Here is a 444,375-nt window from a genome sequence, read left to right on the forward strand (position 1 = left end):
TTAACACAAGAACCTCTGATAATGAAATTTAAAAATTAGGTATTAAAAGAAATATACAATTTTTGGGGGATAAAATATTAGTGATTTAATGCAACTTACTGTAATACATAAATATATTCAGTTATATTCTGCAATAGACAATGATTGCTGGAGACTTGTACTAATTAGCCCTCTTCTATTAAATGAGTTTACATGCTCCACACTATGATTTTTAATACCCAACATGCAATAGTGATGTGGAAGATTCAATAATGGAATGAAGAGTATGCAACAAGGCATAGTAGGATCAAGGGATTTGCAGTTAAATCCACTATAAAGGTTTTACTGATAGAATAAACAATTTTTTCGCGATAACGTCTAGTGTGTTCTATTTGGACCCAATGTCAGTGTAAAAGAAAGAGACGTATTTTGAGGTAAAACTTCAGAAAAGTGCAGGGAAAATAATTTATGCTTATTAAATGGCAAAAGGTTTCATATACAATCGAATCATAACATAAAATATATTAAATGTTTCTTTAATGAACAATTAAAATTATGGACAATATAATTGGCTTCCGTAGCACTACTGGAGTTGGCGAATTGGAAGCTGGAGGCCCTCCCAATGGAGTGCACAGCTTCCGACCACTTCTGGCAAGTCGGGATGGTGCCCCATGCTGGGAAGGGAGCTCATGCAGGCACAAGAAGTTTCCTAATTGGCCAGGTCATGATGTCAAACAGCCATTCCGGCTGATTTTATGTACATATTCTCAACTGGACCGCACAGATTGACTCAGCCAGTTTAATTGTCATTCATCAAATAACATATGTGCAGCTGCAAGACGGACTCTCCCTGCACCCCCCTCCCTAACAAGCATTATTTAAAGAGGTCCAGTATTGTTGTTTTGGTCTTAGATGTGGTAGCCATGGGTCTGGAATAACAGACAATGCTGGAGGCAATGCTGTTTGCAAACTATCTTTTATTGAACATTATGCTAACTATTTACAAGGTAGACTCAGCATGACGCTCTACATAGAACCATATCTCTCCATGTTCTGTTATTATGTGATCTTACATCACTGATGATGTAGACTATATATTTACACATTTAACATTAACCCTTTAAACTACAAGGGCAGTCATCCAACTTGCAGGTAAGGTGATTTACACAAACTTCTACCACTGCAAAGTTGTGGAAGTACAGTTGAGTGTTTTTAGAGTAGATCAGGTGCCAGATTTGACAAGGAGTGTTGCTGTATCCTCAAAGGAGAAGATTTAGTGACCTGTCCAGACAAAAGCTGCAACAGGTAGTGGGTGCTGTAGTTACAGTGCCATTGGGCCTGGCAATGGTACCCAAAGATGTTGATGGGGGTGGGTGGGGGGGGGGGGGGGGGGGTGGATTCAGCGAAGGCAATACCATTGAATGTCAAGGGAAGATGGTTAGATTCTCTCTTGTTGGAGATGGTCATTGTCTGGCACTTGTGTGGTGCACGTGTTAATAGCCCCTTATGAACCCAAGCCTAAATGTTGTTCAGGTCTTGCTGTATGTGGGCATGGACTACTTCAGTATCTGAAGAGTCTCGAATGGTACTGAACAATCTTCAGCGAACATCCCTATTCTGACCTTATGACGGAAGGAAGGTGATTGATGATGCAACTGAAGATGGTTGACACTACCCTCAGGAACTCATGCATGCAATGACCTGGAGCTGAGATGATTAGCTTTCAACAACCATAACTAACTTCCTTTGGGCTAGGTAACACTCCAACTAGTGGAGAGTTTTCCCACTGATTCCCATTGACTTCCATCAAAGTTCTCTGTAGCAGAACTCATTTTCAACCTTGACCTCTGGTGAGCTGTCATAAAAGCTATCCTTTCCCTCTGGTCTGGTTGTAGTCCATTAATGCCTGATGACTCACTATATACAGATTCCAACTCCATACTAACCTTTAAGGTACACACAATGCCAATATTTGAGTTAGTGGCTATGAGTGTCAGATCCAGTGACAGGGCCTCTGCAACAGAGCTGTGACGTTGTGCTCATCTTCCTGGGATTGCTGCGGCTGGGCAGATGGCAGTTTTTGGGTATCTGAAAGCATAAATTCAGAAAGAGAAGGCTGAGGTTAGGTGAAAGCAAGAGATCCAAGGGAATACCATCTACAGATACACGTCATACCAGATAGCAAGATGAGGGTGAGGTGGGAGTTGAGAAAGGGCATAAGGCAGTTACGTACCATCACTCTGAATATTCTTGGCAACACCAGATGCTTTGGGCTGCTCCTATGATATGGGATACCGTCTCCTCAGTTGAGCTCAGAGGATGAAGGTGTGCCTGCTCCCTTCGTTCTCTGCTACCCCCGATATCCTGCAAGAGAAAGGGAAGAATGTCAGAGATTTTGTTGCAGTGTGTTTGGGTGAAGTGGCTGCCTTGGATGAATAGCTGGAGTTTATGAAGGCAGCAAGAGGTGAGTGTGAGGTTGGCATCATAGGAAGACCTGTGAGGCTGAGGTGGAGTATCTGAATGTTAGACCTGAATCTTGACTTCTAATGACTGCAGATGACTAAGTGATGGGGGTATGGTGCACTGAATAGCCTGAGAGACTGGTGGTGCAGTCACTAGGAGATGTCCCCATTCACTGACCTTGACCACTCTTCTGAGGTCTTTGACCTTCTTCTGGTATTACTGCCTGGTCCTTGGGACCAGATTCCTTGCATTGACTTCCCTGGCCACCTGCATCCATTCCCTTCCAAGGGTTTGCCTTGCGGGTCTTCAGGCCCCCTGCAGAAACATGACTTCTCTCTTGTCAATCCCCATCTATGAACTGAGCAGTATTCTCTCTTCGCTGGTGCTTCATTTGTGCAGCTCACTTGCAGCCAGTGTCGGTACAGACAGTCAGCAGCAGCTTCCTTCCACAGTGCAGTTCCCCTTTAGGAGGAGCTGACTGGCTGCACCACATGAGATCAATGCATGCTACACATCTCCCTGCTGAGTGCTCAAGCAGCCAGCTCCATGGGCCCAGCTTGACCAACATTACAATCACTGAAATGAAGGGGAAGCACCAAATATACATGCCGCTCCCTCAAGGGGAACAAACATGAGCGGATCATGAATCATGACCTCTATGCCCAAAAACAGGTGAATTACTTCAGGTGATTTTACTTCATTATTGTTTTAATTTTTGGAACAAATAGAAATCAAACATATATGATTCAATTTTATAATTCTGTTAGATTCAAGCACTTGTTACAAATGAACATATGAATTAGGAGCATGAGAAAGCCACTCCACCCCTTGAACCTGCTCCACCATGTAATAAGATCATAGCTGATCTAATTGTGGCCTCTAATTTCCTGTCTACCTGTTATACCCTTTGACTCCCTTGTCAATTAAGAATCTACCTAACTGTCTTAAAAATATTCAATAATCTGCCTCCACTGCTCTCTATGGAACAGAATTCCATAGCAATCCTCTGAGAGAAAAAATGTTCTCCTAATCTCGATCTTAAATGGGAGTCTCCTTATTTTTAAACTGAGTCCCATAGTTCCTGTTTCTCCCACGAGGGGGAACACCCTTTCAGTATCCATCCTGTCAAGTCCCCTTAGGATCTTATATGTTTCAACCTGATCACCCCTCATTCTTCTAAACTCCATTGGAAACAGGTCCAACCTGTCTAAACTTTCCTCATGAGACAATCCTCTCATCCCAGGAATCAGCTGAGTGAAACTTCTCTGAACTGCTTCTAATACAATTATATGCTTTCATAAGTAAGGAGATCAAAACTGTATACGGCACTCCAGATGTGGTCTTACCAATGCCCTGTACAAATGCAGCAAAACTTCTCTTTTATATTCCATTATTCTTGCAATAAATGACAACATCCCATTTGCCTTCTGAATCACTTGCTGTACCTGCATATTAACTTTTTGCAATTCATGTGCCAGGGTACCCAGATTCCTCTATACCACAGAGTTCTGCAATCTCTCTCCATTTAAATAATATGCTGCTTTTCTATTCTTCCTGCCAAAGTTCACATTTTCCCACATTATGCACCATCTGCCAACTGTTTGCCCATTCACCTAACCTATCCCTATCCTTTTGCAAATTGCTTATGTCCTCTTCGCAACTGACTCTCCTACTTGTCTTTGTGTCATCAGCAAATTTAGCACATACATTCTGTCCTTTCATCCAGTAATTGTGAATAGTTGAGGTCCCAGCACTGATCCCTGTGGCACTCTACTTGTACATCTTGGCAACACAAAAAAGACCCATTTATCCCTACTCTCTGTTTCTTGTTAGCGAACCAATCCTCTGTCCATGCTGATATGTTTCTCACTATATCATGAGCCCTTATTTTGTGTAGTAATCTTTGACATGACACCTTGTCAAATGTCTTTTGGAAATCCAAGTACACCACATCTACAGGTTCCCCTTTATCCACGTTGCTTGTTACTTCCTCAAAAATTCTAATAAATTAGTCAAGCACGATTTCTCTTTTACAAAATCATGTTGACTCTGCCTGATTGCGTGAAGATTTTCTAAGTGCCCTGCTATAGCCTACATAATAAAAAATTCTAATGTTTTCCCTATGATAAATGTTATACTAACTGGCCTGTACTTTTGTACTTTCTGTCTCCCTGCTTTCTTGAAAGAGGGGTTACATTTGTGATTTTCCAATATGATGGGACCTTTCCAGACATTTACACTGGGAATTGCCAAAGAGAAAACGATTGATGGAAATAAAAATGGGTGAAGTGCAAAATAAGATGCCACACTGAAAATAAAAATTATATACTTTAGCAAAGCTGAAAAATGAAAGCAAGAAAGCCCCTTTATGAGAACAACTAAAACAAAGAAGTGGAGAATGAAGGTCAAAATACAGACACACTAACAACAAAATAGCAGCTAATGGGATCATCAGCCAATAAATAAAATGAAACTGAAAAGAGGTGAAAAGTGGATGATATACAAAAGTGAGATCTACCAACCTGAGGAAAGGCATTATTAGAGAGACTTAGGGCGGAATCATCCCAGATTTGCACTAAGTGCGGTAGCGGGTGGGGAAACAACGTTTTACTCGATGGCTGCATTGGTGGTTTCTCACGCCGTATCATCCCAACCCTGCTGCATTAGTTATGCATTCCTGGGAAACATGCCATTTCGATGGCAGGCCAGCTCTCATTTGCCTGCCTTGCCATCATCTCACTGCTTCATCATGCCAGGCGCCACATTTAAAGTGCACACTTCTCAGTGATTCCAGCCTAGGACTGCTGCACCGAAGACTGGAAGGCTCGGAAAGGCAAAAAGATTTAGTGATGTGTCTCTCGAGTGCTTTTTGGACACCGTAGAGGTCCGCCGTGATGTCCTCTACTCCCGCTCTGGCTGCAGGATGGGCAACAGCATCACCAATCCAGCATGGGAGGTGGTGGCAGCGATAGTCAGTGCCAATGCCCTGCAAAAGAAGACAACCACACAGTGCTGAGAAAGGATGAATGGTCTCATCTGTTCCGCCAGGGCAAGTCACTCTTCTCCTCATTCTCAACTTACACACATATAAACTCATCACACATCCAAGGGATCTCACACGGGCCAAGGGCTGGAAAATGGGATTAGAATAGATAGGTGCTTGATGGCCGGCATGGACACGATGGGCCGAAGGGCCTGTTTCTGTGCTTTATAATTCTATGACTCTAATTAAGGATCAACCCCTCTAACTCTCTCACACGCCTGCATATCTGCATCAGGCTCATATCCCCTGGAGCCCGTGTCCTCATCCTGTCCATGGCTCCACTCACCACACAAACATTCCATGCAGTGCCCCATGTCCTGCTCACCCCCTCTTCATCTGTTTTCATGCAGGAGAAGCCTGTTCGCTTCATCAGGGAGAGGTCCTGGACCAGGAGTGGATTCGTCCACATTAGGCCCGTCCCACACTTTGAGAAGCGTGCTGACTGGTGAGGACATGGACCATGCCCGCTGTGACACTAAGGCTGGCGATGAACACCCTCATGAGGATTCTGCGCCACATCATTCCTCTCTCAAAGCAAATGTGAGTGCTCTCCCTCCTGCTTTTGACTCTGCTGCCCATGCACTAATTATCTCTACTTTGGTTCACAGGGAGATCTGCCTAGCGACTGACAGCCTCAGCTCCAACTATGTCCTCACCTCCAGACAAGACGACACCTCCTCCATTGAATACCTGGAAATAAGCAGCCTGGAAGACCTGTCACAGTGCTTACCCACACCCTTCACCAGCTCAGAGACACACCCCTCAGTGGCACCTAGATCTAGAGCTAGGGTTCACAATCTGGCAGTCACTAAATGGACACGTGTCCGCTGCAGGAGGAGACAGGTTCAGCCGAGCTCCCCGGCACTCGGTGGACAAGTGGGGAAGGGGCATCTGTGAGGTCCAAATCAGATAACGAACCTCGGGATTTGGCCTTCCAGCTTATACTGGAAAGTCAGCAGAAGATGGGGGAACATCATGCAGAGCTGTTGGAAGCCCTCAGCAGAGTGGCTCGTGAGTTGGAGGAGTAGGTTCACATGCTCTCTGATGAAGTGGCACCCACATGCGCGTGTATGGAGGCCTCCTTGGGGTGGATGGCAGGTGCCATGGAAATCCTGGTCCAGCAGAACGCAGAGATGCATGCAGACCTGCACTCCATGAGAGCCATGGGTGAGTTCCTGCAGTGTCAACGCGAGAGGGAAATGGGGCACCTTGACATCCGTCCAGGTGTTCCTTCCCCTCAAGGTGTCAGGCTGGGGCCCCCAGGCATCCTAAGGGAGGAGAAGCAGCAGCTGGACACCCCTGGGTCATCCACTCAGTAATCACAGAGGCTGTCCTCTCCCTCCAACTCCCCTTTGCCTGTGTGCCCCCTCAACCTCATCCTCTACTATCACAAAGGGAGCAGCTGGGCAATGAGTGATTTTGTGGGGAGAAGTGTATATGTGGCAGGGTCTTTCAGAGCCTCGTGCAAGCATTGTCCCATGCATGTGGATCTTTCCTGTATCGCACTTATTTCAATGTCCTGAGCATTTTCAATGCTGCCTGCTGGGGTCCACTTTCAGTTGTCCATCTGAGCGGACCTGCATCTCTGCCCACCCACTGATCACACTCCCATGCAGCACCTGATCTCGCCCACCACCACTCTTGTTTCATTTGCAATTTAGACAGCCTGGTGGTGATTCAGTTTTTCATTTGCTCCACTGTCCGTTCCCCTCCCCAGTCACCCATTTCCTTTCCTCCATCACAGTTGACTGCCCCGCATCACTTTCCACCTCCCCTCCATGACCTACCAGTCAGGACCGTTTTCCTTTGGGGATGTCCAGGTGAACGTGCATGTTCCCTTCCTTCTCGAAAATCCAACCCCCATCCACATTAACCTCCCCAACCTGCTCCTTCCCACCCCCAGGGTCCATGTCTGCCTCTGAGTCCCCATCAACCATCCTCGCTGTCCCTTCTATCTCTATCATCAAACCCTCACCCTCCCACCCTACTGCCTCACTTTCCCCTTGGTCATTCTCACCATTCCCTCACACCACACCAACCCTCAGTTCATTCCCCAAGAGGCAGTCAGGAACTCACCCTCCATTGCATGTTCACCTGGACATCCCCCCCTCCAGAACCCTTCCACACCCTCTCCTTGGAACCCCTTGACCCCTCCAGACCACTTCCTCGCTTGGACTCCCTTGGAATTCCTTCCCCTCCCCTGGACATCCCCCCACCCTGGACTCCCCCTGCTTGCTCCTTCCCCCTATCTGACTCCTTCCGACATCATTACTTCTTCCTCCAGCCTTACTCCTTCCCCATTCCCGACTTCTTCCTTCACCCTTGCTTCTTCCTCCACCCTTACTCCTCCCCTTTCCTCACTCCTTTCTTGCTCTAGAATCACTCCCCTCTCTGCACTCCCTCCCACCGGACTCCCTCCCTCTCTGCATTCCTTCTTCCCACAGAACTCCCTCCCCCTCTGCACTCCTTCCTTCCTCCCCATCCCCGACTCCCTTCCCTCTCCACACTCCTTCCTCTCCCTCAATCCCTCCCCTCTCTGCACTCCTTTCTCCCTCGGAACTCCTTCCCTTACACCTTCCATCCCCCTTATACCTACCTCCCCAGTTGCCATCTTCTCCCCCATTACCCCATTCTACCACGTACTCCCTCCCCCCTCCCAACCTCACACCCCTGACACCTCTACTAGTCGATCCTAGACCTTCCTCTCCCATCCTACCCTGGTACATCTTCCTCTCCCAAACACAGCTGGACCTTCCTCCCTGCCCCTTCAACCATCGTTCACTGTGAGAAGATCCTCAACGGTGACTTTCCACCTTCAGTGGGCTGCTTTGCAGCAGAGCCATGTCCATGAAAATCCGCCCAGCATGTCATGGACATTCCTCCATTGTGTCATGGTGTGGGGCTCCAGCATCTTCTGCTCCTCGGATGTGATGTGAGCAAGGGCCTGGTAGTAAGTCCCAACTTCTGCACGTCGCACTTGTCAAGACGTGTTCTGTACCATCATATTTTCCCACTGATGTGGGTTGACGATCCAGCGGAGGTGGTGGGGGTGGGGTTGATTCCAGTGGCTGGTCTTATAATGATATGTAGATGTATTACAATGAGGTTCCCAACACCTGATGGCGAGAAAAGCGGCCCACCATCGATGGGCTGACTGGACGATTGCAAACTGGTTTCACGATGTCGTGAAACCGATTTTTGTCCTTCTCCCCATGTTGTCTGTTCAACCGCCGAACATGCCCGATGCCAGCAGGCACAGAAAATTCCGCCCTTAGTGTTGAATCAAGCAGCTTTAGCAGGCAACTTGATGGAACAGTAATAGCAGAAACAGGCAGAAAAATCTAGGAGACAGCCAAGTTTTGAGGTTACTGAATTCAATGTTCAGATCTGAGGGCTGGAGAACGTCAAGGAGGAAGATGAGATACTGGGTGTAAATTTTCACAAATGTGCTGGTAGCAGAGGAGCCCTGCACTTTGACTTCAAACCAGAGGCAATTCCCCATGATTTTCCAATGAAGGGCAAAGTTCCCTGAAATTAGCACATATTAAGAAAATGACTTCCACTGTTGCTGGAGATTAGATTGGACTTGGTCAGAGCAATGTAGGCGCCGGAGGTCAAACAGCAAAAAATTGGAATGAGAGTGGTAGCAGGAGAAGAACATGGCAGGCATAGGGAGATCAACCTCATGTTGTGGATAAAACAGAGGCTTTAAGCAAAGTGTTCGCCCAATCTGCACTTGTTATCGGTGATATGGGGCATACCACACTAAGCAGCAGAAACGCAATACTAGATTGCAAAAGTGTTTGTAAAGCACTGCTGATGGGGAATGTATTTGGAGCCTCTTGGCCATTGATATGGGAAAAAGAAAATTAATATATGTTGCATCTGCTATAATAAAGGGAAGGAAGGTTCTGTCAGGGCAAGAAACTCCACGGAGCAATAAAGGAAATCAGCTGAATGGAAAAAAGAGGACATCCCTACCTTCAAAGGCTTTTCAAAAAGAAGGTCATGGAGCTGGTGGTAATTTACTCAGCTCTTGGCAGGGTTGGTGGCAGCTTGCCAGATTACTGGCTGAGCATTAACACTATTGCCCCAGCACCACTGTGGAGCACCACACAAACATAGCTTTCCTTCCCCTTTCTCTATATTTTTAATCCCTGAGAGGCAAAACCTATTCATTCTTAACTTCTACCCTCTTTTCCTACTGACCTTCCACAGGAGGAGGAGGTGGGGAAATTTCTCCCTTTGTTGCACACGACAGAGACAATTAAGGATAGGGAAGAGGAGGATGAGAACCAGTCCACCTTCCTCAATAGCTTCACTCTGTCCTGTCTTCCCCTGCCCCAAGCTCTGCAATCTAACCACCTGCAAAAAAGTTTGAAAGAACATTTCCAAGTGACAGGAATCTCTATATAAAGTTTCCAGATTCTTCAAGCTCACCAATTCCTCATTTCAGCTTTGATAATGTGATCACGGTAGTTGTTGCATCTCACTTATCTCAGACTAATGACTCAGAGTACAGGAGCAGTGTAAATCCAGGAAACTCAGAGCTGGCCCACTCCTGGTTTTCACTCTTAAATATGCAAATCAGATTGCAGCAAGACTTAACAAGCATAAGGAAGGTCAGTGGCAGCTTTTTAAATTTCTTTGGTCAAAATAAGAATCCTGCCTTATTTCTGTACACAATATAAACTATGTCAAAAACTGAGAAAAAGTTCACTCCCAATACATTCAGAACAGATAAGGAAAAAAATAAAAGAAGAAAAGAGTACAATTAATTTGATGTGCTGCATCTGAAATAGAGGTAATGGGTGTTAATGTTGGAATAGCTGCTGTATGGTATCTTTATCAGTAATTTAAGCACAGATGGGGCAATCCAGGCAAGAGTCTTTATGCCTTTCCCCACCACATTCAGGAACTTTCACTTTATGTGTTTAATTCAGTTGCTGGCTCTCATTTCCAGTCTTTTCCAGATCTATGGTGAAGTTCTGGTTTATGATAGGGACTAGGAGTCTGGCTCGGAAACCACTGGAGTAGGGCTGATGTGTGCTTTGTCTGCAGGGTCATGCTCGCAGCTGCTGGCACTAGGAAAGCTGATGCAGGCACTCTTCAAATCTCTCTGCTCTAAACCCAAACAATGTGGGCACCCGATGAATTTGAAAGCTAATGAAATAATTCTACCCATCTTGTGTTCAGCAAAACAATGCTCTCTGCACGTCAGTAAAAGGGATGCTTTATTTAACATTAATCCCAATCCATCTATCCACATGCCCACTGTAACCATTTAACAAATAGTTTTTGGCATGGTTCTGTTTGAGTTCAGTATAAATTCTCTGACAGACAGTCATCCTGCACTGACACGACTGGATACTGGTAAGAGCTTTTATATCTGCAGGCAATTCAAACGTAGTAGTTCACTTTTGTAAGATAGCAAAAATTCAAATATTTTAATGCAACCAGTTATTTTCTCCTGCCTTGTGTCTGTCAACTATTTTATATTTTCCATTGAAGGTTACTTGAGAAAGTAGGAGGTCTTCTGCAATTGTTGTCTAGTAGGATGACAAGATGGAGTTAACTATAATGTACAGATCTGGGAATTTGTGTGTGTACAGGGGCAGGCAGTAATGAGTGGAATGTTTTGAGTATGAAATAGGGTGCGTAACAAGATAAAATTTAAAAATAATAATGAATGCCACAGATCTCATTATTAATATATAGAAGCTAAGATAAAAGCACTCGTTATTTTTAATGTTGCATAGAAATTCAATAAAATTAAAAGATTAAACAGTATATGATTCTTCAAATGAGACATGGTCACTGATTTTAACTTGAGGTGTGTGTTGTATGGGAACAGACTGACACGGACAGCAAATCATTTAGACTTTAGTAGCATGAGGCCAGAAGGGTATTTAACAGCTGGGTCTCATCTACATAGGAGTTGTCGGCTCCTTGCCCAAATAGAATAGTTAACCCTCAAGGATTGCCTCACAGACTCCAGGAATTTAAGATTAATCTCCAGGAAACTGCTGCAAACAATTCAGGAGAAAATCGAGGTATTAAACAAATAGCATGCTTTTAATTTTTTTTAACATTTTCATTCATTGGTTATAAAAAATATTGGAGATGGGGAAAAAGGTTGTTTCACCAACAGATAAGATGAATCCAATTGGGTAACAAAAATAGTCTGTATCCTTTTAAATTACAATGGGAAGGTATAGCAGCTGAAGCAAGGACCCATAGTGGGCATGGAGGGGTTGAAGGGCAGTTTGAGGCAGAAGGTCATATGGTGAAACCTTCAGGATTACACCCAGCCAAAATTGACAACCACATGCTCAAAACCAATAGATAGTCAGGCGGCAGGCAATGATTGCCAGGGACCCTTATGAATGATCTCCAGCTTTCAGCTATGTTGTTTTGAAGGGCCTCTTGGTCTGGAGAGGGGGGGCACTGTGGCTGGAGCAGGGGAAGCCTAAATTTTCCTTGCCAGATAAGGAGGAGCACTTTCATTCCTCCTGGCCCGATAAGGGAACTAAAACAAAAGGAAAACCACTTACCCTTTTCGGACCTGCCAGAACCAGATCCTCTTCCTTTTAGGTTCACTTTGCAGGGGAACCACAATGAACTTCTCCAACAGGCTTAAGTTAAATTTGCAGGCGGGCCCGATAACATCATCGGAACTTGATCCATATATTTAAAGAAGGCTTTTGGTGGCTATCCCTCTTGCCTACTCAAATGAGCAGGTTATAATCAGAACCCATGGAAAGACAGCAGGAACTTAGCAGGTAATTCCTATGGGAGACATTTACTACCTACTTGGTTACTGCTGGCAACTGCCCTAGGGTTTTAGAAACTAAGTTAATAATGGTCTTCTGATGGCTTACCTTAAAAACCTAAACAGAATTCCTACTTTTAAAAAGAAATTAGATCAATATTACAAGAATAATAATGGATACCATGAGTAATGTATATATAAATATATGTAATTTATAAATGCAAAGTAACTAATACCAGACTGATACCCGTCTGGAATGTAAACATGACTTTGCGATGGTTGAGATAAAGAATCAGATACTTAGGAGTGATTACATGGCAGGAATTAATCAACAAATAAAGTAGAAAATTCGCTGGAAATATGCAATTGATCACCCGAGAGAAGAAATTGCAATGAATCAAGGAACTTAAGTCAAATCATAAACGGTAAGAGAGAGGCTTAGATATTTGTACCATGTGAATATATTATTGACTTCTCAATGCTTCAGTTTTTTTTTACCATTTTGAGTAACTTTTATGCCAAAAACAATTTTCCATTTATAAAGTAACTGCAGATGTTCCTCTCTGAGTGATAATATTAACACTGAAGGATTAGCCACTGTGGCATTATTATTGGACTATTATTGAGAAATAAACAGCAACTTATTAAGAAGATTTTTTCTAGCTTATAGTTACACCATTACAGTGTCTCTTGGAATATTGTGAGCTAAGGATCACCTTTGTAGGTTGAAATATCAAAAAATCTTTTCTCATTTGCAGAGTCATGCATTTGGAAAGCTGAAAATTCCCCTTGTTTTCACTATTAGAGAACAACTCAGTGATAGCAAGTGACAGAGTCATGAGACACAGGTGTATATTGAATTACCTTCCACAACTGATTTGCTTGAATTTTGGGAAGAGTTAATTTATATGATTTACTTTGAGAGAAATCAATAAGAGTAAAGTGGAATAACTTACATTTTAATTATGTTAATGAAGGATCCTAATAGCGAGACTTACTCAACTGTGGTCTGGATGGTTAACCTAGTTAACAAAAAACAACTGGATAGGAATTACTTATTCCTGATTCGAAGTGTGAAGTGTTGTCTCGATTTTATGCTCAGTGGCAAAGTTATGGTGCTCACTGCAGTCCTCAAAGAAAACTGCCCATATAGATCCAGCAAGCTCTGTGACATGGATTCCACCTCTCCTGACATTCTAGCGCCAGGCCTAGGTCATCACAGGTATCCAGCAAACGTGATGCTATTCACCAAGCTTAGCAGTCAATCAAGTTGAAGAATTCTCACAGTAACAAGCAGATGCTATCATTAACTTTTTAAAATAATTTTACAGAAAGTGAAATAAAGATTGAAGGATTCTCAGAATGATAAATGGGTTCTATCATTCACTTATAATTTAATAGAAAGCAAAATAAGGATTGGGACATACACATGGGGTTAAAGTAGAAGCTAAAATATTAAACAATTTTTTTTATTATAATTTTAAAAATCTGTACTTTTATCAAGGAAAGGGGAAGCTTAGCATTCCGCAATAACAAATTGTTTCTCAGGGCCAAAAAGTTGGTCAGTAGTAAATTTGACTTAGCGTGCCAATAAAAACCCAGTTACATCTCATTCAACAAAGCATGACTTTTTCAAGGGTCTTTACAGTGAGAAAGTAGCATTAAAGTGGAATTTTATATCAATTCAGTAATTTCTAATTGATTTCTATCTGCAAGAACTTCAACAGCACAGCCTGTGGAGGAGCAGGGAACCAATGACATAAACTTCTGGATTTCTGTGTTTGCCTGAAAATCTGCAAATGCCAGAAGTTGTTGGCAGTTTCACAGAGTAATGACGGAGAGCGCTGACAATTTTGCTGTCATTACAACTGCAAAACCAGGCCATTGCAGTTTGGTTCAATAGTTATCAGACAAGTATAATCAGTTTACTCAATTTTATCTCTTCCGATTGGCAGAAACACATACTCCCAGCAACAATGGCATCTGAACAAAACCCAACTCCCAAGCAACATCCCACCTCTACAGTTGCCCATAAGGTTGGTCCATTCCTTTCTTCTTTCATATCAAACTATCTATTTATGAATGTTGTGTCTGCCACTCGGTCCCGTTTAAACAAGGACAATTGGATGATACTCTCAGCTACATGCTTTCCGATCTAAAAATTATTCGGATTGGTTTCTCCATTCTTATTCAAAATAACAAAATGACTAGCCTGAATCACACTTCATTGCACTGTTTCAGATTACCCTGTATGAGCAGGAAAATTTCCAGGGCCGCTTCCACGAAGTGAGTGGCCCTTGTCCCAACTTGAAAGAGACTGGATTGGGGAAAGTTGGCTCCCTTGTGGTTCACACTGGACCGTAAGTATTACATTGAATTATGTAAACTTTACACCACAGAAACAGGCCATTTAGCCCAACGGGTTGGTGGTTTATGCTTCATATGAACATTTGGGGGATTGCAGGAAAGCCTGGAGAGTTTGCAGTCAAATGAACAATATACTGGATAAAAAGAATCAGACTAGCCACATAAGGGTAACTTAGGACAAATGTGGCCATTGGAAGGCTACATTGGATTAATATTTCTTGCCACATATTTGGTTAACTGGGAAGTGCATTGGATAAAAATGGAGTCTGGTAAACCTGAAAATAATGTACATAAACAAAAGGAAAATACTACAGATGTTGGAAATCTGAAATAAAGACAAAAAATGCTGGAAATGCCCATCATGTATGTCAGCATCGGTGGAGCGAGAAACAGAGTTAGCACTTCAGGTTGATGACCTTTCATCAGAACTGGTGAAGTTTAGAGATGTAATTGTTACAAAGTCGGGGAAAGGGGAGGGTGGGGTAATGTGGGGAGGGGGGGAGGCAAGAACAAAAGGGAAGGTATTGAACTTGAATATTGCTGAAAAGTGAGACATGTTGCTAAAGTTTTTCATCTTGCACTCTTCAGGACAAATGCAAGAATGCCAAGTTTCAAACAATCACAACTATTTCTACTACAGGAGTAAAGGATATTGATCAGTTAGCAAGTTGACTTTGAGTGGCCGAGGCATTGCCATGAGGAAAGCATTGGGGAACTAAAGACTCCCAACTTTGCCCTGATGAAAAGCAACATGTCTCTCTTTTCAGCAATATTCATGTTCTGTGCTAACAAGCAACATTAAAAAGGGAAGGCCGGTGATAGGATTGAAGGTAGGATATATTAAATGACAAAAGAGATGAAACAGAATTTTGCCCTAGGCCGGCGGCTGGGCCCCACCAACTAGGTGGCGGGTGGGCAGCCGAACTCTGCCACCGAAGTGGGCCCTGCCACCATTTCAAGTGGGCAGGTCAATTAAGGCCCACCCAGTGGTCTGCCCAGCGGGAAGTGCTATGCGCTTCCTGTGCGGGGTGGGAGGGATTCCCCAACTGTCAAAGTGAGCTCTTTCGTGCATGCGCACAAAAGAGCGCAATGCTCCCTGAGACTAAGTGCCGTCTCAGGGAGATCACTGATAGTGCTTCAAAGTGTCAAATTAGAAAAATAAAAAAAAATTAACATGTCACACGAGATGGGACATGTTAATAAATTTCACATGAAGTTTGTTTAAGACTTTTAAAATGGACATGAAACCTCATCCTGCCTTAAGGTTGAATGGGCAGGGCCTTTAATTACCTTAATTATCCTGTCAATGGCCTCAATTGGCCATTGACAGGTCGGTGGGCAGACAGCTGATTTCACTATCCGTCCGCCTTCCTGAATATTTAAATGGGGCGGGATGACGTCAGGGGTTTCTTCCGATGTCATCCCGCGTCACTTTCCCGTCAGCGAGCGGGCCCCGCCCCCAAATCACGATGGGAAAATTCAGGCCATGGTTATGATGATGATGATGCAAGGTAAAAAGGGTGATAATGGGACAAGTAAAGAATCAAAAGATGTATCTGGAGGAAGTATAAATGGGAAAAGCAGAACCATTAACTACATCTGCCATCCAAAAGCAAAAGCACAAAAACGAAAGGGGGCAGAGGTTATATTCTGAAGTTGTTGAACTCAATGTTTAGTCCATAAGGCTGTAAAGCATCTAATCAAGAGATGAGGTGCTATTCCTCAAGCTTACGTTGAGCTTCAACGGAACAGCGTAGAAGGCTGAGGACAGAAAGGTCAGACTGGGAATGGAGCAAAGAGTTAAAATGACAGGCAGCTGGAAACTCAAGATTACACTTGTGGACTAAATGGAGGTGTTCTGCAAAGTGGTGACCCAATCTGCGTTTGGTCTCCCCAATGTGGATGAGCAAAATAAACTGAAAGAAGCACAAGTAAATCATCGGGAATGTTGTGAGCCTTGGAGAGTAAGAAGGGAGGAGGTAAAAGGACATGGGAGTGGAGGATGTTTGGTGGTGTCATCACACTGGAGGTGATTGAAATAGCAGACGATGGTGCATTGAATGTGAAGTGTGTTGGGGTGAAAGGTGAGGACAAGCAGAATCATGTTATGGCTCTTGAAAGGAGATGAAGTGGTGACAGCTTAAGTGCAGGGAATTCAATGAAGGCCCCATCAACCACATTGGGAGGATTCCTCAGTTGAGGGAAAAGGAAAACATATCAGAAGCGCTGGTGTGGAGAGTTGTATCATCAGAACAGATGCAACAGAGACAGAGAAACTAGCTAATGTATAAAGATCTTACAGGAAGCGAAGTGTGGGAGTTCGTGGGTTTATAGTGGATATTGGTCGATAACCTATCCCCAAAAATGGAGAGAGAGAGAGAGAAGTCGAGGAAGGGAAGGGAGGAGTCAGAAATGGACTGTGCAAAGGCAAGAGAAGGATGGAAATTAGAAGCAAAGTTGAAGAGGTTGTTCAGTTCAGAACAAGAGCAGGAAACAACAGCAATAGAGACATCAGACTGAACTGTACTTCAGTCAGACAGTTAAAAATATATGAATTGAGATGGAAAACACCGAATAAAAAAGACAGATGGTCTAATCTAAGCATAACTCAGTACCTGAGTAACTGTATGAACATTATAGAGAAAACTACCTAAGACAGAGAAACATGAATGAATAGGAAGACTCATGGTGAGAAAATGGCTATAAACAATAAAGACCTTTTAAGCACAAAGAAGAAAATGAAAGGAGAGAGACTAGATGGAAAATATTTCAAAAGAAAATTAGGGAGGTGAAAAGCCAGTGAGAGAAGAACAGGGGGTCTAAAGCACAGATGGCAGGAAGAAAGCTTTAACCAAGGCTTTAATCTCTGGATGTGACCACTTATTTGCCCCAGCATTGTCTCAATCACCCCTAGGGACCAATTCCAGAGAATAATTGGGAGTAGGTCTCCAATCCATCTTCTTAGCAGATGTTTGGAAAGTAAAGAGACTCAAAAGATGAGTATTGGAGAAAGTTCTCTCAAAAAGAGGCATGTGTAAAAGCCCTTCGGTTTCAGTGGGTAGGTAGACTATCTGGTGAAGTAATTGTGTCACGGTATTGAAACACACAGAGCAGTAAGGCCCCTATTCTGTCATAAGCTAAGTACATCAACTGGCTTAATGATCCATGAGTCAAGGTCCTGATCATGATCTAGTGACCACTTCTGGAATGCATGCAGAAGGTAAGGATAAGTTAGGCAATCACATGTTGCACCTCCAGAATTGAATAGCCAACTTGAGCGACTAGAAAGCTTTCAGCACCCATGAAACTGTACCTTAGCATGAGTCAGCACCTTCAGGAAAAGAGAGGAGAAAATCTGAAACAACAGAAAATTTGCACTGATCTCACAGACAAGAGAACAAGATGTCCAATTTCCACATTTAAGAAAATGGAAATATAATGCTGGAAATGTATAGTATATGACAGTAGCCTCCTTTTGAGATGCTAGCTCACATGTTATGTACATTTCTAGAATTTTCTGTTTCCATCTCAGATTTTCAGCATTAATGGTTTTTGTGTTTTATCACTGGAAATAAAAGCATAGGACAGATGACGATAATAGTAATGAATGCTTAACACATTCATATGACATTGCTGTTTCCATTATTTCCACCTCAAGTACGTTTATAATAGGAAGCTCAAGTGTGGACGTCATTTTTGAAGGAACTCCTAAATTGAAGTTGGTAATAACAGTACTAGACGCCGTCACCAGTTAAATACACTTTATTGTTACAAGGTGGATAATATCCATCGATGACTGACACCAAATCTGCTTTGTTTTATTTTCAGATGGGTTGGTTATGAGCAATCAGGCTGCAAGGGTGAACAGTTTGTATTTGAGAAAGGAGAATACCCCCGCTGGGATACTTGGACAAACAGCCGCAAGAGTGATAGTCTTGCTTCCTTCAAACCTGTGAAACTGGTATGTTGGTATTGATTGTAGAGCTAAAACTGAAATAAACCCGAGCAAATAGAATCAGACCAACAGAAATATGGAAGCCCCTCAGTTCTGCCTGGTGTGGTACTCGGTCTTATCGATAAGGAACTACGCTGGTTCAACTTCTGTCTAAGCTCAGCTTGCTGATCTCAACCAAGGCAATGATTGAGGTGGTATAATTTTCCACCTCTGCATAAGGGGTGGTGGGGGGTGGTGCTGGGGTGGGGGGGAATAGATCAGAATGAGAAGGGTCTGGGGGCAGGGGAGGTTGATTCTAATTAATTCACTGATCTAAAATTGGCCATGTACATGTGTGGAGATTGGGTGTGGAAAGTATCAGGCGGACATGTGAAGCTCCTCAAGATTGATCAGCTTGTCAACACATACCACCAAAGCTCATGAAAGAAGAATGATGGCTGAACTGAAACACTAAAGGTTTGCTTTTGGAACTGTACCTCAGCATGAATCAACACTTGTAGGGGGGTGAATTTTTTTTTTCTGAAAAATGAACCAAAGGAAACTTAAAGGTTACATCCCTCCATAGGCACCTATAATGAGCTTGACATGATTGCAATTGGAGGGAAAATGCTGGTGATCCATTACAGTGCAGAAGTTAGAGCAACTTCCACTGGGTCAGATTCCAAAATAGCCAATACTTTTAATGTTGTGCCATAGTTTGGAAATTTTGTTCATTATTTTACTGGGTAATAATTAATATGTGTATCTTGCTGTTATTCTTCTGACTCTATGGAGATTCTATTTATTGAGCACCGTAACACTGCAGGTTCTGTTCAGGACTTCTCCAGTGAAAGAACGACATCTTCAGACAGAGGTTTCAATGCAGGGCATTGCACATCTCGAATACTGTGTGCAGTTTGGGTCTCCTTATTTAAGGAAGGGTGTAAATGCATTGGAGACAGTTCAGAGCAAGTTTACTAGATTGATACCTGGAATGAGCGTGTTGGCTTTTGAGGAAAGGTTGGACAGGCTGTGCTTGTTTCCAACGGCGTTTAGAAGACTGAGGGTTGACTTGATTGAAGTATATAAGATCCTGACGGTCTTCTCAAGGTGGACGTGGAAAGAATGTTTCCCCTTGTGGGTGAATCCAGAACTAGGGGGCAAAGTTTTAAAATTAGGGGTTGCCCTTTTAGAACAGAGATGAGGAAAAAAAATTTTCTCTCAGAGGGTTGTGTGACTTTGGAATTCTCTGCCTCAGAAGGTAGTGGATGGGGGGGGGGGTCATTGAATATTTTTAAGGCAGAGGTAGATAGATTCTTGTTAAGCTAGGGAATTAAAGATAGTGAGAATGTGGAACTCGCAACACAAACAGATCAGCCATGATCTTATTGAATAGTGGAGCAGGCTTGAAGGGCCAAATGGCCTACTCCTGCTCCTATTTCGTATGTTTGTAAGCATCACAGCTACTTGCTATTCTGCTGCTCTGTGCAGCCCTCAAGTTGAAAACGATAAACTTTATATAATCTGGAATAGAAAATAGGCATATTAGTCAAATGCTAAATCAGAGGGCCATGATGCAAAGTTTTCAAATTAGAAAGAGCTTATTGTCTTGCAATCACAATCAAAAAGCTCCTAATCTTTTACCTGGACTATTGGAACTAAACTCTCCAATTAACTAGAACATTATATAACTAAACAAAGTAATGATACATTTTTTATGAAAACAGATATTATTTCCCCAAACTTAAACACCTCTATTTGCTAATGTACATGGTTGGTTAAGAAGCAATCACATCATGCATTACATCTATATAAAGTTCCTTATTATTAAGGAAGTTAGGGGTTCAAGTACTTCTCACTGTTTGCACACTAGAATTTCTGACTTATTGGCAAATATTTCCTTGTGGCATTTTATCCACCAATGTCAATTAAATGATTACAAAAAAGTAGCCAAATGTAGCTGTAGTTAGTGACCTGGACTTTACATTCAGTTTAATGACTTGTAAAGTGGACTAGTAGATGTTACAAACATTGCAACTCTGAATAATCGTTAGAATGGCTGACAGCCTAGGTTGCTGATGTAGGTCGGAAAGGTCCTAGCTTTCTTCACTAGTCTGCAATCTTCTCCAGGCAGCAGTCAAATTCTACAATTTGTTTCATGGCTGTCGGTCAATAGGAGGGAGAAATTAGGGTTCCCTCTCCTCATCTAACCCATTAACTCTGCTGGAAAATATACGTGTGGACGATGGCTGGGGATGGAGTTGAACTTGACGATGATACCTCCAAAGTCACAAGCCTACAGAAGTTTAGTGTTAAGGCTCCCACATGAGGGGCGGTCACTAAAGTGAGGTGCTGGAAGGCTGCTGGCAACCACACTCCACCACGAAGCAGTGCTGTCAGATAGAAGGGGAGAAAAACAGGGAAGAAGTTTAAAATAAAAATCGAAGGGTGGCCACTAAAAGGTCAATATTTAATTACTCCTATTCTGAAAAGAACTCAACCTTTGTGTCATTACATCTACAGGATGGACAAGAACACAAGATTGTACTATATGAAAACCCTAACTTTACTGGAAAGAAAATTGAAATCATAGATGACGACGTACCAAGTTTCCATGCTCATGGATACCAAGAGAAGGTTTCATCCATTCGTGTTCTGAACGGAACGTGAGTACTGGGAGTGAACTTCTAGAAAAAAACCATTGTGTTAGCATCATTTGACTCCACTTGATAATGCACATATTGAGACTAATTTTCCAATGATGCACTTGGGAAGATGCATCAGTGCATTAGGAAATTACCCCTTTGAGTAATTGCATGATTGACCTGGATTTTATAGTAATGCCAGTTCGCCACAATTATTTCCCTGAAACCGACAGCAACTTCTGCAATTCACATATGCACCTACTTCTGGAATTCACATATGCAGTTAAACAAGAAATCCAAAAGTTGCTTGTCAGTGATTCTATGCTACTCCATCAGGTATGCTGTTGAAGTCCCCGCAGCCCACAATCAATTAGAAATCACTGAAATGATCTTCTCCCTTTAAGCTGTAACATTGCTGTTAGAAACCCTCAAAAAATTATTCCTTATTAATGTGATGTAACTGGGCTTTTAATGGTGTACTAAGTCATAACTTCTGCTGAAGAACCTCTCTGGCTCTGAAATAATAATTTGAGATTTGCGTAAAGCCAAATTTTTCCATTCTTTTAACATAATAAATTATATCATAAAGTCTGTTTATGATATCTCAGCTCCAAAGGTGTACACCCCAATTATTTATCTTGCTCTCTCTATAACTTTGTTAAAATTGAAGGATAATCAGTGCATTTTACTTCCTGGTTTGCTGTCTTTGGGAATACTGGTTGCTGGACGTCTGGAGATCCCCTTGACTTGGCGCCACATTCAAACTAACATCAGGAAAGGTGAAATTCATGCAACAGAGATCGCTAGATCTTTGTAGGCAGCTTCTTCAAGGTCTTCAAGTCCCTTTGTTTTGCCACTGATCGCAAAATCCAGGTCATTGTCCTCTTAATGCAGGTTATAGTGCTGCTTGGTGCCCTAACATCTTTTAGCATACATTCTACAAAGAGAATACAGACATTGGTAAAATGCCAATGTGAATAGGGTTGCCCGCTTTTCCCAGTTGCAAATCCAGATGCGTGAAGGTTTAAGTATAGCATTATGGTTCTGGTTCCAAACTATGCTTTGCTGCTGCTGAGTGTTCCCTTAAATCCCTAAATCACTAACTGGGGGCATGGTCTAAATGTTAGAGCCAAGCCTTTCAAATGGGAACACAAAGGGTGGTGCAAGTTTGGAACTCTCTTTCGCAAATAGTAACAGATGTTAGATTAATTGTTAACTACGAATCTAAGATTGTTAGATTTTTGTTACCTGAAGTGTATTAGGGAATATTGGCGGAAGGTAGATATATGGATTAATTCACAGGTCAGCCACGACCTCACTGCATGGCTTGTGGGGCTAACTGGTCTACTCTGTTCCTATGCTCCTATAACCTTAATACTTTCATATCATGAAACACAGAAGTAGAGATATAGATCTTGATTCTATTTAGAAAATACTTTAAATTTAATTTGCACTTTAAATTTTTCAGATTTCCCACTCAAAGTCAAAACCATCCAGTACAAAACTAGACAGGTGATAGCCTTAAAGATACAAGATAATAAAACAGAAGTCAAGTTTTGTGAGGCCTTTCGAAAAATATTGATATCAGGCGAGCAAAGCACTACATCCATAGTTCTGAACAAACTGCTAGAAATGCTAGAGAGACAAGCTTGGAGCTGTTGTCTCTATGCCGGAAATTAAAGTTTTAAATGCAGTCTTTTGCTTACAGGTTTATAGATACTTACCAGCAACACACACAATGATACATAGGCTAGGGGAAACCTTATGTACAGTTGGTGAGCACAGTAGCAGATTAACCAACCTTCAATTTTCCACAACTCTGCATTACAACAGTCTGGTTATAATACTCTCGTCTCCATGCAGGCCATTACTTTATTAACCTCCTATGACCTTTACCCTTTGTTTACATTAGCTTCCATTGGCTCAGCGTTCCAGAGATTTGAACTCTCTACGGTAGAGATACACAGCCTCCACTAATAAGTTGCCTAAGTACATTTAGGAAAAAGAGTTAAAGCTATTCCAGAAGATGAGAACTACACAAATAATAAACAATTACCTTTATGATCTTGGGGCTGATTGGACATGTTCCAAATCCTGCCTCAGCAGTATTCTCCAGACTGTTTTAAGCACAAAATGCAGTCCTCAGTATAAGAGGGACCCTAACACAATCTTAAATTGTCACAGCCTCTCTAACACAACTCTGATAACACATGCACTAACAATGCCAATCCAATCGCCATTATCTTCATTATTACAATTCTCTGGAATTCCCACATGGGGTCTTCTGATAGGAGATTGGCAGAATTCCTAGAGAAATCGTGTAAATGACCATTTATAGCATTTCTCAGGGTTTCCACTTAAGTTGCTGAGAGAGATTGGAGACCCCCCTGGAAATTTTTCCCCAATTTTTTTCTTTATGTTGAGTTTTTTTATACTTTTGTTTCCTCCAAATGTTTTTCATTTCTCTTTTCCTCCCCAGAAAGTGCTTTAAAAGAAAGAACTTGTACTTATATAATGTTTTTCTTGACTTCTCAAAGCGCTTTAGAGTAATGAAATAATCTTTTGTGTAGTCACTGTACAAAATGCATCAAACAAATTTGTGCACAGCAAGTTTCCACAAACAGCAAAGAGATAAATTATCAGGTAATCTGTTTTATTGAGCGTTCAAGAGTCCAAAATAAACAACCTCCAACAGTGCAGCATTCGCTCAGTACTGTACTAAAGCATTAGCCTAGATTATGAGTTTCAGTTTCTGAGTGGGGCTTGAATTCACAATCTTCTGAATCAGAGGTAACAGTGCTACCACTGAGCCATGGCTGACACCTCATTTACTCCCCAGATCCATCAATGAAATAAATAGTGCAGTCTACAGATAGTCTTTTAAATACCAAAAGATTCTGTGCTTTGATTGACCTGCAGATTGGTGTACTTCTTGGCGATCTGCTACTCTATATATCCTTATATGGAGTATTTTGACCTGGGAGGAAAGAGTGATTTAATATTTTCAATTCCCTTTCATCCAACTGACTATTTTTCAGGTCTAACCTTGACAGTGAATATCAACTACATGTTCAATAATTCAACCCCATCCTGTCCTCACTCTGATGTCCGCACATACACTCGTGTTCAGCAGGAGTTGCTGAAGAATGATCAAGAAGATGATGCCTTGATATCTTTCTCGAATTGAAGGCTGTGAGGCCAAATGTAGCAGTTCTACTACTGTCTGTTCTCAGATCGGTTACATCAGCACTGCCTTGGGGTTGGAAGTCTTTTCTTTGGATTTCTTTGTGTGAGAGGATGAGATTTGTGGTGTTCCTCTTTCAGTTACTCCTGTTTTGTCTTTCTTCCAGATGGGTTGGATACCAGTACCCAGGCTACAGAGGCTACCAGTACCTACTTGAGAAGAGAGAGTACAAGGATGTAACTGAATTTGGAGCCCAGCAGCCTCAGATCCAGTCTGTCAGACGCATTAGGGACATGCAGTGGCACCAGAGGGGAATCTTTCATCCCACTAATTGAAACATTCCTCTGCTCCTAAGCTTCTTGCCATCAGTTTCTCACTGATTTGCTGCTAAATTCCTAACCACAGGTTAAATGAATGCCTCCCCACAGTATTCTGCATGAATACAACAGCTGAGCCAATTCAATAAAATCCCGCACTTCAAGTTCACCTTCTCTATTGTGTGTTTTTCTTTTTGTACATTTGTTGTGGATCAACTCTGTGGTTCTCCATAGTGGAATGCATTGGTAGGATGCCTGACAGTGATCAGCGCACAGCAAACAAAGCTCAGCATAAGTCTTTGTTGGGGAGGGGGAGAATTATGAAAATGTGGTTAGCACATTTAGGAGGTGGTCACACTGCAGATTAGTAGAGAGTAGGCAGAGAGGGAATGAGTGACTGCCAGGCAGTCTAGAATGACCAGGCAGGTAGCGCAGGGGTCCTGTGAGTTTGTCTTGCTCACTAACCAGTTTTGCATTTGGATTCTGGTAAGAGCAATGGCTCCTCAGAGAAGTGTATCAAGAGCCAAGTCTATGGCACCATGGGTGGCTCAGCTGCATAAGTGGGGAGGAAGAAGAGTGGAAGATCAGTAGTGATAGGAGATTCAATTGTTAGGGGAATGGGCAGGCATTTCTGCAGTCATAGATGTGATTCCAAAATGGTGTGTTGCCTCCTTGGTGCCAGGGTCAGGGATGTCACCGAGCAGCTGCAGGACATTCTTTTGGGGCAGGGCGAACAGCCAGAGATTGTGGTCCACATTGGTACCAACAACATAGATAGAAAGAGGCATGAGGTCCTGAAAGTAGATTTCAGGGAGCTAGGAAAGAGATTGAAAAGCAGGGCCTCTAAGGCAGTAATCTTGGTATTTCTTGCAGTACCACATGCTAGTGAGTATAGAAATAGGAGGATTGACTGAATGAAACATGGCTAAAGAAGTGGTGTAGGAGGGAGGGCTTCAGATTTCTGTGGCATTGGGACCAGTTCTGAGGCAGGTGGGACCTGTACAAGGAGGATGAATTACACTTTAACAGGACCAGGACTAACATCCTCATGGGGAGATTAGCTAGTGCTTTTGGGAAAGGTTTAAACTATCTTGTCAGGTGGATGGGAACCAGAGAGGCAATTCAGGTAGGAGAAAAACAATACTGATAATGGGAAGTTCAAAAGTAGTAAACCAAAGTGGAAGTTAGCAGAAACAAAGGCTCATATCAAATAGAGACAAAATATGGAATAATGTTAAAAAGGCAGAAATAAAGGCTTCCTATCTGAATGCATGCAGCATTTGCAACAAGCTAGGTGAATTGATGGCACAAATAAAAGTAAATGATATGATCTAATTGCCATTACAGAGATATAGGGTGACCAAGGCTGGGAACTAAATATTCAAGGAAATTCAACATTTAAGCAGGTCAGGAAAAAAGGAAAAGGAGGTGGGGTAGCACTGATAATAAGGGATGAGATCAGTACATTCATGAGGGAGGATCTTAGATCAGAAGAACAAAGTGTAGAATCAGTTTGGGTGGAGATAAGAAACAACAAGGGGCAGCAAACATTCATAGAGATTGCTTATAGTGCTGATGTAGGGTACTGTATAAATCAGGAAATTAGAGGTGCATGTAACAAGGATAATACAGTAATGAGGGGAGACTTCAATCTACATATAGGCTGGGTATCTATGAGCTCAGACATGCCTGCCTGTTCTCCTAACCATCAAATCTCCAACCACTATTGCTCTTCCACTCTTCTTTCTCCCCACCTGTGCAGCTGAGCCACCTCTGGTGCCATGGCCCTGCTCTTGATACACTTCTCTGAGGAACCATTGTCCTCAGCAGAATCCAAATGGAAAACCAGTTAGTGAGCGAGATAGACCTATGGGAACCCTGCCACTACCTGCCTGGGCCTCCTAGATGGTCTGGCTGTCACCCATTCCCTCTCTGCCTGCTCTCTACTAACCTGCAGTGTGACCACCTCCTAAATGTGCTAACCACATTTTCATAATGTTCCCCTTCCCCAACAAAGACTTATTCTGAGCTTTGTTTGCTGCGTGCTGATCACTGTGGAGGACAAATTCCTAGAATGTGTATGAAATGGTTTTCTAGAGCAGTATGTTGAGGAACCAACTAGGGAACAGGCTGTTTTAGATCTAGTATCATGCAATGAGAGAGGGCCAATTAGTAATCTTGTTGTAAATGAATCCTTAGTGAAAAGTGACCATAATATGATAGAATTTTCCACTTAGTTTGAAAATGATGTAGTTCAATCTGAAACTAGGGTCTTGAATTTAAACAAAGGAAACTATGAATATGTGAGAGGCAAGTTGTCTGTGGTGGATTGGGAAAACAAATTAAAAGGTATGACAGTAGACAGGCAATGGCTGTTATTTAAAGAACTAATACATAATTTACAACAAATACACATTTCTTTAAGGCACAAAAGCCCAACAGGAAAAGTGAATCAACTATGGCTAACAAAGGAAGTTAAAAATTGTCTTAGATCAAAGGAAGAGGCTTATAAAGTTGGCAAAAAAAAAAGTAAACCTGAGGATTGGCACCATTTTAGAATTCAGCAAATGAAGGCCAAGCAACTGATAAAGAAAGGGAGATTAGAATATAAATGTGAACTAGGGAGAAACATAAAAATGGACCATAAAAGCTTCTATACATCTGTAAAAAGGAAAAGATTAGCAAGGACAAATGTGAGTTCATTACATGCAGAGACAGAAGAATTTATAATGGAGTTTAGGGAAATGGCTGAGAAGTTAAATAGTTACTTTGTGCCTGTCTTCATGGAGGAAGATACGAAAAATCTCCTGGAAATAATAGTGAACCAAGGAACAAGTGAGAATGAGGAACTGAAGGAAATTAGTATTGGTAAAAAAAGTAATATTGGAGAAATTAATAGGGCTGAAAATTGATAAATCCCAGGGCATGATGATCTACATTCCAGAGTGTTAAAAGAGATGGCTGTAGCATTAGTGGATACATTGGTGGTCACCTTTCAAAATTCTGCAGATTCTCGCAGATTGCAAGATTGCAAATGTAACCCCTCTGTTTAAGAAAGGAGGGAGCGAGAAAACACAGAACGAGAGACCTGTTAGACTGATGTCAGTAGTAGGGAAAATACTAGAATCTATGATAACAGGATATTTAGAAAATAATGATTTGATTGGGCAGAGTCAACATAGATTTATGAAAGGGAAATCAGACTTGACAAACCTGTTGGAGTTTTCTGAGGATGTTACCAGCATATAGATAAAGGGGAACCAGTGGATGTGGCGTACTTGGATTTTCATAAGGCTTTTGATAAGGTCCAACACAGGAGATCAGTAAACAAAATTAGAGCACATGGGATAGGGAGCATGAATTGAGGGTTTGTTAATGGACAGAAAATAGAGAATAGGAAGAAATCGGTCATTCCTCAGGTTGGCAGGCTGTGATTAGTGAGGTACCGCAAGGATCAGGACTTGGGCCCCAGCTGTTCACAATCTAGGGGCAGAATTATCCCAGATTTGCACAAAGTGTGGTAGCAAGAGGGGAAAATCATTGTTTTTCCCGATGGCTGCAATGGTGGGTTTTTGTGCTGTATTGTCCTATTCCCACCTCATTAATTATGCAGCCACAGGAAACATGTCATCTCGCTGGCGGGCTGCCTCTGATTTGCCCGCCATGCTGCTTCCTCATGCAGGGCGCCATATTTAAACTGCAGCTGCGCGTGCGCTTCTCAATGCTTGCAGCCCAGGCCTGCTCTGATGAAGACATGGCCCCAAAATCCAAGAAGAGTGCAGCCTCCCCGATTCAGTGATGCAGCCCTAGACACTTTCTGCAAACGATGTCCTCTACCCCCAGTCTGGCTGCAGGAGGCCCATCAGTCTCACCACTCCGGCTTGGGAGGCAGTGGCAGAGGCAGTCAGTGCCAATGCTGCACACAAGAGGCCGGCCATCCAATGCAGAAACCAGATGAATAACCTCATCCATGCTGCCAGGGTAAAGCATCCCACACTCACAGCCATCACACATTCACTGACATCTTATTCATTGCCAGCTCAAGGGACATCAACATTCACTCCCTCACACACACCCTCACATCTACATCTGGCTTCATCTCCTCTGGAGACTGCCTCCCCAGCCCTCACCATCTTGAGGCCTTTTGCACAGATCAACATATGTCCCCACACACACTCTGGGATAGCCCCCTTCCTCAGTACAGCCCTTGCCCTGCAGCCACTTCCCTTGCCTGAGGCCACTTCTCCCCCTTCCCCAAGCAAGCCCTAGCCCCGCAGCCATTGAAAAGCTTTATGGCTGGTCTGGTAGGTATAGACCTGCCCATGAGCCCCCCTTGAAAGTGATGTGGTGCTGCCTGTGAAGTGTGGCACTGATGGCCACCAGTGTTGCCTGAAGCAAGGTAGGCAAACAAACTTTGAAGTCCCGAGTGAAGTGCAGCTCGCCAGGTACACGTCGCTTATGTACAGTTGTGAAACATTGCACACTTACGTGCCTCAATGATCTAGCACGGGGTGGTGGGGGGGGGGGGGGGGGGGGGTGGTGGTGGGGTGATTCCAACGATCAGGGCTTATAATGAGACGCTAAAGTATTGAAATTAGGTTCCTGATGTTTGGCGGTGGGAAATGCAGCCCTGCCATTGACAGGTGGAACGGACGGTCACAAACTGCTTTCACAACGGCGTGAAGCCGATTTTTAGCTTTCTTGTCATATTGGCTGCCGCATCCCCACCACCCCCTCACCCAACCCCACCCCCACCCCCAGCTATGAGGCTGGAAAATTCTGGCCTAGATCAATGATTTGGATGTGGGGACCAAATGTAATATTTCCAAGTTTACAGATGACGCCAAACTAGTTGGGAACGTGAGTTGTGAGGAGGATGCAAAGAGGTTTCAAGGGGATTTGGACAGGCTTAGTGAGTGGGAAAGTACATGGCAGATGGGATATAATGTGGATAAGTGTGAGATTATCCACTTTGGTAGGAGGAACGGAGGTGCAGAGTATTTTTTAAATGGTGAGAGGTTGGGAAGTGTTGATGTTCAATAAGACCTGGGTGTCCTTGTTCATAAGTCACTGAAAGCTAACATGCAAGCAAACAATTGGGAAGGCAAAGGTATGTTGGCCTTTTTTGCAAGAGGATCCGAGTATAGGAGTAAAGATGTCTTGCTTCAGTTGTATAGAACTGGAGTATTGTGTGCAGTTTTGATTCCCTTATCTAAGGAAGGATTCTTGCCACGGAGAGAATGCAGAGGAGGTTCACCAGACTAATTCCTGGGAAGCCAGGGCTGTCTTATGAGGAGAGATTGAGGAAATTGGGCCTGTATTCTCTAGGGCTTCAAAGAATGAGAGGCGATATAATTGAAACTTGCAATATTCTTAAAGGATTAGACACAGTAGATGTGGAAAGGATATTTCCCCTTGCAGGGGAACCAGAACCAGAGGACACAGTCTCAGGATAAGGGGAGGCCATTCAGGACTGAGATGAGGAGGAATTTCTTCACTCGGGGGTAGTGAATCTTTGGAATTCTCTAGCCCAGAGAGCTGTGAAGCTCAGTCATTGGTTATGTTCAAGACAGAGTGTGATAGATTTCTAGGCACTTATAACATTAAGGGATATAGGAATAGCATGGGAAAGTGGCATTAAGGTAGATGGTCAGCCATGATCCAGTTGAATGGCAGAGCAGGCTCAAGAGTCTGACTGGCCTACTCCTGCTCCTATCTACCAATTTAAATTCATGTGTATACCTTGCAATAAGGAAGAGATCTATTTTTTCAGTAGGCCAAAACTCACTGGCAAACCTTAAAAGGGCCAGAAGGTCTTAATGTATCCTGTGCATGTAATGTAACAATATGCAGATAGTAATAGAGAAATATCTTTTTCAGTGCAAAATTTGACTATTTGATAACTATGCAAAGCTGAGACATTCGATTAGAAGACTAAATTTTCACTCAGTTCATCCTAGGTGACAGAGGCCTAATGTGCTAAATTGTTCTTTTGGGAGCTGGTTCTTTGCTTAATAATTATCTGAAAACATCCAATGTGGAGAAAAGGTGAAATTTGCCGCTTGATAATCTTTATCACTTGTCATAAAGCAGTGTAGCCACTGTGTGTCAGTGCAGGGCTGTGATTAAGGACAACCTTTGTAATGGACCAGAGTGTTAGTTAGCTCAGTTGGCTGGATGGTTTCTATTGTAGAGATGCCAATAGTGTGGGTTCAATTCCTGCCTGAGGTCATCTATGAAGGCCCTTGCCTGAGGTGTGTGACCCTCACCAACTTAATACCAATTTTCTCTCTCTCTCTAATAAGAGAGCAGCCTCTGGGACTACAGTTGACTTTCACTTTCAAATTGAATAGTTTCAGTTTGGCTGGACCAACTAGGAATAGTTCATTGAGGCCTGTGTAATGTGTAGCAATGTGATTGCATAATTACAAAGCAGAATTCACTGAGACCTGTACAGTGTGATTGCATACTTACAAAGTGGCAGGTTCACAAATGTCATCTTGCTTCCCAGGAAGCCAAATCAAGCAAAGATCCTTAATGTCAATTTAGCCTAATACTCCACAAAATTAATTGTTGACCAGATCCTTTAGGAAGCTGAGAAACAGAGTGTTCTATTATCTCTTACTATATCCCGAATAATCCTCAATCATGTCTCTGGCCAGATATTCATCCACCTTTCTTTTTAAAAAGCTACTGATGAACACAACATTAATTGCTTCATACTGGCAGCTTATTCTACACATCCAGTGTTTGATGCAAAAATGAAACTTTTTTTTAATGAAATGAAAACTTCCAGTATCAATGTGGCAAAATTTGTGGCAACCCAAACCATACAACACGGAATTGTCATAATATGCAATATTATTACTGTTGTAATATGCCTTCAAGGGATAGCAGCATTACATACCAGAAGGGAAATGTGTCATGTGATCCAGCCTCCATTTCATTTTGGCCTGTGAGCAGAAAACAGCACATACGGTTCTGCCACTGATGTCCTCAAGCTTTCTATCCATGTATATATGTTCTCGTGTGCCTATTTTAAATAAATGAACCCAATTGAATCCCAAATGAGTGATTGGTGCCTTTATATCATTATTAAAACACAACAATTACTATCTGTGATTTTAGATGTTAACAATACAGGACATGAAATATAAACTGATAATCCATTACTTTAATTTGTCATGCGTAAAACCACAGCTTTTAACATTTACCCTTGTTACTGTGATTTTCAGATGATACAGGAGATATTTCACATCAATATCTTTCCTACCTGGGGCTGATGTGCAGGATATCAATGATAAATCTAGGATCTGGTGTATAGGCTATTAGCAATGACTCAACCCACTGCCTCATGTTGGGAATCTTTGATTAATGTTATCTTCTTTTACACTAGAAATTCTTCATGTATGAACTTGGGCAGAGGAGTCTTGATTTTCTGATTAATGTTATTTTATTGTCAGCGGTAATTCATTTAAAATAAATGAATTACCATCAGCACAATAATAACACCAATTGGAAAATCCAGGATCGAGTGGTAGTAGTCTATTCAGCTGAAGAGAAGAAAGGCATCATGTCTGAATTCTATTCTCACCTGATGTCTGTACATGTACATTCACCATAAATATCGCTGGATACCAATCACAGGAGGAACTTTTGTTCATTGATCTCCCTCTGGTCTGGGGGTAATCAAATCTATTATAATGCTCCAACTGTTGAACCACTGAAATCAGTTAATTCAATACAGGCCAGAGATCAGAGGTACCTGCATATAATGGGTGGAATTTAATTCCCCTCCCAAGGGCGGGCTGAAAGGTGGGGGGAGGAGATGGTGCCGTAGGATCAAGAGGGAAGGCGAGGAGTGGAATGCCTGTCACCTTTCTGATCCCCCCAATAAAGTTTAGGGCCTGCTTTTCTATTTCAACAAATAAAAGTAGAAAACTACTTCTCCTTTAAACTGGTACAATTTTTAACAAAAAGTGCTGGCAATTTTTTTTCTAAACACTTTAATAAGGTTTATGCCAAGAGGTGTCACTGCACTGCAAAAATTGAAGACGATGCTGCCAGGTGCCTTTTTGAATGTGCAGAAACAGCTGGAAGTTCTTCAAATGGCATAGTGTGTAATGGTATTGCCTCATGTGTTATGTAGATACTTAGACCAGGCATGTTCAATCTTTGGCTTGTACTATCTGTTACCATCCCAGGCTGAGGTTACTGTTGGACAAGCCTGTTCCCAGAGTGGAACCCAGCTTGATAGATCCTAGCTTTTATTTGTTTGTTTAGGTACATGGATGGTGGTTACTGAACAGAGTCACCGAAGTCAGCTGATGAACTTTTAACAAAAAAAACATTTATTCAATAAGAAAGGATGAACTATTTAACAATACTCCTTCACCCACTATACCTTTACACATATATACGGATTTGTAAGGATAACACAGGTTACAAAAGCTATCTTATACTTTAATGTTCACAACAAGTACACAGTCCTTGTAAACCTTTAGCAACCTGTGGTCAGAGGCACCACACTCTGAAACCAAGTGACAGATGCCATCCCAAACAGATGCTATGGATCTCTCCTCAATTCCCCCAGACGTTTGTCACACCGTGAGCCAACCAGTGTCACTGAACTCCATCCTTTACACGAGGGTTTCCAATTCTCCACTCTCCAAGAACTCACTTTGGAAGCTTCTTCCAAACCAGTGCATTCTCTCAGATGCCTTCTGCAAGGGTTCACCTCCGGGATTTCAAACTCTCCTTCTGATCCTGGGGTCACCACATGTATTCAAACCGTCTTCCATGCACCCTCTCTCACCAACTCAGTCATTAACAGTATACCACCGTTTCACAAGGCCATAGCAAAGAGTTACAGGCCTTCTGTTGTCTCTTTGGACTTCTTGCCTCTTGCAAATTGTTCTCACTTTAAATCTGCTTTCTGCAGCTTTTGTCTCTTTAAATCTGAAGCTTGGAGCCTTTCTCTCTGCCCCCACTCTTAACTTCACCTAAAAGGGCCTTTTCTAGGTTCCTGTCCTTCCTTTGACTAGAAGGTCTTCTTTGGGGTTTCCCCTCTTCCACTCCCCTGGATTTTGGGGTTTTCCTTAGCTTGGAACTGGCTATCCATCTGTTTTGTTCCAGTCTCCCGTGCCAGCCACTTTCAAAAAAACCAACTGAACTCCACAGCTTCCAAATCAAAAACTGCTGTTTCTCTTCTTCTGTGTGTGTGTCTGTGGGGGGGACTTGCATCTCTGTGCCCCTGTTGCTAGCCAACGGTTCAATTCTTCTATACTTGTTTGTTTAAGTTAGCTGCAACAGTCATAAAAAACCTCATTAGAAATGCAAGCACCCTTTTAAAGTGAACCTAAAACTCCATTTGACCTTTCTTAACACACAGACACAGAAATATAAATCAAGCTTAAACTTTAAAGCTAAAACTCTTTTCTAACACCTACAAACACCAATATAACTTACTTAAACCATCTCTATTTCCTAACATATCTTAGCTGATCTCAGCCAACATCAGCAGCAGGGGGCAACACAATGAGTATAAATGGGTAGGAAATTTCAGCCAGGTTTCCTGCTTCTGATTAATAACCAATAATTTCTGTTGGAAATTGAAGATTGGGCAAAAACAGTATTAAATTATCCAGGCTGGCTTCAAAATCAAATAATCTGTTGATGCTCATGATTTTCCTGTTGGGGTGAAGTTTCAACAGTTTCTGCTGATCCTTTCATGTCCACCCACTTTCCTGGCTGGTGCTTATTAATATGATGATCGCAGTATTCAGTTCTATTTGCAACTCTGCAGATAATGAAGCAGTTTCTGCCCGCAGGCAGCAAGTCCTGCACAACATTCAGGCTTGGGTTGGTAAGTGGCAAATAACATCTGCACTATTCAACAGTCAGTTAATGACCATCTCCAACAAGACAGAGTTTAGCCATGGTCCCTTGACATTCAATGACATTACCATCATTGAAAGCCACATAAATATTGCGACTATAAGAGCAGGTCAGAAGGTAGGTATCCTGCAGTGAGTGATCCACTTCCTACCTTTCCACAATCTTCAATATACAAGTCAGGTGTGTGATGGCATAATTTCCACTTAAATTGGATGAATGCAACTCCAACTATACCCTGAAAAGTTTGACTCCATCCGGGACAAAGCAGCCTGCTTGATTAGCACACCATACACTACCTTAAATATTCACTCCCTCCACCACCAGCACACTGTGACTGCAGTGCATGCAATCTGCAAGATACACTGCAGTAACTTGCCAAGGTTTCTTTAGCAGCAGCTCCCAAACTGGCGACCTCTACCACCTAAAAGAACAAAGGTAAGCGGGTGCATGGAAGCACTATCAACTGTAAGTTTCCCTCCAAGTCAGCTGCCATCCTGGCTTGGAAAAATATTGCAAATACATCATCATCACTGAGTTAAAATATTAGAACTCCCTACCTGAAAACACTACAGAAGTAATTTCAACATAGGGACTGCTACAGTTTAAGGCGGCAGCTCACAATCACCTTCTCAAGGATAATTAGGGATGAGCACTAAATGCAGGCCTTGTTTGCGTTGCCCAGGTTCCATGAATGAATAATAAAAAATGTATGCTGACCTACTGATGGGACTCCTGCTGCCAATATGGAGCCTGCCAGCGAGCAGAGCAGAAACCTAACACTGAGGAACCTTAAAGGAGTAGAAGTGCTTTGGAGATTGGGGAAAAAAGGTTGTCACTGATGTCCTTGGCTGAGAAAATAAGTATCTGGGGCTAATGGGAGGGGGAAGGATTCTGTTACAAAGCTCTCTCCTCCAAGTGAGTATTTACTGCAAACTCTCAGGACCAAAGAACGGGTGGTGGAAATCAGGAAAATCCTCTGGGACCCTGGGCCTCACCCACCCTGCCACCATTTACATGTAGTGGGCAGGAAGGAGTGGGCAGATGTGATCCTAGCAAGGACGGGAGAGAAAAATACCTGATTGGTTGGTGAGATATCTATAGGCCTCACCTCCTGAATTTTCTGTTGTTCTCCTTTGTATTTCATATTATGCACCAACATTTTGCCTTTCTCTGTAGTATTACCCATGACTCATAGCTGCCTGGCCAAGTTAACAACCATATCTCAGTAAGGACCCAACCATTACAGAAGAGGAGGATAAAGAGAAAAAAATAGAAAAAAAATGAAAACCAGGAGTAGCAGGAGTTAACAACAGCACAATGTGCCTCTAGCATGAGCTACATAAATTATTTTCATACTGTGGTAAAATTTATGGGTTTTCTTCATTCAAAACCATGTTTGGTTTTTCGGGTTCCTATCATGATGTGATATTTACAGCAGCTGTTTGATGTAAAAGATTATTTAGGAATATCTTTTGCTTCCAGTTGAGTTTCATTCTACTACCAAATGTCAAGCACTTGTTAACAGTGCTAGTGCTTTTATGTATAAATTATTATCAATCACAAACCGGCTTCAGGATCTGATTGAGGATTTACCAAAAGGATACAAATAAATCATTCTGCTTGCTGCACCTCACATTCTGCATGCTTGTATGTAATTGTTCAGCAGTTTTTTTTGGAAACACTTTTAAAAATATGTTAGATCTAGATCAATGGACTTACATATTCCAAATACTCGGCCTTACTTACTTTTCCTCCTTCTTGACAGTGAAGTCTAATTGTAATAGTTTCTACTTTACTCAGAATCTTAAAAATGTCAACCTTCTGACCTCCACATTTTTCCATCCCTTCTACAATCTATAGGTTTTGAAAACTCAATGGTTGGAATTTTGTCACCTAGTAAGTTTTTTCAGATGTCGGGGCCATTTCCAGGTTGGAAATCCGCCTGTGCAATTGGTGGGACTTTCAGTTCAATTTTCCAAGAGATGTCCATTTAACAACTGTCCAATTTGGGATGGCAGGCAGGGCATGGAGTTGGCAGTGGGAATGAGTGTGCAGGGTTTAAAGTGCTGCCAGCAGCTTTCACAATGGCTGTCCTGAGAGAATTGAGATGGTGTTTTTCAGCAGAGACCTGTGCAGAACATGATATCAGCTAAGGCTGCACACGCTCACCAATGCCTGCCTGCAGGTTATGTTGTAGATGGTGAGGCCATGGAGGTAGGTGCTGTTTCTGGAGGACAGGAGAAGGAGGCCAGCCAGCATGACAAAGGAGGCATGGCTGGAGGTAGCTGAGGAGGTCAGCAGCTGAGGTGTCTCCAACAGGACCTGGAATCAGTGCAACAAGTGCTTCAATAACCTGTCGAGAGCTGGCAAGGTTAATGCCCTAAAATTATCTGTTGGCAGCTATGACTCTCTCACCCCCTTAGTAGTCGTTGAGTACAGGATGTAGAAAGGAACACTCTTTGCTGTAAAAAAGAGAAATGTTTCATGAAAAGTCATCGACCTGAAATGTCTATTTGCTTCCTCAGCTGCTGAGTATTTCCAGAATGTTCTTTTTTAAGTCAGAGGAGAATCTCACAGGTTTCCTTTGTCACCCTTTATACACTCAAAAAACCTTCATACACTCACACAGAACCCAGAAGAGATAACGTTGCACACCCCATTCCATTGTGTTATGATCCCAGCTGATGTTACAACTGGACAAGCTGGATCCCAGGGTAGAACTTTTATTTTTTGTTTAGAAAATAGAGAGTGGCTACTGAACAGAGACACTGGAGTTAGCTGATGAACTTTCAACAAAAGTATAAAACACTTATTAAACAAGAAAAGATGAACTTTATTACAATACTCCTTGATCCACAGCTATACCTTTACAGATATATACAGACTTGTAACGATCACACAAGTTACAAATGTTATCTTATACTCTAATGTTCACAGCTAGTACATAGGCCACGGAAACCAATAGGCACCCTGTGGTCAGACACACCACACTCTGAAACTAAGTGACAGGTGCCACCCCAAACAGATGCTATGGATCTCTCATCAACTTCTCCCAGGCACTTGGCACACTGTGAGCCAACTGGTCTCACTGAACTCCATCTTTCACACAAGGGTTTCCAATCTCCACTCTCAAAGAACTCGCTTTGCAATCTTTTCCCAAATGGCGCTTTCTCTTAGATGCCTTCACAAGGGTCTACCTCCAGTGTTTTGAACTCCCCTTCTGGTGTTCCATTCCCCTGGATTGCCACGTGCATTCAAGCTTCCTTCCACGCAGTTTCTTTTGGATTCAGCCATGCCAATAGAACACCACTGCTTCATCTGCCCATAGTAAAGAATTACAGACCTTCGGCTGTCTCCTTGGATCTTCTGGCTTCTTGCAAGCCTATTTTGCTTTAAGTCTGCTTCCTATAGCTTTCTTCTCTTTAAACTTAGAGCCTTTCTCTGAGCCTTACTCTTAACTTCATTCAAAAGGATCTTTTCCAGATCCCTGTCCTTGTCCTTTGACTTAACTTAAAGGGCTTCTTGGGTCTTTCTCTTTTTTCTTTAGGACCTGCTCCCTGCAGTTCCCTCTTCCAGAAGACTGCTGACAACTTGGTATCTCCCTCGAGATCCAGAAATCACTTGACATTCACTGTTACTATAACTTTAGATCAATTCATCTAAGATTCATAGACTTATTCTCCTCAGCAGTCTGCTAGTATGTCAGCAAGAGAAAGACTTAAATTGCTTCCTTCAACTTAGAGCAGAATGACCAACTGAACTCAAACAGCTTTCGGTTTCTTTGTGTCTGTTTGAGGCCTTTCTCTCTAGACCCCTGTTGCTAGGCAAAAGCATAGTTTTTTCTACCTTGTGGTTGTTTTAACTCCCATTCAAGAGTTGGAAACCTCATTAAAATGCAGGCATCTTTTAAAGAAATTAAAACTCAAATTCTCCCTTTCTTAACGCAGAAATACAGAATTACAAATTAAACTTAAACTTAAAGCCAAAACTCATTCCTAACACCCACAAACACAAACATAACTTTTTAAAACTATCTCTAGTTCCTAAAAATAGTGAAGCCCATCAAATGTCAATGTGTATAATGATGCGTACACTGCACCCTTCATATTACTAACACTCTTCTTTTCCTCATTGCAGAAGAACAGAGCACAGGACTCACAGAGAGATGTCAAATCAGGGATGAAGTGCCCTGATGCCAATGGAGGAGAACGTTCTGGAGATTGGCAGAGTGCCAGCAGGCCAGGGCAAAGGAGAGATGGGAGTTCAGCAGAGAGTGGGTGAAAGCATTGTCTTCATCTTGCAATTGGATCTGAGCAGCTTCTTCAGTGGTGTATTTGTCCCCTTAAGTGAACATTTCAAACTCAGCAACATGTGATGGAATGAAAGCAATATTGCCTAGATGATTCACTAAACTGAGGTTTTCTCTCTCCCACATGGGCAATTTCGGAGGCACAATTGAAATGGCCTTATGATGCAGTGCAGTCATCAGAGGAAGATCAGCACTCTGAGGGTTCACTGTCATATGAGTCATGTACATTTTCCACCAGGGCAGATAAATTCATATTGGAGGGGCCTCAATCATGGATAGTATGGGTGGCTCAAGGTGAGCAGCACATCACACGTGAGCAGGAGCAGGCAATGAAGGCACTGATAGGGTCAGTTCCCATCAGAGGACTGAGGGCAGCTCTAGCCATGCTCAGCTCAACAGAGACACTGAGCCTCAGGAGGGTCATATACCAAGCAGGTGTTTGTGATTCAGCAAAGGAAGATGTGTGGGCATCTATCACAGTCTCCTCAGGTCAGAAGGTGGAAGACTCCACCTATGCTGCGGGTGACACGATGACTCAGGCATATGAGTGCTTGACCTCCTCAATTCAAAGAATGGCCAACCTCACGGAGAGTAATTTGCAGCAGGCCAACAAGGGATGCAGGACCAGTATAGTGGCCTCCATGCTATGTCTGCAACCTTTAGCAGTGATGGCTCAGAAATGCATGGAGACACAGCCAGGTGCTCCCCTGCTCTTGGTTAGCAGGGCTGTATGTGTAGGTGGGTCCTGAAAGGGCAGAGGGATGGAGAGGTGATGACAATGGGGGTTCTCCACAAATTGCCCCCTGGTATGCAGTATGCAGCTGTCCTCTCGGCCCTCTGATAGAGACACAACCTTCCTCCCTGGCCCCTTGACTGCGGTTGCCCCATTCACAGATGCAGGTGGGCAAGTCTGTGTCATTGTCTTCACAGGCAACACCACCCAGAGAATGCACAACACGGGCATCTCAGTCACCACAGCACTGAAGCGAGGAAACTGCCTCCACATATTCAAGCCACAGAGGTAGAACCACAGAGAAGCATGAGTTGGAGAACATGGAAATGGCCTTAGTTGCACTTGGGTGCATTCTTTTATGCCGCTGTTATATTGATTTGCTTTATTGGAATGAAGTTGTTTGTGTTATCTAAATGAGTTCTTAGTGCCCCATTGCACATTGACCATGAGGGGTGATTTCAAAGCAACAAATTTCTTGGCGTAAGAGTGAAATGGGTAGTGACTTGGGATTTATTCAAGCAAGGAGATTTGTATATTGCAATTGGCTTGTGGTTGTAGCTACAACTTCTGCCACAGAGGTTCGAGTGCTAAGAGTGCAGCATAGGATGCCCCGCACTCAGAAGAATCTTACCTGGATGAGAGTGTTGTGGGCTTCCCTGGCCTGCAGATCAATGGGCACAGTCTTCAACAGGAGCTTTGCTAGCTGATCATCATCTTCCTCCTCCTCCTTCTCTGAGGAAGCTAAAGGGTCATCAGGTCCTCCTCCAAAAGGGCACAATGTCTTAGACGATCTGCTGCAAGTACCACAGCCTTTGTAGGCATTGCTGGGCTCCGAGAGTGCAGGAAGCTGACTTTTTGCTTGTATACCTTGAGCTGAGGGTGGCAGCTTCTTCTATCCCCTGGCCTGCGGCCTATCTCTCTGCTCCATCCAGCAATATGTGGGTGCTTTGATTGTTGCAGCTGTGGTTTCTCCAGTTTTTTTCTCCTGCTGACTTAGGACAAGCTGTTGCTCCTCCTCAATGGTCCACTCCAGTCAGGATAGGTTGAACCCATGTTCCCATGGAGTCTCAAATATACAAGGGCCTGTAGCTCTGTTGGTTTCCCTGGTTATGCTGTAGGAAGCTTCAGCAATTTCTTTTTTTCCAATACTATCAGTAGCAGAAGTCTCAATGAGCTACTCCTGTAATGGCAACCTTCCGCTATGGCTGACCTAGGCCTTGCCCTGTCCCCTACTGAGCGCATGTCTGTCTCAGGTCTGAGTAGCTTCGCACTGAGCACTCACCTCTTTGAGTTGACAAGTTCCAGACACTGCATGGGTCCCATGCACTGCTGGGAAAATGACACTGCCCTGGGAACATGGCTGGTAATTGCTCACGAATAAGTACAAATGGCTTCCCACTGCTGCCAGGAAGATTGCCGACAAGACACACAAGCCATCCCTAGAAAAAGCAGGAGGAGGCAGAAACAAGTTGGGAAACTAACCCACTGACTTTCTTTCCCATTTTTCCTGACCTCTGACCATTAAACCTGCCTCAGAAACTTGCCCACACCCATCCCCCAGTTTCTGTCAAATAATCACTAAATTAATCTTTGTTTCTACTTTTTCCGATCCTGCTGGTGCACTACATCATGGACATTGGCCTTTTAATGAATTTTCTCAATCAAAAAATTGGTCTGATGAAATCAGAAGATGATCTCCGCTCAGCAAAATGGTAGTGATTGGGAGCTCTTACATTATGATGGGTAATCCCCAAACAACTCTCCCACATCATTGAGTGACTGACTCAGATTGCCCTTGGGGGGTGACACTCATAAGCAAATTCATACCCCTGCCATTCCCTTTGACCACTGCTGATACTTGGCATCCTCTTTCAAATGAGAAAAATAAGATTAGATGATCTTTGTGCACTAGATCCTTTGCAATGCTTCTGCTGACAATGCTGGGGAAAAGAATGCTTTCTACCAACATCCAGTGTCAGCATCAGGCACTCACATGGGATAAGAGCTGATCAAAGCTAAGCCTGTGACTCTGCTCAATGAATTTGTTTCAGTCCTGATCTCAGCAAAATAACCTCTATTGCACAGTATGACATTTCCAGTTGCGACAAAGCTACCATTTGTTACAGAATGCCAACTTGTGATCCTTTAACATCCAAATTAGGGTCAGTTTTATGCAATGGTTGAAAAAATCTTAATTTACTTCACCTGCGCCCCTTACCTTGGCAAAGAGTAAACATTTATCTTATCAACATAGGCTGGATTCAAGCCCAGCCCCCACAGAATAGAAAAAAAGATAATGTTTGAAGTGAGAGGACCATCCAATCCCCTCTGTGGAGAGCACTGAAAAAAACTTGTTAAAATGATGAATTTTATAATCACATAAAGCCTTTTAAAGCTCCAAGTATTCTTTAATGTGGAAAGTATTTAACACCTAATAAATGACTGAGCAAATCTAATATAATCTAGCCCATTATTATAGTGTATTGCAACAAGTGTCAAATTTCTAAATTAAGTTGAAGACAAGTATTAAAAGAGGTCCTGAATATGGTAAAAACTCATAAACATTTCGATGGATCTGCCATCATTTTACTACTTGTTGACAGCTATATTTAAAGAAAGAACTGTTGCTATAATTTGTGTTTAAACAGAATAGATATTAAATCCATTTGCACAAGCTTTTAGGGAAATTAATCACTGCTAACTTCACAATGTTCCAGAGACTAATGTTCAAGAAGTGTTAGAAGAAGGAGGCTAAAACCCATATAGCACAGAGGGTGGTATTAAGATAATGAGCAGTAATAGCTCTTTGATTTTGTTGTGTAGTTTACTGAAGTTCTTTATATTTGTGGACTCCTTTTGTCTCTGGTCCATCACTAACAGGATATATCTGAAAATGGAGCCGTTTTGTTTAATTTTGAAGGATACAGGTAATCCTCCACAGTATTACCAGGAGATCAAAGAACAGAAACACACAAAAACATCCCCATGCTCTTTACTTGCCCATTTTCCTGTATCATTATATGAGTTGGGTCACCTCAGGGCTCCGAGAGATTAATTGCTCTTGTAAATTTTTTGTTTAAATTAAAAACTCATGTTCAAAATATATTGAAGAGAGCTGATAACTCAAATTTCTTTATTTATTTTGTAAGAAGCATGTAAAGTTTAGCTAAATATAAAAGCAAAAAACTGCGGATGCTGGAAATCCAAAACAAAAATAAAAATACCTGGAAAAACTCAGCAGGTCTGACAGCATCTGCAGAGAGAAACACAGTTAATGTTTCGAGTCCGTATGACTCTTCAGCAGAACTAAGGAAAAATAGAAAAGAGGTGAAATATAAGCTGGTTTAAGGGGCGTGGGACAAGTAGAGCTGAATAAAGGGCCAGAGATAGGTGGAGACAGCCAAAAGATGTCATAGACAAAAGGACAAAGAGTTGTTGAAGGTGGGGTCCTCAAGCATGACCCAGACATCCCTGTCGCTTGCCATTTCAACACTCCACCCTGCTCTCATGCCCACATGTCCATCCTTGGCCTGCTGCAATGTTCCAGTGAAGCTCAACGCAAACTGGAGGAATAGCACCTCATCTTCCGACTAGGCACTTTACAGCCTTCTGGACTGAATATTGAGTTCAACAATTTTAGATCATGAACTCGCTCCTCCATCCCCACCCCCTTTCCGATCCCCCTTTTTTCCAATAATTTATATATATTTTTCTTTTCCCACCTATTTCCATTATTTTTAAATGTATTTCCATCCATTGTTTTATCTCTACCTTTTAGCCTAATTCAATCCCTTCCCCCCCACCCCACCCTCACTAGGGCTATCTGTACCTTGCTTGTCCTGCTTTCTACCCTTATTGTCACCTATTAGCACATTCCTTAGATAATATCACCTTCAATACCTCTTTGTCCTTTTGTCTATGACATCTTTTGGCTATCTTCACCTATCACTGGCCCTCTATCCAGTTCTACTTGTCCCACCCCCCTTAAACCAGCTTATATTTCACCTCTTTTCTATTTTTCCTTAGTTCTGTTGTAGAGTCATATGGACTCAAAACGTTAACTGTGTTCCTCTCCGCAGATGCTATCAGACCTGCTGAGTTTTTCCAGGTATTTTTATTTTTGTTTTAGCTAAGTATGTGTGTGTTATGTTTACCCAATGACTTGGGCATGCTTCTGTGTAACTTTATTTCTTAATACATTCAAAGTATCAGATTTCAGTTGCAGCTTTGTGTTTTAACCATGTGGTATTTTACACTGTTTGGAGAGGCCTAGTGGTGGGTCATTCACATAATTTCCAATGAGTACTCCAAATGTAGAAGGCTTCATTGGTTATCCTGTGGCAACTCTATCCTAGATAGTTGGCACATAAAACCAAGACTCAATTTATAGTTGCCTGTGGAAGCTGACTTTTGTAAACAGTATGAATAAAAGGCAGTGGGATTGATGTGACCAGGTGAGGGGACGGGTGGTGGGGTGGGTAGTGCGGGGCGGGGGCGGGGGGGGGGAGGTTGGTGGTCAGTGGTCGAATGGTTCCCTTCTTTGCTCTCTCCTTGTTTGACCGCGACAGATCTTTTTTGTTGGAAAAAGACATACTTGCCAATTCATTGAGTATTTAATGCTTATGTGCTGTGATCATAAAATAACCAATGGGACGTAAACATAACACACATATACTTAGCTAAACTTTACATGCCGCTTCCAAAATAAATAAAGAAATTTGAGTTATCAGCTCTCTTCAATATATTTTGAACATGAGGTTTTAATTTAAAAAACATTTACAAGAGCAGTTAATCTCTGCGAGCCCTGGGAGGACCCAACTCATTTAATGGCAAAACAATGGGACAGGTTTTTCTTGAATTTAACAAAGGAAGAGGTTAGCTTTGTTATACTTAAACCGACCTCTGTAAAATAGTAAAATACGCACTGACTTTTGCCGACACGCACACACACTTGAAATCCACACACACACAAATACAGATTACAGACTAGAGAATGATAGGTTGGTCAAATTAGAGTCCATAAAAGTTAAAAGCAATTCACAAGATGTAGCTTGGTGACTCGGCTGGCTTCATGAATCCGATGGTCTTGTGCTTTCACTCCGTGATCTTCTGCTTTCAGCGTCGAGGTGGTTTAAAACTGCAGATGGATGATCTATCTGTTCTTCTGGAGACACAGCAGTGAAGTTGAGTTCTTTCTTTAGAATCTCTGGCTACGGCATGTGCAGAGAGAGTCAAGCAATAGCAGACAGGGCCCAAAAGCTTGCAAGTTGGGTGGCAAGAGAGAGAGAGGGAGGAAGGATGTCTCTCAGCTTCTCAGCTGTTGTCCTCAGTTCTTCTGACAAAACATGTGCTTAAAACATAAAGGGGATTGCTTGTCATGTGACTGCCCTCTCCAACTGACTAGGAATTCAAACATGATCATGTAACCTGACTGTAATTTGATTAGATCAATTCTGGGAATTCTCACTCTTAGCCAGGGTCCAATTGTTAAAATGATTAGATTTGATGGTTTGCTGAGTATCTAGACATTGTGCTAATGGAATTGGAAATATGGTTTATTCACATTCTTTGAAGTCACTGTCTTTGATGGGTGTTTTCAGACATACCATCTTCATCTCAATGGGGTTGAAATGTGGACTGTACAGTAATGCAAATTAGGTAGCCACCAGGGGCATAAAGCACATCTTCATGACATCTCCACACTACGTGAAATGACATGTGACAATATTATAAGGTTGTAATAAAATACCATACACACACATTCATCCTCAAACACTCACACCTGAACCTACACTATTATAGCTATGCTCTGTTTAAATTTTCATCTGGAGTGGTTCTGTGCCGAGTTAAAATCTAGATAAAGCATCAGCTATCACGTTGCTTTTCCCTGCAATGTGAATAATTTTTAGGTTGTAAGGTTGCAAAACAGTCTCCATCAGGGAGGTGATGGTGTAATGGTATTGTTGCTGGACTAGCAATCCAGGGATATTCTGGGGAGCCAGGTTTGAATTCTGCCATGGCAGATGATGGAATTTGAATTCAATAAAAATTTGGAATTAAAAATCTAATTATGACTATAAAATGATTGTTGCAAAAACTCATCTGGTTCACTAATGCCCTTTGGGGAAAGAAATCTGCTGTCCTTACCTGGTCTGGCCTATATGTGACTCCAAACCCACAGCAATGTTGATGGCTCTTAAATTCCCTCCAATTACGGATGGGGCAATAAATACTGGCCTAGCCAGTAACACCCACATCCCATGAATGAAAAAAGCCTTCCATTATGGGTTCTAGCTTAAGGAAGGTATTGCTTCTGAACCTGGCCCCTTTACCTTTTTAAATCCCTGTTGGGTATCATCTAGGAAAGGTCTGAGGGATTTACTAACATCTAGTAGTAGTGATCTGGGTGTGTTACTGTTAGCAGACAGGTGACTTCTGGTAAGCTATGGGGTAGTGGAAATTCAAGTTTGCCTCTGCAGTCAAAGGAATTGACAAGCCCACAAGCTGCTGAAGAGGATGGCTTGTACTATGCAAATATCTCGGTCATTTCCACTATGGTCTAATAGATCCATTTGACAAATCTTATTTCTAGGGTGATAGTTAGTTGTAACCTGTTTTTAAACCCCTGTAACATGTTCTGATTCACCTCCTGCACCTTGCATTCAGTGGGTTCTGAAGCTAAACTGTTGGGTTTGATGATGTTTGAAATTTGGACTTGACCAATTAATTCACTAGTGGGTAATTCCACATGGATTTCATTGTTATGTCCTTTGTGGTTTCCACAAGTGTTATTCATTTTAGGGTGTGATACCTTCCCTTTTCCATTTGCTTTGGGAAATAGTTTTCGCCCAATCTGTTCCATGTCCTCTGGGACACTAATGCACACAGGTGGCTGGTCAGCTTCTGCTGCATTCTCCTGTGGCTCTTCAATTGGGTGAGGCATTTCCTGCACTATCTGCCTGCTGGTTTGGGAACTTCCTCTGTCCCTATTTAAATCCTGAACAAAGGTGTCAGCTAGCCAAACTTCGGTTTGAGCCACCTCATTCCTTTTAAATTCCATGGGATCTTCCATGGCCTCTTTAAACTCCACTGGCCTGTTTTTGGCCTCTTTTACTTTTATGGGCCCTTTTTACCTCAGTAGGCGCTCTGCTCACCTCTGGAATGTCCTCGGGTTTTCCTTCTATTTCCCAATTTGGCTTTATTGCCCCTCTTTCTGTAACATGTTGGGGACTTCTGCAGCTCAGCAGAGTTTGGCTGGTTTCCCCCAGCCTTCCCAGTCTCTGTGCATGTCCCTGCATGCTTTGAGAGGTAATACTTTCCAACCGGCTAAGTAATTGCCTAATAAGAAGTCGACCCCTTGCATGGGCAAGCTTAGGATCACACTCATTGTCACTATCCTTGTAACTAAGCTCGCACTGCAGGTACATTTTCACTAAAGGAACCTCTACACATTCTCCAGTGAGTCCCTTAACCAGTACACTCATATTCATTCTGCTCTCAGGTGGAAACTTGTCTTGGAGAATGTTGATCTCCCTCTCCAGCTCTTTTGAAAAATTAAGGGTAATTTTCCCCTTAAATGCAAAATCTTGATAGGTATTTCGTCGACCTTTGGACGCATTTAAACACAGGCTGACGACCTTCATGATCACGGACACTGTCTTGACTGCAGGGCCTCCTGCGGGTCATTTTGCCAACAGTTCTCTCTCAGGCAGCTAGGCTTACCGAGCTGAAAACACATTGGGTGCATTCTTACAAGTTTAACCATCTTCTAGAAGCTGGGGATTGACCCAATTTACTTCATTTCTCCTCTTTTCTTTTCAGCCGACTTCACTTTCATCCACCTCCCTCCTATCTTTCCCTAGCCTGTAAGAATAACCAAGTCCCAGTTCACTTTGACTTAGGGGTCTGTGGGTTAAACTCATAGTTGTCTGCTAGGAGGGTTGGCTGTCTGGCTTTGGAAACTCTTTGTTCCTCCACATGATTCTTTACGGAAGTGGCAAGTGAGTTTTTAAACTCCTCAAGGAGAATCACATCTCTGAGGCTTTCACTGGTGGACTCTATCTAAAGCACCCGTACCCATCAGTTGAAAGCATGTTGCTTAACCCTTTCCAGCTTGATGTAAGTTTATTCCAGCAGTTTTTGGAGAGCTTGGAATTTATGGTGGTATGCCTCTGGCACAGGCTGGTATGCACAATGGATAGCACTTTTCGTCATCATTTGATGAACTCTTGTTGGACAATAGGAAATAAACGTTAGGGCCTTTCCTGTTAATATGCTGTGCAGTATCAGGGTTTAGCTCTCTGCTGGCCATTTCTGCTGTTTTGCAAACTTTTCAGATGAGATGAAAACTGCTTCCCCATCTCCTTCATCAAACTTTGGTATCAGCTGGGAGAACTTTGAGAGCTCAGCGCTTGATCCTGAAGTAGGGGAAGTTCCCTCATTAGTGGTGACTTCACTTGCTGCAGTGGAGTTTTCCCTTTTCAGTTAAAGCTGCCTTAACTCTTTCTCGTTTCTCTCTTTGGAATGCTTAATCTTTGCTCTCTCCACTTCTTGTAATTCTCTTTCCTCCTTTTCCCTTCTCTCTTGTCTCTCTCTTTCCTCCCTCCATTCCTGTCTCTTCCTTTCTTTGTTTTTCTCTTGTCTCCCTCTTTCTTCTCTTTCCCTTTTCCTTTTTCTTTCCTGGATTTCAAGCTCTAGTTTCTGCTGATCCAGTTGTATTGTTGTGGAAATGAAGTCCCACCTTCACATTGATACCCTCCATCATGTTGTGTGGCACTACCACCGTGCCAAATGGGATAGATTGCGAACAGATCTAGCAACTCAAGACTGGGCAACCATGAGGCACTGTGGGTCATCAGCAGCACCAGAACTATACTCAAACACAATCTGTAACCTCATGGCCAGGCATATTCCCCACACTACTATTACCATCAAGCCAGGGGATCAATCCTGGTTCAATGAAGAATGCAGGAGGGCATGCTACGAGCAGCCCCAGGAATTACCTAAAAATGAGGTGTCAACCTGGTGAAGCTATAGCACAGGACTACTTACATGCCAAGCAACATAAGCAGCAAGTGATGGACAAAGCAAAGCGATCCCACAACCAGCGGATCAGATCTGAACCCTACATCCTGCCACATCCAGTCCTGAATGGTGGTGGACAATTAAACACCTCACTGGAGGAGGAGGCTCCACAAATATCCCCATCCTCAATGGTGGGGGAGGCCAGCACATCAGTGCAACAGATACGGCTGAAGTATTTGCCACAATCTTCAGCCAGAAGTGCCATGTGGATGATCCATCTCAGCCTCCTCCAAAGGTCCCCAGCATCACAGATACCAGTCTTGAGCCAATTCGATTCACTCCACATGATATCAAGAAATGGCTGAAAGCACTGGATAGTGGAAAGGCTATGGGCCCTGACAATATTCTGGCAATAGTACTGAAGAATTGTAATCCAGAACTTGCGGCGCCCCTAGCCAAGCTGTTCCAGTACAGCTAGAACGCTGGCATCTATGTGGAAAATTACCCAGGTATGGCTTGTACACAAAACAGGGCAAATCCAACCCGGCCAATTACCGCCCCATTACTCTGCTCTCAATCATCAGTAAAGTAATGGAAGGGGTCATCAACATTGCTATCAAGCGCCACTTGTTCTGCAATAACCTGGTCAGTGATGCCCAGTTTGGGTTTTGCCATGTCCACTCAGCTCCTGACCTCATTACAGCCTTGGTTCAAACATGGACAAAAGAGCTGAACTCCTGAGGTGAGGTGAGAGTGGGTGCCCTTGACATCTAGGCCACATTTGACTGAGTGTGTACACTGCAGAGCTTAGATCTGATCCGTTGGTTGTGGGATCGCTTTGCTCTGTCCATCACTTGCTGCTTATACTGTTTGGCATGTAAGTAGTCCTGTCCTTTGCTAGGAGCCCTAGCAAAACTGGAGCCAATGGGAATCAGGGGAAAACCTCTCCACTGGTTGGAGTCATACCTAGCACAAAGGAAGATGGTTGTGGTTGTTGGAGGTAAATCATCTCAGCTCCAGGACATTACTGCAGGAGGTTCTCAGCATAGTGTCCTCGGCCCAACCACTTTCAGCTGCTTCATCAATGACCTTCCTTCCATCATAAAGTCAGAAGTGGGGATGTTTGCTGATGATTGCACAACGTTCAGATTCATTCACGACTCCTCAGATACTGAAGCAGTCCATATCCAAATGCAGCAAGACATGGACAATATCCAGACCTGGGCTGACAAGTGGCAAGTAACATTTGCGCCACACAAGTGCCAGGCAATGACCATCTTCAACAAGAGAGAATCTAACCTTCACCTCTTGATGTTCAATGGCATTACCATCACTGAATCTCCCACTATCAACATCCTGGGGGTTACTATTGACCAGAAACTGAGCTGGACCACCATATAAATGCTGTGGCTACAAGATCGGTAAGAGGCTAGGAACTCTGCAATGAGTAACTCACCTCATGACTCCCCAAAGCTTGTCCACCATCTACAATGCACAAGTTAGGAGTGTGATGGAATACTACCCACTTGCCTGGGTGAGCGTAGCTCCCATAACACTCAAGAAGCTTGACACCATCCAGGTGGCATCACACATCCATAAACATTCACTCCATCCACCACCGATGTACATTAGCATCAGTGTGTACCATCTACAAGATGCACTACAGGAATTCACCAAGGCTCCTTATACAGCACCTTCCAAACCCCCCATGCCATTACCATTTAGAAGGACAAGGGCAGCAAATCGATGGGAACACCACCACCCTGGAAGTTCCCCTCCAAATCACATGCCATTCTGACATGGAACTGCATCACTGTTCCTTCACTGTTGCCAAGTTAAAATCCAGGAACTCCCTTCCTACCAGCACTGTGGGTGCACCTACACCACATGGACTGCAGTGGTTCAAGAAGGTAGCTCACCACCACTTTCTCAAGGGCAGCTAGAGGTGGGAAATAAATGCTGGCCCAGCCAGTGAAGCCCACCTCCCGTGAATGAATATAGAAAATAAAATAAAATAATGCTGGCCTGTCTGTTTCAGATTCTATGCCTGGCTCCGGTTCTTCAAGTTCAATTTATAATGGTTGGCTGCAAGTTTTAGGATTTCCGGTTTCCTAGTTTTTGGTGGGATATTTATTTCTAAATGCCTAGCTATGTTCCTTAACTCTTCAATGGATGGGGCTTTTAAAGGGTCCCAAGTAATCTCACTCTGTTCTAGGAAGGTTCTAGCTTTGAATGTGCGCATTTTTATACAGTAACTCTGGCTTTAACATTGATTCCTATGACAACCTATGATTCACTTAAAGTCATTTCACTGAAAGTCATGATTTTTAGGAATGCTACCACAGCTTTAAGTGAGGACTTACTGTATACACACACATACACACTCCAAGTCCACAAACACAAATGCAGATTATAAAGTGGGAATGATGGGTTGGTCAAATTAAGAGTCCATAAAAGCTAAGAAGAATTCAGTCTATATTTTGGTGACTCGGCTGACGTCAGGCTGAATTCAGTGGTCTTGTTGCTTTCATTCGGTGGTCTTGCTGCTTTCAGTGTCGAGCTAGTTTAACACTGCAGATGGATGATCTATCTGTTCTTTTCAAGTCACCTGTGGAGTTGAGTTCTTTGTTCAAAATCTTTGTCTGCTGTATATGGAGAGAGAGTCAAACAAAAACAGTGCCCAAAAGCTTGCAAATTGGGTGGAGAGAGAGAAAGAGGAAGGACCTTTATCAGTTTCTCAGCTGCTTGTCCTCAGTTCTGGAAAACATGTGCTGAAAATATAAAGGGGCTGGCTTGACAAACGACTGCCCTCTCCAACTGAACAGTAATTCACACGTGGGCCAGAATATTGCCGTCGACATGTGGGGGAGTGCCCGACATGCCGACACGTAAAATGATGTGAGATGACGTTGAGCGTCATTTCGATATTGTGTTCGGCAGGCGGGCGCCGGAGGCTGCTGCATGCCTGCTGAACTGTCAAAGGCCTATTAAGGCCATTAAGAAAGTAACTTACCTGCCCATCCAACCTTAAGGTTGGCAGGCAGGGGAAGAGCCCAAGCGGCCTTCGCATTTTCCAGGAAACCTCATCCACGGGCGGGATGAGGTTTCCTGAAGGTTTTATAAAATTAATAAATAAGTTTGGTAAACTTGACAAACATGGCCCAGCTCATGTGACACTGTCATGTGAGGGGACATGTTTAAATAATTTTTACTTCAATTGTTAAAAACTTTTATTGTCTATTCAATTTCCCTGAGGCAGCTCTGTGCCTCAGGGAGATTGCAGCGCTCTTTTGTACACATGCGTGAAAGAGCACAGGCCCCGGCTCTCTCTCCTATCCCCACCTGCACAGATAGTGCTGAGCGCTACGGAACGCGTATTATGTTGGGCAGGCCTTAACTGGCCTGCCTGCATAAAATTGTGGTGCCCAGCCGATCGCGGGCGGTGATATGCTCTGCGCCCGCCCCCGCCTGCCCCTGCCCAGCCCGCCCAACATAGGTAAGATTCAGCCCATCATATTTTATTCCAATTGTAACTTGATTAGGTTAGTTCTGGGAATTCTCACTTCTAGCCAGGGTCTGATTGTTCAAGTGATTAGGTTTGATGGTTTCTCCCCACCCAGTTGAGTATCTGGACATTGTGCAAATGGAACAGGAAATATGGTTCATTCGCATTCCTCCGAGGTCATTGTCTTTGATGGGTTTTTGCGGACATACTGTCTCCATCGCAATGGGGTTGGAATGTGGAAAGTACAGTAAAGCAAATTAGTTAGCCAACTTGGCTGTGAGCTCAAGTCACTTTTGCTCATATTTTTAAATTCAATTCATGTTTCCAGTCAATGGATTAAAAATCATTATTTGACGTAAAGCACATCTTTGTGACAGAATGTATTCCATATTGTAGCATACACCCCATTGCAACACTGATATGCCATGTGCTGCACGACTGTTTGACATATCATATGTCATGCATTGCAAAATTCAGAATGACACTTCACCCCAACGGTTCAGTCATTTTATGCACAAAGTAATGTGATGGCGAGCCATTCAAAGTCAGAAGATCTCCAGTTTGATTATCAAACTAAAGCAAATTGCATGATCCCTGTCAGAATATGAGTAGAGGGTGCACAATTGCTCTGAACAAGGGATGCAAAACTCTACCCATTCTACGTTTCCATCTAACAACCCATGGTATATACCATGTTTATAATGATCTTGCACAAAGACAGAATCAGGTGTGTCTTTAATGCTTCCTGCATCTTTACAATTTATACTAATGACTTAGGTGAGGGGAATGAGTGCAATGTATCTTAGTATGTTGGCGATAAAACGTTAGGTGGGAAAATAAGCAGTGAGGAGGAGAAAAGAAACTGCAGTGGATTATAGACAGATTGGGTAAGTGAGCAAGACATGGCAGATATAATACAATGTAGTGAAGTGGGAAGTTATTCACTTTGGTAGGAAAAATAGAAAAGCAGAATATTTTTTGAATGCTGAGAGACTGAGAAGTATTTGCATTCAGATGTGCCTGGATCTTTTTTTACAAGTGAGTGTGCAGTTACAGCAAGCAATTAGGAAGGCGATGGTATGTTAGCTTTTGTTATAAAGGGTTTGAGTTTAAGAGTGAAGACGTCTCACCACAATTATATAGGGCATTGGTGAGGCCACACCTGGACTACTATATGCAGTTTTTGTCTCCCACTTAAGGAAGGACTTATTCACCCTAAAGGGAGTGGAATGAAAGGATGGTCCTATGAGGAGAGATTGAATGGACGAGCTATATTCCCAGGTGTTTAGATGAATGAGAGGTGACCTAATTAAAGCACATAAAATTCTTCAGGGGCGAGACAGGGTAGATGCTGAGAAAATGTTCCCTTCGGTGAGGAGTCTAGAATGTGGGGTCACAGTCTCAAAATTATAGTTATTTAGAACTGAGATTAGGAGAAATTTCTTCAAAGGGCTGTGAATCTTTGGAATTCTTTACTGTGGATTCAGCCGTTGAGTTTGATAGTGTTTTTGGGTACTCAGTGAATTAATGGATATGGAAATAGCGCTGGCAGGTGAATTTGAGGTAGAAGATCATCATGATCTTATTGAAAGGTGAAACAAATAGCCTACTCATGCTCCTATTTATGTTCTTATGTGTTGAAACAACCTGTAACCACTCACTGAATAGAATAGGAACTTGAAAGTGCAGTTTAACTTTAAAAAAAGGAACAGCAGAAAGCAATAAATCATCTATGGTTTACAATATTTCTCCTTGTGATAACTCCAGGCAATCAGTGTTTGCTGCTGAATTGGAAATTGAATGCATTTTGGAAAAACTGTAACAAGAATTTGGCATTCTGAGGGTTAATTTGCTGCAAGGAAGATTAGTTTAGGTCTGATAATTGTTTATTGGTTTAACCAATCTGTTGCAGCTAAAATAAGGCCTGAATTATTCCGTCAATCAGCTCATTACACCCCTCCCTTCCCCGTCCAACCAGAACCGACTGAGAAGTTTATAGGAAGTAGTGGAAAATTGCAAGATCTGGAGGCTACCTGCTGGTAACAAGTAGATGGTTATAGGGGCTATTCCCTATGGGTTTAGTGAAGACATCATCAGGAGCTGGCATGGATATATTAAAAAAAAGCTGCTTGCTCAGTTGAGTAGGTTAAAAGAACAATCAATTCCTAGTGGGGAGTAACCTGGGCAACTTAACTGTCCAAACCTGCCCCCTACTCCATCCCACCTCTATTTCCACCGTGTGTTGTGTTAAAATCAGCCTCCTTAGCGTTCGTGCAATATCATCAGCATTGCTTTTAAAGACACCTAATCCTTCTCGGAGAACCTGTAAAGTTTCACTGTCATTAGAATTCTGTTTACAAACTCGCCACTCAGATTCCAGGAACAGATGGCTGTTAATTACATTAGTGATATGCTTGCAGTTCTCTCTGCAGCTTTATCACCTTAATTTTACATTTTCTTGTAAAATGATTTTGCAACGTTTCAGTACACATATTTACAGTCAAATCATTCCAACAACTTCCCACCTTCTGGTCTCCAGTTTCTTTATCCAAGCCTGCTTTTATATTTTCTCTATTCCTTACACGTTTTTCAATGCATTTTCCATTCTATGGTTGTCCAGAGGAACATTGCAAATGATCTGTAGCCTATGCAGTCTGCACAAACCAGGCACAGTCCTAAATCAACAGTTCACTAACACTCCACAACTACTAGCAACATTTGTATGGAAAATCTTATATTTAGCAGGATTCACATGAGGGCTACTTATACTGGTCTTGCTTGATGCATCAGGAGATAAATGTAATAGGTGGTGTTGTGTAGAGCTGTAAGATTCAAGCAGGTTTAATCCATAATTTATGCTGATTTATCCTGTATCAAATTGGATGATACTGGTACACTACAATTATCCTTAGTGCCTCCAGGTTCTTTGGGCAGAGGAAGGTGGTGGGGGAGGGGTGTGGGGTGGAGGCAGGGTGGGGGAGTAAGTTTATCATCTATCATCAAGATCATCATCCTGGTCATCATTACTATCCAGTGACACTTGTTGGAGATTTCATGCACAAGGATTTCAGGTGAGGACAGGAATGAGTTTGGCTATGGTGTCCCTCACGGTTGCACAGCCTGCTCATGTTCTTTGTTTGCTGATATTTAGGATCAATGGTGGGGTTTGTGGTAAGTTTTATTTGTAGTAAGGAAAAAGAAAATTGAGCAATGATAAATTTGCTGGGGGCTAAAGAGAGGTGGGTGTAACCGTGTAGAGAACAGAAGAATGCCCAGTGTTGTCAACAATCTATGAATAAATGAAATAGAGAGGAATCAGAGATGCTCAAAGTGAGTTGAGACAAATTGCCTGGAAACTGAATGATAAACCTGAGTTTTTTTGAATTATTGCCAATCTTTGATAAACACAGTGGCCTGGAACTTTCATGCCAGTTTTGGCAGAGTTTCATTATTTAATCGAAATAAGTAACTCTTTGGCAGCTAAATGGGGAAATCATTTATTCCAGTTTTCTGCCCCAAAATCATTTCCTGCAAATTCCCTTGCATGTTTTGCTCCTTTGTGCAATCTACCCACCGAGACCTGAGTGATATCATGCACATATATTATAATGTAGACCAATGGGCACTGCAACTCCATGTTTGATCCAGCTTTTACACTCACAAAATACTTGGGAGTCATTTTGGTTGAGAATTTTAAGGTGCCATTCTTGCCAGGATCAGCTGAGACAAGTTGAAGTGAGGAGTTTTGGAGCCTGAGGAATAGGGAAAGTTTCAGTATTTCTGCAACAGCAATGAGTTTTTGCAGGTTCCTTTTTGCATTCTGCCTATGTTGCCTGGGCATGTTTCTTCTGACCAGTAGTTCATCCTCTCACCTCCACATTAGGTCCCAAGAGCAAGAATGGCATTCCTTTTGGACACATCCTGGTATCCTTGGAGCAGCATCAGCCCCACTGCATTTATGGAAGATTGTCCTTACCAGATATCAAATCTCAGCAGAGAGTATCTGTTTGCCTGCCTCCTCCCACTTCACCCATCTACAAATAGGTAACACTTTTTCTTTCCTCCTTTCTCAGGACTTCATTCTCACTACAGCTCCCTGACTCATTCAGTGACAATCATTATTTTTAATTTTTCACAAATGGTTCAAAGGGGATTGCAGGAGAGCATGCCAGGAACAGCAACAGGCATACTTAAAAATGAGGTGCAAACTTGGTGAAGCTAACCAAAAAACTGCTTTACTCTGTCATATAATTCCAACTCTTCCTCCCTTTCCAGCTTCCTTTCCTTAATAAAATGATTTTAAAAAAAGTTCAAATCTGCAGCTTTAAGCACCCTTACAATGTTCTTTAAATTCTTTCCACCTTGCAAGCAAAGCTCATTCTCAAAGATGATTGCCTGGATTTTCTGTGCTTTGCTAACTGGTACACATCTCCAGGGGCAGGTCTGCCTGCCACAATGCGCATACACCAGCTGATCTTCAAGCCTAACCATTCTTTTAATACTGCACTTTCAGAGGTCCAGACCTACAAAAAGCATTTTCTCAACCCTTCCATTGTTCTTTAGTGCCTGCATCCTATATTCAAAGTAAGGTCCTGCAAACAGCAATGTGACAATGATCAAATAATCTGTTTTTGTGATGTCGATTCAGGGATAAATATTGGCCTGAACACCAGGGATAACTCCTTGCTCTTCTTTAAAATAGTGCCCTGGGATCTTTTATGTCCACCTGAGAGGGTAGACGAGGTTCGGCTTAATTTCTGATCTGTCAGTGCAACACTCTGTCAACACTGCACTGGAATGTCAGCCTAGATTTTTGTGGCAATTTTCTAATTTAGTCAATCCCAGATCTGCTGAAATATCAGTGGAGGAGGGATCACTGGAAAATTTTTGTGGGAGAGACATTGATGTAAAAATCACTGAAAGACTTGTCTTTCTATTTAATGACCTCAGGTTGCCCCAAAGCACTTTATTGCCTATTAAGTGCTTCTGTAGTATAATTACTTTTGTAATGTAGTGGAGGAAGAATTGGTGGATAATTCAGCCTGATATTTCCTCTTCTAAACCTGCTTGGCATTCACAGTAAAATCATCCCCTAATCCACAGACCATTTATACATGAGCCTCACTGATGAGTGTAGGCAGGCTGTTCAACCGCTTTCATTCAGCTTCTGGTCAGATAGCACTGGATTGTGTTCAGCACTTGAACTCTCGTTAATGTTTCCACTCTAGCCAAAAGGCTACAAGATGAAGTGTAATGTTCCAACTTCTGCCAAGAGGAACTGTCCAAGGAGGCACAAGGTCCAGATTTGAATAGTAGTGTATGGGATGGATAAATAGTTTGGACTTTTCTTGATTAACTTTGAGGATCAGGGAATATTTTTGCAGAACTATCCCTCAGTAAATTTAATGGGTAGGATGATTCGATGCACTCTTTTGAAGGAGCACACAGTATTTATAATGGCTTTTTTCATTTTCTTTTTGCTTTTTTTGTACTCTTGCATGCCAATCAGATTACACAGTATCTCTCTGCCACTGTGCAAGTGCAAATTTAAGGAAAATATTTTGCTTTTTATTATGAATGAAGAGTTATTTACTGTCACACTGCCGCAAATAACAAATTCAAATCAAAGTGATAGGTACATGCCATTTAGCTTCTGAATTTTCCCAATAAATTTAAATTTAAATCCATTGGCATTAACCAAGGAAATCAACCAAGGATCCCTATGTAAAAATGCTGCTTTTGAGTCTTGACACATAACATGGCAGAAGTGGAAAATATTTAATTCATTCATCCAAAGCTTCTTTAAATGGTCCAACAACTATTTGGCAAATTCTGATTTCCAGATTGGGACATTCAGGTCCTGTTAGACAGCCAAATTGAAATTAGTAGTGAATATTGAATGATGGAGAACAGCAAGAAACAAAAAATTAATAACATGCTGGCAAACTGTAATGGACTTAGGAGAATGAAGTAAGCTGAACTCTGCAAAGTCAACAAGACGTTTTCTGTGACCTTTTTAATATATAATAGGTTCTACAAATTGTCTGAAACACATGAGGAGTTACCAAGCTTATAGGTCTTATGGATACATTTTCCATTCGTTTTTTGCAAATTGAATCACACACTACGAAAGAAACATTCACGAGTATGAATGAACCTGGCCTAACAAGTGTCACAATACATTCTGACTATGTCTCTTAATTCCTTCTTAAATATGCCTCTAGAGAAAGAAAAGGACTGTAGCTCTGTTGCATTAGTGATTCCAGCACTGTTCCCTGATTGGAAGGGTTAGACCTAGAACAAATAAGCAGAAAGAAATCTGCTCTTTCCAAGCGGAGGTTTATTGATTAGAATCATTTTCAAAGTAACTTTTGCCGGAGATATTAGTGTGGTCTTTTTCAGTGCAGTATTCTCGGTAGACAGGGTGTAGCATGAATAATGACAGTTCTTTTTTGTCTTGTGTATTTTCTTTTGTTATCCATCCATTATGAAGCAATAATCTATTCATTGTAATTTCATCATGAATACTCTTAGAAAGACAAAGGTAAACCAGTTATAACACTCAATTTACGTGTTCAAGGAAAATTCCACAATAGTTACGATTGACAGTGCAATTAGCCATTCATAACAGTTGTTTGTTATCCCACCCTCACCTCTTTCCAATTTACTGAAATTGTTGGCAGAGTAAAAATATAAACTATTTTTAGCAAATTTATTTTCACATTCAACCAACTTGCATAAAAGCATGGGGCAATGTCAAGCATTTACACTTGATTACTCCAATTCCCCAGAGAGTTGATTCTTTATTTGTGTCTCTCTTTTATCTTTCCTTCACTGTGTTCGGACTTGATCCCTCCCCACGCTGCTGCCAAACCCTGTGTGCACCTACTATGCAGTGTTGCCTGATCCTAGGGGCAGGAATGCTGGCCCCCACCAGGGCTGGGAACAGAGGGAGGCAGGAGCTAAAGGTAACACTGACAGACAGTGTGTCAGTTCCCAGGCTCCATCCCGCCTCTGGACCATTTTTTGCAGAGGTGTGATGGAGGTAGTGGGGGACAGCAGGGCGTCCTGCATGCATGTGGTGGACAGCTTGTTAAGAGCTCACTTAGGCCAATTAAAGGAGGCCACCTGTGGCAGGGAGGTCCAGGTGCTTGGAGGTGGCCTCCCAGCAGCAGACCAGGGGGCCAGTGCTGCAGGCCTAGAGGCCCTCCATGCCTGCCTGGGTGCAGGAATATCTGTAGGTCGTCCTGTGGAGGAGTATCTCCTTTCCTCATCCCCAACCCCCACCCACGCTCCCCCCCCCCGACATCCAGTAATCGCATGGTTGCAATATCCATTTTTTAATTTGGAGAGAGAGCACCTCAATTTTGAAGCGCCCTCTCCTTTACTTACCCTGTATTGCAAACTGCTGCTCCTTTCAAGCTTGAAGGCCTCTGATTGGCCCTCCAGTTTTCAGAACCTATCAGCTGTCCTTACTTGGATGGTGAGACAGTTACCAGGCCAATTAAAGGGCACCCCTCTGGAAATTGGGGCCGGGTTCCCCCGGGGCAGATCTGGGAACCAAAATGGTCCTGGTCTCTGTTTCCTGTCCCAAGAGAAAATCCTGGCCCTGGGTACCTCACATTTAACAACAGGCAAGAGTTGTGTGCGATATAGTAGCACCTTCACTGTATTCTGCCAATCTCCAGGACTTGGAGCTGCAATCCCCTTTCAAATTTTTCACCCAGGATCACCCCTTTTTCCATTGCTGCCAAAGCCTAGATCCCGCTCCTCCAGTGCTATTATATCACACACAATTCTCCCATTCTCCAATGTTGCTAAATGTGAGGTACTCATCTGCAAGCTGTTAAATTGTTTACTACCATTTTGTATACCCTAGATATTAAAAACAATTAGGGATTTAATTCACTACCTAAGGAAGATATTTAATGATAAGCAAATCCACTGATTTATAGCTTTCACAAAAATGGAGTATTGAAAATCAATTTAAAAAAACTTGTAAAAATTCCAAAAGATCACTGATAAAAATAAAATTTAACTAAATGACTTTCCCTAAATCAGTAGCCATGATAACACAATTCACACTACACAGCTTAACATCCCTATTGTTATAAAACAATATATACTCTAACTCAAGCATGAGCAATTCCATCATGGATTTGTTGGTGGTATTATGAAAATGGTATGACAACAAAATTCTTAGAGCTGTCTATCAGACTGCACATTATTCAAATTTCTGTAATTCATTGGCTGAAATTTTACTTCCATTAAAAAAAAGTGACAATTGATAACTATATAGGGTAGACACCATGCCAACTGACAAGTAGCAAAGGGCATGCAAACCACTAACAATGAAATTAAAAGAAACACAAATCAAGGTGGGCAGTCAGTAACGGTTACCAATAAAATAAACTGAATTGGTCAAAACATTCAAAATATTTTTCAAAAATGGTTTGTGTACAATTTCCTTTTTTCCCAAACTAAAATACCAAAAGTTCAAAATAGGTGGGGAGAAAATCCAAATAGGGAAGGGAGAATATGGTGTGATCTGCCATCCTGGGATCTCTCGCACTGACCTTACCAAATGAATAGTGCTTACCTGTGCCTACAGGGATAAAGAAAGAATGTAGTTCCATTGCTATAGCGTCTTTCACAATCTCAGGACATACCAAAGTGCTTTACAACCAATGAAATGGTTTTTGAAATGTAGTCACTGTTGCAATGCAGGGAAGATGTCAGCCAACTTGCACACAGCAAGATCACTCAAACAACAATATGATACTGAACAGATAATCTGTTTCAGTGAGGTTGGTGAAGGCATGCAATTAGTGCAGAAACCTTTAAATTCTTCCACTTTCTAAGTGGAACAAAATGTCAGTGAAAACAGAATCCTTGGTATTTAGGGTCCATTTCTGGGCCTGAACCCCTACGTGGCTTGCACATGCATTGTTACTCAGCCCAGATACACATGTTCTCTCCAGAAATAACACAGCCAATGCTTATTGGGCATTTGGTTGGCTGGGGACACAGAAACTTCCAGGGTTGGAAGTCCCTGCTACAGCCAACCTCGTTTTGTACGAATGAGCTTGCTTGAGCTGGGTACGGACCCTGCCTGCACAATGCCTGATGAAAACTGAGACACTGTTCTAATCTGGTATATCTGAACTCTGATGTAATTTGCTGTCCTTCTGTTGCATTCTCAGCATTATCATGGCAGGCATGTACAAGACAGGTGGCAGAATTTAAGACCCAAGCATCTTAGCATAATTTACACTTAAAAATGTTCCTAATAGCATGTTTAGACTAACATATGAAATTGTGTTTGGTACCTTTGAGTGCCTTTGTTAATATTTTTACGTGGAGGGCTCAGTTTCTTTCAAATGACTGGGCTTCCAGCTGATAGTTTTTTCCAGAGCTTTCACTCTGTCAGCTGATATAAGTTATCAAATACACTGCACCTGCAAGTTCTACAATGCCACAGTTTGAGCATATGGGGCATGCAGAATTTCCAAATTATTTGAGAAGATGCTGGGAAATTAATTTGAATCATTTATTTCAGGCAGGGTTTTGAATTTAAACTATCAACTGCATAATTTTTACTTCAGAGAGCATCCAGCTCAGAGACAGAATGAGGAGAAAAGTGAATGATAGTCTATCATGACAGGCATATTGCCAGAGCATGATGAGATAGTTAGCATATAATGTGAAGAAACAAAGTATGTATGTGCAATGGAGCATAAAGAATTATCTGAGCTCAGCTGACAGTGAGGCTGAGTTAAAATAGAACAAGGACGTGCTTTGAGTAAAGTGCATCTAACTTGAATAAGTATTAATTAGGGCTGACGTGAGTGTAAGATAATCTTAGAATTAGGTCTAGGTAATCATAAGATAAGCAATGTGAGGAGATAACGTCAGAGGTAGTCAAGTAAATGCAACAGAAAAATACTGAGAGATAAGCTTAGTATAACAATGTAAGGAATGCAGGGTTCAGCTTGAGGACTTGTTTTGATGGGAATTAGTGACCTTACTCCATATTGGTTTCCATATCAAAACCAGTCATATGATTCCTACTGAGTCAGTATGATTGACAGGGTAGGTGTGTTTCAAGTAAGCTATGAATATAAATAAATCCTGTTAGGTGAACTCAGCACTAAGAACAGTCTGTATTGGTGGTGCCCTATCCCAGATGAGTCTCCTACGGTCACTGTCCAGATGTATCACTTACTTGTATTATTCATGTATGCTGTCCAGTAAAATTTATCAAGTCGATCTAACTCCTTGGTTCAAACCTTTATTCACAGATGGTAAATAACTTTGCAACAACAGGGGGCGATTACAGAATTTCCATTTTCTTTTCCTCATGTTGAGAATTCAAAAACAGAATATATTTATTTTTCTCAGCGCAAATGTCGAAACTTATTTTTCCTCATCTTGGAAGAGGATTTCTGATCTTTCCAAATGTATAGGAATTAAGCTGGAAAATAAATTTCAAAGACCTTTTGAGTAAAATGTGCACAATGAAAACCATTACTGACTGCTTTTTTATTATTTCAGGAAGCTTAGCTTGAAAAGGGAAACTAAAAAGAGAGAAACAAAAGATTATCACAATATCTATGTTTTCTTTTGTTTATACTGAGAACTCCAGAGTAATTGTTTACAAAAAGATTTGATTATGCAGCTGTACTTGCTATACTTAGACCGTACTGTCATCTGGCCAAAAAAATCTAGAAATAACAGAAGGAACAAACAGCTGAAAAATATGTAATGGCTTTTATACACTAGGATATTAAATAAAAATTATATAGCAAGTAATGTTTGTGATAATATTTTTGCTTTTTCACATGACTTTTGTGTGTGGCAAGGTTAATTATTCATGCAGCTTATATATTTAATAAATTATCCATTTATTTATTATTCCAGGGAGAGAAAGAATATTAATACACTTATTTATACAGCAGCAAAACATAAGGAAAGCCCCATTTTTTGAAAACAATCTAAAACACATTACTATTTCCAGGGTAGAGCTTATTTCTGAATTCTTTCACCACAGATGTCCTCCAGCACTTCCATATTCCCATACTGTGACACTCTCTCCTTTAAAATAACATAACCTCTAAATCATTGTAAGCAATTGGAGATCTGCTGGTAATATAAACCGACATACATTTCCTGTTGTCCATCACATTACTTGTAGCCTTAAATGGACACAGCAGAGTAATACATCCTACATTGTTATTCACTTTGGCAGGAAGAATAAAAAAGCAGCTTGTTATTTAAATGGGGCGAGATTACAGAACTCTGAGGGACAGGGGGATCTGGGTGTCCTCGTTTAAGGATTACAAAAAATTAGTGTGCAGGTACAGCAAGTGATCAGGAAGGCAAATGGAACATTGTTGATTATTGCAAGGGGAACAGAGTATGGCTATTTCGCTACAGTTGTATGGGGTATTGGTGAGACCACATTTAGAGCACTGTGTACAGGTTTTGTCTCATTTAAGAAAGGGCATAACTGCATTAGAAGCAGTTCAGAGAAGGCTCAATCTACTGATTTCAGAGATGAGGGGGTTATCCTCTGAGGAAAGATTAGACACGTTGGGCCTGTATCCATTGGAGTTTAGAAGAATGAGGGGAAATCTTATTGAAACATATAAGATCCTGAGGGTGAAGAGTCATACGGACTCGAAACGTTAACTGTATTTCTCTCCACAGATACTGTCAGACCTGCTGAGTTTTTCCAGGTTTTTTTTTGTTTCAAAGATCCTGAGGGGACTTGACCAAGTGGTAGCTGAAATGATGTTTTCCTTTGTGGGAGAGACTAGAACTGCGGAACACAGTTTAAAAATAAGGGGTCTCCGATTTAAGATGGAGATGAGGAGCATTTTTTTTTTCCTCAGAGGGTCATGAGCCTGTGGAACTTTCTTCCCCCCAGAGAGCTGTGGAGGCAGGTTCATTGAATATTTTTAAGACTAACTTGGGTAGGTTATTAATTGACAAGGAGTCAAAGGGTATAGGGGGTAGGATGGAAAATGGAATTGAGGCCACAACCAGATCACCCATGATCTTATTGAATGGTGGAGCAGGCTCGAGGGGGCCGAATGGCCTACTCTTGTTCCTAATTTGTATGTTCGCATGTAATATCACAGGGCATCTGTGCTTTTGTCACATTGTCAAAGAGCCACAAAATTTCAAACTGTCAGAATTAAAAATGTTACACTTGAATGTGCACATGACATTTGCACTTTATTGGCTCAAATATTGTTTTCATAAAACCCCAACATAGCACAAACAAAGAGGTGCAAAATGTACCAAGCTGCAGTCAACTAAAAAATTACCAAATAACAAATAATTCAATACACAACTGCAAATAATTAAAAGAGCAATCAATCAAATACTCAAAGTATTTTTTGAAAGTTGTTTGGAAGCAATCTTACTTGCCAGTTACCCTTTCATAATTCCAAATCAGTGTGATTAAATTCAGATGAGATGTTAAACCATCTGCCCTCTCAGGTGGACATAAAAGATTGAAGAAGACCAGGGGACAACTTCCCCTTGTCCTAGCCAATATTTATCCCTCAACCAATATAAAAGTAAAAGAAGTTTATCTGGTCATTACCAACTTCCTTTTGTGGAACCTTGTTATGCAAAAATGTCTGCTGCATTTCTTATATAACAGCAGTGACTACATGTTGACAATACTTTAAATGTTAAGTCTTTTTTTCCCTTTCAAAGGGGAAGGTCATGCCTGACCAATCTTTTTTTTATTCATTCACGGGGAGTGGGCTTCGCTGGCTAGGCCAGCATTTATTGCCCATCCCGAGTTGCCCTTGAGAAGGTGGTGGTGAGCTGCCTTCTTGAACCGCTGCAGTCCATGTGGTGTAGCCACAGTGCTGTTAGGAAGGGAGTTCTGGGAATATGACCCAGCGACAGGGAAGGAACGGCAAGATATTTCAAAGTAAGGATGGTATGTGACTTGGAGGGAACTTCCAGGTGGTGGTGTTCCCATCTATCTGCTGCCCTTGTCCTTCTAGGTGGTAGTGGTCGTGGGTTTGGAAGGTACTGTCTAAGGAGCCTTGGTAAATTCCTGCAGTGCATCTTGTAGATGGTATACACTGCTGCTGCTGTACATCAGTGGTGGAGGGAGTGAATGTTTGTGGATATGGTGCCAATCAAGTGGACTCTTTGTCCTGGACGGTGTCCAGCTTCTTCAGTGTTGTAGGAGCTGCACTCATCCAGGCAAGTGGGGAGTATTCCATCACACTCCTGACTTGTGCCTTGTAGATGGTGGACAGGCTTTGGGGAGTCAGGAGGTGAGTTGCTTGTCGCACGATTCCTAGCCTCTGACCTGCTCTTGTAGCCACAGTATTTATATGGCGAGTCCAGTTCAGTTTCTGGTCAATGGTGATGAATGTTGATAGTGGGGGAATTCAGTGATGGTAATGCCATTGAATATCAAGGGGCGAAGGTTAGATTCTCTCTTGTTGGAGATGGTCATTGCTTGACACTTGTGTGGCGTGAATGTTACCTGCCACTGGTCAGCCCAAGCCTGGATATTGTCCAGGCGTTGCTGCATTTGGACATGGACTGCTTCAGTATCTGAGGAGTCACGAATGGTGCTGAACATTTTGCAATCATCAGCAAACATTCCCACTTCTGACCTTATGATGGAAGGAAGGTCATTGATGAAGCAGCTGAAGATGGTTGGGCTGAGGACAATACCCGGAGGAACTCCTGCCGTGATGTCCTGGAGCTGAGATGACAGACCTCCAACAACTACAACCATTTTCCTTTGTGCTAGGTACGACTCCAACCAGCGAACATTTACCCCCTAATTCCCATTGACTCCACTTTTGCTAGGGCTCCTTGATGCCACATGCGGTTAAATACTGTCTTGATGTCAAGGGCAGTCACTCTCACCTCATCTTGCAAGTCCAGCTCTTTTGTCCATATTTGAACCAAGGGAGTAATGAGGTCAGGAGCTGAGTGGCCCTGGCAGAACCCAAACTGGGCATCAGTGAGCAGATTATTGCTAAGCAAGTGCTGCTTGATAATACTGTTGATGAACCCTTCCATTACTTTACTGATGATCGAGAGTAGACTGATGGGGTGGTAATTAGCTGAGTTGGCTTTGTCCTACTTTTAGTGTATAGGACTTACTTGGGTAATTTTCCACATAGCTGGGTAGATGCCAGTATTGTAGCTGTACTGGAACAGCTTGGCTAGGGGCACGGCAAGTTCTGGAGCACAGGACTTCATACTATTTCCGGAATATTGTCAGGGATCATAGCCTTTGCAGCACCCAGTGCCTTCAGACGTTTCTTGATATCACCTGGAGTGAATAGAATTGGCTGAAGACTGGCATCTGTAATGCTGGGGACCTCCGGAGGAGGCTGAGATGGATCATCCTTTCAGCAATTCTGGCTGAAGGTTGTTGCAAATGCTTCAGCCTTATCTTTTGCACTGCTGTGCCAGGCTCCTCCATCATTGAGGATGGGGATATTTGTGGAGCCTCCTCCTCCAGTGAGTTGTTTAATTGTCCACCACCGTTCACGATTGGATGTGGCAGGACTGCAGAGTTTAGATCTGATCCGTTGGTTGTGGGATTGCTTAGCTCTGTCTATGACTTGCTGCTTATGCTGTTTGGCATCAAGTAGCCCTGTGTTATAGTTTCACCAGATTGATGTTTCATTTTTAGATTTGCCTGATGCTACTCCTGGCATGCCCTCCTGCACTCTTCATTGAACCAGGATTGATCCCCTGGCTTGATGGTAATGGTAGAGTGGGGGGTATGCTGGGCCATGAGGTTACAGATTGTGTTCGAGTACAATTCTGCTGCTGCTGATGGCCCACAGCATTTCATGGGCGCCCAGTCTTGAGTTGCTAGCTCTGTTTGAAATCTATCCCGTTTAGCATGGGGTAGTGCCACACAGCATGATGGAGGGTATCCTCAATGTGAAGGCGGGATTTTGTCTCCACAATGACTGTGCGGTGGTCTCTCCTACCAATACTGTCATGGATAAATGCATCTGTGGCAGGCAGGTTTGTGAGGATGAGGTCAAGTATGTTTTTCCCTCTTGTTGGATCTCTCACCACCTACCGCAGGCCCAGTCTAGCAGCTATGTCATTTAGGGCTCAGCTGCTTGGTCAGTAGTGGTGCTACCGAGCCACTCTTGGGGATGGACATTGAGGTCCCCCACCCAGAGTACATTCTGCACCTTTGCCACCCTCAGTGCTTCCTCCAAGAGATGTTCAACATGGAGGAGCACTGATTCATTGGCTGAGGGAGGGCGGTAGGTGGTAATCAGTAGGAGGTTTCCTTGCCCATGTTTGACCTGATGCCATGAGATTTCATGGGGTCCGAAGTCAATGTTGGGGACTCCCAGGGAAACTCCCTTCTGACTGTATACCACTGTGCCGCCACCTATGCTGGGTCTGTTCCAGGGATGGTGATGGTGGAGTCTGGGACATTATCTATGAGGTAAAAACAAAAAACTGCAGATGCTGGAAATCCAAAACAAAAACAGAATTACCTGGAAAAACTCAGCAGGTCTGGCAGCATCGGCGGAGAAGAAAAGAGTTGACGTTTCTGTCGAAGGGTCATGAAGACTCGAAACGTCAACTCATTTCTTCTCTGCCGATGCTGCCAGACCTGCTGAGTTTTTCCAGGTAATTCTGTTTTTGTTATCTATGAGGTATGATTCTGTGAGGATGACTATGTCAGGCTGTTGCTTGATCTGTCTGGGGGACAGCTCTCCCAATTTTGGCACAAACTCCCAGGAAGGATGACTTTGCAGGGTCAACCGGACTGCAATTGTTGTTGTTGTTTCCGGTGTCTCAGTCGATGCCGGGTAGTCCGTCTGGTTTCATTCCTTTTTTGTGACTTTGTTACAACTGGCTTGCTAGGCTATTTCAGAGCCAACCACATTGCTGTGGGTCTGGAGTCACATGTAGGCCAGGTAAGCACGACAGATTTCCTTCCCTAAAGGATCAGACACCCCCTTCCCCATACACCTCACTCTGTCACACTCTACCCCTATCATAATCTCCCTCTGTCACAATCTCCCCGTCACCAGATGGGCTTTTACAACAATCGACAATGGTTCCATGGTCATCATGGGACTTTTAATTCCTGGTTTTTTATGGAATTTAAATTCCACCATCTGCTGTGGCGTGATTCAAACGGGGCCCCCAGAGCATTACACTGGGTCTCTGGATTATTAGTCTAGCAACAATACCACTACACCTAGTCTAGTGACAATGCCACTATGCCATCACCCCCCCCCTTGACTTTTTTGAAGAAGTAACAGAAAGAGTACACAACTTTCGTCCAATTTATAAACAAACCCAAGTTTGCTTATTCTCTCCCCCAAATCATTGCGAATCTTTCTCCCAAAACATACCACTTATATTTCTCCACATTTAATTCCATCTGACAGCTATCTATCCAATTTGCTAACCTATCCAGCAGTCTCCCGAAGTCATTGAGTTCTCTTCACAATTAATCATAATCCTTTTTTTGTGTTCTCCACACATTCTAATATAGTGCCTCTTATAGTCAAGCCCAAATTATTTATGTATATTGAGAAAAGTACTGTCCTGACACTGACCCCTAGGGGGCATCAGTGTTTACATCCCTTTAGTCTGAAAAGCATTAATTGCAATGCTCTATTTGCCACATTATACTGAACCCCAGCAATCCCATTATGACATGGCTTTATTTGGTTCTTTCTAAGTGCATTCCAGGTCCTTATCCTTGTCAGTCATTTATTAAGACCATAAGACGTAGGAACATTCGGCCAATTGAGTCTGCTCCGCCATTCAATGAGATCATGGCTGATCTGATAATCCTCAATACTTTCCTGCCTTTGCCCCAAAACCCTTGATTCCCTTACTGATTAAAAACCTGTCTATCTCAGCCTTGAATATACTTAATGACCCAGCCTCTACAGTAAAGAATTCCACAGATTCACTACCCTGAGAGAAGGTGGTCCTCCTCATCTTTGTCTTAAATGGGCAACCCTTACTTTGAGATTATGCCCTCTGGTACTAGACTCTCCCATAAGGGGAAACAACCCCTCTGCATCTATCCTGTCAAGCCCCCTAAGAATCTTAAATGCTTCAATAAGGTTGCCTCCCATTCTTCTAAACTCCAATGAGTACAGGCCCAACCTACTCAACCTCTCCTCACAAGAAACTCCCTTCATATCTAGGATCAACTTCCCTATTTTTATACTCCATCCCCTTTGAAATAAAAGCCAACATTTCATTTGCCTTCCCTGTTAGCTGCCGAACTTGTATACTAGCTTTTTGTGATTCATGTACGAGGACACCCAAATCCCTCGGTGCTGCAGCCTTCTGCAGTCTATCTCCATTTAAATAATATTCAGCTCCTCTATTCTTCCTGCCAAAGTGCTTAACCTCACATTCTCCCACATTTTGTTCCATCTGTCAAGTTTTTGCCCACTCACTTAACCTATTTCCTTCTGCAGACTCGCTGTTACATCCTCACCACTTGCCTTCCCACCTATTTTTGTGTCATCTGCAAACTTGGCGATAGTACATTCACTTCTCCCATCCAAGTCATTAATATATATTGTAAATAATTGTGGCCCCAGCAATGATTGCTTTGTGTTCTTTATTCGCTTTCCTTGGTAATCTGCATGCCCAACGCAGCCTCACAGGTGAAGGTGAATCATCCGCTCTAAGATCTTCCAAACAAACAAAATACAATTCCTTCTTAGAAAACGAGTAGGCAGTCAATTTCGTTGGTAGGTCTTTCTTGGAATTGCTGTTGGTTGGCATTCCTACTACAGAGCTGTATCCTATTTCTATGTCTGTTGCAGCCAGGTCAAAACTGTGATACATGTATCAGAAGTGTCCAATCCTTACAACTATAAATCCTTAGAAATTAGGTAGCATTTGAGATGTCAATCTGAGGCACTTTTCTTGAACAGCAAACATCAAGCTTCATTGCATAGTCACAAGTACATATCGATGGTCACCGCTTATGTCTCACAAATATTATCTAGGTTAGGGTTATCCTGATCACAATATATTGCAGAATCATGACAGCTAAACCCAGGGAGCTCTATTATAGAGGAGAGGAATATAAGGGGAAGGCTTGATTTACTGTATCAACTGTTAGAGAGGTCAAGGAGGAGTAGATGATCAGAGTCACAGAGGATTTCATCATTCATGACTTTAGTTAAGGCAGTCTCAATGTTGAACTGAACTCAGTGCTCATGGACTAGAGAAGGGATAAACAGCCAAGCTTCACATGCATGCTTGTGATCCATTGTTTTCAGTTATAAAAAGCATGCATGCGGATGTCAAATGAGGATAGAATAAGGTTCAGGATGATGCATACCACAGTAAAATGGTGAAGAGGAATCGTAATATAAAAGCAAAGTATTGCAGATGCTGGAAATCCGAAATAAAAACAGAAAGTTCTCGAAATACTCAGCAGGTTTGGCAGTATCTGTGGAGAGAAAAATTGAGTTAATGTTTCAAAATGTTAATTCTGTTTCTCTCTCTACAGTTGCTGCTGAACATTACCAGCATCTCCTGTTTTTATTTAAGAAGAATAGTCATAGAATAGAATGCTGTGTGACATTACCACCATGCTAATTGGGATAGGTTTCAAACAGATCTAGTGACTCAAGACTGGGCGTCCATGAGGCACTGTGGGCCATCAGCAGCAGCAGAATTGTACTCTAACACAATCTGTAACCTCATGACCCAGCATATTCCCCACTCCACCATTACCATCAAGCCAGGGGGTCAACCCTAGTTCAATGAAGAGTGCAGGAGGGTATGCCAGGAGCAGCACCAGGCACACCTAAAAATGAGGTGTCAACCTGGTGAAGCTATATCACAGGACTACTTGTGTGCCAAACAGCATAAGCAGCAAGTGATGGACAGAGCTAAGAGATCCCACAACCAACTGATCAGGTCTAAGCTCTGTAGTCCTGCCACATGCAGTTGTGAATGGTGGCGGTCAATTAAACAACTCACTGGAGGAGGAGGCACACAAATATCCCCATTTTCAATGATGGAGGAGCCCAGTATATCAGTGCAAAAGATAAGGCTGAAGCATTTGCTACAATCTTCAGCCAGAAGTGCCGAGTGGATGATCCATCTCGGTCTCCTCCGGAGATCCCCAGCGTCACAGATGCCAGTCTTCAGCCAATTCTATTCACTCCAGGTGATATCAAGAAATGGCTGAAGGCACTGGGTACTGCAAATGCTATTGGTCTAACAATATTCTGGCAAAAGTACTGAAGACCTGCGATCCAGAACTTGCCGTGCCTCTAGCCAGGATACAACAACTCCAGTACAGCTACAACACTGGCATCTAACCAGCTATATGGAAAATTGCCCAGGTATGTCCTGCACACAAAAATCAGGACATGTCCAACCCAGCTATTACCGTCCATAAGTCTACTCTCAATCATCAGTAAAGTAATGGAAGGGTCGTCAACAGTGCTATCAAGTGGCACTTGCTTACCAATAACCTGGTTACTGATGCCCAGTTTGGGTTTTGCCATGTCCACTCAGCTCCTGATCTCATTACAGCTTTGGTTCAAAGATAGACAAAACAGCTGAACTCCCGAGGTGAGGTGAGAGTGACTGCCCTTGATTTCAAGGCAGCATTTGACTGAGTGTGGCATCAAGGAGCCCTAACAATACTGGAGTCAATGGGAATCAGGGGGAAAACTCTCTGCTGGCTGGAGTCATATCTAGCACAAAGGAAAATGGCTGTGGTTGTCAGAGGTCAGTCACCTCAGCTCCAGGGCATCACTCTGGGTAGTGTCCTCAGCCCAACCATCTTTAGCTGCTTCATCAATGACCTTCCTTCCATCATAAGGTCAGAAATGGGGATGCTCGCTGATTGCACAATGGTCAGGACCATTCGCGATTCCTTGGATACTGAAGCAGCCCATATCCAAATGCAGCAAGATCTGGACAATATCCAGGTTGGGCTAACAAGTGGCAAGTAACATTTGCACCACATAAGTGTCAGGCAATCATCATCCAGCCCTTGATGTTCAATGGCATTACCATTATTGAATGCCCCACTATCAACATCCTGGGGGTTACCATTTACCAGAAACTGAACTGGACTAGCCATATAAATAATGTGGCTACAAGAGCAGGTCAGAAGCTAGGAATCGTGCGACGAGTAACTCACCTTCTGACTCCCCAAAACCTGTCCACCATCTACAAGGCACAAGTCAGGAGTGTGATGGAATACTCCCCACTTGCCTGGATGAGTGCAGCTCCCACAACACACAACTCGATACCGTCCAGGACAAAGCAGCCCGCTTGATTGGAACCACATCCACAAACATTCACTCCCTCCACCACCGACGCACAGTAGCAGCAGTATGTACCATGTACAAGATATACTGCAGGAATTCACCAAGGCTCCTTCGACAGTACCTTCCAAACCCTCGACCACTACCACCTAGAATGACAAGGGCAGCAGATAGATGGGAACACCACCACCTGGAAGTTCCCCTCTAAGCCACTCACCACCCTGACTTGGAAACATATCGTCGTCCCTTCACTGTCGCTGGGTCAGAATCCTAGAACTCCCTTCCTAACAGCACTGTAGGTGTACCAGCACCACATGGACTGCAGCAGTTCAAGAAGGCAGCTCACCACCGCCTTCTCAAGGTCAACTCGGGATGGGCAATAAATGCTGGCTGAGCCAGTGAAGCCCACATCCCGTGAATCAATAAAAACACCTCGGATGGAATATTTGAGGATGGCTGGTGTCTATGGAACTTTATCTTACCAAAAGTCAACACTTTCATAAGGGTGGGTGGCTGGGGGGTGGAATTGCTGGAGGAAGTAAAATAATTGTGAGACACATCAAATTTATGTGGTAAACACATAAGTCATTCTAACAATGGGCAGAATATTCACCCAGATAAGAGGGGTGAGAACAAAGTTAGGTGGGTGTGTAATTCTGTGCTGCTGACCTTGTGTCAGTTTTCTTGCAACATCACACCCCCAAACCATTTTCCCAGGGGGTGGGGATGACGACAGAAGGGCTACCTGTCCATGAGTTAGTGGGTAACCAATTGAGCGATATTGAATGCCAATTAAGGCCAATTATCAGAGGCCATCTTGAATTTTCCAACGGTGGTGCCAGCACTCCAGGTAGACTCCGAGGATCCCCCTACCCCTGGCTTCCTGGCCATAGCTGTGGCCTCAGGCCGCCCAGTGGAGGGGATTCCCCTACACAATGGTAGCCAAGAAGCTGTGACTATTTTTAAATTCAGAATTTCTTTTAAGTTGTTGAGAAGGCGCATCAAGATAGATATGCTCTCTCTCTCCCTTACCTGCAATGGCTGGCTGCAGCCTCCCATTGGCCATCCAACTTCAAGAGCCCACTGGCCACTAATTGGCCAAACAAGAGAATATATCAAGTGGTGACTGCTCCTGACAAAATCCAGGACCGGGACCCCCTATTTGACCCTGACGTTGGGGTTCTAGCCTAAAACACAGAATTGTGCCCTATAAGTCAGTATCAAAGTCCCATCTATTTTTTTCTTTTTGGAGTGTATGGGCAATGTAGGTGTATGACTCTTTAAAAAATTTTTTGCACCACCGTGCACGTGTGGCTTGGAGGGGAACTTCCAGGGCAAACTTGTGTGCAGCCCACGTGGGAAATTTGAGGTTGCAGCCTAGAAGGAACAATGGTTAGTGTTACAGGTGGGAGAAAAGTGTCCTTACAATACAGAATATATAACATTTCGCATACCTCTAACTTTGCAATAAGAGTGAATCCTTCCGGGGGACAGAGGAAACAATTTTTTTTTTTAAACATAAAAAAGTGAAAGTTGTATTCAAATTAGTTATGATAGGCTTGACATGTGGTTTTTCTCACGTATATTTGTTTCTTGAACATAATTGATTTGGCTTTAAATTTAAATTTATTATTATTTCAAAGTAGTTTTGCTGATTTTGGGCAAACTTACCAATGTAGATTCACAGTTGCAGTGCGGTGTGAGAGTAACATCATGGCATGGGTAGAAAGTTTCCTGAAGTCAGCAAAGATACTTCCAAAAATTTGGTCTCAAGAGACAGACAGCTCACCAAAAATTTCAAATTAAACCAGACCTCTGCTGGTTCAATTTCAAATTAAACCTGACCTCTGCTGGTTCCTCATAATGCATCAGTGGGTTAGGGGAAGGCGAGATTAAATGATACACTGTAGTCATTTAGTTTATAAAGGTCGCTGGTTGAATTCTGGTCTATGTCAAATTACTTATTCTGAGCCAACATGAAAACAGCCTCCGCTACTGTGGATCAGTACCCCAGCAAAACAAACTCTATGAGAAGAGGAAAGAAACTCGAACGACAGAAAGAAAATAAACTCCTTCACCCTCCCCCCCCTCCCCCCCATTTAAGCTTTCACATCTTCGCTCTAGACCGTTGAATTTGCTGTGGTACAGTTCCATGGGACTCACATTTAATTAGGACCCCAAAAGGTCCATCTTTATGCGTGAACCTACAAGCCTGTGCAGGTCTGATGGCAAATAAAAACCGCTAGTTGTTGGTTTATGCCACCTCTGAAAATTGATCACCAATATAACCTACCTTAAACCAAACATGTACACAACTGACTGTTTTAGTTATTAAATTTTTGGCTTTCCATTGAAATGAGTCCTTTCTAATTATCCAACATATATACGGGGGGGGGCGGGGGGGGGGGGGGGAAGAGAGAGAGAGAGAGAAGAGTGGAAGTTAGAAATTCATCTCGGGAATTGGCGCAAAATGGGCGCTTTCGGATCAGCCACCACCTGCTCTCTGCAGCGCCTGAAACATGTCAAACACTGAATATCAGGCTCTGCCTGCAACGGGCGGCCCCGTCCGATGCCGCCAAAATTATTCGCCAATCCCCGAGATCAATTTCTAACTACACCACCCCCGCCCCCCGCCCCCCCCCCCCCAACACTCGAGAGATTTTGTGTGTGTATGTGTGTGTATATATAAATGTGACATGCCTCTGTGTCTTGCGGTCCTTATCTCTTTGGAAACCATGGATATTACAATTGAATCAAATGAAACCTCGATAATATTGCTCTTTCCGACACCAACCCCGCGGTGCCGCTTTCAACAGGCTCCTCCACTCTGATTCGATGGCAATGACAAACGGCACATTCCGTTTGTTTGTTTTCTCTCTTCAGATAGGCGCCTCTTTTTTGTTGTTGTTGTTGTTGTTGTTGTCGTCGCCGCCGCCGCCGTCCTCGTCCTCGTCCTCGTCGTCCTCTCATTTCAAAAGCTGTCCTCGAATTCCTGCATCGGTCACAGGAGAAGAAGCCTCAAGTCAGCGAGTGACCCCCTCCCCACCCCACCCCCCCCCCCAACCAACCAACCAACCAACCAACCACCACCACAACCCACCCCCGATCCCAGCGAGCCTCTGCTTAGAAAAATATGAGAACTCCAGTTCCACGTTTTCAGAGAGATCCTTCTTTGACACCAGGAGGAAGTGGAAAAGCTTCAGTCTCTTGCCCATGGCCACTGCACAGCAGAAAGCATCAGCCTGCACCACAAAAAGAGGGGCAAAGTAAGGGCAGTTGGAGCAGAGAAGATTGAAGTGGGGGGGGGGTGGGTAGGGGTGGGGGGGGGGGGAGGGAGGGGGTGGGGAAGGTGGAGGAGAGGGGTGGGGGTGGGGGTGGGGGGGGGGAAGAGATAAAAAAAAGAGGACCTCTCCACAGCCATCCTGGAAGCTCCCTTACACCAGGAATGAGGACTGAAGGCTGGCTGGTTCCCAGATGATACAGTTGGACAGACTTTCTGGCTGTTAGCTCCTTGAAGAAGCTCTTGGTTTTTCTCTCTCCCCCACCTCCCCCCCCCCCCCAACCAACCAACCACCTTTTTTTTTTGGAGTGGGGCTTCTTGTTTTGTCCCCTGGGGGAGGTTGCAGTCTTCTCCTCCCCCAAACCCCCTCGGTCTGGTGCCTGTCTCTTGGCCGTTGGTGGGTGACTGTGTCCCTCTGCCTTTTGCTCTTTCTCTGAGCCGAGAGCCTCCCTCGCTGCTGCTGCTGCTGCTGCTTCTCGCTCTCTCTCTCTCTCTCTCTCTCTCTCCCACCAAGATGGCGGACTTGGAGGCTGTGCTGGCTGATGTGAGCTATTTAATGGCGATGGAGAAAAGCAAGTCGACTCCAGCCGCCAGAGCTAGCAAGAAAATCGTACTCCCAGAGCCCAGGTAAGAAACCGAAGGCAAAAAGAACCAACCCTGAGGTTAAAACGGTCTCGAAATCCGAATTTAAAAGCTGCAGCCCGGTTTGTCATATCAAGCGAACGTAGCACCTCTGAATCACCATCAAAACACAGCAGCAGCTGCTGTCATTTATTGCACAAATTTTTTTTTTTTTTAAAATATCGTCCTTGTGTTAGGACATAAAATGCACTATGAACAGAAGCTAAAGAAATCAAACGCGCCTAACATGGGTGTAAATACAACGGGACCGAATCGACAGTTAGATACGAGACATTCTCTGCATCCCCACCGTTAATGTCCCAATTTGAGTGAATCATAAATTTGCTTCATTTTTTGGGAAAATTTTAACACCTAATTAAAATCAATTTAAAGCAATGAAGTGTACGAAGTGAACCTATTCGTCCAAAACATCCTGCCAACAGGATCACCCATATTATTTTTGAAAAATCAAAAATGCAAGTTACCACTGCACAATAAATTGTGCAAACCCAAAATCATATAGGTTAGAATGACTTATTTTGTTTTTGTCTAGCTATCACGTGAGTCTTCTGCATTAACACGTCCTCAGTTAGAATTATTTTTGAGAATTTGTTTTATTTGATGAAAAATTTTAATAAAAAGTCTCTAGATTAAAATGAAAAACAGCTTCACGAGGAAATTCAATTGGCGAACGTTTTTCAAATCAAAAAATAGTACTTATCAAAATTAGGTCTTCCTGCTGTGTGTCTGAATTATATAATTTTTTAAGAAGAGCTTATATAAAGTGTGAATAAATGTGAACTTAGTGTTTAAAATTGAATACAAAATTTGGTATATATTCAGCAAAATCCATTTTTTGGAGGGAAAGGTGCCGTATAAATTTTTGTTTTTTGAAAATAGGCCACTCACGCAGGGAGACTGGAGGTTTTATGGTTCCTTCCTGTTTGATTTGAACAAACACGAGCACAGCAGTGCAATGTGTGTTGTGGGGAAGAGTTTGTCGATATGTTGTTTCCACAATAATGCATTAGAAATTCAAATTAAAGCAGGGCATGGGGAAATAAAATGATTTTATTTGCAAATATGGTGCATGTATGTGTGTTGTGTTTGCTGAATGTTTGTAGTGTTTTGATTGTTACACATTGTATGCATTCAAGAGCTATAACTCAATCCATCCTTAAAGACTAAATGTTTGAGAAAGAGTTAAACTAAAATCAAATTTGCCTAAATTGCTGATAATTGCTCCCTAATACCCTTAAAGAACAAGGCTGCTTCAATATGAATATAGTGTTCTTCTTATGATCATATGTGTTCATATAAAATCTATACTTATAACATATGAAACTATACACAGGTTTTATATATGTAGTGTCTGATGTAGGACTTAATAAAAATTAAAGTTATGTCATTTTATTTCCCCAAAGAGACCCACTTGCCAGCTTGAATCAAATTTCCAATTCAGTTGACCAGCCTTGCAATTTTTGTTGTGGTTCTGATACACTCACAGGAAACAAAACAAGTTAGCTGATTCCCAGAGGGGGAATTTAGTTGTTGGAAATAATTTTAAAAAAAGTTTTAAAGCTTTTTTTAAAAAAAGGCTTTAAACCTGAATATCAAAGTAATTGCACTGTCATCTGGATGACAATCTATTATGCATCGTTGGTGATGGTGATAAAGTATTAAGTCTCATCCATACTTTGAGCTGCGCCTGAAAGGCTTTTTCAATTTTTTTTTTGCAAACATATTTCTTTCAATCACTAGATTTTCCCCTAAAATGATAATCTGGGGAAAACAATCCAAAAATGAAGAATGTTATGAAACTAGCAGTTAAGCAAATGTAGATTCCAGGAATGAACCTCTGCTTATATTTTGGTTGAACTGCTTATAATATCTGTTGACTGACTGTAAATCACCATTATGCTTTCAGAAGCATGAAAGGCTCTTAACTCACTCCTGCAGCGCTTGTGCATTTCGAAGAGCCCTCTTGCTAATGAAAGAGGAGTCTGAATGCTTCATACTTCCCTTGCTGTGGTAGTTTGTAATAATTATTCTTTGGAAGCTGGCTGTGTTCAAGTCAGCTTGGAGGTTTTCCTTTGGTTGAGTGAGAAAAGCCACCACAAGGTGCAGTGGCAAATCATATAATGTCCTGGGTTTAGTACAATGTCTTTGTGGAGTTAGCTGACGTAACCTGGGGAGTTCAAATTAATATCAGAGCTTTGAGACTCGGAATGAGAAAAATCAGCCAGGGTTCTTACTGCTGATTGCTACCGAGGTGTGTCCGCTAGGTGGGAGAGGAGGGAGTGTGTGTGTGTGTGTGTGTGTGTGTGTGTGTGTGTGTGTGTGTGTGTGTGTGTGTGTGTGTGTTGGGGGGGGGTGCGGTGATGGTCAGTGTTGCCTACCATGGCTGAATAGCAACATGACGCGTCCTAAACTCTCAAATGAAGAATAATACCTCCCTGGTGGATTTTCCAAGGCAATGCCTCAGCCAGTCAGAGCTGACAGCACCCTTTTCTCATGCAGTATAAATTTTTGCTTTGTTTGAAATTGATATTTTTGCATCTGTCCTGATGAGTGCAAGATGAAAAGCTTCAACAACATGTCCCTCTTTTCAGCAATACTCAAATCCTGCACTACCAAACAACTAGAAGAATAATCACTTAGATGAGGTACTGACTGGAGCTGTATCCCAACACAGGTTACTGCAGTCAGTTTTTCGCAGGTCTATGATTCTGCCACTGGATTGAGAGACAGAGTTAGTATAAACAGCTGGTCCCTGAACTAGAATGCTGCCAGTAACAAACAGGCTTCAGAGATATCACAAGAATGGTTATTGTGTGGAATTGGATTTGGGGTTTTTTTTGGTGTACTTGGAACTGGGAATATTGATGAGATGGAACATAGGAGGTTTCACTCTACATCTAATTTTTGCTTTCCTGATCTCATTGAAGGAGGCAGTTAGATTAAGCATTATTCTGATTTTAGCTGAGTTGTAGTTGAACTCAAAAGTGCTTGACAGAGAATTGCAGAAGCACTTTTACTCTGGATCTACTTCAGGTGAGAGGCAGGTTTAATTTTCATTCAGATGTCCGGTACCTGACCTGGAAGTGCTTGATGTTAAAACTGAGGTGTTTCATTACCTAGCATGATTATTAACCTTGACATGGATGAGCACAAAACCTGTCCAAAAATAATTTTCACATATGCAAAAATATATATAAGTAGTCTGGAATCAAAATTTTAAAACATTATTGAAAAATGCCCAGTTCTGTATTTAGATAGGAATTATTGTTCGCCATGAAGCTTAATGCAGAAACATGTTTATCTACACCCTGCCTGCAAGTACACCACACCAATATCTTGAGTTCTGGAACATTTCTTTATTATTATTTGCTCCTTGTAAAATAATTAATTTCCTGCTTCCTCTAGCTTTCCCAATGCCATGCCCCATTCCCAAGATGTTGGGCAGTTGGCTTAAGGCACTTCCCATTGAAGTTTTTTTTAATTTAAGAAGGCATTAATGAGCTCTCCAATGACTCTGTATCTGTTAAGAAACTGCTATTACAAACCAGGAAAGGTTCGGATTTCATTGTTGGTCTATCTTGAGTTGTCTGGACAAAATTAAGGATGCTAAAGTAACACTAGTGCCTCTGAGTGAAGGAGGGGAAAAGTTCTTGTGTCATGTGATGGATCTAAGATTGGACATGGCTGGGATGATTCTCATCCCATCTCTTTAGCCAAGCCATCACTGTTGATGCTCAAATATTAACTTGAAGGACAACCAGTAACATGGAAAGGGAGAGGTGAGAACATTGATTTTGTTTTACAAAGGGTGGAGAACAGTTGTTAAATATATTAGGTTGTCATCTTCACAGTTCACCATTTAGCCCAACAGCCTGTGCTGGCTCTTTGGGATTAGATTTTTCATTGGTCTATCACTATTCTGCTCCCTTCACATAGCCCTGTATTTTCCTCTACTACAAATATTCAACTTTCAGTGTAATGATCTCTGCCTCAAGTTTTCCCTGCAACAAAGCATTGCATACTCTGACAAATTTGTGTAGGAATTTCTGTAAACCTCTCTCACCCTCTTACAGACTATTTTTAATTGTTAGCATCTTGTCACTGAACCCCCAGCCAGAGGAAATATTTCTTCCCCATTCACTTTTACAAAATCCTTCTTCTTTAATGAATCTCATTTAGCTTTCTTTGCATCTGTGAAAATAATATCACAAATTGTAAATCTTTACCTAATCATAGCTTCTCAACTCATCTTGGTGAAGCTGTTGTATGATCTTAATGATTTGAATGATACTTCCAAAAGGGCCACTAAAACTGCATACATTATATAACTGTGGCCTGACCAATATTTTGTACAAATTTATATATCTTTTCACTCTGTTGTTATTTATTAAGCCCAAAATACTGTTGACTTTTTGGATAGATATATGTTTCTTTCACTTCCTTTCAGAGCATAATGTATTTGCATCCTTGGGTTTCCCTATTGATCTATGCTCTTCAGTATGTTTGCATTGAATGTGTATTCCCATTCATTGTTTTATTTCTCCCAGGTATTATCTCCGATCTATTTTCGTCAAATTACAACAGCCACCTGTCTGTCATTCTAATCTGTTTGTCTTTTCCTGAAGTCTTTTACAGTTCTTGTTGTTTGTCAAAAGTTGTTTGTCAAAACCCCTACTTTTGTTTTTTCAATAAATTTTAAGATTGGGCCTCTCATGTTCAAGTCAAAATCCTCTTTGTATACCAATAATAAAAATAGGCTCATTGGTACAGCACTTCAATCCCTTCTCCAAACCAAGCAACACCTACTTGCTCCAATTCTTTGATTTCTTTCTTTGTGGCTACACTGCTTGCATATGACTGAATTTTGTTGAAACAAATCTCTTGAGAGAGACCTTTTTACCCTACACATTATAACTTATGTGTCCACTTTGTATTCAATTGGATACTTCTTCAAAAGCTCTCAAATTTTTCAAATATGACTTGCTTTCAGAAAGTCTGTTTCAGCTGTCCTTGACTAACCCTTACATTTCTAAATACTTACTAATTTTATTTTGAATTATGGATTCTGAGAGTTTGCTCATGACTAATTGATCCATAATATCCATTTTATCCTGCCTTCCCTTTTTGAACAAAGGTGTGCATTGGCTGCTCTGCAGTTCAGTGGCACAATGTTCATATTTAAGGAATGGAAAACTGTGGACAAAGCCTCCTGTTTCTCTGATCTCTTCCAACGTTTTTGGGTGTGTGCCATCAGGGCTCAGTGACTTATTCACCTTGGGTTCTGCACTGCATTGGTTCCACTAGGATTGGCAGTCAGCAAGTGATCTGTCTGTTCACAAGGCTTTGTCAATGATGCTGTGTAGGAAACATTCCAGGGGATGGGTTTGATCCTTCCTCTTGGGGGAAGTTGCTTGCTGCCTCTTACCTTCTGAAAGGGATGAGATCAGGAACTATAGATGTCAACCCAATTAACATATCAGTACATCGTATTTACAGAACAACATGCTGGGCTGCTGGGTCTTGAAGTTTTCTTGCCTACCATATAAATAAAGGGAAGTATGCGATCCCAAGAAAACTGTGGAACTGACCCCTGCAAGCACTGTCAGTTGCGAAATAAAGTGAAGCAAATCTTGTTGAAGATTGACTGAAATTCTCATTCATGTAAAATAAGCAGCAACTTAATTTATACTTCCCTATTAATGTAGAAAACGCGTCAAGATGCTTTTACATAGGGAGGCCAAAGACAAATTGTTAACAGAAATACTGAAAAAGATGGTGAGAGAGTTAGAGTTTTGAAAAGCTTCTTAAAATGGACAGCGGACAGTGAACTAAGAAATAGAGAGGTTTAGAAAAGAATTTCCAGAGAATACGACTAGTGGCTGAAAGGTGGCCAAAGTGAGGGGCCACGCACAAAAGACTGGAATTGACAGAATGGAAGCCATAGGTAAGGATGTAATATTGAAAGAGGTTGCAGAAACAAGAGGTAAGAAAGCCATGAAGGAATTTTACTTTTGGCTTTGTTTTTGGTTGCATTGGTAACCAATGGCAAGCTTAATATAACAGATCTGTCTCTGTAGGTGGTAGTGTGGGAGCAATTTGAAATGATAAATTAATAATATATTGTACGTTGGCATAAGTTTTCCCCTATAGCTTAATGGGATCAATTTGCAAAACAAAAAGTGACAACAATTTCCAAGTGTCACCATGCATGCACTTTTTGTTCCTGTAATCAATAACAAATTTCAAAAAACTGAAGCATTTAATCCTTGGTGGGTTTTTATCTCTGTGCCATTGTCTACTGATGTCTGCTTAATGGAGGATTTCATTGCAGCTGGTTAAATCAGGTGATCAATTGATATATAATCTGTAAGTAAGTGGTGAAAATGAATTTGATGGTCAGAACTTAATACAAATAATTGATACACTTGGTTGTCAAGGCCATGCCCTCCTAAATGTTTTCAATTATGAAGAATACAGTTACATAATAAATCATGAGATTGTAGTTGTATACAGTTATACCTTCCTGTGCCATGACTTCAGCCACACTACTCTGTTGAGTGGAGGGGCTAGCTGTTACTTGGAGCGAACAAAGGTAAAGTCACCTAAAAGTGGTGATTAACATGGGTGGGTGGTCATTTATGTGCTGGGAAAGTGTGAAATCAGAGGAAGAGTCATTCTGAGATGGAAGGTGAAAATAAGCAATTCCCCATAGAGAGGAAGAGGAGCTGCTGTACAAGTGCCCCAATACAGATACCAGCACTGACAGACTAGGTTTGTTCTCTGCCCCCTGGCTCTGTAGGACCTGCGGCCTGGAGGCAGCCAAAGAAAAGTAGAAAGATGGAAAAATAAATATTTCCAAAATAAACCATTTTGAAAGAATGTACCACACATCAGGACAATTACTGTATTATTGAAAGACAAACTATGTAGCATTCTCCCTCCTCACCATAATTTGTTACCAATTTAGTTTTCAGAAACTAATTAAACAAAATCATCAGTCAGTAGTGAAACATATGGGACTTCATGCAGTTGGGAGTCAGCATGTTGGGAGAGGTGGTGGCATTGTGGTATTGTCATTGGCACTGGACTAGTAATCCAGAGACCCAGGGTAATGTTCTGGGGACCCGGGTTCAAATTCCATCACGGCAGATGGTGAAATTTGAATTCAATTTGTTAAAAAAAAAATCTGGAATTAAAAGTCTGATGATGAAAATATAGAAAAAAATAGAAAGATCCTTCTGGATCACTAATGTCCTTAAAGGAAGGAAATCTGCCATCCTTACCTAGTCTGGTCTACATGTAACTCCAGACCACGGCTATGTGGCTGACTCTTAAAAATGCCCTCTGAACAATGCTGGCCCACATCCCTTGAACAAATAAAAAAAAACTTTTTTTAATTTTCAGCATACGTAGTGTTATGCAAAAGTACCTGGAGGAAAGAGATGAACTAACCTTTGAGAAGATCTTCAACCAGAAAATTGGTGAGTGAAAAAATTGCTCAAATTTCAATGATAATGGTTTTCTGCTGCAAAGATTTTTGAGTCCTGTTTTTAATAGTATCATACATCAGCAGACATGCTATCAAAGGGGGTGTGAAAATTAACCTTTTGAATGCTGGCGATCTTAGAATTTTACAGATCACATATTTTGTTCACTTGACCAGTTTTCTTATCTTTTTATTTTTTTCTTCACTTTTCTCCTGAAGCTGTGACTTTTGCTAGGATGTGGCTCTGCATGTACCTGCAGCCACCCAGTACATAACCAAGTGCTCAGTCCACGTGCATAGCTTAGAATGAAAAAAAATTAAGCATGCAGAGCATCACCCTGGAGCCTGAGCCATACATGCATACTTTCTAGCAGGAGTCACGAAATAATTGACAAGGCATGAACACCTGTGTTTATTTCCACTCTCACCACTAGACTGAGAGACGCCAATTGTAGTTTCATCTGACTATATTCACGTAGTTCAGGACAGACTAGGGATTGAACCAGGGACCCACCAAGTTAACTAGCTAAACCAACATGTGAGCACAATCCCACTATATCTGAATAATAATATTCTGTTGCATTTAAATGTTGAGTGTTGCGAAACAGGGTGAGAGTAGCGAGCATTTTGAAAAGGCTGTTTATTGACCAATGCACTGGAGCCCTGATCTAATCAAGTAAGTTTAATAAAGAAATAAGTGCATCAGTAGAATTGAAATGGGAGAAAGAAATGGTCCTATATGGACCATTCAAAAGTATCTTTAGTGCTAATCCCATGTTTCCTGTCCTGCTCACCAAAAACTGCTGCTTTGCTGCCTCCTGAAAGCTAGATTGTGTTTCCAATCTGCTAATTTTGCATCCCCAATGATGGGTTTGCCTTCAGCCTGTTCAATCTGAGAGCTCCCTTTTCTCATGCCACCAACAACTTGTGTTTGGGAGAACCCAAACATTGCCATGATCCTGTTGAATGTCACTAATGTCGTACCAAAGGTATCACCATCCTCTTGCACAATCAAGGTCAATTACTAAATTTATACTCAAAAATGAGCAAAATAAAGGCTTTTGCAACTCCAGGACTGTGGCTGATTGTTGAGGTACTATGATGTCAATTGCTGTATTGCACAGAATGTTTGCTGCTTATTAAATTGAATTTTACTCGAATATTTCATGGAGATTTTATTTGGCCATCTCAAGTCTCAACGTGCTCTTGTCTGAGAGTACTACATAGAGTATCAGAAGCTAACAATTATTCTGTGCCTCAGTTGTTAAGAACAAATGGAAAAATGGAACAATAAAAGGCTATTGAGGCATGATATAAGGCATGATATCTGTCATCAATTTTACCAGACAAACTTGACATCTGACAAAATGGTCTGTGAAATTTCTGCTCTCTCAAAGGCAAATTAAGTAAAATTACAGAACACTTATCTAATCCTAAATCCTGCAATATACATTTTAGACCTTCTTTGAGATAGGAATATAGGATCAGGAGTAGGCCATTTAACCCCTTGAGCCTGTTCCACCATTCAGTGAGATCATGGTTGATCTGTCACCTAACTCTATATACTTGCCTTTGCTCCATATCCCCTTTTTTATTATTTTAGATTATTTAGATTTAAAATTAGCAATTGATCTAGAATTGATTGCCTTTTGTGGAAGAGAGTTCCAAACTTCTATCACACTTTGTGCCTTTTGTGTGTAGAAGTGTTTCCTAATCTCACCCCTGAAAGGTCTGGCTCTTATCTTTAGACAAGGTCCCTGGTTCTCCACAGCCAGGAGAAATAGTTTCTTTCCATCATATCTGTTCCCCCTTAATATCTTAAACTTTGATCACATCACTTCTTAGCTCTCTAAATCCCAGGGAATACACCCTAATTTGTGTAATCTCTCCCTGTAATTTAACCCTTGGAGTCCAGCTATCAATCTGGTAAATCTATGGTGTGGCACCCAAACTGTTCACAGTACTGCAGATGTGGTCTAACTAGGACTTTGTGTAGTTGTAACACAATGTTTCCCTCCTTGTATTCTGGCCCTCTAGATATGAAGGCCAGGATTCACTGGCCTTTTTGATTATTTTTCTGTTCATAAAATTTTACATTGACATACGGGATTGATTTGAAGTTTCCAAAGTCTTGACAGCTAAGAAACCCACAGTGATGGGTTTATCCTGTTACTATCAAGATGTCAGCATCCAGTTTTTCTTTGTTAGTTTATATACCATTAATTCTGGAGTTCTTGTATTCATTAGCATTTAGCTATTTAAAGAATATTGTTTGAGTAAAATGCAATAAAATATATGATTTCTCAGAAACATCCAGATGTATTATTTTCAATTCTAGAAAAATTCAGTTCTTTATAGTGAAAACTTTTATAAAGGGTAATTCTGAAGAATGTTGAGGCTTGGATTTCGAGTTTGCATTTCATAAAGGAGACTGAATCATCAGCCATTTCAAACAGCTGCATTTGAGAATGAAATGTGATGGAAGAGCTGAAAATGTGTTTTTGGATAGTTTGATATCCCTGGTCTTCACATCAAATTTTGTCTGTAAAAGTTGCTTCATAGTACTTCTCCAAAATTTAGGAAACTGGTCACATGTATTAGAATTTTACACAATGCTAATGAGAAAGGGAATGGTTCATTGCATATCTATACCAAGTCTGGCAAATAAATTGTTCCTTTGGAATTTTTATGCTGGGAGTGAATGAGAAGCGGTTTGTGTTTGATTTTATTCACCATTCTTTTCTCTAAAGTCATCCTTAATACCCATCTCTTTGACCAAGTTACCTTCTAAATATCTCCTCCTTTGGCTGGGTGTCTATTTTTGTGTCTCTGTGAAATGACTTTGGGCACTTTTCTATGTTAAAGGCACTAAATAAATGAAATTTGCTGAATGAATGGTAAGTGGTTTGATCCACTTGCATTTTATATAAAGAGAGTGGATGGTTTGTTTTAATCCTCTAAGATTCTCTATGGTGGAATGAGAAATTGGTTCTTTGGAAAGCAGTATGTTGGAAGGATTTGACCCAATGGAATTTTCTATGCTTGGAGCATATTTCTAATTTGAAGTTATCTATACTGTTATCTACACTAAATATGTATATTAAAAATGCTAAAAATGGAAAAATAAACAAAAATCACATGGTAATTGTAGATTGTGGTCAATAGTTAATGTGGCCATAGATTTGGTCTTGGGTAGCATCCTAACATGTAACTCAGTGAATCTAAAAATGAAATCTCTGTAAAGCAAGCCCTGATAAACAAGTTTTATTCATTTTAGATCCAGAGACCCCCTCCTACCCTATTGCACCTATGAGCGATGGCCTTAATAAATTATGCAGCTACTGCAGCTCCATATGTTCCATACCATCCCATGCTTTGTAGTGAGAAATCCACAGAGTTGCGTAAATGGTTGTGTTGCTGCTGGAAATCAGTTAGCAGTTTGCAAAGCTTTACTGCAAGCTGTAATACAACAGACAGGATAGGAAAGTCTAGAGAAGCTGGTAAGAAGTGGTTCTGCGGAAATGTTTAAAATTAACTATGAGACTTTTACTAAGGTACATTGGTACTCAGATTTCAGATAATATTTGCCAAATTAAGCATTTAGTATTTTGCATTGTATTTCTAGGAGAAATGGTGATTACAATCTGGGCAATTGCAAGATGCAAACTCATTAGAGCACTTCTACAATTCACCAAGCAGAAATGCTGAATTTTCTAATTATTTGGTATTTCCTCTGCTTTGTTTTACAGCCCTAAGTCAGGTTACTAAATATTTGTTTCAAGTTTCAAACCCTGATTCACTCTTCTGTCATGTTGTGCAATTTATCTGATGTTGCCTGGTAATTTTCAGGTGCACAGAACAGTACAGCACAGTTCAGACATGCTAATGGGCTACATGCCTTATTTGCTTGTATGAGATGCTGGGAGTCTATAGTGAAAAGCATTTTGGAAGTAATGCAGCTGTTGATGGAGTTAACTTGACTAGCTGTTCTTTCTTTGCACAGACCAGTGTACCATTAAAGCTTCCTCAGTATTATGTGATATGTTCTCCGTTAAAATTTTCAGCGTGCAAAATGTAGGGAGAAGTTGCTCCTGTTTCTGTGTGCACAGAGCCATTTTGTTAAATCCAGTATGAACCTGCAGTCAAGACTGCACACCAACACTCTGGCATCTTCCTGAAAAACTTCAGTAGCTGCCTTGGCTTCATTTTAAAAGTTCTTTGTTCTCCTTATTTTGATAAATTCTCCTACATAGTGGGTTTCCTGATATACCCTTTAAGAGGCAAAGCCTTCCTTTTGGTCATGTCTTGTTTAAGAGTCGTGACTGGTCTGCACCTGACGATGTCATTGTTAGCCTTTAATTTTGGATTTAAGTGAGAATGCTAAATTCACTTTCTTTCATTAAGTACTTAGAAAAGATTCTGTTGCAATGGATGGCAATTCGGCTGCCTCTGAATAAGAACAATTTTGCAAGTTTAATAAGATTTAATACCAGTTTGATAAAAAATACAAATTGAAGCTGGACAAGGAACATAATTGTTGTACAATCTTAACACAGTCCATCTTCAAAGTGGACGTTATTGAGGAGAGAAGGATAAACAAATGCAGCTTAATAGAAGCTCATGAATCTATTTGAAAAACAAGTTTTCAGCAACACCCACAGAACAGATGCAGATCGGAGATCTGAAGTAAGACTTATACGTTGGTAACGATGCCAGCAACAAGCAGTTCTCAAGATTCATTTAAAAATGTATTGGTGGACAATTTCAACATCTGACAACTGCAGCAACCTAATTTAAATTTTGTAGCCTAAAATTAGGAAACTTAAAAGTTGTTGAATATGTGAATACGCATGAACATTTGGAATTGAGCTTCTGACTAATGGGTATGCATTTTTCCACTGAGGATTTGGGTGTTGGCATTGCTGGTGATTGTGACTATTAAATTCTGCTTACAATGTATTTTCAACAATGAATTGTGTGGGCCTTTCGGATTCTAAGGAGTTCTGGCTACCTGTTACTTGGATGATGAGGGGCAGGCATGAAGTCCGCACTTTATTACACTTGGAGTCATGTGAATCAAAAGCTGAGTTGCAAGGTGCTGAACAGTGTCATGGTTCAGGATGAGCTGAAAAAAGCATTATGTGGGAAGTTATATGGACTAAACAATGTATAAAGAGCTGTATGCACTGTACAGCATGTAGCGATTGAATAAAGCATTACATGAGGTTTGCATAGATTGATCTTGGAACTGTACAGACTGAGCATTACTTTATATGGCAAGCTGGATGGACTGATTTGCTGTAATTTGTGTTAATGTAATGTACAGTATGCTGTATAGACTGATGTATGACAAGCAAGGAAGACAATTTTCTGATGTATATCAGTAAAACTCAGTATAAGATGGTGATGGTATGAAGGACAGTTGATAATGGCTGATGTCACTTCCTCTGACATCAAATATTTTTGTCTTTTTAATTCAGCACCTTCTCCATCTGTAGCCCAGATTTTCTAATGTCCATCTGCAACCTTCAATAAATGATGCAAGTCATGATTTATTCATTTAAAGTAGAACTAGAGCAGCTGGCTATGGCTTCATCACATCATGAAAGCCATAAAAATGTTATGAATGGAGAATTAGTTGTTTGAAAACACCTCTGGCAAATGCAAACCAGCTCTTGCATGGTTTGAAGGATCTTATTAACTAATCCAATTTTTGTGGCACTGCACCCTAAAAAGCCTCACAGCATGCGACATGATACTAACTCAGTAGAGGTCACTCACTATGTATATTTATTCACCCAAATTTATGGCATTCAGTGACTTTTAAAAACCTTCTGGAAACAAAATTCAAAACAGGATGAAAATTCTCTGTGGATATTTTTGACTTGGGCTATAAAGTTAAATGGCTGACGTCCGATAAGCTGCCTGCTATACATCTCTCCCAATTTTAATTTCCATCGAAGTCAATGGAAGCTGTTCTTACAGTTGCTGCACAATTTAACTTCGCATAAACTCAATCCCATCAATCTAGGCTCCTAAGGGAAAGTTCTGTAAAAGTACTCCCTGATCCTAAAAAATAATCAAATAGAACTCGTGTTCATTGACTCTTGTGTCTCCCATCATTTCACCCTGATCTGTTTTTCAAATTTCTTATCCGACAGCACAAGGCTTGAACTAGCGTGTACTGTGGAGTACACTGATTCTACCCTAGACCTATGGTTGTATAAAGTGGTACTTCCCTAAGTTTAGCCCAGAAATTGCATTTTTTAAAAATTATATTATATTTGAAAGTTATTTATCACCTGTCTTGAGGTGTCTCTGCTCCCCACATGATTCCTGTGACCAGAGGGTAGGCTGCTCACTTGCCAATTGGGCAGTGGAACCATGCACCTGCTATTGGGGCTTTTAAACCATGGATCTGCTAATGATGAAAGCACAATATTGCAGATGCTGGAGATCTGAAATAAAAACAAAGTGCTGGAAAAACTCAGCCAGTCTGGCAGCATCTGTGGAAAGAAACAGAGTTAATATTTCGAGTCTAATATGACTCTTCGTTGCTGAAAGTTACATAGGAATACTCCTGAGCATATGCCTTTTCAATTAATCTTTCTGTTTTAATTGCCCACCCTATGGGAGAAGAAGCTCAGCCTCCAGTTGCCATACAATCCTCCCACCTGTGATGCCTGTGGGGATACTGTAATTAGACCTGGACCTGCATTGTATTCACAACCCTCTGACAACAACCTGCACAGATGAGCTTTATGTTGCATCATACTATCCCCAGCAGAGTAATATAATTCATATTGCATCCTTCGTACACTGCAGTATTTAGGAACTGAAATGTTAAAAGAGTTCCTTGAGGCGCTATTGCACACTATCAATACAAGCTGCTATGCAGCACTCTATTTGTAAGTGTGCAGTTTTTTCCTAAACATTTGAAACAAGAGAATAAATGGACTTAGATTTATAAGGCACCTTATTGTGTCTCGTGCCCATTTTGATGTGCTAACTATATGGTGGATCACTTTGATGTACACGGACTGTTACTATATACATAGGAATAGGAGTAGGCCATTCAATTTCTCAAGGCTGTTCTACCATTCAGTGAGATCATGGCTGATCTGCACTCTAACTCCATTCACGTGCATTGGCTTCATATTCCTTAATACCTTTGGCAGCAAATATATATCAATTGCATGTGTAAAATTATTCAGGTTATAACATTTATTTGTGGCAGTGTGTTCCATAATTCTACCATCTTTTGTGTGAAGAGGTGTTTCCTAACTTCTCTCCTGAATGGTTTGGCTCTTATTTTAAAGTTATGGTCCCTTGTTCTAGAGTCCTCCCACAAGTGTAAAACATTTCTCCTTATGTATCCTAGAGGTTTCTTTCAAAATCCTAAAAGCTTCAATTATATCACCCCATAACCTATATTCCAGGAAATACAAACCTAGTTTATGTACTCTCTCCTCATAATCTAACCCTTGGAGCCCTGATACCTGACATGTAGGAAAACATGACACTCATTTTGCAACAACAGTGCTCCAGAAACAGTGATAAGATGACTGAGCAATTAATCTGTTTATTTTTGGTGCTGTTAGTTAAAGCAGGATCGTTGGCCAGGATACTGGGAGAACTCCTTGTGATCTTTAATATCTACCTGAACCACTGGAAGAGGCAGTTGGGTTTTCAGTTGAATAGAAAAAAATCTCACTGTTGAGGGATACTTGAAAAAAGCGATGAACTATTTCATCACCATGCCATCCCCCCCACTCCCTAATTTAACCACCCCCCCCCAAATCAGATGGCATGTACAAATGAAGTTAGGTAACAGTCTCTAGAAGTTGCTGGTGGTGCGGTGTAGAATGGGTGGAGGTTGGGTGGAAAGTATCCATGCAGTGTGTCTTTAGGGCAGCTGTTGCCTGTCACTCAGTGCATTAGCCAGAAGTAAGCGTTTGATGAGTACGATGAATGAGAGCAATACATGTGCACTAAACATATAGAACAGTGGCCGTTGATTAAAGCAGGAAGCAGGGTAATGTTGTACATATGCACAAATGGTGTCTCACTTGAAATAAGAAGGAAGCTAGCTGACCTGGAGGTGCTACTTCACATTTCACAAGAGCAGTTGTGTGGTGCATTAATTACGAACCACAATTTACTCCCCACCTTTACAGTAGCAGTCTATTTAAATTTGACAGTACTGGTGTCAGATTTTCATTGGGCAGATAGTAAGGAAAATCTGTACTGGATTGCATCGGAAGGAACTACGTAACATTTTGTACTGACTGAACTGCAATGAGCTAATTGTTACTGAGTGATACACTGCCAAGGACCTTGCCGCAAATAGCCCACAGAACAGCTACTTTGGAAGTAATTTTGCTTAATATGGACTTTGCATTGAGTTTATGATTCTATAGGGAATCTACTGTGTCTTAATGGATTGTACAAGATGAATAGAGATAGGTAGGGCTGTTTGTGACTCTTGCAGATATCTAATAGATTACTTACAAATCTAAAGGATTATAAATTTGTCATAAATTATTCTAGTTATAGAACTATATATCCTAGGATTGTCACTACACTGTGGATTCCATTGCATGAATTGTTAAGTAATAGGATTGATACTGTGTTAAACCCAGTTACATTAGCTACCCCATCAATCACCACAGGTTTTTCCAGTCCTGGAGAATCATATAAAATGCGAATTGAATTTTTATTTCTATTACTCCTGAGTCCGTAACACCCTCCAATATTTTTAAAAATTCCTCACTGCTGGGTGAGGCAGAATTTCTCTAAAAAATCTGTAACCTGAGAATACAGGAAGTACCGAGCCGAGCAGGAAGTGATGGGGGAAGGGAGGTCTGCGAAGAGGAAAGAGGCCTGTTGCAGCTTCGCACGCCTGATTATTAGCCGTTGGAGTACCTCATTTCTGCACTGTGTTCAAAATGATGAAAGATGAGGCTTTGGGACATACAGCATGCCAGGACATGTTTTGCATCTTGTAATGCATTGCCTATTTTTCAACATGTTCTGTCATATTGTATGATTTCTTAGAATTCTCTGTTTGAATTTTCAAGTCCCTCCTTTGTACACCACCCTCAGTATGATATTGTATCAATCATGCAGCGACAAGTCAGCCTTTTCAAAACATTTAATTTTGGCATCTACAAGTTCCTATCTTGTTCAAACCAATCGTAAGTGTAGCCCTACTGAAGTGACTTTTACACTGATAGTGTGCCATTGATGGGAAGCAGCAACTTTTGCTGCCTTTTCGAAATAATTAATTTAGTCATCCAATTCTTCACTATTCCTGAGTGTGTCCATCAGAGGCACAGACAACATAGGTCTCTTTATATTTGCCTTCAGAAGCATCAACAACACACGTATGTTGTAAATGGAGGAGAGCATTGCTTAGCATTTGTGGTTCTTTGATTCACATTGACTTTCTGGAATTCCAGCACCAATGGTAAAATATCTTGTGTGATCCTCTGAAACTGAGGACTGCACTCCTGCTGCAGCTTGCACATAAAACAATCTGTCAGTGACAATTCTTCAACTTGCCTGGAATATTACTTTTCATGGGTGATTCCACCAGTCTTTAAAAAAAGAATGGAATCATTCAATTTATGCATGCTAGAGTATGTCACCTGCAAGGTTGTAAACTGTACATTTTCAAGTAGGATGTCTGGAGATCTTTAAAATGATTGATTGCTCCTATCTCACCCCTGTTGGTTTTGATTGACAACAAAGTGCACCTATGTGGTGCTTTTATTATAGTAAAATGCTCCCAGATGCTTAACAGGAGTGTAATCAAACCAAAAAAATCACAGAGCTTAAGAAATGGATAATAAGACAAGGGTCCTAATGCTTGGTCAAAGGGGTAGACTCTAAGGGTTGTGTTCAAGATGGAGAGCATAGATTTTGGCAAAAGCATTAACCCGAGGTTTAGATTATTCAATCACGAGTTTGTCATGCAAACCTTCTGTGCAACATTGAAGTGCCAGCCTGGGTTATGTGCTCAAGGCCAAAATTTTTCAGTTGGCAGGCAGGCTTGGCGGGAGTGGGCAGGGGTGGTTGTGGAGCCAATCGCAATTGTCTCCGTGCTGCCATTTTACTCAGGCGGGCCAATTAAGGCCCACCCAGTGTAAGATGCGAGCTGTAACACTCAGCGCTAACTGTGTGGGCGGGGGGGGGAGGAGGAGGAGGAGGAGGAGGAGGTGGGGGGGGGGGGGGGGGTGGGAGGAGGAGGGGGGGGTGTGGGGGGAAGAGAGGCGTGGGTGGGTGGAGAGAGAGAGTCAGGACCCTTGCTCTTTTGTGCGAAAGAGTGCTTCAATCTCCCTGAGACACGATACCTCAGGGAGATTAAATTGCTATTGTAATTAATGAATAATGGATTAAAAATGTATTTGAACTTGTCCCATCATGTGACTGTGTCACATGAGATGGGACATGTTTTTATATTTAGGCATTAAAAAAAATTTAATCAACAAAAGTTTTAGGAAACCTCATCCTGTTCGTGGATGAGGTTTTCTAAATAACATGAAGGTAGCTTGAACTTTTCGCCTGCCCGCCAACCTTAAGTTGGACGGGCAACATTAATTACTTCCTTGATGGCCTTAATAGACCATTTACATATCGGCAGGCGCGCAGCCGTCTCCAGCGTGTGCCTGCCGAATGAGACATCGTGGAACTGCGCGATGATGTCAGGATGCACGCCCGACATCATCATGCGTCATTTTACACGTCGGTGTGTCGGGCCTGCCCCCACAGGCCGACTGAAAAATCCTGCCCCAACCTTTGGAGTGAGGCTTGAACCCACGACCTTTTGACAGAGACCAGAGTGCTACCACCGACTCAAGGTTGGCACTTAAAGCTAAAGTCTCTTCAGTGAGGCATTACAAAAAAATTAATTCTTGATCGGCAGGCATTAGCCCCCGTTGGAAAGTCTGTACCGGTTGGATGCAGACGGGGTTGGGTTCAGCTTTGTCCTCCATAGTTGGATAGTCTATCAGTACTCGCTGTTAAAGCATACTTGTGGATAATGAACATTTGGATGAGGTTACAAAAACAGAATTACCTGGAAAAACTCAGCAGGTCTGGCAGCATCGGCGGAGAAGAAAAGAGTTGACGTTTCGAGTCCTCATGACCCTTTTCCAGGTAATTCTGTTTTTGTTTTGGATTTCCAGCATCCGCAGTTTTTTGTTTTTATATTTGGATGAGGTATGTCATTTGTGCAAATGGACCACAGCATGAAGGTTAGTGCCTTCAGTAGAAGAGAAGAAGTGAGAAAATTGGAAAAGAATTGCAAAAAGCCAACATTTTCAAGGGCTGAGATGAACTTGATTGGCAAGCCATATGCATGAAATCACGTTTTATCAATGTATCATTAAATAGTCTCTGAAATAAAATTATTTTCATAAAACTTTACATGAGTTTAATTCATTCAGCCCTGTTATTCTGCTTATTTTGAGGGGTAAAATGTTTTCAACATTGTTTTCCCCTTTTGTGGTTTCAGGTTGGCACACTCCATGTGTGTCACCACGTGAGCAAACTATTTGTTCCCAGATAAAGGCAAAATACTGTGGATGCTGGAAATCTGAAACAAAAACAAAATTTGTTGGAAAAACTCAGCAGATCTGACAGCATCTGTGGAGAGAAAGACAGAGTTAACATTTCGAGTCCTTATGACTCTTCTTCAGAACTAAAGAGAAGTAAAAATGTGATGAAATATATTCTGTTTAAGGGGGGTGGGACAGGTGAAGCTGGATAGAAGGCCAGGTGGAGGCAAAGGAGAGATTGCGAAAGGTGTCATAAACAAAAGGTTGACGGGGTGTTGTTGGTGGTGATACTGGCTAAAGAAAAGTAGAAAGCAGGATGAGCAAGCCCAAATGAGGGTGGGGTGGGGGCAGCGGCGGAGTGGGAGAAAAGATAAAATAGGCTAAAAGGTGAGGTTAAAACAATGAATGGAAATAAATGTTAAAAATAATAATAATAGAAATAGGTGGGGAAAAAATATATATAAAAATTAAAAATTACATATTTGAGAAAAGGGGTGAGGAAGGAGGAAGAGTTCATGACCTGAAGTTGTTGAACTCACTGTTAAGCCTGGAAGGCTGTAAAGTGAATAATCAGAAGATGAGGTGCTGTTCCTTCAGTTTGCGTTGAGCCTCACTGGAACATTGCAGCAGGCCAAGGATGGACATGTGGGCATGAGAGCAGGGTGGTGTGTTGAAATGGCAAGCGACAGGAAGGTCTGGATCATCCTTGCAGACAGACCGAAGGTGTTCTGCAAAGCGGTCACCCAGTCTGCGTTTGGTCTCTCCATTGGGAGCAGCGATTGCAGTAGACTAGCCTTTTGCCAATCATTCTCTCGAAATGCCTGAAGAACAAACCAGTGTGCCTCTGGCATCCTCTTTTCTCCACGTGCAAGTGTCTGGTCTCTGCTCACCATTGTGATGTGGTTAAGACCTGGAACATTGAGGAAGATTACTGGTTCTTCCTGCAATCTATGGTGTAGCACTCTGAACTGTGCTGTAAAATATTTGCAAATTCTGATAAATTCATTTTGCCTGCCCTGGGACTATTTTCATTCACATACTAGACTTTCATTCAGTATTCTGTGCTATTCAAAATACTCAGCTATTGAAAACATTCAACAGCATTTTTATAAATATTTTAGTTTTTGAATTTCAGCATGACTTTTGTCTGCATTTAAGTTATTCACCCACTCAGTATATATTTTAGAGAATCAGTTATCTCTCATCAGGAGTAAGAGTACAATGTGCTGTGAGTTATTGCTTCAACCCATGAGAAACATCAATCGCAGCCCTTTCTAAAAGATGTCTGACTTGTTTTTATTGAGAGTGGAGGTTTGATCACTTGGGTGGAAGGACCGGAAGGAGATCCTACAACAAAAATGCATTGTCAGGTCAATACTCTGATTGAATGTAGCAGCTGTGTTGTACCATAGCTCTTTTAAGGCAAAGAGGAAGGAAGGCTTTCTGTGCAGTTCCCATTTTAGCTTTAAAACTTGCTGTAGTCTCCTGCACTCAAAACTGTGTTGTGTAAGCAGCTGCATCAACAATACAGCACCCACACAGACTAATGGCTGCCCTAGTTTCACCATTATTTAATGGGGATTGCATACCTTTCCATGATTTACACCAGTAATGTCTACAACTGGTTTCACATACAACTAGTTAAGTCTCATGTGATTTACTGTTGTCGCTTGAACTGCCCTCTTCTCCCTATCCCTCATTTACCACCCCCATCCCCACCAAATTACAATCAGATAATAGATTACTACCTTAAAGCATAGTGGAAATCTTGGACTCTTTCCCTCCAAAAAGCTGTTTAGGCTCAGCTATTTGAAACTGTTAAAAGTGAGATTTTTTTTTTGTTAGGCATGGGTATTAAGGGTCATGAAACTAAGGTGGGTAAATAAAGTTAAGCGGAAAAACTCAGCAGGTCTGGCAGCATCGGCGGAGAAGAAAAGAGTTGACGTTTCGAGTCCTCATGACCCTTCGACAGAACTTGAGTTCGAGTCCAAGAAAGAGTTGAAATATAAGCTGGTTTAAGGTGTGTGTGTGGAGGGCGGAGAGATAGAGGGAGAGGTGGAGGGGGGGGCGGTGTGGTTGTAGGGACAAACAATCAGTGATAGAGCAGATCATCAAAAGATGTCAACGACAATAGTACAATAGAGCACATAGGTGTTAAAGTTAAAGTTGGTGATATTATCTAAACGAATGTGCTAATTAAGAATGGATGGTAGGGCACTCAAGGTATAGCTCTAGTGGGGGTTTTTTTTATAATGGAAATAGGTGGGAAAAGGAAAATCTTTATAATTTATTGGAAAAAAAAGGAAGGGGGAAACAGAAAGGGGGTGGGGATGGGGGAGGGAGCTCACGACCTAAAGTTGTTGAATTCAATATTCAGTCCGGAAGGCTGTAAAGTGCCTAGTCGGAAGATGAGGTGTTGTTCCTCCAGTTTGCGTTGGGCTTCACTGGAACAATGCAGCAAGCCAAGGACAGACATGTGGGCAAGAGAGCAGGGTGGAGTGTTAAAATGGCAAGCGACAGGGAGGTTTGGGTCATTCTTGCGGACAGACCGCAGGTGTTCTGCAAAGCGGTCACCCAGTTTACGTTTGGTCTCTCCAATGTAGAGGAGACCACATTGGGAGCAACGAATGCAGTAGACTAAGTTGGGGGAAATGCAAGTGAAATGCTGCTTCACTTGAAAGGAGTGTTTGGGTCCTTGGACGGTGAGGAGAGAGGAAGTGAAGGGGCAGGTGTTGCATCTTTTGCGTGGGCATGGGGTGGTGCCATAGGAGGGGATTGAGGAGTAGGGGGTGATGGACCACCCCATGCCCACGCAAAAGATGCAACACCTGCCCCTTCACTTCCTCTCTCCTCACCGTCCAAGGACCCAAACACTCCTTTCAAGTGAAGCAGCATTTCACTTGCATTTCCCCCAACTTAGTCTACTGCATTCGTTGCTCCCAATGTGGTCTCCTCTACATTGGAGAGACCAAACGTAAACTGGGCGACTGCTTTGCAGAACACCTGCGGTCTGTCCGCAAGAATGACCCAAACCTCCCTGTCGCTTGCCATTTTAACACTCCACCGTGCTCTCTTGCCCACATGTCTGTCCTTGGCTTGCTGCATTGTTGCAGTGAAGCCCAACACAAACTGGAGGAACAACACCTCATCTTCCGACTAGGCACTTTACAGCCTTCCGGACTGAATATTGAATTCAACAACTTTAGGTCGTGAGCTCCCTCCCCCATCCCCACCCCCTTTCTATTTCCCCCTTCCTTTTTTTTCCAATAAATTATAAAGATTTTCCTTTTCCCACCTATTTCCATTATAAAAAAAAAACCCCCACTAGAGCTATACCTTGAGTGCCCTACCATCCATTCTTAATTAGCACATTCGTTTAGATAATATCACCAACTTTAACTTTAATACCTATGTGTTCTATTGTACTATTGTCGTTGACATCTTTTGATGATCTGCTTCTATCACTGCTTGTTTGTCCCTACAACCACACCCCCCCCCCCCTCCACCTCTCTCTCTCTCTATCTCTCCGCCCCCCACACACACACCTTAAACCAGCTTATATTTCAACTCTTTCTTGGACTCGAACTCAAGTTCTGTCGAAGGGTCATGACTCAAAACGTCAACTCTTTTCTTCTCCGCCGATGCTGCCAGACCTGCTGTGTCTTTCCAGGTAATTCTGTTTTTGTTTTGGATTTCCAGCATCCGCAGTTTTTTTGTTTTTATAAATAAAGTTAAGCTATGGATTAACCATGATTTAATTGAATGAAGGAATGGGCTCAAGGCATGTCCCTAAAATCATGGAAAGTTTATTTTGGACCATTCTCTCCCATTCCTTCAGGTAAAAACTAATGATGAGGTATCATTCAACACAGACTTACTTATTCTTCACCTGTGAATCTAGACAGTGAATGCCGTCAGATTTTTGACAGGACATCAAAAGTGACCTCAATCCTGCCCTTTCCTGTTCACACATGCATCTATATCAGCAAGGTCACTGACTAACAATTGCCATTTGGAGATGCAGTATATATAGCACCTGGAGGATTGTTGTATTTGAGATGAAGGGCCTTAAGCTATTTTTAAATATTTAATTTATCATGTAGATGGTTTAGTATTTGCCAGGTTATTTTTTGACATGAAATCACTGGAATATTCACTAATCTTTTATACAACTATTTCTGAATTAGCTTGGGATACCCTGTAAATTAGGGACAACATATATAGTATGGCACTTGTACATGGAGCACAGCTCCAATATCACAGTGTCTTGTCAAGTTCTTGTTATGCAACCAGTCTGCACGTTAGCTCCCCAACCTCGTTTAGTTTGCTCCTCCCCTTGTTTCTGTTGGCCCTTTGGGCTGCACAGTGTTCTGGACTCCCATAATGGCACTTTAAACGGACCCACGAGTAGTCTGGAATTAACTTGCCTTTTGAAGTTTTCCCTTCATGAAAATATGCACTTGCAAAAGTCCCAGTTGAGATCAGAAACTCATTAACCCAGGCGCCACAGAAGGGAAAAATTGTTCTCATTTACAATGCTTGGATACCATGTTTTTATGGTTCCTGCAATTTAATTTTCACTTATTTAGTACGTTTGTGTCATTTGAAGGTGCATGGTCATCCAGTCATAAGAGCTTGCAAGTCTGTCTATGTGGTGACTGTGATAATGTGAGGAACCACCATAATCTTGAGATACTGATACTCCTGTCAAAGGTTTAAGGTAAACAACGAGATCTGAATCTTTGGAAATTATCTCTGTGAGGGTTGAACATTAAACATCGCAGTCTAGAAAACAGCCAATTTGTACCAATTAGTGGGCACCACCCAGAATCTGGGAATTTTTGTATTTGACTCCCCCGGGAGCAGCAGGGTTGGACAGGCTTAAAACATGAGGTTAGCACACTGCAAGTACATAACGGGTTGCAAGGAAACAAGCACGGGGTGAGCAATGAGATGCTTGACTTTTAATGCACTCATTATGTCAGCTGTGGAAACTAACTGTCTGTTCAGTTCACTTCTTTACAGTTTTCTCCCCTTTTTATCTCACATTCCCTCTTCTATTGGCACAATTCCATTCGAGGATTTTGTTGCATAAATGTAGCAGCAGATCCAGGTAGCTTTAGTAAGCAGTGAACTAAACAGTGAGTTCCATCAGGCTATTCTTCTAAAGAAGGTATTACAGCTGGACCTGATGTTGTCCTCAACTGGTACCATAGGTATACACTTTCCAAAAGGATTCACATCATAGTGATCTGAAATGGGAACGAGAGTTGTGAAATGAATTTTAAATTGTCTGTTTTTATGTCATACCCTGAAACTTGCACAGTCCCTAACAAGTAATGATGAACATGTATAAAAACACAGCTAACATACAAACAAATCCTTTCTGGTCTCATTGAGATGGTTTGGTGTGTAAACGTCCTGCCCTGTGTATTATTAAGCTATACATACCAGGAGATCACAGCTGCAGTTCCTGATTGATAAGTGCCTCACTGATCCTAACGCAAGAAGGGGGATTAAATTAATAGGGGTTTCTGCACTTGATGTGGTCGAGTGACCACCTGCTGGAAAGTGTGTGTTTATTGTTGGCAGGTGAGAGTTGAACAGGGTTTGCTGGAACATACAAAACTATGTAGTGGTACCTTTAATAAATGGGTGGGGGGAGGGTGGAGTGCTGGTGTGGGAAACAGGGAAATGAATGAATGTGACTTCCATGCAGAATGAAATATGTGGTAGGGGCCTAACTTGGAAATACTTGCAGGATCCTGATTTTGTTCTTATAATTGAGCAGAACATTATTTTTCCACCTCTTCAATTAAAAATCTCATAGACGGAGTGTACTGTTTTGTTTGCAACACTTCCTTGCCAGTTACTGCTGCAACATGTCATTGCAACACGTGCTGTGTTCAAACAGTTCCCATACCTTAGGTGTAAACACCATACAGCTGGTTTAGGTCAAAACAAGTTTGCTCTGTTTAAAGCTTATCCTGTGGGAATTTGTTGTGTGAAAAAATTAGAATGGGGCAGTGAGCAACTTGAAAAGAAGACTGGATAAAATGTCCATGTGACACTTGTAAGCATTATTCAAGAGGTTGCTTTCAGTTAACCAGAGAGGTTTGTGTAAGCCATTGATTTTTTTTTGAGTTGGTTAAGGAAGGAAGGGCACATAGTTGGTAAAAGCCACTGTTCTAAAGGTTAATGCATTGCCATTAAGCTACCACATTCTGGCCTTGAACGTAATGGAGAGCACTCGAAGCTGTTTCAGAAGTGTTTGAATCCTTTTGACTTGAGGCTAGTCATGTTGGCTTTCACTGTGCAAGTAACTCATATTTGTTCATCCTTCATCGCTGTCAGAAAACATGGAAGATGTCTTTATTTTTCCTACTTTTCCTACACCCCAGGCTACCCTCTAAAATGGTTGATACACTTTTTTGCAGTGTGGTCAATTAACTCATCTCAGCCAGCTCGCAGCTGGGGTGCTACAATGTTCTCACTGATCTTAAATTAAGAAGGAGACTGTAGACCAGAATTACCATCCTGATGACTATCCAGCTGCTCCTTCTGGAAAGTACATATATGGATGCGGAATGAGGGCAGGGTTAGATATGGCTGTCATTCTCCTGCAGTTGAACAGCTTACTCTCATTTATAAACGAGGAACCACCACTGAAGTGAAGCATTGGAGATGATTTTGAGGGCATTTTTATTACCTTCAGAACAGGAGAGGGAAAAAGTGAGAAAATGTAAAATGGGGTGTGAGAAGTAGCAAATTTTGAAAAGAGAAAATGTAAAGCAATGAGCAGAAAAGATAAAGCAGAAGACAGAAGTTAAGCTTTTAGCAGATGAAAGCATGAGAGAAAATGGAAAGCAACAAATCAGTGTTGCCCATCATATGTCAAAAACTTTTCAAGATCCAAGTCTACTGTATCGATCCAGCTACCTTTATCCACCAACCTAGAAACCTCTTTGAAAAAAAATTCAGTCAGCTTGGTGAAACTTAATCTTTTCCAGAAGCAACATTGAGAGCCTGTAATAACTTTCCTCTGTCCAGGTGGTCAAACAGAGTTTTTGTAATCAACCCTTCTGGCAACAAGCCTACAAACAAAGGCGAGCCAATTTCCTGCTTCTCATTTGTTACCATTTTGGAATACTGGTACAATATCCATCTCCCTCAGCCTTTGGGAACATCCTAGACTCTAGTGAGTGGTTAAATATATAAACAAGATGATTATAAAATTCACCTTTGGTTACCTCTGCATGTTATCAATATTGGTTTCTATATTAGGTCCTGAAATATTGTACTCATCTTTTCCTCACCTCTCCTAAATATAAATTGCTTCATTTATAAGCAAATTGTGTAAGCAGAGGCAACCTTTCATATGATTTCAATTCCCCCCCCAAATTTATTCCTGAAAGATGTCTAATACAAACACTTGGGAAGGATGAGGTATGTTGAAATAAATAATAAGTAAGGACAATAAATATTAATAAAATGTGAGTTTAGTTAACCCAATGGGTGTTAGCCATGGCTCTGAGATAGAACTCTTACCTTTGAATTAAATGGTCATAGGTGGTCATAGGTTCAAGCCCCACTTCGGAGATTCAGCACATAATTTAGGCTGATACTTCAAATCAGTATCCATACGTCTGTATTTGTTGACATACAGACAAGCTGTTTCTATTTGTTGTATTTGACAGTACTTTCCAGTTTGGGTAGGTAGTACCTGGAAGTGTCAGTTTCCCTAAGCAGCACTACAAATACTAAAGTTTGAAAAGCACTGCTTTAAACCCAGCAGGAAAGGACTACCAAAACATGTACTCTCCCCACTTACCATATAATACATTGTATGTAGCATGATATAATGCTACTTTTTGTTATAAAACAATGTACCCTTTGACTTGCCATGAATATCATTGGAAAGCTATTAGGTGAAAGCAAGTGTTTGACAGATGAAGGGCTTGACAGATGAAGAGGTTTTATTATGTAAATTCCCATAAAATAATTAAAATATAACATTTCTAACTGCCGCTATATCATGAATTTAGGATCCATTCTCAATATTCGTACAAGTGATTCTGGATTGACCTAACAAGCTGCTGTCACAATTTGCTTTATTGGCTTAAGATTTTTGCACAAAGTCCACAAATGAGTTTCCAAACCAACAAAGTTTGGATAAGCACTTCCACTTATATTTGTAATTCCAGCTGGATCACATCAGTCAGTGAATCATATTATAATTATTATCTAAGGGCATGATATAGACTGCTACCAAGAGTCACAACTCTGGAGAACTGTAGTTCCTGCAGAAGTACTCCTGTTCTCTGCTAACATAAACACCTCCGTGTCAAGTGCCATTACTGTTTTTTTCAGTTGGGAAATACTGAACAAGAAGTCACTGTGATTTAATGGGTCCCTAGAAGGAAGAAGCTGGTGATATGGATGTAATTCAAGAAGGTTAAACTATGCAACATTGCCAATCTAAAGCACAACATTCTACCTTTCCTCCTCAATTATTAAAGAGAAGTGAAATTCTAGGGTAATTTTTTTCAATCATTACTGTTCTTCTCAGAATTCGTATCAACAGAATTTGTTTAAATTGTTTTCTGCACAAAAGAAGTAGCCTGTTGAAAATCAATTGTATCAGCTATAAAAGATTGCCTATACATGTTCTTGGCTGACATTATGTTGAGTGGGAATTGGCAGAATTTAAAGTATTAACCACCCAAAGACACTTTTTCCCCCTCCTAATTTTCTCCCTTCCTGCCCCCTAGCTGGTGACTGATTATGGTTCTCTGAGCACCAACTGCTGCTAGCTCCTTGGCCCTACCTGTTAGGCTACTTCACTGAAAAAGGAGTCCTGGAGCTGAATAGTTGAGCAACTGTTACCTCTGAGTCTTCATTAGGGAAGGTAAAATTAGCTTGGGATCCCACTCCTAAAGTGCTAGTAAGTCAACCCTGCCCAGAGCACCTGTGTATGTACACTGGATACTGATACGTGCTTACCCTTTTAGGGTAATCAAATTTTATGTTATAATAATGCTATCAATCAGTTTGACACATCACTAATTGTAAATGCTGCTGGTTGTGATTATGATGGAGCGCCATACAGGAGAGCTTCTTAATAGCAGGAGTCAATAGTACATTTTTCACAGTGGAGATGTCCTTACTTTCATTTACTGTTGAGGGTAATAGATGTGATTGCTTGGAACTGTTATATTTTTCAACCTTAACAGCCAGTAACAACATTAACACACTCAGGTCAGGTGTAGCATGATTAGATCCAGAGTAAATCTCCATCAATACTTCCCCATCAAACACAGATCAATACTACATAAGTTGATGCAGAGGAAAGCCTCTTCTACACTTCTTTATCAAGCACTCCATGGTTGGGTATAGCATGGTATGATACAGAGCAAATCTCCCTACCTTGTCACAATAGACCAAAGTAGTTGAGGCCAAAACATTGTACACTTTCAAGATGAAGTTAGATATAGCTCTTGGAGCGAAAGGGATCAAGGGGTATGGGGAGAAAGCAGGAGCAGGCTATTGAGTTGGATGATCAGCCATGATCATAATGAATGGCGGAGCAGGCTCAAAGGTCCGAATGGCCTACTCCTGCTCCTTGTTTCTATGTTTCCCTCAAATCTGCTTCAATCGAATATGGTTTGCTATGTAAAGGTGCTATAAAAAATGCAAGTGGCCATTATTGTTCAGAAGAGTGGACCAGTGATACATTTCCATTTTCCACAAACCATTCTTCTATCTTTGAGATTGCCAATAACCTTGAATTAGAGGTAACTTTATGCTGGGTGGAGCTAAGAAGCAACAAGGGGCAGAAAACATTAGTGAGAGTTGTCTGTAGGCCTCCAAACAGTAGTGTCAAGGTAGGAGGTGACATTAAACGGGAAATTAGAGGCACATGTAACAAGGGTGCTACAGTAATCATGGGGGACTTCAATCTACAGATAGGCTGGGTAGACCAAGTTAGCAATACTACTGTGACAGATTAATTATTGGAATGTGTACAAGATGGTTTTTTTAGACCAGTATGTCAAGGAATCAGCTACGGAACAGGCTATTCTGGATTTGGTACTGTGCAATGAGAAGAGGTTAATTAATAATCTTGTGCGAGGTCCTTTAGGGAACAGTGACCATAACATGATAAAATTCTTCATTGGGATGGAAAGTGAAGTAGTCCGATCTGAAACCAGGGTCTTAAATCTTAACGAAGGAAACTACAAAGGTATGAGGCATGAGTTGGCTAAGTTAGATTGGGGAACTTCATTAAAAGGCATGATGATGGATAGGCAATGGCTAATATTTAAGGAATGAATGTATGCATTGCAACAGTTATATGTTCCTCTGGCCCAAAAACACAGCAGGAAAAGCAGCCTAACCATGGCTAACAAAATAAATTATGGATAATATTACATCCAAAGAGGAGCCATATAAAGTTACTAGAAAAAGTAGCAAGCCTAAGGATTGGGAGTAGTTTAGAATTCAGCAAAGGAGGGCCAAGAGATTGATTAAGAGTGGCAAAATAGGGTATGAGAGTAAACTTGCAAGGAACATAAAAGCGGACTGTAAAGGCTTCTTTAAGTATGTAAAAAGAAAAAGATTAGTGAAGACCGATGTAGGTTCCTTACAGTCTGAAACAGGAGGATTTATAATGGAGAACAAGGAACTGGCAGAGTGATTAAAAAACTACTTTAGTTCTGTCTTCACGGAGGAAGATGCAAATAACTCCCAGAAATACTAGGGAATGAAGGGTCCAGTGAGAAGGAGGAATTGAAGGAAATTAGTATTACTAAAACAACAATGCTGGAGAAATTAATGGGACTGAAAGCCAATAAACCCTCATGGTCCAATAATCTACATCGCAGGGTAATAAAGGAGGTGGCCCATGGAAATAGTGGATAGTTGGTTGTCATCTTCCAAAATTCTGGAACAATACCGGTAGATTGGAGGGTGACAAATGTAACCCCACTATTTAAAAAAGGAGGGAGGGAGAAAAAAAGTGAATTACAGACCGATTAGCCTAACATCAGTAGTAGGGAAAGTGCTAGAGTCTATTGTAAAGGATGTAATAACAGGACACTTAGGAAACATCAGTGGGATTAGACAAAGTCAACATGGATTTATGAAAGGGAAATCATGTTTGACAAACCTACTGGAGTTCTTTGAGGACATAACTAGCAGAATAGATGAGGGAGAATCAGTGGTAGTGGTGTATTTGGATTTTCAAAAAACTTTTGATAAAGTCCCACATAAGAGATTAGTTTGCAAAATTAAAACACATGGGTTTGGGGGTAATACATTGCCATGGATTGAGAATTGGTTCGCAGGTAAGAAAGCGAGACTAGAAATAAATTGGTCTTTTTGGAGTGGCAGGCAGTGATTAGTGGGGTACCGTAGGGATCAGTGCTTGGGCCCCAGCTATTCACAATATATATCAATGATTTGGATGAGGGAACCAAATGTAATATTTCCAAGTTTGGGGGAAATGTGAGAGATGAGGAAGGTGTTAAGAGACTTCAAGGCGATTTAGACAAGTTGAGTGAGTGGGCAAATACGTGGACAATTCAGTATAATGTGGATAAGTGTGAAGTTATCCACTTTGGTAGGAAAAACAGAATGGCAGAGTATTATTTAAATGGTGATAGATTGGGAAATGTTGATGTACAAAGGGACCTGAGTGTCTTTGTATACTAGCAAGCATGCAGGTGCAGCAAGTCATTAAGAAGGCCTTCATTGCGAGAGGACGTGCGGACAGGAACAAGGATGTCTTACTGCAGCTGTACAAGGCCTTGGAGAGACTGCACTAGAGTAGTGTGCGCAATTTTGGTCTCCTTACCTAAGGAAGGATATACGGCATAGAGGGAGTGCAGCAAAAGTTCACCAGATTGATTCCTGGGATGGCAGGATTGTCTTATGAGGAATGAGGAGAGATTCGGCTGACTAGGCCTGTATTCACTGGAGTTTAGAAGAATGAAAGGGATTCTAATTGAAATATATAAAATTCTGACAGGGATGGACAGACTGAGTGCGGGATGATGTTTCCTCTGGCCCCCCAGGTCACAGTCTCAGGATATGGGATAGACCATTTAGGACTGAGATGAGGAGAAACTTCCTCACTCAGAGGATGGTGAACCTGTCTAATTCTGTACCCCAGAAGGCTGCGGAGGCCATATCACTGAATATATTTAAGAAGGAAATCAAGAAGTATGAGGAGAGTACGTGAATACGGCATTGAGATAGGGGATCAGCCATGATCATATTGACTGGTGGAGCAGGCTCGAAGGGCTGAATGAGCTACTCCAGCTCCTATTTTCTATATTTCTATGCTGTGGACTCAAGCTTACATGAGATTAGAATGATATGCTCCAAAGTTCACCTAAGACTGTTCAAGCTAATGGAGAGATTTTTATTCTCTTAGTCTGGAATGGTTTAAGGCCTGATCCCAGAGGTAGAAAGACAGAATTTGAACTAATGATGGCCCACATTTTGATGTCATAAAAATGACAAGGCTATTAGCATTGTCAGTAATAAAGGGGAAATCTGATAGCAACATGTGGTGTCCACACATGGACAGTTAAACATAGAAAACTCAGCCCTGCAAAGTCCTCCTTAGTAACCTGTGGGGTCTAGTGCCAAAATTGGCAGAGCTGTGTCACAGGCTAGTCAAGCAATAGCCTGACATACTCATACTCACGGAATCATACCTTCAGATAATGTCCCAGACACCATCAGCACCATCCCTGGGCGTGTCCTGTCTCACCAGAAGGACAGAGCCAGCAGAGGTGGCGTCACAGTGGTATGCAGTTGGGAGGGAGTTGCCCTGTGGGCCCTCAACATCGAATCTGGACCCCATGAAGTCTCAAAGCATCGGGTCAAAGAAACCTCCAGCTGATTACCACCCACTCCACCCCACCCCAAACTGATGAATCGGTACTCCTCCATGTTGAATGCCACTAGGAGGAAGCACTGAGGGTGGCAAAGGCGCGGAATGTACTCTGGGTGGGGGACTTCAATGTCACTCATCAAGAACCAGTACCGACTGAACTGGCCAAGTCCTAAAGGACGGAGCTGCCAGATTGGGTCTGCAGCAGCTGGTAAGGGAACCAATAAGAGGGAAAAATATACTTGACCTCATCCTCACCAACTTGCTGTTGTAGATGCATCCGCCCATGACGGTATTGGTAGGAGTGACCACCTCTCAGTCTTTTTGGAGACAAAGTCCCATCTTCACATTGAGGATACGCTCCATCGTGTTGTATGGCACTAACAACATGCAAAATAGGATAGATTTCGAACAGATATAGCAACTCAAGACTGGGCAACCATGAGGCACTGTGGGCAATCAGCAGCAGCAGAATTGGAGTCAACCATAATCTGAAATCACATGGCCCAGCATTTTCAACACTCTACTGTTAACACCAAACCAGGGGATCAACCCGAGTTCAATGAAGAGTGCAGGAGGGCGTGCTAGGAGCAGCTCCAAGAATACCTAAAAATGAGGTGTCAATTTGGTGAAGCTATAACACAGGACTATTTGCGTGCCAAACAGTATAAGCAGCAAGCAATAGACAGGGTTAAGAGCTTCCACAGCCATTGGATCTGCCGTCTTGCCACATGCAGTTGTGAATGGTGGTGGACAAATAAACAACTCACTGAAGGAGGAGGCTCCACAAATATTCCCATCCTCAATGATGGGAGAGTCCAGCACATCAGTGTAAAAGATAAGGATGAAGCATTTGCAACAATCTTCAGCCAGTAGTGCTGAGTGGATGATCCATCTCCGCCTCCTCCTGAGGTTTCGAGCAACGCAGTTGGTAGTCTTCAGCCTATTGATTCACTCCATGTGATATCAAGAAACGGCTGAACACATGAATACTGCAAAGGCTATGGGCCCTGACAATATTCCGGCAATAGTACTGAAGATTTGTGTTTCAGAACTTGACATGCCCCTAGCTAAGCTCTTCCAATACAACTACAAAACTGGCATCTACCCAGCAATGTGGAAAATTGCCCGGGTATGTCCTGTACACAAACCAGGACAAATCCAACCCAGCCAATTACCATCGCTTCAGACTACTCTCGATCGTCAGTAAAGTGATGGAAGGGGTCATCAATAGTGCTATCAAGCCGTACTTGCTTGACTGACGCTCAGTTTGGGTTCCGGCAGGGTTACTCAGCTCCTGAACTCATTACAGTCTTGGTTCACAAGCATGGACAAAAGAGCTGAACTCCTGAGGTGTGGTGAGAGTGACTGCCCTTGACATCAAGGCAGCATGTGACTGAGTGTAGCATCAAGGAGCCCTAGCAAAACTGGAGTCGATGGGAATCAGCGGAAAACTCTCCATGAAGTTACATCACGCGCAAAAGACGATAGTTGTGGTTGTTGGAGGTCAATCATCTCAGTTCCAGGACATCACTGCAGGAGTTCCTCAGGGTAGCGTCCTAGCCCAACCATCTTCAGCTGCTTCATCAATGATCTTCCTTCCGCCATAAGGTCAGAAGTGGGGATGTGTGCTGATTGCACAGTGTTCAGCACCATTCGCAGCTCATCAGATACTGCAACAGTCCATGTCCAAATGCAGCAAGACCTGGACAATATCCAGGCTTGGGCTGACAACTGGCAAGTAACATTTGCGCCACACAAATGCCAGGCAATGACCAACTCCAACAAGAGAGAATCTAACCATTGTCCCATGACATTCAGTGGCATTACCATCGCTGAACCCCTGCACTATCATCATCCTGGAGGGTTACCATTGACCAGAAACTGAACTGGACTGGCCATATAAATACTGTGACTACAGGAGTAGATCAGAGGCTAGAATTCTGCAGTGAGTAACTCACCTCCTGATTTCCCCAAAGCCTGTCCACTATCTACAAGGTACAATCAGGAATGTGATTAAATACTCTCCACTTGCCTGGATGAGTGCAGCTCCAACAACACTCAAGAAGCTTGACAACATCCAGGATAAAGCAGCCCACTTGATTGGCACCCCATCCACAAACACTCTCTCTCTCTCTCTCTCTCTCTCTCTCTCTCTCTCTCTCTCTCTCTCTCTCTCCCCACCACACCCCACACCACCACCACCACCACCACCACCACCACCAAAGCACAGTGGCAGCAGTGTGTACCATCTACAAGATGCACTGCAGGAGCTCACCAAGGCCGCTTGGACAGCACCTTCCAAACCCACAACCACTGCCACCTAGAACGACATAGGCAGCAGACAGATAGGAACATTACCTGGAAGTTTCCCTCCGAGCCTCTCACCATCCTGACTTGGAAATATATCGCCGTTCCTCCACTGTCGCTGGATCAAAATCCTGGAACTCCATCCCTAACAGCACTGTCGGTGTACCTACACCACATAGACGGCAGCGGTTCAAGAAGGCAGCTCACCACCATATTTCAAGGGCAACTAGGAATGGGCAATAAATGCTGGCCTAGCCAGCAATGCCCATATCTTGTGAATGAATTAAACAAATAACCAGAAGTTGCTGTCAGAGGTGCATCATAGTCCTCACCAATCAACTCGGCTTTGAAATCACTGTAATTACATGAATTTGTGAATTTACCCACTTGTTCTGCACGAAAGACGGCGTAATTAATGATAATTACTGCCAAATATTCTCTGCAGTCCTGAATAAGTGTGGGGCTTCATTCCTTCAGAGTAAAAAACTTTTGCAGTTTTCAAAATTTTTTTTAGTTTTTCTCTTTTTCACTTTTCTCTTTTTCCCATAATCTCATCTTTATGTCAGAAATCTTTATTTTGCTTCCTGTGTGATGATTTTAATGTCATTTAAGTTTTGTTTCAATACTTTCTGGTTTCTAGTCTGTATGTGTTAAAGAGAATACTTCAGTTGATTGGACGAAGAACCTTGCTATTGCTTGTCCAGCTTTCGGACACCACAGATTCCTTGGAGGGTGCCACGCTGGATCAAATGCCTGATTTATGGAAATCCCCACTGATGAGCCCGCAAAGTCTCTGGGCAACAGTGTGTGAGGTGAATGGCGAAATTGCTGCTGAGAACAAAATCCAGGCCAATATTGTTCTCTCTCTGCATGCCTTGTATATATCATGATTTTTTTAATGCCCAGTATTTTTTTAATAATTCATGGGATGTGGGCTTCGCTGGCTGGGTCAGCATTTATTGCCCATCCCTAGTTGCCCATGAGAAGGTGGTGGTGAGCTGCTTCTTGAACCGCTGCAGTTCATGTGGTGTAGGTACATCCACAGTGCTGTTAGGAAGGGAGTTCTAGGACTTGACCCAGCATCAGTGATGGAGCGACAATATATTTCCAAGTCAGGATGGTGAGCGGCTTGGAGGAAAACTTTCAGGTGGTGGTATTCCCATGTGTCTGTTGTCCTTGCCCTTCTAGTTGGTAGTGGTCCTGGATTTGGAAGGTGCTGTGTAAGGAGCCTGCAGTGCATCTTGTAGATGGTACACATTGCTGCCACTGTTCGTCAGTGGTGGAGGAAATGGATGTTTGTGGATGGGATGCCAATCAAGCGTGCTGCTTTGTCCTGGATGGTGTCAAGCTCTTTGAGTGTTGTTGGAGCTGCACTCGTCCAGGCAAGTGATGAATATTTCATCACACTCCTAACTTGTGCCTTGTAGATAGTGGACAGGCTTTGAGGAGTTAAGAGGCGAATTATTTGCTGCAGGATTCTGAGCCTTTGACCTGCTCTTGTAGCCACAATGTATATATATGGCTAGTCCAGTTTAGTTTCTGGTTAATGGTAACCCCCAGGATGTTGATATGGTAATGCCATTGAATGTCAAGGGGCGATGGTTAGATTCTCTCTTGTTGGAGATGGTCATTGCCTGGCACTTGTGTGGTGTGAATGCCCTGGAACTGATGTGATTGACCTCCAACAATTGCAACCATCTTCCTTTTGTGCAATGTATGACTCCAACCGGTGGAAAGTTTTCCCCCTGATTCCCATTGACTCTAGTTTTGCTAAGGCTCCTTGGTGCCACACTGAGTCAAATGCTGCCTTGATGTCAAGAGCAGTCACTTTCACCTCACCTCTGGAATTCAGCTGTTTTGTCCATTACACCTTTGGCTGTATTGAGGTCAGAAGCTGAGTGACCCAGGTGAAACCCAAACTGATCATCAGTGAGCAGGTTACTGCTAAGCAAGTGCTGCTTGATAGCACTGTTGATGACACTTTACTGATGATTGAGAGTAGACTGATGGAGCGGTAATTGGCAGGTTTGGATTTGTCCTGCTTTTTGTGTACGGGACATACCTGGGCAATTTTCCACCTTGCTGGGTAGATGCCAGTGTTGTTGCTGTATTGGAACGGCTTGGCTAGGGAAGTGTCAAGTTCTGGAGCACAAGTCTTCAGGATTATTGCTGGAATATTGTCAGGGCCCATAGCTGTATCCAGTGCTTTCAGCTGTTTCTTGATGTCACATGGAGTGAATTGCGTTAGATGAATACGGGTATCTCTGATGCTGGGGACCTCTGGAGAAGGCCGAGATGGATCATTCACTTGGCCCTTCACCTCGAGGCTACTACACTTGAGCTTGATTCCCCATGTGGAAGATTTAATAGTAGCTATGATGATAGTGATTTTGAACTGCTTTCTTCTCCAATGTTAGTTGCACTCAGGAGGGTTTGCAAAATAAGGCTTCACAACATTGCCCAGTTGTTCAGCAAGTGAAAATTTACAGCGTATCAATTTAGAAACAGTTAAATCTGATCATTAGAATGAGTCAGAGTTGATCATTTTTGGTAACTGACACCAAGAGGTTTCAGTGTGTTCCAGCTGGCAGTCTGTATGTTTAATCTTACTGGTGATTGATTATTTTAATTCATGAAAGAAAACATTTGCGTTTGTTTGTGACGGTACAGACTTCAGAACATAATGCCCTTTTCAGACTGTTCTGTGGTTCTGTGCTTGCCAGGCAATTGACTGATCTAGAGTTTGTTGAAACTTCATGTAAAAGTGTTACAATTGAATACCTGGGCTAATGTAACTGGTATTTCCAAATAGATTCAGTAAGTCATTATTTTGTGTACGCAAATGAAATCTGCTTTGTTCATCTTTTGCAATTGTTTAATTTTAAGTTTAAACAAATCTGATTCACTGATAAAAGCTCAAGTCACTTGGTCCATTAATGGTATTTCCTCCATTTTTGAAGAGTAGAGTGATATTAGGTGACTTGCATCTTTCCAGTGAGAAAATGATAGTAACAAAGGTGTTTTCTTCGAATCTAGATAATGCTACATTACCACATATTGTGTGTATAAAGTCACGCATTGGTTTGTGGGAAGCAAGGAAGTGATCCATGTTGCTGAATAGAAGTGAAAGCTTGGAGATTGTAACAGCAATTAGCTGCAACATTGTGCCATTGTTCAGTCCACTACTATATGCTAACCTGACAAAGCGACTTCATAATTTTAACTGCGTTCCCTCTAAAACAGTCAGATTGTGAAGTTTCCCCTTTCTTCCCTGCTCTCTCAAATAATTTGCTGAGGTAAAATTGCACAGGTACCTGATGCTGTTTGGTAACTCATCCAACTTGCCATTTATAAATCTGCACAGTGATGCCAACAAGGTCAAGCCTGATCTTTTTCTTATCTACTGTCCACACAAGCCCTTTCCAGTGGTAGTCATTGGACTACAGTTGGGTGTTGAAATCTTGGCTTTTTTCTCCCCTTTCAGAATACTGAAGTACTGACAGCAGTTGTACTGACAGCCCTACTGTTGCCTGATCTGAGATGAACATGCTTAGCATGGACCAGGAATTGAACCTGTGGCCTTATTGGTCTCTGGGGCTTAGTTTCATATTGAGTGATGCATTTATTTATTGACAATTGGGGGATTACATTTAAAAAGAAAAATTTGATCCTTAATAGTGAATCAAAACTTGATTTTGTGGCAATAAGAGCCATTTGCTGTTTAGCCTTTGTTGTTACCCTTGTTCATTCAGAGTTCTGGTCTTTGGCATAGATGAGAACCTGTCCATAATAGATCACTGTTAACTTTTCATTTGGCTCCTGTCATGCAGCAAAGCATTAGTAGTCCAAAATAGTTCGGAATAGCACAATCACAGCAGGCAATGAAGCAGAGGTTTAGTGATGTTAAATAGAGGCACGTCAAGTCCCAGCGCCAGTCTTATTTAAATGGTTTGATTGATTATGGTGTTGCTTGAGATAATTGTCTTTGACTGACCATCGTGGTTGAGCTGCAGAAAGACAGGTTTATGAGTGCTTGATGGGTCAGTCATGTCCATTAAACTGGGACCAGCCAAAATCAAGGAAAGAGCGGATTTCTTTGTTGTATTCTGGAAGCCAGACTGAAAGGTAATACAAACTGGCATTTTATATTTGGATTATTCACACTCCTAAAGGGATTTTGATAAGATATTTGGCACAGAAGAATAAGATAGACTTACCGTGAGGGTGACAAGAACTATTTAATAGAGACACCAACTGCAGTCAAACTGTAGTCTATCAGGTGGCTGACGTAAGACAAGAAATAGGAACAGGAGTAGACGAACCAGCCTCTCGTGCCTTCTCCACTATTCATTAGGATCATGGCTGATCTTTGGCTTCAAATCCGCTTTCCTAACCACTCCCTATATCCCTTGATTCCCTGAGAGACCAAAAATCTGTCCATCTCAGCCTTACATATCTTCAACAATGGAATATCCACAACACCCGGGGCTGAAAATTTTAAAGATCACAATCCTTTGAGTGAAGAGTTTTCCCCTCATCTCAGTCCTAAATGCTTTGCCTCTTATCCTGAGACTGTACCTCCATATTGTAGATTCCCCAGCCAGAGGAAACAACTTCTCAGTGTCAACCCTGTCAAGCCCTTTCAGAATCTTCTATGTTTCAATGGGATCACTTCTCATTCTTCTAAACTCCGGAAAATAAAGGCCCAATTTACTTAATCTCTCATAATTGGACAACCCTCTCATCCCAGGAATCAATCTAGTGAAACCTTCTTAGTACTGTGTCAAATGCAAGGATATCCAACCTTAAATATGGAGACCAAGACTGTGCTCAGTACTCCAGGTATGATCTCACCAAAGCACTGTGTAATTTGAGCGAGACTTTTTTTATTCTTGAACTCGAACCCCTTGCATTAATGTCCAACATACCATTTGCCTTGTTAATTGCTTGCTGTACCTGCTTGCTAACTTTCTGCGTTGCTCTTTTGAGTACAGCCAAGTCTCTCTCAACATCAATGTTTACAAGTTTCGCGCTTTTTAGAAAATAGTCTACTTTTCATACTACCAAAGTGAATAACATCACAATTCCACATTATTGTCCATCTGCCACCTTGTTGCCCTCTCACTTAAACACAACATCTTTTTGCAGCCTCTTTGTGTCCTCCTGACAGCTTGCATTCCCACTAAGCTTTGTATCATCAGCAAAGCTGATTTTTCTTTTCTTCATTCTTTTGCAGGACATGGGCATCATTAGCCCATCCCTAATTGCCCTTGAACTGAATATTTCAGAGGGCAGTTAAGAGTCAACCACATTGTTGTAGGCCTGGAGTCACGTGTCAGCCAGTCCACTTTAGGATGGCAGATTTCTTTCCCTAAAGGGCATTAGTGAACCACATGGGTCTTTGCGACAATTGATGATAGTTTCATGGTCACGGTTACTGAGACTATCTTTATTATCCCAGATTTATTAATTGATCTTAAATTCCACTGATTGACATAGTTGGATTTGAACCCATGTCCCCAGAGCATTAGCCTGGACCTCTGGATTATCAGTCCACTGACATTACCACTATGCCACCATCTCCTTTAAAATACATTACTCTCTGTCTCTTTATCTAAGACTAATATAGATTCTAAAATGCTGAGGCTTCAGCACTGATCCTTGAGGTACTCTACTATTTACAGCCTGCCAACATGAAAATGTTCCATTTATGCCTACTCTCTGCTTCTTATCTGTTAACCTATCCCTTACGTGTGCTAATATATTACCCCTTATTGAATGCCTTTTGGCAATCTAACTATACAACATCTAGTGGATGCCCTTTATCTATCCTACCAGTTACATTTTCAAAAAACCCTAATAAACTTGTCAAACATGTTTTCCCTTTCATAAAACCATGTTGACTTTGTCTGACCATACAATGATTTTCTAAGTGAATTGTTAAGGCTTCCTCAAAAATAGATTCCAGCACATTCTTGATCACTGATGTCAGGCTAAGTAGTCTGTAGTTTACTTTTTTTTCACTCTCCTTCCTTTCATGAATAGCGGTGTCACATTTGCTAACTTCCAATCTGCTGGGACCATTCTAGGAATTTTGTAAAAACATAATAAATGCATCTATTATCTCTGCAGCCATCTCTTTTAGAACTCTTGGATGCAGGCCATCAGGTTTTGAGGATTTGTCAGATTTTAATCCCCTAGGTTTCTTCAGTCCTTTTACTCTGCTGTTATTAATTACTTTATTAATTATTACCATATTAATTTCCTCATTCTTATTAGTCCCTTGGTTACTCCCTATTTCTGGTATGTAATTTGTGTCTTTTACTGTAAAGACAGACACAAAATATTTATTCAATGTCTGCCATTTCCTCATTCCCCATGATGATTTCTTCTTTCTCTGCCTCTAATGGACCAGTGTTTACTTTAACTACTTGTATGAGCTCTTACAATCTGTTTTTATATTCCTGGCTAGATTACTCTCATTCTATTTTTTTCCCTTTTTATTAACTTTTTGGTGGTCTTTTGCTGCTTTCTAAAACACTCACAATTCTCAGTCTTACTACTTACTATCCTTTGCAACATTATAAGCCTCTTCTTTTAATCTAACCTTAACTTTCCTGGTAAGCCATGGGTGGATCTTTCCCACTGAGTTTTTGTTTTTTAATGGAATGAATTTTTGTTGAACATGTTAAATTGTTTCTTTAAATGTTTCCCAATGTTTATTTACTGCCATACCTTTTAATCTATTTACCTAATCAACCTTAACCAGCTCTCCCCTCATACCTATGTAATAGGTTTTGTTTAAATTTAAGCTTCTTGTTTGTGATTGGAGTTTGTTGCTTTCAAACTTAATGTGGAATTCAATTGTATTATGGTCACTATTTCCCAATGGACCTTTAACTATGAGATTATTAATTAACCCTGCCTCATTGCACAATACTAGATTAAAATAGCTTTATCTCGAGTTGGTTCTACATGTATGGTCCCGGAAACTGTCATGAAAACATTTTACAAACTTCCCTTCCAGGTTACCTTTGCTAGTTTGATTGCCCCAGTCTACTAGAAGATTAAAGACCCCTACAATTATTACATTGCCTTTCTTACAAGCTCCAGTAATTTGTTTAATGCTCTGTCCAATGATGTGCTACTGTTAGGGGGTTTATATCCTACCCCCACCAGTGTATTCTGACCCTTGGTGTTCCTGATCTCCACTCATACTGATTCTCCTTCCTGATCTTCCTTTCTCACTGCTGTCCTCATGTAATCCTTGACTATCAGGGTTAATCCTCCTCCTCTTCCAGTCTGTCTGTCTTGTTAAAGTGTTGTGGAGCTTGGAGTATTTACTTCTCGACCCCTTGGTCATCTTGTAACTGTATCTCTATAATAGCAATTAGATTGAAACCATTTACCTCTATTTGTGCCACGAGTGATCCACCTTCTTGCCAATGCTTTATGCAATCAGATAAAGAGCCTTCAATTTTTTTTAAACTACTGTTCTTTGCATGGACCTCATTCACTGATGCATTATTACCATTAAACTCTCTGTCCCTTCATGTCCCATACTGCTTGTCTCTACCCACATCACAACACTGTTCAATTTTCTCGACTTCACCAGCACATTTGTTTTAAGTCTTAAGTTAGATAGATATCAGAATGTATTTTATTAGGAAGCCTGAATACAATTCATGATCAAAAAGAATCAGAGATCACAATATAGTATGCCAATTATAGTGCTCCTACTGTTGCTCCAACTGAGTTCAGCTAACTTAGAGTTTGAAATTTGAGCCTTCCTGATCTGTACACTCAATTATTCACTGGATAAGTTCATATTCTTCACATATGAATTTAGACAGTCAGTGTGAGCTGACCACCACAGTCAAGCCCATTCCTGTTGTTGTTTCACCCAGTATTGAAATATGTACACTTTCCTCCTTCAGTGCTGTACCATCCTATAATTCCACGAGTCCTGCGATAACTCCACTATAGGCTTATTTGGTCAACCAGACAGCTATGATTTTCATGGGAACACATCATTATACTTGAGAGTCGACAAAGCAAGCTATTGAGAAATCCACATGTAGGTTTCTTTTTGCCTAGTTATTAACCTATGCAGTCCACTTGGATATAATTCCAAGTGCTTTACTTTTTCTTTCTATGTCTAGCTCAGCACAGACTAGGATGCTGAGCATTATACGGGAAGTATCTTTGTCTACCAATCAGAGAAACCTAGATAAAAGATTTCAAAGTATGGGACGCCACCAAGATTGGAAGTGTAAACTGGATGTCAAGGTGATGGGAATTTGTTTTTTGATAGGAGGTGCCCCTTCATGTGAACATTAGAATCTCCTTGGCGTTTTCTTTCCTCTCTTTTTTTCCTCACTTGGGCCAGGCATGCTGCAGGACCATCCTTTTGTCATAAGCCTGTACCCTTGTTTTGAAAAGCATGGAGCAATTTATTCACCCTTCCCCCAACTTCCCAGGAGAGTTCAGCAGTCACAGTGCAGCTTGAACTAAAGCAGTGTGCTCCAGGAGCCAAAAGAGTTTAAAGCAAATTGAATGAGCCATGTGAGAACAGTGTGGGAGTCAGTGTGAGGCTGGCTGCTTGCCCGTTAGTCACCTTCAGCTCAGTGCGCTCCATCATGTTCAGTTCCTTGGGACCAGGACTAAGCCTGCACAGTTAGATTTTATATTATATCTGCATAGTAACCACATGCTGCTGGGACCTGCACATAATCACTACGCATTGAGCACTATCATCACAAACACCGTTTCCTAATGTTAACAGGCTGCGCATAAATAATTTAAAAAGTCTATCCCTCTTAAATAAGAATACTTAATTAAAACTGTCTGTTCACTTTCTGGACAATATTTTTTAACATTCTTGTTTTACTGGCAGTTTTAGATTACTTGAGAATTCCTGGCTGGAGGAGATGCTGAGTCTGATGGAGCTGAATTAACATCAAGTAATTTACTGTGTCGCAGAGATCATATCATTCAGACACTATGTGTTGATTGAGGTCCCACATGCCATTAGGATCAGGAACTTCAAAGTTGATATTTTTGACTCATAGATTTAAAGAGCACAGAAATAAAAAATATAACTAGAATATAAAACTGTTCATTATTTAAAACGGATCCCTAGAAAGACACCTCTATTTATAAAGGAGTCTAGATTTTAAAATTCTCTTTTTTAAATGGGGTCCAGGTAATAGGAATTAACTATTAAATGACTCGATGGTTTGACATTTCCTGTTTGAAAGTACATTTTTCCCTAAGTTTTTGTGCTTATCAAGGTGAGGGTTGTATGTTCCTGGAAAATGGACTCTCCTTATTTCAGGCACCCAGTATTAATATCAAGTACACTAAATCAGGTTTGGTAAAGCACAGCCAGATGCAAAGTAAAATTTACTCTTTCCCAATTGCAACCCAAATCTAGGAAAAAGTTTCTCCTTCTGTACTGTTACCTTTTCCACGTACCCACACTATTTAGCACCCATCTTTGTGTTACAGACTTAAGTTCAGTAGGACCTGGAGTAAGTACTGTCCAAGTTATTTTGTATAGGATTCTTAGAGCTGGCAGACAAAGCAGGCTTTCATTCTATCAGTCTGGGCTAAATTTGAACCCAGATTCTGGTGATAAATAGCCGTTGTCTAACCCGCTACAATATCATTCCCCAAGAGATTGCTGTATTTCTGTTATTTATGGTGATGGGAGGACAAATCTCCTGAAATCTTTGTAAAACGTTGTGGGGTGAAACTGGTGTTGATTGATAATGCAATACAGACAGTCGTGAATTGTAAGTCAATAGTGAAGATTCTGCAGGGTTTAAAAAAAAGGCTGCCGATTAATTAACACTCTCTTTGCACTACCGTCCGAGAGCGTCACTACTTTTGAGATGGTTTTGTTTTTCATAAGGGAGAGGGTGACTGAAGACCTTGTTTCCAGGCCTTTGTCGGTACTGCTCATAAGTTGTCAACCAAGATGCATGGGACCATAAACCAGAGATTCTTACCTTCTGATTTTAAATCGCCTCTGGGCTAGTGAAAGGTGACAGAGCAAGATTAGGAACTTGATGTGGGATGATTTTGAGGCAATCAAATAACACAATACTGTTTGTATTACCAATAGGATAATTAGTTAGACAGATTTTTGTTTGGCAAAGGAGTCAAGGGTTATGGGAGGCAGACAGGAAAGTGGAGCTGAGACCACAACCAGATCAGCCATGATCTTAGTGAATAGTGCCAAATAGCCTACTCCTGTGTTCCAGTGTAATATTACCTAATTTTAATCCTTCTCCACAGTTACTAATCTGGGAGGGAGAAAACAGCTCACCTTCACAATATTGAATGTTGTACCATTTAAAGTACTTAGGTGATTTTTTTTTTGGGTATCACTTAAATCATTTGCCAGAACCTTGGCAGTGCTGCCTCTAGATTTACTCAGAATAATGGCACTGATAGGTTTCAGAAAACACACTTAAATTGATAAACTTGAATGATGTATGATACTGTTAATTTATCGACACAGATTTTTCCCAATGCTATGCTACCAGTGACAGAGTTGTTTACTACTGATATTTCATCTATTTGGCAGTTCAAAATTCTCTCCACTTGTTACAACCCAAGTTTAAGTGGACACTGTCTGTAATTGTATTGAGTTTTCACAGTTCAAGAGGATGCTGCATAAAAATTTTCACATTTTACTGTTGTGTGTTATGTAATCCTAGTGAAAATATTGCTTGGGTAAAATCTATCGAAGAGTTTGGCATGCTACTAGATTAAAATTTGAATTGAAGTAAATCTTTAAAGGGGAACATCAAGCTGAGACCGGACCTGGAGTAGTGTATAGTTTTGGACTCCCTACTTAGGGAGAGATATACTTGCATTGGAAGCAGTTCTGAGAAGGTTCACTAAGCTGTTTACTGGGATGAAGGAGGTGTCTTAAGAGGAAACGTTGGACTTATACTCATTGGAGTTTTGAAGAATGAGAGGTGACATTATTGAAATATAACTGCAAACACATCAGTGCAAAAGATAAGGCTGAAAAATTTGCAACCATCTTCAGCCAGAAGTGCCGAGTGGATGATCCATCTCGGTCTCCTCCTGAGGTCCCCAGCATCACAGATACTAGTCTTGAGTCAATTCGATTCACTCCACGTAATATCAAGAAATGGCTAAAGGTACTGGATACTGCAAAGGCAATGGGCCCTGACAACACTCCGGCAGCAATATTGAAAACTAGTGCTCCAGAACTAGCCATGCCCCTAGCCAAAATTCTTAGTAGGCTTGACATGGTGGATGTTGTGAGGATCTTTCCTATTGTGGGAGAATCAAGAACTAAGGGGCACAGTTGAAAAATAAGGGGTCTTCCATTTAAGATGGAGATGAGGAGGAATTTCTTCTATGAGGGTTGTTAGGCTTTGGAATTCTATTCCACAGAGAAGTGGAGGCCAGGTCATTGAATAAACTCAAGGCTGAATTAGACAAATTTTCGATCGACAAGGGAGTTAAGGGGACCGGCAGGAAAGTGGGGTTAAGGCCTCAATTGGGCCAACCATGATCTTCTTGAATGGTGGAACAGGCTCGATGGGCTGAAAGACCTACTGCTCCGAGTTCTTATGATTTTGTGAACATTGAACAATTATGTGGAGGGGGCATGGGAGAACAAGAAGTTTCATTGTAAGTATTCCCCTCAGCTAATTTAAAATAAAATGCATTATTTGTCCTTCCAATTGCAAGAGTTATTTAAATCTATCAGATTGCCTGGGCAGTGATAGCAGAGTCCCCTAAGTGTACTTGATATGCCTGTTAGTGGTTTATTTTGATTAGGTATTGTGCCCTAATTAGTATTGGGTGACACTTCAAGATCTTCAAACCGAAAAGGATATTTAACATTTAAAAAGGACATTTAACACAAAAAGAAAAAGAAAGGCTTGCATTTATATAGCACCTTTCGTGACCTCAGGGTGTCATATAGCGCTTTACAGCCAGGGAAGTGTCAGCCAATTTGCACACAAGCTCCACAAACAGCAATGTGATAATGATCCCAGATAATCTATTTATGTAATGTTGATTGAGGGATAAATATTGACCAGGGTACTGGAGGGAACTCCCCTGCTCTTCTACTGCCATGATAAGTATCTTTATGTCCACCTGAGAGGGGCGACGGGACCTTGTTTTAACGAAAACAAAAATACCTGGAAAAACTCAGCAGGTCTGGCAGCATCTGCAGAGAGGAACACAGTTAACGTTTCGAGTCCGAATGACCCTTCAACAGAACGGCATTTTTGTTTTTGTTTTGGATTTCCAGCATCCGCAGTTTTTTTGCTTTTACCTTGTTTTAATGTGTCATTTGAAAGATAGCATCTCTAACAGTACAACACTCCCTCAATGCTGCACTGGACTGTTCATCTTGATATTTTTGTGCTCAGCCCCTGGGGTTGGACTTGAACTGACAAATTTCTAACTCCGAGGTGAGTGTGCAACTGAGCCACAGCTGACCAACAAGATTTAAAACAATTATGACCGCAAGCAATCTGAATTCAGAAAGAGCAAATCCTTATCTGGTTGATCAGCAATCTAGGTTAAACTTTGGATGTAATCCTCCTTCAGGAGAAGGATAAAAGCCAAAGTACCACCCTGCCCTCTCTCTTTGATGCTGGTCGACTTGCTGTGCATTTCCTCACAGTTTTTGATTCCTATGTGTCATCAAAGTAAAAAGATAAAGTGCAAATCAGCTTTGTTAGCAAATGAAAAGAAAAAGCTAGGTTAATATTTTGGTGCAGGCGAACATTGCCAATTCTGACCTAGGTCTGCATGTGAAACACTGACGTTGACAGTCTTTTTTCTTTGCAAATGCCAACTGATTTGATCTGCATTCCATTTTTAATATCAAGATTTCCGTTATTTGCAGTTTGTTTCTTTTTATCTCTTTAGTGATCCCTGTTTTATGCCGTATGCTATAGTGATCTGCCTACAGTGGGTGCCAGAGTATGGTCCCTGTGTTGTTTATGCATTCTGTACCTCTTCAGCTGTTCATGGACAGGTGTTCTAACAATTGGTCTCTGCACTGTGATTGCTAGCTTGGGCAACAGTGAAATCCATATCATATGGCTTGAGAGGTGGATCAAGTCAGAAAAATGGAGATTCCTTATTTGTGATATTTTTGGACTTAGTAGCTGGGATTTTCCGGACAGGACCTGTCACGGGCGGGACAGAAAATTTGGCAAATCAGCAAAATGTCCACTGACTTTCGGCCGGAGTTTCTGGTCCCGCCTGAAAATCCTGGCCAGTTATTTTGCACTTGTTCATGTCATAGCTGAAAAGAATTGAAGTTATTTTTATTAATAGGAGATGGTAGGCAACTTGCTGCCCAGGTATAAAGCTGCTGCGAATTGGCTAACCATTAATTTCCATTGGTTTGTATAAGTGTGTTTCCAATACACTACTCGATCTCTTTGCAAGCAACAGGATGACTATCTATCCCGTTGTATTTGAAAAGCTACTACTTGTACTTACTAAATTGGGCTGTATACGTCCATTTTTTAGGTGCTGTGTGGCCAACCAACACTCTAAAATGGGGTTCAAGTTGCATGTGCATACTCCTGACAGAAAACACTCAGGACAGCATCTTGGTAAAGCTGTTTGCAAGCACATGCCCACCCAGTGACTACCAGTAGCAAGTAGAGCAAGGCAGGTTATGATGTCAGTTAGTTTGCAATTTTGCTTTGATACATTGCTGTCATTTTCAAATTTCATAGTCCAGCCAACACCCTGTCTTAACCTTACACAACTGAACATGATGTTAAATGAAATGAAGGACCTCCCACCATTGTTACTTAAAAGGATCATGAACTCATTACAGGCCAGCTGCTGGATTATTTCTCCTGGCGGGTGGTGCAATTGTATGTGTTTTTGGTGCTTTCTTATAATTGGTCAAAGTTTAAATGGTCTACAGGGAGTGCTCTAGCTGATGCTGAAGTCTATTTTGTTCATTTAAAAGCTACTGCTCAAACAAATTTCTTCCAGAAATGTGTAGCCTGGTTGGGTTTCTTTCTATTGGAATTGAACATTCCTGGGAAAATGAAGAAAGGCCATGCAGAATAGGGAAAGCTGTTAGAAGGCGGAGGAGAAGCCGTGGAAAAGGCCTCTCAGTGCAAGGTCATATCCACAGAATTTCTTTAGTCAGCAATTCTCTTATCTCAACAATGCATGAGACGTCTTTGCTTCACAACGAAGCTGTAACTGAAAATACAGATCATGGAATGGTTACAGAACAGAAGGAGACCACTCTGCCTGTTGTGCCCATGGCAACTTTCTGGAAGTTACTCGGCTAGTCCTAATCCCCTGCCTTTTCCCCTTTGTCCTGCAATTGTTTGCTCTTCAGATAATTATCTCATTTCCTTTTGAAAACTGATTGAATCTGCCTCCACCAACATCTTCAGCCAGAAGTGCTGATTGGATGATCTATCTTGGCTTCCTCTTTAGGCCCCAGTATCAGAAATGCCAATCTTCAGTCAATTAGATTCACTCCATGTGTTATCCAGAAACAGCTGAAGATTTGGATATAGTAAAGGCTACAGGCCCTGACAATGTGTAGGCAGTAATACTGAAGGTTTGTGCTACAGAACCAGCCACACCCCTAGTCAAGTTCTTCCAAAACAGTTACAATATTGGCATCTACCCAACAATGTGGAAAATTGCCCAGGTATGCCATGTCCATAAAAAGCAGGACAGATCCAATCTGGCCAATTACCGCCCTGTCAATCTACTCTCAGTCATCAGAAAAATGATGGAAGGTGTCGTCGCCAGTTCCATCTAGCGGCACTTACTCAGCAATATCCTGCTCAGTGAGCTTAGTTTGGGTTCTGCCAGCTCAGCTCCAGCCCTCACTGCAGCCTTGGTCTAAGCATGGACAAAAGAGCTGAACTACAGAGGTGAGCTGAGAGTAATTGCTCTTGACATCAAGGCAGCATTTTACTGAGTGTGACATCAAGGAGCCCTAGCAAAATTGAGGCCAGTGGGAATTCGGGGAGGGAAAAACTCTCCATTGGTTGGAGTCATGCCGAGCACAAAGGAAGATGATTGTGGTTGTTGGAGGCCAATCATTTAAACCCCAGGGCATCACTACAGGAGTTCCTTAGGGTAGTGTCCTTGGCCCAACCATTTTCAGCTGCTTCATCAATGACTTTTCCCCCATCGTAAGGTCAGAAGTTAGAATGTTTGCTGATGATTGTACAGTGTTCAGTATATACGAACATAGGAAATAGAAACAGGAGTAACCCTCTGGAGTAGAGAATTCTAAAGATTCACAACCGTCTGACTGAAGAAATTCCTTCTCATTTCAGTCCTAAATGGCCTACCTTTTATTCTGAGATTGCGTCCCCTGGTTCTAGCCCCTCCTGCACCTACCCTGTCGAGCCCTGTAAGAATTTTGTATGCTTCAATGGGATCACCTCTCATTCTTCTAAACACTAGACAAGATAGGCTCAGTCCCCTCACTGTCTCCTCATAGGACATTCCCGCCATTCCAGGGATTAGTCTGGTATACCCTTCCTTCGGTAAGGAGATCAAAGCTATACTCCAGGTGTGGTCTCTCCAAGGCTCTGTACAATTGCAGCAAGACTTCTTTACTGATGTACTCAAATCCTCTTGTAATAAAGGCCAACATACCATTTCATTTATTTCTTGCTGCACCTGCATGTTAGCTTTCAGTGACTTATGAACAAGGACAACCAGGTCCCTTTTGATACCTACGCTTCCTAATCTTTCACTATTTAAGATAATCCTCTGCACTTCTGTTTTTCATACCAAGGTTGATTAACTTCACATTTTTCCACATTTTTTTCCATCTGCCATGTTCTTGCCCACCTACTTGCCTGTATAAATCCCTTTGGAGCCTCTTAGCATCCTCTTCACAACAGTCATTCCTGCCTAGTTTTGGGTCATCAGTAAACTTGGAAATTTTGGGCTGTAACTTACTCGGAGTGACAATCAGCGTCAGATTGCCACTCCATGCCTGCTTACCTACGCCAAATGTATCCTGTGCCTGTCTCATCCAACCTTCCGACTCAGGCTGGGTGAGACTCAGATACCGCAGCTATCTCTAAATTCCAACGTCGCAGTTCAGCAGAGTCAAATTGAAGGAGGACACGTCCCCTTTTTTATGGCACTAGCTGCCGTAAACCTGTTAAGTTTAAAGGTCAGATTGAAATTGACAGGCCAGGGAGAAGGTAAGTGCCTAAAGTGTGAAAGTGTGGATAGGAGTTGGGGGATCAGAGGTGGGGTGGGGGGAGGGGAGGGGAGGGGGTCGGACATTGGGGGGACAGTGTGGAAATGGGGGGATGGGGGTGGGTGGTGCTGCGAGGGTGGGCTGCGAGGGGAGACGGACATCGGGATGGGGTGCTAGACATGGGGGGTGTGGGGAGTCGGACATTCGGGGGCTGGGGGCTATAGAGGTTGGACATTCGGTGGGGGTGGGTGGGGGTCGGACATTCGGGTTGTGGGGGGTGGGACGGTTGGATATTTCGGGGGTTGGAGGAGGGGTTGGACATCGGGGGCAGTGGGGTGGTGTTGGTTTGGGCCTGCAGGTTGGGAGTTTGGGTTGGGTCAGGGGTGAGGATTGGGCCTGCTGGGAGGGGGATCCGGTTCGTTCCAGGGGTTGAGAACTGGCCTTGTGGGTGTGTGCGGTTGGATGAGGAGTCCCGTGTGGGTGGGGGGACATCCCATTGTGGGGGTGGGGGAGTCCCCTGCAGGGTCGGGGGTGTTAGGGGAGTCCCCTTGGGATATCGGTCTGGGTCTTTACAATAGTTACCCAGAAATTAGAAGAGGTTTTAATTCTTCTAACTTTTGAGTAACTATTGATGTAACCCTGTCAGAGCCACCTGCAGTTTGTGTTTTAAATCGCAGAGGAAGTTAGGACTTCTGGGCAATCGCCGTGCAAATCCCCGAGAGGGATTCCCCAGCACATCCTTGTGGTGCATCCACCATATTGTGAAACCGATTTTTGGCCTTCTTGCCATATTGTTTCCGCCCCCCCCCCTCCCCCCCCCCCCACCATGATGCCAAAGCCAACGGGCCTGGAAAATTCCGGCCTCTGTTGCTACAGTCCTTCTGGTGGCTTACCTGAATTGCCTTTGGCTGTGCCTGGAAGGTAATCCTACCATTGCTAACTGTGTAAAAGAGGCAAACTTGAGACCTCAAATTACACCCAGCAGCTGACTTTTCTTGGGTTGCAGGAGCTGATGTTAGAAGTATAGAAGTAGAGTTAAAGGTGGATTTCTCACTGCTGGCCTTCTGACAGACCCAAAAGAGACTGGTGATGTGCATCAAATAATAGTGGGCAGAACAGTTCTTCTAGATATGAATTTTCACTTTAGTGTCATTGTTCCAGGACCTAAGTCCACAATATTTTTAAAGAAATTGATACCTGTTTACCATTACTAATCATATTTATCATAGTACAATATTTACTGATACTCTGTTTAGATAAATTGCCACCTTTTGGTTGGATTGTTGGAAAATTTCTAACATGCCTCGTGCATTGCTTCACATTTATCTGAAATTACTTTTACACATTTTTAACAGTTGTTAACTCATTTTAATGCAACTGTCAGCACTAGAATAGCAGATAAATACATTAATCGATATGCTGTCAACTAAAATTAATCTCCTACACTGAAGGCAAGTGCACAAGTACAAAAAGTAATCAGAAAGACTTCTGGAATTTTGGCCTTTGTCTCAGACCAGGATGCAAATGGGAGGAAGTTATGCTTCAGTTGTAGAGCTTTGGTCAGACCCCATCTGGAATGCTGCATTAGGTTTTCTGGATCAAACTTCAGGAAGGATATCTTCACCTTGGAGAAGGTACAGTGGAGATTCACTAGAGTTCTATCAGGGTTATAAAGGTTTAATTATGTGCACAGGCTCCATAAATTTGACACTTATTCCTTTTGAGTTTAGGAATTTGAGGAGTGATCTTAATTGTGGGATTTAAAATTGTGAAGGGATTTGAAAGGGTAGATGCAAAGAACCTATTTCTTCTGCTGGAGGAATCCAAAACAAGCATTATCTTGAGGCAGGCCACTTCAGTGAGAAATCAGGAAGCACTTTTTCATACAAAGGGGATTGAAAATATATAACTCTTTTCTCCAAAACATTGTGAATACTGAATAAATTGAAATTATCAAAGATGTAATCAACTGATTATTGTTGGGTAAAGATGTAAAAAGAATTTGGAGCAAAGGTGGGCAAATTGGATGGAGGTACAGATTAGCTGTAACCTAACTGCATACTAAAACAGGCTTGAGAGACTGAATGGCTCAATTTTGATCCTATGTTCCAAATTTTAAAATATAGCTTTATTCATGTTATTTATATGTTGAATGATGTGGAAACATTATATTTTTAGATTTGATTGAATTTTCATTATTAGAAAGACTATTACATCACAGATTACAGCTCAGCCTGATTCTGTATTCAGTTGCTCCATGTGTATTCTTCCTTAAAGGGCACTGGAGGACAATTGAAAGCTGGAGACCCAGCTGATTAGTTTTCTGTTACTAGTCCAGGGGTATCTAGCCCATTTCTAGTACCTCTACTGCTGCTAATGCTGAAACTGAATTGAATTTGGGACTTCTGGTATTTATGCCACGCACTGTGCTAGGCAATGCTTCACCTGCTAGGCCATTGAGAGAGACAATATCCATTTTTAAAAACGAATTATTTGTTTTTGCAGTCAATTAACACATTTTTAACTTGAATCAAGAGTTTTATGGTGACAATTATAGGCTAGAAAACAACATTGTATTCCAGAATGGCTCAGGATGGAGATTAAAGCGGAATTGATTAAAGTCTAATGCAGCTTTAGAATTGCCCAAAAGGTAGCCCCTTGGATTGGATTTACGCCTATTATTTTGACCCATGTAAGATGCAAGTAACAGGGCATCGTGCTAAGCGTTTAAAATTTAATAATTCGAGGCATTATTTAGAAAGCCATATCATTGCTCGTGAGTATCCGGGTATGTTTAACATAATTAATTTCCTCAGCCTCCATTTATAAAAAGGAAAATTTATTTTCATGTAAATCTCACATTGATAAAATTACATGTATCCTGATAGCAGCAAGGAAAGTTGGTGATGAGCCTATCAATCTAGTCAGGGTTATTGTGCACAACTTTATATAGTGGACTTATGGATCAAGGTGCCAACTGTAAGCCAAATAAACCAGGAAGATCAAACTTTTGAAAAATCAATCTGTGCTGACCGAGCTGATCTCACCCAGTGTATCTGTAAGGATGCAAGATTGACCAGTGTGTTCTTGGATGACAGGGAGGAAAATGCAGCCAGTGTTTCTGCATCTTATAGCAATCCACTGGCTTTTGCTGATAAGTGTGATGTGAGCATGCCAGATGAGGACAGTGTCTGGCACAACAGTAAGGTTCTATTTGAAAAGCCTGCTGACAGTCATGATTTACAAATATAAAACAGCCACTTGGGTAAGTTACCAGAGAGTTTCTAGTGCCTGTGGAATTAGCCTTTCAGGATGAGTTACAGGGAACATAACTGAGAGGGAAAGAAAATGAGTGTTAACAACTGGAGCTGTGGCACATTCTCCTTCTATCCTTTAGCAGCTAGATACGATTCCAGGGTAAATTATCACTGAGGCAGAAGCAATTGAAATTCATATTTGGTAATTTGACTTTAATGTGCAATTGCTTAAAACATCTTGATTTGAGCTCCAGCACAAAATGTTGTAAACAACAATTAAAACTTACTGGGGTAATTTTCCAGCAGCAGGAATCCATTCCTGTCAACCCATATCAGAAAATCGAGAACACACTCCTTGTGATTTTTATCCATTGAAAGCAGTAGACAGAAAATCAAGGCAAATATCTGACTTATGCTGACTGCTGACTGATGCCTTGTCATAAAATCATCCTTATTATGTGGTTTTTCTGTTCATTGTTAGATCAAGGCAAGTGTCCAATTAGCAGTTGACACTTTAGCCAGACACGGGGAAAATCTCAACTGTTCCCAATTTCAAGCCCGCCGCATAAATCAAGTGTCTCATTAATGGTTTGCACTAGAGTCACTTGTACATATGAAAGCAGGCAAAAGATATCTAATGTCCAAACCATTACTGTGGCTATCTTCCCTGCATGGCTCACCAATCCTAGTGTCTTGTTCATTGAGTCAGCCCACAATCTTCTCTGGTTTAATAGCAGGAAGGGACTTGTTTATTAGCAGCTTCATTCAGGGTGGTCAATGGTTTCAGGCTGGGGGAAGGTCTGAATTGCTATAGATTCTGCTGTGTTGACAAATGTCAGACCTGACTGTATAGCCCTATCTATTGCTTTAGGTAATAGTGTTGTTCATTATATCCTACTCTAATTTGCTTTGCGTAGAATTTAACCATTATAAATGATGATAATATGTCAAAATAGTACCTATCCTATGTTTGGAAGTTGGTAATGTTGCAGTCACATGTTTTGTGCTAATTAGTGTTGTTTACTGCTCATCTCAGAAGGATCATCTGTTTGCCTTGTGAGAAGTCAAACCAGTGCTTGCCCATTGTGCAGTGACCAGCTAGTGATTGATTGCCCTTCTAAGAAAGAGATAAGTTAGTTGTTTTGGAATTGAATTGGCTCCAGAATGTCACAGCTGGTGGTGAGGGGGTTCCACAACATGGCCCCCAATGGTAGACTTGTTAGTTTGATATTTAAGCCAAAGATGCTCCAACCCTTCAGGGACCTCAGATTGATCAGAACCTAGCTAAGTAACAGAACTAAAGAATAGAACTGTCACTGCAGTTGTGATATCCATTTGCTGCCTGCAAACTTTCAACCTAATGGCCTAATGGGTAGGTTTAGTTGTTCCAGACTGGATAATCAGCAAGTGCTGCCTGCTGGTAAGCTACAGAGTTTATGCTAGATTAGAATAGTCTGTGCAGCACAGAAGGAGGCCTTTTGCGCATCATGTCTGTACAGCCTCTTTTAGAAGAGCAATCTAATTAGTCCTACTCCCTTCTCTTTCCTCATGTTCCAGCAATTCTTTTTCTCTTTCACATGTTTATCTAATTCCTTTTAATGAAGGCTACTGTTGAATCTGTATTCACCACTCTGTTACATTCCAAATCCTCAGCATGCGTTAAAAAGGCATTTTCCTCATGTCAATTTTTTTTTGTAGCCAATCATCTTAAACCTATGCCCTGGTTATGACCCTTCAGTCATTGGAAACAGTTTCTCTTTACTTGTTCTATCTAAACCCTTCATGATTCTTAACACCTCTATTAAATCTTCTCTTGGCCTTCTCTGCTCTAAGGAGAATAACTCCTGCTTCTCTGGTCCATCTGTGTAACAGATCCTGTATCATTGGAAATATTCTAGTAAATCTCTTCTGTACCCTCTCCTTCTTAAAGTGCAATGACCAGAATTGGACATAATGCTTCAGTTAAGACTGAACCAGTTTTTTATACAGGTTTAGCTAGCTTCCTGGATTTTGTACTTTGCCTCAATTTATAATGCCCAGGATCGAATATGCTTTATTAATCCCCCCCGGTAGACCGATCGTCTCAGCTTGCTCCTGCCCCACAGAACTCATTTCTCGTTATCTTGACTCCCTTCTCTCTCCCCTTGTCCAGTCCCTTCCCACCTACATCCGTGATTCCTCTGACACCTTACGTCACATCAACAATTTCCAGTTCCCTGGCCCCAACTGCTTCCTCTTCACCATGGACGTCCAATCCCTCTACACCTCCATCCCCCACCAGGATGGTCTGAGGGCCCTTAGCTTCTTCCTCGAACAGAGGCTCGAACAATCCCCATCCACCACTACTCTCCTCCGTCTGGCTGAACTTGTTCTCACGCTGAACAATTTCTCCTTCAACTCCTCTCACTTCCTCCAAATAAAAGGTGTAGCTATGGGTACCCGCATGGGCCCCAGCTATGCCTGTCTCTTTATGGGGTATGTGGAACATTCCTTGTTGCAGTCCTACTCTGGCCCCCTTCCACAACTCTTTCTCCGGTACATCGATGATTACTTCGGTGCCGCTTCATGCTCTCGTCGGGACTTGGGAAAAATTTATTAATTTTGCTTCCAATCTCCACCCCTCCATCATTTTCACGTGGTCCATCTCTGACACTTCCCTTCCCTTCCTTGACCTCTCTGTCTCAATCTCTGGTGATAGACTGTTCACCAATATCCGTTACAAACCCACCGACTCCCACAGCTATCTCGACTACAGCTCCTCACACCCCACTTCCTGTAAGGACTCCATCCCATTCTCTCAGTTCCTTCGCTTCCGTCGCATCTGTTCCGATGATGCTACATTCAAAAACAGTTCCTCTGACATGTCCTCCTTCTTCCTTAACCGAGGTTTTCCACCCACAGTTGTTGACAGGGCCCTCAACCGTGTCCGGCCCATCTCCCGCGCATCCACCCTCACGCCTTCTCCTCCCTCCCAGAAACATGATAGGGTCCCCCTTGTCTTCACTTATCATCCCACCAGCCTCCGCATTCAAAGGATCGTCCTCCGCCATTTCCGCCAACTCCAGCATGATGCCACCACCAAACACATCTTCCCTTCACCCCCCTTATCAGCATTCCGTAGGGATCGCTCCTTCCGGGACACCCTGGTCCACTCCTCCATCACCCCCTACTCCTCAACCCCCTCCTATGGCACCACCCCATGCCCACGCAAAAGATGCAACACCTGCCCCTTCACTTCCTCTCTCCTCACTGTCCAAGGACCCAAACACTCCTTTCAAGTGAAGCAGCATTTCACTTGCATTTCCCCCAACTTAGTCTACTGCATTCGTTGCTCCCAATGTGGTCTCCTCTACATTGGAGAGACCAAACGTAAACTGGGCGACCGCTTTGCAGAAGACCTGTGGTCTGTCCGTAAGAATGACCCAAACCTCCCTGTCGCTTGCCATTTTAACACTCCACCGTGCTCTCTTGCCCACATGTCTGTCCTTGGCTTGCTGCATTGTTCCAGTGAAGCCCAACGTAAACTGGAGGAACAACACCTCATCTTCCGACTAGGGACTTTACAGCCTTCCGGACTGAATATTGAATTCAACAACTTTAGGTCGTGAGCTCCCTCCCCCATCCCCACCCCCTTTCTGTTTCCCCCTTCCTTTTTTTTTCCAATAAATTATAAAGATTTTTCTTTTCCCACCTATTTCCATTATATATAAAAAAAACCCCACTAGAGCTATACCTTGAGTGCCCTACCATCCATTCTTAATTAGCACATTCGTTTAGATAATATCACCAACTTTAACTTTAATACCTATGTGTTCTATTGTACTATTGTCGTTGACATCTTTTGATGATCTGCTTCTATCACTGCTTGTTTGTCCCTACAACCACATACCCCCCCCTCACCTCTCTCTCTCTCTCTCTCTATCTCTCCGCCCCCCCACACACACACCTTAAACCAGCTTATATTTCAACTCTTTCTTGGACTCGAACTCAAGTTCTGTCGAAGGGTCATGAGGACTCGAAACGTCAACTCTTTTCTTCTCTGCCGAGGCTGCCAGACCTGCTGAGTTTTTCCAGGTAATTCTGTTTTTGTTATGCTTTATTAATTGCTTAGTTAACCTGTTCTGCCACCTTCAATATGTGTACACAAGCACCCATTGGTCTCTCTTCTTTTACCCCTTTAAAAATTGTACTATTTAGCATACATTTAGATGGGAGAGACAATATATCATTTCACACTTTTCTGTGTTGAAATTACCCATTAACAGTTATTTCTGCCCATTCCACCAACCTGCTTATGTATTCTTGAAGTCTATTACTATCTCCCTCACTACTTGTAAATTTCATGTCATCTGCAAATTTTGAAAATCTCCCCAGTACCAAAAGCAGCACTGAACCTTGGGGAGCTACACCATATACCTCCCTCCAGTCCGAAAAAAGAACCACTCACCACATCAGTTTGATTTCTATCTCTTAACCAATATCCATGCTGCTACTTTTATCCTAGGGACTTCAATTTTTCTAACAAATTTAACATGTGTTACTTTATGAAATGTCTTTTGAAAGCGCATATGCACAACACCATCTCTTATCACCTCAAAAAACTCAGTTAATCAAACACGATTTGCCCTTAAAATTTTTTTGCTGACTCTCCTGATTGTTAGTCCTTGATTGCCCAAGTGGGGATGTTAATTTTCTCCCGGATTACTGTTTCTGAAAGCTTTCCCACCATTGACTGGCCTGTAGTTGCCAGGTTTAGCCTTCTGCCAATTTTTGAACAAGGATGCGACATGCGCAACCCTCCAGTCATTACTGGATTTAGTGATGATTAATGATGCCAAATTAGTTAGTAATCTGACTGTAAACTGTGCTGAACTGTTAATGGGTAAACGTACAGACGAATAAGGCAAGTATTTAGCATGATACAAAACCAGTACATCCCCCTAAAAGCAAAAGCTCCACCCATGCAGTTAATGGACAATAAAGAAATATCAGACTTGTTAAAAGTAATGCTTTGCATCGTTTTCACAGTAGAGAACAAATTACCACTGGTACAACAGAACCTAAAAGTAAACCAGAGAGAAATTTAGTGAATTTAATACAAGTTTAAAAATTGATAACAAAAGAAATAATAAGACTTTAGATAGACAAATGTCCAGGATGAGATGCTTCCCACTGCATTAGTCATAATCTTCCAAAGCCCTCCAGATTCAGGAATTGTACATTTGGACTGGGAAATTTCAAATGCCGCTCCGTTATTTAAGAAGGGAAAGAGAGAGAATCGAGGAAACTACAGATCTGTCAGATTAACATCAATTGTGGGAAGTTCCTAGTTCGTATCACCTGGGAAAATGCGACTGAGCACTTGGATGTTCTAGCTGACCATAGAGAACATATTATTTGTGAAGAATATGTCATACCTGACTCATTTAGCTGAGATTTTTGAGTTGGTCACTAGCTTGATAAGGGAATGTCTGTAGGCAACCTAGAGATAGGCAGGGATGCAGCCATGGAGGGATTTGAAAATAGAGATAAGAATTTTAAAATTGAGGCATTGCTTGACTTGAAGCCAATAATATCAGCGAGCACCAAATGATGGGTGAACGGAACTTGATGTGAGTAAGAACATGGGCAGCAGAGTTTAAGGATGACATGGAGGGTAGAACGTGGGAGGCCGGGCAGGAGTGTATTGGAATAGTCAAGCCTAGAGCTAACAAAGGCATGGATGAGGATTTCAACAGCAGATGAGCTGAGGCAGGAGTGGAGTTGGTGATGTTTGGAAATGGAAGGAGATGATTTAAATGATGGCATGGATATGTCATCAGAAGCTCATCTTGGAGTCAGGTATACACTAAAGTTGCGAACAGTCTGGTTCAACCTCAGACAATTGCCAGGGAGAGGGATGGATTCGGTGAATGGGTAATACAATTTGTGGCAGCGATTGAAGACAATGGTTTCACTGTTCCCAATATGGAATTGGAGGAAATTTCTGCTTATCCAGTGCTGGGTGTAGGACCAGCAACCTGATCATTTAGGAAAAGTGGAGGAGTTGAGAGAGATGATGAGGTGGAGTTGGGTGTCATCAGTGTACATGTGAAAACTAATACCAAGGGTCAGCATGAAGATGAGAAATAGGAGGGAGTCAAGGATAGATCCTTGGGAGGCATCAGAGGTAACTGTGCATAAATGGGAAACAAAGCCATTGCAAGTGATTTTTTTAGTTTATTAGCTAAGAATAGAATGAGGACCGATGGTTCACCTTTGTCACAGCCTCATAGAAGTGTCACATGTGAGTTTATTAAGAGCAGTTTCAGTACTGTGATGGGGGCAGAAGCCTTTCCTCTTTTTAGTTCATGGGATGTGGGCATCGTTGGCTAGGCCAGCATTTATTGCCAACCCTAATTGTCCTTGAGAAGGTGGTGTTGAGCTGCCTTCTTGAACGGCTGCAGTCATGTGGTGTAGGTACACCCGCAGTGCTATTAGGGAGGGAGTTCCAGGAATATGACTCAGCGACAGTGAAGGAACGGTGATATATTTCTGAGTCAGTATGGTGAATTGCTTGGAGGAGAACTTCAGGTGGTGGTGTTCCCATGTGTCTTCTGCCTTTGCCTTTCTAGATGGTAGTGGTCAGGGTTTGGAAGGTGCTGTCTAAAGAGCCTTGGTGAATTCCTGCAACGCATCCTGTAGATGGTACATATTGCTGCCACTGTGTGTCAGTGATGGAGGGAATGAATTTTTGTGGATGAGGTGCCAATCAAGTGGGCTGATTGAAGTGATTCAGACATAAGTTCCGGGAAAGATGGGAATGGATTTTAGAGGCAACAACATGTTCAAGGACTTCGGAGGGGAAAGGGAGATTGGAGATGGTGTGTTAGTTTGCAACGACGTTGGGGTCCGAAATAGGTTTTTTTGAGGAGAGGAATGAAGCTGACACATTTACAGAAGAAAGGAGACAGTACTTGGAGAAAGAGAACTGCTAATAATATCAGTTAGCATGGAGATGCGAAAGGAAAGTTGGGTGCTCAGCAGTTTAGTGGGAGGAAGAGGTGTATCTTATGCACAAAATGTGCTCAGAGAGAACATGAGGGGAGATAGAGAAATTAGAGAAGGATGCAAGTTCAAGATTAGGGCAGGGGGGACTTTAGAAGTTTGGCCAGTAAAGGGAGTGCTCTGGATGTACCTATGCCACATGGATTGCAGCAATTCAAGAAGGTGGTTCGCCAGTACCGTCTCAAGAGCACTTAGGAATGAGCAATAAATTCTGGATTAGCCAACGACTCCCACATCCCGTGAACAAATAAATAAAAAGTGGTAGAGGCAGCTGATCGGATGGTCTCAATGTCAGTGAAAAGGAAGTCTGTGAGCTTCTCGCACTTAGTGTCAAATCCTTTCTGAAAGTCCATGGACACTACATTCCCCGCATTTTTGTCTGCACTGATTCTGTTACTTCCTCAAGGTTTGTCAAACATGATTTTCCTTGCTGAAATCCATGTTGGCTGCTCTCATTATTTTCTCTCATCTCGGTATTCAGCAATTTCATCTTGAAATTCAAATGTTTTTCCACCATATATATTAAACTAACTAGCCTGTAATTATGTGAATTAACTCTGTCTCCCATTTTGAAAATGGGTATTGAGTTGGCCACTTTCCAGTACTCTGAGACCCGCTCTTAATGCAGCCCTGAAATATAAGGGACAATCTTAACCTTTTCCGTTCACTGGAAAATGCACGGGCAGGTAGTTGATTGGGACTTGAGCGCTGATGTCTTTCACCAATTTCATATTCTTAAATTGAACCTGCTTTTCTGAACAAACAAGAAGGGGACTCCTTTTGGTGGGGTATTTTATAACTAATGTAGTTTGGGGCTCGCCTGCTATTTTAACAGTAGACTTGAATGGGAAGTAATTGTGGATATCTGCTTGGCTTACCTGATGGGAAGAGGAGTCAGACCAGAAGTGGCCCAAAAAGCTAAGTCTTTTCATTCATTCATTCATTCCCCTTTACTCTTGGGCCAGGAGGAATGAGTGCTCTTCCAGTCCCCACAAGGAAAGTTTAGGCCACTCATGTGTTAGGAACTATTCCTTTGGTCACCATTGCTAGCCTCCTGCCACCTGACATTACATTTCTGTTTGTCTGCCACTGCTTTTGGGTGGGAAACTCAGTTGGGAATACTGATGCGTGAGTTAAAATTTCCTGTGCATCACACTGACAATGTTAGGACGGTTTTCTGTCCACTTGATACCTGGCCTGAGTTAACATAAGGACTATGCATTCTCAGGGTTCTGCTCTATACTATTTCCCCTCTGGATCCTTGATGTATCTCTTCAGTTTCTGGCGCCTGGTTCTTCCTAAGCTTAACTAACTCATCTAATACTTTTCTTGTATTTATTATAATATTTCTCATCTTTTAGCAGAGTCAGAATTCATCTTCTACCCAATATCTTTTTCTTTTGTAAACACCAGTGCAAAGTAGTTGTTAAGTATTGCTGCCAATTTTTGTTTATGCTCTACTAAATCATTAACCTCTCAGGCATCCCACCTCACACATAACAATCCTCTGCTTACTGATATATTTGTAGAGGACTTCAGTGTTCCTTTTAATATTTTTTCGCTCCCTCTTTGCTTTCCTTAAACCTCTCAATTTATTTCATTATTTTCTTGTTTTTTGTAATTTCTATTTAACCTACTGGAGAGTATGCCCGCTTCTTCAGTGTTAGTGTTTTTCTAATCTTATCTAGCTTTGGCATCCTGAAACTTAGAATTGTCTGCTTTTTGGTTGTATATATTTGTTTTGCATCTTTGTAATAACCTTTAATAAAATCTACAGTTCTTTATGCCTTTATTTCTCTCTCCATCTGACCTTGGTCACTGAGGTTGTCATCGTTCTAAAATCTGCCCTATTCCAATCTGGTGCCTTTGGTTTTGTACTAACTTTTCCTAATTGGACCATAAACCATATAATATTATGGTCAAGAGTTATGAGGTGCTTATCCACATTTAATTAATCTACCTGCTCTATTTTGTTACTCATAACTAGATCTAACAACACCAATTCCTTTGTAGGGCATACTGCTTGAGAAAGGAGTCACACACATATTTTAGAATTCCGTTCTCAATTCACTATTTGCACTGCCGCCAACACAATTATTGAGTGGATAATTACATTCTTGTAATTTTGTTATTCCTACCATCTCCCTCATCTGCCCTGCACAGTGTCTGTAGTTCATCATCTAGCCATATCCCCAAAGGACAATAGGCATTGCTTTCCATTAGAGAGAGAGAATTTCTGGTAACCCGTGGCTTGAGAGCGCAGCTCTGCAAGCTTGGGCGCAAGGCAAGGAGGCAGGGCCTCCATGAAATACCACCGCCGATACGGGGATTGAACAAGTGGCATTGGAGCCATTCTGCATCACACTCTAGCCATCTCATCAAGTGAGCTAACCGATCCTCGGTATCTGTAATACAACATGATTAATGTAAACCCCCTACTCCTCAACCCCCTCCTATGGCACCACCCCATGCCCACGCAAAAGATGCAACACCTGCCCCTTCACTTCCTCTCTCCTCACCGTCCAAGGGCCCAAACACTCCTTTCAAGTGAAGCAGCATTTCACTTGCATTTCCCCCAACTTAGTCTACTGCATTCGTTGCTCCCAATGTGGTCTCCTCTACATTGGAGAGACCAAACGCAAACTGGGCGACCGCTTTGCAGAAGACCTGTGGTCTGTCCGCAAGAATGACCCAAACCTCCCTGTCGCTTGCCATTTTAACACTCCACCCTGCTATCTTGCCCACATGTCTGTCCTTGGCTTGCTGCATTGTTCCAGTGAAGCCCAACGCAAACTGGAGGAACAACACCTCATCTTCCGACTAGGCACTTTACAGCCTTCCGGACTGAATATTGAATTCAACAACTTTAGGTCTTGAGCTCCCTCCCCCATCCCCACCCCCTTTCTGTTTCCCCCTTCCTTTTTTTTCCAATAAATTATATAGATTTTTCTTTTCCCACCTATTTCCATTATTTTTAAATATTTTAAAATCTTTTATGCTCTCCCTACCCCCATTAGAGCTATACCTTGAGTGCCCTACCATCCATTCTTAATTAGCACATTCGTTTAGATAATATCACCAACTTTAACACCTATGTGTTCTTTTGTTCTATTGTTGGTGACATCTTTTGATGATCTGCTTCCATCACTGCTTGTTTGTCCCTACAACCACACCAACCCCCTCCACTTCTCTCTCTCTCTCTCTCCGCCCCCCCCCCCCACACACCTTAAACCAGCTTATATTTCAACTCTTTCTTGGACTTGAACTCAAGTTCTGTCGAAGGGTCATGAGGACTCGAAACGTCAACTCTTTTCTTCTCCGCCGATGCTGCCAGACCTGCTGAGTTTTTCCAGGTAATTCTGTTTTTGTTTATGATTAATGTAACAATCCCTTTTTAATTTTGATCTCCAACCACATTTTATCCAAAAATTATAAGGGATTTTGGTTGAGTAAATAGGGAGGAACTGTTTCCATTGATAGGAAGGTTGGTAAATAGAGGGCACAGATTTAAGATAATTGGTAAAAGAAGCAGAGGAAGTTGAGATTTGTTTTCCCCAGCAAGTTGTTAAGATCTGGAATGCACTATTTACAAAGGTAATGGAAGCAGATTCAATAGTAACTGTCAAAAGGGAGTTGGTTATATACTTGAAAAATAGAAAAAAAATTGCAGAGCTATGGGAAATAGGTGAGTATGGCTAATAGGATAGTTCCTTCAAACAGCTGGGACAGACACATTGGCGGATAGCACTCTTATGTTCAAGAATATTTTTTTTTAAATTACAGACTTTAGCCTTAGTTTTTAAAACTAAATCTTTTCCTTTTTTTGTTTAAACTCGGCCACATATCTTCATACATATTTTTCTTGTTTGACTTTTTCTTTTACTGCCTTTATTCCTTTGCAAGCTATCCCTTTTTAAAAATTGTTTTTTTGTGCATTATTTGCATATTTGTTTTTTTGCTCTACTTTTTAAATTACTTATTTTCCCTGCCCCCTTACTTCCTTGTTCAAGTAAACCCAGTTCCATATTTAAACACTTTGCCAATACATTTGCTCCATGCCTGTTTAGATTTATCCCATATTTTCAGAATAGATCCAATTTTCCCTAGAGCTTGTGCCAATGCCCCGCATACTGGAACCCCTTTTTTACACCACTCCTTTAGTCACATGCTGAGCTCCTGAATCTTCTTTCCTATTCCAGCATTTGGCAGGGAAGCAATTGAGAGAGACCCACAATCAAATTATTTTCCTTAGCCTAATTAGGGTAATTAAATGGAAAGAGGATTCTCATAAAATATAGAATGAGCGTATTTAAGATGTAATATGTAACTTGTTACAGAGAAATGTAAGATATTGCATGTAGGAATGATGTGCAACAGTTATACACAATAATGGTGTTGAAATAGTTCAGAATAAAGGTGAAAAAGGCTCGACAGTCTCAGACTCAACAGGCAGTGCAGAACAACAATTGACAAAGCTAAGAGAAAATTGAATTATAAAGCCAAAACAGTAGACTACAGTGAATATTTGAAGCAGGACTTCAAGGATGGTAACTATTTGATTATTTCCCCGCCAAGTGCTAGAATAGGGAAGGATAGCAACATTAGAGAACAAGTCAAAGGAAATCATAATCAAATTGTGTTGTGCTTCTGTCATGTTGTTTCCAGTCCTGGTTACTGAGACACAGTGGAGACGTTTAAGCCCTGGATCGTACGTGAAAAAGAACCACAAGCATAGAAAACCTTAGAAAACTTGATTATGATGGAAGACTGGGGAAAGATTAGAGCTCTTCAGCTTAGTTAGTAGCTCTGTTGCTAGACTTGAGACTGGAACACAAAAACCCGGGCTAACACTTCAGTGCAGTACTGTCAAAAGTTCCTCCCTCAGATGAGATATTAAACTGAGGCCCACCTGCTGCCTCAGGTGGTTGTTAAAGATCCCATCGTGCTTTTTTGAAGAAGTGTATAGGAATTGTCCCTGGTATCCTGGTCAATATTTATCCCTTAATCAATGTCACTAAAACTGTTCATCTAACCATTATCATACTTGTGTTTCTAAGAGCTTGCTGTGCATAAATTGGCTGTCGTGTTTCCTATGTCACCAAATGACTGCACTTCTCAAAGTGTTTAATTGGTTGCAAAGCACTTTGGTTGGGTGTCTTGAGGCTGTGACAGGTGCTATGTAAATGCAAGTCTTTCTTTTCCTTTTCCTTTCACATTTCTACATAAGGAGACATCTGAGATATGGGCCTTAATTATCTGGGCCTCCACTTAGGAATAGGGTCAGGGAGTGGGTTGAAAATTGCAGTACACCACTTACTGTACCATTTCTACTTTGTGTGTGGTCATGGCCATTTCATATCTATGGCTAGAGCCAAAATAATTTAATATGTAAACCAGGATCCTATGCAGTTGTAGGACCTTGATGCAATGTAAAGGCGTTGGTGAATGGAATGTGCATTATGGCATGCTTTTCCATTGGTACCAGGCATTGAATGATTTAACCAGAAGTCCTTAAAGGGATCGCTGCAGACCTTTCATAAAACAGTTCATGTTTAGCTTTATTTTTGACAGTTTTTTGGTTCCATAAAAATCCTTTGGCTTACTGTCCTCCCTCCTCCACTTTAACATTTAAATTCATGCTCAGCACCACAAAGGAACTGTCAGAATGCCAGCCTCACAACCCAACCAGTAAGCTGGTGCAACATTCACAGCTCATTGTCAAAGAAATCAGACCTGCCCCTTAAAATCTCTCAGGTTTTGCAGGACATTGGATAAACACATGGTAAACACATTTCCCATAACATGCCCAAATTTCATGCAAAGAGAAATGGTCCCCTCTGATCTTATAGAGGTATATGCAAGTGTGTAAATGGTTATTTCCACTTAAATTGCAAGAATAGCACAAGAAGGCTGGCTCACAAGTTTAAACTAGTAAAAGCAACTTATGCTATTAATGTTTTTCTTCACATAATGAGTGGTCAACACTTGGAATAGACTCCTGGGTAGAATAGTAGAAAGCAATCATTTAAAGAACCAAATGCATGCTGCAGTAATTTTTTTCCTTTATTTTTTTTCATGGGGTTTGGGCATTACTGACAAGGCTAACATTTGTTGCCCATCCCTAATTGCCCTTTGTACTGAGTTGCTTGCTACGCCTTTTCAGAGAGTAGTTAAGAGTCAGCCACATGTTGTGGGTCTGGAGTCACATGTAGGCCAGACTGGCTAAGGATGGCAGATTTCCTTCCCCAAAAGACATTAGTAAACCAGATGGGTTTTTATGACAATTGAAAATAGTTCATGGTTGACATTATGCAGGTTAGCTTTCAATTCCGGATTTTATTAATTCAGTTTAAATTCCACCTGCTGCCATGGTGGGATTTGAACCTACGTACCCTGGGCCTCTGGCTTACTAGTTCTGCAAAATACCACTACATCACAATCACCCCTCCATGGCACCTGGGTTCTGGAGGGATCAGTTAAGGTGGGCCAAATGACTGACTTCATCTGTAATTATTATGTGATCTTGTATAGTCTTTGTTTTTAAGCACTCAGTCAGAGCTGATTCTGCTGTTACTTTGTAAAGTACATGTTGATCAATTAAAAAGCTATCAAAGGAGGTAAAATGACATTACCAGACAAAACCGCAAATGGTTGCTCAACTGTGCAATTGAGTGGATTAAGCAGAGAGGTTAGGATTAAGCGGAGAATCTGGTGGAACTTTTTCCATAAAAATGGAGGTTAGAAGTCATCACCATATCAGTAGTGAAGAGAGTACAGTCAGGGGATTGCTCCACATTCCAGTTTTATTTTATTCTGTTGCTGTCCGGCATCCTGTGCAGCCCAAGCCAAACTTCACTTTCTTAGAGTAAGGTAACTGTTTTTGATTAATGTAATGTTACTTTGTTATGACCAATGCAGTTGGTGAAGTGGAGTTATTTTAAAAATTCCAGGGGGAAACTTTAAACAATTGTCATAACCTATAATTTTAAGTGTTACGTTTGAGATGCGACTCTAAATTCAGTAATCAGATCATCAGTTCTCGAGGTTTTACATTAACTAGTAAAATTTTTCATTTAGTTTTACACGGTTAAAAACATATATACACATGGCTACAAATTACTACTATCATAATTTTTAACAAATTTCCAAACTAATCTCCATCAAGGCAACAGCAATTAACCAGACACCAGACAAAGCATTTTCACCTTAGAATTCAAAATGAGGTTCTTTTCATGATGGTTGCTGTGCAGCCAGTTGAAGGCTTACAGCTGCCTTTTGATCTCACATTGCCTCTGCTTTGCAAAACGGTTGTCTTGTTATGCCTACCTACCACTCCCATTGAATGTTAATTCTCATTGTATCAACAACATCTGAACTAAACCTCTCTATCAATAAAACCCCTTTCATTGTATAAATTTTATTAGTTATATAAACATATTGTTTGGTAGTTGCTAGATAAGCATCAAGTTTCCACCCCACTTCTTGAATGCTGTGTTCAAAAAATGCAAATACACGCTACCTCTCTTACATATCAAAACTAGTACACATCAAAACACCCAGAACAACTGGCTTTAATCCAACTAAGACACACTCACAGACTAGACCTCTACTTTAAAAGAAAAATATTTTCCTAAATCTTATATACGTTAATAGCTACATGACAATCTCTTCCCATGACTCCTATGCATCCAAATGAAACATCTGCCCCTATATTTATGTGGGTTTCAATTCATTCATTCCTCCCACTTTTATAAAATCAGACTGTTAGTAATATGACAAATATGGCAACTGAATTATTTGACATTAAAGAGGTGTTAATTATTTTACTTTTTCATGAAAGCTAAGAACTTTTAGGAATAGGATGTGCGTAATAGTCCTTTTTACTTTTCCATAGATCGGTCACAACTGTTTCTTGAATGCACTTATGGTGTCTGCTTCAATGGCCTTCTTTGGAACCATGTTGCACAGCTCCATAATGCTTTGTGCAGAAAAGGTTTCACCTTGTTTCCTCCACTTATTCTTAACTTTTGAACCTTGCTGTTGTTATTTGAACCCTGATTATCCTATGAATGTAAAAGGAGAAGAGAGACTGGAAGTTTTCAAATATGTAGAGAAACAAATTGTGGGTAATGCGAGATTTTTCTAAGAGCTATTTGGAGAACAGGAATTCTGTATTAATAGTTTCTTTCATAACCTTAACTCACTGCAATTATATGTTAATATAGAAAAAAGATTATTGAATCCTGAAATGCCATGTCACAAATGAATGACAGGCTAATTGTAAGAAAATTTATGGTTCCCCTGCTCCTCCCTCCTTTTTCTCATTTTTAGAATAGACATTATGAACCACATAAAGATGGTAGCAAACAAATAATAACCAAGCTGGTGAAAGTAGAAGACACAGGGACCTGATGCAGCATGCATGACTGATGGAGCATTAAACCACATTCTGAACTATCAGTATGTTTGAGACAGTGACTCATACATTTATTTTAGGGTATAAATAAATACCTGAGACCTCTGGAATAATGGGATTTCAAAATCCCAAGCTCTTAACAAGTTGTGATAACAGTTAAAGTTTGAGTTTATGCATCTTGTGAATCAATTAGCAGGGAAGGGAAGCAATGAGCACATTTTTATGTCCTATTGTTAGTGATAAAAGTGTTGCTATGCTGTGAACGGGGAATTGCAGGTTGCTGTATGTACCTCTACTAATTTTTTGCTCCTCTTTGCCTGTTTCTCTCCAACCTCATTGCTGAGGTTTACATGGCTGCCAACTGCCCTTCGGTATATAAATGGCCATTCTTCATGTATATTCTTGGCAAGCAATTTGATTGTCACAACTGAATCTCATTCAGCTTGAACTCATACATGCAAGGTTTCTAGTGAGAATGACTGGGCAGTGATCGGTGGGATTTGGACTAACGAGGGGATTAAATTAGCTCCAAAGGTTACTATTGAAACAGCTGAAATAAGATAACAGTATAAGAATTAAATTTATCAGGATTGATTTTTCTCCCTTTACCTCACTCTTGTATAAGTAAGGGGTGTAATTTCTGCACAAGCCCAGCCACCACTGTTGAGCCAGCTTTTTACCTTGATGTGTTCAACTGATTCAAATATCCTGATTGTGTGCCAGGCATTACAGCCACGTTAAAATTCATGCCCACTCCAAATCGGAGCTAGAATGTTGCATCCAAGCCTTTATTGGTCTAAACGACTTTATATCCCAAGTGAAATGTTGGGTCTGCTGGTGGAAAGCCGGCAGACTGACTTGTTCATTTGTTGTAGAACCCAATTGATTTCTGTTTCATAGAAATCAAGCGATGAATATCGGAGGGATTCTACAATAGGCAGAAGACCTGCTCTGCCAAGTTACCACCAGATGGTGAAGTTGAAGTGTAACCCCTGAAGCATCAGTTGCTCTGATCTTAAGGGTCAAGGTCAGTAAACTGTGGTCCTCAGCATTTACTTAGTTCATGGCGGTTGCATCATAGAAAAAGCTCATTCTTGGAAGGAAGTACAATTTTTTAATTGAGGTATGTTTTGATTCTTGTTTTTTGCCTGCTAACTTAGTGTCCAATTTTGGATGCAACATTTTAATCAGAATCCTCTGTGTTACATAGATAATGCTATAAATGTGCAGCAGGTTGATTAGTAGCTGAAAGAGAAAAGTCACTGTGTTGGAAGAAATTGTTCATTCAGAACTCCTCACTGAAAAATATTTGTGTGTTTTTCTTGCTAACATGACCACGTTAAAATGAAATGGAGATGCTCAAAGTGTTAGCCAATGCTGTTAAGTAGTGTGGGTTTTCTGCTTTTGCATTCAGATTTCCAAATCACGCAGCTTTTCTTTTTTATTTCAACTGTTTGATAAATCAGCTGCATCCCCAACACAGCTGCCATCATGATGCGCAGCATGATGCACAGGTGTGAAGTTACCATGGACACCATTTTTGTCAGGTTGTGAGGTAATTTTTATACATATTAATTGGATTGTGGGGGCAGCCGAGATGGATTGAGAAGATTGGAGAAGTGGCAGTCTTATTCTTCCTTAACAACAATAACTGCTTGCATTTGTAAAGTACATTTAATGTGGTAAAACACCCCAAAGTGCATTACAAGAACGTTATCAAACAAAAGCATAATACTGCAGATGTTAGAAATGAGAAATAAAAGCAAAAAATGCTGGAAATACTCAGCATGTTCTGATGAAAGGTCATTGACCTGAAACATTAATTCTGTTTCTCTCTCCACAGTTGCTGCCAGACCTGCTGAGCATTTCCAGAATTTTCTACTATTAAGCAAAATTTGGCACCAAGCCACATAGGGATAGTAGGGCAGATGACTAAAAATTTGGCTAAGAGATAGGTTTTAAGGAGTTTCTTAGGGAAGGAAAGAGAGCTAGATTGATAGAGAGGATTAGGGAGGGAATTCTACAGCTTGGGGTGTTACGGATGAAGAGAGAGAGAGAGAGAGATGTGGGATAATTTCCCTTTCTCTCACCTCTTGACTGATCACAATATGATGTATTTTAGAGGTGTGTTTTAATTCTTTTGAGTGCCGTGACTTAAAACAGACACAAAGAGGCTTTCTTGTAAGGTTAAACAAAAGAAAGGATAAACGTTTATTTTTCACAATACCTGGAATGTAAATGTACCAGAAACACACTCCCCAAACATACATGTGTACACACATACATACATACACAAGGAAAGATGATTTGTAAAGCTGTCGCACCTAGGTAACTAGAAGGGTAAAACAGAAACTGGTCACTTCTCCACGCAGTCCTTAAAATGATGGTTGAAAAGGTTGGCAGGCCTGAAGAATTCTCTCGTGGTTTCCTGAAGACAGATGAAGATTGGAAGTTTTTTGGCTTCTTGGTCAAAATTGTGGTCACGCTTCTGTAGTGAAGAAATATCTTGCAGGGAAAATGAATTAGCCCCTCTTCACTACCTGCAATGACTTTATTTTCAAGGCAGTGTTCTTTCCTTTTGTTGGGTGAGATTTCTCCCTCTGAGGTGCTGGTCCCTGACTGCCTTGCTGGCCTGCTCTTGTGGACTAATAAGGTATCTGCTCCTCTCCAGCAAGTTTCAGTCATGTAATGACAATGTCAGTGTGTTCCATTTTCCACACAGTGGCTTGAAGCTGATATAATTGACACACAATGGGAGAATGTTGAGACCCCATCAACACTCCAGCTATGGTCGTCCTCACCAAATTATTTGAAATCCCATATTCATTGGGCTGGCTGTTCTAGCAGCCATTGTCATTTTAAGTCTATTCCATTGAAACAGTGAAAGATAATTGACCACACCTAGCGAGGCCATTTTCATTTTAAGTGATTTCCCAGAGATAAATCCAGAAACTACAAAGAAATCACCTGACTTTTTGGAGTCCATTTTATGAAGGTACAGTGTTCATTTTGCTTTTCAAACGTAAAGTGTCCGTCTCCCAATACACTTTACTGGCATATAATGAGGCCGTAATGGGAGTTTGCCACCTGAAGGTATGACCACCAATCATGTATTGATTAAAATTGGAGATATGCAAGAGGCCAGAATTTGAGTAGCGCAGAAGATGCCTGAGGTTTGTAAGCTGAGGAGATAGGGAGGGATGAGGGCATGAAATGATTGGGAAACATTGATAAGAATTTTAAAATCAAGACATTGTCAGATGGGGAGCCAATGCCGATCAGCATACACGAGGCTGATGGGTGCACATACTCTCACTATGTTTTATAGAAGTATTTAAACTAGATTGATTTTGTTAAGATACAGGCAGCAGAATTTTTGATGAGCTCAAGCTTGTGGAAGGCAGAAGTTGAGAAGATAGCCAGGAGATTGTTGGGTTAGTCAAATCTGGAGGTAACAATGGCTCAAATGAGGGTTTCAGCAGCAGATGGGGTGAGGCAGGGCTACGAAAGGGTGGAAGTGGGTGTTCTTGGTAACGGAGGAAAAGTTGGTATATTCTCAGGATATAAACGTGCTGATTTTAGAAATCAGTTGCTGAAGGAGTGGAAATGGGATTATGGATCAGTAAAATGTGCTTAGTAATGGGTGTTTTCTGCTGCCTCAGTGTAGTATTAAGTGCATTGTTGCTTAACCAGTCCTGTTCAGTTTCTCTCACTTAAACATAAAATATGATATACTTGACTCACAAAAATGCACACAATATTAAATGTTTGAAGGGAAATGGTTCTCTTACTTCTTTTCATCATAAATATTTCTAACACTTGGTCTTTCCCCATAGCGATCCCCTGAACACCAAAGTGGACTTTGCTTCTAACTGCAGCCAACTGGTGCATCACATTGAGGTGGCTGGTAGACCTTATTTTAAATTGCTTCATGCCTCTGTTATAATAGTGGAGAAAGGAATGCCATAGATGTTTTCTATTATAAATGGAGACATAGGAATTTAACCTTAAAAATGTGACATTAAGGTAATTTCAGGAAGTGTCATGGACAGGAAGTTCGTGCAAACTTTAGATTGTTAACTTCTATCTGTCTAGAAGATATGAACAGTTGTGGGAGTGTCCAGTGAAGAACATATGAGATATAATTCAGATGAACTGGCCTGACGTTGAGTAAGTTTCATTTAGTATCAACACTGGGATCAAAATCATATCCCACAGGTCTTAGTAGTGTACTATATTTATGCTGTGCATTAAAAATGAATAAGTAGGGTTAATTAGGTACAGAGAAGATGGAGTAAGTTTAATAGTATGCTGTAATCCCAGGTAGACTGTGGGCTGGTTGCAGTTCCGTTGGAGTGGGGTACTAGTGCGGAGAATAATTGTCAAAGACATTTTCCAAAAAGAAATGATTAAATCCTTTGAAATATACGAAAGAAATACTTGCATTTATATAACACCTTTATTATTATATTTTATGAAAGAATATGTTCCTCATTACACATGTATAAATTAAGTCTTGTGATTCTCCCTTCTGATCAAAGTTATGGATGCAGTAGGGAATCTATCAAGCTTGTCATTTTGATTGCCAAGAATGTGAGGATGATCAGGATTATAGTAGGCTACAACATAGTCTAACACATCCATGATTATCAACCATTCTATCATGAATACAGCAAAGTGGAGGCCACATGGTGTCTTACAGCTTTAATGCAGAATGTTGATTTCTGTTTATTATGCTGGGCTTACTGTCAAAAACCTATTTAGAAATTAGATCCAGTAAAGATACTTCTGAGGTTATAAGGAGCCAAAACTCATTTATGAACATAACCTAAAATGCAGAAGTCCCAAGAATCTATAGTAAGAAGGGCAGCAAGATCCTGAAAATGTAACAGCAGCTTTAAGTGACATAGTCAAATTAGATGAAGTTTTATACAGTGGACTTCATTTAAAAAATATTCAGAATGGAACATTTCACAAATGTAATTTAACACAGTCATGATTCCTCTTGTGCTGCTTATCTTCTATCAAGGCTGCCGATCAAAAACCGCTGCTCTGCCTGTCTGGGACCCATGCCAGGATCCAGCAGTTTTGTTGTTGTTTAGCTGGGTGCTGGTCAGATATTACAGATTTGTTCTGTGATCTGCGCAAATGAGACAGAATTGGTTGTGGCATCAATTCCCATCAGGGAGAAAATTAAGGGAATTAAGAAATTACCTTTTTGACTTTCATTCGGCTGAACATTTAAAGTAACAGAACTCTTATTAAAAGCAACAGTGCCCCAAATTAAATGCTTTCTATTGCGACAGAAATCTAAACAAAAAAACTTGTATTTCACTCTTCTCTTTTTGCATGGCCATTTGATATATTTCAAGGGGCTGCAAATTGTTTTGCGCAATCCATTTTTTCAAAATTTTGGAGGGAATATTGTTTATAACATTCTTAATCCCTCTGCTCCTCCAATTCCGGATTAGTGCACATCACTGATTTTAAATGCTACACCATTGGTGGCCGTGCGTTCAACTGTGGGTCCTATACCTTGAAATTCCTGCCCTTAACCTCTCTTCATCTCTATTGGAGTACTCTTAAAAACATATCTTTCTTACCAAGCTTTTCTTCATTTGTCCCATTTTCTCCATATGTGGCTTTGTGTCAGATTTTATCAGCTAACACTCCTGTGAAGCATCTTGGGGCATTTTATAGCATTATAGGTGCTATACAATTACATATTTTTGTTGTTGTTGAATTGATTTCAATACCCCTAGTCCTCAATTTCAAGTCTTCCTGTGTCCTTGCCCTACTTTATCTCAGTGATCTCCTTAGCTCTGCACCCTTGTGCATATCTCTGCTCCTCTGACACTGGTTTGTTCCTTGTTCCCTGCACCTTGTGTTCCAACAGCAGAAGCTGTTCTTCTAAGTATAACTGCGCTCTTTGGAATTTCCACTCCAACACCACCCAGTGCTCCCCCACAATACTCCTTCTCCTTGCAACTTTCCTTCCTGTTTTCAAACGGCTTCTAACAACTTCTCCTTAGCTGTGTTTCTCCCCCCCCCCACAAACTTGCCATGGTCCTTTTTTCCTTCTGCTCAATGGCTACTGTTTTTTATCCCTTCTAAAGCATTGAAAGACAACTTTCTAAATGTGAAGATTTGTACTGAAATTTAATTTCTTATTCTGGCTAAGAAATTAACTTTTAAATAGCTTAAAAAGAATAATCCTCACATAATTTGGAGAGTTTCAGAAATTTAAAAAAGCAAATCCCAATTGAAATAATGACAATGCATGGCTGTCTTTGAATAGTCACTATTGATATTACTGAACTCAATTCCGAAGCAGAAATGGCATCTCTCAAGTTCTGTTGCTAAGGTAACTGTTTAGGATGTTTGAAACAGCCACCCCCCGTACACTATGAGCAATTGCATTGAATTAATCCAGCAGATTTCAAATGGCATTTGCTTATCAGGAGAATCTATGGACAGAATTGTCCCAGATTTGCACAAAGTGTGGTAGTCGGCAGGAAAAAGGACGTTTTACTCACTGGCCTCAATGGCAGGTTTTCATCTTGTATCATCCCGTTCCCGGCGCATCCCGCCTCATTAATAATGCATCCCCAGGAAATACGCCGGATCGTTGGCAGGACGGCCTCTGATTCGCCCATCCCGACGTTAACTCAGGCCTTCAGTAATCTGGGCACCATATTTAAAGAGCATCCCTGCACGGATCTAGCACTCTCCAAAGGGTCAGAAGCTACTACAAAGCCATGGAGGCCAAAGGGAGGAAACATGCTGCCCCCAAGTTTAGCCACGCTTCCCTTGGGTGCCTACTGGATGCAATGGAGGCCCACTGTGAAGTCCTCTATCCCTGCTCTAGGCGAAGACCAGCAAGTAAGGTCATCAATCCAGCATGGGAGGTGTTGGCAGTGGTGGTCAGCGGCAGTGCCCTGCAAAAGAGGACAACCACCCAGTACTGAAAGAGGATAAATGATCTCCTCTGTTCTGCCAGGGTAAGTCACTCTTCTAATCATTCTCAACACACACACTCACAAACCCATCACACATCCACAGGAACCTTGCTCACTGCCAGTTCAAGGAACATCACCATTCACACACATCTTCATCTGCTCCGTGGACCGTGTCCTCATCCTGTCCATGGCACCACTCTCCACCCACACATGCCAGGCATCCTTATCACCTGGCCTTGCAGGTTCCTGCTTACACTCTCCATCTGTCATCATGCAGGACAAGCTGGCACACAACAAATGGGAGAGGTCACAGTTTGATGGAGGAATGCATGACATCAAGGCCCTCTCAGACTTTGAAAATAGAGTCATCCAACTGGCTGATGACGATCTGGACTGTTCCTGTGCTGATGGTGAGGTTGGTGTTGCTCAACCAACTGAGGATCCAGCAGTGCAATAACCATCAGACAATCATGCTATGAGTCAACTCCCCTGCTCCGCAGTCCACTGATTTCCTGTCCTTGGAGGTCAAATATCTGCTGAGTCTGAGTCAGATGAGGAGTCTCTGGACTTGGTCATACTGCTCAGGAACATCAGGAAGGGATGTCTGCTGCACTCTTCAGATTACAAGGCATGAAGGAGGAATCCATCCACCTTCACTCTGAGGTGATAGCGCTGACATGCCAACGCACCGAGGTCAACACTGATAGGATGGCGGCTGCCATGGAGGCCCTGGTCTAGGACATTGGTCCTGCACTGCTCCACGGGCTGAACTCCATCGCTGATGCCATAGTTGACCTCTAACAACATCAACGTGATAGGGGCATGGGACAGCTCGATCTCACTCCAGCTTCTCGTCAGGAGTCAGCCACGGGCCCTCGGGCACCCATAGGGAGGAGGATCTGCAGGTGCACACCCCGGGGCCATCCACCCAGGTGGCTCCTGGAGTGACCAGCCCATCTAAATCCCCTCTTTCTGTGACCCCAGCAGCTCCAGCTCCACAGATGAGGAGGGTGCTACTGGCACACATCAGGACCCCGAAAGCAGGCCGGGGTTCCCCACATCTCGGCCCGTCAGAGGACACCTGTCAAGATCGTCACAGACAAGGCGTAGCAATCAGTAGGTTGCCTCCACGTGAACTGTGGATGTTGGGGGAGCACTGAGACATAGCGGCTGGGTTAGGAAGGTTAAAAAGATGTAGTTGCACACGTTGGGCATGCGTGTTAATCCCTTGTACTTAATGTTCACTATTGTAAATAAACTCTCAAGAATGTGCTCTGAAGAAGAGTCGTACGGACTCGGAACGTTAACTCTTGTTTCTCTCTCCACAGTTGCTGCCAGATATGCTGAGTTTTTCCAGCATTGTTATGTCACAGTGAATGCTGAGCTGTTCAAATCCCAGAGGGAAACTTGAAACAATTGCCACAACTATTTTACAATTTGTATTTATTTTGAGATGCATGCCTTGAATTCAGTAGTAATAAGACCACCGAGTCTTAGAGGTTTTTAGAAAACTAAATTAAACATTTATTGATTTTAAAAATGATTTTAAGCACATACACAAGTTTACAAATTACTACTATGATAGCTCCTAGCTCCCCTAGTTAATCTAACTCCTAGTTACACCTCCGTTAAGGCAACAGTAAAACACACAGATTTTAAAAAACCCAGGCAAAGTAACATGATACCCTGAACAGACAAATTCAAAGTGAGTTTTCTTCACTTCAGTTTGTGCAGACAGCACCTTGAGGTTTAGAGGCTGGAGGCTTTTCACACTTGTTAGATCTTAGAATTTCTCCTTTCCTTACACACAACCTCATCTCTTTTATACAGATTTCTCCCTTTTTAATGTTAATCCCAATATGTCTTTTCAGCTCTACTTTCCTGATGATAAAAATCTTTCATTGTACCAATTTTATTATTTTGGGAAAAATAAACACACTATTTGGCTTCTTCAGGCTAAGTATCCCATGCCACCCTGTCTTTAAAATTCACACTAATCCAACTTATCTCAAAATGCAAATTTTCCCTTTACACCTCACGTTCTAAAACTGCAGCCATGTTTACCTATTTAACATTTTCAAGCCTAGCTGCTCTTCTGATACATCAAAGCCTTCAGATAAGCTGTCTTTAATTCAGTTAAGCCAAACACACAAATACATGCACACACACACACACACACACACACACACACACACACACACACACACACACACACACACTATTCCTACCTTAGAATGAATTCCAATAACATTATGAAAATTAATATAGTTTCCTGACAAGCATTTTCTGTTTTTATTTCAATTTCCAGCATTTGCAGTATTTTGCTTTTATCTCAAGAATGTCTCCTTGCCTGTGGCTCCTTGTTTTGGTGAGCAATGTTTGTGTCACCCAGATGTGAAACCTTGCTTCCTGCACAAGATAAAGGCAGGTATCTCAGTCCAAGACCTCTTCCCTCTGCAGTTTGTAACCTTCAGACCAAAGTGAGGTCTAGCTTCACACTCACTGGTCACATTATTGATTCCTGCACCTCAAAGGTGCAAGTAATTTCTACCAAAATGTTGTGGGCAGGTGTCACAGAGTTCCGTCATGCGCTCTGTGTGCACTCAGCACTTTGAGGTGGGGCTGTCTCCCCCATCTCTTCAGCATCTGTGACTGGTAACGGTGTGCTCCTGAAGGGGTCAGGTGCTGAAGGCTGGCAAAGGATCAGGTAAATTTAAAGTTTCGTGGCTGCGTCTCCATGATATGACTCTGATCAGAGACCACAAGCGAGCTGCCCTCAGCGAGACAGGAGACATTCACAAAATCACAGAACCACACAGTGCAGAAGAGGCCCTTCAGCCCCTTGAGACTGCACCGACATGTGAGAAACACCTGACCTACCTACCTATCTAATCCCATTTACCAGCACTTGGCTCATAGCCTTGAATGTTATGACGTGCCAAGTGCGCATCCAGGTACTTTTTAAAGGATGTGAGGCAACCCGCTTCCACCACCCTCCCAGGCAGCGCATTCCAGACCGTCACCAACCTCTGGGTAAAAAAAGTTTTTCCTCATAACCCCCCTAAACCTCCTGCCCCTCACCTTGAACTTCTGTCCCCTCATGACTAAGCCTTCAACTAAGGGGAACAGCTGCTCCCCTATCCACCCTGTCCATGCATCTCATAATCTTGTACATCTCGATCAGGTTGTTCCTCAGTCTTCTCTGCTCCAACGAAAACAACCCAAGTCTATCCAACCTCTCTTCATAGCTTAAATATTTCATCCCAGGCAACGTCCTGGTGAATCTCCTCTGTACCCCCGCCAGTGCAATCACATCCTTCCTATAATGTGGCGACCAGAACTGCACACAGTACTCCAGTTGTGGCCTCACCAAGGTTCTATACAATTCCAACATGATCTCCCTACTTTTGTAATCTTTACCTCGATTGATAAAGACAAGTGTCCCATATGCTGCCTTCACCGCCCCCCTAACATGTCCCTCCATCTTCAGAAATCTATGGAGACACATGCCAAGGACCCTCAGAACTTCCTAGAGTCATGCTGTACATTGAATACTTCCTTGTCAAATTACTCCTTCCAAAGTGTATCACCTCACACTTTTCAGGGTTAACTTATCTGCCACTTATCTGCCCATTTGACCATCCTGCCTATATCTTCCTGTAGCCCAAGACATTCAACCTCACCGTTAACCACTCGGCCCGTCTTTGTGTCATCCACAAACTTCCTACCCCCCACACAGTCATCGATGTTGTTTATATAAATGACAAATAATAGGGGACCCAGCACGGATTCCTGTGGTACGTCACTGGACACTGGCTTCTAGTCATTAAAGCAGCCTTCTGCCATCACCCTCTGCTTCCTACAATTAAGCCAATTTTGAATCCACCTTACCAAATTACCCTGTATCCCATGTGCATTTCCCTTTGTAAGTCTCCCATGTGGGATCTTGTCAAAGGCTTTGCTGAAATCCGCATAAACTACATCAACTGCACTACCCTCATCTACACACCTGGTCACCTCCTCAAAAAATTCAATCAAATTTGTTAGGCATGACCTCCCTCTGTCAAAGCTATGCTGACTATCCCTGATCAAACCTTGCCTCTCCAAGTGGACATAGGTTCTCTCCTTCAGAATTTTCTTCAATAGTTTCCCCAGCACTGCCGTGAGACTCACTGGCCTGTAGTTCCTTGGCTTATCTCTACAACCCTTCTTAAATAGCGGAACCACATTAGTGTTCTCCAGTCCTCTGGCACCTCCCCCGTGGCCAGAGAGGAATTAAAAATTTGGCTCAGAGCCCCTGCCATCTCCTCTCTTGCCTCCCTCAGAAGTCTGGGACATAAATCATCCGGACCTGGAGATTTGTCCACTTTTAAGCCTGCCAATACCTCCAAAACCTTGTCACTCCCTACATCAATTTGCTCAAGAACCTTGCAGTCTCTCTCCCTGAGTTCAGTACCTTCATCCTTATTCTCTTGGGTGAAGATGGATGTGAAGTATTATTTCTCTACCGATGTCCTCTGGTTCCACCCATAGATTGCCCCCTAGGTCCCTAATGGGCCCTACTCTTTCCCTGGTTATCCTCTTCCCATTGATATACTTATAGAATATCTTGGGATTTTCCCCACTTTTACCAGCCAGAGCTTTCTCATATCCCCTCTTTGCTCTCCTAATTGCTTTCTTAAGCTCCACCCTGCACTTTCTGTACTCCACTAATGCCTCCGCTCATTTGCTCCCCTTGTACCTGCTAAAAGCCTCTCTTTTCCTTCTCATCATATCCCAAATATCTTTGGTCATCCATGGTTCTCTGGGCTTTTTACTCCTTCCTATCACCGTAGATGGAACATGTTGAGCCTGTACCCTCCCCATTTCCTCTTTGAACACCCCCCACTGCTTCTCTGTAGATTTCCCCACAAGTAGCTGTTCCCAGTCTACCTTGGCCAGATCCTGCCTTATTTTACTAAAATCCCCTCTCCCTCAATTCAAAACATTTTTTTGCAACTTGTCTATTTCTTTGTCCATAACAAGCTTAAATTGTACCATGCTGTGGACGCTATCACTAAAATGCTCCCCCACCACCACCTCAGCCACCTGTCTGGCTTCACTCCCCAGAATTAGGTCCAGCACTGCGCCGTCCCTTGTTGGACCCTCTACTTACTGACCTAAAAATGTTCTCCTTTACACATTTCAAGAAGTCTACTCCATCCAAGCCCTTAACACTATGTCTATTCCAATTAATGTTGGGAAAATTGAAATCACTTAATATGATTAACCTGTTGTTATTGTTTTTACACACCTCCGCAAATTGTGCACATATTTGCTCCTCAATTTCCCGCTGACTATCTAGGGGTGTTTAATAAACACCTAATAATGTGGCTGCCCCTTTTTTATTCCTAATCTCTACCCACAAATCTTCATTTGATGCCCCCTCCAAGATATCATCTCTCCTTACTGTAGTAACTGACTCCTTAACTAATAAAGCAATGCCTTCTCCTCTTTTACCCCTTCCTCTGTCTTGCCTGAAGATTCTATATGTCGAAATGTTGAGCTGCCAATCCTGCCCGTCCCTCAAACACATCTCAGTGATGACTACTACATCACAATTCCATGTGTCAATCCTCACCCTTAACTCATCCGTTTTACCTGTAATACTCATGGCATTAAAGTAGAGGCCATCCAGCCTTGCCTTACTCCTTTGAAACTTAATGCAGCTGTACTCCCTCTGACTTGATTGTTTTACTGTATTATGATGCGTCCCTATTCTGCTAACATTCTGTGTCCCCTCTCCCTGCCAAATTAGTTTAAACTCCTAACAGCACTAGCAAACTCGTCCACAAAGATGTCAGTCCCGCTCTGGTTCAGATATAGACTGTCCTGCTTGTACAGGTCTCACCTTCCCCAGAAACAGTCCCAGTGATCCAGGAATCTAAAACCCTCCCTTCTGCACCAACTCTTAAGCCACGTATTCATCTGCGCAATTCTCCTATTTCTGAGCTCACTAGCACGTGGCACTGGGAGTAATCCAGAGATTATAACCCGAGGGGTCTTTGCTTTTTAGTGTACTGCCTAACTCCCTGAATTCTTGATGCAAGACCTCATCCCTCTTTCTACCTATATCATTGGTATCAACATGTACCATGACCTCTGCCTTAACAGCCTCCCCCTTCAGGATGTCCTGCAGCCGATCAGTGACATCCCAGACCCTGGCACCAGGGAGGCAAGACACCATCCTGGAGTCACGTTGATGGCCACAGTAGCGGCTATCTGTTCCCCTGACTAAAAAGGCGACTTATTATTTAAATGGAGAGAAACTTCAGAATGCTTCAGTGACAGGGATCTGGGTGGCCTCGTGTCTCTGAAAGTTAGTATGCAGGTACAGCAGGTGATAAGGAAGGTAAATGGAATTTTGGCATTTATTGCTAAAGGAATAGAGTATAAAAATAGGGAAGTGTTGTTAACAACTGTACAAGGCATTGGTGAGACCACACCTGGAGTACTGCGCACAGTTTTGGTCCCCTTACTTGAAGGATGTAGTTGCACTGGAGGCAGTTCAGAGGAGGTTCACTAGATGATTCCAGAGATGCGGCACTTGTCTTATGAGGAGAGATTGAGCAGTTTAAGCCTATACTTGCTAGAGTTTAGAAGGATGAGAGATCTAATTGAGGCATATAAGATGCTGAAGGGGATAGACAAAGTAGATGTGGAGTGGATGTTTCCCCTTCTGGGACATTTTAGAATGAGAGGCCATAGTTTTAGGCTAAGTGTTGGTAGATTTAAATCAGAGATGATGAGGAATTACTTTTCTCAAAGGATTGTGAATCTGTGGAATTCACTACCTCGGAGTGCAGTGGATGCCGGGATACTGAATAAATTTAAGGAGAAGATGGACAGATTTTTAATTAATAATGGGTTGAAAGGTTATGAGAAGTGGGCGGGAAATTGGAGTTGATGCTGAAATGAGATCAGCCATGATCGTAATGAATGGCGTGGCAGGCTCGAGGGGCTGAGTTGCCTACTCCTGCTCCTAGTTCTTAGGTTCTTATGACCATAGAATCCCCTATTACTATTGCTCTTCCTCTCTTCCTCCCCTCCTGTACAGACAGGCTGCTTGTGGTGCCAGAAACTTGGCTCTGTCTGTACTCCCTGGAGGAACCAGCGCCCTCATCAGCCTCCAAAATGGAATACTGATTTGCGAGCGGGGCCCTAGGGGATTCCTGAACTACCTGCCTGTTTCTCTTGGACTGCCTGGTGATCACCCATTCCTTTCCTTCCTCAAGTCCCTTCAGCTGTGGTGTGACCACCTCTCTAAACATGCTATCCATGATGCTCTCAGACTCACGGATGCTCCACAGTGTCCCCAACTGCCATTCTAGCTCTGAAACCTGAGCTTCCAGGAGCTGCAGCTGGACACACTTCCTGCACACATGCCGGTCCTGGGCACTGGAAATGTTCCCGGCTTCCCACATGGCGCATGAGGAGCACACCACGGCTTTGAGCTCTCCTGCCATGACTTATCCCTTTAAATTAAATCTTTTAAATCAATTACTCTAGGGCTTTTCTTCCCTGATCCTTGTTACTGCAGAATATACAAACTATAAACCTCAAAAAGACCTTAAACTATAAGCGATAAAAGTTGTAAATACTTACCTGACCTTACCCACTACTTACCAGTCATTCTTTTCCCTTGTAGCCTCTACTGCTGCAGCAGGGCATGACCACCCTCTGCAGATTTAAGAAGTTTGATAGCAAAGAAAACATGCAAAGAGCACCTCTTCCCCTGTGCACCGAATTCCCATTGTGCACCAAATTGCCAATGCCCACACTCACTCTGGCTGTGTCTCACTCAGGAAGACATCTCTCCCCTGTTCGTGTGCAAGAAGCAATGCGAAGATCCATGGAGTACCCTCACAGTATGTTGTCATGATTCTCTTGGAATCTGGTGATTATTAGTGCCTCCGCTGGGTCTCCATAACATGAGTCTGAGCGCTGGGCGTATGTGTGCTGCCATCAGCCGCACAGGAGTCAAACATTCACAGATGGGAAGGTGAGGATGTCACAACTGTCCTCACTGCAACTTGTCATCATCCTCCATGAATCTTGCGGATATGCGGGCCTCCTGATTGCACCTGCCTCATCTGGCCTGTGTGATGGCCTCATCGCTGGCATCCTCGCCTTCGAGGGCCTCATCATCATCATCCCCTTTGACGTCCTCCACATCGGAACATATGTGCAGCTCCACCATCTCCTCAACCAGGCCCTCCCTCCATTGCAGCATCAGGTTGTGGAGCACACAGCAAATGATGTTGATGCATGATACCCTCTGGGGACAGTTTTGCAGTGCTCCGCTTGTCTTATTGAGGTACTGGAAGTTCATTTTCAAAACGCCTATCGTTTGCTCCACTAATGTCTGGGTCATGGCATGAATCCCGTTGTGCTGTCGACCTGCTGCAGTCTTAGCCTGCCACACAGGCTTCATCTGTCATGTGCTCTGTGGGGAAGCCTTGTCCCCAAGAAGTTGACCCTGCAGCCTCTCTGGAACCAGGAAGATGTTTGGGATTTGAGACCTGCTAAGGATGTAGGAGCCGTGGACGCTCCCTGAGAATAGTGCGCAGACCTGACGGATGTGTTTATGATGGTCGCGCACCAGTTGAACTTTAAGTGAGCGGAAGCCCTTGCGGATGATGTGGTTGACTGCTTGTGGCCGCGTGAATGCAGTCAATGGCACCTCGCACCTATAGGAAACTGGAGATCTACGCAAACCCCAGTGCTCTTGCTTCCTGGCTTGCCTGATCCTGAGCGAAATGCTCAAAGTTCTGTGCCTTTGCAAAGATGGCGTTCCTGTCCTCCTGGATACACTTGTGCATGGAGGCTTGCGAGATCCCCTGTGTAGTCATAGATGGAGCCACTGACATAAAAATTGAGTGCTGAGGTCACTTTCACGGCCACTGTCAGTAGATGCCCTCCATGACTCCGTGGTACCAAACCCTGCAGCAGATGGCATATGTGACCGACCAGTTCCCTAGACACGTGTAGTCTATTGGTTCTCGGTCATCAGGAATGCATGGTGCGGCATCTACGAACAATAGCTCACTATGGATCTTCCACAGGGGCCCTGCCGCCCCTTCACCTAAAGGGAGCTCCTCCTCCCTTTGCTGAGCCAGGGGTCTCCAGCACACACTTTTTCTTCTTCTCTGATTCCTAAGCTATGAGGCATACTGCTAAATCACCAGGCTCCATGATCCTGCTGTTCTCCTCCTGCAGAATCAAAGAGAGAGACGCATGGGCTAGCATGGGTGTACTAAGAACCTCTCTTGGTTAAGTCTGAAGGTCCCTTCATACATGCAGGAGAGTGCTGGCCACCACTTTGATGGCCAATGTGTAGTCCACCCCATCCATCTCCGCCCCACTCCACTTGACCAATTGGCGGCAGCTTTGGCCATTGGACTGCATGCTGTGCTTTTAGCTCAGGCACAAGCATTCTCCTAACCTGCACTGCAAGGCTGCGCTGTTAGATTGAACTATAATGGATAATGGCCCAAACCTTAATAAAGACATTGCAAAGGGCTGTGAGCACCTCCACCAGTGACTGTGCCATGGCCACCTTTCACAAGGGTATTATACAACTTGCCCAGTTGACCAATTGCTCTGCTGTCCCCTAAAATGCACATTAATTTGTAGTCTGCTTCTGAGGGGTGAAAGGTTATGTAGCGTTTGTTGGCACTTGCATGCTTTTGCACTGCTTGAGTGGGCAGAAAAGCTTCAAAGGCCCAATTCCAAGCTTGTCAATGGAGCTGCAGCTGAAAGGTCTTAGCTGTGGCAGAATGCTCACTTTTGACAAGCTTTGCCAAGTGTGTGGCTGCTTTCCACACCTCCTTGCGAGCGCTGCGCAAGGTTGTGTGCACTCACCTCTGAGTTCCCCTCGAAGTGCATGCCTTTTAAAGGTAGTCATAAATCACGCTGATGCGGGCAGTAAATTTGACATGGTGGAACGATTCTGGCAAGCAGGGCTTATAATTTGATGCAAATATATTAAAATGATGTTCCTGATGTGTGGTGGCGAGAAACGTGGCCTGCCATTGACAGGTGGATTGGGCAATCGCAAATTGGTTTCACGATGGTATAAAACTGAATCTTGGCTTTCTCGCCATACTGTTCCCCATCTCCTGCCATGATGCCCAACACTAATGGGGCCGGAAAATTCCTGCCTATCCGTTCTGTAAGATCAGTACTCTATCAAGGTATTGTTGCCTCGATGCAATGCTGGAAGTCCAGGTTACTTTCAGTACGATGCAGCGATGAAAAAATACAGAGGTTAAGATGTATTCAAGTGTAAATTTCTTTCAATCAATCATTGTGGATTTCTGGTGTAAGGAACTTTTACTTCAAAATGATAGGATGCACAGTGCATACTTAAAGTAGTTATTCAAAATAGGCGTTACACACAACTGACAGCTTCAAAAGCTAAATGGTCTAATCGCCAAGGTTGATTTACTTTTTGTCTGGGGACTTATAGAATGTAGAGGGATTATTTTGTAGCTCAGTTCTTGACATAGCCTCCTCATTGGATTAACAGAGTTGTAAATTTTAGTCTGCAGCATAGCTGTGGTAAACTGCATGTCAAGTCCCAGTTTACCTTCCAGCAACATCAAGTAAGATCTACAAATATGAAAGGAAAAGGTACATTATACTCTCTTACTCCTGACAATACCGCCCTGTGTCCAGAACAGTGGGCACCTGAGAATAGAAGACGTTATGATGGTATCTCAGTTATTTAAATTGTTAGAAATTACTTCTCCCTGTTGCTTCCTATGGTGGATCTCTACATTTTGCTGAAGTTATTGTTGATGTTGTGATATCCAGGTTTTTATTTCACTGTTGTCTCCAATGACCAGTGTCTGACCAGGCGGCTGCTTTGTCCTGGACGGTGTCAAGTTTCTTGAGTGTTGTGGGAGCTGCACTCATCCAGGCAAGTGGGGGGTATTCCATCACACTCCTGACTTGTGCCTTGTAGATGGTGGACATGCTTTGTGGAGTCAGGAGGTGAGTTACTCGTTGCAAGATTCTTAGCCTCTGACCTGCTCTTGTAGCCACAGTATTTATATGGCTAGTTCAGTTCAGTTTCTGGTCAATAGTAACCCCAGGATGTTGATAGTGGGGGATACAGTGATGGTAATGCCATTGAACGTGAAGGGGTGATGGTTAGCTTTTCTGTTGTTGGAGATGGTCAGTGCCTTGCACGTGTGGCACGAATATTACTTGCCACTTGTCAGCCCAAGCCTGGATATTGTCCAGGTGTTGCTGCATTTGGACATAGTCTGCTTCAGCATCTTAGGAGTCGTGAAAGGTGCTGAACATTGTGCAGTCTTCAGCGAATACCCCCACTTCTGACCTTATGATGGAAGGGAGGTCACCGATGAAGCAGATGGGCCGAAGACACTCCCCTGAGGAACTCTTGCAGTGATGTCCTGGAGTTGAGATGGACTGATCTCCAACAACTACAACCAGCTTCCTTTGTGCTAGGTATGACTCCAACCAGCGGAAAGTTTCCCCCCTGATTCCCATTGACTCCAGTTTTGCTAGGGCTCCTTGATGCCACACTCTGTCTTGTCATGCAGCCTTGATGTCAAGGGCAGTCACTCTCACCTCACCCTGGGAGTTCAGCTTTTTTGTCCATGTTTGAACCAAGGCTGTAATGAGGCCAGGGGCTGAGTGGCCCTGACGGAACCCAAACTGGGCGTCAGCGAGCAGGTTATTGCTAAGCAAATGCTGGTTGATATCACTGTTGATGACCCCTTCCATTACTTTACTGATCATGGAGAGTAGACTGCCGGGTTGGAATTGTCCTGCTTTTTGTGTACCGGACATATTTGGGCAATTTTCCTCATAGCTGGGTAGATGCCAGTATTGTAGCGGTACTGGAACAGCCTGTTTAGGGGCACAGCAAGTTCTGGAGCACAAGTCTTCAGTACTGTTGCCGGAATATTGTCAGGGCCCACAGCCTTTGCACTATCCAGTGCCTTCAGTCATTTCTTCATATCACGTGGAGTGAATCGAAATGGCTGGAGACTGGCATCTGTGATGCTGGGGTCCTCCGAAGGAGGCAGAGATAGATCATTCACTTGGCACTTCTGTCTGAAGATTGTAGCAAATGCTTCAGCCTTATCTTTTGCACTGCTGTGCTGGGCTCCTCCATCATTGAGGATGGGAATATTTATGGAGCCACCTCCTCCAGTGAGTTGTTTACTTGTCCACCACCATTCATGACTGGATGAGGCAGAGCTGCAGAGCTTAGATCTGATCCGTTGGTTGCGGGATCGCTTAGCTCTGTCTATCATTTGCTGCTTATGCTGTTTGGCATGCAGGTAGTCCTGTGTTATAGCTTCACCAGGTTGACACCTCATTTTTAGGTATTCCTGGTGCTGCTCCTGGCATACCCTCCTGCACTCTTCATTGAACCATGGTTGATCCCCTAATGGTAATGGAAGAGTGCGAGATATGCTGGACCATGAGGTTACAGATTGTGTTTCAGTACAGTTCTGCTGCTGCTGATGGCCCACAGCACCCAGTCTTGAGTTGCTAGATATATTTGAAACCTATCCCAATTAGCACAGTGGTAGTGTCATGCAGCATAATGGCGGGTATCCTCAATGTGAAGGCAGGACTTTCTCCCCACAATGACTGTGTGGTGGTCGCTCCTACTGGTACTGTCATGGACAGATACATCTGTGGCAGGCAGGTCAGTGAGGTTGAGGTCAAATATGTTTTTCCCTCTTGTTTCCCTCACCACCTGCTGCAGACCCTGCCTAGCAGCTATGTCCATTAGGACTCGGCCAGCTTGGTCAGTAGTGGTGCGAGCAAGCCACTCTTGGTGGTGCACATTGAAGTTCCCCACCCAGAGTACATTCTGTGCCCTTGCCACCCTCAGTGCTTCCTTTAACTTTAACACCTATGTGTTCTATTGTACTATTGTTGTTGACATCTTTTGATGATCTGCTTCCATCACTGCTTGTTTGTCGCTACAACCACACCAACCCCCTCCACCTCTCTGTCTCTCTATCTCTCCGCCCCCCACACACACACCTTAAACCAGCTTATATTTCAGCTCTTTCCTGGACTCGAACTCAAGTTCTGTCGAAGGGTCATGAGGACTCGAAACGTCAACTCTTTTCTTCTCCGCCGATGCTGCCAGACCTGCTGAGTTTTTCCAGGTAATTCTGTTTTTGTTTTGGATTTCCAGCATCCGCAGTTTTTTTGTTTTTTTTCCTCCAAGTGATGTTCAGCATGGAGGAGCACTGATTCATCAGCTGAGGGAGGGCAGCACATAGTAATCAGCAGGAGGTTTCCTTGACCATGTTTGACCCGATGCCATGAAACTTCCTGGGGTCTGGAGTCAATGTTGAGGATTCCCTGGGCAGCAGGGTATGTTGTGTTAATAAGTTTGGTGAATATTAGATAAGAATGGTGAATATGAATGAAATGAAAGTTGGATGGATTCTTCAATGATCACACAATTCACTGCACTAGATTTTGGGCTGGTGGTGGAGGTGAATATTACCCATATTGACTCACTGTGTGGCCGATGCTTTTGTACATTGTATTGCAGTCAGAATGACCTCTTCAGACTTTCTTAATTTCTAGCTAATAATGGGGCTGAGACTGTCATGAGTTGTGGTGGCTTTTTTGTTAGTTTGCCCTGAATCATTGCCATGAAGAATGTTTCATTTTAGTTAGTTAATCTCTAGTGGCACTGCACCTAAGGAATATAGACCAAGTGTTGTCATTTAAATCAAGGAGAGTATTTTCACCAAAATGGTATTAAAATTTGAATGGAATGATTTACCAGAATAGGTTTCTGAAACAGATAAGGTAGGATCAGGAAGGTTAACAGACAAAGAAAGAATTCACCAATAAGATGATAGGCAGTTAAGTTAAGTCAGGGTTGTTGAATTTAATGTCTAGTTAATTTTCAAAATAATTCTTCCTTGGCTGGGGGCTCTAATTGTTGCAAGATTGACAATGGGAGACAAGTAAAAAGGAAATGCTGAAGGGTTGTGAATTAGAGCTTGTGCAGACACCAGAGAATTGACATTTGATAACGTAGCCCACATGAAAGAGAAGTTTGTTCTATTAAAATCTATATAATTACCCACAGAGTGTCTCCATATGATCTTAGATTAAACAAGTCTCTGCTATATTTCCTTGTACCTGTTGCAACACCAGAATTTCTGTAACTATACCAATGTGACTGCTAAAAATGGCAAGAGCTATTATTAGGCATTGGTGAGTTCTTTGTTTCAGGGTGCGTCAGAGAGGGTTAATTCCATTCAGTATGCTTGGGTATTCTCACATTGTGACACATTTCTTTGGTGTTGTGGTCTGGGCCTGGGCTAAGAATAGGCAGGCATATTAGCAATTTGCTCACAAATTCTGGCATAGGCATGCTAAAATCTTTTGAAGTGTAGGTCCATGCACACTTTCCTTTCTCTTCTGCAAAAGCATGATTACTGGTTCTTATCTCATCCCTGCTTAACACTGCATTTCCATGTAGATCCATAACAAAATCAACACTGTGAATTAGGAATTCTCCAATTTCTTTCCCACCTCTGCAGGTGATGACTTGTTTGGATGTGTTATTTCACAGCAGCCTCTAATGCCTCTTTCTTCACATGGAGGATTATTCAATTATAGAGAGCATCACCCTGAAGCTCTGTCATCTCACGTGACAAATTCACACATTTAATTTTTAGCAGGGCTCACTGGATAGCAATCAGGGGTGGAGACTTCACTAGGCTTAGTACCCTCAAGGTCAGAAAAAGTGAAGCCAAAGGTATTGCCTTACTGCATATTGGCTATCTCAATATTGACAGGTATGAATTTGGGAATTTCCTGATCAATATGCACTTAACACTGAGCCACTTGTGGAGTTGACCCCCCTCTTGCTAAAGCAATTGATTTTATCCCCTTCCTTTTTATTGTTGCCCATTCTCTTGCTCCAGGAAGCGTTCCATAGCCCTTAGTGTGGCAGTTAATTCTGGAATCATGGTCTGAAATCCCATTGCATGCTATACAGGAGAGTGATGTATTTTTTCATTTTTCCTTTGCTTTATGACCTCAATGGATATAGCTCGTAACCTTCGTGTGCCAATTCCACACTCCAACTGCATAGCCACCTTAGAGAACTTGCCACATAGAAGTTCCAGCTGATTCTCCTGAGCTGTAGCTTCGGAGGATAAATGAAAATCTTGGAAAAATGGCATAATTGTTGTTTATGCTATTTTTGCAGGATTTCTGTAGACCTTCTGCTGAACCAGTGAACTGCCATGGAAAATAATTACAAACGGCTATGAAATTGGGCAGATTTTGGCCACCATGGTAGATGCAGGACTATCACTGGGATTTTAGAAACATATAAATGGTGTATGTTTGAAATTTTCAAAACATACCTGAGTGAACAGTGAAAAGCACTCAGCCTGTCCTTTAATTGTATAGTTTTTGAAAAATATACTTTTGGGCTATGTACCAGTGGGTGGAGTGTTGGTAATTAGACTAATGCTGACAGCAGTGGAAGCTATTTGAAGTGATTATGAATCAAGTCCATCAAGCATGAAGTGTAATGTACAACACTAGAGTGTTTTTGCATAAATATAATATTTTCCTACAGTACATAGCTTTCATTGGTTTTTAAGTAGGCCATTAATACTAGTCTTGAGTTTATCCAAGTATCTATTTTTTTCTGTGTCGGTGCCTAGGTTAGATCTGGATGTGTTAAGATCCTTTCAAATATAGTCATTCTTCTTTGAGAGTAATGTGAGGACATTATTGGACAAGTAGTTAAATCATTATGTGACTTATTGTAAAGTGGATTTGGTACGAACATAATGGGGCTAATTTTCCAAGTATGTGCTAGTGGCAAGGAATCTAGTTAGTTGCCAGTGCATAATGTAGAATTACTGGCATGGTAAGTTAATTTTTCAAACTTTGTGCTATTCTAAACACAGTTGGATGCAATTGTGATTTTTTTTTTAAAGCCATTCTATGTCTAAATTTAAGTTTGATTTTGCTCCATGGTACACAGATTGAGAAACCAGCATTACTAATAAAAAGTCAAGTCCTAGTTTAACTCGATGCAGTGTTTTGAGGCCAAGTCAACTGTTGCCATGCCAAGCTGTACAATTTTAAACATAAATATTCTAACTGATCGGTTCCAATATGTGCCTGATTGGTAGTTTCTTTTGAATTAACGGACAGCTATTTAAATTTAATGGAGCCCCAGTAACTGTTTTGGTGGTGTTTTTTGTCCTGTATTGTTGATGGAGTTTATCTGGAGTCTATGAAGAAAATACTTCTAGGACTCCTGGAGACTATCAGTTAAGGTAGACAACCCTTGTTACATAAAACAAAAACAGAATTACCTGGAAAAACTCAGCAGGTCTGGCAGCATCGGCGGAGAAGAAAAGTGTTGATGTTTCGAGTCCTCATGACCCTTCAGCAGAACTGGGATGCTGCCAGACCTGCTGAGTTTTTCCAGGTAATTCTGTTTTTGTTTTGGATTTCCAGCATCCGCAGTTTTTTGTTTTTATAACATTTCATGTCAATGACCTTTTTGGCTGTGTTGTTATAGGCAGCACTTTGGTACTAAAGCCACATAGATACATTGTGATTAGAGCCCTGTGAAGATACCAGAGATACGTGGCACGAATCGATCTCTGATCATAGGTAATAATTTGAGACTGGTGCCTACATTCACTGTTTCTGGGCCAGGACTGATTCACAAACCCCCTGGCCTGTACTAACTCCACAAAAACAGATTCTGGATCAGTACTGATCCTGTAGACTGTAACCCAGGAAAATACTCGTCCTTTGTGGTTTACGTAAGGAAATAGCTTAATTCTCAAATACAGTCCTGGTTCACTTAAATGAGTACAAAATTCAGACAAAAACTGAAAATATGAAGGTGTTAGTGAAGTTGCTTAGTTAAACTTGAAGACTCAGAATCGGTGCTCCTATTAAGTGTAATACCTTCTCTGCCTTAAACCCCACAAGAGGAAGTGAGATTACAGCTGAGGGGAAGTGAGATGAGGCGCTAGTGAGAATAGGAGGAAGCAAATTCAGGACTGGGGGAAGCAAATTCGGGGTCAAGGGCCATAAAGGCAAGACTGGAGAAGCAGGAAGAAAAGCTTGATAGAGTCTGAGTTCCAACCCTGAGTCTCGCAGAATAAGCAAACTGTCAAGTCTTTGAAATTGCATCACAAGGCCTTGAATTCACAGCACAAGTGATAACTGAAGTTGCAGCTCAACCACAGCATTTAACTACGTAATGTTGTGCTCATAGCCTGTGGCCTTCAGGGTTCTTTCAAGTGCAAATCAGATGTTTTCCTTTGCTCATCTGAGACGTTGCAAAAGTGAATAACCTTGTTATGTCAGGCTGCTCAGAACTCACAGGCATATGGTAGAAATTGTAAAATCTTTTCTTATCATGCTGTTTCCTAATTTCCTTCACTATATAGCTTTCTGTGGTGTGTAGAAAACATAGTGACAGTGGCCCTGAATATCCATGGCCAAAGTAGGAAATAACCCCTTTTTTCCTTTAGGTTGTGCCTCCTCCCCCAGTTTCTTTAGTATTTTGTATAGGTTCTCCTCTTTTCTCAGCATTCTTTCTAAAACTTCACTTCATTGCCTAAAGAATAGGCAAGGTATCTGCTTTCTTGGCCATGGGTTACTACCAATTAGGGTTGGCAATGCTGGCTAGACCTATTCCTGGAGATTTCACTAATGACATTCATCCTCCAATTGCCCTGCCCAATCAAAAAAAAACTCTTCCTTGTCTCCAACATTTTTATAACTAATAAAAGTGTTCGAGGAAAATGTGGGAAAACACCCACAATTTCTTTAATGTCCCTGTGGGCAGAATATTGCGCTTGGTGTGCAGGTGTGCACCCAACAGACCTGAGTGTAAAATGACATGCGAGCATCCCGACGTCATTGCATAGCCTTGTGATATTTTGATCGGCAGGCGCACGCCGGAGTCAGCTGCGCGCTCGCTGATAATTGAAAGGCCTATTCAGGCCATTAACAATCTAATTAAATTCAAATTTACACTGCCCATCCAACCTAACAGTTGTCAGGCAGGCGAAAAGGCCAAGCAGCCTTTATGTTTTTTAGGAAACCTCATCCACGAGCGGGATGAGGTTTTCTAAAGCAAATAAACAATAAATAAAAACTTTATTTTCGAATTTAAAAACTTGTCCCAGCTCGTGCGACAGAGTCATATGAGGGGATATGTTTTATTAAATTTTTATTCTCTTCATTTTTTTTTTACACAGTGCTTCAATCTCCCTGAGGCAGCTCCGTGCCTCAAGGAGATTGAAGCACTCTTTCTCACATGTGCGAAATGAGTGCTAGACCCGGCTCTCCCTCCTCCCCCTGCCCACAGAGGTAGCGCTCAGCATTGCCATGTGCGATCCGCGCAGGGTGGGCCTTAATTGGGCCACCTGTGTGATATTGCAGTATGGAGCTGATTGCAGGCCGTGGTCAGCTGCCCGATCGCCCCCGCCGAGCATTCTCGCCAAGGGCAAAACCCTGCCCTATGAGTTTTTTCCCTGGATTGCTCACAGGAAGGTCTGAGAGATTAGACTCTAATTCCTGGACAGCTCAGGACAATCCAGAATTCTTGGGAAGCCTGCTACCAATTGGCAGTGATACTGAATGATAACTTAGTCTCTGATTACCTTCCTTAGCTTTTGCTTCTGGTCAGTAACATTGCATGTGACAGTGTTGAGGAGAGTCAGAACTCAGCAGCAATAAAACTCAGATTTCAACTTCAGTAATGCAGTGTGCCAGTCTAAGAAATGCTTGTGTTGTCAAAGTAACCTGCTTTTTCTGCGTCAGGGCAAAGAAGTCATTGATTTGCTTTGCAATCTTAAATGGTATAAATTTAATAAAGTGTAATGAGCACTGACAGTCACCTTCAGCCAATGGTCTTCAAAATTTACTGTACAAGTATTTTTCTTCCAACTTGCATTTATATAGCACCTTTAACATAATTAAATGTCTCAAGGTGCTTCACAGGAGCATTATCAAAAAGATAGTGACATCCAGCCACATAAGGAGACATTAGGCCAGGTGACCAAAAGCTTGGCCAAAGAGGTAGGTTTTAAGGAACATCTTAAAAGGGAGAGAGGCAGAGCAGTTAAGGGAGGGAATTCCAGGGTTTAGGGCCTAGGTAGCCCAAGCAAGACAGCATATAGCGGTGCAATTAAAATTGGAAATGTGTAAGATGTCGGAATTGGAGTGTAGAGGTCTCCTGAGCATTGTAGGGCTGGAGGAATTTATATCAATAGGAAGGAGTGAAGCCATTGAAAGATTTGAAAACAAGGGTGATTTTCAAATTTAGGTGTTGCCAAGCCATGAGCTAATGTAGGTCAGCAAGCTTAAAGGTTATAGGTGAATAGGCCTTGGGCAGCAGAGTTTTAGATGAGCTCAAGTTTACAGAGGGTGCAAGGGGGAAAGGCCAGCCATGAAAGAATTGAATCAACCCATTAGTGATAACCAAGGCATGGTCGAGTGCGCCAGCAGCATTTGAGTTGAAACAGAGATGCAGATGGGCAATGTTGCAGAGGTGGAAGTAGCTGCTTTTTATGATGAAGCAGATATGGGGTTGGAAGCTCAACTTGGGGTCAAATATGAAGCCATTCCTTATACCTAGCCTCTGTTCTGCATTTGTGCATGTGAAATGTTGCAAAGATAAGAACCCTTAAGAACTAGCTGTAAACACTTGCATATTCCTAAGGATTCTTTGCAATTCTTGGGCACAGTCCTAAATAAGTCCATGTCCTAACTTCCAAAATACGGCACTACTATTTTAAGGCAAAAGTATAATCAATACAGTAAATTTTGCTTTTATTAGTACACTGCAATAGATGTAATGTGCCATTAACACAACAGTTAAAGAAAAATACTGAAATCAGGTGGGGTGGAGACAGCTCAGATCATGTTGAATATTTGTAAAGAGTTGCTATGGTCAGATGATGCCATTTTAAAAATTTATAGCTTAAGCACAGACCAGACCAAGCCAGGATTCCTGTGTAGCTGAGTTCATGGTGATGGCACATTCTTCCAAAAATAAAAGATTCCCCAATTTTTTTGCCTCTTTACGAAGACAGAATCTTGCTGGACTATGCCACTGACAACTCTCCAGTACCTTGCCCAAGAACCTGTTCTTCATGTGTGAGTGTAGACAGTGAATATTGACAGGCTATTTATTATTGAGGGCATTACCAAGAACACTAACTGATAAGTCTTCTTCCATGCTAGCATGGGGCACTGAAGAACTAGGGTTTCCTAATTGCTATCCTGATTTCATGATCCATTGTAGAAACAAAGGCAGATTATCAAGAACACTAATTCCAGAATTACAACTGAGAATGAACCAGTAATTGAGCCTGGTACCTTCCTGGTCAGTATGTCTTTGTGCCACATCTGGTATGGCATTTATTCATTGAGCTATTGGAGCAGTTAATATCACATCCTTATACTTTACATATTCTATTTTGCTTAAATGGCACACTTCAGTAATATGGTCCGCACTTGTAGTCACCTATTCTAATAATTCATTAGTGTGGAAAGAGGATTAAAGCATAAGCCAGTGCTCTGTGTTAAACTGAATTACCATTGAGCTACAAATACCCAGACAAAGTGGGTAGACATCATAGGAAGTTCATCTCAGGGTGACAGAGCTGTCTAGAAGGTCCCTTCTAACTGTCCCTTAAAGTTGCTTGCTAATAATTCTCAACCTTAGTTGTTTGCATTGGGCTTGAAAGAAGTGGGTATACTCATGGTATATCTGTCTTTTTGTTTCTGTAATGGATATGGACATCAACTGTTTCTCACTGTGGAGTGCAGTTAAATGAGGATAGATAAGTGAAATAAGTAAAGCAAGGGCCAAAGGTAAGAGCACTCCAAATCCAGTAAGAAAATATCCCTGAGTTACCTACATATTTGAAATCACAGGAGCAGTGCTCCCACAAATTAATTCTTTCCCCATCTGTTTTGGAATTCAGATGAATGGATGCGGTGAAAGGCACAAAATATGTGCCTTTGATAAAAGTTAGCGTAAAGTGTCCATCTGTCATTATTCTACTCATGAGTGTGTGATATTGTGGAGATACGTGAAAAAACAACTATAGATCATTATACTACATGCTTTCAACTAGAGTTATTTGCAGGAGTCTATAGTAATAGACTGGTTAGTACATCATCCTTTCACCTGTGGAACCAAGGTTTAAATCCAGCACAGACTGGCAAGGTGAGAGCCTGATTTTTTTTTACTTTCAGCTGTATGGAACCTGCATGAGACAGTTTCCTTTTACCCTTGAAGCGGTTGACAACTTCCAGGTGTCAGATTCTACAGGTACCAATTGCGATCAATGCCAACCAATCTTTAATCATATTAGGCCCTGGCAACGTGTGCCACAATGTATTCTTCCAAGACACATCACAATCAAGCACGATGCTGTCATCACCAATATCCTCATGAGCTTCCATCAGAATTCATTGGAGAACAATCAGGAGTGGGAGTGAAAACACTTGCCAGTTTCCCTCTCACTAAACTAGGTGCCCTAATGCTCACTGTAGAGACCTAATTGCTACCCATTTGAGATCAGCACACGAGCGTGATCTGGCTGCAACAAGTCTTACCCCACTGATCGCTAGAGTTGATTCGGCTGATCTGGCTGGCTAGGCAGGTGTCCCTCTTCCCTCACAGCCCCATGTGCGTCCTTCCCGAAACTCAGCACTCGGTTGCAGAGGATGACCCCGCGGTCTAGGGTATATGACAAAGCTACACAGCTCTGCTAGGCTAAACCCCCAAGACCATTTGTAGGATGACATAGGGAAGTCAAGCTCAAAGACTTCAGATAGGAATTGGACCAGCACCTTCCTGATGAGTGTTGCTTTGCTGCAATCAGGATGAACTTACTGAGCTGTGAGGTCTGTTTTGTAGTGTACTATCTTTGCAATTATGATAGCTCAAGATCAAGTTTCAAATTAATTGTTCATTTTTTAATTATCAGTTTTTCTATTATTGTTTTAACAGAAGGAAACATCTTTGTTCAACATAAGATTGTGTTGAGTATTATGTACCATCCACAGGCAGGAAAACAGAAGGGTGAAAATGTAAATTAGGGTGGTGTGCTATTGGCAGCATGCCCGCCCCTCCACAATTTTACATGCGGCATGGGAGGCATTGGGTGACACCCATTCATGGCACAATTGAGGACTTAAGTGGACAATTAATGCTCAGTTAAGGGCCTCATCCCACTGCTGCTCCAATTTAACAGGTGGCTGGAAAGGCATGTGCCCAACTGGTAGCCTGACAGGATTAACCCTGTGGACTGCTGGTCAGTGAAACAGGGTGCCTCCTTCCTGGGCCCCATGTGCCAATCAGAGCCCTCCAACATCTCCCTTCCTCCACAGTTTTGCCTCTCTGCATCCACTTCACCCCTTGCCCTGTCAACATGCCCCAACTAACTTACAGATAATGTCCCATAACCACCATAACCATCCCTGGGTATGTCCTGTCCCACTGGCAGGACAGACCCAGCAGAGGTGATGGCACAGTGGTATACAGTCGGGAGGGAGTTGCCCTGGGAACCCTCAACATTGACTCTGGACCCCATGAAGTCTCATGGCATCAGGTCAAACATGGGCAAGGAAACCTCCTGCTGATTACCACGTACTGCCCTCCCTCAGCTGATGAATCAGTGCTCTGCCATGTTGAACACCACTTGGAGGAAGCACTGAGGTTGGCAAGGGCACAGAATGTACTCTGGGTGGGGACTTCAGTGCCCATCACCAAGAGTGGCTCAGTAGCACCACTACTGACCAAGCTGGCAGTCCTAACGGATAATAACTGCTAGACTGGGTCTGCGGCAGGTGGTATGGGAACCAACAAGAGGGAAATACATACTTAACCTCACCAACCTGCCTGTCGCAGATGCATCTGTCCATGATAGTATCGGTAGGAGTGACTAGTTGTTGTGGAGACAGATTCCCGCTTTCACATTGAGAATACCCTCCATCGTGTTGTGTGGCACTATCACTGTGCTAAATGGGATACATTTTGAACAGATCTAGCAACTCAAGACTGGGCATCCATGAGGCGCTGTGGGCCATCAGCAGAACTGTGCTCAAACACAATCTGTATCCTCATGGCCTGGCATATCTCCCACTCTACCATTACTGTCAAGCTAGGGGAATCAGCCACGGTTCAATGAAGAGTGCAGGAGGGCACGCCAGGCGCAGCAACAGGCGTACCTAAAAATGAGGTGTCAACCTGGTGAAGCTATAACACAAGGCTACTTGCATGCCAAACAGCATAAGCAGCAAATGATAGACAGTGTTAAACGATCCCACAACCAACGGATCAGATCTAAGCTCTGCAGTCTTGCCACATCCAGTCGTGAATGGTGGTGGACAATTAAACAACTCACTGGAGGAGGAGGCTCCACAAATATCCCCATCCTCAATGACGGAGGAGCCCAGCACATCAGTGCAAAAGATAAGGCTGAAGCATTTGCTACAATCTTCAGCCAGAAGTGCTGAGTGGATGATCCATCTCTGCCTCCCCCGGAGGCCTCCAGAACCACAGATGCCAGTCTTCAGCCAATTCGCTGCATGTGATGTGAAGAAACGGATGAAGGCACTGGAAAGTGCAAAGGCTCTGGGCCCTGACAATATTCCAGCAATAGTACTGAAGATTTGTGGTCCAGAACCTGAAATTATGGGCAGAATTTAATACAGCCTGTACATGGTGGTTGGGCCCACGTAACTTGCCTGCTCACAGCATTAGGCTCATTTATGAGCCATTTGACACCAATAATCCTTAAACCCACCGGAATTTAATGGTTGTTCAGGATTAAGTGTCAGAGCATGGTTCTCTGTTGCCTCCTGAAGGTTGCCCTGTGACCAAGAATTCAGTGACGATCCCTGGTGAAGCCCTGAGAGCATTACTGCTCCCGGTGGCACTGTAGGCAGTGGAGAGCTGCTGGCTTCTGATTGGTCAGCAGCCCTCTGGGGTGGGGGCAGGATTTTTGTCTCTGAGGTGCCAAATCCCAGGGAAGATCTGATGCTGGCCAGTCGGATGTCTGACAGGCACTTAATTTGATCACCTCCCCCCTTGGAAGCAATGCAGCGTTCCCACCATTTCTTCAAACAGTGGACAAGACCCCACAGTATCACAGAATCTTTACTGTGCAGAAGGAGGCCATTCAGCCCATCGAGCCTTCACTGGCTCTCTGAAAGAACATCCTACCTCGTCCCATTCCTCTGCCTTATCCCCGTAGCCCTGCACATTCGTTCTTCTCAGATAGCAATCCAATCCCCTTTTGAACAACTCAATCAAACCCGCCTCCACCACCATCTCAGGTAGTTCATTCTAGACTCCAACCACCCTTACACCACTTTTACTCCTTTTGCCAATTATTTTGAATCTGTGCCCTCTACTTCTTGATGTCTTTTGAGAGGGAACCGTTTTTCACTATTTACCTTGTTAACACCTCTCAGGATCTTGAATACCTCTATCAAGTTTCCTCTCGGCCTTCTTTTCTCCAAGGAAAACAGTCCCAACCTCTCCAATCTATCCTCATAGCTACAGTTCTTCATCCTTGGAATCATTCTTGTGAATCTCCTCTGTACTCTCTCTAATGCCTTCACGCCCAGAACTGGATGCACTACTCCAGATGAGGCCTAACTATTGCCTTATACAAGTTCAACATGACTTCCTTACTGTTGTACTCAATGCCCTAAGATACCCTAAGATACTATATGCTTTATTAACTGCTCTCTCAACATGCCCTGCCATCTTCAATGACCTATGTAGATATACACCGAGACACTCTGTTCCTGCACCTTCTTTAGTGTTTCTCCTGTTGTTTTATACTGTCTCTCCATATTCTTTTTGCCAAAATGAATCACCTCACAATTCTCTGCATTGAACTTCATCTGCCACTTGTCTGCCCAATTCACCAAGATGTATATGTCCTTTTGAAGTTCAAAGCTATCCTCATCACATTTGGCAGCATCTCCAAACTTCGTGTTGTCTGCATATTTTGACATCATGCCCTGCACACCACAGTCTAAGGCATTAATTTGTATCAGGAAGAGCAAGGGTCCCAACACTGACCCTTGGGGACCTCCCATACACATCCTCCTCCAATCTGAAAAATAACCATTTATCACTACTCTCTGTTTCCTGTCACTCAGCCAATTTCCTATCCAAGTGCCTACTTTCCCTTTTATTCCACAAGCTAGAATTTTGCTCATAAGGACCATTGTGTGGCACTGTATCAAATGTCTTTTGAAAATTCATATTACCATGCCAACAGCATTGCCCTTATCAGCCTTCTCTGTTACCTCCGCAAAAAGGCCCAACAAGTTAGTTAAACATGATTTTCCCTTAATGAATCCATGCTCGATTCATTATTCTCCTGCATTTGCCACCCATATTAAATCCTGGCGTACATATTTAGAACAAATTACCTACAAATGCTTACCATGCTCATTGAAATTCCTCTTTCTACTATTTTAGTATAGGCATTAATCCATTTAATCCTAAAGGTTCCTTTCATGGCTAGTGCATTTCATATGGGGAAGAATTTCCTCCGTCAACGGGGAAGTGCAGGAGCGGGCACGGGCAGGTGCGCCTCCGATTGGAGGCTGCCATTTTACAAGGGCGGGCCAATTAAGGCCCGCCCAGTGTGAAGTCCGCCAGGAAGCGCTGTGCACCCCCTGTGCGGGCCGGGGGGTGGGGTGGATGGATTCCCTCAGCCAAGAGTACACTCTTTTGCAAATGCACGCGAAAGAGTGCTCTCATTTCTCTGAGGCTAAGTGTTGCCCCCGAGAAATCGGCGCCAACTTTAAAAATGGTAAAGGTGCACAAACAATTTCCCTGACATGTCCCCTCATGTGACACTGTCACATGAGTTGGGACATGTTCATCACTTTAAATCAAACATTTATTAAATTTTTAAAAGCCCTCATGAAACCTCATCCCACCTGCGGATGAGGTTTCATGCTTTTTCTGACGCCCGCCAGAGCCACCGGCATGCCGCCAACCTTAAGGTTGGATGGGCAGATCCATTAATTGTGTCAATTATTTTTTAAATGGCCTCAGTAGGCCATTGACAGGTCAGCGGGCACACAGCTGATTCTGCTGCACCCCTGCTGACTTGCAAATTGAAATGACGTTGGGTGATGTTAGGAGGTCCGCCCGATGTCATCCCGCGTCATTTTACGTGTCGGCGAGTGGGCCCCGCCCCCTTGCTTGCCAACCTAAAGATCCTGGCCATGGCTTTTTTGTTAGCGGAGTCTGTAAATACATTTGTGTTCTGCATAACATGAAGCTGGGTTAACATTTGTTGAGAAATTTGATTGAAATATTTAGCAACACTTTTTAAGGGGAGATCAGTGAGTAAGAAATAGAGTTCCCTAATAAGGCATTAACCGCTTGGAAGGGATGTTCATGATATTACAGTATTACTCTGGATGGAACAGAATTGAATCGCTGACTGGTCTTTTCTGCCTCTGTATTTTGCTTTGGCATTTTAGAGCATTGAAGGAAGCCATCCAATCCATTGTGCCTGTGATACAGCTGTTCAATTAGTCCCACTCCCCTGCTCTTAGCATAATCCTGCAATTTTTTTCTTTGTTGGTAAAAGGCATGCAAATAATATGCACATTTGTGTTGTGGTGCTATGATTCTGTGATAACAATGCTACTGAGCCAGATTGTGATATGATGAATATTGACTTACTGTGCTGCACTGTGATACAGTAAATGTTGTTGGTGGGCTGTGATATTGTAAATATTGGCTGACTATTCTGGGTCTCTAATGATAAACACTGAATCCAATCCAATATTGTTAGTGTAGTAGCAGTCTCAATAATATGTTCGAGTACCATTAGTGAAGGATATGATCCTTCTATAATGCTACATAGCTATGATCTGACAAGTGTTATCCTCCTTCTCCATCATATCTGTAAAGGAACAAAGTAATTTCATTAAAGCTTCACTTAATGATCACTGCAGCATCACTGTTTATATATCTACTAGTGATGGCTGTTACATGTCCTTTTATAGTGTTGTAGGTGCTAAACTTCAGCCGGCACCAGCAGCAAACATCTCCTAAACATAGAATTGCTGATGTCACTTCTGTTCTGCTTTATGGTGATGTCCTTGGTGATTGCAGCAACCACACACCACCCCCTGTCCCCCCCGTCCCCCCATAAAGTTTATTTAAAGCACTCATCAACTTTTTTTCTTGGAAGAGATTAAGATGAGTGTCCAATCAGAGGGTCCAAAAACTTGTGCTGTGTAGAAAATCTGCAACATACAGAAAGCAAATCTCTTGAACTGGAAAATCTCCAAACCCAATACACATAGTAAGTGTATCATTGGAGAGTTTGTTTCCTCCCCTCTGCTGACTCTTGATGGGCTACAATTTCGTGAGTACCAGCTTGCTTACCTTTTCAAGCGATCATTCTTCATTTGTGACCTGAAACACTGAGACTATTCAATTATGCAGACCACACAATTCAGTCTGATCCTATCCTTTCCTGACACCTAGTCATGATCACTTTCCAGCAAAAGTCGTGGTTGTGATTAGGAGCCAGGAACTTGGCTGTAATTTTTTTCATGACCAAGACTAACTAACCAAACATAGGCAGAGGCTAGAACCTGGTGCCATCCAATTCTTGTTAATTTATCAACCCATGGATTTACTTGCTGATTAAAAGAGATTATCAAAATTATTTATTCCTGATGGTTTACTGAAAACAAACAATGTTTTAAAATAAACTAACTAATTTTGATGTCAAGTAACACACCACTTATTCATTTTAATGCCCAGAAGTTTAAAATCCCTATTATAATATAAAATTAAATTGCTAAAATCCTTTAATTTATACGCACATTGTATAGGACAAAATATCCCTTTCCAGCCTCTAATCTCTTTCACAATCTTTGCAGTTTCTCCCTTTCTCTATTTTGTTGTTGCTTCTAGCAGCACCCGTGCTGTTCTGAACTTGCTGCTTTTATTCCTCCTAAATTGTTATGGTCCCATTGTGATGACTCTATGGAGCAGACTGGTTTTGTCAAGAAACAGTTAAGCTTTATTACAGACATTTTTAGTGCTTGAACGCTCGTCTAGATGTCTCATCAGAAAAGCCCTGCCCCCTGGATTGCCTGCGCTAAGAGCTCACTGGTCGGAGCCCCTGTAGTTTTTTAAAATTCATTCAGGGAAATGTGGGTTTTGCTGGTTAGGCCAGCATTTATTGCCCAGCTCTAGATGCCCTAGAGAAGGTAGTGGTGAGCTGCCTCTTAAACTGCTGCAGCCTCAGTATTGTTAGGAAGGGAGCTCCAGGATTTTGACCCAGCGACCGTGAAGGAACAGCAATATATTTCCAAGTCAGGATGGTGAATGACTTGGAGGGGAACCTCCAGGTTATGGTACATCACGTGATCCATGATTGACAGGAGGGAGGGACTATACATACACATTTCCTCCCCCTTTAATTTTTTACAATTTCTCTTTACAGAAAAACATTTAAATAATCCAACAAACATATACAATTTCAGGTAATTTATGCAAATATCCTTCTGTACCAGATGTTCTGGATGTTAGGATGATGCCAATTCAGGATTCTTAGATGCAACCAGTTACACAGGAATTTGTGGGAATTTTGTGGGAAAACACCCCTAAATAATTGCTTGTGATACTTCGGGACTTTATTGAATTCAGGGTTAGAAGTGTCAATGACTTTTGATTGTTTGGAGATAAGATTACTATAAATAGATCTTCTGTCTCCCTGATAACTATTTCCTGAAAATTTTAGTGGCTTTATGCAAAGGCTTTTAAACAGGAACACTCACTCAATATTTGACCTGTTGCAGCTTGTTATTCAACAGCTTGCATTTTTATAGCGTCTTTAACATGGAAACATGTCCCCAAGTTGTTTCACAAAGGTGTCAAAGGCAACGAATCCATGTATGTATTTCTACAATTAATTTTAAAAATTTAACTCTCATTGGACTGCTAGTCTTGCCTTCAGCTTCAGACATTAAATGCATTACCTGGTGTAGTACAGACCAGGAAGTTTCATGTTTATCTGTGGCCTGAACTGCATTAGCTGATTTCTTTTGGCGAGTTAAAGTTAGTATTGGTGCCTCTGAGTCACAGGGAGAGAAAAATTACCATGGTTCCCACTGCTAATTTCAATTAATAACTCCTGCTTGAAAATGTTTAGATGTGGACATTACGCAAGGGCAGGATTGGGCTTGGTTGTGATACCTCCCTATAGTTGAATACCCTGTCGACATTCACTATCCAGATTATCCAAATGGCTCTATGGTTGAAGGACTGGAAAGTAGCCAGTGATATTGTAACCATGTCCCAAAAAGACTCAATACCTTCAGGAGACCGAACATTAAAATAAATTAAATGCAAAGACAGATAGGAGCTAAGGAGTGCTACTTTTTATTGACCAAGTAGCTCTGTTTCACTGCCTATTCAAGTTTCAAGTTTCTGTAGCCAAAGTGTATTCCAGGAATGTGGTTTATGTACTTGCCCTTCCTACACACTGTTTCATTCTGAGTTTGTGATTGGCAGGCTCCAGAATGAGAGCACAGGTCAGTGCGAGTACATAAACCGCACATTCCTGATGTTGGTTTGAGATGGGTATGTCTCTTGATGACTTGAATCCTTTAAAGACTCAGTCAATGTTGCCACTTTCATGATAAGCAGACTATGTCTGTCCTTATTACTGTAGAAATTGTAGATCCTGACCACAGCCTTCAGCCCTGCAGTACAATGCACAAATTATATCTTTAGATCTATTTTAGTTCATATGACAACTGCAAGACCATAGAGTGATATTTACACCAGCCTGTCATCAGGACATGCAAAAATGTAGAAGGACATGTGCATAGACTGAGGAGACACTAATGTGCACAGATTGCAGAGACACTTAAAAAGACACACATTTATATACACATTTAAAGGCTGACACAAGCATAGGCTTGCTAAACTATTATGCACGCTCTCACAGACTCCTAGACACAGCTGCACACTGATGTATGAATATAGAGATGCACGCAGCTATTCAAAGACTCCCACGCAAATATCATTTGCGCACATACAGAGATACTAATGCTCGATCGCTCCTGCTTATTTTGCTCACTCCTGCAAATATTCACAAGGGAAAATGTGAACAACATATCCTCCTCAAAAAGAATGTAAGCAGGATTTATAACTATATACGGCTGAGTAAACGAAACAACTAGATATCCAAATGATGAAGAAACTACTTTGGTTCTATTGTAATTTGAGGGTGACAAAACAGTCCTAGGCTAGTCACCATCACAAAATTATAGCACAAACTTCCAGGTGTCGGATAAGTAACATTGTAGAGCTGTTGGATTCTGGTCACTGGGTTAGTTGGACTAATGGATCCGGGTTGCACGCTTGTTTTGGGATGGCCGAGTTGGTACCAGATACAGAGTTGATCACCAGACAGCTCTTATGTAGAGCACATTCTATTTATTTACAGAGGAACTCAGCAGCTACACTTGTGTGCTTACAACTCAAACCCTGTCTCAACATTACAGACTCTAACTCTAGACTACTCGCTACTAAGGTAGCTCATGCTAGTCTGCTATTGGATACTAAGATCATGTGATCTTCCATTATAACATTCTTCTTAAAGGTATATTACACATCAGATTATCATAAGAGTGCATTTTGATTTGGTTCATAAGTAAATCATATCAGCATCATCAATTTTTAAATCTTACTGGCAGCAGTGTGGGAACTAATTTAAATGCAGATAAGTAGCAATTGTCACTGACCCACTGTCAGTTAAGGTATTGAGCAATGTTCGGTCATGCTTGAAGAGCATGATTAAATAACTTAAGCAATTGGGAAGGAAAATCATGTAAAGTTAAATTTGGAACAACCTGCTGAGCTCTGTGTTGTAGAAATCTTTGGGGGTGCCTTTGTGAGAAGTAGATGCTGTAAACCCATATAAGAAGGCCATCATTCCCAAAAGTTGAGAAGTAGTTTGAAGATTACTAGGTTTCACCTCACTAACTGGAGCGAGCTTTTGGCTTAGTAGCTTTCCTGCCTCTGAGTCAGAATGTGCAGGTTTCGAACCCCACTTCAGAGCTCTGGCTCTGAATTCTAGCTTGTATCCAGTGGGTGTGGGTGCCCTCTTCGTATGGATGGATGAAACTGATAGAAGCCCTCCTGGCAAATAGGATTAACTACCCTATATTCTCACATAGCGAAGAGTATGAATATATGAAAATAATATTCACGAAAATTGCACTCCTGATGTAACTCTGGAGTGTTTCAGCAGATGGCCTGGGAAATGGGATCAATTTCTGGGCTTTTCTTTGAGGTGAAACCTCCATATGCTCCAGACATGATTCCCTGCATCAGAAGGGGCAGGGAGTCTTTACAGTTGGCATTCCAACTTCAGAATGACTGGACTTAAGGTTAGAGGTTGATACATCTAGTGAGGCGAGGCATACTGATCTCCTGATGGGCCTGTGAAGCCTCCTGGATTATTGAAGATGACATTAACAAATAAATAATCAGACCCATTCCCAAATCATTTTTTTGGGTGTAGGGACTAGGCACATTCTGGCGGTATGTATCAGTAGCAGAACATTTTGTGCTTTTGTGTTGTACTTCTAGCAGAGAATGTGTGCTGCAAAAAAATCTTTGTAGCTGTACTGATTGGTGAGGGACTGCCATTTTTAAATAGTGGTTTCATTAATGCTGCATGAATCTAAACTCTGTTGAATTCCTTTGTGTTGTAAAGTATTACTAGAAACTGCAAAAGAATTTCTGAATGGCCACTGTACAATGAAACATTGAATCCCTAAGATTATTTTTTGTGTTTCACCAGCCAATTTTGCCAAGATGTGCAGAAAAATTAGCAAAAGTGCGAAAATACAATAACATTTGGTTGAGCGTTAAATCCCAAGAACCCCCTCCTGTAGGACCAGCGAAGGAGTCTAGATTCCAGAGGATGAGGTTATGCCTTGGCTTGTACCTAGGCATATTGTCACAAGAACACAAGCAATAGGAGGAGGAGTAGACCATATGGCCCGACGAGCCTGCCCTGCCATTCAATATGACCATGGCTGACCTTGGGCTTCAACTCCATTTTCCCGCCTGCTCCCCATACCCCTTAATTCCCTGAGTTATCAAAAATCTGTCTATTCCAGCCCTAAATGTATTCAACGATGGAGCATCAACAACCTTCTGAGGTACAGTATTCCAAAAATTCACAACCCTTTGAGTGAAGTAATTCTTCCTCACCTCAGTCCTAAATGGTTGGCCCCTTATCCTGAGACTGTGCCCCCGTGTCTTAGACTCCCCAGCTAACGGGAACAATCTCTGTGTCTACCCTATTGAGCACCTTCAGAATTTTGTAGGTTTCAATGAAATTGCCTTGTTCTTCTAAACTCCAGAGAATATAAGCCCAATTTACTCAGCCTCTCATCATTGGACAACCCTCCTTATCCTTGGGACCAATCTAATGTCACTCAGTTCTGTTGAAGGGTCATGAGGACTTGAAACGTCAACTCTTCTCCGCCGATGCTGCCAGTCCTGCTGAGTTTTTCCAGGTAATTCTGTTTTTGTAATGAACCTTGACTGTAGCTCCTCCAATGCAAGTATATCCTTTCTGAATGTGAAGACCGAAACAGCACACAATATTCCAGATGTGGTCTCACCAAAACCCTGTACAATTGCAGCAAGATTTCTTTATTCTTGTACTCCAATCCCCTTGCAATAAAGGTTAAAATGACATTTGTTTTCCTAATTGCTTGCTGCACATGCATGCTAACTTTCTCTGTTCTTTGTACAGGCACAGAATAGAATAGAATTGTTATGGAATCATAGAATAAAACAACACAGAAAGAGCTCATCTGGCCCATTAGATCTGTGCCGGTTCTTCTGAAGAGTAATCCAGTTAGTCCCAGCCCTTTGCCCTTTCCCCATATCCTTACATTTTTCTCCTTTAAGTAATTATCCAATTCCCTTTTGAAATTTACTATCGAATCTGTATCCACCAGCCTATCAGACAGTGCAATTAAAACCCTAACCATTCGTTGTGTAAAATATATTTTTCTTATGTCACTTCTGGGTCTTTTCCCTTAAATCTGTGACCTGTGATTATTGATTCTTCAGCCATTGGAAAAAGTTTCTCTTCATTTACTCTATCTAAAGTAAGCACCTCTATCAAATCTTCTCTTAGATTAGTGCAGAGAAGGCTAACTTGTCCAGTCTATCCAAGTCACTGGAATTCTTTCATCCCTGGAACCATTGTAGTAATTCTCTCTAATGCCTTAACATGCATCCAAAACAACAGCGATTACACTTACTACCTCTGCTAGTGAAGGTGGGCAGAATTAATGTTTTCACTGTTTATTAGCCTGTTTCTCTGTTTGTAAACAATATATCTCAAAAACTAATGGACAGTTTCAACAAAACTTTGTATGCAGACAGGCTATGGCCCAATGAAGAACTGATTAGTTTTGGGAAAGATATGGATCTGGATCCTGGAAATTTTGAAAGGGTCTGTTAACATTGGGAGATAGAGTGAATTGACATTTTTTTAGAATGCTGTGAGTTTTATTTAGAATGCTGTTGATTGTTTTAGAATGCTATGGGGCTGTCTTAGCTGCTGTAGTGCAATTTGTTACAGTGGCCAAAATGTGAGCTGGGTTTTCAGAACAGGTTGTTGGTTATGGATTGCACTAAAGCCTCCCCCATGAGATGGAAGCTCTTGACAAAAAGACTTCTTTTTTCAGCATCGCTACAGAGCATCAACCAAGAAGGGCAAAGCCTCAAGGAAAAGCTGCATATTTGTAATAGCATTGAGTTAACGCAGTATGGCAGAGGTAGGCTCTCTACTGTGTGCCCTCTTCACTTATTTAAAATTATGTTAATCAATGAGTGGGATATGAATGATGAGAGCAGATAAGTGGCAGATGGAATGCAGATAAGTGGCAGATGGAATTTAACCCTGAAAAGTGTGAGGTGATACACTTTGGAAGTAGTAATTTGACAAGGAAGTATTCAATGAATGGCATGGCACGAGGAAGTTCTGAGGAACAAAGGGACCTTGGCGTGTGTGTCCATAGATCTCTGAAGATGGAGGGGCATGTTGGTGGGGTGGTGAAAAAGGCATATGGGACACTTGCCTTTATCAATCGAGGCATAGATTATAAAAGTAGGGAGGTCATGTTGGAGTTGTATAGAACCTTGGTGAGGCCTCAGCTGGAGTACTGTGTGCAGTTCTGGTCGCCACATTATAGGAAGGATGTGATTGCACTGGAGGGGGTGCAGTGTTGGATGTTGCCTGGGATGAAACATTTAAGTTATGAAGAGAGGTTGGATAGACTTGGGTTGTTTTCGCTGGAGCAGAGAAGACTGAGGGGTGACCTGATCGAGGTGTACAAGATTACGAGGGGCATGGACAGGGTGGATAGGGAGCAGCTGTTCCCCTTAGTTGAAGGGTCAGCCATAAGTGGGCATAAGTTCAAGGTGAGGAGCAGGAGGTTTAAGGGGGATGTGAGGAAAAACTTTTTTATCCAGAGGGTGGTGACGGTCTGGAATGCACTGCCTGGGAGGGTGGTGGAGGCGGGTTGCCTCACATCCTTTAAAAAGTACCTGGATGAGCACTTGGCACGTCATAACATTCAAGGCTATGGGCCAAGTGCTGGTAAATGGGATTAGGTAGGTAGGTTAGGTGTTTCTCACGTGCCGGTGTTCAGACTCAATGGGCGAAGGGCCTCTTCTGCACTGTGGTTCTGTGATAATGTGAACTTGAACACTTTCCATTTCAGGTTAACTGGTGTTAACATCAAGCATCCCCAGCTGTTTCTATACCACACTAACAAATATGCCAGAGCAGCAAACAAGAAGGTGTGGTTTCAGGGTTGTGAAAGGCAAATTTTGAATAAATATCAGGAAGCATTTATCTACACAGGGTGATTGACAGCTGATGAGGGTTGTCAGAAACACTGGTTGACTTAGGTTTTAACTGCCAAACAAATTCGATTAGTATAAGAATACAACACATCTTACAATGATTATTAAATTGAACTATCTCCTTGATTAGGTAGAAAAAAGCAGGACTGCATAAATGTATTTTAATGAAGTGGCAGAACATAACAAAATGAGAGAAAAGAATGTAAGTCTGTGTTTCCTGAATGGGAGTTATGTTCTGTGAACCCAGTCACATGAAAGATGATGGAACTGGAAGTTACAGTTAAATAGGCTGACAGCCTTATTGACTCAAGTGTTTGATTTATTGCAGGATGTGTACAGTACACTGCATTGTCAGTAGCTGTGAAGAGATATTAGGCATTGTACAGTTGTCCTGTTTTTTTTGAGCTGAACATTTCTTTTAACCTTTAAAGTACCAAGTGATTGCAAATCTGGGTCTCTCTTTTGATGCCAGTTCCGGTTTATTTGGCAGGGTTATTGTAACACATCCTTGGACACATAATGCTTGTAGTATGGTTCGTAGCTAACATTGAGGTGGGTGTACTGAAATGATAGTGAAATTGAATCTTAACCCCAGGAGATGAAAGAGTAAAATATTGAGATGAGCAATCTCCATAAACCGAAGTTGTAAACAGTGTAAAACATCTCCTTGCTATATACACACAGCAAAATAGGGTCACTAAACTTTACTGCCTGAGTTATAGTAAGATTAGTTGGTTTGTGGGCCATGCTTTTATTTTGAAGGGTGCTCCTCCATTGGAGGGAAGTTAGTGCGAAATGGTACACTTTGGATACTCAGTATCACAATCAAGGTGCCTCAAAGAAAGTACAACATGGGGAAGATGCAAAATACATACACTATGCTCCAGAAATGTACTTTAGCTCCAACCCTAGAAAATCATTGCATACTGCATCATTTCTTCATTTTCCACATCTGCCATCCTGTTTTCATGGGAGCCAGATCAGACCTGCCCAGATTCATGTACAATCATAAAATGGTTACAGCACCGAAGAAGGGCATTCAGCCCATCATACTGGCTCACTGCAAGAGCGACTCACCACCCGTAACCTGCAAATGATTTCTCTTCAGGTAATTATTCAATTCTCTTTCAAAGGCCTTGCAGGAATCTGCCTCCACCACACTGTCAGACAGTGCATTCCAGATCCTAACTACTTGCTGTGTTTGAAAAGAAGTTTTTCGTCATGTCACTGTTGCTCCTTTTGCCAGTCACTTTGAATTTGTGTCCTCTGGTTCTTGATCCTTCTGCCAGTGGAAACTGTTTCTCCCTATCCACTCTGTCCAGACTCTCATGATATTAATCTCCTTTTAATCCTTTCTTCTCCAAGGAAAACGGCTCCAGCTTCTCCAGTCTATCCACATAACTGATGTTCCTCATCCCTGGAATCATTCTCATGAATTTTTTCTGTAGTTTCTAATGCCTTCACATCCTTCCTAAAGCGTATTGCCTAAACTGGACACAATACTCAAGTTGAGGCTGAACCAGTATTTTTTATAAAAGTTTACCATAATCCCTTGGCTTTTGTACCTTATGCTCATCTTTATAAAGCCTAGGACCCTGTATGCTTTATTAATCGTTTTCTCAACCTGTCCTGTAGGACAGAAAATGCCTTCATCCCAGCGGTCTGGATTGGCTTTCACCGCAGGCCTCAGAAGGCTGGACTCTAACCCACGCACTATCCAAATCCACAGCTTATTTTCAGGCCAGAATTGTTAATTTCAGAAGCTGAAGTAAGGTAGGGTTTGTTAGGCTAGGGGAGCAGGGATAATGAGGTCAGGGCATGATGCATAACATCTGTTTTTAGTCTGCATCACTAGAAACAGTTTCTACTTATTTACTTTATCAAACCCTTTCTTGACCTGAGCACCCCTATCAAATCTCCTCTTAACTTCCTTTTGTCTCAGGAGAACAACTCCAGGTATTCCGTATAACTGGTGGCATTCTGGCAAATCTGTCTTGGACCCCCATAAAAGCAGGGTACTCCTTTAAGTAATTCCTGAACATACAACTGAAACAAATTATGTGTGGAGCTTGACCAAGGCCTCATTAACGTAATAGCAAGAAGGAGCTTCAAATGTTGGAATGTCTGAAGTATGTGTCCTCAGCCCAGTGTGGACGAGTTTCACTCAGAACACACCCAGCATCCAAATCTAGCACCTTCTCAAAAATATTTCTGTTCTATTTTCATTGGCATGCCTTTCTGCAAGATCTAGCCGTGATCCATTCCCACTGACCTCTAGTGGTTTGATGAGAAAGACGCTTTGCCCAGAAAATGCTCATTCTTTCTTAAGCAGGATCTGTGGACAATTGGAATCTTTTTGATTTTTGTCTCTTTAAAGTTAACAGGGAGGCTTTGTTTTAAGAAAGATTTTAATTAGCAGAGTGAATTCAAGCACCAAGGGAAGGATTTGGTGGCTGGCATGGACATTGGCCATCCTCTCTCCCACTGACTCCTGACCCAATATTGCATACATAGGTTTCACATGGAGTTACACTTGCAAATCTACTTGAGACCTAGTAAAACTAACAAGCTTTGCCTCAACCAAAGCTGGTGCGATACAGTGAATTAGGGTTCAAATTTGGATTTTTCTACCCATGCTTAAGATGCCTGAAATATTGTCTTTTCTTTTAAGATTATTCTGATAATGAATGAAACAGCTGGTCATAGATTGTATGAAGATGTGTATTATGAGCTGTGGATGTGGTCACACTTGTGATCCCTACATACCATTAGCTGTGCCTTTGTAAAGAACCAGCAGGAAGAGGACAGGTCTTTAAAGAGAGGGAGCAGTCATGTCTGATGGTTGCCCTCACTGAATGGCCTCTTGCATCTCCCTGTGGCTAGAGAACACTTAGCTATCTGCTGTCTTGGTTCAGGGACAAAACATGCTATGGCCAGACTAGAGACAGAGAGGGACAAAATATTTGTTAAAAAATAATAGCTAAATTGGTACAATGAATGCTACATGTCACCAGACATTGTGTGAAATAGTGACAAAAATCCTGCCAGTGTTTCAGCATCAGTTATGGTGTTTGATGTTAACTCTGAAACAGGCCTCCTATTTTTATCTCAAGCTCAAAGAACAGCACTGAAGGCCTTTCCTTTGCAGAATAAGCCTGTCATTGTGTGGCACAATGGTGCATTTGGCTGGGGCTACTACCTTCAGGCCCTCTCACCAGTTGTTTTCCAGTTGCAATCAAATCAATTAATGGATTGTCTGTTTATAAAAGCCTCTGTGTAAATGTATACTTGTTGCTCCAATGATGCATTATTAGTGTTAAGCAGTCTGCAGGGTCACATCACAAACACCACAGAGTTAGACTCTATTATTACACCAAAGCTGCTTCTAAAAGCTTCAGTTAAATGACTTAAAAAGGAGCTGGTTGATCATCTGGTTCATAATGTGTCTGAACGCTGAGCAGGATAAGAAGAGAGATGATCAGATATTCATGTCAATCGTTGTACTTACATTTCTTTTGGAAGAATGCCATCATTGCCTCCAATGTGCCAGCTCAGCCTTCAGCCAACCGAGGAAGAGTATTTGAGGACCAGGATCTCCGATCTGAGACTAAGATTATGGTTTGCCAAGGTAGCAGTGAACCCTGTGCTCCAATACGCTTCGGAGACTTGGAGGACCTACAGCAGGCACTTCAAAGCACCACCAATGGTGCCTTCTCAAGATCCTCCAAATCCAGTGGCAGGAAAGGTAGTCCAACAGCAGCACCCACTCACAAGCCAACTTGCCAACATCAAGGCGCTAATCACTCAAAACCAGCTCTGCTGGTTCATTCGTAAGTTTGGCACCAGACTCTCAAAGCAGCTGCTCAATTGAACTTGGTCATGGTAGGAAGCTCCCAGGAGGATGGTGGAAACATTTTAGGGATGTCTGTAAAGCATCCCTGAAGAGGCCAAACATACGTCCTGAGTCAAGGGAGATCATGGCTGTGACTGACCAAAATGGAGAAGGCTCATTCGGGAAAGCACCAAACTCATCGAAAGACTTCACCAGGAATGTGCAGAGGTGAAGTCAAGGCATTGGAGAGAGCGCACAAACCTCAATAACCCACCCTTCAAGCATCGCCTGCCCTGCATGTGGCAGAGCCTTCAGATCGCACATTGGACTTATCAGCCATCTCAGAATCCATTGGAATGGAGTGGAAGCAAGTCATCCTCAATCCCAAGGAACTGCTTAAGAAGGAGAAGAAAGGAATGACAGTGGAATACAACCAATTAGAATATAATTATTTTTATTATGTGTAGAGTGATACATGGGCGTCTTGCTAGTTGACATTTACATAGGGTGGTGAGGAATTGATGGAACTATATTCTTCAAAGTTTTCCCTTTTGATAATCAATTTTCCTTGGAGTGTTAAATGAATTGGGGTAATTCCATGATTTTATCACTCAGGAAGTAATACAGTTGTGAAATGTTATTATGGTAATTAGGGTTCAAGAGTGAAGAAGAGGGATGATACGGAGACCAGGTGCTCCCAGCAAGGAGTGAAATTTCCTGGGAGCCCAGGTTGGGAAATTATTGGGCAACCACAGTTCATGATTATTTTTGTCAATTAAAATAAATGAATGGAAAATTATGGACTGCAAGCCCATGATTTCCCAAGCTGCACTTCCTATGCGCTCTTTTTGAGAACACCAGACCAACCTTTAGTTGTGTTTCTGGAGTGAGAAGAGATGAAGTATGAAGTTATATGGGGAAAAGGTAGAGAAGTATTCAATTAAAAAATATAAGACACTGTAAGTAATGGCTTTTTTTCCTTTTTGTCTGCTGACAATGCAAATTGTACAGTGTGTGATAGCACCTTCTATCAAAGGCCTTTAAGAGCTCTACCTCTCCTTTACTTTTAGTAAGTGACTAATTTTGAAATGAACCTGAAGGTAGGAGCAGTAGCACCAATTAATTTTGCATCCGTTAATGTAAGAGAATGACCATGGTTACACCTTAGTGGCTTATTTCCAATCCTGAATGTGGATCCATCGTCTTGATACATCAGAATGCAAAAAAAAAACACAAGGAAAAAAGGATGGAACGGGTTTGTGTTGGTTTCATTGTAAATTCTCAGACACACTTGGTCCTGAGAGTACCAGAGGAGGAGCTGAGTCTCAAGATGCCACTGCTACCCCACTGTATTGGAACTCATGGAATATTCTCATTACTACCAAAATTTTCTGAGACTTGGTGTTCAAAGGGGCCTCACTTAACTGCCAGCGCATAGTAGAAGATTATAGGCATGCTCTGAATGGAGGCCAGTCATTTCCCAACTGGTAGAACATACTTTTTTTTAAAAAAGGAGTGCCTCTGTCTCTATTCCTCCCCATCATCTCTTGAAGAGCTGACAATGGCTGATTACGTTTGCAGTTGTAGAGGCCTGAGAGTAGGAGTGGTAGACTACAAAAGTGATACTCTAACTCTGGTTTCTCGGAGGTGTACATAGACTTGGTTCAACATCACATCAGAGGTTCTGGAGCTCTTTTTCTGGGAAACCATAGATGCAAACCATTTGTTGCCAGGGTTGGAATCTCTAAGTAATAGTTAAAGCAATGTTTTAAATTCTGACAGCAACCCTACTCTCAACTGAACCATTGTTTGTTTACTTTAGCCTGGTCTGGCCTGAATTTCTAGAGTTACAGACAACAGTTTGTATTGCTGATGGTCACTAGACCTCGTGCTACAGAAAATGTGTGTACATCAGTTGCTCAGACTGATCTTTACAGTTATTGTCTGCAGGCAATTCAGATGATGTAGTTACAGCTACACAATTGTTAAATGCATGACAGAATTGCTAAACAGAGACAGCTGCTGTTTTGTGCTTTCTAAGTGAAAATATGTTTTAATTACCTACAGATCTTAGACAATGGGCCTGGGTCAGAAAAGTGGGTGCATAACTCTGTGCCAATAATGTGCAGGTTGCCCCATTTGTAAATGGATAGCTTGAAGTCAAGAAAGGAGGTTGTGTTACTGGCAAGTGCAGAGCTCGTAAATATTTGCATGGTCTGGACAAAGCCAACAACTGCAAGTGCAATAACCCCCTCAATGTTTTGGTCATACCTGTCACAACCTTGGGAGATGTCTTTATAGACTGCTTCGCATATAGCTATGTATCATACAAGATCAATCCTTGCCACCTTGCTTCAAAAAACAGATTGCCACAAAGTTGTGACACCTTCTGGCCAATCATCTGTAGACAGCCAGATCACGAATGACATGTCCTGTAGAAATGAAGCATATCAATGGAACTTCTGTGCTGCTGTGTCCTTCCAAGCCAGTGCAGGGACATTTTGCCACATCAAAAAGTCTACGCTGCAAACGTGCATCAAGCAAGCAGTAACTGCTATGTGTGTAAAGAGAAATGCCTTCATTTCTCCTGTGCAAAGAAAGCATCTTCTATACAACTTGCACAGATTTCATGGTATTCCAGGGTTCCTGCAAATCCTAATTTGTGACGAAATGTCATTGACCTAAAACATTTTCTCTCTCCACAGTTGCTGTCAGACCTGCTGAGTATTTCCAGCATTTTCTGCTTTTATTCCCTGAAATCATGTTTCTTAACTGCCTTATCCTTTTTCAAGAATAGTGTGCCATGCAGCTTGGATACATATATTTAGCAAAAAAGGCAATGGGTGTGCACTGTGCTTTAAATATAACTTCCAATGGTTGTGGGAATTTCCAACAACTCAACTTTTCTGATATCATAAGCAGATTGAAAATAAATGTGTATTTGAGCTTAGCACATAATTCTTGTGAGGAGCAGCAGCCATGGCACAAAGCTAAGTTGGGATCTCCTTAACCAGATAGATTTGAGGGACCTGGTTAACAGCATGACCATGTTATCAGCTTCCTTCCATGCAGTAGCTACTCGTATTTTTACTGGAGGGTGATCTTCAGCCCTAAATAGAGCAGCCTCCTTTGGTGTACCTCAGGCAGCATTTTAAAGAGCTATGTTGTCCATTGTGCCATTATGAAAAATTGGTTCACTTTTCTGCTACCACTTCTGTAATAGCAGTTATTTTGCATTCCCCTGCAGAGTATGCTACCCACTAAGGTCTTTCGACAAGACTCCTGTAGTAAGACTTGGTGGACAGCCTCATTCCTGTACTGTAATCGCAAAGTTGGGGTTAATTTATTTTCAGTCATATGGGTGTGGAGGCGATTGGGCCCAGGAAGTATCTTTTATTAAATTAGGCTAAACATAACTTAGAAATCTGCTATTTTGAAATACTGGCTGAAGTTTGGAGCAGCTTCATTGCCACACTTCCTGAATGCTAGCTAGCGTGTGAATCTTCTGCTTGTTGGCTAAACACAGTGAACCACATTGGACCATCAAGAATATGCAAAAGCAACAACAGAGGAGAAGAGACATGAAGAAGCAAATCATGACTGACCCTAGTACATTCCTCGCAATCTGATAAATCAAGAGCTTTTAGTTAATTGAAAGAACACTGCAGACTGTTGGAGGAAGAATAAAAGAGAACTGAACTATTTGGCAGTTTCTTGTGAAAATATTTCTTGGCACTGAGTCCCCATGACCTACAGCCGTGACTTCCCTTCATCAAGGGTCAAAAACAGCAGTTTGCTCAGAGACTAGTTTGTGTATGTGTACTTGCCACACAGGAGTCTCGGGTTGTCCTGGTCTTTAATGAGCATCAGTGTAGAGAGAAGCAAGATTTAGTAGTTCCAGCACTGTTGCATTTGGTAAACACACTTCTGTGCCTCCTTTCCTTGACCTGCATGCCACCGCACCATTAACAAAATTAAGAAATCTAGTTGCAGGAAACGACCAAGTTAAACAGAGCAACAGAGAAGATGATGCATCTCATGAAATAGTGGTTACCTGATACCAATCTTGGGTTTCAAAAGCCTATTGATTGTAGAACATTGCCAGTTGAGGCCAGTGTTAAGTTGCAACATTGTGTAAGAAATAAATAATAATGCAAAACTAAACTTTAGATATGTGTGTACAGAATATAAGTATTGTTATCTATGTAAATAATTAACTACTGTTGTGTGATTAGAATCTAGCAAGGGCTAACACTGGCCAATGTACAAAGGAGATCACAGACTTAAAAGTCAGGAGAGTAGTTTCAGGCTGGAAGAGTATTGCATCAAATTTGCATCGTGCAGACCTGACACTGCAGTTTCAATTGCAGCTACTGTGGAAACTGAGTTTCACAGAGGAACCTGCTGGAATGATGGAACTCATAGTCAGCTCATTGGGTTGGATTTAATGAGGAGGTGGTGGCCCCACCCACTAGCTGGAAAGTTGGGGGCAAGCCTGCCTCCGCCAGCCCTGGAAGCCAAAACACAATTTTGCATGGGTTGGGCAATTAGTTACCTGAGATCGTGGCTTTTGCCCCCATGAGTGAATATGCCCTATCTCCAAGTGCTGCTGGCCAAGCAGAAGGCTGGTGGCTCTTCAGTCCCAGCAGTGTCATCGGGAGCAATGGCTGTTGCTGGGACTGCAGTCAGTCCCTGGCCAGGAACAGCAATGGAGGCTGGAGAAGTGGAGCATGAGGTGATGGTGGATTCAAGGTGGGTGTGGAGAGGGGGCCCTGGGGCACAGGGTGCCTGAACAGGAGGGAACCTCCCCACAGGTTACCAGGTTATACCTCATGGCTTCACTGTGTGGCATGGGCACTCTACCATTGTTAAAATAACAGATGGCAGGAGGAAGCCCTTAAGTGACCTTAATTGATCCAAGGGCAGGCTGCCCGACAGCCACCTCACTACTGGTAAAATTGCAGTGGTGGTAGGTAAGTGACAGGCATGGTGCTCACTGCCATCCCAACCACCACCCCTCTCCAAACCTCCCAGCCTGCTCCAGAGTGGGGAGTGGGAGGCATAAAATTTGGCCATAGTAAAAGTTCCTCTGAGAAAAAGTGATCATAATATCATTGAATTCCATATTAACTTGTAGTCCCAAACAAGAATCTTAAACAAAACCAATTACATAGATATGAAGGGAGACCTGGCCAAGGTTGATTGGGTAAATCTTTTTTTATTCGTTCATGGGATAAATTAAAATGTATGGCAGTCGATGAACAGTGGAAAATATTTAAAGAAACAATCTGAAATGCTCAACAAAAATAGATTCCATTAAAAAAAACTCAGCAAGAAATAACCATCTGTGGCTTACTAAGGAAGTTAAGGATAGTATTGGACTAAAAGAAGAGGCTTATGCTGTTGTAAAGTATAGTAGTAAGCCTGGGAATTGGGAGTGTGTTAGAAACCAGCAAAAGGGTGAGCAGAAAGTTCATAAAAAGGGAAAAAATAGAATATGAAAGTAAACTCCCCAGCAAGTAAAAAAATTGTAAGAACTTCTACAAGAATATAAAAAGGAGAGTAGCTATAGCAAATGTTGGTCCCTTAGAGGCAAAACAGGAGACATTACCATGGGGACTGAGAAAATGTCAAAGGCATTGAACAAATATTTGTATCTGTCTTCACAGTAAAAATACAAATTATATGCCAGAAATAGAGGATAACCAAGATAATAAGAGCGAAGAACATTTTTTTAATATTCATTCATGGGATGTGGGTGTTGCTGGCTAAGCCAGCATTTATTGCCCATCCCTAATTGCCCTTGAGAAGGTGGTGGTGAGCTGCCTTCTTGAACTGCTGCAGTCCATGTGGTGTAGGTATACCAACAGTGCTGTTAGAGAGGGAGTTCAAAGATTTTGACCCAGTTACAGTGAAAGAACTTAAGCTAATTAATATCAGCAGAGAAAAAGCATTCAAGAAACCTAATGGACAAAAAGCTGACACATTCCCAGAATCTAATGTCCTGTGTCCTTGGGTTCTAAAACAGGTAGCGGTAGATAATGAATTCATTGGTTATAATTTTCCAAATCTTCATTCGACAATGATCCTAGCAGATTGGAACTTAGCAAATGCAACACTGTTTTATAAGAAAGGAAGGCGAGGAACTAAAAGGTGGAACTACAAATGAGTTAGTCTGATGGGAAAGTTAGTCATCAGGAAAATGCTGGAATCTATTATTAAGGAAGCCTTACCAATACACTTTGAAAATCGTAGTATGATCAGACAAAGCCAGCATGATTTTATGAAAGGGAAATCGGGTTTGACAAAGTTATTTTTGAGGATGTAGATATAAAGGAGAGCCAACATGGAGAGTGGAAAGAGCTATTTGATTGGTATGGAAATTGGAACAGTATTGTTGGAGAAGGAAGAGATAACAAAGTAGTAGGACCATATAGTCTTGGAAAAAGAAATGAGCGAGGCCAAAAACTGTTAGATTTTTGTAGAAGAACAGGGATCTCCATTACAAGCACATTGTTTAGGCATCATAAAAGGAGACAATGTACAGGGAAATTTTTTAGCGCTAAAGGAAGATATCATCTGGACTATATAATGGTGAGGCAAAAGTACAGGAATAGTGTTAAGAACTCGATAGCTCAGCTGGAGCCGACACAAAATCAGATCCAAGGTAGAATACGCAGAAAACAGTGGAAATTAGAGAGGCTGAAAGAAGTAAATGGAAAATTTGTAAATGAAGTAAACAAAACACTAGCCAGAAAAGGTAAGGATACCACCACCACATATGAGCAATGGAAACAGATTAAAGAGTCTATCAAGGAAGGGGAGGGCAAATTGCATAGGGATTTTTCTTGAGGGAAAAGGTTCAAGAAAACATGGGCTGTGACTGCAATGTTAAAAGATGGAAGAAAAGAAAATGAAAGAATATCAATACTGAAGAAGGCAAGCTGAAATACAGACACTTGAATAAGAAGTTAAGAGAAACAGAAAAAGGATGAAAATAATTGTTAAAAGAGCATCTGATATACTCAAAAGAATTAGTTGGACTAGGAAAGGTGGACTTTATGTGTGCAAAAGCAAAGGAGATTAGTGGCACTCAGCATAAAGGACTGAAAACAACAGCAATAGAGAATACGAAAAATGTATTATTAACAAACTCTGATGAAGTAAGAAAAAGATGGAGCATATTGAAGAACTGTGCAAAAAATGAAAATATGAAATTACTGAGCTAGAAATAGAGACCAATGTTGACATCGATTTCATTGGACCAGAAATACTAGAGAGTGAGATAAGAGCTGCAATAAATTAGATAAAAACTGGAAAAGTGGTTGGAATAGATGAAATACCTACAGTTGATTAAAAACATGGGAAAGAACTTTGCACAGTTTAGTAAACAATATTAAGATACTTACTTATCAGGAGGACTTCATGCAGATAATAATGATCACCATAAGAAAGAAGCCAAAGGCATGCTGATGTTCTGACTTTCGTACAACTAGTCTGATTGTTCATGCATCGAAGGTCGTATTGAGAAGTGTAACAAAGAGAGTGAGTGGGTAGGAAGACACAGAACTACATTGGAGATGACTAGTTTGGATTCCAGGGAAGAAGAGGGCCAGAGAAGCAATTGGCATTAGAAGATTAAGGTTATAAGATTAAAGAATTTGGACAAGAATTATATGTTCCTTTCGTAGATTTTGAAAAAGCATACAATTGGCTTGACAGTGCTAAAAGACATTGGAGTAGTCTGGAGAGGTAGACAACTTGTAAAAAATGTGTACATAGGACAAACAGCAACTGTGAGAATAGCCAACAAAAAGTTAGAACCATGTGTAATTGGAAGAGGAACTTGACAAGGATGCTGTTTACCACTGATCGTCTTCAGTGTCTATGCAGTAGTAATGATCAAAGAAACCTTTGAAGACACAGAATCTGGTCTTAAGACTTGAGGGGTTGGGGGCTACGAATGATGACATCAGTTAGATTTGTAGATGAAAAAGCACATGTAGCAAGCAAAGAAGAAGGATTACAAGAACTAGTAGGTAGACTAGTAATACAGGCATGAACTTTGGAAAGAAAGTGAACATTGGCAAAACCAAAGTAATGCACATGTAAAATTCACCAAGAAATATTCATATATTCCTAGAAGGAACAGAACTAGCACAGGTACAAGAATGTAAGTCGTTAGGAAGCATTACATCTGCAGATGGAAGGCGCAGCTAAGAAATAAGAACAAGGATAGCAATGGAAAGGGCTATATTTGGTAACAAGAGACAGTTGCTCAAGAAGAGCTTGATTTGGAGTGTTGTTTTGTTTGGATATGAGACCTACACCTTACGGAAAGAGGAAGCCAAGTTGCAAGTTTAGTTTGGAGGAGGATGACAAGGATCAATTGGACAGAAAAAGTAACTGTTGAGAAAAAGTGGAACAAGTGCTGTAGAGGGTGAATGACCAAAGAAATTTGCTAAATGTGACTAGCAGCAGACAGAGGGTCTGGGTTAAGGCACATTTCAAGAGGGAATGGACTTGTAATAGATGTTAAGAAGGGAAGATCTCAATGAAAAAGAGGAAAGGGATCGAACAGAACATCAATGCTGGATTGCTTGAAAATTGAAGGAAGCTATTGGCAAATAAAAGACTGGCGCAGGAGAGGTACATGGAAAGACATTGATGAGCCAAGGACCAGCTTTTGAGCAGAGCATACATAACGAAAGAGGAGCCAGCAGATTTAGTAAGATGCCATATAAAAGGTTAAAAGGCAAGATAAGGGCTTGTGGAATTTGGGATAATGTATTAGCATGGATAGAGGATTGCTTAACAGACAGGAAGCAGAGACTAAGAATAAATGGGGCATTTTTCAAATTAACAGGTTGTAACTAGCAGGCTGCCACAAGGATTAGTTCTGGGGTCTCAGCAATTTACAATTTATTGTAATATTAATAACCTGGACAAAGAGACTGCAAATATTGTATCTAAATTTGACGATACAAATCTAGGTGTGAAAGTAAGAAATGAGGACGACTCAAAGACTTCAAAGAGATGTAATAGACAGGTTAAGTGAGCGGGCAACAAGGTGAGATGGAGTATGATGTGGGAAGTGTGAAGTTACTCACCTGATAGTAAGAGAAACAGAATATTTTTTAAAAAGTTATGAAACTTGTAAATGTTGGTGTTCAGAGAAACTTCGGTGTACTTGTGCAAGGTACACAAAGTTAGCATGCAGGTACAGCAAGCAATTAGGAAGGCAAATGGCATATTGACCTTTATTGCAAGGGGATTGGAATAGAATAAGGAAGACTTGCTACAATTGTACAGGGCTTTTGTGAGACTGTGTGCAGTTTTGGTCTCCATATTTAAGGAAGGATATACTTGTATTGGAGGTGGTATAGCGAAGGTTCTTTAGATTAGTTTATGTGATGAGAGGGTTGACTGGCCTATGATGAGAGGCTGAATAAATTGGGCCTATACTCTCTGGACTTCAAAAGAATGACAGGTGATCTGATTGAAACATACAAGATTCTGACAGGTTGACACTGAGAGGTTGTTTCTCCTGGCTGGGGAATCTAGAACATGCGGGCACAACTTAAGGATAAGAGTTTGATCATTTAGGACTGAGATGAGGACAAATTCCTTCGTACAAACAGTTGTGAATATTTGGAGTTTTCTCCCCAAGAGGGTTGTGGATACTCCATCATCGAGTATCTTTAAGGTTGAAATGGACAGATTTTTGGTCCCTCCAGGGAATCGAGGGATAGGGGCAGAGAGCAGGAATGTGGAGTTGAGGCAGAAGCACAACCATGATCATATTGAATTGTGGAGCAGACTTGAGGGGCTGAATGGTCTGTGCCTGCTCCTATTTCTTACGTTGTTTTGTTCAAGCCATAGCTAGTTGCACCAATAGGCTATCTGTAAACTTTTCTTTTCAAGGTATGTGATTGTAATATATGACTTTGACTAAAGTCTTTCGATTAAGGTGCTGTGGCAGGGCAGAGTGCCGATTGGAGAGTTTCAAGCATGGAGCTGCAAGAAAGATGGGGACAGATTGGAAGGCAGTAACATGTTCAAGGACTTTGGAGAGTTCTGAGATGGGGCAGTAGTTTGCAGGTAGAGTGTTGAAGATGCAAGTATTTTGTGGAAGGGATGAAAATGGATATTTTGAAAGGGAAAGGGACAGCAGCTAAGAGGAGGCAACCATTTACAATGTCAAATAGCCTGGGGAGTCAAGATAGCCAGCAGTTTAGTGAGAGTGGGGTCAACAAAGCAGAAAGTGGGTCAGAGAGGGTATTGATGAGGATAGGAAAGAAGTTGGAATAACACAGGGCTAGGGAAGGAGAGAACCTTTGGACGTTTGGCTTGGTGGCTGATAGGAACAGATTTGGGGCAGGGGTGGTAAGCAGCCGAGTAGATGACCTCTACTTTAGTCCCAAAGAAAGCCACAAGTGCTTCACACTTCTTGTTGGAGGTGAGGGAGGAGAGGACAGGGGAGTGGGGTTTAAGGAGACTGTTGATAGCAGAGAAAAGGAGCAGGGGGGTTATCTTTGTTCCTGAAGTGGTAAGAATTTTGTTGGAAGAAAGCGACACCCAATTTTATTTGATGTGGTCCAGCTAGATTTGGCGACAGATAATTAAACCAGTTGTGCACCAGATACCCACACACCAAATTTGGAACGGAATAAGTGAGAACAGCAACTCAGAATCCAATCCACAGTAAATATCCTTCCAACATTTTGGTTTACAGCAAAAGCAACAAATTGTAGAAGTGGTGGAGACTAAGCCAGAAGTTGGGGGTTTTAACCAAAGGCACAGCCTCAGAATTTTGACAAGGCTTTTGAAAATCAGAAAAGAGGTAGGAAGCCACAGAGGTTTAGGATAAGAATCCCAGGGTGAAAGAATGTTCTGGTTGAAGGCTCTGTCACAGGTTGGCTGAGTGAAAAGAGGCATGCATGCAAGATTAGAGCATAATGTGCATGGTGGGAACAGGAGAACACGGTGCACTTAAGGTGGAACAAGTCCATGGGTGGATTTAAACATTTGGAATTTTGAAATGGTGTGTTTGGATAAGGGGGCCCATGAACAAGCAGAAGGGTGATGGGAATATGGACCAGGGTAAGTTATGGGCTGCAAAATTCTGAATGATTGAGTCAGTTAGAGTTGAGGAGGCATGGTCATTGAGAATGTTGGAACATTTTTACCTTAAGGTGGCAAAGGCATGGATCAGGCTTTGAGCAGCAGTGAGGCTGAGCAGAGGTGTAAACAAACTGTATTTCAGAAGGGCAAGTGAGTGGGCTTATAATGGGCTAGATCTAGGACAAAGCTGAGTTGAGGAATCAACAGGATATCAAGCCTATGCAGCGGAGTGCTCATTCTGAATGAACACCCTGAAGGGAGAGACAATCACCTGTAGTACAAAGTACCTGTAGGAGCCGAGCTTCAGTGTTGTTGAGTTGGTGGAGATTCACAGCCACACTGAGCACAATAAGGCTCTACGCACATGCACATGGGCCACCTTGTCATTCTGTGGTGGAAACTCATAACAGACATTACTTTATCATTCTAATGTTAACTGAAAAAGTTATGTATAGTCCATAAGACACCTTACAATTAAAAAACAACTTACCTTACTGGGCTTATCATGACCGTGGCTCATGTTCCCAATAGTTTTGACCTGGTGGGTAAGTCACCACTGTTCCCAGCTCAGATTGCAGGTGAAACCTTATCAACATTAAGGGGATAAAAGCAAAATACTGCGGGTGCTGGAAACCTGAAACAAAAACAGAAAATGCAGGAAAAACTCAGCAGGTCTAACAGCATCTGTGGAGAGGAAAAAAATAGAGTTAATGTTTTGAGTCCATATGACTCTTCAGAGCATTATGAGGAACCCCGTGGGCTTCAGGATTGTGTCTTTGCTGTCTGCAAGTCAAAATTGCGGTCTGCCAGATGAGGGTGGTAATGCAGGGGACAAGTCCCTGCTTAACTCACCCTGTTTTTTTTGGAAGGCGAGTTAGAATTCCCCGCACTGAATATAGATATGGGATATTACTGTTATGTGTAATCAATTTTTAAAAATCTTTTGGGTGACATGCATCTCCTGTTTCTTAGCAGTTGAAATTTTTATTGTCCAAAACAAAATACTAACCTAGATTTTTTTTAAAATCACTATCATAGCATTTTCTCAGGGAATTGTTTTTGTATATCTTTTAATGTCCCCCTTGAAGTTTCTATTTTAAAATCTATTTGAAGGCCTGACTTTGTCTGAAAACCTTGGCATTGGACTTGATATTTTTGGCCAAATAAGTGACTCTGTTTGTTGCCAGAGCATTCTAAGAATTTTCAGCACTTTCTATTTTTATTTCAGATTTTCAGCATCTGCAGTATTTGATTTTTATGTTGATGTCAAAACATGCCTGCATTTCCTTCAATTGAAATTAATGAAAGAAAAATCAACAGCTTAAATGAGGGATATGTGATTTCCTCTGCTAGGTTTTCTTTTATGCACTGTTTCTAGGCAATGCTTAATTTCCATCCGCTGAAGGCAATAAAGGAGATTCTTTTCTCATTCTAATATAAGTTTTTTTTTGTGAGCAAACGGCCCCTAGTTATCACCTAATTGCTGCTTGTGTTTTTTTGATGCTGTAAACAGAATAATTATTGACAGCTGCGAGTGACAAATGAAAGAAAAAAGAGACAGAAAAATACACCAATCACAAAAGACTAAATAATATTTGTGGACATGTCTTAGAAAATGACAAAACATTTCTCCCAAACATAACTCAACTCCCATTGCCACCCACTCTAATCAGCAATCCCAGCCTTACCTATTCTATAATCAGCAGTTTCAGCCCCACCATCTCCAATCAGCAACCTTGCTCTTACCTAATCGAATCAACAATCTTAGTCTCTGAACCAGGAAGTTCCACTTCAGGAGTTGAGAGCACATAATCAGGGCTGATAGTTCTGTGCATAATAAGAATTTGCTGCATCGCTTAAAGTGTCTACCTTCAGCTGACAAGTTTTCCTGTGGGTTAAAGATCCCACAACAATATTCAAAAAAATTAAGACCTTCTCAGTGTCCTGACCTGCATTCCTCCCTCACCTAATATTAGCTGAGTCAGTTAGCTTGCTGTTTAAGTGATCTAGCTGTATGTGATAAAAACAGAAAATGCTGGGAAAACTCAGGCAGCATCTGTAGAGAGAGAAAGAGTCATATGGACTCAAAATGTTAACTCTATTCCTCTCTCCACAGATGAAGCCAGACCTGCTGAGTTTGTCCAGCATTTTCTGTTTTTATTTCAGATTTCCAGCATCTGCAGTATCTTACTTTTATCTAGATGTATGCAAAATGGCTGCTTCATTTTCCTGAACAACAGTGACTGCACTTCAAAATAGCTAACATGAAGCACTTTGGATATCCTTGAGAGACATGATAAGGTGTTATATAAATGCAAGTTATTTCTTACTGAGTGTTTGCAGTCTGTTTAGGTTACATATGAGCAGTCTGCCTTAGTGTCATATTCAGCTCATTTATACTGTGGGGCAGGTTCAGCAACACTTGAAGACTAGGCATGTTTGGTGATTTCTGATGCCATTGTCGCAAGTTTGCATTCTATAGTTTAGGTAATCAATCTGTGAGGCATTTATTGAATGTACCTGCAGTATTGTGGCTGTTTTATGTTTTTTTCTGTCAGCCAGAGTTCCTTCTATAATGATTTGTTTCATGATGTCCTTGTTTCAGCATCATTGCAGTTTGATTAACTTACACAGGCAGAACATTTTAAAATTGAGAATCTTTCATCTATTTTCTGCCTTTAGCGTCCATGCCTCACTATTATAAAGGATGGTATGAACAATAAGATATTAATAAACCTTTGACTTCAGTTGTACTGTTATGGCTTTTGATTTCCAGACAGTGTTCATCCTTTTCAGTTGTCCTGAAGCAATTGAAATTCTCTGCTTGATGTCTACGGAAAACTGACAGCATCTGTTGTGAGCATGCCCAAATAGACAAATGAAGCTACTTTTTTTAAGCTGGTGATCCAATGTAATCCTGATTTTTCTGATCTCTCTGTCAGTGGATGCTATCTCCTTGTCGATACAGAGAATGAAATTTATACCTGCAGTGTCTACTGCTGCAGTGATAGTTTGGAGGTTGCTTTCACTATCTACACTCAAGACTGATAATCAAAGATTATCGTTCATGTTATTTGCCAGGCTAATGCCACTTAGTGATATGTCCTTCACCATTTGGAGCATTATACAGAATAAATAAGTAAACGATGGACAACCTTGACTCACCTGGACATTTGTTTTTAAGCAATCTGTGAACGTGTTTGCTATGCCTACACTGCCTTCTGACATTCTTTAGGACACTTCAGTGACACTGATAGGTCTTTCTCACATGCAAGACTTCATTCTGATAAGCAGACCCTTTACCAGAGGCAAAGGGCTCAGATGACGCTACAGTATGACTGATCAATTATTCACAGTGCAATAATTTAGTGGAAAGTTTACAGAGTACACTCATATCCTGCATATCAATGTAACTTACTTTAAATCAGCCTTTGACTTTGTTTGATCTGGCTAGTGTGACAAACTGGGATGATTTCTTTCTTGCATTCTTGCTATTAGTTAGGGCAGTTTTGGGGTTTTGTTGCAATTTTTTTTCTCTCTCATCCCATTGCTTGTGTGGGTACCTCCTATTCTAATTAATTAACCAGGTAATTACAATTTAGCCACACTTAATTATCGTTGCGTAATCATTTTGTTTGAAAATCAACTTGTCACTTACAACATGTGTTTGTTTATTTGAATTTCTCCCCTTTTTAACCCATGAGTATGTTCATTTCTCACTGGTCCTTGCACTTGTCATTATTCTGTGATTAACTCAGATTATTGGAATAGTTGATTAAACTTTATAGTGTGGTTTTGTGCTGAAAGATCAATAGCCCTTGTTCATGCTTATTGATCCCAAAAACAGAGATTGAGCTTAATTACTGGATTGCAGAATGTATCACAGTAGCAGTTAGCCTCATGCAAATCATGCTGTTTAGTAGCTGGTTAATGTGGGCACAATTTTCTTTGAGATCTCACAATATGAATAAATAAATATTTTCATAAAGCTTTTAATACACCCCCCCACCCCCCACCGCTTGCCTTCATTATCCACACTGCCCAAGTCCTTCAGGTGAAATCATAATGGCCATTGTCCATGCCTCCTGTCTTAGTCTGCTTAGAAGTATAGTCTAATGGTGATCCATTCCCTCCACTCATAAGCATAATCTCCATACTGGAGCCATGCATTGTTGTTCTTGATTTACAAAAGTTAATTGTGGGTGCTTTCAATGTACACATTAATGGGCACAATATTCTGTCAAAGTACATTACAGAATCACAGAATTGTTACAGTGCAGAAGGATCCCATTCAGCTCATCCATGTCTGCACTGGATCTCCAAATGAGCAATTCACTTAGTGCCATTCTCCTTTCTTCCTTCCCATAACCCTGCATGTTCTAGCAGTCTAATTCCCTTTTGAATTCTTCAATTGAACCTGCCTCAACCGCACTCTCAGGCAATGCGTTCTGATCCCAACCGCTCACTGCGTGAAGAAGTTTTTGCTCATGTTGCTTTTGCTTCCTATGCCAATTATTTTAAATCTTTGCCGCCTTGTTCTCAGTCCTCACATAAGTAGGAACAGTTTCTCTGTATCTATTCTGTCCAGATACCTCATGATTTTGAATACCTCTATCAAACGTCCTCGCAGCCTTCTTTCGGAAAATAGTCCGAACTTCTCTAATGCATCTTCATAACTGAAGTTTCTCATCCCTGGGAACCATTCTTGTGAATCTTTTCTGCACTCTCGCCAATGGTTTCACAATCTTCCTAAAATGTGGCACCTAGAACTGGATGCAATACTCCAGCTGAGGCCGAGCTAGTGTCTTATACAAGTTTAACATAACCGCCTTTCTCTTGTACTCTATACACCTATTAATAAAGCCTCAGATACTGTGTGGTTTATTAACTGTTCTCTCAACTTGTCCTGTCACCTTCAATGACTTATGTACATATACACCCAGGGTGTTCCATTGATGAAGGTAAAGCTGTTAATGTGATTTACATGGACTTCCAAGAGGCATTTGATATAGTGCTGCACAACAGACCTATGCGCAAAGCTTTAACTCATGGAATAAAAGGGACAGTAGCAAAGTTGGCTGAGTGACAGGAAACAGTAGTGGTTAATGGGTGTTTTTCAGGCTGAAGGAAGGTTTGCAGTGGAGTTCCCCAGGGGTCAGCATTGGGACCTTGTTTTTTCCGATATAAATTACTGACCTAGACCTTGTTGTACAGGGTACAATTTCAATATTTGTGGATGAGATGGATCTTGAAAGCATTGTGAACTTTGGGGGAGGATAGCACAGAACTTCAAAAGGACATAGACAAGTTGGTGAAATGGGTGGTCTGGTGGCAGATAAAGTTCAATACGGAGAAAGGTGAAGTGATTCATTTTGGTAGGAAGAACATGGAGAGACAATACAAAATAAAGGACACAATTCTGAAGAGGGTGCATGTTCTTCCTACCAAAATGAATCACTTCACCTTTCTCCATATTGAACTTTATTTGCCACCTGACCGCCCATTTCACCAACTTGTCTATGTCCTTTTGAAGTTCTGTGCTATCCTTCCCCAAAGTTCACAATGCTTTCAAGATCCATCTTATCCACAAATATTGAAATTGTGCCCTGTACAACAAGGTCTAGGTCATTAATTTATATCGGAAAAAACAAGGTCCCAATGCTGACCCCTGGGGAACTCCACTGCAAACCTTCCTTCAGCCTGAAAAACACCCATTAACCACTACTGTTTCCTGTCACTCAGCCAACTTTGCATCCATGTTGCTACTGTCCCTTTTATTCCATGAGTTAAAGCTTTGCGCATAGGTCTGTTGTGCGGCACTATATCAAATGCCTCTTGGAAATCCATGTAAATCACATTAACAGCTTTACCTTCGTCAACCCTCTCTGTTACCTCTTCAAAAAAACTCCAAGTTAAACACGATTTTCCCTTAAGAAATCCACGACGGCTTTCCTTAATTAATACGCATTTGTACATGTGACTATTAATTTTGTCCCGAATTATTGTTTCCAGAAGCTTCCCCACCACAGAAGTTAAACTGACTGGCCTGTAATTGCTAGGCTTATCTTTACACCCTTTTTTGAACAAGGATTTAATGTTTTCAATTCTTAAGTCCTCTGGCGCCACCCTTGAGTCTAAGGAAGATTGAAAACTTGGCCAGTGCCTCCGCAATTTCCACTCTCACTTCCCTCCATATGCTTGGATGCATCTGATTCACTCCTGGTGCCTTATCAATGTTAATTACAGACAGCTGATCCTACTTATCAATTTTAAACCCTTCTAGTGTCTGAATTGCCTCCTCTTTCACCATGGCCTGGGTAGCATCTTCTTTTTTGGTTCAGATTCAAAGTATTCACTTTTTTTTTATTCACTCATGGGATGTGGGCATTGCTAGCTAGGTCATTTCAGGGGGCATTTAAGAGTCAACCACAGAGCTGTGGGTCTGGAGTCACATGTAGGCCAGGTAAGGATGACAGGTTTCCTTCCCTAAAGAACATCTGTGAACTAGATGGGTTTTTCCAACAATCGTCAATTTTTTTTATGGTCACCATTAAACTTTTAATTCCAGATTTTTATTGAATTCAGTTTCCACCTGGGCCCCCAGAGCATTACCTTGGGTCTCTGGATTACTAGTCCAGTGACAAAACCACCGCCTTCCCTAATACATCAGCTATGCCCTCTGCCACCATGTGTAAATCTCCTTTCTGGTTCCTAATTGGCCCTACTCCTCACTTTACCACTCTCTACTATTTATATGCCTATAGAAGGCCTTGGGATTCCCTTTTATGTTGGCTGCCAGTCTCATACTCTCTCTTTGCTTCTATTATTTGCTTTTTCACCTCTGCTCTGAACCTTCTATATTCAGCCTAGTGGTTCTCAATTGTATTTTCTACCTGACTTATGTCATAAGCACACTTTTTCTTCATCATCCTAATTTCTATCTCTTTTGTCATCCAAGAAGCTCTGGATTTGTTTGTCCTATCTATCCCTTTCGAGGGAACATACCTTGACTTTGTCCAAACTATCTCTGCTTTGAAGGTAGCCCACTGTTCAGCTACCATTTTGCATGTCAACCTTTGACTCCAATTTTTTTTGGTCCAAATCCACTCTTACCCCAATGAAATTTGCTTTCCCCCAGTGAATTATTCTTACTTTGATTTGTTCTTTGTCCTTCTCTATAATAGCATAAAACTTATGATACAGTGACCACTGTCCCCTATATGTTCTCTTACTGACACTTGATTCACTTGGCCCATCTTGTTCCCAAGAACCAGGTCTAGTAGTGCCTCCTTCTTTTTGGACTGGACACATAGTACTGTAGAAAATTTTCCTGAATACACTCTAAGAACCCTTGTCCCTCTCTAACCTTTACATTACTACTATCCCAGTCTATATTTGGATAATTAAAGTACCCCATTATGACAACTGTATAGCCCTTGCACCTCTCTGTAATTTCCTTGCAAATTTGTTACCCTTTATCCTTTCCACTATTAGTGCCCTGTAGACTGCATTAAGCAATACAATTGCACCTTTTTTGTTCTTTAGCTCTAGACAAATAGATTCTGTTCTTGAGCCCTCTGGGATATTCTTTTTCTCCAGCACTGCAACACTCTCCTTAATCAATACCACAACCCCTTTTCTTTCTTTTCTGTCTTTCCTGAACACCTTGATTCAAGGACCCTTGCACCCAGAACTGTCCTTCTTTGAGCCAGATCTCTGTTATAGCCATAGCATCATATTGTCACAGGCAGCCTGCACCTGTAACTCCACCAATCTTATTTACCATTCTCCATGCATTCACATACATGCACAGTAACCCTGATTTAGGCTTTATTACTTTCCCCCTTAATCCAATCCTACCTATTAACTCAGTATTCCTTATGTGCGATCTATCGCTCCCAGTATTTTGTACACCTTGATATTCCTCTCTGACGTTGCCTCCTGGTTCCCACACCCCTGCCAGGTTAGTTTAAATCCTCCCCAATAGCATTAGCAAAGTACCCAGAGGTCCCGGTTCTATTTAGATGCAATCTGTCAGGCCTGCAAGGGTCCTATCTTCCCCAGAGCCCATCCCAATGTCCCAAGAATCTAAAGTCTTCCCTTCTGCACCATCTTTCCAGACATACATTCATCTGCTTTATCCTCGTATTTCTAATCCCACTTGCGCTAGTACTGAGAGAAATCTGGAGATTACTACTTTTGAGATCCTACTTGCTAATTTCCTACCTAGCTCCCTAAATTCTGACTGCAGGACTGTATCTGTCTTTCTGCCTATGTCATTTGCACCAATGTGAACCACAAATGCTGACTGTTCATCCTCTCCCTTCATGGTACTCTGCAGTCGTTCAGTGACACCTTTGACCTTGGCACCAGGGAAGCAATACACCACCCTGGATTCACATCTGTGAGTGCAGAAATGCCTTTCTATTCCTCTAACTATCAAATCACCTATCACTATTGTTCTTCCAGTCTTGTACCCCCTGGACAGCTCAGCCACCCATGGTGCTATGGACTTGGCTCTGGCTGCACTCCCTAGATGAACCATCACTCTCATCAGTATTCAGAAAAGAATGCTAGTTGGAGAGGAGGATGCACTTGGGACTCCACTACCTGCCTGTTACTGCTCGACTGTCTGGTGTGACCCATTCCCCCTCTCCTTGCATACACTTAAGCTGCGGGGTTACCACATCTACAACTGTGCTAGCCATGAAGCCCTCAAATGCATGAATGCACCACAGTAATGCCAGCTGCTACCAAGTTCCGAAACCCAGAGCTCAAGCTGCTGCAACTGACGACACTCCTGCACAAATGTGACTTCCCATGTCCTGGAGTTCCCACATGGCACATGATGTGCACTCTAGAGGTTGGAGAAACCCTGTCATTCCTTTATCTGTTAATACCCTTGCTACTGCTAATAAATCTTACCACTTCTAATAAATCTTCCTAATAGTAATAAACCCTACGAATACTTGAAACCCTTACTTGTGGTAATAAACCTTACTATACAGTTTATTTTGTAAGTTTTTAGGTAAGCTAAATAGGAAATACTCACCAGCCAATCATCTGCCTGCTTCCCTATGATATCATACTGGTGATTTTTTTTCTTTCTGAACGTGGAATCTGAACCCACAGACTGTCCAAAGGGGACGGCCCCACTGTGTCTCTGAAGTTTCTCTGACTCTCTTTGACTGCTTTAAGCCCTGCTATGTCTCCGAAGTCTGAAATATTTTAAGGCCTTTCCCTCGCTATAGAAACTGTGTAAAATACCTTCTTGATAAAACATCCTTCACTGTTAATAACAAAAACAGAAAATGCTGGAAAATTTCAGCAGATCTGAAAGCATCCATGGAGAGAGCTCTTAGAGCTTCAGAGATCTGAAGAAGGGTCATACTGACTCGAAATGTTAACTTGTTTTTCTCTGTCCACAGATGCTGTCAGACCTGCTGAGTTTTTCCAGCATTTTCTGTTTTTGTTTCAGATTTCCAGCATCCGCAGTATTTTGCTTTTATCCCTCACTATAATCTTTGGTATACCCCAAACCTCTTAACTCTGACACTCCATCCCTTACTGTAACAATTTAATATTCCACACATCCCTCCCTGCTACACTCTAATATGCTCCACATTGTTCACTGTAATACTTTCTGATTACATCCCACTGTATAAAACTGATTGTATGTGGAGGAGGAAGGGGCAGTTACAATGAAATCTGGCTTTGGGTCCATAGCCCAGCCTGTTGGAGTTGCTGTATGGGTTTATTTTACACAACGTGGTGTTTATTCAAATGTTTTCCAAGTGTCTAACACTATTTCCTGCCTTGGCGACATTCACAAGTGAACCTCATGATGTTCTCCTGGGCAGCTGCTGTTCTGTATTTCATGTTGAATTCCATCTGTTTTTATTCACATTTCACTGGCAGAATGTTATACTGATGTGACATTTTATTGATGGAACAGAAGTAACGTAAATAAAAATAGAAGCATAAATAGAAATTGAGAACTGTAGGGACATATATTGAATTTTGTAAATAGATATGCAACACAATTTTACTGTAACAGAGCACTGGAGGTGAGGTGTGGGGTGTGTACTGGGGTTCTTGCACATTGTGCCGCAGGGAAGTAAGGTTTGAATTTGTGTCTGATATTAGCTGTAACATAAGTTCATTGAAATGGACAGATCCCAGCTATGGGATTTTTGGATCTTTTATCATATCCACTCTTGCTAAGTGCATAATTATGCATGATTCAGAGGTGGAAAGCTGCATCAGTTACTAGGTATAGGGAACAATCAAGCAGCACTCCTCGCCCCTTCCTTATCTGCCTTTTCACCTTCCTCTGTCAGCCAGGGCTTAGTTGGTAGCACTCTTGCCGCTAAGTCAATCTAGGTTGCTGTTCAAGTGCCGTACTGGGGGAGTGCAGCACTGCCAGAAGTGCTGTCTTTCAGAGGAGATATAAAAGATTCCACAGCACTGCTTTGAAGAAGAATGGGCGAGTTATCCTTTTCTTTCTTTCTCACCATTACTCTTCCCACCAGAGCAATCTGTAGTTCTTTTGCTATGCGAGGAATTAGTGGTGCATACATTCAGGGGATGGCAATTCTGAGGTGAGATTTCTCCTGCAGAGGCACCCACCGACTGTTGATGAAACTTGGAACTGAGTAATGCTGTCTGGAGAGGAAGAACCTGGAGGACAGGAAAGCTTTCTTATTATTATTGAGGTTTTCTGATTTATGGGCACAAATCTGGCACTTTTTGATTAAGATGCAAGGGTGATATCCATTAGGTTGGATCTCCCCAATGTGTAACTGCCCTGTTTTTCACTCATATATTTCTAGCAGCTGTAGAAAAAGCCTGCCCTTTATTGGACAGTTTCATGCATCATTCATCCCATTGCTATATTTCCATTTCTCCCCCATATAAAACCATATCTACGGTTTCAGTGTACCTTGGAGATGCCAGAAGAGTGGCAGAGTCTTCTTTATCATGTACCACTAGCAGCTTCTCCTATGCTTTCTCCATGTTAGCCAAAAAACCCATCTGACTCACTCTCCAATTTACTTAGAGTGGATGTGACAGAACGCATGCACAGAATGAGTGACAACATACAGTGTGAAGTGCTCAGACACCTCTGGAGAAGGAAATGATGAGAGGTTATAACCATGGCCTCATGAGCAGAGTTCACCTGTAACTTACAGGAGAATGAGTAACATGACGATTTCATGATATGTTTGTTGGCAGTTCATTTTGTAAGTCACTTAAACCCCGGATCTAGCACATGGCCTCTTGTGGTACTTTCCTGTCTCCAAGCCTCCCTAGGATTTGAAGTATTGATTTCGCAGCAGGTGAGGTTTGGGGCTTCCCATTTGTTGCAGTTCTCCTTCAATTGATGGTTTCATGCAAATGAATGCAGAAAGTGAGAATTACCTATTGTTAGCATTGTATGACCAAATGTCAAGATACAACTCAAAAAACATAAGAAAGGAGGCTGAATGGCTCCTTGAACCTGCCCTGCCATTCAGTAAGACCAGGGCTGATCCATCTCAACTCCATGCTCCCTGCCCTATTCTCATATTCCTTGATTCCCTTTGTGCCCAAAAATCTTTCCATCTGAGTGAAGAAATTTCTTTTCATCTTGGCCCTAAATAGCGACTCCTTTTCCTGAAATTATGTTCCCTAGGTCTAAAATTTTGAGTACGATGACAAGTGTGTGTAAGAATTCAGCTGAGGCTTTTCATCTGGTGGATGAAAGGACACCATGGGCACCGGTGTAAAGAAATCAAATTTTTATAGTGAAGTATGAGAAGTTGTTGTAACTGGCATGCTTAGTTCAATGCATTATTGGGCGGCTTCTCTGCCTGTTCTGGTAAGGTCATTAAGCCTTATTCTGCACTCCCTGGCCATGCAATTGGTATCTTTTTCCCTGGTCACCACCTTCCAATGAATCTAGGTTGATGGCTTTGAGATCTTATGGTATGAGAGGGTGCCTGCCTTCTCTCCACTGTTCCACTGACCACCTATGGGTTCTATATTTTCTTGTAGACATGACAGCTCTTTGATCTTTCTGTAATATAAAAATAATTCTCATGACTCTTTAAGCTGGAGGTCTTCAAATTTCAGCAGGGTCTGAGATTATTACTTCAGTGAACATGCAATGCTTCCTGTCCTCCTTTGGTGAAGTCAGATGATGCCTGATGAGAAAATTCAGGCCTCAACAAGCTGAGTCTCACACACCACCTTGTGGCCACCTATAGAGCTGCACTGACCCAGTACCATGACTTCAATGAGCTAGGGTGGTACAGGGAAAACAGTCAAAAGAGAATAATTTCAAAAGGCAAAATAAAACAAACAGATTTTTGATAGCTCTTACTGCAGCTAATGTCATTACTTTAAGTTGAAGTATGTAACTCATAAAAGCGTAAGACATAGGAGCAGGGGTAGGTCAAACAGCCCCTTGAGTCTGCTCTGCCATTCAGTAAAATCAAGGCTGATCTTGTGCCTCAACTCCACTTTCCTGCCCTATTCCCATATCATTTGATTCCTTTAATGTAAGGTAGATATCCTGTTAAGTTTTGTATGTTCTCTTCCAGAGATGCAGTCACCTCATTTTCAGATAACACTCTAACCCTCATTTCATTAGCCATCAGGGCAAAAGCATTACGTTGGCCATTGAGGTGTGTGAATTTGGCCAGCTGTGCATGAAATATTAGCATAAGGAAGCTGCCAGGACAATATCATGTGAGCCAGAAGGGGTGTTTTTGTTGATTGCAGTGATCAATCAGGCAGATTGCCAGAAGGTTTCTGCCTGTGTTAGTGTCCATGGCTGTACTTGTTCCAATACTTGCATACCATTTTTTGCCTGTCTCCGAACTTGGCCAGCTATTTGTGCCTGTTCCTTTATCTGTGACTGCTTGGCTTGTGCAAAAGTAGCTTCCATCTCTTGACTGTAGGGAAATGGCACACACATGCACTGGGAAAATCTTTCTCCCTATGTTGCAGGTTCATTGTGCTCATCATTTAATTAGTAGTCCCAGTGCCAACTCTGAGTTGAAGAATATCCAGTTGGGAATATGCCCATCTTCACATTGCTCACATAATTATTTCAGAAGTGGAGTCCCTACTGACTGACTGAACGATGAAGGCAAGTATATGCCTGAGGGAGAATGAAATTGCTCTGTTCTCAGTTGTGGGATTTTCTAGTGTTGATAATATTACATTAGGCTGTCACACAGTGAAACAAGAGCCTCTAATACATTGCTCAGTCACTCACAGTGTTACATGGCCCCCTTCCCTTACTGTCGCTGCTAGAGATTTTCACACAGAAAACAGCATCCTTTTTATTGGATCATGTATTTTCTGCAGCCTTGATTTATAATCATTCAGTAACAGTGTTATTTTCATGGAATATTTGTTTGGAAATGATATCCTTACTCAGGACAAATTGCCCACCTTAGATCTGCCCACTTGTACAATATAAATATTTCCAACTCTTCAGATACTGAAGCAGCAATACCCAGACAATATCCAGGCTTGGGCTGATAAGTGGCGAGTAACATTTGTGCCACAAAAAAGCCAGACAATGACCATCTCCAACAAGAGAGAATCTAACCATCGTCCCATGACATTCAATGGCATCACCAATGCTGAATCTTCCATTGTCAATATCCTGGGGGTTACCATTGACCAGAAACTGAACTGGACTACCCATATAAATAATGTGGCTACAACAGCAGGTCAGAAGCTAGGAACCTTGCAGGAAGTAACTCACCTCCTGACTCCCCAAAGCCTGTCCACCATCTACAAGGCACAAGTCAGGAATGTGATGGAATACTCACCCTTGCCTGGATGAGTTCAGCTCCAACAACATTCAAGAAGCTCGACACCATCCAGGGCAAAGCTGCCTGCTTGATTGGCACCCATTCCACAAACATTCACTCCCTTCACCACAGACACAAGAGTGGCAGCAGTATGTAACATCAACAAGGCTCATTAGGCAGCTTCTTTCAAACCCATGAACGCTACCGTCTAGAAGGACAAGGGCAACAGGTGCTTGGGACACCACCACCACCTGGAAGTTCCCCTCCAAGCCACTCACTATCCTGACTTGGAAATATATCGACGTTCCTTCATTGTCGCTGGGCCAGTATCCTGGAACTTCCTCCCTAACAGCACTGTGGGTGTATCTACACCACATGGACTGCAGCGGTTCAAGAAGGCAGCTCACCACCACCACCTCAAGGACAATTAGGGATGACAATAAGAGCTGGCCTAGTTGGCGATGCCCACATCCCATGAATGAATTTTTAAAAAGTATCCCCAGCACTTAGTCTCATATTCACCAATGGTGATAGTGGTGGGCATGTGAAACTTTCATATCATGCAGACTTGAAATGTTGAAAGCAAAAACTAAAATAATTAAAGATTTTATCATTTCACACTTTATATCTGGTTGAAAGTACCTCAAACTATGTCACACTAGGGGTAAAGTAGTGATAGTTCCAATTTCCTTACCAGTGACAAAATAAATTTGAGTTTATGAACTGAGAATATCACACCAACCTGTATTCACCTAAGTGAGATTTTTTTTCCTATGACACATTGGTATCGACATATTAAATAACCGTTATATCTACAGTGAATATCAACATCATAATATTTTTGTTCCTTTGTCATTGTTCCATTGTAAAGTTCAAAGATAGAAAAAAAGCACCATTGAGAGGCAATATTATCAGCTTAGTGATCAGATAATGGGGACAAACTTTGACAGCAAGTTTGCACTGAGATCAGCTTTTTTTGTTCTTGTTTCAACTTATCTGTGGTAATGCCCATATAGCTGTTCTTGCGCTTCCTTGTACCACAAATAACTTTTGGTATGCTGTGATCTACAACTGACCTAACTTATGCTGCTGATTCTGATGGTCATTTTCAAACTTCTCCAATTTTGAATGTTCTGGCTAAACCCCAGAATAACTTTAGGTGCCAGATTCAGCCTACCTGCTGTGAAAACAGGGAACCAACATTGTACTTCCTTGTGAATTTTGCTTTGCAATAGCTTAACCTTCCCACTCAGTTATATGTCAGCATGGTTGATTTTCATATGGTTTTTTCCTGTGGTATTTCTTCTCAGCTAGCCTTGCACTGTTTCCTACTGATGTCAGGTGTGCAGACCTGTTTTCAGGCCTTTGCAGTTCTGCTTTAGACATTTTTGGAGAGTGAGCCGTGTATGTTGTTGGTTGGGGTATGGGAGAGTGGGTGGGGTACTGTGAAGCTGATTTTTCTGTTTTTCTTCCCTCTTTATGTGGCAAGAGCATGAAAGGTTATAGCATGCATGAGAGGCACAGCATGTGATCCAACAAATGCAGGATGCCTCATGTAAGAGGAATATTGCAGTAACACAGATAGAAGAATGGTTAGTGGACTGTAATTAAAGAGTGAGGGCAAATTAATGTTGGTTAGACCGGAAAAGGATTGGAAGGGGTTTAGCTTGGGGGCAAATGCTAAGCCCACTCTAGCAGTCTGTGCATATTGATGATTTGGGATGGTATATAGGGAACATAATCTGGAAATTGCAACACAGAAGTAGGAGTTTTAGTAAACACGAGAAAGACTAAAATATTCCAGGAAGACATAGGTTAGTGGAATGGATGTCCAGGTGGCAGATGCAATTTAATTTCAGTTAGTGTGAGGTAAGGTAGCATTTGCTAAATGGGAAGACACAGAAGGGAGTGGATGGACTGAGATTTTGGGATTCAATACATGAATCCCTCTAAATAGGAGTGCGGGTAGATAAAGCTGTGTAAAGGCAATAGAATTTTGAGTTTTAAAGTAGGAGTATGAAGTACAAAAGTAAAGAAGTATTAATGGATTTATGAAACACATTGGCTAGGTTGGTATTAGTGTGTGCAGTTTTGGGCATTCCCAATATGGAAAGGATTTTAAAGCCTTGGAGAGCATGGATTCATCAGTGTGATGCATAGGGCTGGGAAAATATAGTTATGAGGAGAGACTTGAGATACTGGGACAATTTATACTAGACCACAGAAGGTTAAGAGGAGATTTAATTGGAGTTTTAGAAATGCTGGAGAGCTTTGATATCGAATGAATAGGGAAATGGTATTCTGCTTGGGGAATTGCAGTAACTAAGGGCACTGCTGGCAAACACCAGGATTATTTCACTTCTCAATCATAAATTCCCATTTCACTTGAGAGAGGAACGGCATTTTTAAAAAGTAAGGTAACAGATAAAACAACACAATGCCTCTTCTTTGCCTGTAGCAGCAGGGCAGGACTTGAATACGTCAGTGTACATATTGCAATTCTGAGATTTGACTTACAAACAAACATCCTGGAGAACAGGAGATCCTTCTTTCAGTGCAGAAGGCAAGCGGGATGTTCAAACACCTTCCCCCTCTCTGCGAAATTCCTGTTTTTCTTTAATCAGATCACTCCTTTTGAAAAATTACGCCTTCTATCACATGATAGAACACAGAACCAGCTGAAGTTTTTCCCCAAATAATTCCGCAATTTGACTGGTTAGTCGGGCTTGCACCAGGAATTGTAGTGATATACTAGCAACATGGTGCTTAAACATTGTCCTTTCGAGCTTTTATGAGATAAGATTATTTTCATTTCCTGTATTTGAATTGCTATAGTAATGGAACTGTTAATATTTCTGTTTGAACCGAACCCTACATTCCTGACTTTTTATCAAATCAAAAATAATCTTTTCTGTCCTTCCTCCATGATATGTTGAAGTTTTACAAGAAAACTAGCAAGTTATTCAGTTTGGAAATGAGGCAGAAAACTACTATTCTGATTATTTCTGAACTTACCTTGCATCTTACTTCATCTGTAGCAGATGCCCACCACAAAAGTTTTGACATTCAATCATTGAATAAGGTACGGAAGTATTTTTAGAAGCACAAGGGAAGGAGTTACTGTTGGTGAGCTTACCATGAGATCACTTAATCCAAATGTACCAAATTCTGAACCCCACCTCTGAAACCTCCCACCACCATTTTAACAGAAATGACCTAACAAATATATTGCAGCTTTATTGTAGTAAAATGTACCTAGTACTTCACAGACGTGTTAATCAGTCAAAATTTGACAACTGGCTACATATAAAATATTAGGACAGATGACCAAAAGCTTGATCAAAGAGAGGTTTTAAGGAGTGTCCAAGAAGGAGTAGAGAGGTGGAGAATTTAAGGGAGGGAATTCCAGAACATAAGGCCTAGGCAGCTGAAGAAATAACTATCTTATGTGGAGCGAACAAAATTCCAGGATGTGCAGAGGCACCAATTCATTTAAAATAAACTCAATAACACATTAAAATAGATGAGGAAAGATCACGCTACAAGTGCATTAAGCATTTGTATGACATCATCAACAACAGTAATTTGTACCCTATAGATATTTGCATAATTCTTCAAATAACAATATTTCTTGCATCTTGTTTTTCAGGATTTTTGCTCTTCAAAGATTTTTGTCTGAACGAAATTGATGAAGCCGTTCCCCAGCTGAAATTTTATGAAGAGGTAAGATATCTGGCTGGCGAATGTAGAACGAGGGGTTCATAGTCTCAGGATGGGCAGGGTTGACCATTTTGGACTGAGAATGGAGAAAACTTTCTTCACTCAGGTTATGAATATTTGGAATTTTCCATGTCAGGGGGCATTGGATGCTCAGTTGTTGAGTATACTCAAGACTGAGAGTGAAAGATTTTTGGACTCTTAAGGGAATCTAATGTGTGTTGACCATGAGTATTTTAATATAATTTAAAATAAGCTTGGGCAGTCTCCGTCTAATCTTCAAATGCATCCTAATTTTGCATGAGTTCTGCAATTTCACTCATTAGCTATATGGTGTGGGAAGTGGAGTAAGAGATCATTCTTTTCTGAGGCTGGATCTGAGGCACATTGGACAGAGTAACAGGCCTTTTATTCTCCCCCTAATGGTGTCACGTGTTTCCTGGGAGTGATTGACACCTGAAATGGAAAGTGGTCCGTTCCTCAGCATTAACATCCCCACTTAGATGAGAACAAAGAATTCATTGAAATTTAAATAAAAATCTAACCCCATCTGATCATCAGAACTGAGCCCTGTGCTGCCCTTGCCACATGTCCACATTGATGCACATTGCAGCAAGAGTCATGGAATATCATAGGAATTCAGGCTGATTTTTTTTTCCCTTTTAAGAGGAAGCACGAAGAGATCAGTGCTAAGGACACAGCACAGAAGCTGGGATCCTTAAGATCTATATGGCTCAGGCACATTTATCCACAAAATCCATTACTGGGAACAAGTCTGTATTTTCCCTCAAATTGTCCTCCTACAGAACTCCTCTTAAAAAGACTGTGACCTTTTCCACATAGGAACAAAAGGTAGGTGCTTTAGCTGCTTGAGTCTTTTGAGCCTCTTCTGCTGCTATACCTGAGATCATGGCTGCTCTGTGATCTGACTCCATGGGCTGAAATTTTGTTCTGGAGTCAGGACCCCAATGTCAGATGAATTTCCAGTTTCTGACCCTGCATCACATCAGCGCCTGAAACCCAATGCAATTTTAAAAGAGCAGACCAATTGAGGATGGCAGATGAGCTCCTGAGGCTGGAGGACAATGACACATTGGCAGCCTCACGGTCAGAAATGGGAATTGGCAATTTAGGGAGAAAATAAGAGGGCGTCTCAAGATGGCGATTTTAAAACATTTTGATCAATAAAAAAAGCTGGAGCCAATATGCTGTCATCATGGAGGGGCAACCCCTCCAGTGGACGAACAGTGGCTGCAGCTGTGGCCCGATGAGCTATGGTAGAGTGGGTGCTGTCTAGGCAGATGGAATGCTGGCTTCCTTCTCACCACCACCACCCCCACCCACCCCACCATGCCAGTTCCATCCTTGGCTGTGCTTTGACCTTAGTGTGAAGCCAGCATGTCGACTGTAGCATTCCAGTTGGCTTCTGCTGAGTGGCCTTAATAGGCTACTGGTCACTTCCTGGCCAGTACCATTACCCCTCTGAACCTCCCAGAATGAAAATGGCCCAGAAGCAGGACCATGGCAGGAACCGGCATGCTGGTTGGTGGCAGGAAATCACAGGCCTATCTGGGCCCTGTCCCCCCTTCGTGGCAATTTCAAAATTTGGCCTCATATACCTGTCTTTGCCCCATACCTCCTAAACAACTATCTTTTTGACTGTGACTTTGATTTCCAGTTCTTCTCCATCCCAATCTCATCACTTCATGTTCATTGGCCATCGCTTTCTTTGTAAAGCGCTGAGTTCTAATATCTTTAGTGGTGAGTTGTTTTATTCCATGGCAGTATTTGCTGTTGATATGGAATTTTTAAATATTATTATTTTTTATCTAATGTTTATATTTTCATACACACAAAGAAAATCTATGAACAAAAATTTATTTTGAAAACAGATAAATTATTTAAAAAAGCTGTACTCTTAATGATTAGGGAAACGAGGCTCACTTGTTTATAGCCTCTTTGCTCAATTTTCCATCAGGGTCAAGAGCAGTTGAAGTAACACATGTTAACTAGCAGAAGTAATGTATATAAATTTTTAGTTTGGAAAAGCTTACTGTTGCTTAGCAACACAATATTTTACCTCTGAGTTGCATGAGTGGTGTAGTATCCTGGAGATGAATTGGCCCCTATTTAATCTGTTGGCAGATTTAGTAGCAACAGAGTCTCCAGTGCCTCTTGTGGACATTGCTTCTTAATGACATCTGTGTTTTTAACTAGTTTCCATGGCGGAGAGTGATTGTTCCTGCTACCTGACAAGGAAGTTGTACCAACATTTAAGAGGACCATTTCACTGATTCAGAAATGATTCATTCTCCAAAGTTAATATTAAAAGGAAGGTTCTTATTTTGGCCGACATGGATTCTGCTCTCCTTGGTTCATTTTGGGTAGACTTCACTAAAAATCCTCCAGGCCAAAGTTTTAATAGGGGTTGATTTATATTCTAGAAGCATGGGATCCACAATTTGGACATTAAAGCTGTGAAGTAGACAAAGCCATGATGAGGAAGCCACTCACTGCATATTATAAAATTCAAGCATTTGGCGCTTGCATTGTAATAATATCAGGTCAGCTTCTGCTGAATATCCACCCATTACCGAATTTTCTAAACCTGGAAGCCATAATTGGATTTTAGTTACCTGAGAAGGGAGGATGCCCTGTCTCCAGGAGCTGCCGTCCAGTCAGAGGCCAGCAGCACCACCAGGAGTGGTGGCCACTGTGGGAACTGTATTCAGTTCCCGAGATGGAATGGCATGGAGGCTGCAGTTTGAGATAAGTCAGGCAGGCCCCAGGGACGAGGTGCAGAAGGATTCAAGCAGGAGCACAGGGTATCCAAACAGAAGGGACACCCCTGGGACGGCATAAAATTCTGGTCATTGTCTCTACTTCAGTCCTTAACTCTGGCAGTGCATTCCATAGCCTCACTGACCTTCTCCCACAAATTCCAATCTTGCCCGAATCCACTTGGAATGACACCAAATCCTCTGCTGATCAATACAGATTTCCTGTAAATAGTGGCAGGTGCAGTTCATGTGAAAACCTCACCTAGCAAAGCCTGGCACTACTGTTTTAAGAGCCACTGTTTATGCACTGTCACAAAGGGTCAGGTTAATACTGTTAAGAAGCCTAATAAATTAAAAATGTTTTTGCTGTCCCATACTTATTAAAAAATGTAGTTCTTTTTTTTTAAGTAACTGAAGGGGACAGTTTCAGTACTGTGGACCTCTGCCTTTTGAAGATGGTTTATTTGGAGTGGGATGGGAGCACCAATTGCAAAATCCATAACAGCTGTTGAGGGGAGAGGGGAGACAGTGGCGCAGTGGTAATGTCATTGGATTAGTAATCCAGAGGTCCAAGCTAATGAATTTGAATCCAATTCATAAATTTGGAATATAAAGCGAGTCTCAGTAATGTAACCATGAAACTATCATTGATTTTTATAAAAACTCATCTGGCTCACTAATGCCCTTTAGGGAAAGAAGTCTACCAACCTCACCTACATGTGAGTCTAGATCCACAGTAATGTGATTGACTCTTAACTGCCCTCTGAGTTGGCCTAGCAAGCCACTTGGTTCAAGGGAAATTAGCGTGGGGCAATAAATGTTGGACTTGCCAGTGAAACCCACATCCCGTGAAAGAATAAAGAAAGAAGTTTGAAATCAAAACAGAAAATGCTGGAAAAACTCAGCAGGTCTGACAGTATCTGTGGAGAGAGAAACAGAGTTAACGTTTCAAGTCCATATGACTCTTCAGAGTACTCTGAAGAAGAGCCAAACGGACTTGAAACGTTAACTTTGTTTCTCTCTCCACAGATGCTGTCAGACCTGCTGAGTTTTTCCAGCATTTTCTGTTTTTTTTTTTTTCAGATTTCCAGCATCCACAGTATTTTGCTTTCATCTTAAAGAAATCAGTTTGCCTGTTCTTCAGAACCAACTGTTTTCCTACAAAAGGGCTGGAACCCTCCTTTCACCTGTCCATTGCTCCATCCCACAAAGATTAAAAAAAGATAGCCATCCTCTTCTATTCCCAAACCATTAACATGTGCACACAAACTTGCTTTCCCTGTTCTGCTATGTTACAAATGCACCGAAAGTACAACGATAGCGTTTCAACAATGATTACAGAAAAGGTGACAATCCACTTCTTATCACTAACAACACTCCTCTCTTAGCAACATGCGGCCCCAGCATGTTGTAGGGAGAGAGCAGGAGGGTGTGTTTGTGAGTGAGAAACACAAAAATGCCAGCAATGCAGACATCCTGCTGAATTTAATGGCAGGACTTTAGTATTGTTTTCTCACTCCATTTCTCACCTGGCCAGCCACTCAGATCTAGTAGAAGACTATAGCTGGGAATTGTTAGAACTGGTCCTCAGCAACCAGGAAATGTTGCAGTTTGGGGGAGTGAGGGGGCAGTTTTTAGGTTGGAAATTGGGAGAGAGTGGAAGGAAAGGGTACCTAGAAACCGTGGGTTTGGTCGAGAGGGAGTTGAACGGACAGTCGGAAGGGAGTGGGGAGGAGATAGGAGAAATTATGGGTTTGATGGAGGAGGGGATGTCAGCCAGTCATGGCAGAAGATGCATAAAATTTTCTGGAGGGGCTGGGGAAGCACACCTGCTACTCCTGGCCCAACATCAGTGCTGGAAAAGCACCTACTGTTGGATCCAACCTTTAAGCTGGCAGATTTCCTCAGCCCTGGGAAAGGTGGTCTACCAGCATTAAATTTAAATGGCTGTCAAAATCTGAGGCACATAGCCTCATTAACACATTGTAATCCTGGACCTACTCCTCCAGGGCAGGTTACTCACCTCACACCGCCCCCCAAAAAAACCCAGTGTTTAAAACAGAGCTTTAAGGCAAGCTGGGCCAGGCTGTCCTGATACCAACAGTAACTATCTGGGGTCCATGTTCAGAGTGATTGAGGGGCACCTTGTTCACAAAGCCATATAACAGAGACACAGTTTTGCTCTTTCCCAATCTCCTGCCTGTGTTTTTACAGCAAGTGGGGTTGAGCTTTGGACATTTGTCAGTTTAACGCCCTGAACCTGTACCACAAATCGTGATGGAGGGAAGGGATGGTTAAACTTCTCAGCCAATTGGTGAAGGGAGGGACCAGAAGTCAATCTTTACTCAGTTTTAGATTTATTCACAAAGTGTAGCATTACAAATGTATAACTTCTAACTCTACAACCCATCATCAGTGTCCCTAAGTGTCTCTTCGTATGTGGGGAAGTAAATATCCAATGAGTGCCCCCCAATTAACCTCAATTTTTCAATTAACACCACCATGATGTTTGAGATGCACAACTGCCTATTGCATTGTGCTTTCTAAGTGAATTCCACAGACATGAGACTGGGAAAGAGCTAAACTGTGTCTCTGTTACATGGTTTTGTGAACAAGGTGCCTCTCAATCACTTTGAACATGGACTCCAGATGGTTACTGTTGGTGTCAGGACAGCCTGACCCAGCTTGCCTTGAAGCTCTTCGGTAGCCAGAGTAGCGTGCAACTGCAGCTGTCTTGAGAAAAAGCAGAATACACATTTGCAATCCTTGTTACCTTGCAGTCCTCATTTGAACTACTTCATCATAACCATGCTCATTGATGGGAGGAAAGTGTAATCCAAAGTCCTGATAGCAGCTACTTGAGTGGTCATTGTAGCCTCTTTGGCAAAATAGCTGCAGACTTGCCACTCTTTCAAAGGCTGTCTGCAGGCCCCTCAACACTCCATTCATCAAGCTGTGGGATTTCACTATATTTTGTGCAAATTTTTGGAAGCCTTTGATTCTAGAAACTTATTATTCTCAGAAAGCTGAGCCAGAAATCTGGAGTGGGGGTGGGGAGGGTTGCAGTGGCAACAGGGGGGTTGGGGTAGGGAAATGATTACCACACCCTTTAGTAAAAGACTACTGGCTCTTATTCCACTATCCATTACTGTTCCTGTCCACCCATGCTTTGTGACTCTGCGTCAGTGCTTCCGTTTTGCTGTCTATCTGTACTTTTCAAGAAGGATGCATTTGAGTAGGCACGTTGATAAGGCATATGTAGTGATGGGGTGATAGGTGTACTGCTACTTTGGCCACTATTTCTAATGGTGCTGCTTCTTGGATAGCTGAAGAAGAGTCAGCTTTGGAAGCCTGATAAGATCCTATAAAGACAAAAATAGGACGTGTTATTAAAAGGAACTAAGAATAGGAGTACAAAATTTTCATAAACAGCTCAATCCATGGTGAGAGCTCTTCTGAGAGTATGTTATTTGTAGTGCTCTGTAAAGAGCCACATGGTACTAACCTCAAGCCAGCACTAAGTCTCCAGTTTCTTCATCTTTCCAGCCTCCTCTAGGCTTTGAAAGCTTTTCATGGAAATGGTCACTCCTCAAATGAGCTGAGGTTCCTGATGGAGACTTCCCCACCTCTCATGTTATTGCACAGTCATCATTTGTAGCGAGACGCAGTTACACAAGCCATTGTCAGAAATATGGGGCTGATTAGACAGAAGTTGGGGATCTTGTGATGAGGTGACATGCAAGCTTTGGAGCAGTCAGCAGAGGGCATGTTTATGCTAAGAAAATGATTAGTCAAGAAAGATGTAGAAAAATGAAAATGGGAGGTTTTTGAATTTCGTGCAAAAGGATATGAGTTGTGAGTGGTAAAATGCACTGAAGCAAACGTTTCAGTGATATGAACTTCGCATACAACGGTAGAATGTTTCAGTGCAGTATTCACCTCACGTTACACACATCCACTTCACCAGCCAGCAAACAGGGATCAGAGTCTGTGCAGCCTCACCATTTGACTACAGACTCGGCTTTGCACCTCAATTCTTGTCTGGAATACTGTGCATCAGGTGCTGGCTGTATCTGCAAGGCAAATAACTGATCTAATTTTGTGTACTTTCTTGGCTTGCATTTGGAATGCATTGTAAGTGCATTAATAGAGCTCTTGAGGACTACTGAGAGAAATAATTAAGTAGAAAATGTAATTGGCTGCAGTAGGGAGATAAATCTTTGAAACTCTTTTGATTTTCTTTTTAACTTTAATACTTAAATTTTTTCTTTTCAATGCTTGTCAGTCTTGCTAGAGGCTACATTAAAAGCAAGAAAGAGGAATGGCAATCCAAGAATTGAGGTGCAAAGCAGAGTCTGTAGTCAAATGGTGAGGCTGCACAGACTCTGATCCCTGTTTGCTGGCTGGTGAAGTGGATGTGTGTAATGTGAGGTGAATACAACTAGGGCACATTAGGACACCCTCCTCACAAAATAGTAAGGGGACCATACCTTATAGAAGTTGGTGGGCAAGCTGAATGCTGCGTTCATATTTGTGTAAGCTAAGAGCAGCTGCAGGAGGAAATGGAGTACCTAGCAAAAGGCTTCCCAATAGTACCATGTGCCAGATTGATGCTGCAAGATTATATATAACAAAATGTTGCTTTTTAACCTGCCTTAAATGTATTTCTCATCTATGTCAATCTCACACACAATTTTTCATTGCATAACCATACTTTAGGGTGCAAACACAAGGGACAACATGCAGTCCATATCCAAATGCAGCAAAAGCTGCACAATATCCAGGCTTGAGCTGACAAGTGGCAAGTAACATATGCGCCACACAAGTGCCAGGCAATGACCATCTCCAACAAGAGAGAATCTAACCATCACCCCTTGACATTCAATAACATTACCATCGCTGAATCCACCACTACCAACATCCTGGGGGTTACCATTGACCAGAAACTGAACTGGACCAGCTATATAAATACTGTTATTACAAGAGCAGGTCAGAGGCTAGGAATCCTGTGGTGAGTAACTCACCTCCTGATTCCCCAAAGCCTGTCCACCATCTACAAGGCACAAGTCAGCAGTGTGAAGGAATACTCTCCACTTTATTGGATGAGTGCAACTTCAACAACACTCAAGAAGCTTGATATCCAGGACAAAGTAACCCATTTTATTGGAATCCCATCCAAGCTAATTCTCTCCCCCCACCAACAAAGCACAGTAGCAGCAGTGTGTACCATCTACAAGATGCACTGCAGGAATTCACCAAGGTTCCTTAGACAACACCCTCCAAACCCACAACCACTACCATGTAGAAGGACAAGGGCAGCAGATACATGGGAACACCACCACCTGGAAGTTCCCCTCCAAGACACTCAACATCCTGACTTGGAAATATATCGCTGTTTTTTCACTGTTGCTGGGTCAAAAGCATGGAACTCCCTCTCTAACAGCACTATGGGTGTACCTACACAACATGAACTGCACCAGTTCAAGAAGGCAGCTGACCATCACCTTCTCAAGAGATGGGCAATAAATGCTGGCCTCGCCAGTGATGCCCACGCTCCATGAATGAATGAATGAATGAATAAAAATAAATAAAGCTTGCCAAGGGTTTCACACATCAAACCATTGCAACACAATTGTGATTGCTTATTGACACATAGGATGCCCTTCAGATTAGGCATTTGACAGTCCAGCGTTGACATTTTATAATTTAGTATGTGCAGCAGTGAATATAATGGACAGAGGTGTCCTGCATTTCAGGAAGAAAGGAGATAAAAGGATTGACCATGTTGTCTAATGGATCAGACAACGCTTTGATCTGCAAGCAGTACATGAACTGATATTGTAGTGCTGGCTGGCAATGACCTACAAGCAAAGCATTGAGAGAGGTGCCACATCTATGTCATTTGATGCAGATAGTAAAGGTCTGTAGCTGGTACCCTGCTGACAAACAGGAAACAGGTAATTGTTCTTAGTCAGTGACCAAATGCTGTGCAATTCTGAACGTGGTCTGAGGCCTGCTGTTCTCTGGGACCCTTCATTGATTTTGTAGCAATTAATTCATGAAGTATTTGAGGCACATTGGGAGTAAAAATAATTTAAGCCTTTAAAATTAGTATGAAATAAATATTTTTTTTAAATTGAAATGCCAGTGTCACCATGTGGGTTGTAATCTGCCAGTGTGGATGACCCACCTATTGTTGAACCTGCCCAATTTATATCCTATTGAAATCAATGGAATGAAAGTCAGACCTATTCTACAATGAGCGGATGATCTGGTCCACCAGATCACTGCCCACTAGATGGCTATGTGAATTTACCCCAAGGGCAGGATTTTCAGGTCGATGTCCTGGCGTGATCGACGGGCCTGGGAGTGGCTGGTGAACAGACTGCCTCCCACAATCAATCCCTGACCACGATTTCATTCTGGCTGGCTGATTTCCGGCCAGCCAGCGTGAAGCATGCGCTGAAATGCTCAGCACTGCCAGGGTGAGGGTGGGAGGAAGGCGGGCACTGACATAAGTACAGGCGAGCGTTGAATAAAAGCTCCCTGAAGGCAGAAAGCTGCCTCAGGGAGCTGAAGACTTCAAAACTATTAAATAAAGATTGCAAATTCTGGAAAAAAATGTCCAAGCATTAGAATCAGTCACCTGAACATATACATGATGAAAATTCTGTTCATACATTTTCTTAAATTTAATAACGATAACCGCATCTCGCCCTTGGATGAATGGGGGTTGGTAGATGAGGGTGGAAATGGCAGTTGGCTGGATGGCCAGTGTTGATCAGATTGGTGCCAACAGTATGGGGTTCAATCCCCATTCCAGCTGGGATGGATTGGGGACCTGTCTCTTGCCCTATCCATGGTGGAGGTTGTAGTGCCATGGGTTGGACCTGCCTTTGGGCAGAGAACTTGAGAAGAAGAATGTAACCTCCAGTATTCTTGTGAAAATACTCAAATGCAATAGAAACTAAATTATATGCAAAACAAGAAAGGTTTCCCCATGGCAACTTCAAATAATATTCAGTTTACAGGACATTATTGTAATAATTAGCAATATTTTTCCGTTACAGATCAAAGACTATGAAAAGTTAGACTCTGAAGAAGATCGTTTGTGTAGAAGTCGACAGATCTATGACAAATATATAATGAAAGAATTACTGTCCTGTTCACATGTGAGTTTGCTATTTTGTAAAAAGATGCAGATTTGTAAACTTTATATTTACACTGTACATGAGGGTTTGGATTCTGCATTTGTATCAGGTATGGGATCTGTGATGCCAAATTTATATTATGGGGGTGTCAAGAACCATACATTGGAGAGTAAACTTCTGGGCCCTGTTGAAGACTCCTGGGATCCCAACACTGATCCCCCCACAGTCTCCCATGATTTTCCATGCTGACCCAGGATTCAATCCTTGACCCATGCCCCTGTCATGATCACCCAACACTTATTTGTGAGCCCTGTAGAATTAACAATAGCTTAAAGTTGGCATTCTCTTCACTGGCAGAGTATTAACCCTAGACCCAATATCACAAGAGCCTTGGCCTTGCCATTAAGGTGTGAAGTATGCCATCACTCCACTCCCTTCGCTTCCCCATCATCCCCTCTCCCTCCAATTCCTAGCCCTACATTTTCTATTTAGAGATGTTGAATACAATAAAAGTGTTGAATCTGTACAAGATATTGGCTAGTCTACAGTTGAGGTACTGTTTAAATTTATGTGCATGCAATTATAGAAAATTGGAACCACAGTGAAGGCGTTTAGTGCATTTATAGGACATTACTTGCAATGAGAGGCTATAGTTATAATGAGAGACATGACAAGCCAAGAATTTATTCTTTGGAGCAGAGTAGCTAGTGGGAATCCAACTGAAGTATTTAAAAATTTGAAAGAGCTTGAGAGTGTAAATAGTGAAAGATTATTTCCATTGCCTCAGTAAATTGATAAGAACAGGACATAAAGTTAACATTAGATGTTACATTCCAGATAGCCAGGTGGTGAAGGAAAGAACTGGAGCCCAATTTTTATACACTAAAATATTCTATTTACAGAAGTACTAACTACAACATGCATCTGCAACCCCAATCATCACAGTTTCAGTACATTCCTATGTTTAGGAGCACAAGTGAATCACCAGTTAATGCCCACTACCTGAATACAATTAAACAAGTTAATATACAGTTAACGTAAGTGTGAAAGCGTGGATGTTCTAAGATTAATTTCATATAAAAGGGTTTTTAGACGTATTAGTACGGTGCTAATGTAGATTTGTTACTGTTGCAGCCTTTCTCCAAGCAAGCTGTGGATCATGTGCAAACCCATTTGGCCAGGAAGCAGGTGCCACCCACTCTCTTCCAGGTAGGTCCTAATCACAACAAGAGCAGAATTTATTTTATATGGTACCTTTAAAATAATAAAACATCCCAAGGTTCTTCACAAGGGCCATATAAAGTGAAATATGACATCAGGCCACATAAGTAGAAATATAGTTGACTTAAAACTTAGGTTTATCTGAGTAGCACTTAAGCTGCCTAGATCCCATGTAAACATGCTTTACAGGGGAGCTCTTCCTTTATGTTGGACCTTAGCTTTTGAAGTGACCAGATTCATTTGGGCTTGCTACAAGTACTTTATATCTAGTTTTCCATCCATCTTGGTGCTTTTATGCTGTCTAGCTGTTTTGAATTGAGACAAACTTAATGCCACCTTTTAATGCTGCAGTCCATCTGCAATTCTCCCCCCTCCCCCCCGCGAGGATACTTCAGTGTATGCGGCCCATACAGATATTCAGTGGGCTTTTCTATATACAAGTTTTGAAGGAGCAAGATGTCAGACATTTCAATTACAATCTATTTTTACACTGTCTTTACAGGGCCTGAAAAAAGGTGATGCCATAGTTGCACAGAGCATTGGTCAGAACTCACCTGAATTAGTGTTCAGCTTTGAGCATTCCATCTCAGGAAAGATATATTGCCCTTGACATGGTTCAGTGTACGTTCACCAGAATTATACCAGCCCTTAAACAGTGCAATTATGAAAATAGGTTGCGTAATCTTGACTTTTTTTTCCTTGGGTTTAGAAGGTTAAGTGGTGATCTGGTGATCTAGTTTAAAATGATGAAGGAATTTGACAGGTTGCATACATAGACACTATTTCCTCTAGTTGAAAATCCAGAACAAGAGGGCATAATCTTAAAATGGGAGCCAGTTAAAAGTGAAATCAACTAGCAGTTTTTCACACAAATTGAGTTAAGGAAATCTGGAATTCCCTCCCTAAAAGCTGTAGATTTTGGGTCAATTGGAAATTTTAAGACTGAGGTCAGTAGATTTTTGTTAGATAAATGTACCAAGGGATCTGGAGCAAAGGGTGTCAAATAGATTTTGATGTACAGATCAGTCAGGATTTAATTAATGGTGAAACAGGTTCGAGGGGCTAATTGGCCTCCTCTTCTACATTTCCTTGGTGGGACTGCGCCCAGTAATATCTGGCAGGGTTAGCATTGTGTTCATAGGACAGGCAAAGACCAGCCCCGTTGCAATGGTAGCAGAATTCGTATTCTTGAGGCCTTGTATCCTTTTTCAGGCTTTTTCCTTGACAAGCTGATAACAGAAAAGCAAATAGTTATTTGTTAACAAATATCAAAAGTCAAATCAATCACGTTTTATCAAGCAGGGACACCTTTGTAGGGTCTACTCCTGTTCCCCAAATTTTTTTCATTTTTATAATGTATACATTCTTATAACGTTACAGCAGTCCTGTTTACTTCGTATTTATATTAGTGCTTCCTTACCCCCAATTTTTGAATTTTTTGTTATCCTTGATTCTTTCTTCTCTCATGTCATACAACATTCGCTATCCAAAAGGCTTGAAAGGTGGGATCAGTTCCTGGAAAATTCCCAGTTCAGAAGAGCAGCGATGAGTGACCGCTTCTCCCAGATTGCCACTTTTCCTCCTTATAGTGTAGTGCATGACATCCAGCCAGCACTGCTCTTTCCTTCGCACCCATACCCCCACACCCTACAGCTGGCAGAGCTTCCAGTCCAAACTCAAATTTCTCTGCTCTGTTTGAAAGCATTATGCATCAATTTTTTTGCTTTTAAATGCTGTGTAATGTCCACCAACTATATAACTATAAGTTAAAGGGACATGGCTAAAGTTCCCAACTTCTAGTTTTCTTCAATAAAGTTTAAGTGTAGGGTGCTGTGGTTCATTGTGAAGCATTCACAAATGCACAGCCATCTCCTGCCACTTGAGTACAGCCTGTGGACGTCCAACTGCAGCAACCTGTTCATTATCAATTTTTAATTGTCATTTCTTTCTACCAGCCATACATAGAAGAGATCTGTGACAGCCTACGGGGAAAAATATTTCAGAAATTTATAGAGAGGTAGGTTCAGTTTAAGTGTACTGGTCCTTACAGAGCTAGCTGCTGGGTGCATGCTGTTTAGGGAGAGGTATGTGCTGTGCAAATATTGTTTATGGGAAGGTACATGCTATGTGAATCCTGTTTATGGAGAGTTGTGCACTGTCTAAATGTCATTGATAAAATGCTGCTTGCTATGTGAATATTGTTTCTGGAAAGATGCACCTGTATGAATGCTGTTTATGAAAAGCTATATCCTATGCAAATGCTGTTTATAAAAGAATATGTGCTGTGCAAATGCTCTTTATAGCAGGGTACATGCTGTGCAAATGCTGTCTATAACTGAGAATGCACTATTCAAGAACTGTTTATAACATAGTACGTGTTGTGCTAATGCTGGTTATCAGGGCATGTGATGTACCATGACAAGGGGTAGGTATTATGCCCATGCTGTACCAATACTGTTTATGTCAGGGTACATGCAGTGTGACTTCTGGTTATAACAGGGTGGGTGTTGTGCGGGTTTGCCTCTGGAGAGGTATGCACATATGTTTGCAATTTATTAAAATTTGAGAGTGTGAGGGTGGAATTTGCTGTCACTTACTGTCAGCTATCGCCCATGTTCAAGAAGATGCTCTTAAGTGGTCCAATTTGAGTTATCTACTTAAGGAAAGAAAGGATGGTGATAGAAAATTGCTGAGAAATTATGCAAAACACATACAAGTCTGATGGTATTAGATTCAAGGCAATTTCTCATTCCTCTGCTTCCAATGCTTAACTGCTTGAGCAACGTTCTCTAGCTAACTGCTTGAATTGAATTTGTGAGTGAAAACTCTTGCCAGTATGCTTCAGATATAAAAGACAAGGAAGGCAATATGTTTGCTTTCCACTCTGGCCAATAACCTGATAATCAGTTGGGGCAGCCATTGTGTTCCAATCGTCTTCAGCACCACCAAGCTAGTAAGGTTGAGAAAAAAGTCAATTGGGGTTCCGGCTCCCAGTTGCTATAGGCTAACCATGGTGGACATCACGAGTGTTGGCATTAGAGAAGAAAAGCATTGAGCTTGACCAGAATGACCCCATGGATGGCACCTGGTCCCATTCACTATCTAGTTCACTTATGCAGAAGGTTATTTTTGGCAAGTTATCAGAAAGGGTTTGATACTCATAGAACTGTTCTCTAGCAAGTGTCAGTATCTGTAAGAGAGAAGAGAATAAAATTGGAAGCACTGCCGTGATCATCTTTGATCTGAGTTGTAACTGTCCTTTATGGGTTTATTGCCTCAATATCTCAAGTTCAACAACTTTATCCAGGGACTTCTCACCAGTTCTCGCCTTTGATTTCTTTCGCAGTGACAGGTTCACTAGGTTTTGCCAGTGGAAGAATGTAGAACTAAACATCCATGTAAGTACACTGTTTACTTTTGAGCCATTTGTAGTACAGTTAAAATGTGGTGTGTAAGTTGCTTTTTACATAGAGTTCATGACCTGCAACTCTGAGGGTTTGACTTGTGAGTTAGTGGCAGTGTTATTTTGCAGTCCAGTATAAAATTCATGGATGTATCTAATTGTAATGTGTGCAGTTTTGTGCTGTCCATCCTTCAGATAAATATTAAACCAAGGCCTCATCTAATTGTTCCGCTGGATATGAAAGACTTCCTGACACCATGAGAAGAGCAGGGAGTCCTGATCAAAATTTCTCCTGTGCCAACACTATCAAGAATGGATTAATAGATTATTTATCTCATTTCTGCTTACAGGATCCTATTGTGCATCAAATGGCTGATGTGTTTGCCTACATAGCATTAGTGACAAAACATCAAAGTAATTCATTGTATGTAAAATTATTTAGGACATTGAGTGACATGATAAAGTCTATAAAAATGCAAGTTGTTTCTTTCCTTTAGTGGTACTATTTCATTTTATGCAATTTGTGCTGACTATTTTTGAGTATTGTCTTCTGAGAACTGTCACAGGCTGAATTTGAGCTCATTTGTTGTAAGCTCCTTCAAGACACAATTTGATGGTGCTTATATGAAGTGTCAAACTCATCAAGTCCTTAGAATTCCTGGGGTTGTCTTAAATTTAACATGAGTCCTAATCCTGTGTCCATTTTATCTCCTTATAATAGTACTGATAGCCATGTTTTTTATTCCTGTGGGCATATTGATTTCGTATATCCACTGGCTGGTCAGTCATTAATGGGAGTACTGTATACCCGCTCAGCTCAGGTATTATATTATTGAGTTTGCCACAGAGAGTTCACTTTTTACCAATTGTTCCATCATTTCTTAGAATACCTAGAAGCCAACTCTGCTTACCATCCAAACCTATCCCCAAGGAGGATAGGCACTATTTGGTCATTAGACAGCTGACAAGTGTGGGTTCAACTCTTGCTAGGTAGGTATAATAGATACCAGGAACTCCTTGCAGCAAAACTCTCTATAAAATGTGTGAGATCATGAATATTGTCTATGTCTGATAGATATTGTGGAGTCTACATCTTCAAAGTGGATTGGTTTAAGACTTTTAACCTACACAGCACACCCCACGGACTTTTTAACCTCCAGCAGATGAGTCCTTACTGCAACAGAAACAGAAAATGCTGGAAAAACTCAGCAGCATCTAACAGCATCTGTGGAGAGAGAAATAGAGTTAACGTTTCGAGTCTATATAACTTCTTCAGAGTTGAAGAGAAGTGAAAACGTGATGAAATTTATACTGTTTGAGGGATGGGGAGGTGAAGCTAGCTGGAAGGCCAACGATAGGTGGGGGCAAAGGAGGGATTGACAAAGATGTCATGAACTAAGGAACAAAGGGAGTGTTAATGGTAGTGGTTAGTGTTAAAAAAGGTGCCGATAGTGGCACCTCAATTCCTTTGCTTCGGTTGCATGTGTTCCGATGATGCCATTTTCCAAAACAGCGTTTCTGACATGTCTTCCTTCTTCCTTAACTGAGGCAACCCCTCCCCCAACTTTGGTTGACAGGGCCTCAGCCTTATCTGATCCATCTCCTGCACCTCTGCCCTCACACCATCTCATTCCTCCCAGAACCATGATAGGGTCCCCTTTGTCCCCACTTTTCACCCCTCCAGCCTCTGCATTCAAAGGATCATCCTCCGTCATTTCCGCCAACTCCAGCAAGGTACCACCACCAAGCACATTTTCCCCTCACCCCCCCACCTCCCACCCCCAACAAGTCAGCATTCCATAGGGACTGTTCCCTCTGGAACACCCTGGTCCACTCCTCCATCACCCCCAACACCTCATCCCCTTCCCACGGCACCTTCCCATGTAATCGCAGAAGATGCAACACCTGCCCCTTTACGTCCTCCCTCCTCACCGTTCAAAGTCCCAAACACTCCTTTCAGGTGAAGCAGCGCTTCACTTGCACCTCCTTCAGTTTGGTCTACTGCATTTAGTGTTCCCGTTGTGGTCTCCTCTACATTGGAGAGACCAAATGCAACTGGGTGACCACTTTGCAGAACAGCTCCGGTTTGTCCTCAAGCATGACCCAGACATTCTGGTCACTTGCCATTTCAACACACCATCCTGCTCTCATGCCCATATGTCAGTCCTTGGCCTGCTGCAGTGTTCCAGTGAAGCCTAACGCAAATTGGAGGAACAGTATCTCATCTTCTGATTAGGCACTTTACAGCCTTCTGGACTTAACATTGAGTTCAACAACTTCAGACCATGAACTCTCTCTTCTCCATCCTCGCTGCACCACCTCCCCCCCCCACCCTTTTTAATCCCCTTTTTCTACATTCATTTTTATTTTTTATCCACTTTTTTATTTTTATTAATTTATCCGTGGTTTTATCCCGCCCTCTATCCCATTTTCCATCCTTTTTTTCCCCCAACACTGCCCCCTCCCCCCACCCCATCCTCTACAGGGCCATCGTTACTTATTCCATGTTATTCTTTCATACAATGCTACCCTTGTTCTGTTATTATCATATCCTGCTTTCTTACCTGTATGCTTCTATCAGCATCGTTTTTTAGCACTAACCACTACTATTAACACTCCCTTTGTCCTTTAGTTCATGACATCCTTGTCAATCACTCCTTTGCCCCTACCTATCGCTGGTCTTCTATCCAGCTTCTTCTGCCTCTTAAACAGCATAAATTTCATCACATTTCCACTTCTCTTCAGCTCTGAAGAAGGGTCACATGGACTCAAAAACATTAACTCTATTTTTCTCTCTCCATAAAGTTGTTAGACCTGCTGAGTTTTTCCAACATTTTCTGTTTTTGTTTCTGATTTCCAACATCCACAGTATTTTGCTTTTAGAGTCCTTACTACAGCCCATTTAGCTGAATACCATCTATGGTGCTCATTCTAGGCTTAGAGGGTGACTTTGCGGATTTTTGTTTCAAGATTACTGGACTTGAATGTCATTGATTAGCCCAAAGGGACCCTTTAAACCATAAATGAAGACAACTTTATCCAATTGAAAAACAATTTAAGATAATTTCTGTGTAATTGCACAGCCTTGCAGGTGAATGAAATCCACTGATCCTGTTTCATCTCCCTAATGATCCTCTTATCCTAACAAAACATTGAATCATAATTTACTTTCACAGTAGCCCTTGAATGCTGTGAAGAGCTTTCAATTTCATTTAGAGCCTTTTTCCATTCGCCTAACTGCTCCAGTTCCTTTCACAATACCCATAGCAGGAACCTACTTAGTGGATGAATGGTCAACAGACTCTGCCTTCAGCTTGTTTATGATTTTTGAGATAGAGGTTGGATAGTCAGTGGTCACGTGATCTGCCAATCTGTTCATACTATTGGCAGTGACACAAACCTGGTCTCAGGCTTTGTGGCATAATGGTTCAAGAAGAAGGCCCAACACCACCTGCTCAAGCATAACTTGGGTTGAACAATAAAATTCTATTTGGTGTGTGTTTTGGCACTGTCACTTGTACCAGAGCCACTCAAATTTGATGGCAACCCTTTGATGACGGTTAAGAACCCTTGATGAAGAATTAATCAGTCAATGGTCAGTCATTACCTGGCAACATTGGACAGTAAAGAATATCAAGCCTTTCACAACTGCTTAATCAATTGTTGTGTCACTTTGAGGCCTATTTTGACTATGCATAATTGGTGAATTTTGGAAATGAAGCAGTGAACACCACTTATAAAGGAATATGCACTGCCTTTGATGCTCAAGGTTATGACATTTTCCAATCATTTATCTGGAGAATGAGAAACCAGGGAACAATTCTAGAAACTGATTAAAATTGTGCCTATAATGTTGGAGAATATTGATGCTCATCAAATGCAGATTTTGTGATTATCTGCATTGAGCTCACAAGCCAGATTTTATTCAAGCTTAGTTAATCCATCTCGACTCCAGCTAGAAGTCAGCCCTGCTAAGTTTTCCTTTGCGAGAAATACATGCATTTCCGTGATGGACTGATTGTTGATGTAGATCAATCATGGTGGCTGATACAGTGCTGAGATAAGCAAAAGGACAATTGATACTCATGACTAATGGTCAGATGAGCACACATGTTTCCATCCACTCCCCTACCCACATCCTATGAGTGACTTCCCTTGACATCAAGGCCACATTTGACTGAGTGTGGCATCAAAGAGCTTTAGAAAAACTGAAGTCAGTGCGAAACTACAGGGGAAACTCTCCATTGGTTGGTGTCATACCTAGCACGAAGGAAGGTGGTTGTGGTTGTAGGTGATCAATCATCTCAGCCCCAGGATATCGCTGCAGGAGTTCCTCAGGATAGTGTCCTAGGCCCAACCATCTTCAGCTGCTTTATCAATGACCTTCCCTCCCATAAGGTCAGAAGTGGGAATGATCACAGGTGATTGCACAATGCTCACCATTTATGACGACAGATACTGAAGCAGTTCCTGCCCATATGCAGCACGACCTGGACAATATTCAGCCTTGGTCTGATAAGTGGCAAGTAACATATGTGCCATCCAAGTGCCAGGCAATGACTATCTCCAATAAGAGAGAATCTAACCATGTACTCTTGACATTCAATGGCATTACCATCGCAGAATCCTCCACTATCAACATCCTGGGGGTTACCATTGATTAGAAACTGAACTGGACCAGCCATATAAATACTGTGGATCAAGAGCAGATCAGAGGCTGGGAATGCTGTGACGAGTAAATCATCTCCTGACTCCCCAAAGCCTGTCCACCGTCTACAAGGCACAAGTCAGGAGTGTGATGGCTTACTCTCTGCTTGCCTGAATGAGTGCGGTTCCAACAGCACTAAAGAAGCTCGATACCATCCGTTTGATTGGCACCCCATCCACCACCTTCAACATTTATTCTCTTCACCACTGATGCACTGCAGCAACTCACCAAGGCTCCTTAAGCAGCACCTTCCAAACCGTGATCTCCACCACCTAAAAGGACAAGGGCAGTAGATGTATAGGAACACCACCACCTGGAAGTTCTCCTGCAAGCTACACGTCATCCTAACTTAGAACCATATCACCGTTCCTTCACAGTCACTGGGTTAAAATTCTGGAACTCCCTTCCTAACATGACTGTGGGTATTGCTACAACAGATGGATTGCAGTGGGTCAAGAATGAGGCTCACCACCACCTTCTCAAGGGCAATTAGGGATAGGCAATGAATGCTGGTCTAGTCAGTGGTTGCAGGTGTCATCCCATGAACGAATAAATAAATAAAACCCTTTGAGGAGCATTCAGATGAGGACCGCAGTTTAAAAAAAGAAATGGAAGTTGCTTCAAGATGCCCCTGAAGGGCACATGATCGTTACCTTGCCTTTGCCAAAATTCCAACTATCTGCTTACTCAGGAGGAGCCTGGCATTGCTATCTGAACTAGTGTTCCACTGAGAGATTGACAGATGGAGTATAATATGGGAATATGTGAACTTGTCCACTTTGGCAGGAAGCATAGAAAAGCAGTACATTATTTAAATGGAGAGAGATCGCAGAAATCTGTGGTACAGAGGGATCTGGGTGTCCTGGTACATGAATCACAGAAAGTTAGTATGCAAGTACTGCAAATGATTAGGAAGGCAAATGGAATGTTGTCATTTATTGCAAGGGGAATCAAGTATAAAAGTAAGGAAGTTTTGCTTCAGCTGTACAGGCTGTTGTTGAGACCACATCTGGAGTACTGTGTACTGTTTTGCTCTCCTTACTTAAGAAAGGATATAATTACATTAGAAGCAGTTCAGAGAAGTTTCACTTTACTGATTCCCGGGATGAAGTAGTTATCCTTTGAGGAAAAATTGGACAGGTTGGGCCTGTATCTGTTAGAGGTTAGAAGAATCAGACATGATCTTACTGAAACATGTAAAATCCTGAGGGGACTTGACAGGGTAGATGGTGAGAGGATGTTTTCCCCTGTGGGAGAAAGTAGAACTCTGGGACACAGTTTCAAAATAAGGGGTCTTTTTTCTCCCAGGGGGTCATTGGTCTGTGAAATTCTCTTCCCCAGAGAGTAGGGGAGGCAGGATCAATGAACATTTTTAAGGCAGAGTTGGATAGGCTCTTGATTAACAAGGGTGTCAAAAGGTATAAGAGGTAGACAGGAAAGTAGAGTTGAGGCCACAATCAATCATCATCTTATCAAATGGGAGAATGAGCTTGAGGAGCTGAATGATCTACTGCTCCTGATGCTTATGTTCATATTCAAAATCATGAAGAATCTGGAGTGTAGATAGGAAAATCGGTTCCCATTGGTGGAATAATCCAAAATAAGAAGGCAAAGATTTAAGGTAATAGGCAAAAGGAGCAACCGAGGCATGAAAATAAATCTTTTCACACAGTGAGTGTTTAGGTTCTGGAATGTACTGCCTGAGCCTGTGATGGAGCTAGGTTCAATCAAGGCATTCAAGATAGGTTTGGTTTATTATTTAAAAAGGAAGAGTGTGCAGGGTTACGGGGGATGGCAGGGTGAATTGTTCATTCAGAGAGTTGGCACAGACACAATAGGCCAAATGGCCACCTGTACTATAATTCTGTGGGATTTCCTTTGATGGAAAAAAATGTTACAATCTGTCTGTCCTGCAGAAACAGGATTTCAGGTCCAATCATTTGTAAACATTCTAGATTTGTTGTGTTTGCCAATGGGCTGTTCCTAGGCTATCAATTAGTCAATTTTTCCCAGGATGTGATGTACCTTTGCTAAGACGGGCTGCCTCTAATTAGTTTACTCCTGGATTAGAGATCTAACCATTTTAGCAAGTGCTTGCAAAAAGGCTCAAACATTTGTAGCTCAAGTATTGATGTTCTGCAGATTTGATTCCACAGTAGAATTAGACTGTTCGAAGGGTGTCATTGGACAGGAGCCCAATGCCTATGATTTGGCTACCAGAGACACACCTGAGTTCAAGTGAGCACCCAAGGCATATCAAGAGCACATCCCTGATGTGCTATGGGCCCTCTCCATCAGACACAGGTGCTATAAATTTCAGTGGTAGGTGTCATGAAAGGAAGGATTGCAGTTATTATTGCATCTTTAAGAAATGTCTGAAAGCAGTTTACATCTCATGAATTACTTTAAGTAGGGAAATAAAGCAGCCATTCATGCACAGCAAGATCCCTTAAACATTAACAAGACCAATGAGCAATTTTTTTGTGACATTAATAGAAGAATGTCAGCCAGGTCACCAAGAGAACTTCCAGCTCACCTGTGAAAGAAAGTATCATTGGACCTGTAATGTCCACCCAAAACTCCAGAGTAGAGAAATATTGTCTCATTCGAAGGATTGGCACCCCTGACATTGCAACACTCCTTCAGTACTACTGTAAAGCTTCAGTCTAATTTACATGTCCAATTTGTCAGCCTTGAAACTACAGCACTCTTAACACAAGAGGCACAAGTTCTGTCAACTCTGCCAATCTGATATTTAAGCAAATGCTATGCAGTTGCGCTTGTAAATATCCATACTCTATAGCATGTGAACATCTTAGGTTGGGTTACTGAATCACTCTATTATCCACAGTCATCTCTATAATTCACTATTATTCCATATTCTTCAACATACTTTTCTATATATAAATACAAGTTTCTTTATACCCCAGTTTCTGATGACACATGTGGTTCATGAACTTCCCATTATTAACTACATAAAGAATTCTCTCTAACATTCATCTCAGTATTATACTCTAACAGAATACATATTGTTTATGACTGTTATCACTAAAAAAGAAACAGCTTAAAGGATTCACTCTATAATATTCCCCTCACTGTTAATCTGTGATATAAGTAGCTTATGTTTCCTTCATAAAAGAAAAAGCATTTTTTCTATTATGTACTTTATTTCACAGCATAAATATACACAGAAGTTTAGCAGTATAGTTATAACCTAACTAATACAATCAGAAAACTTCACAAGCATTAATCTTTGTTTTAAATAATTGCAATAGCAATTTGTTTTATGAGTAGTGACCAGTTTCATCCAGTTGAAACCAGATTAACTGAGATCAACCTCAGTGATGAACTGATTCACTTCACTTCCCAATGCTCTCTGATTCACACCCATGTTTTCTTGGGCAGTTGAGGTGCCCACCTGAACCGTAAAATGGGGTGCAACAATATATATAAGACTTTGATTGCATTTCAACAGACAATTGGGAGGTATTTCATCATGGCCACTCTGTTCATATAATCTGACACAATAAGTCCCAATGGTGCTAAAAATTCTTATGAGGCCAAAAGAAGCAAGAATGCTCTTCCTTGCTCTTCAGGATTAAAGTGGGCTGCTGTTGTGCATACAGCCCATTCCCCATTCCAGCCTTGTTCATTCCTGGCTGGGCCAGCCTGCAGGCTGCTTGGTCATGTACCATCCCAGTGCTGGTGATCTGATTCAGAACGACTGTTCTGGATGTGAAGTTTGCTGCAATGTGGTCCTTGAAGTCCACTAAATTGCCTTTTACAGCTCATGGGCAATCGACCAGTGCATTGTATTTACTCATCCAGTTGCCCAGAAATTAAAATCACTCTGTCATATGATCCAGATGATAACTCCGAGGTTCAGGTAAATAAAATGCTAATATAACAAAATGGCGACAAAGTAAATTCAAATTTTTTTTGCAATAAGTTATAACTACTTGTGCCTATCTCAACCTATGAGAGGGAGTCACATTAGATATACACACTTAACCCACACCCTAATTGAGTCAGCATAAAGCCAGATTTTCTGCCTTTGCAGCAAACCTGATCCCACTGATTGCAGCTACAGGGATTGATATTTGCAGTGGGACTGTATTCAAGTGATGATACAATTGGATAGTGGTCAGAGCTTGGTCTTACTGCTGAGGTAGCTGTAGCAAATCGGCAAGAATCACAAATTGTTCTGAATAAACAATTAAATTGTTGCCCCTCACATTGCTTTATGTACAAGGAACTGTCATATTTCATCTTATGCTGATATAAAACACTTAATGAATAATTGAAGGTTTATGTGTTCCACATTATCACCGTGTCCTGCATCCCTCCTTATAATAACAGCCTCTATTGTACATGCTGTCCTATATTAATACTTTTTGTCCCATAACATTTCTTCTAGTAATACCCTCTACATTATATAGGAAGTAATATCCTGCTTCATATCGCTTCCTGTGATAATACTTCCCTTTTTGCATTAGCTAGTGCAGTAACAGCCACTGTCTTAGGTTACATCTTGCAGTAATACCCCCTCTGAGAATAAGTGCAAGTTCACCAAAAAAAGTCTGAATAAAGCACATATGTTTTCTCAAAACATTGAAATTCAGCATATTTACGACACATTTTCTCAACATGATTGTTGCTGGGATTGCCCCTATTTACGGTTTGCCAGTGTGTTTGTGCTAATCAGTGCATGGGAGTAATGGTATTTCATTTGCTTTGCAGCTAACGATGAATGACTTCAGTGTACATCGAATAATCGGAAGGGGAGGATTCGGCGAGGTATATGGCTGCAGGAAAGCTGATACTGGAAAAATGTAATTTTATTTCTGCTTTCACTATTTAGTTCCCAGAGCTTTAGTCTTACTTCAACACACCAACATATAAGTTGGCACACAAATTGTAATGTGTTACACGGAGGATAATAAACGGACTATAGTGAGTGACTGACTAATATCCAGGCTGAAGTTATGAAATATAGCTTAACACATGGGCTGGCATGCAATAAGTACAAGATAGTCCACAGGCCGAAGTGTATTATATAAAAAATAGTGTAGACCAGAGCCTAGAGTGACACTTATAGAATAATACACAGATTAGAACATGCTGTGAAGCTGTCGCAGACAACCCTTGAAACATTTGTTTCTCTTTCGAAGCAGCCTTTGCTAATTCCCAGCTGAGGAGCCAAAAAATAATCTCTCACACCTGGCACACCCATGTGGCTATCACTATTTAACCATTTCCCACAGCGTGAACAAAACCATAAAAGATGCCATGGTTACAATTTTAGAATTGTGTTCCTCCCTGCTGCCCCATTCCACACTCCCCCAAATTGGTTCAGCATTTTTCATTTGACAACTCAGCCGAGATTGGAAACCAGTAATGTTTAAACATCTATGAGTGAGAATTTTATGTAGCCCTCTGATAGGAAGCTGAAGTTACCAATAAGAAATCTTTGCTATCGGATGGTAAACTTGCATTTTGTGGTTTAGAATGTTAACTAAACATTTGTTTCAAGTTACAGGCTTGAAACTTATATGCAGGTATCTATCTAAGGAAAAATGGAATCTAGCACTCCTAAATATATTGCCACATTTTGCTAAATTGTAGATCCTTTGTCCAAAAAAAAAGGTGTCTGATTGAGCCCTGCTCAATAAATTCTCTCAGATTGACCAATAAAATTTTGCAAGAGACCTCTGTGCCTTTTTATGGTGACACACTTGTTTCCTTTCTAGCTTCTTGACTGTAATCACTGAAATGTCCAAATGTATAACAAAGAGTGTAGCTGTGGGAGGTTAACTTGGAGTGAAGGCAGGCAAGAGAAAATTGAAAAACAATTACAGACGAAAGAGCATTCCTCCTTTTGGTGCCCAGAGATTTAAACTAAGGGTGCTATTGGGGATGTTTGTAGCATGGATCATCCTGTGTTTTTAGTTTGGAAGGTCACATGGAGGTTAAAAACCCTGGGTCATCATGTCTTTCTAGCTGAGGAAGGGAGTTTTGTAAGTGAGGAGTCTGGCCTACCGAGCAGAGAAAGGTCACAAGGGCCCATGTTGATTAGACCATAAGACATAAGAGCAGAAGTAAGTCATTCAGCATATCGAGTCTGCTCCGCCATTCAATGAGATCATGGCTGATTTGATAATCCTCAACTCCACTTTCCTGTCTTTTTCCCATTATGCTTGATTCCCTTACTGATTAAAAATCTGCCTAATTCAGCCTTGAATATACTTAACAACCCAGCCTCTACAGCCCTCTGCAGTAAAGAATTCCACAGATTGACTACTCTGTGAGAAAAGAAATTCCTCCTCATTTCTGTTATAAATGGGCACCCGTTTACTCTGAGATTATGCCCTCTGGTCCAAGACTCCCCCACTAGGGGAAACAACCTCTCAGCATCTACCCTGTTAAGCCCCCTAAGAATCTTATATGTTTCAATAAGGTCACCTCTCATTCTTCTAAACTCCAATGACCATAGGGCCAACCTACTCAATCTCTCCTCATAAGAAAATCCCTCCATACCCTGGATCAACCTAGTGAACCTTCTCTGGACTGCCTCCAATGCCAGTACATCTTTTCTTAGATAAGGGGACCAAAATTGTTCACAGTATTCTAATGTGGTCTCACTAGTGCTTTGTATAGTTTAGCAAGACTTCCCTATTTTTATACTCCATTCCCTTTGAAATCAAGGCCAACATTCCATTTGCCTTCCCTATTACACGTTGAACTTGTATGTTAGCTTTTTGGGATTCATGCACAAGGACTCCCAAATCCCTCTGTGCTGCAGCCTTCTTCAGTCTTTTGCCATTTAAGTAATATTCAGCTCCTTTATTCTTTCTGCCAAACTGCATAACCTCATATTTTCCCACATCATATTCCACCTGCCAAGTTTTTGCCCACCCACTTAACCTGGTTATATCCTTCTGCAAACTCCTTGGGCAGAATTTTGCCGTCAGTGTGGGGGGCAGGCCTGACCCACCGATGCATAAAATGATGTGCGATGACGTCAGGCATGCGTCCTGCCATCATGGTGCGCCATTTTGATATTCCATTCGGCGGGCACGCACCGGAGGCTGCTGCCCGCTAGCCAAACTTTCAACGGCCTATTAAGGCCATTAAAAAAGTAATTAAAGTTGTTAGGAACTTTGCCCATCCAACCTTAAGGTTGGCGGGCAGGCGAAGAGGACAAGCAGCCTTCGCGTTTTTCAGGAAACCTCATCCACGGTCAGGATGAGGTTTCCTGAAGGCTTTTTAAAATAAAAAAATAAAATTTCCTAACTTCACAAACATGTTCCAGCTCACTCTCACAAGAGGGGACATATTTAAATAAATTTTTTCGTTATTTATTTAAAAATTCAATTCAAAGTTTTCAAATCCATTCAACCCCTCCAAGGCAGCTCTGTGCCTTAGAGATTGCTGCGCTCTTTCGTGTGCATGTACGTGAATCCTAAAAAGCTAACATACAAGTTCAACAGGTAATAAGGAAGGCAAATGGAATGTTGGCCTTTATTTCAAAGGGAATGGAGTATAAAAATGGGGAAATCTTGCTAAAACTATACAAAGCACTAGTTAGACCACATTAGAATACTGTGAACAATTTTGGTCCCCTTATCTAAGGAAATATATACAGGCATTGGAGACAGTCCAGAGAAGGTTCACTAGGTTGATCCTGGGTATGGAGGGATTTTCTCATGAGGAGAAGTTGAGTAAGTTGGCCCTGTGCTCATTGGAGTTTAGAAGAATGAGAGGTGACCTTATTGAAGCAAATAAGATTCTTAGGGGGCTTAACAGGGTAGATGCTGAGAGGTTGTTTCCCCTAGTGGGGGAGTCTAGGACCAGAGGGCATAATCTCAGAGTAAATGGGTGCCCATTTATAACAGAAATGAGGAAGAATTTCTTTTCTCACAGGGTGGTCAATCTGTGGAATTCTTTACTGCAGAAGACTGTAGAGGCTGGGTTGTTAAGTATATTCAAGGCTGGGTTAGGCAGATTTTTAATCGGTAAGGGAATCAAGCATTATGGGGAAAAAGACAGGAAAGTGGAGCTGAGGATTATCAAATCAGCCATGATCCCATTGAATGGCGGAGCAGACTCCATGGCCGAATGACTTACTAATACTCTTATGTCTTATGGTCTAATCAACATGAGCCCTTATGACCTTTTTTTGGACAAAGGATCTACAATTCAGCAAAATGTGGCAATGTATTTAGGAGCACTAGATTCCATTTTCACCATGGCGATGTCCTTCACCCTGGCGCTGGGCAGGCAACACAGCCTTTGGGACTTGCGCTCACGGCTACAGAGAACAGCATCTATCCCCTAATTATGCTGTCCCCTACCACTACTACGCCCCCATTTGCTCCCCCACCCACCCCCCCACCCGCTTGAATGGCTTCCTGTACCACAGTGCGGTGGTCCGTTCACTCATCCTCCTTGCAGCCCCCGTTCTCATCCACACAGCTTGCAAGAACCTTATAACTGTTGGACAGTTGCAGGGGCTGAGGCTCCTCGAATGCTACCCCCTGGCTCCCCACACCTGCTTCACCTGCAGTCACACCCTCTTGTCCCTGATCACAGACCAAATTTGTATTAACTAATCTGACAGGTGTGACCACCTCCTGGAGCAAAGTGTCCAGGTAGCATTCCCCCTCCCTGATATTGCGCAATGTCTGCAGCTCAGCCTCTAGCTCCTTAACTTTGATCCGAAGTTCCTCGAGCTGCAAACACGTGGTACAGATGTGTTCACTCTGAATCACCTTGGCATCCAGCAGCTGCAACATGCTACAGCAGCAGCACATCACCCATCCTGCCATCGCTATCGCATTTTATTCAATTTATTAAGTAATTACTCAAGTATCCCCACCCTTTACACTTTATTATAATTTTTTTTATACACACCAGTATTGACTTTATACTGAACAGACTATCTTTAAGAAAAAGATAAAAAAGACTACGGATCTAAACACAAACTAAAGACATTACTTTTACTTTAAAGACTAGAAATACTTATGAATCCTACTCACCAATCAGCTGCTCTCCCTGCTCCTTTCCTTCTCAAGCTCTTTAATAGCCTCACATTCTTCTCACTCTTTGTAAATGACCACGCTCCTCTCTCCTTCACTGTAAATGACCATGCTTCTCTCTCCCTCGCTGTAAATGACCATGCTTCTCTCCCTCTCGCTGTAAATGACCATGCTCCTCTCACATACACTAGCTGTAAATGACCACGCTCCTCTCACATACACTAGCTGTAAATGACCACGCTCCTCTCACATACACTAGCTGTAAATGACCACGCTCCTCTCACATACACTAGCTGTAAATGACCACGCTCCTCTCACATACACTAGCTGTAAATGACCATGCTCCTCTCACATACACTAGCTGTAAATGACCACGCTCCTCTCACATACACTAGCTGTAAATGACCATGCTCCTCTCACATACACTAGCTGTAAATGACCACGCTCCTCTCACATACACTAGCTGTAAATGACCATGCTCCTCTCACATACACTAGCTGTAAATGACCACGCTCCTCTCACATACACTAGCTGTAAATGACCACGCTCCTCTCACATACACTAGCTGTAAATGACCACGCTCCTCTCACATACACTAGCTGTAAATGACCACGCTCCTCTCACATACACTAGCTGTAAATGACCACGCTCCTCTCACATACACTAGCTGTAAATGACCACGCTCCTCTCACATACACTAGCTGTAAATGACCACGCTCCTCTCACATACACTAGCTGTAAATGACCACGCTCCTCTCACATACACTAGCTGTAAATGACCACGCTCCTCTCACATACACTAGCTGTAAATGACCATGCTCCTCTCACATACACTAACTGTAAATGACCACGTTCCTCTCGCATACACTAGCTGTAAATGACCACACTCCTCTCACATACACTAGCTGTAAATGACCACGCTGTTTCTCTCACACTCTCTCGCTGTAAATGACCACGCTGTTTCTCTCTCACTTTCTTGCTATAAATGATAATGCTGTTTCCGTCACGCTGTAAGATTCTTTTTTAAATCTTCTGCCTGTTCCCTTAAAATCATGCTGATCAGTTCTTATTGCCTAATTATGAGACTGAAGTATCACAAGATTATGAAATCAAGGTCCATGATTTTCCAAACTGTCACATTTTTACCCTATTGTTCATGACAAGAAAGCTGAATTAGACACTGCGTTTTTTTGAAACATCAACTCTGGTGCAGTTAAATTAGGTGATGTTTCCTGAAAGAACAAGAGTTTAAATAGTAGTTGGTCACTCAATTAAAGATTGATAAATTAATAAGAGAACACCAGCTACATAAAAATTGAAAACAACTTGCAATCTAGATTTATAAAAATTAGATTATGCTATTTTATAATAATTGGCAAGGTGTCCTTTCATCATTCATGACCAGTATATAGATGTATAATCTTTTTTTCTAATGTACTTGTAAAGATCAGAAACATAAGTAAGGATGAAGGAGGCCATTCAGTTGATCTAACTGATGCTTGAAAAAAGCTTACAATCCACCCATAATTGTCTCCAAATGTTTTAATGATTCCAAAGTTAGTAACTTCATCACCCTCCCCAGAATACCATTCCTGATTTAACCACTCTTTGTGTGAAAAGTGTCTGACCACAATTGTGAGCTTGCCAATTACCATTTTAATCTATATTGTTTTGCCTTGCAGTTGTGGTTGAACTTGAAATAGTGCTCAGGATTAACTGCAATTTTAGTTAGTGTTATGAGAAATGCAGTTGGTACAGCTGAGCTATTTAAAATTCCCAGAGGGTAACTTTAAACAACTGTCATAACCTATAATTTTAAGTGTTATGTTTGAGATGCAACTCTAAATTCAGACATCAGACCACCAGTTCTTGAGGTTTTACATTAAACTAAATTAAACATTTTATTAATTTACACAGGTTAAAATATATAGACACATGGCTACACATTACTACTATCATAACCTTTAACAAATTCCCAAATTAATCTGCATTAATCCAATAGCAACCCATACACTTAACCAAACACTAGGCAAAGCATTTTCACTTTACGAATTCAAAATGAGGTTCTTTTCACTTTGGTTCTTTGCAGACGCAGTGTTATGCGTACAGGCTTTGATCTTACATTGCCTCTGCTCTGCACACCCAAAACAGTTGTCTTGTTATACCTACCACCACTGATTGAATGCAAATTCTCATTGCTTCACCAACCCCTTTGAACTCCACCTTTTAACAATGAAATCCCTTTCATAGTACCGATTTTATTAGTAATATAAACATATTGCTTTGCAGCTGCTAGATAGGTGTCCGTTTTCACCCTACTACTTGAATGCTATATTCAAAAAAAAAAGCAAATGCACGCTATCTCTCTTACATATCAAAACTAGTACATATCAAAGCCCCCAGACTAGCTGGCTTTAATCCAATTAAGACACACCCACAGACTAAACCTCTATTTTAAAATAAAAATATTTTCCAATAATATATACATGAATAGCTTCATGACAGTTAGTATCTTAAAATACATCTATACAATGTTGCCCCTCATGTACACCCTTTTAAAGCTGAAGAGTCAAAGGTTTTTAGCTTTGTAAGTTGCTGTCCTGATACTAGCAATAAGTCTGATCACATACTTCTCTACACCATATCCATATCTTCAGTGTTTCCCATGTGCTTTGGTGACTGAAACTGAATGCTTTATTCCAAATGGAGCCTGTTCAAAGAACTATACAGCTTCAGCACAACATTCTCAGACTGCTACTGCACTTATAAACAAAAACAGAATTACCTGGAAAAACTCAGCAGGTCTGGCAGCATCAGCGGAGAAGAAAAGAGTTGACGTTTCGAGTCTTCATGACCCTTCGACAGAACTCGCACTTATAAAGTTCTACAATCTGCTATGGAGGCTTTACTTAGTCCTAACCTCCCATGGCTACGTATGTCATTTTAAAGCAAACACAATTCCAAAGAGACTTCATTTCCTTCTTTGCTTCCCCCACCCCAAGGCGAAATCAACATCATTTTAATAATTTATTATCTTGTTCGGGGAGAATTGTATTTGGCTTATAACTGAAAACAGCTTGCATTTCTCTTGGATGTTCTGTGAAAGAATTAACAGTGATCAAGTTTCTCATTTACTTTTGCTTTTGTTCTGTACCTGGCTGCCTCTGCATTTTTTCTTGGTAAGTTATGTAGCTCTGTGGCATGGCAGTTTGTGTGAATATCCTTTTTTTTTTTTTTGCAATTTTTAGGTATGCCATGAAGTGTTTAGATAAAAAGCGAATCAAGATGAAACAGGGAGAAACGTTAGCCCTGAATGAACGAATCATGTTGTCACTGGTCAGCACTGGGGTGAGTTCAGATGCAATTTTGCATTTATATGCATATGCTTGTAGAAGTTGGTGCATTTTTAAGTTTGACACTGGTGAAAATATTAAGCTCATTGATGAAAATTATCATCTTATTTTGGCCAAATGAGTGTCACCTGCCCAGGAACTTTGGAATTGTTCAGACCTTGATGACTGATTGCCAACATGAAATAAAACACTCCTGAATTTGGTTAAGGTGCCTCATGATTACGTTCTTCCTATCCCTCTTGATAGTAAATCATTTAGAATGTTTTCATTCCTCCTTTTGAATTTGGCTTTGAATCCACTGCAGGTTCCAATCTCTCATAATCTATAAGAGCCCTTTAAGAAACTAGCAGTTTTATACTCAAGTCCACATACCATGTTGAAACATGTAACATACTTTTTCTTTTACTGTGAACATGGTTGTTTGCCCCTCATGCCTCAAGTTGGAATAACAGTAAGCTAATAATATCACGTTTATCATCCCTACTATCATTCCTCACTATTCTCACCCAGAACATTTTTTTAAATGAGAAGCTGTATAGTTTTCCTGCATTGATATTGCAGTGTACTGGTAAACATAAACACTGAATCATGGAGCACAAATTCAGATTCTGACCCAATCAGCTGACTAAGAGGCATTTCAATAGATTTCATTAGAGGAAATGATGTGTGGGACAATAACTGAAGGTCATGGATTCAAAATCACTGGGAAAAGATTCTAGAGGTGAGATGAGAACATTTTTTCACTGTTGGTTGTCAGGATCTGGAACATGCTATCTGAAAGGGTGGTGAAAACTAATTCCATAAATAATGTTAAAGGGGAGCTAGGTGGGTACTTGAGGATGAAGAACTTACAGGTTTATGGATGAAAAGCTAGGTCATGAGATTAAACATTGCTCATCTATCAAAGGCATGACGTATCAAATGGCCTCTTTCTGTGCTAGAGGTTTCTGTGATTCTACAGGAAGAGAAGTACTGCCCCGTGTACCACACACCTCCAGTGGAATGGTGGGCTAAGCTGAAAGGTGAATCAACTCTCTGTGGAGCCAGTATAGCAGTGTCATTGACAAAATCCACCTTGCCCCTTGTCCTGATAATGTACTTAAATGATACATGGGCGGCAAAAGGAAATTAGTTTGTCTCCCATTTTCTGTTACTCACCTGAAAACTCCTGGCTTTGTGTATGGTTCCACAGACATTAGCCTGCCAGTGCTCTGGAAAGCCTCCCAATTGAACCTGATCTGGTCTTCATCCATCATCCACAGAAGCTCAAATTCCATCAAAAGTCATGAAATTGTAATTGGGAGTGGAAATGGGGGTTAGTTTACCTCCTCCTTGGACAAAGAGAGCCATTGTGGCACCCCTAACTACTGTCCTGATTGACAAATCAAGAATCAAAGCTGAGACTTCTGAAACCTTTTTATGTGGTCGAGGCACTGGTCAGTACATTCTCCAACAGCGCAGATTTTTTTTAAAACGGAGGAGAAAATAGATGACTGCTGTTTCCATTGCTAAGATACAGGGTGGAATTTTCCTGGCCCCTTGGAGGCAGCTTTGTAGCAGGGGGTGAGGGAAGGAATCGACAAACTCTGTTGGGACGGCAACCTGATGCTGTCCCGCCTCTAGGCATGTTTCCCAGTGTGGACTGCCAGGGGAAACAGCAGCCTGTTCCATGGAGGTGGTCAGCCAATTGATCCGCTTCAGGCCCCAATCAAGGGCCATTATACCATGTCAACTGAACTTTTTCAGATCCCCCTGCCGAGTCCAGAGTTAGGTGGCCTCCTGGCGGCAGGTTAATGGGCCAACGGAGCCCCTTCCCAAATCTCCAGTAATCCCCAGTCAAGGCTGAAATGGCTGTAGCTATGGCAACAGTTGTTCCTGTGGAGTGGCTTTCCCTTTGTAGTGACAGCCCTATCAGTTCTGGACCTTTTTTCTAAAATGTTCTGCAGCCACCTGAGAGCGCCTCTATTTTGAGACACCTTCATGTTCACCTACCAGCCTCAGCAGCGCTCACTTCTCTAACTGGGGCTGTCAGCATTCAGTACTGCCTTTCCACTCACTGGGCTTCTCCCCCACCACCCACCCCACTCCCCCCTCTGCCACATGCCCAGTCACGGTCCTTAATTAAACAGTGGAGGTGGCCTGTTAACCACCACTTACTGTAAGATTGCAACATCACGTGGATGGCAGACACCAGTGGGATGAATTCAGAATTGGCTCCAACCCTCAATTATTTTCTATATCAGAAGAATTCCACCTAGTTTCACAAGGTTTTGTGGGCACAAGAATTTACACTAAACTTATGCACTTCCAGGAACACCACCACCTGGAAGATCCCCTCCAAGTCACTCATCATACTAACTTGGAAATATATCACTGTCACTGGGCCAAAATCCTGGAACTCTCTCCCTAATAGCACTGTGGATGTACCTGCACCACATGGACTGCAGCGATTCAAGAAGTCAGCTCACAACCACCTTCTTAAGAGCAACTAGGGATGGGCAATAAATGCTGGCCCAGCCAGCGAATCCCACATCCCATGAATGAATAAAAATAAAACAGATTAGCGTGGCCATTGCTGTGTCACATTTACAAAGATGTGTTTCAGCAATTTTCCTGTGTAAGTTATCAAATGACCTTGAGGTAAAGAGTCATGAGTCAGAGTTATGATATTGTAGTGACTAGGAACTGCAACCATGTAATTTTTGAATTAATAGTTATTATGACGTGGCAGATGTTGTCTGCCAGGTGGACCAAATCAACAAGGGAAACTTGGCTATGCTATCACAATGGTTTTGCAATTTGTATTTATTATGAGAAGATATGTTCGTTGAATTCAGAAGTAATGAGTCCACTAACACCCTTGAGAGATTTTTAAAAATTAAATTAAAACATTTATTAACAAAAGAAAATATTTCAAGCATATACGCAAGATTACAGTTACTTAACGCTAGAACAAATCTTAAAATTCTAAATTAACCTAACTCCTAACAACGCACCTCCTTTAAGGCAACAGTCCAAAATAGATTTTAAATTTAAAACGCAAGCCAGTAAGTTGCCTCAGCTCCAACTTGACAGTGGAATTTCAAAGGATTTTCTCCAGCTTTAGTTATCGGACATAGCAGACTTTTGCAAAAATGGCTGGAGGCTTCTTTAAGGCTGTTTCACACACTTCCCTTTATATATGTTTCTCTCTCCTTAATCTGTAAATTCCATTGTTCCATATGTCTTTGCAAATTTACTTTTTGCACAATATAAAAATCTTTCATGTTGCCAATATGGCCTCTTTACTTTTGGGAAAAATACACACATTACTTGGCTTTGCTTATCTTACCAGTTGTAAACATTCTACCATCCCGTTGAAATCCAATCATATCCTTCACAATGGTATTGTCACTGGACTAGTATTTCAGAGACCCAGAGTCTCTGGGTCTGGTAACCTGGGTTTGAATCCCACGAAGGCAGATGGTGAAATTTGAATCCAATAAAAATCTGGAATTAAAAGTCTAATGATGGCCATGAAACCATTGTTGTAAGAAACCATCTGGTCTACTAATGTTCTTTAGTGAAAGAAATCTGCTGTCCTTACCTAGTCTGGCCTACATGTGACTCCAGACCCACATCAGTGTGGTTGATTCTTAAAATGGCCTCTGGACAAGAGCAATAAATGCTGGCCTAACCAGCGAGGCCCACATTGCATGAACAAATAAAATCCTTATATGCTAAGACCTCATCCATGTTTACTCATTAACATTTCAAGTACCCTTCTACACCTAATTCCTTTCGATAATTTCAAGCTTGCAGCCTAGCTGACTCCAATTCAATTAAATCACACACAGACAGAAACTTCTACACTCACACTCATAAACATACTTTACAATAAACCACAATATTATGAAAAATATTATAGTTTTGTAACATAGTTGTCTTAATGCCACTGTTGGACAATGAGAACATAAGCCAGATGGCAGGCGGCTGAAGAGCTCTATTGTCTTGATTCCTGTCTGGGAAAACGTGTGTAAATTGTCAGGTCTAAAAGAATAAAATTTCCATTTAGCACAATGATAAAGGCATTCCATGTAGTGAGTTGTGCATAGCCTTGTTGGGTCATGGTTTCATATAGTGTTGGCAGCATTTCAGCGTTTCAGATGAATGCCCACTGTTCATGCTTGAACCTCTTCGGCAGGGCTGTTCTGACTACCACAATTGCACTTTCTGTTAAGGATCATCAGGTCAGTGTTCTTTCCCCTACCTCTAGATCAAAGAAATAGTAGCTAATTGCAGCACCTCCATTAATGCCATAAGACCATAAGACATAGGAGCAGAAATTAGGCCATTCAGCCCATCGAGTCTGCTCTGCCACTCAATCAAGGCTGATAAGTTTTTCAACCCCATTCGCCCTCCATTAAGATCAGCTAATTCAGCAAAGACCAGGGATCGGATCCAGGAGCCACCTGGACTATGTGGCTCAGTAACACATAGAAAGAAGGAAAAGTAATGGCACATAAGGAGGCCATTCTACCCATCATGTGTTGATCGAAAAGGAGCTATCCAGCCGAATCCCACTTTCCAGCTCTTGGTACATAGCCCTGTAGGTTATGGCACTTTATGTGAATATCTAAGTATTTTTTTAAAATGTGATAAGGATTTCTACCCTTTCAAGCATGAGTTCCAATCCCCTCTAGATGAAAAACAAATTCTCAACTCAGCTCTCCTCTGGACCTTTTATCAATTACAGTGGCATAGTGGTAATGTCACTGGATGAGTAATTCAGAGATCCAGATGAATGCTCTGGGGACATGAGTTCAGTTCCACCACAGCAGCTGGTACAATTGAAATTCAATTAATAAAATCTGGAATTAAAAGCTAGCTTCAGTAATCGTGACCATGAAACTGTTGTTGAATGTCATAAAAACCCATCTTTAGGGAAAGAAATCTGCCATTCTTACCTTGTCTGGCCTACATGTGACATGAGACCCACAGCAATGTGGATGACTTTTAACTGCTCTCTGAAATGGCCTAGCAAGCCACTCAGTTCAAGGGCAATTAGGGATGGGCAACAAATGCTGGTCTTGCTAGCAATGCCCACATCACATGAAAGCATGAAAAAAAAACCTATGCTCCTGGTTATTGACCTTGCTTCCAAGGGAAATGGGTCTTTCCTGTCCACTGTTTCTAGGCCCCTCATTATTATATACATCTCAATTAAACCTCTCCTCAGTCTTGCTCAGTTCCAAAGAAAACAAATCCGATCATTTTTTTCTTTTGGTGAAAATTCTCCATTGCTGGCAACATCTTCATAAGTCTCTTCTCTGGTTCGATCACATCTTTCTTGTAATGTGGTGACCAGTACTGTACACAGTACTCTACCTATGACCTAACAGTTCAGCATAACCTCTCTGCTCTTATGTTCTGTCTTATATATTTAAATAGTTTACAGGTAATGACTGAATTTTTCTTCTGGCTTTGTCAGAGCTATTTAGTTACTAATTTAGGTGTATTTAAATTGACCTTCTCGTTTTTTTTAAATTCTTTTGTCTTCTGGAGCTTTGCAGAGAGAATGATTAGGCAATCTGTTCCAAAGGTCCCATTTGCACAGTAATGAGCAAGCCACTTGGATGTTGTCCTGGGATGTTTTTTAATTGAGGGCATTGCTGGTAAAGTAGGCATTTATAGCCCATCCTTTTTTGCCCTAAGAAGGTATAGGCGGGTCTTGAAGTGCTTGCAGTTGATACAACTGATCTGCTTGTTAGGCTATTTTAAAGGGCAGCAGGGGCCAATGCACCACCCAGCCTCCACCTCGACTGTTTATTTGGTGTTAGAGTTTGACTCCTTCAAAAATAACCCAGATAAATAACTGTTTAGTAAGAAATTAAAGTTGCAGAGTTAAGTATATAAAGAAATAATAAAATATTCCATAGAACACGATTGTTCATATAGGGACAAAAACATAAAATTGTGATTTGCGGAAAGAAACCAATTAGAGTAAAATATTGGTTTTGTAATTGAATATAGATGTTGTGGAGTTCTGCTCATTGGGCAAAATTTTCCCCTTGATGTGCGGGGGAGGGCCCTGTGTAGGGAGAGTGTCCTTACGTCACCGCCCGCCATTATGATATTTTGCTGGGCAGGCGCGCGGTGATGTCCGACATGCGCCTGCCATAAGTTAACAGGCCAGTTATGGCCCTTAACTCCCCAATCGATGCCGATATTTTGGCCCCCTTGCAATCTTCAGGTCAGCACACGGGTGCAACGGGCAGGCAGGTAGAACACATTTGTATTAACCTCATCCGTGGGCGGGATAAGAGGGCTCACTGGGGTCGCTGTGTGCACAGTCAAACATTTATTTATGAAAGTTTTTCAAAATTGTCTGTGTGATCTGCAGCGCTTCAAAACGCATACCAGCTACTTTTTCTGGACTCTTTACCTTCAGGTCAGCACTCTGCAGTGAGTAATCTTTTCTGGGCCGGCAGGTTTCAGGAAGCTTTCCCTTAGCCTGGGAATGGGAGCTGAACTGTCCACTGGAGGTGGCTCCTCTGTGGAGGAAGGGAGGGCTAGAATGGGGAGGTGGCCAGGAGTGCACATTCAGCCTCCGGGGAAGCCACCTTTGGCAGGATAGGCGCAGGCACAAGGGGCGCAGGGCCAAGAGGTAGTCCAAGGCAGAAGGGGCAGCAGAAGATGCCACTATCCTGCTGCCAGGGTATGTAGGCAGCGAAGCAGCTACCTCAATATGTCTGAGGTGCAGTGCTGAAGGAGACTCTGTCTCTCAAGGGAGACAGTCACTTCCATCTGTCAGATAATAGGCCCTGAGATTTCCGTAAACTGTGTGGATGGGCACCCCATGCCAGTGGCTCTGAAGGTCACAGCTGCCCTCAACTTCTCTGCCTCTGGCTCCTTCCAGGGCTCGGTAATGGTGTCTCCCAATCAGCTGTCCACACTTGTGTCAAGCAGGTTCAGGTGTGCATTGACCTTCATCCACTATCATTGGGACCAGGCAAGCCACACACAGTGAGCCAGAGGCTTTGCAGCGATTGCTGGCTTCCCCCATGTCCAGGGTGCAATAGACTGCACACATGTGGCCATCAAGGCGCCAGCAGGTGAACCTGGTGCTTTCACCAACAGGAAGGGCTTCCACTCCATGAACATGCAGATAATGTGTGATCACAGAATGCTGATTTTACAAGTCTGTGTAAGGTACCCAGGCAGCTCCCACAACGCCCACGTCCTCAAACACTCCCAAGTGCTGGGGCTCTTAGCACTGCAGCCTAGCTTGATGGATGGCTGCTGGGTGACGAGGACTATCGCCTCAGAAGGTGGCTCATGACGCCTCTCTGCCATCCAAGAACAGAAGCTGAGCAGTGGTACAATAGGTACCATGCCTCCACAAGGGCTGTAGTGGAGAGAACCATCGGTCTTCTCAAGCTTCCGATGCCTGGACCGTTGAGGCGGTGCACTGCAATACCCCCGAGATCGTGTCTCGGTGATATTGGGTGCGTGCTGCGCTCTCCACAATTTTGCGCTGGAGAGGGGGAACGCAGTGGACGATGAAGTCATCGATGTGTTGGCTGCGACTGCAAACGATGAGTCCAGCAGTGAGTCTGAGGATGAGCATGCACAGGGAAATGCTGAGGGGGTAGACGCTGACACGGGCATAATCCAGGGAGGCAGGGACACCCGGGAGGCTTCAATCCAACGGACCTTCAGCTAGCACACCACAGACAGACCACCAGGACAAATCTGGGCTGTAGGCTCGATACTCGACACCTAAGTGCAAAACTTGCCAGGTTAGGAACAATCAGTAAAGGTCTTGTTAATAAAGCTGAATGTCCAACAAAGCACTCATTACAGTTTTGGAAACCATACACATGAAGAAGAAAAGAGGCACCCTCAGCCATGGTGACACATCTGAATTTAATATGTCAAGCAAATCAACTTATTCCAAAGAAAAGACAATAGTGTTACAAAAACAAAACAAATCATAAGGACCTCATCTCGGGCCAACACGAAAGCACCAGTGAAAAACTCGTGGTGTGCCTAGGCTGCCTTATGTTTCGTTTCTGGGTACTACGTCTTGGTGCTGCCCCATCACTCAGAGTGGCATCTGAGACACCCTGCTGACTCTGCTGTCCTGTTGGCCTCGACGACCTTGGCAGTCATCCTCTGGCCTGTGGAGCCAGTGCTGGCCCTGCCTAGCAGGGAGCTGCCAGTCACACAGCTGGCATCTCCCCAGTCGTCGCAGCCTCACTGGATGGTACGGTCACTGGGAGAGGGGCGGAGGAGCCGCCGCCCTCATCCGGAGCGCCCTGAGAAGTGCCCACAGAAGACGCCAGGCAGCTGCTGCGCCGACATGAGGTCGCTTCGGACCTCCCTGCTCACCATGGATGGATGGGCACCGAGCTGGGTTACTTGGTGCCCAAACCATCTCCCACACTGGCACTGACCAGCTGAGGTCAATGCCGATGTGAGGACTTGCTGGTCTGAGTGCATCCCCAGGAAGCCCTGACGGGTCTCCTGGAGTAGCCTCTCCACGAGAGTCACCACTCTCTCCGTGGATGGTGTTCGGACCTGTGGCTTATTGCTTCAGCGATCATTGGCATAGACTTCACTATGGAGGCCAAGCAAAGCCCCATGTATCTCCCCAGATGCTGCTGCACACCCAGCTACATTTCCTGCACCTGCTACATCACGGACGACTCCAGAGGCACATCGTCAGGCACCAACTGAGCATGTGCCTCATCCCCTGCAGTCCTCTGACTGCTGGCACCTTGGGCACTCTCTGTCTCTGCCAGTTCCTCCAGCAACTGTGAAGTGCCCTCACCACTGTGTCTTGGGACACTAGCCAATGTTCAAATTCCCACCGATGTGCTAGTATCTGTGCTGGTGCCTGCCTTGCAGAAATGGTGTGATGCTGGTAAAACATCAGGCCCCCCAGGTGTGAGAGGTGTCCTCTGCTGCTCCTCCTCCTGGCCCTGCTCCGATGATGCTGAAAGGAAGAATGAGGACAGTGATCAGTTAACGTGGAGACAATGTCAAAGTGCATCCCTGTCCCCCGGATCATTATGCGCTCATCCTTCCATAACCAATGGTCAAGCCATGTTGCAAAATTAAATCAATTAACATTCAGCACTGCTATGGCTGTTGGGAGAACAATGCTGACCTCACTGTTGGGCATAAATACCTGGTCGTGGTACCCCAGCCTTACCGACACCCGTGGACCTTGGCACATGGCGCCTCTCCAGATCCAGGGCCTCCTGCTCGAAGCGGCTAAGAATGACTAACTGCGCCTGGCCATCGCCAGTCCTCGCACGCTCTGCCACGTTATGAGCATTCTTCTCCTGAAAATGAGAGATGAGCATTGATTAGTGCAAATTGCACATGGACTCTCTTCGCGCACAGCCCGCCCCAACCAGAGTGGGACATATCAGGGCTTCAGTGCCTCCTTACCCCGCTACAGCCAAACACTCACACAAAGATGCTAGGTCTGCTCCCCACCGCCCCCACCCCTCCCTTGGACACATGCTGCCTACATCACATTAGGCACCATGTGGTATATCCTTCCATAGCAAGGAGGCGCAAGCAGATGGTTCATTGCCACGCCACCTTGAAGCTCCCCTCCCAACATGTCATCACCCTGACTTGGACATGTCCTGGAATTCAAACACAGCACCTAGTTGCAGCTCCTCCAGGTTGCCCCCAAACCAGTCAAGTGGGACTCAGTGTAACATGCTGCGGGGGCAAAAGACATCTCTTCATCACCCTCTCAGGCTGACCTCAGCATGGGGAGTATCTGCTTGCCCACCCAGCAAAGGGCAAAAGCCATCAATGATTTAATGCAGTCACTACACAGACTTGTGAGGGGTTGTAAGCCGACCTGCTGGGTTACATGACCAATGCAAACATGGTGCTCACCCTGCCAGAGTGCAACAAGTCGTTGAAGCGCTTGCGACACTGGATCCAGGTGTGCCGCGCCATGTTGTGGAAGCTCACCACCTCCACCATCTCCTCCCAGTCATGTGGGGAGGGGCCTCCTCTTCTCATCCTGGGGAACCACACCTCCCGCTGTGCTGCATCACTTCAAAGAGGGCAGCTAGGCAGTCATCCAGAAATTGAGGGGCACACTGGCCCCCCTACCCTACCTCCAGCCTGGCCTGTCCCGCTGCCCTACCCTCCAGCCTGGCCTGCTCCGCTGGTCTATCCTCTGGACTGGCCTGCTCACCAGAAGCCCTCTGGTGAACCCTTCCAATTGCCATTGTGAGCAGCCTTGCAAAAGCTGCCAGCACTTCATATAAACAGGCTGCCGGGTCGTCATTGGACCCGGCGGACAATGCACTCCCGTCGCCGCCCGCCCACTCCTGCTGTCCTCGGGAGTCACGCATTACGCTCGGCGGGCCTTAATTGGCCCGCCCGCATAAAATGGCAGCACGGACTGGATTGCAGGCAGCAATCAGGTCCGCCCTCCCCGCCAACCAGAAAATTCAGTCCATTAAGTTTTGGGACAGGGGAATATTTATGCAGAGTTTTCTTTGGAGATTAAATGTTTACGGTAGAGCCAAAGTATGGTAGATGTAGTTACTTGTGCAAGGAGCAAGCTCTAATCATTTAAGTGTTCTTATAGTTGTTCTGAGCTTTCTTATGCACACTGAACACAAATGTAAGAGTAGCACTTCTGAGTTAGACCAGGTCTTGAGCATATACCGTTGCTGAAGGAGTGAAAGATCCCATGACACTATTCAAAGGAGAGCAGGGAGTTCTCTCAGTCCCGGTCAAAATTCCTCTGAGTAAACTCCACCAAGGCCATTGCTGTCATTCTACTGCTACCAGTGGGATTTTGTAATTTGGAAGTTGGCTGTTGCATTTATGAGAGAACTCCCTTCTAAAATAATTAATTCAATGCGAAGTATTTTAGGAAGCTCTGAAACATTGATCAGGCACTGTATAAATAGAAGTCTTTCTTTTCTAACATGTTCCAGAACAAATAATCAGATAACAGCTAGATTTTCACATAACAGATGGTGCATTACTGAGATAAAAACAAAAAAACTGCGGATGCTGGAAATCCAAAACAAAAACAGAATTACCTGGAAAAACTCAGCAGGTCTGGCAGCATCGGCGGAGAAGAAAAGAGTTGACGTTCGCAAACTGGAGGAACAACACCTCATCTTCCGACTAGGGACTTTACAGCCTTCCGGACTGAATATTGAATTCAACAACTTTAGGTCGTGAGCTCCCTCCCCCATCCCCACCCCCTTTCTGTTTCCCCCTTCCTTTTTTTTTCCAATAAATTATAAAGATTTTCCTTTTCCCACCTATTTCCATTATTAAAAAAAACCCCACTAGAGCTATACCTTGAGTGCCCTACCATCCATTCTTAATTAGCACATTCGTTTAGATAATATCACCAACTTTAATTTTAACACCTATGTGTTCTATTGTACTATTGTCGTTGACATCTTTTGATGATCTGCTTCTATCACTGCTTGTTTGTCCCTACAACCACACCCCCCCCCCCCCCCCCCCCCCCACCACCTCTCTGTCTCTCTATCTCTCCGCCCCCCACACACACACCTTAAACCAGCTTATATTTCAGCTCTTTCCTGGACTCGAACTCAAGTTCTGTCGAAGGGTCATGAGGACTCGAAACGTCAACTCTTTTCTTCTCCGCCGATGCTGCCAGACCTGCTGAGTTTTTCCAGGTAATTCTGTTTTTGTTGTGCATTACTGAGATTCTTTCAGTTATATAAATGGGTGGTTATGCAATTGCATTTAATCTACTCCTGATTTCCAGGTTTTTAAATTAATGACGGAATGTTTGTAGTGCACCACCACAGACACAGTGTTCCATATCTATTTTCCAATCACGGTCTTCAAAGTGTTAACAAACCGGCCTGGTGACTGATTTGTGCAGCCACTGTTTAAGATGGCAGATGACAGTGTGAGTGTCGCATTGCTGCTGTCTTAAATGAGTCGCGCTTTATTGCTCCACTGCAGTAAGCTGTACTGGTTGGTAACAGAGTGGTTCTGTAATGATTTCAGTAGCCAGCATCAGGTGTGATCAAACTGTCTCCCATAATAATCTAAAGGTAAATGATGTAGGGGGAAAAACTAAACTACGGTGGCTATTTCAGAATCACTGAGCAAGAGGTGAGCCACTATGGAATATTGCATGAGTTCATAGTTAATAAAAATGAAAAGACCTCAACAAATTTACTGACTTTTCATTCATGAAGTTATTTTGGGGTGGTTGGAATTCTCAGTTAAGCATGAAAGAATAATGTTTGGTACTAACACAGAACCATTTTTACGTACACTAATGTTTTTATAATTAAAGTTTGCACACAAAAGCAAATGTGGTGACAAAAAAGGAAAGAAATTTGAAACGTCCACTGTGTCTATTTCTCCTTTAATTGCAAACTCTCTTTGAAAATTTGTCCCTGCCTTCCCTCAAGACACTGACTGCTTGCTGGTGTCTATTCTACAGGTGCATCAACCAGAAGACCATTGTTCATGGGTAAACCTAAACAGTCACTTGGTGGTTAGGCATCAAGAGCCCAATGCTAATCTTTTCATGTAGCAATCAGTGGGGAAACTTGGTTGATATTTATTTTCTTTAGTCAGAGAACTGTAATTAATAGAAAGAATGACCATGCATTTATTACCTTTGCCACTGAAGGTGGGCGGAGGTAATGTTTTCATTTCTGTTTGTAAACAAAATATCTCAAAAACTAATTGACGGTTTGAACGAAACTTGATGTGCAGATAGGGGAAGGCCCAAGGAAGGACTGATCAGTTTTCCATGAAGATGTAGATCCGGACTCTGGAATTTTTTAAAGGACCCATTAGCATTGGGAGATAGGGTGAATTGACTTTTACTAGAATGTTGTAGGTTGTTTTATTTAAAATGTTATGGATTGTCTCAGCTGCTGTGATGAAATTTATCACAGCTGTCAGGACCGCCTAAACGCTTTACAGCCAGTGAAATTTTGTAGTGTAGTTACTATTGTAATATAGGAAACACAACAGCCAATTTGAGCACAGAAGCTCCCACAAATAGCAATGTGACAATGACCAGGTAGTCTGTTTTAGTGATCTTGGTCGAGGGATAAATATTGACCAGGACAATAGAGATAACTCCCCTGCTGTTCTTCGAAATAATGCCAATTTTACATTCACCTGAAAGAGCAGACAGGGCCTCAGTTTAACATCATTGTTATGTTCTGATAAATTTCAGACATAAAATTGGAACCTTGATCTGACTGGATCTCTACCAGTAGTTCATATCGAGTAAAGAAAAAAACTGGATTAACTTCTCTACCACTACTTTAGCCATAATTGTCCTTAAAGGGATGGCCTCTGGAAATTGAGTTATCATATCCATAATAGTAAGGGTATGCTGGTGTCCTGCTTTCGTTTTTGGTAATGGTCCCACACAGTCCACTAACGTTCTACTAAATGGTTCCTCAAAAACTGGTGTGGGAATTAGGAGTGGCAGTTGGATTGCATGTTTTTTTACCTACCATTTGGCAAGTATGGCATGTTTTACAATATTGCACCTTATGAAGACCTGACCAGTAAAACTTCCAGATTATCCACGTTTGAGTTTTCCATATCCCTACATGTCCTGCCATAGGAATTTCTTGTGCTATTTTTACAATATTTGGGCAGTACAATTACCTGATGAACAAGCATCCACTCCTCATCTGCAGGTATGTGAGAAGGTCTCCAATTCCTTATTAGAATTCCATTTTTAATGTAATAACATTCTGGAACTTGCTCAACTTTGGCTTCAGTTTGGGCTGATTGTGCTATCTTAATTCTGGATCAGCTTATTGATCCTCAACTAGAGAAGATTTGTTAAACACCTATTTTTGGATTATCTAAGTCTTTAAACAAAGTTTCACCCAGCCAAATATCTGTCTGTGGTATCACTTTGACCTACGATGATGGACTTTGCTTAGCCATTGCTCGGGTCGTCACACACAAAGGAAAAATTCCTGGAACCTTTTCCTGTAACTTCTCCATCTCTTTAACCTCATTTGGGCTTTCTGTAATTACTGAAGAAGCTACCACCTTCACTCCAGCTAAATAATTTCCCAGGAGTAAATCAACTCCATCTACAGGTAACTTTTGAACAACCCTTACTGTCACTGTCCCAGGCATCAGGTCACATTCCAAGTGCATCCGGTGCAAAGGTAAGGCTATATACTCCTCACCAATACCATTGATTAAAACTTTGGAAAAGTTATGCCTTTCCCCGGCAAAAGTGTTTGGTTGGCTCCAGTATCTCTTAGAATGATTATAGATTTAGCTGTCTTTTTGAGGGATAAGGAGTTACTTTTCCCTTGACAAAAATTCTTTATCACTCTCACATATCTCATTCACCTCTCCTGAACTCTCAGCAGTGTTCACACTTGGTTTCACAGCTGCAGTTAACGCTACAACTTGATCTGTTGTACTTTCAGTCAGGGCTCCTTTTCCTGAATCACCTTTACGTACCCCAGTAAGTCCTATGGATTTCCTGCGCAACTTCCAGCAATCACCACGACCATGCCCCACCTTGTTACAATGGAAACACCTAGGTCTTCAAATATCACTTCCAGCCGCAGCACCTTCTTTGGCCTGAGCAAGTGCTTCCGGGGAATTCCCATCTGCCCTTCTCTTCCCTGGCTACTTGCCTTCCTTTCACTTTCCCAACTTCTATCCTTCCTGGGTTTGTAGGGGCGACGGAAAGAGGGTTTGGATTTATGGGCTAGCTCACAAATGTCGGTCATCTCTGCTGCCTGTCTTCCTGTTGCGGACCCTCTGGTCTTCAACATAGGTTCTAACTACTGGAGGAAGTGAATTTTTAAATTCCTCCAAGAGAATTATTTCCCTAAGAGCTTTCATATGTTGCCCCTAACTTTAATGCCCATATCCAATTGTCAAAATTACTCTGCTTTACCATTTCAAATTCAATATAGGTCTGCCCAGGCTGTTTCCTGATGTTATGAAATTTCTGCCTGTATGCCTCAGGGATCAACTCATATTCACTAAGAGTAGCCTTTTTTGCTGCACCATAGTCCACAGAAACCTCTTCTGATAGCAATGCATAAACTTCATGAGCTCTACCCACCAACCTTCTTTAAGAGCAATGCCCAGATTTATTTTGACCATTTCATTTGCTTAGTTACCTTTTCAAATAAAATACAGAATGCCTGTGCATCCCTTTCCTCAAACTTTGGGAGAGCTTGCACAAATTTAAACATCTCCCCACTGGGCTTTGGGTTGGAGGTTTTTTTCATCATCAGAACCTCCCTCAGGGTCTGAGGCCTCTTTCTTAAAGTCCAGCCATTTAAGCCAATATTCCCTTTCTTGTTCCTTCTCTCTCTCCTCCATTGCTAACATCTCCTTTTGGAGGTCAAGTTCTCTTATCTTGCTCCCTTTCTCTCCCCTGCCTTCCTGCTTGCTCCCTTTGAAATGCTCAGCCACCAGTTCAAGTTTTTTTAGTTACTTTTCAAATTCAAGTTTCTTCATTCACAACTGGATCTGAGCTAACTATCACGACTCAAGATAAAAGCAAAATACTGCAGATGCTGAGAATCTGAAACAGAAACAAAAATTGCTGGAAAAACTCAGCAGATCTGACAGCATCTGTGAAGAGAAGGACAGAGTTAATGTTTCGAGTCCAGATGACTCCTCTTCAGAACTAAAGAGAAGTAGTAATGTGGTGAGATATATACTGTTTAAGGGGGGGTGGGACAGGTAGAGCTGGATAGAAGGCTAGTGATTCGTGAAGGTAAAAGAGAGATTGCAAAAGATGTCATAAACAAAAGGTCGAAGGGGTGTTGATGGATAGGACTGGGTGACCACTTTGCGGAACACTTTCGGTCTGTCCGCAAGCATGACCCAGACCTTCCTGTCGCTTGCCATTTCAACACACCACCCTGCCCTCAAGCCCACATGTCCGTCCTTGGCCTGCTGCAGTGTTCCAATGAAGCTCCACGCAAACTGGAGAAACTGCACCTCATCTTCTGATAAGGCACTTTACAGCCTTTCAGACTTAACATTGAGTTCAACAACTTCAGATAATGAACTCTCTCCTCCATCCTCACCCCTTTTTGATTCTCTTTTTTCAAATATTTATTTTTTAATTTTAATTTTTATATATTTTCCCCCACCCATTTCTATTATTTTTAAAATTTATTTCCATTCATTGTTTTATCCCCACCTTTTAGTGTATTTTGATCCTTTCTCCCACACCATCCACCCCACTAGGGCCATCTGTCACTTGCTCATCCTGCTTTCTACTCTTAATGTCACCATTAGCACCTCCTTTAGCCAGTATCACCACCATCAACACCCCTTCGACCATTTGTTATGACATCTTTTGCAATCTCTCCTTTGCCTTCACCTAGCACTGGCCTTCTATCCAGCTTCATCTGTCCCACTCCCTTTAAATAGTATATATTTCACCACATTTCTACTCTTTAGTTCTGAAGAAGAGTCATCTGGACTCGAAACTCTGTCCTTCTCTCCACAGATGCTGTCAGACCTGCTGCGTTTTTCCACCAAAGTTTGTTTTTGTCATGACTCAAGCCCTACTGTTACCCGGACCGCAACAAATGTGAAAAAGTTTGACCAAACCACCAGATTGCCCCAATTCTACCTAGCTGTTTAATTTAGGTTAACAGAATATGAGCACCAGGCTTGTAAACTTAATAAGTAAATATCTGTTTATTGAACAAACTGTCATTAACCAGTGGCAAAAGAAAGAAATATGAACTGCTAATTTCTAACTCTGTAACCTCAACTCTACCCGTTCTTAAACCATTATACACACACATACAGGACACACAAAAACATGGATTTTAAGGTTGGGATAAAACACTTCTTTAGCATCAATTCCAGAGTCAAGGATTCAATGGGTTGATTTCGATCCAAAGTCCTTGCAGTTTTTGATGTTCTTGTTGTCTTCCAGCACTTGAGTATTTAGTTCACTGGTTGAGCACTTGCCTTCTTTCAATGTCTCTAATAGTGATTTTCCCTTTGCCTTTTGACAGGGGTTTTCAGAGAGAGCAGGTTATAGAGATAGGAGAAAAAGCCAGCTGGCTATTACTGTGGAATTACTGGAATTTTACACACACAGGAGAGAGAGGTTTTAGGTCTTTTTCCTTTCCAGCTAGGAGCTATTCTGCTGCACTGCTCTCACACAAAACCTGGTCACCTGGTCGGGAGCCAATTAAAACATTGGCAGGCAGCTCCCTTGGTCCAGGACTCCTTTCCAGCACCAACTTGTCTTTCATGGCACACTTTACTCCAGGACTGCAACATTGTATGTATCTTTCATCCTGTTCCAGTGGACATGTCTTTCAAACTGCAGCAATTGTACTTTTAATCCACAGTCCAGCAGAAAATAAAATGATATGTTCTTTATAACAGTCCAACAGAAATAAAAATATATGTTCCTTACATAATTCAATTGACTCACCCTTTGAAGAACTTGGTCTCTCTGGTATCCCTTCCAATTTCAAATGCTGCACTATAACCTTGCCACTATGGGTAATTCTAGCTCCAACTTATCTGCCAATTCCATCAGCTGAGTCTTGGTTATTTTTTGTAAATCTGTTAGGGTTATATTTTCCATCTGTAGAAAAATCAAAGCAACTTCCAACGCCATTTTAGTTTGCCAATGTATAAGAAACCTGGTTTCCGTCCTTTTAACCCTTAGCAATTATTATTCCACGTCCAATCACCTGCTGTCCACCTTTCAAATCCCACAAGAGCCTCCAATTTAAGTTACGACCGGGACGGGAGGAGTATGCAGGTTATCAAATCCCACTATTCCGCAGGCTGTACCATTAATTTAAAGGTTTAATTTTCTCACCAAAGTGGCCAATTGTGTACCTATACTTCTAGTACCCAGAAGAAAAGAGACTCTGACCAGGCACCTTTCAAAGAACTCAATGATTCAGTTATTTTAGAACAAAACTTCTTTTAACAAGTTGCAAGTACTGGTTAACACACAGTTGTAATTGGGAAGTATAACTATCTATCTCCTCCTAAAGAATTCCCCCAGCATAAACGCACATACACAGACAAACAGATAGACTCTCCCTGCAGAGGTGGGCTTTGGAGGATGGGAATTATAAAATAAAGGCTAAAGTCCGCAGGGTCTCAACGCCATTGACCTGGAGTTCTATCATGTGAAGACGGGCTGCTGTCCCAGTGGATGTCTGGAAATTCTCTCAAACTAGTCTCAGCTTTGCAGGTCCAAATGCAGACTGGTTACACTCAGATGACGGTTCTCTGGCTACAGTTTGATAGCCACACACAATTTTAGGCAAGGTAGAGAGAGGGAGCCAGCTAGAGTAGCCTTCCTTCTTCAGCTTGTCCCCCAACAAAACTGCCTTGAAAATAAGCAGGTTTACAACTTAAGCTTTCTTCCTCTCACCCATGTGATTTCCAGCAAGTTACCAACCTAACTTTTCAGTTTTTTCTCCCATCAGTTAAAGTGATTGCTTTTCAAAACAGACAACCAGATCTCCCTCATGTACCGTAAATGTCAGGTGATTTCTTGGAAGAGGCTGACTTGTTGACAGTTACAAGGTGAACTTATGACCTTTTTTAAAAAAAGCCCCAGGTTACCATACAAATGTCCAGATCATGCCATGTCATTCCATTTTGTAAATAAAAAATTCAGTCTCGAGAGATATGATTCTAACAGTTTCGAGTCCAATATGACTCTTCTTCAGAACTGCTCAGAGGCAAAAATGTGATGAGTTTTGATGTGATGTGATGGGACCCTCTGTCTTTTTCGAAAGCATAAAGCTTATCACGTTTCTAGGGGGAGGCAGTGACGTAGTGGTATTGTCGCTGGACTAGTAATCCCAGGTTTGAATCCCGCCACGGCAGATGGTGGAATTTAAATTCAGTACAAACCTGGAATTAAAAGTCTAATGATGACTGTGAAAACAATTGTCAAATTGCCGTGAAGACCCATCTGGTTCACTAATGTCCTTTAGGGAAAGAAACCTGCCATCTTTATCTACCCGTCTACACGTGACTCCAGACCCACAGCAATGTGGTTGTATCAAACTGCTACAAAGTTACAAAAAAGGAATGAAACCAGACAGACGACTTGGCATCAACCTAGGCACTGGAAAAGACAACGGCAAACTCAGCCCTGTCGACCCTGAAAAGGCCTCCTTACTAACGTCTGGGGGCCAGTGCCAAATTTGGGAGAGCTGTCTCACAGACTAGTCAAGGAGCATAGTCATCCTCACAGAATCATACCTTGCAGATAATGTCCCAGACACCACTATCACCATCCCTGGGTATGTCCTGTCCGTGCTGGTGGGACAACACAGACCCAGCAGAGGTGGCGGCACAGTGGTATACAATCGGGAGGGAGTTGCCCTGGGAGTCCTCAACATCGATTTCAGACCCTGGACCCCATGAGGTCTCATAGTATCTGGTCAAACATGGGCAAGGAAACCTCCTGCTGATTACTACATACCACCCCAACCCCCCCCCCAAGCAATGTGGTGCTCCACCATATTGAACACCACTTCGAGGAAGCACTGAGGGTGGCAAGGGAATAACATGCTTGACCTCATCCCAACCAACTTGTCTGCCGCAGCTGCATCCATCCATAACAGAATTGGTAAGAGTGACCACCACACAGTTGTTGTAGAGACGAAGTCCCATCTTCACAATGAGGATACCCTCCATCATGTTGTGTGGCACTACCACCATGCTAAATGAGATAGATTTTGAACAGATCTAGCAACTCAATACTGGGCATCCATGAGGCACTGTGAGCCATCAGTAGCAGCAGAATTGTACTCGAACACAATCTGTAACCTCATGGCCCGGCTTGTGCCCCAATCTACCATTAACATTGAGCCAGGGGATCAACCTGGTTCAACGAAGAGTGCAGGAGGGCATACCAGGAGCAGCACCAGGCATATCTAAAAATGAGGTGTCAACCTGGTGAAGCTACAGCACAGGACCACTGGTGTGTCAAACAGCATAAGCAGCAAGTGATAGACAGAGGTAAGCGATCCCACAACCAATGGGTGAGATCTGAGCTCTGCAGTCCTGTCACATCCAGTCATGAATGGTGGTGGACAATTAAACAACTCACTCACTTGAGGGGGCTCCACAAATATTCCCATCCTCAATGATGGGGAAGCCCAGCACATAAGTGCAAAAGATAAGGCTGAAGCATTTGCTACAATCTTCAGTCAGAAGTGCCAAGTGGATGATCCACTTCGGCCTCCTCCGGAGGTCCCCAGCGTCGCAGATGCCAGTCTTTAGCCAATTCGATTCACTCCACGTGATATGAAGAAACTGCTGAAGGCACTAGATAGTGCAAAGGCTATGGGCCTGACAATATTCTGGCAATAGCACTGAAGACTTGTGCCCCAGAACTTGCCATCCCCCCAGCCAAGCTGTTCCAGTACAGCTACAAAATTGGCAGCTACCAGGCTATGTGGGAAATTGCCCAGGTATGTCCTGTACACAAAATACAGGACAAATGCAACCCAGCCAATTACTTCCCCATCAGTCTATTCTTGATCAGTAAAGTAATGGAAGGGGTCATCAACAGTGCTATCAAGCGGCACTTGCTCAGCAATAACCTGCTCACTGACCCCCAGTTTGGGTTCCACCAGGGCCACTTAGCTCCTGATCACATTACAGTCTTAGTTCAAACGTGGATAAAAGAGCTGAACTCCCGAGGTGTTGTGAGAGTGACTGCCCTTGACATCAAGGCTGCATTTGACCGAATGTGGCATCAAGGAGCCCGAGCAAAACTGGAGTCAATGTGAATCAGGGAGAAAACTCTCCACTGGTTGGATTCATACCTAGCACAAAGGAAGATGGTTGTGGTTGTTGGAGGTGAGTAATCTCAGCTCCAGGACAAAACTGCAGGAGTTCCTCAGGGTAGTGTCCATGGCCCAACCATCTTCAGCTGCTTCATCAGTGACCTTCCTTCCATTATAAGGTCAGAAGTGGGGATGTTCGCTGATGATTGCACAATGTTCAGCATCATTCACTACTCCTCAGATACTGAAGCAGTCCGTGTCCAAATGCAGCAAGACCTGGACGCTATCCTGACTTGGACTGACAAGTGGCAAGTAACATTCACGTCACACAAGTGCCAGGCAGTGGTCATCTCCGACAAGACAGAATCTAACCCTTGCCCCTTGATGTTCAATGGCATTACCATCACTGAATCCCCCACTATCAACATCCTGGGGTTAACATTGAGCAGAAACTGAACTGGACTAGCCATATAAATACTGTGGCCAGAGGTCAGAGGCTAGGAACCGTGTGATGAGTAACTCACCTCCTGATTCCTCAAAGCCACTCTACCATCTACATGGCACAAGTTTGGAATGTGATGGCATACACCCCACTTGCCTGGGTGAGTGCAGCTCCTACAACACTCAAGAAGCTTGACACTATCCAGGACAAAGCAGCCCACTTGATTGCACCCTATCCACAAACATTCACTCCCTCCACCACCGATGCACAGCAGCAGCAGTGTGTACCATCTACAAGATGCACTGCAGGAACTCACCAAGGCTCCTTAGACAGCACCTTCCAAACCCTTGACCACTACCATCTAGAAGGACAAGGACAGCAGATAGATGGGAAAACCACCACCTGGAAGTTTTCTTCCATGCCAAACACATCCTGACTTGGAAATATATTGCCCTTCCTTCACTGTCGCTGGATCAAAATCCTGGAACTCCCTTCCTAACAGCAATTTGGGTGTAGCTACACCTCATGGACTGCAGTGATTCAAGAATGCAGCTCACCACCACCTTCTCAAGGGCAGCTAGGGATGGGCAATAAATGCTGGCCCAGCCAGTGAAGCCCACGCCCCGTGAATGAATGAAAAAGAAAATTCTGCCTCTCTTCAGCTCTGAAAAAGAGTCATATTGGACTCGTAATGTTGACACTGTTTCTGTCTCCACAGATGCAGCCAGACCTGCTGAGTTTTTCCCAGCACTTTTTGTTTTTATTCACTGGTTCTTTGCATCAAGGCAGCAAGAGTTTCCATTCTGTAAATAGCTCATGATATCTGGTACCTTGCCTAAGTGACCATTTTGGATATGTGAGCACAGGCAGTGCTGATGGGCTTTTTAATTGTAGAGGATATCTTACATGACCCTGTGAGCTCTGTAGCAAGTAGCACATTTTAGTATCTTTCATTATGGCATGAGATTCCTTACTCCTTTGATTTTTAAAGTTTCAATAGCTCATAGCTCCCTATGGTAGAATACCTCTTTTCTTACATGTTACTGCTGTTCACAGTTCTCATTTAATGTTTCCTTTGACATCTCTTTGTTGTGACATGATGGAAAATATTCTAATTTAGAGCATACTGTTTTGTGCTCCATTTTCCTGTGAGCCTTTTGCATATGTGCAGAAGCCCAAATCTCTGATTTCCAGATCAATGACCAATGAGCTTACAGGATAGCAAACATAAATAATATTATTAGTGAAGGACATATTTAGGCATCTTATGCCAAGTATAAAATTTCATTTAGTTAACAACCCACCACCCATGTTTAAAATCTGTTCTTCCTCAACCGCTCATTGCCATTTTCTTCACAGCATGCCTGCTCCCAGAATTCTGCACTTTTATATATTATATGCAGTCATATTTATCTTATCATTATACTAGTTCTATAACGCCGTTGGTTGACGTAAGTAAATAGTATTTTTGCACACAGCTGCAAAGTTTAAGCAATAATGCCGAAGTTTGCACATGACAGTAGAAATCCACTATGGGAAATATTAGCACAGACCTATTCGTAGTAATGTACAAAGTATAACAGCAGCAGTAAGCGCCATTCTACAGGCACTGCCTGGGATAGCTGCAGTCTATAGAATGCTGACCCACTCTCATAAACAGTTTTTTACAATTATCCTAATCGCAAACCAGTTTAGTGTCTGACAATTTTGCAAATGACTGTGGCATTTGGAGAAGTTCATCAATAACCCATCCCAGCAAAACAAAACAAAAATCTCTAGCACTCAGTCATGTGCTTATTAATTTAAAAAATACTTACTTATATAACACCTTATAACATCCAGGGGACATCCCAAAACACGTTAAAATCAATTAAATTACATTTTGAAGTGTTGTCATTTAGGTAAACAAGACACCAATTTGTGTGTAACAAAGATCTACAAACAGCAAATGAATAAATGGCCAGATAATCAGTTTTTGGTCATGTTGGTTGAATGTTGGCCAGGATACAGGGAGAACTCCCTGCTGCTCTTCTGATAGTGCAGACTCTTTTGCATTGTGTGATTCTGTGAATCTTTTACAATCACCAAAGCTGGCCAGTGGGCCCTTGATTCAAAATCTCATCCAAAATCTCAGCCATCTGACAATGTAGCACCCCTTAGCAATGTACTGAAATGTTAGCCTGGATTATGTATTCAAGCCCATAGCCTAGCTTCAACCCATGAGGTTTTGTCTGAACGGTAAGAATGCTATCTCCTGCCTGAATTATTTTTGGGTCAGTCTTTAAACCTTCTGTAAAATGCCTGCAGCAACAGCAAAGAGTTATAAACACAAAAATTTCAAGCTCTCACACCTCCCACTCTCCACACTCCTAAACTTTCCTTCCCCTCCCATAAAAGCTCAAAAAGTAGCAAGTTACAAGCTCAGCTCTTTTAAACTTCCTGAGCTGGTGGATTGATTTATGAAAAATTCAATTCTCAGTGAAATTAACTGTACTTCAAATGGCTGTGTCTTTAATATGGAAAGTAGGAGCTAGTTGAAAGGAGCTCATGCAATGGATTTGTTCCATGGGCTTCACGCTCGACATTTAAGGCTCTGGAGAACTCTGTTAAAGACTGACCAACCAGATTGAGTTGCTCAAGGGACCTTAAAGAGTAGATCCCAGGATACTGGGAATCTTCCTACTATCTTCCACATAATCTCAAGAGGTGGCTATGGCAAGTCTCTGCCTGTGGATGTCCTCAGGCTTGTCGTTTACACCATTAAACGGCCAGATTGCAACTTATTTTCATGTTGCTCTGACCTCCCGCCATGCAGCCACCTCTCTAGTAGTGAGGATCTGACATAGCATGGAGCCCGTGTGATACTGTCAACAAAAGAAGAACCGGCAAGGACACAGTGGGTTTTATGAACCCCTTCTGTGCCGTAATCATTTTATAATTTGATAATTGCCCATTTTACATTGCCCTGGAACTCCCTTCCTAACAGCACTGTGGGTGTACCAGCACCACATGGACTATAGCGGTTTATGAAGACAGCTCACCACCACCTTCTCAAGGGCAATTAGGGATTGCCTACTAAATGCAATAAATGCTGGCCTAGCCAGTGGCGCCCACATCCCATGAATGAATTTTTAAAAATTCTCCAAGTTTAATTGGCTTCTCACCACTGAGCATGTTGCTGTCATTCCGGCAAAGTGGGAGGAGGCGGGAACATGGCGGGGAATCAAGCTGATACATTTTTCTCTGATTTTGCTCGCTCTCTTGCCTCCAATCCCGCTACCAAGGGTCTGTTAAAACTCCTTCCAGTGAAATGGGGTCAATTCTGTCTTTTCATGCCTTGCTAAAGTGGTAGAGGGAGATCAATATTTTGCAATAATACTATGAATTGTGATGCATGGGGTTCAAGCAGTGGACAACACTATCAGACTGGCCTAAGGCCCAATATTTCCTTGGCCCCCACCTCTTCTATTGGTGTCCAGAGCTTTCTTTGCTGTTTTGTAATCATCCTGAGCCAGTTTAGCACATTATTTGTGTGCATCATGATCCAATTTCATGTCACCTATTTTTTTGTACCTCAGGTTTTATTTATTTCAGCTGACCCAACACCGGTGATACATACAGCTCACAAACCTGAAATGCTCTCTTTATGGTTTCAATTGTAGTGCTTCTGTGGTTGGGGCTATGTTATTTGTATTTTATCTAAGGATGTACAATATTTGAAAACAAAGCAACAAAAAGTAAATAAAAATTGGATAACATCAATTCAAAAAATAAGTAGTTGATTTATCACTTCTAACTTGATGATAACAACAATCAGTTGGTAGTGATGAAAGGGCTATAATTTGATTTAGTTTAAACCAGTTTAATCTACTGTTTTTATTGTTGACAACTCTCCTTAGTTCATCTGCTGTTCCCCAACTGAAAGGTGGGGCAGAAGGTTTTCATTGAGGGATGATACATGTCACCAAGAAGGAATGCAGCTGACATAAAATGATGGAGGGAAAGAGAGACAAAATAATGCGTAGGCTCGTTGTTTTAACTTTAGTACCCATGGGAAAATTTTATCTTAAATTGAAATGTGTTCTAGTTTTGAAATAAAATTATGTTTTACTTGTAAGCCTTGAGGGATGAAGGGAAAATGTCTCCTTAGTTTTATTACCAAGAAGGTGTTTCTTTGAATTGTATAACAGTCTGCCAGATCACTTATTTGCTGACTCTTTTTCTCCTTTCTTTCCCCAGGACTGTCCTTTTATAGTCTGTATGACCTATGCTTTCCACACACCTGATAAGCTGTGTTTTATTCTTGACCTGATGAATGGTAAGACAAAACATTCTAATCTTTGTAGACTGGGATGATACCCAGATTAGCTCTGCTCAATTACTGATCAACTGGAGGCATAATGAGGCAGGAGGGATGAGCTTAAAACTTTTGTATTGTCTAGATTAGTAGAGGGAGATCAATATTTTACAATAATACTATGAATTGTGATGCATGGGGTTCAAGCAGTGGACAACACTATCAGACTGGCCTAAGGCCCAATATTTCCTTGGCCCCCCGTCTTCTCTTGGTGTCCAGAGCTTTCTTTGTTGTTTTGTAATCATGCTGAACTAGTTTAGCACATTATCTGTTTACATCATGAACCAATTTCATGTCACATATTTTCATATCACTGTGCCTCAGTGTTTTATTTATTTCAACTGACCCAACACCGGTGATTCCTCATTTATATGATTCTTGAACATTAAAGCTCACCAAATTTTTATTAATTAATACATTATTTAATTTTTCATGATCACCTATTTTGGATGAATTTGGTGCCCCAGTTGGTGATAAATGCAGTTGCTTGTGCCAGCATCAAACACTCTCAGGTCAGATATGGCATAATTAGGTGCAAAATGAAGCTTTCGTTGCACTGTCACATCAAACACAACCCAGATTAGAATTAGAATAAATCTCCTTTTACACTGCCCATCAAGCACATAAGCTTAGAGTGTAACTGACTGTGCTACCTAATCCTTTCTATGTTAAGCATTTCACAACTCAGTATTGTCACAATGTTGCCCTAACTTTCTGAAAGAAATTCAAACCCGTTTTTAACAAAAAAATAGGCTTAGGTTACTTCCTGAGAAGTTGTCACTTTCCTTTTATTCTTAAGCTAACCAATGCATTTTTAATCAAAAAGATGGCAACATTTTGCTTTCTGCTTGTTGGTAAAAATTAAGAAAAGTTTTGCCAGTAAAAATGACCCATGGCACGATACGTTATCAAGTATAGCATTACGAATAACAACACGAGAAGGTAGAAAGGAGAGAAGATTGTTCAGACCGTATAGTACATACCCGACCCACTCAGACAATTTTCATTTTCTTCTGCCTTGGCAGCAAGTTAGCAAGGCTGGCATTCTTCCATCTGCGAGAGAGGATAGGAATGCAGCCTCAGAATTTATGTGACATTAGATGAGAAATAGTCCATGTAGATGTTTATCTTTCACATGAGCAGTAATTCTAATCCCAAGTCCATGCCCTATTTCCATTTCCCTTGTTTCCCTTTCCTTCAACTGCTCATCTAACTTGTTAAGTGTCGACATGGATAATGAAGTTTATAGCCAAACAAACCTCTGTATAAAAAGCTGCCTGTCCTGAAAATCTTACAATTAAATTTATATCCATGTCCCCTTTACATAACACCCTCAATAAGTGGAAATGGTCTTTATCCACCCTGTCCTATCACTTCATAATTTCAAAATACATTAAAATCCCATTGAGTTGATCCGGCCACAAATTCATATTAAGCAGAGCTTCGTAATAGCTGAGGAGGCTCTGTTCCCATATAATGCATCTCTGTGTAATGATATGCTTATAAACTTGGTCCTTGTCAAAAACAACATATTCAAATGTCAAATGAAAACAAAGTAAAGCAGTAAATGTGTGAAAAAGTCTTCATTCAATTTGTTTGCACCTTACAATGGCCTGACATTGTAAAAGGCTGAAGCTTTGCATTGAAAAATGCCAGGAATTAGTTGAGGAAAAGCTGCATAATCTTTTTCTGCTCGGGCGAGCAGGTGGTCATTCATCAGACTCTTCAGGGTCATTGTGTTCCTTGGCTGAAAAACATATCGCATCTGCAATGGCATCATCTGTCCGTTGTGTTGTGCATTGTATGGCATCATCCACCTGCGTGTAAGTTTCCATGATTGTCTCTGTTGGAATTTCCAAACTGGCCTCCCACAGGCAAGTGAAAAGTGCCTCGTCATCGGGTTAGTTTGCCTCATCCTGCTCCCCTTTGTTCTTGACGTCTTGTGCAATCATGACCTGTTTAAACCCAATCTCCGATCGCCAGCACTTTTAACTTTCTCATAGGTTTAGCCATACTCGCAGGCTTTGCATGCCCTTTCACAGGGAGATCTTAATGATAGCTTGCCCAAAGCTCCATGATTTTGCACTCTTGTGTGGTCTATCTCCGCTCTGTTTGGCCAATGTGGTCACCTGGGAAGATTGGACAAGTTTGGCTAAACTAGAGTTACCAGTGTGGAATTTTGGCTTATCACAGGCATCATTTTATGAGATTTGCTATTCTGCCAGTGGGAATGGTTGATGACTTCAACATAACTGGAATTTTGTGTCATCCATGTTTGACCCATCGTGATTTCACCGTATGAAATCACCCTGTGATCTCCTTTTGAAAAATTAAAACACTCCCAAATGAGCTTGGCTCACTTGGTAGCATTTGCACCTCTAATTTATATGATAATGGATTAAAGATACACCCCAAAACTTGAAAAATGTCATCTGAATGATAGCTTGATTCAGTCATGAATGCTCCATTGCCAGAGGTGCCATCCTGTGGATGAGATATGAAGCCATTACCCTATCAACTGTTCCTTGGGTTTATGTGGACATTAAAGATCCTGTAGTATTATTTGAAGAATGACAAATAATTCTTCTAGTGTCCTGCCCAACATTCCTCCTTTGATCAACTTCATCAAAACTTCTTCAACTGTTCATCATCTGCTGCCATGTTTGCCTGCAAAACAACAGTCACTGCACTAAAAGGCAATTTGCTATGTCAACCAACTTCATTAAGTGACAGAACAGTAAATAAATGAAAATCTTTATTTTTTTTCTTCCTCTACCAGAGTTGACTACAGCTAACTTAGTTAACTAGATAATTGTTAGAGGAGCAATAATGAAGCAAACTGATGGAGGCTTATGAAATGTTTTAATAGATCCAACATCATTTGGCTAACCGTTTGTCCTATTTCTAGGTGGAGATTTGCATTATCATCTTTCACAGCATGGAGTGTTCTCCGAGAAGGAGATGAGGTTCTATGCTGCTGAGATTATGCTGGGCCTTGAACATATGCACAACCGATTTGTAGTATACAGAGACCTGAAGGTAAGATAAGATTTCTTTAAAGTTAAATTTAATATAAAACCAGACAATACACAGCAGGCTGAGTCAGCTTCTGTACAATGTTCCTTGGAAAATAATAAATAATTTAAGAGAAATCTCCCTTTTCAACACTGTGAATGCTAACTGTACACTCTAGGTCTGAAATAGCCGGTTATTGATATTTTGGGTGTGTAAATTTTTCATCAGAAATGAGGACTGAAAGATAAACAAGTATTTTAGTAAGGTTGAGAAAAACTGGACAATGAAGACTCAGCAGATATTTCAATCACAAGGAGAAAGTAAGTGAATTAAATGACCTGCAAACTGCTGAATTGGTGCAATAAAAATCAGCACTGAGGTGATGCTGAAAGAGGTGTGAGCAAAAGGATGAGAAAATAAGCAGAATTAAAGAGGAAGCAAGCAAATGCTACAAATGCAGAAGATCTGAAATTTAAAAAGCAGGTGCTTCCTGAACAACGTGGGCCACTAGTTCTGAGAAGAATTTTTAAATTGGTCAGCACCACAGCCTCAAAACCCTGGCACAATCTGCTCAAATAGTTTCTCACCGTATACATGAAAATACCTTTCCCTCCCCTGGACGTAGACAGGCCAACGACAAATAACAAACCATGCCTGCTGTAAAGGAAATGAAGTATATAGCAAAGATCTTGCAATCCAGCCCAAAAGGAGCATGATTTGCATATCTAAGCAACTGATTTCCTGTTTCAAGTGGTAAGCTGTTTGCCCATTTATAGGCTAGCTTGAACCTGATAGCCTTTGGGCATCAATTGGGTGGAAAAAGAATGGCTATGAGTTGAATTTTAACCCACACGTATTTTATATAGTACAGTGTTTTTGGCTTTATAAAACATTGCATCTTCTGACTTGCAGAGGCAGCAGTACAAGGGATTTGCTTGTGCATTTTATTAAATCCTTGCACTCAGTAGGCAACTCATCATTCACCAGATGTTGCAAAACACACAAATCACGCAGTTATAAATGTAATACTATATTTAACTAAAGAAATAGAGGTCAAGGTGTGGGAGGGTGAGGTTTGGAGGGGAAACGGTGTCGGGGGCATGAGGTTCAGGGGAGGAGGGTGTAGCGGGGAGAATGCTGCGTGTGGAGCTAAGTGTAATGGGGGGAGGAAGTTGTAAGGGAGGGAGTGCGGAGAGTGAAAGGTGCTGGGGGTGGGAAGGAGGTGGGTGGGGATTTACAGGAAGGTATGGAAGATGTGTGTTTGCCTGGACACCAGGAATGACAAGGGTTTGGGTTGGTAGGTGACGGTGAGGAGGTGGAAGGTGGTGCCAGGGGTTCCACAGTGATGGGGGAAAGGAGGTGGGTGACTGGGGGAGGGGAAAGGATGGGGGAGCTAATGATAAACTTGACAACTACCACTTTACAGAAATCACAAGTGAGCGGAGCCTCATGTTGGATGGGCACAGGTGCTGCATGGGAGTGCAATCAGTGGGTGGGCGGAGATGCAGGTCGGCTCAGATGGACAACTAAAAGAGAACCCCAGCAGGAAGCATTGAAAATGCTCAGGACATTGAGATGAATGTGATGGGTGAAGGCTCTGCGTGCTTGGGAGAGTGCTTGCACGAGGCTCTGAGAAGCCCTGCCCCACACACACTTCTCCCTCCAGAAACACGTGTGGTCCAGCTGCGTGCAGCTGAACTGCTAGTGGGGGGAATGTAGGAGGAGTACTCGCGAAGCCTGTAAGTGAAGCTGAAAGACACCATTACACATTATTCAGTGAAAGTGAATACATTTTCAGATTATTAAGTGACAAAATGTGTTCACTCATGCAACCACTTGCCATCAGAAATTCTTAACTTTTCTAGGCCTCCCATTTCTACTAGGTGCTGCCCTGACATCCCCAGCAGGGGTGGAGACAGCCTGTGCAATGGTTGTTCCTGTTGCCTCTGATGATCTTGGCATGCGTCCGCTGGACAGCCGAGGCCTTGAGGGCTTGGCTTACTTTGGCAGCTACTCCTCCTGGGGTGACAAAGAATGAGGCTGAGGGGTTCACAGGCAAAGACAACTCAGAGGGAGCGGACAGCCTCTAAGATTCCTGAGTAGATGACCCGGGGTGTACACCTGCCACTCCTACTCTCTTCAGGTGCCCAAGAGCCCAGGCCTGACTCTTTGAGGGGAAGGAGTACCTGGAGGGACATTGAGATGCCCTGTTTCCCTCTTGCGTTGCCACTGCAGGATCTCACCCATGGCTACCACGATGAAGCGCAGGTCTGCACATATCTCTGCGTTCTGCTGGACCATGGTGTCTGCCATCCTTCCGATGGAGACCTCCATTCGCGCACATGTAGGCATCACTTCATCAGAGGGGAGCCGATGACGTAGTGGTAGTGTCGCTGGACTATTAATCCCAGGTTAATGCTCTGGAGACACAGGTTCAATTGAAGCATTCAAAAGGAAATTAGACTGTTATCTGGAAAGGAAGAATATTTAGGGCTGTGGGGAAGCAGTCGGGAGACAGGTACTAGGTGAGATGGAGACCTGGTGCAGACACGATGAGCCATATGGCCGCCTTCTGCCCCATAACAATTCTCTGATAAGCCTTAAACATTCACTCATGCTTCTTTACAATAAAGATGTAACAGAATAAACAGGAAACAGAACTGGAGATCCAAACGATTCAGTATTCATCAATCCTTAAGACTTGACTGCAGTTTTCGTCATTATGAGATGAATAGATTTATGTGATTACGTCAGCAAAATGTGACCTCTTCTGGGAAACTCTTGAGCAGACAGACTGAAGTGCATTGTGCGCTATGTGTCGCAACCTTGTAAATGCATTAAGGAGTACGCTGTTTCCTGTGTTACAGCATTAATGTGCACTCTGAAGATTAATCATTATAGTCAAGTTAGATTCTGAAAGTTGACTAAAATCAACTCAGCAGAACATTCAGCATCACGTTTAGTGAAGGGATAGTAACAACAGCTTCCTTCTGGAAATAGAATTGCCACCTCTGGCTGGACATATTCCTGGAGGTGGACATATTCACATGAGTTCCTGTTTCCAACCATTCAACCTTCACACACCTGCTACATAATGTCCATACTTGCTGCACACTGCCTTCCCAAGCTAATTGAAAAACCAACATTACCTAATTGGATGATTCTTGACTGTCAGTCAAATAACCTTTCGTTCCCATGTCGGTTATTTTTATAACTAATGAACAAAAACTGAACTCAGTTTTTACTGTCCCTATGATTTCTCTCCTGGGTTGCTTGTAACAGTGTCCTGGAGATTACACATTCATTCCTGGAGACTCCTGGAGGGTTGGCAACTCTAATTGAAATGGGATGGTTTGAAAACACGTTTTCTCTACAGGGAACTGACAGAGCAGCAAGGATTTCTGCCTTCATTTGTCACAGACTTCTGGAGCTCACTGAAAGTAAACAATCTGACATAGTGCCACCCTGTGAGAACCATATGGTAATGAAAACCGAGGTGTCAAACATCCCAGTGCTTGTTAAATGACCAATTCATTTTATTTGGTTTTGTTCCTGGAGAATGAAGATAATGGAGAGAACCTTGACATTAAAGCTGCTTTCAAAAATAAACAAATTAGATACTTGAAAAGAATGAAGATTATCTTTTATATTTTTCTGTTTATGATCTTTGCTATTTAAAACTGAAATTAACTATTACAATGAAGAGGTCTACATTCTTGAGCTTTTGCAGTTACCAATTTTTATTGCTATTGAGTTTCTATAGATTGTTTGAACTTTAATTTTGACGATAATGAGTTATTTGTTTGGAGGGAGTTACTGATACTGACCATGTGATTGTACTGTATAAATATCAATAGAGATTCATGGTGCTGACTGCCAGGACTTACTGAGACAGGGAGAATAAGGCTGCTTGGCGGATAATGTCAGCTGCTGACCTCCACAGTGTGCCAAAAGACAACATCAGTCCTTCAAATATAAAAGCAAAAAACTGCGGATGCTGGAAATCCAAAACAAAAATAAAAATACCTGGAAAAACTCAGCAGGTCTGACAGCATCTGCCAGACCTGCTGAGTTTTTCCAGGTATTTTTATCAGTACTTCAAAGATCTCTTGGAGGAGCCTTGTACTAAAAGTACGCCATTGGATATATCTGTGACCTTCTTCGCAAAGATCTTGAACATTGCCACACTGTTTGAATGGCTGTGCCTGCCACTATGTATGTGACCACTGTCCTTTATTTTTTGGCACTCAATACTTTCACATTGTCATAGAGGCTCTGTGCAACTTCAGCCAAAGAGCAGTCATGGCAGCCATGTGATAGATCATGGGCATAATCCTCAAAAGAACTGCAGTGATTATGCTGCTTGATATCAGACCCAGATGGCAGGGAAAGAAAGCCAAGGAGCCCTACCACATTGCTGAATTTCCCAGGTTGGAGGCTGCTACAGTTGGCTCACATGTGGCATTGAAGGTGCCAGCTGAACAGCTGCTAACATTTGTTAAACATGAAACGGTTCCATTTACTAAATGTTCAGATTATCCACAATGCCAACCACAAGAACCTACATGTGAATCCCAGCTACACAGACAACTGTCACCATCCCTTCATTTTATACCAATTGGCACTTCCTGATATTTTCCATGAAGAGAAGGATGGTTCCTCACAGACAGTATATATCTGCCATAGCTGTGGCTCATGACTCCGCTGAGGCAATTGAGAACGAAGTAGAGGACGCTTACAACCAGCCTCATGCAGCAAAACAGTTGTGATAAAAACAACTGTAGGACTGTTGAAGAGTAGATTTCAGTGCCTAGTCAGATCCAGTGGAGTCATAAGGACGTAAAGGAGCAGGGGTAGACTATCTGGCACTTTGAGCCTCCTCCGCCATTCAAAATGATCATGGCTGATATTCTACCTCAATTCCATCTACCCACATTATCCACATATCCCTTAATTTCTTTAGTATCCAAAAATCTAACAACCTCTTTCTTGAGTGTATTCTACTCTGCATCCACAGCCCTTTGGTATGGAGAATGCCAAAGATACACAGTCCTTTTGAGTGAAGAAATTTCTCTTCATCTCAGTCCTAAATGGCTATTTCCTTACTCTGAGACTGTTGTTACAATCCCCATAGAGACGGTTAAGCTTTGAAAAGAAAATTCAGACTTCCAGTTAATAGCTGAAAAGGATGACAAAACAGGATTTCACGTTTTAAGACTTTTATTGTAACAAACATACTAAAAGCACCATTGCGCTAAATGCTATTTTTGTAGGCAACTTATACTTTAAACTATGAAACGTAACTTTCCCCTTTTATTTTTAAAACAATTCAAAAGCCAACATTACACTGTCTTTTGCATAAACATTCTATTCTCCAGGAACCAATCCGAGGGTTTACTTCTGTTCTTTTCCTTGCTCAAGTGGTTAACTTTTAACCCTAGAACTCTCCTTCACAGTGAATGTTTTTTTGGAGGTTCCCTCTCTCTAGCTAGGCAAATCATCCAGTCTAGTTTCAACTCATCACAAATTTGGTCTTTTCAAACTGAGCCTGTGCTCCCACCGGCATGGGCCAGAGACTTTTGGCCTCTAGTTGCCCTCTTTCTCCCCCTTCAAGATCCAGGCAATCTTCCTGTGTCTTGAGTTTTCAGGGATATCTTAGAAACCCATCCCCTCTCAGAGCCCATCTCTATGGCAGTGTGAATCACATGGGCCTTGCATCCAGGTAGAAATGCTGATTAGCTATCCTTGAGACCCCACCTCTCTTTTATCTTGAAAGTAAGTTGACAGTTTAAAGTACAACTGTTTCCACCCCAACATTCTCAACACCTTTCTGGAACTTCAGTGACTCAGTGTATCCATTGTTAGCGTACAGGCTGCTGCTGTTGTCTCCAAGTGCGAGCACCTTGCATCTTCTTCCCAGTAAAACAATCTGGGCCCCCTTTAATCTCTAACAATCAAACCACCCAGACTTGCTGTCAGAAAGACTTCAGAATAGGTCACCTGACTCCCTTCATTTTACCTTAAGTTAAAGACACGGTCCCAAAATATAACAATCTTCCAAACCTCATAATTGTAACACTGTGAACCAAAGTTTTAGATTCCTCAACCAGGAGTAACATCCTTCCAGCATCGACCCATTCAGGCCCCTTAAGAATTATATATGTCTGAATGGAATCACCCCCAACCCTTCTAAATTTCATGGAATGAAATAATCTGCTCAGTCTCTTCATAGTACAACTGCCTAATCCTAGGAAACTCTAATGAGTCTTCATTACATTCCCTCCTGTGCTAGTATATCCTTTCAGGTAAAGAGGTCTTTGGTGCACTCTCCAGAGGGTTGCAAGGATGATAATAGCATTCTGCAGGGAGGCTTTCAAATCTGCTTTGATGATAAGGAGCTAGCGCTGTCTGAGGAAAGGGAGCTGCAGACTCTACTATTTAGGATTATGAACAGTCACAAAAGTTCATCCCTGGCTGCTGCAAGGAGCACCTGAAATCCAATTGTGCAAGAGGTGGGCTCTAGTGGCACACTGCACCCTCATTTTCTTCTGTGCCAGTTGCCAAAAAAGTGATCTTCCTTGAAACCACTACCAATCTTAGACTCCTCAAAAGTCATGTTCTTCGAAGCCCCAATGTTGAATATCCCCTTTCCTTAGTATTGTTGATATCCCTGACAAAACAAGAGATCAGTGCAAATGTTACTGTAATGAAAACTAAATTTTCCAGTTGTAACAGACAAATGTCATACTCCCTCTTTTTCTGATTCCTCTTGATGTCTGACATCACATCCTATCCCATTGTCTGTTGCTACCTCTAAGCCTCAGGGTGAAGCTGGAAATGGATGGCTTCAAATGTGGCACAAAAGGATTATGGGGCTGATGTGGCCCTACACTCATTGCAGCTGCTTTCTGACAGGGAGCACCTGCTGGCTGCATCTCTGAAGCAAGTTGCTGGTCTCACTTGCCCCTCTCCGCAGCCATTTTTCTGAAGAGAACTCCTGGCGTCATAGTTTGTGCAGAAAGAGGGCAGTATTAGACCCATGGGGATCCTTCCACAGCCATTCCACTGGACATTGGATCTTCAACCTCGCCGACCAGTGTAATGACTGGTTCATGGCAGTAATGGAATCATTGAGCCCTGTGATATAACATTGGCATTGATTGGTAAGCAAGATCTGTGCTGTAGTGCAGTCTTTTCTCTTGCAGAAATGTAGTCTGTGTTTGCATGGAGGTGATTGGCTCCAACTAGCTTGCAGCTACCTCTCACCTGGGATCTGCTAATGTCATTACATTTAGCACTCACTGCATTGGTACCTGCAAGCAAGACAAGGCTTCCTAGATGTTAGTGCAAATGAAAGATGTTAACTGGACAGTCATGTCTGCCAATTGCTGCATATCCTGAGATTGTCCTCAGCCTGTCAGTATGTATAAAGTTGCTGAAATATTCAGTGATGTTCTTCAAACATTCTTCTCTGAGAAGTGAGTGCTCTTGAGTCCTGGGTTCCACAACTCTGAGCAATCACAGCCTCCATTGGGAAGAGTGCATATCCCAAACTCCTCCCAGATCTCCACTTCCCCTTCAGATTATTCTGCTCGTGACATTTGTCAGCCTCACCATCTACATGTCCTCAGAGGAAGCAACTTCCATGGGTAACAATTTGGATTGGGAATGAGCTTAAAGAGAGAATCACTACAGTGGCTCTCTAACTTGGCCTGTTGTCCTCCTGAATTCCTGCTTCTTGCTTCATTGTTAATGATTGTTCACTTCCTCCTCTTCCTAGAGCCCTCTCCTTTAATTTGAAGCCTCTGTGGTTGTGCATGTGCAGGGAAGGATGACAGTAGCTGCGAGGGAATGAACAAGACTCTTTAAGGTTGAGATGGAAAAGAAGTTGACAGAATGAGAGTATGTATGTGGCTATGCTGTGAGCTGGTAGGGTGATCATTATTGGGCACTGGCAAAATTCTGTCAACATTGGCACCAGCTGCAGCTATGAGGATGTCAAGCTTTTTAGTGGGTGTCAGAAGTTGGATGCCCTTGCTGGTGGTAAACCTCTCGGGCATTATAAAGACACTTCTCCTGAAAGAAGACAATTAAATGACAGTGTGTGGGGCAAGAGTTATAGTGACGTGAGATGAGAGTGAAGCGGGTTTTGAATAAGTTTGATTGACAGAAGATATTTTGTGTTTGTGCAAGTGTGTCGTGCCACTTTAAGTGCAAATTAACTTATCCAGATACTTGCTTACAATTTTCTGTTCCCTCACTGTCATTGGGTTAAAATCCTGGAATTTGGTACATAACAGCACTATGGGGATGCCTTCACCACCCAGATTGCAGCAGTTCAAGAATGCAGCTTACCATCACTTTCTTAAAGACAATTAGGAATGGGCAATAAATGTTGATAAATTGCCAATAACACCCACATCCCATGAACAAATAAAAATATCTTTCTGTTCATGAACAGCAAGATACTTTCACTATTCTGCTCAAAGGTACACCTCTTACCATTCCACTCTTGCACATTACATTTCTTGCAAAGTTTCAGTGAAAGTATCTTGTGTTTACGAATGATCTCAATTCATTGCTTCTTTACACAATGCTCTGAATCTCCATTGCACCATGAAGTTATGCTGTTCTCTAGCAGAAAGATGTTTTTATTTGTTCATGGGATCTGGGCATTTTACATTTTTCTTGCAACATTTCAGTGACAGGTGAAGTGGCAGCTGCATTGCCAGCAACTGATAGCATGTTTCACCGGGTGAAAAGGCATTTTTAATTAGTCCGTTATAGGAAATATTTGTGTATGTTGCAAAGGAGAAACTTTCACACAATCGGAGGCAAAAGACTACCACAGGTGAAGGAAAGGCAAGCATCAAGCCCCTGAGTAAGCATAAGAAGGAAAGGCTATAACTCCAGAGCAGACACTTAAGGAAGCCTGTGGGCGATGGAAGTTAGAGTAAAGCTTTCAGACTCAGGTTGGTAATGGGATGGAACGCTTACAGGATTGTGAGCCTTTTCTATCTTGAGACATTCTGATTACTTTAAAGGCTTCCTATTACTTATTAGTCACACATTCTGATTCACTACTAAGAGTGCACCATCCTGAAATAAATTTCCTATCTGTCACTCACATTTAACAGAAAATAACACCGGGCACCTCCCATTTCTCCATCTGATTCACTCACTCCAATATTGCACTCTACTTATTCAAGCACCAGCCCAGATACACCCACTTGGGAGAAGGGCGCAAAACAAGATCATTATATAACTAATGAATATACAGAGCTCAGAGGGCATGGTGAGATAATAGCCATTTCTCACCAGTGAGGCCGAAATGATTGCTGTTGACTGAGGATCACAAAGACTAGGATCTCACAGAATGAGTCTTTTTTTAAAAGATCTTAAGTATGATATCAACTGTTGGTCAGTGGTAGCTTTCTTGTTTCTGAGTCAAAAGGTTGTAAATTCAAGCCCCACCCAAAGGCTTGAGCACAAAATCTAGACTGATACTCCAGCAGGGTATTGAGGGATTGCAGCACTTTTGGAGGTGCCATCTTTCATATGAAATTTGTTCTCTCTGGTTGACATAAAAGATCCTGTGACATTTTTTCAAAGAAGAGCAGTAGAATTCTGCTCACTATTTGTCCATCAACCAACATCAGTGGAACAGAGTATCTAGTCATTATCACATTGCTGTTTCTGGAACACTGCTGTGCACAAATTGGCTGTGAAGCACGTTTGGAATTTCCTCAGATTGTGAAAGGTGCTAAATAAATGCAAGTTCTTTGTTTCTTTCTTTACCTACAGGCAGTGCAGTCTTGTCTCATATGTTGCAGATGGTGTTAATGTTGGAACACCACAAACCACATCTGTCACATCATGAAGGAGGTAAGGCATGAAGTGAGGATCATCCTTTCCTCCTCCATGTCGCCATCACTCTCCTCATCAAAAGCAGAAAAATCCATATTTTCATTATATGCAACTCCCTTTAAATTCAAAGTAGGTTTCACAAAGTACCTTAAAATATCCAGATACTGTAATTTCTAAGTATTGGAAATCACTGCTAACCAAGCCGGTGTTTCAGAATTGCATTCCATGTGATCTTTTATCTTTCTAATCTCTCTTCGCCTGTTGAGCACCGTATAGGATCATCTTTATAGTGACAGCGATTTGCTGGGGAATTAAATGGGTGTGAATGTAAAGAAATCCCAGGAAGCACTGGATCATGCCACTCCCTCTTCTATCTGCATGCAGTTGGATGGTCTTCCAGCGGACAACTAAATTCACAGTGAACTCATAGGAGGGATTTTGCAATGACTATTTTTGGTGCCTAGTTTTGGCAGAAAGCTTTTCTACCAATTTTACTTGCCAAACCATTTGTGTGGAAAATCCATGACGTCGTCTACATTCATTCCATATAATCAGAGAGACAAGTGTGATATGATGCACCACATCTGGAGCTGTCGTTATAAACAGATTTGTTAAGACATGCTAGTCAATTGCAACTCTTGAGGTCCTTTGGAGTATTATTTCACTCCCCACAGTTCCCCTGGTAAATTGCTGTTAGGACTGACAGCAAGCAATGCTCCCACTAATTTTTCTTTCTTGTGTACAACCTGTTTATTGCACTTCACAGTACATTTCAGATTGCTGTATGACTCTGCAACCATGCAGCTTAGAGGGAACATTAATAGTAAGGGAGGATGAAGCTGAGGAATGAACGTACCAATCATGCCTCATTGCTGGTGTGTATATATTGGTGGCTGCATTGACTGGATGCTCTCTTGGCTGATCACTGGTGTGAAGTGGAACCTAATGACAAGGAAAAAATAAACGTAGTGAGGAAGAAAGAGAAAGGATAAATCCAATTGATTTAAATTTTCCTATTGTACTCAAACCATATGTGTAGTTCTACTATGAAATTAAGATGATTCAGACCACTGTATCCTGTTACTTTGTTTTACAGCCAGCAAATATTCTCCTGGATGAACATGGTCATGTGAGGATATCAGACCTTGGGCTTGCCTGTGATTTCTCAAAAAAGAAGCCCCATGCCAGCGTGTACGTACTTGTTAACTTGTTATTGTGGACACCTTTCCATGAACAAGATCAGTCTTGTGCTGGCAGACAAGTGTACCCTTTTTTGTTTCTCTCTCTGTTCCTGCTTATATGTTTCTCTTTTAAAGTTCACCACTTCCCCCTCACAGCTAAAAAGAGCTTCAAGGCCAGAATAAGGGGGAAAGCCCCCAAAGGTGCCTCCTTGTGATGCGCTGAGGATTTCAACAACAATTCTGGTTGTACATTTGAGTTTATATGATCGCTGTAAATTAGACTTAACATTTCATTTTATAAACGTGATATCCCTTGGCTATTGGTTACTTTGCAGGTCCCTCTCTCAAGTACCTTGCAAATGGATCTATTTGTACAAATATCAAATTGGAGTGATAGCCTTTATTCTGTTTTTATTTTACCTTTTTCAGTTTTTCTCTTTTTTAGCTCTTCGCTCCTGAAGATGCTGAGTCTTGTTCATTTACAGTTCTACAAGCTCCAGCAACTCCTTGTACCTTTTCCAAGCCTGCCATACAACCAAATCCTTCCTCATCCAGTACCCCACATGCACTCTGGCAGGGTTACTGGATAACAAACAAGAACAAAACCATTAGTAGATTTTTTTTACCCCTAGTCCAAAGGTATCAAAGCCAACAGCAGCAGCATTATGATCAACCAGTCTGAGATAAGCTAACTTATCCTTGATGAGGGATGAAATTTGTTGCCTACATGCTCTGCATGACTTATTACCTCATGTGTGGTGAGGTGATCTCTGGGAGTGGTCACATAGGAGTTACGTTACTGGGCAAGTAACCCAGAGGCCTTGACGAGTAACCCGGAGGCCTTGATGAGTAACCCAGGGGCATCCACTGGTAATCCAGAGGCATGAGTTCAACTCCCCACCAGAGCAGCTGGAAAATTTGAATTAAGATAATTAAATGATTCTGAAATAAAAAGTTAGTAATGGTGACTATGTAACTATTGGATTATTGTAAAAACCATCTGGTTCACTAATGTCCTTTAAGGAAGAAAATCAGCCGTCCTTACCTAGTCTGGCCTGTGTAAGACTCCAGACCTATAGCAATGTGATTGGTTTTTAACTGCCCTATGAAATGGCTGAGCAAGCCACTCAGTTGTCAAGAAGGTGACTCACCACCACTTTCTTAACATTTACATTCACCTGTGAATGAATACAAAAAGTTGTTTTATCTCCTCTGTCATTTTTTGTTGTTGCTACCAAAATGCAATAGATTGTGATCTGTAACCAGAGGGGTATTTTTTTTGATGCTGAAGTTTATTTGGTTTCTATTGATGTAGTGGTACCCACGGATACATGGCTCCAGAGGTGTTACAAAAAGGAACAGCATATGACAGCAGTGCAGATTGGTTTTCTCTGGGGTGCATGCTCTTCAAACTCCTTCGAGGGTAAGCCACCAAACAGCAAAAACTGTACTATAATCCTGTCTGTCTAATTGGTGCCAGATGTAATTTGTCTGGAAACAGCTTTGCAGACTGTCACCAATTTAACTTGTGTATGCTTTGTCATGGCAGCTGCACTTTTCTTTTGAACCTGGGTTTGATCTGAAAGAGAGGAAAATCATGATCTGTCCCATAATTGGAGAGAGAGGATATCCTAAAGGGGTCAAGCAAAGAATCTGTCTGGTTAGAATTAAGAAACAGTAGAGATACTATTGCATGACTTGGTGTATTCTCCAGGCCACCAAATTGTGGGAAAGATATAAAGAAGCAAACTTGCAGGTAAATTACAGAAAAGCACAAAAACAATAGAATGATGGTAATGAGGGACTTTACAATCCCAGGTAATATTAGGATCATTAATACTGCAAAAGGTGGAGAAGGGGAAGAGTTTTGAAGTATGTTCAAGAGAATTTTCTTGATCAGTATGTTTCTGGCCCAACGAGGAAGAAGGCATTGCTGGATCTAGTTCTGAAGAATGAAATGGATCAAGTGTCAGTAGGAAAACATTTAGGGAACAGTTATCATAGTATCATTATATTTAGGTTATCTATAGAAAAGCACAAGAAGCAAACTCGAGTAAAATTACTTAATTGGAGGAGGGTCAATTTCATTAGGGTGAGAAAAGATCTGGCCTAGGTAAATTGTATCAAAGGTTGGCAGGAACATCTGTAACAGAACAATGTGATGACTTTAAAGAGGAGCTCGTTCGGGTTAAGCTGTAGTACATTTGTGGGGAAACAAAGCAAGCTGAACTAGAACTCCTGGATGATAAAAGCGATAAAGAATAAAATGAAGCAACAGAATGAGTTGCATGTGATAGATGTCAGATTGATATTCAGCCTGGTCCTCATTGTTATACAGAAAGTTCAGAGAGGAAGTAAAAAAGGAAGTGAGAGGCAAAGAGAGAATATGAGAAGAGACTGGGAATTAAAAAATCACCCATAGTCACATAAATAGTAAAACGATGGTAAGAAGAGGGGTGGGGCCATTAGGTACCAGAAAGTGGATCTATGCATGGAGAGAGAGGACATGGCTGACGTACTAAATGGATAGGAACATAGGACTTCAGAGAAAGTGGAGGCTACTTGACCCTTCGAGCCTGCGCTGCCATTCAGTAAGATCATGGCTGATCTGGTTGTGGTCTCAACTCCACTTTTCTGCCTGTCCCATGACCCTTGACTCCCTTGTCTATCAAAATTTTACCTAACTCAGCCTAGAATAAATTCAGTGATCCAACCAACACTGGTTTCTGGGGAAGAGAATTCCACATACTAATGACCCTCTGAGAGAAAAAAATTCTCCTCATCTCCGTCTTAAAAGGGAGACCTCTTATTCTTAAACTTGTCCCCTAGTTCTAGTCTCTCTCACAAGAGGAAACATTCATCCCGGTATCTACCCGATCAAGTTGTCTCAGGATCTTATGTTTCAGAAAGATCACCCCTCATTCTTCTAAACCCCAATGGGTAAAGGCCCAACCTGTTCAAACCTCTCCTCATAAAATAAGCCCTTCCTCTCAGGAATGAGTTGAATGAACCTTCTCTGAACTGCTTCCAATGCAGTTATATTCTTTTTCAAATAAGAAGACTAAAACTGTACACAATACTCCAGATGTGGTCTCACCAAGGCCAACTGCAGTAAAACTTCCATACTTCTATATTCGATTTCCCTCGTAATAAATGTCAACATTCCACTTGCCTTCCTGATCACTTGCTGTACCTGAATACCAACTTTTTGTGATTTATGTACCAGGACACACATCCCTCTGTACCTTCGAATTCTGCAATCCCTCTCCATTTAAATAGTATACTTTGCATCTGTCTTTACGAAGGAAGAAGATGCTGTCCAAGTCATGGTGAAAGAGAAGGTAGTTGAGGTATTGGGTGAGCTAAAAATTGACACAGGAGGTTTTAGAAAGATGGCTGTATTTAAAATTGATAAGTCCCCAGGAGTGGATCAGTTGCATTGAGGATACCAAGGGAAGTAAGGGCGGAAATTGTGAAGGCATTGGTCATAATCTTTTGGTCCTCCTTAGATACAAAGATGGTGCCATAGGTATGAGGAATTGCAAATGTCACACCTTTGTTCAAAAAAGAGTGTAAAGATAAACCAGCAATTATATAGGCCAGCCAGTTTAACCTTCGTGGTGGCAAAACATTTGGTAACAATAATACAGAACAAAATTAACAGTCACTTGAACAAGCATGGATTAATTAATGCAAGCCAACATGGATTTGTTAAAGACAAATCATGTAATAATGGGAACTAATGAAGGGTAACGTAGTTGATTGATGTACAGGGACTTCCAAAAGTCCAGTGATAAGGTGCCACATAATAGCTTGCCAGCAAAGCTGAAGCTCATGGAATAGAAAGGACAGTCACAACATGGATACAAAGTTAGCTGTGTGATTGGAAACAGAGTATTGGTGAATGTTTTTTTTTGGACTGGAGGGAAAATATATAGTGGGGTCCCCCAGGAGTCGATATCAGGGCCGTTGCTTTTCTTGATCTATATTAATGACCTAGATTTGGGTGTACAGAGCACATTTTCAAAATTTGCTCATGACACAAAACTGTGAGGCAGATAGTGATAGACTTGAAGACACAAGCAACCTGAATGAGCGAGCAGGCATGAGGCAGATGAAATTCATGAAGAAAGTGTGAAGTGTTACATTTTGGTAGGAAGAACAAGGAAATGCAATATAAAATAAAGGATGTAATTCTAAATGGGGCGCAGGAACAGAGAGATCCTGGAGGTAAATGTGCATAAATCATTGAAGATGGCAGGACAGTTGATAAGCAGTTAAAAAGGCATTTGGGGTTTATAAATAGAGGCATAGGGTACAAAAGCAAGAAAGGTGTGACGAACTTTTATAAAATACTGATTCAGCCTCAACTAGAGTATTGTGTTCAATTCTGGGCAGCGCACTTTAGGAGGGATGTGAAGGTTTTTGAGAGGGTGCAGAAAGGATTTATGAGAATGGTTCTAGGGATGAGAGTGTTCAGTTATTTGGATAGACTGGAGAAGCTCGGGCCGCTCTCCTTAAAGAGAAAGCTGAGAGAAGATTTGATCGAGGTGTTCAAAATCATGATGGATCTATACAGAGGAGATAAAGAGAAACCATTCCCATGGGCAGGAGGGTCAAGAACCAGAGGACACCAATGTGAGGTGAATAGCAAAAGAACCTATGACGACGTGAGGAAAAACCTTTGTGCAGAGATCGGCTAACATTTGGAACGCACTAGCTGAGTATGATGGAGACAGATTAAATTGTGGATTTCAAAGAAGAATTATATAAGCACCAAAAGAGAGAAAAATTGCAGGGCTACTGAAGCAGAGCTTCAGCTTTGCTGGCAAGCTATTATGTGGCACCTTATCACTGGACTTTTGGAAGTCCCTGTACATCAATCAACTACGTTACCCTTCATTAGTTCCCATTATTACACGATTTGTTGATTTGCTCTTGTTGAGAACCAGCACAGTCACGACAGGTGGCATGGCCTCCTTCAGTGCTGTTAAGAGCCACAAGACCATAATACCAAAGGTGGGAAGACTGAAGAAACCCTTGGCTTTTCAGGCTTGAAAGCAGTATCTAAACAATATTGTGGGAGTATATAAAATGATAAATGATATGGAAAAAGTATATCGGGCAAATTACTTCTCACTAAGTTGTATAGGCATGTATTGACACAGGTTCAGAATAGAATAAAATGTTAATTTAGGACTGCACCTGGAAAATATCCTTCACACAGAGAGTGATCAGTGCATGAAATGGACTTTGAGATAAAATAGTGAAGGCAAAAACCATTTAACCACTGACTGCCTTCTGGATGGTGGGCCTAATGTCCTCCCTAATCATAATTGTCTTGTGACTGTAATTATATTGGACTAATAAGATGCCAGATGAAAACATCAGTCCTATAGAGGAAGATTTTTTTACCTGTGCCTTTGGTGTAGTGAAATTGTAAACACATTCTTCATAAATTGATGTACAATTTTGTTACAGCTAGTGCACTTGGGAAATTGTCCCTTCTGTGCATTTCAAGCATGGTGCCAGATGGAACCATTATTCAAGAGAGAGATAGATCTTCTAAGGATGTGTAAAGAAGTGCATTTTCATCAGGCATCATTTTCTTATACTGCCAGAACACACTAAACTGTTTATTTGCATAGATCCAGCAACTCACTTCCACACCATGGAGCACTAAATTTTGTAACCTTTTAACCCATATTTCAGATGACCTCAATCAGAGATAGCAAAGCATTTGGCTTTATAGGCCACATAATGTGCATACCATGGAGCCTGGGTGGGGGTGTGGTCATATAACATTTAAAGTCATGTTCCCATTATTCTGTATATATCTCAAGCTACTTCCACCAAAATATAATAGTATACTGATCAGTGAGGCAACAGCACTAAAAACAGCCCTTTCCAAACCTGAAGGCTCACCAAATTCAAACAGCAAACCAGCAAACAAGAAATAGATCGAAAACAGAACATGGCTATCTGGACTTTCAGGGCTGATCCAAGACTCAGAGGTGACACCTTGCATACCCCATCTTAAATTATAATGCTGAGAAGTACAGAACTGCATTTTGAGTGCTGGTAACTTAGAGGAAACACGATGTTAATGTCCATCTGCCTCCAAAATGCCTTGTTTCACAAGTACAGTGAAATAGAACAATACTGTTTTTTCCAAATAATTAAAATAAACAAGTCCCGACGAGTTTGTTTTTATAAAAATATTAAGATGAGCAAAGAAATAAGCAAAACCATGGATAATGAAAATGAAGTTTCTCAGGCCAGCACATTAAACTTCTGTGAGCAGCTTCAATAATTCTTCTCCTGCATTCTCTTCAAAGAAAAAGCCTGCCAATGAGGCATGATTCAGTTTTTTTAAATGTGGCATGGAAGGTAGAATTCTTTGCAGCAGAAGCAAAACACACTGTTTGATGTTGCCCTTTGAAGAGTTGTGCAGAATGATCCAATAAAGAAAAAGAGACGGCAGTGACAGCAGCAGCGACCTCCCGTGGGATGCTCCAATTTGATTGATGTGAATGAGGTCTTGAAGTGTCATGGAGTAAAAGTCAGAGAAACCAAAGAGATCAGAGGAGAGAGAAAAAAATAAAAGAGTTTTCTTGCTATTAAACCCTTGGTCAGCAAAGAAGCAGGGGAATAAATTAAGCTGCTTGTCAGCCACTGAACCTTTGGGTTAGGGACACACCCTCAGTTGGAGTCTCATGCAACAGGACTGCTGCCTGGTGGTCCAAAAGACAAATTACATCTTGTTTTTAAAATAACCTCAATCCCATTTCAGTGTTCAGAGTTGTATCTCTTTTACTGTATATTAGCAAAGAAAATATTTTTCAGAATAAAAGGAACAACAAGCCTATTCATAGATCAAACCCAGCTACAGTAAATTCAGCCAATTTGGAAAATACTATGAATGAAGAAATGTTCAAATTGCACACTGATAAAGTATATTCACAGATGTTAAAAAGAAAAATCTTTGCTTGCTCCCCTGAGGGATTTACTGAGTAAAGGCATTATTCAGTCGGTTACTGCACAAAGCAAACTAGAAGGTTTCAGGCTTAACCTTCAGTCTTCAGTGAATGCAGCTCAATTCAGCTGCGGCAACATATGGGACACTACAGTTTGCTTCAGTGGCTTAAGCAAACAAGGATAAAATTAGCCAGGGATCCTGTTCATAGTAATAGTTATTGGCCCTTTCTGGAAAATGCTTATATGTGGCTGTCAGGTGAGAAAAATGTTTGCTTAGCTGAGATGTTACAACCCTGTAGTTGAATAGCCTTTCAACACTTACTGTTGTGGCTCATATTTAAAGCAAGGTACTGAAGGTCCATTTTTGTCCCCACAACTATAGACCAGCAAAAGTTCATTCCAGAGAGATGGGAAGCAAATTTGAGTTAAATAAATAAAGGTAGACCTGTCACTGGAAGAGGAAGCTGCATTACGACCTAATTTATTTTCTCCTGAAAGCACCATCTGTTGCTGGGGTGTAGTACCAATAGTTCTGAGTATCCTTTGGTATCCCACCCAAGTGATTTCTTCATGTATGAGCTTGGGCATTGAGTGCTACCAGACTAGTTCAACCATGAGCACATCACAAACAAGCTGATCCACACATGGGCACTTTTAAGCAAGAGTTATTTGATAGTAATCAGAAGCAAAAGCCTCCCTAGTCCAGATGCGCTGTCACCAATTTCACTGCTGCGATAAGCTAACTCAGCAGTTGACCAGGATTGAATTCAGAATTCCTGAGGCAGAATTTTCTGCTCGTCAGGCAGGCACGTGCCCGACCCAAATGAGGGTAGAATGATGCGCAATGACGTTGGCAAGCGTCTCAACGTAATCGGACAATCGTGCGATGTTTCGGTCGGCAGGCGTGCACGGGAGTCAGCAGTGTGCCCGCCGACAATTAACAGACCTATTAAGGCCGTTAAAAATCCAACTGAATTAAATTTTTCGCTGCCTGCCCAACCTTACAGTTGACAGGCAGGCGAAAAGTCCAAGTGGCCTTTGGAATTAAAATATAATAAAAACTTTTCAAACTAATTTCAACATGTCCTTGCTCTTGTGACAGAGTCACATCAGGGGACCTGTTTTTAACATTTTAAAATTCTTTCTCCTTTATTTTTCAAAATCTTCATCTCCTTGAGGCAGCTCTGTGCCTCCGGGAACTTTTCCTGTACACGAAGTTCCCCACTCGCACCCCCCTCCCACCTCCAGGCAGCGCTGAGAGCTGCAGCACATGTAAGGGCCGCCAGTGTGAAACTGTGGTCGGGCCCCATTCGCGGGTGGCGGTCGGCTTCCCGACCACTCCTGCTCGCCCCTGCTGAGCCTGCCCGACGAGGGCAAAATTCTGGCCCTGGTCTGCATGGCTTATTTCTGCAATAGGCAATGCACCTATCAACTGAGCCATCAAGTAGCCCATGTTGACACACTTCACAGTTTAACTATCTTTCTACCCCCTGGTCCTGTTTAGAGCTAGCTAGAGGTTTGACTGCCACAGCTCTTCATTTCTCAATTTTAATGACCATGTTACCAAGAAATAAAAATGAAAACTTGAATGTGCCGCTGTTGCATTGACAGTAGCTGCACAATGCATATAACTGCGTTGTAGTCTTAAAGCAAAGAAGACATAGGCGATTGGGAAGAAGCACAATCTGAAATGGGAGAACATGAAAACGAATGTTAAAATAATACATGTGTCCTTTTCCTAAAACAACTTTGTCAAAAATATGTACTATCAAGCAGTAGTTCCCCTGTCATTCTCCAAGTGATGCTCAACATTTCACAAGATGCCAGCCTTTCAGCCTCCTTGTCCAAGCTCCCAACAAAAATTTCAGTTATTAGTATTTGAGTTGTTAAGTTTAGCGACATTATAGTCTTATCTTTACCTTCCTTCCCTCTTTCCACTGACATTTCCTCTCTTCTCCCTTCCCATCTAGTCTTTGAACAATAATGTTCCAATCAATCTGTATGTGTCTAATAATAAACTTGATATTTTCTCCCATTAGGCACAGCCCATTCCGACAGCACAAAACAAAGGACAAGCACGAGATTGACCGCATGACACTCACAATGGTAAGAAAACAGATCTCAACAAAAACATCATTCACAAATGAGATGGTGAAGCAGGGACATTCCCTAAATTGAATCCGTCATGCTGCTTCAGAACTCTGTCAAAGAGCTGCTGGAACACTGATTTAATCTGTTCACTTAGGTTATTAGGAAATAAACATTTATAGTCAACTTTGATCACTTTATTTAATTTGTTTTTTAAATAATTCTTGGGCAACTTAGAAACACCAGCCTGAGGAACTATGAGATAAAAACAGAAAATGCTGGAAATACTCAGCAGGCCTGGAAGCATCTGTAGAGAGAGAAATCGAGTTAGTGTTTCAGGTCAATGACCTTTGACCAGGACTGGCCAGGGGCTGCAGATGTGAACATCTTTGGCAAACAATTGGTTTAACTATCCATTGCCAGATCTGGCTAGATCATTTTAAAGCACTATCAGATTTTGCTCTCCGTCACTGTATTCAAAGAACATCAAGGAATCCAAGATAATCCCTGCTTTTTTTTCTCTTCACCTCAGACTGTCTTCTTAAACCTTCTTTGTCTCATCCACCCTCGCCTCTGACATAAATGCAGGAACTTCATGGACCTTTTGTCACAAAAATCAAGACGATTTGTTCAGCTGCCTCTGCAACTTCCCTTCCTTCCCCAAATGTTCCCCACCGTCCTAGCCCCAGACTTGCATCTTTCTCCAGATTCTATCCCATCTCCTGATGTGCTTTGTTCTCATCTTGTTCATGAGACCCAACTCCTCCTCCCTCAACAAAAATAAAATAAAAATACCTGGAAAAACTCAGCAGGTCTGGCAGCATCCGCGGAGAAGAACACAGTTAACATTTCGAGTCCATATGACTCTTCAACAGAACTAAGTAAAAATAGAAGAGAGGTGAAATATAAGCTGGTTTAAGGGGGTGTGGGACAAGTAGAGCTGGATAGAGGGTCAGTGATAGGTAGAGATAGCCAAAAGATGTCACAGACAAAAGGACAAAGAGCTGTTGAAGGTGGTGATATTATCTAAGGAATGTGCTAATTAAGGGCAGAAAGCAGGACAAGCAACATACAGATAGCCCTATTGGGGGTGGGGTGAAGGAATCGAAATAGGCTAAAAGGTAGAGATAAAACAATGGATGGAAATCCTTTAAAAATAATGGAAGTAGGTGGGAAAAGAAAAACCTATATAAATTATTGGGAAAAAAGGGGGTGGAGATGGAGGAGGGAGTTCATGATGTAAAATTGTTGAACTCAATATTCAGTCCGGAAGGCTGTAAAGTGCCTAGTCGGAAGATGAGGTGCTGTTCCTGCAGTTTGCGTTGAGCTTCACTGGAGCAATGCAGCAAGCCAAGGACAGACGTGGGCATGAGAGCAGGGTGGAGTGTTGAAATGTCAAGTGACAGGGAGGTCTGGGTCATGCTTGCGGACAGACCGAAGGTGTTCTGCAAAGCGGTCACCCAGTCTGCGTTTGGTCTCTCCAATGTAGAGGAAACCACATTGGGAGCATCGAATGCAGTAGACTAAGTTGAGGGAAGTGCAAGTGTAATGCTGCTTCACTTGAAAGGAGTGTTTGGGCCCTTGGACGGTGAGGAGGGGGGAAGTGAAGGGGCAGGTGTTGCACCTTTTGCAGTTGCATGGGAAGGTGCTGTGGGAGGGGGTTGAGGTGTAGGGAGTGATGGAGGATTGGGTGTCCTGAAGGGAACGATCCCTGCGGAATGCCACCATGGGGGGGCGGGGGGCTGGTGGTGGTGAAGGGAAGATGTGTTTAGTGGTGTCATCATGCTGGAGTTGGCGGAAATGGCAGAGGATGATCCTTTGAATGCGGAGGCTGGTGGGGTGATAAGTGAGGACAAGGGGGACCCTGTCATGTTTCTGGGAGGGAGAGGAAGGTGTGAGGGCGGATGCCTTGTTTCGACCAAACTGCTGACCACCCAGCTTCCTTTCCTGGGCTGCATGTTAGCTGATATTATTAACAGCTCCCACTCCTCAGGTACCATTCTCCCTCTTCCCCTGCATCCAAATCTGCTATTATCATCCCACCTCAAAAAAAATCTATCCTTGACCCTCTGTCCTTGCATAGTGCCATCTCATTTACAAACTCCCTTTCTTCTCCAAAGGCCTTGAACATGTTGTCGCTTCCTAAATTACTATCTATCTTTTCCACAATTCCATGTTTGAAACCCTCCAATCAGGCTTCCTGCCTGGCCATGCTATTGAAACGACCTTTGCGAAAGTCACTAATGGCTTTCTTTGTAACTGTAATTAGCTATCATTCTATATTCTTGATCTATCTGCAACTTTTGACTAAGTTGACCACATCATGCTCCTCCACTGCCTGTCCTATGTCCCCCAGGTGGGTGGAACTGCCTTTGCTAAGTTCGATTCTTATCTATCTAATCCTAACCAGAAAAAAGTCTGCAATGGTTTTTCCTCCCACTTCTGCACTGTTATCTCTGGAATCTCCCAAGGATCTGTCTTTTCCCCCTTCTATTTCTCATCTAGTACTCCTTATCCAAAAGTACAGCAGATTCCACGTGTATGTCAATGATGCTCAGCTCTATCTATCCACCTCGTTCAACCCCTACACTATCTCTGATTTGTCACAGTTGTTGTCTGACATCCAATATTGGATGAACAAAATTTTCCTTCAACTAAATATTGAGAAGGTCCCCACCACTAATCCCTTTCCCTGACAATTGTTTCCATCCCTGGCAACTGCCTTGAGTTGAGTAAGACCGTTCACAATCTGGCATTGTGTTTGACTCCGAGATGTGTTTTTGGCCACATATCGAAACCATCACCAAGATTGCTTACTTCCACCTGTGTAACATCACTTGACACTGACCCTGCTTCAGCATATCTGCCACACAAACCCTCAAACATGTCTTTGTTACCTCTAGACTTGACTATTCAAAAAGGCTCCTGGCCGGTCTGCCATATTGTACCCTCTGTAAACTTGTACTCAATCACTCCAAATCTCATTCATCCATCACCCCTATGCTTGCTCACTGTCACTGGTTCCTGGTTCAACACACCTCAATTTTTAAATCTTCATCCTCGTTTTCAATGTCCCCTTTGGCCTAGCCTCTCCCTACCTCCCGTAATCTCCTTCAACCATACAAGCCTTCGAGATCTTTGCACTCTTTGAATTCTGGCCTCTTGCGCATCCTTAATTTTAATCATTCCACCATTGGCATCTGTGTTTTCAGCTGACTTGGCCCGAAACCTTTCCCTAAATCTCTGTCTTTCTACCTCTCCCCTCCTTGAAGATGCCCTCTTAAAACCAACCTCTGTATCTAAGCGTTTGTTCAACTGTCCTGATATTGCCTCATGTGGCTCGATATTTTTATTGCTACCGCTACTGGTTAAATGCCTTGGGATGTTTTACCATGTTAAATATGCTATATAAACTTGATTTGTCATTGTTCAGTTTCTTATGTTTGGCTAGTGAAGGAGTACTATTGATAGCACTCTATAGAGAGAAGAAGTAGATCAGATCCTAAAAAGGCAAACATAGATGTAAAATAAAAACAAAAAATGTTGGAAAACCTCAGCAGGTCTGGCAGCATCTGTGGAGAGAGAAACAGAGTTAACATTTCAAGTCCATATGACTCTCCTTCAGAGCAGAGTCATACAGACTCGAAACATTAACTCTGTTTCTCTCTCCACAGATGCTGCCAGTCCTGCTGAGTTTTTCCAGCATTTTTTGTTTTTCTTTTGGGTTTCCAGCATCCGCAGTATTTTGCTTTCATAAACATAGAAGTGAACATAGTTCATGTTACACCAGTGACAATATTGTATATCAATACAGTATTGAAAGTAAAGTTTTGGGTTCTAATGTGTATAAAAGATCTATGCTAGCTTTTCTTTCAAGTGGTATCAGGACCACTGGCAGTATATGTTGGAATATGGACATTTGTATCACAAGTTCTTAGAATGGGAATTTCTTGATCTCTGCCAAACCACCTGGGGAGGACCTAAGTTAAGTTGAGACACAGAAGGAGAATAAGTTGTGCAAGGTCACTCAATATCCTCACATTTCATAATGCACAGGAAATGCCAAGGAAAAGATCATCTGCCTGCCAAGCTTAGTGAGAGAATGGTGGGTTGCAGTGGGGCTTGGGGTTGAGCCAGCAGTTTGGGGGGAGGTGGGGGGTGAGGTGATGGAGAGGGGGTTGGTGGGGAGAGGGCAGTGTGGAGTGGGTGGTGGGGCAGGAGAGAGGGATGTAGGAGGAAGAGAAAGAAAAATATTGGTAAGGCCTAAATATGTAGTTGTGTATGTTTTCTGTCTTATTTGCAAAGGGATTCAAAACATTTTACAGCCCTTGCCAGGTAAAAAGGCACTTTTCACATACTTGTGCTGAATGGGTTATGTTGTGACTCCTGTATGTATGGAGTGTAAGCTGCGTTCAAAGTGTGTAGAGACTGGGTTATTGAGCAGTCCAGTCTGGTTTGCAGTAGAATTAGCAAATTAGCTAATGTGATTGCCTTGTTATACAGCTTTTTTTCCAGTACATGGTAGCCTTCTTGCTCTTGAGTCAGAATTTTATGAATTCAAGTCCCACTCCAGAGACATGAACACATAGTCTAGGCTGACACTTCACTGCAGTACGAAAATAGTGCTGCGCTGTTAGAGACTTCATCTTTCAGATAAGGTTAAATTAAGTCTGTCTTCTTAGGTGGACATAAAAACCCATGACATTTTTCAGAGAAGAGCAGGTGAGTTCTTTTGAAGTGTTGGTCAACATTTATCCATCGACCAACTCCACTGAAGCAGTTTATTTATCTCATTGCTGTTTGTGCGGCCTTGCTGTGTGCAAATTTGCTGCTGCATTTGCCTACATTACAACAGTGAGCACACTCCAAAACAAATTAATTGACTCTGAAGTACTTTGGAATGTCCAAAGAAGATGAAAAAAGGTACTACATAAATGTAAGTTCTTCTATTGTTTTGTTGATTTTTCTCAGCAGTGTTGTTTATTATCAGGCATTTCCAGCTATATTGGAGCATTTGAGAGGAATGCAGTCAACTTCCATTCCACATGTACTAGAGCTCTGGGCTTCAACAGTGTCTAATTTTTCCATTTCCTCCCTCAGAATGTGGAATTACCAGATTCTTTTTCTGTGGAATTGAAGTCTCTCTTGGAAGGCCTGCTACAGCGAGAAGTTGCCAAGAGGCTGGGTTGTCTTGGACGAGGGTAGGCTGTAGCTTTATGCTTTCCTTATGCTGTGGAGCAGGTTAGAAGCCTGTAGCAGTATGTGTTGTTAATGTGGTTTCTCATACAATGAATACACTTAAGATAAATGAAGGTTGACAGTGGCCCAGAACGTCTGATCTCTGGGGGCCATACTCCAGAGGTTCCCCAGAACCCAGGAAAAGTTGGAAGGATTAAAACTGCTTTTAACTCCTGGGGGAGAATTTTCTCCCTGTCTAGGTGGTTGGGCAGGAGCGGGGGCAGGTGAGCGCACAGATGATTGCTGCCCGCGATTGACTGGGTGCCACCATTTTGCATGGGTGCAAAAAAGCACCAGAAATCTCCCTGAGGCACAGAGTTGCCTCAGGGAGATTAGTGTGTTTTAAAAAAAAAATTATTTTTAAGACATTTCACATGAGCTGGGACATTTCAATGAACTTTAATTAAAAAAAATTATTTAATTCATAAACCCTTAATGAAACCTCATCCCGCCCGTGGATGAGGTCTCATGATAAAGCGAAGGCTGCCTGGGTTCTTCGTCTGCCCGCCAACCGTAAGGTTGGACGGACAGCTGAATTAATTACTTTAATTAATTCTTAAATGACCTTAATAGACCTTTGACAGTTTGGCGAGTGCGCAGCTGACTCCGCTGTGCGCCCACCAAACTCAGGATCAGAATGACGCGCGGTGACGTTGGGATGCACGCCTGACATCACCGTATGTCATGTTATGCATCGGCAAGCGGGGCCTGCCCCAAAGATTCTGCCCTTGGGTAACTTCACTACTGATATCCCGACCCCCAAACCCCCGGCTAACCTCCCAACCCCCTCCCCGACTATCCTCTACACCCTCTGGCTACCTTCCCAACCCCTTGACTACCCTCCTGACCCCTTGACTACCCAACTATCCACCCAATCACACTCCCAACCCCCATCCCCTGACCACCCTCGCGACTACCCTCCCAACCGCTTCATTATCTTCCCAGCTCCTTGACTAACCCCACACCCCTCTGACCACCCTCCTGAACCCCTCACTCCAGACTACTCCACCTCCACTTGACCACTCGACCTTCCTTACCCTCACCACCCAAACCCCTTACCCTGATTACTCGACACCACCAACCGACTTGCCAACTATGCAAACCCCCTCCCCCCCACAATGAACCCCCTCCCCTGATCAGCTGACCCCCAAACTCCCAACCACCTTAAACTCTTGCCCACTTATCTTACACCCTTACCTTCTCTCTGGCTTCTCAAAATGGCTGGGACCTTTAAACCTATTTGGTTTACAGCAGCTAGTATCGTAAAAAGGTGCGTGACTTCACTTCCAATGCTCCTGCACTATACAGAAAGGACTTGAGAGCCAGATATGCTGCACATTTCTCACCAGACCCAGGACAGAAGTCCAGGCGAGAAATGTGAAGCTCCAGACTAAGGTAAGTAAAAAGGAGTGGAATGGTAATATGACTGTGATTGCCCCTCTACGAAAGTTCTGGCCCACGAGTAATTCAGTTAAATGATATTGATGACTCAAGGTGCAAGCTGTAATACTTATCCCCAATGTGCAAAATGACAAAATTGGTTCCCTAATACTAGATAAAATATAGTCAATGTAGCTTCATGTAGGTGATGTCTTGCCAATCTAATTTACTGGTTTTCTATGAGGCTATGACAAAGGAGCTTGAGGGAGGTAAGATAATAGATGTGGTGAACTTGAACTTAAATAAGGCCTTTGATACAGTTCCTCGAGAATATCAGCTATTAAAAGTAAATAAGAGTGCACTCAGTGGAAATCTTTTACAATGGATATGTAATTGGTTGGTTATTGGAAGCCAGATTTTGAGAGTACACGGATAGTCATCATTCTGGGAGATTGTTACTAGTAGGTTCCTTGGGGTCTGTTTTGCATTCTCTATTGTTGAATTTCTTCATAACTGATCTGAAGCTAGCAGTCATTGTATAGTGGTTAATTTGCATATGATACAAAGGTAATGAAGATGTTAGCCTTCAAAGCTGAACATGATAAACTATAGGAGAATTTGAATATGCTCGCAATTGCGAAGACTGAAAGTGAATAAGATTCAATGTACAGAAACATAAAGTGCTTTATATTGATGGGGGGAAATATTCCAGGAACTATTACTTAGATGGAAAGAAAATAATCTATATAGAAAGTGAAAAAGAGCAGAAAATGCAGATTGCAAAAATACTTGGTTGCAATGAGTATAGCTAATTAAATGTCTAGATGTATTTAAAAAAGTAATATTGAGGTAAACAAATAAGGTATAAATCATTGATGCACCAGCATTTATACTTCATTCTGTTCTCTTTTATTCCTCTAAACATATTGAAGATTAGTGGTAAGCCAGAGGTTTGGAAAAGTTTTAAAAACCAACAAAAGATAACCAAAAAAAAATAGAGGGAGAAAATAAACCTTGAGGATAAACTAGCTAGTAATATAAAAATGGACAGTGAGAGCTTCTTTAAATATATAAACATATTAATATATAAGGACTTAATAAGATAAGAGCCCATGGTGTTGGGGTTAGTATATTAGCATGGATAGAGGATTGGCTAAAAGGAAGACAGTGGGCAGAATTTTGCTGTTGATGGGCGGGCATCAACAAGGAGGTGACCTTAGCCACGGCACTGGTCAGGCAACACTCAGGCAACAGTGGGACTTACACTCACAACTAGAGAACAGTATGTACATCCCCCTAACTATGCTGTCCCTTGCTGCTACCACATTGAAAGGCAGAGCAGACTCGATGGGCCAAATGCCCTCCTTCTGTTCCTATGTCATATGGTCTTATGGAAATCATAATGTAAGCTTTGAGTTTACATTCAAATGGTTCTAGCTATTCCACAAGTTACATAACAGAATCATTGTAGAAAATTGGATAAATAAGTGATCTAGTTCCTCTAATAACACTACTGTCCAGGAACCTACTTTGATGGATCATTTTGCTTTATATCCTTAACCCAGCAACAAACTGTAGGAAATTCTTAATAATATTTGATAGGATATCATAAACATTGCCACGAGAAAAAATCTTCTAAATTCTATGATTAGTAAAGTATGCATTGTATTATAATGTCAAGGCTACTGATAGCTTGTTGCTCAGCGACAGTGATAAAATTAGTATCTTGTTGCTCCACATCAAGTCTAATGTTATCTTGTTTAGTCTCATGGTTAATGTTGGTATCTTAAATGAAAACAGAAATTGCTGGAAACACTCAGCAGGCCAGGCAGCATCTGTGGAGAGAGAAAAACAGAGTTAATGTTTCAGGTTGATGGCCTTTCTTCAGAACTGATGTAATAGGTTTTGAGCAAGGGGTGTGTGGGACAATGACGAAAGGAAGGTCTGTGATAGGGTGAAAGACAGGAGAGATTGAATCCTTTATTCTTTAATGGGATCTGGGCGTCACTGGCGCCAAGCATTTGATGCCCAGCCCTCATTGCCCTTGAACTGAGTGGCTTGCTAGGCCATTTCAGAGGACAGTTAAAAGTCAACCACATTGCTGTGGGTCTGGAGTCACATGTAGGTTAGACCAGGTAAGGACAGTAGATTCCCTTCCCTAAAGGACATTAGTGAACCAAATGGGTTTTACAACAATCAGTGATAGTTGTTATGGTCATCATCAAGCCTAGCTTTATATTCCAGTTTAGCAATTAATTGAATTTAAATTCCCACAGCTATCGTGATTTAAGAGGCTGTCACCCAGGGGCACAGGGAATGGTGGTGGGCAAGAAAAAAAACAAAGGAAATAAAAATGTGCCTGAAGCAGGTGTGCTGTTGTCTGAAAGCAAAAATAAGAGAAAAGCCGAACAAGCAAAGGAAAGCAAACATAATGTGGGCAGTATTTACAGTGTAAAACTCTTGAACTCGGTGTTGAGTCTGGAAGACTATATAATACCTAATCAAAAGATGAGGTGCTGTTCCTCAAACTTACATTGAGTTTCACTGCAAAAGTACAGTAGGCTGAGGAAAGAGATGTCAGGGTGAGAGAAAGGTGGAGAATTAAAATGGCACTTGACATTTTAAATGGAAGCTCAGTGTCTTGCTTGTGGACTGAATGGAGGAGTTCCACAAAGCAGTCACTCAATCTGCGTTTGGTCTCCCCAGTGTAGAGGTGACTGCATTATGAGCAACGAATACAGTATACTAAATTGAAAGAAATACAAGTAAATCATTGCTTCACCAGTGTTTGGGGCCTTGGATAGTGAGGAGAGAAGAGGTAAAAGGGCAAGTGTTACGTCTCCTGTGTTTGCATGGAAAGGTGCCATTGGATCAGTCCCTTCAGAATGCTGAAAGAGGAGGGGAGGGGAAAATGTGTTTGGTGGTGGCATCACGCTGGAGGTTGCAGAAATGGTGGAAAATGATTCGTTGAATATGGTTGGCGGAGTAGTAGGTGAGGACAAGGGAAACCCTATAGTGGTTCTACGAGGGATGGGACGGGATGAGAGCTAGAGTGCAGGAAATGTGGCGAACATGGTTGAGGGCCCTGTCAACCACAATGGGGAAGTGGGAATCCTTGATTGAGGTAAAAGGGCATCTCAGAAATGTTGGTGTGGAAGGTTGCATCATCAGATCAGATGTGATGGACAGAATGGATTGAAATCCTTACAGGGTGTAGGGTGTGAGAAAGTGTAGTCCGGGTAGCTTTGGGAGTCGGCGGGCTTATAATGAATATTAATTATTAGGCTATCACCAAAAATGGAGACAGAGAAGTCGAGGAAGAGAAGGGAAGCGCTGGAGATGGACCGTGTGAAATTGAGAGATGGGGTAAAAATTGGATTGCTTGGTGCCAGGGTTAAACTTGGTATCTTATTGCTCAGTGCCAAGGCTAATCATAAACTGTTGCTCAGTAGTAAGACTATTAATGATATCTTGTTGTTTGGTGACAGGTTTATGGATGATATCTTTTTATTCATTGTCATAGCTAATGATGAAACTTTCTTGTTCAATGTCAGGGTTACTGTTATTATCTTGTTGCTGAGTGCTAGGTGAAATTACAATATCACCTTGGAGCATAGTATCTTTGCCACTAATAACACGTTATTAGTCAGTACCTGTGTTAATGATGATAGTTCATTGCCCACTTACAGGGCTAGTGATACCTTGGTTCTCAGTGCCATATTGTTGATGATATTTTGTTGCTCAATATCAGGTTTAGTGATTATTAATTGTTCACTACCAGGATTATTGATATCTTATTGCTCACTGACAGGGTTACTGACAATTCCATATTGCTCAGTTCAAGATGATACCTTCTTGTTCAGTGCCAGATTTACTGATAACTTATTGCTGCATGCCAGGTTTATTAATACCATATTGCTCAGTGCCAGTGTTAGTGATGATATCTTTTTGCTCAGTGTCAGGTTTATTAATACCTTATTGCTCAGTGCCAGTGTTAGTGATAATATCTTATTGCTCAATGCTAGGTTTACTAATGTATTGCTCAGTGCCAGTGTTGGTAATGATATCTTATTGCTCAGTGCCAGTGTTGGTAATGATATCTTGTTGCTCAGTGCTAGTGTTAGTGATAATATCTTGTTGTTCAGTGCCAGTGTTGGTGATGATATCTAGTTGCACAGTGTCAGGTTTATTAATATCTTATTGCTCAGTGCCAGTGTTAGTGATAATATCTTATTGCTCAATGCCAGGGTGAGTGATGATTTCTTGTTGCTTACACACAGGGTTACTGGTTGTTTCTTGCTGCTAAGTGCCAGGATAATAATTATGTTTTGTTGCTTAGTGCCAGTGTTAATGATTATTCATCCCAGGATTAATAATATCTTGTTGCTCACTGCCAGCTTTACTGATGATTTATTGTTGCTCGCTGTCAGGGTTGCTGATGATATCAGGCCACGTTGAGAAGGCAAGGTTATGCTAAACTTTTATAAATCACTTGTTAAGCTTCGGCTGGTTTATTGTGTTCAATTCTGAGCATCACACTTTCGGAAGGTTGTCAAGGCCTTGGAGAGAATCCAGAGGAGATTTATTAGAATTGTACCAGGGATGAGGGATTTCAGCTATGTAGAGAGATTAGAAAATAATTTCTTGTTACTCAGTGTCAGTGTCATTAATGATATCCTGTTTCTTGGCGTTGTTCAATGTCAGGGTTGCAAATCATTTATTTTGTCTCTGCAGAGCTGTAGAAGTGAAAGAACATCCTTTTTTTAAAGGCATTGACTGGCAACAAGTCTACTTACAGAAGGTAAGACATGCCTCATTTTGTGTTTTTCTTAAGTAACAAGTGAAGTTAGAACGGTGAAGTATTGCTGCATGTTGAAATGTCATGCACGGTGACATCGCGTGGTGAGGTTTACACCAGCATGCATAGGGAAATTTAGACTTCAGTATTTTGCTCCATTTCTTTAATTGTGTCTTTTGCTTTGCAAGTCATTTCACCTGCTCTTTAGTTCCTGGCCGTAACTTAAGGCAAACAGACAACTGCTCCTCAGCCACTATCTTGCATCTTTCTTTGCCAAAAATGTACTTTATTCATAAAATGTGTAAAAGTACATTACAAAACATTGCAATTTCAAAATTACAGAAAATGCAGTAAAATTCAACCTGTCTCCACACAGCATGTTCCACTCTTAGGTGCTTCAAAACAACTGTAATTCTCTTGATATTTACAATGTACATTACATGTCAGGCATACAGGGCAAAAAAATTCAAATGAAGATTACAGAAAGTGCAATATGATTCAGCTTTTCTCGATACAGCATGTTCCACTCTGAGGCACTTCAATACAATTTCAGTACTCTTTATTTACAATGTAATGTATATTCCTTGTCAGGCATACAGTCTGAGTGTTTCTACACAGTTTCTGCCCTAAGGGCTGAAAGCCCTTAGACAGTAGCCTTCTCGCGTTGCATCTCTGGAGTGGCTGCCCTCAGCTTTAGTTTGTCCCTCAGCACATTTTCCTGGACCTTGGAATATGCCAGTCTGCAACATTTGATCAAAAACAACTCTTGCACTGTAAGACCAGCAAGTTTCAGGCAGACCAAAGAGCATCTTTCACCTATTTCATGGTCTTCCAGCCGCAGTTGTGTTTATCTCAGTGTGCATCCCTGGGAACAGCCCATAGCGCACAGAGTCCTATGTCACAGAGCTGCTCGGGATAAACTGCGACACAACCACTGCTCCATAAATATCCCCATTTTCAATGATGGGAGAGCCCAGCACATCAGTGCAAAAGACTTGGGTATTTGCAGCCATTTTCAGTCAGATGTGCTGGGTGGATGATCCATCTTGGCCTCCTCCAGAGATTCCCAGCATCACAAATTCTAGTCTTCAGCCAATTCGATTCGCTCCGCATGATATCAAGAAACAGCTGAAGGCACTTGATACCACAACGACTATGGGCCCTGACAACACTCTGGCAGTAGTACTGAAGACTTGTGCTCCAGAACTAGCTGCACCCCTAGCCAATCTATTCCAGTACAGTAACAACACTGGCATCCATCTGGCAATTTAGAAGACTGCCCATGTATGTCATATACACAATAAGCTGGTTAAATCCTATCCAGCCAATTACCTCCCCATCAGTCTACTCTCGATCATCAGTAAAGTAATGGAAGGGGTTGTCAACGGGGCTATCAAGCGACACTTACTTAGCAATAACCTGCTCACTGATGCTCAGTTTGGATTCTGCCAAGGCCATTTAGCTTCTGACCTAATTACAGCCTTGCTTCAAACATGGACAAAAGAGCTGAAGTCCAGAGGTGAGGTGAGAGTGACTGCACTTTACATAAAGCAGCATTTGACGGAGTGTGGCATCAAGGCATCTTAGAAAAACTGAAGCCAATGGGAATCAGGTGGGAAGCTCCCCACTGGTTGGAGTCATACCTAGCAGAAAGGAAGATGGTTATGGTTATTGGAGGTCAATCTTCTCAGCGCGGGTTATTTCTGCAGGAGTTCCTCAGAGTAGTGTCCTAAGTCCAACCATCTTCAGCTGTTTCCTCAGACCTTCCCTCCATCGTAAGGTCAGAAATGGCAATATTTGCAGATGATTGCACAATGTTCAGCACCATTTGCAACTCCTCAAATACTGATGTAGTCCATGTCCATATGCATCAAAACCTTTGTGTAACATCTGTTCTAAACAAGTGCTAGGCAATAACCATCTCAACAAGAGAGAATCTGACCATCTTCCCTTGACATTCGATGGCATTACCATCACTGAATCCCTCACTATCAACATCCTGGAGGTTACCATTGACCAGAAACTGAAATGGACCAGCCATAAATACTGTGGCTACAAGAGTAGGACAGAGGCTTGGAATTCACGTCCTGACTCCCCAAAGCCTGTCCACCATCTACGAGGCACAAGTTACAAGGATTGTAATGAACACTCTCTATTTGCCTGGAGGAGTGCAACTCCAACAACTTACGAAGCTCAACACCATCCAGGACAAAGCAACCCACTTGGTTGGCACCACATTCACCACGTTCAACGTTCACTCTCTCCACCAGTGGCATTTAGTGGCAGCAGTACATACCATCTGCAAGATGCACTGCAGCAACTCACCAAGGCTCCTTCGACAGCACCTTCCAAACCCATGAGATCTACTGGTTAAAAGGACAAGGGCTGCAAATGCAAGCAAGCACCACCAAGTGCAAGTTCCGCTCCAAGTCACACACCATCCGAACTTGGAACTATATCACCGTTCCTTCATTGTTGCTGGGTCAAAAGCCTGGGACTCCCTTCCTAACAGCACGGCGAGTGTACCTACATCATATGGACTGCAGCAGTTCAAGAAGGTGGCTCACCACTCCCTTCTCAAGGGCAATAAATGCTAGCCTAGCCAGCGACACTTATGTCCTGTGAATTTTTTTTTTTAAAAAGAGTTTGACAGCCTTTACAGGGAAACCATCTGACAGGATTTACCATCTCCTTTTCCTGCAGGGCCTCTAGGACTTTACCTGTAGGCACTGCCTGATGGACTTGTAGTCAAAGGTGTTTTTTGCATAAAATTTTCCATGAGAGGTAGATGGTACAGCATGGTCCAAGTGCTTGGAGCATTCTGTGGCAACGTGGCCAGACTCATCTTTGCAACGCCAGGTCAGGCAGAACTTCCAAGGCTCCATGTCCATGCAGTGACTCTTGGTGTTTGCGCACCAAGGGTCCACGCACAGCTTGATGCAGCTGTAGCTGCATCTGCGTATGCTCAGCAGCTTGGGGAGCTGAGATCAGGAACTGCAGTGGGATCCCACGTGCAGTCGCACAATAGCACAATCACGTTACAGTTAACTTCTGGCATCACATCCATTGTTTGTAACTCAGTTTCCTTGAGCATCAAAGATATGTCCCACAGCTCCTAAACAAGTCACAGAACAGATATAATCAAATTTGATGAATAGGAACAGTGAAACAAGTTATTTTATTTCTCTTCACAAACTCTGGCAAACAGTTGCAGGATGAAACATGAATTCCCATATACAATTGCAGTTCACTCTTTTACAGAAGGAAGTCTACAGCTGCGTGAATTCTGTGGAGTCACAGAGGAGCTCAGTAGACCTTATCAGTTCTAACTCCCAGTCGCAGCTAATTCACCACTTTCACTTTTTGCTGAGTTCCCCTTCTGGTCAGTGAAATGCATCTGTTCAGCTGAAGATTTTTCACTGTGTCCTAAATTATGACTCTCACTGTGGTGATTTTCCACATTTTGAAATAGTTCTTTATTAGCTAATTCATCAGTTCTCCCATATAGGAAGTATGGGAAAACCACCCAAGGTACATCTAATCAAGTGGATTGGCCCACTCTGTGTAGATATTAATTGAGTCAAGAGTCCATTTGTAAAATCAGTTATGAACTGACCCAGTGCCAGTGCTGTGGGAGAACTGGGAGTTCCAAAGAGGCATATAATGCTAACAAATGTCCTAGAAGGGCACTGTGATGAATATTTCAGATTCTCCATCATTGAATGCTCTGAAGGAGAGTCATACAGACTCGAAACATTAACTCTGTTTTTCTCTCCACAGGTGCTGTCAGACCTTCTGAGTTTTTCCAGCATTTTTTGTTTTTCTTTCAGATTTCCAACATCCGCAGTATTTTGCCTTTATCTCCACCATTCAATGTTGTCATCTAGCACCAGGACCTAACAAAGTTAGGTTTGAGGTCTGGGTTGGAGGAGGGAAGGAAGCTCATGGTCAATCTACTTAAATCTTTTACCCATCAGCATTATCTGTGTTAATCTTAGTAGTATGTCAGCTAATATCTTCAACCTGGCATAGGGATCTCTCCATCCAAGAAACTTAAGAATGCCTTTTAAGCCTGGCCTGCTTTTGCCACCTGAAATCCCAACTCCTTTGATAGGAAGTTATCTGATATTGAGTTTTTTCTTTCCCAGAAACACGTTTGTGTCCCCCTAGAAAATGTGTGGAATGCTGATTGTCACCTAAGAAGTTGAAACTTGCCCCAGGCAAGGCTAAGACTGACTTGTAGTGGAAGTGGGTGTGTCCAGCTAACTGTTTGGAAAATGATATTCCACAGGGGTATAAGCCTTGGCTTGCGGGATGTGTATACATGCCTCAAAAGCACTCTAAGCACTGGGTGACATCCCTAGATAATATTGCAGAGCAATTTCTTGATTGTCCATTTGGGGAACTGGTGCTCCCTGCTTCCATTCCAATTTTCACCAATTACATGGCATCATCATAGGGTTCCGAGCAGAACAATTGATTATTCGGTGGTGAATAAAATGGTATGACCTTTGCTTTTTAATTGTATTGTTCAGCATCACTAAAATTTTAAACCATGGCTAGTTACTTTCTTCATCAATAGAGCAACTCTAATCTGTTTTGGACATGATGTTGAACTTGAGGCAGAATAACAATCAAGTCAGAGTGGATGATGGTTTCTGTGCAATGCATGAATTGGCTAAGGAATTCAGCCACAGGAAGGCTGTTCCTACCCATGAAGCCTGGACCTATATTTGTGTGACTATTAAAATAATTAATATAATGGCAGATAATATGACCCAGTAGTGTCCTTCCTGTGGTTGCTGAAATCATGAGTAAACTGAAGCTACAGTCAGCCAGCACTCTTCCACTAAGTAGGTAATTGCAAAGGGAAGGGGAACTGTTAGGCAAAAGCTGGAGGCCTTCATGGTGGGACTTTAAACCTGTTGGAAAATTGAGCTACTATATATGTATCGTTGGAAAAAAAAACGTGTTGAAGCTTTTCATTTTGCACTCATCAGGACACTTCATAAGAATATCAATATAAAGGGAAAACAACAATTTATACTGTATGGGAAGAGAGTGCTGATTGGTTGGCAGGTGGACTCTGATTGGTAGTGGCGTTGCAATGGAGAATGCATCAATTAATGGTGACTGACAGTTAACTACCATTGTTTGAAATTTAAACCAGACAGCTTGACCATGATTCGTCAAGGCATTGTCTTGAGGAATGAGTCAGTGAACGACTGTCAATTATTTTGTTTAGCTGAAACAGGTGGAATGTGTGTACATGTTCTTTCTGTCTGCAAAGAACAGGTAGATTATGCTGCATTATCTCATGAGACAGAAAGATCATTAGAGAGCTAAATTGGAATCAGTGGATTTCCTTCATCCACAAGAATGAGCAATTACACAGAATGATTGTAAGTGGTTTTTACATTGGCAAAAAGCTGCCATCAGTCGTGATCAAAATTATCCATCTGGATTGACAAGTCAAATGCTCCAATAAAGCCATGAGGGAATGCTTTGTGTTTGGAATTTAGTATGCTGTATTGACTATTTTGAACAATGGGCTAACAAGTAAGATGAGATGGTAGGTACTCCCAGGTACAGCTCCGCATGGTCCAAGTGGAATCAGTACTTTTGGGTTCTGGTAGATGCTACGTTCAGCCTGGACGGTCTTCTGCAGTGAAGAGGGAAGAAATGTATCTCAGTCTTGTCTATTTAGCAAAATTCAAAAAAGATTAAGTTTATGGCAGACGAATGGTGTCCAAATGGTTCTCTGTCATAATTCACAACTCCTAGACTGGCAGTGGAAGAGCTACTTCCAAGCCATGTGAGAAACCCAGGACCAAGCTACATAGTGGATTTGTCACAGATGAGATTGCTGCTTTAAGGGGAAGATTTTCTGTATGTGCATTTATGACTTTGCTGTACCTAGCCAATTTGTGCTGTGGTCTTCTGCCAAGTGAAAATTGATGAGACTATCTCAAACTCATTTCATTAAGAACTCCACAACCAATAGAAAAAAGAGTTTTAACCCACCAGTTGGATTCAACCAGGTGGTAGATATGAAAGGACTATATTCTAGCTGGCTATCACATTGAATCCAATTCTGAGCTGTGATCTTTATTTTGTATAAGTTTCTCACCATCAAGAATAATTTTCTTGAATGGTTACTGGCAAAAAATCTGATAGCGCCAGGTGTCATGGTACCACATCTGTGGCTCTGATTGTACTCCAGTGCCATGCTAAAATTATTCTCATCTTATTTCTTTGTTTCAAGTATCCACCTCCACTCATTCCTCCTCGGGGAGAGGTGAATGCAGCTGACGCATTTGACATAGGATCATTTGATGAAGAAGACACAAAAGGCATCAAGGTACTATCCTCATATTCTTGTGTTGTTTTCTTCTGTGGAAATGGTGCTGATAACCAATGAATACCAGTAAAGTAGGAAGTACTTTAGTAACAAGTAACAAGTGGCACTCATATAATGAAAAAGTGCTGGTGGCATAAAAACTGAAAATACTTAACAGGTCAGGCTGTATCTGTGGAGCGAGAAACAGCATTACCATGTCAGGTCGATTGCCTTTCATTAAGACTGTATTCCAGTGCTAATACCTTGTACATTGGTTCGAGTGTTTGTTGCACCTGCAAAATAAGCAATACCAGTGGCATTCCTGTAACCAGTAGGTGTGAGTAGCATCCATGTAATCAGTGGGTGCTAATTGGACCTAGGCAACTACCCAATTCTGGTGACATCTATGTAACCAATATCTGCTAGTCCATCTATGCAATCTCCTATATAATCAGACTGTGTCACCAGTGCACACTGGTAACCCCTGTTTAACTAAGGCAGTGTCTGTGGAAGACATATAACCAGTGGATTCTATACACTCATGTAATGAGTGGATGCTGGTGACAGCTGTGGAGCCATATATGTATAACTGAGAGAATGGGCAGGTTACTCTTGATTGATGATTGCCCTTTGTGTGACTGTCATGGCCTGTGTGTGATGTTTTTGTCCCATTTGTGATAGTGTCCTTCCTCTATCTCAATTCTTGTTTGATATTGGACATTTCCTATACCTGACACAAAATCTCAAGTTTTGAGCACCTCAGGGCTGGAAGAATGTCTAAAGTTGTGAAATGCCCATTAGTCTGGAGTTTTAGTGTGTATATATATATATATATATATATATATACACGCAAAGGTTATGACAAAACATTCTAAGAAGCTTGATTTTAATAGAACATACTTTAGATGGTAAATGTCTAATGTTAACAAAGAAATTAAATACAGTACACTGAACAAATTACGGTACTGTATACCACAACATAAGTTTCAAAGGAGTTGAAAACATGGTTCTCACAACACAAAATGGCCAAATTGAAACCCCACCAAATATTGGTGAAAAGAAAGTGAGACTTCATTAAACTTGTAATCACTTTCAGAAAATTACATTAATAATTTATTTTCTACTATTGTTTATCTCTTCTTTTATACTCCTTCTGGAACTCTTTTTCTCCCTTTCCCTCTTCCTTTCCCCCCTCTCTTTCTCCTAATTTTCTAATGCCATCACCCTCCATTCTCCTTGTCCTTCCTTCTTTTTTGCCCTCACCAATACTTTCTCTTTTGCTTTCTCTCCTCTGTCACCTGTTATTAAATTCTTGCTTTCTACCTCCATTCTCCATCTCTCTCTCTCTCTCTCTCTCCTTGTCTCTTTGATTTCTCCCCATAGCTGTTGGATAGCGACCAGGAACTGTATAAGAATTTCCCTCTGGTGATATCAGAACGTTGGCAACAGGAGGTGGCAGAAACTGTGTACGATGCAGTCAATGCTGACACTGATAAAAACGAGGTCAGGAAGAGAGCGAAGAATAAGATGCTTGGTCATGAGGAAGGTAGGACAGTTCATTTATGAGATACACCATAGATCATTCTCTATAGGTCTGAAATAAAAATTGAAAATGCTTTGAAATACCCAGCAAGACAGTAAATGCCTATAAAGCAACAAGACAAGTTGACATTTTTGGTGAATAACATTCATACACAATATGTTGACTTATCTATTCTTTCTACAAATGCTGGCTGACCTGTGCATTTCCAGTATTTTCACTTTTTATTCAGTCATAGTTTTTCTCTTGTCTTTTATTTCTCTTGTGTGCTACTAGTCTCCTGACAAAGGTTGAAATTGCGTGTCAATGGATGCTTTAAAATGACATTCTTCTGTCCAATATTTTAACCTTAGAACATCGGTTTGCCATTCAGCCTCTCAAGCCTGTTTTGCCATTCAGTTAGATTGTGGGTGATCTGAATCTCAACTCCATCAATCTATTGTGATTCCATAACCCTTAAAGCCATTGTCCAACAAAAACCTGTCAATTTTGATTTTGAAATTTTAAATTGACCTTGCCTAAACTTTATTGGGCAGAGAATTTCAGATTCCCACCACTCTGGCATGAAGAAGTACTTTCTGACATCATCCTTGAATGACCTAGCCTTAATTTTAAGGTTATAAATCCCTGTCCTGAACTCGTACACTAGAAATAGTTTGTCCCTATTTACCCAATCCAATCCCTTAATCACTTTACGTGCCTCAATTAGATTACATCTTAATCTTCCAGACTCAAAAGAAAGCAAGCCAAGCCTATGAAACCTGTCCTCATAATTTAACCTTTCTGATGAAGCTGTGCTCCAAGGCCACTATATACTTCCTGAAGTTCATTATCCAGAACTGAATGTTGTATTTAAGATGGAGTTTAACCAGACTATTATATAACAGTAACATAGCTTCCACCCCTTTGTCTTCCATTGAAATCCTAATGTTCAGTGCCATGGACTTGGATGCTGCGTGCACAATCCAGCACTCTGCCCCAGTCTGCATCAGGCAGGGGCAGTGGAATGCCTTGCATGCACAAAGGAAGAATGGGAAGGGGCCCTGCCTGAATGGTGTCTTCCAACTGATCTTTATGTGCTAAAGGTGACTTTAACAGAGCACATAGCCTGCCTGCCCAGAGAGGTACAAGCATGCTTACAAGCAAGATGAAAAAACTAGGGATAAATTACATTGAGGAATTTAAAATCAATTTCTTTGTTCCCACTCCGAGGAGAACCTGGACTAACATTGCTTTTTATATTATATACAGATTATGCCCTAGGGAAAGACTGCATTATGCATGGTTATATGCTGAAACTAGGAAACCCTTTCCTGACCCAGTGGCAACGTCGTTATTTCTACCTCTTTCCAAATCGGCTGGAATGGAGAGGAGAGGGCGAGTCACGGGTAAGCAGTGTTAGACTCACAGAAGTGAAGAGACTATTCTGTGAGTAGGTGTATCACTGTCGGAATAGCATCAGGAAAGTGAAAGTCATACCAAGGTTAATGTCTCACTCAGCATCTTTGAATGTTGAGTATATAGGGCACGAAAGATAAAACGCATTAGAGTGGAATTAATTGGGGTGCATTTCAGCTTATCCATCCCATGAATTTTTATTAAAAATAATATACCAGGAGCACACAAGTAAGAAATCTACCATACTATCCCATAAATGGACTCATTTAAAAACACGAGTAATAAAGCCCCAAGTGAATTGTAGTCAATGCCATGCATGGGGTATCAATCACATCCTGCAGCTCCTCATCATCTATTCTGTCGTATGATATTATTAGGAACTTAAAATGCTAAAGGCATGATGTAAAGCTAAACTTTAAATGGGAGCTATATCAGAAATTTTCCACTTCAATACAGCCTGGGCATTCAGAGAGCGTAAATAAAAATGTTCAAAACACAGCCCTTGATTTAATCTATGCATGTTTGAGGATGTGCTGTTTTCTGATCATATGTACATGAATGCCAAAACAGAAAACTGCTTCTTAAATTACTACAATGTTACTTTAGTGGTTCCAGTAACTTTTTCATGAAGCATTTTTTTTCTGATAGTGTAGCCTGTTCTTGACTGTGACCCCTCTGGATAAATTATGAAAATTAATTCATAGAGGTGACACCATCATGTCATACAATCACAGAAGTCACTTCTTCAGTCTGATGTCTCATTTTGAGTTCCTTGCCCACCACACACGTTTCAAATTTGTTCAAGTAATGGCTTAAATAGATCCTAATTTAAAAAACAAGTTATGAAATGATGAAATTGACATGGTTCCCCAAAAATTCCCCAAATATTTAAAAAATAAGAAAATCTAGATCAGCCCCTTTTCACACGGGATGATGAAGACTGTATAAAATCTTATAGAGGTGTGGGGTTAAGGGAACTTGGGTAATCCATACCGCCATCCCCAAAAACTGCTCCCTTTGGTCTTTCAAAGATTGTAATACACTGTCAGTCACTCTGAAGCCTCTTGAGGCAGTATTTCATCACCAAAATCAGTCAGTACAGTATGTGATGCATTCTTGAAACTTTGTACTTCACAAGATTTCAAGATAATTGTGGTTAAGGAATGCTGTTCCACCTTTCTTCTTGATTCCTAAACAATTCAAAGATATTCGTTCTATTATACTATTCAGAAGTCAATTCCATGTACTGATCACTCTTGTGTGAAAAAAACTTCTAATAAAACTCCTAAAATTGCCTTTTACTAGTTTGAACTTCTGCCCCTTTGTCCCATTCTTGCAATTTAATTTTCCAGATTGACGTTTTTCATTCTATTTATGATCCCTATAAAATCATTTCCCAGGTACTTTCAAGGCTGATACCTAATGTGTCTCCAGTCTTTCCTAATAACTCAGACCTCTAAGATTGGGGATCATCCTTGTCATTCTTTGCACTGCCCTGAACTCGCTAACACTCCTGTGTCTCAGTGCTTAGAATTGGGCACAGTACTCAAGCTGTACTCTTACCATGACTTTGTTACTTATATTTGACAGTTTTAGATATATAAAGGAAGAAAGGACTTACATTTATATAGAACCTTTTGCACCCCCAAGATGTCTCAAAGCACTTAACAACTAACAAATTTCTTTTCAAGTTTAGTGACTGTTTTTGAGACAAGCATGACAGCCAACTCACACACAGCAAGGCCCCACAAACAAAGGTTAATTTAATTTATTGTGGTTGAGGGATGCATATTGGACAGAAGACAACTCCAAGACAATTCCATTATTGTTTTTCAGACAGTGTTGTGATGTCTTTTATGTTCACTTGAACTGGCTTATGGTTTATTATCTAAGAAAAGCACCAGCACCAACAATGAACTGTTCTGTCAGTACTTCACTGAAGTGACATCCTAAGTTATGTACTCAAATCCATAACTTGAATGGGATTTTAGCTCATAACCTTCTGATTCAAATGCAAGTGCTATCACTAAGCAAAGTTGACAATATAGTTCATCGTTCTGTTGTTAATTACTGCTCTGCATTGGTTGGGTACGTTGAACATCGGGTCCTCTAAGACTCCTAAGTCTTTTTCAACCTCACCTTTAGCTATTTCAACATCATTCACGCAGTACATGTTATGCCCTTTTTCCCGTCTGACATGCAGTGTCTTATATTTGTTTGTATTGAATTGGTAGGGTTTACCACTGGCCAGTTTTCAAAGAGTTTGAGGCGCTTAGTCAGCAGGAATCATTCTGAATCCATGTTAACTGTTGTTGATTATTATTTTTATACATATAGTCTTTAAGCTTCCCCCTGGTAATTGATTCTACACAGGATTCAAGTAAGATTATATGTTTATAGTTGACTATGTCTGATTTGATGCCATTTTGAATTTGCATCATCATGCTGCCCTGCTTACAATATACTGGTCCCTTCTCATTACCCAATCACAGAGAGTCCACAAGGATAACTGGATAGTAATGAAAATGTCACACTAATGCAGCAAGGGCAGTCTTCTGACATTGGGACAGCAGGAAAGGAACTTTGCTTTATCTCTGGTTCTGTACCTCTCTGGGGATTGCTCAATCAGACTCTGTGGAGGGAGCTTAAATATATAGCTAACCTATTCTGTGCTTGACTCAGACTTGCCAGATAGGACAGTGTAGACTGTAGAAAGATCTTCACTCTGCATCTACTCTGACATACCTGACGTGCAGTGCTTAACAACATAGCCAAGGTAAAAATTCTGTCTTACAGATATAATATCCCTCTCCATGATGGATACAAAACATTCCCTGGAAAAATCCAAAAAAGAAACCTAAAATAAATGATTAACTGCAACAGGCAAACTGCATGGTATTTGTGCAGCATGATCTTTAACCCAGTCACGACCAGCATGCAGGTGGAATAAATGGCACTTTTGCAAGATTATTGTACTCTTTCTCAAATCCAAGGATTGATGTGGAAGATAAAAGCGAGATAGGTGCTGGACATATGTTGAAAATAAACCACTGATTTAAGGTACATTGCAAGTATGCATCAGCCTTGCCTGCGTTGAAAGATCATGCCACACCAACACCCACTATAGTTTGTCCATGACAGTTAATAATTTATTTTAGGTGTCTGTTTTAGTATTTTTCTAGGAAATGTTTTGTGCTCTTAATGATGAGGAATGTTATTTCTGGTAAGCTGACTTTTTATCATTGCTGTGTTGTCAAACATATAGGCCAGGACCAGCACAAGTTAGATGTAGAGTGGTGATCTATACATTGTCTGATTTTGCACTCCCAAGTGAAATCCAACGGAGAACTCCATTTGAATGTACCAATCTACACACATATATGTGTTTTTGTTATCGTACATCTTTTTTGCCTAAATAAATGTTTAAAGTAATGGTTTTCTTTTTGTGATGGAAAACACATTTTCTCTAAGGTAACACAACTTGGGTAATCTTTTTGATATTCCAAATTTCAATGCCAGATCACACATGTTTGATCATGCATATATACACAGTGGTATTTTGTTGCCATGCAATAAGCCACTATTGGAAGTTTCAGTCTATGAGGTGCAATCTCAGGCCCATGTGACTGCATTTGAAAGTTTAAACATCTGAATTTTAGCAGGGTTTCATTGCCAGGAGTAAATCAGTGGATCAATGCTCAATAAAGTGAGATCTAATCAAACAAAGGATTTGTCATGTTATTTTCCATCTAGGATGCCTGGATTATTTATAAAAGACGTAGGCTGGTAAGAACAATGCTGTCAAACTATAGCATCTACCCTGCTCTCCCATGCTATAGTTGAAGTTTTATGAGTGTATTGTGGGGATGTCACGATGAGCTTTATTAGCATGTAGCTAGTCTTTTTCATCCTACATTGTCTCTCTGTCTCTCATTCTTCCCCTCTCCTTTAGTCAGCACCTTAGCAATTGCAAACTTGGTTGCACAACTTGAGGAATGCCTTGAATCGTTACGTTTTGTTTTTAGTTTCTTCAAAATCACCTGAGCCATCCTTCATTGGGAAGGGAGAGCATCTTGGGCTGATATTTCCTTTTCTTCTGCAGCAGGAAACCAAATTTACCACATGGCAGTCTTTCTGGAAGATTAGCTGAAAACTGGCAAAATTCAAAGGCAATTAAATGACTTGATATAAAGCATACAGGTAGTCAGTTTATACAGCACACAGATCAATACTTATTACCACCTTTCCTGTGTGAATCTCCCCTGGTGGCCTGCCCTCTGTACGTAAAGCCCTCTCTTCAGATCCAGTGCCCCTATTACTGATATATTTGAGACATTCCTGCTGTAGTGGTTGTTTTTGTGAAGTATTTTTTTCCAAATTTCCCTACCCTTTGTAAACCACTGTTGCATAAGAATGCAAATTTGAAATACCTGCAGTTATTAATGCACAATGGGTACCAAAATGACACCATGTTCACATGATTAGTGGGCCCTACCAAGTATTCTATGAGCAATAATTGGGAACATGACATGACCACAAGTAAAAACATACTACGCTATCCATGTGTTTTTTAAGTCATTTATTTAACCATCCTTCTCCTGTCCTAACGATCTTGACTGCTCGCTGGGATCGCCAGGATAATGAGTATTCAACTGGCACATAAAGCCCCTTTTATTGTGACTAATTTACTTATCAGTCAACCTTATCTGATTCCTTCAGGTAGCCAGTCTCCTGTCTTTCATTTTGAAACATTGCAAAGAAAAATCCACTTCCATTTTGACCATTACAATTTAAAAATAAACATAAAATACCCTGTAAATATTCATGTTTTAAAATTTTTAGGCAAAAAGTAGAAGGTCGATTATACACGAGTAATATTTTCGAAGGGTTGAAGTTGTTTTGTGTCAAGGTCGATGGAGAGTGCGTGACCTGATTGGCACCATTTTGGACCGGCCTCTCCCGCTCCCCACTGACTGCTTCCCTGCCTGACTCTCCTGTTCTCAGCTCCTTTTGCTTGCTTCCTCCCTCCTGCTGCCTCTCTCCTGAGCCCTTGCTCACAACAAGGGTTTGGGAGAGAAAGCACTGAGCAGGAGAGTCAGGCAGGGAAGCCACACATAGGGCAGTCAGGCAGGGAAAAGGTGAGCAAGAGAGTCTGGCAGGGAAGTAGAGAACAGGGAGAAAGTTGGTGAGAGAGAGAGTGAGTCAGCCTGCAGGAGAGGTGGCGGGTGGATGGTTAGAAAGAGTTAGGATTTTTTTGCCAAAAGTGGGAGGTCAACTTTTACACAAGGTGGACTATTACAGAAGTATATACGGCACACAAATCCTCATATCAATCTGTATTCTTCCAGCAGAGATCATGAAACAGCAATCAGGAGCAGAAAGTTTGGTTAATTATCCCCTCCCTAACCCAGGAATGCTGAGCACTGGAGCTAATTGTAGTACACTTAATGAGCCCAAGCAGAGATCAGTGATCTAAGTGCAGACCAGGGTAGCTGCCTCTTTTAAAGCCAGCTCACATGTATCCACCAGTCTGCAGTATTGCAATCAGAATCCTACACTACCAAATACTGCAGGAATTCAAGTGTATTGTGGAATGAGATATTGTTGGATTGTAAAGATAAAAACAAAAAAACTGCGGATGCTGGAAATCCAAAACAAAAACAGAATTACCTGGAAAAAATCAGCAGGTCTGGCAGCATCGGCGGAGAAGAAAAGAGTTGACGTTTCGAGTCCTCATGACCCTTCGACAGAACTTGAGTTCGAGTCCAGGAAAGAGCTGAAATATAAGCTGGTTTAAGGTGTGTGTGTGGGGGGCGGAGAGATAGAGAGACAGAGAGGTGGAGGGGTGGGGTGTGGTTGTAGGGACAAACAAGCAGTGATAGAAGCAGATCATCAAAAGATGTCAACGACAATAGTACAATAGAACACATAGGTGTTAAAGTTAAAGTTGGTGATATTATCTAAACGAATGTGCTAATTAAGAATGGATGGTAGGGCACTCAAGGTATAGCTCTAGTGGGGTTTTTTTTATAATGGAAATAGGTGGGAAAAGGAAAATCTTTATAATTTATTGGGGAAAAAAAAGGAAGGGGGAAACAGAAAGGGGGTGGGGATGGGGGAGGGAGCTCACGACCTAAAGTTGTTGAATTCAATATTCAGTCCGGAAGGCTGTAAAGTCCCTAGTCGGAAGATGAGGTGTTGTTCCTCCAGTTTGCGTTGGGCTTCACTGGAACAATGCAGCAAGCCAAGGACAGACATGTGGGCAAGAGAGCAGGGTGGAGTGTTAAAATGGCAAGCGACAGGGAGGTTTGGGTCATTCTTGCGGACAGACCGCAGGTGTTCTGCAAAGCGGTCGCCCAGTTTACGTTTGGTCTCTCCAATGTAGAGGAGACCACATTGGGAGCAACGAATGCAGTAGACTAAGTTGGGGGAAATGCAAGTGAAATGCTGCTTCACTTGAAAGGAGTGTTTGGGTCCTTGGACGGTGAGGAGAGAGGAAGTGAAGGGGCAGGTGTTGCATCTTTTGCGTGGGCATGGGGTTGTGCCATAGGAGGGGGTTGAGGAGTAGGGGGTGATGGAGGAGTGGACCAGGGTGTCCCGGAGGGAACGATCCCTACGGAATGCCGATAAGGGGGGTGAAGGGAAGATGTGTTTGGTGGTGGCATCATGCTGGAGTTGGCGGAAATGGCGGAGGATGATCCTTTGAATGCGGAGGCTGGTGGGGTGATAAGTGAGGACAAGGGGGACCCTATCATGTTTCTGGGAGGGAGGAGAAGGCGTGAGGGCGGATGCGCGGGAGATGGGCCGGACACGGTTGAGGGCCCTGTCAACGACCGCGGGTGGAAAACCTCGGTTAAGGAAGAAGGAGGACATGTCAGAGGAACTGTTTTTGAATGTAGCATCATCGGAACAGATGCGACGGAGGCGAAGGAACTGAGAGAATGGGATGGAGTCCTTACAGGAAGCGGGGTGTGAGGAGCTGTAGTCGATATAGCTGTGGGAGTCGGTGGGTTTGTAATGGATATTGGTGGCAGTCTATCACCAGAGATTGAGACAGAGAGGTCAAGGAAGGGAAGGGAAGTGTCAGAGATGGACCACGTGAAAATGATGGAGGGGTGGAGATTGGAAGCAAAATTAATAAATTTTTCCAAGTCCTGACGAGAGCATGAAGCGGCACCGAAGTAATCATCGATGTACTGGAGAAAGAGTTGTGGAAGGAGGCCGGAGTAGGATTGCAACAAGGAATGTTCCACATACCCCATAAAGAGACAGGCATAGCTGGGGCCCATGTGGGTACCCATAGCCACACCTTTTATTTGGAGGAAGTGAGAGGAGTTGAAGGAGAAATTGTTCAGCGTGAGAACAAGTTCAGCCAGACGAAGGAGAGTAGTGGTGGATGGGGATTGTTCGGGCCTCTGTTCGAGGAAGAAGCTAAGGGCCCTCAGACCATCCTGGTGGGGGATGGAGGTGTAGAGGGATTGGACGTCCATGGTGAAGAGGAAGCGGTAGGGGCCAGGGAACTGGAAATTGTTGATGTGACGTAAGGTGTCAGAGGAATCACGGATGTAGGTGGGAAGGGACTGGACAAGGGGAGAGAGAAGGGAGTCAAGATAACGAGAAATGAGTTCTGCGGGGCAGGAGCAAGCTGAGACGATCGGTCTACCGGGGCAGTTCTGTTTGTGGATTTTGGGTAGGAGATAGAAGCGGGCCGTCCGAGGTTGGGCGACTATCAGGTTGGAAGCTGTGGGAGGGAGATCCCCAGAGGAGATGAGGTCAGTGACAGTCCTGGAAACAGTGGCTTGATGTTCAGTGGTGGGGTCATGGTCCAGGGAGAGGTAGGAGGAAGTGTCTGCGAGTTGATGCTCAGCCTCCGCGAGGTAGAGGTCAGTGCGCCAGACAACAACAGCACCACCCTTGTCAGCGGGTTTGATGACAATGTCAGGGTTGGACCTGAGAGAATGGAGTGCAGTAAGTTCAGAGAGAGACAGGTTAGAATGGGTGAGATTGTGCCTCCCACAATGGTAAGCTTTTTGGGGATTGAAAACTTTTCTGAAGACATTTCCTCAAGGTCAAAATGATGGGGTGGAATCCATGATACATGATATTGTACATGATCGGTGGCAAAATTGATGGACTTATTTTTAAACTAGCTATATCACTAAGAATGTGCTGAATGGAGGTCACTTGCTACCTGTGGCCACTATACAGGCAAGCATTTAATAAATAAGCATTGAGAAAGGAGTGGGAACAGATCCCTAGTCCATTTACATAATCATGGAAAGATTGCAGGAGAGTAAGAAATTCATAAAATATATGCACCTCCCCAAACTACACCATATTGTTTCCACACTACTTAGCAGAACTATAACTTATACACATGAACATGCGAATTAGGAACAGGAATAGGCCACTTGGCCCCTCGAGCCTGCTCTGCCATTCAATAAGATCTTGGCTGATCTGATTATAACCCATATTCCTGCCTTCCCCCAATAACTTTTGACCCCCTTGTTATTTATGGAGTAACACCACTCGGTGACAGCCAATCATGATAGATTCTTGTCCATGAGCTAGCCATTTTTACAGCCACATACCTGCTTGGGATTCTGAAAAATGAATCATTCCTTTATGTTTCTTAAAAACAGCTTGACTGAATTGAGACTAGGTTGCTGTTTGCTACCAGGGGCATTCAATTCCAGACCTCATTGCAGCCTTGGTTCAAATAGGGACAAAAGAGCTGAATTCCAAAGATGAAGTGGGAGTGACTGCCCTTGACATTAAAGCAGCATTGGACCAAGTGGCATCAAGGAGCCCTAGCAAAATTGAAGTCATTGGGAGTCACTGGGTACATCCTCCATTGGTTGGAGTCATAGGTAGCACAAAGGAGGATGGTTGTCATTGTTTGAGACCAATCATCTCAGCCCCAGGACATTGCTGCAGGAGTTCCTCAGGTAGTGAGCCAAGCCCAACCATCTCCAGCTGTTTCATCAATGACCGTTGCTCTATCTTAAGGTCAGAAGTGGAAATGTTCGCTGATGATTGCACAATGTTCAGTACCATTCATGATTCCTCAGGTACTGAAGCAGTCCATGCCTCCATGCAGCAAGACCTGGACAACATTCAGGCTTGCGCTGATAAGTGGCAAGTAACATTCGTGCCACACAAGTGCCAGACAGAGACTATCTCCAACAAGAGAGAATCCTACCATCTCCCCTTGGCATTACCATAATTGAATCCCCCACCATCAATATTCATTGGGTTACCATTGACTAGAAACTTAACTGGACCAGCCATATAAATACAGTGGCTACAATTGCAGGTCAAAGCTGGAAATTCTGTGGCAAGTAAATTCTGTGACTCCCCGAAGCCTGTCCACCATCTATGTAGTACAAGTCAGGAGTGCGATGGAATACTCCCCATTGCCTGGATGAGTGCAGCTCCAACAACCAAAAGCTCAACACCATCCAAGACAAAGCAGCCCACTTGCTTGACTCCCCATTTACAACCTTAAACATTCGCTCCCTCTGTCGCCAACACAGAGTGGCAGCGGTGTGTACCATCTACAAGGTGCACTTGCAGCAACATGCCATGCCTTCTTCAACAGCACCTGCAGCCTCTACCACCTAGAAGGACACAGGCACAGACACATGGGAACACCACCAGCTGCAAGTTCCATTCCAAGCCTTACATGATCCTGACTTGGACTTAAACGTCATTCTTTCACTGTCACTGGGTCAAAATCCTGAAACTACCCCTCTAATAGCACTGTGGATATACCAAGACCACATGGATTGCAGTGGTTCGAGAAGGCAGGTCATGTTCTCAAGGGCATCTAGGGGTGGGCAAGAAATGTTGGACTTGCCAGTGATGTTCACGTCCTGTGAATGGATAAAAAAATGTTGGGCCCCAAGGTTTTGCTGTATCAATTATCTTCAGGTATATCTTGATATCACAGAATGTGAATAAAGTTAGCTGAAGACTGGCATTTGTGATGGTGGGAATCTTAGCAGCAGGCACGGGTGGATCATCCTCTCAGCACTTCTGGCTGAAAATGATTGAAAACAATTTGACCTTGTTTTTCCCATTCATAGGCTGTGCTCCACCATCGTTGAGAATGGGGATGTTCATGGATCCTCCTCCTCCTGTTAGTTTGTTATTGTCCACCACCATTCACAACTAGATGTGGCAAGACTACAGAGCTTTGATCTGATCCTTTGGTTATGGGAGCACTTATCTCTGTCTATAGCATGCTGCTTCCTGTTCTTTGATGTTGCTTCACCAGGTTGACACTTCATTATTGGGTGTTCCTGGTGCTGGTGTTCTCCTACATTCCCCATTAAAATAGGATTGGTCATCTGCTTTGCTGGTAATGGTAGAACAGCAGATATGCCAGGGCATGAGGTTGCAGATTGTGGTAGAATACAACTTGGCTGCTGCTGATGACTCAAATGTTCTCATGAATGTCCAGTTTTGAACTGCGACGATCACTCTGAAACTATCCCATTTAGCATGATGGCAGTGCCTCACAACTCACTGGAGGATGGCCACATTTTGAAGATGGTATTCTGTGGTGGTCACTTGTACCAATACTGTCATGGATAGATGCATCTGTAAGAGATAGATTGGTGAGATGAGGTCAAGTAGGTTTTTCCCTTTTGTTGGTTCTCTCACCACCTGCCACAGGCTCAGTCTGGAGGATAAGTTCTTTAGTACTCAGCCACTCGCAGTGGTGCTACTGAACCACTCTTGGTGATGGACATTGTAGTCTCCCATCCAGAGTGTATTCTGTGCCCTATTTACCCTCAGCACTTCTTCCAAGTGGTGTTCAGTGGAGGAGTACAGATTCATCAGTTGATGCAGGCTGGAAGGCAAGAATTGGCAGGAGGTTTCCTTGCCCTTATTTGAACTGAGGCCTTGAGATTTCATGAGTCCCGGAATCAATGTTGAGGATGGGGGCCACTCTCACCTGACTGTATACCCCTATGCTGTCACCTCTACTGGGTCTGTCCTGCTGGTGGTACAGGGCATAATCTGGGATGGTGATGGAGGGGTCTCTGACATTTATTGAAAGGTTTCACTGTGTCAGTCTATTGCTGGACTATGCTACAATTTTGATACAAGTCCCCTGATGTTACTGAGGAGAACATTGTAGGTTCGACTGAACCAGTTGTGCCTTTAAAATGGCCAGTCCCTAGGTGGTTGCAGTTTCTGGTATTGGCCTCGCATGAGGCTGTCTATGTTGCCTTCTCTCTCCCTGTTCCCCTCCTCTTCCTCCTTCGCCTGAAGCTCCTGTTCTTCAGGTTTTCACATTACAGCTGCTGGGAAGGGCTGTGCCTTCGTGATAGAGATGTTGTGCAGCGTACAGCAGTCCACCACAACTATTGACATTTGACCTGTTGAGTACTGCAGGCCTTCTCCAAAGCCATTCAGGCAGCAGAAATGTTGTTTCAGCGTAACAATGCTCTGCTCTGTCACATTTTTTTGTGGCAGCATGGTTTTCATTGAATGCATGTTGTACTCATGTGCATGGGGTTGGGGAGCACACCAGAGGCATCAGCCATGTTGTCAGCAGATAGCTGTTGTCACACAGTAACCGCTCTTTGGTTTAATGTGATCGCTCAAATGCAGCTAGCACAGTGGGCTGCCAGAGAATGAAGGTATCACAACTGCTGCCAGGATACCGAACGTTGACCTGCTGACTGTGGTCAGCTGGACTTTTAGGAATGCAATCTATTTCGGTTCTGCTATGGGACACAGTTGGCAAACAGTGTCCGCAAAACAATGTCAGTGGCGTGCTGCATCATGGTGAAGCATGCAATCCTAGCAAATTCATGTAATTTCTCCGCCTCCTTTTTTCTGTTGAGAGAGAATGAAATCTCATCCGTTCACATTGCGTAAGAAATCTCGGTGACCTGCCTTATGCAACAGTAGATGGCAAACTGTGAGATGTTGAAAATGCTTCCAGCATGGAAAGACTCATATACATAAATGTTCATAGCCATGGTTGTCTTGACAGCCATTGGCAATGTGGCCCTTGCCCTGCTCTGAGGTTATATTTGCACCTGTAGCAGGTGGTAGATTTCAGATTTCAATGAGGGCATCCTTACTGAAGCATAGATGTTTCACAAGTTGTTCCTCACTTGAGGTTTAGGTACAAGAATTGACCCCTGAGCACCCTGTTTGGATATGGCCTCCAAATGAGAGTCTTTCACCCGCTTCTCCACCTCCCATTTGTCCTGCTTTACATGGGCTCTGTTCATTCTCCCAGCCATGCTGTATTCCAAGGGGAAGGCCTTTGTGCACCAATGTCTGGGAGCAACTGGTTTGTGAAGAGGCCTTGAATTCAGCAAAAACTGCTTCAGCACCTCCCACTGTTGAATTTGGCAAGTTAAACAACCGTAGAAAGCACCAAACCTTCATCGAATCATAGCAACGACCAGAAGAAATCAGCCAGCAACTAACCCGTAAGTAATTGATGATCCCTTTAAATAGTGCTGGCTGAGGGTCCTCCCTGCTCATGAATGTGTGTGTGCTCATCTGTGCAATGTTAAGAGATGGCATAGATGGAGTTTTGAGCTCCAAAATCGCCTGCATATTGACATCATGATCTGCCTTCTCTTCGGATTATGTTAAATCGCAGATGGTAGTGTAGCCGATTATGCAACATATATTGTCACTCTAGTGGTATGACAAGAGTAGTTTGTGACCAGTCCAATGGGGACTGTTTTGATTAGTATTCTGAAAGGATGAGAAAACAAAGTATTTTTTATTTAGTTTTTCTAGAAATACATTTTCTGCCTCCTAATTTAATGCCAACTGCAAACTTGAATATTTAGCTTCCTATTCCTTCTTCCAGGTTATTAATAGATATGGTGAAAAGTTGAGGGCCCGATACAAAAACCTAAAGAACAACTGTCACATCCTGCTAATCAGAGAATACTTCCTTATTAAATGTCTTCTGCAAATTCATATAGACCACATCCATGGACATTCCCCTATCTGCTATGACAATGGCCTCCTCAAAAAAAGTGATCTGGATTTGTCAGACATGATCTACTCATCACAAAGCCATGCTCATTCTCTTTGATCAGTTCATAGTTGTCTATATACAGCCCCTGATAATAGATTCCAGTAACTTTAAATCACTTAACTATTAATGATTTTGTCAATTTCCAATCAAAAGCACAATTGCTAAATCTAGAGAGCTTTGGAAAGGTATGACTGTTGCACCAGTAATTTCCTCATGTTCCTTTCAATATCTTTGGCTGGAATCATCAGATTTGTCGACCTTAAGTTCCATTTTTTCTCTTTTTTGACTTACATAAGATTGTCTAAATTCCTCCAATTATTTTAGGATCCCTTGTGTGTTTGTATTTAGTTCTCCTGCTCCACTGTCAATATCAAGTATTCATTTTACAAGTCTGACATTAAATCATTGTCCATTGAAGTCTTACCTTCATCTATCTTTAATGGTCCTACATTCCCCTTTCTCTTAAAAACTGCTGTTAGCTTTGATAACGTTGCAAATTTTTCCCCCTCATATTCCATTTTTGCAACTATATTACTTTATTTGTTGTTTTTTATAGTCCTCCCAGTCTGCAGATTTCCACTTTCTCTTGCATTTGTGTCAGCAATTTCTTTTAGCTTGGCACTGTCTCTTGACTCATTTTTTGACCATGGTTGTTAACTACAAAGTGGAGCCTTTGCCTTTAAGGGGTATGTACTATTTTGTGTCATACCAGGTACCACTTTGAAGATACATCACTGTTAGTAGGTCAACACATTAACAGTCCATCACTTCAACTGTGGTCAATTTCATCCCTTCGAAATTTGCCTTGTGTAATTTTAAAATCTTGGTTTGTGACTCTCTGTTCTCCCTCTCAAACTTAATATCGAATTCAGCCATATATGGTAACTATTTGCAGCATGTAAGTCATGCCCAATCTTCAGTTTTCAGATTAGCAATGAATGCACAATGACAGAAAAGAAACTGCTAGGTAGTGTGCCTTGATTTAATTCTCCAACAGGGCCTAGAAATGTGTAGGTAGCTATTATTTGATCTTTTTTACTGACTGTGCCAGTTACTGTAATGTACAAGCTTTGCAATTCCTTTAGGGACTGGGTTGTAAACAGTTGAAGTAATATATTTGGTAAATACGCTGCAAATTAGAAAACCTTGGTGATATTTATGGGTTTTTAGACTGATCTATTTTCTTTCCATCTAAGCATCCAGTCATGCACAGGCTCAGAGAAGCAGGCAACTGTTGATGTTCCTATAGCTTTCATCGGGTTTCACCTGATGAATTTTCCCCTTCCCTTTTCCAGTTAGTTAGACTCTGAACCTTTGATTGATATTGCACATGGTGACCTAGCATAAATCTTTATCTTGGGAAATGGGTGGCCTAGCAAGGCTAAGCAGTAACAGCAACTGAATCTTACAACCTTTACCACCTGCAGAACGCTAAAATGTTTCCAACACTTGGCCACCCGTCAGCATAGTTACCACAAAAGCACTGTGCTTCACCATAAAATTTGCCTCAGATGTTATCTCTTCATCCAGCGTCCCTCTTACTTTGTGCATTAGCTAGCCGGCGGTCCCTCAGAACGAGGATGACATCCGTCAAGCTTGGTGAGACTTCAGATGACTGAGGAGCCCAATTCTGGATCCACATGGTCTTCCACAGTGGGGGCACGTTGTTGCACAGGGGAGTGGAAGTCGCAACCCTGGGTTGGCTTCTTTTTCCTTCCTCTGCCGCTGCCGTTCGCCTCGTTGTCTTACTTCATGCATTAGTTAATGTGTATCCAGAAGTGTTATTAGCTATGCACCTCTCTTTCTAAGGTGGCTTCTCCCATAGCTAGGATGCCGTAGTTTAGATACTAAATAGTGATAAGATTCCAGCATAGAATCAAATGCAATCCACAGCAAAATCAAATTAAGGAAGCATTTGGGATTCATCTCTGAATGAATTTAGTTCTTCTTTTCTGTTTTATTAATCTAGCAAAGCCTGCTGACAATGGAGCAGATAGTGTCGGTGGAAGAGACTCAGATTAAAGATAAGAAATGTATCCTCCTGCGGATTAAGGGAGGAAAGCAATTTGTGCTGCAATGTGAGGTGAGTGGTTCCTGCAAGCTGGGAGGTGTGAAGATGTCTGCTCTGTCTCATCTGGATATAGGCTGGCAATGATGCAGTCATAGGGAGGAGGTACAAGCCATTAATTCCCTTTCCACTGCCTCCAATTTGTTTTTATTTTACAAATCATTGTTATAGCTCAATTTTGCTCAAGAAAAGAGCTGAAATTTGACAGCCTCAATCATTGAGAAAGGCCTTTACAGTTCTTCTTCAACAATTCAATTTCATATCAGTCAATCTTGTGAGGCTTTATTCACAATGGATTCTTGGTTTCCTAACTGATAAAGGTTTCCTCTTCCTGAAGTGAGTGACATTTGATCACGATTCTTTCACCACCAGAATTGGTTTCCTCCCCTTGATGCTGCACACATGGGGGTTCAATATATGGTATCGCTTCGCAATCCTGAGGATTAATCTATCCCAGATGAAGATTGGAAGCCTTCTCCCTATAATTTCTGTAAACGCCCCAAATTAAATGTGACAATATACATTCAGCCTAGATTTTAGTTAATGAGTGTTCAGAGCACAAAGCAGTCTAGTGTTTAGACATAATTGGTGCTAACAATGAGCATAACCTTGTACACGCCTGGCTGCAACCATGGACTATAAGTAAAGGTAACATGAAATAGAAATGTCACATTGCTGCACCAGGACATGCAGAAGTGGGTTTGAGTCAATTTATTACACAACAATCCTGATTAGATTTATGTTTATATAGGTCATTTGTTTTAAAGGAATGTAACTTGTAGTACACAGGTCAGTACTACAGCTGTTCTTTGTTTAAAAAAGAGAAGACAGGTGTGTGCAAGTTAGACACTGATCTTTCACTTCTGGGATCAAAGATGAATCCTTGGACTGTTGGGATGAAAAGCCTTAAATCTATTCATTGTAAGGCACTGGATGATGTAATTTGCTAGTCTCAATTTGGTTTCATAGAGCTGAGCACAATTTGACACTTAGCTTTCTCCTTCAGGGAAGATGCAAGATTCGGTGAAGCACAGAACAGAAACCTCAAATTTTATGCTCCGTATAGTTATCATTATACTTGATGGAAGAGAGGATGGATGTAAAATGGAGGAAAATGTTCCAGTCCACAGGGATGTTTATTGTTCGCCCTGACCAAAACAGAAATCTTTTATGACAAAGTTATCATATACTTGACATAATGGAAAGGAGCAAGCATTTGATTAAAGATTGGGCCGTTTCCCTTTTAAACAAGTCTGTTTCTTTTGAGGGAAAGATTGCCTGGGCAATTTTTTTTAAGAACCACTGTTATAAAACACTCATATATGAACTTTGGGCGAAGACAGTATCAGGCTGAGCTGAAATTCCCCTCAAAATCAAATATCTTGCTAATACTGACTGTTTTGGGTCCCAAATAACTTTGGGGAAGATACCAGAAGGCTCCCAGTGGTCATAAAACCAGTACCCTAGCATTAATCTTTGGTTCCAGGAGAAAACTGGGAAATCCAAATAAAAGCACAATGTCTTACACTAACCCCTCTGCACTCTTCTTTTTTTCCCCAGAGTGACCCAGAGTTCATCCAGTGGAAGAAAGAATTAACGGAAGCCTTCAATGAGGCTCAGAGGGTCCTGCGAAGAGCCCCTAAGATGCTGAATAAGTCACGTTCAGCGGTGGTAGAGCTGACCAAACCCCCCCTCAGCCACAGGAACAGCAATGGGCTTTAAGGGAGAGCACTTATGTGTGAGTGGGGGAACAGAAACAAGAGACCTGAGGATGGTTTTGTGCAAACTACTTCTATATCACCTCGTACGTGGTCCAGCTTGTCGTTATTAGTTAATTATACGATCCCATAAAACAGGGCGTGCGTGTGTGCGTGCATGTGTGTGCATGTATGTATATATATCAAAAACATATATATATACACACATATGGAAACATATATTTATATGTGTGTGTATATATATATATATATATATATAAAATATATGTGGCACACATCTAACTAGATATGAATGTGAGACTTTTTGAACAATTTGGCTGTGTATTTTCTATTGAAAGTATTGATGAATGAGTGTAGCATCTGTTAACTGCAACCACAGTGACCACTGCGGTTCATGAGCCAACTCCACAGGAATGGATTAGAGGATGTTGCCAAATAATTTTGGAGAATTTATTTTGTCATGTGTCATTGCGCCCTGGTGGTGTTCTTTGCTTCATAACAGAGGGTCGGAGGAACATTGACATACAAAGCAAGTGGCTGACTGGACCTGTGTTTTCAGTCACTGATTTCACTCAGATTTTTTTGCTCCTGGACTGCAACATTTCACATAGAACATTGACCCATCATCGGTGGTCCATCTGTCGCTCTGCTCTCAAAATGCTGATTTGTGACATTATCTGTCACCAGTAGCACCATGTGCCAATCAATATCATCGTCATCTGACCTGGGTTTCTTTCGCTATTTCAGACTCGCTATTGTGCCACGTATCTTGTGTTTACCAGCTGCTGCTTTCTGTACGTACCTAACATTGGGTGATTGTAAACATCAGTTGGATGATGGATTACTTTGTTTCTATGGTTACCAGAGCAGTTACATTTGATTCTTGTTATACGGACTGTGATAAACAACGGTGTGTTGGTGCTTAATTTCTCTCCCCACTACCCTTCCTCCCCCTCACCCCACCCTGCTCCATATCCCTGCTAATTGCATTGTTTTTTTGATGACAAGAACGATTGCTGCCACACTGGATCGCCAGGTTGCCTACGTGTTAATAACCGCTCTCAGCTGTCGCTAAGTTTTCATGGCTACTTGGATGTTGCTTTTTGGCCTGTTTTATTGATAGGGTTTCAGTGGTTGCTAGATGACAACACAGTCACACTTCATTGTCGAGTTTCCATGGATAACGAATGACATGGATCAGTGTGTTTTGCCAAATATTTATGGCTACTGGATATATAACTATAGTTATTGATTCATGACCCATCGTGCTTCTGTGATGCCTGGTTCCAGCGTGGACTATTCTGCTACTGCTGGGCAATTTTCAGTTATAGTACTTAATCAGATGCTGATCTACAGACCTAGCCTGGTCCTGGTTTCTGTGTTCACAGATACTGATCCAGGATTACTGGACACCATTCCATTGTGAGAATACTTGTCACAGTTTGGAAGATTTTGAAATCATTGCGTTGATGGGACATAAACGTGTGCTGCAACTCATCCTTTACTCCAGTGAAACAAAAAAATTTAGGAATCCCTACATTCTACAACACTTCTGATCCAAGCAGCACTTGATTTGTTTTGTAAAGTCTTTGTCCCCTTCCCACCGTGAAGTGCAAAGTGCCAATGGACTTTACAGATTAAGGAAGATTTAAAAAAACAATGATTGAAGAGAAAAAAATATTTATCATAGATATTACTGTGCAAGTGTGTACATAATGTTTAAGAACTAATATACCAAGAATCCATGGTAACAACTTGAGAATATCTTTAAATGGTGATTGCGTAGCATGAGTTGCTTTATCGACATGTCTTCTATGAACAGTGACCATGCATTGTTACATCTTTAACTGGTCAGTCACAAGGGTCAGCTATTAATCCGAATTTAGGGAGCAACATCAACGCTGAAATTCATTCTTTTTTTGTTGCATTTTGTTTTAGCTACAGTACCACTAAAATGTTTAAACCTCATATTTCAACTGTAAAAAAACACAAAGATGATGTGTATAGTTTTTCTGGTTATATTTTTGTTTAGAACTACGGCATTTAGTGTGTACTGAAAAATAATAATAACAAGGACAGGATTGGGCTCACAATTTACCACGACCATTGCCATGGTCTGCTGCTTTAACAGAAATGACAGTCAGAATGATGAAAACAAAACTAGTCTATGGTCTGTCCTGATTGATTGTCATTCAGGATGATGTCATAATAATGAGTTCTGTTGCCAAGAGTGATGATGTTACTTGCTTGTTCTTTGAATCAGTAATAAATATGTACCCTGGCTTGTCACAAGGGTACATATGGCATTGTTGAGCCTAAAGGGCTTAGGCTTGGTTGATTAACATTAACATTAATGTCTATGATACAATAAGAAAACTGATGTATATCTCTCGCTTATCCAGGAAAACATTTTACCACGTTATTTCCTCTCCTCTTCTTCCTCCTTGACCCCACAAAAAGCAATGAAAATGGATACTGTATACTTCCATCTGCATGATTTCACAGTGCCATCTGGTGTGAAGCCAGCATTGATGAGCAATTGCACAGACAAGAGATTTTATCTTTTTCATGTTCGTACTTTAGTGCTTTTTGAATTGATGCAATAATGACAAATTTCAGACTCATAAAGGAAATATTGGTGCAGTTTATATGTTTCAAAAAGGGACAGGGTCAATCTTTACAGGTCACCTTTTAAAACAAATAGTGCCTAAGGTGCTGTATGCAAATAAAAAACCATAAGGATAAGATAAGATGAGGTTAACAGATGTAATCAATAAGTCCCTAATCAATAACTTGACTAATTCTGCATTATTGTAGGAGTTATCTCTGCTAATGCACTTTTTGTTGTAGTTTTATTTTCTGGTCAAAAATTAACTTATTTCAACAGAAACTTTTCTGATAATGATATGGGCTTTGCTACCTTGGTAACTCCATAAACCTGTAACACTCAGATTTTTCTTTTTCCATCTGGGCAGAGAGTAGAGAGGAAAATTAGATAGGGGAATTGGCAGGTCCCTAACAGAACCTCCGGTTAATAGAAAGAGAATCAGTTGTGTTCTGTAGCAGGCGTGCCATCCCCCCTGTTCAATTTCCCCATCTATGCTGCACTCAGGCAGTACTTAACAAAAAGACAAAGGGAAACCCCCCCCGCCAATTGGGGGGCGTTGTCTGGGGGCAGGCGTGAATCCGATCGGGGCCGCGCCGCCATTTTACATGGCATGATGCTCGCCCGGAAGTGCTGAGCACTCCCTGTGCAGGCGGGGTGGGGATTCCTTGAGTCGGGGCCTGCGCTCTTTCACGCATGCGTGCAAAAGGGCGCAGAAATCTCCCTGAGGCACAGAGCTGTCTCGAAATCAGTTTAAGGTTCTACAATTTAAATAAAGGAAAATAAAACTTTTAAAGCATATCCCCTAATGAGACAGTATCACGTGAGATGCAACATGTCAATGAATTTTTAAAATAATTTTTATTGAATTTTAAAACACTTCCTGAAACCTCATCCCGCCCGTGGATGAGATTTCATGAAAAATGCAAAGGCCCCCCCCCCCCCCCCCCCCCCAACCCGTCAACCTTAAGATTGGACAGGCTGCTCATTTAATTGTTTTAATTAGTTTTTAATAGGCCTTTGACAGTTCGGCGGACGCGCAGCTGAGTCGACTGCCCGCCCGCCAAACTGAAAATCTAAATGATGCGCAGTGATGTCGGGACGCACACCCAATGCCACCGCCCGTCATTTTACGTGTCAGTGAGCAGGCTCCACGCCCGCTCACCGACCGGAGAATACAGCCAACAATCTAACTCACTGTTTTTCAATATTGCTCAGTATGATCCCTCTATTAGTGCCATAAGAATGCACATAGGTCAGAATTTTGACGTCGGCGTGCAGAGGCGGGCCCGGCACGCCAGCATGTAAAATGACACTTGGTGACTTCAAGCATGCATGTCAGCGCGCATCATTTAGATATTACATTCGTTGGGCGCGTGCAGACCTGTCAACGGCCTATTAAGGCCATTAAAAACCCAATTGAAGTAGTGTCAACACTGCCCACCCAACCTTAAGGTTGGTGGGCAAGCGAAGAGCCCAAGCGGCCTTCGGTTTTTTCAAGAAATCTCATCTACGGGCGGGATGAAGTTTCCTTACGGTTTTATTAAATAAGTAAATATTTTTTGCACAATACATGAACATGTCCCAGCTCATGTGACACTGTCACATGAGGTGACATGTCTAAATAATTTTTAACTTTATTATTTCTGAACTTTTATTATGTACTTAATCTCCCTGAGGCAGTTCCGTGCCATGCGCGATAGAGTCAAGGCCCCGACTCTCCTCCCACCAATCACACAGGTAGTGCTGAGCACTACTGGCCGCGCGTTAACGCTGGGCGGGCCTTAATTGGCTCGCGTAAAATGGCGGCGCGCAGCCCACCCGACATTCGGAAAATTCTCCCCATAATGTCAGTTAGTGTTACATATCAGGCAAGGACCAGTTTTGTGTCAGGAATCTGACAAATTTGATACAGGTTTAACACCATGACTCACGGTAGTTTAATAATGTGCAATGGTTGAGATTGTTACAAAATAACTAAACTTGAAAGACATAAGCAACATGAAAAGACATTATATTCTGATGGCATAACCCAATAAATAAATCAGCAGTCCAAAAACTGAGTGCTAGTTGCACACACTTTGCCTGATGGTAGAGGGAAGTTGCTTATTAGAAGCAGATGATCTTGTGACTCAGGAGCATCCTTTGATTCAGTTTTGGATTCAGCCATGATAAAGAACTTCTGGCTTTTGAATTTGTGAAAGATCATGTACATTTTATGATGTGTCACAGGAAGGAGTGAATTGTAGAGGAAGTACTTTTAATATGATCTCCATCTTAGTGAGCAGTGCCCGTTCTACGGAGAATGTTAGTGTTTAATATATCTGCATTAAGTAAATATTCTTAAACAATGCACATTCTGTCAGTATAATAGTGAGAAAAATAAAACCAAGAGTAAGCTACATAAGAACATTAGAAATCATGAATGATAAAATGCCATTATTTATAATGATTTCATATTTATTGCGTTATATGCAAATTAACAAAAACAGTGAACACCCAAATGCACGCAACTGTGTGCGCCCTTAGTTGGTGAGAAAAGTTTCACTTTTCTGGTGGCTCTGTATGGTCCTCCTTCCCAAAATAGTTGCAAATCGAATATTTGGCCATAATATGTCATAAACCACTATAAATAGGAAATCTCACTAAATTACATTTTCTTTGGAGGGAGCTTAAGGATGATTTTGCAGGTTTTAATTGTTGTGCCTTGCACGTGCAGTAAAATTATTGACGACAAACATTTGCTTAGGCTTTGGTTATATGACAATGGGCAGATGTAAAATCAAAAAACTGTTTTTAACAGTATTGCAGTAAAAAAGAGACATGCTATTGAAGCTTTTTGTCTTGCATTCATCAGGACAACAATGCAAGATAAACCAACAGTAAAGGAAACAACAATTTATACTGCATGAGAATAGAGTGCTGATCGTTTGGCAAGTGGACTCCAATTGGTAGAAGCGTCACCATTGGCCAGAATTTTTCACTCGTCAGGTGGGCGCGTGCCCGACCCGAACAAGTGTAAAATGACATGCAGTATTTCGGTCGCAGGCTCGTGCGTGCAGGAGTAGGCAGCATGCCTGCCGACAATTAAGCGGCCTATTAAGGCCATTAAAGTACCAAATAAATGTAATTTTTTGCTGCCTATCCCACCTTACAGTTGGCGGACAGGTGAAAAAGCCAAGCGGCCTTTACATTTTTTAGAAAACTTCATCTATAGGCAGGATGAGGTTTCCAACAGCAATTAAAAATAAAATAAAAACTTTAACTTTTTGTTAATAACATTTTAAAATTTTTTATTTTTTACTTTCATAAATTTCATCTCCCTGAGGCAGCTCTATACCTTAGGGAGCTTATCCTGCACGCACCTGCATGCATGCTTGTAGTTCCCCACTTGCACTTCCTCCCCCCCCACACACACACACAGACAGCACTGAACGCTGCAGCATGTGATTTATGCTGGGCGGGCCTCAATTGGCCTGCCAGCGTCAAATCGCAGCCAGGTCCTGATCGCAGATGGCGCTTGGCTTCCCAACCGCTCCCGCTGAGCCTACCCAATGAGGGCAAAATCTGGCCATGGTGAATGCAGCAGAAAACGGTTAACTGTTAGCTGCCAAGCTTTTGCTTCAAATTAAAACCAGGCAGGTCGACTCTGATTGGTCAAGGCAATGTCACGGGGGAGTGAACCAGGAGTGGCTGTCCCCCATGCTTTTGTTTAGTTGGAAAAGGCATAATGCAAAGGACAGGGCCCTGTTTGTGAACAAATGTGGTTTCTAGCATGTGTAAATGAGCCACACTGTGAGCCTGACTTGCAGTGTGGCTCATTTACGCATGCTAGAAGCCACATATATTCACAACAGGTTCCAGCCTTTGCAGACAGAAGGAGAATATCCAAGTATTATGCCTTTTCCAACTAAACAAAACTTGAGGGACAGCCATTCCCTGGTTCATTCCCATGGCAATGCCTTGACCAATCAGAGTCAACCTGCCTGGTTTGAATTTGAAGCAAAAGCTTGGGAGTTAACTGTTCTCTACTGCATTCACCATGGCAATGCCTCTACCTATCAGAATCCACTTGCCAACCAATCAGCATTCTCTTCTCATGCAGTATAAATTGTTGTTCCCTTTATTGCTGCTTTATCTTGCGTAGCTGTCTCGACGAGTGCAAGACTAAAAGCTTTGATAGCTTGTCTTTTTTTTAGTAATACTCAAGTTCTGTACCACAATATTGTTATACTTTGTTAATGTGCCTTTTAGATAGTAATTCTAAGTTGTAATACATTTATCACATGACCACAGCCTAGGTAACTGTTGAAATGTTGATATACAGCTGCAGGGGTAGTAGGAGCTACCAGTGACTTCAGTTTGTGGCTTCTCGATCTTTCCATGGGTGCATATCCCTGCAATACTTAATAAGTTATCACTGCTTGCTTACTTATGATGCAATCTGGTACCATGAGGGGAAAAACTTTTGTTGTCCATGTTAAAAGAGTAGGAGGATCATAAATATGAAACAAATAATGGGAGATTTGTAAATATTCCTTAAATTATTTTTATTTGCAATGGCAAAAGAATTTACAGATTATTAAAAAGCATCTCCAGTGAACAAGAGGGTGTTCCCCCATCTTGTTGACACTGTAATTTGGAATGGTGTTGTAACTCCTGTTTGTTACTAACTCAGTAACACTGAGGGTGGTCTTTCAGTATCAAAATTCACCAATTTTATTACTAATGAAATCTATTTAAAAGTTTGTGCAATGATACATATCAGAATTGTAATAGCAATGAGAGGTAGCACATTTGGTGAAGCAATATGTAATAGTCATCCAATCAGAATTAGGGCTGCAATTTGCTGTTTGAGTCACCTTCGCATTCGAACCTAAAAATTCTTGGACCAGCAATCTGAATGGTCAGGGGAAGGTCCCATGTAAATGACAGACGCAGTCCATTTGGGGGAATGTCAAGGCCACCCATCTGACTCAGAGGCCAGAAAGTAAGGTCTGTGGCCAGTCCAAGCGATGGTGTATCAAGGTTCATGCCTAATTTGGGACTCTTTCAGTGCACTCCCACTAGGTTTACAGCAGGAGTGTGCCAAAAGAGGCATGGATTTTTTGCCCTGCTGTCATTGCAGACATAAAATTTCTCAGTCACAATAGATAATGAAGTTATATGCATTTGCATCCTGGAATGTGATGGTATTCTCAGTCTGAACAAATCAGAAATGTTGCAAAGAACACCAAATGTGGTTCTTACAGTGCTATGCAGGGAATGATTTTGCAGCTGTGATCCAACCTCAGGGTTCCAATTGTTATAAATTGATTTAAGTTTTACTCTTGAAATGTCTAATATCATTGAAATCCCTCAGCTGAGTTTATATTCTGTCCTCCTTAGGTATGTATTGGTTTAAATTATTTTGAATTTAATGTTTAGAACTTGAAACATTTTTTTTTACTGAAAACCATGACCCCATATGAAAAATATCAAATAAAGGGAAATGGTAAATTCTGGAAGTATGATATCAGAACAGAAACTTCTGGAATGACTGATCACATTAGTCACCATTTGTAAGATAGGCTATAACATTTCTGATAAATGAGTATAACCAAGGTTGAAAAGAATTGGAGAGAAAATGAGGGAAATTAGGAAGTAATGATTGGGTTACACCAAGTTTGCAATTTTAAAACCATTATTACATCTAAAAAAAAATCTTGATTTCCAAGCGAAATTCTGTCACGCTGTTGACCCCACTCTTGATAGGGCAGATCTTCTAATTCTCCCATATATTGAGGTTGACACTCAGTTCTGAACGATAACTGAAGTTTCTAATGTACCCACACTGTATACCACTAAGTAGTGATGAGGTATGAAACAGAACAAATGATGAGTTTGTGACTATCCAGATCTTGGGTCTAAAGTAGCATTGAATCCACAGCTAATTTAGCTACACTTGGTGACATTGTCATTTGTTTGCATTTTCCATAGGTTAGAAAGTTGAGTTATGCTTCAGGTGCACTGTAAAACAAACTATTGCTGCATACACCCTGACGACATTGTTCAATTGACTGCCCTATGGTTGATAGGGAGAAACCTGAAGAAACATTTTACAAGCATGCATTACAGAGTAGGTGATGATGTGACAGAATCAGAACTGTATTGACAAAGGATATGGACAACTAACCAATTACCATTAATATTCATCTTCTGCAGCATCTGTGTCGATTTTTAATCTGGAAGTAGCTGAGTTTAACAGAACAAGGGCTGATTGAAAATTGTAACTAAATGTGTTATTCTTCAACTTGCTCTCATTTCACAATGCTCACACTGTACAACAAAAAGTATAATTTTTGTAAATTGCAAAAGACGGTCTAGAATAATTTCCAATCATAGATATAACATTTTGATGCCAACTGTCATCTGTTTAGTGTGTGTCTCATTCATTTTGATTTACATCTATAAATAAGCAGATCCCCATTGGTTTAAATGGACTTCCAACCCATTTCATTCTTTTTGATCATATAATTCTCGCCCCTAATATCCTCCACTTATCTAGACTCTGAGACGTAGCCGCTTCCTCACCTCATAGTCAGAAAGACCTGTACAAGCTATTGAGGGATAATATTGAGCAGTGAGATGCACTTGCAGTCAAGCAGCAAGGCACCATCAGCTGGATAAGTTGGCAGGTCGTTCTGTTGAAATCTAATTGTGTTCATTGTGAAATTCATAAGTGACAGGCCATAGCAATCAAGCAGTGGTTTATGACATCGGCTTGTGGTAAATTTTGTGCCTTTTTGAGTCTCTGCACAATGAATAATTTGATTTTCATTAGCTCTATACGTTTTTGTTTCAAAACTTTAAAATCATATTTTTTGCACCAGTTTTCAGGGATGTGAAAGAAGCTGCTTTGCATTAATGAGGCTGTCTGAATCGGGTTAATTCCTGTACTTTATACTGCTGAAGAAATGCTTTTAAGGATGTACTGAAAGTTGCAGCATTTCTAGTGGTGGCCAATGTGGTTTAACTGTTAAGTGCTTTAACCCCTGTTACTGGGCCCCAAGTTTCACAAATCAAGTTCCAAGAAGGCGATTGTAAATTGGTTGGGGTGGGGGGGGGCGGTATGACAGCCATTGTGCATGAGTCGTTTTGATCATGATTCTCATGGGATTTGGCAAATGTGCTACAAATGATTTCTGAGCATGCTGAAGGTCGATCCTGGAGATCTGACCATGCTCACATTCATGTCCATGACAATTGACCTGCAGCGCAATAGAGAATCTTGGAAAGAAACTCCAGGAAATTTGGGCTCAGGGGACGTGCACATTCTGATGTTTATCACAGAATTTATATTTGATCAGAATTGGATTTCCACACACAAAAGTGGCCAGCTGATAACCAAGAAGATTGTTTAATTTCAAAAAATGAAAGGATGACCATCAGCAGTGCTTCACTTAAGAAGTATAATGAATGGAAAAGTAAATCAAGTAAAAGCGCATGAAGCTCATATATCCTCAAATTTACCCATCCCCCTAATCCTTTATTATTTAATCTGATGAGTTTTGCTAATAAAAGGTGCAGAGCACCAGGGCTGGAATGATTCGGGATTGGGCATGTCTATTGTCATATTCAGTGGGAAATATGTGTCAGACTAAATGTGTGGTACAAAGTCCACATTAGCCCCCACAAAGATATGCTGCATCTTCAACTTCTATACAGTGCTTGAATTTAAAAAAAAAGAAAAAAAATGTTTTTTAAGCTTTTGTTTATTGACTGAATCTTGTTAGTATTATATCAAACTGATGTATATATTCTAAAAAAAAGGAGCATCCTATATACAGAATGTCTGACCTCTTCCCTCCCTCTCTCCCCTATCCCCTCTCAGTTGAATATCTGTATCTTTTTAAAAGGGTTCTTGTGTACGTGTCATGGACACAGCTGTATATTTTTGGTGCCATGCTATCTTCAGTGTAAAAGTTGGAATCGGGGACAGGGGGGTGGTGGGGAGGGACCAGAAAGACATGTTATGTTATTTATTGTGAACCTGTTCTTTCAACATCATTGTGACATTCTGACATTCCAAACTGAATTCTTGTCTGAATCATTACTGTGCATGTGGTCACATTATTGCTTCTCTGATTCTTTTCCCTATCTGAGGTTTTCAGGTATTTTTATGTACTCAGGTGTGGAAATTGATCCCAAAAATGTAAATGGGCATTCTCTCCTCCTCTGGTGGAATAGTTAGTAAAGGTAGCATGAACAGCTTTTCAAGCCACTCAGAGAGATCATGACTGATTTGAATCCTAATTCCATCCACTCATCTTGACTCAGTATCACTTAATACTGCAGGCTAGCAAAAATCTATCCATCTCAGAGTTAAAATTATTAATTGAGCTAGCATTACTGGGTCAAAATTCTGGAACTCCCTAACAGCACTGTGGATATATCTACACCACATGAACTGCAGCAGCTCAAGAAGGCAGCTCACCACTGCCTTCTCAAGGGCAATTAGGAATGGGCAATAAATGCTCGCCTAGCCAGTGAGGCCTACATCCCATGAATTAATTTTTTTAAATTACATTTTGTAGGGAGGAGTTCCACACTTATAGCATCCTTGTGTGAATACCTCCCAATGAATAGTAGCTCAGTTTCTTGTCAATGTAGAATGACCTGATCTGAGCCACTGAAACTGGCCTAAAACGAAATCCAGCCAATATTCACCCTCACAATTGTTATCCAGTGATAATCTTCTGAAAAGTAGACGTGTGGGCATTGTGACAACAGGGTTGGGCTTGATTGTGATTCCTCCTGTTTCTTTAGGCTCACTTTTGAATAATAGCCACTTGGGCAAGGCACTCTTGGGCTGCTGGTACTTAATGGAACCATTTCCCAGCAAGAGTCAACTCTTTCAGGAGAGGAGGAGAGAAAAGTGGAAGAAAAAGATTCTTCTATTCTTCCAATGTGAAATATGGCACTTATCATAACAGTGGCTGCTTCTTCCTCATTGACTAGAGTGCTATTAAATCTGCCCCACTGAGGTGGTTTTACAATGATAGTATTAATAACATTTGGCTTTCTAAAGCACCTTATCACAATGAAATGTCTCAAAGCACTTTACCAAATTAATTACTATTGGAGCAGAGTGACTATTGTAGAATTGCACTTGTGGTTTGGTGTACAGAATTAGAGCAGCATTCCTCCTTACACAGCTAGCAGGGGTGAAAATACTAATATATTAATGAGTTCAGGTTTGCCTGAAATGCAATTCTTCATATTTGCTGCATGAGTCACAAAGAGATTGAAATTAGGCAGCAATGATCCTGTCACCACCTCAGAGGAATTTAATACTTTAGAATGATGGCCAGATCTTATTTTGAGAAACGTGTGGGCCCATCTAACTGGCATAATGGACAATGATAAAGCACCTCCTCTGTAAAAACTGAAATTTTATTTCACTTAAGCTGCTCCCACTCTTGTTCAATAAGCAGAATGGTGCTGGGATCTGTGCTAAATCTATTATTCCACTTGTTACTGGAAACTCACTCGACATTTACTGCCAGGTCATTCTTATTTATAAATTAAAATGAGAATTTTACTCATCCCTGCTGGTTTTAAAATTCTTGTATTTTTAGACGTCAAAACCCTCTACAACAGTCCAGTTTACAATCTGCCAGCACAAAGATCTTGACAAGGAGATACCGTCTCACTTATTTAAGTTTTTCAGCTAATATATAGTCGAAAATCCCATTTTGCTGTGCTCCACATTAGCACTATGGTATCATTAACTTTTGTTCTGTTCAGTTATACAATTCAGGTGAATCACATTCATTTTTTTTACAGCTAGTGTGACAGTTCTTGTATACATAGGTCAGATACTGATTGAGAAGTGATATTATGGTTTCTCTTTCCAATTAACAGTCGAAATGGACTTTGATACAAACAAGCTTTTGAAAGAAGCATCAGTGAATGTTATTTACACAGTTTGCTCTTAATGTATCAGCAAGCACTCTGAGTGGGAGTACATTATTCTGTTAATCACACCACAGCAGGAGACTGGAATTGTGCATCTCTTTTAACAAGTAATTTCAACCTGTTTCATCGGATATAAATCACAGGTTTCTTAGTGCAGATCAGTATTTTTATAAGTGAAAATGCGCAGTTTTTCCATCTATCTGCTTAATATTTTACAATGATTGACAAAATTTCTCAGATTCATCCTAATAATAGCAGCAATATCTGGCAAATGTTTGTTTGTGATGGAGCAGCCTGTAATTTAATCTAACCAAGATCAAACCAATAAATAATTTTGCAGCTCACGTTAATGAGATGCTGCCTTTCCTAACTGTACTTAATATAACAAAGTATTTGAAATCCTAAATGACACAAATCAATAAAGGCCAAAGCTGCATAAGCTGGCAGTAGCAAAAGTTATGAGGGCAGAATTAAAGATTGCAATTTGGGATTGAAGAATATGCATTGGAGGAGATGTCAAAATTTCAACACTTGAAGCCATCCAGCCCATCATCCCAATGCAGGTGCTGGCTCCACATCAGAGAATTTTGCTTTAACCAGAGTGTGTGTGAAATCACAGCAATACACTTACACCTTATTACTCATCCAAACATCATGTTGGATCTTGAACATCATCCAATCCTCCACCTACTACAGAATAAGTTTCGCTGAAGATGACATTCCTGACTCTGAAATTCCTAGAGGGCCATTTTGCCTTGGGTTGGAATCTATGAGTTCATCATGCCTGCAAGGAGACTCATGAAACATCTGCCTGAATCTGTCAGCCAGAATGGCAAAGTGGTGCAAGTATAGTGGAGGTCCATTAGGGGGGCTGGTGATGGAGGGTTGGGTGAAGATCCACTCAACCCCTCCCCCATTGGAATTTAAAAGGCTAGTACAAAAGAGGCAGAATCCCAGGATAACCATTTTCCACCCAATATTTGTGTCCCATGGGTGAAAATCAAGCCTTTTGCTCTCTTCATTGAACTTGGGCCCCTTTCATTAAAATAATTTTTTCCAACCTCTTGATTACTCAGCATCCCTAAGCGAATGCTGAAGTACACCAATACTTTGAAAGCTGCCAGAGAAAAAAATTATTTTTTGCTCCCTCCTGGTTGTGAAGTATCCTTCACTTTACTGCTGATTTATTGTATGAAAGATTCCAGGCACAAATATATACAAGAGAACTTTCTATTTTGACCTGTTATTTCCTGCAATTTGAAATCAAAACATGAAGGAATTTTGCACTAGGCTTCTCAGACAATAGAACCCACTGCACAAATGTTTATGAGCTGCATCTATTTGAATTCAACCTAGATTAGAAGGAATTAAAATCTCCTATAAGCCTTCTATTGTGAAGGAAGTTTCACAATATCCAGTAGGTGTGGGTCCACAACACAACACAATTCAGCACAAGTTAGCAAAGCAGAGAGGTCATAGGCATTGCTGATTTGAGAAATAGATTTGTTATAGTGGTGGAGGTTGTTCTGTTGGAATGGAGTTATGGTATAGAATAGATTGTACATAATTTAAAAACTGAATTGATATAATGTATTTGACAACCTCAGGACATCCTAAAGCTCCTTGCAGTCAATGATCACTGTTGTAACAAACGCTAACACAGCAGGTGCTTGGTGCACATCAAGGGCTTACAAACAGCAAAGAGCGTAATGACCAGATAATTTTTAGTGGTTTTGGCTGATAGACAAAAGTTGGCTAGGACCTCAGAACTCCTCTGATCTTCAAATTGTGCCACCGAATGTTTTACATCCAAAGTGCTTCACAGCCATTTAAGTACTTTTGAAGTGCATCACTGCTATATGGCACCCAATTCTCACATAGCAAGTTCCCAAAATTAGCAATGTGAGAATGACCAGATAATCTGTTTTGTGATGTTGGTTCAGCATAAATATTGACCAGGACTCCAGAGAGAATTCCCTGCTGCTTTTGAAAATGGTGCAATGGTATATTTTATGTCAACCAAAGAGGCTAGATAGGGCCTCAGTTTTACATCTCATCTGTAAGATAGCGCATTGACAGTGCAGCAATTCCTCACTGCTGCGCTGAAGTGTTAGCTTAGATTTTGTGCTCACATGTATGGAGTGGTACAAGAACACACACCACTTGTAGATGAGAATGCTACCAATTGGTCCATAACTGGCACTGAGACTCAAAAGATGCTGCCTTGACTGAACTGATCACTTAGCTACCTCTCTTAAACCCAATGTTTGCTAACATAGTCAACTACTCCATTTCTTTTGACAATATCTTTCAGAACTCCTGCCATAAATTATTCCTTAAAAAGACCACCTTCAACTCCTGCATTACAACTAAAACTATCACATCTCCAAATTTCCCTTCCTTTCTAATGTCCTCCTGTGCATCATCATTCTAAATCTCTGGACTTATTTTTCCCATCAACCCATGTCTAAACACCTTCAGTCTGATTTCTATCTCAACCGAAACTGCAGCGGTCCTCTTGAATGATTGCAGTTGAAGTTCATTATCCCTTCTCAATCACTCCATAAGGTTGATCATATTATCTTCCTGCCAAAGCACTATCTTTGTTGATTCCATTCCTATCTAAACCAGTGTAGTCAACATATCTTTCCTTGCATGTTTGCAGTCTCTTCCAGAGTATCTATTCTAACTTCACGTCATTGCACAACCCCCAGTACTAGACAATATACATGCAATTAATTTTCATATATAATGTAATGACACCCAGCTTTACCTCTTCTAGCTTACCTTTAATTCCAGCAATATTGGTGTGGTGTTTGACTCTTCAAAAACTTTCTACAGTTAACATTACCAAGACTGAAGTCATCCTGTTCTGATTTCACGCAAAAATCGAGCACTTTTACACCCTTATCCTAACACTGCTTTGTTCCTCCAAGTTGAGCTTTAAACTCAATATCCAGTTCATTAACAAAACCATCTACTTTGTCCTCTGAAATAACATAATCTTTCTACCTCATCATAAAAGTTGATAAAATCTTCCCTATATTTGTAGCCTTCAATATTCTGCTTGTGGCAGGTGCCAGTCCATCGGTTTCAAATGCCTTGTCCTTGTTAACAAATTCCTCCTTGGCCATGCTGCCTTTTACCTCTTGCTCATGCCCTCCAGCTTTCTGGTTAGCATACTGGGCTTCCTACCTGTTACTGATGACCAAGCTTTAAACAATTAGTCCTGGGACTCTGCAGTTCTTTTTGCAAATCCATCTGTTTTACCACAACTTTGTTAACATATGCCCCTTTGACTATTATTTCAGCCACTTACCTTAACTCTTCCTGCTCCTGTTCAGGCCAAATGTGAAGAGCCATTAGATGTTTTAGCTTCATTAAAGGGAATGTATGGGTACCAATAGATGTAATATATTTCTTTACATTCATTCTGCAAGAATTCTGGAAAAGCCACATATACTCTCCGAGGGCAGAGGTTCAATCAAGTATTTAGTTGATTATGCACTGGATTCAAATATTTGTATTATACATCCTTGGGCTTTACAGGATGATGAGCAGAGCACTTGCTTGTTTGTTTCTATTCCAATATCATGCTGGGGAATGGTATATGTTGAATTTGATGCAATTAGAAAGCTAGAACAAGAACACTGTTCAGCTCCCTGCACAAAACAATATATGGCAGAAGCAAAGTCTGTTCTTTAAATCATAAAGTTACAATCATATATTTTTCATGTGAGTTTTAGTCATGCCAAAATAATGTGATTTTAAAATAAAACTCTTAGCACTTTGGGAAGAATTCTTTTGTTCTTGCATGGTAAAAGAGTGTCAAAAGCCACGGTGATAGCTATTAGTTCCGAGGGGAGGCAACCCCTTCTGTCAGTGTCTGTAACCAGAATCTAATCAGAGCAAATTTCTTTGGCTAGTACCTCAGGCTGTTCAAATTGTAGTGTGTGCTAATTTTTCGTTATGGCAGCAAAGGACCTTGTTTGAGATTGCTACGGTTACTAAGAGGATTTCACGGGAGATGATGATTCAAATGTATTTTAGTCCTGATCCAGTAAGCAAAGTCAGCAAATGGTCTGTTGTCCACACCCAATCCATTTAAATGATAGAAATAATTATTTGTATAATTACCAGGCTTCTGAGAAAAAATATTTAAGGGTTTCTTAAAAGAAACATGCTAAGTGTGGGGAAACTGCTTTCTTCTTGGATGGCAAAGGTCAGTGCAGCAAAGTACAAGTGTGCCTGACTTTCCCTATTCTGCAGCTCCAGTTTCAATCATTTGTTTCTTCCTCACATGAATTGACACAGAACTCTAGGAGGCAGAGATGTACCCACATTATGATTATTAAAGACTCATTAAAATAATTCCATAAAGGAATATGATTTCAAACTATTATTTTGGATACAGGAAGTTTAAAGTGGTATGTAAATCAAGCTTTGTATTGCAAATTATCGGCTGTATAATCTTTTGCTTCTGTGTAATTAAATATGGTGTAAATAAATTTGATCATTAGATTTAGCCTGAACATGCGGTCTTATAGTGTGGTGTTTTCTGCCTTTTCAGAGAATGCAACAATGCATGGTGGACTTCTTCAAACCCCGTGTCGCAGTCAAAGACTGAATTGTTAATTGTATGATATGCAGCTCCCATATGTAATATGCTTGCAAGTTTCTGATCCAAGGAAATACAGAAACTGCATTTTCCTGTGATCATGAGTAAAGAAAGTTGGGAAACTGTCCGCAGTGATACTAGCATATAACAAGTAAGTAATTAAAAGTGGATTGGGGTGGGGTGACCAGGTTAGAGGGGTCTTGGGGGAGGTAGTGGTGGCAATCAGGGCACACTGCTCCTCCAGCTTCAAATTTAGATAAGTATATTTTAGAAACTTAGTTTTCCAATTAAGGCTAGCATCATCTGTTAGTTCACACATAGTTTTCATAAGTACAGCTGGACTTGGGAGCCTTGGGACAAACCAATCTTGTGAGCATGGGCCACTAACAGGCATTAAGCCTCTTATTTGCAAATACAAAGGGGCTAATGCCTGTTTTGGGCAGTGAATGCTGATTTTCGGCCTCTCCTAATAGGTGATGCGATTCTAGCTCATACTGTTTGCACACTTCTTACCATATTGGAAACCTAGGAGGCTGTCTAGTGTTTGAGTGTCCATTTAGGTGTTGTGTGGCCAAATTTATTGGGCTTATTACCTAGGCTTCCTTGTTTAAGGTATGAATCATTCTCAGATACTGGAGTGGTTCATTTGTCCTAAGAAAAGTACCACTTATAATTTGTTTTGCCTGCTGAACTGAACAATGCCAACATTTCAACACAAGAATGGAAATAATGAATCGTAAGACAATGTTTCTCAATTGGCAAAATGGCACCAGAACTATAATTTTTGAGGCTCGCTGCTGCTGTGTCTAGCTTCAGTGTGTTCCAACTAAAAAGTGATTAGAGTTGCATAGAAATTTTATCAGTCTCTTCGAGCCTGAAATGTTCCTTTTAGTGAGGTGGTTCTGACCAGAATTAAGTCTGAAATAGACATTTTATCGGGGTGTTGGCAGAAATAGCTCCCACCCCTAAAGTGGTACATGTATGCAAAAACAAGGTAATGAGTGCAGAACCAGCAGTCCTCATTTATGCCAGAATTGCACGTGACTGTTGAAGAGAAGGCTTTTTTTTATTCTTGAAAGATGTGATCATCACTGGTAAGGCCAGTGTTTGTTGCCCATTACTAATTGTCCTTGAGAAAGTGGTGGGGAGACACCTTCTTGAACCACTACAGTCCATGTGGTACACCCACAGTACTGTTGGGGAGAAAGTACTGAGATTTTGACCAGCAACGGTGAAGGAACAGCAATATGTTTCAAGTCAAGATGGTGAGTGGCTTGGAAAGGAACATGAAGGTGATGGTGTTCCCAGATGCCCTTGTTCTGCTGGATGGTAGACCATTGTAGGTTTGGAAGGTGCTGTTGAAAGAGGATGACAAGTTGATGCCGTGCAACTTGTAGATGGTGTACTCTGTTTCCAGTGTTGGAGGCAATGAATGTTTATGTTGGTGGATGGGGTGGCAATCAAATGGGCTGCTTTGTCATGGATGGTGTCGAGCTTCTTGGTGTTGTTGGAGTTGCACTCATCCAGGCAAGTGTAGAGTATTCCATCACACTCTTGACTTGCGCATTGCCGATGATGGGTAAGCTTTGGAGTCAGGAGGAGAGATACTCACTTCAGAATTTCTAGCTTCTGACCTCTCTTGCGGCCACAGTATTTATTGTCCAGTTCAGTTTCTGGTTGATGATATCCCCAAAGATGTTTGGTGGAGGATTCAGCAATGGATTGCTAATGGATGAGGGATTCAGGTGTTCGATATCAAGGGGAGATGTTTAGATTCTCTCTTGTTGGAGATGGTCATTGCCTGGTATTTGTGAGGTGTGAAAGTTACTTGCCATTTATCAGCCCAAACCTGCATGTTGTCCAGGTCTTGCTGAATGCAGGCACAGACTGTTTCAGAATCTGAGGAGCTGTGAATGGTACTGGACACTGTATCATAATCAGTGAACATCCCCACTTCTGACCTTGTGATGGCGGGAGATCATTAATGAAACAGCTGTAGATAGGCCTAGGAGAGTACCTTGAACTCCTCCTGTGATATCCTGGGGCTGAAATGATTGGCCTTCAACAACCTCAGCTGCCTTCATTTGTGCTAGGTAAGACTCCAGCCAACGGAGAGTTTTCTCCCTGATTTCCATTTATTTCAATTTTGCTAAGGCCCTTTGATGCCACAATCAAAGAAATGCTGCTTTGGAGTCAAGGGAAGTTATTGTCATCTAACTCCTTGAGTTCAGCTCTTTGGTACATGTTTGGACCAAGGCTGTATTGAGGTCTGGAGCCGAGTGCACCTGGTGATCCCAAACTGAGCATCAGTAAGGAGGTTATTGCAGTATAAATGCTGCTTGATAACACTGTCAATGACCTCTTCCATCATTTTGCTGATGTTGAGAGTAGACTGATGAGGCTGTAACTGGCCAGTTTGTTTTGTCCTGCTTTTTGTGGACAGGACATACCTGGGCAATTTTCCACATTGGCGAGTAGACGCCAGTGTTGTAGCAGTGGTGGCATAGCTTACCTGGGCCCACAGCTAGTTCTGGAGCATAAGTCTTCAGTGTTAAAGCTAGGATGTTTTCAGGTCTATAGCCGTTGCTGAATCCATTTATCTGGTTGACCTGTCAAACTAGGAAGTAGTTGAGCTTACCTTTGTCTGAAATATCAATTTTTACCACTAAGAAAAGGTTCTCCAAACTTCCTTTCTGCAGTTCCAAAGAATCAGAGAATAGATAGAATTTTTTTTATGAATTAAATGTGCAGCTTTTCCCCAATTGCAGTTCATCTCACTTATCAGCAATGAAGTCCATCTGCCATTGTTCTCCCAATTTAGAAATGATTAAACTCATTCAATAATTTATGAGCAGCTGACTTCAAATGCACTGGCCCACCTGTGGATTTGACCACCTTCCAATGAGTTTGCGAATCCAAATTGTTACTATTTTGAGGTTTATAAGATTACGTTTTGCGACGGTGTCTTTAAGGTAAAAATTAAAGGGTCATGTGACCAGTTATTAAGTCTGCCTGATAACAAGCTTCTGTGGCTTGATAGTTAAAGATTAAAGGATGTCCCAGATTGTTTCATTGGGAAGAAGGTGCAAGGTATTTACACTTGGAGACAACGGCAGCAGCCTGTATGCTAACTGTGAGTCTCCAAAGTCCCAGAAAAGTGTGGAGAATAAAAACAAAATACTGCGGATGCTGGAAATCTAGAACAAAAATAAAAATATCTGGAAAAACTCAGCAAGTCTGACAGCATCTGTGGAGAGGAATACAGTTGACGTTTCGAGTTAGTATGACCCTTCATCAGAACTAAGGAAATAGAGAAATGAGGTAAAACATAAGCTGGTAGAGGGGGATGGAACAGGTAGAGCTTGATAGGGGGCTAGTGATAGGTGGAGGCATAGAAGAGATTGCCAAAGATGTCATAGACAAAAGGACAAAGGGGTGTTGACAGTGGTGATATTATCGAAGGCACTGAGGAATGAAATATGGCTGTGAAAGTGAGTTTTAGTAAACACCTTGGCAAACAGCCGGAGAGAAATGGAAAACGAGAATGTCAGGTTATAAACAGTTGTGCTTTAAACTGTCCATTTATTTTCAAGATTAAAAAAAAATGTTAGGCCTAAATTTTCAGGTTGGCAGGGGCTCAGCCATTCTCAGCCATCCGAAGAGTCGGTGGGGAATATATCTCCATTGACTCCAGCAGCCCCGATGCCATATTACGCTCTAATAAGCATTGATTGGCTTAAGGCAGGACTTCTGCCCCTCACTTGGCTGGAAGTCCCACCTGGGAGAGCTGCCGACCAATCAGATTAGCCAACAGTTCTCCAGTGCCTCCAGACACAGCACTATGGTGGCCAGAAGAGGCATTGCAGGGAGCTGCCTGGTACAAAGTCCTGGGAACCAGAGAACAGCTAACTGGCAGGGGTCCCAGGATGGGGAGGGTAGGCAGGGCCTTGATGGTTGCCAGGGAGATGATCAGGGTCTCAGGATAAGCGGGAGGGGGGGGGGTGGGGGGTGGGAGGTCTGGAGGTCGCTAAGCCTTAAACGGAAGGGGCTTCTGATGGACACATGCCGCCCCCAACTTCTGCTCGAGATTGAACTTACTTTTTTTCACATTCTACCCTCGCCCCCAATGCTGTCATCTGCCCGCCAGCCTGAAAATTGAGTCTGGGAAAAAGCCATTAAGTGGCCATATAAGGGCCTTTATTATTGGGGCAGGGGCTGGCTTCCCATTCGAGGCCCTGCCCACCCCAGTGTAAAATCACTACCAGATCAGGGCAGGCAGGAAACCAGAGGGAATTCCATCCATGCAATTTCACGTTTCCACCCCCACCCCCGAGCCACAAGCCCTGTCTCAGAACCCATCGGGCAGGGAGCATAAAATTCTGGCCTTGGAGTCTCAAGGATAGCTAATCAGCATTTCTACCTGGATACAAGGCCCTATGTGATTCACACTGTCATGGAGATGGGCTTTGAGAGGGGAAGGGTCTAAGATTTCTGTGAAAACTTGCAAAGTCTACCAGGATCCGGGAGAGGAAAAGCAGCTATAGGCTGGGGTTCACCATGCAGGAATGCAGGTGAGAGCTCACATGCAAATTGAAAAGACTGAATTCATGAGGGTGTTAAAACAATGCTGGAAGATCCACCTAGCTTGCGCTAAAGAAGAATCTCTGGGAGGGAAAAAAACCTCACTGTGAAAGACAGATCTGTGATTAAAAAGTTCCCAGCCTGAAGAAGGAAAAGAACAGAACTAAATCCCAGAATCACTTTGGACTGGTTCCAGAAGAGCTAAATATCCACTTAAAGGAAAGTGTAATGTATAGCTTTAGCGCAGCTCCAACAACACTTGAGAAGCTTAACACCATCCAGAACGAAGCAGCCCGCTCGAATGGCACCCCAGCCACCACCTTCAACATTCACTCCTTCCACAACTGACACACAGTGGCAGCAGTGTGTACCGTCTACAAGATTCACTGCAGAAGCTCATCAAGGCTCCTTCGACAACACCTTCCAAACCTGCAACGTATATCACCTGGAAGGACAAGGGTAGCAGATGTGTGGGAACACCACCGCCTGGAAGTTCCCCTCCAAGCCACTCACCATTCTGACTTGTAAGTATATTGCCGTTCCTTCACTGTTGCTGGATCAAAATCCTGGAACTCCCTCCCTAACAGCACTGTGGGTGTACCTACACCACCGGGACTGCAGTGGTTCAAGAAGGCAGTTCATCGCCATTTTCTCAAGGGCAATTAGGGATGGGCAATAAATGCTGGCCTAGCCAGCGACTCCCACATCCCATGAGCGAATAAATTAATTTTTTTTTAAATCCTTTGATGTGTTTCCAGTTGTGCTAAAAGAAAAAGTGGAATGTTCTGTTTTATGGTTTAAAGTATAAATCACCTACAAAGATAGTGTTTAGTCAATAGTGCTTTTAATCTTTTGTGATGAGGACAGAAGGAAGTTGCAGACTGATATTGACAGGTTGAGTTAGTGGCCAAAAATCTGGCAGATGGAGTATAATGTGGGAAAACGTGAAGTTGTTCACTTTGGCAGGAAGAATAAGATAGCAGAGCATTACTTAAACGGAAAACAGCTGCAGAATATCGAGTTGCAAAGGGTGTTCTAATGCATGAGTCACCAAAAGGTTAGTTAGTATGCAGGTACAGCAAGTAATTGATAACAAAAAGGCTAATGGACTGCTATCCTTTATTGCGAGAGAAATTGAACATTAAAGTAAGGATGTTATGCCTCAGTTATACAGGGCATTGGTGAGACCACAGGCAGAGTTGTCCCAGATTTGCACTAAGTGCAGTAGCGGGCAGGAGAAAGGACATTTTACCCGCCGATCGCAATGGCGGCTTTTCGTGCTGTATCATCGCATTCCCTGCACGTCCTGCCTCACTAATAATGCATTCACAGGGTACATGCTGGCTTACTGGTGGGTGGGCTCAGTTTTGCCCGCCACGCCGTGATCTCAGTGCTTCCTCGCTCTGAGCGCCATATTTAAAGCACACCAGAGCGCAGACGACTCCATGTCTACAGACCAGAACTGCTCCAGGTGACAGATGGTCCCTGAAAGCAAAGAAGACGGTCTCCCCAAAATTTAGTGACGCCTCTCTGGGGCATCTGCGGGATGCAGTGGAAGACCACCTTAATGTCCTCTACCACTGCTTGGCCACAGGAGGTCCACTAGAATCACCAATCGAGCCTGGGAGGCAGTGGCAGCAATGATCAGCACCACTGGAGCTCAGAGGTACTCAGTCATCCAGCGCAGGGAGAGGATGAACGCTCTCATTCGTTCCACCAGGTTAAGTCAACCACCTCATCACTCTCAACTCTCACACACACAAATCCATCACACATCACATGGATCTCACACGTCAAGGGACAACACCACTAACTCTCTCACACACCCTCACATCTCCATCAGGCTCATATCCTTTGGAGCTCACGTCCTCATCCTGCTCATGGCTCCACTCACCACACAAACATACCACGCAATGCCAGGCGTCCTGCTCACACCCTCTCCATCTGTTTTCATGCAGGAGAAGCTGGCTCACAACAGCAGAGAGATGCCCCAGACCCAGGGGGGTGGAGTGGCACACGTTAAAGACCCCTCACTCACTTTGAGGAGCATGTCATCACGCTGGCTGGTGAAGACGTGACCATGCTTGCGGCAATGGCAAGGTTGGCGGCAAACACTCACATGAGGATCCTGCACCACATCATCCTCCTCTCAACACAACTGTGAGTGCTCTCTCTCTCCTGCTTTTGATTCTGCTTCCATACACTAATTATCTCCACTTTGATTCACAGGGAACTCTGCCAAGAGACCGACACCCTCAGCCAGCCATTCCCTCACTCCATGGACATCCTCACCTCCAGCCAAGAGCGTTGAACCTCCATTGAAGAGCTGGAAATAAGCAGCCTAGAAGACCCATCACAGCGCTTACCAAACCCTCCACCAGTGCAGAGACACACATCTTGGTGTGACCTCGATCAAGAGCAGGCTTGGGTTCACAACCTGGAGGTCACTGCATGGACACGTGACCACAGCAGGAGGAGGCAGGTTCAGTCGAGCTCCCCGGCACTTGGAGGATGGCTGGGGAAGAGGCTTCTGCGAGGTCCAAGTCAGATGATGAGACTCTGGATTCCGCCTTCCAGCTCACCCTGGAGAGTCAGCAGAAGACGGGGGAACATCACACACAGCTGTAGGAAGCCCTCAACAGAGTAACACATGAGTCAGAGAGTGTGTCTGCCTGCTCTCTGATGAGGTAGTGCCCACATGTGCACATAGGGAGGTCTCTATGGGAAGGATGTTGGATACCATGGAAACCTTGGTCCTGCAGCACACAGGAATGCGAGCAGACCTGCGGTCCATTACGGTAGCCATGGGTGAGTTCCTGCAGTGGCAATGCAAGAGGGAAATGGGGCACCTCGACATCCCTCCAGGTGCTCCTTCCCCTCAAGGAGTCAGGCCAGGGTCCTCGAGCACCCGAATGGAGGAAGAGCAGCAGCTGAATGCCTGGGTCATCCACTCAGCGAGCTCAAAGGCTGCCCTCTCTATCCCAGTCCCCTTTGCCCGGGACCCCCTTAACCTTGTCCTCTGACACTGCAGAGGGAGCAGCTGGCACACAGGAGCCAAAGGCTTTGGCTCTCCAAAGGACACATGCCAGAGTCATCAGAGGCAACAGGGCCAACCATTGCACAGGCTGTTTCCACTCCTCCTGCAGATGTCAGGGTAGCACCAGGAAGAGGTGGTAAGCTTAGAAAAGTTAAGAATTTCTGATGACAAGTGGACACATTTTTCACCTTACAATCTGAAAAGATCTTCACTTTCACTGAATAATATGTAATGTTGTCTTTCAGCTTAATTTACAGGCTTTGCAAGTCCTCCTCCTGCATCCCCCCCACCACCCCACCAGCAGTTCAGCTGCACATAGCCAGACCACGAGTGATTCTGGAGGGAGAAGTGTGTGTGTGTGTGGCAGGGCCTTCCGGAGCCTCGTGCAATCATTCTGACACATATGTGGAGCCTTCCTCCATCACACTCATTTTACTGTCCTGACCATCTTCAATGCTGTCTGCTGGGATTCTCTTTCAGTTGTCCATCTGAGTCGACCTACATCTCCGCCCAGCCACTGATCACACTCCCATGCAGCAGCTGTGCCCACCCAACACGAGGCTCCACTCATTTTTGACACCCATGGTAGTTGTTAAGTTTCTTCTCAGCTTCCCCATCCTTCCCCCTCCCTCAATCACCCATCACTGTTGACCCCCCTGGCATCACCTTCCACACCCCCCACTGTCACCCGTTAACTAGAACCCTTGTCTTTCCAAGGCGTCCAGCTGAACGTGTACGTTTCCTACCTTCCTGAGAATCCCACCCCTATCCATATTGACTTCCACCTTCCCACCCCCAGGGTCCATGTCTGCCTCCGAATCCCCAGTAACCACCCCCGACGTCCCTTCTACCATTACCGTTGCACCTTCAGCCTCCCACCCTTCCAGCTCACTTTGCCCCCCCCCCACCATACTTACCATTCCCTCCTACCACAGCCATCGTCAGTTCACTCCCAGGAGGCAATCATTGACTCCACAGGCCCCTCCCTTGCATTTTCACCTGGACACCTCTCCCACTTTACTCCTCCTCCACCTTTACTCCTTCCTTCACCCTTCCTCTCCCCGGACTCCTTCCTCTCCCTGGACTCCTTCTCTCACCGAATTCCTTCCTTCCCCCCTTACACTACCTCCCCCGTTATATCCACTTGCCCGTGTACTGACTCTCACCCAACCTCACCCACCCCCAACATCTTTGTTTCCCCCATCCCAGCCTCACCCCCGCAACACCTTTGTTTTCCCACTCCCACCCTCCCTGGTAGACCTTCTCTCCCAGCACTCCAGTACAACTTCCTCTCCTACTCACAGCTGGAGCTTCCACTCCACCCTCCCCCCATTAAACCCCCCACCCCCAACGGCTGGCCAATCATCCGTAGCAGCCATGGCCAAGGCCATGATGTCCTAAAGCAGAACCACCTTCCATGAGCTGCCTCACTGCCTATGACTCCTTGTCATTATGAGCAGTGTTTGTGTCACTCAGATGTGAAACCTTGGTTCCTGCACATGATAATGGCAGGCGTCTCAGTCAAGGGCCTCTTCCCTGTGCAGTGTGTACCCTTCAGACCAAAATGATGGTCCGACTTCACACTCACTGGACACATTAGTGATACCTCAACGGTGCTTGTCATTGCTGCTAGAATATCGTAAGCAGGTGTCACAGAGTTCCGTCATTCTCTCTGTGTGCTCTCAGCACCTGTAAGGTGGGGCTGGCCCCCATCTCTTCCGCATCTGTGACTGGTGATGGTGAGCTCCTGAAGAGGTCAGGTGCATTTAAAGTTTCACGGCTGCATCGCCATGATATGAACCTGATCATAGAGCGCAAGCGAGCTGCCCTTGGCCAGACAAGAGGCAGTCGTTCAGAGGGACAATGTGAAGATCGATGGAGTGTCTTCACTGCATGTCGTCATCATCCTTCTGGAATCTAGCAACTCTTAGGGCCTCCGCTGTGTCTCCATGACATGAGCCTGAGCACTGAGGGAATGTGTGCTGCCCTCAGCCACACAGGAGTTAAAACGTTCACAGATGCAAGGTGAGGATGTCAGGACTGTCTTTACTGTATCTCATTGTCATCCTCCATGAACCCTGAGGCTATGAGGGCATGCCTGCCTCATCTGGTCAGTGCTATGGCCTTGTCGGTGGGATCCTCGCCTTCGAGGGCCTCATCATTGTCATCCGCTTTGACATCCTCCTCCTTATCGGAGGAGATGTGCAGCCCTTCCACCTTCTCATCAGCCTGGTCCTTCCCCCGTTGCAGCACCATGTTGTTTAGCGCACAGCAAGCTACGATGTTGCTCAGCACCCTGGGTGGACTCTATTTCATTGCTCCACTGGACCTTCCAAGGCACCGGAACCTCATTTTCAAAATGCCTATTGTTTGCTCCACCAAAATCTGGGTTGCAGCATGAGCCTTATAGTACCGTCAATCTGCTGCAGTCTGAGGCAGCTTCACAGGCGTCATCAGCCACATCCTCTGTGGGCAGCCCTTGTCCCTGAGGAGCCAACCCTGCAGCCTCTCTGGACCCTGGAGATCTGAGACCTGCTAAGGATCCAGGAGTCGTGGATGCTCCCTGGGAATCGTGCGCAGACCTGCAGGATGTGTTTGTGGTGGTCACATACCAGCTGGACTTTGTGTGTGGAAGCCCTTGCGGTTGAAATAGTTGACTGCTTGTTGCCATGGAGATCATAGCGCCACGTGAGTGCAGTCGATGGCACCTTGCACCTGTAGAAAACCTGAGATTTGTGCAAATCCCAGCGCTCTTGCTTCCTAGCTTTCCTGATCCCGGTCAAAATGCACAAAGTTCTGTGACTTCATGAAGATAGCATCCATGACCTCCTGGAAACCATTCTGCAGGGGGCTTGCAGGATCCTGCACAGGTCACCTGTGGAGCCCTGAAAGGAGCCACTGGTGTAAAGATTGAGCTCCGTGGTCTCTTTCATGGCCACTGATGGTGGATTCTCTTCATGTTCCCATGCCGCAAAATCCTGCAGCAGGTGGCATATGTTCCCTAGACATGCACAGTCTTCAGTGACACTGGTTCCCAGTCATCTGCAGATATGACAAGCACTGTCTATAGACCCTGGGTCTAGTGAGGCGCCTATGAGCAATGGTTCTCTGCAGATCTTCAGCTGCATGTGCAGCAGGCCCTGCCACCCCTTCATCTTGAGGGAAGTGTTCCTCTCTTTGCTGAGCCAGGCACCTCCGCTGCTAACTACTACTACTTCTCTGCTCCCTGTAAGTCATGAGGCATACCGCTAAATCACTAGGCTCCATGATCCTGATGTTCTCCTCCTGCCGGACCAAAGAGAAAGACGCGTGGGTTAGCATATGTGTCCTAAGAACCTCTCTTGGTTAAGTCTGAGGGCCCCTTTACTCATGCAAGAGAGTGCTGGCCACCACTTGGATGGCCAGTGTACTGTGCACTTCATGGCTGTCCGAAACCCCACCCACCTCCACCCCACTCCACCCGACCGATTGGCAGCAGCTTCGGCCATTGGACTTCATGCTGTGCTCTCAGCTCAGGCACAGCCATTCTCCTAACCAGCACTGCAAGCTTGAACCATGGGGGAGACTGGTCCAAACTTTAATAAAGACATTGCAAGGGGCTCTGAGCGCCTCCACCAGTGACTGCGCCATGGCCACATTTCACAAGGTGATTGTACAACTTGCCCAGTTGACCAATTGCTCTGCTGTCCCCTAAAATGCATATTAATTTGCAGTCTGTGAAAAGGGATGAGAAGTTCTGGAGCATTTGTTGGCACTTTCATGCTTTTGCGTTGCTTGAGTGGGCAGAAAAGCTTCAGAGGCCCAACTCCAAGCATGTCAGTGGAGCTGCAGCTGAACGGTCTCAGCTGTGGAAGAATGCTCACTTTTGACCAGCTTTTCCAAGTGCATGTCTGCTTCCCTTACCCTCCTCCACATCTTCCCGCACCCACCCTCCGGCATGTGTTTGTGTACTTTTTTCAGTCTGTGCTGCCTTGCCTCCTGCCTTCCCCCCATGCCCCACCCACACACACACACACCCCATCATCATCTCACTTGCACTGGAGACCTTGCCCCAGCACCGCATTGAAAGCCAGCAGGAAAAAACCGACTAGCCTATGCCACTCTGAATGCGCAGTGCCTCTCCTTTGATGTCCTACAGCCGATGCTCGCGAGCACTGCACAACATTGTGTGTGCTCACTTCCGAGTTCCCCTCCAAGTTCAGGCCACCAGCTGCCTGCACACCCTTTAAAGGTAATCGTAAAGCATGCTGTCAAGTCACGCAATGTGGACAGTAGGTTTGATGTGGGGGATTGATTCCATGAGCAGAGCTTATAATGAGATGCTAAAATATTGTAGTAGGGTTCCTGACGCGTGGCGGTGGGAAACGCAGCCTGCCATTGATGAGCGGAGTGGACGATCACAATCTGGTTTCACAACAGCGTAAAACTGATTTTTGGCCTTCTTAACATATTGTCCGCTCATGCCCGCCACCAACGGGACCAGACGATTCTGCCCCACGTGTACGCACCAGTATTTTTGTCCTGCAAGGTATCAGACACCCAGTTCCATTATTTTATCTGAATGGAAATAAGACACATGTCTCTGTCGTAGTACATGACTCTTTTGGCTTCTCTTTCCTGGCAATTCCCCCTAGTTTCCAATAATTTTCAATGTCTCAATGACTGGTCAAAATGAGAAGGCACAGATTTAAGGTGATTGGCAAAAGAACCAAAGGCAACATAATGAATGGGGGCACCTTAACGTCACTCCCAGTGTTCCTTCCCTTCCAAGAGTCAGGCCAGGGTCCTCGAGTACCTGAAGAAAGGAGGAGCGGCAGCTGAACACGCCTGGGTCATCCTCTCAGAGGCTGCCCTCTCCCTCCCAGTCCCATTTGCCTAGGACCCCCTTAACCTTGTCCTCAAACACCGCAGAGGGGGAGATGGAGCAGCTGGCAAACAGGAGCCAAAGGCTTCAGCTCTCCAAAAGACACATGCCAAAGTCATCAGAGGGAGCAGGGCCAACCATTGCAGAGGCTGTTTCCACTCCTGCAGGTGTTAGGGCAGCACCAGGAAGAGGGGGTAAGCCTAGAAAAGTTAAGAATTTCTGGCTAGGATCTGGGACACCGGTTGATTTCTCATCCTACCCCCACCACAGCCCACCCCCACTTTCCAAATCCAGAACCACTGAGACCAGTGATAAGCTCCTCAAATAATCTCCTTATCCAGGTAAGGTAAGCTAACACAACACACACTAAGAATTGAACCTGTCATCTCCTTTTCTTTCACTATGACACTGAGTATGTACAAATTGAACCATGGAGGAGAGCAGGTTATTACTCGTAATATTAAAATTCTCAGTTTTCAGATCCCTCTATGATCTCACCCCTCCCAATCTCTGTACCTCCTCCAGTCTTACAACCCTTCAAAATTTCTGTGCTTCCCCAACTCTGGCTCCTTGCGTATCCTTGATTATAATTGCTTCACTATTGGTGGCTGTGCCTTCAGTTGCCTAAGCCTAACAGGCGAGATTTCCAGCCATAAACCCCTTTGCCTCAACGCAGCCTTCTCCTCTATTTTGAGATGCTCCTTACAAACTATCTGCAAGCATTTTGTCATGTGTCAAATTGTGTTGGATAATGCTCCTACGGAATGCCTTGGGACATTATATTATCGTTAAAGGTGCTTTATACATGTAAGTTGTTGTTGAGAGATTGTTTTTTTTTAAAAAATAAGTCTTGCATTTAGAAAGAGCCCTTCACCCACTGGGCCATGGACGGGGTTGAAAACAAGGATGGTAATTTTAAAATGTAGGCCTTGCTGGACTAAGAGCCAGTGCTCATCAGTGAGTGGTGGGTAAACGTAATTTGGTGCAAGTTCTTTGAATGACCTTAAAGTTTCTGGCGGGTGGAAGGAAGATCGACCAGAAGAGTACTGGACGCTCTCCAGCTCCTTCTCTTCCTTTCAAGTGTCCCTTAAAACCTTTGACCAAATTTTTGGTCATCCGTCCTAATATCTAATTTAGCTCAGCGTCAGATTATAAAGGTCCTGTGAAGCGCCTTGGAATGTTTTGATATTTTAAAGGCGCTATATAAATGCAAGTTGCTATAAAGTAATTATCGCTTGTATTAACAGAAACGCCGCACTCCCCGTCAGTAACGAAGCACGAATTTCTCTGCATCTTCCTGGCTCTAAAATTTTTCTGGTTGGGATTGTGTTTGGGGTTGGGGTTGGGGTTGGGTTGGGGGGGGGGGGGTAACGCATGATGAGGTGTCGCGCCCGCTTTAAGGCAATGCCTGTGCTCTTGGCAGAACGCAGAACAGAAGCAGAGATGGTGGTTCGTCGGGCAAGGAGCTGCTCGGGGCTGCGGTCCCTGCCCTTCTCCAGGAAGCTCTCCTACTTCGACGGCGAGTTCGAGAGGCTGCACCGGCGCCGGCTGCTCCCCGCCTCCGACTCCGAATGGTGCCAGGTGGTGGAACCACTGCTCCGGTGCGGCTCCAATCCGACCCACACCCGGGCTGGTGGCGGCTGCGGCCGCGCCCGGATCGCGTTAGCCGCCGCCGGCGGCGTCCTCTTGCTCGGCTGCCTCCTGCTCTGCAGCCGCCCCGGCTCCAGGTTCCTGAGTTACTGCGGCCGGGCTCTGCTCATTCAGGTCGGTATCTGCCTCGACCTCATTACAAGCTTGCACTGAAACTAATTTATATGTGTGTGTGTACACATATACCTATATTCAGTTGGTCTGCGGGCTACTAAGAAACGCCGTAAATGTTCACAATAACTAAAGTAGATCCAATGCCCAAAGGATAGCAGTAAACCATCCTGAGTTGGAACCAAATGATCCGTTTAACCACAGTCGCTCCCTCCTCCTCCTCCTCCTCTTTTGCGCTGGACTCTTGGGGATAATTGATTGGTTTTACAGGCTAAAAACACTTATACATATTGCCGCCCTCCCCCACCACTTCTCCTTCTGTCGGGTGGGATCTACTGAACAACTTCAGAAATAAGAGGGGAGAGTGCGTTTATTAAATTTTGAGGTGTTTGGAATTTGGGCTCGGAATCCACGTCTCATTGCATTGTCTCATCCGGTTTGATTTGGGGCTGATTCTTAAAGGGAAGGGAGCTTTACCAAATTAATTTTCAAGATGGAGCATTCTGTTCTGAATTAAATGTTACAACTTTCCTTAAGTGCAGTGCCCAGAATTGAACGCCGTATTCCAGCTGAGGCCTAACCAATGTTTTATTGAGATTGATACTCTATGCCCTTGTTATTAACCTGCATGCTTTTTTTAGCCCCCTTTTCACCATGTCCTACCATCTTCAAATATTTGTGTACATATGCCTCCAAGGTCTCTCTGCTCCTGCACCATCTTTGAAATTATTGTATCAATTAGAGTTTTTTCTTCTCCGCCGATGCTGCCAGACCTGCTGAGTTTTTCCAGGTAATTCTGTTTTTGTTTTGGATTTCCAGCATCTGCAGTTTTTTGTTTTTATCTCTTTATACTACCTCATCTTATTCTTCCCAACAGATTGTACCATTTTACACTCCTCTGCATTGAATTTCATTTGCCATGTATCTGCCTATTTCAACTGTATGTCTTTCTGAAGTATGTTAATATCCTCATTTTCATTGCAGCTCTGAGTTTCTTGTCACCTTTAAAGTTTGAAATTATGCCCTGTACACCTAAATCCAGGTCTTGATACTGCAACGGCTATGGGATTCTGGCAATAGTACTGAAGACTTGTGCTCTAGAACTAGCCGTGCCCCAGACAAGCTGTTCCAGTACAGCTCCAACATTGACATTGTGGAAAATTGCCCAGGTTATGCCCTGTCCATAAAAATCAGGAATGATCCCACCCAGCCAGTTACCATCCCAGCAGTCTACTCTCGATCATCAGTAAAAAGATGGAAGATATTGTTACCATTGCTATCAAGCGGCACTTACACAGCAATAACCTGCTCACTGGTGCTGAGTTTGGGTTCCACCAGGGTCACTCTGGACCAAGAGTCTAAAGAGGTCTGGTGCAAACAGGGACAAAAGAGCTGAACTCCAGAGGTGAAGTGAAAGTAACTGACTGGCTTTGACATCAAGGCTGCATTTGACTAAGAGTACCATCAAGGAGCCCGAGTAAAAGTGAAATTTTTTTAAATTATTCGTTCATGTAATGTGGGAGTCGCTGGCTAGGCCAGCATTTATTGCCCATTCCTAATTGCCCTTGAGAAAGTGGTGGTGAGCTGCCTTCTTGAACTGCTGCAGTCCGTGTGGTGTACGTACATCCACAATGCTGTTAGGATCAACAAGTCAATGGGAATCGGGGAAAACTCACCACTGGTTGTAGTCATACCTAGCATAAAGGAAGTTGGTTGTGGTTGTTGGAGGTCAGTCATCTCAGTTCCAGGACATCACTGTTGCAGTTCCTCAGGATAGTGTTCTTTGCCCAACTATCTTCAGCTGCTTCACCAATGACCTTCCCTCCATCACAAGGTGAGAAGTGGGGATGTTGCTGATGTTTGCCATCTTCAGCACCAAGTGCAACTCCTCAGATACTGAAGCAGTCCTTTTCCTGGACCTGGACAACATTCAGGCTTGGGCTCACAAGTACCAAGTAACATTTGGGCCACATAAGTGCCAGGCATTGACCATCTCAAACAAGAGAGAATCTAACCTTGACATTCAATGGCATTACCATCAGTGAATCAAAATTCTGGAGATTACTGTTGACCGGGAACTGAAATGGACCAGCCATATAAATAAGGTGGCTACAAGAACAGCTTAGAAGCTCGTAATTTTGCAGCGAGTAACTCGCCTCCTGGCACCTCAAACCCTGTCCACCATCTACAAGGTGCAAGTCAGGAGTGTGATGGAATAGCCTCTACTTGTCTGAATGCATGTGTCTCCAACAACACTCAATATGCTGGTTACCACCCAGGACAAAGCAGTATGTTTGATCAGCACCCATCCACCAACTTAAACATGTGCTGCCTCCACCACCAACGCACAGTGCCAGCAGTGTGCACCATCTACAACATGCACTGCAGCAACTCACCATGGCTCCTTTGACAGCACCTTCCAAACCTGTGACCTCTACCACCTAGAAGGGCAAGGGCAGTAGATGCATTGGAACACCACCACCTGCAAGTTCCCCTCCAGGCCACACACCATCCTGACTTGGAACTATGTCGCTGTTCCTTCTCTGTCACTGGATCAAAATCCTCGTACTCTGCCCCGAACAGCACTGTGGGTATACCTGCACCAAGTGGATGAAGAAGGTGCCTTACCCTCACCTTCTCAAAAACAATCAGGAATGGGCAACAAATGCTAGCCCTGCCAATGACACACATCCTAATAAAGAATAATAAATATTAACAAAAAGAGCAGTGGTCTTGATACCAATCCAGTGGAACACCATTGTATACATCCCTCCAGTCTGAAGAGCAACTATTCACCGCAACTCTGCCTCAGCAAATTTTGTATCCACACAGTCACTGTCCCTTTAATCCCAGGGTTTCAATTTTGTTAACAAGACTATTATGGCTCTTTGCCAAAAGCTTTTTGAGATTTCCAAAATTAGCAATTTTTTTTTATATGGACTTTTGACCAGCAACCAAATAGGTAAATCTGACAACTGTTAGAGCTATCCCTGCTTAGCTTAGGGGATATGTACCCTATCCCCTTAGTTGAGCTGTCAACTCAATGGATGAAGAAGGTTATGGGTTGGTTCACGTAATGCGTATGGTTTGCACAAATTAATTGTCTTGTTACTCTACTCACTAGATTCAGAATATACTTTACCCAGCAAATATATCCATAACCAGTCATGGTATCAGGTGATTTAGCAACTTACCCAAAGCAGCCTAATTGGATTCGCTGTCCTGACTGCAAGCGATCACAGACCCCACTGCATCAACAATAGAGAAATACTACTAATGCTGAAAATCTGAAATAAACACAGATACTGTCTGTCCAGCTAAACGTTTCCAACATTTTCTGTTTTTAATCTTCAATATCAAGATGCCTATGATTTCAGATGAGCCAAGTTGTTACTTAATATATTGGCATTGTGTGCCTGTAGTTCTATAAAGATCACTGTTAAATGACTCTTAAATCAATGCAGAAAATATTGGCCAGGTTTTAAAGAAGGGAGAAAAAACGATAAACAGTTACAAACTGCACATCATTTTTGTTTTTTGTGTTCGAGGCTGAGGGTGGTGCTGGCAACAGGGATTTCAGCCACAAGCCTAGACAGATGTTGTTATCAGGGATTCTGGTTCACGCTAGACTCTGGACCCTGTTCATGCTGTACTAGTGATTTCAACTGTAATTTAATAATAAAATCCTCGTTCCAAGCTAAGTCTGGTTCTAGTGTCAGAGATCCCAGCTACAGACTTTGGCCAGGGATTCTGGCTCTGAGCCTACGCCATTGATCGTATTGAGGATCATTGATGATTGTATTGGGATCCTGGCCCAAGTCTAAGGCAAATGATGGTCTCAGGGATCCTGGCTCCAGGTCAAGGACAGTTACAGTTCCAGTATTGTGTTTTCCACACAAGACCTAGGTCCCTGTTTTTACAGGGAATCCCATTCACCACCAAGGGCAATTAGGGATGGGCAATAAATGCTGGCATAGCCAGTGATGTCCACCTCCCACAAACGAATAAAAAAAATCTCTTGGTATGAAGCAAGTTTGAAAGATGAAGAATTTCTAACAGATACATATTTATTCTTACCTTCAGTTGCTGCCTTATTGGGACTGGACGTTGTATTCCAACAGTGATTGCCTGATCAGGAACCCCTATTACTTTGAGAGAGGCCTGGAGTCTTTGCAGCTCACAGACTGCATCAATGTGAGTTCAGAAGCAGTGTGACATGAGTTTCTAAAATTAATAAAGCTGGAGTGGGACCTCCACTGAGAGCATTCAAATCATATTCATACTTCAAATGACATTGACACTCAGGTTCCCCCTTGAGACTGTGGTTGAGCTATCAAGGAATCAGATTGGACAATGTTTAGGTGTTTTTCGTCATCTCTCAGATAATGTTTGCCAACCAGACTGTCTCCTACACGTAATGGAGGTGAACTGTGTTCACGGTAACACGTTATGCAAATAGTAAATAAGAAACACGAAGCTCTTTTGACCTAAGCTTATGTTGTTTCTTTGTAATTAACTCACCAGGGCAGCAAGATGCAAATTATAATTTGATTTATTTGTCATAAACGATTTCTAAGTTTTAATAATGTTGGGAGAACAGGAGTTTTTATGATGGCTCAGTGAGTTAAGATTATTCTTGCTGTACCTATGTATGGTACAGTCCAAAACTTTGCCCATCTTTGCTAAGTTAGCTCATCTCAGTTAGCAGGGGGTGGGGTGCGGAGGGGGGAGGTGCAGGGCTGTAGTTAGGGCACTATAATTGGTTTCAGTGCCCACGTACAAGGAAGAGGGGGAAAAATCATTCAGGTTTGGACTCCTGATGACCCTGCCCTGTAAAGTGTACATGTGTGGACATTAGGCTCAGGGGAGACTGGGCACCACAATTGAGTAGCTTATCTACACTACCTCTCCAGGTTGGTGTACAGATAGTGACTACTTGAAGAATGCCTCCCATCTGTGTACCACCGTAATAAGAGTTGGTGCTTTTGGAGGGATTTTGAAGATAAGACTAATGTAGACAAAAGTTTGTTTTTAAACAGAAAATATCTGAGCTTACCATGGCAAAGTACTTGCCCTCCTGCTTTAAGTTGTTACGGTTTTTTTTTGAAGCCTTGTATTTATGTATCTGTTTGTTTAGGTTTGCCAAAGGTACCCCAAAGTGGAATCTCTGCACAAAGTAGATCCAAAAGTTGTTCTCCAGAATTACCTGCGTCAGAATCTGCCCCTCATAATAACGGATGGAGCTGAAGAATGGGTTGCACAAAGAGAATTTACGGTGCCATTCCTAACTCAGGTTAGTCAATAAGTTTTTTTTTTTAAACCTCTTTTCTACTTCATAAGTGAATGGGCAATTATACAATGTGTTGTAGGCACAGGAGCTGCCCCACAATTGCCATTGATAGTGCATCAGGGTCAGCTGAAGTTATAACTATTGGGCTAGTGCCTGACTAAGATTCAAACTCCAGTCTCGATGTGTGGAAATTGTCTCCTCAAAATGTTCCAGTGTTATATTTGATAATGAGTGCCCTATAATGAGGTCTTGTGCTCTGTCCCAGAAATCTATAGGCAGGGGTCCTAGTGCTTGACTGCTGGAGCTCCCAGACATTTAATTTCGGTCTTAATCACTGCATCTACAGCTAACAACCAAGGACGTTAATCCCGCATGTGTGGATGGGTTAAAATACTCACTTATGAAGAACAGTAGATGCAAGGGTTTATTTATGTTTGAATCCAGGATGAGAAGACGCCATCAGGCCTATATATACATCTTTTGCCCATCCTTCGACTGATCTCTTGATCAAGCACCAGACATCCATCTAATTCTTTCCTTAAGAATGTTTTTTTTAAAAAAAAACAAGTCTTCACCACCAATTCTGGAATCCTGTTTCACATGTCACTCACTCGCTGAGAGAAATAAAACTTCCAAGTGTACATCCCCGCCCCCTGCTTCCTTAGTTTGAATGGTTGCTTGCTTGTTTTACCAGAGGCTATGACTATAAATCCTTCTCAGCACTTAGCTCCAGAGTTACAGTGCCCTTCCTGAGTTGAAGGGAATGCAAAACAACAAATGTCCAAACTGGTGAACTTTGTGATTGATGTGGAGGTTAATGCCTTCACTTGTGATCCTTGGCAGATTTAGGGACTAAAACCATCCCTTATGAATGCTCTCGTTATGAATTTGCGATCTATTTGATATTTGAATTCCTGATCTCATTGCTTGTGTAACTTTTTCATTGGGGTGCGAGGTATCCTACCTTAGTATGTAGAGTGAGATAAAAGAGCAACAAATCCAAATTTCACTTTGCAATGATGGTGACTCCCGAAGTCCTGTCATTATAGTTGGGAATCTGAAACTGCATTGTAATTCTCCCAGGGGGAGAGATTGGTTGAGGTTGGGAGAGCGCAGCTGGTGGGGTAAGGTGAAGTGGGAAGGAGAGGTGGTTGTAGAGCAGAGATGGATCACGTAGTTTAGGGCATAGGGGTAAGCTGGTGAACATCGAAATTGGGGATGGGGACGGACAGCAGAAACACTAAGATTTGGGCATATGGTTAATCCAGTGTTGCTGTCTCTTTTGTAGTTATACAGTGGTCATCCAGCGCTGCAGAACACAGAGGTGTGCAGTTATTGGGACTCTCATCATTCGGTGGAGAATAGTCCTGGTTCCTTCTTGGAAAAGGTCCATCGACAAAGACTTATCCAGTGGGCAATTCAGTGGTAAGAAACAAGGCTTGTGTGGTAAATGCTACTCGCTTCTCCTAATCCTTTCATCAAAACTCAGTGGTTCCCACAGCTTCTGTACAGCTCCTAGTCCCACAGCTGCCTTATAGCTCCTGTCAGTCACTGTCCCTGTCTCTGCCTAGTCTCAAGCTGAACTGCTTATTTTCTATGAGAAAATACACACAGATAAAAGAAAGGAACTTTCCTGACACCCACAGCCCATCTCCATGACATACTCGGGATGCTCCCAACAGAAAAGTAAATTAATTATATTTTACCTTCAAAACAACCCTTTGATTCTGGGACTCATATAAATGATTTATATCTCTCGAGTTAATGGCCCTGTTTCCAGACTTGCTAGTTCCACCAAGAACCCCACCCCCACCGCCACCACTACGACCACCCCACCCTGTTGACAAGGGTGCTTTTAGTTTCTTGGATCTGGGAAGGATATGAATAATTTAAGTTAAATCTCTTACTGAAATAATTGTTGACCTCCAGTCCCTACCATAAGCTCAGAGGTGGGTCATCTCACTTCTGACTCTGACTTAATTAAATAAACACATTTACCCTTTGAATTGTTATCCCCCGGGTCTGTTTACCAGTTTCTCAACCAAACGTTTCCATTTATCTATATTTAAATTAAATTCCTAAACTAGAAGCTATTTTCTAAAATACATGAATTATGAAATCAGATATTTTTAACAATGAGCAATATCTTGACCATCTAACATTGTGTGAAGACTGCATGAAAGTACTTGATAGTTCATTCGCTATTTATGTATAAACCCTTCGAGTTCCGAAGAAGTGTCATACTGGTTCTGAAATGTTAACTCTGTTTCCCTCTCCACAGATACTGCCAGACCTGCAGAGTTTTTCCAGCACTTTCTGTTTTTATTTCATAATTACAGCCTAGACTGATGGCATAGAAGTCCCATAGGTAGTCAGGGATGGGGAAATCCCATTATATCTATTGATGCCCATCTCTCTCGTGTGCCTGACTAACTTGCCTTTGAATCCAACTACCTCACCTGGAAGGTTAATTCCAAATGGTGGTCACTCTTTTGAGTAAGACAGTTTCCTCATATCTTGACTGAATTACATTTATGTCTTTGTGATTTGATGTAGAGCAACATTAATAATAATTGGCATTTGTATAACCTTTTAATCTAAACAAGCCATTCGAAGATACTTCACAGTGGAAATACATTGCTGCACTGATGCCAATGAATAGAGGGAATGGTTTGGCGGGGTGATCTAAAGCAAAGCAGAATAGATGGGGCTTGAAAAGCTTTTTAAAGGAGGAGAGAGAAGTGGAGATATGAAAGGGTTTAAGAGAGGGAGTTCCAGGGAATGGAATTAAGGCAGCTGAGAACTCTGCTACCAATAGCAAGTGAAGGGAGGGGCATGTACAAAAGGCCAGTCAGTGGGCTGAAGGCAGGGAATTGGGGGTGGGGTGGGGATCTTTTCTGAAGGCCAGAAAAGGACTGTAGTTGTAGAGATTGGGTTAGGCAAGATGGTGGTGGAATTTGGTGAGAATTTAGATGATCTTGAGGTAATATTCTGGATTCAGTTGCTATACTATTTAATAATTGATGTATTGAAATGAGGTTCCTCCCCTAACCTTTGACATGCTGGTTCTATCACTCTGGTTTGTGCTTAAATATTGGAGTGTGAAGCAAGTCCTCTGCAGTTACCTTTAATTGCTGTTTCATTTGACATTATCTTCTTTATTTAACTGTTACTCTATACTACTTTTACTTCGAGAACTTAGCTGACTGGGCTAACATGCCGGAACAGCTGCTAAACTTCCGTCTAACTGAACTGAGTTCTCAAATTTCTAATTTCAACTGCAAAAATGTATTTCTGTTTCTGAAATAAAAGCAAAATACTGCGGATGCATGAAATCGTTTTAGTTCTAATGAATAGTCATTTGGACTCGAAACGTTAACTGTGTTTCTCTCCGCAGATGCTGTCAGACCTGCTGAGTTTTTCCAGCTGTTTTTGTTTCTGTTTCTAAAACTGTTCTTCTATTAACAGGCCCTTTAGTGCCACTTGCCTTTATTTTATGTGACTATCAAACTAACACTTCAGTTTGTCCTGCCCATCATATCTTCATCAGGATCAGAGTACATTTTAAGCGATCCATTAAAAACATTACAGCCTTGTCCAGTTTTCACTCCTAATTTCTTGACTCTGATAACTCTTAACTTTTCAGTTGTGACCCCACACTCCGTTAAAGTTAGCCAGTCTCTTGGGGGCTAGGGACATATAATTTATCCCAACATATCCCGATGTGATTAAAAAGGCTGTTAATCATGAATTGATATGTTGATTTGTTGTAAACATGTGCAGAAACTACTGTTTGATCTGTTTGGATCTGTCCACAAGGTTTGGCTATTTGCTGTGGAACAACAACACTGTCATTTACATCTTTTGAAGAATGCCCAAACAGTAAACAAAATGGAGTTTTAACTCTCTCCCATCTGATTCATTCATAACATTTCCTGCACACACTTAGCTGATTATTAATAGGCTGCTGTGATTTGTCAGTTATCAGAACCAGACTTCCCATGGATGTCATGACACTGCACTCCCACAACTCTGTACCAGTTGACCTTCTCCAATAACATCTGTCCACGTGTAATCCCTCTATCTCAGTTTGGCTTTCCACATCATCATCCCCACCTTCTAACTTTTTCTGAGTAACTATTTGTGTAACACAGCCAAAACCATCTGAAGTTTGAGATTTAAATCGCATTTTCGGATGGTTCACTATAGCAGGGTAATTGGCCAGATGAAGTTTGCACTCTGGACAATTGCCGTGCAAATCTGACTTTTGAAGTTGGAAGACAGGTTCCCCAGCACATCTTTGGGGTACCCCCCCCCACCACCGCCCCCGCCGAAACCGACACGGGGGAGCTCAGAAGTTATGGCCCAACGTGTTTCATGTGGATACTGTCCATTGCAGTCCATTATTGTGCATCATATTTGTTTTGGTTTGTGTATTCATCTGTACTCTGTGAAACAGTGGTGATCTTCCTTGAATTGGCAAATTGACTGGACTTAAACAGGTGTGGTGAACTGAGTCAGATTGCAAATGAATTTTACACCAGTTGATGTTACAGCCTTGTTGTTTCTGAGCTAAGGATGCTGGAGTGAGCTTCAACCATGATGTTCAACCATTGAATGTTGACCATTATCTCTAAACAGGAAGAATTGCAACAAAGCAGCTGCGAAGGTGATCCGTTCGTTTTATCAGCGACCCTATTTCCTCCCTCCAGTAGTGGAATTGGCAGAGTCTAACTGGCTGCTGATGGCTTCACGAGCAGAGAATGGCGCCGTGGCAGACACATTTATAAAGGTAAAACAATATTTGCTTTAGTTGGATAGGAATGTGAATAATTGATTGGTCCATGTTTTATTGCAGGTGCATGAGTATTGATGTATCTGACACTTTCTTACCTTTTTTGTAGGTTTTGTTTCTGGATGGCCTCTGCACAGACAATTCTACAAGTGTTTCAGGACCTTAGATGATTATGTATTGGTTCATTCCTTTGATACTTATAGTTGTGAACACAGTCATTCTGGCAAGTAGAGCAGCCGTGTGGATTAACTGTGAACTGAGAAAGAAATGCTGAAATGCTGAGAGATTTCTTTTTTGCACAGGTGAGAGATCATGATGGGGACCTGCTGATGTGGATCGCTCAGCTACAGGGGGTTTTTGAGGTTCAGCTTTTACCTAAGGACATATGTGCAAGCAGATGCACCTATTATACCCTGCAGCTTTCACCTGGAGAGACAGGTATGCAGAGTGGTGCTGGACAGTGTGATTTTTGTATCATTATTTGTATAGTTCAGATTCCTATTCTTTTTAATGCAGAGCTGGTAGTTAAATACCCTACCTTATTGATTGCAGATATTACTAACAAATTATTGAAACTCCTGATAACACAAGATGAGTTTCAGCATGTGCCTGATGATGACCTAAAGCTACAGATAGTAAGGCCAACCTTCAGTTACCTGCAGCTTTAGAACATCAGTGGTACAACAACAATTTAATGATGACAACATTAGTCGTAGTCAGTGTGTCCATCCTCCGCATTACAGCTCGAAACAGTATCTCCTGCTCAAACACATTCTTTCCCATGGCTTGAGAATGATAGAACTCCTTTAGTGCTGTCCATCAAGTATTCTTCTTACAGTTTTGGGTCTTTTATACTACTTTCACATTGAATAATTCCATTATTTATTATTTTTGATTTATTTCTTATATTTTGCTTGCAAATGAATCTTGCCGTTTATTGCCAAGTAGTGTGACTGAGATAATGTCTGTCTGTTCTACAGATACACTTGGTTTGCTGGGAATATTGTAGTTGAGAGATTTATTGGACATAAATCTTGGCTCATGAATGTTGCTACCAGTTCCATTGCCTGGCATACTATTGGGCTTTGCAGATCAAGAAACTCCCAGGTTTGATCTGTGATCTGTGTTAACTGATATTAGCTGTTGACATGAAGCAATTTGCCTACATGCCACTGAGCTATGGAAGAAACCATCAGCTAAGGTACTCGTGTCGTGATGCAATGAGACCACAATAGAGTGTGACTGTGATGTGCTCTATAGTTGTGTGGCCTGATAACATGTGCTGCTTAGGCTCATGCATGAAGAATGATCACCTGGATGAGGTACATAGGAACAAGAGTAGACCATTCTGTCCCTTGAACCTGTTCTGTTATTTAATTAGTTCATGGCACTGAAGGCCATGGAAGAATAACCCGGCAGAGACTGATGTCTTCAGCAGAGAACTGAAGAATAAAGAAACAGAGCATTAATGGAATTTTTGGTTAACTGAATGTATATTAATGTTTTCTCTCACCCAGTTGCTGTACCGCTTCAGATGTGGGAGGTTCAGTATCGTCCTTCCAGTTCCATTGCCATTGGACTTGCTGCAACAGGAAATTGGCTTCATGACCCCAGGTAATGATGCCAGAAGTGATTCCACAAGACAGTATACAGCATCAGGCAATCTAGGATTTGGACAGTGGCCAAGCTGGTGCCTGCTGCTCTGAGCTTGCACTATACCCTTGGAGCTTGGCTCAGACCTTCTCATCTGATTTGCTGTGATATATCACTTATGTTGAGAGTATTTAATTCCTCACTTTTGTGGGATTTCTGGAAGGACAGAGTTATAATAAGGTTGGGCTGTTGGATGATGAAGGGATATCGAGATTTTCATCAAGGTCAAGGACTGATAAAATTCAGAGAATAGAAAAACATAGGTGCTGCGATAGATTGGATATTTTCCTTTATCATTAAAAGCTGATGGCCTGGTATAAATGGTAATCGATAATGCAATATTGGACGTTACCTCAAGGGTTTGGAATACAGAGAGAAAATTATGCTTCAGTTGTACAGAACACTGACAAGGCCCCATCTGGAGCATCGCATTCAGTTTTCAGGCACTGAACCTTCAAAGGATACATTGGCTTCAGAGGGATACAGCACAAATTTACCAGAATAATATATGGGCTTAGAGGGTTAATTCATGAGGACAAGTTGTGTAAACCTGGCTTATGTTCCCTTGAGTTTAGACAGTTAAGTGGTAATCTAACTGAGGTGTTCAAAACAATAAAGGGATTTGATGGGGCAGATAGATCGAAACAATGGGCAGAATTTTATGATCCCATTGTGTGGGGGTGGGCCATAAATGTGGTGAGCCGTTCAAATGTCCATTGACTTCGGCAGGACTGTAAAACCCCACCAGTGTAAAATTCCGCCCTTTTTCTGATGGAAGAATCAGAATAAGAAGGTATAATCTAAAAATTAGAGCTAGCCCAATTAGGAGTGACATCAGAAAATACTTTTTTATACGAAAGGTAGTGGAATCTGGAACTTCCTCAAAAGGCTCTGGATGCTGGGATAATTGAAATTTCAAAACTGAGATCAATAGATTTTTATTCATTAAGGGTATCAATGGATTTTGAGTAAATTGAGTTGAGGTACAGATCAGCCATTGTGGAAAAAGTTGAAGAGGCTGAATGGTCTAACCTGTTCCTTTAGTTGAAAAACAGGACAGGAACTAAATTTTGTTGGCATGCTTTGCTTTAGCTGTTCATACCTTAAATACTTTGAAAGGGAAACAAAGTCCTTTCCTCTTCATAAACATCAAAATGCAGTAAATCTTCCTGCCTTGAAGGTAGACTGTAGGAGGGCAACACAGGAAAAATTGATTCATTTTTAAATAGAGACTGAGGGCTGCAAATCTCTGAGGAGGAGGTCTTCAAATTTCAAAAGAGGGAAGAAGAAACGTGTATCTTTTCTGAAGGCCAGAGAAGGACTGTAGATGTAGATGGAAGGAGAAAAAGGTCTGGATATTTTTGAGTGGCAGTGGAGAAGAGCTGTAGGAAGGATGGTGGCTGCAGATCTCTGAGATAGAGAATGGGGGCTGTAGTTCTCTACACGAAAGAGAGAGTTGTAAGTCTCTGTGTGGGGGGCTGGAAAATGGCCTCAGATGTGTGGACGAAAGAGGGGATTGCAAAAAGGGAGAAGAAGGGATCTGTGGATTTCTGAGAGGGAGGATAATAAAAGAAAGATGGCTGCAGATCTCTTGGAAGAGGGGGCTGCTGATTTCATAAAACTGTCTGGGTCTTTAGGGTAAATTAATTTGTTGAAAGAATTTTGGGTTGAGGGATAGCTGCACTGGATCTGAATTAAGATTGTGTGACAACTTAACTCGGTACAAAGTAGATTAATGTTATATCTTCCGCCTCTGTCATCCTTTACTTGTTTTGACGAGTATACAAGAGCAAGGTGGGTCCAGAGACAGGGCTTTAATCATGGGGGTGGAGCTTCAGTTGTGGAAAGGTAGATCACAAGCAAAAGTGCAGTTATGGATTGAGGATCTGGGACAGGGCATCAATCGCAAGGTGAAAGATCCAATCATTGGAAGAGGGATCTGTGAATCAAGATGAATCATGGACTGAGCTTCCAGCTGTACTAAACATCTCTCAAACTGAGAACATGTTAATCATTTGGATTCCGAGGTTGATGCATAGCTCGCTGCTCAATGAACCCTATTGTTGCATAGCTTACATTTCATCCTCTGCAAACAATCTAATCGGAGCTCACGTAAGATAGCAGGAATTCTAATTGCTACCCATTAAACCACAGAACAGTGATCTTAAACAGTATCTTGCTATGGATTAACCTGTGAATATAGTTTTTTTTAATCTGAATTTTGATGTATTCCAAACATCAAGCCAAGCTAAATTTAATCCATTAAATGATTTCTCGTGGATGTCAAAAGATCAATATGAAATTGCTGTTTTGGAAAGACTGTGAAATTAAATAATTTTTTATTAAAAAAATTGGAATTCTTAAACTGTGCTGCATTGTCTGTTGTTGAGAATTCTACACTTCAAGGAGACGTTTTGCATTGAGTTGGTTGGATTTAACAATGTATCAAGAGCTAAATCTAACGATTTATTCTCATTCAACATCAAGGTCAAGTTCATCTATCAACCTAACGACAGTTTTTGGAAGAGGACTGAGCCAGTTAGAATCAGAACCTCTGTATGCTTTCTTTTGCTGCAGCATCTATGGATCTGTCAATTAATAGTTATATCAATTGTGTTACTGATGCTGGATTAAGGCTAGGTCACACTAGACTCTAATATTTTAAGAGGGGGGAAATTTTCATGCAGACCAATGATTCAACTGTGGAAACAAATTAAACGTCTGTCCAAAATTAAACTAAATTGTGATCTAAAACAATTAATCGCAGTGCTCACCAACCTCGTTCCACCAGTTCGAATAGAATTAAAAATATCTTCAGTACCACCAAAGTAAATTATATAGTCCAGTTTTCACATGCTCTTTTTTGAAAAATAAATGTGCACAGAAATGTTTAAATTGAACAACAATCAGAATCCAGCAAAAATTAAAGATTCTGCAGACTGCCCCAGCTTTTATTCATTATTTCTCTTAAGGAAGTGGTTGAATGTTAAAGATATATTCAGATAAAAATATAGTGGATTAATATTTGTAGAGGAACAGAGAGATCTAGAAGTCCAATTACAGAAATCACCTAAAAGCTAGTACAAAAAGTATTTTAAAACACCAATGGGATGTTATTGTTTTGAGGAGGCTGGAATACAAAGAGATGGAAGTTACGTTAATTGTATAAAGCTTTGGTTAGATCTGATTAAGAGTACTGCATTGAGTTCTGGGCACCATGCCTCTGGAATGATACATTGGCCTTGGAGCGGATGCAGCACAGGTTGACCTAAATGATACTGGATTAAACTATATGGGGAGGTTGCAAGGACTTGGCTTATATTCCCTTGCAAATAGGGTTGATCTAATTGAGGTGTTCTATTTCCTTTACTGAGGGTGTCCAGAACAAGGGGGCAGAACCTTAAAATTAGAGCCAGGCCATTCAGGTGTCAGGTAGCAACTTCTTTGCACAAAAAGTAGTAGAAATCTGGAATCTCTTATCCCCAAAAGTTGTTAAGGCTAGGTCTAATGAAAACTTCAAACTGAGATTGATCGATTTTTGTCAGGCCAAGTGCATTAAAAGTTGCAGAACCAAAACCAGTAAATGGAGCTGAGATATTGATCGGGCATGATCTAATTGAATGGCCTTTTCCTGATCCTATGTTTATGATTACAAGTAGATCAGTTTTAAGATGTAACCACAAAAGATGGCATTGCGTATGATGACTTCCACGTTTTCCCCCCCCCAACTCCCCGACCCCCGGCTAAAATGTCTTGGGGAGTCAGACCATGATCCCAATAGCTGCCCCACAGTAATTTAACACTAGGGGCAGTATTGATTGCTTTAACACGAGTTATCCATCCCTTTCTTGGGAGGAAGTCCTGCCTGAGATAGCTGCTGGCCCATCAGACTGTCTGCAGCTCTGTAGTCCCAATGCCGCCAGTCAAGAGCAGTGACCACTTCTGGGACTACAGGCACTCTCACCATGCCAAGGAACCCAGTTAAATCTGGGATTGGGAGTCTTGGCAAGGTGAGGGCGTGCTTGGGTGGGGGGCTACCGATGAGGGGGTGCTTGATGGGGGGAGTGTTGAGGGGTGTAAGGGATCGGGAGATTGTTAAAGGGGATAATGGTTTTGTGGGCATTGCCAGGGAACCAAGGAAGGATGTTCCCTCTTACCCAATATTAGTCCACGCAGCTAAAGCTGCAGGGCTTCCTGCGTGGTGAATGGAATGGGCCTTCCTCTGCCATGGGTAAATAATGGTTGCGGCTGGATGAGGCCTGTAAATGGCTACTAATTTGCTCGCCCTCCGTAAGGTGTCTGACATGTCAGGGCAGGTGAACAGGTGGATGGGAGACCTTCCACTGGATTTTATGGAGTTTTCACCCCGTCCCCCACAAACTGCCTTCAAACCTGTCAGCAGGGGATCGTAAAATCCAGCCCAATGATTAATGCAAGTGACATTCATGCCACACAAATGCCATGCAATGACTGTCTCCAACAAGTGAGAATCTGAACCTCCCCTTGATGTTCAATGGCATTACCATCACTGAATCCTCCACCATCAACATTGTTATGGTCACTACTGCCAGAAACCTAAATTGGACCAGCCATCTAAATATTGTGGCTAAAAGTTCCTGGAACTCACTGTCCACAAGGGTGGTGAATGCAGAAACAATCAATGATTCCAAAAGGAAATTGAATGTCACTTGAAGGAAATAAATTTGCTGGGCTACTGGGATCAAGCGGAGCAATGGGACTGACTTGATTGCTACCCGGAGAGCCAGCATGAACTTGATGGATTGAATGGCCTCCTGTGCTGTAACTGATAATGACTCTAAGACCAGGTCAGAGGTTGGGAATTCGACAGCAAATACCTCACCTCCTCCCTCCCCAAAGTGTGACCATCATCTACAAGTTGGAAATGTGGTGGGATGCTTTCTACTCACCTGATTGAGTGGAGCTCCAATAACACATGAGAAGCTCAAACATCCAAGACAAAGCAGCCCACTTCCTAACAGTGCTGTAAGTGACCTACACCACATGGACTGCAGCGATTCAAGAAGGCAGCTCACCACCACCTTCTCAAGGGTGCGGAGACAGCATGATCTGCGAGAGACACCTCTACTTGGGCAGCAGATAAATAGAGGGTGAGGCTTGGGGCCTTTGCTCACCTTCCAGGAATGTAGACAACCAGACCTGCGAGGAACTCCTGTTCAGGCAGTGGGCTGAGTTTGAAAAAAATCCAGGAGTGACATCACAGGAAAACTTTAAGTTCATTGGTTGATGAGAAGCTACTGTTAGGGAGTGTGTTTAAATTGCTTAAAGCTAGAAAAACATGTCATTTATAAAGAAGTAGCTATTTGGATTTCAGTAAGGAACACAAGCAATAGGGAAGTAAAGTTAAATCAAGTCAAAGTGAAACAAAGTAAACCAAAGTAAGATAAAGTTAGCGTAAGCATAACGTTAAGTTACTAGTAATATATTCTACTCATTCTACTTACTTTAAGTATAATAAATAGTTTTTAGAGTTACGGGATGCTTGGCCAAGTGGAGTGTACATCCTGCGGTATGTGTGAAGTTGTGGATGCACCATGTGTCCCAGACAATCACGTCCGCAGGAAGTGTCACCAGCTGCACAAGTTTGAGCTCTGGGTTTCAGAACTTGAGCAGCGGCTGGAGTCACTGTTGTGTATCCGCAAGGCAGAGGACTACGTGGATAGCACATTCAGGGAGGTGGTCACACTGCAGATCAGAAGCGGACAGCCAGAGAGGGAATGGGTGACCGCCAGGCAGTTTAAGAGAACCAGGCAAGTAGTGCAGGAGTACCTTGAGTCTATCCTGCTTGCTAATTGGGTTTCCGTTTGAGGCAGTGGTTCCTCAGGGGATTACAGCCAGAGCCAAGCCTATGGCACCACAGGTGTACAGGGTGGAGAGTAAGAAGAATGGAAGGGCAATAGTGATAGCGGATTGCATAGTCAGGGGATCAGACAGGCGTTTCTGTGGCAGTAAACATGACTTCAGGCTGGTGTGTTGCCTCCCTGGTGCCAGGGTCAAGGATGTCACAGAGTGGCTGCAGGACATCCTTGATTATGGGGATCAGCTAGAAGTTGTGGTCCACATTGGTACCAATGACATAAGTAGGAAGAGGGATAAGGTCTGGAAAGCAGATTTCAGGAAGGAAATTTAAAGCAGGACCTTGAGTAGTAATCTCAGGATTACTCCCAGGGCCATATGCTAGTGAGCATAGGAATAGGAGGATTGATCGATTAAACATGTGGCCGGAGAATTGGTGTAGGAGGGAGGGCATCAGATTTCTGAGGTATTGGAACCGGTTCTGGGGTAGGTGGTTCCTGTACAAGCTGGACGGGTTACATCTTAACAGGACTGGGACTGATATACTCGCAGGGAGATTTTCTAGTGCTGTTGGGGTGGGTTTAAACTTGTCAGGGGTGGGGTGGGAACCTGAGGGGTGGCCCAAATTGGAATAAAGTAAAGGTGATAACAGGAAGTAGTAGTGAGACAAGAAGGCAAGAGAAACAAAGCAGAGCATTGAGTATGCTTCAAATGCAGAGTGATGTCAAAAAGACAAATGGAAGGGCACTCTACCTGAATGTGCGCAGCATTCATAGTAAGGTAGATGATCTAAAGACACAAATAGAAGTAAATGGGTATGATATAATTGCCATTATGGAAACATGGCTGCATGGTGACCAAGACTGGGAACTGAATATTCAAGGATATTCGACATTTAGGAAGGACAGACAAGAAGGGAAAGAAGGTGAAGTTGCGCTGGTAATAAGGGATGGGATCAGTGAATTAGTAAGGGAGGATCTCAGATCGGAAGAACAATGTGTGGAATCTGTTTAGGTGGAGCTAAGAAACAGCAAAGGGCAGCAAACATTGGTTGGAGTTGTTTACAGGCCATCAAATAGTAATGGTAATGTGGGGCCTGGTATTAATCAGGAGATGAGAGAAGCATGTAGCATGGACAATACAGTAATCATGGGTGACTTCAACCTGCATATAGATTGGGTAAATCAATTGAGCACCAGTGCTGTGGAAGACGGGTTTCTGGAGTGTGTTAGGGATGTTTTTCTAGAGCAGTACGTTGAGGAGCTGACTAGAGGACAGGCTATTTTAGATCTAGTGTTATGTAATGAAAAAGGGATAATTAATAATATTGTTGTAAGAGATACTTTAGGGATGAGTGACCACAATTTGGTAGAATTTTACTTTCTGTTTGAAAGTGAGGTAGTTCACTGAAGCAAGGGTGTTAAAGTTGAATAAAGGAAATTATGAAGGCATGAGGGACAAATTAGCTGAGGTGGATTGGGGAAACACTTTAAAAGGTACGTAGGCAATGGGTAGTCTTCGAAGAACTATTACATAGCTTACAGCACCTATATGTTCCTTCAAGTTGCAAAGGCCCCAAAAAAGTCAGTCAACCATGGCTGACAAAGGAAGTTAAGGATAGTATAAGATTAAAAGAAAAGACTTATAAAGTTACCAGAAGTAGTAGTAAACCTGAGGATTGGGAGGTTTTCAAATACAGTAAAGGAACACCAACAAACTGGTGAAGAAAGGGAGAATAGAATATGAATGCAAACTAGCAAAAAAAGACTGTAAAAGCTTTTATAGGTATGTAAAAAGGGAAGCGTTGGGCTAAGACAAATGTGGGTCCATTACAGGCAGAGTCAGGAGAATTCATAATGGGGAATAGAGAAATGGCAGAGAAGCTAAATGATTACTTTGTGTCTGTTTTCACTGAGGAAGATACAGGAAATCTCCCAGATTTAGAGATCCAAGGGACTAGGGAGATTGAGGAGTTGAAGGAAATTAATATAAGTAAGAAGGTTGTATTAGAGAAATTAATGGGACTGAAAATTGATAAATTGAAGGACCTGATATTCTGTATCCCAGAGTGTTGAAAGAGGTTGCTATAGAGATAGTGGATGCATTGGTGATCACTTTCCAAAATTCTATAGATTCTGGAAAGGTTCCTGAAGATAGGAAGGTAGCAAATGTCACCCCATTATTTAAAAAGGGAGGGAGAGAGAAAACAGGGAACTACAGACCTGTTAGCCTTACATCAGTAGTAGGGAAAATGCTAGAATCTATTATAAAGGATGTGATAAATGGACATTTGGATAATCAAGATCTGATTGGGCATAGTCAGCGTGGATTTGTAAATGGGAAATCATGTTTGATGAACTTGTTAGAGTTTTTTGAAGATGTAACTATCAAAATTGATAAAGGAGAGTCGATGGACGTGGTATACTTGGATTTTCAGAAGGCTTTTGGTAAGGTCCCCCACAGGAGGTTGATTAGCAAAATAAAAGCACATAGGATAGGAGGCAATATACTGGATTGGATTAAGGATTGGCTAACAGGCAAGAAAACAGAGAATAGGAATAACTGTTCTTGCATTGGCATGCAGTGACTAGTGGGGTACCGCATGGATCAATACTTGGGCCCCAGCTGTTCACAATATATATCAATGATTTGGATGTGGGGACCAAAAGTAATATTTCGAAGTTCGCGAATGATACAAAGCTGGACTGGAATGTGTGTTGTGAGAAAGATGTAAAGTGGCTACAGGAGGATTTGGACAGACATAGTGAGTAGGCGAGAACATGGCAGATGGAATATAATGTGGAAAAATGTGAAGTTATCCACTTTGGTAGAAGGAACAGATGTGCAGAGTATTTCCTAAATGGTAAGAGATTAGAAAGTGCGGATGTACAAAGGGACCTGGATGTCCTTGTCTATAAGTCACTGAAGGCTAACATGCAGGTGCAGCAGGCCATTAGGAAGGCTAATGGAATTTTAACCTTTATCGCAAGAGATTTTGAGTACAGGAGTAGTGAAGTCTTGCTTCAGTTGTATAGAACCTTGGTTAGACTGCACCTGGAGTACTGTGTGCAGTTTTGGTCCCTTTACCTCAGAAAGGATATTATTGCCATAGAGGGAATGCAATGAAGCTTCACCAGACCTGTTCTGGGTGTGGTGGGACTGTCTCTGAAGAGAGATTGGGGAAACCGGGCCTGTATTCTCTCGAGTTTGAAGAAGGAGAGGTGATCTCATTGAAACCTACAAAATACTTAAAAGGAATAGAAAGGGTAGGTGCAGGTAAGATGTTTCCCCTGGTTGGGGAGTCTAGAACCAGGGGACACAATTTCAAAATAAGGGGGAAGCCACTTAGAACCAAGATGTAGAGAAATTTCTTAACTCAGAGGATTCTGAATCTCTGGAATTCTCTACCCCAGAGGGCTGTGGAAGCTCAGTCATTGAATATGTTTAAGGTAGGGATTGATAGATTTCTGATTAACAATAATGTAAAGGGTTATGGAGATAGTGGGTAAAAGGCATTGAAGTGTTTGATCAGCCATGATTGTATTGTAATGGCGGAGAAGGTTTGATGGGCTGAATGGTCTTCTGTTCCTATGTGCCTAATTAGGGAGGGCAATAAATGCTGGCCTAGCCAGCAATGCCCACACCCCATGAATGAATAAAAATAAAATGCAAGTTTAAAAAAAAAATCTCCTATGGAGCATAAACAATGTTGTGGACCTTTTGGGCTGAATGTTTCTTTGCTGTAAATTTTTTTTAGTACTTTGTAATTCATGTGAATAATTTCTCAAATCTTAATGGAATGGCTGGGAATAATTCACAAGGCCACATAACATGAATACCTACAAAACATCAGAATTGGTATTTGTACTAAGCACTTTAGCCTTATTAGTGTAATTTTCAAGAACTTACTAAACTCTTTTGAACTACAAAGCCACCTTTTAAAATTGTAGGTGTTTTATATAGAAATAAAACAGGCCAGATTTCGCAATTTATGATATTTATATGAGTGTTTGCCATTCAGTGCAAAATTTATTTCCTGTAGATCTTGCCTCTGATAAGAATTGTTTGGGTTTTTTTAACTAGCTAGTCAGCTGTGGTTCTCAGGTTGGGACTCTGGCTGATTTATATGTGTGACTGAGCAGTACAAAGTGCTTTTTCACAGCCTGAGTATTTCTGATGATATTTCCATATGTTCTTGTCGCAATTCAATATATCCTTATCTTTTAGGCAGAAAAGGAATATATGTTGATATGGCTAGATGAAGTGAGGTAGGAGGAGATTCCTCTGAATCATAAAAAAAAACCCAGCATAGACTTGTGGGGGTGAGTGGCCTTTTTCTGTGTTGTTAAAATTCTATGTAATTAAAAACAGACTTGACAGTGTATTGGGGCATAAACTGAATATTTGAAATACAGAGGTGCCTCCGTCACGGGAAGATGTGCAGAGCTCTGGAGTTGAAAGGATAAAAGGCACTAGTTTAGTTCTGATCGCTTCCATAGCTCCCTAGCAAACCACATGTAGTTGTGGCAAGTGCATCAACTGAAAGATAGTAAAATCTGCTAGTAACATTCAGATGTTTCAATAAAACTGTCTTCACCCATCCTATAGTACTTTATAGATTCAATATTATGAAGCAAATTTCTGACAGAATATTGCCCAAATGTGTGCATGACAACTGGATACATCAGCATTACGAAATGTGTTTTATTTTAAGATTCTTAGAAAGAAAAAGTGTGGTGACTTCCTATTGTACTATGGAGTGTTTGGATTTGGGTTCATTGCATTCATCCCCAGCCTATCCCCTCAAGTCTCTTTGTCTATTACATGGATGCCAGATAGTTCCATGTTGGAAATGAAGGAAAAACACCGCAGCCTTCTTTGACAGACTGTCTTACAACACCTAAGTTCAGTACACAAAGGCTCAGAAATTTGGGTGTGCCCAGGGTACATTTCCTGTCTCTGATTAGTGATGCTCTTCCGATGCTAGGCCTTGGATGTGATAGCCAATGTGACCTCAGAGCCCTCAGTAAAGAGTTGTGCAGTATTGAGTTGCTGCTAGCATCACAGTAGGCCACAGGTAGGTGGATCTGGGTATTGGGGGTGGGAGGGGGCAGATTTCAGGGATACGGGAGATTGAACAGGAAAAGAGACTGTGTGGAGAGGTGGGTGGACAGGTGTTGAAGAGTGAGGAGGATTGGGGGTTCTGGGATGACCTGTCCTGCATTCAGAGAAGTAAGTATAGAAAACTTAGCTTGTAGGTTGCAGACAATCCCCAGGTTTGTTTTCCCTCAGTGCAGCCCATGCCGACATGGGTTGTCTCATGACAAACTAAACTTAGAAGTGTTACGCCCCTTATTTACATACACAGTGCGTCTATGCCTTTTTCAGACATGTATAAAGAATGCCTATATTTATAGTGATGTAAGCCACTTGCTGCCTGCCATATTAGGGGCTTATTAGACCTGTTAACACCCACAAAATACATTGCCAAATTTATAGGCCATTGTATATTTCACCTCCAAACTCCAATATGTTATTCTTGCATAAGATGGCAGCATTCCTGTTACAATTTAGAAATGAAAATCATCAATTAAAATTTTGTTTTGAATGTCAGTAAGTTTATGTCTGGAGCTAGTTTTTGCTACCCAGGGTTAGCTTTAGGGAAGTTTGTGAAGTGGTTGACATGCTATGCAGTGGTTTAATCCACTTTGAGAAGAAGCTCCAACTGCATCTCTAAAGGCAGTCATGAAGTGGCAATAAACTTGATTATAGACAGTGCAGCAAAGGCTGAGCAAGATTAGGAGAGAACTTGGTGGGGGCGGCTGATGGCCCAAGGCATATTTTTTAAGGAGAACTTTAAATGGAGGGAAAGATGGAGCAAGGATTAGTGATAGGATTAGTGTGAGAACTAAATGGCTGAAGTTTGTGCCACAAATGGTATAGTAGAACATGGGAGCAGGAGCCATTTGGACCATTGAGTGTGCTCCATCATTAACTAGATCATAGCTGATCTTCCATCTCATCCCCATCTTCCTGCACTGTCTAAGTATCACAGGGTGTCATTGATATCTAGAAATCTATCGATCTCTGCTTTGAACATACTCAATAACTGACACGCCACTGCTCTCTGGGGTAGAGAATTCCATAGATTTACCACCTTCTGACTGAAAAATTCCTGCTCACCTCAGTCCTATATGGCCTACCTTTTATTCTGAGACTGTCTCCTCTGGTTCTAGACCCCACCAGCCAGGGGAAACATCCTTCCTGCATCTACCCTGTCGAGCCCTGTAAGAATTTTGTACACTTCAATGAGATCACCTCTCATTCTTCTAAACTCTAGAGAACACAGGCCCAGTCTCCTCAATCTTTCCTAATAGGACAATCCTACTATCCCTGGGATTAGTCTGGTGAACTTTTGTTGCACTCCCTCTGTGGCCAGTATATCTACTGGCAAGGACACCAAAACTGCAAACAATACTCCAGGTGTGGTCTCACCAAGGCTCTATCAACTGCAGCAAGATTTCCTGATTCCTGTACTCAAATCCCCTTACAATAAAAGCTAACATCCCATTTGCCTTCCTAAGTGATTGTTGCACCTGCATGTTAGCTTTCAGTAACTTATGAACAAGGACGCCCAGGTCCCTTTGGACATTTCCCAATCTCTCCCCATTCAAGAAATACTCTGCATTTCTGTTCTTCCTACTAAAGTGGATAACTTCACATTTTTCCACATTATATTCCACCTGCCATGATCTTGCCCACTCAGTCTAAATCTCCTTGAAGCCTCTTTGCATCCTCCTCACAATTCACATTCCCACCAAGTTTTGTGTCATCAGCAAACTTGGAAATATTACATTTGGTCTCCACATCCAAATCAGGAGGAAGGTGGGGGCAGGAGAATGTGTTGTAGATCAGATCAGAGGGTATAAGCAGATACATAGAACTGCAAAGTATTTTGGAGGTAGGGTGGCATGAGGCCATTTATTTTCAAATTGATGTGCTGAGGGACTGAGAGCCAATGGAGATTAGCAGTCAGAGTAATAGCTAAGCAAGCCTTTGAGATAGACCATGAGCACTAGAATTCTGGATGATTTTAAGTTTATATTGGATAGATCTCTGGTGGAGAGGGCATTTCTGAAATTGAGTCTAGATGTGACAAAGGCATAAATAAGAAACAGTGGAGTTGAGGGATTGTTGGAAATGGGCAATAAATCAGAGTGGAAGTCGATAGTTTTGTTGATAAACTGGAAGATATTGCTTTGAATTGTATTGGTTCATGCTTGGCATCAGCACGTTGCATTAACATTGTACTTTAGCCTCCCTGTCTTCATTGTCATTGGGTCAAGGAACTTTCTACTGCATTGTGGAAATACCTTCACCGCAAGAATGAAGCCCACCACCATCACATCCCAAAGAATAATTTTGAAAAACATCTACCCCAGTCCAGATATGCAAGCAGAACTAAAATAGGAGGCATAACAAATCATTGAAAGGGCCGGAGGAAGCAAAAAGGGGATATTGATAATATGATGAAATGGGTTAAAAAGTAGTTCAATGTCAGCATAGGGAAGATAGGGTAACCCTTAAGAAGGATTTAGGAGTTTAGGTTCATGAGACATTAAATTCAGCACCTCACTGCTGAAATGATAACGGAAACTAGATTTTGTGGTTAGAGACATAGAATATTGAAACTGACAATTGTGTATCTATATAAAAGCTTAGCGAAACTGCAGTTAAATTACTCTACAGTTTTGGGCCCCAAACCATAAGAGGGATGCTGAAGCAATAGAGAGTACAGCATAGATTTGCACAAAAAAACAGTAGGAGCACATCTATATGACAATATATTTAAAAAAAAATATTGTGGATGCTGGATATCTGAAATAAAAATGGAGAATGCTGGAAACAGCAAGCAAGGCAGCAAGTGTGGAAGGAAATACTGTAAAGTTAAAATTTCAGGTCGATGACCTTTCAAAACTGAAAGAAGTGAGAGATTTATTTAAGTTTTTAGGTAAGTGTGGAACCTTGGAAGATGTGTATGTGAGGTAAGGCTGGGTAGAGGAAAGAAGAAAAGTAAAGTTCTGTAATAGGGCAAGGGCAGGAGTCATTAAATGACAAACGAGGTGATAGTGCAAGTCAATCTAAAATGAAAATAGAGACTGCAAGGGAGACTCGGCACAGGCAGCAACTGTGGTGGGACAAACCGTGGTATCGGACATTGAAGCATATAAGTTGACCTGGCAAATAAGACTTTTTGGCGAATAAGAATTTTTTTTTTTTGCCACCAAAATGCACGTTTAGACCTATAGGCAGTGTATAAGCCATTCCCCCTTTTCTGCTAATAAATTTCCTCAGTCTGCTTATACCAATTTTGAAAGCATCACTTTTTAAAATATGTTGAAATGCAGTTTGGCTGCAGTATGGGGAAATATCACTGAACTCTATAGTTAAATGAAAAAAGATGATCTTACAACTTTAAAGGAAATCATTTATTGAATCCATGTTGAGAATTGGTAATAAACTGTATGTTATAGTTTTTATCCTGGTTATTAACATTTTTCTCACCATTTTATGTGAACTGTAAAACTATCCAGTGGACAAAGCTCCATGTGTGCATTTTATCATACCTGTTCTGGGGATTGCTGTAACCTGCAGTAGTTTTGCATTATTCACTGAAACTCGAGGTGGGACATGGGTGGACAGTAAAAGTGCTTTAAAGGCGATTAAAGTTGGGTGTACTGTCCAACTAAAATGATCTCTTTGAGTCATTTCAATGAATGAAAAGTTTTGATGTTACCTGAACGTGTACAATTTCAATTGATTTAAAAGCAGGAATGAGTTTTTATGGAGTTCCATATTGCTGTGCAAGATGGCTGAGTTGATATTATTGATAGAGTTGATCAGCAGACACTCCTTTGTAAATAAACTAAAAGTTTCCATGTAAGGTACTCAGCAGCAACCAGATGTGTGCTTTCACTTCAAACCCTATCTCTGCATGACTAACTACAGAGGCAGCCCATTGCTACTCTCCAGTTGGATACTAAAAATCATGTGATCCTCCTTAACAAGTATTATTCTTAAAGGTATATTACACACTAAATTAAATCATAATTATCATATACCTCCCCCTTTACTCGGATGTACATTTTATATTTACAAGTACAATTTTCTCAAGACAACAAAGATATTTACTCTGGTAAGTAATTTACAAGTTCAGTCTTTCTGGGGGGGTTCCTTATGCGTGTAGAGCGTCTCAGCTGTATAACTTCAGATGCTTTGTCAGAAACCTCCTTTTCTGGAATTGCCTGAACATCAGGTGCTTCAGTGGGAACCTGTAGTTTTGTAAGCACAATTCTTACAGGAACATCAGACATGTCTGTACTGGGTTGAGTGCTCTCAACAGGAAATGCTGATCCAGTCGTGGTGATTTGTTTCTCTCTTCCTTAGATGATTCACATATCTCCATATGACTCAGCCTTCCACTTACATGTGGTAAGATAGAGGACCAGACACTGCACTTACTTCACTTGGTAACCACTTTTGTCCTTCTCCAAAGTTCTTCATGTATGCCATCTCTCCCACGGTAAATTTCCTCTCATGACTATGCCAGCCATGTCTAGTTTTCTGGCTTCCCTGACTTCTTTCCACTTTCCCCTCGAAATTTGGCATTATCAATCTTGTCCTGAGGTGGCGTTTCAACAATAACTCAGAAGGTGTGACACCTTTTGTGTGAGGGGTGGTCCGAAAATGGAAAAGAAAGTGTGCTGATCTGGTTGCTAAGGAATCTCCAGTTAACTTCTTCATGCCTGCCTTGAATGTTTGAACTGCCCTTTCAGCCAGTCCATTTGAGGAAGGGTAGTATGCTGAAGTTTTTACATGATTGATACCTTTGAGGCTGATAAAACTTTGAAACTCAGCACTCGTAAATGCCGTGCCATTATCAGAAGCGACTACTTCTGGTAGTCCGTTAATGGCAAAACTTTGATGTCGCTTGTCAATTGTAGCAAAAGATGTTGGTGACTTCACCTCATATGTCCATCCATTTTGAGTGGGCATTGACAATGAGCAGAAACATTGGGCAGAATTTTCCTGTTGGCGTATGAGGCAGGCCCCGTATGGCAAGGGATAAAATGACACACGGTGACGTTGGGTGTGCATCCCAATGCCACCGCATGCCATCACGATATTTCGGAAGGTGGGTGCGCTATGAGTTCAGAGGCGCGCCCGCCAATAATTAACGGGCCCGTTAAGGCCCTTAAGGCAGCAATTGAATACAATTTTTCGCAGCCCGTGTGATCTTCAGGATGTCGCGCTGGCGCAACGGGCAGGCGGGTAGGAGACACTTGTATAAAGCTCATCCACGGGTGGGATAAGAGGGGTGAGTGGGGCCGTGAATGTGATCTTTCAGGTATTTAAGTGTGAAAGTTACTTATACTTGCCTGTGTGAGTGGGAATATTTCAAAACTCAAACCAGCTGCCTGGACAGGAGTGAAAGCCTTGGTCAGGACTCTACAGTAAAGATCATTTTGGGGCCTGCAGCTTTCTGGAAGCCTTCCCTTAGCCTGGGAATGAGGGTTATGCTCTCCACTGGAGGCACCTCCTCTGAGGAGGAAGGGAGGGCCAGAAGGGCGAGGAGGCCAGGAGTCCACATTCAGCTTCCAGGGGAGCCACCTTTGGGAGGAGAGGCACAGGTACAAGGGGCGCAGGGCCAACAGGAAGTCCAAGGCAGAGGGGGCCGCACAAGACGCCACTATCCTGCTACCAGGTTATACAGACGGCGAAGCAGCTACCTCAATATGTCTGAGGTCCAGTGCCGAAGGAGGCTCCATCTCTCAAGGGAGACAGTCAACTATATCTATCAGATGATAGGCCCTGAGATCTCCGCAAACTGTGTGGGTGGGCACCCCATGCCAGTGGCTCTGAAGGTCACAGCTGCCCTCAACTTATATGCCTCCGGCTCTTTCCAGGGGTCGGTGGGTGATCTCTGCGGAGTCTCCCAATCAGCTGTCCACTCTTGTGTCAAGCAGGTGACAGGCACTCTATTCAGATGTGCATTGACTTTCGTCCACTATCACTGGGATGAGGCCAGCCAGACAGAGCGAGCCAGAGACTTTGTAGCCATTGCTGGCTTCCCCCATGTCCAGGGTGCAATAGACTGTACACATGTGGCCATCAAGGTGCCAGCAGGTGAGCCCGGTGCCTTCATCAACAGGAAGGGCTTCCACTCCATTAACGTGCAGATAGTGTGTGATCACAGGATGCAGATTCTACAAGTCTGTGCAAGGTACCCAGGCAGCTCCCACGACGCCTACATCCTCAGATACTCCCAGGTGCCGGGGCTCTTCAGTGCTCCGGCTCGGCTGGATGGACGGCTGCTGGGTGACAAGGGCTATCCCCTCAAAAGATGGCTCATGATGCCTCTCCATCATCAAAGAACAGAGGCTGAGCAGCGGTACAATAGGAGCCACGTCTCCACGATGGAGAGTACCAATGGTCTTCTCAAGATGCGCTTCCAATGCCTGGACTGCTCAGGGGCACACTCCAATACCCCCCAGATCGTGTGTCACTGATAGTGGTTGCATGCTGTGCTCTGCACAATCGTGCGCTGGAAAGGGGCGACACAGTGGACAAGGAAGACGTAGATGCAGTTGCTCCAGATGTACACAATGAGTCCAGCTGTGAGTCCGAGGATGACCATGCACAGGAAAACACTAAGGGGTTAGATGCTGATCCGGGCCTACTCCAGGGAGGCAGGGACACCCGGGAGGCTTTAATCCAAAGAATCTTCAGCTAGCCCGCCACAGAAGGACCTTCAACACATGCCAGGGCTGCAGGCTCCAAACTCGATACCTGAGTGCTAAATCTGCCTGGATACTAACATTAACTAAGGCCCTTGTCAGTAAAACTCAATGTCAAACAACTCACTCATAACATCATGGGTTCCCGTCCACTTGCAGAAGTAAGGAATCACCCTGAGGCATGGCAACATGTCAAAATTTATTGAGGGAACAAATGTAACTTCATAAAGCAAAAAAAAAGTTGTTGGACATCACACCAAGTCTTCAATAAACTACTGTGGGCCAACATAAAAGCACCAGTGAGAAATCCATGGTGTGCCTGAGGCGCCTTAAATTTACACTTATGGGTGCTACATTTAGTTGTTGTCCCCTCGCTGGCACTGGCATCTGAGACAGCCTGCTCACTATGCTGTCCTGTTGGCCTTGATGACCTTGGCAGCCGTCTGTTGGCCTGTGGAGCCTTTGATGGCCCCACCTGGGAGGGAGCAGCCAGTTCCACAGCTGGCTTCACCCCGGTCGCCGCAGCCTCATTGGATGCCACAGTCACTGGCAGAGGGGCGGAGGAGCTGCTGCCCTCATCCGGAGCGCCCTGAGAGGAGCCCGCAGAGACGAAAGGCAGCTGCTGTGCCGACGTGACGTTGCTTCAGACATCCCTGCTCACCATAGATGGATGGGCACTGAGCTGGGATACTTGGTGCCCAAACCATCTCCCACACTGGCACTGACCAGCTGAGGCCAATGCCACTGTGAGGGCTTGCAGGTCCGAGCGCAATCTCAGGAGGCCCTGACTGGTCTCCTGGTGTTGCCTCTCCATGAGAGTTGCCACTCTCTCCATGGAGGAAGCGTGGTGCCCAGCCATGAGGCTTATTGCATCGGTGATGCTCTGCGTGGACTCCTCAAGCACAGGCACCATGCCACACATAGCCTCATGTATCTCCACCAGATCATCCCGCATTTGCTGCTGCACTTCCAGCATTTGCTGCCTCACGGATGACTTCAGAGACAAGTCATAAGCCACTGATCGAGCATGTACCTGGTCCCCAGCAGTCCTTCGACTGCTGGCGCCCTGGGCACTCTTTGGTCTCTGCCTGCACCTCAAGCGAGTGTGAAGTGCCCTCACCGCCGTGCCCTGGGACACTAGCCGAAAATCTAATTCCCACCCAGGTGCTAGTATCCGGTGCCTACCTGGCAGAGATGGTGTGATGCTGGTGAATAGATTTCCTTTGGGGCCTCAGGGATGAGAGGTGGACCCTGTGCCTCCTCCTCCTCCTCCCAGCCCTGCTCTGGTGATACTGAAAGAAGAAAAAGGACATTTGATTAGTTACAGTGCAGTCAATGTCAACTTGCATGCTGCTCCCCCAGATCATTATGCACTCAGCCTTCCATAATCAATGGTCAACCCATGTTGCTAACTTCAATCACTGAGCATTCAGCAGTGCCATGGCTTTTGAGACACACATGGTGACCTGAGTGCTCACCAAACATACCTCCCCGTGGCACCCCAGCCTCACCGCTACTGGTGGACCTGAGGGCATGGTGCTTCTCCAAATCCATGGCCTGCTGCTGGTAAGGTGTTAGGATCGCCAAATGGGCCTGGCCTTCACCAGACCGCATCCGTTCTGTGGAATTGTGCACAGTTTTCTCCTGAAAAGAAGAGCATTGATTAGTCTAGCCTGCACCTGAATTCCCATTGCATCCCTGCCAACCCAGCCAGAGTGGGACATTACAGGATTCCAGTTCTTTGTCACCCTGTAGCTGCTGTACACTCACCCGAAAAAGCCATGGCTGCCCCGTGCACCACCCCCCCCCCCCCCCCCCACCCCCACCGCCCCATTGCCTCCTTCACATGTGGCACCACTAGATGTTACTTTGCTAAGCAAGGATGCACAAGCATGTGGAGTGCAAAGACCAGCAGATGGATTGCTGCGCCACCAACTGAAAGCTTCCCTCCAGGTATGTTAGCACCCTGACTTTGACATACTTCCCAGTTCCAGCACTCTGCCTAGGTGAAGATTCTTGACTTTCAACCCCATTCTATACTCTGGGTGTCAGTGTCACACATGCAGATGCAGAACCCATCCTAGCTCAACCCTCTCAGGATGAACTAGGCATAGACAATATCTGCTGGCACACCCAGCAAGGGATAGATGCCGTGAAGGATTCAATGTCATAACTGTACTCAGAATTGCCGGGGGAGGGTGACGGCTGCATTAAGTGACCTGAGCCAACACGGGACTCACCCTTCCTGAACGCAGGAGGTTGTTGAATCTTTTGCAGCACCGGACCCATGTGCGCCGCAGCACATCATGGGAGCTGACACTCTCGGCCACCTCCTCTCACACAAGTATGGTCAGGTGGGGAGGCCTCTGCCTCCTGTCCCTCGGAAGAAGGACCTCCTGTTGTGCTGGCACCCCCAGGGACGGCAGCTAGGCACTCGTCAGAAAAATGAGGGGCACATTGCCCCCCTGCACTACCCTCTGGCTTGACATGCCCTGATGGCCTACAGAGGGGACTTGCATCATGCACATTGCCCCTCTGATGTGCTCTTCTCCTGGCCATGGTGAGCATCCTTGCAAAGGCTGCCAGGCCTTCATTTGAACAGGCCTCCGGGTCGCCATTGGACTCGGCAATCTGAACATGCCCACCTGCCCATTCCTGCTATCCTCGGGAGTCGTGAACTACGCTGAGCGGGCCTTAATTGGCCTGCCGACGTAAAATGGTGGCACGGACCCAATTGTGGGCGGTGATCAGATCCGTGCCTGCTCCTGCACAGCCTGCCCAACATGGGGAAAATTCTCCCCATTTTTCCCATGAAAGGTCCCACATAGTCAATGTGTAACTGCACCCATGGTCTTCCTGGCCAGTCCCACAGGTGAACTGGAGCTCTTGAAGGCAACTTTTGCAGCTGCTGACATTGCACACAATTCTTCACTGAACTCTCTATTTCACCATCCATCCTATGGAACTGGGATGTCCTCATCATTTTCTTGTAAAGGCAAACCACTGAGTGCATCAGCGTTTGCGATTTGACTTCCAGGCCTGGATCAAAAGGGTCAATTCTTCCAAATTGTGGCATTCTGTGAGGTAATTACTTCTTTGATTCAAAGGGAACTTCTACTTACATTTACTGAGCAAGGTACAGTGCAGATTTCGTTTCATTTGATTTCTTCCATTAAACTTCCATAAAACGAGGTTTTATCTTCGTCGCCAGTTTGTTGTGAGAGGTGGCCGAGTTGAAACTAATAATAGAGTTGATCAGCAGACTCTTCTTAGGTTGGAAACTTTTAGTTAATTTACAAAGGTACTCAGCAGCAACGAGATGTGTGCTTTCACTTCAACTTTATCTTTACGCTACTAACTACAGAGCCTGTGCTATTCTCCTATTGGGTACTGAGGATCATGTGATCTTCCTTAACAAGTATTATTCTTAAAGATATATTATACACTGATTGATGGACCCCTATGTTGTTTTTCTATTGGGAGATTATGAGGGAAGAAAAAGCCTGAATTTTGCAATAGAATTCAATATATGTTTGGCGCATCTTTGTTTCCTTTACTGGTTGCAGTTAGATGGGTGCAAAGTGATTTTATTTTCACAAATGTCTATTGCAAGACATCAGAACAAACTCGATTTATCAAACAAAATACTGAAAATATTCCTCCCCCCATCAAGACCCCCCCTCCCCCATCCAAGTGCTGTGGCAAGCTTTTAAGTGATGGCAGAAACTCCAATTTCTTTATATCATATGGCTGACCAGGAATCTCTCCTCTTATCGCCTGTCATTGGTGTGTGCGGGAAGGATTTACAAGTTGATATTCAACCTGTTCGGTGGGGTTATGAATGCAACTTCCTTGGCCATCAGGTCTTCAAGTGGGACTTGAACCTAGAACTAAACAAAAACAGAATTACCTGGAAAAACTCAGCAGGTCTGGCAGTTTTGAAACGTCAACTATATCCCTCTCCGTAGATGCTGTCAGACCTGTTGAGTTTTTCCAGGTATTTTTGTTTTTGTTCTCGATTTCCAGCCTCTGCAGTATTTTGCTTTTATATTGAACCTGGAGCTTCTGGCTCAGAGGCAGGGGCGCCACCTCCTCCTTGCGATGCTATATAAATGCAAATTGTCATTGAATTATTGCTGGCAATGTTAGGTTTTCCCGGGCCCACTTGCCAATGGGAGGGCTCACGTTAAAATTGCACAGAAGCTGCCAACTTGCTTCCCCACCTCACCCCGCCCCCCCCCAGCCAAACCAGGGAGACGCGCACAGCGCCCGGGAGGGGGGGGGGAGAACGGGGATGCGTGGCCGCGTGACGCAACCACGTATTTAAATGAGTATTTAAATGAGCTTTTGAAAGCCGCGGCCGGCTCGACCTGGGGAGGGGGGGGGGTGGCCGGCGCGATGGCAGGATAGTGGCTCGAGCGACTCCATCAGTAACGGCAGCTGAAGGGCGATCAGGCAGCCTCCGTCAACTCAAGAGGTAAAGCCGGGCTTCTTGTTGTGAAAAAAAAAGTTCATAAATCAAAACGCGAAATGGTTAAAATTAAATAATGAGTGAGTGCCGTCCGTTTCAGTTTCCAATTTTATATAAACAAGTCCCGGCGTCCCCACCACCCCCCCCCCCCCCCCCCCTCCCCGACCCCCGGAGAAGGGGATGATTGTGACTGACACGAACCGAGGTACCTCCCTCCCCTCCCCTCACTGAGCCGAGCCGACTCGGCTGCAACTGTCCCAGCGCCGAGGGTTTTTTTTTAAATTTTTTTTGTAATGTTTTAGCTGGGAGCGAAAAAGGGTTTAAAAAAAAATATATATATATTCGTACGGACTCAGTCACGGTGTTGAAGCGGTGCGGTCGGCAGGGAGATAGTGACTGGATTCGGGCTTTGTGAGGATGGGTGTTGAGAAAAGCGGCTTGCAGCACCACCCCCACCACCCACCTTCACACCCCCGTGCAGCCAGGTACCCGGAGAAGGGTGTAGCAGAATAGATTGTGCATTTTTTTTTTAAAAAAAAACCCCTTTGGAGCAACGTGCAGACTCGCAAGACTTGCATGTGTGGGGCCACACTGCATTGATGTAAACGTGATGATGCACACAATCACTGGGACACTACACGAGTGAGTGAGTGAGTGCGGGTGACTTGGGTTGGCATCAGCGCAACATTAAACGTTCTTTGGGGCTGTAGGCAGCTCTCCTGGTCAACCTTTTAATCGCTCGACCAACATCACTACATTACAACAGTGACTGCACTTCTGGACGTGGAAGGCACTATATAAGTGCATAAGTTTTTTTTTAATGCAACTTCCCCAGCAATTTCTGGCCACGCTCACCCTAATGTTGTCTTCGTCAGCTGTCATTTTTCACAGGTGAAGCATAAGTTGTGAGCTGTGAAGGCAACATGGCCATCCAGGGCCTGGGAAAAGGGGTGCACAAGGTGCAAAACACCAGGGGCCTACCCCCTTTTCTGTATGAACCGTCAATGCTGTGCATCATTCATCAATTGTCCTGCTAATAAGTGAACTCAATAAATGAAGTTTCCTACCACCTTCAGCTTAGTTCCTCAGCCAGTGACAAGTGGGGGGTGAGCGGCAAAGGCAGGGGAGCTTTTCATTGATCAGTGATGTTGTCCATCAGTCAAGCAACTGCACAGGATTGATTGGGCTGACTTTGGTGGGAATGGACCATGTGCATTAAAGCGCTGGATACATAACACAAGGCACTGGGAAGGCAAAAAATAGCTGTGAGTCTATAACTCTGCTTAGTTCCTTCTGACTTTGCATCCACAAAGCAGTTAATTTAAAGAATTTAAGTTTGCAGATCCTGGAATTTAAAAAGGGTTCATGTTTGATCTACCCTGCCTAAAGTCTGCAACCTCATCTGTGTGGTCCTAACAGCACATTCTGGCTACAAGGCACAGGGAAGATGAGTCTCCTTCGAACCATTTTAAGCTGAATGGCCTGTCTCTGTGCTGTTAAATTTGTGAATTGTACATAAATGTCCCATTCATTACCTCAGCACCCTTGGGAGGAGGCCACTGCTAATTTTTGATTGACCATCTAAAGTGAAATTTCTTTAAAATGTATATATCTGTATTTTGCAGGAATAATCTATAATATTGTATATCTTTTACGTTGCCTACCAGCCACTAAAGACTAAAGACCACTAAACTGGTGAACGTCACATGCTCATACTTGATGGCTACCCAGGTGTACAATAAGGTAAGGTAGTGACTGCAAGTGTTTGAAATGATTAGTGATCCCTGCAATCTATCTGAACCATGTACGGTCCTTTCAACAGTTTACTGGAACTACTGAAAGTGTTTTCAAAACTTTTTGTTGAATACTTTGTTTTCAAACTTTTTATGAATGGTTAGTGCAAATAATGAGTTGTAAATATTTTTGTGTTTTCGAGGCGATGAGCTCATTCTACAGTATGCATGTAGATAGCTTGAGTGTATTTTTTCAGTTTCTTTCCTGGCCTTCTGGTATTCTTCTTAAATTATACCCACATATGCAGTTTTTATAATTTTTTAGTAAATTGAAAAATAGAAGATTCTTTATTGTACAAGATGAACAAATGGAGTGGGAAGAGACCTTAGAAATGTGCTCCAAAGTGCCACCAGCTGGTGAAAACCATCAAACAGTGATATGGTTGACAGCTCCTTTTAGAGAACACTTGCAGGCATGATGGGCTGAATGGCCTCCTTATGTACGTCTAAGAATTAAATAGTGACATAGCAATTTACAATGGTAAATGTTGGCTCAAAACTGTGACCCAAAATCACGACAACAAGGTTTGTGCACAGGCTACCCATGCCTTATGCAAAATTTATCTCAATATATAATTAAAAGAACTTCTAGCATGCATCATTACTGTTACATCTTCTACAGGCATAATTTGTGTACATACAAGATATTGTGATTGGGTGAAATATCCACTTCTCTATTAAATTAACCAAATATCCAACTAACTAAATGTAAACAAAAGTAATAAAACCTGAGTATCTGAAGAATGAGTAGCTGGCAGAAAAATGATTAATCAAATTCTTAAGTCACCTGATCAAGTAGAAGCCAACAATAAGCAATTCCTGGCTACAAACTGATCAATAGAAGCTATTGATTCATGGGGCACTGGTATCAGTACTCAGAGAAGAGTAAGTTATTCCGTTGGGATGGGCAACACTTGAAGCGGGCTAGGTCCTGTGTCCTGGCCAGTCATGTAACTAGGCCTGTGGACAGGGCTTTAAACTAACAGGAGAGGGGTGATGGGGGTAGGGTTCAGGTGAAGGGAGATTTAGAAATCCAAAGAGAGAGATTGAGGCAAAGACAAGCAGAATGGGACAGAAAGTTTAACAAAAGTTGTACATCAATGAATAAGGATATAGCAGGGAATAGAAGTAAAAAAAATGAAATTAGAAGTTCTTTATCTGAATGCACAAAGCATCCGCAATACGATAGATAAACTGGTGACACGAATAGAGGTAAGTGATTTGGATCTAATTGCCATTACAGAGACACGGTTACAAGGTAATCAAGGTTGGGAAATGAATATTCCAGGGTAGACATTATTTTGGAAAGACAGACAAAATGGCAAAGGAGGAAGGATACCCCTGATAGTAAAGGATGACATAAGGACTTTAGAGAGAAGGGATCTGGCATCAGGATCATGAAGTAGAGCAGTATGGGTAGAAATTGAAAATGGCAAGAGCCAGAAAATGCTGGTGGGAGTAGTTATACCATTGGACAGAGTATTAAACAAGAAATCATTGGACCTTGCAACAAAGACGAAGTAATAATTATGGGGGAATTTAACCTTCATATAGACTGGGATAATCAAATTGGCAAGGGTGCTCTAGTATATGAGTTTGTAGAACATTTTCATGACAATTTCTTGGACCAGTATGTTTTGGAAGCAACTAGGGATCTATCTTAGATCTGGTATTGTGTAATGACTGGGATAATCAGTAATGTTACAGTAAAGGATCCACTGAAATAGTGATCATAGTACCATTGAATTCTAGGTTAAATTTGAATGTGACATTCCAATCACAAACAAGAATCTTAAACTTAAAGCCAATTACATAGGTATGAGGGGAGAACTGGCTGAGGTAAAGTAGCTAAATAGGCTAAAAGATTGCTGTAAATGAACAGTGGGAAACATTTAAAGAAATATGTCCAACAAAAATACGTTCCATGGAAAAACAAAAACTCAACAAGACCGACCCATCCTTGGCTCACTCAAGAAGTAAGGGATAATATTAGATTAAAAGAAAAGGCTTACAATATTGTCAAACAACAGTAACAAGTCTGGGGATTGGGAGTGTTTTAAAAACTAGCAAAGGGCAACCAAAAAGTTGATTAAAAAGGGGGGAGAAAGAGTGAGAGTAAAGTAGCCAGTAATATAAAAAGAGATTGTAAGAGTTTATATAAAAAGAAAGATAATAGCTAAACTAAATGTTGGTCCCTTAGAATCAGGGATAGGAGAAATTATCATGGGGTATGAGGAAAAGGCAGAGGCATTTGGACCTGGCTTCACAGTAGATGACACATATTTCATTCCAGAAGTAGACAGTAAACTAAAGGGCTGAAAAGAGTGAAGAAATTAGGTCAATTAATATCAACCAAGAAAAAGCATTAGAGAAACTTGAGGGATTAAAATGCAAAAAATCCCCAGGGCCTGGTGGACTACTCCCTTTGGTTCTAAAGGAGATATCCAGTGCATCCACTATCTCTGCAGCTGTAATTTTTCCAGAGTTCAATGGATTTGGGAACCGTCCCATCAGAATGGAAGTTCGTAAATGCTACTCTGCTTTTCAAGAAAGGAAGTAGAGAGAAAACAGATAACTATAGGCCAGTTAGTTTAAGATTGATTGTTGGTAAAATGCAGGAATCTATTAAGGAAGTCAGAGGGAGGTCATGCCTAACAAATTTGATTGAATTTATTGAAGAGGTGGCCAGGTGTGTAGATGAGGGTAGTGCAGTTGATGTAGTTTAAATGGATTTCAGCAAAGCCTTTGACAAGATCCTACATGGGTGACTTATAAAGAAGGCAAATGCACATGGGATACAGGGTAATTTGATAAGGTGGATTCAAAATTGGCTTAGTTGTAGGAGGCAGAGGGTGATGACAGGAGGATGCTTTAGTGACTGGAAGCCAGTGTCCAGTGGCGTACCACAGGGATCTGTGCTCAGTCCCCTATTATTTGTTATTTATATAAACAACATAGATGACTCTGTGGGGGGGTAGGATCAGTAAGTTTGCGGATGACACAAAGATTGGCTGGGTGGTTAACAGTGAGGTTGAGTGTCTTGGGCTACAGGAAGATATAGACAGCATGGTCAAATGGGCAGATAAGTGGCAGATGGAATTTAACCCTGAAAAGTGTGAGGTGATACACTTTGGAAGGAGTAATTTGACATGGAAGTATTCAATGAACGGCATGACACTAGGAAGTTCTGAGGAACAAAGGGAACCTTGCCTTGTGTGTCCATAGATCTCTGAAGGCAGAGGGGCATGTTAGTGGGGTGGTGAAAAAGGCATACGGGACACTTGCCTTTATCAATCGCGGCATAGATTACAAAAGTAGGGAGGTCATGTTGGAGTTGTATAGAACCTTGGTGAGACCACAGATGGAGTACTGTATGCACTTCTGGTCGCCACATTATAGGAAGGATGTGTTTGCACTGGAGGGGGTGCAGAGGAGATTCATCAGGATGTTGCCTGGGATGAAACATTTAAGTTATGAAGAGAGGTTGGATAGACTTGGGTTGTTTTTGTTGGAGCAGATAAGACTGAGGGGCGACCTAATTGAGGTGTGCAAGATTATGAGGGTCATGGACAGGGTGGATAGGGAGCAGCTTAGTTGAAGGGTCAGTCACAAGGGGACATAAGTTCAAGGTGAGGGGCAGGAGGTTTAAAGGGGATGTGAGCAAAAACTTTTTTACCCTGAGGGTAGTGATGTTCTGGAATGCACTGCCTGGGAGGGTGGTGGAGGTGGGTTGCCTCGCATCCTTTAAAAAGTACCTGGATGAGCATTTGACACATCACAACATTCAAGGCTATGGGCCAAGTGCTGGTAAACGGGGATAGATAGGTAGGTCAGGTGTTTCTCACGTGTTGGTGCAGACTCGATAGGCCGAAGAGCCTCTTCTGCACTGTGTGATTCTGTGAAGTGTTAACAATGCACTTAGAAAAGCATAGTAATGATTAGGACAAGTCAACATGGTTTTACTAAAAGGAAATCCTGTTTAACAAACTTATTAGTTTTTTGAGGGTGTAACTAGTAAGGCCGATAGAGGAACCATTAGATGTAGTAGACTTGAATGTCGAAAAGGCTTTTGATATTGTGCCACACAAAAGGTTAATAGGCAAGATAAGTGCGCTTGGAGGTAGTATAAGCTTGAATAGAAGATTAGTTAACAGAGTAGAGAATGGGTATAAATGGGACTTTTTCAAGTTGGCAGGTGGTGAACACTGGAGTACCAGAAGGGTCAGTGCTGGGACCTCAGCTATTTACATTGTATATTAATGATATGGATGAAGAGGCTGAGAATAATGTATCTAAGCTTGCTGCGGATACAGAGCTAGGTGGAAAGATAAGCTGTGGGGAGGACACACAATCCTCTCACAACCCTTTCTCAGTTTTCACTTTGCTGATGACACCAAGCTAAGTGGAAATGTTAGCTGTCGGGAAGACACAGAGAGGCTACAAAAAGATATAGACAGGTTAAGTGAGTGGGCAACAAGATAGCAGATCGATTCTAATGCTGGGAAGTGTGAAGCTATTCACGTTTGTCGAAAAAATAGAAGAGAAACCTGTAACTGATGTTCAAAGGATGTGCTGGTACAAGGAATGCAAAACATTAACATATAGATACAGCAAGCAATTAGGAAGGTAAATGGCATGTTGGCCTTTATTGTAAAGAGATTGGAGTACAGGAATAAAGAAGTTTTGCTAGAGTTGTTTGCTGAGACCACTTCTGGCGTAGTTTTGGTCTCCACATTGTGAGAATGTTTTTTCTTTAATACTTTGGGAGAACAATGTGTTATTCTGTAAGGAAGGCTGGACGTTTATAGGCAGAATTTTGCCCTTGGCGTGTGGGCTCGGTGGGGGTGGTCGGGAAGCTGACTGCCGCCTGCAGTTGTGCCTGGAAGGCAATTTCATGCTGGGCGGGCCGATTAAGGATATATGAAAAAAAAATGGAATGAAACATGTGACCCTGTGACTCTGTCACATGAGCAGGGACATGTTATTAATGAAAAATTAAAGTTTTTATTTTATTTTTCTTTTCTTTTGCCTGTGGATGAGGTTTCCAAAAAGGTGAACAGTAAGATTAGATGGGCAGCGAAAAAGTCATTTCAATTAACTTTTTAATGGCCTTAATATGCCTTTTAATTGTTGGCAGGCACGCTGCTGACTCTGGCACATGCCCGTTGACCGAAATATCGCGCAAGTACGCAATGATGTCGGGACACACGCCTGATGACATCGCGTGTCGTTTTGCGTTTGGTCGGGTCAGGCGCGCCCCTGCCCGCTGAGCTAAAAATTTTACTGTGTGTGTGGTGTGTGGTGTGTGTGTGTGTGATTTAGTTAAGCTAGGCTAGAAGTTGATAGGAGTTAGGCTGTCTTTGTGTTTGGAAACATGAAAAGGTTTAAGGTGTTAAATTTTGAGGTACAAGTGAATAGGTTAGATCTAACATTTGCAGTTTTAGATAAGTTGGGAGGTAGTTGAATTTCAAAGTGGAATCTGAGGTGTAAAGGAAAATATTTGCATCTTGCTGGCGTCTGTAATAGTGGGGATATTATATTTTTATTGACCCAAAAGCAAAGACAACATGGAAACATGAAAGATCTTATGTTTAGAAGGGTTTGAGTTTCAAAGGGGTGTGAGAACAATGGGACTGAGATGAAAGGGAAAAAGGTATATTAGAGCTACTGTGGGTAGCTGTTGTGGTAGAGAGAGCTTGAGATAGCTGTTGAGCTGCATGGCTGTCGAACCGTTAAGCTGGAGATAGCTGGAGCTGTTTGTTCTGTTGAAAAGACTTGGGCTGCAGCAAGCAGTTTTATTCTGAAGTGAATTCCATAGCAAAGTGGAAGAGGGTAAAGGTCATGTGGTACACCTTTATTGAAGCTACAGCACTTTGCTTTGTGTGATATTACTGGATTCCGTATTTAAATATCTATAAGGGAGTGTTGCCTGGAAAGTGTTTACTTGTGGGTTTGACCAAGCAGAGAGTTTTAGGGGAATGTTTTGTAAGACTAACCTTAATTGCGCAACCGTAATCTTGTGTGCTCGAGTTCTCTTTTTTTGTTAATAAAATGTTTTTACTTTTAATTTTTAAAACCCCAAAAATGTTACTGGACCTCTTACTGTTGAGATTGGTATGTCGTCTTCTCGTAATTAGAATACATAAAAAGAGATTGTGGCCCGAAAGCCAAGTTTCCCTCTGGAATTTGGTTTATGCAACAATTGTGTCATAACAACACTTAAAAGTTATATTCGCACTGAAAGCGGTACAGCAAAGGTTCACTAAATTGGTCCTTGGGATGTGGGGTTTGCCCTATGATGAGAGGCTGAACAAATTGGGTCCATTTTCTCTAGAGTTTAGAAGAATAAGAGGCGATTTTATTGAAACATATAAGATTCTGAAGGGGCTTAATAGGGCATATGCTAAGAGATTGTTTTCGCTGGTCGAGAAATCTAAAACATGGGGGCACATTCTCAGGTTAAGGGGCTGATCATTTAGGACTGAGATGAGGGGAAGCTACTTCACTCAAAGGGATTGTGATTGGAATTATCTGCCCTAGAGGGTTGTGGATGCTCCATCATTGAATACATTTAATGCCGGGATAGACAGATTTTTGATATCGCAGGGAATTAAGGGATATGGGGAACAGATAGGAAAGTGGAGTTGAAGCCCAAGAATCGGCCTTGATCATTTTGAATGGCGGAGCAGACTCCTGCTCCTATTTCTTGTGCTCTACAGAAAAAGGCACGACAAAGAATTATGGCCCTGCCCCCTCACAGGCCGGACTCATGTCTCTGCCTTAAATGTAGTTGCCAATAAAACCAGTAATTTTCCAAGGATCCACATGATGCTGGACTGAACCGAACAGGGTGTCTCCTTGATCTGTACTAAACAAGCTGAATGCTCTTTTAGACAGGTCCTCTCTTAATATAGTGACAACAATCAAGCAATATATACCAAAATCCCTTTATCTGTGCATGTTTGCCTCATTCTGAACTGTGAACGTCAACTACATTGTGTAATGCAATTCTTTTGCAGCTTGAAAAACTAGCTTTATAGTACCTAACTTTAACATTCTCAATTGTGGCCAACAAGAAACATTCCAATAAGTAAACCTTCTAAATGTTTAATTTTTGTTACTTTATAAAATGAAAATAAATTAGAAGGATATGCATCCTCAGAACAAGTCTAAACATTAGTGGGAAAGATATATAGGAGTAAATGTGAAGGGAAATTAGGAGTTGGATAAACTATGAATAGTGATAATGGGGGACTTCAATTATCCTGATATAGACTGGGATAAAGGACAGAGACTGGGAAGAGTTTGTGTGTTAAGGAGAATTTCTTTGGGCTGGATACTGATCAATGATGGACACATTGCTGAATCTAGCTCTGGGGAATGAGGTGGGTCAACTGCCAGTGGGGAAGCTTTTAGGGAAAGGTGATCATAAGATTTAGATTAGCCATGGAAGGAGGCAAAGAGTATTCTAAAGTAAAAACATTAAGTTGGGGAAAGGCCTGTTTGAATGGGGTGAGATCTATCCCAGGTAAATTGGAATCAAAGATTGACAGGCGAAACTGTAACAGAACAATGAGCTGCCTTTTAAAGAAGAAATGTTGGAATACAGTTGAGCTACCTTACCAGAAGGGGTAAGTTTGGGCAAGCAATAGCAGTGCTCCTGGACGATGAGATAAAAAACAAGCTGAAGCAGAAAAAGAGAGCATATGACAGATGTCAGGTTGATTAATACAAGTGAGAACCAGGTAGAATATAGCGACTCAGATCTTCCAATCTCTGGATTGTCAGAAATTGGAGATGTCCTTCCAAGATATGCTACGGGACCCCTCCCAATGCAGTGATTCTGTGGGAATTTCTGAAGGGAAGATTGAGTTTCAGATGGGAAATTCCTCTGATCTCCAGGACCCTCCAAAAAAGCCTCCAACTCAGAGTTGCAGTTGGAGACTTCGGACAGTTTGACTTACTTACCAGAATAGTTATCCAGAAAATGTTAGCCAGATTAAAACCTGGCCTAACACCTGGGTAACTATACAATTGACGGCTCTTACCTGACCAACCCCCATCACTTGACCCTCCCCTGACCTGACTCGCCTCCAGCTAACCTGATCCCACCAGCTGGCTCCCTTCCCTAGATGCCCTGAAATCCCAGCCACCAACCCCCCCCACCCCCACCCCTGGGTTGGTACTATTACCCCTACTTTTCTACATCTAATATCATTATATTAATGATCTTGGTTGTAAAGAGCTCAATTTCAAAATTTGCAGATGGCACAAATCCTGGAAGTAATATGAACTGAGAAGAGGATGGTGATCGACATTAAGAGGACATTGACAGGCTGATGGAATGGGTGGACAGGTATCAGATAGAATTTAATGCAGAGAAATGTGAAATGGTACGTTTTATTGAGAAGAATGAGAAGAGGTGATGCACAATAAAGGGGGTGCAGGAACAGAGGCATCTTTCGGTTTTTGGTAAACACTGGTGTTGTTTCTGTAATTAGCATTTGTGTTGCCAGCTGAATACGCAGGAGATCTCACCAGGCTGAGCTTGAAGGCAGTGAGCTTGGATAATATTTCTGCTTTGATTGCTTCCAAGGTTTTCTGGCTATGATGATAGAAATCCAATAGTAAATGCTGTATCCTCCTTTTAAAATTTGAAATATCTCAAAACTAAGGGGAAACACTTTGTGGCACCCTTCTTTGAAGTATCAGTTGCCAAAGAGCAAAAAAACAGAAATTTGCTCCAAAGCAATCTAGGTGCTTTATGACTAGAACATTCTTGCTCTGTGTTTTCACCTTTGTTTTCTCACATGCCAGGTATCTCACCTTGGAGTCAATATAGATTATCAACTTTTATGCTGCAGTTGACACTCCGTTAAGACTTTTGATGCCTCATGGCATGGTAGACCACGTAATTCAGCAGCAGTCACACTATCATTTTGAGACAGCATAGGTGATTTTAAAAATGGAGCACAATGACGAAGTATATGCTAAATTTTTACTTTTCTGACAAAATGTGCTGATTCTCCCTTCCTCGGTGGCTAGCATTGATATCACATTGATACAAAGTGCAGAATGCTTGATGCTTTCTCCTCTTGCTTTTGTCTGTGAAATCTATTGTGAATTGTATGACGTGTGTCAGGGTGTCGGTGAGAACAACACTAGGATTTCCGTTTTTATGGTCACTTGCTGACCTGGAAATAATTATTGAATAACTAGTATTGGCCATTGAAGCTGGTAGGACATAGAGGCTGGCACCAATAAGATGCAGGATGGGTTAAAAAGTACATTTCCTAGTGATATATTCACCAACCTGAAAATGATCAAGATGGGGATGAGCTGATATTAGCCAATAGGGTGATGTTTTGGAGCTGCACAGCCTCTAATCGATATTTTTGTTATCGTTAACTTCTGATTCAATGCTACATTGGCCGGCTAGTGTCTGTGAAATAAATAGCTCTTCCCTGGACTGGGCTGTGTGACGTTGCGGACTGTGAGGCAGTGAGCTTTTGAAATTCTGGACCTAAGGCTACGTGGTATCAGAGTGGGCGCCAAAGTGAAATCCGGACTGTCAAATACAAAACTTGATGTCTGGCTGCCCTACAAGTGGTTGAATCAATCAGTAAGCAGTTTTTATACAGACTAGAAAGGTTGATTTGACCCCTGTTCAGTACTGAATTAGCTACTGTTAGACTGGGCAATATTCAGATGATGCAGTTGGCCTCAGCACCTTTAGGTTGAAGGGAAATTGACTGAGGCTTTTGCTCTTGATTCCTATCCAATTACCCTTATGGCAATTCATATTTGTGACCGCTGGCTGAAGACAGGATCAGTCTTGTGTGAATATCCTCTGTTTGTTCAGTTAGTCCCACAAGTGAAGAACTGGCACTTAGAAGGCATCCTTTTATGCCTCACTATCTTTGGAGTGCACTCTAGGAAAAAGCGAATCTCTTCCAAGAGAGGAAGAAAACTGGGGACAAAATTGGTTGGAAAAATGAAAAGGAGGGAGAAAATCTGTTTGTTATCTGTTTGAAGCAGATTTTTTAAAAAAAAGTACCAGTGAAAAAACCAAGAAACTGTGTTGTGGCTGAGGAAAAGGCTGTGCAGTTGAAATTACTTTGGATCTTCACTTTATGCTCTAGTGGTGAGTGGAGTTACTGAAGTACTGAAATGTACCAGTAAGTCTGTAATAATAAAGTACTGTAAAAGCAAAGCCATGTTTCAAGGAAATGGATTTCTATATCTGTTGGCAGAGTGGAGAAATGTCTTTTTTATTAATAACTTGGGCAGTCTTTTTTTAAAGTACTATTTGAACAAATTTAATGAATTGATGGTTATATTTCTATGATTCAGGATGAGAGCTTAAATCAGTAAATTTTAAACAATTTGAGAAAATAACTGAATTAGAACATGCCATTTAGCTTTGTAGTTTTAAGCTTTGGAATGTGGAGAGGACAACTTAAGTTTCATAAGGGGAATAAGATCCTCTAACCACTCAATGAAGTATTCTGTATATATGTATGAGTGTTTCTTGAAAGATCACAGATAAGCCTGGGATCTGGTACAAAGAGAACAGGAAGTGTTCCATTTACAACAATAGTTTTGTGGTATAGCCACTCCATCATGCAAACAGATGCTTGGGGAAAATAAAAGAATAAATCAGGTTACCAATTTGGTAATAAAAACAAAACACTGGAAATACTGAGGAGGTCAAACAACATCTATGGAGAGAAACAAAGTTAATGTTTCAAGTTGATAACTTCATTCTGATGAAGGGTCATCAGTGACCCTAAATGTTAATTCTCTGACTTATTTTGGCATTTTAATCAACCTAGAATGATTGAAAACTTCTGAAATTTGACACATGTATGACTTTTTTTTGTAATTGAGCTTTTCAATTAAAGTTGACTCACAGTGTTTTTAACTCTATAGGAGTAATAAATAATATTTTTGAAGATGTGCAAATGGAGGAGCAAAGTTAGTTCATAAAATTTGCAGCATCTGGTGGCTTTTCACTTTTGACAAGAAGTTACAATGGCCCAGAAATCGCTGAAGCGATGAATCTTGGAGCAAGTGCCCTGAATTAGATTTTGTTATTGCACCCTTCAAATCGTATTTTTTGCAACAATAAATTGCTGAAAATGTGAAGTAATAATGGAATGGTGATGTTAATGGTGCACCTCGATCCTGTAACCATCAAGTCTAAAGTTTTAGCTGTTTAACCAATTAAAATAAAGGATAGAGAGAAAAACAGCAAACCATAAAATAGGGTGAATTAGAGTCAAATTAGGTAGAGAGAATTTGGATGTTGTTGATACAACTGAGCCACTCTTGGTGAAAGACATTGGGCAGAAATGTCTGATCCCGTCAGTGGACATCCATGGCAGGCGGGGTGGGGGGATTATTCGGTGTGAGGGGCCGGCATGAAAGCACAGTGGGGATCATCCGATGGTGGAACGTGAATCCCAGTGTGAACCTGATTTGCGTCCCAGTAATGGATGACGCAGGGGTGTCCAACTGCTGCTGCTCCTCTATTCTGGTGTCCGAAGCTCCGGACTCCTTGAGGGGGAGGAACACCTAGAGGGATGTCGAGGTGCCCTGTTGTCCCCTTGCATTACCACTGCAGGATCTTAGCCATGGCTACTGGGATGGAGTGCAGGTCTGCTTGCATCTCTCTGTTCTGCTGAACCAGAACAGCATGGAGACCCCATGGCATCCACCATCCTTCTCATGGAGAGCTTCATACGTACGCATGTGGGCACCACCTCATCAGAGAGCAGGCAGAAGCACTCCTCCGACTTGTTGAGGGTTTCCAACAGCTTTGCGTGATGTTCCCCTCTTTCTGCTGACTCTCGATGATGTTGGAAGGCCAAAATCCAGAGACTCATCATCTGACTCTGACCTCACAGATGCCTCTTCCCCAGCAGTTCTCCCGAGTGCTGGGGAGCTCAGCTGAATCTGCCTGCACCTGCTGTGGATATGTGTCCGTATGGTGACCATCAGACTGTGAACCCAAGCCTGCTCTAGATCTAGGTCACACCGAGATGTGTGTCTCTGCACTGGTGGAGGGTGTGGGTAAGCGCTGTGATGAGTCTTCCAAGCTGCTTATTTCCAGCTCTTCAATGAAGGAGGTGTCCTCTTGGCTGGAGGTGAGCGTAGATGGAGCTGAGAGACTGGCTGACTGAGGGTGTCAGTCGCCTAGAAGAACTCCCTGTGAACCAAAGTAGAGATAATTAGTGCATGGCAGCAGAGTCAAAAGCAGGAGAGAGAGCACTCAGTTGTGTTGAGAGAGGGATGATGGGGTGCAGGATTCTCATGTGGGTGTTCGCCACCGACCATACCATCACCACAGGCATGGTCCTTGCCAGTCAGCGCAATGACACTCCAAGTGAGTGAGGTGCCTAATGTGTGCAACTCCACACCCAGTCTGGGACCTCTCCCTGTTGTTGTGAGCCAGCTTCTCCTACATAAAAACAGATGGAGAGAGAAATTGTGAGCAGGACACATAGCACTGCATGTTTGTGTGTGAGTGGAGCCATGGACGGGATGAGGACATGAGCCTGAAGGAGATGAGTATGTGTGTGAGAGTTAGTGGTGTTGTACCTTGAGGTGTGAGATACCTGTGGATGTGTGATGGGGTTGAGGGTGATGAAGCAGTTGACTTACCCTGGCGGAGCATTCGTCCTCTTCCTGCACTGGATGGCTGGCCTCCTGTTCTCCTGTGGTGCCGACTGCCTCTTCCACTGCCTCCCAGGCCGGATTGGTGATCCTGGTGGACTTCCTGCAGCCAGAGTGGGGGTAGACATCACAGCAGCCTTCCAGTGCATCCAGCAGGCACCCCAGAGAGGCGTCACTAAATTTAGGGGGTGCTGTCTTCATTGCTCTCGGGGCCATCAGTCACCTGGAGCAGTCCTGGTCTGTAGATATGAAGTAGCTGTGCTCTGGTGCACTTTAAATATGGCACCTGGAGTGAGGAAGCGCTGATGTCATGGCGTGGCAGGCAAATCCAAGCCTGTCTACCAGTGATCCAGACTATTTCCCGTAAAGCATTATTAATGAGGAGGGATACGCCGGGAAGGAGATGATATGGGACAAAAACCTGCCATTGCAGCAGATGGGTAAAATGTCTTTTTTCATGCCTGCTGCCACACTTAGTGTAAATCTGGGACGGTTCTGCATAAGGGTACCTTATTCTGTGCCTTTAGAACTTCCCCCAAGGGGCATTCAACATAGCATTCAATTTAGGGAGGACATTAGGTAATAGTCATCTGGAGGTTTCCTTCCCCGTGTTTAACCCGCAGCCAGGAGTTTGGAGTCAATATTGAGGACTCCCAGAGCCAGTCCCTTCCTTCCCACCACAAATATATACCACTATGCTCCAATCTCTGAGTTTGTCTTGCCAGTTGGACATGATTTACCCAGGGATGATGGTGGATGAATCTGAAATGTTGGTTGATTTGATTTTGTGAGTATTACTGTCCTATTGTTGATTTTACTAGTCACAGCCTGTCTGGCTGCACGTTTGGATGCTAAATGCTCTGTCCCCTTAGCATTCTTTTTTGTGTTCTTTCGGTTTCTAGTGAAAGACTACCAAGTCGCGATTTACTGGTAGAATGCAAATGGGAGACTATGATCTCTTGTGGGAAAATTAGCAAACATGCAGTAGGCTGCAACAAAAGCTTCTAAAGGTAGTTGACCACTGGGTATGAAATACATATATACTACAAACCTTGGTAATTACTGAAGTACTTTGTGTCTTGGTCAATTGTAGAAATAACCAGTCATTTATTATAAATTTACCACTTTCCCTAACCAATGTATCTTCTTATTGGGAGAGAATTTTCAAATTCTTGAGAGCAACTTCTGCAGTCACCATATGCTTGAATGTACCAGTGCAGCTTTCTCCATTTTAGTGGTTTTTCATTGAGTTTATTGGTGTCTAAAATGCTTAGTATTAATGCCACTGATGATTTGCTGAAAGTGACGGATATCCTGTTTGCTTTTGTGGTCCCATAGTCTCAATCAATCATCTCTGGCAGCATTTATATTTTTAACTTGCTTTTTTCAAGTTCTAAGAAACTTAAGCTGTAGAGATGAAAAGATGTTTGGAGCTTATCTGAAATATTCTGATTTAAAATTACTTTAAAATAGCTGGAATGTTTTTTGGCTTTTATTTTGGATGGGGTTGAAATTAAGGAAGCCATTGGTAGAAGTGGGGGCATGTTGCACTCTTCCACATTCTATTGCGACATGTGAGAAAATAATTAAAAGAGCAAACAAACTGAAAAAATATAACCATGTTTGTAAAGCTAGCACACAGCCTGTAGATGCAGCTGCTAGGAAAGACGAGTTTCCTGTTTACTACAATTTATGTGGGGATTCTCACAAGGTGTGCGAGTGTTTTCTCTACACTCCTGTATTTGATCCTCTCTGTCATAGGGACGCTAAGCTCTGCAGGAATTCTTTTACAGCTACAGGACTTGAATTAATGTTACTAGTTGTATGCGTGTACTTTGATCAAACTGCTTAAAATATGACGACTTTCAGAAAACTTTACATGTATACTTTGTTAACAAATTTGTGACATCCTCAAATGCATCATGTAGTGAAAACTGTATTGTTCAAACTTAAATTCCATTTATTTTCACAGCACTGTAGTCAAGTTATTGGTTGAAGAATGGAAATTAAGAGTTTATGTTACTGGTCTATCCATAAAATGTTTCGCAAAAGCATGCAGCTGCTAATAGCAATAGAAGGCCTAAGCGATCCTGTTTAGGAAGAGAATATAGAGGACACCTGCTGGAAAGTCCCTTTTTAATTTGCTCCTGATCTGAGGTCTGATCTAAAGAGGGCCCTGTTGCAAGACCCATCATGAGCTTCTTGGGACCTACGCCTGAGAATCCACTAAAATGAATTATAAGAAAAAAGAGTCAACTGGACCAAAAACACCCTCTCACTCTCTCCTGTCACACTACACAGCAATGACTGTTGGAGAAGCAGAACTGGGTCAATCCATTTAGAAAATCCTTGGGACATCCTGGAGCAATGTGGAAGAAACCTGATGTAATGGCTCCGCCTACTGACCTCTGTCTAGAATCCGATATCTTGGTGCCATGTGTAATGATATGTCTAGGTACAAATCCTAATACCATGTAAAGGAAAATTGATCCTAAATCTTAATATGCTATGTGTAAGTAGTAGGTTTTGGTTTGATACATAGCAGTATAAAAATGTGATTATGGTAGTGTGCATGATATTCTTGTTGCAGCAGAATCTATAGTGTTGCTGCTTGATCCTTATTTCCTTTGGGCCACTGCATTTTTCAAGCTTTGACCAGGAACAACTAAAGCTCATCTGCAGGACAGGAAATGTTATATTAAAACTACTTCACATGAGCAAAGCCTCTGAAATGCAACAGGAAGGAAGTATGTGATGTAGTTTCTATGTGCATCACATTTCATGAAATGGTGGTTAACTCTTCTAATACCGTATAAAATTTTACTTGGCAGAAAAAATGGGAAGTTTGAATGCAAGTTGTTGGTGAAGCAAAAGAACTAGAGTCACTTTAAGCCTGTAATATGCTGAAGAGTCTTCACTGAAATGGTCCTGGGAAGAAGAACATGCCGAAGTGGTTTTGTTTTTTGAAGTATTAAAATTGATCTTTAGAAAAAAGTAACAGTTTTATTTTTAGTTTAATGGATTGCTTTGTACATTAGGTACATGGATACAAGAGCCAATTGAGGAGAGGAAAGGCTATAGAAGGATTTTAATATCATGCACAATATCTTCAAAAAGTAAATCATTATGCTTTTCTGGCATGGTCCACTCATCCATCACCCCCTACACCTCAACCCCCTCCCATGGCACCTTCCCATGCAACCGCAGAAGATGCAACACCTGCCTCTTTACTTCCCCTCTCCTCATCGTCCAAGGGCCCAAACACTCCTTTCAAGTGAAGCAGCATTTCACTTGCACTTCCCTCAATTTAGTCTACTGCATTCACTGCTTCCAATGCGGTTTCCTCTACATTGGAGAGACCGAACGCAGTCTGGGTGACCGCTTTGCGGAACACCTTCGGTCTGTCTGCTAGCATGACCAGACCTCCCTGTCGCTTGCCATTTCAACGCTCCATCCTGCTCTCATGCCCACATGTCCGTCCTTGGCCTGCTGCATTGTTCCAGTGAAGCTCAATGCAAACTGGAGGAACAGCACCTCATCTTCCGACTAGGCACTTTACAGTTCAACAATTTTAGATCACGAACTCTCTCCTCCATCCCCACCCCCTTTCCGATCCCCCTTTTTTCCAAATATTTGTATAGATTTTTCTTTTCCCACCTATTTCTATTATTTTTAAATGTATTTCCATCCATTGTTTTATCTGTCTTTTAGCCTATTTCAATCCTTCCCCCCACCCCACCCCCACTAGGGCTATCTGTACCTTTTATTATCACATTCCATAGATAATATCACCAGCTTCAACACCTCTTTGTCCTTTTGTCTATGACATCTTTTGGTTATCTCCACCTATCACTGGCCCTCTATCCAGCTCTACTTGTCCCATCCCCCCTTAAACCAGCTTATATTTCACCTCTGTTCTATTTTTCCTTAGTTCTGTTGAAGAGTCATACGGACTCGAAACGTTAACTGTGTTGCTCTCCGCAGATGTTGTCAGACCTGCTGAGTTTTTCCAGGTATTTTTGTTTATGCTTTTCTGGGTCTCGTTTACAGTAACATTTAAATTGCCTTGTGCAGTTTTAACCCACCATTTACAGACCAATTCTGAACACCATTTGTTGAAAATTTGTTAACTGGGGTTTTTCTTTAGACAGCAAGGTTGCTTTATTTAAAAATGGAAGAGAACAATAAAATTTGTTTTCAGGGGATGTTTAGGCCTTTCTTGCATCACGCATTTAGTGTTTTACAATCATCACTAGATCCTTCCTCAACAAAACTTAGACCTTTCCTCTTCTGGACAAATCTATTGATATTTTTGGTCCTTGTATGGCGGCATGCCACTTAATAACTGAGTTCACTAGTTCAACAAGCAAAAGCTTCACAACAATCCGGGGTGACTGCGTAGCAATGTTTCCTGTAAGTTGTGCAGTTGCGCAGCAACCTGAAACTCCCTGCGCAGGCTCCTTTTAAGTTACTGTGTTCCAAAAAAATAGATGGTGAATTAGGCCACTGACATTATCTCTGTGGCTCTTTTGAATCTAGCTCAGACTGATGAACTGAAAGCCTTGCCCCCTGCCAGCTATAAAAGATTGTATTACAGACTGATGTGCCTGTCCGCTTTATGTTTAATAGTGAAGTCTGTTGCTTCCATTTTGTGTAGCAATTCTGAGTAACCTTGTAATCAGAAGCAAATTATTTTATAGTTAACATTGCAAATACTTATCACATTTTTGACAGCACATGTTTTTGCTAATATCATGTTAGATAATGCTACATATGAGAAAAGTGAAAGCACAAGCACCTCCAAATGCACAAAAACCTTCAACTCTCAGCTATTCATCAAAGTCACGAGGCTATTGTGGAAGCATCTTTTTTTGCCGAACAAAATGCCAGCAGAATATAACTTTGGGTGATCAGTAGTGATGCCCTGGGATGTACCTGTATATCAAAGGATTTTTGCAGCTGTGGGGGCTAAATTGGATTGTGTCCATTTTCTTTAGGTGCTGCGCTGCAATTTAAGACTCAAAAGAGGTCCCAGATGTGAGTGTGTCCACTTCTGATGGAAAATATGCAGGGTGCCATCTTGTTAAAGAGCATTTGCACCAAACAATCTGTGGCAACATATTCCGCAATAAGATAACTGTGTGAATAAATGTGTAGCACTGATTTGAAAGCCACCAGTGTCATGTTCGAACTCAACACTCAACCAAGTTTAATCTTGCACAACTGAATGTGACATTAAATGGAATAGAGAACGCCTATCAGCCACCTTCTGTAGCCTGGCCCACCAAAGTCCTCATCTGACGGTCTGCAGCAGAACAAATTGAATGAATTACAGGCACAAATTCAACTTGGAGGGTCTGACATGGCAGTCATAATGGAGGCATAGTTGTAAGATAGGAAGAACTGGGAACCAAATATGTCAGGTTGCAAAGTCCACAAGAAAGATAGGGAGGGGAATCGTCCCAGATTTGCACAAAGTGTGGTAGTGGGTGAGAAAAAGGATGTTTTGCATGCTGGTGGTAATGGTGCTTTTTGCGCCATATCATCCCATTCCCAGCAAGTTACACCTCATTAATTATGCATTCATGGGGAACAGGCCGATTGCTGGCAGGCAGGCAGGCCCACCACACCATGGCCCCAGTGCTTCCTTGCTCCAGATGCCATATTTAAAGCACACAGGAGCACATGCTTACTACATGTCCTCAGACCAGGGCTGAACCAGGCAACAGGATGGTCCTGAAAGCAAAGAAGACGGCAACCCGCAAATTGAATGATTTGTCTCTGCGCGCCTGCTAGATGCAGTGGAAGACTGCCGCGATGTCCTCTATGCCTGCACAAAGTTACAGGAGGTCCACCAGAGTCACAGCCTGGGAGGCCGTGGCAGCAATGGTCAAGGATGAATGCTGTCCTCCGTTCTGCCAGGGTAAGTCAACCACCTCATCACTCTCAACTCTCACACTCAAATATATCACACATCCACAGGGATCTCACACCTCAAGGGACAACACCACTATCTCTCACACCCTTGGATCGCCAACAGGCTCATTTCCTCTGGAGCTCTTGTACTTACTCCACCCATGGCTCTGCTCATCACACAAACATTCCATGCAATGCCATGCATCTTGCTCTCACTCCATCTGTTTTCATGCAGGAGAAACTGACCCACAACAGCAGGGAGAGGGGGGATGGAGTGGAGTGGTTAACATTAGGCCCCTCACTCACTTTGAGGAACGTGCCATTGCACTAGCTGGTGAGGACTTGGATTGTGCCTGCGGTGGCAGTGAGGTTGGTGACAAGCACCCACATGAGGCTTCTGCACCCATCACCCCTCTCAGCGCAAATGTGAGTGCTCTCTCTCTCTCTTACTTTTGAATCTGCTGCCATGCACTAATTATCTCTACTTTGGTTCACAGGGAGCTCTGCCAAGCGACCGACTCAACCAGTCAGTCCCTCAGCTCCATCCACGTCCTCACCTCCAGCCAAGTGGACACCACCTCCATTGAAGAAATGGAAATAAGCAGCCTGGAAGATTCATCACAGCACTTATCCATACCCTCAACCAGTGCAGAGAAACACACCTGCTGTGAGACCCAGAACTAAAGCAGGCTCGGGTTCGCAATCTGGTCACTGCACGAACACATGTCCACAGCAGGAGGGGGCAGGTTCAGCTGAGCTCAGAGGACTGCTGGGGAAGAGGCATCTGTGAGGTCGGAGTCAAATGACGAGTCGGCCCTCCAACTCATCATGGAGAGTCAGAAGAAGCCGGGGGGACGTCATTCAGAGCTGTTGGAAGCCCTCAACAGAGTGGCACGTGAGTCGGAGGAATGTGTCCACCTGCTCTCTAAAGTGATGCCCAATTGTGCATGGAGGTCCCCATGGTAAAGATGGCGAAGACCGTGGTCCATCAGAATGCGGAGATGCGCACAGATCTGCACTCCATTTCGGTTGCCATGAGTGAGTTCTTGAGTGACAATGCGAGAGGGGAAACTGGGCTCCTCGATGTCCCTCCAGGTGCTGCTTCCCCTTGAGACAGGCTGAGGTCCTTGGGCACCTGAAGAGAGGAGGAGTGGCAGCTCGACACCCCTGGGTCATCTACTCATGGATCTGAGGCTGTCCTCTCCCTCCAAGTGCCCTTTGCCTGTGAACCCCCCTCAACCTCATCCTCTGTCACCACAGAGGGAGCAGCTGGCCCACAGGAGGACAGTCAAAGCATGCTGGGTCCCTTAAGGTCTCGGCTTTCCAGAGGATGCACGCCAAAGTCATCAGAGGCAACAGGGTCAACCATTGCACAGGCTGTCTCTACCCCAATTGCAGATGTCTGGGCAGCACCTGGAAGACCTGGTAGCCTGAGAAAAGTAACAAATTTTTGATCACAAATGGTTGCACAGGCGAACACATTTTTGTCACCTTTTTTATAATTTGAAAATATATTCACTTTCATTGAATAACGTGTAATGGTATCCTTCAGGTTCATTGATATAGGCCCCCCCCTACATTTCCCCCCGACTAGCAGTTCAGCTGCATGCAGCTAGTCCACGAGTGACTCTGGAAGAAGTGTATGTGGCAGGGCCTTAACGGGAGCCTCATGCATCATTCTCCCGCACATGTGGAGCCTTCCCCAATCACACTCATTTCAATGTCCCGAGCATTTTTCAATGCTGTCTGCTGGGGTTCTCTTTTACTTGTCTCTCTGAGCTGACCTGCATCTCTGCCCACCCACTGATTGCACTCCCATGCAGCATCTGTGCCTGTCCAATATGAGGCTCCGCTCACTTTTGATCTGAGTAAAATTGTACTTGTCACGTTTCCGTTCAGCCTCCATGTCCTTTCCCTTCCCCCAAGTACCATGTCCTTTCCTCCATCTCTATTGACCCTCCATGGAATTACCTTCCACTTCCCCACTGTCACCTACCAGCTAGAACCCTTTTTCTTTCCAGGATGTGCAGGTGAACGTGCATGTTCCCTACCTTCTTGAGAATCCCACCCCCATCCACATTGACCTCCCCGACCACCACTTTTCCACCCCCAGGGTCTTTATGTGCCTCAGAGGCCCACCAATGACTTTCGCCCTCCCTTCTACCACTACTGTTCTACCCTCACTCCCCCACCCCTTCCAGCTTATGCTGCCCCTTCTCACACTCACCATTCCTTCCTACCATACTTACCCTCGGTTTGCTTCCTAGGAGTCAATCATTGACGTCACAAGACCTGTCCCTTGCACATTCACCTGGACATGCCCCTCCCCCACCCGGACTTCTTTCCTTACACCTTCTTCCCCCTCCCAATTTCACCCACCCTGGTACACCTTCCTCTCCCAGTCAAATCTCGACCTTCCTCTTCCCTCCCAACCCATGGTAAAGACTGTGATGTTCCGAAGCAGACCCAAGACGACAATGGAGAACTGCCGCCTTCCGTGAGAAGCTTTGTGGCAGAACCATGTCTGAGAATCCACCCAGCATTTGATGCATGTGTTCCTCCGGGGTCTGGTAGCTGTAGGGCTCCAGCATCTACTGCTCTTCAGGTGCCCATGTTCTGAGAGCGGCCCTAATGCAAGTCCCAACATCTGCACGTCATGCTTGTCTAGACGTGTTCTCGGCCAGTGTGCTTTTCTGCTGGCGTAATGGGAAATCTGGCGTGAGGGGTGATGATTCTGGTTGTGCCTTACTTTGCATCCAATTAGCAGGATGCAAAGTGGTTTCATGCCGGCTTCCAGGGGTTGGCGTTCTGCCATACTAGACTCAATCGAATGATCCCATTGTGCTTTCACACCCATGTGAAACTGATTTTTGGCCTTCACGCCATATTGTCCATCCCCGCCCCACCAGCGCCAACGGGGCTGGAAAATTCTGACCAGGGAAAATGGTAGAGAGGAAGGGGTAGACTGAATGATTAAAGATGAAATCATTTCGTGGACTCATAGGTGTTTACAACACAGAAGGCCAATCAGCCCACGTCCCTGCTGGTCAAAGATCTGACTAAACGTATCCCATTTTCTAGTGCTTGGCCCATTGTCCTGGAGCCTATGGGAACGCAAGTGAATATCTTAAAAACTACTTAAATGCTACAAGAGTTTCTGACTCGACCAGCCTTTCAGGCAGAGAGTTCCAGACTCCCACCACCCTCTGGATGAAAAGATTTCTCCACAACTACTCTCTTAGCCTTCTACCTCTTAACTTAAATCTATGCCCCCTGGTTATTGACCCCCTTATTAATGGAAAAAGTGCCTTCCTATCCACCTTATCTATACCCCTCATAATCTTATACACCTCTATCATGCCCCCCTCAACCTTCACTGTTCCAAGGAAAACAACCCCAGCCTAACCAATCTTTCCTCCTAGCTTGGACCCTCCAGCCCAGACAGCATCCTGGTAAATCTCTTATGCACTGTCTCAATTTCAATGATAAGAGAGAGGACCTAATAAGAGGGAAGCAGGCAAGGGAGGTTTAAAAAGTAGAATTAAGAAATGGGAAAAGTTTTAAGACTGTAGCTGGAATTGTGTATCGTCCTTGGTATGTGTACAGGCCCTTGAACTGGTAGCTTGTATAAATGCTGAGGTAAGACAAGCATGTAGAAAAGATAGTGGTTTTAAAGGGGCTTCTAACTTTGAATTAGATAGGGATAAGCAAACTAGCAGGTCAGAAAAGTAGTGAATTTCTTTAATGTATTCAGTATAGTCTTCTGAAGCAATATGTTTTAGGATCAACAAGGGGAAGGCAATATTAGATTTTGTAATGAGAAATAGGCTTCACGGCAATAGAACATTGCACCAGAGAATTGTAGACTAATGAGCCAATTGTCTATTGTTGGGAGATTGCTAGTATCTGTAATTAAGAATGGGATGACTGAACACCTCAAACTTCAGCTGATCAGTCAGACCCAGCATAGATTTGTAAAGGATGGGTCATGCCTGGCAAATCTGATAGAATTTATTTCATGAGTTTCTCATGACAGGAGAATTTCTATGAATTTTACTTGTATGGACTTCCAGAAGACATTTGATCAAGTCCCTTATTAGAGACAGTTAGCCAAAGTTGAGGTTTGTGGAACTGAAGGTAAGTTGTTGGCCTGCTAAGGAAATTTGTTGAGCGAGAGTGAGTGAGTAGGGACAATGGACAAGTTCGTTAATTGCCAGGATGTTACTAGTGTTCCATAAGGTTCAATGTTGGAGCCTCAACCATTCATTGTATTCATTAATAACTTAGATCATAGGATAGAAAACCATGTATCCAAACTTGCTGATTACACACAGATGTCATAGTAAGCAGTTGTAGACAGCAACATAAATTTATAAAGAGATATTGGTAGAAACGGGCAAAACTGTGGTGAATGGATTTCAATCTAGACAAATGTGATATCATCCACTTTGGGCCTAAAAAGGGTAGAACAGGGTACTTGCTAATTTTTAATTCTTTGGGATGTGGGCATCACTGGCTAGGCCAGCATTTATTTGTCTACCCCTAATTGTGCTTGAGGCACCATCTTTGTTTTTTGAACTACAGCAATCCATGTGGTGTAGGTACACCCACAGTGCTGTTAGGAAGGGAGTTCCAGGATTTTGACCCTATGACAGTGAGGGAATGGCAATATATTTCCAAGTCAGGATGGTGAGTGGTATGAAGGGGAACTTCCAGGTGGTCTTCACATGCACCTGCTGCCCCTGTCCTTCTAGGTGGTAGGGGTCATGGGTTTGGAAGGAAAGGCACCTTGGTGAGTTGCTTGTATATGGTACACACTGCTGCCATAAAGTGAAGGATGGGATGCCAACCAGGCGGGCTGTTTTGTCCTGGATAGCGTTGAGCTTCTTGAGCTGCACCCACCCAAGCAAATGGAGACTATTCCATCACACTCTGGACTTGTCCCTTGTAGATAAGCTCTGGGGAATCAAGAAGTGAGTTATTGGCTGTAAAATTACTAGCCTCTGACCTGCTTTTATAACCAAGTTATTTATTTGGTTGTGCAGTTCAGTTTCTAGTCATTGGCAACTCCCAGGATGTTGAAAGGGGAGGTTCAGCAATGGTAATGCCATTGAATGTCGGAGAGATGGTTAGATTCTCTGTTTTTGGAGATGCTCATTGCCTGGCACTGAAGTGACAAGTAGTATTGACGTCACACACCACCCCAAGCTTGAACGTTGTCCAGTCTTGCTGCATACAAGCACTGAATGCTTCAGTATCTGAGGAGTCATGAATGTTGCTGGTCATTGTGCAATCATCAGCGAACATCCCCACTTCTGACCTTTATGATGGAGGAAAGGCCACTGATGAAGCAGCTGAAGATGGTTGGGCCTAGGACACTGCCCTGAGGAACTCCTGCACTGATGCCCTGGAGTTGAGATGATTGACCTTCAACAACCACAATCATCATCCTCCATGCTAGGTGTGACTCCAACACGCAGAGAGATTTTCCCTGATTCCCATTGACTTCAGTTTTGTTGGGCCCTTGATGCCACAGTCTCTGGTCAAATGCAACCTTGATGTCAAGGGCAGTCACTCCTCACCTCAGGAGTTCAGCTCTTTTTGTCCATGTTTGAACCAAGGCTGTAACGAGGTCCGGAGCTGAGTGGCCCTGGTGGAACCCAAACTGAGTGCCTGTGAGCAGGTTATTGCTGTGTGTGTGCACTGCTTGATAGCACATACCTTCCATCACTTTTTCTCCTGATTTGGGGTAGACTTGGGCAATAATTGGCCAGGTTGGAATTGTCCTGCTTTTTGTGGGCAAGTTGTCACTTTGGGTAGATGCCAGTGTTGTAGCTGTACTGGAACAGCTTGGCAGGGGTGCATCTAATTCTGGAGCACAAGTCTTCAGCACTATAACCGTAATATTGTCAAAACAGCTGTTTCTTGATATCGCGTGGAGTGAATCGAATTTGCTGACGACTGGCATCTGTGATGCAGGGTCCTTGAGGAGGCTGAGACAGATTATCTACTCGGCACTTCTGGCTGAAGGTGATTGAAAATGCTCCAGCCTTGCCTTTTGCACTGATGTGCTGGGCGCCCCCATCATTGAGGATGGGGATATTTGTGGCGTCGCCTCCTCCAGTTAGTTGTTTAATTGTAAACTGCCATTCACGACCGGATGTGGTAGGACTTAAGAGCTTGGATCTGATCCGTTGGGGATATGCCGGGCCATGAGGTTACAGATTGTGTTCGAGTACAGTTCTGCAGCTGCTCATGGCCCACATCACTTCGTGGATGCCCGCTCTTGAGTTGCTGGATCTGTTCGAAATCTATCCCATTTAGCACAGTGGTAGTGCCACACAACACGATGGAGGGTATCCTCAAAGTGAAGATGGGGCTTCGCCTCCAAAAGGACTGAGTGATGGCCACTTCATGATGAAATGCTCGAAACAATGGAAGTCCAAAGACGCTTGGAATCCAGATACACTGATCATTAAATTGTCATGAGCTTGCACAAAAAAATAAATTAAAAGGGCTAACTGAATAATGGCCTTCATGTTGAGAGGGATAGAATATAAGGAGGCAGAAGTTATGATTTAGCTATACCAAGCCCTAGTCAGACAAACCGAGCGTCCTATGAAGAGTTGTGGGCACCACACCTTAAGGACACATTTGGCTTTGGAGGGAGTGGAGTGTAAATTTATCAGAATTGCAACTCGACTCCAGGGGTTAAAATACATTGGGAAACCAGGATTGTATTCCCTGAAATTTAGATTAAGGGGTGATTTAATTTAAGTTTTCGTGATATTAAGGGGAACAGATAGGGTAGATTGAGAGAAACTATTTCCTTCAGTTGGGGCATCTAGAACATGGGATAATAGTCTAAAAATTAGAGCCAGACGTTTTGGGAGTGAAATTAAGAAACACTTCTTCACACACAGGTAGAAAGAATTTTGGAGCTCTCTCACAAATAACAGTGGATGCTAGATCAATTATTGATTTTGAAACATCTGGATAACAAAATTCAGTTTTAAGAGGCCAAGGCAGGTATATGGAATTAGGTTGCATATCAACCATGATCCCCCTGAATGGTGGAACAAGCTCGGAGGGGCTAAATGGCCTATTCCTGTTCCTATGTCCCTCAATGTCACTTGTCACTCCTCGAGTTCTTTCCTGCTGTTGCCTGTTTGCATCCCTTCTCATGCAAGAAAGAGGGAATTATGTCAATGGGCATTCTTCAGTCTATGTGATGTGACTGTAATGGTTGAATAGCTGTCAGTATTTGAGCTGAATTGTGGGTGTGAGGCTTGCAGCAGTGTGAAGTGCTTTGGTAAGGCAAAGCATGTGAATTGAAAGGTAGAATACTGATTGGTCAGTGCTGTTTGTAGGTGGGCGATGCAGGTATAGCAAATTGGGCAGTGGATGAGGCTATTAGTGCAGTAGATATGATATGCCATTTGAAGATTGAACTAGTTTACCTCTAAATCATGTTGGCTCATTAAACTTCTTCCTACATTGCACCCATTGTCTTTAGAGCTGCACTCCTGTTATTGACCTCTGCCGCTGCTACTTCCCATTCTCTTCTGAGCATATGTCTCGGGACTAGTGCTCGCTTGCAGATACTGTATGTCTCCTCTTCTCCACGGCTTACACCTCCTCTGTATTGTTACAGTCTCCATGGAAATCAGTCTCTCTAATTTAAAAAAAATTGAATTTCCCAGTGACTGTGGAATTTTACCAAAGGACAAGATTTCACATTTTAAGACTTTTACTGTAACAAACAAACTGAAATTAACAGTGATCAAACACTACTTAACGGGCAACAAATACACCTAATTCAAGAAAAGGTACTTTTGCATTAACCCATTAACTCAATTGATAGCTGCATATGACACGTTTTTACTTTATGCCATGCTTCTGGCAGATAGGTTTCAAGGCACTCCCAGCTTTCAATAGGCTCACTTCTCCCTGTCACACCCGATCAGAGCTTCTGATGCCCTCCAAAAATTGTTCCATTCAGACTGAGTTTTCCAGAACAGACTACTGCCAGCAAGGCCCACCTCAGCGATTCCTTTGTTTGTTTGTTTGCTTCTTCCTTCTGTACAGAAAATTAACTTTTACAAGTGTTCTGCTTAGTTGTAACACACAAACAGTTCATCCTGCTCTTCACATCAGTAGCTGCTCCCCCCCCGCCAACCTGCCCAACAACAGTTTTGTGTCTCTCACTTTGTTTTTGTCTCTGTTCAAAAAACAGCTGTCTCTCTTTCTGTGTCAAGGTGTTGAAACTGTCTCTTGATTTTCAACCAATCTCAGTCTGGATCACATGGATCTGTCTCCGGGCAGAGTTGGCATCCCTCTGTTCAAAGCATTCTATTTTACCTAAATTCAAAGAGATGTCTTAAAACATCTTGTAAAGTCCCGCATTAGTCACATTGTCAGAAAAACCCTGATGTATGCACTTTTACATTTTCAGCTATTCTTCAAAGCATCACACCACATTCGGTTTTCAAATGATTCTCGCCACTTGTACGCACAGTGCACCTCCTTTAAGAGATGCAGGCTAACACACTCAATTTTGGAACTCCTGCTGATGTGTTCTGCCAGTGAAGAGCACGGCTGAACACAGCAATCATATGAAACAGCAGGCTGTACAGGACCACAATGAATGGATGCGGGTTAATCACACACTGCGATCTCCAGCCCATTTCTTAGCATTATCCACTTTAACCTCCTGTGGTACCTTATGTCATAGAGGATCCAGATTTTTTTGATGCAGGAATTTTTAAGGTTAACAGGACTTTGGCACTGCTTTACAAGTGCAAGGTCAGCTGCTAGCAGATGACTCTTTTTCCTGTTTTGTTGGGTTCAATTTATAAGCACATTGTGATTATTACTCATCTTAATAAGTAACAGTCCATTTTTTTAATGACCTTTGTACTTTTTTGATAAATTACCATTTTCCCCTGTTGTTGGATGGTTCTATTTTTGTTGTTCAGTGAGTAACAATGCTCTTTGAATGATTGCTATTTAAAATAGTCTCTTAATTTTCTGCTTACTGAAACACAGTGCTTGTGTTACTGTGCAGCTTGTTTAGTGATATACCAAGTCTCAGCAGTTCATTGGTAGTTTCAAGATGTTTCATTTATCTCTATAAATGCCAAAACCACAAAACTAGCAGTGGCATTGTAGCAACCATACAGCTGTATTCTCTCATTACTATAGCAACCATGTATGCCTGCTGTGGACTTTGCTGGCTTAGGCCCTGAAATAACATCTAGCATTCTCTTGCCATGTGAGCCTCATTTGCAAATCTACTTTATAGGTCAAATTTTATTCAAAGCACTTAGAAATTTTACAGCATTAATTTGATGAAAATTAAGTTGAGCTGATGCTTTGATCACTCTGACATAGAATTTGTTTCAGTTTGCTTGTGCATTGTGCTATATATTGCATGTTGCTGTAAGTGTCTTCTGTTTGCGTCATTGTATTTACAATACATGAAAGCTGTTACTTGTGCCTATCCTGAGGGAGCTGAATGTCATTTGTGCAGGTGTATAGATTTGGTATCCATCTAAAATGCTGGACAAATTAATGCCTTGTCCATTGCTGTGTAAATTCCATGGTATTAGAGAGCAGTTTGTTTATTTAATGAATGTACAGCTTGCTCAGTTTATTGCCTGGATGTATGAGTTGACAAGGAATCCTATCTAAGGCCAATTTCACAGACTCGTGGTACTGGTCAGGGCTTTACAGTTTACCTACTTGGCCTGTTCATCTGTCCAAATTGGGAACTCATTGTCTATGATTTCTGTCTGTTTCAAACCAGTTTTCTTAGCTGCAGTTTCTTCCTAGTCCAGCCAAATCCTGTGTACTTTTAAAAAAAAAAATCTTTTTTGGACTTCCAACCCCTAACCTTGCTTCGGTGATCCCATTCCCAGACAACCCTTTCCCAATTTCATTTCACCCAACACTCTGAAACACCTGGATCCTCCCTTGAATACTGTGAGCTCCTTTAACTTCCCTCTGATTTTTCACGATCCTTCCATGTTTAAAATGACATTTTAGTGCTGTTACATCTGTGCTTTTGGATTTATTATTTTCATATATAAGTATTGTGGCGACAAGAGCAGGTGAGAGGCTGGGAATTCTGCGGTAACTCCTCTCCTGACTCCTCAAAGCCTGTCTACCATCTACAAAGCACAAGTCAGGATTGTGACTACTCCCCACTTGCCTGGATAAGTATAGCTCCAACAACTCAAAGCTTAATGCCATCCAATACAAAGCAGCCATGATTGGAATCCCATCCAACATCTTAAACATTCACTCCCTCTACCACTGACGCACAGTGGCAGCAGTGTGTACTGCAGCAGCTTATCAAGGCTCCTTCGATACCTTCCAACCCTGTGACCTTTTACCACCTAGAAGGACAAGTGCAGCAGGTGCATGGGAACACTACCACCTGCAAGTTCCCCTCCAAGTCACACACCATTCTGACTTGGAGCTATCTCAACGTTACTTCACTGTCCCTCGGTCAAAATCCTGGTACTCCCTCCATTAACAGTGCTGTGAGTGTTCCTACACCACATGGACTGCAGCAGTTCAAGAAGGCGTCTCACACCACTTTTTGAGGGTAAATAGGAATGGGCAACAAATGCTGGTCTAGCCAGTGATGCCCACATCCCATGAAAGAATAAAAAAAAAACCCTGTCCCAATTTTGTCTGCTCCACCTTTTGACTTCCATTTTAATCTGTGACTAACGGTGTCAGTTATCGATCTGAGAATTTTGAACATTGGCAGTGACAGGTTAAGCAAGAGGCCCAATTTGACAGCTTTTGCTGTTAATAAGACCTGTTCTACAGCTCACCTACTTTGTTTAGATGGAAGCCGTGATAGCGTTCCCACCCATGACACAACTGACTAATTTCCTAAAATTGCTTAAACACATGTTTTGCAACTTGCAACAGTCAAGTGTACATTTCTTAGAAAGGTATACCAATCCAGTCACTCAAACTACGAATTAAGTCAACTAACTACAAATTTAAATTTTTTTTATAACATTCTATAACATTTTTTAAAAAAAATTACACATTTCACAATAACTAACTATATGTAACTAAGACTAGGAATTTCCTTAGATCTGTTTCACTGTCATTATGTCATCAGAAGTGGGGTGGAAGCCCTATTTACATGACATTATAATGGGACAAGAATAACTGAAGAAATTCCCAGTGTAAGTATATCTTTGAGTACCTTTTTTATTGAACATTCACCCTCTCTCAAATGCCTTGGGTCAAATTTTGCCCAGTTCAGTGTCTTTATCTTTGTTCACTCCCTGTGTGTGCAATATGCAAAATTGGCTGTAGGGACACCTGAAGACTTCTCTGGCCCATAAGGAATGCTATAAATTTACTGCTGAGTTTCCTGAGCCCTGGGAAATTTGACTGGCCACCATTAATTTTAGATCAGACTTCCACTTGCATCATCCCATGGCGCTTAACAGGATGGCGGCAAGCACTTTGGGGATACATTCCCAGTTTTTTTAATGTTTAACTACCCCATCACTGACCCCCCTCTTGCCTGAAGGGATTAATATTTGTAAACATGTGTCACTTCAACCTACAACAATATTTTGTTATCCTTAAATCTTTGACTAAATGTTAAATTATGAATTTTAATTTGTTCAGGTAAGGATAAAGGTTTGTGTGAGAGCAAGCAAATATGGAAACTGGCACAGACTACTTTGCTCATTATTGATTGTACAGTATTATTTGTGTATTCCAAAAAGTGTTTTTTTTTTGCTGCAAAAGTCGATGTGGAAATTGTGTATATAACTGCATTCCACTTTTATCTTTTGAAAATGATTTAAATACAAATTGGATTGTCGATTTCAGAAGTTTTGAGCTAACTCTTGTTTCATTTTGCTTTAAAAAGCAAAAAAGTAGTACAAACATTCTTCTGTTCTTCAAAGTTCCCGACCAAATTGCTGTTTATCTAGCAATGGCTCCGGTGGCTGAAGAAAACACTGATTACTTGCTAAAAGCAAAAAACTGCAGATGCTGGAAATCCAAAACAAAAACAAAAATAAAAATACCTGGAAAAACTCAGCAGGTCTGGCAGCATCTGCGGGGAGGAACACAATTAACGTTTCGAGTCCGAATGACCCTTCAACAGAACTAAGTAAAAATAGAAGAGAGGTGTTGTTGAGATGAAAAATCTGGAAGTAAGGCAGTTAATTCATTTTGTATAAAAGCAAAATACCATAATTCATTTTATCATTGTGAGTGTAAGTAATATAAAAGAAATTGGGACAGTTACCTTTTAAATCGTATCCTGGAAATGTTTGATTTCAGCAGAATTGACCATCGACAGATGATGCTGCTCATGTTGCCCTTCCCACTCCGTTTTGATGAAATGCAAAAAAAATGCTGCATGGTTAGGAATAAAAATGCATTAAAGAAGTGTTATTAATTAAGTATCCTCAAAAACCCACAGGGTTGACCACATTACCTTCCTCCATTACCAGTTTATGGGGGATTGTCTTCACTTGGTTTTATTTCTAACTATCCACTCAGAGCCAGATAATCATCTGCAGTGGCTTCTCTTACTGCTTTTGGAAGGTTACCTCTGGAGGCCTCCCTTCTATTTAGACTTGGTCCTCAGTGACATCATCCAAAATCATGTCCGTATGTATGTGGAAACTTAACTCCCAACTCTACCTCCCAACCCTAGAAGTTACCAGTAAGTTTTCGACAACCTCTAACTTCCATCCTCCTTTGCCCAGTAACCATTTTTACACTCATTCCCATTCAATCCAAACACCTATCTTATAATAAAAATAAAACACTGCAGATGCTGGAAATCTGAAATAAAAATAGTACTGGAAATAACTCAGCAGGTTTAGCAGCATCTGTGGAGAGAGAAACAGACACTCGAACAATATGCAAAATACATAAAAACGAGTTATACTGCAAACTGCACTATTTGATACCTTGTATTCACAATAAATTGGAACATATTGTTTCATTTTTGATGTACATTCCTTTTCTCATGTGTCTTGTTTTGTTTTTGCCTTTTTTTAACCTTTTCCTTTGGGTGTGGGCTGGTGTAGCGAAGGGAAGAAAACTGGAGTGACAGAGATGACGTTTTCTGAGATGAATACGCAGTGGTGGTCATGGTTATAGGCTGGTGGATCCAGGTGGATGTGTATTGGTTTACTCTGGTGTATTGGCTTGCAGGGTAACCTTTAGGCAGTAGATGACTTGCATGAGTAGGACTGTAGGTAAACCTGAAGGCCATTGTCTGAGTTGTTGGCAAGGGAGGAATATAGTCCAACACACACACACACTCTCACTCTCGCTCTCGCTCCTCGCCACACCATCTTTTCAGAGAAACACTCTGCTGCAATCATGCACAGTATACCATCCCATTTTATCATCCTGGATTGTCCTTATATTCCACATCTTATCACTTTGACACCGCTGACTCATTGGTCCATAACTTGTAAGCTCTGGGGCATCGTAATTGGGCGGTACTCCAGAGGTGTACTGCCCCCCGACCCTCAGAAGTCCCCAGCTAAGGATTGCACGGGTAGTGCCTGGAAACTTCAAACTTCCATTGGGCAATTATCCTGCAATGGGGACCATCTGAAAGTACAATGTAAATTGCAAACTTCAGATGGTTCCGGCTGTCTTATGGTAATTGTGACCCAGAATAAGTTAGAAGAATTAAAACCATTTCCAACTTCCAGATAACTATAACTCTAGTATTGATCAACCCAGTCACCACCACCCCCCCCAAACTGCCCCAATTCTATCCACTTACCTTACAATGAATCCCTGGCTTCTCAATGTGGCTGGACCTTAAAACTTATCTGCTTTATGATAGCTAGTGGTGTAAAAAAAAAAAGGGGCCTGTGTTCCTTGTCTCCGACTCAGCTGCCCTCAACACAAGGCCCTGGGCACCTGCTGCAATACGCTATTATAGCCCAGACTGAGTCAGTAGGTCAGGTATAAAAGGAGCGGCTCCCATTCCAGATAAGTAAGTAGGAGCAGGGTGGCAATCCAACTCTGCCATTCCACGGAAGTTAAGGGCCATTATGTCTACTATTGTGCCTCTGCCTCTCAGTTCATTCCAACAGTATGTTCTCATGCATCTATGCACACTGTTTTCTTCAGTTCCCCAACTGCTTCTAATTACTGACTTCTTTTATGCCATTGGTTCCTTTGCAATCCCTTCCATTTTCAGTAATTCTCCTTTCCATCCTTGCCCATCATCTCGTACTCCATGATCCATCATTGGGTAGCCCCTCATGTCAATATGCATGGTCACCTGTTGTATCTCCCTTCCATCTGTCCCATGTTATCCTAACCTCCCTGGTATCAGTTTATGTTACTCTTGCATTACCACCACATGTTTTCACTTTCAGTCTTATCCTCTGTCCCCAATTGCACATTGCGACAGTGCTGTTCACTTGCTGGTCACTGTCATGAATGCTCAGAACACCTTTTTGGGGTGTGCCCAACTGTCCAGTATTTAACCAAAAGCGCAACCCACAGCTGTAAAAAAAAAAAAAAAATTAGGACCCACTGTGTCCTGGACTAGATATTCAAGTCTTTTACATGTGCTCTTTTTGTACTTCTGCATTTTTTTTTTCCATAGGTAGACCAAGAAAACACTTGATGAGATCAGATACAAATCACAGTCAGCAAATAAGTGTAGAAAAATAGATTAAATCAGTGCAATTGATGTCGTATTATTACATAAAAATAATGAACATGCTAACTGGTCCCACATTTGTGAATTACCTTGTTTGATTTAAAATACAGATTTCTGTTGAAAAAATCTGGCAGTCAAAGTGTGTTTGTTTTTATCACTATTTTATCACACTGTACAGAGCAAGAGGGGAGAACTTATGCCCCTGTTGAGCGTGCAGGAGCAGAGGATTTTCCAAAGCAATGACCCAGAATTTGCTGGAGCAGGGAATCTCTCAGTATGCCCCATGAATTGAATTCTTTCCTCGCCCATCATTGCAAATGTAATTTGCTTTGAAAATTGCTGGGAGTGTGAGTTGTGAGCATGGAGACTTCAATGGGGCATCTGGGCCTTGATGAATAACTGGGTCAACAGTCTATTTTGTTAACCAATTACATTTAAGAAGAGGAGGAAAAAAATCAGCAATAAAGGAAATCTGGCAAATGAGAGTCCAGTTAGATACAGAAAGAGAAATAACGAGGGGAAAGATTGAATTAAACTATTTACAACCTGCAAGAATGAGACTGCACTGTTTCAATTGTCCCCTTTCTGCGTCTCCCATGGGTGAGCGGAATTACAGAAACATAAATTTCATCATTAAAAGGCTCCTTGGATTAGAGTGTTAGAGGTCTACAGCATGGAAAAGGGCCTTCGGCCCATCGAGTCTGCGCCGGTCAAACAAATACCTAGCTATTCTAATCCCATTTTCCAGCACTAGACCCATAGCCTTGTATGCCATGGCATCGCAAGTGCACATCCAAATACTTCTTAAATGTTATGAGGGTTTTTGCCTCTACCACCCTTTCGGGCAGGGATTCCCACCCCCACTGGGTGAAAAAATTCTTCCTCACATCCCCTCTAAATCTCCTGCCCCTTATCTTAAATCTATGTCCCCCGGGTTATTGATCCTTCCAACAAGGGAAAAAGTTCCTTCCTGTCTACCCTATCTGTGCCACTCATAATTTTATACACCTCAATCATGTTCCCCCTCAATCTCCTCTGCTCCATGGAAAATAACCCCAGTCTATCCAATCTCTCCTCAAAACTAAAACTCTCCAGCCCAGGCAACATCCTGGTAAATCTCCCCTGCACTCTCCCTGGTGCAATCTCATCCTTCCTATAACGTGGATTCCAGAACTGCACGCAATACTCTAGCTGTGGTCTAACCGGCGTTTTATACAGTTCCAGCATAACTTCCCTGCTCTTATATTCTATGCCTCGGCTAATAAAGGCAAGTATCCTATATGCCTTCTTAGCCAGCTTATCTGCCTGTCCCGCTACCTTAAGGGACTGGTGGACATGCACACCAAGATCCCCCGATCCTCGGTATTTCCCAGGGTCCTACCATTCATCATGTATTCCTGTGCCTTGTTTGTCCTGCCCCAGTGCATCACCTCATACTTATCCAGATTAAATTCCATTTGCCACTGATCAGCCCATCTGACCAGCCCATCTATATCCTCCTGTAATCTAAGGCTATCCTCCTCTCTATTTACCACCCCACCAATTTTCGTATCATCCACGAACTTACTGATCAACCCGCCTACATTCGAGTCTAAATTGTTTACATATACCACAAACAGCAAGGGACCCAACACCAATCCCTGTGGAACCCCACTGGACACAGGCATCCGGTCACAAAAACACCCGTTGACCATCATCCTCTGCTCCCTGCCACTTAGCCAATTCTGGATCCAATTTGCCAAATTACCTTGGATCCCATGAGCCCTTACCTTCGTTATCTGTGTCCCATGCAGGACTGTATCAAAAGCCTTGCTGAAGTCCAAGTAGACTACGTCAAATGCATTGCCCTTATCTACGCACCTGGTCACCATTGTTAGACACCAGTCCTAACGTTCTGTTGCATAAATCCAACAATTTATTGAAAAGCATGAAGAGATTGACAGCAAGCTCTCTTTTGCATGGGTGACTGTAAATCTTTTGTGCAATTTTTTTGGTGATTCTCAATTTGCAGGTAATTTTCTTCTCTCCACAAATTGCTGGAATTTTTTCACACTAATAACAAATGGCTAATGCTTCAGTTCACCATTATTTTCCCAGCAAATTTTGGTCCAATTTGTTTACTTGTTTATTGATTGGAGGTGGGCTTATAAGTTGCTATTTTCAGTATTTAAGTCAGACACAGAAATTGTTTACTTAAAAGCATTTTAACAATTTTTATCTTGATAATTTGTGAATATCTATTGGTTTATAAAACATTCACATGTAACTCTTCCAAATGCTTCCTGTGGAAAGCATGGTCATCCTCATTCTGTACCTTTTTTAAAAGCTTGGGACCTTGGTCATCAGACACTGGCCAACTGTGTATCCCATTCTCCTTATGCTCTACCATTGGTAATGGAACATGTAGCGGTCTCATATCTGCTGTCAAAGAGTCTCCTTTGATCTTTCCATTCTCATTCATTAAATATATTTCTCACAGCCCTTCAATTCTCACAACTTTTCAACCATCCCTCCTAAACTTCTCTTACTGGCTTAGAATCGCATAGTCCTTACTAATTTTGTAAAAAAAGCTTTGGGTGTTTGTACACTTAAGGTAAAAATATGAATGCAGGTTTTTGTGTTTTGCTTTTGTTACTCATCTACCTTTTATATATATCATTGCTCAGTTCAGTAAGCCTTTTTGAGATGTAAATTTAAAAACTACACAGACTAAAAATGCACACAGCAATCCGAAAGGAGAGACCGATCTATGTTTCAGGTGGAAACTTATCAGGATGCTAACCTGGTTTCTCTTATCAGATGCTGATGGATGTGTGTATTTCCAGTGTGCTCTGTTTTTACCTCAGAAGATGTTCTTGTCAGGCCTATAGTTATTGGTAAGGTGTGCAGGCAGTAGTTCTGGCTGATAGATGTTGCAGTAAATCTGTTCATGACAGCATACTGCTCAGCTCTATACTGCAGTTTTGTGATGATATCTCATTATTATACATATATGTGTTAATCTATTGTGATACTTTTGCTTAGACTAAGATTCGATTGTTTGAGTGTTGCCAATTTGCTGTTAAATGTGAAGCAAAGTATTAAATGATCATGTTTATGCCAAGATTGCTGAAGTAGAGAAATCTGATCCTTCTGTTTACTACCTGACTCAGATATGGTTTCTGCTATCGGATAACTCGATCTGTCTTTGAAGACCTTTGTGCTTGCTTCCACTATTCTAGAATTTAATCTTTCTACCAGTAGTTGACTTGCAATTTCTAAAAAAGCTGAAAATTCTACAATAGTCAAGATATAAATGATACTCATATTCTGTATTTTTATTTAATTTTATAAAGGAAAGCATGGAAAAAGCACTTGGAGGACAAAAGTGGACTTGGAGGAATAATGTTTGCATGAAAATAAATTTTTACACTAACTTTTACAATATAACCTGTTGAGTTAGTTCAAAATTATTTAACAAGATGCCTTGGAGCATTCTGAAGTATTTTTTAACATTTTTAACCATTGAAGTATCTCATATTTCAATGATGTATTTCAGTGTTTAAATTGTTCAGATCTGATTATTGTCTGTGAATTTATTGCACGCTTAGGGCTGCATCTTCCAGTCGATGAGTGGGCGCGGGGCCTGCTCGCCAACATGTAAACTGACGTGGGGTGACTCGAGTGTGCATCCCGACATTACCCCGTGTCATTTAGATTGTCAGTTCGGCGGGCGTGCAGCTGAATTGGCTGCGTGCCTGCTGAAATATCAAAGGCCTATTAAGGCCATTAAAAAAGTAATTAAATTGATTAATGGACCTACCCGTCCAGCCTTCAGGTTGGCGGGCAGGTGAAGAGCCCAGGTGGCCTTCAGAAAAAATATGAAACCTCATCCGCGGGCGGGATGAGGTTTCATGAGGGTATCAAAATTTGTATGAAATGTCTAAATAAAAGAAATTGACATGTCCCAGCTCATGTGACAGTGTCACATGAGGGGACATGTCAATTTTTAAAAATCATCGACATGTCCCAGCTCATGTGACTGTCACATGAGGGGACATGTCAATTTTTAAAAATCATCTTTATTCGATGTTTGACACCTGAGCAGCACTTTGCCTCAGGGAGATCTGTGAGCTCTTTCGGGTGCATGCCTTAATTGGCCCGCCCAGATAAAATGGCGGCACACCCCCGATCAAGGGCGCCGATTGGGAACCCGCCCGCTCCCACACAATCCCCCTGACGGGGGGGAAGATCCTGCTCTTGGTATCAAGGTTTCAGCAAAGCATAATTCAATTGTCCGCTTAAACTGTGAAGCATCCAGCAGTACACTTAAGAGAGATTGTCCTTTCAAGCTGGGGTTGTCAGGAGAAAGGATTTAAGCTATATAATACCAAGGTGAAACCCTGATTACAGATCTGTCACTATTAATGTTATTGCAAATAATGAACTGAGATGATTTGCACAAAATAGTAAAATGCTAAATAAGCTTTATGCCAAATGTCAATCACTAAAGAAATAAAATTTAGATTAACGTTTAAAAAAAAGCATTCACTTTTTGAACAGAAGAAAATGCTAAATTTTTTAGTTGTTTTTAAAACATGCCAAATTTTCTGTTAGCATGAAGATCATCTTCAAGTTCTCCCTCCTTGTTGGATTGCACCAGTAGCATTAACTACAAGAATATCCTAGGTGTCTATTGAAAATATGTGACTTTGTATTTGCCCGACAGCTGCACCAGAGCAGCCTGAGCCTGGGAATCTATCTTCTACCTAGAGGAACTTGCATATCCAACCTGTACTGGCTTTAAGGGATTCTGAGGCTCAAAGAATTTCTTGCCATTATACCTGTCCTCTTCCGCTAAGTCTTGTTGTGGGTTCAGTCTACTTCTTCCTGAGGATCCCATCTGCTTCTTCCTGAAAGTAAAGATGAGGAGGAACGAATTAGTACATTGAAAACTCTTTCCAATCTTAGTATTTTGAGCATAATTATATTTTACATTTTTTTCATTGATATCGGAAGAGTGGTACATCTACATGTGGGTAGATTTTAATTTAACTAATGGAATTTGTAGGCAGGACACTGGGAAGAACACCCCTACCCTTCAAAGTGGTGCCAAAGGATCTTTTACATCACCTGATAGGGCAGACAGGGCTTCAATTTAAAGTGTCATCTGAAAGATGGCATCTCTGACACCGCAGCACTCCCTCAGTACTCCACTAACACAGCTTAGATTTTGTGCTTGTATCTCTAGAGTGGGACTTGATCCAGAATTCTTTGACTTAGATGAGAGGGTTACCACTGAACCATGATCTAAAACCTGGCTAATACAGTCAGAACAATTGGCTGAAGGAACATCTTTGATCCATTGTCACTAACTATCTTGTTTGCCATTAAACTGTGTGCGAAAGACATGTCTTGCAGCACTTTGATATTAAATGTATCTGGGCATGAGTTTGACTGGACGTTAAACAAAGCATGAATGTGTTATGACCTACACAGCACAAATAGTCATTGTTGTTTTGTAGCAAAGTAAAATCAAAGGAGTATAAAGCAAAAGTTTGATTTGAACTAGTCTGTTCCCACTGGGCAGGTTGTGTTAGAATTGGAGCTCGTTGTCATCTTAAGTGCCATGCTGCGTTATGTCGAAACTTTCTGATTGTATCAACAGCTGTTAGAGTTCTGTTAAGCCAGTCCTTAATGTTGTCTCGCTGCTTCTTTCACTGTGGCCTCTTGCTTTTCTTCCGCTAATCCTTCTGGTGGTGATTAGGCACTCCAATCCATGGACAACATGTCTGAAGAACTCTATTTGTTGTCTTCTGATATTATTTAAGAGTTCTCTTGTTCTTCTGGCCGGACTCCGTACTTGCTCGTTAGTTCTTTTCTCCACCCAGCTTACCCTTAGGATCCTTCTTTAGCACCACTTTTTGAAGCTATTGATTTTCTTTTCTTCCTCTTTCCCAATGCTCCAAGCTTCACAACCATAATTCAGTACTGACCAGATATTACATGGATTCTCATTTCAAGACTCAAACTGAT

The 444,375-nt window shown here is 42.3% G+C and overlaps 4 protein-coding genes across 8 annotated transcripts in view; all 4 read left to right on the forward strand.

Moving 5' to 3' along the window:
* Positions 1-14,233: 14,233 nt before the first annotated feature.
* On the forward strand, positions 14,234-24,835 carry LOC121285831 (beta-crystallin B2-like). The gene is made up of 5 exons (XM_041202702.1): positions 14,234-14,293; positions 14,499-14,617; positions 18,453-18,585; positions 21,082-21,224; positions 24,554-24,835. The coding sequence occupies exons 1-5, from the start codon at positions 14,234-14,236 to the stop codon at positions 24,720-24,722; spliced, it is 624 nt and encodes a 207-aa protein (XP_041058636.1). The 3' UTR covers positions 24,723-24,835.
* A 51,213-nt stretch (positions 24,836-76,048) lies between these two features.
* On the forward strand, positions 76,049-341,492 carry grk3 (G protein-coupled receptor kinase 3). The gene is made up of 21 exons (XM_041203377.1): positions 76,049-76,394; positions 83,814-83,890; positions 220,050-220,123; positions 229,968-230,069; positions 231,183-231,257; positions 233,225-233,286; positions 234,616-234,667; positions 244,121-244,212; positions 251,667-251,766; positions 277,254-277,332; positions 280,280-280,410; positions 291,350-291,444; positions 292,750-292,857; positions 300,452-300,518; positions 305,601-305,701; positions 311,853-311,919; positions 318,182-318,277; positions 319,640-319,802; positions 321,048-321,184; positions 336,191-336,304; positions 337,850-341,492. Exons 1-21 carry the CDS (start codon positions 76,282-76,284, stop codon positions 338,009-338,011), a joined length of 2,067 nt encoding a protein of 688 aa, XP_041059311.1. The 5' UTR covers positions 76,049-76,281; the 3' UTR covers positions 338,012-341,492.
* Positions 341,493-369,078: 27,586 nt separating this feature from the next.
* Positions 369,079-384,046, forward strand: LOC121285453. Of its 2 annotated transcripts, XM_041201886.1 has the most exons (8): positions 369,079-369,436; positions 373,517-373,627; positions 374,571-374,726; positions 376,012-376,148; positions 379,365-379,515; positions 379,821-379,956; positions 381,036-381,132; positions 383,659-384,046. In XM_041201886.1, the coding sequence occupies exons 1-8, from the start codon at positions 369,116-369,118 to the stop codon at positions 383,768-383,770; spliced, it is 1,221 nt and encodes a 406-aa protein (XP_041057820.1). In that variant the 5' UTR covers positions 369,079-369,115; the 3' UTR covers positions 383,771-384,046. The 2 variants fall into 2 exon arrangements, 1 of the variants encoding a protein (XP_041057820.1); XR_005944688.1 differs by lacking the exons at positions 379,821-379,956; positions 383,659-384,046 and adding an exon at positions 379,628-379,820 and having other exon boundaries at positions 381,036-383,529.
* Positions 384,047-392,004: 7,958 nt separating this feature from the next.
* Positions 392,005-444,375, forward strand: part of LOC121285813 (protein-tyrosine sulfotransferase 2-like) — a 146,787-nt gene continuing 94,416 nt past the window's right edge. Inside the window, exons 1-2 of one of the 4 annotated variants that reach the window (XM_041202667.1) lie at positions 392,005-392,083; positions 404,943-405,018. The gene's annotated coding sequence lies outside the window, so the exon portion shown is untranslated. Of the gene's footprint in view, positions 392,084-396,106; positions 396,203-403,156; positions 403,282-403,707; positions 403,918-404,942; positions 405,019-444,375 lie in introns of those variants that run through there. The other 3 variants (XM_041202666.1, XM_041202665.1, XM_041202668.1) reach the window with 3 other exon arrangements.

The sequence above is a fragment of the Carcharodon carcharias genome, chromosome 13 (assembly GCF_017639515.1).
Source record: "Carcharodon carcharias isolate sCarCar2 chromosome 13, sCarCar2.pri, whole genome shotgun sequence".
In the NCBI taxonomy this organism is placed as follows: domain Eukaryota; kingdom Metazoa; phylum Chordata; class Chondrichthyes; order Lamniformes; family Lamnidae; genus Carcharodon; species Carcharodon carcharias.

Bases quoted from the DNA above. Each gene is read 5' to 3' on its own strand.
- LOC121285831 (XM_041202702.1), top strand. From the start codon at position 14,234: ATGGCATCTGAACAAAACCCAACTCCCAAGCAACATCCCACCTCTACA. The intron at 14,294-14,498 runs GTTGGTCCATTC...GCACTGTTTCAG, and splicing joins CCTCTACAGTTGCCCATAAG to ATTACCCTGTATGAGCAGGA. The intron at 18,586-21,081 runs GTATGTTGGTAT...TTACATCTACAG, and splicing joins CCTTCAAACCTGTGAAACTG to GATGGACAAGAACACAAGAT.
- grk3 (XM_041203377.1), top strand. From the start codon at position 76,282: ATGGCGGACTTGGAGGCTGTGCTGGCTGATGTGAGCTATTTAATGGCG. The intron at 76,395-83,813 runs GTAAGAAACCGA...TTTAATTTTCAG, and splicing joins ATCGTACTCCCAGAGCCCAG to CATACGTAGTGTTATGCAAA. The intron at 336,305-337,849 runs GTGAGTGGTTCC...TTTTTTCCCCAG, and splicing joins AATTTGTGCTGCAATGTGAG to AGTGACCCAGAGTTCATCCA.
- LOC121285453 (XM_041201886.1), top strand. From the start codon at position 369,116: ATGGTGGTTCGTCGGGCAAGGAGCTGCTCGGGGCTGCGGTCCCTGCCC. The intron at 379,516-379,820 runs GTAAAACAATAT...TTTTTTGCACAG, and splicing joins TGGCAGACACATTTATAAAG to GTGAGAGATCATGATGGGGA. The intron at 381,133-383,658 runs GTAATGATGCCA...TTCAACATCAAG, and splicing joins AATTGGCTTCATGACCCCAG to GTCAAGTTCATCTATCAACC.